General features: G+C 39.0%; 25 protein-coding genes, 1 long non-coding RNA gene and 2 other non-coding genes across 40 annotated transcripts; 17 read left to right on the forward strand and 11 right to left on the reverse strand.

Moving 5' to 3' along the window:
* Positions 1–105,921: 105,921 nt before the first annotated feature.
* LOC121957911 (adhesion G protein-coupled receptor B1-like) lies at positions 105,922–129,180 on the forward strand. 5 transcript variants are annotated; one of them, XM_042506714.1, is made up of 32 exons: positions 105,922–106,213; positions 109,254–110,146; positions 111,009–111,158; positions 111,257–111,355; positions 111,712–111,876; positions 112,305–112,469; positions 113,598–113,762; positions 113,860–114,024; positions 114,120–114,221; positions 114,310–114,416; positions 114,544–114,738; positions 114,848–114,916; positions 115,961–116,069; positions 116,521–116,664; positions 116,759–116,828; positions 117,012–117,114; positions 117,511–117,554; positions 120,467–120,593; positions 123,629–123,732; positions 123,842–123,944; positions 124,046–124,196; positions 124,307–124,376; positions 124,471–124,537; positions 124,645–124,730; positions 124,917–125,088; positions 125,224–125,319; positions 125,435–125,474; positions 125,669–126,291; positions 126,395–126,430; positions 126,535–126,639; positions 126,855–126,905; positions 127,135–129,180. In XM_042506714.1, the coding sequence occupies exons 2-32, from the start codon at positions 109,444–109,446 to the stop codon at positions 127,330–127,332; spliced, it is 4,584 nt and encodes a 1,527-aa protein (XP_042362648.1). In that variant the 5' UTR covers positions 105,922–106,213; positions 109,254–109,443; the 3' UTR covers positions 127,333–129,180. The 5 variants fall into 5 exon arrangements, with proteins under 5 accessions (XP_042362648.1, XP_042362649.1, XP_042362650.1 ...); XM_042506715.1 differs by having other exon boundaries at positions 125,438–125,474; XM_042506716.1 differs by having other exon boundaries at positions 111,715–111,876.
* A 7,129-nt stretch (positions 129,181–136,309) lies between these two features.
* LOC121957428 lies at positions 136,310–141,973 on the forward strand. Its single transcript, XR_006106774.1, has 3 exons — positions 136,310–136,378; positions 138,116–138,278; positions 141,896–141,973. It is a non-coding gene; the product is annotated as an uncharacterized LOC121957428 (long non-coding RNA).
* A 1,616-nt stretch (positions 141,974–143,589) lies between these two features.
* Positions 143,590–148,362, forward strand: LOC121957852 (ATPase inhibitor A, mitochondrial-like). The gene is made up of 3 exons (XM_042506639.1): positions 143,590–143,754; positions 146,255–146,367; positions 148,053–148,362. Exons 1-3 carry the CDS (start codon positions 143,683–143,685, stop codon positions 148,192–148,194), a joined length of 327 nt encoding a protein of 108 aa, XP_042362573.1. The 5' UTR covers positions 143,590–143,682; the 3' UTR covers positions 148,195–148,362.
* A 1,299-nt stretch (positions 148,363–149,661) lies between these two features.
* Positions 149,662–155,623, forward strand: LOC121957660 (heterogeneous nuclear ribonucleoprotein R). Of its 2 annotated transcripts, none has more exons than XM_042506380.1 (11): positions 149,662–149,827; positions 151,129–151,289; positions 151,403–151,521; positions 151,615–151,722; positions 151,836–151,949; positions 152,108–152,284; positions 152,474–152,609; positions 152,736–152,941; positions 153,738–153,887; positions 153,977–154,098; positions 154,183–155,623. In XM_042506380.1, the coding sequence occupies exons 2-11, from the start codon at positions 151,133–151,135 to the stop codon at positions 154,787–154,789; spliced, it is 1,896 nt and encodes a 631-aa protein (XP_042362314.1). In that variant the 5' UTR covers positions 149,662–149,827; positions 151,129–151,132; the 3' UTR covers positions 154,790–155,623. The 2 variants fall into 2 exon arrangements, with proteins under 2 accessions (XP_042362314.1, XP_042362315.1); XM_042506381.1 differs by having other exon boundaries at positions 149,669–149,750.
* A 5,531-nt stretch (positions 155,624–161,154) lies between these two features.
* On the forward strand, positions 161,155–164,019 carry LOC121958153 (dnaJ homolog subfamily C member 8-like). The gene is made up of 6 exons (XM_042507027.1): positions 161,155–161,230; positions 162,503–162,604; positions 163,175–163,231; positions 163,372–163,438; positions 163,601–163,695; positions 163,822–164,019. Exons 1-6 carry the CDS (start codon positions 161,159–161,161, stop codon positions 164,017–164,019), a joined length of 591 nt encoding a protein of 196 aa, XP_042362961.1. The 5' UTR covers positions 161,155–161,158.
* A 6,815-nt stretch (positions 164,020–170,834) lies between these two features.
* On the reverse strand, positions 170,835–185,509 carry clk2a (CDC-like kinase 2a). 2 transcript variants are annotated; one of them, XR_006106787.1, is made up of 15 exons: positions 185,367–185,509; positions 184,026–184,243; positions 182,812–183,097; positions 181,556–181,646; positions 180,711–180,777; positions 179,103–179,219; positions 178,715–178,881; positions 178,009–178,103; positions 177,576–177,705; positions 176,985–177,067; positions 175,497–175,576; positions 175,290–175,380; positions 174,591–175,194; positions 171,195–173,268; positions 170,835–170,964 (listed from the first exon to the last, which is right to left on the reverse strand). XR_006106787.1 is itself a non-coding variant. In XM_042506171.1 (13 exons), the coding sequence occupies exons 2-13, from the start codon at positions 184,241–184,243 to the stop codon at positions 175,006–175,008; spliced, it is 1,614 nt and encodes a 537-aa protein (XP_042362105.1). In that variant the 5' UTR covers positions 185,367–185,509; the 3' UTR covers positions 173,666–175,005. The 2 variants fall into 2 exon arrangements, 1 of the variants encoding a protein (XP_042362105.1); XM_042506171.1 differs by lacking the exons at positions 170,835–170,964; positions 171,195–173,268 and having other exon boundaries at positions 173,666–175,194.
* A 1,874-nt stretch (positions 185,510–187,383) lies between these two features.
* setdb1a (SET domain bifurcated histone lysine methyltransferase 1a) lies at positions 187,384–202,151 on the reverse strand. Its single transcript, XM_042507028.1, has 17 exons — positions 201,817–202,151; positions 200,520–200,633; positions 199,766–200,122; positions 199,432–199,599; positions 199,149–199,350; positions 198,941–199,014; positions 197,500–197,616; positions 194,629–194,727; positions 193,176–193,350; positions 192,580–192,677; positions 191,876–192,436; positions 191,325–191,489; positions 189,514–189,715; positions 189,097–189,170; positions 188,406–188,596; positions 188,161–188,284; positions 187,384–188,067 (listed from the first exon to the last, which is right to left on the reverse strand). The coding sequence occupies exons 2-17, from the start codon at positions 200,614–200,616 to the stop codon at positions 188,063–188,065; spliced, it is 2,709 nt and encodes a 902-aa protein (XP_042362962.1). The 5' UTR covers positions 200,617–200,633; positions 201,817–202,151; the 3' UTR covers positions 187,384–188,062.
* Positions 202,152–207,635: 5,484 nt separating this feature from the next.
* On the reverse strand, positions 207,636–224,441 carry cers2a (ceramide synthase 2a). Its single transcript, XM_042506189.1, has 11 exons — positions 224,041–224,441; positions 215,459–215,632; positions 215,210–215,327; positions 214,364–214,482; positions 213,734–213,791; positions 213,494–213,544; positions 212,578–212,670; positions 211,666–211,794; positions 211,247–211,353; positions 209,461–209,614; positions 207,636–209,368 (listed from the first exon to the last, which is right to left on the reverse strand). Exons 2-11 carry the CDS (start codon positions 215,629–215,631, stop codon positions 209,228–209,230), a joined length of 1,143 nt encoding a protein of 380 aa, XP_042362123.1. The 5' UTR covers position 215,632; positions 224,041–224,441; the 3' UTR covers positions 207,636–209,227.
* A 4,878-nt stretch (positions 224,442–229,319) lies between these two features.
* On the reverse strand, positions 229,320–271,355 carry celf3a (cugbp, Elav-like family member 3a). 3 transcript variants are annotated; one of them, XM_042506159.1, is made up of 14 exons: positions 271,094–271,355; positions 269,522–269,674; positions 263,113–263,195; positions 246,951–246,999; positions 245,179–245,304; positions 243,292–243,371; positions 242,615–242,758; positions 240,248–240,392; positions 237,023–237,172; positions 236,701–236,760; positions 236,027–236,131; positions 234,393–234,536; positions 234,149–234,281; positions 229,320–229,966 (listed from the first exon to the last, which is right to left on the reverse strand). In XM_042506159.1, the coding sequence occupies exons 2-13, from the start codon at positions 269,664–269,666 to the stop codon at positions 234,154–234,156; spliced, it is 1,359 nt and encodes a 452-aa protein (XP_042362093.1). In that variant the 5' UTR covers positions 269,667–269,674; positions 271,094–271,355; the 3' UTR covers positions 229,320–229,966; positions 234,149–234,153. The 3 variants fall into 3 exon arrangements, with proteins under 3 accessions (XP_042362093.1, XP_042362091.1, XP_042362092.1); XM_042506157.1 differs by having other exon boundaries at positions 245,179–245,307; XM_042506158.1 differs by lacking the exon at positions 229,320–229,966 and adding an exon at positions 232,962–233,028 and having other exon boundaries at positions 245,179–245,307.
* Positions 271,356–280,100: 8,745 nt separating this feature from the next.
* rprd2a (regulation of nuclear pre-mRNA domain containing 2a) lies at positions 280,101–296,580 on the reverse strand. Its single transcript, XM_042506857.1, has 10 exons — positions 296,155–296,580; positions 290,354–290,483; positions 289,898–290,049; positions 288,276–288,328; positions 287,394–287,520; positions 287,070–287,245; positions 285,835–286,183; positions 283,851–284,060; positions 282,947–283,126; positions 280,101–282,824 (listed from the first exon to the last, which is right to left on the reverse strand). The coding sequence occupies exons 1-10, from the start codon at positions 296,327–296,329 to the stop codon at positions 281,083–281,085; spliced, it is 3,294 nt and encodes a 1,097-aa protein (XP_042362791.1). The 5' UTR covers positions 296,330–296,580; the 3' UTR covers positions 280,101–281,082.
* A 1,663-nt stretch (positions 296,581–298,243) lies between these two features.
* On the reverse strand, positions 298,244–307,136 carry ciarta (circadian associated repressor of transcription a). Its single transcript, XM_042507229.1, has 6 exons — positions 306,911–307,136; positions 303,231–303,581; positions 303,050–303,125; positions 302,385–302,463; positions 302,116–302,269; positions 298,244–301,533 (listed from the first exon to the last, which is right to left on the reverse strand). Exons 2-6 carry the CDS (start codon positions 303,579–303,581, stop codon positions 301,201–301,203), a joined length of 993 nt encoding a protein of 330 aa, XP_042363163.1. The 5' UTR covers positions 306,911–307,136; the 3' UTR covers positions 298,244–301,200.
* A 3,247-nt stretch (positions 307,137–310,383) lies between these two features.
* On the reverse strand, positions 310,384–314,689 carry mrps21 (mitochondrial ribosomal protein S21). The gene is made up of 2 exons (XM_042506525.1): positions 314,586–314,689; positions 310,384–313,025 (listed from the first exon to the last, which is right to left on the reverse strand). Exons 1-2 carry the CDS (start codon positions 314,666–314,668, stop codon positions 312,845–312,847), a joined length of 264 nt encoding a protein of 87 aa, XP_042362459.1. The 5' UTR covers positions 314,669–314,689; the 3' UTR covers positions 310,384–312,844.
* A 3,345-nt stretch (positions 314,690–318,034) lies between these two features.
* Positions 318,035–323,208, forward strand: crabp2b (cellular retinoic acid binding protein 2, b). The gene is made up of 4 exons (XM_042506807.1): positions 318,035–318,346; positions 321,362–321,540; positions 321,824–321,940; positions 322,869–323,208. Exons 1-4 carry the CDS (start codon positions 318,259–318,261, stop codon positions 322,917–322,919), a joined length of 435 nt encoding a protein of 144 aa, XP_042362741.1. The 5' UTR covers positions 318,035–318,258; the 3' UTR covers positions 322,920–323,208.
* Positions 323,209–328,176: 4,968 nt separating this feature from the next.
* Positions 328,177–336,363, forward strand: scamp3 (secretory carrier membrane protein 3). The gene is made up of 9 exons (XM_042506917.1): positions 328,177–328,479; positions 328,770–328,853; positions 330,636–330,752; positions 331,741–331,861; positions 331,971–332,099; positions 333,445–333,604; positions 333,747–333,848; positions 333,941–334,058; positions 335,413–336,363. Exons 1-9 carry the CDS (start codon positions 328,426–328,428, stop codon positions 335,572–335,574), a joined length of 1,047 nt encoding a protein of 348 aa, XP_042362851.1. The 5' UTR covers positions 328,177–328,425; the 3' UTR covers positions 335,575–336,363.
* A 1,261-nt stretch (positions 336,364–337,624) lies between these two features.
* rnf115b (ring finger protein 115b) lies at positions 337,625–345,924 on the forward strand. The gene is made up of 9 exons (XM_042506868.1): positions 337,625–337,704; positions 339,306–339,364; positions 339,508–339,565; positions 339,655–339,866; positions 340,903–340,971; positions 341,082–341,160; positions 341,382–341,475; positions 342,491–342,606; positions 345,312–345,924. The coding sequence occupies exons 1-9, from the start codon at positions 337,627–337,629 to the stop codon at positions 345,432–345,434; spliced, it is 888 nt and encodes a 295-aa protein (XP_042362802.1). The 5' UTR covers positions 337,625–337,626; the 3' UTR covers positions 345,435–345,924.
* A 2,273-nt stretch (positions 345,925–348,197) lies between these two features.
* On the forward strand, positions 348,198–394,012 carry ash1l (ash1 (absent, small, or homeotic)-like (Drosophila)). Of its 4 annotated transcripts, none has more exons than XM_042506740.1 (27): positions 348,198–348,381; positions 349,248–349,342; positions 354,055–354,855; positions 356,495–360,917; positions 367,847–368,513; positions 368,683–368,856; positions 368,969–369,063; positions 370,554–370,627; positions 370,793–370,838; positions 371,101–371,209; positions 372,306–372,512; positions 372,711–372,857; positions 377,178–377,286; positions 377,395–377,544; positions 378,338–378,405; positions 378,863–379,029; positions 379,269–379,421; positions 380,074–380,128; positions 381,365–381,497; positions 383,310–383,582; positions 384,496–384,582; positions 384,698–384,788; positions 386,259–386,397; positions 386,548–386,720; positions 387,248–387,414; positions 389,015–389,501; positions 391,551–394,012. In XM_042506740.1, exons 3-27 carry the CDS (start codon positions 354,247–354,249, stop codon positions 391,640–391,642), a joined length of 8,895 nt encoding a protein of 2,964 aa, XP_042362674.1. In that variant the 5' UTR covers positions 348,198–348,381; positions 349,248–349,342; positions 354,055–354,246; the 3' UTR covers positions 391,643–394,012. The 4 variants fall into 4 exon arrangements, with proteins under 4 accessions (XP_042362674.1, XP_042362671.1, XP_042362675.1 ...); XM_042506737.1 differs by having other exon boundaries at positions 389,015–389,474; positions 391,523–394,012; XM_042506741.1 differs by having other exon boundaries at positions 389,015–389,474.
* Positions 394,013–394,983: 971 nt separating this feature from the next.
* Positions 394,984–402,812, forward strand: lrrc71 (leucine rich repeat containing 71). The gene is made up of 17 exons (XM_042507156.1): positions 394,984–395,081; positions 396,442–396,480; positions 396,563–396,697; positions 397,021–397,128; positions 397,619–397,694; positions 397,792–397,866; positions 397,992–398,060; positions 398,173–398,332; positions 398,412–398,495; positions 399,148–399,222; positions 400,125–400,229; positions 400,334–400,397; positions 400,495–400,568; positions 400,658–400,684; positions 400,781–400,892; positions 401,447–401,538; positions 402,396–402,812. The coding sequence occupies exons 1-17, from the start codon at positions 395,012–395,014 to the stop codon at positions 402,513–402,515; spliced, it is 1,485 nt and encodes a 494-aa protein (XP_042363090.1). The 5' UTR covers positions 394,984–395,011; the 3' UTR covers positions 402,516–402,812.
* A 1,523-nt stretch (positions 402,813–404,335) lies between these two features.
* rps27.1 (ribosomal protein S27) lies at positions 404,336–409,086 on the forward strand. Its single transcript, XM_042506429.1, has 4 exons — positions 404,336–404,420; positions 405,092–405,200; positions 408,049–408,159; positions 408,837–409,086. The coding sequence occupies exons 1-4, from the start codon at positions 404,415–404,417 to the stop codon at positions 408,863–408,865; spliced, it is 255 nt and encodes an 84-aa protein (XP_042362363.1). The 5' UTR covers positions 404,336–404,414; the 3' UTR covers positions 408,866–409,086.
* On the forward strand, positions 407,756–407,885 carry LOC121958350. Its single transcript, XR_006106837.1, has one exon. It is a non-coding gene; the product is annotated as a small nucleolar RNA SNORA35 (small nucleolar RNA).
* Positions 408,435–408,564, forward strand: LOC121958349. The gene has a single exon (XR_006106836.1). It is a non-coding gene; the product is annotated as a small nucleolar RNA SNORA35 (small nucleolar RNA).
* Positions 409,087–409,695: 609 nt separating the features above from the next.
* On the reverse strand, positions 409,696–431,689 carry LOC121957692 (small conductance calcium-activated potassium channel protein 1-like). The gene is made up of 9 exons (XM_042506430.1): positions 430,821–431,689; positions 429,788–429,883; positions 428,480–428,779; positions 427,792–427,913; positions 426,076–426,217; positions 425,883–425,993; positions 424,922–425,049; positions 410,264–410,333; positions 409,696–410,116 (listed from the first exon to the last, which is right to left on the reverse strand). Exons 1-9 carry the CDS (start codon positions 431,673–431,675, stop codon positions 409,889–409,891), a joined length of 2,052 nt encoding a protein of 683 aa, XP_042362364.1. The 5' UTR covers positions 431,676–431,689; the 3' UTR covers positions 409,696–409,888.
* Positions 431,690–438,843: 7,154 nt separating this feature from the next.
* chrna11 (cholinergic receptor, nicotinic, alpha 11) lies at positions 438,844–459,122 on the forward strand. The gene is made up of 10 exons (XM_042506817.1): positions 438,844–438,895; positions 442,406–442,545; positions 443,000–443,044; positions 443,692–443,801; positions 444,755–444,834; positions 447,103–447,270; positions 448,144–448,338; positions 452,604–452,690; positions 456,034–456,143; positions 458,385–459,122. Exons 1-10 carry the CDS (start codon positions 438,844–438,846, stop codon positions 459,120–459,122), a joined length of 1,725 nt encoding a protein of 574 aa, XP_042362751.1.
* Positions 459,123–474,974: 15,852 nt separating this feature from the next.
* Positions 474,975–496,980, reverse strand: snx27a (sorting nexin 27a). Its single transcript, XM_042506154.1, has 13 exons — positions 496,568–496,980; positions 491,189–491,414; positions 489,847–490,039; positions 489,383–489,447; positions 488,517–488,621; positions 487,943–488,021; positions 487,458–487,621; positions 485,380–485,469; positions 483,661–483,810; positions 482,911–483,039; positions 481,399–481,458; positions 481,175–481,223; positions 474,975–479,064 (listed from the first exon to the last, which is right to left on the reverse strand). Exons 1-13 carry the CDS (start codon positions 496,882–496,884, stop codon positions 478,994–478,996), a joined length of 1,698 nt encoding a protein of 565 aa, XP_042362088.1. The 5' UTR covers positions 496,885–496,980; the 3' UTR covers positions 474,975–478,993.
* A 2,006-nt stretch (positions 496,981–498,986) lies between these two features.
* LOC121957723 (ictacalcin-like) lies at positions 498,987–502,981 on the reverse strand. Of its 2 annotated transcripts, XM_042506468.1 has the most exons (4): positions 502,878–502,978; positions 502,367–502,407; positions 499,460–499,605; positions 498,987–499,297 (listed from the first exon to the last, which is right to left on the reverse strand). In XM_042506468.1, the coding sequence occupies exons 3-4, from the start codon at positions 499,595–499,597 to the stop codon at positions 499,154–499,156; spliced, it is 282 nt and encodes a 93-aa protein (XP_042362402.1). In that variant the 5' UTR covers positions 499,598–499,605; positions 502,367–502,407; positions 502,878–502,978; the 3' UTR covers positions 498,987–499,153. The 2 variants fall into 2 exon arrangements, with proteins under 2 accessions (XP_042362402.1, XP_042362401.1); XM_042506467.1 differs by lacking the exon at positions 502,367–502,407 and having other exon boundaries at positions 502,878–502,981.
* A 5,936-nt stretch (positions 502,982–508,917) lies between these two features.
* Positions 508,918–512,410, reverse strand: s100a10a (S100 calcium binding protein A10a). Its single transcript, XM_042506432.1, has 3 exons — positions 512,307–512,410; positions 509,292–509,453; positions 508,918–509,169 (listed from the first exon to the last, which is right to left on the reverse strand). Exons 2-3 carry the CDS (start codon positions 509,430–509,432, stop codon positions 509,008–509,010), a joined length of 303 nt encoding a protein of 100 aa, XP_042362366.1. The 5' UTR covers positions 509,433–509,453; positions 512,307–512,410; the 3' UTR covers positions 508,918–509,007.
* Positions 512,411–520,341: 7,931 nt separating this feature from the next.
* Positions 520,342–521,585, forward strand: LOC121958237 (protein S100-Z-like). The gene is made up of 4 exons (XM_042507118.1): positions 520,342–520,402; positions 520,598–520,642; positions 520,816–520,949; positions 521,323–521,585. Exons 2-4 carry the CDS (start codon positions 520,636–520,638, stop codon positions 521,479–521,481), a joined length of 300 nt encoding a protein of 99 aa, XP_042363052.1. The 5' UTR covers positions 520,342–520,402; positions 520,598–520,635; the 3' UTR covers positions 521,482–521,585.
* Positions 521,586–523,468: 1,883 nt separating this feature from the next.
* LOC121957918 (tripartite motif-containing protein 46-like) lies at positions 523,469–545,978 on the forward strand. Its single transcript, XM_042506724.1, is given in 13 exon segments — positions 523,469–523,486; positions 523,489–523,563; positions 528,378–528,639; positions 529,320–529,509; positions 531,463–531,661; positions 532,524–532,670; positions 534,088–534,183; positions 535,953–536,206; positions 537,862–537,983; positions 538,778–539,116; positions 541,578–541,807; positions 542,704–542,771; positions 545,531–545,978. Coding segments are annotated over 13 exon segments (2,448 nt in total).
* A 19,061-nt stretch (positions 545,979–565,039) lies between these two features.
* Positions 565,040–566,927, forward strand: dpm3 (dolichyl-phosphate mannosyltransferase subunit 3, regulatory). The gene is made up of 2 exons (XM_042506643.1): positions 565,040–565,080; positions 565,304–566,927. The coding sequence occupies exon 2, from the start codon at positions 565,351–565,353 to the stop codon at positions 565,627–565,629; it is 279 nt and encodes a 92-aa protein (XP_042362577.1). The 5' UTR covers positions 565,040–565,080; positions 565,304–565,350; the 3' UTR covers positions 565,630–566,927.
* Positions 566,928–576,716: the final 9,789 nt, after the last annotated feature.

Consider the following 576,716-nt stretch of genomic DNA (forward strand, 5'->3'; position numbering starts at 1 on the left):
TGAGGAGGTAGAAGTACCTCTACAAGTGCAGTTATTTAATAGAGCATTTAATAGAGCTAGTGCATCAGCAGACCTTTGCTTTGAGTTTGATTTATCTAAAAGATGTATCACTATTCAGTATTACCAACGTGGAATTATTTTCTTAAAAGCAGACCCTGGGGCTTTATGGGGAAAGAGGCTTTATAAAGGCTCATTGATTTCTTCTGTAGCACAATGACACTGTGCAGCACCAATGGAACTTTCACACTGCATGTGATAACTCACCACCACCGCTGATTTCAATGAGGGAAAAAGCTTTTGAACGCAGCATCAAGGGTATGAAACAGTTGCCGTCCATGTGAACACACACTAATTTTGCATTGCTGTGCAGAGTTCACCATGTTGAACTTCAGGCAGATGCTGCCTGACTTTGGCCAATTAAATAGACTAGCTGGGATCTAGGAAGCAGAAAGAAGACGAGATTGAGGAGCTGATTCATGTTGGTGTCTGAATACGAACAATTATGGCAATAGCAATTTAAAAAAAGAAAAACTGGGCCTGCGATAACATTTCCACCAAACAATTTGTCCATACATGTGTCTTTGGTAATTTCAGTCAGATCTGTCATCCTGCTACAGTATGCAGCCACAAGCTGGTTTACAACTCTGCCAGTGTTCACCAAAGAACATGCTTGTCATTGCAGCCGTGGACCATAGTGACAGCAACCGCTTTAAAAATGTATTTGCTTTTGGGGGTGGACACTCTCGTGTTTGCAGACCGGTTTCGCACAGCAGTGTGAAAACAGCATAAAGGCCTTTGCACATGTGCGTAATTTTTTAAATGTATTTTTTTTTAAATCCATTTTCCATCATTATGCATGGAAACCCTACATACTGAGCCGTATTTGTGGCAAAAATTTGCAACATGAGACAAAATTTAAAGACACATCTGCTCATTACTGAGTTACCTCCCTGGCTGTCGTCACTCTCTGGCCGAGGGGCTGAGCTGTCCTCCCTTTCTGTCTCCAAACCATGGCTGTCTTTCCATCTTGGTATCTGTGTGCGGTCTTTGCCATCATAGTCCATATGATTATGACTCTATTGTAACAGAACGTTCTATGTTGTAAGTCCCTCTAACTTGCTGTAGGGCAGAGAAAGGTTTTGGGAACTTCTGCTGCTGAGGGACTCATGAGGGCAACAGTTGCTGTTCGAGCTGTAACAACATCTTATAATCCTGTTTATTGTTTTATTAATTATTCAGTTCAGTAAACCAAGGAAGGTCGACAATACTATTTTATAAGGTTCAGTGAGTTATAAAATGACACTTTGCGCCCTGTGTGTCCCTGTTGTTGTGTCTCCTGCACGTTACATCACATTTTCTTTAGCTGCGTCTTGGTCAGACAACTATATAAAGGCATTTGACGGATGCGAAAAATACAGAAAATTTAACCTGATTCGAAAAACTTTGGACAAAAGTGTCCGAGTCAGTGTGCAAATGTGATTCAGGTTTTCTTTATTTTAAATGTGACACAATTTCAGAAGAAAAATATAGACTTGTTTTGCAATGTCTCTAATTCAGGGCAAACAGAGAAACTGCATGTTTTATAACCTCTGTGTGTCCTCATCTCAGCCTTCAAAGGAGTACATGTGAGGTTAACAAGACACAGATAGCAGAGGAGCAAGACGTGCAGATCACCATGCAAAGGCTCAGTCCTCCATAGCGGAAGTGACCATTAGAGGCTCAAAAGAGCTGCTCAGTGAAAGCTGCTTAACAGCGCAGCATCAGACGTTCCCTTTCTGTTACACAGAATAGCAGGTGGAAGGAGATCAAGGTAGTCTGTTCATAAAATTGTAAGCAACCTTGATGGGCCACTGAATCCTCTGCAAGCCAGAGACATTAACCTGCTGGTTTGTGTAGATGTTATTGTGAGGATGTTTGGTTCTTTGAAGCCTCCATGCCCCACAGAAACACTGTTGTGTCTACGTTTTCGATCTTTCTGTGAATAAATGGCATCACCTCAGAAGTAATTTAGAGTTAAAATATTCATTTTCAGAATCATTTCATATTTTTTTCTTTTTTTTTAAGTATGTGCCCAAATCTCTAAAATGTAAATCAACAGAACAGCTTTCTTAAATTGCCAGTAAATGATGCTTTTATAAGCAATATTGCCAATGAATGAAAGTGAAGAAAACACCTTTATCGACATAAAATATCATTACAGGGCATTTGGGAAAGACAAACGAGTCACGGTGTAATAAACCTCTGTTATTCATTTAGCTGAGCTTTCTACTTATTTCTTATCTAGAGACTAGCTGCTAATATATGCCAGTACTTTCCCTAAAAGCCTGTTATCTCAAGGAAGCAAATTGACAGCTTGTTGTGAGGACATCTCCTGGCTAATTCAGAGTTGTACTCCCCACTCAGCCTGGCTCATTTGAATTCACATCCCAATAACTCAGTGTCAGTGTTGCAAGCCTGAAGCCAATCATTATCACAACAAACAGCACAGAGCTAAACAGACAAGCCATGTTGGTTCATCTTACAACAACCTCACTGAATCAATCAACATTTCCTTCTGAACCTGAGCATTGACGTCAGCATCTTCATTGGAATTTTATCTGGGTTTTGGTGGACTGATATCTGTCACTGCCAGCTTCCACCTCCCCTGTCTGCTCTCACTTCCTGTGAAATAGAGACAAGTTCACAGCAGCGCTGAAAAAAAAAGAACCTGTCTTGAATTATGAACAGCATACAACTGTGTTATGTTTTCCAGGAGGCCCAAAGTCTCAGGCGCTCCCCTGGCCTTCACCAGAAAAATATCACTCAAATTAACATGTAGAGACACAAAAAGACCACAAAGAGATGCAAAGAAACTTTAATACACACAAAAAGACTACATAGACATAAAATGTCCAAGAAAAACACAAAATTACCTTAAAGAGACATAAAAAAAAGCACAAACATTCAGAAGAGACAGGAAATAACCACAAAGATGCAAAAGAACTACAAGAAAAAAAAACTGCAATGATACAAAAACAACCACAAGGGCACACAAAATTACCACATATAACACAAAACAATAAACTGAAGCATCAAACAACTACAGAGAGATGCAAAGGAACTACAAAGAGACATGAAATAACTATGATGAGGACAATCGACCAAGAAAGCCACCTATATACCACAAGGGCACATGAACTTACCACAAAACAAAACCACAAAAGATGTGTAACAACTACGAAGACAGGCAAAGGAATTACTACGAGGCACAATGCTAATGCAAATGCTAAAAAGAGAGAAAAAACAACAAGAAAGACTAAAATCTAAATAAAAAAAAGAAATCCTACACAAATATACCTCAAAAGACACAAAATGACCTCAAAGAGAAACAAAACAACCATGATGAGAAAAATGCCTCATCATGGGCACACAATACTACAAAAATGAAACAAAAATACCAAAAGATAAATAACGACTAAAAAGAGACACAAAACAAAGAAAAGAGAGAGGAAAACAAGGGCCAAAACATGCGACCAGATGAAACCATTTGCGTGCACCTGAAACGATGAAGACAACAACGCTGTTTGTAACCACGTACTATAAGTAGCGCATGTGTGCTTACAGGGTGGGCGGGTGGGGAGGTGGATGGGTCCCACAACCTCTTGACTTTCGTGCAGGAGTCCGGAGTTTGATTTGCGTGCACATGTGTGTATGTGTGTGTTTGTGTGTGTGTGTGTGTTTTCTACACTTTACCATGTGCCTCTTTTGCCTAAACCTAACCATCCGTGTCTTTGGTGCCTAATCCCAACCATTGTGACAGTCAGTACTGTTGTGTAAATATAGGAACTGTGTCGCTTTGTCTCACCACACATGCATTTGTTGACATCATCATAGTGGCATCCTGGAGCGTAAACAGCTGACACACAAGGATTCCTCATACGTCATTGGCTGATGTGGACGGTCGCCATGTGATGAGCTCGGAGTGAGAATGAGTTGTCCTATGTAGTAGAGGTGTTGGGGCCTTTTCTACATCTGTGTCCAGGAGCCTATTGTTTTATAATACATCCATGAGTAGAAGCCAGTAGAACTAAAGCCTGCAGATGAGGCAGGGTGTTATTGTATTTTAATGTAATTAATTAATTGATAGAAGCTCCCAAACATACCACCTACAACACTAAGCAGTCACTTTCTTGCTCCAGATTTTTCTCAGGGGAACCGGAAATACATTTTACTATTCTGCCCGATTGCCTTATATTAGCGTGTTAATATGAATCTCCCCATCTCCTTGCATGTGGCAATTAAAACTTTAATTATGCATCGCCAGATCTCATAATGAATATGGAGGAGGTGGTGTCAGGGAAGGCCTGTGCGTCATTATCTTCCTCATTCTGTTTGGGTTAGATTGAGGACTTGTGAGGCTGCAACTACTTGTTGTGTACAGTTTGGATCGCTGACACATGCGCCCACCTGCTACTGGCTCTACAATAGCCTTCTACACACATACATACACACACACACACACACACACACACACACACACACACACACACACACAGATGCACACACACACACATGCATACACACACACATGCACATCAGGCAATACTGACTAATTTTTAAGAGCATAATGTGGTCATAGAAAAGGGGATTATATCACTGATTTTTTGCAGGAAGCTGGAGAAAAACAAATGAGTTTAACTACTGTCATTGTACAATAGATGACACACAAACTCATTTTGAATTTAAATGTCTACTCAGTTTGGGCAAGTCATCCGGTTTTGTGCTGAAATAGGTCCTGGAGCACAGACCTGGTATTTCTGAGTCATCATAGTAATGTTTATTTATTGCAGGATTTCATAAGGTCAGCGTGGGAATTGGATGTTATTATGTGTGTGTGTGTGTGTGTGTTCACTAAATTACCCAACAGATATTGTAACAACGAGAGGGAAGAACTAGCTAACCTCTGACCAGCACAGGATAGATAAAGAATAATACAACATTTAATTAACCCTTTGAAACCTAGAGCGACATCAATTTTCTTGTGCTGCTCTCAGGCGCCTTTCGCAAGTAGTTAAACCTTTGATCTCTGAGAAAATTGGTGTGAATTTTTTCAAAACCACGGAAATAATGGCGGCGAACCCCTTGTTAACAAATGTTCCAGGAATTGCAAGAAATCAGCAGATTTAGAAAATTAGTTCAAAAAAAGGTAGGGAAAAATCTCAAGCTGCACTTAGGAAGTCTCAATTTATTCATATTATCATAATTACATATTTAAAATTATGTTTTTAGAGATTTAGAGATTTTTAGAGATTTTTTATACATTTTTAAAAATACTTTTTTAAAACTTTTTTTTGTTTTGTTTTTCAAACTAATTTCCAGGTAATTCTCTTGTACTTATTACTGATTTCTGTCCAGTTTTGGGGTAATTTCTCCTTGTCTTGCTCAATGCCTTCTACCTAGGTTTTTTTTTTTTTTTTTAAAGAACTCAAGCTAATTTGCTGATGTTTTAAAGAGGTAAGATATGGATAAAATTTAAACAACTTCTTTACAAAAATAAAAAATATTAATTAGAGGAAAGAAGAAATGAAAACATGGGAAACGTAGATGGGTATGGTGACCATTTAAAAAAATTACTTGATAAAGATCTGACGAGGACTGAGGAGCAAATCTAAATTCATTTGTGGTTAAGAGTCGATGTGCAGTTACCTTTTTTTAATCAATATCAGGGAATGGAAGTAGCTAAAAAATGCAATGGTGCATGTCGGGACCTTGTGCCTTCTTTCTTTTTCTTTTTCACAGGAGTGTTAATAAGCCTTTGCAGAAAAACACATTTCATGTGCATGACATATTTCCTACACATTCCCTCTGGGTGGTCCTGTAATTACATATATGATTTATGGCTATGATTTCTGTGGTCTTCATAGCAACTCTGCTGCTGACTACAGGAACAAGATTAAATTGGTTTACCATAGTCAATTATCACCAAGGCTAACACCTACTGCATCCACAAACACAAGAATTGTCTGTGGAATTCCTTTAATGAAGATGCTTAGTTATTAATTAAACTTAAATTGAATCAAGGTACACTGCCGGTCTGACATCTAGCCATTAGCGATAAGGTGCTGTAATACAAATGAATGAAATTACCATTGTACTTTAAAACAAACAGCACCACTCAGCCTTATAGAAAGTGTTGGAAGTATGTTAAAAGTCATGAATGAAAGGAGGCCTTATGAAATCATTGATGAAAGCAAGTCAGAAAATTGCTTTTAGGCACGGATTCCCATTAATAATGACTTCAGTAGTAATGAAAGTGCTTTTAACATGTTTGGTCTTGGGTTCACAGGAGAATCCTTTCATGAATTTCCCATTAAATTGGATGTTCCCCCAAAGGTGCATTTTAATCCAAGTGACTAATTTGCTGAATAATTGCCCTCATTTTGTGCAGCATCAGGCTCAGAAAATGAATAAATTACATATCAAGTACAAAGTTTTAAACAAAATCAGTAGATTATGCACTGGAAAACTTATGTTGATACATCTATTCAGTGAATACACATTCACGTTTAGATCACTCTCTTCTTTCTGAGGCTATTTCCAGCTCTGAAATAAAATGTCATAAAATGTATGCAGCACCATAAGAAAATGCTGTAATGGTTCAGTAAAGGCTCCTAACATATGAGATAATGACATGAGAGATAATTACCACTTCTCCCCTTGATGGACAATGACACCAATTTCTCCAGCTTCTTCTGTAATTGGCCATTTAGGATATAGATTGACAGGAAAAAGTTCCTGATTTAGCATCATATGGTTATGACAAAGAAACACAAAATCACCACCACATCATCAGTGTCTGCTTCCACTTAACTTTGCTGTATTTTGTTTCTACTCGTACACCAGCGTTTCAATCTCTGCTAAGCATAAATTATAATTTTATTATAATTATACAATAATTTTTTGCAATATTGTGCAAGAACATTTTTTTTTTTTTTTTTTTTTTACACGTGAATGAAATTGCGCTTATTGTCTTCAGAGATTAATTCTAATGTTGTTGGCAGTCTCCTATCCTATACCTCCCAGGTGCATAGGTTTTGCTTGGGGGGCACGTATGAAACAAGGGATGTGGAGGGGTTGTCCACTAAAAAAATTGAGCCTCAAACACTTTTTCTCCATTCTTATTTTTTTATGCACCAGTTTGTGCCTTTCCTGCATAAATGTGTGGTGTAAATGAATTGTGTCAGATTAAAAGTCCTCATGTTTTTATTGTGTGCACACTGTAACAAATTGCTGTAAAACTACGGCAAAATTCTTACAGTAATATACAGTCATTTGAAAAAATGCAGAAAAAACAAATATAAATCTTTATGCTATTTGCAGCCAACGTTATTCTGTAATATTACACTGTAAACCTCACGTTCAACTGTAGAATACTGTAATAAATGCACCAGTAATATACTGTTAAAGTAATTTACGGTAAAGACTCTTTAAAATAACAATAGCATGCTGGCAACTACAGATGCCAGTTTGCCGTAATTTTACAGAATAATTTGCTGCAGTATATGCTAACCTAAGTATGATAATATGCCAAAAGTTAGAAAAAAGCCTCTGTTTCATAATCTCTGTTTAATTTGCCATATGGCTCCCTTGTAGCAGTTAATGCAAACTGAAAACATTTGTGTTTACTTGTTGCAAAAGGTAATTGTCAGAGCATCCTCCATCAATGCAATAGTCTCAGTGTTTCAGTACTGTTTCTAGTATTCACAACAGTCTGCCCTCACTAATTCCACTCATTATAGTACAGATACTTTATGTAATCCCCATCATTTCCTCTTATATGAACAATGTCTTTCATTTGAGAACTCACAGTAAACTGGTTGGTGGCATATTAAAGGGCCCAGCAGGGTATAATCCCTTGTTATAAATTTTGTAGCCACCTTTTGTTTTAAATATGGCTCACGGATGTAACTTCAAAGCCTGTAATGAAGGACTAAAGATGGGCATTTATCAAGGCAGGAGATGCTCTCCAACCATGATAATTTTACTCACATATTGCATCTGTCAATTAACAGTGCAAATTATATAATTCTTTCTAGCTACAGTACATGATGTTTATGTTTGTGTTATCTCATTAGTCTGTGAGAGATAATAACATTAAACTATATAGTTTTAATTACTTTTAAGAGACAATTGCTTAGTAGTGAACCCTGTTAAATTATAAAAATTTGCACGTCAAACAACATTAAAATATATTTTACTTTTCTTTCTTTTTCTTTCTATTACTACATCAATGAGTTATGTTTCCAAAGCAATTGTTTTTAAACAGTCTTTGAAAAGTTGGAGAATATATTCAGTACTTTTGATTAAATGACGATTTGGATCATTCACTCCTAACAGCTTTATCAGTATTTTATATAATGTTAAGGACATGAAGTGGAAATATTTAAATTCATTGTATTTCTTTTCTTGCTTTTTTATTTGTTTCTGTCTCTCCTGGCATAGTCAAGTTTATTTTCATTATTAACAATAAATCACCCTTTGAACTCACATGGAACATTTTATTAATGTGACTACAGAGGATGTCTTGAAATTTATTGTGTAGGCTCTGACCTCGTAACTTCCTGCAACATAATCTTCAATTTCATCCCTAAAAATTCTCATCTTAACACATTCTTAAAGCCAGACAAATGATGAATATATCTTCTCCCTGCTGTCCACTTGTTGTGGAAGACAGGAGAACAAGTTAGTCAACACAGGGACAAAGGACAGGTTAAGGGCGCTTGTCTACTTGTTACCTGTCATAACAAGGCAAGGCAGCTTTATTTGTATAGCAACATACATACAACAGGAATTAAATGTAAAACATATTAAAGGAGAAGTGACTTACAATAAAGGAGTAAAGAGAAAATATATAAATGGTCAAATAAGTGCTAATGATTTTCAAAAGAAACTCAGCATTAAAATAGTAAAAGTGCAGAGAAAATGATTTAAAATACAGTTAAAAAATCAATTTGCAGTAATTGCCAGGTAGAGTGTAAAAAACATTTTCAGCTTTGGTTTAAAAGTGCAAGATGACAGGATTTTGTTACCTTTAGAAAGCACAGAGCCAGGCTGTTTTTCCCGAAGGGCCCATTAGCTCATATTTACCAAAACAGATGAGACGGTGTTGTTGATTTTCTCATCCAGCCCTCAGCATGAAAGCAAATACTATTCCTCTGAAAGCAGAACTGTGGCTATTTGATCATTTAATGACATCAATTCAAAATGTATTCTTTCATATAATGTGGTAATAATGTTTATAAGAAGCAACCAACTGTAGTCCTAGAGATTCATTTTAGTCGTCTATTTTTCAGCATGTTGTCTTACTAGTGTTACCTCTGAGTTTTAACATCTTTATGCTGGTTAAGTTGTGTTTGCGAACATACTACCAATTTGGAGGGTTGTTTCAGTGGGTTGAGGAAACAAGATGATTGTTTGTTAATAATTTTGGAGTTGCAGTTGGGGTTGATTTTCTACGCTCCATGTTCCCTCCATTCTGACGAAAGCCACAAATAAAGCAGTGGGACCTACTGTACTAATCCAAGCGCGCAACCTCAGGGGTTGGAAAATGATGCCAACACAGAAGTGCAAAAAATTGCAGACCTCTAATGGTCATTTGAGGCTGGCTTCACAAGCCAGTCAATCCCTGTAGACCTAGTGTTAAAACGCCCACCTTTACACAGGAAAAAAAACGTGCTTACAGCCTGGTACCAAAAAAAAACTGTTTTTTTGGCTCAAAAGCTGGTTTTAACATTCATAACAACTGTGCTGGAGATACTTTTAAAACATTACTTACCCTTTCAAACGTTTTAAACTCAAAATAATGTAAAGGTGTGGCCGCCTTGCTTGGTTTGTGTCATCCGCTGACAAGTTGCTGAACGTTGGTGAATGTGACATTTAGGGTTAAAGCACTTGGAGTGGTCGGAGGACTAGAAAGAGTCCATTTAGTATTTGCAATGTTGATTCTTTCACAGTCATTTAAGGTTGGATTATATCTATATGAGTTGCCTGAGGGTGGTAATGAGATTTGGAGAAAGTGTCTTGGTATCAGTGTTATGATACTTCTCAGTTTGCAAGCAGTCAGTGCACCAGGAAACACTGGCATAATAATTTCCCAGGAACAGGTGGTTGTTTTGGTGAGAATTCACAGGAAGTAGAAGAGAAGAAATTCAGTAACTTTTGATCAAATCATATCAAAATTGGTATTTGGTTGGAAATTAACTTTTTTGTCCACTTGCCATTGTGGCTGGTGGAATCCTAAATTCATAAAATTTCCAACCCTGTGTCGCAACCATTTCAAGTTAAACCACACCCACTTTAGACTCAAACCCCGCCCATTCCAATTACAACTACAGACATAAATAACGGTGAACTCACTTATCCCCAGTACCCTAAAACCCCCTCTGTAACGCAGAAGTAAAAAGACTGCAAATTGGATAATCCTGATGTTCACATCACCAAGTGCAGTTTTGATGAGGTAATATTTTTCACCCTGTTTATCAGAACTGTGACTGTTTCTCTAAGTTTTTTTTAGGATCAGTTTCATCAACACTGAAAGCCTTTTTTTAATGATGACGAAAATGTCTTAAATGGAGCATTGATCGTACTGATTAAAAACACACACGCAGCATGTGATTATGTACTGTAGGACAAAACTGAATGGGCCTACTGAGCTAATGCTAATTTGGTCCTCACCCACGTTCTTTAATTTGGGGCTGCATTTATGTTTGCTTTACACTCATTCTCATTCTAGTCCTCTTTTTGTGTACCCACTGTGGCATAAGTTTCAAAGAGCTGTTTTGGGAGAAGTGATCCAAGTTAGACAAAAAAAGTTTTAAAAAAAGAAACTTTAAAAACAAAGGAAAACTGAATGTAACTTGATCTCTGCTGAGAGATAAAAAGCAATAATCCACTTTCCCTAAGCCTTGGAAACCGGAGCCAATAATGGCGAACCACTGAGGAAAGTAATGATTCACAGTCACCCCTGACCCCCCTCCTTCAACAGGGGAGAGCTCTTCTACTGGTGGCCTCCAGTGAAACAGTGAGAGAATACGTCACACAACTCAATCTAGCAGCACAACTGTGAGTTCATGCTGGCGTAGGTTGTTAAATGTGTCTATGCCTGTGCGTAGATGTCTCATTGCATGCCCGACTGTCTTCGTGAGCAGGTGTTTTGGTCAAATGGTGTTGCTGTGTGTGAGGTGGTGGTGGTGGTAAGGGGTGTATGGGATACTCTTTCTATGTCTCAGAGTCTGTTTGTGCAAACCCAGAGCTCTCCGTGTGCGTGGGCGGGTGTGTGCTCCATGTGGCACATGACTGGTTTAGCATTGCCTTAATTGTACTGTATTTATGCATTTGCATCATCGCGTACGTAAGAGAAAACATGGTGCCAAGCTAAGTGTTTCTAAAGAACTCCTCCCACGTAATCTAAATACTGCAACGTTTATGGTTATTTCTATTTCAGAATGTCTTGCAGTACATTTCTGCTGTCATTACTTTTTTTTTTTTTTTTTTTTTTTTTGCTGTTAACAAGATTTTCATCACCAAGATTTTTTTTCCCCGCCTCCACCAACCCCGGAGGCTCTTCTATCTATACAGTTTTTATTCCAATTTCTGAAACAAGAAGCAAATGTGTTACATCCGCCTGAATAGGGATGCTCAACTTATTTTGCCAGTTTTGCAAAGAGACATGAGGCCAGGGGTCCAGTTAATAAACAAACATTAATTACATCCATCCATATTTCCAATTTGATCCGCTTATCTAGGGCGAGGTTGCAGGGGCAGCGGGCTAAGCAAGGTATGCTAGACGCCAGTCTCCTCAGAAACATTTTCCAGCCCCTCCTGGGGTACCCTGAGGCGCTCCTAGGCCAGATGAGATTTATAATCCCAACAGCAAGTTCTGGGTCTGCCCCAGGGCCTCCTACCAGTAGGACAGGTATGGAAACCTTCGAACAGGAGGCACAAAGGAGGCATCCTGATCAGATGCCTGAACCACCTCAACTGGCCCCTTTTGACGCAAAAGAGCTGCTGCTCTACTTGAAGCTCCCTCTAGACTTTCTTAGCTTTTCACCCTTTCATTAAAGCTGAGCCCATGCAGCCACCCTGCAAAGGAAACTCATTTTGGCCGCATGTATCTGTATCATTTTGTCATTCTTACCCAAAAATCATAGGTGAGGGTCAAAACACAGATGGACCGATAAATAGAGCTTTGCCTTGGAGCTCAGATCCCTCCTCACTACAATGGTCCAGCTCAATTTCGCCCTTACTTTATTATTATTATTAGATACCAAACGAACAATTGTATGAGGATAGATTCATTGGATAAATTGCCATGGAAAAACATACATGCCTCCTGCAGAATATGTAATAGATTTTAAAACTGCAATATCTGCTTAGATTGGCTGCAAACAACTTTTTCACCTATGTGTTTGTCAGAATTGAAAAATGCCTTGTTTTTCATTTCTTCTTCATGTCTTATGTAACACTTTTTAAATTATCTTGTTGAAAGGTGCTTAACAAATAAACTTACCTTGCCTTACCACAGTACGCACACAGACAATGTCAAAACAGGGTCTAACTGTCTGGACAATGATTTATTATGTTTTTGCCTAGCAATGTCGACTTAGAAAATGTGTTACATAAGTAAATAAAATATTTTATTCACAGAACAGAAAATCAACATTTACTTGCAGACAAATAACCACAGTCTTAAATTTCTGAATTTCAGTGGAGCAGATAAACTGTGTTTTTCTTTTTAACTTTACTTTTAGAATGACTGAGCTTTTGAGCTTTGGTTTGATGCAAAGTGACACTATATAAAAATGTGGAAGACCATGTAGCAGCACTGCATACTACAAAAAAAATGTTATTGCAAAAGCAACAAAGCTAAATGGTACAAACCCTTACAGGGGTAATTGTGTAATAGAAAATGTTGTATCAAATGTTCCTTCTACACTAATAGAGACTTTAAGGTTAAGGCAGTTTTAGATGAGGAGCGCAGACAAAATGAACACTGGTTCATCCACAAAAGAGCTGAGGTTATGAAGGAATCTGTGGGGGAGTGTTAAGGTCATTCAATTTGTCACTTCCGCTACCAGATGAATTCAGAGTGAATAAGAGCGATGATAAAGGAGCAATACCAGCCTCGGCTTTGATACTCAAGACACATCATTAACAGTTCAAATTTAACGGAAGTTTGATGCCATTCAGTTGCAAACAAATCTTTGTTAATGCTTCAATAATGCGTGATTCACACAAAGTTGCTCTGACGTTTTGTAGTCTTTTTAAATTAAGGACTCAGAAACACCCCTGGCACAATGAAAGAAGTGCCTGGAGGCAAATGAAGAAGAAATAATTGTGCGATTGGTCATTTTTCACCCTGTCTTTGTAATAATTAAACTTTCCATGTAAGAGAAACAGTTACACAATGCAGCCATCAGCATGAAAAGCATTGCCCTTAATGCCATCCACTGGGAATTGATCCACCTCATAAATGCAGCGCGACATTCAGCTAGAGGCCATTTACCTCATCTCTGACCCTAAAATCAATTCAAATGAGTGGAGTAAGAGTTCCTGTCAAACTCAACACAAAGAAGTGAACAATAGAAAAGCATAATGCAGCATAATGTCAGAAGCTCTGATATAACTGCAAAAACAGGTCTGAACCTGGTGTTTTGTGCCACCTTAATTTCACATAAGAGAGAGAGAGAGCAGATTCTCTGTTTACTGAGTGCCACAAGATTTAAGGAGAGGACACAGTGATTTAGTTACTGATCTTGGCAGTCTGTACCAATAGTCATAAATCCGTAACACCAATAAGCAGGTATGTGCCACAGAGCATAAATGCATGAATGAACATGTACGTTTGTTTTATGATTATGAAGATGAGCATTTAGAAACAAAAATATTAGTCTCTCTCTCTCTCTTTGAATATGAATTTGCACCAATAGACCCATTAGTGTGCTTTTAATCATTTCAGGAAAAAAAAATTGATTAGAAGACAGGTGACGTAAATACTACATCAGTTTGTAGGACGTAAATATGACTAAAATGGATTCTACTTTGACACAACTACTCTGGATTTTGTACTTTCATTGACTGATTGATTGAGTTGGAACAAATAAAACATCTAAGTGGCACTTTTAGCATTGACAGGGCAAGGCAACTTTATTGGTATGGCACATTTCTTACAACAAGGCAATTCAAAGAGCTTTACAGAGCAATGAAACAGAAAAACATATTAAAGCCACTAACCATTGCATTTTGTTTTTCCTCCAGTCCCATGCATTTTAGGATAAAATAGAACATGCAGTATACCAGTACTAAAATAAAATGAAAAAGCAAATGAATGGTGAATATGAAATACAATATATAGAAAAGAGAAACTAAATATAAAATAAGATAACAGTAAGGTGCAAAATGTAACAAAAACAGCTAACAGTAAGGTGTAAACAGTAAGGTTCAAATAGGTGCAAATCAATATAAACAATATATATATATAGTGACATAAACAGGTTACCAGTACGAATAATGTATTGTGTATATTTGGTTATAAATGTAATTTCTGAGAAGTTGGCAGACCTGTCATTCTCTACCTGTTCCCCAGATGCCCTCGAACCCGCCAATTCAGGACACCTGACTCCCACATCCACCTGCACACCTGAGTTGCATGAAAAAAGTGTGGCCAGATATTTATTTAGACAGAAACAGAGGCATGTTAAACATACTGTTGGGTTATGCAGGTGCACTGCCTTTTGATACAGCAGGGTTGATTTCCATTCAATATATGAAGGCTTTACTGGTATGGGAAATTATGAATAAAACTAAAAACTGTATGTACAAGAAGTAAAGATTTACCGAATTCTGATCGCTGTTGATTTGGAAACACCTCAGCAAACAGAAGTAACTCAAAGCCTGTTGCGTACCACTTCAGGGAAACATGCTGCTCAACTCAGAAACTATGGCAAAACACTGCACAACATTTTTTAGATTGAACGTGCCGAAAATCATCCACACCTGCTCACACACCTGCCTGTCATTATCTCATCATTCCTTCAGTACATATAACCAGCCCTTCCTCTTCGCCAGTTTGTCACGTCGTTTTTTTGCTTGTTTGGACTGCCTTCTTTTGCCTGACTGCGAGCCTGGTAATTGAAGCATTGCTTTAGCAACGTCCTCTTTCTTCCTTTCTGAACTGCCTCGTCCACACACCTGTGACAGTTTAACGCCACTGTGTATTTAACACTTGAACATTTTTTAGCTTCGGTGACAGTGGTTTTCTCACAACAGACGCTTTGGCTCCAAGCAACATTTAAACTGGCTCTGATTTCACCCAATGCATGAATGTTGCATGTTTTGGCATGCACAAGCAAATCTATTACATACATATATCAGCACATTTCTCATATGCAATATCAGGAGCAATCAATCAAAGTGTATTCCCAAAGTTTGGAGGAACCAAGAAAAAGTTTTGAGAACATACAAACTCCACAAAGTCTTAGCACTCAAAGCACTCATATGTGTCCTTTATTTAGCACTGCGGTCTATATCTTAACTTTATTAGTAGAAATCTCTTTCCTCTGCCCACAGAAAATCAAAAGCAAGAGAGTTTCATCCTCCACCGTCTTTTAATAGCCCCTCAGTGAATCATGGTTCATTGAATGACAAAACATTATGGATTGTGACACTGTCTCTGTAAGTGACATGGTGACAGCAGAAAACATGAAGCTGACAAATTAGAGAGCGAAGGCGGTGATGGAGTATTAATGAATTCTTTGTTTAGTTGATCACACTTGATGTGTCAAAATAAACTTAGAAAAACAACAACAAGGACAACTTGTGCATTAGAAAATGTCAGTAAAAATTACATTGAACTTCCTCTGGAGGGAAAAAATGTAGGTCAGACTTTTTCTTCATGTATCTTTATGTATTGTATTGCATTCAACATTCAACCTGCTCAGAACCCAAATATGTAACAAACACACACAAAAAAGATGTAACTACTCTTTTCTACTCCAAATGCACTCATACTATTAGCAAAAACATTTATTAAGAAATTTTAAATTCTTTAAACTTTGTTTATCTCCATTCCAGTGGGCCCAGTGTGACCAAAACCATGATGACCAAAACCATGATGTTTATAGCTAACCAATTGCTGCTATTGCCTAATCCTGATCACATGCTTTTGTTGATATCCTGGCATTTGTTGCAGAACCCCGAAATGGCAATACCAGACACATGACACTGAGTGCATTGAGTTTAATATGTAGATGCAAAAATCTACTGAAAAAGTGACAATATGTGATGACTTGGGATGAAAACCTTTCCTCACAGTTGGTCATTATTATCAAAAAAGGGGGTGTGTCTCTGCTGCAATCCACCTAGATGAGGTGAAACATTGTGATTGGCTTAGAGACGTTCCATGAATAAGTCTGTGTATTTGGGTGAAGTCAGATGATAGTCATCACAGATCTACATCCCAGCAAAGTTTTGTTCACTGTAATGATCAGGGGGTCTGAACATGTTAAGTAACTATAATGTGTTACTAGGAGGTGGAATAACAGTGTATATATGAAGACACAATACATTACAGGGTAAATATTAGTAGCCAAGAAAGACTTTGTAGAGCATCCGCTTTTTGTCTCATGAAAGTGTCATCATTGCAATATCCAAATATGTTTTGGATGAAATATAATGTGTTGCAGGGTTTTGATACTTCATCAGCCATCTGGCTGAGCTGAGCAGAGTGCTGTTGCCATGGTATCCAGAATCACTGAAACACACCAGTGGCCACTGACCTGAAACCATTTTACTGTACAAGTGAAAAATGTCAGAAACATCACATCCTTGTAACATATTGGGCATTTTCTCCTCACCATATGCCCTGTCGTGACAAAAGTAAACATTTTCTAGACTAACAAAAAACAAACCAGAGAGCAAGATGCAAAACAATGAAGCTGCATCAATACTGATCAGATGATTTTCTTTCATTATTTCTTAATTTGCTACATTTGTGGTGCAATACAAATATTGCACATCAACAGAACTCACAGTTTAATTGTTTCTCTTGTTGAGTGTACCCGGTGAAGCAGATCTGATTGTAAAAAGCAGAAAGCTCCTCTGAGCTTCATTAACTTTTATGGCAATGACTGCATCTCAGTCCCATGAGGGACCAAGGATGACGCTCCCGTGGTGCTCAGGAGAGGACGTTACTCACAGTCATACTCAGGACTCAGCTTGATAAAAAGAAATGTGCAGAGTAAATGACAAACTCATCAGCAGCAACTTTGTTGCTCATGACATGTGAGTCCATGTCAACACTTCCACTTACCAATGCATGACCCATCATAACAGAATAAAAACATTTCTGCAACTGTGAAAGAGACAGTGTTTTGGAAGCTTATGTTGAAAATTGTGATGCTAGAACATGATGTGCAATGTTTGTGATGTTTTGTCACATTGTCCTTGAGAAAGATCACTCATCAAAAACACCATAAAAAGGAGTATCGGCTACAGCAAATGTCAAAGAAATAAATCCAGCAAAGTTATGCCCTAGACTCAAGAGATTCAGATGTGGATCATTTTGAACAAAGCAATTGTAATCAGACACTCTAACTTTATGCAAATAAATACAGGAAAAAAAATACCATTGACAGTTATGTTTACAAGGATCCATAACGAGCTTCAGTTATTGTGGTTTGTGAGAAATCGAACTAAAAAAAAACTCTTAGTAGCTTCAAACTCTGAAATTTATGAGTGGCTGACATTTAAAAAAAAGCCCCTTTCCCCTCAAAGTAAAGGGTTGCAATGATAGTTTTTTTTAGTAGTAGTTTTAGTACTAGTTGTATGATTATTATGATACCTTGTCAAGACAAATGACATTTTAGCATTTTTATACCAGTGAGATAGAAATTAAGGCTTCTAAAGCAGCACAGACGATTTAAAAGGACAGTTCACCCAAAATCAAAAATACATATTTTGTTGCAGCATGTCGTAGATATTTGGTGTTGAGATGAGTGACGTCTGCCCATTATGATGGAACTAGATGGCACTCGGTTTGTGGTGCTCAAAGAGCCAAAAAGTACATTTGAAAAATTCAACAGTAATGTTGCTGTGTCCAAGATAGTCCCAGAAATTATGACCTGGTTATTTAAGATAATCCACAGACCATGTTGTTAGCAGTTTCATGTGGGAACTATTTTCTGTCTACCGAACGACAGCCGCCAACTGTGTTATTGCACTGAAGGAAGCATACTGCTAGCTCACCCAGCACTACTGAGCTAGCTAATTTTACAGCTCAGGCTGTTGTACATTTGCTATTAAAAGTAATGCACCCAATTTCATATATATCCCACATAATCATGAGTCAATAATTCATGCATAACTCACGTTTTCGACGTGACTATATGTGCTGATGGCAGTAAAGAAGCAAGGCAGGTTGAGGTGGTTGACTGGTCACAAAACACAGGACTTTTCCGAACCGTTGTATCTTTACATTAAGTATGTAACATCATACATGGGGTGCTGACTTGTAAGGTCATTAAAGTAAAAGCAGTGTGCTGTTAGTTTAAATGTGAAAGTGCAACACAAACATTTTGTCCCAATAACAACAAATCTTGGTAAATAATTGTGATCTAAATATTGATCAAAATAATTGTGATTATCATTTTGGCTCTTAAAGTGCAACCCTACTCTACGGCCAGTATCTCCAACACTCAGCAACTCACAGCAAAGTTTGAAGTTTGAAGTGAACTGTCCCTTTAAAGAACTAAAACTCTCATTAAAACAGACAAGCTCAGCAGCCCTGATTAGTCAGGGAAACTGAGTTTCACCTGAATTGCTGCACCTCTTGACACTAATTACAGTGGTGCAGACGCAGGAACAGCAAAGTAGACTCTATGGTGCAGAGTAAGAGCTCTTTCAATCTCAGGACAGCCGTTTCATAACTCCTCCAAAGTGTGCTGTGAGACTCAGGTGCTTGTCTACGTGATGGAAATGCAGATATTTATGACACATGCAGAGCATACACAAAGATATACCCATGTCAGCGTTGACTGACTGCTGTCTCCTCCTGCTGTCATCTGTTTGATTGTGGTGGTGAGATTCTTGTCAGGCAGAGTGAGAAAAGTTTGTGATTGAGGGACTGAATTTACGCTAAGCTTTTGTTGTCACTGTCATTGTGCTTCATATTTTTACGCAGTCTTCTACAAACAACTACAACCAGCTCTGTGTTTTAAACCATGCATTATACTTCAGAAGCAGCACTACACTAAAAAATAGGGCAACCTAATTACTCCTACCTTTTATCTACCTTTTACCTTTTATCTGTGTGCATCTCTGACCTCGAATGCAATATATCACTATATGATGGAAGGTTGCACGGATTAACTTATTGATAGCAGATAGATGGCAGAATGGATCTTAACACAGGTTTCATAAAATCTGCTGTATGCAGACGATTCTTTAATTTTTAACGAGGGGAAGGACTTAGTTCATTTTATCAAAATGAGCAGTTTTCTTCTGAAGCGCACTTCTGGGTTAAAAGTGGATTTCTGTCATCTGGAGTGCATGAATGCTGCATTTTTAAGCAATTAGATCATTATTTAATACATTAAGATATTGAAAATGTATGGATTTGCTTTAAAGTGAGACTTTATAACTTAATAACTCCTGAACAATGGCAATGGTTGCTACAAGTGTTAATTAAAGGATAAGATCACAGATTTTCCTTTTACTGACACCATCATTAGGTGACTTGCCTGAGAGCAAATGGAAATTAGACCATAATCAAGAAACATTGTGAAGTAATTCCACAATGTGGAGCAAAGCAGGGCATACCTTTACTACTGCACATTTCAGGTTTCAAGTACATTGGGATTCATATTGTGGATTCACTTATTGATTGTACTGCGATACTGTGCATTACTATTTAAAGAATGGGAATTCTATGTTTTAAATTATTCAAAATGCCAGTATGTGCGTACTGTTGCCTGCAGCTCTAAGCATTGAGCAACGTCTAGTGATACACCCTGAGGAGGGAAAAGTGATGAAAGTTATTTAATAATGTTTTTGCTTGAGTTATGTTTAAGTTTATGGCAGTCTTTTATCGCACATTCAGTGTATTTAGTTTAAGTCCATGTTAATTACACTACTGAATGCATTAAAAGTTTAACTAAACTGAATTATGTAACACAATCAATGGTGATGTGTGTCGGTTGTGAAGAAGATCCCTTATCTAAGAAATTCTCTGCAGTTTTTGTGCAGGCAATCCAGGCAACAGGCCTTTCAGATGGAGCAGTTGATGTCCTCACCTCAAGTGAGGCAAACTTTGATCTTCAAAGGAAAACCTCACCTCCCAAATGACTATTTTATATTAGTTGCTCACCCTTTGTCCTGTTGAATTTGTGAAGAAAACTTTTCTCATGTGCCTCCACAAAGAATCCAAAAACTGAGAAAATTCTTGATGAATTGTTATAAATAAGGTCTGCCTTCAACAACAGCAAAACTATATCAAAATACCTGTTTAAAAACTCTCACATTACTTTTGCAGGATAAGTGCCTTTTCTAACAGGGAAGTGAAAGTGAAACTCTGAGACCAGCAGCCCCTGTGTTCAGCGAGGTAAAATACTGTTTTTGTCAATGGAATTTAGCTTTGAGGAGCCCTTTGATAAGTTTCACTTTCTATTCAGTTCCTCATTGCAAAGAATTTTCTGTTTAGGAAGTGCTGAGCATATGACTAGATTAATGAGGCTTTGATTATTCTGCACAAGTTGTTTGAGATTTTATAGCCTGACTCTCTGATATGATTCATTATCATCATATCATTCATTTATTGCTTTTGACATTGGGATCTTATGCAGAAAGCACTGTTAAAAGTGACAGTATTTGACAACTTTAGAATGAGGCTGTAAGTTTTGCTGTTGTCTTTAATTCGATCTATCAAGAGTTTTCTCAGTTTGGGGAATTTATTTTCTTTACTAAAGGTAAAAAATACAAAGTTTTCTTCACAAAGTCAACCTAACAAAGGGTGAGTAACTTTTCTACAATGATCATTCAGGGGGTAAAGTATTCCTTTAACCCCTTAGAAGCACATCAGTAAGATCTCTTCTTTGTGAAAAAGCATTTGGATCTGAAGTAAGAAAGTACAATAATTGTGAGTGAACATTTGGTGCACACAAAACTAACGACATGCCATTCTTTATTCTCAGATGTCCTACATTTGTGTTTGTTCAACAGCTAAAGAGAGCTGCAACTCTAGTCTTTTATGGTTTACTTTAATCTCATAGTTAAGCCAAATAGCACACCAAACAAGCGACTTGGGAGCAATTTTGGCAAGTATTAAAAAAAAAAAAACAAAAAACTGAGCATCTTGATTGGCAGCAGAAAAGAGATTATGCAGCAGCTGTTCGTGTGGATTTTTTTTGATACTTTTGTTAAGCTATGAAAGCCTGAAGTGCAGTATAACTAACATGAACTCAAGCTCAGACGCTCTTCTGTATGAAAGCGAAAACTGTTACTTCACACAGCCACCATTCAAATCTGCAGGGGGTGAGCCCTTCCCTGAGAAGATTTTGAGTGAAGTATCTATTTTGTTTTTTGTGTTTTTTTGTGCCAAAGATGGATGGATGAAAACAATGCCACATAAAAGTAGAAAAAGAAATGAAAAGAAAAAGAAGCACATAATTTCTACCTATTAACCGTCCATTTTGACACTTTTGCACATGATAAAATCAGCTCTACACTGCACACTGACATGTGCAAATATGATAATTTGCTTTTAATTAAAGGAGCAATTACTGAGAATTTTACTGCCTGGGAGCACAAAACGATACTATTATCTGTTATTGCTATACAGAATTACTACTGAATACCGATGGCTGTATTCATTTTATCTCTACTGTGTTTACTAAAGTTTAAAATTATTATCTTCAATAAGAGACATATTTGTGTATCCACGTGACTTTGTCTTGCATTTAACGAGTCAGTTAGAGCCTAAATGCATACAAAGAACACAAATGCGTTTGGTGTTCCTTCTGTGAGGTGATATGGTTGGCAGTTGTAATTTGGAGGACAGAAAATAGTCCATTAATGAAGCTGCTCGCAATAAGATCAGTGGATTATCTTGAGTAACTGGGTCGTCATTCCTAGGAAGGCACATTGCTGTTGGGTTTTTCAGATGTTTGTTGCAAGCTAAAGTTATTCATGTAAATGTTCCTAAATTGACATCTTAAAGAAAGACCCAGTTGTGCTACTGTGGAAAAAAAACATCCTGTATTTTGTAATGACAACATTTCTGTCAAAAAAGTGATATATAAAATGAATTTAGTGATGTTTATGATGCTGTGTTTACAGAAACATTGTTGGAAAAATTTTTCATAGCAGTGGTTTCATGGATAAACTTATAACCTAAGGGAAAAACCAAAAGTACTCTTACTGATAGTGATATCATTTGTTTAGATAATTCTCGAGTCCCTGTTAACTGTTGCAATATGTCAAGGAAATTAGTGGAGCTTTTCATTAAAGTTTTCATTATGGTTATTCATGCATTTTGACGGAAAAGGACTCTAAAGGGAAACATAGTGATGGTGTTGCAAGTGGAAACAAAAAAGTAGTTTTTTAAGTGACAAGAGGCTGGCTGTTGTATACACTGTTGGGGAGCAGTGAGCTATCTGTAATTGTTTATCTGCATTTTAAAGTAGCTCGCTGCTAGTTAAACTATATTCATGTTTGCATAGTGATTAGATTGTGACATTTATATATATATTTTTTATATTGCTTCTCTACTGTAATTAGACACCATATGGCCACAATAAGTCATAAATAGGGTTGCTGATTTAATAATTCATTATTAGAAAATGTTAATGCGTGCTGTGTTTACTTCTGCTGTGAAGTTGGGGAGTTTAACATGGAGTTTAACATAGTCAATCAATATTGGGATTGACTGGCTTCTGGAGCCAGACTCAAGTGGCCACTCAAAGAACTGCAGTTTTAGGGCTTCATTTTTCAGCCTCAGAGGTCGCTGTGGTGTTTTTCTTTTTGCTGGCATATGACTTTTTTATGTTATACTTTTTATAATTTCAGTGTGAGGTAACTTGTAGCTTGCAAAGTTATGCTGTCAAAGTAGCTTTTCCAACACTGGATGAACACGTAACACATAACACATGAATGTTATGTATTGTAGCAATCCATCCACAAGTTGCCGAGATGTTTTGGTCATTTTTTTCATTATGGAATATTCGTGTCACATTGAGAAAACGGCAGCTTTGAAAGTCTTTGCTGGTTGTTCAAGTTCAGTAGTTATGGATATTACTGACAATCGAGCAGTTACATCAGTTTCATAATGTTTTTTCTGGTAATTTGCTTAGCTCTTCTTCCCACATGCCTGAGACTTTTGACTGCTCAACTTTACTGAGCATGGCAGATGAAACATGTTATATCAAAGCAATCTTCATCATGTTTTCTTCAAACACATAATTTCCACAGAGACAAGGAGTCCGGCCTAAACATACAAATTAAACTGTATGACATCTTGGCATGATTTCATATAACTAAGTGTGCCTTGTAACTTACTTGAACCTTATTATATCAACAATATTTACAGTTAATTACTTTGCAGGCCCCAAGAAGAATATTAATAAACTTAAGTGCTGCACGTGTATGAATGTTTTTCTATTTCTTTGTGAATCTGTCTGTGACTCTGTCTGTTTGTCTCTGTCTGTCTCCTTCTTTCAAATTATTTTCTTTCCTCTCCGGCGAATTGCCACACCATCCACCCACTACTGTCACCTTTTATGCACACTGTCCACAAATCAGATATTAGATTTATGTGTTGAAGTCTGCATCTTCCAAAGAGAGGAGGAGGGATGCCTTGATCTTGTGGAAAGCTTCAGCACGTGCTGCAAAGAACCACGTGTAGCTCAGAATGACTAGTTGGTCGTGGATTCCTAACATAGCGAGACACCGCTGACACCTATCACCACCTGCAGTTGGAAAGGTGGACATGACGCAAAAGCTAGCAGCATTGTACCTGGCGCAAATGTAAGCAGCAAAGTAGTAGTAGGGGTATGGTACGAGTTGGAGCAGAGAAACAACTTTTCTTCTTTAACTTTTTCCTCATGTTTACTCAAAACAACAACACTGAGCTGTTGTGTTTGGTATGATGTGTGTTGTGTTTGCTTAAGTCTGCTTAGGATGCAGCATGAGAATGAAGCAGGATGGTGGCTGTGTCACTTTGCCGAGCCTGAAGACATCCAAAGGGAAATAAAGTAAACTCTGTGTTAGAAAACACCTCTTGTCCATTATGCAAACCTAACACAGCTATGGATCTCATCATCAGACTCGCCTGTATTCCCCTGAAGGTGCGACACGGAGTGCTTGAGGTATTCCTTTGTGCCGTCAGGTTGTGCAACACTTCCTGTGCAGACAGCCTCAGCTTAGTGAGAAGCTGCAGAGCATCTGCAGTGTGTGTGTGTGTGTGTGTGTGTGTGTGTGTGTGTGTGTTTGTGTGAACAAGCACAGATGAGTAACAGTATAAATGTTTTGCATGATATACATGATATTCTCTGGAGTTTACTTTGCATATATGTTATGCGGGGTTTCTGTGCATAATGGATTCCCTATTAAACATGTGCATATTGCTCGTCACATGCATGTGCTATACATTGAGATGTGGTAAGGAGCACATTTTTATGCATTCACAGTAACTCTCATTTGCCTAGTTAATACTCTCATACTGCAATTCATCATATCATTTCTATTCATTCACTCAAGGTGTCAGCTGCTATGTTATCTCCTACAATTTTTTTGACCTTTTCAACTTCTATCTGATCTTCCAGCAGCACCGTTTCCTTAGGAAGAGTAACAAGATGTTAACTTTCATTCTGCTATGACAGCTCTTTAGCCATGAAAACAATGCAGCTGCTTTCAGATGCATTCACCTGTGCATCCACATTTTTATGACTTTGCAAATCTAAGTAAAATTATTGTTTTACTTATAAATTAACTCTGTTGCCCTGAAAATGTAAATATATGCAGCAATATAACCTCCGACGTCAATACACAGACACAATATGACCAAGTGTCCATGTGCCTGGGTGTGCAGATGTCTCTTCAATAAAAAAGCTGAGAAACTGAGAGAGGGAGGAGGACTGCACCACGAGAGGAATACAAAACATGAGGGCAACCGGAAATGCTGCTACTCTCAGTTCAGTCTGAGAGAGGCAGTAGAGAGCTGGAGATGACCTCTCAGGCACACAGCCTGAACAAAGTACAAGCTGTGCGGTTACTAAAGGACATCGCTGCTGTTTAGTCACAGAACTGAAATTTCAGGAATTGATTCTACAGGTTTTCTCAGGTTTCTCAAAACACAGGTAAATGCTGGCAGAGTGTAATAAAACAGACACATTATGCAAAATGTCTGATAATGGAATACACTTTAAGTACAACCTTTTCATGCAGTATTTACAGCATTTTGTCCTCAACCTGTAGATGCACTGTATGTTCATAAATGTACAGACAGATGTGCACATGCACACTATATGCTAGATGTTTCTGGGTGAAACCTTCATTCCATGACGCACAGCTCACTCGATACTGGATGACATCAACACTTTCAACAAGTCACACACTGGTCTGACAGTGATTCATCACATCAAGGTCTCCTCAACAGTCACAACGGAAAAGAGTGAAAAGTAGATTAAAGCTATCTTTCAGCATAATACGTCACCTCCATCAGAGGGAAAAAAGTATTCAGATCTTTTACTTAAGTGAAAGTAGTAATACTACAGCACAGAAGTACTCTGTTACAAGTAAAATTCCTGCATTCAAAATCATGCTTAAGTAAAAGTACGAAAGTAGAAGCATAAAGATATACTTAAAATGCCAACATTAAAGTATTCATTATGCAGAATGGCCTGCTTCGGAATCATATAAATCATATTATTGTATTATAATTTTTGTTGCATTCGTGCTCTCATCACTTTAATGTTGCAGCTAGTAAAGGTGGAGATGATTTTAAAAAGAACAGCTACTTCTGGGTTGCTTATTGCTTTTTAATATTAAAACATCATTATCACCGACATATAGGCTATTGAAAGCTGTAGGTCCAGCTTGTAGTATAATGTAGCTGAAATGGACTGCATATAGCAGTGAAAACTGCAGATTGTAACCAGCTAAAACTTCTCCCGAGGTTTTTACTGGGAGCTGAATTATCTGCAGAGATGTTTTCTGCACCAAAGCAAACTGACCAGGTTAAAACTGGTAAAAGCATATAATAAAGTAGTTTCACCTAAAAAATCAGCGTTTCTCCACCTCTTTTTGACAGGTTGGAGATGAGGCTAGCTCGCACTAAATGCCAATGTGTGCTTAGCTTTTTTCTTCTTTAATGTCAGATCCAGGTTTTCACTGTGAGCCACAGAGGCCTCTCCCTCACCAAAACAAGCCGAACAGGTGATTGAAACCGGTAAAAACACTCAACAAGGCAGTTTTATTTTTAAAAATCAGTGTTTTTGCCACACTGTTCTGCTTGTCGTAGATGGACAGCTAATTGCTGTTGACTCTGTAGAAACATCATGGAGCAGTATGGGACCTGCTCTCTATGTAGATACAAATGGCTCATTCTAAGATAACAAAACAAACATGCCAATTCTAATTCAAGGTGATTATACACTAAAGAACACATACTTATTATATTCAGTTTCTATCAATATATCCTTCTAAATCCTAAACACTGATCATTTAAACACAATACTAAATGTTTCCTGATTGCAATAGCTTCCTATCGTGGTATTGTCTGTTCAAGTAGCTGATCCAACATATTTTTGATAACCCCTTAATAATTACCATTTAACATTTACCAGTTAATGTAAAATTAAATGTACCTAAATGGTTGTACTCTTTTGATAGCACAGGCCTCTTCCCCTGCATATAAACAAAGCTGCTTTTAACTTGAGAGGGAGGAAATAGTGAGAGGGAGTGAGTGTGTGAAGGTGGTGAGTGTGCAGGCTGCTCCGTCTTGTGTGGGGGTGTGTGACAGTTTTTTCATTGTTTGGGCAGCAGGTGGGAAGCATTTTTAGCCCAGAAGCCTCGTGCTTCAGGCTGGCCCAATCCACCACAGCCTACACCCGGGCTCGGGGGTGGGACGTTGTGTCAGCGGTTACTCATACTACGACTTGCATTGGTGGATCAATAATCAAATAGAAAAATGACTTCTGGTTGTCTTTGGTCTTATTACACACAATTCACGGTTTCCTGACTTTTTCCCCCGCATTTCATCTCCTGCTATGAGGTGGTGATATCACAGTGGGTTGGTGGAGGTGGTAATGTTTGTATTAATCGTGGCGGTGTAGGGATTAAACTGTCTGGTGCTTTGGCATATTGTTACAGTCAGCACTGAGTATTACTTATCAGTGTTCCTTAGAAGAACATCACAGAAGCAAACACTGAGCTAACGAGCTATTCTGCTGGAGAGACAGTGGCATTGCAGCCTCATAAAAAGAGAGGGAGATGAAACAAGAGGGAACACACACTGTGCAGCAGGCTGGAAGAAAGCAGCGTGTCGTGATAAGTCAAAACACAGTTTTACAGAAAGAAATACACGTGTCTGACAACCTCAGGAAATCACAGTACTGTACATGTGAGAAAACAATACCAGTTTAAGACCATTTATGTTGCAGCTGATCCGGACGTTTGTATCATATAAGATAGTCGTCATTGGTCAAAAATAAATCAATAGACTGAAAGTTAGTCTTTGACTTTGGAAAAAGTAGTTACCAAATCAATCTCACTACAGAGTTTACTTACAAGCTGCTTTGAGCTCTCAGTTATACCATAAAAGCATGATATTGAAATTTCCACGGCAGCTACTAAATGGACCCTGTGGTGGAATTGTTTTATCAGATGTACAATATTGTATGTGAGAGGAATGAGGTGATGCATTTCAAGTAACGCATGTGTTTTAAAATTAGCTTGCATGCAATTTAAAAAGTAATCAAATATGTACAGGTAAGCCAACTAACCCTTTACACCCTAATTTTGCTTTGTATGAATATTGCAATTTTTGCAACTGAAATACAGTAGGTCTGTAGGGGCAGTTAAGCCCCATACTAAAAAGCAGAGCAGCTGCGTAAAACAGCAGCGTGTTAAAGCCCACCACCGTTTCTGTTGAAATAAACATTTTGCTATGTTTTGTCAGGTCTGACTGCAGCCCTGTTCTCACTCCCCTGGTTACTATTTCTGTACTTATACCTGCCCAGTTCCTTTGTGCTTTGTCAGTTTGTCTTAATTTTGTTTGTTTTCACTCTGTGCCTACCTGCTTTCACCTGCCTCATTAGAGACTTTTTTTCAAAATCTTTAATTTCATTCAGCTGTCTTCTCATCTGCTGCCTGCATTTAGGTCCAATCTACCTGCTCTCCAAATCATGACACTTTCATGCAAATGAGAGAAACTCCCATGAAATCCATTTTTGGCAGAGAGCTTTATTTCATGGCCTAATAATGACTTTCTCAACCTAATAATAGGTGTGGAGGGCCCCTATTAACCCATATCTATAAAGCTCATCACCGCTGATAACAGGCATGTAATGGCATGATAACAACCAAATCAACTGGGTTTTATGGCATGACAAATCCTTTGTGCACATATTTTGAGAAGTTGTACAGTTTTTACAGGGAATATCCTGCCAATTTGGAGGATTAAGAACAAGCAGTAGGATTGCTGTGGTTCTCTGTGCATACATCCTGAAATATACTGTGTCAGGACATGGGGTACATCAGAGGGAGTCAGCGTGTGCCAGGAGGCATGCTCAACATGGGGACAGATGGCTTACAACTCCTCCAAGACATCTGCTGACAGTGAGTTACACTATGGTTTCCAGATGCTAAGCAAAATGGGTGATGGACCCATCACATTCATCTCTCTTGTTGACTGAGCCTCACAGCAGTGTTGTAAAGTGTTGTATGTAATTGTATAATACTAATGCTGGATGTCACAGCGATAGTCCAGATAACATCTATTAATATAAATAGACTGTTCACATTCAGCCTATATATGGCAGAAAATGATCTCAAGCTATATGTTTCCGTAACATATGGTAGACAAAGTTTCATGAAGCATGTATTCAAGGTTGAATAAACAAACATGTTTCAGTTCATGTGGGTGCAGAGAGGTAAAACTCATCTCAATGCTTCTGTCAACGTCTTCACAACTTACTCATTTTCAGTGAAGTCAGTTGGTTTATCATGTTAGCTCTGTTGTTTCTTGTAACTGGAATATTTGTTAATAGATGTTTGCTTGAGTACTGTGGGGAGAATACATATTTAAAACCGCACTTATCAAAAGTGCTGGCTCTGTAGCTGCTCAAACTCTGCTCACGTCATGGTGCGCAGTATGGCAGTTTTAAAAAGTTATCATGATTAGGAAAACCAAGGAGGATAAAAAACAAATTCCCTCATTCCTTACGACACACCGAGCGCTAAATGTGCTGATCAAATTACAATATTTGGGTCACATCATCAGAAATTATCTATGTGATGATGATGATGTGTAGTGCCAGTATTGTAAACTCTATGCACAAGCTAATATGCTAGCACATATTATCATATGCATACAGATGATGTTAAAACAGCCCTTTTTAGAGCCTAAACACAGCCCACTTGTGGTGCAGTTATAGTAAAGCAAACATGAAAAAGCTTGTGGTTTTTATGATCTATTCAGACTCTTGCTCAAACTCCCAAGATGGAAAAATGCAAGTCATATGTTTGTGTCTAGTAATGTTCCCACCTTTCATGCCGTGTTAAGGAATTTTAGGTACAAATGTATGTCAGTGAATCGATTCAAAAAAATGAATTGCAGTAGCATTAAGTGAGCCCACACAAAGTGGCACAAAATACTCCACTTGTTTTTGAAAACACTAGAACAAAAGTCTGCATGTATCTTAATTTCTGTAGACTCGTTTATTTATTTCTATACTAATATGGACCTATGTGTCTGAAATAAAGATGAATGGAATATTTCTAACAATGGATCAAAGTAATCTGTGTAGAGTCACTCATAGTGATGAACCCACAGGGACTTGTCACCCACCTCTGAAGTTTCTCTCAGCTTTACTGAGTATTCTTTCAGATCATTGTTTTGCTTTTATGGCCACAGCTTTACTTTCCAATCTCACTGCTTTACTCAGTATTGTTACCAGCTGCGATAGGCAGCCCATTTTCATTGAAGTAGCTTTAATAAGTTCACTGCATGCTCCCGGGCAAAGCACCAAAAGCCAGTGTGACAAAGTTCATGACTAGTTGGTGAATCAGGTGAAGCTTTTATCCGCTTAAGAACCGGATATTTCCCCGAAGACTTGGGTGAGCTACAAGGAGAATGAATACTGGGCATACATTCATGAGGTGGCTAGAAACAACATCTACAAAGACCATGAATGGGAATAACCAGAGGTCCCATGATACAATATTATCACGATACTTTGGTCATGATACATTATTGTGGTTTTAAATGTTTGAGTATTGCACTAAAGTATATTGTGATAAACTGTGATTTATTATCTTTCTTCAGTTGTAAATTATGTAAATTCTGTTCCCGAAGGAGAAATCTTTTTTTATCTAATGAGATACTTTTTTAAAGATAACGTTTTCATTTTTCATTGCAGCAAAATGTGGACTGGAAAAGCATGTGATTTTATTTTTCTAGTAGGCTACCAAAAGTTTAATTTGTATTTGCAGCATTAATAATTTAAGAAATTAAAATATCTATACTTGGAATCCATATATTGATAGAATAGCAGTGCAAAATATTGCAATATATGCCGTATCGATTTTCTCCTTGCAGAAGAACCCCCCCCCCCAATAAAAACATTAAAGTAGCACTGCGCTACTTTTATTTTCAGAAAATTAATACATAAATTGATGCAGGAAATGCACAAACTGATGCATAAAAATTACAAGAATGTAAGAAACTAAATGCTTGATGTTCAAAATATTTTAACATAGGAACACCAAACCGTTTCACCCACCAGTGTTAAAATGAAATACGCCCTTGAAAATGCAACTGTTTGCTAATGCATTTGCAACTTTATAGAGTAATAATTATATGTCAATGTTGTATTTACATAAAAAAAAATCTGCTTTATAAACTATTCCTATACTATTTATTTTCCTCATTTCAATCACTTACAGCTGCAGTCAATATCCTTTGTTGCTCCACTTCTACTGAAGGACAGTATGTTTTACTCTAATGCATATTTGGGTTGAATAACAACCATCATATGAGCAAAATAAAAACAAAACACACTAATAGAAATACATTAACTCTTACATATTACATAAAGAAACAGTCAAAGAAATGACAGTAAGTAATTTGAGTTCACAACATGCAGTTTAATATCTATTTACTGCAACTCTAAACTGTTGCCAACACTCCCTGTCTACTTGTTTTTCTGATATTAGGTTGAAATGGCCTGGCAAGCAAAAATAGCTCTCAAAATTGTGGGCACCACTTTGTATTTCAATTTTCAGAGCACAATCAATTATGTTACATCTATCTTGGCTGAGATTGTTTGCTGCTAAATCAAAAATAATTACACATGTCAGTCAGGCTAGTGCCTCTGTAAGTGGCTCAATCAGTCAGTAAAACTGTGGTGATACATACAGACTATTTTCTTCAAATAAGAGGTCCCTTTGCCAAGAAGTAATTGGATGTCATGTATTTGAAAACCCTCTCCCATAAAATCTGGTGCGGTAAATGAATACTATTTTTTGCTCTCATGTAGCTATAGCGGTACTTGAACTGAAAGTTGATGTCTGTCCTCATCAAGCAAAATCCCTCTGTGTCATCCAAATATAGCTTTTTAATAAAGAGTATTTTCAGATGCAAAAACATATAATCATTACTGTGCAGGTAAGCACACACTGGCTACCATTAAAAGCTGAAAAAGGCCAAAACAACTTTTTTTTTTCTCTCAGGAAACTGATCAAAGCCAATAAATTTGGAATAAAATCCAGCATAAATTACATGAATTTGGTAGGCAAATTTTCTGTCATACCTTGGGTATCATTTTAGGATCAAAGTGCAGTTTGCTGGTGGACACATAGTACTGAAATGAGCACAATGAGTCACAGAGACTTCAGTTTGCAGCTGGATCATTGGTGCAGCACAAATGGGACAGCCCAATAGGAATCGTTCAGGAGAAAGGGCCCAATAGCTTCTTGCATCATGATAAAACCAAATTTATTATGTCTTCCTCATCTTATATGAGGTAGGAGGTGCTTTTTGTAATCTTCTCACACTTTTTCCAACAAAATTTGCACATGTGCAGTACGTGGGATTTTTAAACAAAACAACAGGAAGACCCATAAAAAATAGGCAACAGATTTCTTTTTCTATTTCCAACAGAGCTTTGTATATGGCTGTATTTTATTGTATATCATTATTTTTCAGAAGAAAGCAGCATGGAGGCCAGCAAATAAATGATGAGGCACGGTCATTACCTAACAGCCACTGCAAACTTTTATTATCATCACTAGATTTTGGGGAGGAGGTTGCAAGGGACACTTCCTCCTGAATATTTAGAATGTGCAATAAAAAACAATAAAAATGACTTTTATATTGACACAATTTAATTGATGCACAAATTAAGTGTTTGATCCTCCATATTTTCTGGCAGATGCAGCAAAGGGCAGAGGCTGGTCTCGAACCCGCGGCCGCTGCTGTGAGGACACAGCCCTTGCACGTGGGGTGCTCCACCCACTGAGCCACTGGGCACCTCCTTCTCCTGTATGTTTGCATCAACTACTACTAGTGCACACTTTCTGCTACAGAAACCATTCAAATGTCAAAATGTTATGCTCTTTGTGGATATCTACGGTGTTCTTTTTTCCCCCTACATTTTTTGTGTCAAAGGACTAAAATTTTCTTTATTTTTAAACCTTTTCAGTTAACATCAACTTCTTCCTTTGACACTCTTTCAGTTCAGCTTGTAGTTTCACTTTAAAGCAGTTTAGCTTCCATTTCTGCCAGTTTTTCCAGATATTTCTTGCAATTGTTAAAAAATAATATCTGCATTTTAAGCCATGGTTTTAAACTGATTTCAGCTTTAAGCATCCACATGCATGTTCCACAGGAAATGCATTTTCTAGTTATACAAGTGGTATAAGTGGTAAGTGGGTAAGTGGTAGTGGAATGACCTAAGCTCCCTTCAAATGTTGATTTTTTGGACCGTTCTTCTGAAATTCTACATGATAAACTGCTGTACCGGAGGTTTTTATCAACATTTGGAAAGGTGACTTATTTTACCATTTTTACCACATTGTATACTACAGTATAATGTTCTTCAATATACTATACTATGACTTTTTTTGACAATTGGAACAATTAATTTTTCGGCCATTTTTTCCACTTGCTATATTATGATGTTTTGCGACATACTATGCTATGACTTTTTTCAACATTTTAAATCTTGATTTTGCAGAGCTGTCATGTAATCTCCTCTTCTGTGCATCCTTTCACTTAGAATTTGCATAAGTGTTTCTTGGATCTCTGCAGATGTTTGCTTCAAAGTAACATTCTTGATAGGCACGGATCCAAAAAAAAAAGCAGAGAGGCCAAAGTTAAAATAATTCAACCGCTGGTTTCTCTGCTTTCTGAGAATATAGCCTCATGCAATTCCTCTTCCATCTTCAAAGATGCATATACTACAGCACCATCATCACAATGCAGGGTTATTATCCAACACTTTCAGTCTCGAGAGCAATTTGGAGTTCTTTGCAGAGTCAAATGGGCTGACCACGTGTCCCTGCTTTAGGTACTCTCTCTTTGCTTTGATTCTGATGGAGTGAAGTGCAGAAATTCTGATATTACAGAAGCCAGATATTTGCAGCAGCACTGGAGCATCCTAACAGCTATTTGTTACCCTTTCACATGAATACCTACTGTAGGTTACGAATTGTCTGTTGTAAGTCAAAGCTCACCAGTAATCGTCAATACTTTCTCATGGTAGTTACTGGATTCACAGTTGAGCATCGAGCACCAACATTTTTCTCTGATGCCTTTGAAAAAATTCTTGAAGAGAAAAGTGCAGAGAGGACAGAGCCCCAGCTTTGGTTCGTTTTACCTTTGGTTTTCTTTCAGTTTTTTTTTTTTTGAATCCAAGTGGTAATAGCACTGCTCTACTCCAATAAGACAGTTCAGTAATTGCTTGGAAATAAATTCAGTGATGCTTTCAAATGAATTGCATGTTAAAGTGAGTGGAATGACTGTGCAAAGGAAAGGAATATCTAGTTGTTCATGCATGGCTCATATTATCTATAAAACATAGAATATTTCTTAATGATATTGCTTTATGGTAATTTCTTTTGTCAGTCTGTTTTGTGGCAAAGAAAAGATTGTCACCTCTCTTGATTATAATGGGTTCTAATAAGGCCAGAAGAAGATAATTAACGTATTTAAAGGACCTCTGCAGGATTTAGAGGTATCTCATGGGGGGATTGCAGATTTCAAATAGATGAATCTTCTCCAGGTTGAAATTTCTTTAATGTCTTTTGTTCAGGATGTTTTTATGGGAGCCGAATCATCCACAGAGGTCCCCTCCTCTCCCAAACAAATTGACCAGGTGATTAGAACAAAACATTTTCATGTTACAAATCAGTGATTCTTCAATACATTTTCATTCCAACTCATCAAATACTGCTGCTTTGACAGTGGACCTAACCGTTAATAAACAATGCTCCGGGCACCCTCCTGCATATTTTGTCAATGGTCCTGGACAGCCTGTCAGATAACACTTGTTATATGCATTGTATACACTTAGGTTTTTACTAGTGCTGGGCCGTTAACGGCGTTAACGTGCTGCGTTAACGCGGGATTCTTATCGCGCGATAAGCTATTCACTAAGTTGGGTCTATACAGTGAGCAAGGCACCAATTTCACTTTGTTGTTTAAGCGCGGATGTATACCTGGTCGAATTACGCGGAGGGGGCGTGAACAAGGCGGAAGCTGGTCTGCCTGAGTGACTGGAGTGATTAGGCTCAAGCCGTGTCACAAAGCTACTGACCGTTAATGGTCTTCTTCATGACCTCTAATGTAGGCCCACAGTTCAGTTAGGGTCATGTTATCAGAGGCTGCGCCCTCTGCTGTTCATTCCAGTTAGCAGGAAAAAGCTTTTTCCACATGGAGACAGAACCTGTTCCTAAATGTCTGTGTTTAACAAAATAAAAAAAAGTTAAACACCAAAGTAAATCTTATGGAACATTATTTTTCTTTACCAAATATTATAGTAGAACAGCTTTCTCAAGCAGTTTGTGATGCATTTTCATCATTTAGATAGATAGATATTATTTTGAATGTCTTTGGCAAAATTCAAATCTATAATTTTAATCTAGATTTATCTAGATTAACTACAGGATTGCAGTGAGATTAATCTAGATTAAAAAAATTAATCTATGCCCAGCACTAGTTTTTACACTTTCTGCTTTTTACATGTGTAGTCTTTTTCAAGATACACTTTAACCAAAACACTTTATCCAACAAAAGCATGTGGTTAGGTTTAGAAAAAAAAAACATGGTTTGGCTTAACATTCACACAGGAAGCAAAAAGCAGGCTCCCAGGTGAAAGTCCAGGGTTTGTTGGACCCATCCACCTCCCCTCTGCCCAGCGCCTGCTTATGTGTGCTCACCTATTTTCTCCAATATTGTAATGGGTGCTCACTGTATTTCTGGGTTGTACTAAGAGCTGAATTATCTGCAGAGGTCTCTTCCCCTGCAAATAAACGAAAAACAAACCTGCTGATTTTAACTCGAAAAAAAAAAACAACTGAATAAAACTTTTCGACACTCTATGGGGAGGAGCTACTAACTACCGTAGCCAGTACAAAAACATAAATAGCCTTTTCTCAAGTCAGTGTTTAGTTTGTGGTTTCTGGATTACATGGCAGTACAAAATTGCAATCTCCATAAATAAAGACTTGCTCTGTGTAGATGGTAATGAATCCTACACACTGGACCTTAAAAGAAAAAAAAGGTTGATTTTGCATATACTATTATTGTTATTATTCACACAGCAATAGAGTCTGTGGGACACAATGAGGAAGTAAAGCCAATGTCAACAAAACACAAAGGTTAAACACTTAAAATACTCACAAATATGCATGTCTGCATTATTCAGTTGCTGATGAGCTGGTCCTTTAACCAACTTGCAATAATGGATTGCATAATTAAGCACCTCACCTCATGGACTGAGCAGAGGCAGTGGTGCACAGTTATGTGAGTTATTTAGCATTAAATCAAGTGATGACAGCGGCTGTATACATTAAGTAGTTGACAGACACAGTTGTTTTACAGCCAGAATTTCTTTTGAATTTCTTTCCGGCTCTTTGACTCTATTATTTCTGGCGAGATCTGATTAACCTGTTGGAAGTGAAAAATCCACTGCAAATACAGGCCCTCGAGAATTCACCACCTGCCTCCTGAATGACTGTCTGTCCCTATAGAAACCCAATCAACAGTAGGCAGAGTGTGAGAGACGAAGAGCATGAGAGAGGGACAGCAGGAGACGGGAAATACTTAAGGTATTTTTGCAGATGCGAACACAGTCATGGGCCTCTCCCTGCATGCTTTAAATTCATTCATCATCCATTCAGACTAATACAGTATTGTGAGAGGAAGAATGATGAAAGCTGAGTTTACTTTTGTTAATTAGTAGGAGGAAATGAATCAGTGTCTGTGTTATAAAAAAATGCCTCCATCTTTTTATTAGAAATGAAAAGATTAAGTTTGTGTTTAAAAAAAGCTGAATTCTTTTAGCCACGCTGAAATTGTAGAGTCTAGATAAAATGGAAATGAGCTCTGTATTATACCAAAATGTACCACGATGTACAATATGGACATTTGTTTATGTTCTACCTTATAAATGACAAGTTACTGAATTCACTTTTTAATCACAACTTCTATTGTTTTAATTTTAACAATGTGTCCCCCTCCCAATGTTAAAATCAAATCTACTAAAAGTCATTGCATGGGCAGTTTTTCATTGTGCAGCCCTCGGTCATATGCATCCTCCCCAAATTGGTACCCAGTCATCAAAATTTTGACAAATATTTTGAAATGCTCTAAAATGGTCAGTGTAGCTGTTGAGTTTCTAATAGTGTTTCTGGGCGGGAATTCCTTCCAAACCCACTCGAAAGCTGGGTTGCAGAGGGTGTGAGTTCAAAATAGCTCTCCCCATATGTTGAATAGCTGATTATGACCCTGTTTTGGCCCACTGTCATTAGGCTGCACAACAAGCTGTAAACACAACACTAACATATATGAAGTTGTCTTAACATATGTGAAAGCAAACAGTTGTTGATATTTACACAGCCAGCAGATGCTGAACATTAACATTCATATGGAGGCACCACTGCACAGTTCCATATGGGTTTTCTATAGAGACTTGTTGCACATTGCACATCATCATGTTCAGTCTCAAACGTATTGACTGCTCCTACAATGGCAGGCAGACACAAGTGATGTCTCTACACACATACTGTAACTATCCTTCAAATCGCATATTATGTGCAATCATATTCTGTCATCATCCTTGAGTGTGTTTAGAGACTTTAACGCCCTCAAGACATTATATTTCCTCCCCATCTTTATCTTTATTCAATTGATGTCCGTGCATAATGCCTCTGTTACAGAGAGTGACCTGTCTCTGTCTGTGCTGCTTTCTTGTCCTTGATGAGCTCTTCATTTTGATCCCCCAACACCAAATCCTCATCAACTCTCACTACATAATTTTCTCTCTCTGCATGTCCCTCCCTCCTCCCCTGCGGCACCTCTCCACTACTCTTATCACTGCTTTTCTATCAGTGTTGCACAAACTCACCATATTGTCTGCCTCTTCCTCGCCCACCACTTCCGCTCGCTCCCGGTTACTCTCTCTCCCTGTCTCTCTCCTTTTTGCTTTGGCTCTTGTCTCACAGCCAGGTTCACGTCAGCATAATGTGAGACTGTTATGTTTCTACCCACAGCTGAAAGCCATCTCTCTCTGCTCTCTTTTTTATATTGGCCTGTCTCTCACTTCTCTCTCCCCAAGGCTTTCCGCCTCACTGTCTCTCAGTCGCTTTGACAGCCTCCTCATTGACATCTGGACAATCTTTGCCTTAGCAGCCGTCTTCCCTCAGGCCACAGAGACTATCAAGCTGTATTCAGGTCATCAACACTGATCGCTTTCAGCCAGACAGACACAGAAAGGAAAACAACAGATCATTATAATTCATTATATGTTGACAATTGTATTATATTCAACAGCAAAGCTTGCTGTTGCTTTGCAGTCTCAGTTTGTCACCATCTTGCAACTACTGCAGCTACAAAATCCAAAATAAAATATTTTAATTGAGCAAATCTATCTATAAGTTTTATAGCAATAATTATAAAAATAAACATGCAGAAACCATTTGCAAAACTGATATTAATACTAAGTATTAAGAAAAAACTTTTGTGCAAGAAAATCAGACTTTCTTATGAAGGAATCTTGCTCAGAAGGTTGCAATAGTGGCACCTGGAGGTAATGACAGAAACTGCAACTTTAGTAGTCGATTCCCCAGAGTCACACCTTTCTTCAAAAGTACATACATGCAGTGGTGTAATGTTATATTACTTAAGTATTTTTGGGATTGTTTGTACTTTACATTTTTTAACATATTTCTGTCAACTTTCAGTTTTTCTCCAGTACATTTCCTTAGTAAAATGTATACCTTTATTTCCTAACTAAAATGTATATGTTTACTCCACGGCCTTCCCATGCATTTGGAGTAGTGTTATATTTATTATAATTATTTAATGATAACCGAGACCTGAGTAATACACTTCTTGCTTGTCAAACAACCTTTTTATTTTACTCCAGCATAAATGTATTTCTATGTCCTAAGCATTTTCATTACATTTCTGCAAAATTAAATCGAAAGATTTTACTGTAAGTATTTTTCAGATTCTGTATTTCTGACCAGATTAGATACATTCATTTAAAACTTTGCATGTTTTTGAAACAAAATCAGACAAATTTGCTCAGGTTTCAAAGAGTTAAGGAATGCTCATCACTCTGTAAAGTTAAATATTAAAGATGATGCTATTTATTTTGAAAACCATAGTAAGTCATTTAATTTTATGACAAACCTCTTGATCAGGTTAATGTACATATACACAAATCTTTATTTGCAAAATCTTTTAAATGTTTTTTGATGGATTTTTTTTAAGTTTAATGAAGTCTTTTGAAGCATGCAAATAACAAGAAAAGTATAGCAATATTATTACCAGCTAATTGGGACTTTATGTTTTACATGATTTTAAAATGCTGTCTTAGTTTTTTTGTCGTTTTTTAACAGTTTGTGTTTTCTGTCATGCCTGAGTTTGTATTGATTGGGCTTCTCAATAAAGTTGAATTGAAAAAAAAACCAAAACAATATGGCGACTGGACGTAAACAAACCAAACGCACGTTTTGGAGTTACAGGTAAACGATGAGCGACAGTTTAGGCGTCAAATAGGCAGAATAATGGTTTGTATTTTATCAACACCGTGTAGTTTTAAAGTTTGGTTTCCGCTTCTGTTGTTTAAAATAGGAAGTAGTATGGCGCCGCTCCTCCTCCACAAACTTTTGTATTAAAGTTAAAGAGAAGCCGAACACGATGTTTTCGATGGCAAGACATTGGAAGTACAGTGAAAGGCCGACTGGACTGGTTATACTGGGACAGAGAGACCAAGTGGACTGGTTGGAAGAGGCATTGAGAGTGAAGGAGCTGGTAATATTTATACCAGGAGAGAACTGTGGGACTTGATGGGGCTCAAAACTTTCTGAATGACTTCAGAGAAGTGAGTACAACAACAGATAAATCTGTGTGTGTGTGTGTGTGTGTGTGTGCGCGCGTGTTTGTGTTTGTGGCTGCAGCTGCTGGAGAGTTTAAGCCATTGCATATTTACAGCTCTTTGTTGTCTGCTTCGCTGATGAGCAATTTTACTCTGCTTTTAATTCTGAAGTGTCAGATTTATGTGGCTTAATAATGCTTGTTGCACCAGCCGTGGTGTCCTAGACTTTTTTGTCAGTCACTATTGTTTGGTTGTCTGAGTCTCTTTTCTGCTTTATTCTGTTAAGGCTACACTGACAAAGATGATTGCATTTGATAATCAGTTTTATGCGCAGGTTGCAAAGTGCTGTCTGTAGAAATTAAAATCATTGCTGGCTTGGACATAAGTGCTTTTGATGCTGATGTCGTTTCACTTGTAGTGCAATCTTAAATGGAATTTATAATCAAATATGTAATGCTAAACCATTTTGGCAGAGTGCATTTAAACTACATTTTTGGGATGGGTGGGAATCACCAGTATTATACAGTGTTATCACAGTACTTTAGTCACAATGCATTATTATTGCGATATGCTGAGTATTGCAAGAACATATATTACAGTATATAGTGATTTATTGCTCTTTTTCAAATGTAAACTCTATCCTCAAAGGAAAAAAAATGCCAACATCTGTTTCATAAAATCAGATAAAGTTTTGAAGATAGTTTTAGTCATTTATTAGTGCAGCAGAATGTATCAAATCCTTTGAAAAGTTTAATCTTTTGCAATATGAATCATTTACATAACAAAAAATACACATGAAAATTGGCATGGCATAATTATATTGATACAATATTGTCACACAAAATATCGTGATACAATGCTGTATTGATCTTTTCCCCTCACCCCTCATTTTTACACAAGAGCTTTTACTGTAGTATTGCTGTGCTCTTATCACCACCTATGCACATGCCATGCACATGCACACTGGACACATGCAGATCACAATGATAAAAGACTGGGATGATTTTTAGCACGTTTTGTGTGTTGCATGTGCTCGCTGAGGTTTCTTCTTCTGACATAAATATTCTTAATGTTTCAGCTAACATTCTTAAGACAGGGGTGAGGCCTAATATCTTTAACTCCTATAGTATCCAGTATGGTAGACCTGCAACAAGTTATGCCTTTGCAAAAGTATGATGTAATTATTTTAATATCAAACTGTGTCAAAGCTTGCTACAGCATTGCATAATCCTGTATAATGAACCTTCTGCCCTCCCATCCCAAGTGAATTCTCTGCTAATTGCAGACCGTGACACAAACAGTGTATATTGTCTGCGGTTATTGGGTGCAGTTTTTGAGTAGAGCAGAGTGTCTGAGTGTAGTGTCAGAAAAATATCAGGCAACACTGTTTTGTAAGCGCTGTAAAGAACATTATAAGCCTCAAAAAGCATCACTATAGTTGTAGGGCTTCTGCAGTGGATGGTATCAGACTGTGCAGGTGTTCGTGATCTTGTATTACACTTTTACTAACACTCTCTTTTTATACTACATCAACAACAGCTGTAGGTTCTTCCACTTCAATAACAATTTCAAACACACCGACTGCATCAAGTGAATGTTGCAAAGTCAAAAGTAAGAGAAAACACATGATAAAAAGAATATTTTAAAATCACACAGTCTGCAAATATTTTAGTTACCACTTGTTCATGCCAAATTTGGTGGCTTGCAGGAATTGTTGAGAAATTAGCACAACCATAATTCAAGTGAACTAGAGGTGCTTGTGGATTATGTCAAAATACACTAAACAAAAATTTAAACACATTTTTTTCGCTCCGATTTTTTAAAATTTGAAACATCCAAGACTTTTTTATGCATTCAAAAAACTTATTTCTCCCAAATTCTCATCGCCATTTTTAAAAACAATCTGTCATCATGACAATAAAACACAACACTTTAAATATCTGTGGCATGTTTTTAGAGCGGCCTTTTATTGTGTTGTTATGATGCTTTTTAATCAATACCTTGATATGCCTCACAGGCGGAAGGATTATCTTGGAAAAGGAGAAGTGCTCATTAATTTTAGTAGCATCCAAGATTTAAGAGAAATAAATCTTTTGTGTACATAAACAGTCTGAAATGTTTAAACCTTAAACCTGAGAAAAATAGCACCAAAAAAAGGGCTGTGTTTCAATTTTATTTCTCTGTATTTCACCCTGTTGTGTTCCAGCGCTACCAGTTTTTGTTGCCTTTCATTCATTCGCCTGAATGGCCACTCCCTTGCATCTGTGCTCTGCACTATTTTCGGAAGTGGTATATTTTGATGTCCTAATGGATCTCTACAAGGTGTATCTACACAGCTGCAACCAAACCACTTTCTGAAGCTGACAAATGGAAGAAAGGAAGATCAGAATAGTTCACATGTGCTGGATGGGTATAATGGAGCTATTTTTTTAGCTTGTTTTAAATATGAATAGCCACCTTACAGTATGAAATGTTACAGAGAAGGGAAATGACATCATATTCCCTGATTTATTTTACATTTTCTCTGATTAAAGGGGGTAAAAAAAACTATTTTTAAGGAGGTATTTCAGGATGAGTCACGTCTGAGTGATGGCTCTGTACAGTACATGTGTTTGGCTGTCATTCCTTTCTTTACAAGAACAAAACCCACATTCTGTCTCTGTGAGTGTTAGCGAGTGGAAAACTGAGTGCGGTTGACGTCAGTAAGATTTCCACCTCTATTTCTGTCCAGCTAGCCACACAGCGAATCATACGGATAGTAATACATATTTACAAATTGTGGAGCAGGATAATTTTGCAACTCTATCACTCCAAAGTCTAATACAAAATATATCTTGGGACTAGAAATATACATTACGGGTGTGACATTGTGCAACAGTGTGGTGCAAGTCAGCCAACCCGCTACTGTGGTTGACCTTTCATGTGTGAAGCTATGCTAGAGTTGGGTTTTTGTGTGGCTGTGGTGTAGCAGCAGAAGACCCAAACTACAGCAGCCTGCAGATTGTTGGTGCACCATCAACATGCAGATACAGGCCTGCTGCCTCTCATGTCCTGCTGAAAGTAGGGATGGGCAGATCAGTGCCTATAACCGGCCCAGCAGCCAGCATAAAATGTTGGCATGGTACTTTTCTGCAAACTACGGATATGTTACATACGGACATTTTATAAGTGTAACAAAGTTCCCATTACATGAATATGATCTGCGTTTATCATCAAGAGGAGGAGGGCGTGGCTGATGGTGTGATACCCTGGCGAAACGGCTGCCAAACAGCATAGAACAAAAGCGGGTGTGTTTTAATTCATGACATTTCCAGTCGGGACTCAGTGGATGTTTTTTAATGATAGTTTGTGATATGTTGAACCAGGTGCCTTTTAAACAACGGTTTTGGACCAGCTGATGTTTAACTACAGTTAAGGACATGTCTGGTGGTGTTTATAGTGATAAAAGCACATTTTTTTTAACAAGAGTCTAGAGCACGTCCAGCCATGTTTATAGCTACAAAACTGGTATTTTTGAATGAGAGTTTGGGACAGCTATGTTTTTAGTGAGAAAATCTGATGTTTTTAAATGACAATTTGCAACATGTCCAGCGGTGTCTGCCGTGAAGTGGGTGTGTTGTGTGTGGGTGAATCAGAGTATGTGACAAGTCCAATGGTGTGTTTTTTTTTAGCCATATCCAGCAGTGTTTGTGGTGACAGCAGGGTCTTTTAACGACATTTTGGGGCATGTCCAGTGGTGTTTGTTGCAACAAAAACATGTGCTTTTTAACAGCTGTTAAGGACAAGTCCAGCTTGGTTTGTAACAACAACAACAACAAAATAGATCAGCTGTGTAGAAATAGAGAAGAAGGCTTTCGTGAACAGCATCGCAGCATAAGTCGATTTTAAAGGATGAGCTCTGCTGCGGTATGCTGTGACAGAGGTGTCGTGTTTGACAAATCATTTGGTGGAGATGAAAATGTATTCAAAAACATTGCTTGCCCTAAATGATGGTCCTTTAACTGCTTCTATTCATAAAGGTACTCATATCACTATCAGTATTGATGAATTCTGGCCTTTTATTACTTAATATCAGATTAATTGAGACCAAATTGTATGTTATCACTCATTCCTGATATTACTAACACCAATGAGCTGGATACACTGTACTCTACTTATAGTCCATATATAGAGTATTAAATCCCAATTGTTTTCCCTTGTATTCATGTTTTTCAACAATCACACTCTTTGTGAGACCACACCATGTTTACACCCTCCCCATGAAATCTCAAAACCTTTTCCTGTTCCTTCTTTAGGAAAAACTGCCGAAACCAAAAGAGTTACAACGGCACTGGAGTTCAACACCTACCCACAACAATTTCACTTGTCTATTATTTCACACCATTGGCTATAATTACTTTTGGTCTGAACAAAGGCCCTATTTTTAAAAGAGCTTGTCAAATTAAAAATATGTTAAGTCTCAAAACACCTCTTTTTGGTGTCAGTGACATTTTGCAGTTTCATTCGAAGTTATTTAAGGCATGTAGTTCACTGGAAGTGCTGAGTATGGACTTGTAATGATATAACAGCATGGCTTGTGAGTGAACGTGCAACGTTTAGATTGCGATCGAAAACTGTAAAAGAATTGCAAAGACCTTAACACTTTCAGTTAGTTTTATTTCTTTTATTAATGACATTTGGTCTTATGGCAGGTAAAATTCATCGTTGTTGACCAAAGTGAATACAAGTGATAAATGGAGTTTTTAATTCCGGTGTACCTTATAATTTATACCTGTGATCTTTTGGGTTACATGAGTATTTATCCGAGAAATAATTGTGCAGATTTACTCAAATGAATATGCACAACTTATCAGAATAGTTGGCAAATGATAAATGTTTCCCTGACGAGCGTGGTAAACACACGTGCACACAGGTATCCAAATAAGTAAAGTACAGATGTCTATTCGAAACATAATAAATTATCATTACAAATGAGGGAAAACTTTTTTTTCTCAAAATGTTCGAACATTACACAACAACAAAAGTGTAACAGAAGAAATCAAAGACATTTGTGTTTGTGAAAAGGCCAAATCTTGCCTTCTTTGTGTTCATCTCTGTATTGTTACAGTAATAGTGTGGTCCCCACCAGCTGTTTATCGGTGGCTTTTAAGCTTTTTAAGCTTTGATTTCTAAGCCATCTCCATATCTAAAAGTGTTTTCTTATGTGCCAAAATAGAGAGGCAGTTGGCCAAAATGTGTAGCAATGTAGGGATCAATATTCCTAGTTTTGTTTTAAGTGTTATAAAATTGCAATCAGAGTGTAAAGCAGAAAACACATTCACTCTGGTACACTTGGTAAGAGCATTGGCCATAAGAGTTAATGGTTTCAGAGATAGTGCTTCAAGAGTCAATGTTATTGTTAAGGCATTCAGAAAAAAACGTAATGTGTTACAGTCATTGGTATTTGTTCATTTATAAAGCCTACTGGGTGAACCTCTTACATTTGCAATTTGATTGAACAGAGATTTGACTGCAGTTAGTCTGAAGTCTCATGAGTTTGTCTTGTTGTCTGTTCCTTGTGCACAGACTGAGCTGGGAAATAAAGTTTTATGTGCTCTGCTTCTGTCATTTGGAATAGCATTCAAAAAGATTTAAAACTACAAGGACTGGTCTCTGCCTGATTGTAAAGCTCTCATTAGTATAGGGTCAATGAATAGGTTGGTACTTGTCATTCTGCGTAGTTGTTTTTAATATTTGTACATGTTACTTTATACTCTCTTATACTTTTATTGTGGTTATGATCAGGTCTTTTTTTTTGCTGCTGTCTTGGTCAGGTCTCCCTTAAAAAGAGATTGTCTATCTCAACAGGGTTTACCTGGTTAAATATATAAAATAAGATAAAAAAATATATATATATAATAAAGTCATTAATAATATATTAAAATAGGTGAAATGGCTATTGAAAGTTTCAGTCAAGCTTGATTTTGCATTCCAGAAAACAGGTTGTGTTTAATAATTGTTTACGGTTTTTGACATGTTGCTTTGAGAAGATGTGTATTTGTGTTTCTGGTTATAACTGTAATATTATACCACCAATTACAGTACATTAAGTCAATGCATTTTTTTGCATTGAACTCAGTTTTTTAGGGGGACTGCAAAGGCATTCCAGTTTGAGAGTGACATTTTAAGTCACAATTTCCATCTCTGTGATTGTTTTCTGCACAAGTCACTTTGTAGAATGGAGTGCCGTTCAGTGCAAGATGCTTTCTATTCTGCTTTTGACACTGGCAAGAAGTGACAAGCAAGAAGTCCATGTCTGAATAGGGTCAGTCACGTTTTGTAAACAATGTCACAACAGTGAGCTTTGGAAATGGTACAAGATGATAACGGTTCAGCTGAAACTGAAAGTTTGCTTATTCAAATGTCATGGTCTTTTTTATCTGTCAGACACCCACTATAGAGTAGGCTGGCAGTCTGACTAAATCCACCTTTGACAAGTTGATGCTGTTACTGAGGATGACTAATCAGCTGATAAATAAGCTGATGTTTTGACTATTGTAAACTGAAGGCTCTCTTGTTCTGTGTGTCAGAAGTTAAGTGTGTATTGTTCTTTTTGAATGTGAAGGATTTTTTCTTTCGAGACGATTTGAACTTCAAGTTCATGTTGTGATTTGGCATGTCATCTCCATGACTCAAAGTTTTATTCATCTGCATTGACATAAAATATGTCTTTGGCATTTACAACTATACTTTTCAGCAGGGCTGCACCTTGTCAGTCCGAGACTTGAATCATTAGTCGAAGAGCCTCAGTCATCTGAGATTGCTTAAAGTCAAGCAGTTTTTTCTGTGCCGTGTACTTCTGGGGACATTTTGGTCCGCAGATTTTGCCCCAGAGTAAGTGAAGAAGTGGTGTTTTTACAGCTCACAGCAAGTTAATATGCCACAGTCTCTGGCTTTTTTTTTTTTTTTATTTCTAGTGTTGGCAAAAAATGTATTGCTGTTTTATGACTTGTCATTAGCTTATTTATTATATTATGCCGAACGTCCCGCGGAGCACATTCAAACTTTAAAACTTCCTGGAAAACAAAACAAATTGTCAAACCGTTGTATTAACAGCTAAATCTGATTTGACTGGCATAATTCTGAGTTATGTACAGCCCTAATATTCAAAACAGGATGAGTCGTAAACAGCCAAGATTTTTCACATATGGTCCATCTGAACTTATGCAGATGGGGGATAGAGTACAGACTGAAAACTGCAAAGAGTTAGTCACTGGGACCAGATTGGGTTAGAGAGTTGTGTGTGTGTCTGTCTGTGTGTGGGTGTGTGTATGTGTGTGTTCACACGCGTGTTCACACATAAGACCCTTTTACGGCCATAAGTCATATTTCACACACACCATCATAACCTCACACAGACATTGTGACAAGAAATGCCTGTGAGATGTGACCGAGAACAGTGTGTGAGAGAGAATACTTACTGGAAAAATGAATGTGATGGATAACAGAGCTATTTGTGGGACTTTTCAATGGCATTCTGTGACATTTGTGACCTCTTGCAACACTAGGGAGCAATGTTTCTTTTTAAGTGTGCCCCTGTTATGTTTGTATTCTCTCTTCCACCCCTTTTCACAAAATTAGCTCTGGTTCTTGAACCAGTTCTGTTCCATACTCATGGATCCTTTGTTGGTATCTGGGATACCAGACCGCATTCGAAAGGCTATTTTTCAAAACGTGTCTGGTGCATTGCTCATACCACCTAAAACGCACCGGGACTGCAGTAAACGTCCAGCAAACGTCACAGAGAGCAGTGACAGCAAAACTGCATCACTGATCTGTTTTAACTGAATATTTTCTGGATTACCTCAACTAAAAATACAAAAACAATCAGCAAATAGTTCACTACAGAGCTTGTCTAGTATAAAATATGAATTAGATATACAGCCACTTTTTCAGAAAATGATGTAGTTGATCAATAGAACATTTATTTGCACCTTGTATCACCTCAACATGCACAACAATGCATAAACATTAGCTGTAAATATGCACTCACCATCATGGAAATTAAAGGTAGAAACACCTAAGGGTCTTGGCTGCTGTTATGCTGAAAAGTCTTACATTAGTTGCTGTTTTAAATGTTTTTTATTGTTTGATATTTAGTCAGAAGTATGCCCACAAGAGTTTGCCCTTCATTGAGGACAGACTGTGCTCTAAATGGCTTACATACCATCTCCAACTGTCACCTTCATAACTGCAGCCTCACATGTTAGATCTTACAGACCCAGATGGCTTTAGGAGGCGTAATCTCTACATCAACTCCCCGAGTGCACAAACAAACAGAGCAAAAGGACAACAGTGCCTGAGTTAGATTCGCAGCCAATTCTCTGTTTACACAAGTGGCCTTAACCTCAGCAGAACACATAATCCTGCACAGCAGTCCAAATGTTGCATTGGCACTTGGAAACTCCTTTATGCAACCTTTTTTTTTTGTTGTTGTTTCTTTGCAATTTTGCTAATTCAGAAAGAAAACACAGAATTTGATTTCATCAAAGAAATACTTCCACGACTCATCAACTCATTTAATGAGACAAGATGTATGGCTGCATTTCTAAAATTTCAAAGTGTTTACCATTTCCAGTTCCTCCCTATGTTATTTTAGAAGCCATAACAATGGGGAAAATCTACCGTATCCCACTCACTAAGTGATTCATGCATTTATGCATATTTATGAGGGAATAATCCCATTAAACTCAGCGGTAATGCTCCTCCAGCTATACTGAATGCATCACAACAAAAAGGCTGCTTTTTCCCAAATATGCAACCTTTATTTGTGATGAGTGTGACTACAGCTAAAAGTATCAGGCTGGTAAATGACACTTGGCCTACTTGGCTGGCATTATGTTAATGGTAGTAGATCACACAAAAAAAAAATAGCATGGCACTGTTGGATAATTTGGTTAACAACTCAAAAGAATGAATAGAATTGTAAACACTGTCAGTCTCCGCAGGCAGCTATTTATCGAGCCCTTGTGATGATTTTATCCGCGAATTATTCACATTTTTAATTTTTTTATTTTTTATTTAAGATGTACCTACATGTCAGAAAAAACACTGCAAAAGAGTAGTAAGCTCTTCACTGTCTCGCATTATTTTGCACTGTTAATGTGGCTGTGTTTTGATAGACAAGCGCATATCTTATTATCTGGAATTATTCATATTTATACTGTAAATGTATAGGACTTATTAGCTGTCAAAACTCACTTTAAAGCAAAATTTCTCTTTTGAGATGAACGTTCTCTTATTCACTGGCATTTCAGGACAATAAAACTGATACAGCAAATGTGATTTCAGGTGTTAATCATAGTCCACTGCCCTTTAAAGTTGTGGCAAAGTAAATTTAAAGAATTATTTCTTAACACATTGTACATGTTAGAAAATACTTGTGAAAATGTCAAAAGATTGGTCAACGTTAGATACATATACAGACATGGATTGAAGTCTCTGCCATGATTTCATCTGTTTTTGTCCACGATTTCTGAAAGCTTATGAATAACAGAGCAGTAATTTCTCAGTTTTGAGATCAATAAAGTATATCTATCTATCTATCTATCTATTACCAGAGATTATGGGGTTAGTTTAGGTCAGCAAGATACAACTGTAGGAGACGACAAGACATTTCGAAAATGGCTGAGCAGAACAAATCAGTAATATAGTGAAATAAATCTTCGTCCACATTCATGATGTATTTAATGGCCTTGCAGTCCTCTGCCATCTACAACACTGCCTCGTTTGTTGTTGTCGGAAACTTTTGACTCTGCCCTCTAGCACCATCTATTGGCTCTTTACTATTTTAAAGGATGCATAGAAGCGTTGGGGCAGTGACGTTTACAACGCTTGAAACAAATGTATCTCTTTTCATATGTAAATGGAGTAAAAAGGGAGACTGTTTAACTGTTTTTCACCGTTTTTGTGCCAGGACTTTTTGGGCGTATATACTCATATGATCACAGTTGATTGTGTCGATGTTTTTCTGTTTTTTATTATTATCTTGACGTTAATAACTACTGCTCATACACGTTAATGATACTTATAAGATAAGATAAGATAATCCTTTATTAGTCCCACAATGAGTAAATTTGCATTGTAACAGCTGCAAGATGTGTGCAAGATAAGCAAGCAAAAGAACAATATAAATGGTAAAAAAAAAAAAAAAAAAAAAAAACCAAGGTGCAACCTCAACAGATAAAAAATATTTACATCAACAGCATGTGGAAGGTAATTGCACTTATGAAAAATTGCACTTCAGTATAAGTCCAGTTGGTGTGTGTGGTCTACTGAGAGCTGTGCTGGTTGTACAGTTATCTTCTCATATTTTCTTTTATCTGTTGTCTGTCAATGTGAAGCACTTGGAGTTTACATGTCATGAAATGTGCTATATAAAAAAAATTATCATGACTCAACGCACTAGAATGATCCCCCAACTATATAATTTATAAACCGACCTTAGATCGTATAGAGTCAGTGTCGTCTTGTTCAGCTCCTACGTCACCGGCAAGTTTTCTACATTCAACAAGCTCTCTTACTCTTTCGGCCCCATAATTCGATGAATAATCATCTCTGTTAAACGCTACAATCTGTCGCTTTGGAGTTGCTCAGCTTCATAATGCCATGATGCTATGAGACCGTGATATTTCCCAAAACGGTAATCGTACCGTAAGACATCTCATACTGTTGCAACCCTCGTGAGCTCCACTTTTTCTGTGCCAACTGACAATGAAGTCTTATCTGTTCAGTGAGCTTTGCAACATTATTTCTCCCGTGTGATCTTGTTGTTTGTAAATTATTTTCCTCAAATTTAGAAGTTTTTGGATACCAGAGCCTGATATTTCCTGACTGGCTCCTGTGTATAAAACTATGTTTAGATTTTAACTTTTCATTGTTTCTGTGAATTTTGCTTTTCAGTTCAGTCTCTGTGTGCATTAGTGCGTGTGATGCTTTGCATAAATGCGTCAGGTTTCCCACATCGGTGTTAAGTAACGGTGCAGTTATAGAACATTTATGCTGAATGAGTAAGGGTTGTTATGCAGCTAAACAGTTGTAGTGGAAACTTGCTTGACTCATATGTCATTGACTCATATAAGCATTTTGCTACTCCAGTCCCTCATTCATAGGACAGAGAACACACCAGTGGTGCTTTACTCAAACTTAGATGCTTTTAGACAAACACAACTACTCTGAAGGAAATTAGTTCATTCAAACCTTTATTAAAGATTCGAGAAATCATGAAGAGAAACCCTCATTTTCAACAATGCCAAGCATTTAAAACATTTGACCATAAAACGTGGCCAATGATCCTGTTTTTTTTTTTTTTGGTAGACAGTGACTGGCCTCTGGGTTATGTTTCAAAAAATGTCTCTTGTTTTTTGTTTTGCAAGCCAGCAATGCTTTTTAGCTAATAGACTATTTTTAATCTTATTAACATTAACAAAGGTGTCAGTGGGAGTTTATTCACAATTTATTAGAATGACTTACTGTCAAGTGAGCTTTAAATGCAATAGTGGGAAAGAAATATAGATTTAATTTAAATTTGACTTAGTTCAAGAGAGACTTGTTATTGTCTTACTTGTCTTCTTCATTCCTTTTGGACTATGATTATCTCAAGATGACAACCAGTGCTCGCTATGACGCATGTAATCTCCATGGGGCACCGGGGGGTTGGCAGGCGGATGGTTCCCAGGCTGCAAATGATTTTTTAAAAGTTGATGCTATTCCCAGTCATCAAACCTAGACGAAGTGCGTATGTGTGATGGTTTAAGGCTTATGATGTAAAAATGTGGGCTACATATTATGTGATACTTCTTGGCTACAACCAATATCTTCTTGGCAGGTATTTGAAAGAGACACTAGATAGTAAATAGGATGGATCATGAGGGTGGTAGATGACACAAATTTCCACATTTATCCATTTTACAAATCTTGTAGGTGGTATTGCACCCCATAATTTTCTATCAATTTTCACTTTGGGGGGCTCAGACAAATTCCCATGACAGCTTAACATAATAGATTATATTAATTTGCACCTTTAGCTCACCCCCACATCCAGTATGATGTAAAATGAGACAATAAAATCTTCCTAAATTCCTAATTCAAGGAAACAACAGAGGTACAGTCATGATGCCCTTGCAGTATTCGGTCAAACAGAGGCTACAGCTGCTCATGAATGGTGACAAAAAACACAATTAGAAAACAAAATAAGCTGAAAAATCCAGTTGCTTACATGTAGATAATGCCCTCAGTGAATGTCTATTTTTTTATTGTCTCATAACTCAAACAGTTTTCACACATCTCCAGTATACATCTTTTTCAATATATGAGAGTTTTGAAACCCCAAGTCAGATTTTTAATTTTACAAGACTTTATTTGTTCCCCAAGATGCAATTTTAGGCAAACAAAATCACACATTTCGAATGTTATCACCATATTACATAAGCAGCAGTAGTAGTGGTAATAAGAGTAGTAGGTTAGAAGGCTCCTAATAGATCAACTAATATGTTCAGAATGCCATTATCAGCTATTAAATGGCTATTGGATAAAAGAAAAAGGTCTTGTTTTGCCTTAAAACACTTGATTTTAGTGGCACTACACCTGCTGGAAACTGCTAAAAAGTCGTACTGAAAAACACCTACTTTTGGCATCCTGCGCCATGTAGAGGCCATGGCTGAGTCCTTCCAGAGCAGCCTGGGTTCATGACCACCCCAGGGCCCTTTGCAAAATGTCTTTCAGATTAACCCACCCACTTTTTCTAGCACGATCCCCACTAGAAGAGAGATCTTGTCACTAAAAAACACCCATGTTTGGTACCAGAAACCATGCCTGAAACGAGGGGTCACCAGAAAATATCCCTGTTTTTTGGAAACACCGGCTGATGTTTCCCTAATGGAACAAACAGTATTGTTTGTTTGTCTCTGCAGCCTTCTCCATCCATGATCCCCTCCACCATCCTATGACAAAGTCAGCTAATATACAGTATATATGTCGCCTCATAACAACAAACACAGCTATTTATTTACTAATGATGGCACTCTAAACCTAGTTGCTGTAGCAGTAGGACTCTGACCTATATCACACTGATAACCACCGGTGATGCTTACTTAATGGAGTAATTATGTTGAAACCAGGTGACAAAATGCAAACAATTCAGTTAATTTACCCTGGTGAAAACTGTCCAAAGAGAAGAATTAACAATTCACGTTCAAACCAGGATTATTGTGGGCTGCGCCAAGCTTTATTGCAGGAACTTGCTGCTCTGACCCATAAACCACAAATTGTATGAAGCATACTGCAATTCCTTTTAGGAGAATAGCTCCCCATGCAGCTATCAGTTTCTATTCATCGCAGCACCTGTGCCCGAGGATGGTAATGTGTGCCAGCCACTTTGATGATCTTCCTCTTTTATTGAACAAAACCTCAGTGATCCATGAGTCGCCTATCATGTTCAAATAGAAAATTGTCACATTGAAAAATCTAGTCCGTAATCTCCAGAAACCTATAATGCATCTATTCATAATAAATTTGGTATCCTGTCACTTATTCCTTGGTAAATGTGTTCTAACTATGCCGTATAATGTCTATATGAAACTATAAAACTTGATTAACAATATTACCAGTGTTTTTTGTGTTCGGTTTCAGAGTTGCTTTGAACCAAGTGAGCTAAGACGTATTATGGTATCATAAATATAATCTAATTATAAACTTTATTTTGCAGCCAAATGTATCATGTAAAAAAAAAAAAATAACAAAGTTTCTTTCACAGTTTACTGAGGTTTTAAACTGGACCCAAAAGCATGACCACAAGACATGGGGAAAAGGGCAAAAGGAATTTATTGTAGTGATTTTGCAGGTGGATGAGGCAGACTGTAGAAAGCTGAGGCTGGTGGCGAGAGCCTGGAAGTGAAGTGGCTGAGACATTGAGGTGTAGCTGAGGCTGGGAAATCACTTGATTCATCACAATCTGATACTATATTGATACTATGGACAATGATTCAATATTTGCTGATATCACAATGTCTGCCTCTATGATTTCGATTGGATTTGGATTTAGGAGCCTGCGATCAATATGAGCCGATATTATGTGCTCATTTAACACAGTTGCTTACAGAGGAAGCTGCAACCCCTTTCTTTACTTGTACTTTACTTGAAACAACACTGAAGATGAGCCAACAATACCACTAGGATGAGCTGAAACAATCTGGCAGTGTGGAAGAGACAGACTGGGGTTTTTATGCTGCTGTTGATGAGTGTGGAGTGAGCAGCAGGTGTGCACACAGAGAGCTCCAGCATCAGGAAGCCACGCCCAGCCTCTGAAAGCACACACAGAAACACAGCAGCAGAAAACACAGCAAAAATCCAGGAAAAATATACACAGAAAATCCATGCCACTACAGTATGTCTTGTATTTTTAAAAAAAAGACAGCTGGGGAAAAACAGATCAATTAGTATCTATGGTGACGGATGCTTCCTGCGTAGAGATGGTGAACGCTTCCCAAAGTTAACCTTCTTTCTCATACTCGCCCTGACTTCATGCAGAGTGACACTTTGCAGTAAAGTGCTGCTGAAATAACTCAGTTTGGAAAATGGCAAAGGCAAAATTGGTCATTAAGAATTATGACCTAAAGCATATCCAGAAATGAAGGCAACAAACTGTTCATCGTGATGAAGTAGCAAATGTCAAGTTCCTACGCGTGGAGTCTTCTGGGAATCTGAAATAAATAGAAACTATTGCCTGGAAGGAGGGATGTTATTCTATAAACAAACAGTATTGTGACCTTTGGTAAATCATAGGTAGTAATATAAAGTGTGTTACTGCCTGTGAAGTTTTAAAGTGTATGTGAGCTCAGAGAAAAATTTCCGCATGAGTGAATAATAAAAATGTCTATTGGTTTTTATTTGATTTGTAATTAGTGAACTAAAACAGATAATCAGACGCCTGGTTATTAGTATCTTTTCATGAAAGGAATAATTTGCCATTTTGGAAAATGTGCTGTCTTGGTTTATTGCTGAGAATTAGATGTGTCCACTATGAGGCAACAGCCAGTGTTTAATTTGTGTAGCTTAGCATAAAGACTGGAAACGGAGAAATGGCAAGCCTTGTTCTGTCCGAACGTAGCAATTGCATCCACCAACACACCACCATGCACTGTGTGTAGGATAACAAGTGCTGGAGAGGGCTCCAAAACAAGTAATGATCAGCAATCATAATCATAATGATGAGCTACAACTACAATAGGCACCATTCAACCATTATGGGTAAGAAGATAGTATACATAATTGCTTGAAATAACAAAATGAATGATGCATCAGGGTCACAATGTCACTAAAAAATGAGATTGTTTTGTCCGTCATTCTGTTTCTGCTTTCAGCTCTCTCCCTCTCTCTCTCTCTCTCTCACTCTCGGCTTTAATGGCATGACCACATGAAAACATAGAATCGCCAAAGCACATTTTATAGGGTGGTTTAAAAAGGGAAAAGTGCTGTTTTAAAGTGCAAAACATGTTAACATTAAAGTGCAAATACAGGAGCCATGTCAACTACAGTATCCATTGTGGGCTTAACATACTGATGGATATTAGCAACAATACAAATAAAGCAACAGTAATTAACCTGTGTCTGTATGTGTGTGTGTGTGTGTGTGTGTGTGTGTGTGCATCATAGGTCTGTAGTAAATGAGAAGGCGTAGTGTGAGCTGTGAGGAGATGAACTCCAGCTGATATGTGTTGTTGTGTCGGTTGTCTCTTAGACTACGACTATGCACTTTGCAGTGCCGTATCTTGCTGCTTCTATGGCACTGATTTTGTATTTTTTCCAAGCAGATGTTGGATTTTACAGCGCTACGTCTCTCTCTTTCCCTTGTTGGCCAAAACTTCACTCTCCTGTCCTGTCGTTATTCTTTGGATTGCTACTAGGGCTGCAAATTGTAAGCACTTACCTTAATCGATTAATCAGTGAAATTAAACATAAACATAAAAAAAACGTTGCTTTTTTCGAACAATACCAAATACATTTTTTTCAATCAAAGCTCACAGCAACATACTTTGACAGCATTTCATAGGCTATCCATTAATCAATTAAATTTCACATGGTCGATAAAATTCTTTGCAACTGATTAATCAATCGGCGATTAATTTTTATCATCCCTAATTGCTACAGTGAAACAAAGAAATTACACTTAGGGCACCCAAATCACCAGCAGCAGCCCCTGCTGAGTATTTTGCTACCACAGTGCTCCACACACACGCTGATGCTAATGAGGAAATGGTATCTCATCTTTCTGATCAACCATTCTGCTTTGATCTCAACCCCCCGGACCCCTCCCTCTCCTCCCTGTGGTTGAACTTACAGCTCTCCTTGTTCCCCCCCTTACATCCTCCACTCTGTCCACTTCACTCACATCGAGGGCACTGTGTTTCCCCCGCCTCTGACGCATCACATGTCCTGGTTAGTGAGTGTGTCTGAGTAAAGAGCGTGCATGTGAAGTGTCTGCCAGGCGAAGGATCACAGTGCCCACACTGCTGCCCACTCCTTGGTCGCTTATTGACCCACAGGCAGCGACATACTGATGGCCCCCTCTGAAAGAGGCTTGGGTACAGTAAGCTGGACAGAAAGTGATAATGAGAGAAACCAACAAAAAAAAGCAGAGAGAGACAGATTCAAAAAGATGGGCAGAGAGGTCACATTAAAATTGAGAGGACAGAAGAGAAAGAGAAGGACACAAAGAGTTGGTCTCTCTGTGCCCCCTCTGTTACAATCACAATTAGGCAGGAAAAATGGCATAATGAATATAAATTACTAAGGAATATATTAAGGCAGTCCATGTATCCCACACACTGTTTGCTGACCACACACACCTAATAAAGACAAGAAAACAAAGGTGGTGGTCTAGTATTTTGTTTGGTCTGGCCAGTGGGCTTGTTGAGGGCGTGGGTGTCGGACAATGAAGAGCCTGGTCTTTTTAATCCACGTGTATAAATCACAGAGCCTTTAACAAACTCTTTTCCATTTTAATGGCATCTAATGTGCTCACCTCTGCAGTCTGCATGTACTGCTGTGCATCAGCTAAAAGCTGTTACGCAAGTCTGGGACCATTTCACACTTGTTTAAAAAGAAGAAGTTAATTCTTGCACTCAGTGTAGAGGTGATAAGTGTATGTGGGAATTAACTTTTTCTTTGGAGCTTGATCTTTTTAAGCCTTTGAAACCTGGATTGATGTGACTTTTCTTGTGCTAGTTTAAGCACAAGTATTTAAACCTTTTAAATCCAAGATTTCTTTCAAAAACACATGGAAAAAAGGCAATGAGCAACTTGGGGGGAAAAAAGTGGCATATATTGCAAGAAAATTTTATTTTATTTTAAATCTAGAGAAAAAGAAAAAGCTAGGGAAAAACTATAATAATGATCATAATTACAAATTTAGAATTATGTTAAAGGAATATAATAATTTTTAAGCACTTATTCCAGGTCACTTTTTAATTTCACTATTTTTCAGGTATTTTCTTGTAAGTTTTACCAATTATTTGCAAATTTTGGGGTCATTTCTTATTTTTCTGCTCATTGCCTTCTTGCCATGTTTTTGAAAGGAATAAAGCTAATTTGCTGAAGTTATAAAGGATTATGCCCCTTTTAGGTTTAGGTTCAGGTTCAGGTTACTTTTTACACAGAGATCAGGCTACAGGACTGCAATGAAGGCCCATCTTTGTGCTGCCTTTGCATTATACACAGAACCAAGTAAAAGCTTCATCATGCCGCTCCAGGCTGTGGTTTTAAACAGCATGCTGGCATCTCAGAAGCAAAACAGGGTCTGATAGGTATGAGATATAAGTGTGACATAAAACACACGTCGGCAGCTTTTTCTAAAAAATGACACTGGCTTAACATGTCAATAACAATCATTCACTGTCCCTGTTTTAGGGCATCAGAGCTTCGTCCTCTTCTGTTCTCCTCATTGTTTCCAGCAAGGATTTACTTTACCCTTTTAATGTTGCTTAGCTACTGTGGTGTGTGTGCCTGTTTCCTGCCACCTACCTGCCCTACTACTTTCTCTGTTTTCATGTTGCTGATGTCCTGCCTGCTTGCTGATTTTTAGAGATTTTTGTTTTTCTGGTCTTACTGACTTCCTGCTGGAAATTTGCAGACCTGTTTTTTTCACCTCTGAAGTGTCACAGTTCAGTCTCAGTGTCTGCATTTGTGTCTTTAATCCTGTAGCGTGTGACCTGAACTTTGCCAAATGTTAGTGATGAACAAAACAGAATTCTAAGATGAACAAGTAAAAGTATATTACAACTTGTGTAACTGTTAAAATATCATAAGTCACTATGGAAATCTAGCCAGGTTAAAAAGATCCTTTATGACACAGAAAACTCTGGCTTTAGACTTAACATACCTTCTTAACACCACTAGTCTTACTCACCTGATGTAGACTGTGGCTATAAAACTGCAATTGGCCAGTTATTTGGACCGCCATTTTCCTTCTCTTACGATGGCACATTACTGTTTTCCAAAATCCCTTCGCTATGGGAAATAACAACAACCTCAGAGTTAACAACCTACATGCTGAAAATGGCAAGTCTGACCAAAATTTAGATTTGCAAAAAGGTTATTCCTGTTTTTTTTTTTTTTATAAAGATCTACCATGAATAAAACAACTTCTGAATGCACCTTGAAAAAGTAAAAGGATTTAAATTGCCACTTTTTACCCAGGCAGCAGCATGCACCAGTGATGCTGACTCTACCGACCACTTCCAGCTGCAGTGATATTGACATAGTAATGTTCTGCAAGAGCCACATACAGCTAGCAGATCATCTGTGGATTTAACGAATCGAGTGAGCTCCTCTAGAGCTAAAGTAGTCATGCTTCACCTCGAGGGCACCACTTCAAATAATGCTTGTCTTTTTTATCAGTAAAAATTGAATCACAGTTGAAACACAACTGTTAATGTTTAGTGGCATTTTCTTTTGCAAAACCCTTTTTAATGGCAGGACTCACACACATGTGCAAGTGCCCCCTAACACAATTTTGCAAGGGCACCATTGCAAAACAAACAAGCAGAGCAGATTGATAATGTGTGCCTGCAGACCTGTCTCTTGCAGTGACCCAGCACTGTGGAGATAGGCCTGGCTGCACAATACTACTTACCTACTTACAGTATCTCGCTTTGTGGTACACCCCTCCGGCTGGTAGAGATTCCTCCACAGTAAATACACTTTGATCATTGATCAGAACGCAAAGTCTCTGTTTGTATCTGAGTAGATTTTCATGCAAGTGTGTTTTTCCTCATCATAATTTCAGCAAAAGTCCCCCCCCCCCCATCAATCATCACATATTACACCTCCCAGTTCTTATCTAACATTTCAATACTATACTCCGACTCAGCTTGTTTACCGCCATGTTTTCCATGCTCTGTGAGAGATTCTCATCTTCTACTTGAGCCATCTGCTTTCTCTTCGTCTCTACCAAAACCCAGACAGTCTGAGTGGGGTTTGCTATGAGCTTCAGGGATTAACAGAGGTTAAAAAGTAAACAGGTCTTGTGTGTGTATGAAGCAGGGAAAGCTGAGTGTTTGCCTAAAAGCATGCATGTTTGAAATACAGAGAGGGATGACTTGGCAGAGGTGAAGCAAGTCAGACATGAGGTGTAAAAATGAAAGGACTTTGACAGATAGCAAATTGGATGATTACATTTGCAGTCATCCACAGTTCAAATGAGGGGGACCTTAAGTGTTAGTCTGAGGGTGGAAATGTGTTGGTTCTGCAAGTGAGTGTGAAGGGTGAGTACTGAATAAGCAGCAAGGCTCTAGTCACCAGGCGAAGTGTGAAGGTCTTGTGGGAGTGTACAGATGTTATTGTGCGAGACTCTATCCATCTCTCCCCATGTCTTGACATTTTCTGTAAATTGTCTTGCATGACTCTTGCATGACATTCAAAGGTCCATTTTGAATTATTCAAAGGATGATAGTGATAATTAAAATCTCTATATTTCCTATACTACAGTATCCTTCCGGATGTCCGTTGAGTTTTTGTGCACCAGAGTCTATTGGATTAATAAACATTTAAAGAATGAAAAAGAAGCCTGTACATGCCACAAGTGTCTGCAATATTAGGTTACTCCAGTGAAAGAAAAGCCAAGTCATCAAAGCCCTTTTTTCACTCTCTTAAATCTTGATAATGACACATTTGTTGTACATTACGTTTCTCCCCAAAGTACCACTTTATACGCTCAAATAAAATTGCATCTGTGAAATGTGAAATTCTGTGGATGAGTCCACCTGCAAAATAATTTTTATCCTTGAGGTGCTGTACCAAAGAGGTTAAAAAAAAGTTTTGGGGGAGTTTTGGGAGTCCCAAATTAATTCATTAATGTTAAAGCCCATATGTGAAAATTGTTTGATTGTCAGCAGCAAAATTATTTCTATTATAAATGATAAAGGTGATGGAAATTGCATTAGGAGATTCTGTAATAATTCACTGATAATTTGTGCATCAGTTACTCACTGTATTTAAAGTTGAATTTATTGAGAAAATGTTTTTCTCTAATGTCTTTGGTGAATGAGGAGTTCAAAAATGGAGAAAAATCTTGATGAATTTAATTTAGAGGTGACAGCGTTTTAATGAAATTATATCAAACGTTTTTACAAACTCACACAACTCCTGCAGGATAATCCAAGTGTCATTCAGTCATTAGCATGCATCAGACAGACAACCATTTTTTGGCAGGGAACTGAACTAAAAGTAAAACTTATCTTTGCTCTCTTCAAAGCCTGGCTCCATTGACAGAAGCAGTAATGTGACCTCTCTGAACATGGGAGCTGCTAGTCTGCTGCTGATTTGACTGGTTAGTTTTGTTTGTGTCATTGTGTGACTTTGGTGTTTTAAAGGGTTGGTTTGGATCACAGTCACACAAACAAAGTGCCGATCAAGGCATTGGTAGACCAGCAGCTCCAAATCACTGTTTTTGTCAATGGAGACTGACATTGAAAAGAGCATTAAGGTTCACTTTTGGTTAAGTTTCCTGTCAGAAAGGGCTGTCTGTTTGGTAAGTACTGAGCATATGACTAGATAAATGAGACTTGGGTTTTTGGGTCCTTCATTTGCCTGAGGCATGAGAGAAAAACAAAGTTTTCTTTTTACAAATTCACTGTAACACAAGGTATATAATTGATATGCAAATTATCATCTGATGGGGCGCAATATTCCTTTAAGGCTTAAAATGCAAAAATAATTTGATATGTGACATTCAGCAGTTATGCAGCCTGTGAGAGGACAGAAAACATATCGTGATCGCTTTAAAGTTTTCAACTAACCACTGTTTTCCAAGTATGTGGAAATTTTGGTAAATGTGATCAGAGTGTGACAAAATTCATGACATTTACTTCAAAATCAGCTATGTCTGAATTACTGACAACGGTCACAACAACTTAATGAAGCAAGAGATCTAAAAAGGGCATGGCGAATGTTACTGCTTGATTTAAGAAAAGAAGAAAACACTCTGACTACTTCAAAGTACAAAGAGGATAAGAGTTGATGTCTCTTTGTGCCATCACTGAGTCTAATTAAGAGGGATCCACTCGAAGACGCAGGTTACGGAACCAAAGGTATCAAAGAGGCTCTTGTCCACCACCAGACACCTTAAGACTCCATTGTCAGAGACCTCAATTTACCTGAGAGTAAACAGTCTCTGATTACACATTGAAATTGAATGCCTGTTGATGAGAGATTCAAGTTTCATTTGGCACTGGGTTACGAGCACTGTCCACAAAGTGAGCGAGAAGGAAGAGAGCAGGATTGATGGATGATGGAGGATTTTGGCGGAAAATCACTGTCACCCTTTAATCCGCTGTCCTTCATCTCTCAGTTGAACGTCCACAAATTTTGCCTATTGTACACCGATCAGGAATAAATTACTTTAAAGGAGATTAAAGGATTAAGAGAGAATAGGAGTGACTTTTTCAGGATTAGTCCATGAAGGATTATGACAACTATAAAATTAAAACTGAAAAGCTGGCCACAGTGTGGCTGAGTTATTTGTTATTGATTAGGATTGCATCAGTGGCCTGGAAAATGCCAGGCCGAAGCCTCTGGCGATAACTGGTCTAATCAGAGCACCAAGGCCTGTGCTCCTGTCATATCCTGTTCCCAACACTAAGATCATAACATGACTCAAGCTGAAGGGAAAGCTTGCTTTTGATTGTAGCGGGGAAAAAGTATTGCTGTGAGGCTCAGGGACTGTTCTGACGCCATTCCGACGCAGGTGCACGGTGTTGTCATGGCGATAAAGGGATTTCCTGTTCATTGCTCAGAGAACAGCACTTATTACCATCTGATGAGCTCTGAACCTCCACAGGTGATCCCCAAAAAGTCTCCTCCCACGTTCACATGCAGAACAGATCGCTTTAACACTTCAACACACGGACAATCCCAGTTAGTTGCCATGGACGTGATGCTGCTAACAACAGATTTTCTTTTTTTTTTCAACGCATTACCTTACCTCCTCCCACTCCAGTCTGTTCAGCAAGACCAAAGTTCAGTAATTAAATCATTATTTGTAAGCTTTGCTTTAGTCATTCCTAGTGAGAAACATTTTAGTCGTTCATCCCTCTGCTGTAAACTCTGCTACCTCTTGAAATAATGAAAATGTACTTATAGTGCCCACTTTTAAGCTTAGAATTGCAAAGCAACACAAACGCATTGATTCAGTTCTAATGAAGCCGTCACAGACTGTGCGGAAGTGATGCATAAATCTAAAACTAGAGGCTGACAAAATCAGGGTCAGCAATACCCAATGCAGGTGGAAGTAACAAAAAATATTTAGTAAAATTCAGAGTTTTTTTCAACTCCTCTACATTTATTTGACAACTGTAGTCACTTATCAACATTTAGCATTAAGCCTATAATACCTACTTCCCACCGCCTCCCCAAATCTGAACTGCCATGCCCTCAATGTTTAGTTTTTGTTTTCTGTTCTGGTATTTGTTCTTCTGTTTCATTTAAGCATCTTTCAGTATTTTGTATTCTCTATTTTTTATTTGTATTTCTTTTCTTTTTGAATTTCATGTAAAGTACTTAAAAAAGTAATTTATAAGTCCTATCCATTATCATCATTGTTATTATTATTTTGATTAATAAAAACATGATAATATGGGGCTCCCACTAGCTCAACTGGTAGAGTGTGCACCTCATGTAAGCTGAGGTCTTTGCAGTGACCCGAGTTGAATTCCAATTCAATTTGCCCGACTTTCCTGTCTCTCTCCAGCTCTCCACTATAATAAAGGCAAAGAGCCCGAAAAATAATCTTAAAACATGATATCATCAAACATACCGCAATGTTAAAAATTAAACCAGTGCCAATCTTCCAATATTCTACAAAAAAATATTAAGAAAAAAAATCATGTCATATTTTATTTCATTAATCTCTGTCATTGTTGCATCCGTATCGACAATGGATTATAGCCTATATCACTAACAATGGTCATTTAAACCCGGTCTCACTCGTTAAATACCGACACTTGGTCAGTGTTCCTCGGCAAAGACGGCAGCATTTTTTGACACTAAGCACAACTGTTGTAGTATATACAGCACAAAGGGCCACATCAGGTGGGTGGGAGGAGGGATAAATGGGTTGAAAAAACTCTGACATTCACCCAGGAGCCTGATGCTTTATTTTCAGTGTGAAACCAAAAGTCAGTTGAGTTATATTTTAATTTCAACGTGTGTGCTAGTATGTGTTGCATAACAAAGGTACTTACATACGTTTTTACCCATGTTTTAAGTTTATTTTGAAAAGAAGCTGTATGCATTTAAGGAGCAGAAACTGTAGATTTCCTGTGGGAGTGGAAATTTTACTTGAGAGGACAAAATTCTAGCAGAAATGAAATGAGCAGAAATTGGCACAGCATCCCAGGGAGTCAAGCTGATGCAGGAACATCATATAGCATTTCAGATCTCTTTGAGTTGTTTGCACTTCCACCAAAGATGGATTTCCTGTCTAAACATCTTAAATGGCTTAATTTAAAAAAAAAAAAAAAAAGTGGTATGACACCTAAAGAGGCGCAAACATCCAATGTAAAACAATCAGCACAAATTTCCTTTCTCTCATACCTTCATTTTTGTCTTTGACGTTGTTGCATAGGTATTCATTTTTTACTTAAACCCTTGAAGGCCTCATATAGATAGCAATATCCTGCCCTGCAAGACCTGACAGCAGCACATTAAACAAACAACATCAAACAACAAACAACAACAGTTACATAGAGATATCACATCATACCAAGTAATCCAGCCAAAATATTTCTGAATATTTGAAAACACTTAAAGAGACCAGCAACTCCCTGAGACCCAAATCAGTATGCGGCAGACTCCAAGCTGCAGGGACAGCATACCTAAAAATCCTTTTTTTCCATTTGAAGTTGAACTGTGGGAACAGATAGCTAAAGTAGTATTGCGAAATATGTCACAGAGTGAAGACGGTAGCCTCCAGCATTTTCAGATGGTTAAAGCTACATAGATAAGAGGGAAGCAAGTTTAAGAATTGACTTAAAGTTTAGGAATGCACAATTCATCCCTAGCATAGAGGGAGCATTGGTGAGTAAGGGCGTTGAAATTTGTGATGAACGTCAATGCTCCGTGGTTCATAGTTTTTAAGCAGTGAAGGTATTACGAAGATGCAAACATCGCCAGTCAATCACAGACTGAAGTAGTAGCAACTATCCTTCTTTTTGTATCAAAAGAACAGAAAGATTTGAAAATAAAAGACCAACCTCAGCTTCAGTGTCTTTACAGTTTGCTGAATTTGAGGCTTAAAAAAGAGACACTTAAACAATCCCAGGTGTTAATATGGGAGACAGACTCAATCACATTGCCCTGAAACAAAATAATAGATGGAATGTTTAGTGGCTAAGGTTTATTGTACGGGAAATACTGGTATTGATTACTTCTACTTTAATACTTTAAGTATGCTAATGTTGGATTTTGAATTAAGGACCTGTAATTGTGTATTATCAGATTTTGTTGTGTTGTTGTATCTTTCTGCTCTGGCATCGCTCCCTACTGCATCACAAAATTGAGTGAATTTCTCAACTGAAGTGATTTAAACTGACTAAAGTAATTTGGATTACTGACGACTGTGAACATTTAGGGTGCAGAAGTAGATGAAAAGAATCACTGGTTGTGTCATCCACAGCTAAGTAGCTCACTTCCTGTTAGAATTTCTAGTCATGACGATCGACTTAAGAGTATAATAACTCCAAAAATAATTTCTCGGAAAAGGTCTTACACAAAGCATTTTCAAATGCAGATCTTTTTATATTTTTTGAATGATGTCACTGTGAGACCTTTTCCGAGAAATTATTTTTGGAGTTATTATACTCTTAAGTCGATCGTCATGACTAGAAATTCTAACAGGAAGTGAGCTACTTAGCTGTGGATGACACAACCAGTGATTCTTTTCATCTACTTCTGCACCCTAAATGTTCACAGTCGTCAGTAATCGTCTGTCTGAGTACTAAAACTGAAAGTCATGTATTCAGTCTTCAAATTTATCTGCTCGCACATGTCACATTTGGTAACTGGGCCTTACAATTGCCATTACTGACTGTGCAACCCAAAATCTTCTGCTGCTGCTCTCATTTTGCAACATCCATTAACATTTAACCAAGACGAAACAGCCTCTTGTGACATTTGGGAGTCTTGCATAAGTATGGTAAAAGACCGGGGAGGTGGTGGAGTTAATCAAAGATGTTGACTTTGTGCCTGTCAGGACGTAGGTGTTAGCGGCATGACTGGTGCAAGGAGATCAGAAATGCTAAAAATCAGACTGTGATACCAAACACTTGTCTGCAACCTCACACACAGGCATAGACGTTTTTTGCTACAAACACAAGTACAGCTAATGACCTGGCAGAGGCCAGGGTTGTCTTTGTGCCTGGTGTCCTCATTAAAGGCCTCCTTGCTTTGCCTCTGCTTTGGTCATTTTAACACCTTCACCTCTCCTAATTTCTTCGGTAAACCATTTCTTACACTGCACTGCCCTGGTTTAGACACATTAGCATACATGTTAAATCATTGTAAGAGGGTGTTGACTTTAAATGGTTGTCTTTTAAACCACATTTACCTCTGTGCTGTGGTTTCATTTACTGAGGTTTTGAGCTATCTGCAACTGAAATACAGTAGAGGTGAAAGAAATGTTTATTTCATAGCCTTTAAAGCCTTTAAACTCAACATCAGCATGTCTGTCCAGAAACGATATCCTGGTGAGTTGGAAATACACAAATTTTGCTGTGAATTTTTTAATAGTCCATTATCACTCCATTGTGTTGAAGCAGAGATCACGGGGGGTAAACAGGGAGATGAGGTGGGTTGGTATTTTAGTTATATTTAACTTGGGCTGGTCCCTGAAACGCCAACATTCAAATCATCGGTCAAAGACTAAAGCTGGTTTAAAATTATTGATTCATTTGATATAGATCAATCCTCATTTGAATGATCTGATATTGATTCATAAAATCGATCTTTTAATAGCTGCCTTTTCCCATTGATTTGTGAGGCTTTAACCCCATTAATCTCACCTGTAGTAAACTGCACCTCCATATATACACACGCACGCACACACACACACACACACACACACAAACACACACACACACACAAACATAGAGTAAACACCAGAGCTGATAGGCCGTGTTGGAGTCAGAGAAATGAAGACAACTCGAGCTGACGACAATGTTGATCGTTAAACTAAGTACAATAAAACCTTTGCAAGGAAAAAGCCAATCCTTTATCAATGCACCCATTCAACAAACTGACCCCAGTCCCTCTTCCACCCCCACTAATGTTAGTTTTACACCAGCACTGCGCACTAACTCAGAATTGTTATTAAGAACATAAAACAACAACTGCTGCTCCATCAGTATCAGAGGGAGTACAGAAGGCCTGATACTGACTGCTGTCTGCTGGGTTTGTTCGTCGGCGTACTTTTCGATTCGGTCTCCGGATTTAGTTGCAGAGTGAGCTCTCCTAGCTGTCATGCTAGGACATGCAGCTGCAGAGACCCAGGGTGAATATGAGTGAGCCTGAGGAGGAGGAAAGGCTTTGTCTGATCTGTTTTCAGATAACATAATCTTCTGCGTAGAAGTGTGAATTTACAGCTCACAGAAACTAAATGCAATACAGTCTTTGGCTTTTATTTTCATATCTAGCTTCAGCAAAAAAATGTTGCACATTTCTGATCTGTTGTTAGCATAGTCAGAATACATTAGCTCACGGGTCTAAATGGGCTTTACTATATTACACGAACGTCACTGGTCCCTCTGCACACTCCACCTTACCCTGTTCAAACTCTTAAACTCTATATGAAAAAAAAGTCATGTATTTGCATTGAACAGCCAAATCTGATTTGACTGACATAATTAGTGTTATCACAAGTTGAAGCAGCTATAGTCAGTGTTTTATAGTAACAGTTGATTACAGGATAACTTCAGTGTGAATGGGATTTCTTAAAGGGTCAAACCACAGACAATTGATTTCATTTATACAGCACTTTTCTAGTCTTAGAAAGATTTCAAAGTGTTTTACAACACAGGCACCTTTCCTCCCTTCACACACATTTGCACACTGATCACTGAGCATTATGGCATTATTAAGTAAATCCTTTGACTTTTATATAGTCTGACAAACCCAATTAGTGTAGTACAACCAACATGACTTGCTTTGGCCTTTTAAAGTTTAATTAAGTTCAAGTCACCTAAATTTTAATCCAAAAGTTACATTCATTTTTAATGGTCAGATTGTTTTATTTCAGCTATTCTCAACTTAATTTCATCCTACTAAAAATGTCCATACAAATGTATACTTTTTTTTTGTGCAGCGTCCCACCTCCTCATCAGATAAACATTCACGCTCACACACTAAGAGCACAGCCTTCAGGGGAGATCTGTGGTTCAGTATCTTGCCTAAGGACTCTTTGACATGTAGACAGCAGCGGCCAGTGAACTATTGACCCTCTGATTATTAGATGACAGCTCTTTCCTCCTGAGCCACAGCCACCCCAATTATCAAATGACTCTGCAGTTTAGAGCTTTATGGAGTTTTGTGTGTTTGTTTGTTTGCTTTTCATTTTGGTCTTCTGGCCAGCACATTTTCTGTTTTGGTTTACTCTCACTGCTCCTGTCAACTTCTGTTCCAGATGATGCAGGCAGCCGTTCACAGCCAAAAAGCTCAGATGAACCCACTGAACCCTACCTGCCACACACTTAACAGCTGACAGACAAAATTACAGAGTAAGTGTTGATTAGTGGAGCATTTAGCAGATATAGAGAGAGATATTTTTCTCAGGAGTTGATGGAGAGAAAAAAGCCAAAGAGTGAATATTGGTTTTACATTCACGGGAACAGAAATATGACTCAAAAATTATTCTGCTGTTCTATATTGACTTTAATCTGTAACTAAGCACTGTTTTTAAACATGTTCACCATATCAACTTTCTAAGGTAGTAATATGTCAATATTGTGTCAGCCAAAATATTAATTAATGCAGGTTTCTGTTAAAGAACATCAGTTGTCATTGCTATCAACCAAGTTTTGTTAAAATCCTTAACTTGACACTCACACTGCACTTTGCCCCGGGCTAAAACCCCTTTTCCTACTGCACAAAAACCACCAACACCCACAAAAATCAGGCTTTTTTTATGTAATGGGAAAGTTTACAGTCAATATTCACACCCAGTACAGCTTCAGCTTCCATGGGCACTGGCACCTGGGTGGACGTACAAATTTTAGCCCCTTTTCTGGTGCAATGCAAAGATGGACTGTCAGAAAATACTGTCCATCATCGCCCAAGCAGCACTCAAGCATCATTCCAAAATAATCGTAACTAAGTTTAACAGACCGAGAGTAAGACAGATATATATAAAAAAGAACAGCTGCAACATTTTCACTGGCCTCCATGCTGCTTTCTGCTGTTTACTAACCCTGTTCCAGTCCGTCTGTGATGTCAAATGTGATACACAAAAAAAAAAAAAGTTAAAAAATATAACCACAGAAAGGCATACTGTCTACAGCAGAGCCCTCTGGTCTACTGGCAATGGCAAAGGAGTCCATTGCCGATTGTTGGTGTGTTTCCTCATGTTTAAAAAAACTTATACAGACTAATTTTGATAGAAAAGAGGTATGGGATGATTGTTAACCTTCACACTGGCACAATCCTGGCACACACGAAGTGGGCTAAAACCAACTTTAGCAGGTTAATCTTGAGTTCGCCGAAAAGTAACGGAGCACTGAGTTAAAAGTTGCCAGTGATACAAAGCAAATGTAGTGTGCGTCGCATTTATATAGTCTGATCACACAACTTCTTTGTCACATCATTGGTACGCATTTATATTTATTTAGATTTATGTTAAATAAAGTCACTGAGCAAACTAGCTCATTTAAAAGAACAATATTGCAGGAAAATACTTACTTTAAAGTAAAACACTAGTCATCTTGTTTACAGTCTTGTTTTTCTCCACTGCTGTCTCTCTGTTTTTTGCTTTTTTCTCTCCCTCACAAAAAGCCCTGCTAATGGCCACATTTTCTACAATGTACACATTAGTCATGTGTTCAAATGGACATTAAACCCAAGAATAGTGGAAGTGGAGTATGAATCATACTTCATGGCCCAGGGCTTAGGTTAACTCGGGATTAACAATGTGTTTGTGAAAAGGGGCTGAGAATATTCAGAGTGAAAAGCCCTAGAGAATTTCTTTATCAAACTGATTAAGTTTAAATGAAGAGAACATGATAATTAACTGCACTTTATTGGTGTCAGTTTAACTGGAGGTCTCATTTAACCACCCACTGCATCATTGGATAGGAATGCGTGTTATCTGAAAGTGTCCCCTGAATATCAGTCCCTGCAGAGTAACAACTGCAATTTAAAAACATTACAGACTGGCCAACATCAGTATTTCAGAAGTGCATGTGTTTTTGTCCTTTAGAAACTACGTGAATTGACTGACCGACTGACCATTTTTTTCCACATCGGAAGCTGGCCTCGGCCTTTGTTATTTTGCCTGGACACGTCAGTCACCATGTTTACTTCATACTATTCTGAGCACTCAGGAGTAAGGACCATGTGAACCTTTCGTATTTTTCATAAGTTAACTTTGCTGTTCCAGGAAGCTCTCCTGCTGATTCACCTTGTCATCAAGTTTTATTTTTACATTATTTTTGTCCCGGTTGGCCTAGCAACTGGATCATGAATAACATCCCAGCAGTTATTTTTAATGGACTTACCCCAATGGTATTATCATGTTGCCTAGCAAGAGCTTTATAAAAGAGCCAGCGAATCATTTTGGCTCCCCAGATGAGATCTCTCAAGAGTCTCAAGTTTCCAATTGATAAAGCTTTTGTGTCTACCAATGCATCTAACCAGATCTGTTAATGGAAAACCCCCGGTCAAAGAGTGTTGATGAGCGTTATTTTTAAGATCAATACCACTATTTACGCATATTCCAAATTTAAATGTTTTATCTAATTATGACGACTGAAACTGAACAAATAGAGGCATGGAGGCTCAGTACTGTTCGCTCCCACTAAGAAAGGCCTGAGTTGATTCGGGGATGAAGCGCTTTCTTGCTGTTGGACGTCAGTTTGTGACTTGGTCAGTTGTGATGCATTATGGCTGCACACTGCACAAACACTTAAGATGGGTGAAACGCAAATGGGTCATTTCTCCACGGAGATTAACAAATTTGGAAAAAAAATATTCAAGCTACAGAAGTCAGTATTACCATGATAACAGCAGATGTGTACTTATGTGAGTCAACCAGAAGTCCATTAATTCCTATGATAACCTCAGTAATCTCTGATGTGTTTTGCAAAACTTTGTTTTTTGGTTCTTGAATTTGCCTTAAGTATGTTGAAAAAAAACTTTTGTGGGAGATTTTGGACACACTGAATGCTCTGTGCCACAGGATTTGGCACCAAAATGAATCAGTGAACAGACTGATGCGTGTAGCTCTGTGTTTTTTTGTTGTTTGTTTTTTGGGGAGGGTCTAATCATCAGTTGGAGACCCTTCGTTAATGGAGATTGCTTCAAGTCGAGCACTCCATTTTTTCTGTGCAGTGTTCTTTTGGGGACGTTTTGGTCCCCAGATTTTACTGTGAAATGAGCGCTCTCATCATTCACACCACTCTTGGCAGTTGCAGACATGCAGGCAGAGGCACAGAGGGAGATAGAGACTCAATCTTAAGGTGAAGAAATTGTAAGCATTGTTTAGTATGTATACGTATATTCCAAATATAGCGTACACATAAACTGACACGTTCTTTTTAGACAGCTAAAATATGTTTTCCTGCAGCCCCCTTCTTCAGCAGCTTAGTGTCTTTGCCTGTAGATTTGGCTTATTAAAGACACTAGCAAAGCAACACAGAACACAAAAAAGCACAGCAGATGCATCAAATAGGTCATACCACCATGTTTAACAATATATCTTTGGATGTTACAATTATGGCTATAAAATGACAACAGAAGTAAACAAGTTTTCCGATTTTACATCTTCACAATTCAAATCAATTGACAGTAATCTACCCAGAAGATGTTGTTGTTATTGCCAGACGTCACAGTGATTCTGTCTATAAGGTTTAGTTTCAATGTTTAGTTTCATGTTCTGTATTTTGCATCACGCCTCCGAAACACAAAAAAACAGTAAATGCTGCTTTAAAACATTAAGTTCGTTCTTTTATTGAGAATATATGCAATTTTTTAGGAGGCGATATTTTAATTGACTAATCATTGGTAACTCCACCCACTGTGGCTGCAACCACAGCCTTGTTTTGAAGCCTGTTCTGAATAACAGGTTACAGAATTCAATTCCAAAGTAAAATGAAAGCAGAGATGTGAATGTAAACCATAAGGCAGTAAGAAAAGACTTGATAACATATCACAATGCTGGGGACAACAGCTTTTACAGGGCAAAACAGCCTAACACTTTTGAGGAAAGTTGTCTGATATTGGCGGACCAGGTGCTTTTAAAGTCATTTTCTTTTTTTTAAAGGAAAGTCACGAATCACACGTGATCCCCCTCTAATAAAAAGAAACTGTGAAGGCTTCTTATTCTGAGATGCCTTCTGGCTCTTTCCCACCACAAGCTGCCCGGACAGAAAGGAATTATTAATTCATACTGTAAACTTGCCAGTTCCTTAAAAATTTACCATGCATGGACAAGTCGCCATGGTGATATCAGAAATTAAAAAAAAGAACTATTACGTTGCTTTGGAACATGTCAATGATCCACTTCTGGAACATTGATAACAGATATCAGAGGGCAGCGAAGGAGGTTTTTTTTATGAATGAATCACCAGGAAGCTTCCGCTTCCCCGTTTTCGTGTTCTAGCACTCCAACTGTGATGTCATTAAGGAAGATGACATCACCAGGAGATTCCATGGCAATCCGCAAAAGGTCGTCATCCCCTCCCACAGCCTGTATGTCTCTTTTTCCCTGCTAAAGTACTTTTACTCCTCCACGCTGATTGCCACATTAGTACTTAATGACTGTACCTGCATGTGGCCCTCGTCATGACAACAATCTAATCACCCTTTCTCAGTTTGTCTGTTCTGCACTCCCTCATAGTTGAAGTCATAGCTCCACACATTGATAGATTATAATAAAAAACTCATTGACGCTCTAATATCCTACATTCATGCAAAATAGCACACTCTTCCTGAGCTCCAAATATGTGCCAGCTGACCCCATCACCTGCCCTCTATCCTGTTCTCTTCCGCCTACCATTCGCTTTGACCCTGTAAGCTTTTGCCTGCCCCTGCACTGCATTGTGGGCATCTCGTGAAGAAAACCCACACAAGCCCAGATATAGTTAACACACAGCGGTGACGAATCACACAAGGAATCTCATGATAAATGTATGAATGGAGGAGTGTGAGAGGGGGAAAAATAGATGTAAAATTTGTGCGAGCCGGATATCTCTTTGTATGGTTGTGTCTCCTACACACATTCTGCTCTTGAATGACTCGGTTGTAGGGAGGAGGGTTTCCTAGCTACTATTTTAAGTATGTGTTTCAGATAAATCACCAACTCCTTTACATGATATGTGAAACAAACAAACAAAAAAAAACCTGACTATGACCTGTCGACCTGCAGCATGTAGGATGTCATCAAAGGACCCTGAATGGTGCACAGAGCTGTTTTTATCACATGGATTGTTTTAAGGCCACACCAAAGGAAAATAACAGTTAATTTCCCACTTGAGAACTCAAGCAATGTTGTTCATAGTTGGTATATGATGAAAAAAGCAACAGAATGAACTAGAATGTGCTATAGAAATGAGCCGTGTCCCAATTTGACAATAAGCAGACTCTGATACGCAGGGAAATTGACTAAGTTAAGTATGTATACACAAAACAGTCATCATGCAAACTTAAATTAGACCGCTCCTGCAGGGGAATTACTAAATTAACTGTGCATAAAAAAAGAGAGTGTTGAATAAAGATTGCAGCATTGTTTTCAGCTCCTTATTGTTAGTTTTTGTTTGTTTGCTCTTAGAAAACAAAGGAAAATTCCCACACATATTTCTTATAGTACTTGGAATGGATTACAGCAAGTGGAATGGGCAAAAGAGAGAGATTAAGCAAAATAAAGTAAGGATTAAAAAAAGAGAGGGAAAGAAAAATAAAGGAATAAATACATTTACACATACACACACCACATAGCCATTCAACACCCTCAATATACATTGTACCAATACACCAATATGCCTGTTTATCTTGTGTGTCAATTGTTCTTTTCACACTGTTTTTCCTCCCACATACTATTGTCATTGTGATGTCCTTCACATGTTTTGTACCTGCATCCCCTAATAATTTTTTTTTTTAAAAGAAGCATTGAAAAAAGATACTCCTTAGAGTACACTTATACATACACACATACAGTGTGGCAATAAAAGGGGTAAATGAAGAGGAATTCTATTAAAATATATAAGAAAAAGCATCAATAACCAGTTCTAAGCTGGTAATGTACCCTGTCTAAACTCTGGCATTACTTTAGGAACTGTTTTTTTTAATGTGCATCTTCCTTGTTTGTTCTCAGACCCTCCATGATTCAATTGATACAGTCAGACCCATAATGAGTAATATGCCAATCACAGATGTATTCGACGTTAATTTGGCAAGCGCATATGAGCATGAACTCCCAACATTCATTAAAGGAATGACACATTGTGTTCTCATAATGCCACAGTCTGTGGTTTACTGCTGGTTAAAGCAGATGGGGAAAAGTAACTGAGCACCGAGCACCGTTTATCTCAAACTGCAAAGACGTGTTCTCTACACCCACGACCGTGATATGTGTGATGTTTCAGACACAACTGGGAGGAACTTGGCAAAAGGTTAATCTTTGCAGCGTGACAGAGTCACAGAGTCAAAGTTTGCAGAGAATCAATTCCTATCTGAGCTCCCAGGGCAGCTTTAGACAGATGCTTAATCTGACACAGTAGAATAGGCCAATTATTTGACTTTTCACACTTCATCTTTTACCCAATCATATGAAAATTACTTTTATTACATAAGGACTTGTTAAATTACAGCTCTAGGGCTGTAAAGGTTTGGTCGATTGGTTGCTCAGTATGCTCTTGTCCAGCAAGGTTCGCATTGGTCGCACAATCGATGCTGTTTCGTTAATAAGGTTGTGCGTCCACAAAAGTGTTTTTTTCCACAGCTGAAAACACCAGTTGTTGTTCAGCACTTGTATTTTTCCTCTGAGACAGTTGGTCTTTGTGATATTTGTCCTGCCCCTTGTCCACTGTACAGATGGCTGTTGACAGTGACAAGTGCAGCATTTTTAACCAAAATTAGACATTTTAAACTATCATTTTTAATAGGAAAACAGATGAAAAATCATAGACGACATTCAGTTTTGGAGTTATCTATATGGAGTTATGTACTGATATGCTGTGGTGATTTAGTTAATCTAAAGATAACATGCAAACTTTTTTCTTCCCATCAATCAACTGATTGGTTGGAGAGTAGGTAGAATTTCAGTTAACCAAGATTTTCTTTGGTTGATTTCAGCCCTAGAAATGTCAACAAGGTTACATGATAAGGGTTGCAATTATCTTTTATTATTATTAACAAATCCAATGCAAACCACAAACCAATATTAAATTTATTGTACTAGCAAGAATCCACCCCAAATCTAATAAGAAAGCAAAAAATAGTTACATTTTGGTGACATAATCACTCATTAAAATAGACTCGAGCACACAGTGACCTCTGGTTTACTCAGAGCTGCTCCCCAGAGATGCAGCTAAAGTTGTTTTAGAAAATACAGCAACACTGACTGCGTTTGCTGTAATAAGGGAATGTATCCCCAACAGTTTGGATCTTGAATGTTTTTAACAGCTCTTTGATGATATCGGAATTCGTGGCTTTGTACTTTCTGATGAATTCAGTGTTTTTTAGATCTCCGTAGGGCACTTTTTGATAAAACAATACAAAGATAAAATAATGCCATCCTGATGCTTTAATAACAAGTGTGGGGTTTTCTGTCAATCAGTACAGAACAATAAACTTAACTGAGCCACGCAATTCAAAAGTAATTTAAAGGGACTTTTATGAAAACTTGAGGGAGTACAGTCATCCCTCTGAGATTGAATTTAATACTTTTTTGTTGCAGTTTTTTTTTTTTTTTTTTTTGCTTTCTGCTGGATTAATTTTGAACAGGATGATATCAAGATGACAGCTTTATTATCCTCAAATCAGACAGCAGTCTCTAAAAGAGTGGGTCAAGGTGGCAGCAGATGTGAATGACTCAGGCGCCGGTCAGTGGCATATTATCATGTTTGCTACCGCTGCATGCAACTCCCTCATTAGCTCTTGTTAGGAGAGGCTTGTTTTGTCGATTGGACACATCACAACACAGCTCAGTGATAGCTTTGTACGTCACGTATTAAGGCTTAACAGTTGGTACACTAATAACAAATATGGAAAAGTACAGCAGCCAGGGCCGGATGGAGGGTACCACAAGCGATGCCGTAAGGCTCAACTGTCACTAAATTATTTGTAGCTTCATGTGGTGGACAAGCAGCTAAAATCAATGTGAAATATCATTGTTCATATATCACACAATTGTTAGAACAGGGTTGTCAAATGTAAAACCTCTTAACAACTTTTAACCACCCAATAAAACAAAACCATAAATGCTACAAATCACATCAGACATTATAAAAGTGGATGCAGTGCAACATGTTAATCTTTCCCTGTTACATTCAGTGTTCAATCCAGGCACATGGCACCCTGGCACATGGTCATATTTTGATTTAAAAGGTTAACAGACTGAGGGAAAAAAGTATTACTCAACCTATTCAATCAAGCTTATAGGTCTCTAAATCTCCTATTTGATTTCAAATGCTGATAGTCTTCAAATAACGAGTGAGAGGGGTCAGACATAATATTACCAGCCAGATTTGACAGATATTACACTTATTTTTCTCAGGATTTCCGAGACTGTTTATCAACTGTTTTGTGAATGGATGAAGTTGTCACAATGAACTTCTTTACAGTGAAAAAAGGGAAAAATTTGGTGGTGTTGTTATATGTTGTTATGCAATGGTTTTACTGGTCCAGCCTACTTGAGATCAGAATGGCGGGGACTTGTTCCATGAGATAAAATGAGTTTGACACCCCTGTCTTAGAATAAAGGTCAGTAATATAACAACTCCCAAAGCTGAAATCAGTGTCTGAGCCCTTTAAATATAAACTGCTATCTGAAGACCATTGTCGGAAATGAACATCCCATGGAAAGCAGATCGTGATTCCCAATCAGAAATAAACAACTCTGTTACAAAAGGAGCATGTGGGCATCACAAAGGGACAGAAGTCACGAGTCTGTGCCCAGGTTTCATGTCAGTTCAGGTTCTGATATCCGCACCACGACTTGTAATTCAAGCACACAAAAGCAAAATCATTACAGGTAATCTTGGTGTAAAGCTGCAGCAGTCGCCCTCGCAAGGTACAAAATGCATTAACTACATCCTATCTTCTCAAAAAAAAGGTAATTATTGGAATTATCGGCCTCGAGGTTATTTAGGAAATCAACTGCTATGTACCGCTAACAGTTCTCAAAAAAATATCTGATTTCAGGCTCAGTTTTAAAAGTAAGTCGTTGCACATTTAACAAGGTGTTTTTTTGGCACATTAACTAAATCCACAAGTCAAAAGTGTTTTAATCCATCAGCCTATACTGAGGACTCCAGCAAATTGCCTCTTGTTTAACAGAATAGTTAGAGGAAATTAACTTCCATCCACACTTCAATTATGATTTTGGTGAGAAAGGAGGGGTTGCAAGGGAAACAGAGACAGAGCAAATAAAGGCAGCCAGCTGTGGAAGAAGCCGAAAGGATTAAACGGATTATATTGCTAAGCTGAGTCCAACTGCTTCTTCTCTCAGTAAAAACAACTGAATCAAAACTAAGTCTAGCAACCGCCTTTGAATCTCAGTGTTTGTTTGAGTTTGCTTTGTACTGTGTGTGTGTGTGTTACTGGTTGCAAGAGTGGGTGATATTTAAGTGTAGATATTTGAGTGTCGATATGGAGGTGTGCACAGGTGTGGGTGTGCAGGCAGGTGCCTATGCATGCAGCAAATGCCTTTTCTTTTAGACTATTTCTGTTTGCAGTTAATTCAAACATGCATTTGGAAGGACTGATTACACTATTGGACTGCCAGACTGCTTTGAAAGTACATAAGTGGACTGATATCACTGTTATGTTTGTACAGTGAATTTGAAGCTACAGTCAGCAGGCAAATAGCACAGCACACAAAATGTAAAATGGGGATAGCTTTAGTAATATGTATGACAAAAAAATATTTCTAGAAATGTTCAGTTGTTTCTCTTAAAGGGGCAGTTTTTTCCTGTTATCTGTAGTACTATTTATCAGTCTAGATGCTTTTGTTGTGAGTTGTCAAGTGGAGAAACTGGCCGTAGAGATGTCTGCCCTCTCTTCAATGTAATGGAACTAAATGGCACTCAGCTTGTGGTGCTCAAAGCACCAAAAAAAATAAAATTGAAAAACTCAACAGCAATGATTCTGCAGAAATCCTGATAAATCAAGATAATCCACAGACCTTGTTGTGAGCAGTTTCAGTTTTCTTTTCATTGAACTATACTTTCAGCTACATCACTGTGCAGAAGGAAGCATGCATCTACTCATGGACAACAGGCTCCTGCTCTTGACAGCATGAGATGTAAACATTAATGGCGTCCTCCTCGGCTGAGCTGAAATATTCGTTTTCTGAGTGGTGCTGGGTGAGTTAGCAGTAGATGCACGCTTTCTTCTGCATGGTGATACAGTTGGTGGTTGTGGTTTGGCAGAAAGGAAATAGTTCCTACATGAAACTGCTCACAACAATACCTTTGCATAATCTTGAGTAACTGGGTCATAGCTGTTGAGTTTTTTTAATGTATTTTTTTGGAGGGACCGCCCATTTTTCTGACAGCCCAATATTCCAAAGCCCTGTTAGTTTGAAAAATGTCCCGCCAGACTAAAAGTCCATTTCTCCAACAGCCAATTACTCTAAAAACAAACACCAATCCCATTTCTCAAAAAATACACATTCCCTGCAATCAGACAACCCACATTTGTTTATTTGCATTTTACGTTACGTACGTATCAGAAGATCATGTTTTGGCTCAAAACACCCACAGTTGTGCCACAAACTTATTGTAGGGAGAGTGTATTTCAGAAAAAAGCAGGACTTCGGAGCAATGGCCGTTTGTTTTTGATATAATAGGCTGTCAGATAAACAGGTTTTTGGCACCGCAAGCATTGTGCAATGTAGTCTGGAGAAGGCAGACATCTCTACAGCCAATATTTCCAACACTTGAGGCTCACACTGATGCCTACTCTGATAGATAAATATCACCACAGGTAAGATGAAAAATATTTTGATTCTGGGGTCAACTGTCTCTTCAAGTTTCATTTGTTTACAGTGTAGTGCAATCAGTGAAAGCTGAGCATCGTGCTTACGTCCCACAGAGAGAACAGTGGGTGGTAAATGACTCTTGAGGTCCCCCTGATGACAGCAGGTTGATGTCTGCATGAATGCAAATAACATCACGATAAACTGTAGGAAATACAGTGGGTGGCGCCTTGTGACGTCCTGTCTACTCAAATGAGTCCACATTGGAGCCACTCATAGCAATTGTGTGGGTGGGAGGTCCTGCCATTGTGTGCCAAACCCACTGATGATTCAGTCCTTATGGCACCTTCTGCAAAGACGAAGACTAAGTTAGAGTGGTCCCTTGAATTGGGGACGTGCCAGCCATCAGCGTCCTGTTCTGGGCATTGGGCCGAGTGATCAGTCACTAACCACGTGTACGTATTGGAGTGATGGGTGCCATGTGATGAATGAATCAAGTGGTATTCTGACTGGGATGGTCAGCGACAGTCAGGCCTGAGCCACAGGCAGCGTGGGTAGAGGTGTAAACTAAAGCATCATTTACTCCCCGCTTTTGTCTTTTATCACCACACAGCCTCACAGGGCAGACTTCTCCGTCACTGGCTGTCTGAACAACACCTCACAGCATGGCCATGCTGTTATTTTGGGCAGTGATAGAAGGATCTTCCATTTGCATACTGCACAGATAAAAACAACAGTTAAGAGGATGAATAAATAGGCGGGACGGTGATGTAAGATGTTAAAGTTGCATTAGACTCAGGCAGATCCAGATCCATTGGTCTTTCGTGATTGATCAGGATAAATCGAATACTGCTCCCCCGGAATCAGTGAGAGTGGGCACAATGTCAAACTGAAGATGAGAACGGACTTTTAGATTTGTGCTGGATGTATGTTTTTATATGAACATGTGTGTATTACGTGTGTGTGTGTGTGTCTGTGTTGTTGTTCTTAAGACTCACCTGTCATCTGCACAACAATTACATTTATTACAACAAATTATTTATATAATATGCAGACAGAATGTGTTGAGGACAACTCCTGAGCCTTGAATAACAAACACAAGTCTAAAAATACGTGCCCCCTGACTGAGCTTTCAGTAATTTTCCTTGTCCCCGCAGGGAGCAAATGGCAGTTTTCACTTGAGTGGTAACACTAGACTGATTGCGCCAAAAGAGGGAGGAAAAAACCCATTCATATTATTTTTTGTTTGGGTGTGAGGGGGGAAATGTGTAATGAAATTTTACCATATCCAGTACTTTTAAAATGCCTTCAAGTTTTCATAGAGAAAGATGTATGGGTAATTTGATTTTCTTCACAATACAAGCAAAAATAAAAAAAAGGAAAAGCGAAAATGCTGGCCAGTAAAATAAATAAATAAATAAATGGTGAAACGGTTGGAAAATAAATTCCCATTCTGCTCAATTGTATAATCCTGCCCTTGTCTACCAAATTGCTCTTTATTTTGCAATTCGGTTTACAGCTCCCATTTTAAAACATTTTTCTCCACAGGTCTTTTATCACAAATGTCTACTTTGACCTCTAATTGCTGCCTTCTGACAATGCTGAACTCTTGAAGGATATTTTTCTTCTAAAGCTTAAGAGGAAATCAAAGAAACTGTATTTATAGCCTAAAACACATATGATAGACAGAGTACAAACACCTGACGCACGTGGCATGTAGTAACCCAAGAGTCTCTTTCCCTGTGCAGTTACAGAAATCTTGGACTACAGCTTGATACTTTGAACTTTTTGGAGTTTCCCTCTGAGAAGCTGTCAAAATGATATTGTAGAAGCATATGAGTCCGATATTAACCCACACTGAGCTAGACCAGTGAGCAACCATGTGGCGTTTTTATGTGTGAAAGGAAAAAAGTTTCATGTGTAACCATGCTGGTCAGGTTTTCGTATCATATCACCACTTTAATGCAATGGCTGTATATAAATAGAAATATGAACTGCACCGTGTGTTGTCACACGGTTGGAGCACAGAGTATACTGTGGGCACAGACAGAGCAGCAAAATGTCAGGCACAGTGAAAGTGAAATTTTTACTCTTTTAGGGGCTCCGCAGATCTTCAAACTTTTACATAGAAGTTTGAAGATCTGCGGAGCCCCTAAAAGGACATGGGAGCAGAAAACAACAGACACAAATAGATGGTGAAAAAAAAATTGATTGTGTATAAACAATTGATAGTGGGAAAAAATATTTAAGGTGGAAAAAATGTGATTGTGGAAAAAAAATGATGGTGAAAAAGAAATTTGATGTTGACAAAACAATAAGATGAAAACAATTGATGGTGGAAAAAAATGCGAGAAACTTTCTTTTCCGGGAGATTTTTTCTTATTTCAATTCTCAGTAGAACGAGGAACTTTCTGGTGAGAAATTATTTTCCACCATGTTTTTTTTCTTCCCCACTATCTGTTTTTTTGCACATCTAATTTTTTTTCAATCATCTACTTTTTTCTCCCCCATGTTTCTCTCGGGTCTTCATAAAGATCTGATCTGTTCTGATCAGCTGGTAACAGAAGGATAAACTGTTCTTTGTTAAAAAAAAAAAAACGTTACACCACGTAACACATTTTAAAAACACAAATTGTCATTCGCATTTTTATGCTCGTATGCAGCCGGAAACACTTTTGATTTACAACATAGTCAGACAGTGCGTAATAACTACTTCTGTTAGAGCCTAAATGACCCTTAACATGCAGAAAAGAGAGTATTTATATCTTACTCTAAACAAGAAAGTCAATAGGCATACTTAACAAAATGTCAGACTACTCTTTAATATTGTTTTTTAACTCTATAGTCTTCAATGAAAAGTAGTAAAATGAGTGACACTGAGAGCTTGGTTAAATTTCTGTTTAAAAACTGTGTGTCAGTGATGTACAAACTTCAGTTTGATGACCTTCAGCACGTCAGCAATAATGCAACTTTTGCTCCCTCAGAGCCCTTTAGACTTTAATATACAACTCAAAATCTCTTGTATTGTACGTGACTAAACGTGTTACTGCACTAACCCTGACATCACTCACCAAGAACAGCACCCGTCTTTCCCCGCTGTCAATTAAAAGCAAAGAAATGTGCTGTAATTGGGAAGTCATGACGCACATTTCCAAGAGCCAGCGTAACTTTTAACATGAACAGTCATGGTGGGCTGCTTCAGACTGCTGAGGTAGACCCCCTCCATGGCTCATATCAAGATGCTGTCTCAGTCAGGGGGGGTTAAATGTCGTAACAACTCACGTTCTCTGCGAGTCTATGACCAAGGGAGCAACTGAATGGATCAGTGAGGGAGTGAGGAAGCCATTAGGCGAGGAAGTACAGTCACTGACATTATATTAAAAGGATTTTCCTGTGTGCTTTAGTGTGGGTGGACAAAATATTAGAAACATATTTCAATATAATGGCTTTCAGAACACCACCGCCACAAACTACTGAAGAGCCTCAGAAATTACTGTAGAATTAAATTAACGCCTCTCAGCAGCTAACTCAAAGAACAGCAGCTGAAAATGTCTGTAAAATGGCAATGAGGAACAGGAGCTCCTTACCCTCCTAGCAGAGGGCGAGATCAGCCGCCATATAACAGGGACAGTACATGATTGTTATTGCCACGTTATGCTACTGTTTTTGTTGAGAAAGGGCTGTTCACATGTATGATATATACAGGACTCCCACACATTTTAACCAATGAATTTTCAGTATTTTTCCATAACCTTTTCATAATACTTTACTACGTAAATGCTTTAAAATAGCCTTATTTATGTAGCCGTATTTCCAAATGTGGAGAGGTATACACACTTTGTTTTCCTACACCTGAATTTGGCCATTATTCAGCAGAGCTTGTGTCTCCTCTCTCGAGCCATGCATTACACTTTTCGTTGAAAAGCCATACATTATTAAACAGGCACTTTCCAGGCCAGGAAAACTGTTTCTGTAATTTTTCCAGGACTTTCATGACCGAGGGAACCTCGTATTTATCACATTAGACACTCACGCTGTTGTGTTACTCGTCACATTTGTTTTGCTTCTGTGACACTGGCATGCTTTCTAAATTCACAGACTGCATTGTCATTATGTCACCATTGTTTGGTTCTGTTTGAAAAAAAAAAATCAAAGGCAGCATTATGAAGGGTCCTCATAGCGACCTTATCATGTGATCTCTGTGGAAAAAGCAATAGTGATATTAGTGATACATTTCTGACAGCCTGTCACTCAAAGTCACCTTAATAAAAATAAGTACATTATCACAAATCAAGTATTCCAGCATAGGAGAGCATTGGTGGATGCACCGAACTTGATACGATACAATACGAGACGAAACGATATGATACACGATACTATACGATACAATGCAATAATGCCTCCACAAGAGCGGTCTAAACAAAAAGAAAACTTCTGATGTACCATTGCACATAATCCCAGCTACACCTAACACAATATTGTGCACACATTGCACATAACACCTATTTAACTCCCCCAGAAATAAAAACACCACAGGACTATAGCAAACAAGCAGTGTGCGAATTTTTTTGTTTGTTTGTTTGTTTGTTGTTTTCCTTGAAACTAATTTTTTTTTTACCGGTTTTAAGCACCTAGTCCTTTTGATTTGGAGAGTAAGAGACCTCTGCGAATAATTTGGCCATAATTTTGCCACTAATTCCCCCTAAATCTTACACAATGATCAATAATGCATCCTGACATGGTTGAGTGATAAATGTAGAATGCTGCTCTTGTTAATCTTCATTATGATTAATGATAAAATAAAGTTGTTTTTTTCTTACTTGAATATATAGGTTTAATCACAACACAAATTGGATCCGAGAAGCTGTTGGTGCAACACGTGTGCCTGGACAGAGACTTAAGTTAACAGAACAATCATTCAGGTTTTACAGTGTACTGTATCTCCCGCGTCATACAAAGGCACATGCAAGCACGCCATCTTTGAGGAATTGAAATAACATCCTGTAACCCTTGGTCCGGTTTGTTTACCACTGCAGTCTGATCAATCACAAGGTTTTCATCTCACTGTATCTTAACCTTCAGGCACCCTGCAGCTTCTCACATGCCTGCCTACAGACAGTGAAGGACTCAGAGGCCTCTGAAAATACCTAACCTAACCATGACCATTGATAAATCGTACATTCATTCAATTACTATTATTCATGATGACATTCACAGTTTCCTCTTTGATTATTTTAATGACTGATGAAAAGCTGTATAAAGATTAGTGAACAAGTACTGAACTAATAAATGAAATTATTCCAATTTCAACAGATAGTGAAGAGAAATGTGGCAGAGAAGAGTATGTCATAGGACTCTAAAGGGTTTTATCTTGTTAAAGCATTAGTCCAAAAAAATGTTAAAGCCATGTTCATTCTTAACATTTCAATATCTTAACATCTAGTAATTCACAGAAGTCAGGAGCTATTTTTTTTTTCTTTTTTGTAATTGTGTAACACTACACAGGGAATCGTTACCCATTGTTTCAGAGACAACATGCTGAGACAGATCATCAGGGAGAGACAGGAGTCCTTTGTTAAAATCGGATAAATCAACAGTCCTGCAACATTTCCAAATCCATTACTGGCTGATGTAAGACACAGCGGCCACAGCCTCGTTTTTCTACAAACAGCCTCCCTGGTGTTTGTTTTCTTTTGTTCTTTGCATCACAAATTCTGTGTTGATGTCCCAACAGTTTCGCTGTTTTCTTGTTTTTCCGTCTTCTCCAAAGCAAAACATGTTTCAAGGAATATGTTTGGCTCTGAAAAATAAGTATATAGAGTAATTGAATTGCCACCGCTTTGTTCCATCAAAAGTAATGTTTGTTTTTGCTTCTGAAAATAGCTGGATTAAAGAACAACTGAACATTAGGGAGAGCAAAGTCAAGTCCAATGTGACTGAACTGACCTTGGTTCAACCATCTGTATGTAAACAAGTCAAATAAGTCCAACCTTTCGCATCTCACTTATAAAAGTAAAGCTGTGCTCTTTAAAAATTTGTTTCTCTCATAAAAATGGTAAAAAGTAGTATATAGATACAATGTTTAAGTTAAGATAAGCACTCTTCTTGCTTTACATTCCTTTTTCCACTGTCTTTTGTGCATATTTGAAGAATGAATTCACCCTGGAGTCAAGCATACATATTTTTCCTCTTTAGTACTGTTTATTAATCTAGATTGTTTTGGTGTCAGTTGCTGAGTTTGGAGATATCTGACATAGAGATGTCTGCCTTCTCTCCAATACAATGGAATGAGATGTCACTCAGCTTGTGGTGCTCAAAGCACCAAAAAATACATTTGAAAAACTCGACAGCAATGTTTCTTCCCAGAAATCATGACTTGGTTACTTAATATAATCCGCAGACCTTGTTGTGAGCAGTTTCATGAAGGAACTATTTTCATTCTGCCAAACTATAGCTGCAACCATATCATTGTGTAGTAGAGCTCTGATTGGACCCAAAAACTCAGACCCGATCTTACATGAACACAGTCTCTGTACAAGCCTGACCAGAGCCAAGGCAGCAGTTTTGGGTCCGGGCCTGATTAGAAACCCAAATTTATAATGTAAAAAAGTATATAGACTATTATATTACTGTATATTTTGTATATTAAAACTTTTATTATAAGCTAAGGGCTGACCTGTTTCTTTGCACCACTTCTCTTCCTCTTACTTTATTTCATTTGTCTGTCATCTTGTGCAAAACAGGTTCAGCAAAGTGGCTTGTGCCCCTCGTTGCATCCAATGTGCACGGCGGTCCATAGCAATGTGGCACACAAATGATGATGATCGCTCTTTGCTGCATGTTATGCACATCTCTGCCACAAACTCTGCCAACCAAGTCGCCTTGCAGCCCCCTGTCTCTTTCTCTCCTTTTCTGTGCCTCTCTAGCACGCACTCTATTTCTCTCCTCCAGCTCCCCATAGTATTGCTCTGTTGTTCCATCATTTTCCCAATCTCTCTTTCTCTGTCCTTCTCGTCTTCATTAAGTCCTTTAAAACTTCTGCCATTTATGGACAAAAACTGCCACTTTCAGTACAAAAAAACACGCACACTGGAAAATTGGAGAAACCGACCCGATTCAAGCCCAGGGGAATAATGAGAAATTACAGCCTGGATTGGCCCAAACCTGGCAGGTTGAAGTAGGCCAAACTTATACTGCATCTACTGCGAGCTCACCTAGCACTACTGATTTAGCTTACATTACAGCACAGCCAAGGAGGACGCCATTAATGTTTACATCTTGCGCTGTCACGAGCCTCTTGCCCATTATGCACGTTTTTTTTTTCTGCATTGTGGTATGGTTGACAGGTTTACTTTGAGAGAATGAAAATAGTAACATGAAACTGCTCACAACAAGGTCTGTGGATTATCTTGAGTAACTGGGTCATAATTTCTGTAAAGAGATGCTGTTGTTAAGCTTTCCAGGTGTATTTTTTTGGTGCTTTGAGCATCACAAGCAGAGCGCCGTCTATTTTCATAATAAGGCAGAAACAGCAAACACCACTAAGGTCGGTATCTCCAACACTTGGCAACTCATGCCAAAACAAGCTAGTCCGAAAAATAGCACTACAGATAAAAGGGAAGGAGGAGATCCCTTTAAACTAAGTATGTGTGGAGTTTAATACATGAGTGTATTTTTGTCTTTGTAAAAATAGATGTACATATTTAATGGACACTCATGTTATATAAAGCATCCAGGCCTGCTGGTTAAAAACATGAGATGTCACATCAATCAAGTGAATAAACAGAAAGAGTCACGATAACAATAAGCCTAGATTGACAGGAGGGGGAGGGAATGAAAAGCAGAAAACAAGAGCATGATTGGGAAATAAATAGTTGGGCTTAGTTTTCAGCAGTCTTTTATTTGTCGCCCACTTCACACCAGTATCTGTGAGTGGGCTCTGCCAGTGACCAAGCCAAACCAAGAGATATTTTTGCAACACAGACGCAAAATGATCAGATGACTAAATGTGATATAACTAAATGACGAAAAATGATGAGTGAAATTCCACTCTCAAGTGCTCAACTTTGTTAATTTGCTGGTAGTAGGCTTTAGTACTTTGTAGTACAACAGTGTGTAACATGTCAAATAGACTTCTACTATTGTTACTGGAGATAATATAAGAAAAGTGACTACAGGGCTTTTTAAATACAGTGTCGCCTGACTGCATTTTCTTTAGCTTTGAGGAGCATTTAAGCTTATTTAAGATCATTGAGTTTTGGCTGCCACCAGACGTCAAGATAACACCAGAAAGATGCCAGAAAGACGTTTGACTCTTTGTCAGACAGACATCAGACTTTGGTTGGAATGAAAATCAGGTTTGCCATATTTTAAAGGTCTAATGATTTAATTTCATGTTGAGGAGTTGGCATTATGACATTTTGCAGACATTGAGTTTTGTTGTCAATACCTTACAACTAAGTTTTGTTATTCCTCATAAAAATGACACTTTAGATCATCAGATGGACAAAAAAATGACTCCTGGGAGCATACCCAAATAGAAATTCCAAATGGTAAAAATATGTTGATATTTTGTTTACAACTTGTTTTATAAGCCCCAAGCTGCTAAAAAAAACATTAATACTGCTTTGAATTAAAGGTTTGACATAGACTTCTATTAAAACTTAATTAAGGTGAGGTTTTTTTTTTAATCTAAACTTTAATGATCGTGTTTAAAAAAATCTAAATTAAATAAAGAGTATGCCTTAGTCTAGAATAGTTTGAGAAATGCCAATTTTAGTCATCTGGTGTTACACTGAATTTATGAAGACGTTTTTCTCACATAGCTCTATAGTGAATGAAGCATCCAGATTATTGAGAAAAGGGGAACTGCATCTAACACGAGTAAAACTACAGAGAAATATCTGTTTACAAACTCCAATGTAACTGGTGCAATGTAATACAAGCCTAATTTATCCTGTCATGTGCTCAGTACTTCCCACAAACATCCACTTTTGCTAAAACATTAAAATACTTCTGAGCATAAACAGATGTTTTGATGTAGTTTTGCTTTAAAATACTGCCCCCATTTATTTGAATTTACCAATAATGTTTTTGAAATCTTTGTTCATGGAAGGCATGTAAGAAAAACAGTTTTCTTCACAAATTCAACATAACATGGGGTGAGTAATTGATATACAAATGATCAATTTGTAGGTGAAGAATTCCTTATTCATTTTCCTCTCCTCTCTTATGCAGTGTTAGAGGAAAGATATTCTATAATGCACTGACACACAAATGGGCATTATGCGCCATTTAGATGCCTCATTTTGCCCCCTAGCATGTCTTAAGACTGTGGCAGAAAAGTGAAGCAGGTTCTAAAAACCCAAAGAAATGCAGAACAGAAATGCAAGACTCAAATCATTTCGCATCTCGCTTCTAGGAGACTGTGTAGTCATTGTGCTGCTGTGTTAAAAAACTCAAGGTAAAGAGTTATCATTTCATCTGAATCCATTTATTCTTACAATAATTTAATGTCCACCAGTGTGTCAGTCACAGCCAGCCGCTGCTGCTGCCTGTTCCACTGCAGGTTGTTTGTCCCAGCAGCAGCTTGTCTCTGTTTGGCTGGATGTTATGGATATATGAAATAACCAGGGGCTGATGACCTGCAGGAAGTAGGGCAAACCTGCAGAGAGACCACACAGACGGAAATCATCTGATCAAAGTGTCATTTTGACACAGTGCCCCCCCAACTACAGTGGACACAGGAAACACTAATATACCCCCAAATCAACAACAATAACCCAAAGGTGAGATAATAACATGACATTTGAGGGGGAAGCCTGCTGGGAGAAGACATCTTACATGAGATGAAAAAGCCACACGGAGCCTTGTGTGTGCATCTGTTTGTGTGCACGTGTAGAAACATCTAGAAACAATAAGATCAAATAAAGCAGCGCATTAGATCACATTCGTGCTCAAAATGGTTTTGTCCCATTGTGAGTCAAGACACAAAAATGTCTGAGGTGCTGAAATTTTCATGTTTGTTAAGTTTCCTTAACATGGAAACATGCCCACTGCTTTCGGTCTCCTTGGTTCCTCGGCCGCTTCACACTGCGTATCACTCAGGTCAGGTGGGAGCTAATGTTGGTTAGCTGGTGGCACTGTGTTGCTACAAAAACATTTTGACCTCAAAACCCCTTTAACATTGTTAAATACTGTGCTGATACTGCTAACAGTGATAACATACCCCTTTTCCACCAAAATTAGCATGTGCATGCATGATTTTTAAACACAGGTAAACTCTCTAAAAGTAAGCAATAGACTTCTTTCCCATTGCTAGTAGAGCAGAGCTGTTTACACGGCTTTATGGCAGATGAGTATGCCTTTGGGGTGTCCGTTGGACGGCATGGACAGGCCAGAGAACAGGTAAATGCTAGAAAGTAGCATGGAAGCCTTTGAAGACTTAATGTCGGTCACTATTCTTTATGTATCTTTTACTTAATCAGCCTCTCTTTCAAACTCAGTGCAGACTAACTTGGATTGATGTTTTCGCGCTACTTAGGAGGAGATGGACGAAAAGTAGTGGCAGTGTATCATTGCATCTCACCGGTGAAAAGCTGAAAATCAGTGCGTTCACTCGGTTGTGTTTCCATCAGTGTGTGAATGCTGTTACCTTTTCTGTTACATTAAAAAGCCAGATTTTGAGGGTGTTAGCAGGGGTTTTTTTTGTGAAGTGCAAATAAGGCTTTAGTTCACAATGCTAAAGGGGGTTTGAGGCCCAAAATTGAGCTGCTTACTCACCAGGGCAACCCTGGGGGTGTGCACCATGTTTCCACAGTAAAGCTCTTATCAGGGCAGCATTAGAGGTAACTGCTGAATGAGAAGCACTGCTAGCTAGCTCCTACCAAACCTGAATGGTGCGCAGTGCAGTGAACTGAAAAGTAGCAAAATAAACCGATAGACAGGCATACCAGTCAAAAATATTCTTTCCGCACACAGAGACACCAGTTCCAAAATGTGTCCTGTGTTTTGGCTTTCTCTAAGAAATAACTCAAATATGACTCACCATCAAAAATATAGCCTACTGAAGATAAATATCACATTGATCCATCAGATATGATGGAAAGGAAACATACAGACAACCTGTTGTTCTTTTGTTGCTTATCTGCCTAATAAATTGAGTGAATCTAGTTTAGCCTGTGTGTATTTATGTGAGAGAAAGATTTAGAGTACTGTATCTCTGCATCTGTTGATATCTGCTTGTGTGTGGGAGAGAACATATGCTATATATGCAAGCCCGAATCATAGTTTAAAATCTGTGCTCCCAGGATAAAAGTAAACCTGGATGTGAAACAGGCCCAATATTTTATCCCTGTGATAATAAAGACGCCTCACTTATTGAATTAGAGGTCCTTGTTCTGGAAAAATAGCAGAGAAGAAGAGAAAAAGTAGAAAAGAGCTCATCATGTTGTCTCCGCATTGCCGGCTCCTCTTCACTACACAAGCTCAGAAAAATGGATTTCCGGGCAGCCCAAATATGGCCAGGCAGCGATGAGGTGTGCAGCGGATGAGTCATCGTTCAGACTCCCACACTTCCCAGCCGTACATGTGTGCAAGACAGAGAGGGAGAGAAAACAGAGTGAGACAGCAAAAGAATAAAGAAATCTAAACTCTGCAAAAACAGTTTAGAGCTAACCTGCAAACCAAGTAATGGTGTTCACATTGTGACATCCACAAATTTGCACCAGTGTAATAACGAGCAGGACAGCAGCAAGGACTGTGTGTAACATTAGTCTCTGCACTCTTTGATATTAGCCCTTTTCCTCTGTTTAGATAGCTGCTGCTGCACCGTTCTACCACTAAAACACCAGCCTGTCCGCCCTTCGTTTGCTGTGTCATGCACTTTGCAGTGCATTAAGATGCAAAATGGAAAATAATATGTCTTTGGCTAATTGTGCAGTCAAGACTAAATTGCACATTTTATGATCATTTTGAGTCAGATTCATTCATCTTTACTAGAGCTTCCCCTTTAACACTGACTTTTAAAACTTAAAGTTTGATATGCAAATGCTGTAATGATAAGTTTTGCAATAAGCGGCCCTGTTTAAGTGTTTCTCTTCATGCACTGGAAAACAAATTGCTCCAAGGATGAAAAATGAGGAGATAACTTTTGGTACACAGGGTTTGAACAAGGTGCTCTTGGTGCTTGAGTTTGGCACTAAGAAATTGAAGTTATGGAATACCTTAAAAATCACTTCTGTTTTTTTTAACTTGGTCTTTGGAAAAAAGTGAATAATGTTGAGAGGAGAATAGAGTGATAAAATATAAATCATTTAAAGTCCCCCTCAAGTCCAAAATGGGTTTTTCTTTTGATTATGTCCCCTAAAATGTCTCACCTTGTCTTTACTATCTTGCTGTACCTGTGCAAAGTTTGTCACCAGAGGTGATGATGTTTCAATCTTTTTTTCAGCTTGAGTAAACTGAACTTAAAAATTCAGAATAGAAAGATTCTTAATTGATCTTTTTTAAAGTTTGAGGTGTTCTTGTCAACAGTTTTACAGACATGTCTTTCTCAATGGTGGCCTAGGGAGAAAATGCTTCTCGGGACTTGGGGGATTTTTTTGCTGCAATACCGTGAGTTGCCATCGTGAAAAATGGCTGCAACGTTTTTTTTTTGTTTTTTTTTAACTATTATGTAGGAAAAGCATGTCAAACTAAATATTATCGTAAATATTTTAAAAATGTTTTAAAGGGGGGACTTTAAATTCTGCCCCGAGTCACTTGAGAGGTATGCTCCTTACCTCCTAAATCATTTCAGCTGCAGCTTTGTTAGTCTCAGTATTGAGGCTCAGCTGGTTCAAGCTGAAAACTAGCATGCTAACATGCTTGCAATCAGCTATGAAAAAGCTATTTTTTTAAAATCAGTTTTTAAGAACATTTTTGAGAAAAATAATAAATAAGAAGCAAGAAAATCCTGACCAAAGTGTAAACATACAGTTTTACAGAGGGTTATGTTCTGGACGGAGCAGCAACTTCCCAGAGGCTCGCTGGTTACCTGGCAACCTCACAGTGATGCCAAGATAGTGAGCTAGAGCTAATGGAAGAGAGATTTTGTCAACTTTCCCCCAGTCTTTGTGCTAAGTTAACTGCCTTCTGGTGGTAGGTTCATAATCACCGTACAAACATGAGAGCGCTATCAATCCTCTCATCTAACATTAAGTGTATTTATTAAAATATCAAACTGTTGCTTTGGTCATTCATTGGAAGTCATGGCTGACTGCACCAAATAGCATGGCAAGCCATCCAGACGTAGTTGAGATATTTCACTGTACAGTGTCGAACCACTAAGTGAAGTTCTTACAGGTTCAGCATTCAAATTAAATGCAACAGAACCCAATTCCTAATAGAAGGTAATAATTAACCCAAAGGATTTGTAATGAAATACAATGATGCTTCACACAATCGAAAATTGCCACTAATTATTTTGGACAGCTTAGAGCCACATAATTTAACTTCTTAGACGTCTCATTTTGGAGGGAATGAGTGTAATCCCGTCTGAGCCAGAACAGCTCGTCTCTCTGTTGTTTATGTGCCATGAGACATGATTTTATACTGTCTCCAAAATGTAGCCGAACTGGGATATTTTTCCATTACAGGGCTTTTCATCATTTCAATTGCACATGGAAGAAATGTTGATTTGGGCTATCTTTTGTAGCTCCCATTGCGTTCATTTCTTATATATATATATATATATATATATATATATATATATTTTTTTTTTTTTTTTTTTTTTTTTTTTTCTTTGGGGATGACAGCCAAGCAGCGAGGGACTGAGTGCCAAATCTAGTCTTTGATGTACAGGTATCGTCACCCATAGAGAGGTGAAGCTGCGTGGGAAAAACTCGCTAATGACATTCATACCACACATTTACGTCTTGAAATGTCTGTTATATTTTTAGTCTGTTTTACTGTTAGCAATGGCAGTCCTTCTATATTTTCACTTTTCGTGGGAACACACTGTGAGCTAATCTTATGAAATAGCGGTAGCAATGTTGGCTGTTGGAGTCTCCTGTTCATGTAAGAGTTGTCAGGTCTGACAGCCCCGCACCATGACTATTTAGAGGCATTTTTGTGATCGAACACCACTTTGACTTTCAAATACTATTAAAGTACAAACTGGAGAGATATTAGTTTGTTTCCAGCTTACAGTGAATAAATCATCACATGTAACAGCGCAGCAGTAACAGTCTTAACTTTTTGAGTGGTAGTAGCAGTAGTGTAAGCAGGTGAGGCGTGCGTTTCTATTTGCGGAGCTCAGATTGCTACTATTTAGTCAAATTTTGTTGGACCAGTGTGACCTGAAAATATTTTTAATATATGAACTGGAGAGCTGTCACTTTGTTTCCCGCTCGTGTTTAAAGGCGGTAACAGTTTAACTTGTTGCTAATGCTAACATCCAAATGTTGACTAGAAGCTTCAAGTCCACTACAAAAACATCAGGATTTACAGCCCGAGACGAGCCAGGCCCTTCAAAAAAAAAAAAGAAGTTAGAAGAAAAAGTTAGTTGTTAATTATAACAATACTTTATCTAACTGTACTATAACAGTTCTTCATTTAGCTTTAATTTCAGAGTGGTTTATTGAAATTAATTATATGACAGTAGCTCCTTAATGTAACTTAATGTACCTGTTGTTAATTTATTAATTTTGTATTTCGTAGTTTGCATTGGTTTAGAGGAGATTTCAAAATATCAAGATATATTTCGTGTATCGTGATATTGCCCCCTAATATTGCAGCCCCAATTGTAACAAGGTGATCAGTGTTGAGCACTCCACCTGTCAGGGGATTTAAGTCTAACTTTAAGTATAAATAAGACTTTATATGTAATGTCCTGATAAGAGTGTTCAATCTTCTCAGCAAATGTTTTTCAGCATGTTGCTGTTTGATAGTTTTCCTGTGTTTTTCTCTCTGGTCATAGTGTTTCTATGAGTGTTTTTGCTGCAGTCAGATGTCAAAATGGGTCAAATTTGACCTGACTGGTGTGTAAGGGTTAAAGTGAATATTTAATGTGGTCTTTTATACGAGTGAAAATTCTTGTGTCAGTGTCTGTTTGGTTGCCAAAGCATGTGTAACTCTTTTTAAAAACTTAATCAGAGCTTCAAGGCCAGCCTGGCTTATCTTTTTCTGCTTTCTTCAGGGACCTTCTGGACATATCATCCACAGGTAACACCATGTATGTCTTTCCTGCAGCTGAATCAGTTTCCTCCCTGTGAACCTGCTGTGGAGAGGCCTTCCTCTGGCACTCACTGTAGCGAAACTCCTGTGAGTCATTCTGCTACATGCCTACTCTCTCTCTCTCTTTCTCTGGTGTTTATTAAATTCACACCACCTGCCCCATCAAGTCCTAATGAATTTTGTCCCTCTCATAGACGTGACAATGTTTAAGAACAGTTCGGTTTGTGCTGTTAGCTTGTTGTTGTTGTTGAAAGTGATAAACAGCAGGGAAGCCTCCACTGGATTAAAATGGGCTTTGTGTTCTTGGCAAAATCGCTCATATGCATGATATAAACCAACACAAACCAAAATGAAGCTGGCTCACAATGCTCCATCTTGCTCTGTTTTTCTTTGCAAAAATCACAGATCTTTCCTACTCAGCTTGACTGCATGACAGGGCCAGGTGAACTCATTCCTGCTATTGAGGAAGAAGTCAGCGGGTTCAGTGGAGCTCTGCTGGATGCTGCATTAGAAAAAAATCAATTTCCTGCCTCAAATCAAATGGCAGCATTTCAGGGCTTTTTCTTCTCTGTGTACGTATTGATCGCCAAAACAATTGTGCTGCCACCCAAGATGTTTAGTATAGGCAGCACTGAATGGGAATCGGACTCAATGGCAGAGTTTGTGACCAGCTGATGAGCACTGTGAGACATTGATTACAGGAGTGAGACTCCATCTTAGTGTCTGTCCAGCTGAGTCTGAAAATATATGAATCTAGAGACCTTAAGAATGTTTTGAAGGCCCCGGTCTCCTAGAAATTATGTTTAAATAATACTACTAATTTGTACTAATCTACAGTGCACTACTGGATAAATGGCAAGTGGATTCACAAATACTATAGTACATTGTTTGACAGGCTTCGGTCACTTTAAAGGGACAGTTCACCCCAGCTTATCTGTCTGTCTGCTTGTGTTTGTGTATCTCCTCATTTAGCAGTGATACTAGGCTATAACTAAAATAATGAACCCAGCAGCTCCATGGCTGGCCTACAGGCACTTTGCAGTACTTCTACCTCTTCTGCCTCAACATTTCACAACACTGGATTCAACATTAACCAGCACTTGGTGGTACCAATGTACTGCGGCTGGTACCCTTAAAAGTATTAGTTTGGTACCCAACCCTAACTGGATGTGATTTGGCTTGTGGTGCTCAAAGCGCCCAAAAAATACATTTTAAGAATTTAACATTAATGTCTCTTACCAGAAATTAACTGTTTACTCAAGAGAGTCCACAGACCTTGATGAGAGCGATTGTGAGCAGTTTCATGTAGGAACTATTTTCTTTCTACCATATTACACCCATTAACGGCATCAGTGTGCAGAAGAAAGCATGCAACCACTGCTAACTCACCGGGCACCACTGAGCTAACTCAACATTAAAGCTCAACCGAGGAAGACGCCATTAATGTTTACATCACACACTGTCAAGAGCCCAAGCCTCCTGTCTATGACCAGGTGCATGCTTCCTTCTGTGCTGTGATATGGTCTGAGGGTGTAGTTTAGTAGAAAGAAATCAGTTCCTACATGAAACTGCTATCAAAACGTTCAGTTGATTATCCTGACTAACTGGGTCATGATTTCTAGAAAGCGAAATTGCTGTTGAGTTTTTCAAGTGTATGTTTTTTCTTTGGCGCTTTGAGCACCACGAGTGGAGTGACATCTAGTTCCATTATATTGGAGAGGAGGCAGACATCTCTACAGCTGATATCAACAAAACTTACACCAAAAAAATCTAGACTGATAAAATAGCTCTGTAGGTAAGATGGAAAATATGTATTTTTAAATTTGGTGGGACACTGTACTTTTAAAGATTTCTTTTCAAAGGTATGATTGCGAGGGAGAGTGAAGTATGGCTCAGAGAGCGGCCTCGCACATCATATAAGTTCTGAAACTTATCCACTGTGTTTCAGTGTCTGAGCTCTTCTCCTTGTCAATCTGTGCAAGAGGGATGAAGGACAGAAGAGCTCAGAGCAAAGCAAGAACTGAAGAGGCAAACAGAACAAGACTGTGGCTGGCTTCACTGGGATGAGAGGTGGAAGGTGTCACAATATAATCTGAAGAGACTTTTGAAGATAGTCTCCTCTCTCAGCTCAGTTTTAAAGAGGTCTTTTTTTTGTCACTAAAAGTGATTTAAAGTGTTCCCATGTTTAAACTAAATAAGTAACGTCTTGCGGTTGTATTTATAAATACGCTGTGCTTACTCTCATGTCTTGTACAGCCCCATTTATTTGTACATTTAAGGTAAAATGATATAATTGGCTGACTTTCCCTCACATTCTGCTCTTTCCTTTGCCTTCAGGAGAGCTCTTATGTTGAAGTGAAGAGACAGGGCAGCCTGTACTCCCAATAATACTTCTGAACCTATTACTGTGACTCCTGCCACATGAAGGAGGGGGACTGGGTGAAGAGAGGAATAAGGAGTCAGGAAGGAAGAGCAGGAGGTCATTGTAAGTGAAATTAGACAGCAGCTCATTGTCTGCCTCTCTCTCTTGTGATGGAAAAGGCAATCTTTTTTGATAATTGGCCTCCACCAGAACAATATCTGGCATTGATTTTCAAAAGATAATGATGCATCAAAAAATTATTTTATAAAATATATTTTAGCCGCATTTAAAGTCAGTGCCAAGCAGAGCAGTCGGAGGAGTGCAGCGTCGCTCACGCCCGCAAACACCCACCCAGGAGGTCTGTTTTTGTCTTTTTATTTTCACGCTTTGTCTCAAATGGTTGCTATGATATCTTGGCCAACACAGAAAACCCACATATAACACAAATATTTCTTCAAATCTTGTCAGTTCACAAACTACATAGATGAAATTAAAATCAATGCTTAATAACACTCAGTAGTTGTGGTGATTCGGATTGACTTTTCACTAAGGGGTGCAAATGTGTTTATTTATTTTATATGTACATATGGGGGGGCGGGGGATTATTATAGCTATGTACCATATAAAGTATTATCTCGAGAAGTGCACTCAGATCAGAGTGCAGATCTCCACCAGGCGACCATCTAAGCTGATTTCAACCACCCTAAACAATTATTAAAATCCAGAAGACACTCCGGAGCACATCTCAGAAGCATCCCAAAAGCAATAAAACTATGCGTCTTGTCCATTTTTGACGGAGCTTTAGCGCGTTGCACAGAACAGATTGAGTTTTTCCTACAAACAGATACTGTATGTAAAATAGAGATATAATATAATTCTAAGGATGAATCTATTTTTAATGACAAAAACACAGCGATAAATCTTTGATCCATGTTGAATGGTATTAGCTTTGTCTGTAGGCTACAGCACAACATAGTAGAAAAATAACAATAAACAATAAAACAATAATAAAAAACAAAAAATAATAAAGTATTTAACTATATGGCCTACTTACCTACTTACAGTAGAAGCAAAAATATCAAGAAAAAACAACCAAATCAACAAAATCTGCAAGTCTTCAAAATCAGGTAGGCAAAATGCTCCACCTCTGAAATGCTTGTGTCCAATTTAAGTGGATTATAACACATCAGGTATGGGATCAATCTGCAGGTGCTTTGGTTCAAAAGAAGACCCAACATTTATATGCATGTTAGTTTTTGAGCCACAACAAAGATTAAAATGTGGCCTATGAAAGACGCTCAGGCTTGTTTGATTTTTTGCCCGAGCTAATTTCAGGAAAACTTGCAGACCCTACCAGCTGGTTAAGAGGAGTGATGAGTCAGCAGTCAATGATGCTATAAACACATTTTTCATTAACTGTACATCACCGTAGCCGTGACAAATCCTTAGCATGCAGTCATACCTGTACACACGAAATATTAGGCTGATTTGTCCAATAATTTGCAAGATTAGCTACTGGCAGACACACACACATTCACTCGCATGATCCCCTGCAGGCTTACACTTGCAGAGATAATGAAGTTAATCAGGATGAAATTATCAGGAATGGTTAGTATGCAGTGTCTGGGCATTGACACTGATTCATTATTACAAAGATCTAATAGTCTGCTGTTATCATGTTCTATATATTGTTCATTCTGAGGATTTCAAGAACTTATTCTCAAATAATTAATCTTATTTGTTTTCATAACGACAAGACAGACGTTTACTTTGTATTCCAGGTACAGTTCTTCGCCTTCTCCAGGTACCTCAGCTGCATTTAAAAAAAGATGAGCTGCTGCACTTAGTTTATATTGTGCTAACAACAGGACTGAGACTTCTTTAACAGACTGAGGCGCTGCCTTGTTTGTGAGTAGTGATTTGCAGGCACAGGTCATGGTAATTGGTTTCTGGAGAAGCACCAGCCTGGCCCCTTTTTTCCGCTTTGCTGTGTCTGCTCTACTTCTTCACTGCTGAATTGATCCATGGTGACAGAATATTGAAGCTACCAACACAATAGAAGTAAACATTTAAAAGCTTTAAATCACTCCTCCATGGACTCTCCTTTTTTCTGTCTCTTGCAGACGTACAGTTACGTTACAGCTGCAGCAGGTGTGCAGTATTAAACAATTCAAGTAGCATCTTATTAAAGTGGATTATTAAGACAGCCTGCTTCCATGGCACACTGACACAGCACCTGCAGGGTACACATTTTGCTAAACCAGATGTTTTACCATGAAATAGACGACAAGTGAGATGAAATATATACTTGGAAATTATGAGTACAGACTTAAGGCTTTACATCTGTTGCATCACAAGCGGCATCAACATTGAGGCTTAACCCTCTTCAAGCCTCTTTGTATCCCCCCAAAACGCAGCAGGGGCTGCTTTAAGTGCTCTTTTGCACATGCAGCCATAAGACTGTGCAACACTTTTGGTTCAAATTACCACCGAGTCAATCATTTAGAGCCTCGCTCACTATGCAAATGACACATAATCTGCACTCTGCATTTTGCAAGTTAAAGTGATTCAGTACATCTCAGTATTTCAGTGTTCTCCTCCATGTATTACATTCAACATGTGACTTCGGCAAATATATGTTTTTGCAGTTGTGTGATTATATATTTCAGTGTTAATCATTTTCTGTGTGTGATCAAGAAACCTTCCTCTCTTTTCTGCCGGTTTGCACATAAACACTACACAGGCACAACCTGTAGCAGCCTCATAATTCGGGGAAGCATAAAGCATCTAAAAACAGCACCATCTAGGGTCCAGATACCCTCATCGCTGTAAGAAACATCCATGTAGGCAAAGCAGGATCGAGAAATTGTGGTATAATTCGAGCACAAGATGTTCTGAGGGAGTCGCAGACTGTGCAACACAGGCACCATTTAAAAAAAAAAAAAAAAAGAGTGATGGAGAAACAAATTGATGGTTAAAATAGTATTAAATGTAGCCTGTTGCCAATTTTATACCAAAATCAAACAATTTGTGAAACTCTCTCCCACCTCAGTGAGAAATCTACATCCTGTGATTCACAAACATGATTCAGCGGGGATTCGCCTTTTTCTGGGTCCACGATTGCTTCATCCTGCCTCCGAAATACTTGTGTAGTGAGAGGGCTGTCCTGGCTCCTGCTGGAGAAGAGTGTGGAGGCGAGAGGTGCAGGGGTGCAGTGGTGTTTCCTCTAAACTTTTTTTCTCGCACATTGTCTTATATGGGCATTTGTTTATGTAACTGTGCCTGCAGCGGCCCACACCACCCACTTAAATGAACTCTGACAAACCAAAGGGCATTCTCGATTCAAATAAGCAGGTGCAACAAGTTGGTTGTTTAGAATTAGACTAATGTTCATTAGCACATAAAATAAATTTGTTAATTACACCCACGTTACTCCAGGAGTCCACATGGCCTCATACTTGTAGCTCTGGCAGTTGATCTGGGGGTTAAATTAGCTGCAGTTTAATCATAGATGTTTAACAAAGGGATGATCTGTTTGTTTGTTCTTTTTCCCAGACTGTCTAGAGACTTCCCACAAGACTGACTACTGCTGTTTGTCCAGTTTATCCCATTGAATGTCAGATTATCATCACAATTCATTATTTCGCCCGCTCCCCTTTGACTGCCATTAAAAATGCACATACATCACCCTCAGCTACATAGAGAGAGGGAGCTTCTAAGCGGCATCTAACAGTTCATCTGATTGCTCAGCATGACATAAATGTGGTACATCCATTCAGCTGCGCAAACAGAGGACTGAAATGTGAGCTAAGGTTAACCCCGAGGATTTCTTTACAGAGCGACAGGGGATGCCTGTTGGTTTGTGAATTTTATTGCATGAAAAAGCCTGATACGGCAATATTACTAGTGGTATTAACAAGGTTATGGAGGTAATCTCCTACCAATTTAGAAAGGATTTTGTTCTCACGTTAACCTGAGAAAAGTTTCTATTTCCTATTTCATGACGTTAATGAGTTGGTGTGAAAGAGAAGTGGAGTTTTTCTGATTTAATTTCCGCTTAGCCGAGATTTAGGGGGTGATTCAGGGAACATGTCCCACTCAATATTTAGACCTTGTGCCCTTGTCTACCCAATAATAACATGAAGTAGCAGAGGACTTTTGTTTCGTTAAAGCATCTTTTTTCTATGCATCGGTCAATTTTGAGATTTGGGACTATTTTGCTTCGTCTTCTGTCAGACTAGTGGAAAGAAAACGTCCAAATGATGCATTATGGTGTATTTTAGTTCGGATTTCTGTTCTGGAAATGTATTCAGAAAGTGCACATTCAATTCCTCATTTGCATATTTTGACTAAATAAATAAATTAGAAAAAAAGTAAAATAAAAATATCTGTCTTGATTTTAATAATCAACTGGGGAGGTTTCATGATGGTACTTTTTGGTTAAAACTTTTGCCATACTGTCTTGTTTTCGGGTTTTTGGTTAGTACATGCTCGTTTTTATTCTCTGAGACAAAAGTGTCTCTTATGTACACCAAACGTTCCATTTTTATTGCTATCTATCTACTTTCTGAAGGTTTAAACTAAAGTTTGTCCATATTTCATTCATAGTCTGTTTTATATCATATTTTATTCCCTCAAAATTTTGCCAGCAAATACATCCTTTATGGCTGGTGAAAGGCTTTTCTGATTTATGGAGTGATTAAAAAAAAAAAAAAAAAGATATCCAAAATCCCCTCTGTAAAAAACCCTTTGAACTCTTATATGATAACAAAGTGAAGCAATAATTTTGGCTCAATCCAATGTTCGGATTTTTGTTCCGGAAATGTATGCAAATCAGTGCATATCTTATTTGCATATTAAAACATGACATTTCAGAAAACTAAAATTAATTGACTGGGGAAGTTTCATGCTGATGTCTATTAGTTAGAAAATGCACCCTGGGTGTCTCCCTTGAAAAGCATTTACACCATGAAGTGATGCAAAAAAATGTATCAGAGTTCACCAGAATGTAGGAAATGTATTGTTTGATACTCAAAATGTTCTGGTAAAGGACTCCCCAACCCTCCATTACATATGGGCCCCCCTCCTCCCTAGTGTTGAAATGAAACCTACACACTTGAATGTGCGCACTGAGAGATCTGAGGTGCATGACACATCCACTTCACACTGATAGAGGACAATGTGTACATTTATGACTAATACTGAGTAGAAGCAGAGTGAGAATGAGTTGGATATGATTGTAATTACTGTCTATCATGTGTTTTTGGGATTTATATGTAATCTACAAAAGATGGGGTTTAATCTATATAATTTACAGTGGGAGAGCACAAATGTGTGGGCTGCAGACATGATGGTGACAAGCAGCTCTACGTAAGCGTGGCGTGACTTATTGTGTCCCACTGTACAAGAAACTGTTTCATAGTGACACATTTTACTCTGAGGCCATCCAAACGTGTGAATTAATACTAATGCTGCTCTGTTTTTCTTGCGGTGCCAGCGTCATAAGCCTGTTTGTCCACTCCAGTCCAAACAACAAATGCAATTTTGCTGCAGCTGTTCTCATAACTCACAGCAGTGTGGCTCACTGTAGGGAATAGGTTGGCTGGCTGTACGCTCACATATCCACACTGCTGGGAAGCCTGGAAGGGGACAAGACAGATTTTCTGCACTGGTATTTTAATGCATGCTATTAGGTCATAGAGACGAGTTTCAAATTATCTTTAATTTTAAAAAGTGATAGTTTCCTTGAATAGAAGTAGAGTGCTACTTCTAATGATAGAAGGTTTAGAATATTATTATAACATTTTGCGTGTGCCATGATACTAATAAAAATATATGACACCATCAGAGCTAAATTAATTTCTTAGACTATAATCTCAAGAGCCTAAGTTGACGTTATTAAAATCATTCATTTATTTTATATCTTACCAACAGTTCATAACCTATGGGTGTTAAATTTACAGTGATAAAGGCAGAGAAAATCTTCAAAATAGTTGACGGCTAAATGTTTCAACACTAAATACAGTCATGATGAAATTAGACTACTACATACAGTGAAGGCAATAAAAATTGACAGAAAACAAAATTTTTTTTAAAAAAAAGCACAATTTTACATTTTAATACTTCTTAAAATAAGAGATTAAAGGTCTAGTGTGTAAGATTTAGTGACATCTAGTGGCAAGTTTCAGAACTGAAACTTCTCCCATGTGCCAAGCATGTAGGAGAATCACCGCGGCCGACGCAAAAACACAAATGGCCAGTGCCAGGTAACAAAGGTAATAAAAGATAACTATTTTTATTTTCAGGTGATTATAAACAAATGAAAACATAGTTATGAATATTATATACCATCTATGCCAATAGATTACCCTAAATCCACAATTGTGACTCTGTTGGATCAACCTGAACTTGTGTGCCTTGTCCAGCTTTGGTGTATGTGCTGAAAAAACAGCACATTTTCCAAATGACATTTACAGAGAAATTTCCGGTCCTGCAGGTCACCATCACCCCCAAGTTATTCTCGGAAATAGACTTAAACTGGACAAATCTGTGCTCTGAATCTACTATAATACATGGCTTTAACCCTCATTTGCCAAACATACAAGGACTAGTAACTGGGTTCCCAAAATAAACTACTGAAAGACACAACCATCATAGCAAATGTCAATTTGTTTCCTCCTAAAACATTATTAGTTATGTAATGTCATCTGAAAAAAAGAAAAACTGGTTATTGTTATTTTAGGATCGCTACAGTTTGTTGACTTTGTTGACATCATGCTACTTTAGGAAGAGCAGTATTTAAGGTCGTCAAGAGCCCAAGAAGGAGTCTGTGTCTGTAATGACTGAAAAAGTGCACTTTGCATGGATAGATTACTGAAAAGGCCTACCAGGCACAGGCCCAGGGGCACCAAAGTGTTAGGGTCCCAATCTTCAGCTGCCAAATGTCACTGAAATTCAAATATACTGACCAGGAAGAGACACAAAAATATCGTTAATAAATGCAAGGAACTGCAAAGAGACACAAAAGAACTACATAAATGGACAAAACAACCTCTAAGAGATACAAAAAGACTACAGTCACAAAAAACATCCAATGAAGACACAGAATTACCTCAAAAGGCACATGACTTCAGAGAGACCCAATGAGTCACAAAATGACCACAAAGAGCCACGAAACAGAGGCAAAACCCCAATAAAGTCTTGTGTTTTGTTCTTATGTAGGACAGGTGCTAGTCCTTTTGCATATCTGTGCACAAGGGCCTTTTGTCTCAGATTCTGCCCATGCCACTGATAATATGTGATTTAAGACCTATTGGAAACTCAATAAACAGCTCCATCTATTGAATCTTCATAGGCAGAATTGGATGATTTTGACTTTGGCATCCAAAACATTTGGACTTTCAGGAGGCAGTAATTAAAGCAGAAAATGATGATATGAAGTAATTAGGAACAAACTGACTAACAAAGTCGTGAAAAATTGGAATCATAGCGTATAGCACCTGTGAGAGATGACACCAAAAAAGTCTCCCTCTGGGGTCTTTGGGTACCCTTACTTTGTAGGTTGTGGGATTATGTTACCATAAAGACTAATTATCGAAGGAGGAAATGACTCTTTTATGTTTCTCTGTAAAGTATACAGTAATGCCTCCCCCCAACAAGACGTGACATCTAAATATTCCCATGCCACCACAGCAGGGCACAGCATGACTCCTCAGTCCTACCACGCTCAGGTTTCTTGATGAGGGACAATAATGAGGAAGATCACTGTTCTGTTTGGGCACTTCCTGACTCATGTTGTTTGGACAGTTTTTTATTATTTCTGGGTTTTTCTCTCTCTTTCTTTCAGAGTTTGACTCGAAGAGGAAACAAGCCAACATTACAGCAACAGCCAGACACCCACGTTAGGTTATCCCTTTCACACGGAGAACTACCCAGATCCGCCCACATCCCCGGAGAGAGAGACAGAGGAGGAAGCAGGGAGGGATGGAGGGGAGGGACGCCTGATTCCTCTGTGTGTGTGTGTGTGTGTGTGTGTGTGAGTGTGTGTGCGCGCTTTGCTGTGTGTGCTTGAGAATGTGAGTGTGTGACTGAGAGAGAGAGAGACAGACGGAGCGTGTTTCCTCTCCTGCATTACTTCACTCTCTGTGCCTCACCTTAACTAGCACTTAACCCTTTAAAACCAGGATTGACATCAGATTTCTTGTGCTGCACTCAGATGCATTTCACAAGCATTTAAAAGTTTGAAACCTGAGCAAATTGGTTTAATTCAAAAACATTAAAAAAAAGACAATGATCAAGACACTGATGAAAGGTGAAAAGAAAATGACCTCAAAATTAGTTTTCAAAGTGAAAATTATGAGACAATAATACATTAAAAACAGGGCAAATATATATATTTATATTTAAATGTATATATTAAAAAAAATAAAAATATATTAAAACAATTTGATATATATGTATAAATGTATTTATTTTATGATTATTATAGTTATATATTTAAAATTGTGTTATAGAATGCATATATGTATGTATATTTTAATCTTTAGTCACTTTATTTTTTATTTTTGTTTTTTATTTTTATTTCCTTTCTATTTTTCACGTAATGTTCTTGTACCTTCTTAAATCTTTTTTCGGGTCATTTCTCGTATAATGCTCATTGAAAATAATCAAGTCAATTTGCTCAGGTTGCAAAGGGTTAAATGACTAGTGTCGTCGAAAATCATGCCTCTGCACATCTGCACAGTTTACAAAGCAATCTCATATGACCGTTCAGTAACTCTGACTGCTATTTAATGAACCCTAAAAAGGAGACAATCCCTTTATACCCCCAATGACCTGGCGAGAGAGCCTGAATCCAGCTTTGTGTATGTGAAAATGTGTGTGAAATTCACTGGAAAATACAACTTTCTTCTAAAGTAACTTAATATTTCATGGTTAAATGTGACCATTAAACTAAATCCTTCTCTGCAGTGATTGCGCACTGTCATATCTCAATGGAAAGAGTGCCTCTCCTTGTCTCATCCTCGTGCATGCACCATGCACATTGATTCCGCTGATCCTCTTTCCGGTACCTTTGGCTCTGCGTTGATATCTGCGTAGTTTGGTGTTCATAATCGTTTGTCTCTGTCTCCATGCACACAGATCCCTCCCTTCTCCTCACATTCAAAGTCCCTCCCCTCCCTCCCTCCTCCGTGTGCTGACACAGTCACACTTTACACACGCGCGCGCGCACACAAACACTTCTCCCCCGCACACTCCCCCCTCCGTCTTGCTTGCTGTCTCATTCACTTCAGTACGCCATCCACGCACTAACTCCAACTTGGAGCAGGGGGGGCGGGGTTGGATATATACCTCCACGAGCAGGCCACAAGCTACACTGAGACTGGACCCGCTTGCAGTGCAAAGACCACAAGCAAGAAGACTCCGAAGCCGGGAGTAGAAGTACCAACATTTATCCTGGAGCTTAGAGAGAAAAGACAAGACCGCGTTTTTTGCTTCCACCGGACTGTCTGCTGGAGCTCCGCTTCAACCAATTGATCACTCCGCTATACGCCAGTTCCTCTGGATATAGCAGCTAAACAAAGTTGGTAGTAAACTCTTTGGAGTTTGGTTAGAGTCACTATTTTTTCTTTGCTTGTGAGAGTGGACTGCACTGAAGCTTGGGATCGAGCCGTGCCGGGGTTCGGGCTTGGACCATCCGTTCAGCGGCTTCAAGCTCGGCGAAAGTTTTCTGTCCAGATCTGAAGTTTTTGAGAAGACGCTCAGCAGCTGCTACCCGAGCCAGGCGTCGACACACCTGGGCGAGCGGATAGAGAGCCACTGAGAAGACCTCCAAGAGACGCTGTCAAAGTAAGACAAGCTTTTATTTATTTCCTTTTACTTTTAAATGTCTGTTTTCTGTGAATACGAGTTTGTATGTTTTTAAGTGTTGTTGGGCTGAACATTGGAAGTTACAGAGAATATGTGAGTGTTTTCCTGCAGTTTCTCAGTTTGTTTCAGCACTTCTGTCTGCTTTGACTCGTGTGTCGCTGTCCGTGGTGCTGAAGCTCTCTCTAACATCTCTCAGGCGGCTTCTGCAAAGTGCATTGCTTTTTGCAAATATCTGATCGCCAAAATGTCCGTTTCCCTCCAGATTTGTGATTTTCTGGAAAATTCAATCATCATCATCCGCCATCACTGTAGTACTTTAGTACTGTAGTGATGCGCTGGGTGACGACGCAACGTGAACGATCAGCAGAAAGTTAGACTGTAGCAACAGGTTACTGGCTACAACTTTCTGATTTTCTTGTATCTCCTAGATTGCATTACAGATTGGGATGTGGTTGTGGGAGATGCTAGAACAGTAAGACCTGCATGATGAAGATTTATAAAGTTTCATAGCAGCCACCTGCTGCCAAATGAGGATGCTTTTGCAATGATGTCTTAAAAACAGATATGAATTTCTCCCTGTAGGTGTTTAAGTCAAACACTGCTTTTTGACAAACTTGCACAGCAATCAGCAGACTGGAGTTTGTTTGCTCTGCTTGTTTCACTCTTCTTCAAGAGAGGAAAGACTCCTGCATTATAGGATTCACTATAAGTGCCTGACAAGTGATATTTCGTCATGACATCCTTGCATGAATCTGAACAAACACACAGACTTTAAACCCCATCATGCAGGGAGTTGCTGTCAGCAATCTGCCGTGATTTGTTTAGTTTTGCTACTTGCTGTTTTTGCTGTCACATGGATTTGCAACAAAAGCTTCCAAGTGGTCCAGTTTCCTGCTCACATGTGCAATTATCTGCACCGGGCACAACAGAAGAGAAGGCATGAGCAATTTGTAGGATAAAGGATGACCTGTAATGGCCATAAAATTGTGTTTCCTTGAGTTCAGCAAAAGACAGCATTTTGCAAACGAAAGAGTGAGGTCAGGGAATTGTGGTTGCTTTTCTGTCTTTGTTGCACTCACAAACATACACACACGAGGCAAAAATGTATCAGTCAACAGAGAGAAAGTCTGATAGAAAAGCTTATAATCTACAAGTCTAGCTGGAAAATCATAAGTCTGTATGCATCAGATGAACAGCAATCAGTTTGTCTTGATTCATTTTCATTTCAGGTTGTCTTACATATCTTTTCCCAGCTTTCTGGTTCAGGTAGTCATGCAAATTACTTAACAATCTGCAGCCTGTCACATCTGATCTCACGCCTGCACATTTTTTATTTACAGTGTAGTCTTGTTTGTCTTAGTTATACACCCACTATGACTTGTGTATCTGGAATGAGACAGGCTGCTACAAACTGTGCACGGCAGCATAAATCGAGAGCATGATGGCAAATTTGCACTTCTCTTCTTTTCACACTGATCTGCAAAAAATACAGCCTGTCTTCATACAAACAAATGCCCCACTTTTCAGGCTGCCTGCTTTGCAAAAATGTTGTTGACGACAGCAAATGGACAAGCAGGAGAAAAGGACAGAAGATGGGGAGGGAGGGCGGGGAGGTGGAAAAAGTGAGAGATTGTGTAGAAAACGAGCCACACAGAAACACAGAGTGCTCTTACGACAGCTGGACCTCTTTCTTTTCACTGCGTGTCTCATCAGATGTCCATTCATGGAGCTTCCGGTTGTCGGGAGGCGGGAGAGAAACACCCACCTACACAAAGCCGAGGTCTTTGCTGTGTTGCTCACAGAGCGGAGAGAGGGAGGGTTGGAGTGAGGCGGAGATGTGAGGAATGTAATTATGAGTTCTCTGCCTGAAAAGTGCAGGTGCTTGTCAAAGTGAACATCGTTGTAGGCATCAATTGTGCCACCGTGTCTCTGTAGTGCCCCTTCTTTATGATTAGCCCCACTGGCACTTACAACAAGCACAGGTATTTATTGTTAAGCCTTGAATAACACCTTACTTTATACAGACAATGTAATGTCTCTGGTCTGCTGACACTGATAGTAGTCAGTTGCAAAGGAAAGAATAAGATGGAAGGCATGAAAAGGCAGCACACGTGTGAAAGATGTTGCTGAGCAACAGTTTTTCCCCTCATCGCTGCTCCAAGGCACATTAGCTGGTCCTATCAGGTACAGAGACCTTGATATTGACTCTGCACTCTTTCTCTGTGAAGGGTCAGTTATTCAGTGACAAAGTCAGAGTTGGTACAAGATTAAGTTAAGTCTGCATAAAGCATGTCAAAAAAAATACAAAGACTTTGGGTGCTTCATTTGAATGCATTTAGCCCCTCTGCAGAGAAGCATAAAAATGCATCTTTTGAGAATTGATGCATCTTTATTATGATGCATGCATTTGCATCAATACGCAAGAGTGACTGTCATTTTATTCACTCTAGATGCACATTACATTTCACTCTGTGCTCTGGTATGCAATGCAGGAGATATTCCCAAAAGCAATTTCAGGTGTAACAGCAGGGCATGTAATCATACTTCGCCATGGACGCACTCTAACCATTTCTCTTGTTTACCGCTCAATAGGAAGAGTGCATTGCACAAATAATGGAACTAATAAGCGTCTGTGGTTGCCAGTAGCAATGCTTCTACAGACGTCAGACTGACGCACATGATTCACAGCTCAGTTCTGTGTGTGGGAGGAAAGAGCAAGAGCTTGGAGATACCAGCTTGCTGTGAAGGACTGTAATTGCAGTGCCAGAGCAATTATGTCCCAAAGAACTGGGCATTTTAGATCATTCAATCTGCCCCGAAACACTATGATCCTGATCTGAGGCAAATCCGTGATGCATAAATATCAAATCGACAATGGGTCCAACTAAAATGCACATCATGAATATTGTGGAGAGAAAGCTCTTATCCTGCATACTGATGTGTTTTTGTTTTGATAATTCAGATGTTGGAGCATTCTGACAGATTTTTTTCCTCTCTTTCATTCCCTGTTTCTGTGCAGATCCCTCTTTGATACAGACATGACAGTGTGTCTGATGCACTAAAGCCTACAACAGCTCTCCAGAGGGGGTTCATAGAAACATCAAAAGATCTGAGACAAGTGCAGTAACTTGCAACAAAGAAGAAACGACCTGGTCCAACCAGCAATTACAGAAACAAGAACAAAACCATCCTTGATCCAAGCCGACCAAATGGCGTGGTCAGCTCTTACCGGCCCTTGTGTGGCCCTCGTGCTACTCTTCTTCGGTTTGACCTCCTGCACTCCCTCCGGACCGGCCTCCCCTACTTGCGCTACCCTGGAACAAAGTCGCTTCTTCGGTGTTTTCTCCTCTACGACCACCCTGCCCTCCACACCCTGTTCCTGGACCCTGCAGAACCCTGACCCTCGCCGCTACACCGTCTACATGAAAATCACCAAGCCGACCGACACCTGCGTACCCCGCCAGATCAGAACCTTCCAGTTCGACTCCTTCATCGAGACCTCCCGTACCTACCTGGGCATGGAGAGCTTCGACGAGGTCGTCAGGCTGTGTGACGCATCCACCACTGTCACCTACCTTGAGTCCAGCAAGCAGTTCCTGCAGATCCGCAAGGTGGCAGCGAGGAATGGCGTGGAGATGTTGGAGGGGCAGAATGAAGTCAGTGAGTTCAAGGCTGAGTTTCTAGTCGTGGGGAAAAGGAACCCGAGCATGCCCGCCTGCCAGATGTTGTGCCAGTGGCTGGAGAAGTGTCTGTCCAGTAGCACCCATGATTATCCCTGCGGCATCATGAACACACCCTGCCAGTGCTGGGAGGCCCCTAAGAGGAAGCCAGGAAGCTGCTACAGGGGCGGAGTCTACGTTGAGAAATGCCTTCCTGTTCCCAAAGACAACGGACGCGATGCTGAGATTATCAGTAAGTTTGTAACAAGTTTGCTTTGATTAATCTCAGGGGTAAACTTTTTTAAAAGTGAAAGAAAAAGAAAAATCTCAGTAGGTTTATCTAACTGTCTCGCCTCAAAAGAAACAAACATAAACAGTGTGTTCCTTGGCGTTTGCTAAGTTGTTTTATAATGACATCCACTAGGCTACACGGGGAGGTCATGTCTCAAGGACCACACAGCTCTGCAGGCGGTCTCCAGCTCTGCTGTCTCTCAGAAGCTGCTGAAAGTAATGATCCATGTCTGTAGAGCAGGGGCACAGGCGGAGGATGTGCACTCCGCCGCCACAAAGTAATGAGAAGTAAATGAAAGGTGTTAGAGTATTTGTGCATCTTCGGGCCACATTGGCGAGACTGCCTGAACCGCACACATTGCCGGGTCTGCATTATGTCTAAGGCAGGCTTGTTAACGCTTGGCAAGGAACGTGGGGATTTGGGGAGGGATAGAGGGCATGTTTGTGTGTTAGGCGGGAGGAGGAAGGAGGGGTAGAAAAGAGCACAAAGACCTCCCAGTCTGCTGGCAGCGGAAATCGAAGTGCAGCACTTGTGGTTGTCATAGCAACGCACCTGTTGGCCCTAAACCCACCACTCTGCCGTGGTTCACACCAAGTGGTTAAAAGCAAACAATCAAATGCAATATCTGTCAGCTTAAGTCCTCGGTGCTGCTTACAAATATGCTTATTCTCTGCACAAATTATACTCAATTCCTGTCTTTATGCAAGTTTATAAAGGAAATGTTTGCTCCATTATGCTTTTTTGCACTTTTTTATACAGAAAAAGTCAAAAGAATAACTCTGCAACAATATCCAAACTCTCTACTTCTTCTCTCCTCCTGCAGAGGGCTGGGCTGGCTGGGGCCGCTGGTCTGTGTGCAGCCAGGAGTGTGGCGGTGGAGTCCAGGTGCGCAGCCGAGCCTGCCAGCCCGAGGATGTTGTGTGCGAGGGAACAGTTGAAGAAGGACGGGCCTGCAACCCTCAGCCCTGCATTGGTAAGCCCCACCTGCCATTAAGTCATTTATCTGGGAGCACTTGACTGCAGGTGGCTCTGATTCAATGCAGTAATCACACAATTTTCAAATTCCCACAGGCAAAGAGCGCAACAGGAGCCAGGGTCTGAGAGCCATCGTTGGTTTGAAGAGAGACAATGCTGATGATGCTAACCATGGAATTGTTGCAACCCAAACAGGTGAGATAGGAAGGGTGTTTTGCACACTTTAATCTAGTTAAAATGCTTTAAAATGTTGAGATTCTTGGTCAAGTCAAGTCAAACTTTATCTGTAGAGCACATTTAAAACAACCACAGTTGAACAAAGTGCTTAACAGTCAGAATACAAAAATAAATACAGGTGCAAACAACAGTAGGAACATAGGAGAGAATGAACATTACATAGCAATTTTCAGCACAACTAATGATGAGGCACAACTAAAGATTGAATAAATTTAAGTTAGCATGCATGAGTCAATCATATGCCAATGAAAAGATGTGCGTCTTCAGCAGCGTGCTGGTGTGCTGACCCTCTAATTTATGTTTTTTTTCTGCAGTAGATGCTAAGACAGATGAGTGGTCCACCTGGAGCGCATGCTCAGTCACCTGTGGAGAGGGCGGGCAGAGCCGCACCCGCGTCTGCGCCACTTCCTCCTTCACAACCCAGTGCACCGGCCCCTTGCGTGAGAACCGGCCCTGCAACAACACCGCCGTCTGCCCTGGTTAGTGCCTGGTTCTCTAATGTGAGTGTGACAAGAGGAGAAAAGAGAGTGTCATCTTGAAAATGTGGACACATTTTCAAGATGACACTCTCTTAGTCTTTTTGAAGTAGAGGTAAAAGCCATTATGCCTAAATGGTTTCTCTTTATATAACACCAATCACAAAGGTAAAGAGAAGGCGTTAGAGAGGCGTTTTTGAGCTTTCACGCTCTGAGATTTGGATTGTTGCAAAGAGGCTGTAACTCAGTTTCAAGTAAATCTCCCTAATAGTTTGTGCATTTAGTGTTTTAGGGATTTTGTGAAGAACTGCTTCACCTAGTGGACAGCTTGCAAAATCTTCCTGCAGCCTGTGAAACCTTCATAATACCAGCTGTGAAAAAAACAACAACAAGTCTTCATGAAAATATCTCTCTGTGTTCCCCATGTGTAGTGGATGGTGCTTGGGATGAGTGGACCCCCTGGAGCCTGTGCTCCTCCACATGTGGCCGTGGTTATCGTGACCGTACCCGTACATGCAAGGCACCCCAGAATGGAGGAGAGCCTTGCCGCGGCCCCTCAAGACAAACCAAGTTCTGCAACATCGCTGTCTGTCCAGGTAAATCAGGGAAGATTTTTCATATGTATAACAATAAACAATATTTGACCCTTCTACTAACTGATTCATACATGAGCGCTAATTAAACCACTCATTAGTATCACCAACATCACAAACAGCAACTGCAGTGGCAGGTTGACATGACACCTGACTCATCAACAGAATAAAAGCCTCTGTGGGTATTACTCATTGGCTTTATAATACCTGCAGGTGACTCATGCTGTGCTCTTGGTCACTCACACATTAGACGTTTTCCTACTCTGCCACCTACTTGTGTTTCTGAAAGGATTTCACTCTTTTTGAAAGCACAGCTTTTTAAAGTTGGTTTATCCAACTTTTTCCATACCAGGATTGGTGGTTATTATTATCACATGTATGCTTCTTATTCTATCTACGCAGCAGTATATTTCCTTGTTGTTGCATGTTAGCAGCAGCAGATGTCTCAATGTGCCACAGCTGAATTACTGTCTGAAAGGGAGGAAGGGCTGTTAGGCAAAGTCATTACTGAGAAATGATTACACTTCTCATTTGGAAGTGAAAAGCTTAGAAAATTGAGTCATCCTAATAGGCCTTTTACCATGTTAGTTTTTTTTTAAATATTTTGACCAATCTTACTTTTTTTGGACTATGAACTTTATTTAATCTGTAAGGGAGACTTTACTAGCAAAAGTGATTTACTTTTTTTTTTATCTTTAAAGGTTTTTTAATCCCTAAATTATATCTTGAAGACTAAAAGTGTTTTCCTTAGGTCAACCATGATTCCCCCTAATTGTTTTTTCTATATTAAAATGCCCAATATAGAGTTTTAAGACAAAAATATGGGTCTGTTGGACCTTTTTACGCCAGAAAAACACTTTTCAGCTGAGTCAGGTGCTCTTAATAATGCTCATAATGACATCAGCTTGATTTTATTTTCTGGACAGTGTATATTAGAGGTTAAAAGGCACACACAGTCATCCTTGAAGGAGAGATAATGCAGCCCCAACTTTCTGTTTCACTTAAACTCAGACTTAAGTAGGCCATGTGAAATGTTAATAGCATCAGTGAGTGTGCTGTGATGCCCATAGCCTGAGGGTGCATCTGGTCCCTGCACTCTGCTGTAACTGCCTTGCCTCTGCCTCCCTCTAGTGGACGGTACCTGGAATGAGTGGTCTACCTGGAGCCCATGCACTGCTACCTGCTCTAATGGCACCATGCAGAGAGTCCGGGAGTGCAACGGGCCATCATATGGGGGTTCTGAGTGCCATGGTAGCTGGAAAGAGACGATCAACTGCTTCCTGAAAGAATGCCCCGGTAAAAAACAGATACCAAAGTCACAGATTAAGAGTCACAAAATAAAAGATGAATTAGAATGCCAAAATTCATGTTGTGAAACATTCTCTGTCTTTAGTTGATGGTCGCTGGCATGCGTGGAGCTCTTGGGGAAGTTGCAGCAAGACCTGTGGTGGAGGCATCCAGCAGAGACAGAGAGTGTGTGAAGGGCCTTTCTTTGGTGGAGAGCCTTGCCCCGGTGAAAAAGGAGAGCAGAAGCGTTGCAATGAGAAGAGATGCCCTGGTAAGTGGCTCCAAAACAATGCATAAAGGTAGCTGCAGTAGAATACAATTTAATAAGGAAGAGAACTTATCCTTCTACTTATTCAAACTTTGTAGAGCCCCATGAGATCTGCCCTGAGGAGAGCACTGGAGATGTTGTGTGGAAGAAAACCCCCGCTGGAGACATGGCTGCCATCGCCTGCCCTGCTGATGCTGCCGGTACAGAGGCTTTTCCTTTTGCATGTTACACTGTTTATCATCCTCCCCGACATGCAAACTACAAGTATATGCTTCCTCTCATTAACAGGTCTGATTCTGCGCCGCTGCACTCTGGACGCTGTAGGTCTTGCCTCCTGGGAAAACCCGACTCACATCAAATGTGTTTCCAAGAACTATGAGAACATTCAGATGCTGGTAAGCCCCCTAATTAAAATGTTAAATGCCTCATCTGTTATGTCCTCGTACAGCTAATTTCCCAGAAGTGAAGTCAAACTAGCGAATGGCAAAGATTCAGATTAACCCCTAGACTCCTCTTCTGCAGTCAAGGGACTACAACTCTAAGGCGCAGATGGGGCAGAGCGTGGATGGGGTCGCTGAGGTGATTTCCCGCCTCAGATTCTCCTCCGATGAAGGGGCCAAGTATAGCGGCGACCTCGTGGCCATCATGGAAATTCTGAAAAACACAACTGAGCTGTACAAGGGAACCCGGCTGAGATTGAGCAACGCTGACGTTGAGGTAAACTGAGATTAAAGAGCAATAAAACATGTGCTTCTCTGACCAAAAATAGTTTCTAATTAAGCTGGATTTTTTGTCACATCTCTGCCTCCTGTTTAATGATCTGCAGAACTACGTCCAGACAATCAGCAACTTACTGAAGGAGGAACATCGTGAAAAATGGGAAGAGGCCCAGCTGGTACGTGATAAGAGTGTGTGTGTGAGCAGGGGCGAAAATAAATCTGCTGTGCAAACGTGCTTGCGACAAGATGAGCATGTGCAGGACAAACTCAGGAACTGAGTGTGTTTTAGTTAGTTGGAAAAATTTGAAAATGAGAGGCTGCAGGGTATCAATGACTGGGTGCACTTGCACTGATTAATACTCCCAAATGGTCTTTCAGTCACCCAAACATTGGATGAGGATTAAATTGTGACACCAAGAGCTAAAATGATAAGCAAACAAATTAAATAACATGTCTAGAGGGCAACTTAAACTCTAGTTTTACCTCATTTTTATAGATTATTCAAAAGTTACACTTAAAACAGACTTCATAGAGCTTTGACTAGTTTGACCACCTGTTGATTCACTTTTTTCATGACAAATCTGGCTAAAGTGAGGGAAGATACAGCCCCCAATATCGATAAGCAAGTGCAGAAAAGTTAGACAAAGAAAATACTCTTATTGCAGAGTAAACACATATTTGTGCACAAATGGGAAATTGGATTGTGGAGGCTGTTATGACAGGAGAGAGCAAACACTTCAAGGTGACAGAGGAGAGAGAGAGAGATTGAATCAGGGAGAATCACTGCCGCCCACTTTGCAATCTGTGTCTCTATGCCATACTGATGGCGGTTGTAAGGGGGACGTAGACAGCACACCGCATACAAGCACATCGCATACAAGCACACACCTTGCGCCCACATCGCTGCAATTCTGCGTCAGAGACACGCAAGTCAGGCAGCCCTCCCTTCCACCGAGTGAGCGAGAGGACAAAAAACCTGAGTATGAATCAACAGCCTGCCCATTTATGGCCTTAAGGAAGTTCTGAGGTTGCATAGCAGCAAGCAGTGTTTTTTTTTTTTACTCCATTGCTGAGTGCTCTGAGAAAATAAGCTGGACTGACATAAGAACAGAAAATATAGATATGAGCATGTGATCAATAGTCTAAGTGCTTAATTACACTAAATGTTTCAATTGCATATAATTAACAAATTAGTCCTGACTCTTCTTCCTTTTCTCCAGATGGGTCCAAACATCAAGGAGTTCCTCCGACTTGTCGAGGACTTTGTGAACATGATCGGCATGCAGATGAGCGGCTTTCAGGACATTTATGAAGTCACTGAGAATTTAGGTGAGCCCTAATTTCCCCTGCCAGCTGCTCTCTGCTCAGTCAGGATGATTTGTCCTCTCTGCAGCCGGAGAGTGCATCAATCTTCATCTTGTGGATCTCGAGTCCATAAAAGCAGCAGAATGCATCAGTTTTCACTTTGACAAGGGTGTCACCATATCACTTGTGCCATCTCCAAGATGCCGTGCAAGTAAATTTGGGATAAACTTATCAAATACTGTAAAAATAACTGTAAATTTTACATTCTGAGTCACTGTGACTTGTGTGACTGTCTGGACTCAGTGACATTCGCACAGGATTTAGCAAGGATGACTACTCAGTTTGGACACACATGAAACCAAAATGTCCTTGGCATGAGATGAGTATTAAAATAACACACACACAAAAAACTGTGACCTCTTCTGTAAGTGCTGTTCGCTAACAAATCCTGTCTCCCAATCTGTGTCCTCCTTAGTGTTGAGCATCCACAAGCGCCCAACAACCACAAGCTCCAACTTCACCTTCCCTGTTAAAGGCTGGAGGGGCATGCTGGACTGGGTCAGGACGTCAGAGGAGAAGATCTCTGTGTCCCGTGATGCTCTCTCCATCGAACAAACTGGTAAGATCAAATAGGCATCATTTTTTTATATACTGTATCAACCAGCGTGAATTTCTATGAATTTGAGTCTAAGCATGTGGTTTTGTATTTCCAGACGGCAACGATGCTTTTGTGACTGGCATCGTCCTCTACAGAAACCTCGCCTCTTTGCTGTCCTTCCAGAGGTAATGCAATTTTTCTGCTTTTATATGCATGTAACTGGCCTAACATGCAATATATATTTCTGCCACCAGATGGCGCCTCACTCACAATTTAACTTCTTTAGGCCTTGCAGAAATCTCATGTGAAACCTTGGCTATATTCATTCAGCGTCTCATATGGACACTGACGAGTAATTCTCTCCACAGTAACACCTCCCTCCTGAACTCCAAAGTGGTGACAGTGATCGTCAAGCCCACCCCTGCTCTCCTGTCCTCCCCCGTTGAGATCGAGTTCCCCCACCTCCAAAATGTAAGTCTCTCCCCAATCTGATGGAGCCTTACAAAAAATATCAACCCCCCTCTGGGTGTTTGCTCGCCGTGGCACACAGGGCCTGACATTTTGTTGACATTTGCAGTGACACTGTGACTTTTACTTTACTCGAAACCCAGCAAAGATCACAACCGGTCAGTTGATGATGAGGATATCACACGCAGTAATTAAGTCCCTGCAGCTGATAAGGATCTGTTTTTAGTTTCTTGCGTGTGTTATGATGGGAGGGAGTCGAGAAATGTGGGCAGGTGGCTGTCACCAAGTTGTTGCATTTCACACATTTTGTGTACGGCATCCCAGCCTACTTGTTTCCTTTTTCTGCAGAGACTCCTCACACTGACTTCTCCATCTGCCTCTCTTGTTTTTTTTTTGCAGGGCACCATGAATGAGACATGCCTCTCATGGGACGAGAGCGATGCGTAAGTGTTGACCACAGTTGTTTTTCTTCTTAAACGTGCGTCAAACCATCACTCACATCTATTTCCTGTCCTGGGTGACCTCGTAAGGCACGTGTTCATCTACTCAGTTGTAGCTGAGGTCCTTTCAGTCATGCATCTCTCACTGCATATGCCCATACAACCCCCCTATCTCCAGATCTACACTCATGTCAGTCATTCCCAACAAGGACGACACAGCAATGCCACAACATGTTGACCCATCACTCCCAGCCGGAAGCTCCAGGCCTCCCTCGGCTGTCTGACATACTTACTGCACGACTTATATGACAACCTCAGTGATCCTCAGTGGTTCCAGTTGAGTGACACTTCGATCTTTAAATGAACCACAACCTGAGGAGGGAAGCAAACACAGGCATACCTTCTAACCTCATTACATACATCAGTGAGTAAACTCATCGCAGTGTCCCTATATGTCACACCGCAGAGTGTCAATCTTAACACAAAGACAGCTCTCCCTCTCTCGCCACGTTCATGTGTCACCGCCAGGGTTAATGGCTAAGGCACGTGGGAGTTTTTTAAAGATGCTTAAATGCATTTGAATGACTTATGAAAGGAGCTGCTGGTGGCCTGGCGTGGATCAATCAGCCCCAGGCCCACTCTGCCCTCCTGAAGAATACACAGGTGGACCATTTGCATTTAGATAGATTTGCACACTTGTGGAGGACAGATAAGAAATGACAATGCACCTGTACCCGGAGACCCCCCACACACTCCTCTTTTACATAAACAACCAGAGTCAAAGCAAAAGCAAAAAAAGGAATTAGAGGAGAAAATGTAATAATGCTTTTGGATGGAGTGCAATGTGCCTCAAGTCAAATTAGATTCATTTTTGACAGCGGATGTGATTAACATGAGGATACAGACAGAGGAGAGGAAGCTGATGTCAGAGTTGGGAGTCAATGTTTGCATATGTCAGATCACAGGAAGTACTCCATTAGTGTCTCTGAACTTTAACCAGATGGATGAAACTGATCTGCAGCTTTTTGTGACAAAAGATTGAGGAAAAACACGACACACCCGCACATGCTTTTTTGGCTTACTTTTCATCATGCAACATTTAACCCATCTGCATGATATGACAGCTCCAACATAACACGCATTAAACTGTGCAGCCAAGCCTGCTGAGATGCCATTCCAGTTAACTGGCACGATGAGTTTGCCCCGCGGCCCACGCGCACATGACACTCTGCACCAGGCCGGACCTGCTGGCGATGATGCCTCTCTGTATTTACCAGTCAGTCAGAGCCGGAGGGTGCTGCTCATTGCCTTAACCTCCTCTGTGCTCTGTGGCATCTGCTGCTGATCCTGCTTGCACACACAAATGTTGTAGATTCAGGCAATTGTAGAAGCTGATTTGCCATCAGACAGGAAGTGCATCTCATTTAAAAGATGGCCTTGATGAAGCTGTCATTATTGATTTTGCTTGCAATGTAATTAATTCTTTTTTTTTGTCTGATCAGGGTTGGCTCAGTATGACTGAGGACCATCAAGACAGATATCATATATGTATTGTGTCAAAAGTCGCTTTTATTAAAAAAAGAACAAGCTTACTTTATATAGAAATACATGGTATAGGTTGAAAGTCTGACAAACAACCAATACAATCTGATGTAAAGTTAAAAATCCTTTTATGGACAACACTTTTAAATTCTAACATTCTTCATAAGGGTCTTTTATTCATTAATACTTTAACTTTGCTTTAGATTGCATAAATATGGTCCCAGGATACGATATTATCATGATACTTTGTCATGAGACAATATTATTGAAAAAACTGTGTTTTATCTAATAAGATAAGACTTTTAAGGTTAAGTTTCTAACCTCACTTTTTTAATGTAGAAAGATTTATCTAGTGGACTAAAAGAGCATTTGATTTTATTATTCTAGTACTAAAAGTTTAATTTGTGATTACAGAATTAATTCTTCCTATAATGACCAATCGATACATGGTCATGTGATGCAATACAATTTTATCGTGATACAATATTGTCACAATACAGTAATATTGCAATTTTAATGTTTTGCGATTAGACTGAGTGTTGCTATAACATATATTGCAATATATTGCGGTTTATCACACTTTTAACTGTGAAAAGGACAAATTTGTCTACATCTGTTTAATCTTATCAGATAAAGTTTTAAGGACGAAGTTCCTCAATTCAATCATTGTTATTACTGCAAAATGTATGTAGTGGACTGAAAAGGCCATTGATTTTTTTTATTCTAATAGGCTACCAAAGGTATATAATATGGCCTAAATTTCCAAAAATTGATTCATGGCGATACAATATTGCCACGCAAAATATCGCAATATGCCATATCAATTTTACCCCCCTTATTCCCATCATGAGATGGAGTGATGGATGATAAATGGAAATCATAAATCACCCACCTCCTTCTTTTTCAAAAGAGAGAACACATTGTCCTTTGTCCCCAAGTGCACTGTGCAAGTGTTGCCAATAATCTTTTCCCATAACAAGAAAGGATACAGATTATGCTAATAATGAGATTTATTAAAGCCTGTCGTGATTAATCACAGCACAGATGGATGTTAATCACTTAAATGTGAAAACCCACCATGAAGGCTTTTCTCACTGGCACCCCTTAAGTTAATAACATAATATTTTTCCCATTGGATCTAATATTTAAGTATGTTATATAAAATCAAAAACAATGTCTACCTTGGGCCATCTAATATGAAATCCTAAAAATGTTCTGAATTTATTTTTCTTAATCATATATATATATATATATATATATATATTATATATATATATATGAGTAGAAAAAAAGTTAAGAGACATTCACATGAGAGCTTTGTCAGATCTCTGCTCTCCTCCTAACCCGTCCTTTCCCTCTCCTTCCCTGTGCAGTTCCTCTCTGCTCGGGTCTTGGTCTGCTCGGAGCTGCAGAGCGGTCCCCGTTCATTCATTCAGAACCAAATGCGTGTGTGACAGCCTCTCCACCTTCGCCATTTTAGCGCGCGTCAACTTCGACACGGTAAGTCTACTGTCTTTTAACAATATGCTCATTTTTGTTAGACATTTATTGTTTGCAGTGTGTGTGTGTGTGTGCGTGTGTGTGTGAATGCGGTGCAGTGCATGTTGTTTTCGAGCGGTTTGCTGTAGCGCTGCCTGCCAGCACCTCTTTGTCTCCGTGCAGGTGCTGCTGCTGCTGATCGGAGAATTATAGCCTGTTTATATATGAAATAATCGAGCAACATGTTGATATGCGGGGATTGCATTTAGTTGTTTTTTTTTATTAATTGCATATTGGTGTGTCGATCTTTTTCGTTTTTTTGTTTTTTTTTTGTACGAGATGCACATTTGCTTGCAATCAGCTGCATAATCGACAGAATAAATATGATCATGGAAAATAGCGCTTGCTTGCATGAAAATTCATAATTCAGTCATTCAAAATGACACAATTGTCGCGTAAACTGGCTATGCATTTAATGTCTATGCATGGTTTTTGAATAATGCATGTAAGATTAAGAGTGTTGGGGAAACTGTGCGCACCGGATGCCTTTATTAACGAAATCATGGCTGTATTTCATGCGCAAAGACAATGTGTAATTTTCCCCTGTAGACTGTGTTGCCTCTAGAGCTGCTCGTTCTCCTGTTGCCGTGGCAACGGCTTCTGCAGCGCAAACTCGGCCTGTGTGATTTTTGATAACTGAGATGCTGAGGGGGGGAAGAAAACACATCTCTACTCTGAACAGCCCCCAGCACATAGGAAATTGTCTGCCCATCTCTGCTGTGCATCTGACTGCCTCTGCATGCACAACAACAATCAACACATGTCTATTAGTGTGAGAAAATGCATATTTCAAGTCTGTATTATTTTCCTCCTTTTAGTGGCAAAACAAGCTCATGAATTCAGACTGCAGTGTTTTTCTGCAGCTAAGCTAATTCAGTCTCTGTTTCTTCCCCCCAACCTGTTGTTTACATCCTCGGTTTGATTTGTCTTGCCAGTCTGAACAGCGCCTCCCATATTTGTTATAGGCTGCACACAACCCCCCCTTCTCCTTTCAACCTCCTGCAACAGTAAAAAAGGCAGCTGCGCCAATCATTCCAGTCTGCCAGTATCTCTGAATTCTCGATTACATCCACCCCCCCCACCCTCCTCCTCCTCCTCCTCCTCTTCCTCATCCTCCTCCTCCTCCTTCCTCTTCGGCCACAGCAGCGAGCCTGAAAATGCCAGAGAGGCGGACCAATGAGAGACAGACGTCTGGTCATGCATTGATGGTTCCTCCTCTCTCTCCCTCCCGCCTCTCCAGCCCGCCCGCCTCTCCAGCCATCCTTTGATGTGTACCGTGGACATTTTCAATAACGTCTTCCCATGTATGAGAAGAAGAGAGAGAGAGATGTGGAAAAAACAGCCAGATACTGCAGTGTGTTAGCTCTAATTCGATATAGTCCTGTAGCAGCATGTGTGTTGGAGGCATGATGGTCCAGAGGGAGCAGCCCACACAGTCAGTGCAGCACATGCCCTTGTCCACGGGGTTAATCAATTAAACCTCTGCACGTTTACCTGCTTCACATTTGCTCAGAATTAGAGCATGTGATTCAGTCAAGGACAGGCAGAAGACATGCGTTATATTTAGGTCAAACTGGCTGTCTGGATTTCACTCAGAGACCCATGGTGCAAGCATCAACCCAGATACAGAGATTGGGAAGAGAGGGAACAGAACATACTGTATCGCCCTTGTTATTTTCTCCCCTCTCTCCCCAGATTCAGTAAAGGCTGAGGCAAAACGACAGCTCGCCGCTCTGCTATCTGCCATCTGTTTCGGGGCGCTTCTAATGTAGTTGGATAGATTTTGAAACAAATTTGCCACACTAAATTAGTCTTTGGCTGCCGTGGGCTGGACTTCACCAGCTGTGCTTCGATATCAGAAAGACCTATGTGGAGCACGCAAGAAACAATCCTTTAAAGGTTCAGTATAGTGCCGTTTAAATCACTATCAGCAATGGCAAACATTGTAGAAACCATGCCCCACATACGCTCGCACTATAAGGATTTATGGCTGTCGTAAATCAAATGAAGGCCAAAGCGGTGTCTGTTTCATCCCCCTCTATCTGTGCTAATTTGATACCTGCAGCCCTTTTTCTCCCTCCACACATTATCAAAAATATAATCACACCATTTGTGAATGGGCTTCATCCTGTCATGCTCACAGCGGTGATGACAACTTGATCAGAGGTGTTAGATTAACTCAAAACCCTTTAAAGCCACTCGAGTAGGTGTGAGACAGACGAGGATTATGGACACACAATTAGCTGCTAGGGAGGTTTCTAGGTGTGTTTGCCAGGCAGCGAGGGCTTTGTGAAATCTCTAGGAGCTGAGATTTGTGTGTGCAGCCGTGACCCGTCGGTCCGACAGGCAAAAGACAATCCCTCCTCGGTTTGCTCCACCAGAGGTTGGGTGCCAGGGCTATTTGAAACATGGGGCGGTCAGCGCCGCTGGCAGAAGCAGGCGCTAAGCTGCTGTCAGAGATCAGAAGGGCAGGTGGTGGCAGATTAATGCACAGGTGATAATGGTCCACCTGTTCGCTCCTGCAGGGGTGGGCTGCACAAAAAAGCTAGAAAAAAGCAGCTAAAGGAGGGAGAAAAAGAGGAGCTCAGGATGTCTGTCAATGATTAGAAGGTTGCCCACACTAATGACTGAACACAGCGGCCCTCATGAACTCCCCCTGGGACTCGAACAACCCCCCTCTTTGCTTAGCGGAGAGATATATGTGCAGTATCCTCCTCGCCTCATTTGCTGACTCAAAAGCGCACTGGAGGAACGCAGTGACCCTGACCATTTGTTTAGTTTGCCGCTCCATCTTTCTGACATGTTCACCTTGGGGTCACCTTGCCTCAGCCGTGGCCTGATTGTGCCATTCAGCCGTTCGCCTACGGGGAGCTGTCTGCTCTTCCAGATAGCGCAGCACCCAGAGGCTTCGCCAGTGCGTGTGTTGATCTCAGTGAATGAATGCGTGTTTGTAATCAGCTCTAAGAGGCACGTTTGGTCTTGTCTCCCCTCTGTAGATGATGGACAAGGCACTGCTCCCGTCCGTGACTCTCATCGTTGGCTGTGGGGTCTCCTCTCTCACCCTGCTGCTCCTCATCATCATCTACGTCTCCGTGTGGAAGTAAGTAGCCCTAGCAGCAAAGTCCAGCATGTTGGCCTCTAACATTATATACTGTTGTTTCTCTCCCTTCTACCTCCCTAAACTCATTCTCCCCTTCTCAATACTCCAGGTACATCCGCTCCGAGCGCTCCGTTATCCTCATCAACTTCTGCCTCTCCATCATATGCTCCAATGCCCTCATTCTCGTCGGACAAACTCAGGCTCGCAACAAGGTAAGACACTTTTCCACCTCTCTTGTAAACCTCTCTGCTTTGGGGATTTTTGGAAGCATCAGCGCCGCTGACACAGATTTCTCATTTCTGGGCTCCCACAGGTGGTGTGCACTCTCGTTGCTGCTCTCCTGCACTTCTTTTTCCTCTCCTCTTTCTGCTGGGTGCTGACAGAAGCTTGGCAGTCCTACATGGCTGTCACTGGTCGTCTGCGCAACCGCATCATCCGCAAGCGCTTCTTGTGTTTGGGCTGGGGTAAGAGCACCTGTCTCTATGTTCATCTCTCTTTTTTTATGTTGCATCACTTTTCTTGAAAGGCTTTTTATCTTACTCGGCTCTAACTTTGCGTGTTTTCTATCTTGCAGGCCTTCCTGCGCTGGTGGTGGCTGTGTCTGTGGGTTTCACAAAGGCTAAAGGATATGGCACTGTCAACTAGTAAGTCTCAACCTGCTGTTTTTCCTCTTTTCTCTGCTTTTATTCTGAAAAGCTCCTCCTTAGCTTGAGTATTAATATTCATTCTCTTTTCTAGCTGCTGGCTGTCTCTTGAGGGCGGACTCCTCTACTCCTTTGTTGGCCCTGCTGCAGCTGTTGTTTTGGTACACATCCCGACTTTGGCGTCCCAATCCATCACAATAGTCTGTTTTTAAATGCATTACCTCTTATTACATTGTCTCATCCTTTTTCTTTTTTTTCTTACAAACAGGTGAATATGGTCATTGGTATTCTGGTCTTCAACAAGCTGGTATCCAAGGACGGCATCACCGACGTGAAGCTGAAGGAGAGAGCCGGGTAGGTCTTATTGATCTTCTCTGTACACAAGAGTATTGCGCTTATCGCCCCTCATCAGTGCCATTACAGGTATATTGATGATGTGCTTTGATATCAGGCGTCACAATCAAACAACAGGAGCGAATAGAGCTGCGAGAAACAGAAGTCTGTTGTGATTCTAATCTGTTGTTTTCTCCCCCTTTGCAGAGCATCACTCTGGAGCTCCTGTGTGGTTCTGCCCCTCTTGGCGCTCACATGGATGTCTGCCGTGCTGGCCATCACCGACCGCCGCTCTGCCCTCTTCCAGATCCTGTTCGCCGTCTTTGACTCTCTGGAGGGTTTCATCATTGTCATGGTTCACTGCATTCTGCGTAGAGAGGTAAGCAAAAACAATAGACAAAGTAACAGGAGTTAAAATCAAAAGGAAAGTTACTTCTCATGGTTTTTCTTGATGAGGTTACGCAAGCTGCGGTTCGGATGCAATTCCCTGAATTTCTTCCCCTCCATCCATTAGGTTCAAGAAGCTGTAAAGTGCAGAGTGGTCGACCGCAAGGACGACGGCAATGGAGACTCTGGCAGTTCCCTCCACAATGGCCACACCCAGCATATGGTAAATTTCTTGGCTTATTGCCTTTTTAATGTCTTGAGTGCTTCTTGCATTTAAGCCCTAAATGAATGTGTGCATACATTAAGCACTGATAGAACTTTTTTTATTCTTTTATCAGCAGTCTGATAACGAAAAGGACGGAGATTCAAGCCGACAAGGTAAGCCTCTTTTACATCAGCTTTCTTTTTCTAGCTCTTAACCATTTTTCCATTTCAATTTCTGCGAGCCTTGCACTTAAAACGTCTGATCATGCATAAAAATAGAAGGTATTATTGAAGCCATTTTTTAAATTCGGATGTGGCATTGCTCTTTATTGTTTTTTAAGTCTCTCCTGTACAATTTTTCTTCAAAGGAATGAAGAGCTCCTCTGAGGAGAAGATGCCTCCTCCTCAGCTGCCTCTCCCCATGGGCTCCAACTTCCACACCCTGCCATCCAACCCCAACAAGAGCCACATGCAGGCCGTCCCCGAATACTCCAGCCACACCCTCACCCTGAAGAGAGAGAAGAGCCGCCTGGCCGGAGGAGTCGACCCATCCTGCGGGAAACCCGTGTATGTCTGTGAGGGGGAACTCTTCAAGCAGCTAGATGCCGATCTCGCTCGCGCTCAGGCAGAAGGAACCTTGTCCGATGGCAGCAGCTACGTCCTCATGCCCAACACCACCTCAACCCTGAGGTCCAAACCCAAGGACGACCCAACGAAGTATAACATCAGCGTGGAGCAGCTACCACAGGCCAGACTCATGCACCTCAGCGGGCCCTTCGCCGAGCCGCAGGCCGCCTTCGGGATGAAGTCGATCCCTCTGGACCAGGTCAGCGTGTCGTACTCCGAGAGGGACTCACCAATTCAGAACATCCACAACATGTCCAGCGAGTCTCACATCACCCACAGCAGCCTGGAGAACACCTTTGAGTCCATGAACTCAATGATGTCCAAGAGTGAGACCATCTCTACACTGTCCATGAGCTCCTTGGAGGTAAGAGGAGATGGAAGAGTTGGACGTCTTGCAGAAAAAACCTTGTGCAGTGTCTGTAATATGTTTCTAAAACTAAACCCATTTCCTTTCTTTTTCTTTGCAGAGGCAGAAATCTCGTTACGCTGAGTTGGACTTTGAGGTAAATATTTGTTTTGGATGCTGCCTTTAAAGACATGTATTAAATGTGTTGTGGCAAGCATTTGTATTTTGAGGGTAACATCTTTTGTTCTTTGTCTTTTCTAGAAAATAATGCACACAAAGAAACGCCACCAGAACATGTTCCAGGACCTGAACAGGAAGCTACATCACGCTGAGAAAGACAGGGAGTCGCCTGCTTCTGACAGCAAGGTAACATATCGTGATATTGAGCTCATCATCCATTTCCATAGGCATTCATTTCCAGGAAACGCAGAACAAAACACGGGGAACACAGCAGAGGCAATCCTAACGTTAAAAGATTCCTTGGTGTGAGAATGACCTTCTAAAACAACCAGTGATCTGTGTGTTAAACAGCGGTTGTGGTCATTTGATTAAGGCTGTATTTTCTTCCTTCCTTCTTACAGTCTGTGAGATGGAGTGTGTCTTCAGGAGGAAGTGACAAAACGAACCACAGTGTGAGTGTTTATGTACAAACTCACAATCTCAAATTCTCACCTATAAACCAGACACACAATCAGATATTACACTTGCCTCGAGGAGGAATCATTTCCCTCCAAATGACATTCATTATTAGAAAAACACCTCCGATGTAATGAAGCCCATTTCATTTTGATTAAATCAGGAATTTTGCTCAGGGCTGGTGGGTGACACCTTGTGTTAAAGTGTCTTTCTCTTTCTCAACAGGACAAACAGCAGGGCACGATGGAGAGGCCGTGGGAGGGAGTCCGCGGAATACAGCAGTCGCCCCCCGCGTGGGTGCGCAAAGACCTGGAGCCCCTCGCTGCCTCGCCTCTGGAGCTGCACTCTGTGGAGTGGGAAAAGGCCGGCACCACCATCCCTCTGGTGGGGCAGGACATCATCGACCTGCAGACGGAGGTCTGAGGGGGAGGAGGGGGGCTAGAGAAGCCACCTGATTTCACCTCGTTCACCTTTTTGGTTTGGGAATGGGATCCTGAATGGATAGAGTAGAGGAAACCAGGAGGAAGTGAGAGAGTAAGTCCCAGAATCAGTGTCTTCAAACCCTCAACCAGAGCAGGAAGAGAAGAAAGAGGAGTGATGGAGGAGAGGATGTGGTGGTGATGGGATGTTTAATGTAGCTTCTCTGTGTGGACTTAAAGCATCTCGTGTCAGAGTGCTCTGTAGGTAGGTGGAGGGTAAGTGGAGCGGACGGTGGTTTCCACGGACCAGGACTGGCTGTGGTTCCATTAACGCTTCACTGGGAGCTTCCTGAACTCCTGGTTCAGAAGATGTGGTCAACATGTCTGTGCTTCTTTTTTCCTTCAACTCAACTTTGGAGAAAAATGAGATAATATATCGCGGTGTGTCCTCCCGGCTTCTCGGGAGGAACAGCCGGAACTCTTGGCTCTTTCAGCCGAGTTAACTTCCAAAATAGAACAAGGCGAGAAAGCATAAGAGACCAGATTCATGCTTGGAGTCCAACACTTTGGTAGATGGGCGCACACATTTTGTTTTTCTGGGATTTTTTTTTCTTCTGTTTTTGTGGTTTTTTTGCTTCACACCTGGAACTGCTTCAAAGCTTCTAAAATGAGACTCTTCCAAGAGACTATAACTCCTCTACAGGCTTAATCACACAAATAAAGCTTCTCACTGCTTTCGTTATTATTATTCTGATGATTATTGTCAGTGCTATGATTTCAGTATTATTGAGTTTAGAACTTACATTCTGATTTGATCATCCCCCTCATTTCTGTCAGGCACAAAATTATTATTTTGTGTTGTGACCTACAACATTTGGCTCCAAAAATTGCATCTTTACTGTGTTGTGAGCCCATATGGACTGCATTGGGACAAACATACTGAGTGGTGATGGAGGTGCTTGTAGTGTCCTGGCTGTGTCCAGCGTTCTGATACCAAAACACCAGCACCAGGATGAACACAGACTCTCATGCAGGAAGAGCAGTGCACTCTGGGAAAACGCTGGGTGGAAATGTTAAGAGGTCGGTGGGGAGATACCGCCCCTCTCAGCTGGCACAAGATGCAGGCTTTTCCATGTCGTACATGTGGATTCAAGGGGTCAACGAGACCTTTCATCATCGCCCTTTTGTTTCTCAGCCTTGCAGGACTCTTGGACCGAGCAAGAGGCTCCCGGCGCTGATGTGACTTCCAATGCGGCGCCGGGTCCTCGAGACTTCAACACATTTGTGTTTCTAGCCATCAGTGTGAAATAGTGCAATATGATGGGCGCTTGATGCTCAAGCAAGACTGATATTATGATTTAGGCAGAATCTTTTCTTACCAATGTTTCAAAACTTTTATACCATCTTCCTCATATTTACAGAGCATATAGATGCTTTATGGGAATATTGTATGACAAATCTGTATTAGTAATTCAAGGAATTTATTCACTAGAGATTTGTTAGCGCAAGACTCCATATTTGGAGCTCTCTGTGACAGGTAGATAATTGTACTTCTATAAAGCAAACATTACGTAGGATGAATGATAACCTATGAATATCTGTGCTTCAGGATATCTTTGCGATTACTCTCCGCTGTTAAGCAGAGAGTAATTAATCCTCATGTCTTCTGTAACTGTGTTTTTGATAACCTTGTCAGTAACTCAATAGTATGTACCACCAGCCAAATTCCCCGTCCCTTTGAACCCTCGGCCCGATTCATACCTCGAGTTACTTGTACTGAATACCCATTTGTATTTTCTTGTCACAGCTCTGTTTATTATGTTCTGTTTTACCTCCTGTAAATGTACAGTTTTCACAGCACAAAATGAATGTGACTTATTTCTAATAAAAAACTATCTATATTACATGAAGGTTGTGATGCTTAATTATTGTAATGAGGAAATACAATTTTAAAGGTCTAGTGTGTAGGATTTAGTGGCATCTGGTGGTGAGGTCGCAGAACTGAAACTTAATCGGATACTTTGCCGATTTTCAACCAGCTTTGAACTTAAACAATATGGATAGTATGTGTAGATGAACTGTGGTAAACGTACCTCCATTTAACCAGTGCCTAGACATCCCTCCTCCCACCACAGTGAAACTCCGCCAGACGACTAAAGCGTGTCATCTGTGGGGTTTTACTGGCTTTCAGGGTGTTGCTCGAACTAAAGGCTGTACTTCTTTATGAATTGCACACCACCGCAGACGCCAAGAGTATAGAGCTGAGATCAAGAGAGTTACCCGTCTCTCTCTCTCTCTCAAATTCATGCCAAAATCCGATTGTACGGCAGATCTAAGCACGGCTAATCAAATATAAATAAAGATTATGTCACTGCACAGCCTATTTGTCTCCTAAAATGTAAAAGAAGACCCAGCTTGCAATTTTTGTTTCTAAAAACGTCTGAGAACGGTACAATGCAACCAATGCAACATTTCAGTTTTCTTTTAGTTACCAGATCGATTCATAAAGTCAAGGTAACATTCTATGTTCTTAAAAAACAACAAAAACTGATTGCAGCTTATAAGTAATGTTTGCCAGTGTTGTGGGAACGTCCCCTGCTGGCTGGGAATACAGTTAAGTGGCATGTTTAGCTGTAATGGCGAGAGTTTGTAAACAGGAAGTGGGCGCCATACTGCTTCCTGCACATTAAAAACAGAGGCTGAAAAAAACAAGATTCTATGAGTTGCCTGTTTCTCACCTCAAATATTTTCAGAAACATATTTTAGCTTACTGTTTAGCTATTATATGAGGACTGTTTATTCAACAGCTGCCTCTTTTTCACATGGACCAGTCCGCATTACGTCACCCACCAGTGTTTATTGTTCTGGTATGGCCTTGCATTCCTGTAGTTGTGGGTTTTCTCCCTATTGACGGAAAATAACTTCCATAGCCTTTTTCTCTGTTTTCCCTGGTCATGTAGCAGCAATTTCTAAAGTATTTTTTCTCTTTCTAGACGGTGTCCAATTTTTTTTTAAATTGGGGCCTGCTTCTATCATCATATGGTCATTAAAAAAAGAAGAAAAAAACAATACTCACACTCAAATGAGAGAAACTATTTTGTCTTTCAGTAAAAAAGGTATTCAACTTTCCACCACTCCTAAAAGCAACAGTCCACCTTGCTGACATTTTTGCTGTGGCCATGTTAAAAGTCCCCAAATTAGATCACCTGACCCACTTGAGGCAGGGTGGATATATCAAACACACCTGTCTGGAAAGGACCGCCTCCCTCAGGTGCAAGCAGTTTAGCTAATCAGAGGCTACATACTCTGCCTCCTTTCTTTTGTTAATTCCTTTGCACAGCAGCCACAATGTTTGTATCCTAGCCCATAACCACACACACCTTATTTAATCCCTGTTTTAAAATTAACTTCTTTGCTGCAAAAGGAACCTGCTGCATTTTTCAGCACCAGTGTTTCTACACACCAGGCCGTGTTTGCTACCTAGCAGGAAATGTCTGCTGTGAGGTAATCTTTCATTTCCTTGTTTACCTACTTTCTTCTTGTAAACTGTATGATGCCATTGTGAGGTGAACAGAAAACATGCAAAGTTATCTCATTCTGAGATACTGTAACTCCAGCTTGCTCAGTATGGTGCACTCCAGGAATGAGTCCTAAAACCTGGAAATTAGCAGTTTAACACTCCTGGTTACCTGGTTTTGATGTCAGTGGGTTTCTTTTAATGTTTTCTTTTTCTTTTTTAATTTGGCTGGATGCCTGAAATAAAGTCTGTGATTAAAACAAGCTTAACAGACTTTCGCGTTTTGCTCTGCGACGTACAATAAATCAGTAAATTCCCCACTCGTGAATTTTGATTTTCTTGAATTTCTATATTTCTTGAAAAGGCAGTTGCTAACAAGTAGTTAAAGTAAACTAAAAAACATCATCATGCCAAACACAGCCTTACAGCTGACATTAAGTCATGCAACCATAGTGTAGTTTGTTTGTAGCCATTAAACATTAGCTTTTTTTACTTCTGGCGATTACATTTAGGCTTCAAAAATCCTGAAAGTGGTCATCATTTGTGAGTTTATCCTGCTGATACAACAAACTAAAAATACTAAATGGATGTTTTTTTTCCCCATTTTTTCCATCCGGCTTTGTGAATAAACACATTACTAAAGGTAAAACCCATCTTAAACCCCATATTGCAATATGCAGAGAGTGAGAGAGAACATGGAGAAATAGATTTTGAACCCCTGCCACATTAAAGCCCCTGGCAAACATTTCGCTCTCTAAATATAGATGTGATTTGCAGGTACAAAAACAGCCACCTCTTAAGATGATAAAAGTGCAATTCTCCTCTGTTCTATTTTCATGCTTTGCAGGGACTCAAATCATTACATAGAAAAAAAGAGCTGTGAAGTTGAGTAATGAGAAAACAAACAAATTTGACAGGGGCCAGAATATGATTCTGACCTCCTTAAAAATAGGACATGCTGTCAACAGTTTAAATTTAGTTTTGCCTGCTTTGCAGTATTGCCACTCTGCTTTCTCTCTTCTCCATATAATCAGTTCTTGTTCCCTGTTTTAATTGAACCAGTGTGCTGTAATTCTGCTGCAAGGCATAAGCAAAAGGAGATTTACATCATCCATTTGTGTAGCGCTGCTCATTTTGTGAGGTCAGCTGGAGAACAGACTGGCTTGTGTGCCAATGGTGCTGTACTGTAGGAGCCATCTTTCATTGCATTTCATGTTTGTTACACAGTCACATGGTGTGCACCATTTTCTCAGTAGCGTCTGAATATATTTTTGCTTTGTGGAACATTTTGTGCTAATTTATTTTCACACCAAAAGTCATCTGTGCAATGTCTGTGCAGCCTGCTTGTAATAATTCAGAGCACTCATGTTAATGGCAATTTTGCATCTGAAAAATGTGACTCCAAAAAATGAGTCACTGTGGCCCATCATTATTCATGTTTTTTTCACGTCATGACCTGCAGATAGTTGTCGTCAGTGAGCAGAAGACAGATGGACTGAAAAATGGCCGGACATGTTCAGAGACTGACAGAAGAGAGAGCATGCGGAAAAAGGCAAGTGCAACACTTGCTTCATGTGCACATATGAATATAATAGTGTTGAAATGTTTGTACATTTACATTTTCTGTATAATCTACGATGTATACACATTTTAAAAAAAGCACAATTGTCTGTCTGCAGGCTTGTTTCATCATGACACACAAATTCTCCCTAAATCAATTAATAGTAAGACTATTAAGACTATTTGTATAGTACTTTACCTATACCTTTTCATACAAACAGACTGGAACACAAAGTGCTTCATACAGAAAAAACAGATAATTCAAAATTATTGGTAAAAATGAACAACTTGCTACCAAATTCAAAACCTTGAGAGTTGAAAAAGTTAACTATATGACGTCATTAAGTCTCAAGTGTGGAGCTGTTCCATAGACAGTGAGTTGACAGCGAACAATGATGTAATACAGTTAAACAGTAAGCTGAAACATGGGTATAATATGGGTTGCCCATATTTTTACAAAACAGGAAATAGCATGGCAAACAGTGCACTAAAATATGACATTATAGGCTAGAAATAGGCCATTGCACACTGAGGCCATTTTTTTCAGATGCGTTTTTTAAATCCGTCACCCGAAAGAAAATATTGCGCAGAGAAACCTTGCACACTGAGTCCGATGCATTTTATTGTTGTATTCGTTGTGAAAGTTTAGACAAAATGTAAAGACACATTTCCTCCCTTGTTTCTCTGGAGGTACCTCCCTCACCATCACCACTCTCCCTGTGCTTTGCATTTGGCACCACAGCTGTGTGAAGGGGCTGAGCTGCCCTTCCCTCTCTGTTTCCACGCTGTCTGTGTGCGATCCTCATCCTCTAGTACATCCTCCTCTTCATCATCACCCACCTGAATATTACTTATTACTTATAAAGAGGGCTGTCTGAGTTATGAGTGGGATACTGTGCGACTGGTCCTCATGTATCCAAATTTTCTTTTCTGATTCTCGGTAAATAAAGTCCTCCAGCTTTGAATGGATGCGACAAAAAGCAGAAAATCAAACCTGTTCCAAAAAACTTAATGACGGATGAAAGTGGTACAAGCAGACGTGAAGCAAACGTGACTGGCACAACGTGAAGTCATTTTTTTTTTTTTTTTTTTTTTTTTTAGATGTGCAGCAATTTCAGACAACAAAAAGGTGATTCAGTGTGCAAAGGCCAGAGGGAGAGAGGGGTGGATCTCTCCTTTATACTCTTTGTGTCCATGGCGGCGGGCATCTCAGGAAGTCACGTAGTAATTACAGCTCAGTACCTAGTGTTTATGTACATAAAAGAATGGAAAATAACAGTGCATACACAGGGTGTGTGGTCCATAGTATGTGATTTCAGACGCAGTAAGGCCTCCATTCATTGTCTCCACACAGCTGGGGATGCCATACTTGATGACGTCACAAGTTTAAGACTCACTCCTCTGGTTTGTGGCTTTGAGAGAAAGTGGCTCATGCTCACAGATATTGATATTAAACTTTGCTAGAACATAGAAATAACATATTGGCATTCTTGATTTTAGGTGGTGTTCCCCTTTAAGCTGAAAGTGGGTGTAACTGCAGATTAAACACGTACTGTATACCCACATAAACCCACATAAACCCACATAGACAGTTTGTCTGCAGCGATAAAGAAGCGCAGACTGTTGCATGTTTAATATTATCTATAAGGACACAGCCTTCCTCTCCTCATCAGCCGTCAACAAATCAAATCCAATCGCAATAATTAGTTTATGCAGATGCAGTTTCTCTCTTTCGCTCTCTGTTTTTCACACACACACACACAGAGAGAGAGAGAGAGAGAGAGAGAGAGTCCCAGTGCTAATAACATCCTAAAGCTGTCAATGACTAACTACCCCCCACCATCCAACACAGACACACACATACACACACACACACACACACACATGCACATAACTCCTCATTCTCATCTCAACCCCCCACCCGTCTCGACATGAAATCCAGTATCAATTAGCACCTTGCTGGCAGTAACAGCAAGGTCTTGTGCTGTGTCTTAATTGAAGACCGTTGCTATAGAAACAGCAGATGCTAATCCTCAAGACAGGCGAAGGAGAGAAGGTCTTTAAACTCCCAAAGAGAAGTGAAAGAACAGAAAGTGAAGACGCCATTTCTTTCCACGGGCACTAATGTCTTCTTAATGATTGCCAGCAGAACATGAAATTATTCTAATTATCAATATAAAACAGCAGCGAGGTCAAGTTCTGAATTGCTTTTTGTCTCCTGTTGTTAATATTTTTTTATTAAAATCAAGGAAATGAAATACAATGAAAAGAGAAGGTTTGATTACATAACTATCTTCTTTTTTAATAGTTTGTACAGATTCATTTATCCCAGAATGGCTGTTCAGTTTTACAATCAATTTCCAGACCATACACAAACTCACAGACAGAAACAAGAAGGAATCATCAGCAGCAGCAGTAGTATGTCAGAGAGATCAGTACATGGGCAAAGACGTACACTGGCACCTCGTGTGGTCCCGTGCATACTGACTCACACTAGGGCCAAGCAGGAGCAATTAAAAATAAATAAATAAAATTCTCATGGTTCAATACATATGTTAGTAAACATAAATAGGATCTTCTAATGCACTGCACATTACTCAATACGTTCATAAAATGCATGCATGGACTTGCCAGCCATGTTAGCAAAAACAGACCATTATAAACCAACTATGTGGTTACAAAATAAATCATTTAAAAAGACTGCTGCCAACATTTAGCAGCCTGATAGCAGAAGGAATAAAGGATTTAGATTTGTTTTCAGAAGTAGTGCTTTGTTTTTCATCATTATCATGGTACCACACCAAGATTTCTTCTCTTTTTCTCTTTGAGCACACAATATTATTAAAAGGGAAAAAAAGGCTGAGGAGAGCAGTGGATGTAAACGTAATTTCAGCTGTCCATGCATGAACACATTAACACTCCTGCTATTGGCATGCTGTCACCTAAAAATTGTACGACATTGTGAGGTGAAATTTTATCTGGAATAGTGGACAGACGCAGTGATTAGAGAGACTGTTATACAATCACAGGATTGGTTCATGATTAAATCTCTGGAGCCAGTCAATGTTTCTTAACCAGTGTCACTGCAACCTGTCACAAGTACGATACCAAAGTACCACCACTCACTATAACATCAGCTTCATGTCTGTGTACTGTTATGTGATATAATTTTATTTACATGCAGGTGTGGACACGATAAACCAAAACATAATTCCAGCAGTACTCCTGGAAACCATCACAAAGTCCATTTAGTAGCTTTGTGGAGCTTTCAGTCACATCACACAGTCCTCGTCAGCAGACTGAGTTTGTCATTGTGCATTACGAAACGTTCAAGAACTGCTGCTAAATTGACCCACCCATCAAATAAAAACATGCATGTAGCAGAGTACACTCGGGAGTGTACATAAACGTCACATCCTTTGGATTTTCACAGAAAAAGAGTCCTTTACACATAGAAATCAGTGTATAGGCTGCTTAGATGCAACAGATTTTTAACTTACAGAACAACCTGTTCACCCATTTTCAATCAAAATTTGAATATATGCAAAATGTGACATACAGAACCTTAAAGTTGACTTTTTGCAACTGCGTCAGAGCAGCTCTGATTCAAACCCAGTGCCATTTTTGTGGTGTTGAATTCTCCTTTGTTAGGGCTGCAGCCCAATCGCAAGATGTTGCCCCTTCTTTACACTTTTTCTTTACATTTTTGTGGTTAATGCAACGTTTAGGCACTAAAACAACTTGATTATGGTTAGAAAAAACATCATGTTCTGGCTTAAATGGCCCAGTTTGGTTGCCATAAACACAGCTGGACATGTCCCAAACTCTCATTAAAAATTCATTGCTTTTGTCGCTGGAAACACGGTTGGAGATAACAGCTTTTGCTGCTCTCACACAGGGGTCTACTGCTGTCTGCTGCTTGGCAGACATCTGGCCAAGATATCATACCATCCACCATCCCCTCCTCCTCCTGGTGAGTCACTCAGTCCATATACATGTAATCTGATCACTTTAGAATATGATACCTATGAAACGTACATATGTAACTGTGATTTGTGTTAATGTCAAAAGTTTAGTCTGGCAACTAGGGTTTTGTATTCACAATATTCTTGTAAAAAAGTAAAATTTATAATATTAATACTCACACCAGTCTTAACAAAAACTGACTGCATTGTATTCAGCTGAACGTATCGCGTCGTTCTGTGTTTCTTACAAAACTGTTCTGGTTTCGAGTCCTTGCCGGAGAGCAAAACTTCAGCTCTGAAGATTATCTCCATCCATTGTATTCAGCTGTGGCACAGCATGTCCTTCAGCTCAAATGATACTCTTGTCTTCCAGAGCGTAACAGATCCAAAAGCAAGACTCTGAGATGCTTAAACCTCTCGCATGTCTGTTGTGTACAGCAGAATTTCTCTTGAATGTCAACAAATATTTAAAGCAATCAGAAACCACTCAGAGAGTCAGCACAGGGGGCAGGCATGATGAGGAGGGCTGTAGAGGTCCATATTAAATGGTCGGAAATAAGCACTTAGATATATCTATATACACACACACACTCTCTTTCATTCTTTTACTTTCCCTCCTGCTGTGACTCCTTTACATATGAATGACGACATATCAAACAAGGTGAATTTCAGCTGTGTCTGTGTGTCATAGCTAAATGCCAGCAGTCTCTTGAGAGTGGTTTTCTGGAGGGTATTACCACTTACCACTTACTTTCAGACCGTATGCAAACCCCAGGGGTTGACTGGACTGGGGGAAGCTAATGACTAGCTTTGGTACTAATGGAATGCAGACGGCTTTATTTATTGAACAGTATAAGACATTTCAAACGATAAAACCAGTTTCAGTGTGTTCACAAGTGGGTGAGTCAGTGGTGATATTAAAGCGGAGACATGGAAAACAGACGGTGCTTTGTGAAGAGCTAACTGCATTGCTCTCATATGTCCAGAATTAACTATGTTAAATATATTGCATTGCAATTTTGTAGTAACATGTATGAACCCAAGAGGGTGAAACCTACAGACTTCGGTGATTCTTTGGCCGAATTTCCTCTTGTGCTTTGAGCAGGTTGACATGTTTGTATTTCAAAGAAATCTCGAGAAAACTGTTTGGTGGATTGAATGGAAATTTGGTCATTTTGAGTCTTTCTGTAGTTCTTTTGCATCTCGTTGTGGTTATTTTGAGTGTCTTTGTCGATGTTTTGTGTCTCCTTGCTGTTGTTTTGAGTCTTTTTATTCGTTTTGTGTCTCCTTGTTGTTGTGTTGAGATTCGTTGTGGTTGTTTTGTGTCTCTTGGTTTGTTTTTAATCTTGTTGTAGTTGTTTTGTCTCTCCTTGTGGTGGTTTTGCCTGTTTTATAGGTTTTGTGTGTCTTTGCTGTTCCTTTGCATTTCTTTGTGATCTTTTTGTGTCTCTGTAGTAATTTCAAAACCATTCTTAGTCAGACACTGTAGTCCCATGGCCTGTGCCCCATTGGCTTATTCAGTAATCCGTCCATAAACGAATGCTACAACAGCACTTACAGAGCAATCTGAGTTTCTGCTGCCAGGTTGGGACATTAGTTTTGTACCTTTACTGTTTTGAAAGAACTTATTGGCTGTTTTTGGACGCACTCCTCACATTGGAATGAGTGTGAGTCATTAATTCTCATTTCATTATTGCCAAGCTGTCTGTGAATCCAGTAAATAATGTTTGCTAATTGTTCCTCAGCCAACAGACCTTGTATGTACAGAACACAAAGAATCTGAACATCTTTATCAACCCTGATGATCACCATGGCAACAGTGGCAACATCAACATGGTTCATGAGGGCAATTAAGAATGAGGAGTTACAGCACTAGCACATTGTGAGAGTTAGATGAGCTGAATGCAGGTAAGAAACCAAGAAGCCTAAATATTTAAGATATCAGGGTTTACACTTAACTAAAATACCGTTTAATGCATTTCAGTTCAATGCAATTGAATTGCCATTCATTCCATGCTGAAGGAATGAACTCCTAAGTAAAATCCTTCTAGGAAATGCATGATGGTTGAGTAAATTGGGACACCTGGCAAATTTTAACAGTTAAACTTACAATGTGTATTTTCTACTTTTTTTTTAAATGAATACACAAAATAACTCAAAAGCAATACTTACGCATTGTTGAAAAGGCATCTTATAAGGAAAATTGTCTCATGAATGTTATGTTATATAAGTGGGCGCAGCATCATGTACACTTATTTGATCCCAAATTCTCAAAAAAAAAAAAATGGCATAGCGTGCTGTTGTTCTTTCATTATGTCGTTATTTGAAAACACTTATTGAAATGGTGAATCGCTAACAGCAGGCCTATGCATTGTTATAGTTGGATTTTTTTTTTTATTGCTTTGAAAGTCTTGTTCGATTGTTTTTTGGGTGTTTTTTCAAAGAGAAGGGCATGCTGAAACTTTTTAATATTTCTTTTTAAGCGTCTCAAGTTAACAATACTTTATTGTCTTAACAATATTTTAATACCCTGTTTGGTATGACCGAACTAGAGTGACTCTGTGCCAAAACAGTGCTATTACTTCAACAATATGTTAAAATCCTGAACAGAGGGTTCAGTTACATCCCCAAGGGTATATCAACATGCTTTTCCCTCCAATGAATTTCAGATGAGAGCGCTATTTCATGCAATTATTGAAAGTGCACTGGAAAAAGGAGGCAGATTATAAGCATTACATCCAAACGTAGATTTATGAAAGACTGCACCAGAAAAGGCTGTTGCAAGTTTAATGTGAGTTCACGGCAAATGTCACGCAGAATAATAATGCCAAAAAGCTTAAAGGATAATATGACAAAAGTATAATGAACGTCCTTGCAAGCAGAGGTTATGAAAATGAGTCGCTCGCACAGGAACATTGTACCACATCTTGTTGTCTGCATGACCTTACTTTGTCTTTGCTGAGGTTAGTGCTGTTGCCAGGATACTATTTCCTATGGCAACACTTGAGCCGGCGAGGTGAGCAGCTCTGAAAGGATCCAGATAACTGGCTGCTCTGTATCCAGTGGACCGGAAGTCTATACATGACCATAGAGAAATGCACAAACGGGCACAGCCACACACACACACACACACACACACAAAAACAGCCCTCAAAGTTCAGTTTGCCTCATTGTGTTAGCTGATATTTTCTCCCAAATATTACAAAATGACTTCCAGTTCTGTTCAGCCATGATTAATTGTATCCTCAGAGGTAATTTCACATTAACCTTGTAATGTTCTCACTAAGAAAAAAGCATGGAATTTTTTTTTATTGCATTTTCTTTTTATTTCATCTGGGTTTTAAACCCTTGAAAACCTAAGCAAATTGGCTTGATAACTTTCAAAAACATGGGAAGAAGGCAAACAAAATCAGCAAAAGGAGAAATGACCCAAGAATTAGCAAGAATTTAGTAAAAAAAAAAAAAAAAAAAGTACCAAACAAAATCCTGAAATTAGTTTTTAAATAAAAGAAAAGAAAAAAAATGTAATACTATAACATCATTTAAAATATGTAATTATGATAATAATAAACATAGTTTTTTTTTCATAGCTTTTTTCTTTTTTCCCTGCATAAAACAATCTAAATTGCAAACCCTGTATAGTTATAGTGACAAATTATTTAAGTAAACCAACATATATCCATTTGTTACCATGAAATTAGTAATATTATAAGTACTTGTATTTTTTAATATATGAACTCTAGATATTTACCATTACAGTCAGAAAATCATACTGAAATAACTTTTTCATCAAACATATAATGGAATAACATTAGATATATGGCATTAATAACAGTTAATATTTCTGATTTTTATTTTAGATAAATTGTACCATAAGAGGCCAAATCTACCGTTTGATGGCACGTTTATTCGACCCTTATTGAATTTTAATTTTTTTGTATAAAGTTACATAAATCTGTTCAGTAAGACCTCTGAAATTATGATAACATGTCCAAAAAATATGCATTCTTTTGAAAATCCACCACACGGAGCCCTCATGTGTGGCGTTATTTTTTTGTCATTAACTTCCTGTAGGGGGCGTACTAAAAAGCCTTAAAGACATAGTGACTATAGTGGGTTCTTTTAGCATAATAAATCTAAACTGAATGGTAGAGCAAGCTCATTTTGCTTGAGTTAAATGCCACACATTTTTCATTGTGATATAATGACTAAAAACAACGGAAATGGTCAAAAAGTATGTGAATAGTATCCTAATAGATGATATTTGCTGATTACTATTATTAACCTTTCTGAAAGATTTATTATCAAGTTATTTTGTTTTCTTTCAGTTGAGTTATATAAGGCAAAATCAGCTAACTCTCCAAATACTGGAGCCTTCTGTTATAATAATAATGATTATATATTCACTGTGTTGTGCAACTCAATTTCCATCCTCATTTGAAGCAAAGTGAGTGTGTCACTTCCCTTGCTGTCACCCAGTACAAGAGAAGATATTGTTATATATGACTGCTATATGAAGCTTATCTCATTCACTGCAGGACACAGCAGATATCTGTATGAGAGCACACTGCCCCCATTTGTTACAAGAGCGTTACTGCCTCTGATGCGCAGTCTCCTCTTAGCTGGGGTGGAGAAGTATAAAGTAATGCCCCAAAAAAGTATCTTTTAAAGAACTTCTCATTATTTGTGAGATATTTGTGGATCAACATCACTTTTGGATACCTTTCATAAGTATTTAAACCTTCAAACCCTTTTCCCTTGGCAAGAAATGTCCAGTAAACTGCCAGAAATTAGTAGATTTAGATTTTTTTTTTAAGCTAAGGAATAATGTCTGGAAACAATATTTCTAATTATCAGAAATATACATTTTACATAATTATTATAATTTCAAAGCACTTTTTTCAGGTCATTTCCTTTTTTCCCTTTTTGTTATTTGTTGTTTTGTTTTTGTTTGTTTTGGCTAATTTTCAGGTAAGTTTCTTGTGCTTTTTTTTCTTTTGTTTTGTTGGGGGTTTTTTTTTATCTAATTTCTTGCTAATTTTTGGGTCATTTTTCCATAAGTTGTTCATTGTGCTCTTCCCATGTTCTTGAAAGAAATCAAGCTAATATGTCCAGGTTTCAAAGGGTTAAATACCCTCAAAAAAAATTCCAATATCCCACCATTTGTGGAAGCCAGAAACTGTGAAATATGGTTATTTATGGTTGAGTGAGGGTCATGCATTTTTTTTTAAAATGAATGTAGCTCTAGGGAGGGTTATGATTTTTTTTAAGTCACACAGCAGCCAAACTCTAATCTGATAAATAGAGAACAATCCCTAAGTGTTCCAATCTAACCCTGAAAAGCAGGTAACCTTGTTTATTTCAGAAAATACGGCTCATATTTGCTCCCATTGACCTTGTTGCACTGTCTCCAAGTTGTGCACAAGCTTTTATACCTTCCTCATCTTTGCCCCCCCTCCATTCATGAACCAAGGCTGTTGCATTACAGAACACAGCAGCTGAACGAGAATGCATGCTTTTCACAGGCGCTTCCGGATCATAATTGCTGAACTTAAACAATCTGACGGCATGAAGCACGTCATCACAGCCGCACCACTCCCACACTCTTTCATTGACCGTCAACTCTGCTGGATTCAGGTGCTGAGGGGGGACGGGGGGGGTGTCAGGGACGGTGAGCTCATACGGCACTGTGCTGCCGGTCTGAGCATTGTCTGATAGGGAGGACTCTTCATCAGGGAAACTCTATTATGACTCATCTGTACTGAACACCCACCGCTTCTCTTTGAAGCTTCCCTCTGTGCTGTGGAGTGTGTCTCATCCAGCACTTGAGATATGAGCACAGGGTGTCATCCTCTAGAGTAACAAGCCCACAACACAAGGATGTCATATTGCTGCACAGGTCCGTAGACAAAACATGATCATGAAATTATTTAGATATGCTTGTGCAGCTTTTTAGGAGGGATCAGGAGGGGAAATCTGTGTGTTTTCTATGGTTGCAAAACTTGTGTTATCCTCAGTATCGCTGCATTAGACAAGGTTACAAATCAGTGAGATGTTATGGAGTGTGCTTGTTTTCCCACTGTTTGTATAGTGCCCCACTTATCTGTCTTGGACTTGAGCCTTGGCCTGCAAGTTTCTTAACCCTTTGAAGCCTGGAGCGACATCCCTTTCCTGTTGTTGCTTACAGCTGCCTTTTTCAAGAGTTTCAACCTTTGAACCCTGAGAAAATTTGTGTGATTTCTTTCAAAAACATGAAAACAAGGCAATGAGAGACTTGGTAAGAAATGTTCTACAAACTGCAAGAAATTAGTATATTTGGGTTTTTTTTAAGGGAAAATGTCTAGGGAAAATAGTTTTTTAAAAAAACCAAAAAAAAAACCCAATATTTATAATAATCACAATTTAATGTACAAAATTATGTTACGGAATAAATATACATTTCAAGCACCTACCAGATAATTTCCTTGATTGAAATTAACTGATTAAAATGTTGTTTGCAGGTCAGATTTCTTCCACAAAACAATTTGTTGGCAGGTTGTTGTTTGTTTTTTGTTTTTTTTACATGTTTACAAATGCTGCTCCATGACCTAAATCACTGACTTACTTTTAGGTTGCAAACACTATTTTATGAGTTGTGTTGATGTAATAATGTTGATAATTACGCTAACTTAATATTTTGTGCAATTTAAATGCAAATGTCTACATTACTTGATTTAAAACAAAATTCAAGTTGTCTTAATAAAATTGGCTGGATAATTTAACTTTTTCCCCCCTTGAGTTCAGGATTTCAAGTCCACTCCCCTGACCACTGAACATGCCTGGAAAAAATTTAGACAGTTGAGACTGAGAGACCTGTAGGCCATACAACTATGACACAAATGATATTTGAATTCATCAAAACTAAAATAAAATCAATTTAAAAAATGTGTGCTTATGTAATAAATTATTAAGTTAGCGCTACTTAAAAATACCTTTGATTGTAGAGGAAAAGCTAATTTCCCTAACTGAATATAGTGTGTTAGCTGAATTCATTAGAAGTTCTCTTAACTCAAAAAAGATTTATGCAAACTGTTGCGTGCTTTTTTTCTTTTCGTTTTTTTAATCTAAGCCATAGCATTTGGCATGCAGTTCACCCGCCTCACCGCCTGATGGCAGCAACAAGCGTCAATGCATCAGACGTGCACGTCTCCACCTCCTTTACGTCCATAAATTAGGGTTTTTTCCCTTCACATTTCCGCATTCAGCGCTCGCAGGGGTTGCACCGCCACACTTCACCCTTCCCCGCTGCAGTTGCCTGAAATTTGAGAGAATAATGGCAAACTTTCTTCTGAGATTAAACATGAGGAAATGCCTCGCCTCTCAAATAAGAATGGCATCTGAACAGGTAACGCTGAAACGGTGCTGACAGATGACTTTTAGCTTCTTTAGCATTAGCTTGCTAACTTCAGAACAGTTGTTGGCGGTGGAGTTAGCACGGTTAGCTAGCTGCTAACGTGTGCAGTCAGGGACCGACTTGTTTTTCAGGTTCATTGGTGACGTTTTTGTGTGTGCACGTTAAGGTTGCAGCATGTTGCTCTTGGCCACATTGAAACTTTAGAAATGTTGCTAATTATCCGGTTAATGAAGTTCCTGTGTGACTGGAGGGGTGAGAGGTTACGTCACTGTGGTAGAGGTTAGCTAAGATCATTTACTCAAAAAATCTGTTTAAAGGTTTACTACAAATTTGACATACTGGCACCATATTATGCTACTTTACACTCCTGCTGCAGTATATTTTGCAAAGAAATACTGGACTTTTTACTCCATTATATGTATGGTATTGGTATTGTACCATGGCAGCATTCAGATGCGTTTGACAGCAACACATCAGAATAAAAAAATAATTTATGATATATTAATGGAGTTATTTTGCGCAATATTTTACTTGATACATTAAGCACAGTTTGCTGCTAATACTTGTGTATTTTTACTTGTGTGAGATTTTGGATGCAGAGGTTTTAACTTGTAAGCAATCTTTTTTTAAAATTGTGGTATCAGTATTTTAACTTTTCCTGTGCGGCTGTGAGACACCTTTCACAAGTATTTAAACCTCTGAACCCTGAGAATATTGGGGGGTTTTGCTGTTGTTTTCTCTCTCTTTTTGCTTAAAAAAAACATGAGGGATAAGGCTATGAGCAACCTGGTTAGAAATGTTTCTCATATTGCAAGAAATAAATTGATTTAGAATTTTTTTTTTTTTTTTTTAAGCCAGGGATTTTTTTTCTTGTAAACTGTAATTATCACAATTACATATTTAAAGTTATGTTACAGAATTGCATTTTTCCAGGTAATTTTCTTTTTTTCTTTTACTTTATTTTCTTGTCCTTTTTACTGATTTCTTGCTAATATTTGGGGTAATTTCTTCTTAAGTTGCTCATTGCCCTAATCCAAAGAAATCAAGCAAATTTACTCAGGTTTCAAAGGGTTAAAGATTGGGGTACTAATGAAATATGCCCCCCCTCAAGAACTTAATTGAACAATATAAAACAGGCACATGTATGTCAGTAAACACATCTGCATAGACAATAAATGGGTTTAGTAGTAGTTAGACATTTGATGCATAGATAAATACTTTATTAATCTTGAGAGAAATTTAGGCACCCAGTAGCTTATTACATAGTCGTAGAAATGATATACACAAAAGGGATAGAGAATATAAGCGTAAGAATAAAAACACAATAATAAAACACACAGCAGTGAAATGACAGCTTGGTCCCAGGATTACAGCGTCGTTACTACAGTAGATATGCTTATGATGATAGTGCAAATTTAATGAATGACAGTGCAGGTATTGCAATGTTAAGTGATTTAACTAAGATTTTATCAGTAGTTTGGGAATAGTGAGTACTATGCTATGCATAATATAAAATACAAACTGTAGATGAAAATATGAACAGATACCAATGTAAATACAGATTATGCATATGGCTAACATAGCTGATGACTTGTAGTTCAACTGTATTCTTTAATTTAATTTTTTTGTAGAGGGTGCTTAAAAGTAAGAACCGTGTGAAATAAGGAAAGCTGGAAAATAGAAAATGCAAACATAAGTAGAATATTAAAATACTGGGAGGTAAATATCTTAAATACAAATGCAAATTTTGCAGAGGTTAACATAACCAGTAATTGAAAGTCCAGCAGCCTAAACACTGAATGCAGGATAACACACAGCACAACTAAATAATACATTAAAACACACACACACACACACACACACACACACACACACAACAAATCAAATGTTTACTTATCAAGTCTTCCAACAAATAATGATGGAGGGTTTTCTTTTTGTTCTGTCACAAAGATTGTATGACGATGGCGTAATGTTTTTCCACAACAATTTAAAAACAGTATTAGCAAAACTGTTTTGTTCTGAATTTGTAATTTATATGTATTTGTTTAGCACTTTTCACAGACATAGGCCACAAAGTGCTTTATGAGGGCGTTAGGCTAAACAACATACAATAAAGAAATAATAGAAGCTGAACTGACTACTACAGCCACATATTAAAAAAGTACAAAACTATATGCCGAATATATAATGAAAACTGTTAGTATGAGCAGACAGAAAGAATACTATGAATTCAGAGAAATTATTAGTTTACTGAAGTAGCTAACAGACATGTACAACAAATTCTTTGGCGGGCCAGCAGTAAATTTGTTTTAGCTTTACACAACGGGTAAATAAGAAAAAAAAACTGCAGTTTTGTTACATAAGTAAAAGTTGAACGTCTTTTTCTTTAAAAACACGAATCTAAAAACTTTTTGACCAGTCGAAGGTAGTCATAGAATAATAGCTACTGTATTTATATGTGGATTGTGAGAATATTTTCTGCTTATTCCAGCTTGGCGAGTTGGGTAAGGGCGCGGGCAAAGGTGGCGGAGGAGGAGGCTCGATAAGGGAGGCGGGGGGTCCTTTTGGAAAGCGAGAAGTGGCAGAGGAGGAACGGTACTTCAGGTGAGAATCATGCCATTGTGTACCGTGGTGAAATATAAAAGAGTAATAATACTTTGTTACAATACTTAAGTATTTGTGAGGAGTATCTGTACTTTTCTTGAATGTTTCTGTCAACTTTTACTTGTAATCCACTTCATTTCTACATATTGTAGTAAAAGTGTTTTACTCTAGTATTTATGGATTTCTATGCCCTGAGCATTTTCATTACTTTCATTAGTAAATAGATAAAATTGGGAGATTTGGCAAATTATTAGTACAAACTTGCACGTTATATAATAGGATAATCACATGATGACAAGTGCTGTCAAAAGCAGCAGTTAAGTTTCGATTTTCGATCAAGCCCAGGCTGCTTGTCAGATCAGATACAACATGCGAGCGACTAGATTTCACTCGCTGCACGATGGAAGCAGAAAATGTCGTCCCACAGCGGAGAGGACGAGTAATGATTCAAGGAGAACAAGATTTGTGGCCTGTAGCTGCACGATGCAGCAGTGTGTCAGACCTTGAGCTCAAAGGTTTTGGTTAAATCCTTCATGTTGTGAAGAAGACCTCGTTTTTCTACGGGTGCAGTGAACGCTCTGTTTTCAAGGCGGTGTATCACCAGCAGATACTCCTGTACTTCCCCTTTCAATACATAATTATATTTAATATAGTAAAGTTACTTTTGATAGTTCAGAACAATAAATATCAGATACTTAAAATATTCTGTTCAAGTAATGTTTTAATAGATGAATTTAACGTAATGCTGTTGTATTACATAGCATATGTATTTTTTAAATATTTATACTGTTTAACATGCAATGTAAATTCCTACCATGCAATATCTTACCACTTACCCTACAATAATATTTATAGGCTATATTTCTTTATTTTCACAGTAAATATACCACACACCATGTGTGTATTTCAGTTGTACTGTGATTTTATATTATTCTTGTTTTATTATACCTATAGTTACCTTTGTGGACAGTAATGTTTTTATTAAAGCCTGAATGACATTCAGCAGTTCGCTGTTTTCTCAATCTCCCTTTATTTGCTTGTGTTTGTATTGAACATGTGGTTGAGGTGACATATAAGCCGCTCCTGCTCAAATTAAGCAGGGAATGCTGCGTACCTGCTGTTTATGGTACCCGTCGATTGGTGTGCAGAATCCACTTAGTGCACTGCAGGTGTACACCGACGTGGAAATGTTGCGGACCCACTGAAAGTAAAAGCCGCTATTATTTTGCCTCGCTATGATTGTGTTTTTTCAGCATTGTGTTTCTTGGATACCTGCTGCTTACAGATTGGCACTTTTTTATAAACACGTGAGCGCTGTGGGGGATACACTCCCATTAATGCAGAGAAATACACCACCACACACTACTAGTGGATCATAAGATTATTCTTGTTTTATCTAACTTTTAATTTGTAATATTTTATACCCTTTTTTGGCACTCAAATCACTTTTTGTTTCTGACTTCCGACTCTCGAGCTTGCCGTAATGTGTGAATTTCCCTTGAGTGGAATTAATAAAGTCTCATCTAACTTCTATCAAAGTAATTTTCTGGTAAAATATCTTTACTTTTACTCAACTATGGCTTTCAGGTACTTCATATATTAGTAATCCCACTGTCAAAGACTCATGCCTGCATCCCTGATTTGCCACAACATTCAGTTTCTCTTCACTTTGTTTCCACCTGCAGGCAGAAAGAGAAGGAGCAGATGGAGGCTCTGAGGAAACATCACCGAGAAGAGATTGAGCACCACAAAAAAGAGATTGAGCGCCTACAAAAGGAGATCAACCGCCACCAGGGCAGAATCAGAAAGCTGTCGCATGACGACTGAAGCGGGGAAGCCTGTTATCACTTCTCCCTCCAACTGTTTGATTGCCAAGTCAATGATTATCCAATACTGAGAGATTGATTTACTGCTGGTCAAGGCAGGGCCTGTATAAGACCTCATACTGACATCCTCAACACCAATAAAGCCCTTAATTTTTCATTTTTCATGAAACTTTTGGAACATTTGTGTGACTCTTTGTATATCCCTCTTGTTTATTGTCAAAATGTCAGTTTTGTGTCTGCTGGGGAAAATGAGGCGTATCCAGTATGTCAGGGATACTCAGTTTGCTTTGCTCTGGGGCCACTCTGGGGCCACTTCTGCAAAGTGACAGAAGGCCAAGGGCCAGTCTCAGGAATCAGGGTTTCTAGGACATCTCTAGGATTTTAAGACATTTTAAGGAGTTAACTATGTTTTTAGGATCATAGGACATTACAAGGATTTTTGGATGTTTCTTACATTTTTGGAAGTTTCTAGGATTTCAGGATGTTTCTCAGATTTTTAGGACGTTTCTCTGATTTTAGGACGTTTCTAGGATTTTAGGACATTTTTAGTGTCTTAGTACATTTTAAAGATTTTAGGACGTTCCCGGGATTTTAGTACGTCTGAAAGATTTTGGAGATGTCTCTAGGATTTTAGGATCCTTGTAGGATTACAGGATGTTTCAAGGATCTTATGGCGTTTCTCAGATTTTAAGGAATTTCTGGAATTTTAGGGCATTTCTAAGATTTTAGGACATTGGGGGCTTATCCAGGACTTCTGTCTAAGGATGCAGGGGATCCTCCGCTGGCACTTTTTTTGATTAACAAGCTCCATTTTTATGCTGTTTTATGCTCTCTGGAATCATATGTATACTGAAGATACAGAAACAATTCACGAGGAGGGCATAAGTTCAGTATAATATATGGTCATGTATATTCATCTTATTTATTATGGAAATATCAGTTTTGTGTTTGCTGGAATAATGAGGCGTTTCCTGACTGTAGTCTGCACGGAAAGACGAATTTCATTGGGCTAAAGTCGTGTCAATCAAAGTTCAAGCAACGTTATTGGACAGTCGATGATGAAGCGCTCGTTTTTAATCACTATTTTTGCTGGTATAATACAAAAGCTACTTTCTTACCTCGTGCAAAAGTAGGAGCAAATCTCCTACCTTGTGTAAAATATAATGCTTGGGAAGCCAGTAGGCTTGCTTTAAGAAATATTGATTTTGTTTTAATTAGGTCAGTTCAGATATGGTTGGATTATGCATGCACAATCAAGTATACGCCAACATTTATGGAAATTCGGTTTTGAGGCATGTCTTCGTCCCTTAAAAAGACGAGACGCATGACTGTTGATCAGATTTAATTATGTTTTATTGCCCAAAATACTGCGCTTGGTTGCAATTCACCATTGAAAGGCGAAGAGATCAAAACGAATAACCGCCTTAACTGTTTTTTTTTGTCCAAATCTCGCGATGTTTGCCGAGCGGTGGCGTTGTTCGGGCGAGCCGACGACGAGACCGAAGCTGTCTGGAAATTTGTCTCGTGGGTTAGACTCAAACGTTTTCTTCATATTAGGTAATTTTTTGTTCGTGCGACAAGTTAATCGCTCCACATTTTAACACACGCCACTTTTAGTGTCCCGAATTAGATTGGTGAGTTTTGCTAACTATCTTTTTGTACCTTGTACGGAGCGTGTGTGTTTGTGTGTGTGAAAGCTGTCCCTGCACGGCGAGGCCTTCGTATGAGCTCGTTAGCTAGCTAGCAAGCTAACTAATACTATTGTTAGTGCAAGATAAACATGTCGGAGATCTATTTGGCTCTGTAAATACCAAAATGCATCCAACAGATGTTCAGTTTACCCAGTAAAACTCGTTGCATGTGAAAGTGAAAACAAAATGTGTTCACCTCGGTAGCTAGCAAGCTGCATGTGAAGGGGGCGGGACGGTGCTTTTTTGAAGTGATCGTGTTATGTTACCGTCAAATACCTGCACGTTTTCATGTCAATTTCTGTTATATAGCAGAGTTTAAACAAATAAATATTACAGTAGAGTGTTTGTTGTAACATTTATAAGTGCTTTGTATTGTTAGAATTTCATATGTAAGTGATGGTTTTAAGTTACAAAGGCCATCAATTAAAAGTCAGAAAACTGAAACTTGAAAACATTTAATAGCAGTAAGGGACTGTCCTTTATCAGAGGATCGGTAGGCTGGGATGTGACATCGATTTTTAAAAAATATATATTTAATTTGTCTGTTTGTGTGCATGTTTTGTACCATCTCCGAAACACGAGTGAAAATGCATGACCCTCCCTCTACTATAAACTAGTTGTTAGATTTGAAAAAGTGTTTTATGAAAGTGGAAATTTGAGGATGAAATCCTCAAGTTGTAAATACATGTCGTGCATGCTAGTTAGTTAGTGCAAACATTTTTTATGCTATATCTTAAATGAGACACGTAGAATGAAGTGATTTAGATGAAATGGCATTTAAAGCTCAGATTTGGTTATGTTTTTATCTGACAGAAGTTCCACATAATGTGTTCATTAACTGTCAGAAATTTGGAAATCCAACGATAATTATTGTTTTTACTGTTTCTGGCTGTGATAAATGCTGCCATATTGGAGGTGTGTGTTTTCTTTAAAAAATGATGCTAAAGTACATACAAAATACAGCAAATTAAAGTTGAATGCCCCTTCCATGAGTCAAAATTAAAAATAAACAAAGTCTCTCCCAAGTGGTTAAAAATTATTTGACATGCCTCCCCCTTTTTGCACCACCTCCCCTCTTGTGAATAACAAACAGTCCCATATATTAACATCGTCTTTATTTAATAATTTATCAGCTTAGGAAAATGAAATCCTAGTGTTGTTTTTTTGTCCTCATTCAAAAATTGACATGTTAAGTTTTACTGAATATATATACTTTTTCATTGTTGCCATATATTACTTTACAGGACAATGGCTGCCGCTGAGGTAAACGGCAGCTCTGCCACGCCTAAGGAAGAAGAAGAGCCCATGGATGTGACAACAACACACACAGAGAATTACCAGACGCTCATTGACGCCGGGCTGCCCCAGAAAGTGGCTGAAAGTCTAGATAACATCTTCCAGACAGGTGGGGGACAGATGTTTTGACTTAAAAAGCTATGAAATATCACATCGACAAGCTGTGCTGGATAGGTGTCGACTGAGGCTGAGACCGACTGTGAACATGCTTTGTATTTGTAGGGTTGGTGGCCTATGTTGACCTCGACGAAAGGGCCATAGATGCACTGCGTGAGTTCAATGAAGAGGGCGCGCTTACTGTGCTGCAGCAATTCAAAGAGAGCGACCTGTCCCACGTACAGGTAACCACATGGATGGATTACAGACTGTTTTGTCTTTTAGGGGAGTTCTACGATGATCATAAATAATAATATCTCTTTTGTTTTTAAATGTAGAATAAAAGTGCTTTCCTTTGTGGAGTCATGAAGACTTACAGACAGAGAGAAAAACAAGGAAGTAAAGTACAAGAGTCCACCAAGGGCCCAGATGAGGCGAAAATAAAGGTAAACAAAGTAATGTGCTTGAGCTTTGTTGCCGAGCAGGTCAGAATTAATGTCATGTAAACGTGCATCAGCAGCCATGCTGTTTAGGTAATGTTTTGTTTTGTGTTTTTCAGGCTCTGTTGGAGCGGACAGGATACACCCTGGATGTCACCACAGGACAAAGGAAATATGGAGGTCCCCCACCTGAGGATGTGTTCAAAGGAACACAACCAGGGATTGGAACTGAGGTAGATAAGTAATATACATATAGCAGCCTGTCAAGATTTTCAAGGCTCTAATGTTGAATTTGGGGAAAGGTATTGGGTTTGTGTTGCGGTATCATCCAGAATCCAGCAGGACTTTTCAGTCTTTACACATGTTCACTTGTTTCTCTCTTCTTCCTCAGGTGTTTGTCGGAAAAATTCCAAGGGATTTGTATGAAGATGAGCTGGTGCCGCTCTTTGAGTCTGCAGGTGCCATCTGGGACCTCAGGCTAATGATGGACCCTCTCTCTGGTCAGAATAGAGGTTACGCCTTCATCACATACTGCAATAAAGATGATGCACAAAAGGCTGTAAAGCTTGTAAGTAGAATGGCAATGTACTGGACACAAAAACTCATAATGGATATTAGTTTCATAGAAATATTGTTAATATTTTGAAAACAGTCTGTTTTTATCGCTTCAAGGACAGAATTCTAGCTTAAAATTGCCCAAAGCTGTTTATTTACAATGAATTTGACACAGTTTTTGGCATTTGCATTTTATTTTCAGTGTGATAACCATGAAATCCGCCCTGGCAAGTACTTGGGAGTGTGTATATCTGTTGCAAACAATCGCCTGTTTGTTGGATCAATTCCAAAGAACAAGACAAGGGAAAGTATATTGGAAGACTTTGGCAAAGTAACAGGTCAGTCTCAAATGCACAGAGGTGGATCTGTGTCAGACACTTTTTAAAAACAATTTCTTAGTGATGAAGGATGTGAGACATGACAGCTGTTTTGGAAGTCACAGATGTTACTGTTTAATCTTCCAGAGGGTCTCCAAGAGGTGATATTGTACCACCAGCCAGACGACAAGAAGAAGAACCGTGGCTTCTGTTTCCTGGAGTACGAGGATCACAAGTCCGCAGCACAGGCTCGTCGCCGCCTGATGAGCGGCAAGGTCAAGGTGTGGGGAAACCCAGTCACTGTGGAGTGGGCCGACCCTGTTGCTGAGCCAGACCCGGAGGTCATGGCCAAGGTAAGATCCAACGATTCTCTCATGCTATTCAGGTTTTTCTGTTTCCGTTTGTAAACACACTCACCAGGGAAAGTGAGTGTGCTCCGTTTCTGCGTGCAATTGAACTGCTCAGCACCTAATGGGAAAGCTGTTTAACCGGAGTGTTACCGGCCAGCCAGCGGCAGCAACCACTTAATTGTCAGTTGCAATAATGATGGACTACAAGGCCATGGTAGCTTTCCTAGTTGACAAATAGTTACCTTTGTGGACAGTAATGTTTTTATTAAAGCCTGAATGACATTCAGCAGTTCGCTGTTTTCTTAATCTCCCTTTATTTGCTTGTGTTTGTATTGAACATGTGGTTGAGGTGACATATAAGCCGCTCCTGCTCAAATTAAGCAGGGAATGCTGCGTACCTGCTGCTTATGGTACCCGTCGATTGGTGTGCAGAATCCACTTAGTGCACTGCAGGTGTACAGCGTTGCGGACCCGCTGAAAGTAAAAGCCTCTGTTATTTTGCCTCGCTATGATTGTGTTTTTTCAGCATTGTGTCTCTTGGATACCTGCTGCTTACAGATTGGCACCTTTTTATAAACACCTGAGCGCTGTGGGCGATACACTCCCATTAATGTCCTGAAAAGAGTCTCTGCAGAGAAATACATCACCACACACAACTAGTGGATCATAAGTGATGAATGAGAGGGATTATTTTTTTCTGTACTTTTTTTTAAAGGGAAAATCCTGCATAGTACAGCTTTAAAAAACAAACTTGCACTTTTCTACAGGGCAACAAGCATCCTGGTTTTTGTCTTCACAGGTCAAGGTGCTCTTTGTTAGGAAGCTGGCCACAGCAGTGACAGAAGAGCTTCTTGAAAAGACTTTCTCTCAGTTTGGAAAGTTGGAGCGAGTGAAGAAATTGAAAGACTACGCTTTTGTTCATTTTGAAGAAAGGGATGCTGCCGTAAAGGTGGGTTTATTTTTGCCATGATGGGATATTTTTTTCATGTTTAATGACTCTGTGTGTGTTTAAAGTAATGGATTGTTTTGTTTGGTCAGGCGATGGATGAGATGAACGGGAAGGAGCTGGGAGGAGAAGAAATTGAGATCGTCCTGGCAAAGCCCCCAGACAAGAAGAGGAAAGAGCGCCAAGCAGCTCGGCAGACCACCAGGAATGCAGGGTGAGGGACGGAGACATGTGACTCGTCAACTGCCCGACTGTCTCATTAGAGTTCATTTAATGTAACACTATCCCTCCTCTGCAGGTATGACGACTACTACTATTACCCTCCTCCTCGCATGCCGCCACCAGGCCGAGGCAGGGGTCGTGGTGGCCGAGGGGGCTATGCCTATCCTCCAGATTACTATGGATATGATGACTACTATGATGACTACTATGGCTACGACTATCATGACTACCGTGGTGGCTATGAAGACCCTTACTACGGCTACGAAGATGTGTACAGCATGAGGGGCCGCGGCACTCGTCCCAGCAGGGGGGGGCCTCCTCCACCTAGAGCTCGTGGAGCGCCCCCAGCACGAGGCCGCGGGGGCTATGCCCAAAGAGGGCCACCCCTTGGTGGTCCAAGGGGTGGCCGAGGAGGGCGGGGAGCCCCTTTCCAGCCACAGAGGGGCCGCGGTCCTCGCGGGGCCAGAGGCAACCGTGGTGGTAACGTCGGCGGAAAGAGGAAGGCAGACGTGTTTAACCAGCCTGACTCCAAGCGCCGCCAGACCAACAACCAACAGAACTGGGGGTCCCAGCCCATCGCCCAGCAGCCCCTGCAGCAAGGGGCCGACTATTCCGGTAACTATGGTTACAGTAATGACACCATGGAGTTTTCACAGGATTCTTATGGGCAGCAGTGGAAGTAGATGCACCCAAAGGTATTTGGCAACAAAAAAAGAGAAAAACAACAATAAAAAGAAAAAAAAAAACAAAAACAAACAGGAGATTGGCCACAATTTTTTGATTGACTTTTTATTCTTCACCCCTCATGAAAAAAAAATCTGTATATATCGCCAAAAAAAAACGGACAGACCCCAGAATTGGCTCGACATGATTGGCTGGAAAGCCTTTTGGCTGAAGAAGTGAACGTAACCGTTGTGGTGAATCATTTCTTACTCCCACGGTTACATTGGGACATGTGTCTTAAAAAAAAACAAACATACACACAAAACACTTTTATTGTTACGTTTTGTTCCTGATTCTTTTAAAGCCAACAATGAACATTTACAAAAAAAAGAAAAAAAAAAGTGGACATTCATTCTCAAAAGTCTGAGAGGACATTAAATAATGACATTGCCTTGCAGGAAGTTTTTGTCCATGCCCCCTTTCCTCCTTCCCCTTCTTGTACTCCCTTTATTTGTGGTTTCTCATAGTTGCTTAGGGACTTGCTTGTAAATAAATGCATATGGTTAGAGCTTCATACTTCATTTTTTGCAATGGTGGAGAAAAGAATCCACAGGAAGGACGAAATCAAAGTTTTGTAATGTTCAAAGTGTATGCCTAGCATTTCTAGAGGTAGACAAATTGTGTTTTTTTAAAACTGATACCATAACTTCCTATGTTTTCTTTGAACTTGCCCAATAGAATTTGGTTTGGCTTACCTTAAGAGCCATAGCAGTTTGTTCTGATGTTCTTTGTATTTATAACTTTTACGTTTGTTCCGTTTCAATAAAACTCAGCTGAGCATCAGTCAATTGTCAGATACTCAAATTCAGTGTTGTCATTCAGTATTTGATTTGATTTCTACCTCAATTCTCTTATTTGGACGAAGATCAGCAAATTTTTTTGCCTCCAAAGGACAATTGCAAAAACAAATTGTGTAAGAGAGAATTTGAAAGGTGTTGGATCATAACAGGATTTTAACCCTTGATTATTTTCAGTGCATGTTACATCAGACTACAGTCATTTCCTGCACTCAGAATTCATATAGTGAATATGACAACAATACAAACAATTATGAAAGTGTCAAAGTTTAATTTTGACTTCTTGCGATTATTCAAGATTGTACCTGCCTTTCAAAATTTGTGTTCACAGGTAAACTGTATGCTTTCGTAAACACCACCCTCGCTAAATGCTCTTTAGCACTTATTATAGGACATTTATTTTTGTGAAAACTGTGGATTTGCAATGAGCTCTAACTAAAATTTCTAGGGTTGTTCAAAATACCATTTTTGAAGCTTTATAGATAATTATCTGCAGCTACAGTACAGTTACAGTAAATGATAAACATTATCTGAAGCTGAAAAGAAATTGGGACGGTTATGTGTAATCACCAATCACCAACTTTAGTGGGACTTGGCGTTGCTGTGTGTGTGTGTGTGATAGAGAGAGGGAAGAGGAGGTGGACTATTTCATGCAAAGTTTCTGTTAGTTAATTTGCAATGCAGTGGGTCAGGCCACGTCACTAGATGCAAAGCAAGCGCTTCACTACGGTTTCCAGTCGTGAATAACGGTCTGCAACACATCTCATCTGTTCCCTGTCATCGTCAAAGAGCCAATTTAATTGCTTAGCGTGGGAGTCAGTGACTATACTGAGGACACTGGCCTCAGTTGTAGTTTACTCCACCCGTTTACTGGTAAAAAAAAACAAACGAAAAAACAAGAATTGAAATACTGATTTTGACATTGATTAGTACAAACGATCAAAGCTTCAAAGCAATCGAGTCAGCCCGAAATTTTCCATTTTACTTAACATATTGCCTCATGTTTCCTGTCTGTACTTTTGCTGCTTTAGTTAGCCAGAAAAACATCTTTGGGATGCAGCCAGGGAAACGTTTCTCATGCACAAGCATAAAAATTTGCAGATTTGATGATTTGGTACAAATTATTGTGGGATATTACATAGCAGTTCAGTGGAAAATAATCATTATTTTCACTTGTTTTGTTCTCAACCTTTTTAAATCAGAAACTGTTTATTACGGCAGGCTGATATTTACTGAAGCATATACTGTGAAACCTGTTAACACGAACTTGACAGACAAGCACAATCTTGGATAATGGTGAAAAGTCTCTTGCACTGGTATGGTCCTGATGCTGACACCCTTACAGCCGTTACAACAACACATTTGACTTTGAATGGACTTTTATTGTATGCTGAGTTTTCTCCAAATCATTTCCAAAATCTGCAAATCATCTCAACCACCTGTGTTCTCCTATTTGAAGACACCAAGGATCTGTACATCCCAAAGGGTTAAAATTCTTAAACCTCTGCCATAGCAAGCGCCACCTGTCTGAATTTGTTTACCGTAGCAGACTGTTTTTAGCATCTATGCCTTTTGGTACCATGGTATCATTGTATTTTGTTTCATGTGTCTGTCCTCTTATTCCAACCTGCCTAGGTGGAGAAGCATTGAGAGCGGCACCACTAGAATGAGGAACTCACCTGAACGGTACTCAAGGGTGAGCTAGCCTTGCACAGAGTACTGTCTCCTCTCCTGTAGCTATTTGTAATCACTGGAGAAACACTACCCATAATTATACTTTCTTTTAATTGTTTCCTTACTAATATTTGTTCTACGAATCAAGCTTTTTTTTTTCCATTCAATAGCAGTGTGATCTCTTTCCAGGCTGTGAAGAAAGCACGTCACTAAAGTCAACTGAAGAATCATTGGAAATATTAAAATTAATTGTTATCAACATGTTTCTGCGGTTTAGAGAACAACATGTGCCGTGCATATTTCCTCCTTAAGCCAAAATGAAAAGTCACGTACAATTTAAAATTTGTTTAGACCGGATTAAACAGCCAGAAGGCACGCAGTCAAGGATTTGGTAAGAGCTATAAACCCTGCAAGCACCTGTTGCGAGTCTTGGCTCACTGCACCAAAATCAGCTCAGCTGTCTGCACGCACATTCTGTGAATGGAGGGGTGGGGGTGGTCATTTCCCCTCCTACACCGCTAGAGGTAGCAATTCAACACTAGCACGAGTAGTGCTCCATTGTTCCTATATACAACGCTGCGTTTATTGACTGTTTCCTGAGCCGGAAAGGTGTTAATTACACCGTAGATATTAACTACAGTAGCTATTGTTCAAATTATCCAAAAAGAAGTGGGGACACTGAATGAAATGCTGATTAAATTGGCTGATGTTAGAACAATAGCTGTGCCTAAAAAAACAGATGTCATCACCCTTTAACGCCACAAGATGGCAGCAAATGGGCTACAGTGTTTTTATACAGGTAAGAGTGAAGTAGGGAGCACAGTATTGCAGCCGAAAAGCCTCTTGTATCAGCTGACACATGTTTTGGTTTGTGTTGAAGTACCATCAAATGCTGGAGTGTCCTTTACAGTCTCTCACGTCAGAACTGTGTCTTTATATGTTGCCTCTTGTCACCAGGCAGTAAAGGAGCTGCCCCCGTCCATGTGAATGAGTTCACACAAATGGAAGGGACTGATTGGTAAGATTGTTCATTATCTGCACTAACGCTCAGAAAGTCTCAACATGTTCCTGCTTAAAAATGTTATATTTTAGAACATGTTTGATGTCCTAGATGTCTCTTTATGACCTCTTTACCTCCCAGAGCCAGTAAATTCTGTAAGTTGGGTTTTTGTATAATTACTCTGAATCAAGTCACAAATCTGGCATACACTTTTTTTGTATGTTTGAGAATGTGTGTGTGTGTGTGTGTGTGTGTGTGTGTGTGTGTGTGTGTGTGTATATATATATATATATATATATATATATATATATATATATATATATATACACACACACTGCATATTAAAGATAACAGTCAGGTGTGGACTCGAGTCACATAACGTGCTAAAGTCTGACTTGAGTCACAAATTGGATGATTTTAGACATGACTTGATTTCAACCTTTTGACATGCAAATACTGGATATCTTTAGGCAGAGATATGGGCAATGTGTTTTTTCTAATATGAGATGAGTTAAATAACAGCAAAGCATGACAGAAACATGCAAAATCCATTATGTTGTTGTACTGCTTAATACTGTTGTATGCTATGATAATGCAATAATAATGCGATATGTACAAACTCGGTATCTAAGATTTATTAACATGCTCTTGTCTGTGTGGCCCTCTTCTAGTTCCCAGGCAGGAGACTGTCGCTGCGAGTCAGTCATCACAGAGTTTCACATCCCTCTGAGTGAACTACTAACTGGGCCGTACGCCTCAGGTCCAGGACTCATGGAACACCAGCTGGCTTCCTGTTCGCTGCTCAGCAGAAGACACAGGTGAGAAATAATTACAGATTGGTGCAGCTACTCATTATGTATTTAAGAATGTTTGGGCTTGCAGTATTTAGGGTTGCAGCAGTACACCTCAGTATGGAAATTGACAACTGTCATTTATGCGCAATTGCAATGAGATGGAGAATCTCACCTGCACAGTGCATCTCCTTTTCTCAGCGGCTTGTGACGTTTTCCACAAAGTCCCATTAAATCATCCCATAACCAGAAACCGTGGATTACCAGAACCATTCAGAAACATGGACAGTAATTAAGCAGCACAAGTTCTAAATTGCAGTGCACAAGTAAAAGGAGCTGATAAGTTCACGTTTCACTGGAGCTGCACCCTGTAAAATTTCCATGTGACAAATAAATGATTGATTGATTTGAAAATGGCTTCAGTCATCATAATAAAGCATTTGTTTAACCAGAAAAAGAAAACCCTTCTTTTTTTCATTCCCTTTAGCGTCATCATAACAGATAATTATTAAAATAATAGTGGAATACAGTGATAGCTTGATATCTTAATAAATCTCATACTGTTGCAACCCTAGTCTTTTTTGTTTTGACTGTTTCGTGGTTTTAATTAATGTAAATTTCATATTAAAAAAAAAATTATGGATTCATTTGTAATTTTGTCTTCTTCACTTATTTGATCTGTTGTTGCTTTTTTTTAAACTCTGCCTTGTAAGGTGACCTTGAGTGTTTTTAAAGGAGCCTACAAATAAAATGTATTATTATTATTATTATTACAATTCTGATTATTATTATTATCCTTTTTTTCATTCAGACTTGCACAGACCATAACTAAGATACTAATAATCAATGTCTGCAAAAGCAGACTGCAGCTTCCTTATCCAGATAAAACAATTTATTGAGAAAGAGGATGATTTGTTGCTCATGATTGTTCAATACATTTTATTAACCACGTAATTGTGTGTTTGTGTATGCATTTTGTTAATTCTATTTTACTTTACATAGTGATATTGAATTTGTAAACATTGAAGCATGTGCACAACTTTAACGTGTGTGAGTCTGCATGTTGGAATTCATCCAGAATTCTGTGCAACATCATTTGTAGTGGTTCCTACAGTAAATGATAAACATGTATTGCAAACTTCATCATTCAAAGGATGGAAGTTAGTGGTGGGCATGTAAACACAAAGGGTGGGCCACTGTAAGGTGTCAGCGGCCTACCAGTACTAATCCTGTTAACTGTGGTCACCCATTCCTGCATAAGTGTTGTTAAATAAAAGGTGGATGCAGGTGTTTCAAAGACATTGGATTGGAGGAGCAGAAATTGGAAGCAATAAAATTCAGTTCCAGTCCATGATTGAGCAGTTAAGCGTGCTGTCAAGGAAACGTTGACCATCTAAGGGGGTTTATTTATAGGATGATCTCAACATGCATGTACGGAAATGTAATAGCTGGTTAAAAAAGGTTGCTGCCAGCTGCTGCTTGTAGATGTCATTTTATACCAGAGAAACCCAATATAATGCTCTGCTGCTCATGTAGATCTTAACACAGCACTACGTGAAAATGTCTGAATGTCTTCAATAAAATCGTAAAATAATCTGCCCTTTAAAAAATATAATTGCACGGTATAACAAATGCAGTGATATTGTGCAAGATAACACACTAATGGTCCTTCATTTTTCTCCCTGTAACACCATGAAACGACAATAACGAGCCATGCCCGAGTCTAAGCGATATTTTAATAAAAGGCAAGCTATATTTTTAATTGAAAATAAACGAATAAACACGTCTCGTGTTTTCATTTTTCGTCACGATAATTTCCTATATTTTAGCAACTGTGTGCGATCTAATTTAATTTCACATTTTTACAACAATTCTAAATTAGCTTTCTATTAATTACAATTTAAATAGATTATTGAATATTATTTAGGTTTTATTTTGTACGATTTTTATTCTTCATTATTAATATTTTGTTACATAAAATATACGTCACATCTACGGGGCACGCGCGAGAAAAACGAACTGCATAGTCACGTGATGCTACTACGTCACATGTAAACCAGGGGCAAGATGGCGGCCGCCGGTGGAGAGCCTTCGACCGTTAATGTGTCGGATGAATTATTTCAAAACTTTTACACGGAGGTACGTCAAAATTGATGCGACTTGTGTGTTTCGAAAGTGTTGATCACCCTTCGAACAATCGGCTAAAGTCGGTTAACACGAAGGTTCTCGTGTTAATCGCCAATGAAGCCTCGCAGACTTGAGCATCGGCTAACGATAAGAAGCTAACGTTCACTGAGATGTTTTGTGAGCAGCTTTCGTTTTTCTGGTGGGACGAGGACACCACCGACGATCGCCTGTGTTGACATGCTTCCGACAACAAGTCAGATTAATCTAAATCACACTTTGATTAAAAATACTTATTCCCTGTGCCCCCCATCCCCTTTACCAAGCATCTTTATCAATCACAGTGCAGTGTAACGTTAGCTGCGCTTTAACCAGCAACATCATATCGTGGATGTTTATTCTTGTTATGTTTCAACATTATAATGTAATTCAGATATTTATATCAGATGTCATATATCTTTTATCAAAATATCGCTCTTTTTTAGAAACCCGGAGGAATGCACAGGGTTTTTTTTGTTGTTGTCGTTTTTATTGTATTTGATTGATCTACTTTACAACGGTTCCAGTGCAAAGTTGTTACAACATAAGCAATAAAATTATAACACACAAAAATATATTTTTTATAAAAAGATTTTTTGGGGGGGGGGGGGTTCTTGTCTTGCCTTTAATGGACAGGGCAGTTAAAGCGTGTGTGTGTGTGTTGGGGGTGGTGTATTTGTTTGTTGTATTACACAGTAGTAGTATATCAGGTCATAGTCTGACTGTCTGGCAGCTGGCTCCAGTCTTGTTATAGCTGTGAGCTGCCACTTGTTTTAACATATCCCGATGAAGAGTGTGAGTTGAGATGCAAAGCCCATTTATTAAAGGTTTTATAATATTGGGAAAGCAGTGTGTCTTGGTATTTTTTGTTTTTGTTATGATTTACTGATCACAAAGCAGAGTCCAAATCTCTCAGATCTCTCCTTCTTTTTTTTGGTCTTATGTGTCCTTTGATCTAGACATCACCTGTTATAAATGCATTTGTGAAATAGCACTCTCTAGACAATCTAGATGTTTGATGCGATGACAGTCACACACGTCTCTATTCTTATAATGCAAGAGAACTTGATTTTTTTTTCCTTTCAAAAAGAAATGTTGCTGCATAACAGGAACGACCCAAATTCATGCTGTACTCATACACTAGTAGAAAGTAATATTAGAATATCAAAGTGCACCTTCAAGTGGAAGTTGTTATTTGACTTTGGTTATATTTTGACAGTTTTCTTGTTCATTGTGTTTTTCTGACAGGTGAAGCAGATTGAGAAGAGAGACTCTGTGTTAACCTCCAAGCAGCAAATTGACAGATTACTCAGACCTGGATCGTCCTACTTCAATCTCAATCCCTTTGAGGTAAGTGGGCCACCAATTAAGTACTTTAAGTGTTCATTTTTGTATTAATTATTCCTTTGTATTTATTCAGTAAATGCAAAAAATACTGCTGGATAACAATCAAGTTACTAGACTCAAAGTAGATCTGATCAGTAGGCAGATAACCTCAAGTACTGATTTATAATGGCATGAAATGTGGAGTAAACAAGCATTACATCTTGAAATATGTTAAAAATGTTGTTTTAAGTCTCTACTCTGTAAATTACTAACATGACTGATGTCTTTATATGTAAAATGGACAATAAATGTGAAGTTAATTTATAACTTAATTGGTTAGACTTTCAGATTTCAATGCCAGTGTTTCCTCTTATGTGCTGTTGCAACTGTGTGCATTTCTCAAAAATAAGAATCTGAGAAAAATGGGATTTGATCACAATCTCCATAGGATAATAAATCTGCTGTCCACAAACCTTCATTAGAGCCACCAGTACCCTCATAACGATTTCAATCCACTGTAATAAACGTCTCATATTGTCACTTTGGCTAAGACATCTGCGTAAGATAAACACTCATCTTCACATCATTTTGCAGGTGCTGCAAATTGATCCCGAGGCAACAGATGACGAATTAAAGAAAAGATTTCGGGCGGTAAGCCAACAAAAGAAAAAGTGTGCACAAAATTCAGTGGTCTTCACTGTGAAAACATGACAATGCTGTTGATGTAGTGATAGCGCCATCATGATTTTTTAATTCTTGATTCCTAATATTTGGTCTTTTTGACTGCACAGTTGTCCATCTTGGTTCATCCGGACAAAAATCAGGATGATCCCGACAGAGCACAGAAAGCCTTTGAAGGTAAATTCCTTCCATCCCTGATTATGTTTATTTTGTAAACATGCATCAGCTGCTGTGAAACTGATGAACTCAGATCATGTTTGTGGTTTTGTGTGATGTTAACAAACACACTGAAATGCTGTCATATAAGTTTAATTTCACCTGAATGTCTCACTGGTGTAGCTGTGGACAAGGCATACAAACTCCTTCTGGAACCAGAACAAAGGAAGAGAGCCTTAGATGTGATCCATGCAGGACAGGAATATGTGGAGCATATCGTGAGTATCCAACACATTCCCTTACCGTTTAAACTTTCGAGGTATTTTCACTCCATGTAACTCAAATTTCCAGCTCTGTATTTCTTTGGTAAGATTTTATTTTCTGCCATTCTGTCCTCCCGACAGGTTAAGGAGAAAAGGAAACAGCTAAAGAAGGATGGGAAGCCGCAGTATGTGGAGGAGGATGACCCTGAAGTGGTAAGTAAAACTTATAGAAAAACTAACTGGGCCAGGACTAAAAGAAACAAAAAAAAGCTAATCATAAACTACAACATACTATACTATGATGTGTTTGTGCCATTTGGACAACACAATATACTATGACATTTTTTATACGATTTTGGAAGACATGCTATACTGTGCCGTTTTGTTTCATAAGGCTATAGTATAGTACAGGTAAGGCTATAGTATGGCAAAAATGTCAAAATAAGACATGTCCCAAAAACAGCTGAAAACACCTCTAAACAGTCTAAAATAACCTGCTGAGAAACGCCATTGCGAAGAAAGTTGCAAAAACAACCAAAAACACCATAATAATGCATGTTGAAAAAAGTGACCGAAAAGGCAAGGCTATAGTATGGCAAAAATGTCAGATTATGACATGTTTGAAAAACAGCTAAAAACATACAAAACAGCATAACATAAACTGCTTAGATACACCATAGCATAAAATTTTGCAAAAACATCCAAAAACATCATAATAATTTCATGTTGAAAAAATGACCGAAACAGCAAGGCTATAGTATGGAAAAATATCAAAATATTGTATCTCCCCAAAACAGCTGAAAACACCTCAACACAGCCTTAAATAACCTGCTGAGACACGCCAAAGCATAGCATTTTGCAAAAACAACCAAAAACGCCATAATAATGCATGTTGAAAAAATGACCGAAAAGGCAAGGCTATAGTATGGCAAAAATGTCAAAATATGACATGTCCCAAAAACAGCTGAAAACACCTCAAAACAGCAGTAATTAGCATGCCAACACACACCATAGCATAGAATGTTGCTAAAATAGCAGAAAACATCATGAAAATGGATGTTGAAAAAATGATCAAAAAGGCAAGGCTATAGTATGGCAAAAATGTCAACATATGACATGTCCCAAAAACAGCTGAAAACACCTGAAACAGCACAAAATAGCGTGTCAAGACACACCATAGCATAGCATTTTGCAAAAACATCCAAAAACACCATAATAACGCATGTTGAAAAAAATGACCAAAAAGGCAAGGCTATAGTATGGCAAAAATGTCAAAATATGACATGTCCCAAAAACAGCTGAAAACACCTCAAAACAGCGTAAAATAGCGTGCCAACACACACCATAGCATAGAATGTTGCTAAAAAGTCCAAAAACGGCATAAAAATGGATGTTGAAAAAAATGACCAAAAAGGCAAGGCTATAGTATGGCAAAAATGTCAAAATATGACATGTCCCCAAAAACAGCTGAAAACACCTCAAAACAGACTAAAATAACCTGCTGAGTAATGCCATAGCATAGAATGTTGTTGAAATGGCCAAAAACGCCATAAAAATGCATGTTGAAAAAATGACCAAAAAGGCAAGGCTATAGTATGGCAAAATTGTCAAAATATGACATGTCCTAAAAACAGCTGAAAACACCTGAAACAGCACAAAATAGCGTGTCAAGACACACCATAGCATAGCATTTTGCAAAAACATCCAAAAACACCATAATAACGCATGTTGAAAAAAATGACCGAAAAGGAAAGGCTATAGTATGGCAAAAATGTCAAAATATGACATGTCCCCAAAACAGCTGAAAACACCTCAAAACAGCAGTAATTAGCATGCCAAGACACACCATAGCATAGAATGTTGCTAAAATAGCAAAAACATCATGAAAATGGATGTTGAAAAAATGATCAAAAAGGCAAGGCTATACTATGGCAAAAATGTCAAAATATGCCATGTCCCAAAAACAGCTGAAAACACCTCAAAATAGCATAAAATAGCGTGCCAAGTCACACCATAGCATAGAATTTTGCAAAAACATCCAAAAAACAACAAAATACTGCATGTTGTTGAAAAAATGACTAAAAAGGCAAGGCTATAGTATGGCAAAAATGTCAAAATATGACATGTCCCAAAAATAGCTAAAAAACACCTCAAAACAGACTTAAATAACCTGCTGAGACACGCCATAGCATAGAATTTTGCAAAAACATCCAAAAAACAACAAAATACTGCATGTTGAAAAAAATGACTAAAAAGGCAAGGCTATAGTATGGCAAAAATGTCAAAATATGACATGTCCCAAAAATAGCTGAAAACACCTCAAAATAGCATAAAATAGCCTGCTGAAACACGCCATAGCATAGAATTTTGCAAAAACATCCCAGAACACCAAAATACTGCATGTTAAAAAATGATTAAAAAAGGCAAGGCTATAGTATGGCAAAAAAGTCAAAATATGACATGTCCCAAAAACAGCTAAAACCACCTCAAAACAGACTTAAAATAACCTGCTGAGACACACCATAGCATAGAATTTTGCAAAAACATCCAAAAACAACAAAATACTGCATGTTGAAAAAAATGATTGAAAAGGCAAGGCTATAGTATGGCAAAAAAGTCAAAATATGACATGTCCCAAAAACAGCTAAAAACACCTCAAAACAGACTTAAATAACCTGCTTAGACACGCCATAGCATAGAATTTTGCAAAAACATCCAAAAAACACCATAAAAATGCATGTTGAAAAAAATGACTAAAAAAGGCAAGGCTATAGTATGGCAAAAATGTCAAAATATGACATGTCCCAAAAATAGCTAAAAACACCTCAAAACAGACTTAAATAACCTGCTGAGACATGCCATAGCATAGAATTTTGCAAAAACATCCAAAAACAACAAAATACTGCATGTTGAAAAAAATGACCAAAAAGGCAAGGCTATAGTATGGCAAAAATGTCAAAATATGACATGTCCCAAAAATAGCTAAAAACACCTCAAAATAGCATAAAATAGCGTGCAAGACACACACCATAGCATAGAATTTTGCAAAAACATCCAAAAACACCAAAATACTGCATGTTGAAAAAAATGACTAAAAAGGCAAGGCTATAGTATGGCAAAAATGTCAAAATATGACATGTCCCAAAAATAGCTAAAAACACCTCAAAATAGCATAAAATAGCGTGCCAAGTCACACCATAGCATAGAATTTTGCAAAAACATCCAAAAACACCAAAATACTGCATGTTGAAAAAAATGACTAAAAAGGCAAGGCTATAGTATGGCAAAAATGTCAAAATATGACATGTCCCAAAAATAGCTAAAAACACCTCAAAACAGACTTAAATAACCTGCTGAGACACGCCATAGCATAGAATGTTGCAAAAAAACCAAAAACGCCATATTAATGCATGTTGAAAAAATGACCGAAAAGGCAAGGCTATAGTATGGCAAAAATGTCAAAATATGACATGTCCCAAAAACAGCTGAAAACACCTGTAAACAGTCTAAAATAACCTGCTGAGTCACAGACCATAGCATAGAACTTTTGCAAAAACAACCCAAAACACCAAAATTATGCATGTTGAAAAAAAATGACTGAAAAGGCAAGGCTATAGTATGGCAAAAATGTCAAAATATGACATGTCCCAAAAATAGCTAAAAACACCTCAAAACAGCATAAAATAGTGTGCCAAGACACGCCATAGCATAGAATTTTGCAAAAAAACATCCAAAAACACCAAAATACTGCATGTTGAAAAAAATGACTAAAAAGGCAAGGCTATAGTATGGCAAAAATGTCAAAATATGACATGTCTGAAAAATAGCTAAAAACACCTCAAAACAGATAAAATAACCTGCTTAGAGACGCCATAGCATAGAATTTTGCAAAAACATCCAAAAACACCAAAATACTGCATGTTGAAAAAAAATGACTAAAAAGGCAAGGCTATAGTATGGCAAAAATGTCAAAATATGACATGTCCCAAAAACAGCTGAAAACACCTCAAAACAGCTTAAATAACCTGCTGAGTCATGCCATAGCATAGAATGTTGCAAAAAATGGCCCAAAAACGCCATAAAAATGCATGTTGAAAAAATGACAAAAAGGCAAGGCTATAGTATGGCAAAAATGTCAAAATATGACATGTCCCAAAACAGCTGAAAACACCTCAAAACAGCAGTAAAATAGCATGCCAAGACACACCATAGCATAGAATGTTGCAAAAATAGCAAAAAACATCATGAAAATGGATGTTGAAAAAAATGATCAAAAAGGCAAGGCTATAGTATGGCAAAAATGTCAAAATATGACATGTCCCAAAAACAGCTGAAAACACCTCAAAATAGCTTAAAATAGCGTGCCAAGTCACACCATAGCATAGAATTTTGCAAAAACATCCAAAAACACCAAAATACGCATGCATGTTGAAAAAAATGACTAAAAAGGCAAGGCTATAGTATGGCAAAAATGTCAAAATATGACATGTCCCAAAAAATAGCTAAAAACACCTCAAAATAGCATAAAATAGCGTGCCAAGTCACACCATAGCATAGAATTTTGCAAAAAAACATCCAAAAACAACAAAATACTGCATGTTGAAAAAAATGACTAAAAAGGCAAGGCTATAGTATGGAAAAAATGTCAAAATATGACATGTCCCAAAAACAGCTGAAAACACCTCAAAACAGCATAAAATAGTGTGCCAAGACACGCCATAGCATAGAATTTTGCAAAAACATCCAAAAAACCAAAATACTGCATGTTGAAAAAACTGACTAAAAAGGCAAGGCTATAGTATGGCAAAAATGTCAAAATATGACATGTCCCAAAAATAGCTAAAAACACCTCAAACAGACATAAAATAACCTGCTGAACACGCCATAGCATAGAATTTTGCAAAAACATCCAAAAACAACAAAATACTGCATGTTGAAAAAAATGACTAAAAAGGCAAGGCTATAGTATGGCAAAAATGTCAAAATATGACATGTCCCAAAAATAGCTGAAAACACCTCAAAATAGCATAAAATAGCCTGCTGAAACACGCCATAGCATAGAATTTTGCAAAAACATCCCAAAACACCAAAATACTGCATGTTGAAAAAAATGACTAAAAAGGCAAGGCTATAGTATGGCAAAAATGTCAAAATATGACATGTCCCAAAAACAGCTAAAACCACCTCAAAACACCCTAAAATAACCTGCTGAGACACGCCACAGAATAGAATTTTGCCAAAACATCCAAAAACACCATAATAACGCATGTTGAAAAAATGACCGAAAAGGCAAGGCTATAGTATGGCAAAAATGTCAAAATATGTCCCAAAAACAGCTGAAAACATCTCAAAACACCGTAAAATAGCGTGCTGAGACACGCCATAGCAAAGAATGTTGCCAAAACAATCATGCATGTTGTAAAAACAGCATATCTATGGCATGTCTACAAAACAACCAAAAATGCCCTACTATAGTATGGCGAAAAATGTACCATACGGTCAGTTTTTATAGACAGACAATACTATGTAATACTGTGTGTTATCGTTTTTGTGACATACCATTTTTTTTTTTTTTTTACCTTTTTTTCAACATACTATGTCATGATGTTTTTTACAATTCATTTACTACGACAATTTTCACTTTTTTCAGACATACTTTACTGTTACTTTGATCACATGCCACAATATGACATTTTTCTTTCAGTGTTCTCAATATTTTAAAAAAAGAAAAAATTATAATATGACTTTTTGAAAGAAACCACACTCAGATTATTTTACCTTACTTCGTCATACTATACCATGACATATCTTCAATATACTATACTATGACCTTTTTTCAACATACTATACACATTTTCTTATTCATTTTTTTCCCTGAACGTCATATACATAGTCGTTTCATTGTCATACTATATTATGCCTTTTATTAATTTGATATGGTATACTATGAGGGGTTTTATTTGGTTTGTTTTTTTTACATACTACATCCTGAAGTTTTTGGACATACTATGCTATTCCATTTTTTTTAACTCTTTTTAAACAAAATGTATACTATGACCTGCTTTTTCTTTTTTTTTGACATGCTATACTTTTTCAACATGTTAAACTAAGACGTTTTTTCCTGTATTTTATAGTAGTATAGAACAGTACACTGACTTTTTTAGTAGTGTAGTATTACACTATATTATTATTTTTTCCCCATTTCTTTAGACATACTGCACTATGACAGTTTTACTATTTTTTTCAACATAATGTACAATTGCCTTTTCTTAAGTTAACATAATACACTATTGCTTTTTTTTTCACGTGCTAATACTATGACATTTTTTTCCCTAGACATGATATACTATGACAATTTTTTTATAGTCTCTTTAACATACTATACTATGATTTTTTTTTTCAAATCCTAAACTAATATATTTGGGTTTTTTGTGTCATCACAAAGTCTTTGTATAATATGTTGTAAAAACAATTGTTACTTTTGATTTTGACGTTCACCTACCCTTGGAAGGCAGTGGTGGCTCCTGAAGTGAGTTCTTCTAACTGTCCTCTCCGCGTTCTTCTTGGCCAGTATGGCTTGCTGTCGTTTCCTTTGGCAAACAGCACAGAGCAACATTAGGAACAGCACATGGGCAAGCAGCTTATTCATGTGAGAAGTAGCATTATCCTCATTAAGCCAAGCCCGTCTGGCCAAGAGTCTCAGCTGTACAACAAGACAGTAATTGAATTCTTAACTTCTTCAATGAGTTATTACACTGTCCGTGAGACATGAATGAAATTTTTTTTTTTTTTTTTTTAAATGCAACAATGGAAACAAACTGTAACCTAATGACAAAACAGCACAAAGAAAAAGTTAAATTAGTGTTTTCGAGCTGATGACATTTTTGTGAATGAATGAATGTGTTACCCTACCTTTCTCTCTTCAGCTCAGCCTGGTACAATCGCAGCCAGGAGTCCGGCACTTTCTGGCTGCTGCAGGGAAGGCTTCTCCGCCTGCTCACACTCTTCCTGCGGGTGAAGCTGTTTCTGCGGACAGACTGGCTTCCACTGGTCCCTCTCTTGTTAGGGGGGTTTTTCCCTGACACGCAGCTGGTGGTGAACTGCTTCAGAGGAGCACCCAGCGACATCAGCGAATCCATTTCAGGAGTTGTCTTGTGCTGATGTCCTTTGTGTGACGTAGCAGGTTGGGTTTTTCAGGGAATTTAACTTAACTCTTTTCAAGTTTAGGAAAAAAGTAAGCGTTGTTGCTCTTCTTTACTGTCAAACTAGAATTCAGGCTTTTATCTGCAAATACAAAGAATATTAATGTCCACTAAAGAGTAATATCAGCTCGTGTTAACAGCAATTTTCCATTGTTCTTTTTAAAATAGCAATGCAGAAAAAACACCTGATTATTTACTTAGATAAACAGTTAGAACATCTTGGATCAGCTAATAGTCTTCTACATATCTGTCTGGCTCCTGTGCAAAAGAGCAAATGAACATAATGTGCTTTAAAGAAACAATGGCACTTACCTGCAAGTGTATCTCCTGTAGACCAGTCAGCTGATTATATCAATTGTCAAAACTGTACAGTGAGGAGTCCAGCCGTTGCATCGCCTCCAGTGCTTCAGTGTGTGCACATGTATACACCTCTGCTCTGTCACCGTCAGCTCTTATGGGGATTTGACTGTTGATCCCACTGGTCCTCAAACAGGCTTAGCAGAGGACGTAAGAGTTTATCTCATTAACAGCAGAGAAGTGCCAAACAAACCTGAACAGGAAAACAGCTGCTTGTTGACATCTGATCACTAAAATAGCTCTTATTTACAGCAGTGAGTTCGACCTCAAATATGCTGGTTCGTCTTATTTCACAAGTCACAATTTTAATTTCAGGGGGTAAAAACAAAAAGTGTAGTTTGTGTTACAGCTGATGATTTGGTGACAATTTCTCAGAGAAGATACCAGACATATGGAGCGTGGACAGACTGAAAAGGTGGAAGGTGATGCCTCCATGACGCAGAGAGGATTTCCTCCTTGTCCCCCAAGACATGACACCGCCTCATTGACTGCAGCTGAGTCACAAAGTTGAATGAGTCGTTTAATTCATTGATTCAATGACTCACTGTGGTCAAAACTGAATCCAGGTCAAGAGCGATAACACTCCCAATCCATTCACAATTCCACTGGGGGGTTATATTTTTAAAAAAGTGTTGATTTTTATGGTTTTTTTTCTTTTTCTTTTTAAATGGATTTTTGTCCACCGATTGGTTGATTTCTCTATTAATTTTGTGTGCTTCTTCTTATTTTTTTGTTGTTGTATTTTTCTAAATTGCTAGTTTTTCCTTTTGTTAATTTACCTTTTTTGGAGACCAGCTGTAGAAACCTGTGACTTTTTGACCTCTGCTGAGTTATTTGTCATTATCTGGATCTAATATATGTGCAAATATAATAATAAAAACTGTTAATTCGTAATATGTTACCGTAGTACTGACTTTAATTCTATATTTTCAAGTTTCCTATTTACAGAATAGGATACAGACATTCTTCAGCTGTAAGCACTTCAACATTGAGTCAAGGAGAAATCTTATATTATTAATTGTATCTGCTCATGTGTGATTTTCTCCTTCCAGGGTGTCTACAGGTATTAGACACTTAAAGGGCATTTTAAACCAAATTTAAGAAAGATTTTTGGACAAAGTTTGTTTTCAAGTATTGAAGGTAAGTACAAAGGTAAGTAGTATATATGTACTTCCATGCAGAGTAGGGATCCACATCTGAAATGTATCAAAATCACAATATGGTCAAGTGCAATATCCAAATTGAAGGAGCTGTAGCAGTTTGATCAAGGTACAAATGTGTCACTACATGCCATTAAAAATGAAGCATTGTGGTGTTAAAGAGATGCTATGGCCCATGAATCATATTCCAGACATGAAGGAACAAGCTTGTTTGGTAGTCTCTAATAAAGATCACATAATTGATTACACATTTTCAGTGAAAATGAAATGCAAAAATCAATATTCCCCTTAAAAAAATTGTACGTCATACCTTAAATAGAGATAGATAAATACATTTTGATACAGTGTTTATGGCAACTGAGACCTCACAAATTCAAATTAAATGCTATTTAGTGCATTCTTTAAGGTCCTGCAGACCCCCTGTACTTCTGTGACCATGACAGGATGGGATAAAAACTTAATTACCAACCAAACAAGGCGTGTAAATAACCCCAGTGACGTAGACAACCAACCTTCCTAAAGGTCCCAGCATTTCTGCGTCTAAGCACAATTTTTACTAACTGGCAGGAGTTATTCAGTATTTCTAGTTTTCAGTCTCGTCATGTAGCAGGGTCCTTTGCTAATATCCCATCTTAATGCTTCACAAACCCAATTGTATTTTTAGCCGTAGAGCACCCCAGCAGCATAATCCATTTATTCACAGGACTACAGTGTAGAGATAAAGAAAGGGGGCAGTGTGTGAGGTTAATAAAGCAATGGTACATTACTGACAGATGGGAAAGCTTACGTGACCAAGAACCGGTGCATCTGTTGCAGTAGATCTTCCAGGTTTCCTTCTCCTTCCTGTCTTTACGAGGGTGACAGCTGAGCTTAGGTTTTAAAGGAAATAACAGAGAGATTATTTTTCCACACAAATTAACAAGAAATCAACAGGAAGTAAATACATGTTGACCGCCAAGAGGACTTAAAACAAAAATCAAAATAAATTAAAACTAATATTAAAAGATCCTTCAAGCAGTGAATAAAAAAACATTTTTGGAAGGAAAATCATCATGCAAATCTCTAAACTGAAACTCAGGATTGTTATTTTGTCATTACAATTAACTGTCATTTTCCTGCAAGAATATATTTATCTGTATTCATTCACTTCAAACAGAACAATGTAGATGCCATAGGTCCGACCTTCACTCACACATTCCTCTTATCCTTTTGCACATCATCCAGCAGTGGCATTAGTTAGGTAAGAGATGGACTCAGACACAGTGATGGTATTTAAAGACAGAGTGCCTCCCTTTAGCCACCAGAGGCCCCAACTTATACTGAGAGCACCATAAGAATTTGGTAAGGAGGACTTAACTTTAATTCTACACAATCATACATATATACAGTTTTATACGCTTTAATTTCATACAAAAAAAACAATGTACAGGTGGGGGAACAGGGACTATGACCTATTGGAACTCAAAAATAAATACCGGCAACAGGAGTTGTGTGTGGCTCATTGGCTACCACCAGGAGCTGTGTGCTTTACCTCAATGGAGACACTTCCAGTCCAACTACATCACACATGGAAAAGGCAGTTTGATTTTTTTTTTGTTTTAAATGTTCCCATGACTAATGCTGAACTACTAAGAAGTCACTGAGCAAAACATTAATATGAACGTGTCACCCACACCATCCCACCCCTACACACACATGCACGCACACACTCCCACGCAGAAAGCATTGCAAAACATAACAAACATATATCTATCAATAAGACAGACCACAGAGGCCTGTGTGAGTGTGGAGTGTCCATTACCATCATGATCTCATTGGCGAATAATAACAGGCCTATAAACACAAGGTTAAGGGTAAGAGTCTCCTCATGAGGGATAATCCTTTCAGACGTACAAAAGAAACATGGAAAATTTTACGCAATGCAAGTGCTCACTTAACAAAAATGTAAACAGAAACTTGAGACACGTGTCTCTGCTGAAAATGCTTGCAATTTCCGAGGAAATACAATATTCAATTTGAACGATTCGATGTCAGCATAATAATCTTGCATGTCTGCATGTTTAGAATTATCTCTGTGAGGACTTGCGCTGCATATACAGCTCTATCGCCTTTGTATCCGCTCCTTAGACTTCAGAATCCAAAGACATTTCTTCCCCAAAACTTGTGTAACTGGTTTTGAAGTGCTCATTACCTTAATAAAGGTGAATTATTTTCTTTACATGCTGATGAAAATAGTAGACAGATGGACGGAAGGTAGTTCAGAAATCAAAAGGAAGACGGGAGCTGCATAGAGGGCTACTTTGGGTACAATCTTCTTTTTTTATCCTCTGAAAGAGGCTGTGGTGGATAGAAAAGATTAATTCTTTTCAATTCTTCTCCAGTCTTCTGTGGGTGTATTTTGGTCTCTCTGCTGCAAAAACATGCCTCTTGTGGCTGCAGAGGTGGACGTCAGAGGGGCAGGGTGGAGGAGCAAGAAGTTAAGGTGTCCATGCTTTAATGACAAAAGACAGAAAACATCCAAAGCCCCATTTAATTTAACAGTTCACCTGCTCCACATATAAAAAGACTTGATCTCCTCTGTCATTCAGTCTTTGGAGACTCGTGGGTCACCGGCTGATGTCCCGGTTGCCCTCCCAGTTCTTGCTGCTCCCCGCCTCGCCAATCCCCCCGTTCTCAAAGAAAGGGTGTTTGAGGGAGTCAGCCAGCACCAGCCTCTTGGAGGGCTCGTACTCCAGCATGCTTTCAATGAGGTCAAACAGCTGGTGGTGCTCCTCCGCCTCCGACAGCAAGTATCGCTGACAGGGAAAAGGGAGCAAGGACCATATTAAGAGCAGAACTGCAGAGTTTTTACTTTTTAGCTATCACATTTTTTCATTCCACTCCCCCTTACCCGCAAAGGTTTGCAGTTTTCTCTGACGTATTTCCCTGCTGAGGAGCTCTCGTCCCAGTCCAGACGGCCGCGATAGAAATACTTTTGCTTCCTGGGAGGGTACAGACATCAGTGTAAGTGTGTGATTGTTGTTTTCTACATAAAAATAGGCATTGGTGTGTGTTGGTGGCTCTTTCAACACTTTGGTATGTTTATAAATTCTCTCACCTCGTCTTACGTATCATCCTAGAGGGCACCGGTCCCAGTATTCTCTCCATCATGGCCAGGTGCTCCCTGTTGTCATGAGTCTGCAAAACACAGTCATGATTCAGCAGGAAAGAGGGACAAACAGAGGGTGACTGATTCTGAAGATAATCAGGGTTTAACTACTGCCACATATAGTGTCAAAGACAGTCAGAGCTCACAGTGCCACTAAGAGTTAATTCCTGCCAGATTAACACGAGCCATGCACACGTGTATGTTTCACTGTTTGGTTAGATACAGGCCTGATCATCAATATCAAAGTAGAAAAGTCCTAAGATAGTCCTAACTGGTCTAAAATCATGACTTTTCTGAGCGATCTTGGATAATAAGCACATCTTTTGGGACTGCAGAAATTTAGGAAGAATATTAAAAATGAGATAAGTCATTTTAAATGTTGATTTACCTCTGATACCACTGCATTATATGTTGGGATGTATACCAAGAAGTACACTCTATGGGGATAAATTGTATATCCTGTCTACTGGTATTCGTCGCGAAAAAAACAATTATTGTTTCCTGGTTCCAAATTCAACCACCCAGTGCAGAACAATGGATTAGGACACTGAGACGCATGTACATAATGGAAAAAATTACTGCGCAGTTGCAATTGAAAAAGGACATTTTTGTACACAGATGGACACCTGTAATTCTGTAGTTGACTGAACAGAAGAATACATACACCTTTTTCCCCCTTATCTCTTTTCCTTCCATTCTCTTTTCTCTCTCCCTCTCTCTATCCTGTCTTCCCTAATGCTTTTCTCTTGAAATGTATTTTTCTCTCTCAGAACTTTGATTTGTATCTGAAAATGTTAAATGAGCTGTTGTGTGTCATCAATGTATTCTCTTGATACAGAATAAAATTAGTTTAAAAAAAAAAAAAAGTCAGGACTTTTCAGGACTGATATAACATGCCCATGACCATTTACAATGTATAACATGAACAGTATACTTCACATAAAATGTTTATGATATCGTTATAGACTGTCCACTAACATGGACCAGTAGAGCTCCCACAGTGGGAGACTGACAACCCACAGTCTGGTTGACCCAACAGCTCATTTGGTCAAATAAAGACATATAATATGCTCCATACCTGCAAACTAGCACGCTCTACTTTCACAGCAACTAAAACAAAAAACACTTCCCCCTTTACTCCCATCAGTGCATATGGGTAACAAGATCGCAGCCTTCCAAAATATGAAGGTTTTGCATGAATCGATGGATCATCATTGCGCGGGATATGTACGAATTTTTGGGCATTTCTTTTCGTATGAACAGTGAATGAGCTTCCCGAACAATTTTGTTCCAAACAACAAAATCCCATCATTTTTCTGAAACGTTCTGTGATTTTTCTGATTCTGTGACTTTTCCAGGTTTTCCATGACCATGAGAACCCTGTAAAATTCTTATCTGAATGAGGCCTCAGGTCTTGGCTGCAGTGGGGTGTCATACCTGAAACAAGGTGAAGCCCAGGTAGAACTCAAACAGGATACAGCCAATACTCCACACATCACAGGGATGGCTCCAGCCCAGCTCTGAAGGCCGAAAACGTGTCGAATAAATTAACCATTCCACGCTGAACATCACACAAAATTACTCAAATAACTCAGTATTAAAGCCACGTGGGGCAATTCAGTTTATGGCATGAATACGAGCACAGTAATCCATAGATTAAAACAAGTGTGTTACTTTTTACTTATCACATTATGCGGCTCAAATAGATCTCCTGATGTACACTGAACTGAATCAAAAGAAGAAAAAAATCCCCTTATCTCCTGCAGAACAGGGCGATTTAAAACGCTTTTCAACAGAGGAATGCTGAGCTGTGCTTGTTTCAACTGGTAAAGCTCATTCTGTTCCTACAAGAACTTGCAGGTAAATCTTTGATCGACAGAGAACTGATTTGTGCCAGCTAAAACAGACAGACGTGTTTATTTCCAAACTGATTTCCTTACTGGATGTATGGACCTCTTTCTGTGTTTGGTTAAATTACATAGTCCTTTCTGAGCAGAGGTTTTCAATTAATTTAATGCCCCTCCTCACCTAATATGACCTCAGGGGCACGATAATGCCGCGTGGACACGATGGTGCTGTGATGCTCGTGGTCAAAAGTGGCACTGCCAAAATCCACCACACGTACTGCTGTGCTCTTAACCGTCCGCTCTTCTCGCTTCTGTAATAAAGAAAACAGTGTTTCTTGAGCTTTGATGGACTTTCCTAAGAAGCATTATGCAAAGTGTGTCTCTAAGTAATGCTGGTTTATGGAAATTTTTAGTCCAGCAGTTTTTTCCCCCAAAACTGCAGCTGTGGGTTTTTTATATTTATTCATGAGACTGCTACACAACATTTATTGGCAACATTTCAACCAAGATAAACAATGTTCAACATCACAATAAAAGTGTTTCAGGCCTCCACTGAGGTCTATAAACAACAGATGTTTTCACCTCTTTTCCCTTTATACTCTACTGCCTCTTACCTTCTCTACATTGAAGGACATTGTGAAGTCTGAGTTGACAAATAGGATGTTCTCAGGCTTCAGGTCTGTGTGTGTCAGCTTATTGTCATGGAGAACTACAAAGAAAAAAACAATAGAACGGATTTTAAGTCTTAACTTTTGCCAGCAAATGAACTTGCAGCTACTTAAAACAATCCATCTTCTGATGATAATCATTATAAAGATAACATTTAAAAAAAGAAAATGGAAAACAACACTGAAGTAGTAAAAACCCACAGAATACAAGCAAATATTGACATGTGAGATTGTAATAAATTGGAAAACTCAAAAAAGACCTCACCAGGAGTTCTACATTACAAAATCATTTTCCTCATAAGAAGCTTAACAAGTTGATAGAGATACTATAATGCCCTCATGTGGCTAACTGCTGTCTACCAAAAACAATAGAGGCTTTCAGTCCAGCCACTTAAGGGCAACTAATGAAGACATGTCATCGCGTGGGGGTGTTTGTTAGAAAACTACACTTATTTCAAGGACATCAAGATTGAAAAAAAAAAGTAATTACTTTACGTTATGACTACACTGAACATGCTTAATTGACTGCTTTTACTAATTAGCAATATGTTGAGATTTATATATTTCTTGCTTTTATTGATTTCTTAATTCTGCTTATCATACAAGTTTATTTTGTACTAAATCCAAATACAGGACATAAAAATAGACTTACATTTCACAGCGAGACAGATTTGGTAGGCCATGTGTCTGACCTGACCGATTGAGTACGGCAGGTAGTTGTTCTCCTTCAGAAAGTCGAAGGTGCTGAGAGCTAGCAGCTCAAAGGAGATGCACATGTGACCGTGGTAGTCGAACCAGTCATACATCTGTACACACAGGCTGCAAAAGATAAACAGGATACAGGAGGTTTGAGCATGGTGCAGTGGATCATTTAAATGCAAACACAGCTAAATCTAATATTTTCATCAAGGCTAATCTAGCACATCATTTCCTGGGTGAGGCTTTTATCGAACAACAAGAACTACAGTATCACTGCACTCCATTAAGGGAGTGTTGCTTATGGTTAAGAAGTTAATTTGACTGCAGCAGCCAGAACTCACAATTTGTTATCAGGGTCCTTTTCATTGATCTTCTCAAGTACATTTATCTCCAGACGCGCGGCTTCCTTGTACTTCTCCACATTTTTGATAATTTTCAGAGCAACACTGGCTCCTCCTCTGAAAAAATCATAAGACATTTTTAAGTAAATCAGAGAACATACATTATATTTGTAAGCAAACCTCCTTAGAGGGAGTTGATGCTGCAGAAAAGGGTGTGAGTAAATTGCAGACACAAAATTGACATGATTTAACTTTACGATAAAACACAAATCTTGATATTGTGACTATGACAGCAACATCTCTAAAACCGGGAATATTAGAAGTCCCTCCAAGAAATAAGCACCTTATCAATGCAGCTTCAGTTGGTGAACAGACTAGGGTTGTAACTAACAACTACTTTCATCATCAAGCACCTGCCTATTAATTTCTTGATTAATCTTTTGGTCTATAAAATGTCAGAAATAATAAAAAATGTCCATCCCAGTTTCTATATGCCCAAGGTGATGTCTTTACATGACATGTTCTGTCAGCCCAAAACCCAACGATAATCACTTTGATACAATATAAAACAAAGAAAAGGAAATCTCCATATCTGAGGCATTTTCTACCATTTTCTGCATGAAAAATCACCTTAACGATTAATCAGTTATCAAAATAGTTGGCATTTACTTTGTGTAATCAACTTATCGATTAGTTAACTAATCGTTGCAGCTTTAGAACAGACATGAACAAAGAATTTGTGTCACGTTCTGAAGGAACCACCCTTAACTTTGTTATTTTAACACGGCAAAAATGTTCATTCATATTTACTTCTTAGTAGTCTCTATACCAAAACAAAACCAGAACACACAGGAAATAAGTGTACAGAATTAAAAATGTAAATATTTCAGAAAAAAAAAACAACTACAGTTGCAAGTATTTATGAAGTGTTACCTCCCTTTCCACTTAGCATGTCTTAAACTCTCTTGGGTAGACAATATGAGATTTATAAAACTCATGTTCTGGTGTATTTACACCAGCTTGCACTCAAGGCATGTCAAAAGCTAAATATTGATTGTTCAAGCTACCTTTTGTTACGATTACTACTACTACTACTACTACTACTACTACTACTACTACTACTACTGACTACTACTGTATGTAATTCCTGTATATTCTGGTTGTATTATAGTAAAGAGACTGCTGTGAAATAAATACGCATGATCATTATAACCTTGCTTAAGTGACAAAGTTTAGGATGGCCGAAGACTCTGGCACAGCACTGCAGGTTTGTAGCACTATCATGAGAAAATGAATCCTCCATTATGGCTCTAATAGGGAGAAGGCACACAGTCACGAGGCTGAGATCATTTGCCTGCAGTAAACTGTACCATGTTATCAACGAGCCAGCGGGAAAAAAACTTTGCAGCTGTGGAGAATCTGATGAAGAGGTTTGTAAATGTAAAACAGCCACTGGAAACAACTGTAGTAATCAATATTAAAGGTGGATGTTAAATACTCTTCTATTTCGGCTCGAGTCTAACCCCTGAGGAATGACACAAGCACACTTGTTTCTAAAAATCAAACAATAAGCAGGTTGTTTTTTCGACTGTGTCGACTGATACACACCTGCGGTGGTCAATGCACTGCATCACCCTCCCAAAGGTGCCTTCCCCCAAAGTGCTGACAATCTCATCTGCAACACAACACAGAGAGAAAAGGAGGAGAGAGGGAGGGCGGGGAAAGAAAGAGCAGCAGCATTAGACATGTGGACTTAAGCAGGAATACATAATGCAAAAGTGTAGACAGGCGAATCAATTCTAGCGCCCATCCCCTTTTCAAATGGCTGCCTATTCAATCTGGCAGGCACTTTGAGGTAATCTATGAATATTAAAAGCATAACACTATGAAGATACATGTGAACAAAATGAGGGAGAACATGTAAAGCGCTCCCTTCATTTGATGACCAATTTGCAGCCATCAAAAATAAGTGCACATCCTTTCAAGATGTGGCTGTCACGGGATATTGTGTAAAACTGGAAAATTATTCGAATTTTACTGTCTAAATGTGTACCTAATTTAGGAATGTGCGTGTCAGATGTCGACTAAAAAAATAAAATAAAATCTCTGAAACCCTCACAGTACGAAAAAGCTATTTTAAGTTACAGATTTTGAACTGCAACTGAGATTTAATCTGAAACGCAACAGAGAGAAACAGCTGCAAAATGGGATTCTAGTAACCTGTGTAACACAGAAAATGCTCCACAGCTTAAAATCCTAGAACAAAAGAAGAAGGTATCTAAAGTCCCTCTCAAAATCGTCATCATTCTTGCAATCCACCCTACCATTTCAGCTAGAGCGAAGAGCATTCTAGCAAGGCATCATCATCATCAGGCACTCCCATGTCATGTAAATGCTCTATGCTTTAATACTCATATGGAGAAGGGTTACGATAGAGTAGTGGCAGTGAGTACATCTCTCTTGCAGGACGTCCCCACTCCGACAGATCAGGTGCCCTTCCTCGTCGTCCCTCACACTCAGTGCCCGCGTCCGACTGTCGCTCCGCTGTTTTCACACCCAAACCGCCATCAGCAGGTCACGACACGACCGGAGGGAACAGGGGGTTTTCGGGGGCAGCCGCAGCCACGGCGTCAGGCCGCACAGGTAGACGAGGAGGGAAGAGGAGGGTGGTGTTGGTGGTAGTTGTGGTTGTAGGTGGGTTTGGTGGTCATGGGGCGATTCACGCATGACACCACGTGAAGGAAATATATAACGATAGGGATATAGTGCAAGGGAACAAGTCAAAGATTACATGTTGTCCTCTGCTGCTCTCCCCCCTCTACCTTTAAACCACAGCTGCTTACAAACAAGGAAGCAACTGGCATATCCATTCATCAACGCAAAAAAAACAGTAATATAACTAACTCAAAACTTATCAGGTTGACTTTCAGATTAGACAAGATGGAAAATAAAATAAGAGGACCAAATGTAATCAAACAGGAAACATTTAACCATAACCCCAACATATATAAAGCATCAACTTCAACCCCTTTCTCATTTTAATTTATACTACTTAATACAAAACGTGTGGCTAAAAATAACCCACACAAAAAATATATTTTAACAAAGCTAAGACATTTAAAATGTCAATAAATTCGAAGAAAAAAATGCATTCTTTGAATAAAAAATTTGCAGTGTTTGGCAGAACATTTTCACTTTTATTAGCCTATCTGCACTAATGTTCACAAGTGGCCAACCAACTGTTACCACAGCATTTAGGCCTTTTACAAAAGAATCATGACAACATAAAAAAATTAATTTTATGAAAGGTAGGGCCACAGACACACACTTAGATGTGACCAAGTGCTCGGCTTTTAAAGGAAAAGTTGGGAAAGCTGTGATGGGCGTGTGTATAAAGAGCATCAAGAATTAGTGGATGATCTCTAATGAACTACTGAAAAAGTATTTGCATAAAAATGAAAATACTCTGCCAAAAAGAACTGTGAATTTACTCAAAAAAAAAACACCGTAACAAAAAATAAATAAACAAAACCCCTATGACAGAACAAAAATAAATCATAAAGATTGTACTACTTACCAATTCCAGGGGCTGTGGAGAAGAAACGGTTAGAGAAAGACAGAGACAGAAAGAGCTGAGGGGAAGAGACAGAGATGGAGGAAGAGAGGATGAAGAGAGTTAAGACACAATCTCAGGACTGCCTGTACTCACCGAGGAGGATGGGCTATAGGACCTGGTTCTACGCCGCCTTCGTTTGTGCTTACGCCTGCTGCCTTTCCGCCGGTACGACTCGTCCCGTTCGCGCTCCCTCTCGCGGCCACGTCGGTAGTCATACACGTTTGGGGAGAAGTCGCGTGGATAATAACTTTCAGCTGCTCCATGGGGCTCCCTCTCTCTGTCGCGGTCTTGATCTCGGCTCTGATCCAAACGTCTGTATCCCTCGCAGTACCGTCGGTCAAAAGGCCGGTGCTCCGTAGAGCGATTGTCATAGCTACGACTGAATCATAGGACAGGGGCATACATTAAAACCCAAAAACTGACACAAAACCAAACCCCCAAAAAAAGTTAGCAAAGTTGGTTCTTGTGACTGAAACTACAGAAATGTAGACATAAAACTGCAGCGTAACAGATCAAATAAATCTCACTATACCAGTGTTCCTACAACCTAAAGCAGGTTAGATTTAAGACTTTTAAATACTTTTTTAATGCCACTCAGAATCAAACTTAAGATAATTTTTACAAAATATGAAATTGAAGAGGGGCAAAAAAATGACCCAACATCAGTGGTTTAGGGTTAGGAAAATTTTAGCCTAAATGTTTATTGTAACAAAAAAACATAATTTCTTCTTTTCGTGGCAGAGACGAGAACAGAACTGGGAAATACTTGGTGTTTGTTGGCAGGTTTCCTTGGCTGCTGTGTGTTTCTCACTGTATGTGGGATTTCACTGCCTTGATTCCCATTATGCATTAAATACACAAAGCTTCATATGTTTTGGCTTGTACAGGTTTCAGACATACCACGAATTCTTGATTAAGTAGCTAATTTTTGTTGAATTTACACTTTCCCATATCTTCAATGACACAATGACAGTAAGCTAGCAGACAGTGGTTACTCTGCCCCGAGTGTCCCGGCCAGAAACATAATGAGTGTTTTTGTTTTTTCTATGCTGATCTTCCTGATATTAATGCAGTAAATTATTTTTTATTAAAAATAGGTGTTAACTATTAGTTTGAGATTTTACAATACAATGTTAGAAGAAAAATCATAAAATCTTTCTTCCCATGTGTTTGCATTTTTATGGTTTTTGAAAGACTTATTTAAGACATATGAATACTAATTAAGACCTTATTTTCAGATTTACAAATCAAATGCCTTTTAAGACTTTTTAAGGATCAGTGGGAACCCTGTTTACACACATACATACCTCCTTGAGCGTACAAAGCTTCCTTCCTGTCTGTGTCCTCGTCCCCGCCTGTCTCGATCTCGATCTCTGTCTCTGTCTCTGTCGCTGCTGGAGGAGTAAGAGGGTGATCTTCTGTGCCGGTGTCTTCGCCCTCTGTCTCTGTCTCTGTCTCTGTAACGGTCTTGGTAGCTGCTTCGACTGTCTCTGTCCGAAGACGAGTAACGTCTATTGTGAGGCATCTGGAAGGAAAAAAAATTAGTTTTTAAGACTTTTTTTAAAAAATATATTTTCTTAAAAGTTCAGGAGATGAAAGAAATAAGAACTACAGAGCACTGTGGGAGATCCCTTTTTACATTTAGTCCCTGTTCAACTTTTTCTCTTTGCCAAATATTCCCTCAAGTGGGACAGCTATACACTGCCAGACTCAAAGTGAGTTGTGGGAGTCAGTAGGAGGAAGAGTTGTAGGAGATACAAATAAACAAACTGGCTCCGAAACGAACTGCACATGCAACCCCTCGAAAGTAAATAATAACTCCGCCGTTTAAAAATAGCTACCCCTAAAGAAAAACAAGCTAACTACAAAATTCAGATCAAATGGGCTGATTGACGACAACAGTTGAGTAAATAAATGAGTTTAAACAAGAAAAACAACGTGGTTGTGAGGGAGGCCTACATTTGAAGAAACACGCAGTTCAACGACTTTAGGAGCATACCTATGAGAAATGTAACCTATAAATCTGCGCTGCAGCTGCAGACACAACTGTTGAAGCAGGCCAAGAAGTATACGAAAAGAAAACAGTGATCAAATGTAGGGATGCATCTCAATAACCCTGTTGCATGATCCTGTTGACTATTAACAACCAACCGCAGGTTAACGTAAAAAAGCGTTACTTATAACGATTGTGAATCGGCCATTTAACATTGATGTTATCATTACATAGTATATAAAACGTTGTGCCATTGTGAGTTAAGCTTTAACTTAGAAAAATCTACAACAAACCCGCGCTCCTAGTTCATAATACGCTTGTGCAACCGTCGCTAACGTTAAAGCTTATTTCCTACCGATGCGTTTTTAATGTTTATATCAGTAAGCACCTGAACATTGGGTACTATCAACCGATACATTTTAGTTTTAAAATACCAATATATGACAGCAAAATAGATTTAAAGTGACTAACCAGATAGCTAACTGCCCAACAAGCGACTCGCTGGCTGTTAGCACGCTGTTAGCAACATTAGCTAATGTAAATACTTTGACCGCCATCTTAGCTTAGCTACGTCGGTCAGTTAGCATAACAGACTTTCGCTACTAACCGTTTGATCGGACTCACGCCGATTTAACAGCAAATATGTCATATTTACCGTTTTAGCAGCGAGGCCTGTACGTTTGTCCCACAAGAAATCCGTGTTGGCGTTCCAGTTTTGTCTTTATAACGTCTTGCTGAGCCCGTCTTTGAAAGCTGTGTTGCTAGCAGGCAGCCAGCTTTTTTCCTGCCTTTCGCTCGTAGTTCTGGTTCAGACTGGCGGCTCTGACGCCTCCCTGCGCCCAGAGTCAAACTCAGTCCCGCATGAGCATGTTAGCGCAGGACTCTGCAACACTCACAAATACATCAGGTCAAAATGGCATGTCAACCAAGTTTTGAATAAGTATAAAAGGTGACTGATTAATATATCTTTAGCTAGACTCTGTTGTTTTTTGTATTTTATATATAAACAAGTCATATCTGTGACCATTTAAACCATTTGAAAGATGAGCATACTGGTTTAATTTCTTTCAAAAACACGGGGATAAGGCAGCGAGCAACTTTACAAGACATTTTTACAAGTTAGAAAAAAAAGTTAAAAAGTTACAAGAAAATCACCATATAATATGCAAAAAAAGTTAAAAACAAAAATGACCTAAAAGTGATGAAAATGTAAAGAGTTACAAGAAAATCACCGGATAAAATGCAAAAAAAAGTTGTTGTTTTTTTTAAAAAAAAAGGACCTGAAAGGGATGAAAAAAATTACAAGGAAATCACCGTACAATATGTAAAAAAAAAAGTGTTAAAAAAGCCTAAAAGTGATGAAAAAAGTAGCCTATATATTTTTTATGTAGTTTATTTTTTCAGTAACATGATTTTAAATATAAAATTATTACAATTATATTATACAATTATAAATATTGTTGTCAGGACATTTTTCCATATTCTCTGAATAATTTTCCAATAATCCTCCCCTCTTTTTTAAAACTGTTTTTGGGGCATTTTTTTGGTAATTTTTTTTTTATTTCTTGGAATTTGTGGGACATTTCTTGCCAAGTTAGTCATCGCCTGTTTTCCCCATGTTTTTGAAAGGAATCAAACCAAATTGTTTCAGGTTTCAAAGGGTCGAACAGCTTGCAAAAGGCGTCTGAACGCAGAACAAGGACACTGATGTCGATCCAGGGTTCAAAGGGTTAACATCGGGACGGACATAGTTTTTCTTGTGCTGTGTTCAAGACGCCTTTCACAAGCACTTAAATCATTTGAAAGAAAAAATAATAATAAAAAAATGAAAAAAATGAGCAACTTGGCATAGGGAGCCGTGGAAACTGCAAAGAATTGGGAAAAGATGACAAGAAAATGACGCGAAAATATTGTATTTGTTCATTTTTTTTGTTTTTAAAAGGAATGGTTACATTATTAAAGGTGTATTTTTTTTTTAGAAATGGGAGAAATTTTCAGAAAATTAACAAATTTAAAATAATGTCAAGGAAATATGTAGCCTACATGTGTTTGTAAATTAGCATTTTTTCAAGACATTCCTTTTTATTTTATTCTTTTATTTTATTCCTGGTTGTTGTTTTTTTTTTTTTAATCTTTTTTGTGCAAACTTTCAGCTCATTTTCTTTATTTATTTTTTCATTATCATTTTTTTGTAAAATTTTCTTGCAATTTTTGAGTAATTTCTTGTTAAGCTTCGTATTGCCCTCTCCTAATGTTTTTCTAAAAAAAAAAACACAATTTGGTCAGTTTTTAAAGGGCCAGATCACATTTTGACTACTAAGGCAAACCTATATGATTTTCACTTACTTTTAATGGCATTTTTCCTTTAACATTTATCTTTTAACATTTTTGGTAGCCAGAAACTGTAAAAAAAAAAAAAAAAAAAAATGGAAAAAACTATACCAGGGTTTCCTTCACATATGGAAAATTATGTGGTGGTCAACAAAAAATGAATTACAATGTACAAAACATAGGTCAGAAATTACATAAAGAGAAACATTCCAACAAAATTGTTTTAACAAAGAGATACTAATTTTAGAAAGCATTCATGGTTTTTGTAAATTTAGTTTGTTATTACTCTGATAAGATGTCATTACATTTTGTGAGGAATGCATTATGACTTGTTTAGGACTTGAAACTCAAAAGTGTAGGACTTGGGACTTGATTTGGGACTTCAGAACAAAGACTTTCTCCTGCCTCTGTAAATGGGCTTCTGTAGTTTGCGGTTTTTGGTTGCAGGTACATCGAGAGTGGATGCTATATTTTCAACAAAGTTAAATTACGCTTAAACATTTTAAAGAACTTTAATAACTATTTAAGAGCACAAAAACTACAGAACAAATACTTTAAAAATCAACTTATAAAAACAAACAATGTATGCATTCATTATGTGAAGACAGCTGACAGTTTTTAGCCGCTCCACGGAGGTAAAACCTTCAGTAGCACATACTATGAGTCCCATCGTGGCCCTGCGGAGCTACGCTGGACTGTAAAGCAATTTTTGTCTTCTTGGCCAGAGAAGTAATTGCAGGTCACTTAACAAACTTGGTTTCAAACTTACTGAAATGCTCCACAGTGATATGAACTGATACCTGTCACAAACATCAGGCATGTCTGACCTAAAGGAATTTTCTCCAAAGGCAACTGCGTCGATGAAGAACAGCCGTGCTGACCGCAGCAGGTGGGAATGAGTCAGTGGGGTCTCGCCAGCCCCTCTGGAACGTGCAAAAACAGCCGCTCTGGCTTTTGTAAGAGCGACCAGCATCCGGTACTCTTTACACATTAATGGTCCCATCAGCGTGATGATTTTGATTATTCTTAAGTATAAAAGATAGGGAAATACAGAAGAGATAACTTGAATATTACGAATAACTCAATGTTGATTTCAGTAGTTTAAAAATGTAATTTACCTTTGACTGTGGGAGACATTTCCTCCTGCTCCTCCTCCCTTTTCTCCTCCTGAAGCTTGGTCAGCTTACTAATGTGTTGCAAGTATGTGGACCCTTTGTAAATCCACTCTTTACGTTGATTTTTCTAAGATTGATGACACACAAACTAGTATGAGTATCAGGATTTAAATAAATCTAACAAGGGATAAATATATCCAGAACAAGCTGGAAATAAAGAATAAAAAATGATGTTCACAGATACTGACCAGAATGAGAACCTGCATCAAGCTGCAGTCGATCGTCTGCACCTCACATTTCTGCAGGACTCCATCAAATTCTGCATTAATCATTTGTCCCTCCTTGTACTGGGTCTGACGCGGGTAAGGCCAGTCATTAATATACTGCTTCAGGAAATCCTTGTGGGTGTCATTCTTAATATCATCCAAAGGGTCTTTCACTGTCGGAGGGAAAAAGGATCAAAGTTAGTCACTCTGGCAGTTAGGTATGTTAATACTATCATAAATACAGGCGCTCCTCTTTCAATGAAACTCATTGTATGTAGTGCATAGTACATAGTGCCTATTTCTCACCTCAAGTGCCATCATATCCCGTATACCTGGATACTTTTCAAGCCTACTGGTAGTAAAATAATAAGTGGAAAACTGTTTGACCAGTGCAAGATGGGAGCTCTGATTTTGAATTAAGGGTTTACCTATCTCTATCACGATAGATCAAGCTTCTATATTTTTATCTCTTATACTATTTAAATTCAATATTTTTTATTCTTCCTTTATGTTAATTGTTTTGCACCAAAACACCAAGTCAAATTCCTTGTATATGTAAATGTACATGGCAATAAAACTGGATTCTGATAGATAGATAGATAGATAGACACATACATACAAACAAATACTATGCAATCAATGTTGAAATATTAATAAAAACACCCAAACTTACGTGGTCTGCTCACCAGGCGAAGTAAAGGTAAGCCAACATATACTGGTTTGTGATCATCAATAAAAACCAGGAACCTGGAAAAAGAAAACATGTTTGTTTTGTTTTTTTTTAAAATCAAACAATTCAGCTGCTAAACCAGCTGTATTTTATCTCAGAAACTGTGACTGCTCACATTTGTTTTTTTTAAGGTTATTTTTTTTGGCATTATTGCCTTTATTAGATAGGACAGGAGATTGCTAGCGTAAAAGGGGGAGAGAGAGGGGATGACATGCAGCAAAGGGTTGCAAGCTGGAATCAATCCCGCCGCGGCAAGTACACTGCCTTCACATATGCGGCGCCTGCTTTATCCACTGAGCCGCGACTACTCACACTTTAATCTGATCACATCTTAAAAAGTTATGCATTACACACACACACCTCATGCGGTTTTTTCTAGAGGGGAGCTCCGCCATGATGCCAGGGCTGAAATGGCACTGATCAGCTTTACGTTTGACCGCCACTCGAGCACCAACATACAGCTCTTCTACCTTTGGCTTGAAGTTAAAGGCGATGTGGTGACCAGAGAGTAGTTTCTTCCTCTTATCCTCAAAGTAGATCTGGTATTTCAACTTCCCGTCTTCTGCAAACAAACAAACAAAACCGTCTTTAAGCAATGTCATATCCGCGCATCAGTCATTAGTGGTTTCTACATTTCATGAACTTATTCCTCATCTCACCAGTTTTAACAGACGACATCACTTCAACCCAATCCTGCTCCTTTTAGAATTGATTTTTAAGTTTTCATTGATCACTTTTAAAGCTCATTTGGGTCTGGCCCCAAAAGCCAGTTTGACTCCAAAAGCCAGTTTGCAGGCGACGAGGGTGGGGCTCTTATGGCCGGTGAAAAGTCGAGCCTTAAAACTAAAAGTGACCGTGTCTTTGCCATCAGGGCCCCTCGGCTTCGGAACAACCTGCCCGAACGAGATAAGACTCGCAGAATCAGTGACTTCTTTTATATCACGTCTTATAACCCATTTTATAGACTTGCTTTTATGTGATGTTGTTTATTTTAATTCATCTTTTTTAGTTTGTCTTTTATTTTTTTATTCCATCTCAATTGTTTAATTCTATTATTAGCGCTATTATTTCTGTGTTTACGGCTAATATTCTTTTAACTGCATTTACTCTTATTGGTATGCGTCGTTAATGTTTTGTAATTGTTTTTCTCTTTTTTAAATCTACTTTCAATTTTGTCTGGCCTTAGTTGGGCATTATTGCTTGGCTTTTATAGCTATGTTGCCTCTGCAAACCATTCTTGCTTCTGCTTTGCCCTGTTTGTCAAAGTTAAAGGTGCTATATTATTATTATTATTATTATTATTCTTAGTAGTAGTAGTAATAGTAGTAGTAGTTCTACAGATGAAAATTTGGGAGATAAACACTCTCGACTATGACAAACCTATTTTTTGCCAGCTCTGGGACAACTGGATAATAAGAGAACCTTTAGAGTTACAGCTGATAACTTTTATGAAAATAACTTGCAAAGAAAGAGAAGTACATAAAAAAGATGATCCACCATGTCTCTCTTCTTCCTCCTGCCTCTAATGGCACTCACTACCATCAACCACAATGCACTAAAACAACCAGTCACAGCTGAGAAGCCTCTAATGCAGCTTTCAATCATATCTATCACTGCTCGTAAACTGCAGTAAAAGTTTGAAACTAGGCAGCGCTAATCAAATATGAATTAAGAGTTTGTTACTGAATTGCCTATTTCTCAAAATGAGAAATTGCTCATTTTATGGCTAACCACCACATTAAAGCATGTTTTTGAAACATTTGAGGCAGTTACAGAGTCTTGATTTATATTTGATCAGTGATGCGGAGTTTGACTCCTCAGCTCTGACTGGTTGTTTTCATTCACATGCAGCGAGGCCATTGGAAGCACTACAAGGTGACAGAGTAGGCAGAGGAATATGATTTTTTTTCACAGATTATTTGTCTTATTTACTGCTGTGTGAATAAAGTGGCAGTTTCAGCTCCTCAGTAACCACTCACACACACTCACACTCCAGTGACGCAGCATCGCAAGCAATTTGCGGTTTACTATCTTGCCCAAGGATACTTCGACATGTTGGCTGGAGGAGCCAGGGATCAAATCCGCTGACCCTCTGATTAGAGGACCGCCCACTCTACCTCTGAGCCACAGCCGTGTTGCATTCTGCAACCAAATAAATCTTTTTTTCTTACCTGTTGTTATCATTTCTGTGATTTTCCCCTGCAGCCATCTCATGTCCTTCTTTCTGGCCACGACGTCCATGTTCACGCTGAGCTCTACTTGTGGCACACTGGGAGGGGTCTTGGTATCTTTGTCAGAGGTTTGACGAAGACATGATATTACGACAGGGCGTGACTCTGTCAGTAGAAAAGGAAAACAATATGTGACCACCAAAACCGATGAAGCGATGATCAAATAACCACCATATCAGACAATTGTAAAACAATCAGACTTAGTACGCCCAATAGGATGAAAATGTCTTCCAATTACAGTTACAAAAAACAAAACACGTCGATGGTCTATACTGTAATTTGCCAATTGGCAGGAAAATATCACTTTACACTCAAAACAATGCAAAATTGCTTTGCATCAGCTGACAGACGTAAATGACCACATAAACTTTGGTGATAAAATGTCTTTCTCTGGGTTTTCCCATGAAAAGAGCGATAGGAAATAAAGAATTAAAGGAATTAATGCAACAAAACAGTATTTGATTAGTATTTTTGTATCTTGGGGCCATTACCTTTATCTTTTGATGTTGGTGCTGATGTTTTCTTTACGTTGGTTTCAGCATCAGTACTGGCACTTGCTTGTGGTGTAGATGTTTTCATTTTCTTGACCTTTGCATTGGTACTCGCACTTGATGTTTTTGTTTCGTTGACCTTTGCATCGGTATTGGCACTTGCTTGGAGTGTTGATGTTTTCGTTGCATTGCTTTTCGTACTTGCGTTGGGTGATGCGGGACTTTTGAGAAGTTTTTCTGACATTTTGTCCATTTTTCTCCTCTTGCTTGACTTTCTGTTACTACTTAAAAGAGAATTACCAGAATCACTTGAGTTATGTTCTGGTTCCCACTCCATATCAGAACCCGAACTGTCAGAGAATTCATCTTCGCTGACTTTATTCTGTGTTGTCCAACTAAGTAAAGACCTGATCTCACTTGTAGAAAGTCTGTTCAAGACAACCACAAGTTTTCTCTTTCGAAAGACACTGAGAGCGATCTTTTTGCCATTATCTCCCTTTAGGTTCTCACTGCCCTTAGGAGTAGGTCCAGGAGGAGTCGGAGAGTTGGGGATGATATTTCCTACAAAGGAAAATAAACAAAGGACAAACAAACTAAAATAAGCCAGTTTGCATGTTTGAAAAAACTGAGCACATAACAATTGACACATACATACAAAAAGTACATTTCTTTAATTGACCCAACAATTTGCAGCTAACCACAACCTGATGCATTATCTTCATCATCAGAATCCGTCTCTCTGTACTCCCACCCCAGCATAGAGTAGAGTTTCTTCACAACCGCTTCACACGCAGACACAGACCTGAGCCACATCAACAAAAACACCATTAACCAAGTGAAAAACAGAGAGAAACATTTAGAGAAAACAAATGTACTTAAAGTACTCAGAAGGGAGCAGTACTCATTTTTAAATAAATAAAAGAAACCAAGTTTACATTTTTAATACAAATATATATATTTTTTATAGGGACATGGGCACACCATCCCTAAGTTGAAGTATTTTTCTTATTTTGCACAAAGAATATTATTACATATACAGTGACGCATTGTATTTTAGGTCTCCATCTGCTGCTGGGCCATCATTATAGGAGTGTGAATAATATGATGTTAATTCCACTATAGAGGAGACTTCACTCAGTTTTGCTACCATTGTCTTATCATATGTTCTTTCCTATTAGCTGGCTCTTTCATGCCATCTACAAAAAGCAATAAACAACATATGAGAAGTTGTTTTCACAGAGGTAACCAAACACAGAGTTTTTACATGAGACGGATAAAAGCATATACTTAAAACACTCACTCGCAGAGCTTCAGGAAGAGGGCAGCCTGTTTCTCCCTCCTGTCCAGCACAGATTGCAGCAGTTTGCATTTCTGCAGAACATCTGAGGTGAACAGATCATTCTTCTTCACCTTCTTTCTGATCCACTTTTGAAGCTCCTCTGTGCTCATCTCCATCTCATCCCCCTCCATGATCACTGCAACACACAAAGTTTTAAATTGTGTGCTAAAGGTGCAATGCTTAGGAGTTCTCCCCATTGAAAAGCGTTCCCTCCCTAACCTCCCTAGCTGGCAAGTGTTAGGGACTGTTCACTATTAATGAATGAGGAAGAGGTGGTGCAAAACAGCTAAATCAATTTTTAAAAAAATTAATAAATAAATAAGTACCTAGTGGGGAATTATGGGTTGTTTTTTTTTACTATGGTACTACTATGGTAAAGACATAAAACTTTAAATGGTAATATTTTGTTTTTACCTTAAATAACCTCTGATCCCACAACTCTCTGGAGCAATTTTGAAAGGCATGTTTTCTTTAAAATTTTGCAAAATCACACAATTTATCATCGCCAGGAAATGCAAAAAACAGAAAACAATATTTTTTTCATTTCCAATGATCCATTAACACATAATTTTGAGGGAGGATTTGCATTTCACTTAAGAAACTCGATTTCTGTTTTGTTGACAGCTAACACCTGTGCGGCTTGCTAGTTGCATTGGCTCCAGTGTGACCTACATTTGGTGTTATTTATGGTGAAGAGGGGATGACTGATTGGGAAAAACAGTTATAGCCTTGGGGAGGGTCAAGATAAAAAAAAAAGTCATACCCCAGTCACCTCCCTCCTCTGATAAATAAAGCACAGTCCCTTAGATGGTGTGAGTCATGTTTAGGTAAGGTTAACACATATCGATGGGGGAAAAGTCTTCAACACAACACCTGAAACACTGATAAACAGTGGGGTGTTTCCCAGTGTTTCCAGTCTTTATGCTAAGCTAAGCTGAATGTCTGTAACCTTGAGTATAACTGACAAAAACGCTTTGCTTTCAGTAGCTGTTTGTGTCTGACGTGTTTTTTTCTTTCTTTAACAAAAAATAAGTTAAATTATTGATTCTCCATAATGGGTAAAGTAGCTGACTTTACCTTTTGAAGTGACAAGCTAACATACAGAGAAACTTTTCCCATTCAACTGATGAAAGTAAAAACAGCCGTCCAGTATTACTGCAGTCTACATGAACATCATTTTGCGGTGTTAATTTCAAACCTAAAACGAAAGTAACAGATGTAATATAAAAACCGTTAGATTACCAGTTTAGCCGATACACCTGAACACAGAAAATGTGAAGTCCCTAGCTAACAACGGACCACAAACAAGACATTTACGCTGGAGTATGTCCATCTGAATCTGTCCTTGACGCGGTTTCTATTGTAAAGTGAAGCATTAAGTTTTAAAATACTTTAAAAGAAGAAAAAGTCTTACCCACGGATGTCTGGTGGGTGTGCTGTGTGAAGCAACAAGCACCGATGTGGTTGCACGGACGCTTTTTGCCCTCACCGTCGACTTCAAGGCAGCGACTGCCTGGAAAGCAATCACAGCAACACCAGCACAATCCAGAGTGTAATCGATACTTTTAAAAGATATAAATTAATTTGTGTTGTTTAAGCATTTTGTGATGAAAAATTTAGCTAGCATATGTGAAATTACTAATAAAACAAAGCGAGGGTTTACTTCTTTGTTGAATCAACCTAATTAGGCTAGCTGCTTTGAGCTAGCAAAGCTATGTTCTAATAAAAATTCAACAAAAAAGTGAAAAGGTATATAAATGTGATGATACTAACAATGATAAATATGCCTTGAAGGCAAGAATGAGGGCAAAAATAATCATCGGGCCCAGATGTTACTGTAGATGTTTCTTCGGCTCGTGCTGCTGCAACGAGCCGCGAGCTCATTGCTGCCCTCTGTGCCTGTACAGACACCAACAAGTCTATATGACTTCCTTATAATACATCCATGGTCTATATCAGGAGATCATATATATCTCATATATATATATATACTTTAATTCCATGGTTCTGTTTCTTGCACTGTTACACTGTTACTTGTGTTACTTGTTTTGTTTTGCACTGTAAGACTTGTACTTTTTATATTTTATATTTTATATTTGTATCTTCTATTTTATCTGTTTTCTTTTTCTATATTTATGTTGCACCAACCCACCAGAACAAATTCCTCGTATTGTGTTAACTATACCTGGCAATAAACCTTTTTCTGATTCTGATTCTGATATATATATATATATATATATATATATATATATATATATATGAAAGAAAAACATATAAGAAAAGGGGTTTAAAGAAGGGGGGGGGTAGTTTCAAAAAATCAATACATTGGATATTTTTCCTAATCTTTAATTAAGAACACTTTTCCTCCATCTCTTTTCTTAAAAAAGGATTTTCAGGAAATTAAACCAATTTTTTGTTCAGGTGCATGCAAAAAGCGTTCTGAGCGCAGCACTAGAAATCTGATGTCATTTCAGGTTTCTGAGGGTTGATCCAAAATAAACCCGTTTCTTAGCTTTGTAACCCGTAAACATAATGCCTCCAGTCAGTCATGGCTGTTGCCGGCACACAGGCATAAAAACATACAATTAGGAAGCACCTTATAGTAACATAAAATGTCATCATGAGGCTCTGAAGGCATCATTACTCAGAGATCCCCAAACCATTAGAAAAAAAACAGGATTTAGAGGGGCACCAGGGGAAGAACCAAAGACCCCAAAGCTCAAAATAAGACATGAAAAAATTCTGGCATAACAGTGTAATACTGACGCCTGTAGGCTGAAGCACACACTACATAGACCTGAGTGTGTGCTTAAATCTCTCCCATCACTGACACTTCGTCAAGATAAAGTCAGGAGGAGCAGTGGTCATCCTGCGTTATTTATGTTTATTACTTACAAAAAGAAACAACAGAATGACAGACAAAACAAAGCATTTACATACATTGGAGTCAAACTGGATGCTTAGAAGGGAGAAACACAACAAGGAAGGAAAATGCTGTTGACTCTAAAGTGCATACGATAAATAATCTCTAACCTGTTGGAGTTTTGGTGGACAATTTGTTCCCACATTTTTTTTTTTAACAGTTTACAAGAATAAACACAAATGCTGCTCAAGTCACAACTGTTGGCTGTCTTGGCTTCACAATCAGGACAGCAAAGCTTAACACACTTTCAGCTTTTTTTCATCTTTAATTGTCTGTAATTTAACACTTGAGCATATTTGATGAAATTGATGCACTTTCTTGTTGCATGCATCTTTTCAATTTTTGTTTATGTACCACCACAGTTGAATGTCCCTGTTGCAAATTGCTTTGAATAAAAGCATCAGTTAAATAAATGTGATGTAAATAGGACATTTTAAAAAATAAAACTGATAAAACTGCAGGATGTTACACAAAAAAAACATTTACAGTGAATTCCAGCTCTGTCGTTCCAGCTTCCCAAAATTAAATAAAAAAATGTTTAAAAAAACATCACGTAGCACCTTCCTTCACTTTTTCAAAAATGTTTTTGGTATTTAATTTCACTTTTGTATTTTATTTTTAATTCACAGAGCATTAATTGAATCATTTAAATCACTGATCTGGGCTTGGTTAGTCACTCTGCAAAAATGAAAATAAAACACAAAGCTAATGTTGTTGTTTGCAACATGCACGGTTGTTTGTTTGAATTAACAAACCGCTTGAGTTTGCTGCCATAATTTGATATTTCTGGGGAAAAAACTGAAAATGATAATTGTTCACTATGTTTTAATGGTGCACAATTTAAGTTGAAAACACAAATAAACCACCAAATAATTACATCTGCTTTAAGTCTGAAAAAAGAAAACCAAAGAACATCAGATTGGATCAAATGTCGGGCTTGAGTAATTCGTGTGTTCATCTCTTAACTGCAAATTTGAGCGGAAATCCCAACGGCACATCACTTCAAGGTGACAATGCTGAATATTACTGAAAATGTATTTATTTTATATTCTAGAGCCACGTTCCTCCTGTGTTTGTGGACTTTTAATCAGAATCATTGTTGCGTTCTTCCGCTCCTTTCATTTCCAAAAATCTAGCCATGTGTTCAAGTCGCATGGAGCCTCGATGGATCCACTCTTTATGCTGATTTTCCTGCAAATGACAAAAAAACACAATATTTTACCACAAAAATCAAATCTAAAGTAAAATGAGAAGTTTAAACAACAGCAGTGTTAAATGATACTGACCAGAAAAAACGACCTGCATTATGCTGCAGTCGATCACCTGCACCTCACACCTCTGCTGGCTTCCATTTAACTCCACATTGAGGGTCTGTCCGGCCCTGTACTGGGGTTAAATGTGGGTACGGCCAGTCCTTCAGGTACTGTGTCATGAAAGACTTGTGAGGGCTGTCTGGAACGTCGTCCAAAACATTTTCCTCTGTTAAAAATAATAATAAATAATTTAAAAATGACTCTTTCTTTTCTCTTCTAATGTACATATAAGGAGGTGGGGGCTAAAAATCTGAGTAAATGAAAACTCAACAACTGAGCTGAGAGGGGCAGGAAAATCAAAAGAGTTAGAGAGCACGGTATGCATACTTTAACATTTTTAGAATCAAAATATTGTCTATCACATATATCCTTTATGCCATTTATAATAGATTATTCTTATGCTTTTTTTGAAAGATTTGCCTACAGAAAAAAAACCCAGACCAGATGCCCAAACTATTGCTGAAGATAACGAGATAATTTACATTATTGTTTATTATAAAGACGGAGGGGGGCTCCAGGAAGCACCTGTTTTTTTCTTTTTAAACTAAATCTTTTTTAGTGAAAAAGCTCAGTATATATCACAAGTGTAGTGCTGAACAGTCATTGTAGGAATGTGAGATAAGCACATCAACAGCAGCTGCCATCAATGTAAAAGAACGTGGATTGAGTAAACATAAATAAAGGTGAAAAAAAAAACCAGAAAAGTTCAACAAAACAATACACAGAAATGTACAAAATATTCCCTCTCCTGAGTGTACTGGACTAAGTATGAGCTCACTGCCACACTTTGAGTGAATGAATTGTGTGCGGCGTGGTTAAGCTGAACCTAAAAGTCAAGCCTTTACAAGGTCTGGAGCGCTTTTAGAAAAGGACCCCACGCTTTCTGGAATTTCGGGAAGCACCATTTTACCGAGAGGGAAACGCTTATCGATGAGGGGACAGACTTCAACACAACATTGGCACTTTTGGGTGCTTCTGCTTCGGCCGCAGAAGCACAACGCACAGATACAGAACAGATGGCGAGCGGGGAGATTGTTCATTAACGAATCGATTGCAGATGGCGCTGTTGTCTCAGACTAGTTTAAAAAAATTTGAACAAAAATGCTAAAATGGATAGCAAAATATATTTAAACCACCGTTAATATACCTAGTCACCTCCCCCCAAAGTCAACGTGTTTATTTGAATGTAGCATAGATTTGGGACCTGTTGAATGTGCACAATACAAACAACGTGGGTACCTGCTCATAGCTGCTCTATCCTGCTATTATAGGTCAAAAACTCTGCAGAGTACCTTAAAAAATAATTCATTTTAAATAAATAACTGACAGATAAAACAAAACAGGTAATTAGAAATAAAGGTCTTTCTTTAATGAGAGCATGTTTCAAATAAAGGCCAGTCTCTCTCTGTGGTAGATAAATAAAAGCCCTGGACATGATTTGAGAATTTACAGAATCTCACAGGTCAGAGTATAAAAACAGCCGAACTTACGTGGTCTGCACACCAGGTGAAACAAAGGTAAGCCAACATAGACCGGCGTGTGATCATCCAAAAAGATCAAGAACCTGGAAAAATTTTTTTAAAAGTGTTTTTACAGCAAATCGAACCTTCACTGAAGAAAACAGATATGAGTTTCTTCTGAAATTGCTCAGAAGCTCTGGTGGTTCATAGATGTAGCAACAAACATTCAAACACACACCTTAAGCGGTTCTTTCTGCTGGGGAGCTCTGCCAAAACACCAGGCCGGAACCTGAACTTGTTATCTTGACACCTGACCACCACGCGAGCGCCGACGTACAGCTGCTCCAGCTTCGGAGTGCTGTCAAAGGCAATGTGGTGTCCAGACACCAGACTCTTCCCCTTCTCTTCAAAACAAACTTTATACTTCAACCGTCCATCCTCTGCAAGGAGCAAAACGTCAATGAGTTAAATCACCTTTGTTAAACATCAGCATTTTACATCAAAAAGACAAATTTTCTTACCTCTTGTTACAATATCCACTATTTTCCCACGTTGCCACCGCATTGACCTCTTCCTGGCCAGGACAATCATGTCCACTTTGACCTCTTCTTCTGGCAGGTTTGGACGAACCTTTGTCGTTTCATTGGAGCTATGAGCAAAAGCTGATGATACTATAATGGGTCCTGGTTCTGACAACACGGAAAAACACAAAATGTTTTTGTTTAAAAACACGAGCTTGACAGACTGTAAAATAGTAGTCAAGGAAATTTTACGGTAAATGCATACGAGTGGCGATTAATCTGCTATTTCCCTCTGTGAGTGACAGTGGGGTTCATGTTCAGGTCAAAGCATTACCACTGCTGCTGCTGCTGCTGCTGTTGTTGTTGTTGTTGTTCTTTGTTGTGTCATTCTTGGCGTGTTTGCAAGGTTTCTGTTTATTTTGTGCGAGAGAGAAATCTGAATCACTAGAATCATCTTCTGGTTCCCACTGCATGTCAGAATCCGAGCTGCTGAGGGATTCGTCTTCACTGTAGAACTGCTGAGGCGTTGGTGGTCGCAGGGCGCTGATCTTATATTCAGGGAGCCGGGTCAAAACCACCACCGCTTTTTTTATTAAACTGAGAGAGTCAGAACCGTCCTCCATATGCGTCTCTTTACCGGGGGTTTCATTTGTGGAGGGAACAGACCCACATGGAGAATCACACATATTATCTGCAAAGAAGAAACAGCGGTGAAACTGTGTGTGAAACACAAACCCCAAAGCAAAGATTATTACATTCTAGTGCTGCAATGATCAGACAATTAAACCATTAGTTAAAAATCAATGCACACATTTTGATAACTGAGTAATTTGGTTATTTTTCAAGCCAAAACATCAAATACTTCCTGGTTCCAACTCCTCAAATATGTGAATTTGGAGCTTGTTTATATCATGTATAGTTAACAAAGCATTTTGGAGTTGGGAATGATTTTTTTACTTATAATTTAGGACATAACTTTGTTATAAATTTGACAAAAAAGCAAATGGTAGATTACTTTTTGGATGATAAGGTCAAACTTATTTAAAAACGAACATGTTTATTTTTCAATAACACAAATACGTGCTCACCATCATCTCTTTCTTCATCAGGGTCTGTCTTTATCTTGATTTCTACCCTCTCCTTCGTCTCCTGGAGCTCCGGCATTCTCATCTCGTCCACCTCCATAACCTCTGTAACTTTTTCTTTTATGGCCCAAAATCATTTTTAGTTTCAGTGGTTATATTACAAAAAATAGCAAAAAGTCATTTCACTACTCAAAAAACTATGCAAATGTGAACATAGTTCAGCTAATAGCAAACTGCAGCAAAATGTAGTTAAACTACTGAACTCTTTGAAACCTTGAGTGGCATTACTTTTCGTGTGCTACTTTTAAACACCTTTCATAAGTATATAAACCTTTGAACCCTGAAAAAAGTAATGCGATTTTTCTCAAAATCATGGGAAAAAGGCAATTATTCTATAATAACGTTGGATTCAATAAACTTGTGTGACATGGACTAAGTGTGCAGTCCTTTTTTTCCTCATTAAAGTTGTTGTTTTTTGAAAGCCTTACACCTACGAGATGTGCGTATAACTATCGTTTTTTAAAAAAAAAAAATGCAATTGCCATCTTGGTAAAGAATGTTCCACCAACTGCAGGGAATTAGTGAATTTAGAAAATTATTTTTAAAAAGCTATGGGAAAAAGCTCAGGGCAAACTATTTGCATTATCATAAATACAGATTTGTAAATTAAATTGTTTTAAGCACTTTCTCCATGTCATTTCTTTGTTTGTTTGGTTTTTAAAACTTTTAAAAAAAATTATAATTTCAGTTCATTTACTTGTACATTTTTTAATGATTTCTTGCTAATTTTGAGATTATTTCTTCTTTTGTTACTTCATCCGTTTTTGAGAGAAATTAAGCCAATTTGATCAGGTTTCAAAGGGTTAATTACATACACTACTCCTCAACACAGCAAATATAAATTAACAATACTTTCTGCCATTTCTAACACTTCTACATGCTCCTGATTATTATTTTTATTATGATTATTATTGTTTTAACAGAAAAAAGGCTGGAAATTGTAAATATGAGTTTGCACGTTGTAACTGCTTATAACTGTTAGCTTCAGGTAAATGTGCAGGTACAGCAGGTAAAAACTGCGATGAGGATATTAACAAATTCTGACTGTTTTTAGAGACACTCAGTAGATATTTTCATATGAGATGACTGCAGGAGCTTTGATGTGTTTTAATCTTTTAAAACGACCAAAAACAACATTTGTCGTTCACATTAATTTAAGGAACTACACCAACTGCCGTGAGCTAAAGCTAAAAGCTAAAAGCTTAGCGTTAAGTGTTCCTATTAAAAACTCGCTGCTTACCTGTTGTCGTGTCCTTAATATCCGCTTGAAATGGACAAAAGTTTAGTCACAACACAGTGCAAAACATATATTTTGTGTGTTTTTGTGACTGACGCAACGTTTGGCTGCTGAAGCTATCAGGCTAACACCAACAGCCGGCACTGCTAGCTTAGCTCTGAATATACAGCAGGTTTAAGACGCGCGCGGACAAACCGGCGTCTCGATTTTAAGTCACTGAATGAAAATCATGCAAAAAAGATTTGGAAATTGATTCTGCTAATGGACTGCAAAATACGAAATTAACATATCCACGACAGTCTCCTCCATTTTAGACTTGTGTTGTTGTTGTGTCTTCGTCTGCAGTCCGCCGCTTCTTCTTCGTGGGTTTTTATTAAGGTAGAAAAACAGCGAAATAATGCGTCAGCGCCACCAGCTGTTCTGCAGCGTTTTGTTTGGCAGGAGCGAAAATCATTTTAAAAAGGGGCAGAAATGTTGTTTTTCTGCATAGGATAGTCTATATGGCACTGCATCATGCTTTCTCAGTTTTGAGTTGTGTTAAAAAGGTTGCTTTTGAAATGTAATTGGCAGCAGTGTACAACAAGGGAGTACATTTACTTAAGTTCTGCACTTCAGGACAAGTTTTTAGCTGTACTTTGCTTGAGTATTTTTTAAAAACGTAATACTTTGACTCCACTGCATTTGAAAAGCAAAAACATCAAATAAAAGCCTAGTCCCAATTAAATACCCAGTCCTTTTTACAAGCTGGGTGTGGCGACACATTTTGACAAATAAATGTCTGTCTCCATTAGAGGCCCAGTCTGGTTACCATTCAGTTCATTTTTACAGAAGTTCTTTGGACGTATAAAACCAGACTACTGGATACCTGCTGGAGATAATGCATACATACCAGTATATATGTTTAAACTTCTGGCAATATGGACATACCACTCACAATGTCCGCTTTGTAAGATTCTCCACAGTTCAATCATTCAATCACTTTACTGAAACCATGAGTACCAAAGAAGACAGTATACATAATAAACACATTTTCAGGCCATTTTCTTTATCACCTATTACTTATTTCTGCCAATTTGCAGGACATTTCTTGCCAAGTTTGTCAATGCCTTTTTCCGTCTGTGTTTTTGAAAGAAATCAAACCAATTCGCTGTGGATTCAGAGGGTTAAATGTGTATGAAATGTGCTGTACAAATAAAATTGACTTGAAACTGAAATGAAATTTAAAAATGTTAACACCCTCTAATAACCCCCCCACACACACACAAACACATATAAAAAATAAATAAATCCAACATAATAAATATACAATTGCACCTAAGATTTGCTTAATATTAACAGACTCAGATCATATTATTATATTATTATTATTATCGGAGGTGAATGAACGTGACCAGGACATCGTTATTTATGACGGAGCTCTTTGTCCTGCAGAGTCTTACTCCTGACTGTCTTCACCTCCTCCTCTCTCTCCTTCTCTCAGGTGATCTGCTCCTCCTGGTAGGTGGAGGTAGAGATGGAGCCGTACGGATCGACCACAGTCTGAGCGCAGCGCACCACCGTCACCAGCAGGAAGAAACACAGGAGGAAGAGGAAGAAGAGAGCGAAGCCCAAGTCCACGTCCACCTCAAACGGAGGCGGGGCGGGGTGAGCGGCCTGGTCCATGTGGACAACGATGACTGATGATCCTTCTTTGACCTTTGACCTGTCAGTTCAGCAGCAGCGCTCTAGGGGTGTGTGGACACATGCTCCGGAGACAATGGTGATGACTTGATTTTGGAAATACAAATCAGAAAGACAGACAGTTTTGAGCATCCTGGAGGCCTTGTGTTTAACATGCAGACCAAGTAACTGTTTTTCAAGTCTCAAGTCACAAGTCTCAAGTCTTGCACTTGGCACGAGTTAAGACAGGCAAGTCATGAGTCAAGACCCAAGTCAACACGGGATAGTTCTGAGTCAAGCCCAAAGTCAAGGTAGGCAAGTCCCAAGTAGTCCCAAGTCAAGACCTAAATCAAGACAGGTAAGTCCCAAACCAAGACCAACAAGTCCCATGCCCTAAGTTTGAGTCCTAAACTTTAAGTTGTTTTTTTGGGGTTTTTTTAAAAAAGATTTTTGGGGGCTTTTTAGCCATTAATTGATAGGACAGTCTAAGTGTGTAGCAAAGGGCCGAGGCTGGAATTGAACCTACAGCCACTGCAGCGAGGGTTCAGCCTCGGTACATGGGACACCCGCTCTATCAGCTGAGCTACTAGGTACCCCAAACTTTAAGTTTTGAGTCCTAAACAATCCATAATATGCTCTCTAGCAAATGTAATGCCATTTTAACAGAATTATAAAATATTACATTTACAAAATTCATGAATACATTTTAAAATCTGTCTTTATTTGTTAAAAAAACAACTCTGTTAGAAGTATTCACTTCCTTGTTAGTACTTTTTGACCTGCACATTTTGCATACTGCAATTTGTTTTTTGTTGACCACCGCATTGTTTTTATACATGAACAAAATTATCTTTGGTATATTTTTTTTCCAACTGGCGCCCAGTAAGGCGACCTGACTGGGTGCTGTGGGATTAGTTCAAACAAAAGGAATCATCAGGGGAATCAAGTGTCAACTTGCTGGGAATTACTGACGTTAATGTTGTTTGATTTAGGAAAGGAAAATATATGATGCTTTTAATTCTTTGGGCTTGAGGGAAGGTACCAAGCATTTTCAAATCAAAAGAATCAAGTCCAAGTGAAATCACAAGTTACTATTGGTGTTTATGTCCAAGTTGAGTTGCAAGTTTTTTTGATTTTGTAAAGTAGGGGTTGACTGATGTTTGTTTTTCAGGGCCGATACCGATACTGATTATTAGTAGTTGATGAGAACGATACTTGGAACCGAAATGCATTTACAATAAAAATGAAAATCTTTCTATCAATATTCAGAATTTGGAAAATAACAAACTCCAATACAAAACTTTGTTTAAATGCCTTTAGCAAATGTTTAATCAAATCTGAAACTTTCCACATCATATACAGCAAGTTCCCAGGAACTTTTTTTCAAATAAATCAAGTGAATATTTAGATAAAAACGTATAAAAATGCCTCCCTGAGGTTTTACAAAGTAAAAGTTCCTCCCATGCTGAAACTTTCATTTCATTTTTTAAATTAATTTTACTGGTGATCATTTGAATAAAATGCAGATACAATCGTCAAAATGCCAAATATCGGCCCAAATATTGATCCCTATTGTGAAGTCAAGACTAAAGACTAACCTTAAATTTGTGACCCCAGTCTGATTCAAGTCCAAGTCATGTGACTCGAGTCCACATCTCTGCAAAATATTGTATTCAAATTGCTTGTTTTGTGCAGCCAACAGTCCAAATCCCCAAAATGTTTGGTTGACCATCTAATAAAACAAAAACAGTGCAAATGCTGAACTTTCTAGTAATAAATTTTGATATTTCTTGCTTGAAAAATGAATTAACCACAGCAAGAGCTGACAGCAACTCCTGATTTCTAAGAAAAAACAAGTAATACACACATAAAGACAAAAAGATATAATCTCAAACTCACCATTCTTCAGTGTCATCAAGTGTTAGTCTTTCCACCGCCCGTCCAAACCTTTGAAAAACTTTCATAGCACCTCCGTCCCGGATCCCTCCGAGTCTCCTTATTTCTCCAGTTACATAAGACAGTCATCAGTTACCAGAGTCTTTACTGTCCTCCTCCTCTAATGATCATCTCAGGAAAAATGAGCAGCCCACAAATTAGCTTCCTGCACACACACATGCAAGATACACAAGCATACACTTGCACCTTACGACCTCCCGCTGGCGTGTAAAGCCTTTATTAATACTTAAGCAGGAATTGAATAACGGTCTACACAGTTCACAAGTGAATCAAACACCCCTCGGCCTTTGTTCTCCTGTCACAAGGACCTCCACCGCTGTCAGCAATTGGACTTCACACCCCTATACCTCAAGCACCTTAAGGTGACACTGAGCTTATTCATTACACAAGGCTGAAAACACAGGAAGGAAGGGAGGCGTAACAAGAAAGGACAAGAAAGATTTAAAGAGGAGTAGTAAGACTGGACACAGGAGGGGGGTGTGTTTAGGAAAGCCCAGACGTTGGAGCAGCAGAAACAGGAGACGCATTAGCAATTAAATTGCAGAGCCAGATGCGAGAGCAGGCTGGAAATTGACCCTGCCGCTTTAAAATGGAGATTGTTACAGTGAGGCTGCCAGTGACAAGAAGTGTGGAGGCTGGAGAGCGGGGCAGAGGGGTAAAGTGATCCCACTCCATATGCAATTAGCCAAGGAGGCCTTTAAGACTGCGGCCAAAATACTGCAGGTGAAAGTGGCAGAGCAACGAGAAGATTTCTGTTAGGATGGATTCAAAAAGAGGCTGCTGTGAAACTTTGAGGCTGATGGGTTCTTTCACTCTGAGATGATTACAAAAGCATCAGAGAGGTTTTTGGCATTGGTCTGCCTCCCAAAAGTGTGCCAGCGAGGTGGTGCTCAGTGTGTCACCACTACACTGTGCCATCTGATATTGTAATGACTCCACGAAGCCCTCAGGTCCACTCTACACCAGCGGAACCAGTGACTGATGGATGGTGCTGCTGCCAGACGGCGTTTGCTTCACTGCCACAGTGACTGACTGTGCGCTCCAAAGGATGTTAGGATGTTTTGGGGATTTTAGGACATTTCTAGGATTTTAGGAGGTTTCTAGGACTTTGGGCGGTTTCTTAGATTTAAGGACGTTTTTAGTATTTTAGGACATTTCTAGGATTTTAAGACGTTTGTAGGATTTTGGGCCATTTCTAGGATTTTAGGATGTTTTGGGGGTTTTAGAACATTTCCACGATTTAAGATACTTCTAGGATTTTAGGACGTTTTTTAGGGTATTGTGACATTTCTATGACTTTGGGAGGTGTCTAGGAATTTTAGGACACTTCAAGGATTTTAGGAGGTTTTTAGGAATTAAGGACAATTTTAGGATTTTAGAGCGTTTTGGGGATTTTAGGGCATTCCCCAAAACATTATAAGTTCCTAGAAATGTCCAAAAATCCTAAAATTTCTCTCAGATTCCAAAAATCTGAGATTTTTGTTATCCATCTGACTCCTACAATCCTAGAAATGTCGGAAATCTCGGATTTTGCGAGGTTTCTAGGATTTTTAAGACATGAATAGAAAAGCATCTGAGAGATTTTTGGAATCTGTTTGACCTCCAAAGGTGTGCCAGCGAGGTGGTGCTCAGTGTGTCATCACTACACTGTGCCATCTGATATTGTAATGACTCCGTGGAGCCCTCAGGTCCACTCTACACCAGCGGAACCAGTGACTGATGGATGGTGCTCCTGCCAGACGGCGTTTGCTCCACTGCCACAGTGACTGACTGTGCGCTCCAAAACCCAAACTACTACAGGCTACTACATAGTATGCCAGAGAAAAATTTAGTATGTCCCAAAACATTTGATGTCATAGGACATAACTTGGATTTTATAGGATGTTTATAGGATTTTAGAACTTCTGGGGAATTTTAAGAACAAAAGAGAATGAAAACATAATTTATTCATTGTTTTCTCAGTTAATTAAGAGGTTAAAAATAAAAGCAGATCCCACATTTCCTAAAGCCTAAAATGAAGTCTTGAAGTTGCTTTTTTATCTGACCAGTTTTCAATTTATAATCACATCTGGAATTTCCTGTTGACGGACTAATCAATTTATCAACTAATAATTTCAGCATTAGCTTCTGTATAATTAGACAAAAACTCCATGCCATTACAGATTCTGATTAAAAGAAGAAAAAAAAAACCCTTTAAAGACACAGAATAGTTATCCACAATTATCTTTATCATCGTCTTCGTTATGATTTTACATCTCAGCAACACCTAATGCAGAATAAAAACAGGTTCTGTAGAAGCTAAGCTCTTTAGAGGGAGCTGCTGCAGGTGATTGGTCGTCATGAGCCGCGGCAGGAAAAGTTAGAGGCCCAGGGCGTTACAGTGCATCGAGTGTTGGACGTGTTGGGGCACAAAGACAGCAGAAACAAAGAAAAAAGGGACAGAAATAACATTTCTCTTTACAATTAACATTTGAAATGATGAAGGCACTTGCAAATGACAAGACAGCACAAAATGTAAACCATACTTTGGTGTTTCATTTTTACCTCTATAAGATTTCATTAAACTTATTTTTCTTTCTACAAAATGAACCAAAACACTGACAACGAGGAAGATCTCGGGTGTAATAATATGAATAAATATGAAACAAAATTTAAATTGCTAAACTAAAAATAAATCAGGTTTGAAGTGAAATCAAACACTATTATTAAGCTTGTTTACTATTTTTAGTCAACGCTGAACTATAGAGGAAACCATAAAGTGCATCTTTGGATGGATGGGAAAAACAACACTGAATGGAAATGCTATCGACGCTTCAGCCCATAAAGAATTCATAAACAATTACTGATTGGTTTGGGTTACACTCAAAACAAATTGCTCCCAAATTTAAACCGTCGACTGGACTGAAAACAAATAAAACATAAAATAAAATCAGACAACTAAAAAGATATTAACAAAACATTTAAAAATGATCTCTGTGCGATCTGCTTCCCGAAAAAAGGCGACGCATTAAGACAAACTTCCACACAAGGCACATTTCAAACACGTGGCGGATGCAGCACCTTCTCGCACTTTTTTTTTTTCCCCCAGACTGCTAAAACAAAAAACAAAACATTATTTACCTCCAATTATTTTGTTTTAAACTTTCCAACGAGTTGGTTATTATCTGATACTTCAGTAAACAGGCGTAAATCAGGTTATGGTCCATAGAAAGACATCATTCAGCTTAGAGCTCTGCACCGTGTCACTGCGTTCAGTGTGGTTATTTAGAGCAACATAATCAGTCAAGTTTAAGGGCAGTAATACTTGGAGGAGTTTTAACTGACAGTGCAGGAAGGGAGTGCCCGTCCTAACAACAGCGTCTCTCTAAAACACCTCCAGGAACAAAACGTAAAGCTACAAGCAGGCAGATTTGGCATGTGGCAACTTGGTAAACGGCATGAAATCTTGGCGGAAAGCAAAAAAAAGACTGGAGGGGAGAGAAAAGAAGAGAAGGAGTGTGTAATGAGATTACCACTCCGCTACAGATCATTGTGGTTCTCCACCGCAGTCTTCCTCTCGACGTTTAATCCACAGGGATTGAAATCACCCACACTGGATTAGCGCGGTTTCAGAGAGGAGGGTAAAGACATGTGTGTGTATATATATGTATGTGTATGTGTATGTGTATGTGTGTGTGTGTGTGTGTTGCTGCCTGTTGCCCCTTTTAACATGCCACATTCCCGTTCTTTGGCTTTTCAGCTGAGGGCCACATGTGAGGGCCCCTCGTCACTCCTCACACAGCCTCATCTCTCAGTCCGATCAGTCCGTCTTACTGTGGTTGTTGTTGAAGAAGGTGTGGCCGTTCTGCACGTGGCCGTTCTTAAACTTTTCTCTCTGCTCGTCTTCTTCATCCTCCGACTCTGTCTCCTCTTTGTCGCTCCGCTCGTCCTCGACAATGTGCTGCACGGGCAAAACAAGACAAAATTTGTGCAATTGCTGGTTTGAGGTAAAAGTGTTTTGTGGTAGATACATTTGAAAGTGGCGTGTCATACATTGCCTGGCAGGAATTTGATGACCATGCGCAGGATGAGCGCGGCCCAGAAGATGTGCAGAGTCTGCAGCAAAAACATTAGCCCGTTGAAGAAGTAGAAACCGAGGAAGGGGGGGTAGAGGGTCAGGGGGTACACCCACGTCGTGTATATGATCCTGGACAACAAGACAAAGGCAGAACAGAGAGTCCAGTCAGAGCCACCTACAGTCACCATCAGAGGGCCTTTGAGAGGAGCCAGCACTGTACACAATGTGACTGTTGTTACGCTCACATGAAATTGTTACTCAAGTTTTCATGATATTTCTGCAAAACAAATCACTGCATGTTTCATCCATTACCTCTTTGCAAAATGTTTAAGTGGAAATGACCACACTGCATAACATTTAGCACGAGTAAGTCATTATGGCATTTAATTGCAGCATTTTTCGTTTCTTAACAAATTAAATGTATCTATTAAGCTGCTGTGATGGGGGGGTTACATGCAACCGATGACACCTTTGGAGCGTATCAAAAATGTGTCATCTCGGTAAAAAAGGCACTGTTCAAAAGGATGATGCTGGTATTATTCTACATTTTTCTAATGTCGGTAAAAAAAGAAGGTCACAAATATCGAGAGGGTTAGTTGCTTCTTAAAGCAGCCAGGCACTGTAGTTTTAAGCAAATAGTAGAAATTTTAGTGCCTTTGTTGGGGACTATTTGCAGCCACGCATTTAAAATCCATTTGATGTGGTTTATGTGGAACTGACTCAAAATAACAAAGTTTATCAGCAGGGGGAAAAATGGCGTTATATGTTTCTGCGACCCACAGATATGTTTCATTTGCATGTCATGGATATTTTAAAACTTCTCGTTTCAAGGATGTAGTTATCGTGTGGTTAGGTTTAGGCACAGTAACAGCTTGGTTATGGAAAAGGAGCGTTGGGGTCAAGGGTTAGGGTCCTCGAGTCGAGTCTCTGACTCTGATGAAGACACAGTGGTGTTTTAAAGTTAGTATGTTTGTACAATAAAGGCTGTAAACTGATGAGGGTGCTCCGGTCTTTTCTTCTCCCTTGGAAAGTCTCTGTCCCTGAGCTAGAGGCACCTGATATGGACGCATGCTGTTGGATGATGTGAGAGGAGCCCAGTTTCAACCACTTAGATACGGATAAGAAAGGATCATCCTTGTCCTTTCCACCTCCCGATGACAGTCATAATATATGTCACTCTAAAAACATTGATATGACAGGTATGAAAGTGGAAATGTAACAAATTTGTGGTTTGCAGAAACATACAATGCCAACATTTTCTTCAGGGAACTACAATACCTGTGTTTATCATAATGAATCGTTCTTGGACGAACTGCGAGCTCAAAGCCACAGTGGAATAACCTGATTCACTTTGTCTACACAGACAACGTGTAATTTTGGGATACATTCATTGTTGGTCTTGGTCTTTTTATGGGATTTATTAACTATCACAGGATTTAGAAACTTTACCCTTTCAGGTTTCTATGAAACATCAGTTTCTTTCAGCCTTTATCTCACAACTTCTTCTCTTTACATATCTGCTCCACCTGAGCCAGGCATAAAACTCTTTTTAAGATATGCAAACTTATTCAAATGTATGCTATTTCCATTTGTATTTTTTTAAATGCACAACTTGAACATGCCCATAAAGTATTCCACAGTGCTTTTACAAAATGTATGCAATAAGTCAATGTTGCACAAATTTCTCAATTGTTCCTTCCGTACAATAAAGCCAGTGACTCATCACAGCTATAGTAAATCTGCCGTGACATTGTTTTTTACCAGAAGGGGAGGATGATGAGACGCGTGACGAAGAAAACTGCAGCGAACACAGTGAAGATGAAGTTGCAGGTTTTCCTCCAACCTGCGTAGTTGAACATTTTGGCTGACTGTAGGGAAAGACAGCGAGAGATCAGTCAGTGTCTCACCTTTTTCATGTATTCTCCTCTAGAGGGCAGACAGTGAACTGTGTGACGTGTTCAGTGCTCTGACCCCAACATGATCATTTATCAGCAATGTTAAATGTTAAGACCAGAGGGAGGGCAGCACATTTGTAGCTTTAATTAGGTATACTTCTGTGTTATAGTATTTAAATTCTTTGCTCAAAAAACTAATTAATATGCAAAAACAAAGAGACATTGCAAGAAATGTTTATCAGTGAGATGCTCCATTTTTTCTGCTGTGTTAGCACTCTGTCATACCTCCATTAAATAGTCTGAGGCGTCATGAACTAACATGATCAAAGTCCCTGCGCGGATGTAGTTGACCAGCCAGGAGAAACTGATGAGGAGAATGGTGGCTACATGGTGAATAATCTGCTCTTTGAAATCCTGTAGAGACAAGAAAAGGGGACGGAAAGGGATGTTGTAAAAACAAAATACAACACCATTTGGTCACTCATTGATTGAGCCGTAAAGATCGGTCACTAATCGACAAGTGTGTGTTCTTACTGATTCTGGATGACTACCTCTCCGCACATGGCAGATTATGTGGCTTTATTGCTATGAAAAGACACTAAATCCATAAATGGCAGCAGAAAAAGGAACTAAGCAAAACAAAATAAATCCTCACTTTAGATTTCAACACAAAGGATCTCCGGAAAAAGTCCAGAAAACTGTTGTTTTGGTTTAAAAGATTAGTTGTGTTTGTGAGCTGGGGTTATAAAACGAGAGCTGGCACAGAAGTGGCAGGCTCGAAGGTCACGCTATCTTTCACAACGACATTTGGACAAAACGGTTAATCTGCCTTTTCGCAGATTGATATGCCACAGAGCTCCGGTCACACATTAACTCACAGGGCTCCTTCAGATGCAACATCCCCGACTGGAGAGACAGTTTAGTTTGCTGAACACTCACTCTGACTTTTTCAAACTGATAAAGTAGAGGGGGATAAGCGGAGTTGAAGAATATCTTTAATAGACGGCTCCACTCAACACAGTCAGGACATCTTAATGGAGAAATCAATGTCTAAACCTCAAAATACACTACCAACACAACAGATCATTCTCATTATTACATGCACTCTGGGAGCGATCTCTCCCGATGGAGGGTTTCTGAGGGGTTTTATAGTGCGCCCACACAAGATAATAAAGTTTAGGTGACTTGCTTGTTTACCTTACGTTTGACATCCGATGCTACGCTAAAAAGCAGCGAGAGATAGAAGCCTAGTTCGATCATGTAGTACCAGTACTGTGAAGGCAACAGTGGCTGGAAGAAAAGAGGAAGGAAGAAAAAAAGTCAGTTTATGCACTTTTTTATTCTTTTAACATCCTAAAATGGTATGCAATTCTAAACTTGGGATGGGGATCAGATTATTTTGAAGTGGGGTTGTATGAGGTACCACGGTCAGTGTAACCTTAAGTACATTTCAGTCAGAACCTTGAACCCCAGTTTGGATAAGGAGACAGGAGCACGGAAGTATATCGTACTGCTCTGGACGAGGACAGCAGCGAAAAATCAATATCAGTATCTACAATATTTGAACCTCTTTGCCTCAGACAGCCTTTGCAACGGGGAACTGAAGCTGTTATCTATGCTCTCTTCAAAGCCAGACCTCATTGACAAAAACAGTAATCTGACCTTGTAGAACGCTGACTCTGTGGTTTATTTTGTGTTATTGTGTGACTTTGATGAACCCGAGTTAACCCTTTAAAACACCAAAGTCACACTTTCTTTAAACAGAGACTGTGCTATAAGGGCCAATACGAAACCCATTCTTTATGCTGCCTTTGCATTTTTACACAGAACCAAATAACGGTGGCAATGTGTCACTCCAGTGTGTGATTTTAGACAGCATGCTGGCATCCTGGAAGAGACGCAACAGCGTCGGCCTCTGGTGTTTCATATAACACATCGGAAAGGGCTGTCTGATGGAAAGTGGTCAAATTATTCTAAATATAGCGTACACCTAAACTGGCATTGATGGGGGCGTGTAGACCGCCACCTCTCGTAGCTCATACACTGACTATGTGTAAGTACCTCATACAACCCCAATTCAAATTTTCCCTTTAATTGAAAAGCACTGACATACCATTTTCGGGAAGCCATCCCACATCTGCTTCATATCATACAGCCACGGTTTCTGAAGAAAGATAGATACTCAATATTAATGAGAGTATACGTGTCCCACACAACACCACAAGCACTCTCATGGACAAACACCAAAGAGAGACAAAGTGAAAAACAATGTTTGTGTGGTCTCAAAGTGTCTGCAGTGCACTGTGGAAAGAATGTCAAAATTAGATTTCCCAGATTCGGACACAGTACTCACGTCAATAAGGGCTGCCAGGCCAGCAAAGAAAGCAAGAAGGTAAAAGGTAAATCTCCAACTGTAAGAGAATCACATTCAGTTACACATCATGACAGACAGCACGGTAACAACATCTGCCCTGAACAGTTATTTTCAAGCTGATGGGAGACACCTGGATTACATTTTGCTGAATCTTTCACTGCAGATTGCTTAAAAGCAGCATTTAAGAAATGATTATGTGTGGATGCGGTTCATCGGTGATGCCAGTAGGGCTGCAAATTGTTAGTATTATTTTTTTTTCTCAACACATGTCAACTGGTATGATAAACACATCACAGCAGACTGCCATATTTCACTCTGGTTTTCTGAGTTAGTTGAAAGAAAGCATGGTTAGAAAATGGCACTTTAAATGTGTCATTTCTTTCTTATTTGTGCCCTCTGTGTAAAGTTTAATGTTTAATTTATTCAGTAAAGGAATGCTGGTAAATGGACCTGCACTTGTACAGCGCTTTTTATTTCATTTGGTCACTCAAAATGCTTGCACAATACTACTACGTCACATTTACACGCTGGTGGCTGAGGAAAGGTGCCACCTGCTGCTCACTTTTTGGGGGTGACATATTCCTTTTCTGGCAAAAGACATTAACCTACCTTGCTTCCCGAAATTTTTTGAGCTTGCTTGGCCGGTCCTGGTTTCTCCGCTTCCTGAACCACCTCTGGACCTGTCGCACTGAACAGCCCGCCTGTTTACTTAAACTCTCTATGGAGCTCTGACAACGAAAGCAGGAAGAGGAAAGACGAGTCAGTGATGTCTTCAATGTCTGGAGTTATAAAATGATGATATAAGCTTTGGTGTGAAGATAAATAATATTTCTATCAGGGGTCGACAGATTATCAGCCGATTATTGGGGCAGATATTTGGCATTTTGCCGATTATCTGTATCAGTTATTTATTTTAATGGCTGCCGATAAAATTAATTCATTAAAAGTGGAAATAAAGTGTCAGCATGGGAAGAACTTTTACTTTGTATAACCTCAGGGAGCTATTTTTATTCATCCATCTTCTATTTAAATTTTCACTTGCTTTCACAAAAAAAATTGCTGGGAAGCTGTATATGATGAATGTTTCAGTTTTGATAAAACATTTGCTGAAGGCATTTAAACAAAGTTTTGCATTGGAGTTTGTTATATACCAAATTCTTAATATTGACAGAAAGATTTTCATTCTTATTGTAAAAACATGTATCGGCTATCAGTCTCATTAACCGTTAATAATCAGTATTGTCGCTGAAAAACCAATATTGGTCAACCCTTAGTTAGTGATGTCTTTAATGTCTGGAGTTATAAAATGATATTTTTATCATTTTGTCATTCTCCTCCATGTTTCACCTAAAACATCTCTGAATTCTACGATTAGGCTCAAGCTGTGCTCTTGCCAAAGGACACAAAAAAATGTATGAAGCAGTGCTAGTTTCCTGAAGTATGCAGGATGATTACCTGTGTGGGATGCTTTGATGTGCTGCAGAAATAGGCCTCCAGGACAGGATTTGGAGGAGCACGAACCTGCTGCTTGTCACTCACTCCCAACAGGGAGGCGAGAGGAGTCGCTACTGTCCTGGAAAGAAAAAAAACGCCGCTTACACTTCATTTCAAAATGTCAGGGATAAACATGCAAATCAGACTGGTGGAAAGGTCAATTAACAGGCAAATGATAGTCACAAGCAGTCTCTGCTGGAGATGACTCACCTCTCAAATATTTGTCTGCAGACCAGGAAGCAGAGGGCGATGGGTACAGTCGCCCAGAGGTCCTGCGTTTTGGGGAAAACTTTGCCGTCGTGGTCCTTCAGGTCGGCCCAGCCGTGGCCTTCTGGAAACCAAATCCAGTCGGCCCATATCATCTCTCTCAGCCCAGACAACATCCTAAAAGATGAACCAGAGGAAGGACTTGTGAGTGCTTTTGTATCACATGGAAGGAAATTAAGAGGTAATAAAAAAGACGGTTTTGTCTGGCTTTGTGATCTCCATTGAGCTTTCCTGTTAGATAAATACAGCGGCTCATTCAGCTGCGACAATATCCTGAGAGGAAGGAGAGGAAACAGAGAGGGCTGAGAGGATTGAGTATTGATTAGAAGTGATTAATCTCGCTGGGCATCTGCAACAGGCGCCGTGGATGGGCACTTCCTGTTCCAGATGAAGAGGAATGATGAAGGGAGGGCTCTACGATGCTGCACACAACGCAATCAGAAAACCAATGAGATTTCACCCTCTTCTCCTTATATAATGAACGCTCAATAGAGAGCCCCAGTAATGAGTCCTAAAACCTGCAATTTTAGCACCTCTGGTTCCCTCGTCTCAGAGTTAAAGGGTTTTTTTGAAATGGTTTTTAGTTAGAAGCCTTAAGTAAAGTCTGAGGTTAACACCATCTTAAGAGACTTTCATGTTTTGTTCTACAACATAAAATAAGTCAATAAATACCCTTCTGTGAAGTTTGATTTGTGTGTGTTTTATGAGTCTTAAAAAAGTTGGTTGTTAACAAGTGTCTAAATGACACTACAGAGCATCATCACATGGAGCCATGACGGACGCGGCTTTACAGCCTCATAGTGTTAGTGACGCAACCGCAGTGTAGTTCATTATAGCTTAGCTTTAGCTTTTTACTTTTGGCAATTGCGTTTAGACTTCAAAAATCCTGAATTCATGAGTCCAGATTATCTTGCCGAACAAAACATGCAAGTATCATAAACGTTTGTTTACCACAAAGCTCATTTTCTGCAGTGATCAAAAATTCAATGGAAAATTCCCATGGGCTTTTTGATGAGAGAACCAGGGCGACGTTAGCCCTTGGGTCGGCCTACAGAAAAAAACATCATCCCTGGGGAACTCTATGCTAGCGTTGGATACCAAACCTGGCGCCAATATAGCGCTGGTTACTATTCAACAGGCACTTCCCGGATCATATCATGACGCAGAATTCGGTGACTTATTTTGGTGCCGGATTATTTGTGTCGTGGGTGTGCAGCCGACAGACAAACAGTGTGTCGTGTGAATTTGTTAACAGCGTTTTGTATTCATTCATATTTATATATTTAAGTGTACTTTACATAATTAAGAGGTAATATATTCCATTTCCAGTTCAAATTTGCTTTTGCAATGAAAAAAGCCATTTGTTCCACTTTTTTTCCTGTCATTTTTGCTTTATTTTGCAATAAGTATCAGTTAAGGCACTGTTAAGGCACCACACCACTATCAGAAAAACCCAAACAACACCCAACCTTTATCAATAGTTTTAGCAGTAAATGGCTGCTGAAAAACATGAGGGTATTTTTACGTTATGAAGAAATTCCTGTTATTTCTTACACACTCTGTATCTGTAATAGAAAAAGGAAATTGCACAATTAACACGCCATGTCCTGATAATGTCTTGAGGAAGACAACTTAACTGTTAACTGAGTGGTAGCCATTTAGTTAGTCATCTATAAAAAACAACTACTCTGGCAAACTTATTATTATGTCACAGTCAGATATTCAGTATTTTACATACATACTAATCTTAATGTCAACTACAGAAGGCGAGGGAAGCTTATTTGTATAAAAAGTGCTTTGCACAAGACATAAAAAAAAAAAAAGACATTAAGCAGAGATGTGAAAGACACTGAAGCAATAAAAGGCAAGGAAAAGACATTACTGTAATGAGGTCAGATCAAATCGCAGAAAAAAATGCTTGTTCCAGATATTAGAGGTGTGGGGATCTGGATGAATCATAACGTTGCAGCACATGTTTTTTGGCCCTAAACCACCGAGTACAGTATTTTAAAATCAATTTTTTCGACACACAGGAGGTTGGTGCAAAAACCTGAGAACGACATTGATGTGATCCACTTTCTTGGTTTGTACGATTAGAGACTTGGAAAGACACCAATAAAGTGGTTGAGCAGCCAGTGTCACCTTTGCAAAATGGCTTTAGGGATGTGGTCGGTTGGTTGGTCCACCGCTTTGGTCCAAACTGAAATATCTCAGCAACTAGTGGAAGGATTGCCGTGAAAATTTGTACTGACGTTGTGGTCCCAAGACGAGAAACGCTACTGACTTTAGTGACTCCATGAGCGTTCAATGAGACAGAAGATCTGGGGTTTTTTTTTATAGCCATTAGGGCTTCAACTGTCTATAATTTTCATTGTCCATTAATTCATTAGTTGTTTGGTCTATAAAATTTCAGAAAATGTTGATCAGTGTTTCCAAAAGCTCTAGTTGACGGCCTCAAAGGTTTTGTTTTGTCCACAACCCAAAAACATTTAGTTTACTCAGAAAATATTCAGGAAAATGTTTGACTTTCCTTTAAATATATAAAAAAAAATGCATAAATTATGCAAACTGGTCAATCTATAATCAAATTAGTTGGCGATTAATTAAATGGTTGATAGCTAATTGACTTATAGTTGCAGCAGCTCTACCGGGAAGTCAAACTTTTATGGCTCTAAGAAACTTTTATAGCAATTAATGGGGCCCCACCTCCAACAGTGTTTCCATTTATTTCTTCAGAAATCCATGATAGCGCCACCAAGGGTGACATTTCTGCTTTTTATTGCCATATAATCAAATCTATTGAATTCAATGGACAAATGATTAATCATTATCACTTATTTGATTCCCTAAAACTCACACTTTGATTTACAACATAAAACACCTGCAAAATTAATGACATTAAGCCTCAGCTGCACTTTGATTGTTAATTTGCAAACTTTATCGTTTCGTTAAAAGCGCCGCAGCGCCTAAGTACAGCCCCAAACATTCGTACCAGTTTGTTGTTAGAGTGCAGACGCGGCAACAGGATCTGCTGTCAAACAATCTGAGGTGTAATTAATGCGCCTGTGATCACTGGCAGTTCCTCAATAAAACATTAGGCACCTGTGGACTTTTGCAATGTGGCATCAGCTGATTTTGATCATCAGATGATCTCCTATTACTGCTGCACCTTTGCTCCTGCATCAGCAAATCATTTATTCATTGTCACTTATTTCCTGCCAGATCCCATAATAAAGACTCTGCGTGTGTTGGACTTTAACCTGTTATAAGCTTACTGTGAAAACACAGTAAACTCATTCAGGCTGCCTTTGTTAGCAAGGGGGGGTTTCATTTCAAAAGGATCTCCTCACCTTGAGACAACAGCAGTGAAATATCAACTTATTCCTTTCCTTCAGAGTTAATCAGTCCGGGGATGTTCGTCAACCTGTTGCCTCCTGTTTGCCACCTGTCCTGTCGGCAATCTACCATAACTTTGTATTTTTACTCTAAAGAAACACCCTCGTGCGTCCACAGTTAGGCTAAGCGGACTGCAGATCATGTTAAGTCTTTTGAATGCTTCGAACAGAGAGCAGAGAATGGGCTCTCTGTGGATTGTGTTAAAATATGTTAATGAGTGCAAGTTTTGTATTCAGTCCCAGAGTGAGTTATGGGATTTGGGACGTTTTTTCTGTCTGACAGCGGGAACTGGAAACCAACCTTGGGGCTGCAAAAGTTCTCATGGGTACATCCCCACTTCTCAGGTGCAAAAATAGGGCTGCACTATTCTTGCTAAATTGTTAATCACAATTTTTCTCCTATAGAAGTGAGATTACGATTCTTATTTTAAACAGATGACATTCACATAAGATTTGGATTACTTATAACTTATATTGAAGCACTGGATTTGAACTTAAAAGTCTCTAGTAAAAAAAAAAAAAAAATCGTGACTTTTGTGATGGTGTGTCTGTAAGCGGGATCCATTACAAATTTGCAGAAAACTCAGGCAATATTTTCAAAATGTCGATAAAAGACAATTGTGAGCGTTTCCAGAGAGTGACGGGATGCAACTTCTCCTCTCCTGATAACATTTCAAGAAGCATGGCGGTGGATGTTCAAAACTTTAGCAGGTTTATTTCTATTTCAGCCACTAGCCGTCAGTATTTCCACTGGCAGGCAACGTTATGGGAGCGATAATGGAAAGGCAAACCCCGAATACATGGGAGCAGCCACGTATGAGGGATTTCTGGGAGGTGATAGTTAACAACTTCAGAGAATTTGTGGATTCAAAACTTCAAGATGATCCACTCCTATTTTGAGTTTACGCTCATGCGAGCGTTAAAACCTTTCTGTGATAAATGGGAATTTTTCAAAAGTGATGCGTTACCATTAGGGGTATTTTGTATTAGCAGTTTGAGGGTTAATGGAAACCTGTCCTGTGTTGCTCTGCTTTTACATCTCCAAAAGACTTTCAGCAGTGGAGATTCTGTGAGCTGCTGTAAAGTTTGACTGATTCAAAAAACTCCTAAAACACACATTTAATATGACTTACTGGCAACAATTCCAAACACAAGTACACAAATCTGCTTCATTATAACTTTCAAGATTCACAGAGAAAAACTCGTCTTTTGCTTTCCACATCAAATGCAACATGCTAATGTTATAAACACAAGCCTATGGCATTTTACATTGTATGAATTAGCCTAGCGTTTAGCAGAGATTTAAGCAACTGTTAAACAATGGATGTTTCATTTCCTATACTTTCTTTACATTTAATAGCTTTTATTGCGAATCAGCCAAAACAGGAAATATTGTTTTTTTGAGCCTGCAGCAGCTTAACATGAACGTATAGGGAAGTACGAGTGAGTGAATCACTGTCATTTTGACATGTGCATAGATGTATGAATCAAGATCGTGATTTTATTGTTTTTATTCATCTTGCAACTCTATTGTAAAATAATAATTATTTTTCTGCTACTGATCGAAACAAAAAAGCTCACTGTCATTGTATGAAACAGCACATGAAGATCTCCAAACCAAACGTTAAGTGTGTAAGGATTATTTAAGTTAAATGTCCCTGTGTCCTTGGATGTTTTTGTGTGATAGGTTAGTGACAGCAGACTTCTTTTTCAATTAAAAAAACAGCAACGTTATGATGTCTGCATCTGCTGGCTCCATCAAGAGTTTACTGACTGGTGGAAATCAATAGTTGGCAGAAGAACAGGTTGACTTTAGCAGGTGCAACTGCTCCAAGCTTAAGTAAACTTGCTTTTAATTCTGTTAGCTGAGCTATGTTGACAGATCATCCAGTATGAAGTTTAACAAACAAGTAAGACCAGTTAGTGAGGCAGCTTAGCGAGACCTTTTTGAATAAAAATTGCAAATTCAGACTACATTTTTGCTATTTTAAATGGAAACAAACAGTGCTCACTGCATCTGTGTGTTACTGCTGTCTGTATTAATTGGTTTGTTACATTATCCTCCATCTGCTCTCTGACATGACTATATAATCTAATCCGGTATCATCAGTCTCCACTCAGTTTGTACTTGCACATTTCCAACTTGAATAACAGTGTTTGGAGATACCAAAGTGCACTGTGCCACTTTGGCACAAATGGCTTTGGTGTCTGGGAACAGAGTGGTTTTCTTGGACGGGCACCAAAGTGACTACTTCACTTATTTAATGTGAATTACAATGTCGCTCCTCAAAGCTCAGCAACGTGACGCACTGCATTTAACTGCTTCACCTTCTTTTAACATCTCCTGCCTCTTCTACCTCTGTGTGAATGGCATCTTTGCACACCTATATATTTATATATACTGTATATATAGCCTGTCTGTCCAAGAAAAGGGGATCTTCCTTCCTCTGTTGCTCTTTTTGAGGTTTCTTTAATTTTACTCATTAAAAGCGATGATCAAGGCATTTAGTAGTAAAGGTATTTTCAGAATTGAATACTTGAATACTATTGAATACTTCATTATACATTTAGATCAGGGCCATTAGGGGCTGAAGCCTGGGACACCAGGGCCTGACAACGATCCTGAAGTTGAAATTATACAACGGCCTCCAACTTCTGAGGAATGTTGACTATCTGACATTATTTCAGATGGAAGATTTGGGTTGGTATTTTGTCTCCTGTTGCGAAATCAGTCTTATCCTGTTAGGGACTGTACTTTATTTATCAGAGTAAGGGAGGTGGCTGGGTCATGACATTGGTTCTTCTTTATATCATGAACCTTTCTGAGTGAACGGGGGGAAATGCTTGACCCTCCCTTTACCATAAATAACCATGTTGCACAGCTTCTGGTTATGTGACATGTTGTGATTTTTGAGAATTTTTTTGCAGGTTTTTATCATTATTAGTATTGTTGTTATTATTATCACTTTATATAAATACAAAATACAACAGTTTTAAGTGGCATGTCCCTCTCTTAAGCCACATCAATAAATAAAATTCCCTCCCCAATGCTTAACAATCTAAGTGCCTCCCCAGTTTTGCACCACCCCCTCCCCCCTCGTAAACAACAAACAGTCCCTGAGCCTCCAAGGACTTTACAGCCTGTACAACATAAGACAGCCGACATCCTTCAAGGTTTTGTTAAAGAAAGAAAACCCATAAAAATGCAATTTAAATGATGTCATCGGAGAGCTAAAACTTGTACACGTGCCCTGAGGAATTTACTTTTATTTTTTGTGAACATTTTGAAACCTGTGTTGTCCACATCCATCCAAAATCCATTTTGCTGGTTCAATTTTTAAAAAAGGTTGACGCATTACCACCACCTGTAGACTGGTGTAATAGTGTTAAATTAGTGCGTGAGGAACGTGTATTGCATGACCTTTTATTTAAAACTACACATGGCACCTTTAACAGGAAACCCCCCTTTTAAAGGAATGCTACACTCACAAAGAAAACATCTGTTTATCACTTAGTCAAGCTGTGTTACCTTGAATTTGTGAAGAAAAATATTTTTCTTGCATTCTCCCATGAAAAAACACAAGCATTACTTGATTGTTTGACTGGGGACCACATTTAAAAACAGCAAAAAGTCATATGCTAAGTAAACGTGCATTCCTGCTAAAACCTGACTATATGAAACTAAACTGAAAGTAAAAGTTAAATACACTCTCTTCAAAGCCAGACTCCAATACTGAGGTTTTAGTAAAAATGCACGTGTTTGGGAAGTACTGAAAACATGACTGAATAAATGAGTCTTGAATTATACTGCATGAGTTTTGTGAGAGTTTCTAAAGATGTTTTGATATCGTATTGCCGATGTTATATGCCAGCCCAAATCAATCAATGTTTTTTTTTGTGGTGGTACAAACAGAGTTTTCCTTATGTATTCAATTACAAATGATCATTTTTGGGTGAAGTATTTCTATAAACTGGAGATGTGCATTATATAAAAGTGTCCCCGTGGATCCTTAAAAAGCTTTAATCTAAAAAATTAAGGCCTTAATTGGTATTAAAATGTCTTAAAACAAAAACAGGATTTTATGTTTTTTGCCTTATTGTAAGATTTCAAAATAAATGTAACATATTATGTTTATGTTTTTTCAAAATGCAGACGTCGTGATCCCATAAAACACAGACCTGGGGGGTAATTTCTAAATAACATGAGGTCCCCAGGTTATACCAGTAGGGCTTTTAAGGGCAAATATTGTGCTAGGGTGCATTACAAAAAGAATCAAAGCAGAACAAAAAGAAAAAAATAAATAAATAAAATGTTTTTAAAAAATGCCACAGAGGGATCCCCCTAAATCCCGCGGTGTCCTTAAATTCTTGAAACGCCCCTGGTCATCTTTTAAAGTTAGCAGTTTTGTGTCTGTCAGTGTCTACGCTGTTTGCGTAAACTCTCGCAGGCTGCAGGGAGTGGCTCAGTGCGCATGCATGGCGCAAGCGGGGAGTCTCCCGGACATAGCGGAACAGACAGTCTGACTCAGTGAGATGGAGCTTTGAAACAAGTTTCCCAACACCAAAGTATCCCCCTGACATTACAAACTTCCCTCAAAGACTCGCATAAACGTACTATTTTGTATCATCCGCGTGTTAACAAAGCGCGGAGACGACTTTACTCGGCGACATCTCCACTTTACGTTGGAAAAGTTTTTTTGCGCATTGATACTTTGCGCCATAAAACGACATAAACGGCCGTTAATCGGTTGGAAACTACTTCTGTATTTCCTCTGGTTGAGCTTTGGTGGTTAGGCATGAATGGTTTCGTGACCTTCTGTTATCGCGGTTGTTCTTAAATAAACATCGATATCAGGCAAAGGCCTGTTAGCTAGCTTAACTTTGATCAACGTCTCCCAACGGCTGAATCACAGAGGGCTTCACTTACAGGGCTGACACGAAAGTTTTACGGGTTTACTTCGGTTAAAACTTCACATAAATCCTCCCGGGAGTATAACACTCGTGTTTCTGTCAAAAAATAGCAGCCTGAGTGGAGGAAGTCTCTGATTTGAGGCGTGAAAATGACCAACATTAGCGTGTGAAGTCCGTACTGACACGTCCATCACGCAGCTAACGGTGCAGCCAACTTACCTCTCTTCACTTCACTGTCAGCGGGAACTGTAGTCTTAAAATGTCTCCTTCCTGCTGCTGCTGCTCGTCCTCTGTTCCTGTCGTAGCGGTGGTGGTTTCATGTAGTTGTCGCCATCAAAGACACTCCAACTTGTTGATCGTTCAATGAGCAGCAATCCGCCTTTTTTTTTCTTCTTCTCTCTAACCGCAGGTTCGCCACATTCTCGGAGAAAAAAAAAACGCTGTCGCACTTTGTCGTGAAAAGTCTGTGTCGTGTTTGTGATTTCAGGCTGGTCCGACGAGGAGAAAAAAGTGTTTCGGTCTTTACTTTTCCGTCTGATCAAAGTGGTGGGCCTCCTTCGGCTTGTTGCAGTTTAGCCGGGTCGTTCAATTGGTCGGATATAGTGGATATTATGGTAGTATGTTGGGAGGGGGGCAGGCTATTTAAAGTGACGTGAGCCTCTGCTCTGTATGAGGGGTGGTTAGTGCCGCCAGTGCCGGAGCTGGCACATTCGGCGTATAAGGCAAACTGCCCCCCCCCCCCCCCCCCCCACCCCAAAAAAAACCCCAAAAAAACTTATAGATAGATAGATATACTTTATTGATCTTGTAGCAGCGCCATGCAGTAAGAACAGAGAATAAAGAGCACACATTATTAATAGAATATAAAGGAATGCGCTTAAAAAAAAAAACCTAAAAAAAACTAAGAGATATATACATATATACATGTGTAAAGTGCGGAACAGTATCTGAATAAATAAAAATAAAAATAAAGTCAGCAGTGTAGAGTGACATGGAGCTAAGACCGGATTTTAAAGCGCAGACAGAGGTGAGTTATTGTACAGATGAATGGCTTGTGGCAGGAAAGATTTCCTGTATCTGTCCTTTCGACAGCGAAGCTGAATCAGTCTGTTGGAGAAGGTGCTCCGCTGTCGGTCCAGTGTGCGGTGGAGGGGGTGCTCAGCATTGTTCATGATGGCGAGCAGTTTTTTAAGTGTCCTCCTCTCCACCACAGTCTCCACGGTATAGGCCTATATGTACAGTACTGTGCAAACGTCTTAGGCCACTTTCAACTTTATTTTAGAAAGGTTATAATGATCACACATATTTATTTCTAAGTAGTCTCTTTACTAAAATACAACCAGTATACAGTATTGGGCGGCACAGTGGTGTCGTGGTTAGCACTGTTGCCTCACAGCAAGAGGGTCAGCGTGTCGGTGTTTGCATGTTCTCCCCGTGTCTGCGTGGGTTCTCTCCGGGGTCTCCGGCTTCCTCCCACAGTCCAAAGACATGCAGCTCAGGTTGACTGGTGACTGTAAATTGCCCTTAGGTGTGACTGTGAGCGTGTATGGTTGTCTCTCTATATATACGTCGACCCTGCCTTACGCCCAATGACAGCTGGGATTGGCTCCAGCCCCTCCCCCCTGCGACCCTTACGAGGACAAGCGGTTACAGAAAATGACTGACTGGCGGATGACAGTATACAGTATTAAAATGCAAATATATCAGAATAAAACAACCTCATCAGGCTCAAGTTGCAAATATTTACCATGACCTCCATTTCCACTCTCTTAGGGACACAATATGAGATTTACAATACTAATCTTCTGGTGTATTTACACCAGGTAGCATTCAAGACATGTCCAAAGCTCAATATTGATTGTTTGAGCTACCTTTTGTTATGGTTGTATGATTCCATGTTTCACGCTAAATACTGACTTTAGTGAGAAGAAGCCACTTTCTTTAAACTTTCTTGCTGTTTTAAAACACTGCACATGTTCGCTGTATTCTTTGTATCTTCATAGACTAAGCAATAAATGCATATACAGTATTATGTCCTCATTACAACTTTTATAAAACCAAAAAATCTATGGTGGCCTAAGAATTTTGCGCAGTACTGTATATTCATATATTCATTCATTTTCCGTAACCGCCTGTCCCTGCAAGGGTCGCGGGGAGGCTGGAGCCAATCCCAGTTGTCATCGGGGGGAAGGCGGGGTACACCCTGGACAGGTCGCCAGACTATTGCAGGGCCAACACGTATAGACAGGCAACTTTTCACGCTCACAGTCACACTTAAGGGCAATTTAGAGTCACCAATCAACCTGAGCTGCATGTCTTTGGACTGTGGGAGGAAGCCGGAGACCCCGGAGAGAACCCACACAGACACATGAGAACATGCAAACTCTGCACAAAAGGGCCCCCCTACTAACTGTAGTTGACTATACAGGGACTGATAAAATTCATTCAAATAAAACAAAACTAACTGAGTTTACTTGTGTCATTCTTGTGGGCTATTCCTTTAAAAACTAGTGTATGGTTTGTTTTTTTATCTTGAAAGTTTTAGCTGTAGCTCTGCTGCTTATTTTTGGGCATGTTCAGACAGGAAACAGTGCTGGTAGTCAGGACTCAAGTTGAGCCAGACTCAGTTATGTTACATTTGAATGTCCCCGGGGCCCTTTTCACATGGAGTTTCTCTGTTCTCTTTTGTTGGTCTTTAATTAAGCACGCTGAGTTTATGTAGGTTTTCTAGTTGGCACAGAGGACGTGTTTATCCTGCAATCATTATCCTGGTTATCTGTCCTCTGTGCCCAGCCTAAATGTATGTACATTTACCTCGATGGACTAATTATTAATTAATGTACTGCAACAAAGGTTCAATATGTATAAGGTGCAAGGACAGTAACCTTTATGCTGCTCTGTATCAAAACTATCTTGAGCGTGCTCTGTTCTTGATTTATCTTTATGATGTCTTAAAGGTCGACTTACAATGTGATGGACTATGTTACCGAAATATCATGCATCATCCTTAATCGCAATACATTACAAGAGTTTGTCAACAGGTGATGGCAAAAGGCACATCATTTTAGATTTCTTACACACTTCACACTGTCCGCTCTTTATACATATTTTTATTTTAAAATATTTACCCTACTCGTGTGAGCCGTTTATAACCTGGCCAAATTAATATAATTTCTTATATAAAGGCTTAATATCTTTCAAAAAATGCATTATTATTATTATTATTGTTATTATCATTATTGTTATGGTCATTATTATTTTTATTTTTCTGATTGGCTTTTTCTCCCATGTTTTAAAATAAAACCAATATGTTCACATTTCATAGATTTAAATGCTTGTGAAAGGCGTTTGAACTAAGCACCAGAAAACTGATCAAGGTTTCAAAGGGTTAATATTGCACATATATTTAAATGTAACCTTTCAAGACTTTGTACTTGTACTTAATACTTATCTCTATATTTCTTTATTGTTTACGTCAGAGCGACTGTAACAAACCACAGTTAACCCCCAAGGATCAATAAAGTACCTCTGACCCTGATGCTTTCTCTGCCCTGTCATGGTCATTAATAACAGCAGATCTTAAACTACAGTCATTTGCAGCTGCTTTTCTCCTCAGGTTGCAGCGTCAACACATCAGATTTCTCTTACTCACCCTGCTATGTGGTTTGCGGCACTGATCACCCGTCATACATTCAGACATGCCAGAGAGTGCTGAGGCGTGTTTGGACGCATCAGACCAAACCCAAAAACTTCAAGCAGACGGTCTTACTGCACACACCAGCTGTGGTTACAGACACACACCTCAGCCTTTTCCAACATCGTCATACCTCACCTGAATATTTCTGCTGCAGCTTCGTCAGTAAATCATGTCTGACGTGGGATTATCAATGACTTAACATAATTATGTGCAGTTATAATGGACACTGTGTGCAGTCTTGAAATTATACTCCACTTAACAATGACAATTTATTCACCCAGGGCTAATAAAAACACTAAAATATTTCTGTAATTAACTTCCTGTAACACTTGGTAAGTTTGGTCCACATGCAACCATGACTGGAGGCCAGATGTTTTCCACTTTCTTCAGTTCTTCTTCGAGGCCTATAGAGAGCAGCAAACTCCCCTGGATAATTCACTTATGATCAAACACCCAAACTGTCTATTCTGAGATCCCGCCTGAGCAAATGAAACAAAAGAAAGTGTCATTTTTGATTTGTCATGTGGAGTCTCCAACAGGGGGCCTGTGACCCCTGAGGGGTCCTCAGAGTTACTGCTGGGGGGCCGTCAAATTCATTTTACTTTATGTTTGCTTCAAAAAAATGGAACATGTCATGACTCCAACATATTATAAGCAAAGATAAATCGTCCTTTATGTTAAAAAAAACAACAAAAACACTTTTAATTTACAGCACACACCACTGATAGTCTAAGTGTTTCCCATGAATCCTTGCAATCATGTCAGACAGCTGATGCAAAATCACTGTGCAGCACCTTTTCATAACAGCAAGTGAACTAGTTTCTAACAGTAATGTACTATTGAAACATATTGGCTAATTTGTTGTATTATTATTTCAAGTGTGCGACATTCTTGTGAGGGCTCATTGTGTAACCTTTCGAGCAAGAGACTCTGAAACAAACACACAAATATGGAAATCGACCAATAATTGTTACTGACAATTACATTTTTCAGTGCTGCAATTAAATACCTTTCACAAGCATCTTTGAAATGTGAGCAAATTGGTTGTATCTCTTTCAAAAACATGGTAAAAAAGGAAAGAATCATCAGAAATCTATATTTATAATCATTATGGCGATATTCTAAAAATAATATATATCTATTATTATTTTATTATGATATATATTTTGTATTTATGTTATTCTTTTTTAAAAACTATCTGGTGATTTCCCCTTTTTCAACATTTGTTTTATGTAAAATAATAATAACTAATAATCAATATTATTAATATCAGGGAGTTTTCTTTTTTTACAGAGTTTTTGCTGATTTTTGGGTCTTTTTTGTGAAAGTTGCACATTGCCCTCTTTTCATGTTTTAAAAGAAATCAAGCAAAATTTGCTCAAGTTTCAGAAAGTAAATATGCAATTAAATTTTATACAATATTTGTTTTAGCGAGTCCCCGCTCCCTCTTTCTATTAGCTGTGGGGTGAAAAATGTTGAATATCCCTGGTGTAGGGGATTTATTTATTCATTTATTTATTTTTGATAAATCACATGCAGCAGACAGTTTTTTCTAAATTGAACTTTATTTTCTTTTAAAGACATATGTTTTAAAACAGCGATTGTAGAGAATAAATAAAGAAACATTATGTTTTGTTTTTTTTTTTTTTATACTTCCATAGGTACATTTATGTAATTAAAAACTCTATAATAATAAGTGTGTTCATCGTCTTGAAGACCACAGGAATCCTCTTCTTTTTTTTTTTTTCTTAAATTAAAAAAGAAAATTGTCACATCTCCCCCGCCCACCCGCCCGCCCTCATCAAATTGATTACCAAATAAATTAAACGTAAAAAATCAAGATAGAAAAATTCCCAGTCATTCCTTCCGCTTTGTTAATTTGAAAAGTAGTGGCAGCAGAGAATCTCAACTCCTTTGACTTCATTTTTAAAACCAAGGTATATACAGTGAGAGGAAATCTCTTCCAGTTTAATCACCCCATGTTTTTTTAATTTACGTATAAATAATAAAACTAACTCTACATAACAATATTACCAATGGTAATCATACAGAATAGTATTTTCTTTTGCCTCCGACTGTGTAGACTGGCCTTCTGTTAATGACCACAAATCACACTATACAGTAGAACCCTGTTCAGAAGAATAACATCAGTGATATGCTTTTTCTTAACACGTAGATCTCGTTGCCGACAATAGAGTATGTACATAATATAAATGGATCCAGCTGTGGAATGATAGGAAATCTGGAGCACTTCGGATATTGCGGATGCGGATTCTGTAGATGTATTTTGTTGCTGATATTACTGCTGTTGTTTGTTGTTTCTGTAAGCGCATACACGTGATACTGCTTTTTGTGAAGTGTTGCTCCTGTGCTATACGGTTGGTCAAACAACCAAAAAAGGCTGGGACATCCCAAGTGGTTTCTCTTGATTGAACTCTTAGGTTTTTCCTGGAGGTGAAGAAGAAGAAGAGAGAAAAGAAAGAAAAGGAGCAGAGCATTTTAAACCAAATCACACACATAAAAACACATTCATTTAAGACTTTGGAAGTGGAGTGGTGTCTGCAATACACACTGCTTGCACTGACGCCTCACGGGGAGTCTCAGTAATCAACTAGTGTCCATGCAACTCAAATAGTGACAGTCATACTGCTGCAAGTGTATGCACGTTCTTAGAAAACAGTCTGTCATCTCTTTTGGCAGGCAAATTAATTCAGAACATGCACAGTAGGAATTCTGGTGGGGATCACTGTAACCTCCAAAATATTTTAGAAAACAGTTGGATATCATTTTGCATTTATTCTAATGAGATTCAGAAGCGTGTCGTTTAGCAAACTGCAGTTTCTCGGGGAGGTAAGATTATTCAAATCATCCACCAGGTAATTTATTTGCGATGCAGGTTGCTGCAAACAGGGCATCTGCAGGTACCACAACAATCTATTTTTTATTACTTTTTAAGATCTTTTTGTAACGCAGGTTTATCGAAATGTAACACCGTTTGTGACACAGCAGAAAACGTTAATTCTCTGTGCCCTTATAAATGTTGACTGTATATTTTAAAACCCCTTAACAAGCAGTCACTTAACTCTTGACTTAACTCATGTCACAGTATACTGGTATTGACAATAACAGAGGTACGTAAAAATGAAATATTGATCGAAAGTTAATTAGACTTATATGATAATCCAGGGTTCCTACAGCTTAAAACAGCTTGGGTTTAAGACTTTTTTTAAATAGGTTTTCATTTAATGTCACTTAGAATGAAATTAACAAAGAAAAAAAGAAAACATGAACCGATACCAATTACTAAGTGTTAAGAGACAATTTAACCCAAATAACTGTTGTAACATAAAACGTGACTCTTTGATGACATTAATGCAAGATAAATTTGGCTAAATTCTGTTGTTTTAAGATGTTTAAAATGCTGATTTAAGTCATTTTTATAAAACTTATGGCCTTTTCTTAGAATAATGAATTCAATGCATTTTAAGGCATTTTAAGGATATGCAGGAACCCAATAATATCATATAAATAATCCAAATAATTTTATTGATTTTTTAAAATTATTATTATTTTGTACAGTTATGGTTACAGATTCTCTCTCCACCTCCCAACACTTTATTTTGAGCATAATTCATTGCAAAAAAAGACAAAATGCAAAATAAATCTAGCAGCAGATTAGCAGCAGATTAGTTTCACTGACAGCAATTTTTTTCCCCTCAATTTTACTACAGATATCGCGATAAAATTGTTATCGTGAATTCTTTCGGCCATGATAATCGTGTCGTTAAAATATAGTATAATAAATAATAAATATATACTCAAATGTTTATTGTCTAATTTTAGATACTGAAATTTCCAAAGATATCAAGTATGACAGGGTGAATTTAAAGGTCTCAGGTAGAATTTAGTGCCATCGAGTGGCTGACGGTAAAACGTGAAAATGTGAATGGCCCAAACGAGAGTCAGTTTTTCCTTTGACCATTCCCAGTTACTGCAGAATAACATGGCAGATTGGGTACAACAACTCATCCTTAGGCAAGGAAAACACTACAATTCTTATTTCCAGGTGATTTTAAACTAATAGAAACACATTTTCTGAATATTAAACACCATTTCTGCCAACAGATGCCCCTAAATCCTGCACGCCGGACCTTAAAAAGTGTGTACAAAGAAAGAAATTTCTATTTTACAAAAAGTGCAGCCATGAAAAAAAACCAACCTATATAGCTTTAATATATAAAATATCTATAAAACTATATGACTTTAAAATTACACAAGGTGGGGGAAAACATGGAAAACCGTATGTTAAGGGGTTCTTAATTTGAAACAAAATATTGATTTATTGAATTTAGGGTTTTGTTTTGTAAGAGATGATACAAATCAAGTTGGTTTAAAAGGTTCAAATGGATTCAAACTGTTCTGATGTGAGATTTTTATAACAAAACATCTCAGACTTTTTAAGTCCTTTATTTTATGTGAATCAATTTCTTACCTGTTTGAACCTGCAGATACCGAGTGCATGAGACACATTATGTTTTTCTTTTATTTTAAATGTTAAATGGACATTTTTGGATGTAATATTTGATTACTGTGACTGTTTTTTGGTTGTTTTTGTTACATTTTTGGAGTCCCAGAATTCCTACAGAGGAATGCAGTTCCTCAGCCAGCAGCACGTGTCACAGGAACCAAACAGCTTTACCCAAAACCTTCTTAAGTAAGGTTAGTGTCTCAGTTGATACAACACACACACGCACATTCACTTACACATGAATATTTTTTCACATCTAGTCAAATACAAAAACACTCACACATGGATATAAATGCACGCACCTTTTTCGTTGCCTCACGCAGTCATTCACACACATTTTGTCAACCAATTACAGGGGCAGTACATTTCCAGTTTCACAAAAACCAAACAAAGTTCAGGCACAAAGTCACTTGGAATTGAGTTACAACCAAACGAAAACCCCGCACTCACCGAAAACTACCACACCAACCAACTAAACAGAGGGAGTGTGTAAGAATGATAATCATGACAGACAAAAAGGAAACTAATCAGAAACCAAAAAGGAAAAAAGTTCTAATAGATCCATATTTGATGGACAAAAGGGTTAATTTAGCTCTTCGCTTTGAAGCTTTTAGAGAAAAAAAAAACAACCAGCATGTCATGATAATCAGTTACTTACAGATGCTGAGGTAAAGTGACAGTTATTGATCAGTGTTTGCAAGGATTAAAAACCAGGACAAAATAATAAGAGGAAACTCACAACGCACCAAACACAGTTCATGGTCGCCACAGTAACCCGCCATGCAGTTTGAGCATGGTGAATCAAGGCAACGGCCCAAAATAGAAAAAAAAAATTTGCTAATGGCAACCATCACAGGCAATATCGCCACAGCAACCAACACAGGCCAATTAACTTACAACGCAGTGAGAAGGAAGGGGGGAGAGGTTTTATATAGCCATATCGACGCACGTCTCCACACGATTTATGTATGGGCGGGACAGTCTTGAGAGTGGTGTGATGTTTTATTCAGGAAAAATGGCATATGGCACAGCACAAAAACAATAAATGAAAAAAAAAATAAAACAAAAAATTAATGACGAACAGTAGTTTCAGCATTCAACCCTGCGACAGAACACTGGTTAGACACAACATTTGAGTATCTACAAGCCCAGTTCCAAAAAAAGTTGGTTATACATTGAATGCAATATTTTGCAAATCTCTTTTGATTTATATTCAATTAAATACGGTCGTAAGACAAGATGTTTAACGTTCAAACTAATAAACTTTATTGTTTTGGAACACGTTCCAAAAAAGTTGAGGGGAAACTAAAGGCTGTGTAAACAGGTTAATTCACTCCGGCTCCGTATGATGTCACCAGTGCAAGAATGCAGCCGCAACATCCCGGATATTTTGGCTTCACTAAGTGGTGACACGTCATCAAACTTTATATAAAGTCTGGTTGCAACAGTGCGGCTTCGCAGTAATATAGTGAGGGTACTGGACTGTCCTGTCTGCAGTCCAGACCTGTAAGTCACTGAACATGTGTGGCACATCACAAAGCCGAAAATATGGCAACGGAGCCCTCGGACTGTTGACTGAAGCTTCAACAATTACTGTGCTCAAACACTTACTGAGTGTTGTTAAAAGCAAAGGTGATTTTTTAAAACTTGTTGCAGGCATCAAACTCAAAATAAGTGTTTATTTTACAAAAAAAAAGGAAATATCATCAGTTTGAACATTAAATATCTTGTCTTCGGACTCATTCAGTTAAATATAGATCGAAAAAGATTTACAAATCATTATACTCTGTTTTTATTTAAGTCGTACACAACGTCCCAACTTTTTTGGAACTGGGGTTGTAGATCTCAATCAAAATGTCCCTTAGCAGAAAAAGGAGCAGCCACTTTTACACAATGCATTTCAAACTGATGAGTGCTGCCACCTCATTAAAGTTAATCTACTGTAGAGTTATTGACTTCTTCAGTTCCACATGAAAGACAGCCATTTAAGCACTGAGCCCCCAAATTACAGCCACTCTGTCACTTGAACTCCCAGACACATTCCCAGCTGTCTATCATTCCCTCCCCAAGCCCCTCGAGTATGTCAATATACAATAACTCACCTCCTTCAGTAAGGCCTGTTGGCATCCTTGGGCCTCTTCAGCTGCACCTTCAGTCTCTTCATACCGATCTGGAAGCCGTTCATGGCCTGGATGGCAGTCTGGGCGCTGGATGGGTTGTCAAAACTCACGAAACCTGAGGGGGAAGTGACAGAACGAAATACTCAAACATTTATCTGTAAAAAAAAAAAGGTGAAATAAATAGAGCTGAGACGATGTGTGTTGTGAAAAAAAAACAGTGACTCACCAAAGCATTTACTCTGGTTGGTGGCGCGGTCGACAAAGACCTTTGCAGAAATGACGTTTCCGAAGGGAAGGAACATCTGCAGTATCTCGGAGTCGGTGAACTCCTGTGGCAGGTGGTAGATGAAGATGTTGCAGCCCTCAGGACCTGAACGCAAATAGAGGAGAGACACGACGACACAGAGATGACATGACAAGACAAGACGGGTTCGACGATCAGTGAAAAATGCAGTGTGGAGTCAGCGCGAGAAACACGATGTGCAACAATTACAGTTTATTTATTTATAGACACCCAGAGATGTTTTACTTGACAAGTCAGGGAAGTGAAAGAAAAAACTAACACACAATATAAGTGCAGAATGGCAGGATAGACGACATAAAATCAAATAATAAAAGCAGGTTCAAGGAATAGTTCCAAATTTTGCAATATTCATCTTTGTTTTCTTGCTGTGAGCTCAACTGATACCACTCGAGCATCTGCAAAGGAAATATGAATCGACTGTAGAGCTGCAACGACTTGTCGATGAATTGAATAGATGATCGAAAGAAAGTTATTCGCCAGCTAATTTGCGTATGATTTTTTAAGAAAAAATGCCAAACATGCTGCTTTTCACTTCGTCAATGTGATAATTTGACGCTGATCTTTGTAGTTTATGCAAGTAAAGAGTCTGGGTTTTTGAGTGTTTGTTGGACAAAAGAAGCAATTTGAAGCCTTTTTCACATTTTTTTTCATATTTTATAGATTCATTCATAAATTGTTATTGTTATTTTCGCCCCTAATCCACAGCCAGCAACTGGTCAATTTATTTTAGCAGTGCAAAGGTAACAAAAGCTGCATACCAATACTAATTAATGAGCATTAGGGGTGTTGAATTTCATTGTAAATTGAATACTTTTGGGGTCTTTGTAGGGCGGCACAATGAATCAAATATTAATTGCGATCAAAGTTTTTCATTCTGTGGTGTCATATTCAGTATATTTTTAGGCAGGTGAAGAAGATTCTTATTTTAAGTCTTATTCTCATTCAAATATCTATTAATCTGCAGGAATGTAGCACAACATTAAAAGTAAAAGCAGTGCTCTGTTTATTGTGAAAGTGCATTAAAAATGATTTGTCCCTGAATTCAATTAATAATCGTGGTAAATAATACTGATCTCAAAGATACTGTAATTGTGATGATCATTTTGGTCATAATTGTGCAGCTGTAGGTCTTTGGTTGGATAAAACAAAAGATCCGAAAATTTAATTTGGGTTCTAGAGAACACTGATGGACATTTTTCACTGCTGCTTGACATTTTATAGACTAAACAGTAATCAAATACTCAAAGAAATATTGCATTGATTGGTCCGTAATGGAAAAAAATCATAAATTGCAGCCAAGTTTTGACAAAGATTAATGCAGACTTTATCTTGACTGTGACAAATTATATCATTCAAGCAAGTTGTACAAGTCCGCAAACTCAATTTCATACAGAAAAGAAGGAAAACAGATACCTAGAACAGCTGCAGCATTGTTTGCAATATCTGTGAAGTAAAGTAAGTGTGTGTGATTTGTGGTAAATGGGCTAAAACATGCAGAACCACTGGGATGTTCCTCTAAGATATGATTATTCCACTTTTGTGCACTTTGAGTTTACCTTCTCGTTGCTGCAGCTGCTGCGGTTGTTGCGGCTGCTGAGCCACCAGTGTGGGCTGGTGGGGGAACGGCTGTCCCACCAGGCCGTAGGCAGCAGGGTAGGTGGCTGACGGGGAGGAGGAACAGGTGAGCAGGGAGCAGAGAGAGAGAGAGAGGGACTGCAAACTAATCAGCTTTTTTCCTCAAAACAACATCTGACAGAGTGCTGCATCCCCTCCTACAGATTTGCTAAAACCAGGAGATGCTTTGCATTCAGTTTGTGATGTGTGACTCATTCTATAGAGCTGCAAGTATTTACGTTTTGTAATATATGTGCATGTTTTGACTTTGGGTGTAAATTGCTACTTTACACATGCAGTGTTGGGTAGTCGGGGAGTGCAAAGGTAATGGAGCTGCATCCCATTATGTTACATAAAACTGTTTTGCATTCTAGTTGCACAGACTGGAAGGTTATTTCTAAGAACTGAAACTAGAAAAACTGATGCCAGCAGTCAAATGTTATGTATATTTACTTGTTTTTATCCTACAAACAGTGACACCTCAAAAAAATATACAGCTTATTATCAGTAACAGCCATAAGACGAGTATACAGAATTATATTTCAATAAATAAATGACAAACTATGTCACAGTTTTTGATGTTTATCTAACACAGTTTATCCTGAGTGACACTCACCTGTATAGTGCTGCATGCCTGTATAAGCTTGCTGCAGGGGGTCCAGGACAGGACTCTGAGCTGTGTGCACAGTAAACACTTCATCACCAACTGCTATATGCACACCAAAAAAAAAAAAAAAAGAGAAAATAAATCTTGAATGCTATTTGGGGCATATCAGCACGCTCCAAATAACATTCAGAGCTATAATTTCATTTCCTCTTGATTAGACTGTCGCAGTTGCACATCAAAACAGGAAGCCTGTGAGTCTGAGGAGGAATACTTTATGACAGTTGTTCTTTACTTTGCAGTGTAGCTGCTGTGGAGGATGTGGTGGCTGTACCTTGATAGGCATGAACTCCATTGGTGTACAGGGCTTCAGTTGCTGATTGGCCGTTGGGTGGAGCTGGCACAGAGGCGTAGCTGTTCACTGCGATTGGTGGAGGCAGAGCAGGAACAGGTGTGGCGGAGATGGAGGGCGGAGTGCTGGTACCTGGACACGAATTAAATGCAAAAGCAAATCTTTTTATTCAAATGAATGAAAACCGCAGCATGAAAACAGAATTTAGAGCAAGACAAAGAGGAGATGAGCACAGATTTGTGCTGAAATGATGAGTCGAGAACATTAATAGACTTGTCAATGAAGAGAAAATTATTTGATTTCCTTTTTGACGATCGATTCTTCCATTAAGTCTAAAACCAGGCGAGCATCTCTGAGAGGCTGCACTTTGGCACAGCGGTGTTTTGGACTAAATGCATGCATCAGCATGCTAATATGCTCACAATGACAATGCAAACATGCTGATGTTAAAGGTACCCTGTGGAGCTTCTGACATACAGTAGTTTTTTGGAACATTTTTTTTTACGATGCTCACGGGGGAAATGATACACAGTCTTGCCTTCAGTTTCGAACTACTCCACTGATCTACAGGTGGCTGTAAGACGCAAAGAAAAAAAGGCCGAGAACTGGATGATTGCTTACAAATTGTGGTGCTGGCACCACAGACTTCTGTCGACTGAGCCAGCTACTTCTGGTTAAGTGCTCTGTTAACTTGAATAAGGATAAAATGATTCAATTGTGCAGCTCTTCCAAACTGTCCAATAGTTATCGGACAGAATGGATCAAATTCAGAGTCATTTTGCAGGAGTTGTGACACAAACAGTCTTTCACTGTGAATGACAATGAGAAAAAGTCTTTTTTGGGGCCACATGGCATCACAAGATGAATGTAATTCCACAGTTTGGCGTCTACAAAATGCGGCTTCAAAGCCTGGCACTTCCTAGAGGTCTGCTTTTACAGCCAACAAAAAACAAGATGCATTGGTTGGCCACTTGGTGCCGACTGGGTGCCAGATTTCAAGGTTGTGGAGGCAGGTTATATCTGATTTGCTGAGTAACCATAGCCACTGAACCCAACCGTACAATAAGTGTGTATTAAAATATTGTCCATGGGACAGACCGTAAAGGTCTTGTTAGTGTTAATGTAAAATGATCAATTTCTCCTACATATTTACCATAGACAAATATTTACACAAGAAAGTAAAGATATGTCTGTCGGCTGTGTTTGGTTGTTCCTCGTCACATGAGGAGTCATCATGTGATGCACACAAGATGCAACCCAAAAAATAGGCGCTAAGAATGCTTGGTCACCAAGACAAAGTTGCTCTCACTTTCGAGCGCACCTTCGCGGTTGCATTAGTTGGGTTTCAGTCCAAATTATATATTCAGGAAATCTGTTAAAAAATGCAAATTGATGTCGACTTTTGCAAATATTGGGAGTTGCTTCATTGAGATAAGTAGCAGGGGGCGTAAAATCTCCAGTCAGGTGTTATTATACCGCTGTAGAAGAGGAGAGCGAGTCAGAGTCAAACATCAAACAAAGAACAACACTGCATGTATATTAACAGATACCAAACTCTACAATGAAGTTTTAAATGACTAATATTACAGCTATCTGCTCCCCAAGGAGTTCTGGTAACATCCCTATGTGCAGAAACATGTTAAAAAGCCATCCAGAGATGACAAAGAGTACTTGCAGCGGCCTGTGCAATGACTGTGCGTCATCATTTATTTGCACAATCTGTTTCCTTTGCACTTAGTTGCATTTACCTTTTATCGACACATCAACTTTTCCATCTCCCCCAAGCTAGAAAACCTTTTGGCAATATTTCATTTTTTTCTTGAATATTTGGTGTTCACATTCTTTTTTGTTTTTTAAATGCAAAAATTAAACGTGTGCATTAAAAGAGGTGCATGGAAATGCATCTCATGACAATGATGGATTTGAGGGCTCAAAAAAGCGGCATGCAGCCAGACCCAAAGACTGCAGGCTAGTAACATGGATGTCAACAATGCAGGATTGAATTTCTTTTAAATCAGCTTTGCAAATGTATAGTAAAAAAAAGAAAATGCATTCAGTGTTTTTTAAGACCCAAAGGATACACACAATGCATTTTGGTGAAAATCGTTCACTGTAAATATGAAAACTCCACAGGGCCCCTTTAAGCAGGTAACATTTACCACAATCATCATCTTGTGCTCATTAGCTCTACACACAAAAATGGCTACAGCTGATAAATTTAGCAGATATTTGGTCGTGAATCAAAATGTTGGACACAGTGAAATTTTGGCCTGATGATGCCACCAGATTAATTTGCTCAGGGATCACCGAAGTTATTACAATTCATCCTGAGGGAGACATTAATGTCTGTGTATCTGCTGTTTACAGTTTCATTAGTTTAAAGTTGCTGCTTAAGTCTATTTCATATCATTCTAAAGTCTTTTTTTTACTTTAAGTAAAAGTTTAATCAAAGTATGTTTTAAACAGAAATTAAGATCTTTCTTATGTGTACATGAATTAATTTGAGGTTTTTGTTGTGTATGTATTGTCCTCTTTGAGCCGCTGTGGTGTGTTGGTTGGTTATTAGGTATTTGGTTTTTTCACCAATTATTTTTCAATTGGTTGTTTTAAGTTGATTTTTGAGTAAGATAGTTAAGAATAAGACTTGATTGGTGTTTTTTTTTTTATTTGTATTGGTTGATTGATTGGTGAAGTCACTATTATTATCTTCTGATTACTATTGTTAATGTAGTTTTATTTTTCTATTATTATTAACATATTTTGTTTACTTATTTATTTATTTTATTGATTACTACTATTATTATCATTATTAATTTTTATTACTGTTTGTTTTTGTTGTAGCGTAATGTTATGTTGTCTTGGACCCCAGGAGGACTAGCTTGTTGACTAGCTGTCAACTAACAAGGATCCTTATAATAAACAAAAACAAACTTTCAAAAATCAACATTAGTATATCCACTATCAACATGGCTGTAATACAGACTATACTTGCAGCACTCACCGTTTAGCTGTATTTCCTCTTAAATGTAAAATCAAAAACATTGCTAACATCATGACAGACTGAGAAAAAAAGAAAAATAAACCTGCGGAATAGATGTTTGTTATTTTGTCCTCTTAGGTCCACCTCTCCTTGTGTATCCGTCCTCATATTTCAAACAGAAATCTAATCAAGGCCGGCCGGGGCCAGACATCTCTGCCTCTCATTACCTGAGGAGGGGGTGATGGATGCGATCGGCGTGGCAATGATGCTGCTGGGGTTGAGGGCGGCGAGCTGCTGCATCTGAACCGCCGCCACCGTGGCAACAGGAGAGAGGTAGGCCGACTGCGCCACCAGGGCCTGCTGCTGCATCAACTGGAGGACAGAGGCGGGGGGAGGGAGGGAGTCAGGATATTTGGTGTTTGTGGAGTATGTTTAGAGGGATCTGTCTGTGTTTTTTTTGTGTGCAATCTCAGGCATGTAAAGAAGAAAAATGAAACCAGGGGAATTTAACCCTTTTAAACCTGGAGCAGCATCACTTTTCTTTGCTGCTTTCGAATATTTAGAGTATTAGTTTTAAAACATTAGGGAAACATGTCCAGTGAAAAAATAAAAAAGGGGAAAAAAGTAAAAATATTTTTATAGTTGATTACATATTTAACCCTTTGAAAACTGGATCAGCATCAGTTTTTCATGTGCCATGTTCAGATGCCTTTCATAAGCTATTTGACCCTTGAGCAAAATGATTTGCTTTCTTTCAGAAAAAATGGGGGAAATGGCAATGACAAACTTGGAAAAAAGACCCCACAAAATTGCAAGACATTAGTAAAAGGTGACAAGAAATTTGTTTTCAAAAAGGGGGGAGGATCATTAATTTTTTTTTTTAATTAGGGACAAAATCTCCAGCAAACTATATTTGGAATTGTAAGAATTTTATTTTTTAAATTATGTTACTGAAAATATATAATAAATATATCAAATAAATACATTTTTTTTTGTATTTTCAGGACTCATTTTCTTTTCTGTTTTTGTTTTTTACTTTTTTTGTGCTTATTTTCATTTTTCTGTTTTCTAAAGTTGATAATGCCTTCTCCCGATTATTTGAAAGAAATCAAATAATTTTGCTCAAGTTTCAAAGGGTTGAAATTATGTTACAGTTTAAAAAGACAGTACTTTTTTCAGGTAATTTCCTTTTTTTTTTCTTTTTTTTCTTTTTTTATTACTAATTATCAGGCTTCTATTATTAACTAGCATGTTCAATATAATTTCAGTGGCACTGTTCTGAACATTGATCGGGCCACCTCTCTGCACACTGCAACACAACACAGACAGACCAGTCGTCCTTTGTGATTCGCTCTGTTTTTGCAGACCTGTCCAGATGCCTCATGATCTTCATAATTAGTGACAAATCAGGTTATAAGTGGTCTTTACATCGTGCAGCGTGCTCTGTGTCTGCGCTGTGAGGATAACACGATCATGTTAAATCCTGCCTCGGTTTTGTGTAGTTTTAAGTGCACCTGTGCAGAAAATTACCCTCTCAGAAAGCTATTTTATTTTTTTAGCTTAACTTTTACTGAAATATGGAGCGTCACAATAAATCAACACATCCATTACAGCTAAAACACGTTTTCAGGCCTCCTTAAGCATCACAAAGTGAACGACTGTAAATGAGCCAAATCTGAAGCCATTTGTGGTAAACGGTCAATCAACGACAAGAGCAGTAATGTGATTTTACTCTACACTGTAAATTGCAGTTTTTCCTGTTAAAATCGTCTTGTATGACGTTAAACTCTCTAGTAAAAACACACAGGACATAGTAAGTTTCACTTGCTGAAATAATTTGTACATTTTGAGTTAATATTTTTCACTTTTTGTCACATCAGCTTTTACTGCTTAAATAAAATATAAGTTAAGTCAGAGCTACCCAACTTTTTTTGCAAAGCATGTTTTCATGTTGAGGACCAATCACCAACTGTGTTATCGACAATCAGTTGGCACAAAAGATGTAAAACATGAAATTATTTGCTCTGTATGTCATTGTGGATATTTACTAAATAAAACAATAGATATGGAACTCTCAGACTCATTTTAATTTTACTTTGTTTTATGACAATTTTTTTTATTGGATTAGAAGGTCCACCAGAATATTCTGTCACACTTGGCAACTTATTATTATTATTATTATTATTATTATTATTATTATTATTGGAAAAAGGGGTCTATTTTATCACGGCCTTCAGTCTTGGAGTGACCTGCAGGCTTAGACTTAACAGAAGTCCTGTGTACAAACTGTTCTTGCTACAATGCATAACAATTTTGGCCTGTTGATGCTGTTTTGTCTGTATGTGCTGTATATTATCTGAAAATTTAACTTTTTCTTTTGATGCGCAGACAGTGGTTTTAAATCTATACCTTTTAAAATGTATTGTTTTGTATTTTATTGTCTGTATGTAATCAGCATATACTCAAAAAGAGACTCTGATTTATTAGCTGGTTAAAAAAAATGTTTGAATAAATACATAAATAAATAAGGAGAGTGTGTGTGTTTTTTCAGAAATGTGTGTGTGTGTGTGTGTGTGTGTGTGGTTGTTACTCACGGCCTGTGTGTAGGCGTTGTAGGCCCCGAGGTGCAGGGTCATGGGACTGATGACACCCAGCTGAGAGGCCACCTGCTGCATCCGCCGGAGCCCTCGCTCCTTCTCTGAATCAGCAAACTTCACCACCAGGCTGGACGAGGCACCCTGCGGATGAAATGTTAAAAAAAAAATCTGTTTGACACTTTTCACATCAATATAACTTTCAACATCATTTTGATCTAAGGGATTCAATGTGCCAAGTCATTTCTCCTCTGTTGGAAAAATAAACCCCTGAAAAACACAGTTTAATGTTTAAACAATAATAAATGGGTGAAAGGATGAAATATCTGATGAAATATCTATTTTTCACAGACAGTTAGATGTAACTGTAATTTAGTCAGCCTGAACTACTGTGTGTGTGTGTGTGTGTGTGTGTGTGTGTGTGTGTGTGTGTGGAGGAGGGGGACAAAAACGAGAAGTGGCGACTATTAGCTGAGTCACCACATTGAGTGTCTAAATGACTGTATTTGGAGCATCTAAAAGTGTGTATACTGTATTTGAGTACGTGTGTGACCTTGTGTTTCTGTGTGTGTGTGTGTGTGTGTGTGTGTGTGTGTGTGTGTGTGTGTGTGTGTGTGTGTGTGTGTGTGTGTGTGTGTGTGTGTGTGTGTGTGTGTGTGTGTGTAGGGGGGACTCACTGGTAGAGTACGACTCCCATGCAGGGCATTGATGGCGGCCTGGGCCTCTGCGTTGCTCTGGTACTTCACAAATGCACACCCTACATGAAATGACACACTGTTAAACGTGGCCTCACACACACACACACACACACACACACACACACACACACACACACACACACACGCGGTACACAGAAACTACTTCCCTTTAAAAATACATTAGGAGCCGTCTTACAACCAGCGCTTCATCAGTTACCGTGGCATCATTAAACATGGTCCACAAAACATTCATTGCTTCATCAATCACAGTCCGTAAACCACCAAACGCATCATTAGCCATGACCCATAAAACCTATTGCACCATTAGTCATGCCTCATGCAGCAGACACAGAAAAATCCAGCATCTGTGTTTGAACTGTCGCCGGACTTTGATTTACATGGCAAATATCATCAGCGTTGTTGTTCGTGACAACAGTGATTTACATTCACGTGACGGTGAAGTGCCGGAGGCCTAATTCTCAGGGACGGATAAAAATAAAAACAGTTAAGCAACGTCAGTGTCACATTTAGAGTCGTGATCTTTGTAATCACTTCATATTAGGAGCAGGGCTACAACCAATGTTTGTTTTATTATTAACCAAACTGCCGGTTATTTTCTCGATTAATCGATTGTTTTGTTAGTAAAATGTCAGAAAGTAGTGAAATACGTTCAGTGCCCCAAGGTTTGTTTAAAATGACAGTCCAAACATCCAAAGCTGATCAGTTGATTTAAATATATGACAAAAAAGAATCAAATTCTCACAATTAAGAAGCATGAAACTTGAAAATTTTGGTCTTTTTTTTTTGCTTAAAAATTACAGATTATTAATATATTTACGGCAAACAATTATTTGATTATTAAAAACGGAAAGCATATCCTTATTTTATCAGAGCTGTCTGTCTATTTTATTGCCATCTTAGTGATATTAATTCTTGTTTTTTATCCTGATAATAGTTTTAGCCTTCTGTTATTTGATCTTTTACTTGAGTGACATTGTACGACATTCTGGTTAGTTTCCTTCCACTTGGGGTTTTTCTTTAAATGTGCTGTAAAAACTGTAAAAGCACTTTATTTTTTTAAGATTATTTTTCCCCTTTTTTAGACAGGACAGTATTTAAAAGGGGGAAGGTGCTTTTAAATGCAGTTTATTATGAATATTATTAAAATAGATGCAGCTTTATAATATATATTATTATATTTATATATATTAAAGCTGAAAGATTGTTTTTAGTTATATATTTGTATATTTTTAATAATGTATTTTACTCATTTGTTTTATGTTTTTATATGCTTTCCATTGTGGATGTTGGTGTCTCGTGTCATTCATGTTTTTTATGCTCTTGATGAAAGTCAAATTCCCTCAGGGGCAATAAAGGTTTCATTCATTCATTCAAAGAAACCTGAGTTAAGTGTGTTTTGAAAATAGTGTGGAGAAAAGCTTAAAAAACACATTATTAGTGCTCAGGATGTGAGGTAGTTTGTAGTATATTTTTTATTATATGAATTATTAAAATATTGCAAATCAAAACTCTTGATAACCTACTACAATGATAAAATCAATTGCCTTATCAGACTTAAATAAAAATGACTGTAGTGAGATGAAAAGACCAAAAACTTAGATAAAATTAAAGAGTTTCCTTGAGACACGTAATTTGCAGTTGAAAAAAGATAATAAATCACAAAATATATGTTACCACAATACTCTGCATATTGCAAAATGCTTTAAATCAAAATAATATCGTATCGTGACCAAAGTATTGTGACAATATCGTATCATGGGGCCTTTTTTTGATTCCCAACCCCTAGTTTCTGCATCCCCGTGTTAGATGATGGATTTAGAAGACCTGAGTAAACCTTTACTTTACCTTTGCTGGTACCGTCGGGCCCGCGGAGCACTGTGCACTCCTCTATACTGCCAAACGGCTCAAACATCTTTCTCACATCGGTGTCCGTCTGCTGTTTTCCCAGCATACCCACAAACAGCTTCCTGTCTTCTAAGGGGAAGGAGATTGCCGAGGTGGGAGAGGGGAGAAAACAGGATAATGTGTGGGTAATGTGAGTGAGGTCACAGAGGGAAAAAGAGGGAGTAGATGTTTGATGGAAGAAGTGATACAGGCGGGGGAAAAGGGGGAAAAAGGGAGAAGTGCCACGTCACTGTACATGCATGAATAATAAAGGACAACAACGGTGTGATGAGAAGCTACAAAGCAGGAGGGATCAGCCTGCGATGCTTCGCAGCGCCACCAGAGTGCAGTAACATGAACATCACAACAAACAAACAGCATCTGGCGGTGACTCAAATGTTTGTCACCCTCTGTGTTGTCAGAGAAGCTGCTCCGTCTGTCCCCGTCTGTGAAGGATCAAACCAGCGTTTCTGCATGTTTTAGCCCATTCACTACAAATCACATGCACGCTGCATTCCAGCAGAATATTCTCCAAAGCATGCCGACAGATTTACAGATCGTCGCGTTTATTTTTTCCAAACGTTCAGGCTGCCATTTCTCTCCCATTCATTTTGGGATCATCAGTCAAGAGACTTAAAGCGACAGATTCAAGTTTTGATTTTGTGCTGTTGAGTCTTGCATGTCAGCCATCAAATCACAACATGTTACACAAGAAATGACCAAATTGTACTTTTCATGTATTTTTTTTTTTTAAATCATAGTTTGTGAATGTAATGCTTTAGACAGCCAGCTCTCAAATCTAACACACTGATACACCATGCAGAGTTTTCAGTCCAACCCACATTTTCAACCCCAATCTCATGTAACAACTGCAGAAATCTATTATGACAACAGATTGTGACATGCTTAGAATCTGTGAGTGATTCTGTTCCCAAAATTTTAAAGGGACAGTTCACCCCAGAATCAAAAAGACATGTTTTTCCTCTTAACTGTGTTACTGTTTATGAGATTGTCGAGAGTGTCGGTGATATCGGTCATAGAGATGTCAGCCTTCACTCCAAGATAACGGAGCTAGATGGAGCTCAAAGCATCAAAATAATATATTTGAAAAACTCAACAATCATGACTCAGTTACTCAAGATAATCCACAGACCTTGAGCTAACTAACATGACACCTCAGCTGAGGAAGATGCCATTAATCTTTGCATCTCACACTGTCATGAGCACGAGCCTCTCGTCCATGAGTAGATGCACTCTTCCTTCTTTTTCAGCAGAATGAAAATAGTTTCACTATGACACTTCTCACAACAAGGTCTGTGGATTATCTTGAGTAAGTGGGTCATGATTTCTGCAAAGAAACATTGAATTTTTCAAATGTGGTTTTTTGCACTTTAAGCACCACAAGCCGAGTGCCGTCTTTGTCATTTTATTAGAGAGAAGGCAGACATCTCTCCGACAACTCTACTGATATCTCCAACACTCTGTAACTCACACCAAAACAGTCCTGATTAATAAACAGCACTACAGGTAAGAGGAAAAATATGTCTTGATTTTGGGGGTTGAACTGTTTCTTTACGGTGTCACATTCTTAAGAACTGAACTCAAAAAGCTAAAATTTCACTTGTTGGAATAAAAACTTGACTTGTTAAGACCAATACTGTTGATTGTGTACATCTGTGAAGGTGTTGTTTGGACAGGTGCTGTGTTTCTGGATGGGGACAGGTTTCTCTTACCCCCTCTGCTCTCACTGTCCGCTGGCTTCACTTGGATTGGACGGTTCATCTGGAAAAGACAGAGGCCACATAGCACGGTCAGTATTAAATATAAGACACAGATAGTGATATTAACACAAAAATAAAAAAATAAATGGACTTTATTTACACTGGCACTTCATCAAAAGGAAGCCACCACTGTTTTGTAAACTGCAGAAGATGTTTTCATGTGTACTGACTTCATGCAAACCCTCTAGAAATGCTTTTAAAGCTTTAATATAACATAACAGCCACAGATGCGTGCATGTATGGATATTGGTGACTGTGGCCTGTGCTCCAGCCTCCTACGATACCACACTAACTTCAAATTTCTGCCAATTCTACTCCAGCAGACCACGGCTGACACCGATATGTGTGATATTACAGTCACACTGTCGTACAGTCGCTCTCTCTCTCTCTCCGAGTCTCTCTCAGAATCTGCTCTAATCCTGCCGTCTATCGTTCCCTCTCCCCCTATCACACAAAACCAGGAAAAGCACACACCCACGCGGGATTGGGGAAGTGATAAGATTAAGAACACTCGCCGGCTAATCTGGATTACAGGAGCACGCAGCAGCAGAGTAGTGACAGAGATGAGGGTACACAGTGTTAGAAAGGAAGGAATAATATCTGAAAAAAAACCCCACAAATAAGAGAATGACAGAAAAAAGAGAGCATGCAGAGAGGGATTAGGCGACCTTTTTATAATTCATCAAAAGACAAGCTGCTGAAATACTATTTTTTTCTTCACAATTATTATCCTCCCCGCTGTTTAACAAAACCTCTATATGAAACAGCGCCGGCCTTTCAAATGTATAGAGCTCGATGAAAAGAGGCATTGAGTGAAATAAAGAAAAGAACGAGAGGTCAGAAGGGAGAAGGCTGGGATTGAGAGGGATTGAGTTGAAGGGAAGGAGCATATGGAGGAGAGGATGGAGGTGGGGGATGTGTGTGTATGTGTGTGTGTGTGTGTGTGTGTGTGTGTGTGTGTGAAGAGGAGCAGGAGGAGGGAGGGTGATGTCGGTGAGGAGTCGAGGTGAGAGCGACAGAGTGACACTCTGTTAACTGTGGCTTAATGAAGGTCTTAATTATGGAGCTGGTGACATTTCAGCCAGTCACTGATCCTGTGTCACTGATTGATCCGCCGTGATCGGTCACCAGGAGACACTATTGATCGGTCGCGCTCCATCGCCAGGACCCGCATGCACAATCACCGTCTCCTCCATGCCACCAGCGTTCCGAACCACCGGCTAAAAAAAAAACAGTAACACCTGCTGCAGAGGGCCCCCGTGTCTCCTCACAGAGAGCAAGCAATTGATTGCGCCAATTAATGGGATGATAGCGAAGATGGAGGGGCAAAGTCTCAAAACCATCTTCCAATCAGTCAAGCAAATGCAGGCGTCTGCTCCTGCAGGCAGTGAATAATAATTTTTGTTTAAATTCTAGTTTTGTTTGCAGTGAAGATTACATCATCCTGACTGAACCCACATCCTAAAATTGTGGTTTTGTGAGGTGCTTTGGAGAAAAGCACTCGACAAATATCACTTATGATATTAGAAAATGATTCACCAAAGGTTTACCACTATTACTGCTCCTGCTATTTGCTCCTCTACGCCCACAGTGCCAAAAGCAACAACATGGGACAATATGAAAGTTTCACGTCATGGTTATTCTGTATAAATGCGATTCATTAAATTATCCCCATAATCATCAAAATATGCTGAAAACTCTTAAAATGGCACAAAACAAGTTTGGAATCACTTTTCCTTAACTTAAAGAAGCAAGCATTTTTTATTGCATCACAGATAGGACACATTTTTTTTTCGGTGAATATCCTTTTTGGTTTACATGGACATTAATAACCCATACATGAGGCTTTTATCCCAGTTATACATCCCAGTTTCTTTCTGAGCACTCCAGCTAGCATATTTGGGTTGCTCATAAACTGAACATGAACATGTTTACACGCTCAATCACATAAACAGGATAGTTTATACACCCAACTATTAAAGGGTTGGCGCCGTCCATGTCAGCACACTGAAATAAACGATCTTTACAAGTCAATATTTTTAACTATTCATATGAAATATACCAATTTGATTAAGATCTCTTGTACTTTTTGAGGCTGGTGCTTATACAGCCTGTTATTGCCAATACATTCTCCTAAATCACCAAATACTGACACTTGGTCAGTGGCAGTAAAAGTCAAAATATGATGCTCTAGGTACCCGACCAGTGTCAGTTTAGGACACTTAGGGACAACATGTTAATTTACGCTTACAGGCTCAAAAACAAGCACAGTGAATGTAAAGTTTCCACTTGTTAAAGGTTTTTTCAACAATGTAGGTGATACACTTCATTTTTAGGTTTACTTCCTCAGGTTCAGACAACAAAAGTACATGGTTAGGTTAAAAATAAACATCGCGGTTTGATTTAAAATAAGTATGTTTGTTTCTAACGCAACGTATGGACATGTGACATACATCACTAGCGTAGTATATTACACATACTAGCACACTACGTTGTTATTAAAATAACTCGATTGACTTTTGGTTTCACTGGGACATAAACATGGGACTCTCTTGGATGAGAGTCTGCAGTTTGGCCCATCCACCTCCCGTCCACCCTCCATTATGCAAACTTTTTAACTCTTTATACTACAGTCAAAGTAAAAAAAAAATGGTGCCACCTGGTGAGTCTCATACCACCGCTAAAGGGCACCTCTGTGTGTCTGACGTTGCGTCTTTATTTGCTGAGTGGCAGTGAAACCAAGCTGGTTTTTGCAGAGTCTCTTTTATTGTTGGTTTCCCAGCAGTCTGTTTGTTTATCTTGATAATGGCAACTCACCACGGTCAACTTATTATAAGTAGTAGTATAAGTTAAATATATTTTTTTATTGTGATGAAAGATAAAGTTATATATCATCCCATGCCTAGCAGCAACCGTAATATAGCAACCTGTGCTGTACATATTTACTTTTTAAAGTTTGAAATTTAATCCGTATCCTTTAATTATTATAAAGGTTCTGTAACTCTTGCAAGATAGTTGATTGTTGTTGTTGTTGTTGTCTCTTTCTTGGGTAATCAAATATTAACGCTTTGGGCTGGTGATTCGGTCCAACTACCAACACAAAAGGGAACTTTTCAAAATCGAACAACTAATTAATGGTGGAGGGAGGGTCATATATTTTCTGCCAGTCACCCGGGGAGGCTAAAAAAACACTTATAGCTTGGGGGAGGGTAAAAAATAAACAAACAAAAAAGTCAGGTCTCACCCAAGCCACCCCCCACTTCTGATAAATATAGAACAGTCCCTAACTGTACTTGTGCATCTCTGATTTTTTTTAGTCCCTGCCGCTCGCTTTGTTCCAACTCTTTGTGCAAGCTGGGAGGGTTACAGAAGCTCCAGGAAAGGTCAGGATAAAAATAAAAAATAAAAAGTCATGCACTAGCCACCCCCCTTCTCTGATAAATAGAGCACAGTCCCTTGGATGATTTGCTTAATGCAAAGATAAAAGATAACACCTAGTGAAATATCTTGTCTAACCTCAGAGTGAAGGAGTTGCAGCTGATGCTACGACCTCGTGGTTTAATGTGACATCTTTGATTGATAGCATGTTTGACTGACGCCTGTAAAAAAAAAAAAAAAAATGCCACGGCCCATATTTCACTGCAGGAAGACAAACAGCGAAGGCCGCGGCGGCGGTGATAAGAAGAAGCGCGGCAGATGGCTCAGGAGATTGGTATTAGAATATACAAGAGGGAAAACAGTGAGAAGTGGAGGCCATCGAGGCTGTGCCACTTCACATCGGCACGGCAACCGGCCCCACTCCTCTGACGAAGACCGCGCGCGCATGGCCATCGTCATGACAACCCCAGTGATGAGAGCCCCACATCAGGTAAACAAGGTTGTGCGGAAGAGAAGGGTGAAAAACAAATGGGGAGGACAAAGGGTGCTTCTAGGTCGAGAGATGGAAGGATTAAAGACGCGGAAAGGGAGGAGACGAGGAGGAGGAGGAGGAGGAGAGGAGGAGAAAAAAAAAAAGATGGAGGGAGCTCGTGCCTGTTGAATGTTGGCGCTGCCTGAAGAGCAGATGCAGAAGCAGGGAGAAAAATATCTCCCTCTAAGCCTAAACCACAAACGTACACTTTACAGTAATTTGCTCTCTCCCCTCCTCCTCCTCCTCCTCCTCCTCCTCCGCCTCCTGTTGCTCCCCTCCCCTTTCTCTCTTAGGCTTGTTTACAAAAACAGTCCCATACAGTGCACAGAAAAACACACTACGAGGCAAAACCTGCCCGATCAACAGCATATTTTAGTGTTTCTTTTTTTGTTTTTTACTATTTGATTTTTCCCCCTTCTTTTTGTGCTCCATCTCCAAACACTCATAGGGTGAAGTCATGTAATTTGGGACACTTTTTGGTGGAAAGAAAACCACCTTAAACTCCTATTACCACCTTAAGTGTTACCCAGAGGAAAGGAAAATACTCTTCAACATAACATAACATCAATATGAGAATCTGACCATTTTCTCATACTTCTTAGCTTTAACTCCTGAGAAATAACCTTCTTATTGTCTTAGCCTGATTCTGATTTAAGATCTTGAAATGCTATTTTTTTCTCCCTCACTGCACTGATCTTTATTTGAGATAAAAGTAAGAGCTAAAGGAAACTTGATGCACTTATAAAAGAGCCTGTACAATTTCAGAAATTTGTCTCAGTGATCAAATCCAAGTCTTAACTCTTTTGCATTTTTTAGGTTTTCAGACTTGAGAACCCTCTGAGAAACCCATGAGCACAGCAAAGATTGGAATTTAGTAATCTTAAAAAAAAAGCAGATTTATTTCTTTTTTTTCCGACTATTCATAAAAACAGAAAAAGCACTACATTTTCATATGTTTACATATCACCATAGTTTTCTTAAACTATAACTAACATCCCAACTTTAGTTGTAAAAAGACAAGAGAAAAAAATCACAGAGAAAAAAAAACAAGAAAAAATAGAAAAGGAAATAAAAAGAGAAAAAAACATGAGAAAAAAAGTAATAAAAATAAATAAGGGGAGAAGAGACACATCAGGGAGTGAAACATTGTTATTAGAGTAAACTGTAATTACAGAAGCTGATTTATTTCTTATGAGAAAAAACAAAAAAACAAGAAAAGACTATTTAGCAAAATAAAGAAAAATTGTTGCAAAGTAAATTAATTTAGAAACTTTGGATGTTCAAAGTAGGGCTGCAGAGTTAAAAATCTAGATGCAATTAAAGTCTGTTAATTTTTTTGAATTGTGTTAATTAATGACCAACATCCCTGTCTTAAAAAGGCTGCAATAGGCTGAGTATTAAAACTATGATGGCTTCTCAGTAAGGGGCAGAAAAATGCACCAAAGTTAGACTAAATTCTGACAATGGAAAAATGGCATGGCCATTTCACAGGGGTCCCTTAACCTCTGACTTCAAGATATCTGAATGAACATGGGTCTCCCATTCACAAACACGCCCACTTTATGCTAGTCTCATGCAGTTTTTTACTGTCATTTGATTTATAATCTAAGAAAATCTGGTAAGAATTGCTTCATCTTGTCAATATGGACTTCAAAATTATTTTGTAATGCAAAATAGTGCAATTAAAAACATGTGAATCACAATTAACTGTGATATTGTAATTAACTATAGAAAGTCTGCATTTAATCACAATAAAATAAAAATAAATTGTTTTACAGCCCTAGTTCAAACACATTGAGAAGCCCTACCTCACTGACATGTTCAGGTAAAATGGGGCAATCATGTTTTCTTTCCTTTTTAAACAATTAAATCCCATATGAGATAACTTCACCCTATTTATATTAAGTCGTACATAGAAAGCTTACATATATATATATATAGGCCTATATTGCCCCCCCCTAAATCCAGTATTTTTTATTTTATTTTACAGTGAAGTGACTTTGTTCTTAAGTGGGGAATCTTCTCCTATCTACTCTGCAAAACCTGCCTGATCAACGGCCCCAATTTTAGTATGCTTTTTTTTCCAATCTGATTTTTTTTACCCTCCCTCTTGTGCTCCATCTCCAAACACATTTATATACAATCTGACTTCATTGTTCCCACACACACATGTTCTGTCTGCTCCTGTCGCTCACAGCAACATCTACTTAATCTTTCTGCCCTGTGATGCCGCAGGGGGATTTCGCTAGGATTATGAGATATTAAATCCATAGATTATCCAATCAAATCACAGCTCGACCCTTTCGCCATAATGCATGACCCCCCATAACGTCCATATATGACTCCCATGTAAATGTATTTTCATCCACTGCCTAAATTTGTTTTGGATCGTTTACAGTCGGAGTGAGTAAAGCATATTTGTGGTGATATTTTTCTCTATTATGAGGCAGCACAGCAGATGATAATCTCTATACTCTCTCAGCTCCGGTGTTTTTAAGTCTAGATATAGCAGGCGGCTGCTGCTGCCGCTGCTGCGGGAGGGTGACACATTTCTGTCGCCTGTTCTCTCTCCTATATCAATCCATTCTGCCACTCTGAATGGTAAATATATCAGCGGAGACCATCTCCCCTGCTCTTTCAAGAACATTTATGGGTGGGGCGGGGGGGGGGGGGGGGGGGCACAAAGACAATTTTCCGTCTTCGCCTCCCCTCCGCTCCATCACACAGCGCTGGTCATTGCATCGTGCCGGTCGCCTAGCAACCTGGCATCCCTCGTCCCCGCCGTCTCCAGGCAACGAGACCTGCGACCGTAATCAACCTGCCACCTCCCCTCCTCCCTTCTCTGTTCTGTTCTCGTCTCTGCTGCTTTTGCTCCCTTCGCTTTTCTCCATCCACCTCCTCCTCATCGCAAATGCACTTAACGCCGGGACGCACTTGTGAATTCACCCGGGGGAAAAGAACAAGCACAGGTGGAAATTGGTATATTCGCAGGATGAAAAAAAAAGGAGATTAATAGACACAGATGATTGTGAGCTCACACAAAGAGTTGGAACAAAGCAAGAGAGACAGGGACTAAAAAAAGCAGAGATGCACAAGTACGGTTAGGGACTTTTCTTTATTTATCAAAGGAAGGGTTGGCTGTGATGTGACTTCATTTTTTGTTTATTTATTTATTTTTTACCCTCTCCATAGCTACAAATATTTCTCCTTGAGCCTCCCTTAGTGACTTGGGGAAAATGTGTGAACCTTCCTCCAACATAAATTAGTTGTTAAACCCTTTTTCACCAAAATTAGCACGAGTAAACTTTTTTTTTTCAAATTAGCAATAGTCTACTTTTCCATTGCCAGTAGACCAGAGCTGTGTACTCTTCTCTGCCTTTCTGTTTTTTTTTTTGCTGGAGTGTCACATTCTATGTCACGACCAGGCCTTAAAATAAATTAGTAAACAGCTGAAAGCAGCATGGAAGCCAGTGAAAAATGTTAGAGTGGTTACTTCGCTTTTATATTTCTACTTCTTCAGTCTTTCTTTCAAACTCAGTGCAGACTGTATTGATCAATATTTGAGCTCTGCTATGGTGGAGACAAACGTCATTGCATTTTGCGGGTAAAGGGGACTAAAATTAGCACGTTCATCCCGGTGTTGTGTTTCCATCAATGCCGATCGCAGTTGGTGCCGATATATTACTGTCACTAATGCAGAGTCATCTGACCCAGATGTGAATGCTGAAAATTCAGATGTTAGCAGGTGTTAGTGGTTATTTATGCAGTGGGAGAGGGGCTTTAAATTTTAAAAACATACCCTTTGCTATATAAACGTGAAAAGTTGAAGATGAAATCCTAGGAGTTTTAAAAATCCTTGGTTTTTCAGTCTTGCTGTGCATGCTGGTTTGCTCATGCAAACACTTTTTGGCAAAATTCTAAATGAGACATATAGACAAAGTGATGGTTTTTTTCTGCCAATAGCTACCATGATATCATCCGTTGGTTTGTGAAAAGCCATTTTGAAGCCTTGAGCTCACCATTTTGGGAGTCACCATGTTGGTTACTTGAAGCCAGAAGTGACCAAATTTAGACTGGACCGCACAGACTGCAGCGACCAGTGGGGGCAACTTTCAGGCAGCCTGTCACTAAAGCAGCCTCAAATATGTGTAACTTTAAGCCTTAATAAAATGTAAACAAGTATTTTATATAAAAATTCACCCCCTGTACAGTTGTAATGAATCTTTAAATTAGGTATAGAGAACAAACATTTTTATTTGCGAGGCTGTAAACATGTCTATGCATTTTACTTGGGGGGTCTATGGGGATTGACTCTGCATTGGAGTCAACCTTGAGTGCCCATTTGATGGACTGCAGTTTTTGGCATTTTCACACTTGCTTCATTTTTCAGCCTCAGAGGTTGCTGCTTGGGTCCCATTGTAAAAGTTCAACAATAATTTCTGTTTTTACAGTTTCTGGCTATGATAAATTGTGTAATTGGGCGATCTTTTAAAAAAGAGAACATGTGGTAAAATAAATACAAAATACAGCAATTAAAGTTGTATGCCCCTAAGCCGAAAACTACACACAAGTCCCTCCTCGGTGCTCAAAAAATGACTACACATGCCTCCCCTTCCTGTTTGATAAATAATGAACAGTCCCTTAATGTTTCCACACGTGGTTGCACACATATGGGGGGGCAGACACACAAAGCACAGACAAACCTTCTCCTAGATTTAGCCAGTCGCTAAATCAATCAGACACAAAGACAGCACAGCGCTTATACAGTTCAGTAATATTTAATCAATGATCCAGTCTTCAGTGTCAAAGCTGCTTTCCCAGCGCTGTCTCCCTCTCCTACAGGGTTCACTAGTCTGTCCAGTATCAAGGCGAAGCTGACAGCTCCTCGAAGCTGACACTTTTTTGTCAGACAGCCAACAAAAATCCCTCAAAGTGGAGAATATCAAAGAGTAAATTTTTAACAACACTCAAGTTGACTCTCAATTGTTTTGTCTCTTTTGACTGTTAAATATTCATGTCAAGTGTTGTTTGACTCGACTCAGTGAAGCAGAAGGGGAAAAAACTGAATCACGGACACATTTTTCTCTCTGTGTGTGTGTGAGAGGGTACAGATAGGGTCCATGTCCTACTTTTGTTTTTTCTTTGTTTTTAATTCAGGCATCCTTAACACCAGGGATGCTCAACTTGTTTTGCTTGGGGGCCACTTTTGCTAAATTACGGGAGGTCAGTCGCAGCTGCTTCATACTTGTTTCTAGGATTTAAGAAAATTTCTAGGATTTGGGGCATTTCTGACATTTCAAGGACACTTCTAGGATTTTAGTGTATTTCTGGGATTTTGTGACATTTCTGGGATTTTAGGATGTTTCTAGAATTTTTGGATGTTTGATGGAATTTAGGACATCATCCGAGATCATCCACTGGCACTTTTTTTTCATAAACAAGCTCTATTTTGATGCTGTTTTATGCACTCTGGTTCCCAGTGTGAATAGACTTATTTTTATTGAGAATTAGAAAATATTTGGGGAGCCACCCAGCACCCTGCTGGGGTCCAGATTTGGTCCACGGGCTGTAAATTGAGTATCACTCGTTTACACACTTTAACTCCATCGTAGTCCAGTGTATGTGTAGTTCAAAGAGCCTAATGAGTTTTGTGACAGCAGCCTTTATCCACTTTTCTGTGTATTTGCTTACCACACACACACACACACACACTTCCCAACCCCCCAAAACACACTATTTCTCTGTAACAGATGTCTGTATTTAAGCTGATAAACACACTGCCTCAGTGCACCTCCAACCCCCTCCACCCTCGCTGCCACCCACTGTTCATTATGTCAAACTTTCATTCATCTCTCCTTCCCCACCCCCCCACCTTCCCCCATATTGCCCCCTCCTCCTCCCTCCTTCATTTATCTAATTTCTCTCTAATTCACACCCATTTACCACCTCTATAAATCCAATCTGCATCCATCACTACAGTTGCCCCGGAGTGACGTAAAGGGGACGGGACCTCTTTTTGTTGTCTGTCAGCGGCCGCCTGTCCTGCATCGTGCCCGCCACACATTGATATGCATGCATATGTAAATGACTCGACGCATGAATGCACACTTAACTCCAGATAGATTCATCAAGTGAACACAGTCGCTCTAATTGCTTTCATCATCATCCCCGCAGCTCACTGACATCAGAACATAGCTACATATGGAGAAGCTGCTTTATCTGCTTATTGTCACAAAGTAACACTTTACAGCATGTTACTTGCTCATGTTTACATCATGACAGCGTGTTTTAGGGCCCCAGTGAACCAAATCTGAGCATCTACATTGTGTTTTTGTCTTTTTTTTCCTTTGTTGCAGATTAAACGGGACCTACTATTTATTTTTATGTCATATATATTGTTTCAAATAATAAGGTGAACGTATACTACATAAAGTTGCATGCTAACGTCAGGGAGACACATACTCTTGGTAGCAGATAATGTTAATATCTCCCCCATTTCTTATCATATTCCTGCTGGAAATTGTCCAGTTGTTAAGATTTTGGTTCAGGGACTTAACACAGTCATTCTATAGCTGCAAGTACTCTGCTACATGTAGCTAAATGCTTTTATCAGACAAACTTGGTTGCAAATGTTACAATGCACAATGTACAATGCTACATGTAGTTACATGCTAACATTAAAGAAACATGCAACCATCACTGCTGGTGTTGTTCATTTTTCCCCAATTTCAGATAATCCTGCTGAAACATGTCCACTTGTGTTGTGTTTAGACTTACTGTCCCAGCACAGACAGTAAGAGGAAAGTTAAGTGTTTTTTGACCATGAAAGCATAGTGGAAGACCAAAATAAAAAAAACAAACCTGAAAATAGACATAATAGGTCCTCTTTAAATACCAGTTTCCTATTTAATAATAATCATAATCATAATTTCTCTGATAAAACACACAGTTACTAAGTGCTTCACCATCTGTGGTTATAATGAAAAAAATGCAAAAAAGATAGAGTTTATAAGACACTGTTAACATCACCCTGCAACTGTATGGCTCCCACGTGTTTCGACAGCACAACGTTTGCTCAAACATTAGAGCACAACGCCTTGGCACTACAACTTCCCATCTCATATCCTGCGTAAAAAGCCTGGGCTATATTTAGCATATGCATTTATTTCAGACTATTGATAAAACCCCTCTGTCTGCTCCGTCTAAGTCCTTATGGCTGAGTAAATGTCAGGCTTAGTCAGATGTTCCACTCAAAGAGGGCTCTTTCCTCTCGTATGGGCAGCTTAAACACAGAAGGCCTTGCAGCTCAGATTTTACTCACACGCGCGCACGCACACACGCACACACATACACACACACACACATGCACGCACACACAGGGCAGATAATGAATGAAGAAACCTGAGAGGAGCCTATAATAAACCCAACAACTTCCATCCACCCATCCATATCTTTGGATGTGTACTCTCCATGGAAACACACACACACAAAAGCAAACAGACTTTCTGCCGCGCACACACGCACACAAAAGCATACACACCCTTCATTAAACTGTGTTAGTGTGAACACCTGCCCTCCCTTCCCCCGCTGCACATGCAAAATACACCAAACACACACACTTTCTCACTTGGGCACAGTCGCACTATTAAATACTTATTACATTTAAAATTAACTGGGAGGCATTGTTGCAAATATTAATTCAGGTAAGTGAGTGTTCATGAAGGGAAATATATTGTGTCTCCACTGAAGCAGATATGAGCTTTAGGGCTGCAACTGACAATTATTTTCCTTATCGATCAGATGAAAGGTTGGACATTTTGAGAAATGTGCTAATTTGCTTTCTTGCTGAGAGATAGATGGGATGATTGACACCTCTCTCGTGTCTGTATGCCAAATATGATGCTACAGCTAGTAGCCTGTTAGCTTAGCTTAGGATACAGACTGGAAACAGCTAGCCCGACTCTTAAACAAACAGGATTGAACATGTTTATTAGTGAGCTTTAGATTTAGGTGGGTTTTGTTAGCTAGAGAGCCAGCTAGCAATTTTTGGTTTTAGTAATGTTCTCAGAATAGCACAATGCAACCACTGAATGTTTTAGTAAGGTTTTCAGTGGTAAGTTTTCTTTTTGTTCCTGAAATGTTCTTTTAAAACTTTGGGCAACATTCTCATAAACATCAAAAAATGTTTAAAAAATGTTTTATTGTTAATATATCACATTAAGTTACATTTTCATCTAAATGAAAGGTCTAATCTCAGGAATGGGCACCCTGATTAGCCTATGTGTAATTGTCTGAAACCCCCAAATATGCTAGGCTAAGTGCAATTTTGCAACCCATTGGCTATTGGTCTGACAACGATTAAGCCTCTAGATATTTTTCGGTGTAGCCCGCAGGCCAAGACCTTCTCTTTTGTTTGCCAGTCATTGTTTACAAAATGTAAATCAAATTTTTTTGAAAGGTATTAAAATGTTAAATCGTCTTACATATGGTAAATGTTGGGTTTCCAAGCCAACCTCAAAGCATTTTTTTTCCAACAGAATTGGATTTCAGCAATGCATACCACCTCTTTTGCTCTTAACATAATTAGTCAATGATACTCGGACTACAAAACAGAAACCAAAATGCTTCCAATACCAAATTCTCATCCCATTGCCTTCAGATTCTGCATTCATATGCAAATATCTGCTTATAAAGCTATAACCAGTGATTTTTTTTTTTTGCTAATTTTGCTATAAAATATGAATGAATGATGAAAATATTTGAGGTGGTTGAATTTCATGTTGGTTAAACTGGATGTTAATGTCTCTGGGAGCCTCATAACAGCTGACTCGGCCAGACAAAGTGGCCTGAGAGATACAGTGATAAGAACAAAGGGGACAAGAGTACAAGATGTTCAAGTAGGACTGAATGTGAGTCCCTCCGACCTCCATTTCCACACATCCTCTCAGACTGAATCTGCTTTATTGCTCCCGCCATTCTTTTTTCTCCCCTTCACAAATCCACCACTCTCTCACTTTCTTCCCTTACTTTCCGCTGAATGTACTTCTGACACTCTTCCTCCCCCTCTCACTTAGAGACCCTCACCTGAAATTAAACACAAGGCCAGGTGCCGCTCCGAGACAACCATCTGTTCGCCCCTGCCTGACTTCTTTCTTTCTTTCTTTCTTTCTTTCTTTCTTTCTTTCGTCTTTTCCATTGTCGACACAGAATCATCAATCAGTAAAACAGCAAAGAAAAACAGAAAGCCTTAAAACAGACTCTTACTTTCCTGCCGGGAGAAACGCTTACAGAAAAGCGTTACTGAGTGTTAATGACATCCTTCAGCTTTCTCCTCATTCAGGTGTGCTTTCATTCGAGCTCTCAGTCCAATAATTGCTTTCATGTTATTTCTTTTGTATCGCCCCGACCATGAGATGCCAAAGTTAATTATTCTTTGGCAGTGCAGGTGCAATTAGATGACAATTACACCACAGCTGGTAGCAGGGGTGGGAGGCAGTTCTTGTCCGTGTGGGCGTGTACGGAGCTAATAATATGGTTTTCGTCTTTTTTTTCCCCTTTTGGAAAGAGATGGGGGAGGGCAGAGGAGGACTGAGAGAACACAGGAGGGTTTAGCTTGTTCCACGCGGCTTAGAGGTAAGAGGTTGTGAGGAGGAGAGCCGCTGGGGTTGAAAACCCAGGGGGGAGAGGGTTTTTAGCATTGGGGGGGCCTTGGGCCCTGCTGATCCTCCTATGAGAGGTCAGAAAGGTCACGCTACTGTCACGCTAACAATGGGATTTCTTTTGTTGCAACCCTAATACCAGCCTGCTCCTACAGACTGCCTCTGTGTCCCTCTGTAACCCCCCGCCTGCCATTACAACAACCTTCTGCTGAAACATTAAGTCAACAATTTCCATTGTCAAGTAATCATTTATTTATCAAAATGTGAGAGTTGGTGCTTATGTCTGCTTTAGGGTTTCAACTAATGATCATTTTTATTGATCTATTCATTGTGCCATCGATAACATGTCCGAAAATATGAAAAATGGCCAACATGATTTCCCAGAGAACAAGGTAACGTCATCAAATGGCTTTTTTAAAGGTCCATTGTGTAGGATTTAGGGGGATATATTGGTACAAATTGAATATATTATACTGTTTCTTTTCTAATCTTCTGAAAGTAAGAGTTGTTGTGTTTTCATCCCCTCGTCTGTGCAGATCGCCATGTTGCATTGCTATGTTACTAAAGATAAAACTGCTGCATTCAGTGCTTTTACAGCTTTAATCACCAGGTCTGTTTGTTTTGGAGAAGAAGAGAACTCTGCAGATATTTCAGCACCAGGGAAAAACCTCCTGAGCGTCTGGTTATCAGACGAAAAGGTGAGCACACATTAGCAGGTGCTGAGCTAGTGGCCTGTCTTTGACGAGCCGTACAGCATTGGGGAAACAATGATTTGTGGCTGAAAAACGAAGCCACCGTGGAAGTACCAAAGACTGCAGTTCCTCTGACGGCCACTTGAGACTGACTCCAAGAGTGAGTCAATCCCATAGATCCGTATGTTAAAATGCCCAATTTAACAGCAGAAATAAACATGTTTACAGCCTGGTACAAAAAAAGTTTTGGTCTCTATACTTAATTTCAACATTCATGACGACTGTGTGGGGGCGAATTTATTTAGAACTCACCGGTTTCCATTTTATTAAGGCTTAAAGTTATGCATATTTAAGGGTGGAGTGGCGTGAGTGAAAAGCTGTCTGCGAGGTGTGACCGTGTAACCACTATCTGTGGGTCAGATCCACCCGCCTCCTCCACAGCTCCACCCTCTCGCCTAAATGTGGTCACTTCTGGCTCTAAAACACAAAGAAAGCGACGGCTCAAATGCAGAACGGCAGTCCCCAAAACAACGTGTGATGTCATGAAAACTACGTTGATTGTTTTATACAGTGTATGTTTGTAACCAGAAACTGCTTTTTTCAGTTTATTTACCAATTTAAATCACCTGGTTTGTTTGATTTGCAGAGTAAGAGACCTCTGCGGATAACTCAGCTCCTGATAAAAACCTCCTGAACAATGAACATTGAAGGAATTAACTAGTTCACTCTGGCACATTTCGGCTGGTTGCAATCTGCAATCCTCGTTGCTAAATGCCATTAAATCCTACAAACTGCTCCTTTAAGACAAAGAAAAGCAGCAAATCCTCTCATTTAAGAGGCTTAAACCAGATGCTTGAAAAATTACTTAATCATCTTTTTGTCGATTACTTGATAAATTGATGAATCTGTACATTTTTCAATCAGCAGTTCCAGCTTCTCTGCAGTGAATATTGTCTGTTTTCTTTGTCTTCTGTGACATTTAATTGAATATCTTTGGGTTCTGAACTGTTCATAGGACAAATATAAGCAATGTGACCACATCACAAAGATTAATGAATGATTAATGAGACTGATCGATACGGCGTATAACCGTTACACTGTTCGCCTGTTTCTCCACTCTTTCCTCAAATGCTACTATGGTCATGAGCTGCCACTCGGGAGGGGGAAGTCAAAAAAGAAGCGAGTGATTTAGGTTTCAACAAAAATAACCAAAAGGAAACAGGGGTGAAGCCTTGTTAGTAAAAGAGGAAGCAGCAGCCAGTCTGGGAGCACACTCTGTCTCAGTAATTCCTTGCCTTGTCGCCTTGTCTCTCATATAGTCGGTTATTATAGAGATGCGGCTGTCATGTCATATTTAGCTTTGGAAATGTCATTTGGCAGCACACCTGCTGCCTGGCTATGCTAATAAAGCTAGGTTTAACTTTGATTAGAATTCAGAGGGAGCGATGGGTGGAAAAAAAGAAAGAAAGAAAGAGAGAGAGACGTAGAGACAGAGAGGAAGAGAAACATCAGAGAGAATAAGAACTGGCAAAGTCACTCCAGCAGCGAGCCTCATAGCTGTCTCTTTCGACCCGTGACATGTAGCAAGATGACTCATGCCTTAACTGGATGGATATGTCTGGATGCATCACATATGAAACATAAGAGGGAGAGCAGCCTCTGACCTTTATTGCAGCATATCAGCTAAAGGAGGAAGTCAGGCCCGCATGTCAAACTCGGTTAATTTCCCCGTGTCACTGTGTGTTCACGTGTGTCTGTGTGGTGCGTTCACATAGCCGAGCATGCCAGTTATTCTGCTCCTGTTTTATATATACACATGTGAGCTGTTGAGGATCTGGAAAAGACACACTCACCCCCGGTAGTGTCTTCTGCTCGTGCAGTGCATTCTGGGCTTTGAGGGCGGACTCACGTGCACAATATGTCAGGAAGGCACATCCTGGAGACAAAGAGACAAAGTGTGAGAAGGACAGGCGGGAATCTCCAGGCAACTCATGATTTGATTCAGAGGGCTGCAATTTTAGAACGATTTTATTTTTTAATTTGCTTAAAAAAAACAAAGTGTGTTTGTAATGATCCAAAATTAACCCCATTGAAAACTGGGATCGACACCAGTTTTCTTGTGCTGTGTTCAGACGCCTTTCACAAGCTATTTAACCCTCTGAAACCTGAGGAAATTAGTTTGATTTCTTTTGAAAACATGGGGGAAAAAGGCAATTACCAATTTAGCAAAAAATGTCTCACAGATTACAAGAAATTTGTATAAGGTGACAAAAACTTTCCTAAAATTTAGTTTAAAAAAAAGGAGAGGATAATTACAAAATTATCCCCCCAAAATTGGGGAAAATGTCCAGAAATTGATATTTATAAATATATTAATTTAGTGTTAATTTATATTATTAATCAATAATTTTAAATTATATTTCATTATTTATTTAAAATAGTATTATTATAAATTTATGTTAAAGAAAAAATACTGTAAAATACATCAAATAAATTAGTTTTTAGGTAATTTTCTTGTTGTTTTGTTGTTCTTTTTGCTAATTTTTTGGGAATGATTTGTTGCTCCTTGCCTTTATCTCTGTGTTTTTAAAAGAAATCAAACCTATTTACTCAGGTGCCAAAGAATTTAAATAAACAGAAGAAAATACTACTATTATCTTTATTAATAAACAGCAGTAAGAAATGGCAGACATGTTTCAACTGGAAAGTTACATTTGCCATCGCTTTTCCCAGCATTGCAAAGAATTATGAGCAGTGTAAATCTAGTCTGATGAAGAGCTGTCTAGCTCAAAACGTCACTTTGGTGCATTAAATAAGTGATAACTGGAGCCCTGCAGTGTGTGTGCCATTTTTTGCCTTTACTGAAAACCATTTGATTACACAAGGTAGCCTGAAGAACACCACATTTCACTGCTGCATCTTGACTTGTTTTTGGCAACCAGAAGCTCCGAAAAGACTTTTTGTTTTGAATAAATTACTTTCTTTTTCCAGCCATGATTTCAACTTTGATGCAGAACCAGCTTCAGGTAGCCAACTGAAGGCAGACTGGTTACCGCAAGGCAAAGTATCATGGAAGTAAAAACAAAAAAGTTAAAAATTTGCTTTTCCAGGTTATCATATATAAAAACAGACCCCAAACGAACGGTATGAGTGCAAGACTTGATCAATATAAGCAAACTGTTTAAACAGTTTTTGTATGAAATTCTGTTCTTTAGTTTTTGATCCATATAAATGATTGATTGCTGTAATCATGACCACTATGAGCGCTTTTCACTGTAGTATACCAACACGGACTTCGGCATGCTCTGAATCACTTGATAAAATAAAAGCTGCACTTATTTAGTTGCCTAGCTTGGAACGTAAACACGACACGTTTACATCAAGTCCACAAAAATGGCGCCAGGATTTGAAGCCAATTTGACATGATAGCCAAACTGTGGAATTACACATCCAGCTCCAACAGTGGAAGTCTATGGTGTTCCTGCTCTGTGGCCCATGGATGTGGATGATCCAGATCGTTTTATACCCGAGAATTCATACTTTTTTGGCCTCATAGACCACTGAACCATGGATGTATAAAGAGAAATGGATACAGCATTGGAGGCAGGCCTCCTATGAAAGTTGTTCATTGGAGCATGAAGCCAAAAAAAAGCTTGATTTCTGCCACATGAAATTACCCAGATCTTCTCCAGTCTGGGGCCCAGAGCAGGGGCGCTTGAGAATAACAGCCGAGCGGCTGAAGTCCATGCAGACCAACCTGTGGTTTAGTGCTCCGTTAACTAAACTGAGGAAAAAACTGATTTAGTTGTGAATCTTGTCTAGATTTTGGAGATGTTATTGGACCAAATGGATCAAATCCCAACAGTGAAACAAGTCATTTCGTGGGAGAAAAAAATGATGTAACTCGTTTGAGTTGTAAATGTGAAACTGTAAATGTTATATATCTGTAGTGATTTAGAGACTCTTTTTCACAATGTAAGTCTATGGAAAGTATTTATGTCCCCCACAGCATCATGTGTTGGACCCGGAGGTTGTAATTCGACTGTTTGACCACTATGTAAAATTGGCTTCAAAGACCAGCACTATATGTGGTTCTCTTTGCATATCCATTGTTTTTGTCTGTTATACTTTACCATTTAGTTGGTTTAGCAATGCTGAATGTACAGCCTGGTCTTACAAAAAAGTTGCGTGCAATCATAATGTCAAGATTTTCATGTTAAATTTCTAAATATTAATTATTTCTCCATTGAGACATAATATTTCAAGAGGGAATCAAGATACATCCAAGAATCGATTTTGTTTCCTAGAAGACTAGAGGACAATAAATCCATGTATTTTTAATGTCAGATTCATATTCTAAATATAATGTCTAGATGTTATTGTAACTAAATCTCAATTGGCCATTTGCCCTGAATACCTGCGGCAGAAACATGCTGCTGGAGTTTATTGTCCTATTATTAATATGCCATTTGATATATGTGCTTTGGTTTTTATCTTAGCAACAGTTCTGGGTCAGCATTAAATTTCTAAAAATGCCTACCGCCTTTAATCAGGCCATCATTATTAATATGTATTTAAAGCTGCATGAAACAAAGACGAAAAAATAAAAACAATAAACAACTGTCATTTTGTTAAACAGTTCTCCTGTGGCACTGAAGATCTATGGGATTATTAAATCATAATACCTGGAGACTATTCAGACACAAGCAGGCTGAATGAGTATTTAATATCATGCTGCTAAGGCCAAATGTATGCAGTCCCACATAATAGAGAAAGGCCTTCATTAACCTTTAGGGCTCCCACAAATCATGAATATGTAAATGTATGCAGAATAGGTGTTATAGGTGTTAGAGGACTGATACCACCTGGCCTATACGTCTCCCAAATGGCTGATGGTTTATGTGGATTTATAAAAGCCTTTGTTTTTCTGCGCTCAGATTTGCATTAGAAATGACAGTAAGGATCGTTGTTTAGCTTAGATCACTCTGAACCAGCTTTAGTCCATCTGTCGAGCAGGATTTTGAATGTGTTGAGACTTTACTTCCTAAATATGAGAAGCTTGTTTCAGTGAGCGACGTGCAGTAGTAGTGGGTGACAATGATGTCTCCGCGTGAGGTCAATTATAAACTGACAAAATACTTTTTGTGAGACTGATTTTAGACGACCACCTTTGTGGTTCTGACAATTTATAAAAATAGAGTGCTGAGCAACATTTTTTTTAAATTCAACAGCCCGAGACGACTTATTTGTTCTTAAAGGTTTCAATTACTGTCAGAGGTTTGTGTGAAGGGAAACATAATCCTTATTTCACGTGTTTTAGTTGTGCTTAACACTATGGTCAACAATGTTTCTACAAATTTCAATTGATGTTGTAGTTAGTTAGCTCCCCAATGTGAGTTTAAGGGCCCTGAAGGTCAGCCGTTGGTCAAAGTCGGGTCATCAGTAAGCTTCTGTCCCCCTGGTTTTTGCAGTGTGTCTTGCAACGTTGGCAGTAGTCTGCCCTTGTTAGCCAAAAGCTTCACTTGCACACACTGCAAAGACTAAAGCCAACGACCGACTAGCAGCTAAGTTCTATGGCTGTGTACCTCCATGCCTGCAGGAGGCGGTAGTCAGTATTTGTCATTCAAAAGTAAAATGGACATGCAACAGGACGGATTTAGGATGCACAATAACAACGCAACCCTGTTGTTCAAAGATCAAATATTGACTGTGTGTCAGTGAAAAAAAACATAAACCATCAGGAAACGTTTCTTCTAAAGAGCTCAGAAAAACAATCTTATCTAATATAACAAGTTTGTTTTGATCTCTTGACTTTCCTACTTCCATTTCTTTTCTTGTGCGTGGAGCTGAACTGTCAATCAGTGTGATTTCATTCCCTGACGGGCTTTGCCGTCTTCGGTGCTAATACAACATGCTCAATCACCTGAAAAAGCCAATAAGGGCATACTGGTGCCAAAAGTCTGAGCTTTTTTTGTGGATGTTTTAAGAAATGGCTGAGGCCACGAATGCTGTTTTGTAAGTGTTTGTCTAAGGAGCTGTTGATATTCCAAATGTCCCCTTCTTTTTCCTCTGTTATTATGCCTTTACATTTCCTGCAACATGTGACCCACTTGCTAACTTGTTATTTTGTTGGCCTTGGTGGCTTCTAGATCCTGTTAGTAGCATCCATGTGACCGTTGCCTAGCAGCAGTGCTCTCACAACTTCTCAACATCAGGAAAAGTTGTGTGGGTTTTGGACTGAATGCAACAGACCGCAGGAGGATCTTCAACAACGGTATATGCCAATTGGCCAGTCAGACCGGAGGGAAGAAACGAAACCGAAAGTGCCGCACGAAAAGAGGGAGGAGAGTCAGCATCAGGGCAAGGCTGACCCAACTTGGACTGAGAGCTGTTCCTCTACCAAGCCTTCTTCTGGCTAAAGTCCGGTCGTGGGAGTGGATGAGATGTGATTGAGGCTCACTCAGCAACGAGATATCAGAGACTGCTCTGCACACACCTTTGCAGAGACATGGTTAACCCCCAAAATCCCAGATAAGCTATTGCACTGGAAGGGCGGACCTTGTTCAGAGCTGACAGGACACAAGACTCTGATGCAAATTCAAAAAATGCACTGCAGGAATGTATGATGCCATCAGCAGCAGCATAAGCAACCGGATGGAAATTTCATAGTAGCTGGTGATTTTTAATCAACTCATCCCTCATCTCCAAAGATGTAGCAGGATCAAGAACAAATTGAAATTTCATTTTTTAAATTATGTTATGTTATGTAAAAAATGAGTCAGCAAGACAACTGCCGCATGCTAGTGTAAAGAGTTATTAAAGTATGCTCTGCTTGGCTGTTGGCTGTACTCTTTGCAGGGTGTTCAAGTGCAACTTTTTGTTCGAGACACAGCAGATGTAAGTGATACAACAATCGGCCTTTGTCTCCACTATTCTTTGATGTGGGTTGGTGTGTCTGGGCCTTAAGAGTGTACCAGCTGTTCATCTAAGAGTTGTTGGCAAAAAACCTGTGTCTCCTCCTCTTGTCCTCAGTCAGGACATTGAACTTTCAATTTTCTTGATGAGCAGGCCAGAGATGGCAAAGTATGACAGTGTGACAACACAATGCTGTACTCTCACTCTAAGAGGTAATTCAAGGGACCTGTCACCACTACCTAATTAAATGCTCAGTTGCAGGATAAAAATTCTAGTTTATTGATCTTAGATAAACCCTGCAAGTTGCAAAAAAAGAATTTTGATGACTTGTGTTGACATAACAATGATGATAATTACATCAACTTAATATTGTGTGAGATTTTAACTCAAATTTACATGTTAATTGATTTAAAACAAATTGTAAGTTATAGTAAGGTAATGAAACTTGGCTTGATAATTTAACTTTTTTACTTTCAGTTCAGGATTTAAAATCCCCTCCCCTGCATTTAAAATGCCTGGACACATTCAGACAGTGAGGACTGTGTTAGGGACCTGCAGGCCAAACAACTACTACACTTAATTCCTTACTTTCTCACATAAAAACTTGTGTTTTGCTTTCATTTATTAAGTAAGTGCGACTTAAAAATGCATTTGATAGTACAAGAGAAGCTAACTCCCCTAACTCCATGTAGTGCACTCGCTGGACTTAATTTCATAAGAAGTCATCATCATAACTCAAAAAGATTGATGCAAACCATTACGTAAATCTTTAGCTGAATAATTTGTTTTTTGAGTGTATGTGGTCATATGTAAAGCACACAAAGGAAATTTCTTATACAATTTGAATAAATGGTTTACCTTGACTTAAAAATCCATTGTTAGTGAGGTAGTTGGTATTATGTTGATTTGACTTGAAAGTATTTAGTGTCAATCATTACGTCATTTTAATAATGTTATGTCAAGACTGATTTATATTTCAGTCAGTCCATGGATAAAATATTAAAGATTTTAGTCAGACCGTGAAACCTGAGTATACAAACATTTCACTAACTGTGAATCAGGTTTGTTTTTTCAGATCGATGGTGCTTAATATCAGGTTTTGGCCTCACAGGGGCCCTGAAAGTCTCCAGAGGGACAACAGCTAAATGAGGAATAGTCTAACCTCTCTGATATTTACTGAGCATTAAATCCTAACTGGAGGACATATAAGAGTAATATTTTAATAACAGGCCTTCCTTTGCAATAATTCCCCACATAATGAACACTAAATAAACATTTTTTTCCCCCAGATGAGTTCCCTGAGACAAAATCTTATCAAGCAGGAGTTCTTGGCCGTTTCTCCCTCACCTTTGTGCATCCCCGTGTATTTGTCCTTTATCACCGTCAACTCGTAGATCTTGCCAAACTGCTCAAAGATGGGCTTCAGGTCCTTCTCCTCCAGGTTTCGGGGTATCTGCCCGATGAAGAGCTTGATTGCGTCAGGCTCCTTCATTGAGAAGTCTGGGGAGGAATAATAACACACACACACACACACACACACACACAGAGTGAGTGGAGGAGGCGATCAGGAGGAGCAGACAGGAGCCTGCGGGCTTAAATTCACACTGCACAGGAGGTGCAAACAGGAGGCCGGGGATGGAGATGCAGATGGGAGCGTTTGGTGGGAGTGAGGGGCTGAAATAACCGTTTCCTTGGAGACTAATCTGATAGTAGATTTTTAGGAGTTTTGAATAGAGATGTCACAATGAACACATACAATTAGAATATGATATTTACATATTAATGAGTTAAACTCTTACTAAGTATCATTGGGCCACTATACACTCACCGTTCACTATCACACTTATAGTAAAGCTGTAAGGGACTGTTCATTATTTATGAGAGGGGAAGGCGAAGTGCAAAAAGAGGGATGCCTATCAAATATATTTTAAGCACTGAGGAGGGACTAATATTTTTTAAATTTTTGCTTAGGGGAGAGGCATAGAGCTTTGAATGGCTGTATTTTTTCTTTAAAAAATACCAAAATTATACCATTCATCATTGTCAGAAAATGTAAAAATAGAAATGATCATTGCATTTTCAAAGTTCAGAAAGTCCTTGAACACATTATGTGTGACGAACGCTTACGTCAGAGAAAAAAAACAAAACCAAAAACATCCAAACGTGAGCTTTAAATTGTGATATTTCCTCAAAATCACTTCAAAATTTGCAAAAATAAACTGTCTGCAGTAATTAAGCAGTATGCACGACAAGAGGAAATCCAACAATTATTACATTGTGTAGGCAGGGCCATGCACTGCACCCCCCCCCCCCCCCCCCCCCCCCCCCCTCAGGTAAAAAAAATAAAATAAATAAAAAAAGCAAAGTCACACCCCTGTCTACCCCTGCCCTGACAAATAGAGAACAGTCCCTAAGTACTATAAATTCTACAGTAATAGTGATTCAATTGTATTTTACATGGAATTATATGCAATTATACATATTATTTTATATATTTCCACCATCTAGAGCCACCGTGTTGCATTTTAACTGCATAAAATACCAAATAAAAACATATCAATTGAAGAAGATTCAATTATTATTTGCTAACTTTTATAATATTTGCAGTGCGTGCACATTAGGCGTCAGTAATGATGATTTGTAGCTACAGAGCTGACATAAAAATGACTCTAAAAACACATGTGGTATTGTAGTAAATAATAGTACACACACAATCCTCTTTCCTCGCTCTGATATTCGGTCTAGGCCGTGTACATTGAAGCCCCTACAGAAACATGACAGTGTCAACACAGCTGGAGACCCGCGCTCTCTTTGTCAAGACATGGGTGACAACAACAATGACCCGCACATGATTTCACACATTTCACCAAAAACAGCAAAGAGTTTAAAAATAAAAAAAAAATATAAAACAAACCATACCTGTGGTGCTGTTCGTGTCAAAGAATCGGCGAGATCGGTGGATGCCTTTTCTTCTTCCCCCCGCTGTTATTTAGTTATTGGATGTCAATTATTCAGTTCATTTGTCTGTAAGAGCGTCTTTGAATCCTGTAACAAGTTAGGCCTGCACCCCCCCTATAACAACACAACTAACATCCAGCGACGGTCCTTTTTTCGGCATGAGCGTGTTTTTTTCTTGATCTGCTTGTTGTTGTTATTTTTCCTGACAGATGCCCCGTGATTTTTTTTTTCTCCTTTCAAATAAATCTGATATAAAAAATAAACAAATCTCTGTCTCTGGTGCTGCTGAGTGCAGAGAGTAGTGATAGATGAATTTCCTTCAGCAGACCGTAGGGAATTGGCAGTCTGGTTGGCTGTCCTCTCCCTCTGTGTGTGTGTGTCTGTACTCCTTTGACGTCGTAAGCCGGTGTCTCCCTCCCTGTCCATCTCAGCTCCATCCCTCCTCCCCTGGGCTGCACGAGCCGTGATGTCTGCCGCCAGGGACCGTCGCTAAACTACCAGCCCTGTGACAGCCGGAGAGGCAGGAGCAGAGAGTGAAAAGACAGTAAGTACAACACAGTCATGGCTGCAAAATGTGATACCTTAGTGTTTAGAGCTTATTAATCGAAGCTTCACACATTAAGGTAAGCTTTTAAGTATGCTAACGTGTATAGGCTTTTTGTGTGTATCTTTTCCCCTAGCAGACTTTTCTGATTTTTCAGTTTCTGTATTTATTGATTCCCCAATATGCAAAGCGAATGACCTTGTAGGGCCGCTAATCCTTTAAAAACTAGCTTTTTACTTTCCTATATTTTATTTATTTATTTATTTTTTAATTCTCAAGTCATGTCAATACTTCAGTCCTTATTTGCCTGAGTTTATCATTCACTGGTGCTTTGTTCTTGTTTTGTCTTTTGGTGTTATTCAATCCTTGTTTATTTTATTTTATTTTTTGTCTCTCCTTTGTCTGGTGTTTTTTGGGGATTACTTTATGTGTGATTTGATTTGTGCTGTTAAAAATTTTGAATTATAAGAAAATCTGCAAGCAAGGATATGCATGACACACAACATTACAGCAAAAGAAAAAAAATGAAACAAAGTAAAATAAATGGTGACGACCCTCTCCCCATATCCCACCCAACCTTTGAAATATCTATATTATTCAATAGGAGAATATGTGTCTGGAAAAATAAAGAAAGACAGAAAAAAATATGACCATGTTGCAGGAGTGTCCTGGCTCACATCAATTAATGCAGCATTATATATTATAAAATTACAGAAATTCTTGTATTTTACTTGAAAAAGAAAATACAGGCAGAGGGAAGAGAAATAAACACCTCCACAAACTCTGGATAGCACACCTTTAAAGTCACTCCCTAACTCTGCATCTTGTTCGTTGTGGGTACATAATGTACTGGTACACTAAAAATGACACTGTAAATTGATAGTAAATTCTGCTGTGCATTGTTGGTGGTAATTTGTTTCATAACTTTCATATTATGTTGTTTTCCCAGATGCTACCCTGTTGCATAACTGTCATATGCATTACAGTCCTGGCTAGTGGCAGCACCCAAAACACTTATAATTAGGCCTGCTACTAATGATTTTTTACATTATGGCAACAACTATTTTTAGATTATTTGATTTATTGCATAAAATGTCACAAACTAAAGTAAATTACCAATTAAATTTCACAAAGCCCAAGCTGGTAATAATTATTTGTTTTTTTCAGCCAGTGGTCCAAAAGTTGTATATATTCTACGAAGAAACTAGCAGATATTTATTTACACCTGAGAAGCTGGTGCCGGTAATTTAAAAGAATGACTCAAATGACTAACTGCGTATCAAAATCAGACTTGATGATTATGCATTGTTTTTCTTTTCATACCCCAATATTTAAGACAAATGGTCTTACTGGAACAATAACTTTAAAATCATCTTGTTTCTCCCACTTCTCTTCCTTATTACATGATTGTACTTTGTATCACTTTCTTGGAGGCTAATTAAAAAATGTAATCAAAGTTTTTAATAATAATACATTTGAGAAGAATGATGATGAAAATACAATCGCACCAGAGAGAGAAAATATATGAGGCTCCAATGAGTTTAACGCAACTGACTCCAAATGGGTGTTTTTCATAACTTTAAACACAATTTCCTCTGATATGAAATTTATAGATAGATAGATAGATAGATAGAGTCATTTTGGAAATTAATTGTGTGCCATACTGCAATCGTCAAATAAATATATAATAGCAACAACAACAATAACACAAAAACATCAACAGGGCACCCCTTCAATACTATAGATCTATTCTCCAATGCACACAAACCCATCCTTTCTCTGTACCCACTGATCCTGTGCAGTCTATGTCCAGGCAACCATTTGCAAGCAAATCCACACCTAAAGGCAATTAATAGTCACCAATTCACCTAATCTACACGTCTGGACACCAAGAAAACTGCACAGGCAGAGGAGAGAACATCCACATCCACACAGAAGGACACCATTTAAAATGGAGCCATTAAAGTCCAACCAGTTTCTAAAGTTCAATTACCAGATAACAGAGCCACTGCTAGACCTTTACAGGATTATTACAAACCTACACACTTAAATCAAGCTGAAAGGCACTTTGAGTGCAAAACATACTGTATGTTAGGTAATGTTATTAGGTGCCAAAAGATAGAGAACAAAAATAGGGCTGTTTGACAGCATAAACTAATAGCAGGTGATGATTTGAAACAGTTATTTTTCTGTTTATGAAAATCTTGCATAATATACCAGTACAGTTCCCTAATAGTAACGCCTTTATTTCCTAACTCCACATCTGGTTCCCTTATATCTACTGGTACATAAAGTACTTGTACACTGTAAGTACAAAATATCGAACAGTAAATAGGGAAGAATTATGCTGTAAATTTTCCCAATTTCTACCTGGTTGTGTGACTGTAACATGCATTATGATGCATAATTGCAGCACCATAATGTTGCAACACAAAAAATATCTCAAATAAATAGTTGCATTACTGATTGCATTCATTCACTGGATATTAATTGTTTGGGCCACTTTGAGGGATTGTATGTACTGATTAAAAGTTTAGCAGGGAACTCCACTTGTCCAGCCCCTTGAGGATTTTCTAGATTCCCCCTGCATCTCTCCTATTCTTAAAATGTTTAACATTGTAATAAAAAAACAATAAAAATAAATAAATAAATAAAGGCATAACCATCACACTTTGTATCACATGTGTGGCTGGTTAATCGTATGGTATCTATGTTAAGTTTTTAATAATGATATATTACTCTCATAACAGTTTTAAGAGGACGAGGTTTATTTTCTGAGATTTATCCTATTTTTCGTTTTTCGTGTGCACGATGAAAAAGCAGACGGTCCCTGACATCAAGCGACGCAAATCCGCCTTTTGTTCTCGCCGTGGAGCTGTCCGTGGTGCTGAAATGGGTCCACTCAACTCGTGACACACTGTCATGGCTACTACATTCCCTCTCAGTCAGTGGAGAAAAAAAAAACACATTATTTCAATAAGTGTGCTCGAAAATGCAGGGACCGTAATTTGGGTGGACACATGCACACGCGCACACGCCCTCTGTGAGATCTCGACAGCATGTAAACAATGAGCCCACATGACACACACAGGGGGCTGCACACACCCGACCTGCGCACACGGCGACACTTCAAACGAGTCACGACCTGCTCCTGCTCGGCTTCACCAACATTTCGCTGTTTATCTAAAAACACCACAGACTGAACCGTTAATTCCCGAGTTTCCCCACAGCTGAATATCTCCTCGGCTTGTCTCTAACGTTAAGACTGCCATCTGCCATCAGTCACTAAATCCTATCCGCCTTCCGCCCTTCACTGTAAGCCCACAGTGCAGCCAGCAGCTCATCTGACTTTAACCAAAAATAATTATTATACGTAAGTGCGCTTAGAAAACGTGATTTGTGCCACTTTCACAATGGATGTCTTTTTTTAAATTATTTTTATTTTATTCCAGAGTGAAACCAACAACGACATCTGGTGACAAGCTGCAAACACAAATGATGTCTGCTGTTTCTATTTTGATTTATATAGACATTACGACTATTTAAAGTAAGGCTTGTCACTCTGTGAGGGTAAATCTCAAAAATGGTATTTTTATTTTGAAAGCAATGTAGGGTTACTGAATTCTATAAATAATCTCATGATCCTGCAAAGTATATTTGGTATACACACAGGGGAGCTGTAGTGGTGGGGGACGACTGACTAACAACTAAGGATCCCATGCTTTTGTTTGCAATTTTTATTTTATTTTATTTTATTTAGTAATTAGCATTATAACTAAATTAAAATGGCTGAATGAATTGGTTGAACTTCTGAATTTTTTGTCTATGTCAATATCTGACTTGGGACCTTTTTTCCCATAAAGTTTTTTTTCCCTTTTTTTTAGGTTGCTGTAACCTTTATAAATAGTCCATTCCAAGGTAAAATAAAAATAAAAATCACTGAAATCCTTATTATCAGGTGATCATAAACTAATAAAAACAAAATTATTAATATTACAATCCAACTGGGGAGCTTTAAATAAATGTAGAGAAGTAAAGAATAAAATATTTCTCTTTGACATGTAGTCAACTGGAGCAGTTATAAAGTAGCATTTTTTTCTGACAGTTTGTCTTGGCTCAGTGCAAAGCTGAAATTTGGAGATAAGTGGTTCCAATAGGACATAAAGCAGCGGATGCGCATTGATCTGATCAACGTGAGATATCGTAAATAAACACACAACACAACCTCGATTCACTTTGAACAATAAGTCTTTATTTCACAGACATGTGCATTTAATAGATTTTTATTCACCAATTGTGTGTGTATGAATACCCGGGTTTGCTGACAGCAATGTGAAGCCATTGTGCATTAAAAAGTATATAATAATCCAGAATGTACTCACTTACATGGGCCTGTTAGTCCGTCCTTCCTGCTCTCCTTTCTCCTCCTAAACACATCAAAAAGAAAGAAAAAGAAACTAGTCAAACATTTAATGTTTCCAAATCTTTGTGGGGGGTTTTCTTAACAATTAATTTATTTATTTATTGAATTTTTCTCACACATTCAATCTATCAGACTTTATTTGTATAGCTTTTTTAATACAAGCAAAACTGTAACTGTAAATGCTTCAAAACTAGAACAGGTAACAGATAAGAATGTTTAAAAATAATAATAAAATATACAGTAAAACAGACTAAAATATATAATACATAGTTAATAAATAAATAAGTAAAGTTTGATTAAAAGCCAAACTAAAAAGGAAGGTCTTGAGTTTGCTTTAAATATATCAACCCCCTCTGCTGCCCTCAGGTCCTCTGGTGACGTTTGGTTTTAACTTTTGAGACACAAAAGGAGGCTATTACAGAGTTTGCATTTTCCAAGATAAAATAAATACAGTTAAATAATAATAATCCCATAAAACAAGGGCCATAATAAAAGCATTAGTGTCTATACTGTTAGACAAATCTCATTAAAACCGTGTGATGGAGCTCCTGAAACCAGACCAGCAGTTATTAAAGAGATGTGATTTTCTTTTAGGATTTCACTTTTTTTCTGATGTCATGTAGGAGGAGATTCCTTTAACCCTTTAAAACCTGGATTGACATCACTTTCCTTGTGCAGCGCTCAGACACTTTTCACAAGTATTTAAACCTTTGGACCCTGAGCAAATTGATTTGATTTCTTTTAAAAAAAAAAAAAAAAAACATGGCAGAAAAGGCAATGAGCAACTTGACAAGAAATTCTGCAAATTACAAGAAATTAATAGAATTGGGACGTTGTTTTTGTTTTGTTTTTTAAACTAGGAAAAAATGTCCGGAGAACTTTACTTGTAATTATCACAGGTATATGTTTAAAATAATTCAGAGTTGTTATAAAATTTAAGCCATTTTCTCTGAGCTATTTATTGTTTGTTTGTTATATTTTCTTATTTTTTTGGGGCTTATTTTCAGGTAATTTTCTTGTACTCTTTAATAAATTCTTGCTATTTTCATCATTTTCTAATAAGTCATTGCCTTCTCCTCATGTTTTTCTAAAGAAATAAAGCCTATTTGCCCAGGTTTCAAAGGGTTAAGCACATGGAGACCAGGGGAGGATCTGCACTTTTTCATAACAAAGGATAATAAATCAAAACAATTATTACCAGCAATCTTCTGTATTGGCTTTTTGGATGTCCTGCTGCTGGCACTCAGTTTGTGATGTACCAAACTCACTGAGCTGCTGCGGTGCACAGCATCCACATCAGAGCATGAGGCGGCTTCACTGGGAGAGCTGAGCAGGATTCAAAGAGGAGAGCATCCACAGCATCAGACTCCCTCCTCCTCCTCCTCCTCCTCCTCCTCTTCTTCAGTAACATGTGGAGAAGGTTCCCATCACATCAGACACATCAAAGTGAGGCTCTGGATCCCTGAGGGGGACAACAGGAGGAGGGATGGGATCAAACAGGAAAGGGGTTAAAATTCTAGCTCAGGATAAATAAATAAACAAAAACATCAATTATAATAATGCATTTTTTAGCGCAATAAACGACACTAACAACGTCCATGACAAGAGTTTCTTTGCTGCTCTTCGTCTTGAAAGGCAGAGTGATAAAGTGAAAGTGATGCTGCAAAGATCTACTGACATCTGGCGACGGTCTGCGCACCTGAGCTCACTGCACGTCCTCTTATCAGAGAAATAAAAAAAACAATCAATAACGGTTAACTTCGGTCTGATCATCGCTTTTCGCCCTATTTTATTACGCAAAATATTTTTTTATTATTTCATCTAATATAGGATTTCGAAAACGTGCGCGCGCATATAGTTAACACTCATTTCCCTGAATGAAACTGTAATGATTACAGAGTGAATCTTAATTAGAGCAAATAAAGATAATAAGTAAAAGCTTTGTTAAAGTTGCAATGTGGTTGTGAAATAAACATTTCCGCGTGTCGTTTAAGGCCACGAGTTGAGGTTTTGTGTATTATCTAAACTTACAAAATTCAAATCAATACGAGTTTAGAGTAAAACTGGGTCGATCTGATTGTTTAATTAATTTAGTGACTCTTAGAAGAAACATCTATTTTGATAAATGCCATAAAAATCTATTCATTTTTAGAGCATAAAATAAAACAATTAAAACATTAACAAGGTACACTAGAGTTTCAAAATCCAAACTTCTAATTAATAAGATTTGATTTTTGCAAAATAATTAATCAAGCATAACTCAAATACTTGTTTTGTAATTGTCCAATCAATGTTACTGATTATCACTGTCTTGCACACAATTTCTCATATTGAAGTCAGTTTGGTCATAATTTAATTAAAGAGCCCTCATTCTCCCTTTTGCATTTAAGAGGCAGAAAACAGCTGAGGAGCCAGAGAGATTTCTACTGTGCCATGAGGGAAACAAACATCTGTTCCCCCAAAGGGAAACAATGAACCCTCAGCTGAGAACATGTTCAGCACACAACCAGCACAGAAAACAGTGACCTGGACGTGAGGAAGGATTTTTTTTTTTTTTTGATTGACTTAATGCTCAATGTTTGCAGAGGCAGGAAAGCCTTGTATAAATAGATTTGGTAGCTGGTTTAATTTTTTAAAAGCTGATTTGAGGCGAACTCTACGGGCTCAAAAAGAACAGATGAACATAAGCAATGTCTCAACTTTATTATCAGTGGAGAATAAAGCATAATGGACTCCACTGAAAATAAGAGTCTACAAATCTATTGTTTCCAGAACGAACAGAAACCTATGCACAAATGTCAAGACTGTGCTGGTTAAAGCGGATCAGAGAAAATAATAAGATTGCAATATGAGATTTGTTTGTCTTAGATTAAACTAAGTAACCTACACAGACTTTTAGGGTCAGTCGAATTAACTGTGATCTGAGAAAGCTCACAAAAACTAAAAATGACCTAGAAAGAAACAAAGCGATATTAAACAGGAACATCCAAGTATGAAAAGCAAGAAACCTCTGTGTGGATATTTCTCCCTAAATTGTGATTTTTTTTTCTTTGTGGCTTAAATTTAAACCTTATTTCAAACACTGGCAATTTAGCTAGAGCACAGACTATTTTCTTCTTCTTTTTTTTAAAGGATTTTAATGTGACAATATTTTTTCCTTTTTAAAATAGCAGAATCTTAATATAAAAAAGTACATTTTATTCAACTTGTTTCAATTTAAATGCGCCTTTGTAAGAGGAGTTAGATATTTTTTCATTCTTTGATTACTTTTACCTCTCTGGGATAATGTTGAAACAGCAGCCTATTTTACAGCTAAACTGAAATCAGTTTATGAGTATAAAAATAGTGATTAAAATAATACTTTACCCACAAAATCAGTTAGTCATGCTGTGTTATGCTGAATTTGTGGGGAAAAAATGAGGGTTTTTTTTTACCCCTACACAAAACAGCAAACATAATTTATGAATTGATTTGGGATCACGCTTAACAGCAAAACAACATCAAAACATCGGCCCACAAATTTTCTCACAACTCATGCAGTATAATCCAAGTCTCATTTATCTCAGTGCTTTCCAAACAAATGCATTTTCACAAAAAAACCCTCATTATTGGAGTGTGGCTCTGAAGAGAGCAAATAGGTTCACTTCAGTTTTAAAGAGAGACGTTTTAGAGTAAATGCATGTGTACGTCTGGATAAATGAGACTTGGATTATACTGCATGAGTTCTGTGAGTTTGTATAAAATTGTTTTGATATAGTTCTGCTGTGGTGCCACGTGGTCCCCAATCAATCAATATTTTTGTTGTGGAGGCATGTGGAAAACACAGTATAACTAAATAATATACAAATTGTAATTTTTGTTGGTGAAGGTATGCCTTTAAATACTGCCGTCAAATAAAGAATAATCCTGCAAAATGCATTAACATGCTACGGATAGATGATAACAAAGAGTTTAGGGCAGTGCTGCCACAGTTCAAAGATCAAAGGAAATAAAACAACACATTTTTTTTAAACTCAGATTTTATTAGTCAGTACAAGTAAAACGAAACCGAAGACGAGTATCTTCATCCCCGCCGAAAATGCACTTCTTCTGGCTCGGTGTTGGGAGGCAGGGAAAAAAAAACCAAAACTTTCACACCTCTTTCTCCCTTTTGAGTAGACATGTGCCGCTCTTCTTCAAGGAACTTAACGAGACGTAAAAAAATTATCGCCGGAGGGATCTCACGCGCTGCTGGAGAAGGCATCGCTTCACAAATATATAACAACCGCAGTTTGAGTAGTGACAAAATAATTTCCCTAAATATGCTAACGAGTAGGAGGAACATAAATTCTATAGCATACACTCTGTTTTTCATAACCAAAGTGATTTAATTTAAACTGGATGTTTCACCAAAAGCTACCGGGAAGCTGCTGATGTGAAGAGAAGCAGTAAAAACTGCTCACCGAGAAACTAAATAACAGCAGAAACATTGCTCCAGCTACATTCTTTTGTTACTTTCTTAGCAAAAATAACTCATTAGATTCAAACTTACACTTGAGCGCATGCACACACGCACACCATGCACACACTCTGACCTTTATCAAACTGACTGCCCAATTACATATTTAATGCAATGCTTCGTACTGGAGCAAATAACACAAAAAAAAGTGAATTATATATATATCCACCTCTTATTTTCTTTAATCTTCTGTCTTCACTCTTCAGCTCAGCAGCCCCTCTCAGAGCCTCTGATTTCTCTCACATCTCCTGGTGTTGTCTCTTGTTCTCCTCCACCATCCTTTATTCGTCGCCGGTCACATTTTCCTCAGGTAGCTGCTGAATTAATTCACACTCGTCTCCCGGTGCCCGCCTCTGTTCCTGCGCTTTTATCCACCCAGATTTTTCACAGGTTTCTCCTGACAGGGTGTGCACCAACAGTCTTAAAAGCGCTGCCTCTGACTTCATGACACCACAGTGATGAAGAGCTCAAAGCTACATAAGCAGTCAGTACCGCGGGGGTGGAAAGGGTCTTTTCGGGGGGAACATTGGACCAGGGTTCCCGCCTCCTCTTGGACCTGGACGTTTGCCTCTTAACCTCGGATCAGGGCCGTGGAAATGAGGAAATGGTGCACGTGGGGGCGGCGCTCTGGGTTGTGGGTGGTGTGCTGGGTGCAGAGGTCGATGTAGAGGCCGTGGACCCGGATGGCGAATTTCAAAATTAGATGGCGGTGGTGGTCTCCTTGGAGCGTAGTGTGGAGGAAGAGGAGGGCTGTGCCGCTTGTAGTCTTGGGCGTAGTAAGGGTCATCAGAGGGTGAGCGAGGAGGCGTGGGGCGGCCTCGGATTCTTGGGAAGTGGTGTGGAGGGCTGCCTGGCCTGCGATATGGATCGTCCGGGTGGCGGTAAGGGTCGTCTTGAAAGAAACGGGCATCACGGTGACGGAGCTCGTCCTGGTAGCGCGGGTCATCTGGGGGAGGGCGGAAAAGCTCGGGGTGAGGAGGACGAGCTCGGTCACGATCATACGGCGCATCATCAGGAGGAAACATGGATTTGTGCTGATGGTCGTGGACCACCATCCCACTGATGACGCTGTTGCCTCTGGTCCCGATCACCTCCCCCGAGCCCGGGCTAGGCAACGGCTGCTGCGACGGCTGCTGCTCTGGTGGCATCATCATACTGCTGGGCGCTGAAGGGGGCGCGTCAAAGACATGAGGAGGTGGAGGGAACAACCTTGGGATAGGAGGAAGGTTGCTTCTGAGGATGCCAGGAGACGCGGTGGCGCCCTGCTGGGAGGCCAAATCTTGAGGTTCCTGAAATCTCTCTGTTTGGTACGGATGAAGTCCTGAGGTCTTATTTTCTGCAGCCCCTCCAGGCGCTGTCACGCTGTAGCCTCTGGGTTGCTGGGAGCTCCCCTCTGGGTAAGCGTCAGCGTACCAACCCCTCTCACTCACCCCCTGAAAGCCTTCTATTGTCTGTGTGCTACTGGCGCTGCCCGGGGCTCTTTCTCCAGGCACTGGCCCTCCTGTTTGAGCAGAAATCTGCTGGTAATGTGCAACAGGCGCAGTAATCTCATGCTCTGACATCTCGTGTTTGCCGTATGTGTACGGCTGGTAGATCTGCCCGTTCTGAGGCATGCTCGGCTGCACGTGAGCTTGCTGTTGGGGATTGTTGAGGTTCTGCTGACCGCGGTTCTGGTATACGAGAGAACCCGTTTCGACATTTTCTCCAAACAATGGCTGATTTGTGTTGGACGTGAATGGGACCACCACCGGCTTGTCCATAATCTCATCTTGAGTTGGGGTTCCTCCGCCCTCATCCCGCACTGGGGTCCCACCCTGGGTGTCTGTCCCAATTACTGGACTGTTGTCCTCTCCAAGTGCTGGGTTTGTGGAAAGACCAAGGCTGAACGCACTGAAAGCACGGTTCCCCTGCAGGAAGCTGTGGATTTTAGACTCTAAACTCTCTGAAGACGGGGACGGTTCTGGCTCTGTTGTCAAATCCATGTCTCTGTGGAGAGCCTGGACCAGGGCTGAGGCTGGGTTGGGAGTCTGAGTGGGGGCTAGGGAGCTTGTGCTCTGTCTTACAGTGGAGCTGTGTGAAGAAGGCACAGGTGCGACAGAGGAGAGAGACAGGCTCTGAGAGGGCCCTGCTGATGCAGATGTGGGTAAGGGAGAGGGAGGGATCTTGCCTGAACTGGAGGAGTCAGAGGAGACATTTGCAGCTGGGCTGCTCAGAAGAGACGTGATGCCTAAGTGAAGAAACAGAAAACACAGAAATGCACTTTAAACAACCTTGAGGCTTTGAATGTATGAGATAATATAACAAGAAAGTTTTTGCTTTCAAATTAAACAAACGACTACTTGTTCTCACCCTCAAGGCCGCCTTGGCTCTGGACTTTGGAGAGAGCACCGAGGAGGTCTGCGGGGCTCACGTCCACCTTGGAGAGAAGGCTTACCAACGAACTGGCATCCTGAGAGGCTACAGAGGCAAGTGTTGTCTTAACTGAGGAGCGAGCAGGGGCAGCTGCAGGAGGACTCTCCACTACTGGTCCTGTGAGACAGAGCGGGACACTCACTTTAACTGCAAATTGCCATAACTGATTATGGAGACGATTTTTTAATCAGCAAAAGCACTTTCTTAGAAATAAGCACTATTGCAGGAGAATGGTGGGACTCAAACCACATTTATAATCAGGGCTGAGTAGCATTTAAAAGAATATGATACCAGTAACTTTGAAGTGTGACCGATTCAAACAGAGAGCTTCAACTTCATCAAATACACCGCGCTTGACTTCACCGCATCACAGACTGTATCGGTTGTGGCTGCAACACGAGTGTGAGCTCCAAGCCCAGGACAGTTGTGAGAGTGTGTGTTAACTCGTGCTATCCAGGCAGAGGCAGATGAGATATAGGACAGTGCAGACAGGATCATTTGACTGGAGATGTTTCAGTAATGCTGGGTTATTTTGGTTGATACTTTATGGGTATTGACTAATGACATCCAGTTATATTTAGAATAAAGAAAAGAAATATATCCTTTTTTGTGATACTAAAGGTGAAATTAAATTTAGACTTATTATTATTAAAGGGAAAGTATTTTTCATAGCAGACGTCACAAAACACCATCCAATCATCCGTGCAAAGATTTTCTTTTTTTTTTTAAAGGTGACACAATAAATATTTTGAATGTTTCTGTTTTAACATTTTTATAATTTTGGTTGGTTGTGGTTTTATTACAGCTTTAATATGATGTTGGAACAGCCACCAGTGCTCACCTGTGTTCTTCTTGATCGAAAAACTGGTGAGGAGGGAGCCAATTTTACCGAGGTCAATGCTTCCCACCGCTGCTGCTACAGGAGCCGCCACAGGAGCCGCCACAGGGGGGCCACAAGTGACCTGCGTGACGGGCTGCTCTGTTGACACTGATGGCTCCGTTTTTGAAGTGGACACCTTTGGGGGGGCGAGACTTTCCATCCTCTCCTCAACTGAGAAAAAAAACAGCAGTGAGACACTCTATTTGATGAAACAAGACAACTATAGTTATTTGTTATTAAGCACCACAATTAATTTAGTCATTTCTTTTCTACAAGCACACATAATTTATGGGAGCATGAAAGGCACCGCTAATAAATCAGTGGAGGAGAACATGCTACTGAAAATACCGAAGGTTAGTCTCTCAAGCTTTGTGTGAAAAACAAAACTGTAATACAAAGGTCATCCATCTAAAAAATGAAGTCTGAATAAAAAAGTTTATGCGCAGCGACCAAGTTAAAATACAAATTTTCTTAACACGCTGACATTGTAATGACAAATAATCCTATCCTAGCTATAAGATACTGTGTATGATGTTGAAATGATGTAGGGCTGCATGAACAGTTATTTTTATTATTTATTAATGTGCTAATTTTATTCAGTGAAAATTTTACTTGAGCAGTGAAAGCTAAATAAAATGGTAAAATATAGTAGACGTAGTATAACAATGAGATCATCTTAACATATGTCTTAAAAACAAATTTCAGTAAATGTACGTGCTGATAAAAGGTCATATTGAACCCAGTGGCGTTGACTGTGGTGGTTAACACAGATCCTATAAGGTGAGCTGCAGGTGTTCGAGGCAATAAAACATTTATCTATTTATTAAAAACAAACAAACAACAAAACAACAAAAACAAAAACAGCATATGTGTTTCTATGTGGGGAACAAAATCGTCATTGGAAATTGTCAGGAACAAAAATCGTCAGGAATACTTGACTTATGAAGCTTGTGAGTTTTGTGTGATTTTCTCATAGACTGTAAACACAAAAGTAGGCGTAGCCAGTGTGGAAGTCTCTGAAACCTGCATTTTTTTTAAACTGCAGGAGGGTGACGCCACTGTTCGCAAAAAGAATTCTGACTGTATACAAGCCAATAGCAAAATGACCCTACTTCCTAGTTGATTTATGAGTTTATGGTCTCAAAAACAAGATTAAAGTTTCCTTCAAAACGGTATGATGTTCATTTTATAAGCTTTCTTCCCATTTTCAGTAAAATAGCTGATAAAGCAGGGTACGCTTTAGGGCGGGGCTACCTCATGACTGACAGGTCGCTACCAAAACAACCTATTTCATAGCACTCTATATATTTAAATAACTGTAGAAAATTGTTTTTGGGTGTTGTCCAATGTTTTCATCTTAAAACTCTGTTTGTTTTATTTTCTACTTTGTGTTCTTTATTTTATTACCTAGTTCTGTACTGTACTTAAAACATGAAAATTGTTTATAAATAAAGAGTTTAAAATCTTTTTTTGAGCCTTTTCATCTCAGTTCATGAAATTCTAACATTTTGGTCACTTTTAGCGTTTAACTGCACTAAAAAAACACTCAAAGAATCCCTCCCTGCCAGCAGTTACATATAAGCTAGCGTTATATAGATACATATAGTATACAGTATATGCTGTACCCTTTCATGCAAATATGGTCACTTGTGGCTCCCAAAAAAAAAAAAAAAAAAGAAAAAAGATCACGACGACCAAAATGCAAAATCAAGAATTTAAAACATTAGTCCACAGACCAATAGTTAACATCACAGTGGCTACGTACATTATTTTTAACCATGTATGGATTTCTAGCATGATTTAGTACCTTAAATGTCTATTTTTTATGGTGCTTTTTATTATTTTGACACATTTTCTGCACAATGCTGCCACAGGAATTCCACATTTATAAAAAATATTTCATTTTAAAGGCTCTCACTGTGCCGTCACTGAGTCCATTCCTTACCTATAATACCACCGCTGTCCATTTCTTCCTCAGAGAGATCCATGTCTTCCACGTCACGGTTGTCATTCTGCCCGACAGTCTCCGTGTGTTTAGGGGATGCTCCGGGTGAGGACAGAGGGCTCGGGGCCGGCGGCTCCGCTTCGTCTTCCATAGCAGAGCCATCAAGATCGGGATCAGGATCAGGATCGGCCATATCCATACCATGGAAAGGGGACTCTGAGCCTGTTGGAGACGGTGCGTCTGCAGAGGGCGAGGGGATGGGTGAATCGTCCAGGTCTGGCAAGGTGGCCTTCAGAGTGTCCAGTTTACGCTTCAGGTGGGCAACCCGGTTGGCAAACGTCTGGTAAGCCTTCAGAGGAACGTTAATGAAGTGTTAGTGAATGAAACACAAGCTACCAACAGCTTTTATAGCCAGATTACAATTAAAATAATAGAAAATGACCAGAAAAAGTGTTGAAAATTGTAAAAAGAAAAAATATGTACACATTTTTGTAGCATTTTAAAAAATATAACAACAACAAGTATTATCATTATTATAGTTATAATAATAATAATAATAACTTTTCTGTCATTTCAGTTAATAAGAAGTTTTATCTATTGTACATAATTGCGTCACCTACACATAAATGGAAGGAAATAAAAGATATAAGTGATACAAGAAAGTGGCTCAAAAACCGAAACCCAAAAATGCAGACCAGGAAAAACAACAGAGCTGCTGTAAGTCGGCCAGTTTGTGCTGTTTATATGTATTTGATTGTACATAAATCATCCTGGGTAGCTCGGGTTTTGCTATTTTAATTTTTCAGACTTGAATTTTTAGATCCAAGTTTTAAAAACTTGAGCTTAAAAAAATAAATAAATAATTCAGCTTTTGAAATTGCAATCAAGAGATTTCATATTTTAATTTCAAAGAGGTTAAGTCAGGTCAAATAAATTTAAATACACTGCTTTCAAATTAAAATGTTTGAAATCTATAGACTCAGCAGTGTTTAAATTTCATTCTAAAGTATTTATTGGCTATTTAAATTTGAGGATTTTCATCTCTTTTTTTGCTTTCATATACATGCATCATTTACTACTTTTTCTGCAGCTTCCTACAGCGGAGCTTTTCATGTATGAAAAAATGTGCCTTTCATCTCATCTTAAATTAAATTTATACTTCCATCAAACTGAAGGAATCATTTTGAACAGGTACAGGTACATCATTTTCCAAAAAGAAATGCATTGTCACTCACATTAGCAACAATCTTGACCTCCTTGTACTGCATCTCGTAGAAGATATCTGCGTTGCTGAGGGCCTCCATGAGAGGAGGCCCCGTTTTGATTTGTTTGTCAAAGAACTTGACAAACTCCTGCAGTTGCGCACTTCCTTCCTCAAAGTCCTTGGAGAATTTCTTTCCCCCAGCCTTATCTGTTCAGGATCAAGCATGTAAGAATAATATTTGAGGCAATGTAAAATAAATAAATAAAAGGAACACTGATGATCTTGACACCAAGACCCATCTGTGCGTTGCAGCGGGACAGATGGTACAACAGTAGAAGACGACTAAAGCGAGCACCTTTGAGTCTCTTGAGGGCATCAGAACTGCAGATGTTAATCCTCATCGCTGCCAGCTGTTTTTCTCTCAGGTCCACCTCGTCCAGAGATCTCTTATACTTGGACAGTTCGTCGATAAGTGCCTGGGGCTAAAGCAGAGGGAGCGGTCAGCCAGAACGTGAGAGCAACATAGTATTAGAGTAAAGGAGAAAAATAGCAACAAGAATGACTTCTTATATAAGCTTAAAGGTATACTTATGATTTTCAAAAAAGATTTGCATCATAACAATATGGGTATTAATGAGATGAGTTAAACTTCCCTCCATCTTACCAGCACTCCGATATTACTTCTCTAAGGCTGTTGCTCATAATACATGCATTACATCTGCATTCAGACACAAAGAGTATAGAAGGGAAGGGAGCTGCTTCTCTCTTTTTCTCTCAAATGCAGACCAAACTCAAACCGTAAAACTAGGCCGTGCTGATCAAATATGAACCAAGATTTTGTTTCTGGGTTGCCTATTTCTCACCTAAAATGTCTTCAGAAACATAACTTAGTGCACTGTTGAACTGTAATACCAGTTTGTTAGCTACCAGCCGGCCATGTTGTTTTTAAAAGAGCCAAAGCAAACTCATAGTACGTCACCCACAAGAAGGAGCCTTTTTTGTCTGCTGCAGCACAGTGCATTCTGGTAGTTGTTGTCTATCTCCTAAGCAAAAGTGGAAGCCTCAGCTCTTTTCTCTGATCATTTAGCAGCAATTTCAAAAGTATTTGTGTCTTTCTACTGCACAAACAGCCCGGTTTTATAAAATGACCATCTTTCCAGCATGGAAATACTTATTTATAATCTAAATTAACAAATTTGCAGTTTAGTTCAGTTCAAAATTTAAATGTGTTACTTACCACAAACTCAGCAACAACCTTGGACTGTAGATCTGCTTTAGACTCCCCTGGAGCTTTAATAAAAAAATAAGACGGAAAATTAGAGATCCCATCACACGGAAAACATTGAGCATCCCCACAAAGGTGTGCGACATTCAGCAGTGTTTCTCCGACAATTAAAATGGGGAAACGCATCTTCATCATGCCTATGGTATAATGGATTTATTCTTTTTTATAATAAATATAAATATATTTGGAAATAAACTTGACATTTATGGTGGAAATAATGTTCCTTAGTCATGTCTTGTTTAGGTATGGCTTTATTGAATGCTCTCTTATTGTTTGAATAATAATTTAATTTTTCATACTTGTTTATCTTTAAAACATTATTTGCTTCATTTGTAGCATATGGAGTTGTGGCCACAAGCATTTAAATGTGTAACAACTGTTTCTGCTGCAGATTGTCACGTTATCCGTCTCATTATCTTTCAAGATTTCGCTCTTCTGATGGATTCAAGCCTGCTCATTCTCCAAATGGGTATCCTGCACCCAAAATGCTGTTCAAACTCTCATGTATAATTGCCAACACAGCCTTCGTAATTCTCGACCACAAAAGACACAGAAATGAGGTGCTGAAAAATCAAAAACCTAAATACAATCCCAAAACACTGAGATACCAAGTTGCATGGGACTGATATACTAACGTATATGTTTGTCAAAGTTTAGTAGGTAATTTTTGGTTGAATTTTTAATTAACAAATTACTGACATAGCAGATTTGCGTGGGATTAATATCACAAACGACCTGTGTAATTATTACAAATTACCAGAGGTGCTCAGATAACACTACCCTTGTGTGAACTGGGCTAATCACTGGGCAGGTTGTGCAAAACGAAGCAATATTTTTGAAACATCTATTAAACACAATTGCGAGATGACTGCATTTCCAGCGAGTGATGTTATGAGACTTCTCTTCTCACGATAACATTCCCATAAGCATGATGGATGTTCATAACATTAGCAAGTTTATTTCTATTGCAGCCATCGCACGAGCCGTCATTATTTCCATTCGAAGGCAACGTAGGCGTGTTAAGCGAGCGATAATCCCTCATACGTGAGGTGGCCATGTATGAGCCTGCTACATCACGCCTAAGGAAGCCAGTTCCTAACAACAAGCACATAACCATAGCATCATGTTACCTATAAAAGTGGAAAAAAGTGTTTCCATTGCAGTTTTGCAAAATATGACTTTTTCAAATCGCCTGAAATACCCCCTCAAATTGATGAGTTTCCATTCAGCGTATTTTATATTCGCTATTTCAATTCGCACAATTTGAGGTTTAATGGAAACTCGCCTATTGACTCATTTCAGTGAAGGACTATTGCCGCACCACCCACCAAAACAGCTGTTATCAGGGAAATGCCATTCAGTATTTGGATAAAATAATACAAATTCACAACACATAAGAATGAATCTACAGTAACTAACAGAAGAACAACATACTGTAACTTACAAAACAAAGTGGATACAAAGTCTGTGTATGAAATGTGTTTGAAGACAAAACTTTGCAAGATCAGTGATGAGAGGAGGCATTAATTAACTGTCAAAAGGAAATGAGAAAAAAAAAAAGCCAAGACACTTACTCTTTTGCTCCGCGGGTGTCACAGGAGGGGACTCCTCTTTGACTAAGCTACTCCTCAGCTCAGTAATGAGTGTCCCTGAATACACTCCTCTGTCCTCCCAGATGGACAGTATCCTCTCCACCGATTTAATTACCTTGGGGTCACCTTCGTTGCTGGAGGAAGGGGACAGAAAGACAGAATGAGGACGAGGGAGCGCAGGGATTTATGTTTTGTTGTTGTAATGACATTTGTGTTTTATGTGTGAGGGATTTCTCTGAATGAATAAAACAAAAAAACAAGGACAAAGGAGACAGAGAAAGTGAGACACAAAAGCTAAAGTCAAAGGATGAGGTCGAAATGAAGGAGAGGAAGAATAAAGGAACATATGTGGGACATTAAATCAGGACTGTCTAACACAACAGTTATTTTTGAAAGAGCTGAGCCCTCCATAAAACCACATCTCCGAAAACGACTTACTTGACCAGCAAGAAGGCCTCAGGGAGAATCTCTGCGAATGCTGTGCGGTAAACAATGGCGTTTTTCCTTTTACAGGTCTGAATGACATCATTGGCGACGTAAAAAAGGTTGAGTCTGTGTGAGGCATCAGCTGTTAGAGGAAAGAGAGACAGTGATGTTAGTTTACGGGGACGGCAGAGGAGTCGTGTAAAGAGGGTAACCCCAGATTCACAAAAAACGCTGTGAGATTTCATGCTTTTTGTTCGCTTGTTTGTTTGTTTGAGGATCATTTGGGGCTTTTTGGCAGCTTCAGCGTGAAAGGGGGAGGGAGAGCAGATGACATGCAGCAAAGAGCCGAGGTCGGAATTGAACCTGTGGCGGCAAAGACAAAGCCTTCGTACATGGGGCGCCCGCTCTACCAGGTGAGCTTAAGTGATCAATTTAAGCCAAACCATTGTCACTCTCCAGCTCTAACCAAGTGCTTTTTCTGCATAAACCTAAGCAGGTTTACAAAAATCTGATCTGGGGTTACCATCAAGCCACGACCAGGCAGAAGGTCTGCTGAACCAGAGTCCAGATAACTTCAAATGAGGCCCATATCTTTTAAAAATTTTTTTTCAATTTAGATTTTTGTTTCCTCCAGACACCAGAAACAACAGAATTACATCTTTTACACAGATTAAGTTGAAACATTAACACAGTCCAAACAATAGACGGCACACATTGAAGAAGACAGCTGGATTCAACAGGTTTGTCTTTCTGCAATTTTTGAAATGTTTGACTATTTTTATGATTAGCTGACTGTTCAATGACTATGTAAAATGAGACGCATCCATCATTTATGACCGTTACAAATTTAAAGGGGCCAAACAACAAAGAATATTTTCATACTGGAATGACATTAGAAAAAGGAAACAAATTTTAGTTTTTGTTAAACTGTAAATATAAAACATGGTACAACAATAAGTGTTGCAAGTGCCCAACTGCACAGTGCGAGTAAAATACCTCTTCTGGCGAGTAAATCTAGAAACTCACTTTCCCATCGACAATCAAGCAAACAGTGAAAAAACAGCTAAACACATCCTTTTTAGCCGTTTTATATATATATTCCAGTATATTTCTGATCAACTATAAATAACAACTAAATAACAATAATGATTTATTAGACACTCTGTTTAACCTAAGGACAGATACACTGTGTGAAAACCATTGTTTCTTATGAATTTTTAAAATTGTGACTGATTAACTCTCAAGCAACACCTCGTTATATCAGAGATCCAAAGTTATCAGAGGGCAAAGAAAGAGCAAGTCATTTAAGAGAGCATGTGATCAATGGCTATATGACATTTAACAAACAAGAAGACTACGCAACATAATACCACAACAGAGAGTGTTCAAGAGGAGGGGGTAACCTCACAGCCTCCTTCGTTTTCACACTCATGAGACTGAGTATAGTTTGAAATGTTTTGATTTCTGTGCCGACATGATACCCGAGTTCTGAATCAGACACCAAATTGATATTTTTCGCACAGACCACACCTTTTCCCCACAAAACCTTTTCTCTAAATCACAGAAAGAATCAAACTTCTCGGCTGGATAATGCTATTATCTCATCACAGAATATGTGGGCAACACTAACCCCCCATACAAACGCTAGATTGTTCTATTAATTAATAGATCTAATTAATTAATAGACACAAACTCAATTTTTGGACTGCAATGGTATTTGGGGGGAATTAGATATATAGGAAACAGATTATCATAGAAATTACCACATCGACCCCATCTGTTTCAAACATTAATTGTGACAAAAGATAAAAAGAAAAAAAAAAAAAAGTGCTTTTAATTCAAAGCCAACACATTTACATGAAAAGTTTTCATTGATTTGCTTAAATCATCCAGGTGATAGAAGATAGAGGACAAGTTTCTTACTCAAAGCACAAACATAAGAAAGTTACAGCTATTTGACTGAAAAACAGGACAAACAAAAAGCTGTTATAAACAGACTTATTTCAGACTATTCTCAGTCAAATTAAAATTGATCTAACTTAAACACAAAAAGCAAGCTGAGAGAGAAAGATAGAAAATCGTGAGGCAAGGCTCTCTCTCTTTAACAAACGTATGGGAGTAAAAACGAAATCTAAGTAAATCTAAAGTAAAATCTGCCAGCCAATCATCCCATAAAAGTCTGTGTTAAATGTCCTGTCCACAGCGGGTGTGAAGACACTGAAATGTTTTGGTACATCAAACAGCAACACACCAAAAACACAAAATGGGGTCAACACACAAATAAAAGCTTCCTGCATAACATTAACACAAGTGGGTCACTCATCTATTTACTTTATTTCAAACAAACACCTGTTTTGACGACAGAGGCCGGACAACTTCCATTAAAAACAAGAAGCTCTTCAGGTTGGTATGTTGGTATCTGCAATAAACCTTTCTAAATAAAACTGAATATAATTGTTTTTTAAATGTACTTTTGAATGCAATTGCAGCTGTAGATTAAATAGCTAACAAAAAACAGATGCTACGTTGTTATAGCTAAAGTCCAGCATCAAATGATTATTCAGCTCTTTTAAATGACTTGTCCGCTTATCTTGCACATACAAATCACAATTATGTTCATTATCTATTTATGTGTCATTTTTTGACAATTGTTTAAAGTAAATGAATTTTTTAAAAATAGTGAAAATGGCACACACACGTCACATTGTACTACCTACAAAGGTGATGTCTTACATGTGTTATGTCTGACCAACTAAAATACATTTAATTTACATTGATAAGGAACACAGAAAAGCAGCATTTTTACAGGTTGTTCTCAGACAAAGACATCTAATCTCAGTATCTGTGACTCCGACTCGCTCTCAACTAATGTCAGTCACCAGCAGTCCAGCACTGCCGAAACTGTGACCGCACGTGACAGGATTACAGATGTTGAGAAAGTCAAACATCTAAAATAGTTTCAAAATCAGAATCAGAATCAGAATCCGGTTTTATTGCCAAGTACATTTACATATACAAGGAATTTGACTTTGTGTTTTGCTGAATTAGTGAAGATGGCCCCCAAAAAATTGAGTGCCAGATATGCCAAAGGAAAAGGGCATATCACAAATCCACAACTATCTTGCTAAAATAACTAAAAAAAACCTTTAGTAACAGCTCGGCTGTCTTTCAAAATGTTCCTTTTTGGTAACTATTATAAGAAAAAAAAGAATCTTTTTTTTTCTCAACAAATCTTCAATGACCAAAAACTGGTATTTGGAAAGTGCAAAAAGAAAGAGTATACAAATACAAAATATACATGACACATACAAGATTTCAGTGAGTCCGTTAACAAGGATTAGTCCAGCACCAGGCCACTTAAATACCATTTGTGATGGACTTTATAACACACAGAGAACTCAAGTCTACAAGTCATATAATATTGTCAGATCTTGCAGCACAGGCTTATGCAATACTTTTTTTGAGTAAAGAGATACTCAAACAAGTAAACATATGTGTAACCAAGGCCTACAAGAATACAGCATCTCGGGGGACATCACCACACTGCAACCGCAGCCTGAAATGCACAATCTGTTACTGCAAAACACCAGTGACAAACTTGAGAAGCACAAAAAGCTTAAGTTACACAAAGCTAAACCAACAAAACAGATGATTGCTTCAGGACCTCAACTCAACAGAAAGCGCTTGTGTGAATCTCATACAAAACTGAGAAAACTTGTTTGTGCAGTGCCCACTGAAATCCCCCCTGACAATGGAAAGTGATCAGAAGGTTCATTGTCATGCTTCAATTGTATTTGAGGACTGGTGAAAATCAAGACTATTCAGCATGTATTTCCCCCTCTGCTATTGTTCTGTAAATCAAAGAAAGCATCAAAACTAGAGATGAGTTGCAAGTTAATTATTATTATTAAGTGGTGAATGGTTACCTAATACTTACGGTATGAAGAAACAAAGAATTCTTACCAAAGCCTATCATACTTTTATAGAGAGCAACCTGACGACAACGCACCTTCACCATCAAGAAAAGTTTTGTTTTTGAGATAAATCATACAAATGAGGTTATGTTTCAACCTTAATTTTAACAGTCAGTAAACTACAAAGCAATTCATCAACACTGTTTCATAAGATGACTTAACTTTTACTACAGCAGTCCTCGAGACTCAGCTTAGAACAAAACAACATTGTAGGCTGAATAAGACTGTTTCAGGGGCCCTGGGGAAAAAAAAACATTGCTGTCTGGCCCCTGTTGTCTCCAAGTTACCATCTAGCACAGTGCACAAATCCCACAATAGATGGCAGCTTTGATCCATTTTACAAAGTGACCCGAAAACAAACATGTCTGTTATGCTTTTAAGTGTCCTTGGTTTATCAGTATGTCAGTGAGTTTGAAGATATTTGCCGAGACACAACTTAATTTATAAAAATGCATCATGGCAGCACAATGTAAACTCAAATAATAAATGTGTTAAATTAGATTTTGACACAAAGCCCCTCTGCAGGATAATACCACAAGACAGTGTAATATTGCAGGTCCCAGCTGATGCTGGACTTAAGTGGTAAAAATAAAGTACAAATCTGCAAATAATCAAAATGCCAAAAAGCAACTGATACTTGGGACCCTGGAATTCTTCTCCAGGTTTGTATCAAAGTTTCGAAAAACACTTTGCTACTTCAGTTATCAACGCAAAATCAAACGCCCCCCTTAACAAGGATTTTAGTAACCTAACATCAAGTAGGTGAAGTTTGTCCTGTCAACAGATAAGGCAGCAGTAGTTAACTTCTTTCTTTCACAACAAGAGAAAAAAGTCAACCTAAAAGTAACAGATATAATTGTCACAATTATATAGTTAATTTAGGGGAAGCGTAAGCAATCAGTATCACCTCTATTGGCTAAGTATTTTCACATACACTGACAACAGTGTGAATATGAAAAAATAGGTGTGAATATATATAAAAAGCACCAGCGACCAACAATGAGAAAAAAATAAATAAAATAAAACATCAATATACAAGTAAAGCGTTCAGTAAGTTACAAACTACACAAATAGTGCAAAGAAATTAAAACTGAATGAAAGCTGCAACAATTAGTCAAGTAGTAGGTTATTCTACAGACACTCAAAAATCTGCAACTATTTAAATAATCAATGAATAATTATTTTGCAAGCAAAAATGCCAAAAGTGTCATACTTCCAGGTTCCAAAATGTGAAGATTTGCCACTTTTTCTTGGCTTTACATTTTAAAGAAACTGTAAAATTTGGGAGTTTGGAAATGTTGGTTGGATAAAAGAAGACATTCGATGAAGTCACTTCAGACTCTATGATATTGTAACAGGCTTTCCTCGCTGTTTTCTTATATTTTGTAGACAGAACAATTAAGCGATTAATCGAAAAAATCTACAGATTAATCGTAATGAACATAATAATTAATTGCAGCCATGCTGGATGGATTTTTATGCACAGTATGTGCATGTATGCATGGTTATACACTACATAAGTCATCTGTGACCAACGATATGAACACTGGTTAATTAAATTAAAACCTGTAGCATTAAAGGCCAAACTAAAATGGGATGAGGGGATGTTTGTGAGTAACGTTAGCAGCACAGAGTAATCACGTAAGACCGACCGAAATGTTCTTGTGTCGTTTGAGGTACAGCACCTTCCGTAGGGGAGCACAAATATTGACAAATAACATAATATAATAGTAACTTTAGACACTAGGATGACAGCCATTGTTGTGCCGTAAAAATATCACCTATTTAACTGAAGCAGCAACGGTCAGTTGGACGGTTAGTAACATTAAAACTACTCACATTTCCTCAAAATCCTCATCCAGTGTCGTACAATCAGGCTGTGGTACCTCTTGTTATCGATGCACCACGTTGACAGTCCTTGAATTGAGTCCATAGTGTTGGAAACACCCTGGAACTTCCTATCCAGAGTGGACTCCAGAGAGCCGCCAGAAGCGGCTCCTGCTCCGGCTGACATGTCCGGAGGAGCTCGCGGTAGCCACTTAGCTTAGCATGCTAGCTTACCGTAGCACAGACACCATCGCGTTCAGCAGCCTCTCAGCTGCCGTTAAAATGTTACAATGCTAAAATGTTCGCTGCGCTGACTCTAATCACCTTTTAACTCTATAAATTATCTATAATGAGCTTTTGTATCACACTTATTAGTGTCGTAACCTAACATTTAGGGCTAAAACTTCGCGCCTCGCAACATCCTGGAGGTCTGTTTACTCGTCGCTGGTGGAGGGATGAAGGACACTTCCGCAAACACGACGCGACTATGGCGCCACCCAGCGCCGCGGAGGGTAACGTCTGCCAGCGCCACCTGCTGCGTGTTATTAGCATTTCACTATAATACGTCCATGGTTATTAGTGGTGAAGGAAGAAAATCAGAATTAGAATCAAAAGTGCTTTTTTCGGTCAATCAATCAGTCAGACTATTTTTATATTACTTACAGCACTAACTAAAGCCAGAGACGCTACCATAAGTGAGGAAACACCAGAGGCAAACTTTTAAATAGAAAGATAAAAATAAATGAATAGATAAAGAATTTCTTTCAAAAACATGGGGGGCAATAAGTAACTTGGTAAGAGATGTACTACAAATTGCAAAAAATTTGTAGATTTAGAAAATTATTTTTAAAAAGTTTGGGAAAACTGTATGGGAAAAAAGGAAGAAAAAAAAGCTAGGGATAACAACTTAAATTGATCATATTTACATATTTTAAATTATGTTACAAAAATTATTATCATTTTAGATTTAAGAAAAAAAATAATTTCAAGGTAATTTTCTCTCCCCTTTTCACTTATATATACATATTTTTTTTTTTTTATTTTATTTTAGTTTTTTTGCAGTATGTGTTTTTTTTTTTATACCAAGTTGCTTGTCGCTTCAGGTTTGTTGAATTTTTTAAGCACTGAGGTGTTAGGGAAGGGGCATACATCTTTAAATGGCTGTATTTTGTATTTATTTTGCCGCTGATTTTTAAAAAATTAGAAACTGTTAAAACAGAAGGTGTCATTGAATTTTCAAATTTCAAACTGTCCTTGGACACATCACATGGGACAAGTGCTTCCTTCAGGGAAAAACAGAAACAAATCTAAGCTTATAATTCTGATATTTTACCAAAATCACCTTTTTATAAATGACTCATTCAAAATTTGGCCAAAAATAAAGTGCTTGCACTTTTCATTTTCAATCATCACAGCATAAGTTTTTGAAATCTAATAGCCTAACTCTTTTATGGTGGAGGGAGGGTCCTGCACTTTCCCCAACCAACCCCCATCTCTGAGCTAAACAAGTATTTCTTTATTTATTCAAGTATTTAAATTCTATTGGGCAGATTAATGAGTATTAATGCATCATTTGTACGATGATAATTTGTTTCATATTTAAAATATTAATGTGCAAATGAACTATATCTGTCAAATAAAAGTGGTGGAAAAAAACTACAATATTTCCTGCTGAGGTTCAGTGGAGTAGAGGTGCAAGTTTTTAAAAACTGTACTGGCAGCATAATTATAAAATAATTATAGACTTTTCTGTGTTTAATCATAATAAATCAATGAACTGAGAAATTATGAAAAGGCTATTATAGAGTGATTAATTAAATTTGCATTTAACTCATGCATAATAAAACTTCAATCATGCATTATAAAAAAAAAAAAGAAGAAGAAAAAACAAAGTCAAACTCGTGCAAACAAATAAGAACTTTGACTGCCGCTCTGTGGGTAACATTTCATTTGATTTCTATTGGTTGGACACTGCAAGCACAGCTTTGAATTAGAGTAAAGTTTAAATGTTAAAGCCACATAAATGTGATCCATCCGACTGACTTCAGACAAACCTGGACTGTCAGTGTTTTTCACTCCAGAAATCAACAAACACACTGTATTTTGATGAACCACATCATTCATTTAATATATAAAAATATGTGCATTTATCAATCAATCACCAATAATGACAATTTCATTATAAGAAACAAAGAAATAGAGAGAAACACAAACAGAGACATACAACTGGGAATAAGATTTTTACCCTACTTTCAGTTTTTCTCCTTTTCCACAAATGAAAGAAGTGTAACGTAGCACAGCAAAACCTGCACTGCTGGATGCTACATTTCAAAACACCACCACACTGCACGATTGTTCTCCAGCGCGTTTACAGTTAATAAACAAAACTCAGGGGCAGATAAAAATGACTAACAGCATCTTCGAGTACACAGCAGCTCATTTGGTTTGCAATGACATAATATGCGGTGAGACGACTACACTATCGTTTCATAAATAATACACTGTTCCTACGACCGATGACGCAAGTTTTTGTTTACCTTGATGTCTGTTAGTAAGGCTGACTGGTGACAAACCACCAGAGATGAAACACCATTCAACATGAATGACATCTGATTTAAAATATGGTGGTGCAAACATCCAAATGTTATTTTTAAAGAGAGAGAGAGAGAGATGTGTTCAGGAATGGAAAGAGTTTGTTTTTTTTCTCACATTTCTGTGATATTCTGTATTACAAAATCAATAATAATAATAATAATAAAGCACTTTGAGTGATAAAGATTTTACGACAGCAAGTCATGACACAAATCCATTTTAAATGGGACACAAAAGCTGTTCTTTCTCTTCACAATGACACATATTCGGGGCATTTTGTGCAAACAATGAGCTAAATTTAGTTTTCATGCTTTTCAATTAGCTCCATCCAAAGTGCCAAAATGACACAAAGTCTCCGATTCAAGTACCTCAACATTTTCAAGTACTGATCCTCTTAAACAGATCTTTAATAAATAACAACTCTTTTATGTTAACAAATGGTGTAACCTTTCCTCATTTTTACCTAAAATGCAGATACATCTATTCAACAAAGGATTAAATATATTATGCTCATTCTACAATATAAAAAAAGTCACTTGAAAGTTGTGTGTAATGTATGAAATATGATGTTTTTTTTTATGCTAATGGAGTAAGATTAACATCCAGCCAAGCTTCTTGGATTTCCTTAAATGCCTCAATAATTACTGATCTATCAGATTGTGGTTCTTCCCATGCAGCATTTTGCTCTTTTACTAGAATTGCAACTAGATCTAGTTTTATTTACATAGAAAATGGTGTTTGCACTAGGTGCTCATAAATAAATAAAGTAGCAAGTGTGGCGTAAGGTGCGTATGATGTGATAATGCAAAACGGTTTTGTTTGGCACATGTTGGCATGATGCCTTTGCTCCAACATGTTACAATCAATCAGCAGGCAAAATTCAACTTTAACCTTCCTAAATGCCATTTTTCATAATGTGTGTTCTTATTTTTTGTAACTGTTCGAGAATGATTATTGATATAAATTAAAGGCATACTATGCAAGACTGTCGCTTACGTTTTGTAAACACAATATTCAAACTCCTCGGCTTAACCACACTGAGAAAGCCGGCTGGTCAAAAATGAAAATGGTGTAAATGAGAGCAAAGCAGTGGATTCAAGAAATAATGTTATCTGTGGCACCCAGTAGTTGACCTGGTAGAGCGGGAGCCTCATGCACAAAGGTTATGTCCTTGCTGCAGTGGTTGCAGGTTTGATTCCAACCCATGGCCCTCTAAATCATCCGCAGCCACAAATACATTTTAGGAGCTGGACTGTTAATTAGCAGCACTATAAAAATATCTATAAAATGTGGTTATTTATAGCGCACTTGGGGCAGAGGTGGTGAAGCAGAACGTCAGGCGTTGAAAGTGAAACAGCTCCTCTCATCTGTTGATGTGATCTGATCAGCTGTGAACCGATCGGCCCGCAAAATATCAGATTTTAAGGTGAGAAAACGCAAAAAGACAAAACAAACAAAAAAAAAAACATCTCCGTCTCATCATCAGCTACCGCCACACGTATACTGTCATTCCGCGGGAAAGATATGAATCCTGACCTCACGCTGCTTTTGGCGATAAATGTCCCAAACAAAAAAGAAGAAAATAAGAAAATACAAGCAGAAAGCAGGTATTCTGTGGATACAGACTCCACCACACATTGCTGGTGTGTCATGAGTGATTATTAAGAGAGAGATTACTTTTTTAAGAGTATATATATTTTAAAAGAAAATCCTGCATAGTATGCTTTTAAGCTGCCAGTTATTTTGTGGATTCATCTTTTAATAATTTGGTCTCTAAAATGTAAAAAAAAAAAAAAAAAAAAAAAGTAGTGTAAAATGGCAATCAAAAGTTGCTGGACCACAGAGTAAAACCAAAAGATCTTATCACATCCTCTCATATAAGAAATGAATTGGGGGATTTTTTTTCTTGAAATATTATTTTATGGAACACTGACTAATGGCTCCAGATTTAAACTCTACCAGCAATGATCTTCTGTGTTTTCTCACTTACATAAGAGTGATATCTGGGTTTTTTTTTTTTTTTTGTTTTTTTGTCTGTTTTTCACCAGTGTTACGAAACCCTATGCTGCTCCTGTAGGGGCTGCGTTCCATGATATGAAAAAAAAAAAAACAAATCGGAGCACAAACTGCTTTAAGCATTACACTTGTAAAGTATTTCAAACATTATTTTAACTTAGTCAAAGTCAATGAATATAAAAAGTGATATTCTCACAGACAATAAACACTTCCTCGTAGTATAGTGCAAGAACTCTGGTGTAATCATAAACCCCACTGGATGGTTAAGGGTTAATAAGTGTCTCTCTGTATTTCTCCTCCTCCTCCTCCTCTGGTGTTACATGCCTCACGGCCGTTGCAGACTGGCTCTGCGCCTAACTTAATCTTTATGTAAGCAAGTCCGCCCTCTGCCTGCACTGAGGCGGGCATGCAGTGGCACCTCCATGTGGGAGCAAGGTCACTTAAGGCCAGCTAAGGTGATTCAGTTGTGGTTATGATGTCACTTGAGGACACTGAGCTGTCCTGTGTAGCTGGACTCTCACGCGGGGAGAGCAGAGAAATCTTTTCTCTCTTGCTACACAAATATAACGGCCTGCCTGACGTGCCAGTGCTGTATGTAAATACTTGTTCGGCCGCCTCAACGGACTCTTCTGGAGTTTTCTGTTTTTTGGGTGATCCAGGTAGACACGTGGAAACGGCGTCGTGTGGGGTCGTGGCCCGGCAGCTCTCGTGTTCATGGTGCTTCAGCTGCTTGGTTGGGACTTGACTGGAGTCATCGGGGTCTGACCAGCTCAGTTTTCTCTTCTGGAACGGGACAGTATAACCAAAAATAACAGCCATCACAAACCAAGGTCTTAAAGCAAAGGTTCAGTTCGTCACAACTCTGAATATTAAATCAAACCCGAGATTTAATAAACCAGTCTTTTAAACTGAATCAATCACAGACGCGAGTCTGGGGAGTTTAAGCTTGTACACTCAGAATCATCTACTGAATAATATTTTTAAAGAGGACCTGTAATGCTAATTTTTTAGGTTCATACTGTATTTTGGACATCTACTAAAACCTGCTTACAGGCTTTAATGGTCAAATGCCACAATCTCTGTGCTTCTGTTAGAGAGGAAACACAGAATGATAAAAAAAAAAGGACACACAAACACAAGATATAAAAAATGGGCAGTTTTCCTCATTTTATCTTCTTGCTCCCCTCTCCTGCCTGTTCTTTATTTATTTATTTTTTTTCCACATGGATGCTTGGTTGTTAAAAAATCCAATTTTAATTTAAAAAATAAGTTTAGTACTGTAATTTTTATATTTAAGGGTCGTGATGCCCATGGTTTAATGAAGGCACAGTCTTTAACAAAGGTAACATCCGGTATGAAGCTCACCTTAACTGGCATGTGGAGCTGATTCTGGTGCCAGTGTGGTTGGAGTCTGGGAGTGGAGGTCTGACTCGGTACATCTGTGGACTGGAATGCCACCCGAGGGAACCATATTTTGAGCATCATCTCTATCTGCAGCAGGTTATGGAGGTATCTCTCGCTGCAAAAAAAAAAAAAAAAAAAAAAAAAAAAGAGTTAAGGAACAAAAGTTAATGACAAAAACCCCATATCCACTCCTGTCATAATGTTAGGATTGTTGTTTTTGTTGGTCTCACCCCATTTCAGGTCTCTGTAAAATCCCAAGAATCCTCTGCAATCTGTCTATAGCGACACTCTGCTGGAAACTGGATAAACCTGCAGAAATAAAAACATACCATCCAAATGTCAAGATACAGAATTACTACAGCTCAAGGCAAGTGAGATTTAAGACTTTTTTGATGCCACTTGGAAATAAAATTTAAGAAAAATTTAACATTTTTTTTGGTCAAGTTAAAATGTTACACAATCTACTAAAACTTTCTAAAGTGGAGCACAAAATGCTTGTTAATTTGTAATTTAATCGGATGTGGTTAATGTATGAGTGTTGCTGGTTCCTTTGCGTAATGTTAACGTGAGCGGCATTTTGTAAATTATTTGAGTAGTTGATATGACCAATTGCTCTGAGATTTTACAATGAAAAAAATTATTCACGTTATCCTTCTTCCAGTGTATATGCATATTGTGCATATACACTGCATATGTGCATATTTAAGACTTTTGAAAGAATGATTTAAGACATTTTAATAACAATTAAGGCCGTATTTTGAGATTAAGGAATTCAATTCCTATTAAGACGTTTTATGAATCTGCGGTTACCCTGAAGGTAAACTGGCACTTCAATGACAGGATGCACTAAAACTTGAGAAAAAATGCAAGTCATAATTATTGCTCAACCACATACCTTTGTCAAAGCGCCCAGCCTTCAGTCCATGAAGAAGCTCAAGCAAAGGGCAGATAAACCTCTGCAAATCCGCACACTGAGAAAGTGACAGACTAGTTTGAGCACTGATCTATTTTGTTGACAAAAATATTGAAACAAACAAAAAAATAAATAAAAAAGAAATGACTTTAAGGGTGCTTACTTTCTGAGCGAAGGCGAGGTCCCCAGGTGTCGCTGAAGATGAGGCTAACGTGGCAGCTCCTGGAGAGGAGGCTGTGCCGAGACGCTTGGTTTCTTCAGGGCAGTGTTTCGGCTGGTCCATCTTAGACCTCGAGTGCAGCTGATCTGAATGAGCCGGGAAACTGAGGTAACGTCCGGGGAGTGTGATTCTTTCATCACCTGAGAGGGACTTTCTTAATCCGCTGTCTCCTTCTCCCTCCGAGAAGACGTCTGCTTCATCCTCAGTGTGCTCGCTCTCACTGAAGATAAAGCTCGAGGAGGACGTTAGTGAGTCGTAAGACGGCCATTTGGAAGAACTGCCCAGTGAATTCATCTGTGGAGACAGGGAGATAATAATGTCCAAACAGAATTTCAATGAGAACAACTTTAGGCACTGAGCAAAATCAGGTAGGGTTGCAGTATAAAGAGCCACATGAATAAGTCCTAAAACCTGAAAATGAGTTAGCATTTTAGTCTTAAAGTCTACTGGGATGCCTAAAATAAAATCTGTGGTTAACACAAGCCTAAGGCTGGGCAAATATATCAATACTGTATCGATATTGTGATATGAGACAAAATATCATCTTAGATTTTAGGTAATATTCGAAGTATTGTCTTCCTGGTTTTAAAGGCTGCATTACAATAAAGTGACATAACTCCCTGTTTTAGCTGTTTTATTATTTGCTTTTACCCACTTAAGCATTATATGCACATTTCTTATGATAATTTAAGGGGTCGACAGATTATCGGCCTGGCAGATTACTGGGGCCAATATTTGGCATTTTGTTGATTATCTGTATTTGCATTTTATTTTATTGATCATCGATAAAATTAATTAATTAAAAAGCATGGGAGGAACTTCTACTTTTTAAAACCTCAAGAAGCCATTTTTATTCATTCATTTTTTAATTTACATTTTAACTTGACTTTTTAAAAAAAAAAAGTTGCTGGGAACTTGCTGCATATGATGTTGAACATTTAAGTTTTGAGTTATATTCCAAATTTTAAATACTGACAGAAATCTTTTCATTTTTATTGTAAATGCATATTGGCTCCAAATATCGGTTATCGGTGTCACTACTAATAGTATGTATCGGCACTGAAAAACGAATATCGGTCGACCCCTAGCGCGAACAGTCAACCCTACAACATCGTTGCTAGGCTATGTAAATATGAAGTATCAACATATATGGTCAAAAATATAATTTTTTATTTTCTCCATATCATCAAGCCCTACTGAAGATATTTTCACGTTTTGTTGTAATGGTAGGCATGGGATGAGCTGCAGCTTAAAAACTGTCCTATGTTTGACTTTTTACACACAGAACAAAGCGAGATTTAGTCTGAATCTTTTTTTTGTTCTGTTTGTGAGTCTTCTTTTGCTACACGTTTTGTTCTAAGACATAAAATACATCAGTAAATGCCCCCTCTCATGAGTTTTGAAGGCTTGACCTGTCTTAAAATAAGGCTAAATGAGACGACTGAACGTCATCAACTTCAACACGACTTTACAGCCTCGTTGTGGTGGCACCGGTTAAGTCCTGTGACCATGGTGTGCATTTTATAGCCTAACCTTTGGTTTTTATTCTGCCGACTGCATCGCTAAACAAAACGTGTAAGTGTCATAAACGTTTGTTTGCCACAGAGTTTATTTTCTGCAAGAATTCAAAATCCAACAGAAAAATCGGATTGGCTTTTTGTCTTTTGGCTTCTTGGACTGACCCCTGCACCACTCTACCACATTATATGTGTAATATATACTCAAGACAATCTGTTGATATCTTCCAATTGCACCAATCAATGCATTTCTGTGAAATTCCCATCCCATTGGTGACTATTCTGTTAAGCATTTAGTACACTATGTTACTCACTAAATGAAAAATCACCGTACTTTTAGCTTTAATATAGTATTGCTGCTTTTTAAAAGATATTGATACATATTACTAATAATATTACTCAGTAACAGGTGTGCAAAATTTTAAAATGTGCAGTTAAGGCTTCCAATACAAGAATCCCAAGAATCCCAATATTGACATTATATCAACCATTATTACACAGTAAAGGGTGTGTATAAACTTGGAGTTATTCATACTGTTGTTTCAATATCCAGCAAATGTGCCCAAACACAATCCTTTTGTCTTTAACACGCAGTACAAATTAGAAATGGCACTGGCTGCCAAGAGCTGTGAGTAATGTCTTCACCAAGTCTCAGCAAGCACAGTAGAACCGAGATGAGGACAAGGCAAACGATCAAGTTTGATGGATTATCACATTGGAAAAGAGCACATCAACTCATGCAGGGAGACACGTGCGTGTGCGTGTGTGAACTGACATATTTATCTTTGTGAGCACAAATTTGAGTTTTAAACCTTAAGAGTGAGGACATTTTAGGAAAGTAAGGCTTTTGCTCCTCACCTTCAGACAGACAATCAAAGGCCTGTTTGAGGATTCAGACTTGGTTTTAAGGTTCAGGTTAGAGTTTCTGACTGAGTTGTGACGGTTAGAGTTAGGGTAAGGGGCTAGGGAGGGAATGCATTATTTTAATGTGTGTCTATTCTCCTCAGAATAGAAGCACAAAATGAAGCTCTGGACTCCAGTAGAAAGCTCCTGGTCATCTGAGGACAGATGTTTGATGTTACAACCTGTTCTGTGATTACCTCGTATAACCTCAGTTACAATAACAAAGCCTCATATAACCTCAACAAAAATAACAAACCCTCATCCAACCTCAACATAAATGACAAACACTTTAACCCTTTTATGTGGTTTGACCCACTGCATGTCAACTATTATCCTGGTTTATTGTACATATTCTCTATATGTGAACTTTTGCACAGACCCTGATCAATATTTTGCACATTCGGCAAAAACTTGCACACACAATAAAACAGTTTTATTGTACATCTTTGCTATCATAGCCTATATTTTTTTATATTTTTATTGTAATTTTTCTATTTTATTTATGTTCTTGACTTTTGCAGAACTTGACTTTATGATTTCCTCTTAATATGTTTATTGTATCAGAATCAGATTTATTAACAAGTAGGTTTTCACTTCGGGACTGTACCTTAATTAACATATATATATATTTATATATATTACTCTTTCCTACTCTGATAAAGTACAGTCCCTTATTAAAAACCTACTTGGTTATAAACCCTGTTTTGATTCTGATACAATAAACATATTAAAGACTTAATGAAAATAGTATTTAAGTATTTTTAAAAATACGATTTAATACAATAGTAGAATGATAGTGTAATTATGTAGTATATGGAAAAATATTAATGTATTAATATGTAAAACATACATAATAAAAACATAATATTAAATCACAAAAATAAAAATACAATTTCACTGTTTTAAAATGTGAGCTGTAAAGTTTATTTTTAATTTTGTAACGCACAATTGATCAGAGTATGTGCAAAAGCTCACATATGGAGAATACGTGTTTCCTTTATGTTACGTACGTTACATAAAACTGAATGTATTAGGCCTACGTCATTGATGCCGAAAGTCAACTAAGCTAGACAATCTGTTAAAAGTTACGACCAAAAAATGGCTAATTAACGTTATTCTAGTTAACGACTAAACAATTTATAAGTCGGATTAACAGCAAATTTCTCTAAAAAGAGTAAAAATATGAGAGAAGAGAGTACTTACCTTCTAGTCGGAGCAGAACTAGATTCACAAAACCGTTAAAATAAAACGCAGGCGCTTGAGAAGGCACGTTACGCTGGTTGTGCGAGTTGAATAATCTAAAGTCTTGTAGAAAGTACCCTCCACAAAGCTAACTGCTATCTTTAGGAGAAAATACCCGCACATACAGCCTGTATTACGGGCAGTACTTGTGTTCAGTCCCGCCCTTGTACTTCTACCTCGGCCCGTGTTTCGTTTACTCTGTCAGATTTCCAACCTGTTCGAAATGTACCCACGCAACTGACGCTACACGTGCAGGGTCGGTACAGAGACGCGATTGGCTGAAGCGGCGTTCCATCTGTCTCTCATTGGCTGGGAGGTTTAGCCAATCAGCAGCATCCACAGCGCCGATTGGCTGGTGGGTGCGTAGTTCCCACCGCACCTCCAGCCGCCGCACGTGTGAGTGGTGTGGCTGCTGGAGGAAGACAGGGACAGCACGCGGCAACTGGCATGTGCTTAAAATTTTGGTATGCATATTGGGTCACGAGCGTTGATGGATATACCACTTTTCGAGGGGAAATATAAGTGTAGTTAGAGGTCAGACTGGTGGTGTTTTAATGTGTTTTTGTTAGAATTTGTAGCAAAAACAAACAAAATGCATGATATATAAAGGAATGTATGGTTTGTGCATTGTCATGTTTTGCCACATTCACACATGGCGTAGGTGCTCTATGTTAAGAAGCTCTGGGTGTCCGAAGATTAAAATAAAATGAGGACCTAGTGCATGTTCCCCAGTCCCGCAGTAAACAGTCTGGATCTGACCAAGAGTTACACAACATTGTTTTGCCTCCTCCCTGGTGTTGTGGCGTGTGCATGGGACATAGACCTGCTGCATTAAGCTGAGTACATGTATTGTTTCTGTATTTTTGTAAATCCATGCATAGATGTTCTAAGGCTGACTGCAGATTTGTGTTGTATCCAAATAAGGATAACTGAGGAGCATCCATTATTCTTTTTTATTTTTATTTTAAATTTATATTCATCTAATTGGATGGTGTAGGCATGCACCCCCTGCGGTTCAGTATTTTGTGTCTCCATGTGGTTGTTCTGTGTCAATTTGAGGCAATTTAGTGTCTTTTTGGGTCGTTTTGTGTCTTTTTTTGGTGGTTTTGTGTCTCTTTGTCATTTTGTGTCTCCTCGTGGTCATATTGTGTCTCTGAATATGGCTGTTTTGTGTCTCTTTGTGGCCATTTTATCTCTTTGTAGTCATTTTTTAATCTCATTTTGGCTGTCTTTAGTGTCTTTTGGGGGGGGTTTGCCTCATTTAGTGTCTTATTGTTGTTTTATGTCTCTTTGAGGTCTTTTTGTGTCTGTGGTTATTTTTGTGTATCTTCCTACTCGACATGTGTTCATTTGAGTAACATTTGCAGGTGAAGGTCTGACACCTGACACTTTGGGCTCCTTGGCCTGTGCCCAGTAGGCCTGATAAGTAATTTATCCCCAACTATAGCTTATGCATAAAAGATTGAACAAAACAAAGTAGAAAACAGTAATTGTCTTAAATATAGCATGTTTATTTGTCCAATTTAACAACACAGATACAATACAGATGCCCCACTTCATTGCCATGAACCCTTTCAACCCTCTACTCCTTGTTCTCTATATGTCATAATCGTAAAACATTATATCATTTTGATGAAGTGAACATGTTGGGATTAAATGTGATGCAGAAAAGTAAGTTATAGTGTGCACCTTCTGCAAATTCAGCCCAATTGGACTTTTTTTTGTGTACTGGACAAGCTTAAGGGTTTTCAGTGTCTAAATGAATGCAGGTAAGACAGACAAGATTATGGGATGTAGCATCATAGGCCTATTATAGTCAGAGACAGAAAGCTCGGGACACAAAGACTTACATAATTACATAATAAGATTGCTATATGCTGAAGAGTGAATCACTTTTATTGTCCTGTGCAAAAATAGGTCGCTCTTACCTGCAGGAGCTTGTGACGGCTTGCAGAGCTGACACAGCTGCTTATAACCAAAAGGCAAATGTTTATGATGGTAATAATGATAATAATGATTACTATTATTAGGGACATGTAACAGGTGCTGGATGCATGGCAGAATATAGGAAAAGGGAGTGCCAATGAGCCAGGCAGCCAAACATCTGTGGAGACTGCTATAAAACAGAATTATAGTGCAATAGTGATGAATTGTTGTTGTTGTCATTATCAAAAAAATGACTCAATTAAAACAGAACAGAGCTCTCAAGTGCATGTTGAGTTTCCAAGCAGTCTCTGGGTGTCCTTTCAGCAGATCAGTGATGTTTTGCCGTTGTAGATCGTGTCATTGTTGTCTGGAGCTCGTTGGTTTGAAAACAGTTTGATCCTGGAGTATGCACATTTAGTTCCACCTGTTTTGATTGCAAAATAGATACCGTCACCATGAAAACAGATTTGGTCAACACTATCAGGTGATAGAGGAGCCATGCAAACATTGGCCAACAGGCTCGCTTTGTACTAAAAAAAGTGAACACTAACACACGTGCCTCTACTGTTTTACTGCCTTTACAGTTTACTTGTACAGTAAAAAGTACAAGCAAGTTGGGTTTATGATGTTGTTGCAGATGACATCTAAGAAAACAAACCTGACTCTAATTGTTATTAAGCCTTTGAAACCTGGATCAACACATCCATTTTCTTTCCTTTTTTGTGCTGTATTCAGGCACCTTTCACATGTAGTTAAACTTTTGAACCCTACTGAAGCGATTTTTTTCCAGAAACATGGGGAAAAAGACAATGAGCAAGAAATGAGTAGATTTAGATAAATGTTTTTGTTTTTTTTTTACTTTATTTCCAATTATCATAGTTAAATATTTTTGAATTATTTTACAGAATGATTATATTTTTAGCATCAGGTTTCAGGTCCTTTTTTTTAAATATATATTTTTCGTTGTTTTGTTACTAAATTTCAGGTTATTTTGCTGTACTTTACTAATTTCCTTCTAATTTCTGGGTAATGTTTTTTTCAGGGCTCATTGCCTTCTTCCCATGTTTTTGAAGGAAAGTCAGTTGGCTCAGATTTCAAAGGGTTAAGCCTTGGAGCACAGAGCTTATAGTGTGTATCCCTCTATTGTTTTATAGTGGTGGAGACACTTTAGTTTAGGGCTTTATTAAACATAATGTTTTTTGCTTTTTTTTTTTTACATTTTTTGAATGAAGCCTTGAATGTATGTCATCATGTTTTTTGATGCGATAACCCTAAAATTATACTCACATTTTTTTTTAAAAATGCAACACTTTTGTGTGTACTCTGCAGACAATATTGCACCGTTGCATGAGTTAAAGCTGTTGGATATGTAAAGGGAGCTTGTTTGGGGACACAGAACTGCTGTCAAACCAGGTGTGAGCAGGTCTTTGACATGACATTGCCCAATAAATGGATAATTAAAGCAGTGACATCTGGTTGATATTTGTCAGAGACAAAGGAAGCTGCAGTGTGTTTGAGTGTCCATGTTGGTAAGAGGCCAAGAAAAACATTTGCATCATATTACTGCCCGCTGACACTGACTGCACAACCACAGACAGAACCAGAGAACCAAATGACAGAAATTATAGTACAATTAACAAAAAAACATTTTCATATACGCAGCCATTCAGAGACAATGTTCATTGCCACCACAGTTCAACAGAGGTGAAAGAAAATTCAGCTGTGGAGCTCAAACCATGGAGAAAATAAAATCAACAGCAACATTCGTGTCACTGACTAATTCACAGAACACAACCAGTTTCCATGTTTTCACTATTTCTTCGTCCAAAAGTAACTCCGAGAAATCCTGATTATCCACAATAACAGAGCGTTTTTCTGGAAAGATGCATTACTGTTGAAGTTTTTAACCCTTAGGGATGACAGAAAAATAATTTTTTCAAAAGTAGACGAACTGACCCTTTAAAAGGAGGAACCAGCATCATCAGTCATTTTCTTTCAGTGCTAAAATATAGGTCAACTATTGAACTGCTCCCTTCACTCCTTACAGTGCCACCCATTGACTGAAGCCACAGGACAGGATATCAACATGACCTAGTAACCTCTAAGACAAGTGATCCTGCTGCAAATGTTTAACTCTCCCTGTGTGAGGGGAGCGAGGGCGAGTGCAAACATTAAAGCCCCCTGTGGTGAAAGCTCGGGGCCCTGACAGACGAGCGCGGGCGATGCGTCTTGCTGATGGGAGTTTGCGGGGAGGTGGCCGACATCATCAGTTGACATTAACGCCACACTGTGCAGTAGTGACCTTGAATTAATTAACGGTGAGATGCTGCTGAGCTGAGACCCCATTCCCACAAAACCATCCCCCGCATTGTTCGGGTTTCCTCCAGCAAAAGAGGTCAAATCAAACTACTTCCGAAGCTTTTATCTCTTTATGCCGTATGCTGACTTTGACAGGGTTGCTCCACATTTCATTGAAAATCTCAAAACTTTTCCATGATTTTTCTAAGTAAGCTTTTTTTTTCTTGCCCCACTTGGGTGGTGTTTTTCAGACATGCTAGATTTAAATTCTATTAAAACATCATTTCACATGAGGGTAGAGACAAAACGCGGGCTGGAAATTAAGAAACGTATGCGACACGCATCAACACATATCAGACTTACATTATGTTGTCAGCGACAGAGAATAAATTGGCCATTATTTTAAATTATGAGGAATGTTATTCATGGAAGATAACACCAACAATCTCACTGCACACAAAACAATGACTTCTCCAAAATTTTAAATAATTTTTACTAACTTTTCCTGGTTTTCCATGACTGTGGGAACCCTGTTTTATATGCAGATACTCATTTGTCTTTACTGTTTTAAAGAGCAGAGTCTAAGATTTAGGGGGATTTAGTGGCATCTAGTGGTGAGAACTGCAGATTACAACCAAACTAAAACTTGTCCCGGTTATAATTCCTTCAGTGTTCATTGATCAGGAGTTTTTTTTTACAGAGAGCTGAATTATCCGCAGAGGTCCTTTTCTCTCGGAAACAAACAGATCCGGTGATTTAAACCGGTAAAAATACTGAATAAAAAGTGGTTTCACAGTACAAATCAGTGTTTCTGTGTTGCTGTTTTGCATTTCAGAAAGCCACTAGCCCGGCACCTGATAATCTGTGCTCGTCTCTTTTCCGTCATAATTTAAGATCCAGATGTTCATAAGGTTTTTCAACAGGAACCGGTGATCTAAATACCGAATAAAGGATGTTCAAAAATCTGTGTTTTTTTTTCCAACACAGCGGCTTTTAACCACAGTGGCTGACATGAAAATGTAATAGGTTTTATCTAGAGCCGGTGTTTGGTTTGTCCATTCTGGGCTACTGTAGAATCATGGCGGCACGACATGATTATCTCCCGTAAAAAGATCCTGCTCCTAATGTAGATATAAACAGCTCATTCTAGAGTAACAAAAACACAACAATTCTTCTTTTCAGGTGATTATACACTAAAGAAAAGACACTTACTGTACTGGATTCCATGTCTGCCAGTAAATCCTGAATAAATCCTACACACTGAACCCTTAAATAGAAAATAATTGTGATAAATATATGTTCACTAAAGATTTTCAGAAAATGTCACGAATTTATTCGTTTTTTTCATTGGCAAGACTGTGTGATTTAAAACACAAAATATCGTCAAACAAGTATTCGTTAACCTGCCCGTTACAACCCAGAATGAGAACAAGCACGCACTTTTCATGCCAAATTTTGAGGAGAAAATTAAAAAAAAGAGTCCAGAGTTGACTTGAAAATGAATGCACGCCAACAAACATCTTCCTTTTACTGTTTAACGATGAAAGTCGCTTTTCTCAGTCAGTCCATTTAGATGCAACAGTGATATTGTGTTGGTCTTGATTGCTTCTTCCACTCTGCCCCGTCTCAACAAGTCCACTGACAACGTCCCGTTTCATCACAATCATTCCACTAGCAGCCGAGCCAGGGATCCTCTCTGTTTGTTTTGGAGATGAAGGCAATCTTTCTGGACATTTCCGAGTTGTAGATCCGCTTGCACTTCTCAAAGTTCTTCCGCTGCCGCTCTCGGCAGGGCTTCTCGAAGTAACGCTTGCGCTTCACTGTATCAATAATCCCATCCTGAGTCAGGAACCTGGAGTATGCAGAGAAGAGAAAAGATGACACTCGAGGTTGCATTTAAGACACTCAGTTCAACGGGAGAATGGAAATAGAAATACAAGTGACACTAGTGGACCCCTTACAACTGAAAATAAAAAACAAGAGAATAGTGCAGCAGAAAACACTTATGACATAAGGTGTTAATATGGCACATGGATTTCTTAATGATTAACCTCGAAGACAACTAAACACACAAATGCATTGCCATACAGTTGAAATGAAGATTCAGACCCCTGAAATATTGATTCAAGAATATTTCTTTAGTTTAAACACATTATAATCAAAGCCAGGAACGCACTGCAACTGCTTACATTTCCCAATACTTTGCAATCCCTGTAAATTATTTTTTATTTTACATATACATTATATTATATTATATTATAAATTTTAAAAATTACCTGGGTATGGATCTTGAATGAATTACACACTACAGCAGACAATCAGTGGATACAGTGTGTGTGTAAGAAATTAATAAATAATAATAATAAATAATAATAATAATAACAGCAATACAGTAGGGCAAGCAATGACCTGTTTTGCAATGTTAAGAATTAGTTTTGTGAATTCCTGAACCTGCATCAAAAAATACTTTGAAGAAATTTAATAACATCTTTTGAGATGTTTTCTGAATTACTGACAAGCAAAAAATATGTATATATAATAATCTTCTCAGCTGAGGAAATATTTATCATGATGTCACAAATGTCACTGTCATCTCAAAGTGACTTAAAGTTTGAAACAATTTAACAATAAAATGACTCCATTACAATGTTGGTCACATTTATGGATCTCCAAAGTGTCCAATATAAAATAAATAAAGAATTCTGAATAATTTTAAGACGCTCCTCTTATTTTCAGAGTTTTTATGCCATAATAAAATAAGAACAGATATTTAACTTTTTAAATAAAATGTCTATAATATATTTTGAAATAAATTGTCTATAATGATGCAAAGTGATTTCCAATAAAGTCACGACAATGAGTTGAGCTTTCATAATTTCTTCAAATACTCATTTCATAATGCCTGTTTTTGATTATTTTTTTATTTATCAATGGACTTTTGCGTTTCCATACGCAGACTGGAAGGCAAACCTAGGTTTCAGTTGAAACTTGTTAATCTTAGTCGAAGGTGGTTAAAATCCTGCACCTGTTGTAATGAATCTGCAGTTTATGTGAACATTATCTGGCTTCATGTGAGCTCTATTAGAAATAAAACCGAATAAAACACATCAGCTGCTAACACTAAATGCTTAACATCGTTAGAAACATTGATTATGTTACCGGTGACTTCAAACCCCTTTATTGTGGTGTTAAAATTATTTTATCTACGTCTAAATATATCAAACGAAATACCTAAAATCATTAAAACATTAAAGTTAATGGTTAGCCTCTAGCTAACAGTGACCCCACTGCGCAGCCGCAGCTCTGTGACATTGAGCGGAAGGCTAACGCGAACTAAGCTAACGTTAGCTTATCGTTCCCTCGAGAACAGCGACTTTTATGATGAATTTAATCTTAAAAACAAGAGTTTCACCTGGTTAAAGTCTTGTACGCCGTGTCAACGTCGCCGTTTTGGACCATCACTGTCCGCGCAATGAAGCGAAGGTGCCTCGACATGATGAGACCGGTGTCAATTCAAATGCCAACCGGATGGAAACATACATCTGCAAAAGGTTCCGGGATCAGGAAAACTCATAAATCAACGCTAGGTGACGCTTTAATCATTCTGGTGAAAAACTTAAATTGCTTGTATGAGTCTACCTTGTTATTTTATGGAATAATTTTTATGGAATAATTTTTCATATTTGTTATAACATTTATCTTATTTTTTTCAATACTACCAGGATGTAGTTTTTGTTTTTTATGAAGTCTACAAATCACATTAAAAAATAGCCGTATTTTAGAAATGGTGAAATGTAACTAAGTATATTTACCCAAGGACTGCACTTAACAACAATTTCGAGGTACTTTACTAAAGTATTTTATTTTATTTTATTTTATTTTATTTTATTTTATTTTATTATTTCATTTTTTCAGCTTTATTCTTCTACTCCATGACATTTCAGATGCCAAAATTGTACTTTTTACTTCATTACATTTATTTTACAACATTAGTTGTAACTTACTTTACAGCTTACTTTGTGGTTTCAGATTATTGATAGCCAACCAATATAATCAACAACTAAATTACGATGTCTTTTGTGGATAAAGACAAAAGTTTATTTAAGTTTGGGGAAAATAGCTACAGAGTAGAATGTATAGTAAGTACCAGCTGTAAAATTAGAGTGATTTTCACATAAATTCATTAATAATTGAAACTGAACAATATAGTAGCCTATAACATTCCAAAATGGGCCATTCTTCATAATGAGTTATTTCACTTTTTGTCCTTTGAGTATAATTCGATGCTAATATTTTGGACTTTAACCTATGTAAGATTTTGAATGCAGGGCTTTTACTTGTAACAAAGGATTTCTACAGTGTTTAAACTACTAGAAGGCTACTTTTAAGTTTACTTTTAAAATAAAAATATCTAAATACTCCTTCCACCAATGCATTTTAGTCATCCCTGCAAAATTGAATATAGGCCTGAATAAAGAAGGCATATAGCTATTTATGACAGCAAACGCTTAAATTGATTCTCCTAAATGAATGTGTGAACATGTGAATAAACAGAAAAACAAACAAACCACTAAAACCCAACAGCAGATGTTATAGTTATTATAAAGGGAGGGAGATTGCTTTCAGGGGAAACACTGATTAATGAAACTACATCCGTTGCCATAGCAACAGGTACAGCAGTGTCCAGTGTTATCCTTTCATCAGGGTCATTCTCCTCTTCTTCTTGTTCTCATCTGTGAGCTGCTGTTGTCCTCAGTCCGAGGTCAGCCAGCGGTGAATGCTGGCCTGGATGGTAGGTCTAATTTGCATTTAAAAGTGCTTTTATAGGTAACAATATACAGCTATATTTAGCTAAATGATTTGAAAACTGGTATACTGTGCTAGTTGCAGTCACCAATAATTAACCCCTCCTGTGCTTATTGTTTGTGACATTGCCAGAATACACGTTGAAGAAGGGCGTCTTGCCTAAATCGTCCGCGTGCCAATAATAAAAAGTTAAACTGTAGTGCTATCCTAGTCTTTACTTCTGTATAAATCGCCCAGTGAGGTTAATCCCCATGTTAGTGTGTAACTCTATAGGGTACAGTAGCTGCATGGTGCCACAGGGAGGAATGCTTGAGACAACTAGCACAGATAACATCATGACTCCTTTTGTTGGGTGAATGCGCTGCATCATGTTTCCAGAAGCACCCCTTCTGCTCCAGACCTGATGAAATATTCTTGGCAGTGTGCAAGTGCATGTAAGGGACAAAAAAAGAACAGAAAGTGAGTCTTTAACATAAAGAAAATTAGGTTGTACGTAAAGAGGCTCTGCCGCTAAATTTTAGTCCACTTGGGGTGCTATTATCAAACACATCTCCATTATCCCAATTATTCTGATTTAGTTCACTTTAATCTGTTTATTTAGATGAATTTATACTTATACTCGAAGGCAGCATTGCACTCAGTATAAATGCATTTATTGAATTAAAACACTGAAATAAAAAATTGGAATTTTCACATTGCACATCCTGTTGCTATAGCAACCCTTATTGACAGAGTTCCATTGCAGTTAAATTTTAACAGTTACGTGTACACGAATAAGTCGTTCATGAGGCGTATCCTTGTTATGATCATATCCCAGATATGGTGTTTACATGAGCCCGGGTTACTCATAATCCCTATACATTCCAGTTTTTTGTTTGTTTGTTTTTTTTAGCACTCCAGCTAGCATATTTGGGTTTCTCGTAAATGGAATACGGTGTTTAACCTATGTGCTCAAACAAATAATCGGGATATTAAAAAAACCTGATCATAAATGGGTCATTTGTGTCCATGTAAGCACACTCACAGTAACATCCACCATGATGTCAGCTATGACTATAGACTTTATATACAGTCTGTGGTTATGACCAATGGTTATGGCACACATTTATCTTTATGTATATCCCATGATAGTACACTTAAGTGATTTATGCCCTTTGCTTTTCATACATCCCTGTGACAGTCATTTCTCCATACTCAAGGACATTAATTTGGTTTACATCTTACAGGAACATCAATGGACATACCGACTAGACATCACAAGCTGGTATGACCAGCTAAACCATCAAAAATTATGTGAAAACATACCTTAAACTGGTCAACCGGCTTAACCATTTTAAACTGGTCAAGCTATTTTTTTTAAGCAGGACTGGTGCTCGATTGCATATTGCTGTTTGTGACTGGTTTGTAATTGGAGGTGTATCAGTTTATTGCTAACCATGGAGCATGACAGCTCCCCCAAAGCATAACTTTCCAATCTCCATCGCCCCCTGGTGTCTGAGTGCAGAATAGATCATAAAGCCCACCCCTACATGTTAGTGAAAGGAACATGGGCCAAACTAAAAACATGCCCCCACCCCTGTCCAGTTCAGATAAGGACAGGATGAGATGTGTTGGGTAAATAAAACTGATAGCCTATGTGCTATTTGTTTATAATGTGTGTATCCTCCCTCTTAAATTTGGATACAGATTGCACCTTCCTGGGTGGTTGCCTCCAGCTGTAAGTCTTATCTATTTGTTGTTTCATTACCAGCTTTACATCCCCCCACCCACTGTGGCGGTGAGAACATCAACCCTGGTATCTGATTTCACACTCAGATTGTGGAAAACTTAACCCATTAATCCATTTTTCATTTTTATTGCTCATTTATAAAGGCCACCTATCACTTATTTTCTGCACTTCTTGTCAAATAATTGCGCCTAACCAAAATGAGAAAAAAAAAACAAAAAACAATTAACACTTAATATCCGAGCACCAACTTCAAAGGACTTACTGGAAGTGCATTTTCCAGCTCCTGTCCAAATCTTTCACCATGCTGACAGAGGTGGAGGGTGGAGGGTACAGTCAGAATCAGGAGGGAAAGTCCCTCCCTGTCCCCGGCCTCTGCATTGGCTGGAGCAGCATCAGATCCAGGCGCGCTGTCAGCCAATCAATGGAGGCGCAGATGCAGGCAGCGGAGACGGCTCTGCAGACCGGGTAACGGAGGGGGACAGACAGGCAGACAGACAGACAGCGTACTGCGGAGCCTGCACTCAGAGTCGGCTTTTGATCTGCGAAAATCATGGAAGTGGAGAAGAAAGTAGCAGATTTCTCAGGAAAATGGAAAATGAAGTCTTCGGACAATTTTGAGGAACTTTTGAAAGCGCTGGGTGAGTAATGCATTTGGAGTATTTTATGTGCATGCATAGATTAACCCTTTGAAACCTGAGCAAATTGGTTTGACCTCTTTCAAAAACATGGACATGGCCTAAAAATTAGCAGGAAATTAATAAAACAAACAAACAACAGCAACAAAAAACTCTAAGCAAAAATATATATTAAAAAATCAGCAAAAAGAAAAGAAAAGTGAAAAACAAAAACAAACAAGAAAAATTGCCCAAAATTTATAGTTACAGCAGTCATATAATGTAACACGTTTTCCCCCAGAATTTTTATTTCTAATTTCTTGCAATTTGCAGGTAATTTCTTGCCAAGTTGCTCATTGCCTTTTCCTTCATGTATGCAAGAAATCAAACCAATTTGCTCAGACTAAAAGCTTTAAATAGTTTATGAAAGGCATCTCAACACAGCACAAGAAAACTGATGTCGTTCCAGGTTTCAAGCAGTTAATTACCTATTTAATTTGTTTGTATATAAGTTGTTTATCCCTCCAAAAAAGTTTGGCAACACAAAACAGGGCTGCATCTCTCTCTTTTTTTTTACACCTTTAGATCAAAGTGATTGCATGCAAACCTCATTGATGCCAGTTCAGCAGCATATTGTTATCTGGTTTATCATCAACTCCATTAAGATGCAAAAACAGATAAAGAAAGGGAAATGGGTGCATCTCCCACACAAAGACCTGTCAATCATGTTGTCAGTGGCATTATCTACTGGAAATCCACTTGGCTTCGAGGTCAACTGGAGAACCAAAGTGGTTTAAAGTGGCTCTCTGTGGTTAAATTGGTTTGCCCCGGCCCTGCTAACCCATGTTCCTGGGAATATTTGGTCTTGTTAAGCTATGAGACTGTACGGACTTCAGTTATAAGAGAGAGCAGGAGAGGGAGAGGTCAGGTGAAGGCCAGCCAGTGGCATCCATTAAAAATCTGAAGACAAATAGCCTGTGGAGGAATGTTAGATTAGACTCATCTGAAGCAGGGTCCTCCTCATGCGGTTGTAATTAGAGCCAGGGTAAACGGAACTAAGCCTTGACATGGGCCCCTGCAGCCAGCCGGATCTGAGACTGACTTTCCTTCACTGCTCTGGGCCTCCCCGACCCAATCCAGGGCTGAGTGTGTGTGTGTGAGTGTGTTTGTTGCCTCCTTTAGTACCACTGCATGAGCAAATATGGTATGAAGTTCTGAATCATATTCGTGGGGCGGTCTTGGTCTGTCTTCGGGTGGTGCAGCTCACATGAATTATGCCAAAAACTCAAGGATCAACAGGCTGTTTACTTTTGTTTTACATTTATAAAACATCACCTCATCTCTGCTCACCCAGTACGTGTTGGCGTAAGCCATTTATTCTGAGTATTACCTAGTTGAACTTTGCACATCAGTAACCAGGCCACTTTTCTCTACAGGTCCTCTTAATCCTATTTTCTCTTGCTGCATAAATACGTGGATGAATTATGGTATGTGCCTATCAGGCACAGTGCCATGGGCCCATAGGGTCAGGGGGGCCCAGGGCTAGAATGTGTGATTGAAGTGACTGCTAATAGTTCTTGGAAAGTTGGAAAGTCAGTTAAATGAGGCACAAGCTGACACAAGACCACCATAAAGAGATGCAAAATGACCACACAGAGACTCATGACTACAGCAAGGAGACTCAAAGCTGAAACAAAGAGACAAGACAATCAGAGACAAAAATGACCACAAAATGTCTCAAAGATAAAACCAACAGAAATAAAACAACTTCAAAGAAACACAAAGTAAACAAAATGACCATAAAGAGATCAAGCAAAGCAACAACAAAGAGACTCACAGCTACAATAAAGAGAAAACGACTCCATAGAGATGGAAAAGGACCACAAACGGACACAAACAACCACAAACACAAGCAAAAGGGCCACAATGCGATTCAGAGCTAAAACAGACTCAAAGCAATCACAAAAGATACAAAACAACTATGAATAACACAGATCAACCACAAAGAGACAAAATGACCAGCCAGAGAGACTTACAAAACAACTTAAAAGAACTGAAAGCAACAACAAAGAGACACAAAATGACTACAAAGAGACTCAAAATGACTGCAAAGAGACTCAAAATGACCACAAATTTATACAAGGAACTTCATAATGAAAACAATCAGAGAGATAAATAAGAACTTCTAAGAGACATAAATTAGCACAAAGGGACCCAAAGGACTACAGCAAGACACATAAAAGCCCAGAAAGACACATAAAGAGTCGCAAAACTCAAACTTGACTACAAAAAGATGCAAACTTTTTTTTTTTTTTAAATTATGCAAAGTCTTTGTATTCAATCTCCGTATCTTTACAACACCATGTCCTTGCAGCTGTGAATTGAGGACTCACATTAACATATTTGTTTGGGATGAGGTTCAAACTATGGTGGCTGATGAGCATCATACCAGCTTCAGTGGAGTTGTGAGTTGAGTTGATGTGACAGAATTTTAAGAATGTCACAGTAATTAGTGGTATAAAAGACCATACCAGTGGTTTTGCATGTTGTAACCCATTAAGCACAAATCACGTATGCTTTTCATTACTGGTAACCATTTTCTGAAGCATACCATAAATTCTTGAATTAATTTCATTGCTTTTAGTTCATTCAGTTAAGAAAAGAAACTCATCATGCAGAGACATGAAACTAAGATTTGAATCAGAGTTAACTTTTAACTGCCTAATTTTTCTTTCAGTCAAAGTCATGTTTTTATTGTGTGGCAGTGCAGCAGCACAGACTGTTTTGAAAATCAAAGTTGCCAACAAGCATTGCATTCATAATAAATAATTAAAGAAAAATGGCCAATACTCGGCCAGGCCATTAATCTGACGAGCCCAATTGTATAGATTATCATCCATTTATGTTATTGCCATTTTTTAAATTTTAGATATTTTTTAGATGATTTTAGATATCTATAAAATCAAAGATTGTTTTTCATCTTGCACCGAATAAACTCAGAACAACGGCTTGATGTTATTCCTGTGTGTGCTTGAACAGGTGTGAATGTGGTTCTGAGGAAGATTGCAGTGAGAGCGGCCGCCAGCCCGGCAGTAGAAATCACCCAGCAAGATGAGACTCTGTCCATCAAGACGTCCACCAGCGTCCGTACCACTAATGTCTCCTTCACAGTGGGTCAGTCCTTCAATGAGGCCACAGTGGATGGACGTGCCTGCACGGTATATAACATTCCACTATAATGTCGATGCATGCATACCAGAATTTTGCCAAGGACAGCGTAACTAGCCCGAGTTATGCACAGAAGACACATATGGAAATAATTTCAGTCCTGGTGATAATACATGGATCTGTTCTGCATCTCTTCATGCTGAGTGAGTGGTGAAGGACAGATCATATAAATGTTCTGGCACACTGAGCTCCAGTTATGACGAAACTCCAACTTTGTTTTAACTTTGAGAGTCCAAATATGATTCATATTGTTCTTCTCATGAATTCCCGCAGAGTTTTCCTAAATGGGAAACAGACAGCAAGATCAGCTGTGAACAGACTTTACAGAAAGGTGACGGGCCCAAGACGTCGTGGACCAGAGAGCTGACCAACGATGGAGAACTGATACTGGTAATTATTTTGTGTACAGCACCAAAACACAACTTTATGAATAGTTAATCAGATTATAAATGACACAAAACATAAGATGAGAGCCTTACATAATTAAAAAAAAAAAGTTACCACCCTTTGGCAGTTGAAAATCTTTTTCTAATGCTTTATATAGAGCATTTATAAGCCATTAAAGAACCACCTTTTAGGTTGTCAGGTAGTAAAAAAAGTAAAATAAATCTACACTCAGAAGACGCTTTGTGAGGCTGAGCTGTGAGCTACTTAAAGGTTCTGTATGTAACTTTCAGAATATCCTTATTATAAGTGACATCTCTTTCTGAGGCCCTTGAGTGAACTGCATGCAGCATCCTGTTGCTCACGCTCTGTTGCTCGCACTCTGTAGCCGTGAGCGAGTGTCTGGGCATCAGCCAAAATCAAGGATGTATTAAGAGACCCAGATACAGTGTTGGAGGCAGGACCCTGTTCATTCCTATTAAAGTTGCTTAGTGTTGCATGAAGCCAAAATCTTTAGACTGACACATGTAAAATTACTCTGATGACTGGTGCTGCGTCCGCTTCATAGAGTGCTTCAGGGATGTTTTTTTCTTCAGGCCAATGTTGAAGTTAGCCTCGGTTCCCTCGTGAAAAAGCCAATGGGATTTTTCCACTGGATTTTTTTATCATAGCAGAAAAAAAGCTCTGTGGTCAAACAAACCTTTGATACGCGTTTTGTTCAGCCAAATAATCTTCACAAATGAACTCCACTTTTTAGGATTTTTGAAGTTTAAATGCAATCACCAGACGTAAAAAGTTAACTTTAGGCTGTTAATGAATTTTCTTTTTTTTCAATTTATGTTTTTCTGTAGTTATAACTTATATACCTCTTAAAATCTGTACCCTATTAAGAGTTACCAAAAGTTAAACTTCTGCCCTTTTTGTTTTCTTTCAGACAATGACTGCAGGGGATGTTGTCTGCACCAGAGTTTATGAGAGGGAATGAGAAAATGTTTTCAAGACTGTCACACAATACATCTGTTTGTGCCTCGTGCATGGTTTACATTTACTCGCCTTGTTTTCTTCTTCCTCCGAGGCAGTCAGACGTTGGTCCGATCTCAAACGGTGCGCTGTGTAGGGAAGGCTACATGAATGTATGTTTGCACAGTAGTTGCTTTTGTAACACCAAAGCTGAACTCACTCTCTATGTATCATATAGAAACGTCACACATTCCTTTTCTAAGAGCTGTGTCTAAATCCCTTTTTCAAAATGTTAATAAACCGTTTTATATGAATTTACTGTTTGATGAATCCTTTTCAAACACTCGTTCTTTACGCTGCCTCCTCCCTGCACCTCCCATTCCCTTGTCGTCCGTCTGCATATCACTTTACATCACTGTCTGCCATTCATATTCTCTGGATTATTCCACACCCTTTTCCCCGCCTCCATTTTTTCATTAGCAGCCGTGTCCTCTGTGTGCTCTTTTGTCATTATTGCCCATTTCAATATGTACTCAATTTAAACAATCCCTAAGACAATTCCGATTTTATAAACTCCGCTTTGAGGGACATTTGGCAAAGACAAGTGGGAAACAGGGAGTGGAAAGGAAAATGAGAGGGTGGTCATGAGAAAGTTATTTCATAGCATCAGGAGAGGTTATACTTTGTATGTTCCCCTCTCCAGCTGTACCTACTTATTGAATGAGCTCAATAAAAAAATCCCCCACCCCTTTTTTTGCTTTGGCTTTGCACCCAGGTACAATGTGCTAAGTGGCTTTGTCTTACACTGTGCAAGGAGATTTCCAGCTGCTTCTGCTCAAAACCCACATTTCAGCACAATGGATGAAAACAAAATATGCAATGAAATTTGAAGACAGCACAAAATGATAGATTTAACAGTATTCAGATCCCAAAAATCGTTCTTTTATGTAACTAAAACTCAACTGCGTGGCTCAGTCTGACTTCACCTTGCTGTGAAAAATGGACCTTCGGGGTCTCTCAGGCACTTCCTGACGAGAGTGCTGCTACGGTTCACAGGCCGTGATGGTTTTTCCAGGTTTTCAAACAGTGTGCAGACAAGCGCCCCTCTGAAGTGCTTCCCAGTTTATACACAGTGCTGAGCAAGCAGCGGGAGGACTGGGCCTCCTCCGGGATAAATGTTCTCAATGACCTCTGCGGGTGAATGTGTGTCTGGAGGAAGTATTCAGAGAATACTGCAGTTTAAAAATACTCCGTTACTCCAATACAAAAGAAGCTGTATGAGACATTCAGGAAATATCTATGACGCAGACCCAGTTAGCAATTATTGGTTCTAAAAATGTTTAGAGAATGATACAATGCAACCACTGAACGTTTTCAGTGGCAAGTTTTCTGTATGTTGCCAGAACGTTCTTCTTAAATTTGGGCAACATTTTCTGTAAACATCAAAAAAATGTTAAAAAATGTTTTGTTTTTTAAATTATTATTATTTTTTATTATTAACATATCACATTACATCACATTTTCATTTTAAAAAATAGTCTGTAATCTCATTTCTCAATAACATTTTCTGAAGCTTTGACAACATTCTTCCTTTGTTCTCAGGTAACATTGTGGGAACGTTTTATAATAGAACATACTATTATCTGTCACCTCAGATCACCAAAATATCCTCAAAATGTCGCAGTTGTAACGTTACGTCTTAGTTAGCATTTCACCATAAGTAATAAATAAAAGTAATAATAAAACATAAAATCTTAATCTGTCATGTAACATGTATTAACAGTGATCAAATAAATGTAATATAGTAAAAATGCAATATTTCCCTCTGAAGTTTAGTGGCAAAAACGATAAATTACCAATGATGGAAATACACTGTATACACAGGCACCTCAAAAAACTCTAATAACTGTATTTGAGTAAATACACTTTTTCAACTTTCTTTATAAAAGCCAAACAAAATACACAATTTAACACATTTTTTTCTTTTACTGTAACCATAAGATCACAACTCAAGAAGTAGTAAAAGACAAAAAAAATCACAAAGGGAAAAAAAAAACAAAGAACAAAACTTAAAAACAACATAAATTAAAAATAAGTAAGTAAAATAAATAAATATAGGTTGGGTGGGCGTGGGGGGACTCATCAGGGAGTTTAACATTGTTATTTAATGGTGAAAATGGGATATACTGACTGGTTACAGAGGCACCAGTGTACTTACAGATCATACATTTACTGAGTAAATGTGCTCAGTTTCTTTCAGGCACCGATCTGCACACAGTTTACGTCTGCGTAAAAGAAAGAATTCATGGCTTACACAACATCACTCATCATGTACGTGCTTTTATGTCTCCCAGGCAGAAAGTATGTTTTCAATGGCCGCAGTGAAAACCCATATTATTGTGTAAGCACTCATCAAAACCACAGTGCTCTAACTGCACACTGGATGGGATGGAAAGTTCCCTGCTATTTGCTCAATAAGAAAACTGGCAACACACGCACGTCCTAATGCACAAGCTGCCTGATTCAGTCTAATGACCCCTTTGACCGTTGGTTGTTACAGCCCCGTTGGAGCAGTCTAAACCACCCGCTCCCTCCTTGTTAGCTGGGTCACTTTACGCACACAACTGTTAGGCTGGTTCATTCCTCAGGTAGTGATGTCATGGAGACTTGCATTGCTCGATTGGCTGAGGAATGCTGTGGTTTTAGGACAGGGAGGCAAATGAGTCCAGCTTTTGAATTTGGGCCATTTGGGCCAATTATGATACGCCAATTAGAGGAAATGATGAGTCACAGGAGTCAGCTGACAAACAGAGATGCTGCTGGAGGAAAGCAGACCACACAGTTAAGATAAATTAGCTTTCATCTTTAATTCAGCTAGAAGAAACTGCGTGAGCTCTGTTAGGTTACGTTGATCTATAAAGTACACGTTCACAGGGTTCCCATAGATCTTTAAAAAGTTTTAAAAGGCAAACAATTCATTAATCTAAAAATAAGGCCTTAATTTGTATTAAAATGACTTACATACATCTTGCAAAATTCTTTAAAAGGCTTTGAGATGGGATTTTATAAATCGTTTTTGTCTGACTGACTGCATTGCTAAATCTCAAAATAATTGCCAACTTTATTATTATTATTTTTTAATCAAATAATTGACCAAATTCTTCTTTGTAAACTCCTCATGAGAATGGGAATCCAGGCAGTGGAGCCCACATTGCATTGTGATAAAAACCCCAAAACAAAATCATCACAAAAGCCAGCCAACAACAGCCAGATATTTCATTTAATCATTTTGGAGAAATGCGTTTAAAATGATTCAGAAGATATGTACCTACTCCTTCATAAATGACAGTTATATGTGTGGAAGATCTGTTCATAAATAAAACGGGGGTTCAGTAACAGGGAAAGTACAGTATGTACATGAATAATGTGCGACTGTGTGTGATTACTGTGTGTGTGTGTGTGTGTGTGTGACCGCCTGACCTATGTGTATGTAATGAAATCATATGACTGCCCTCATCCATGTGACCCCATGTGACTTTGTAGGTGAAGAGAATAAAAAGAGATCCAGGCTGGATTGTACGAGGGCATTAGGCCATGAAGTGTGTAACGAAATGTACAAACCTTTCAGCTGCTGTTCAAGCTGTGACTGCAGGGTCAAACAGTGTATGAGAAGTACAAAAGTAAAACCATCAAAAGGCCCTTTTAGCATGCACCTTATGCATATGTTGAGACAAAAACATGATACATCCACTTAACCCACTAAAAATGTAAGCAACAATTATTCAAGATGAATTTTGAATACATATTTATGTGCATAATTGCTGCATTTGCTGGGGACATGCTGGCTAATTTGCTGCACCTGAGTTACCTGAGTTTCAAATCCCACATTCCTCCTGAGAATCACAGTCAGCTGACACCAGAGAAGTGGGGAAATTATTCCTTCGAGACACAAGAGTGACATCTACTGGAAGAGGAGGAAAGTATCATTTTTAAAACCGCAAAACATGAATATTAACCAGCAGTTGCTTGCTGTATGACTCGTTTATTTTTATTCGTGTTTTTTTTACATGTTCGCAGTAAAGATTCATCCATTTATTCATTCATTCATAATAATAATATTAATAACAATAATAAACTTTATTTGTATAGCGCCTTTCATAGAAGTAATGCAGCCCAATGTGCTTTACAAGAAATGCAAAAAATGAATTTAAATGCACCAAATGCTTCACAGAAACACATAAAAGACAAAAAGACTTCATAAAACCTGCATGTAAAAATAAAATGAAATCAGAACAGAATGCATTCATTCATATGATGGAAAAAAAAACACTGAGATAATTTTAGCACATAAAAATAAAGCTAAAAAATATTGTTTATAAAATGCATAAAATTATTATATCATTTTTAAAATATAATAATATTTACAAATATTAAATAATAAAAAATAAATAATATAAAATGGTAAAGGGTGAAAATTTAAAATAAGTCTAAACAGTTATACATAAATGTATATATAATAAATATATATATATATATATAAAATGGTCTAAAGGATATGATATATAGAAAATTATACACGTAAAATAAGTAAAAATAAACTTTAAATAAAACATATATATACATAACAGTTATTTTTGTTTTATTCATTATGCATATATATATATATATATTATATATATATATATATATGACGCAAAAATTTTAATTTTAAAAATACTCCGTAAGATTAATAAAATATGTATATGTATGTGTGTGTGTGTGTATGTGTGTGTATATATATATATATATATATATATATATATATATATATATATATATATATAACAAAAATTAAAAAGGTTAACTAATAAAAGTAATAAAGTATATATACATACATACATATATACATATATATACACATATACACACACACACACACACACACACACACACACACACACACACACATACATACATACACAAACATACAATATATACCTACGTGTGTGTATATATAAGTAAGCTCATTTCATAAGTTACCAACTGTAGCTTTAAAGAAAGAGACCATGATATTAAAATCATCTGTTAAAATTAATTAACCTGATTATTGGCTTGTTAAAGCCACTTTCACATACAGTATTTCTGGCTGGTGTATATATATGTATATATGTATGTACGTATATATATACTTTATTACTCGTATTAGTTAACCTTTTTAATTTTTGGCGGCGCTCCCATGCGGCTACGCCCCCCCCCTGGTTCCCACGTGCTCCTCTGCCGCAGCAGCAGTCACATGACCGACTCTTCGACTGGTTACTTCCTGTACAGCGGCTGTTTTCCTGCGGGAGAAAATAACGTCTACTGAAAGGAGGAAAACACCGACCTGTCCGTACACCGTGTTCACCTGCTGACACAGCCGCGGAGAGATGACCACCGGAGGGGCGGGTAGCTAGCTGACCGGTAAAGCGACTCCACCGCTCGCCCTTTTGGATTCAGAAACAGACACTAACGCAGCGTTTAATCTGCCAGAAGAGACACAACAAACCATCGATATGTCAAAATACACCAGCTTCCCAGAGCCGATGGACGACCACAACCCTTTTCAAGTATGAAAAATGGCTCAGATGTTCGCCCGCGCTGCGTGTCGTGTGTGTTTGAAGTCACTGATGTTGGCTCTGTGTAATATCAGGCGTGTTGTTGCTCATGTGATGTGTGTGGCGTTTTTTTTTTTAAATCTGGGCCTTTCTGCCCTCCGTAATCTTTGCCCACTTGTAGCTCGTGTTAACTATGAATACATCAATAGAAGCCACTCAGGTTTGTTTAATGCGGATTGATGTTAGAAGTTAAATTAATTATTGTACTTATTAAATATCCCTTTGTTTTTTTTTCTTGCTAGGACCCTGCAGTGACTCAACACAGCAGCAACACAGGATATGCCACACTGGACCTTTATAACCCATTTGATAATAATACCACCGGGGTGAGTCATGTTTTCTTCTTATGTGAAAGATAATTGTTGATAATGTAATGTACAGATCGTGTAAAAAAAAATAACAGTGTAATGACCCATGTCATGCCTGGGCTTGCCTTGCTTTGTTTTACTTACTTTTGCCAGGGACAGTATGGTTCAAAATTGTTCTACTTTGCTCATATTCACCATTCGTTACCCTGATAATGTCTGTATTTTGTACCTTTTTTCCCCAATAATGGCCCTATTATTTTCAACCTTTAACAACCAACAAATATCTAAAAGATAATACAGAAAAAAATGATGTATAATAGGACAAAATTATTTTAAGGACAGTGCTTTTTTTTCCCCAAGACGCAGGCTCCTGGTTTGCTGTGTGGTGATTTCTATTCAATTTTATTTATACAGCCTGTTATCACAGTTTATTTCATACAACATCCATAGCGGATGTTATAGCGGAGGAGGCACTGTTAAATGTGGTGGCTGATGTGAAAACATAAATGGCCCTATAGAGGGAGTCAGAATAGAGTCAGTGTTTGGTTTGTCCGCTCTTGGCTACTGTAGAAACATGGCGGTGCAACATCTTCATAGATGAGGAGATGCTCTCTATGTAGGTACAGGTGATTCTAAGGTAACGGAAACATAAAGATTTCTGGTGATTATACACTAAAGAAAAAATACTTAATATTTTACGTTACATTTCTGCCAGTATATCCACCATAATATTACACACTGGACCTTTAAATTAGTTTTATGCAGTGCACGAGGCTGCAGAAATGTAGCCAGATATTAAGACTGAACTGCCATTTAGTTCAATGTTTAATCCAGTTGTTTGTTGCATTTCTCTTCCTCATCTGTGCATTGTGTTTACAGCGTCTGTCAGCCTGCTTCCAGAGATGGTGGCAATTTAAATTAGACCATTTAAAGTCAATTCTAACACGTATTTCAGAACTGACCGCCTTTAACATTGTAAGGCCCTGCAGTAGTTTGGTAATCAGACCGAATTGCCATTTTGTTTTTGCCTGAAATCAGACAGAATGGACAGCTTGTTACACTCTGTTTCTGTCTTCAGAATCAGTCAACTCTAAATCAGTCGAGTCCGCGGATTCAAAGGTCTGGACCCAGGCAAATTTTGTTTCCGTCATTAGTTTGATTTGACTCGATTAGGAAATAACAAATGATGGCGGCAGCTCAGTTGTCTGGAATAAGGATGAGAAAACTTCCTTAGAAAACCTCAATATTGGGCGATAAAACAACTGATCCTGTGCTTTACTGGTGAGAGACTTTAACTGAGTACGTACACTGATATCCTTCATGTCTTCACATCTCAAAATGACCAAGACAAAAATAAACACATCACCATCTGACATACAGTGGACATGCATGTTATAGAGTTTAGTGTTTTTGTTGCTTGGAAACAGCTTGGGTCTACATTATGGACCGTGTCATTTGAGTTTTGTTGCTTGGAAACAACTTCCTGTCAGCTGTTGATATTGGCAAATGCAGCAGCAACAGGAACTAAACTTAGACTTGTTTTGCAACTGAAGATCTCAAAATCTGATTGAAAACTGATATGTTAATGTTTAAATGTCATTAAACTCCCGCTTTTGGCATTATTTTTTTTTCATTTCCTCATTATTGTAGCTGTACTGTAATGCTTTTTATGTGAAGGTTCAAAGGTTTAAAATAAGGAAAGAAAACTAGTGTCAGTGTGCAAAGTGGTGAAAGCATGTTTCTGTTTGCGTGCTTACGGGATGAGGTCAAACTGATGTATGATTGTTTTTTTTCCACCAGCCTCCGCCTCCATACGAAGCCACTTCTCCTTCTGCGCCGTCTGTGCCTGCGCAGACCCCACCCAGCAGGACGACCCCCACTGAGCCTCGAAACTATGGCTCCTATAATAACTCGCAGGTAAACATGCTGCGATGCAAAGATAATCTTGCAGGGATCAGCGTTTTTTTTGGTTTTTTTTGTGTTTGTTCGAGTGGGTCAGACATCTACTTACTCAGCGTCATTTTTACCTGTCTCTATACAAATTGTTTAACTCATCAGGTGTTATCAAATAACAACAAAAACGTAAGTTTATTGTTATGAAAAATGAAATAAACCTTGCTTTCAAACTTTTGGCCAACTGTGTGATGCATTGTTGGTCCTCTAATGCCACCCAACTAAACTCCTGCTTGTATGACAGTTGAAATGTTCGCTTACACTTCAGCTCATAAACGTAAGCCCTTTTTACACGGAGATTGCACCATAGAGGTGCTATGAAGGCCTTTCTTTATGCTGCCTTTGCATTTTTGTCACCGAACCAATTAACTATGTTATCATTCTGCTCCAGTGTGTGATTTTAGAAAGCATGCCGGCATCGTGGAAGCAAAACAGCCTTGATAGGGTTTTCTTTGTGTTGTTTTTTGATAATGAATGAAATGCTATATATTCAGTAGCAGCTGGATGCACAGACCAAGATTGCAGTCAGTCAGTCATTGGATATAAAAAATTAATAATGTGCATCAGCCTCAAAACCCACCTTTTCAAAAAAGCTTATAGTACCTGTCTGAACTGTAATCTGAACTGTCATATCCACTACATATTACTTTTGTATTCTGTTCTTTGTCTTTAAGCATTCTGTACTCTTTATTTTGTATTTGTTTTATTTGTTTTCTTTTTGCGTTTCATGTAAAGCCTCTTTGAGTGCTTAAAAAGCCCTTTCTATTATTATTAATATTAGATTTAAGTGCTGACACATAAATTCACCTACATGCCTCCAGAGCTTGTCTTCTGCAAATCTTCTGTGCGACTGGTTCTTTGACATAATCCCTCTAATTATTTATGACACATACACAACCTTTCTCCCTTAAACCTGACATCTCCGATACATCATTTTGACTCTCTTTGTTAGACTGCGGTGAACGCGACCACAGCGGAGCTCCTGAGGAAGCAGGAGGAGCTGGAGAAGAAAGCGCGGGAGCTGGAGAGGCGAGAGAGGGAGCTGGAGTCACACAGCCTGGGACCTGGAGCCTGTAAGAGAAGGAGGATAAGAAGGAGAAATGAATGCCGAAGTGTGTATTGATTTAATGATCTCAAAAGAAACCGCTGTCAGTGACATTTTCCCTCTGTTGTCTTCATCAGCCCGTCAGAATAATTGGCCCCCACTGCCTTCATTCTGCCCCGTGGGCCCCTGCTTCTACCAGGACATCAATGTGGAGATCACTCAGCGCTTCCAGCGAACCGTCACCATCATGTACTACTTCTGGATGTGTGAGTTCCTGTAACTGTCTCGCTGTGCGCTGTCGTGTGAATTCCCAGCATCACTGTTGCAACATCAGTGTCGTAACTAACCGTTATTACGAAGGTGTTAAAGCGTTTCAGAGGTTCTGGCGGCAGAAGGCAGCGGCACTGTGGATGTGATTTCACTTTCAAATCTTTACCCTTTACACTAAGATGTATCAGTGGAAGGTTATGGGATTGTATCTAAGAGAATCACTTAAATTGAACTTAAAGCTGAGTCATCTCTGTGTGGCTTTATTGTAACTGTCCGGAGCATAAGCTGAAATATTCACGCAAACATTGTGATGCTTCGCAGCTGCTTTATTGACTGCGTTACATGGACGTGAATAACCGTAAAACTTCAAATATAAGCCTGTCCCGACTAAACGCTCAGTCCCTTTTACTAGCCTGGTGTAGCTACATATTTTGACAATTAAAGGCTTTTCTTAACTAGAGGCCCGTTCTGATTACCATGCAGTTCATTGAGATGTTCTTTGGATCATTTCTTCTCTTGTTGTTCATTACCTTCTTCCCATATTTTTGAATACAATTAAGCCACTTTTCCCAGGTCTCAAAAGGTTAAATAAAATGTTTTTATTTTATTCCTGTCTTTAATGAGCAAAAGTTTTGTGTGAAATGAATTAAAAGCCTTTCCCATATAGATACCTGTCCCAAACAGAAGCCTGTTGAGTTCAGTGATTTAAGCAAACATCAGGCCGGTATATTAAGTTAAGTTTTACGGTAGCCTGTTTATGAAAATGCCAGTTTGAATCTCAAATATGATCATCACCAGGATAAGCCTCATAAATGGGGGTATTCATGTCCACGTAATCACACTCGTAAGTGGATTATAGCAAATGGAAGCAAATGTTAAATGGAAAAAACCTCCTTTATGTGTGGAGTAAAACTTAAATCTGAATCCAGAATAGTGTCAAGGCATGATATTTGAGATTTCAAATGAAAATCATCAATATTGTTATTTTAAGAAAATGCTCCAAACAGCAATGATGATTCTTGTAGCTGAGGCAAGTCCTAAAACAAAACCTCAGCCGCCTTGCGCCTGGACCTTGGGACGACCATGAGAGCCAACTCCAAACCCTGCAGCAGGCAAATGAAAGTAATAAATGGCGTCATATTGCATCAGCCAAAATCCTGACAAGTTGGCTCTTTCTTTAGAGCAAAGAGGGCTGGGTTGGGTTTCTGTTTCAGTCCACAGCTCTGTAAGAAAGAAACAACGAATTCATCCCTTCACTCAAACTGCAGCGCTGTTAAATTTTGTTCAAACACTCCCGTTCACCCCTCTGTCTCCTTTTTATGTAATTTCATCAACATCCAGTCTGCACTTGCACGCTGCTCTTCAACCTGATCTCCTCCCTGGCCATGTTCTGCGTGGACCCCTCGGGTGGTGTCGGCCTGGGCCTCGCCATCCTCTGGGGCCTCCTCTTCACCCCCTGCTCCTTCGTCTGTTGGTACCGACCTGTGTACAAAGCCTTTAGGTGTGTAAGCCATGAACCAAAAACAAGCTTTCCAACATTTGTAACTTTTATCCTTCTCTTGCTGTTTTGCTCTTTCCTGAAATAGTACCATAAAACATAATAGCATTCACCTGTTAAAGTCATCTTTTTCTCTCCTTTCTAGGAGTGACAGCTCCTTCAATTTCTTCGTCTTCTTCTTCGTCTTCTTCGCCCAAGTGGTTGTCTCCGTCATCATGACTATCGGTATCCCTGGATGGGGTTTCAGGTATGATTAATAAACAAAACCAGTCTGTGTTAGACAGATGCACGACTCTTTCCAGCTTCTTTCCTCTATTTATGTCTCTCTCTTCTCCTCAGCGGGTGGATCGTGAGTCTGGCTGCTCTGAAGACCAGTGTCCCCGTTGGAGCGATCATGATGATAAATGCCATCCTCTTCACCGCCCAAACTGCCATGGGGGTTGTCATGCTGAAGAAGGTGAAAACTGAATACATTTGTTCACATGCAGGGAAAATTCACAGCGAGTGACTCAAATTAAGGTTGTATTTTTGACAAGATGCCACTCACACTATCCCCTGCGTCTAATTCAGGACGTGAGCATGAGAAACCTGGTTATTCATGTCCCTACAAACATGATCGTTACAGTATCTAGGTGTCTGATCACCTGGCAACAGGTGTGTCCTAAATCCTGAACATCTCAGCGGCTCGTTTCTGAGATAAAGTTTGGTCTCTGGTCATTTGAAGTGTGCTACTTTGGCGGCTCTGCAGGATTATTTATCACTCAGCCCCTTTATATGCCTCCGCACCACTGACAGCTGTGACCGGAGAACGTCTTAAGAGAATATCTTTAAAATTTTGCACAAACATCCACTTGGACTCAACGAATAACTGGTTTGATTTTTGTGATCATAGGTCAAAGATGAAGGTCACTGTGACCTCATCTGTCTCAAGAAGGCCTTGAGGGAGGGGCGCCCAGTAGCTCAGTGTGTAAAGCAGGCGTCCCATGTACAAGGGCAATGGGCCTCGTTCACAAACAGTGAATACACACAAATCTGTGATTCATCAATATTTTCTTACCTGAATTTATTCGTAGTCTGCTAACAAATTTAGAACTGGATCAGTACAAATGGTCACGGCCTGGCTGTGGTATAAAATATAAACACACACCTTTTAATATAATGCATATGTAATATAACATAATATAACATATTATACCATAATAATTGAAAAATGCTTTATTGGCAGTCATTAACATAAAATAACAATACAGATATCCAAATATCGGCCAAGCTGATAATCTGTCGACGTCTAACCGAGATATTAGTGCACATGTTTATACTAACTGTTAATGCAATCACACAAAAGGCTAAAACATCATAATATTAGCCTTTATGCAGTCATTTTTAAAAATTCAATCAAAACATGAAAGGACTAGAAGGTATATTATTGCTAATTTGGTACATAATAATGCTTGAATATTAATATGCACCGTGCTTGTAAATGCTTCCAGGCTAAATTAATAGTAGAAAATGAGAAGATACTGTGACATGATCTAGTGGTTCACATTTCTTTGAAAAAAATTCAAAGGAAGAGCGTGAAATCAAAATTGTCGAGCTGCATTCTCACTTTCTACCTGATCTGTGGAAATACTCGCCCCCGCTGTGCCCAGGTGGTCCACCTGCCATGAAGCAGTCAGTAGATAACAAACAGTCTGAAGAATAGCCACGATATCGGGTTGTGCGTATCGTTTTCACCCTCACAATGTGCATGATATGAGGATGAATTGCTGCATGTATCGGGTGACAGCGCGCTCTGCTCTTCCCCTCTTCAGGTCCACAGTCTGTACAGGCAGACCGATGCCAGCTTTCAGAAGGCCCAGGCCGAGTTCGCCACCGGAGTCATGTCCAATCAGGCCGTACGCCAGGCCGCTGCCACTGCTGCCACCAGCGCTGCCACCAGCGCTGCCCAGGGGGCCTTCACCGCACCTCGATAGAGAGGGACGTGAGGGGTTGGGAGGGTAAGACATGAAGGCGGAGAAGGGCCCTTTCAGCTTGATAGAGGATCTGTTTGGTATTTATTTCCCCACTGGTGATTAGAATTTGATTGTTGCGGGGGAAGCTGAGTCTGTATAATTACCCGTCAGCGACTGAACTTCAGGGCACGTGCATGAGACAGAGGGGAGGTTGTCTAATTTTTAAAAAGGTGTACAGGACAAGTTCACTGCATTTCCAAAACGAGTCAACGAATAATGCGTGTTGATTCAAAAAACAGGAAGAAGGTGTGAAATGTGAAAAGAAGCTGAAGCTGTATGAAATTTAGCGCAATCGTACCAAGTGTCGGTGAATGCAGGGATAATGTTTTGGGTTTTTTTTTTGGTATATAAGAAGAAAAGTTGTGTGCCAAGTCGGACAGCTCTAGCCTTGTTGACTTTGAAATGACTCGGATGTACATTGTGTTTATGAGGAGCCATGTTCGTTTGAGTCGCAGCTGAACACTGAAATGTTGCCATTCTAACATTTGATCCACAACTGTGTGGCTCAACTTTGGCCAGCGCTTAGATTTTTTTGTTGCTTACTTGTAAACTAACGATTTGTTTTGTTATCACTTCAAATGAGAATGCCTATTTACCTTATTGCCAAAACATCTCATACTGTAAAGATTATGAACATGTATTGTTTCGATTACAATATATTTGTCACTGCTCTGGTGGTGCTGCTTGTGGTTCTTATGATTATTACAGGTCTTGGTTTTAATAAAAATATATTGTCATGCTTGCACAGTCTACTGCAGTGTATTGCCTTATCTTATTGATGGTTGAATAAACAGGATACTAAAACCTCAATTCCAGAAAAAGTTAGGACACTTTTGGTTGTGAATAAAACCAGAAATGCAATGATTTACAAAACCGTTTTCTACCTTTATTCAGTTGAACACCGTTATACTTGTATTTTCAATAATAATAATTTCTATAACAAAAATAATTCATTGGAGTCAATCAATACAATGTCGCCACCCAAAATATCACAGTAATATGCTGTATCATAGTACTACATATTTCATTTATTAATTAACTTCAAACACGTAAAGGAAAATGGAGAAAAGATTATAAAAACAAGCAGACGGACAAAAAAGGTCGTATTTACAGACAATAAAAATAACAAAGCAAAGGAAATGGTCAAACACATGATGACTTGGTTTACATATTTAAAAGGTGTGAGAGAAAGAAATACAAACCTATTTATCCCCCCCCATAAATAATTTTATTTGAATTAACCAGCTTCCTTATCATTTTAAACCTAAACTCTGATTACTTAACATAAATAACAGACACCCACATACCCAAAATCACAATTTGACAAGAATATTTACTGAAAAAAAGAAAAAAGAGGAAGATAAACTAGGAAAACAAAATGAATGAATGAATGAATAAAGAAATGAATTAAAAAATAAATATCAAGTAACCAAATAAAAAAACACGTACCCCTGGAAACAACTGGTGATTGTCAAAACCATCAACTTTCTTTAGGATCCAGTCTCATCCTTTTTTTTTTTTGCTTTTGTGTTGCATCTTTATTGTGAGGCACTTTGAGCTGCATCCCTTGCATAAAAAGTATATATTATTATATCTATTATTATTAATTTAATACATTGGAAACAGGTAATTTTTTTTTTTTATTTATTTATTTATTTATTTTTTTTTTTACATTTTTTATTCTCTGGCGACACCCAACATAGTTTAAGGAAACTGCACCTGTGATCCATTTTTTTTTCTTTTCTTTTTTTTCCCCCTTTTTGAGCTCTTCGGCTTCTTTTGGCATTTTGATCTTTGCAGCAGTGACCGGAGCAGGACCATAAAACCACATACATATATGTAAGAGAGGAGTGTGTCGCCTGCTCGTTATGGTATAAATCTGCAGCCGGGTTTCTGACAGTCCACGCACCGGGCTCTGGACTCGGTGCTGCTCTCTGACCCTCCGGACGACCGTCTGAGACTTTTTTGGGCTGCCACAACCACCGACGTCAGGCTGTGCGCGTCACCGTGAAGATGGCGGAGGCTGCGGACACACCACAACACCGGTTTTTCTGTCACTGCTGTAAAAGTGAAACAAACCCCAAACTCCCGGTGAGTCACTTTGGACAATGTTTTTATTCCCGCGTGCTGGCCTGGGAGTCATCCACGCGGACACAGATTTAGGGATTAACATTTTTAGAGCTCTTCTTTCTGTTAAAGTTAACTGATTTTTTTGCGTTTGCTCTGAAATTATAATCAATGCGATCACTAAAGCACACACATGACAGCCTGTTGGTGGTTGTTTAAGTTTACAGCATGCACCAATATCTTACATTAGAGGGAGTGAAATCTGGTGATTCACGTTGCCATATTTAGAAGCACCACTGTTGGCGACTGTGTCCAGTTGTCTTCTGTCAACTGCATGTGAGAGGTAGGAGGGGCTGTCTGGGTGTCTCCACATGCACCAGCAGCGCTTCCTAAACTGTTACAGAGCCGTAAATGGGTGCTTTTAACCCCTGCAGCCCCTGCGGTGGCTCAGTAAAAACATAACTGAATGACATGACTGTTTAACGTTTACACTTCTTGCTGGAGATTAATTCCTGCTGGTGGATCAGATCAGAGCGCGCTGTGTATAAGAGACTGTTGTTGGAGCGCATTTGCTGCGCAGCTGACACCTTTCATGGCACGATTACGCACCCATGCTGTTATGATGAGGCACATGCGCACGTGTTTGTGTTTGAGAAAGAGAGTTGATTAACCCTTTGAAACATGGATCACCTTTAGTTTGTTGTGTGCTTGTTGGCCATTGGTTATTGTTTTCAAGAAAACAGGCAATGATTGGCAAAGTTATTCGAGAAAATAAGGAAAAGGTCTAGAAAACCATGTTTACAATTACAATCGTGTTACAGAAAACATAATAACATACATAACATATGTATATAATAGTTTTCTTGCATGCTTCCACAGAAAACAACAAACATTGATTTATTGATTGATTGGGGTTCACATATAACAAGCATCCCTTTACAAACTCTCACACAACTCATGCAGTGTAATCCAAGTCTCATTTATCCAGTCGTATGCTCAGTACTTCCCAAATACACACATTTTTGCTATACATAATCATTAAAAAATGAACTTAACAATTAAAACGTCTGTGCTGTCTTCAAAGCCAGACTCCAATGCTATGTTTTTTTTTAGAAACCATTTCATGTTTGGGAAGTACTGAGCATACAATTAGAAACATGAGACCTGTATTACACTGCACGAATTGAGTCTGTAAACTTTTGATATGGTTTTGTTGTTTAACATTGTCCTTAATCAGTAAAAATATATGTTTGCCAAAGGCATTCCTATAATTTCTCCTTCAAGGATTATTTATTATTGCACTGTGCCTGACTCCTGAAATTGCACTTAAGTCTTGTTTTGATTTTAAATTCAACCATAGTTTTTTTTTTTTTTTTTTTAGTTTTTCATATTTTTATTTTGTGCTGTATTTTAATTTTTTGATTTTAAGTGTAAAGCACTTTGTAATGTTGGTTTTGATAAGTTTTTGTCACAAATTCAAGGTAACTGCTTGAGCAACTGATTAAAAAAAAATTTGTGGGTGTTTCTTTAATCATCATAGTTTTGGAATAAGGTAAGAAAAGATTTGTCCACAATCTCTTGGATGTGCAATAGGCTAAATATATACATATATTTTTCTTTTCAAGGATTTTATCTGTCCGAGATGTGACTCTGACTTCATTGAGGAAGTGACAGAAGACTCCAGGTACAGCTCAGTTATGGTGTTTAATATTGTAATTCATACTGTAAATTAAGGAACCTACATTTTAAAGCATGCCAGGTATTAAGAATCATGACTGTCAGTTTACAACACTGTTATTAAAACTGCTTGTTATGTATTCTGTCTAGTCTCCTGCAGAACAGCACATCAGCAGCCAGTGACGATTCAAACTCGTTGTTCTCAGACGTACGTCCTTTCAAATGGCATTTTTATGCGTGCACTTTACTTCCTCTGAGGCTTTGTTTGACATGTTGCTTCTCTGGTCTCTCTCCAAGTTATGGCAGCTGCTGTTCATGGAGCGCTCTGCTCTGCTGTCACATCCGCCCTCCTCAGAGTCCGACCCCGATGACAGCGAGCAGGTATCTGCAGGTCAGAGCCTTCCGTCTCCAGAGTCGCCAGGCTCCTCCGACGCCGGAGAACCAGAGTCTTCCTCCCAGCCTGAACAAGAGAGGTCATCCAGGTCGGAGCAAAGGCCTGCAGTGGAAGGGTGTGTGGACATGGTACACAGAAACATCACCAGTGTGTGCTTACAGTGTTGAAATCCTGTAGTATGCCACCAGCTTGCCAATTATTTATATATTTCCTCCTATATATGTTTTGTTTTTATGGATTGATTACTGAACAGGAGAAGAAAAAACAAACTCTGCACACTAGATTATGCTCCCACCACAGTTATAATCAAGGTTTTGAGCTACATGCACTTTATCAGAGAAGTTAACAATGCAGACACACACCTTTAAATACAGCTACACCAGGTCACCTGACAGATCACCTGACAGATGACCTGGTATCCACTGGGCTCCCAGTAATAAATACTTAATATACTAATAAATACTAATAAGACAAAATCATTCATAGATAACAACTCAACAAAATGTGGATAAGACATATAATGACAACAAAAAATGAAATTGCAAAACCGTGCATGTACACATACATAGATAAACATAAATATCTACACATATACACATAGCCCCAGTGTACAGTATTAGAAAATCACTAGAAAAAATCTGTGAATAGCACTAGCTCAGACTAAAACCTGGTGTACAGAAACTAGCATCAGACAAGACAACCTGAATATTATGTGAAAAACTTAATTACTGGATTCCTGAAAAGGCTAACTGCAAAATGCCAAATGTCAAAATAACATCTGTAAAATAGCCTGTAAAATAAGGGGGAAAAAAGTGGGTGATTCAGTTCATTTTTATTGTGAATTACAAAATGGTTTGCAGGCTACCTGGGACCCTAAGTTGATTATGACTGATGTAAACGCTTCATTACATGGGACTGATTTGCTTCAAAAGGTCATTAAAGTTGGTATTTATTGAAGCTTTCGGAAACTTCATCTGTAACCCTCCCAATCTGCTGTCTTCCTCATCTTTTCGAGTCAAATAGCGGTGCGCATCAGAAGATTTACTAACATATGGCATGGATTTAAACTGCTAAATATAGCCTGCATAAAATACGTGTTTTGAAAGAACACTAAAGCACGCATCTCTGCTGTCTGTTTTCGCCCTTTCAAGGATCGTGCAGCAGTTCTTGGCCGGCCTGTTTAGCAACAGCGGAAACCCCGGTGCTGCCCCAGCTGCTCTGTAAATGACTTTTAATTTTCAATTCACGTCATTTACTTTTGATTTCATCTAATGCCGTGTGATAACCTCCTGCTCCGTCTCTCTCGCTGCCTTTTCTGTTTTTCGCTCAGATCCAGCATGCTACAATTGCACTCAAACCCTGGAGATTATGCATGGGGTCAGGGAGGTCTGGACGCGGTCATCACAGAGGTCAGTGATGTCAGAGGTGGTGATTTCTGAGCATTGTGTTTAGTTATTACATAATTTCCTCGCTCCCTCTCAACTTTTCATGATGAAACACAAAACCCCAAAATTCTGCTCACACAAAGTTAAGACTGTCGATTTCTTATGTTTTTACCCATCCAGTACGACTCTTGGTTCCCCTCTCGTCTCCACTCATATATCCAGACTCTGTGTTTCTTCTCCCACAGTTGTTAGGACAGTTGGAGAGCACAGGTCCTCCCCCAGCGGAAAAGGAGATGATCTCATCCCTGCCAACAGTTTGCATCTCTCAAGAACAGACAGGTCACGATCCAAGCATGACATACTGCCCACCTCTCCGTCTCTCCTCTTGTTTTTCCTCCCCTTCTGCCCCTTTCCTTCCCTCCGTCCTTTCCTGTGATATCCAGGGTTCCCCACTGGTCCTTAAAAAGTCTATAAATATCAGTATTAATTGATATTAAAATGACTTAATTCAGTCTTTCAAAAGTCTAAAAAATGATATTAAATGTTGACTTTTTGGACTGATCTTTTGAAATTCTACACTATAAACTTCTTTAAAATGCTATACTATGACTTTTTTTTGACATTTGGAACGATGAATTCCTAACCTTAACCCTAACCCTGGCCCTGACCCCCAAACCCTAACCCTGCTATAATTAGCCATTTTTCAACATTTTAAATGTTGACTTTTTGGACTGTTCTTTGAAATTCTACACCATAAACTTCTTCAAAATGTTACCATACATTTTATGGGCATCTGGAACAACAATGTCTTTTTTATCCGTTATTACTGCATACTATATTCTATTCAATATTTCAAGAATCACTTCGGTGTTGCATCCTCTATCTATCTTCAACAGCTTTTTACTACATTCCTTTCCTCCTCCCGTCATACCTTCATTTCTTCCTCTCTTTGGTAGTTTTGATTGGTAGTAATATCTATAGACTTCTAACAAGTAGTGAAATGTATCACTTACAACCTGGCAACCCCCCAAATCGTTTTTTTTTACGACTTTATAATGACTCGTTACGGTTAAAAAAAAAACAACCTCTCTGACCATTTATAAAATCTGAGATAGAAGAAATATGACTTGTTGTAAAGTAAAAGATGTTAAATCTTTATTAACATAATTAAAGGGGGTTAGCTGCATGAAATGACAGGATGACTTTACAAAACGGCCTGTGGATCTGTCTGAGGGGTTATGAATCATCAAAAAAATGTTATGACTGGGTTCTCTTTCTCAGCTTTTCTTTGTGTCTGTTTCTCATGCACACACTCATACTCTCTGTTTCTGGTTTTCTTGTTTGTCTCTGGCAGACTGCAGACTGGAGTGTCCTGTTTGTAGGGAGGAGTATTCATCGGGGGAATCTGTTAGAAAGCTCCCCTGCCTCCATTACTTCCACAGTGAATGTATAGTGCCGTGGCTGGAGCTGGTAAGGATGGAGGAGTGGATGTGGTCAGTGGTCTGAAGGGTTGCAGTGTGGGGTTAGATTTGTCTGAAAGTTTGAAGAGTGTGTCACATCCTGTGGGAGGGCTGTGACGACAAACATTAGCGTTGCCAAATGTTTTTTCAGGTTTTAACTGACTTTTTGCCTGCAAATTACAGATTATCTTGAACACATTTTTCCTTTCAGAAGTTAGATTTTCATAAATTAACGCACGTGATTGGTTGATTGATTGATGTTTTTTATTTTCGTGTCATGCACACAATGTGCCCAACCCTCATGGACACCAAAATTACAGTTTCAGCAGTCATTACATTTCATTTCATCACAAAGGTGACAGATTATTTTACAGGTCCTGCCTTCTTTCCCAAGCTTGAACAAGGAAATTTGCAACAAAAAAGGTTCCCTTCCTGAAGCACAAATCAAGTATTTCATATTCATCCAACCAAAAGAATTAAACTGACAAAGTTTAAGTAAAAAATACATCTCTCAAATCATCATAAACATGCCTAAAATTAAAGTAGCCAAAATAGCACATTTTAATTGCAAAGTGCTCCACACTCATAAAACATTAAAAACATGCAACAAAAGCAAATATTTCCATTAAAAGCACAACTTTTGGTCAAATTTATATATTCCTTTATTGTGATCAAATGTTTATTGAGGTTTTTAGAAGAACTGTGAGAGATCATTACAATAGCCGAAGTGCGCGTGTAGTCAGCAAAGCACATTATGGTATAAAGTTTGCCTTTACTTTCCCTTCCCCCACCCCCCACCCCACCTTCCAGCTCCTTACATCATATATCTAGGCACTGTACTACCCCAAAAATATATAAAAACTGTTGAAAATAAACAAGACTGAAAGAAAGGAAAATAGTGAGAAAAAAAACAAAACCAAAAAAACAACTCTACCCATACCTCTAAACACCCAAAGCTGAATCCCAGAAAGACGGATTATTAATGGGACAGTGTTAATTTCCTCCACCAAGTGGTATCAACAGAAATAGCAGACAATATACATAAGCTGTATGTTTACATGTGAAAAGATGTAACATTAAAGATGTGATATATACGTATCAATAGATACATCAAACTGATTCATATATTCTATTTATCAGTCATTACGCAATGGACAGAAGAATACAAAATACAGCTAATACATTATTTATGCATGTGCTCTTTGTGTTGTTATAGTCAGTGACACTCTCAGATGTTTTTCATGGGGAAGTTAAATGGGGCCACTGGAAATCTTGGGGTGACAAACCAAAACCAAAAGATAAAGTTACAGCTAAATCCGATGAACCATAAGTTAGAATAAAAAATAAATAGTAATGTCGTACACTTCTGTATTGTTGATTATCTGTAGAGAATTGGCCTAAAAACGTCTGAAAAGTCTATGTCTGAAAGTGATTACTGCTGATTTTATACCCTTTTCTGGGCAATGTGTCCTCCAGGATGCAGACATCGAATGCCTAATTATCAAAGTTAATGCAATATAATGTAATAATGCAAATGATCAACGCACATTTGCACAACTCCTCAATCAGTAAGAAGAAGGCCCCGTCAGTCCTGCCTGATCCCAGTCACCCTTTATTCAGAGAGTGTGGGTTTCTTCCTTCAGGACACAGTTGCTAAAATGCTAAAAAAAAAAACCTCATCTGTCCCCAAAGCCATAGTCTTTTTTAAAGATTTACTCAGTAAACATGCAAGCTGTTTCTGTCAGCAGTGAATATAACTGATGTTACTTTTGTTTAACACCGTCAATTCAATATCTTTTTGGATCTTTCTATGAGATATGTGTTAGCTGTTTGAAAAAAGGGTGTGAAAAATGTGTGAAGACGTGCTAACACATTTGCAAAAGGAGACTTCTGCTGTGCTGAGGAGGTGATGATGACGATCAAGTGGATCCCAGTTTCATTAAGCGTGTCCAAACAATCGAGAAAAACTGCAATATGTCTTTTTGTGTATCTTGCAACCGGGGGCTATTTGATGCATGATGTCCTGTTACTTCTCACCTGTACTTTCTATTAAAAGCAAAAAGGTAAAGAAAAATAAAACAGCCTAAATCCCAGGTCTTCGACTGGGGGTCTTGAGCCCCCGATGGAGTCCTCAGAGTCACTGCGGGGGGGTGTCACAAAACTATTGTTTGATAATTTTAGATATTTTTTGCATACTTCGCCCACAGCAAAATCTACTGTAGAATATACATCTAACAAAAGCCAAATAAAACAACAAATATCAAAGAGTAGAAGACAATATGGCACCGCTACTATTGATTATAGTTTACCTGTGAATTGACAAAAAAAAATGAAAAATGATCACTTTATCGCAATCCCTAAATTGACACCTTCAGATTACTATTTTTTTTAGCCCCAGTCTGAAACCCAAACATATTTCATTTACAATAAGGGACTGTTCTTTATTCATTAGTGTGACTTTTAGGTTTTTTTTTTTTAAATATCAGGACCTTCCCTGGAGCTACAAGTATTTTCCTTGAGTGTCTCTGAGTGACTGGGGGAAAATGCATGACCCTAGCTTCTCCATGAATAACCGAATTTCACAGTTTGTAGCTATGATAAATGGTGTGATTTTGGAGATTTTTTAAAAGAAAACGTGCCTTTCATACCCAGTTTCATTAAGCGTGTGCAAACAATCGAGAAAAAACGCAATGTGTCTTTTTGTCTCCCTTGCAGCATGATACCTGCCCGGTGTGCCGAAAAAGCCTAGATGGTGTTGACAACAGCCTCCCGCCCACATCAGAGCCCCCAGAGGCTCGCTCCATCAGGACAGAGCAACAGGAGAGGCAGGCGATCTGAGAAACAGGCCAAGCAACTCTACCTCCTTTACTGTTTTCAAGAGACTCGATTCTCACCTCAGACTTTTGCCTCCGCATCGACTGCTTCCAAAAAAAAATACAGTACATGCATCACAGTCAAAACTTGCAGCTTCAACTCTCCCTTCATCATCCCTGATGAGGAGCTTTTGGTTTTCTTCACCATCTTTAAGCCACACTACACACAAAAGGACCGTGCAGTTTGCAGAAGAGATTCAGAGGTGATGTGTCCTTCTCGCTACACTGCCCTCTTAAGTGCTTTTCTGAATGACTGACTTTGATGTCGTGAACTAATCACCACTGAGCTGCCAGTGGTTGTCAAAATGATGGGTATTCACAGAGTTATGAAGTAACACTGTTGCATTAAGGCTTTCAATCAGACGATTTCCTCACGCAGAGTATTTTGTTTTTCCACCCAGTCTGATTCAGCGTTGATCTCCTCTCTATATTAAAGCCTAACCCTGTGATCCCCACCTTCTGCACCTTCTTTCATCTCCCGTATCATCAGTTGTGTGAAGTTATATTTTTTCTCAGATCTTAAAACTCAACAGAACAGAAGAAAATTTAAAAGTTTACTTGAATATGGCAGTGTATGTAAAGCCCAAACAATATAATGGCCAGATATATAAAATACACACTATATGGTTTTAGAATGTTTTCAGGATTTCGGGATGTTTCTAGGATTTTAGGACATTTCTAGGGTTTAAGGATATTTAGGATTTAAAGAAATTCCTAGGATTTTAGATGTCCCTATGCTTTTAGGATATTTTTAGGGTTTTAGAGCATTTCATTTTAGTACGTCTCTAGGATGTTTCCAAGAAATGTCTTAAGAAATGTCCTAAAATCAGAGAGGTGTCCTGAAATTCTAGAAATGTTCTAAAATCCTCAAAATGCCTTAAAAGCCCAGAGATGTGTGTTGGGCTGCTGTGTCTGGCCCCTGGTGCTTCTGTCATTTTGCAAAAGTGGCCCCCAAGAAAAGCAAGTTGAGTGTACCTGCTGTAGGTTACTTTTTGAGCTAAAACCCAAATATACTAACAAATGTACAATGATAAAAACAGAAGAGCCAAAAATATGTAGCCTCTATCTGAAAAATTGGTACCAGAAATCACTGACATTTCTAGGATTTCAGGACTTTTAATACGGTTTTTCTACGGTTTTAGGACATTTCTAGGATTTCAAGAATGTTGTAGGAATTCAGGACATTTCTATGGTTTTAGGACATTTCTGGGATTCTTGGACATTTGTGAGGTTTAAGTACATTTAGGATTTTATGATGTTTCTAGGATTAAGGATTTAAGAATGTTTGAAGGATTTTAGGACATTTCTAGGATTTTAGGACATTTCTAGGATTTCAGGACGATTCTAGGATTCTAGGACACGTCAATGTAGCACGTCTCTGGCATGTTTCCTTGAAAAATCCAAAGAAATGTCAAAAAAAAATCAGAGAAGTGTCCTAAAATCCCAGAAGAGTCCTAAAATCCCTGCTGTAGGCTTTATTTTTTGAGCCACAATCCCAAAACCCAAATATATTAGTAAATTTACAATAATAAAAACAGAAGAGCAAAAAACATTTAACCTATATTTGAGAAATTGGTAGGCTGCCAGAAATCACTGAAATCTTTTGCATAGCCAAATAGCCTAAATCCCTGATAAAACAATTGTAAAAAAAAAAGAAAAAAAAAAAAGTTGATTAATTGAATGTCTACGAACTGGTCGATCCGTCGATTAATCGTGTCAGCTCAAACTAATATCCCTCTGGAGCAGAATGATTTATTTATAGGCTAAAGTGCTCCCGGTGCCGCGGCCTGTCTGTAGGCTACTGTTTATACCAGGAGTAGGCAACCTGTGGCTCTAGAGCCACATGCGGCTCTTTAGCCCCTCTCCAGTGGCTCCTGTGTCTCTGACTAAAAATTATATGGAAATGAATGGCGATTATTTTTTGTAAAGATTTTCATTCAATTTTTCAATTGCGAAAATATGTAGCCTGTACACCGAATATGAAAATGTATTTCATTAACTAAAATATGCATCATATTTCTTTTCTGCTTAATTTTGCCAAATTTCAAAAGCGGTGGACATCAAAAAATCCTGACTAGCTATGGATAGCTATGGAAAATGGAGAAGTTAATAATGCATATAGATAATAATAATAATAATAATAATAATAATAATAATAATAATAATAGATCTTTTAATTTTTAACACCAACACTGCAAAGTCAATGTAACAAAAAAATAATAAACAGTGGTAAAACATATTAATGAATGCGCATATAGACCCATTAATAATACTGATAGGCTAGTTTGACTGTGTTATGTTACCTGCGGCTCCAGACAGATTTGTTTTGTTTGTTTTTGGCCACAAATGGCTCTTTTGACAGTAAAGGCTGCAGACCCCTGGTTTATACCCTCTAACGTTATGTTGACACCGGGAACCGCCACTTTGACAGCTGACTGTTGCAGACCAGCAAACACACCCTCAACCGGCCCGAAAACACGGCGCTGCCAGCTACCGAAAATACTTAAGTAATGAAACACAGACATTTTTGTCAATGACCGAGGACCGCAGGAACCGCGTACGACCGACATTTGCTCTCCTCTGCTCTCCTCCCCTCTCCCCTCCGCCCTCCTCGGTCCTCCCTCCTCCTCCTCCTCCTCCTCCCTCTCCGGGGCTGAGAATGCCCGTGTTGTACTGACACAGTAGCGATACGGGCTGAGCAGACATGGAGGCCCGATTAGACGAGAGAGGCCCGTGCTGACACATCCAGGCCTAGCTAACGGCGTGTGTGAGTGGATTTCGGAGCATCTCGGGAGATATTTCGGATACTAGCTGCTGTAAGGAAGAAAGGATTTAAACACCGAGGAGGAAGAAATAGAAGGAGATCCATTTCGGGTCTCTGTTGATTCAACGCAGCCGCCATTTTGTTGACAGTTAGTGTTTTTTTTAATAACCTAACACGGCGCCGCATCTGTTATTTTACACCGCTGGAATTTTATTTTTTTTTAACGCGTGTATTTATGTCGATTTATTTGTGCGTTTGTGTTTAAACAAACGTCGGGTGGGTTTAACGCTTTAGCTGACATGCTAGTGCATCGTTAGCCGTCGTAGCCGAGATGTAGTAACACGAGTGCTTACGAGAATGTGACGGAGATGTAAGATTATGTGCATCACTTGTCCGGGGTTGTGTCCCATATTCAGTCGGTTTACACACATTGTTTTGAGGCTGTAGGCGTTTGCGGCTCATTTGCAGCTTATATTCAGTGTGAGTTAAAGCCGCGCTGGGCGAAAATGTGCCTAAATCGCCCTCAAACAGGCTGCTGATAGATGGCTAGTTAGCCGCTGCCAGTGCCATTGATACAAAATGTAGCACAGGCTGTCTTATTATTGGACGGATGGGAGCTACTGGCTTGTTAGAAAATAAACAAACCTTGTACAATACATGGGATTTATCAAGCCATTACTTCCTATCCTAAATATTATAGAAATGCATATATTTGGAGGATGCTTGCTTTACATGCTGGCACTCCACCATTGCAACTTTTGTGTTTTGGAGCTGGCAAGGTTAATCAATATTTTTTTTTATTGACGGTTTTGAGCTGTGTGCATTGATCTCTGATGGCTGCGTTCAAGATTATTAGCCCGTTATAACCCATCAGGCACTTCTGCAAACATAAACATTTGTTATGCAATTGTAGCTTGGGACAGACATTCAGATCTAGCTTTATGGTTCATGCATTAATATCTTTGAACAACAGCATCCCAGATCTGACATTTTGTCATGTTTTTGGCCATTCAGCACTTGGAAGATAAAATATGTGGCCACCACGTTGATACACACGAATGGAGGACACAGCCAAATAATGTGAACACCGTTTCTGGACAATTACAGAGGTGAGTGAATATCATATGATACAGTTTCTTGCAGACTTATTGTTGCTGTTGAGACAGTGTAGGAATCATACTGCTTTCTGTGGCTGCTATTGGTCCTCACGGCCGATTTTGATTTAATGTTTACATGCATGTACATGTTTGCAAAAAATATCTCCGGACTGCGTGCATTGCAGCGTCACCTTAAAACTGCAAGAGCATGTGTCTGAGGCCGGATTTCCTTTCGATAGAGGCAGTGATTATGATTATGACTAAACAGGGCTGAATTTGCTGAGTTGATATGAGTAAATTAAGGGTGCAGAGTTATTCCCTTGAGGGGCAGCAGTGTTGACTGCACAGGAAACCGAAAGCAGATAGCGTTATTTGGTTTGCTCAGCCCTCCCTTGGCCACGTTTTTTTGCATAACACAAGGGAAAGTGCGATGCCTAAAATTGTATGCCCACAATTGATGCAGTGTATTTTAAAACAGGAGGAACTACAGATTGAGGATGTTTGCAGGGTGCTGCTCTGACTGACACCTGTCATTCCCATTTAATGCAGCCCTCACTGCAAATCAGTTTATGGTCCAGGTTTAAAACATTATAGCCGCCTTTTTTTTTTAGTTTAAGGCCAGTTATGTTTGAGCACTTCCGCTGCTAGATGATACAAAGTATTTGTAGTATCTGTAGTAGTAGTAAAGGAATTTGGCTGCTCCCCTTTCTAATACCGATGGAGTAAAAGTCCTGGAAATGACACGGAGCTCTGAGGGTGCAGACGCCAGCCCTCATGTGAATGATGTGGGGGGGTTGGGGGGGTTGGATACTATTGCTATGGCCAAAGGGAAATCATGCAGTTATGAACAACGTGTGCAAAAGTGAGGAGGGAGGGAGGGAGAGAGGGAGTAAGAGGGAGGAAAGAAGTGGGGAGGGGCGCGGGAAGTTGTTTACTACGTTCCTGTCTGCTCTGCCATTTCTTAGGTTTGTTGGCCTGATATTGATTATTGATTGTCCTGTTATTTCATCATATTTTCTGACATTTGTTCATGTTTTATATGCCCCTCTTTCTACTGTAGCCCTGTTAAAATCTGAGGAAATTGGCTTGATATCTTTGAATAAATAAATATGTAGATATAATAGTTAATAATAATAATAATAATAATATTAGCAGTAATTTTGCACTTTTTAACTTTACACCTGTGCTGGGCACTTTCTAACTGTTTTGTTTTATATTGTTTTAAGGATCTGTTTGTTTTCGGGGTTGTCTTTACTGTCAGTGAGGAGGTTTTTAGTGTTTTTAGTTGGTATTTATTTTTACATTTTGTACCGAGATCGCTGAGAAACACTCTTTTATTCTGCTCTGTGTGTAAATGTATAGCAAAATGACGTTGAAGCTGAATTGAATTATTAATCATAATAATATTTTTAATAATAATAGTTTTTTAGATATATTTTCCTCATTTTTAAAAATTATTATCATTATTACCTTATAATAATATTCTCCATCTTTCTCTCTCTTAAAAAAAAAATAATTTTCAGGTCATTTCCTTGTCACATTTTTCTGATTTCTTGCAGTTTGTGGGGCGTCTCTTACCAAATTGCTCAGTGCCATTTTAGGCATGTTTTTAAAAGAAATCCAACCAATTTCGCTCAGGGTTCAAAGGTTTAAATGCATGTGAAAGGCATCTGATCGTTGCACAATAAAACTGGTGTCGTTCCAGGTTTCAAACTCCTGAAAGTAAAGGCAAACAACAGACGGGCATGACTGATATCTGTCTCTGAAACCATGCAGTGCTGTCACTCTCTGGTTTTGCAGCATGACTGTAAAACATGATATGACTGCAGTGTTCTCCAAACTGCTGTGTAAATACAAAAGTACCTCAATGCTCAACATGAAAATGATAGGCTTTCGTGTTCAGGCTTATCAATCACTAATTAGAAAGCGATTCGGCCCCTGTGTCAGATCATTTACAGGAGAACAAGTGCCAGTAAATGACCTGGCTTAGCTTGTGTGAGGTAAGAGGAATGTTTTGGCTCTCCGGGCAGCTTTTCTCTAGAGTAGCCTCTCACTGAGTAAGGTACTACAGCGGCTTATTTTTGGCATATCTGCTGTCAGGCGGCGGAAGCAGCTAGTATCAGCGCTTAGTATAAAAGAATGAGGAGAACATTTGTCACTCTGTGAGAGGACACAGGGAACGGAGTTGGGGGGGTGGTAGTAGTAGTGGTGGGTGAAATGTGTTTCTGATTATAGTGGGAACACAGTGACTTTAGTTTGTGTGCTGTTACTACTGCTTTCCAAGTTTGCAAAATAGAGGAGGAAGAGGACGGAAGAGCGTAAAGAAAACGGTGAAAGAACACAGAGATTGATGGAGTGTTAAAGAAAAGAGAGAGGTGTGATTTGAGTGTGGTATGTGTAGCGAGGGGGAGTCTGCAGTTTTGAGGCGAAATGGACTGAGTAATTGAAGTAAACACAGAAAAGAGGGCGTGGGGAAACTACATGCCAGACGCCCCCCTCAAAAAAAAAAAAAAAAAAAAAAAAATTGGGCTGCGTTTACTCTGTGGTTCAACAAAAAAATCTCTACTACTGTTTTCCACAGTCGTAATCCAAAACAAACATGATCTAAGACGCTGTGAAGGGTAGATTTCTTTTTTTCCTCGTGCTGTGACACTTTAGCGATGTGTCGACTTGTATGACTTTCCTCAGGCTCCATTAAGTGGCTCCTTTAGTGCTCTCCACTAATGTAGGGCGCAGAGAAACCGCCGGCACGTTGACGCTCTATCACTCACTCTCAGTTGCTGCTGGCGAAGGCTGGGAAAGGCGGCCGGATCCTCTGTCTAGTCCCAGAGGGCCCAATGTGCTGAGGTCACAGTTCTGAATTGCCTCCAAATGACTTCACCCAGAGAAAGCACCTGCTTGGGGGCGAATCCGCATTAAATCACTCAGTGGCCACGGGGAGCTGTAGACAACTTCATTGAATTGAGCTGTCCTCTAAGGAGCACAATTAAGAAACACGCCGCTTTCTGCTGCTGCTGCTGCTAACGTAGGGTATGAGCACTTCGCCACCATCACAGGCTCCCGTTTTCACTGCAGCTAATGAGGAAACTTAAGGGATTGCTCATTTGGCATTTTATCCGGTAACACCTCAGAAAGATGTGGCAGCACTATGGGATTAACTATTGACTCTGGACCTTGTGGGATTAGTACTTCTTAAAGGGATATTTCACAGATTTTCAAATAGTTCTCTACCAAAATAATGCAGGTAGTATGTGTAGATGGGGCCTAGATATGCTTTCTAACCCTGTGGCCCCAGGCTCTCTGTCTGTTAATCCAACTACATGCAGTACGTCCACATTTTTGTATTGCCCGCTAACCGTGCCGCCAACAGCACGAACAAAGAGCATGCACATAATCAGGAGAGTTACTCGCCCCTCTCTCTTTTTCTCTTAAACTCTGATCGTAATCCAATCATATGGTAAAACCAGGCAGATCTGATTGAATATAAATCCGCATTATGTTACTGCACTGCACTTATTTCTCTTTTTTTAAGTGTTTCCAGAAACATATTTTCAGCCCTGTTTTTTCTTTGTGAACAAGAAGTGGGTGCCACGCTGCTATTTTCTATTTCTCGCCCCGAATATTTTAGCTTACTGTTTAACTGTAATACGACACCGTTGGCCACCATTGTTTCACTCGAACTATTTCACATTACCTCACCTACTGGTGGGAGCGTCTTATATGGCGTGATGGATTCTGGTTAGTTGAAGGTTTTTTCTACCTCGTGAGCAAATTTTTTTTTTTTTTTCTGGTAAGGTAGCACCAATTTCAAAGGTATTTGCATATTTCTACTGCAGAGGTGGCCTAGTTTTATGTAAGGACTGTCTTAACATTGGTAAAATACTTCCCTAAGCGCAGTATACACTGTGCGATTTTGGGCTGTCCCAGATGAAAGATGACCAACGTGTGAGATATCTTTGGTCCTGTCCCTAAAACGGTGGTCCTACGTCGCACACTGAGAGAGGTTCAACGAGCTAGCTTGTTTACTATCTGACTTGAATGCCGCTGTCACACTGAACATCCCGTAGAGCCCGTTTAAACTTTTCAACTTTGTAAAAACAAGCATAATAAAACGTCAAGCATTTGTATCAAATTGCCAGATCCGATTTGACTGGCAAAATTCTGAGTCGGGTACAGCCCTGATTTGCTGTTTTGTATTGATATCGATGGACATACAGAGTAGCCTGGGTTTCAGTAGGTGTTGTCACCATAGAGTCTGCATACATCAAACTTGATGCCGTTCCCATGTTTATTGGATCCATGTCTCACAGTGTAGCTTGCATTAAACTTTGTAAGATTGTTAAAATCTCACAGTCTGTCGGAGGCTTTAGGTGGACAATGCAGAGTCGTTGAATCTAATGTTACATTTCTCAGGTAGAGGAGCCTTGCCTGTATAAATAGGTCACAGATTGTTACAGGCCGTGAGGACGAACACGTCGTAAAAAGTCACCCAGACAGTATGAAGGACAGCCTCTAACTAAATAGATGATAAAAATTGTTGCCCTCACCTGCTTTCAGCCATCATTCATAGGACATTTTATACTTCTTGGTTGCAGGGCGCTGTTTAAAACTGTCAATGTTTGGTTGATGTTCTGTTTTGCAGTGACTAATGTGGAATTTGTTTCTCCCCCTCCACCCTCCCTTTCCCCTCTTTCTCCTTGCTATACCTGTCTTAACTTCAACAGTTGAAGGACGGAGAGAGAGGGCTGGACAGCCAAGGAAGGGAGAGAAGCCGCCTCAAAACAAGGAGAGCTTCACCCTTACTGTTATCCCCCTTCCCCCCCTTTCCCCCCCTCAACCCCTATCCCATCCCCCAACAAAAACTCAACCTGGTATCCACAACATCCCCTCCCTGGTAAACCAGTACGAAAGTTGTGATGGATCCAAAAAATCCGGGGGGAACTGCAACGCCACCCCCTCTTCTCTCAGGTGCCCCATCAGGGGAGCGAGAGAAGGAGGGAGGGAGTGGAAAGAAAGAAGAAGAGGAGGAGAAGAAGAGAGACAGAGAGAAGGAGGGAGCTGCTGCTGTCGCTGCAGGCGCAGGAGGGGCAGGAGCAAGTGGGCCAGGAGGCGCAGGCGGCGACCAGTCCCATTTCTCCATCAAAGAGAGCAGCCTGTCCGAGGGCAATGTCAAACTTAAGATTGGCCTCCAAGCAAAGCGCATGAAGAAGCCCCCCAAGATCCTGGAGAATTATGTGTGCCGACCAGCCTTCAGGGCCACCGTGAGGCACACAGGGCGCGGAGGAGGCGGGGCTCGTGGAAACCGTGCAGGAGCTGCTGGTGACGGCGCAGGTGTTCAGAGCCAGAGTCCTTCAAGTGGCAGGGAGAAAGATAAGGACAAGAGTCCCAGCGTCAACAGACCAGCCTCATCATCTTCATCGACCCCCTCTGCTAAAGCGCCCACACCACCTCCTCCTGCTCCTCCTCCCGCCAGCACTACCACCCTGTCACCCTCCCAAGTTAATGGGAGCGCTCCGGCAAAAAGGGTAAGGAGGGAGAACAGTGAATTTGTGTATTTTCATTCAGCAATGGATTAACACTCCACCAAAAGTAAACACAGCCAGCATGCTCTCTGTATTTATTTTGTGTACGTTTACTTCCTCAAAATGTTATTAGTCCGCAGTCAGTGAAGCAACGGCCCACAAAAAGGTTACCGCAGTAATCACCATGTTATTGCACAGATAAAGAGCAGAGCATAAATTCTTTCGTTTTCTTTGTTTCTCTGTTAGCCTGTCTCTATTCATCACGCACCGCCCCCTCCAATAGCCCTCCGTTTGTGTCGTCTCTCCTCTGTCCCTGTAAGGCCACGTCCTCTCCAACCCCCCTCTGCTGTGTGACCCCCTCTTTAGCTCTCCCTCTCTGTCCCCAATCTGACCCTGATAAGTGTTATTGAGTTGAGTGTAACTTCCCCCTTGGGCACAGCCGGAGAGCAGCAGATAGAAAATCTTATCAATGGATTGCAGTTTGTAAAACGGTGCAGAATCAAATTTCTGATTGATAGTTTGTTTATTTCACTGGGGCTGGCAGATCTGTTGGGCTCAGTGGCGTTAGCACCTTAGCAGCTCACAATTTCTATACATTCCTCTCAAATTTGTCATTAAATATCAGCGTATGACTTAAGCACATTACTTAAAAACAGAGTCAGAATTGAACACCAAGCGCCAAACGCAGGTAGATTTTCCGTTAGGTAAGTAAATCTCTAACGGCTAGTTGCTACAGTGGCAGGTGGATGTTGTCCCAAAACAGTCGTGTGAAAGTATCTATGCTGAGAGTCACTGCTGCATTTTTTTTTTCAAGATTATTTTATGGGCTTTTTGCCTTTATTTGATAGGACAGCTGAAGTGTGAAAGGGGGAGAGAGGGGGGATGACATGCAGCAAAGGACTGAGGCCAGAATTGCACCCACAGCTGCTGCATGGAGGATGTAGCCTCTGTGCACGGGGCACCCGCTCTATCATCTGAGCTACTGGGCGCCCCGGCACTGCTGCGTTTTGACGTAATTTAGCGCTCTCATGGCTCTGCTGCGCCTCCGCTGTCTGTGTCCAACACACACACACCTGGACCGGTGCGGCAAAACCTGACTGTCTCGAGCACTCCTCGCTTTTAGTGCACGGGACATCTGCTGAACTATCACCTGCTGGCATCATTGTCAACAGCAGTGCATTAGCTCCACATTTCGTTCATACCTTTCACAATAAAAGCCCTAGACAGATTCACTGCATCATCTCTGACCAGAGTGAACTTCTGCACATGCTGAGGTTGTTTAATATATTTAATTGTTTTTTCTTCAGATTTTGCTCTGGCCCTTTTCTCTAAGTTTGCATTCAACATTGTATATTATTATCTTATCTGTTATTATAAATTGTGCTGAAAACAATGCATATGTGAAACAAAAAAGGTGATTTATCATTTTGGCAGGTAAAAAAATATGCTTGGCTTGTATTTTTTATTATCTACCAGCCACCTTGGCTGTTAAGTCAAAAGTAAATTTTAGATACTGCTTAAAAATGTGTTCACTTGTTCAGAGAAAAAAATCTTTACATCCCTATTATTAAAGAGATTGGGTAGTGTATTTCTTAAGTTACCACCTATAACTTGCTTTTCCTATTTTTTTTTCTTTTTGCAGGGTTCACCAAAGATGGATTGCAAGTCTGATACAAAGACCGACATGAAAGCGACCACCACCACATCTGAGAGACCCCTTAACCTTCACCGCCCTCCGCCAGACAGCAAAACGCATCCCTCGGGGAAGAAAACTCCAACTCCACAACCCACCCCCCTGATGTCTTCACCCTCTCCACCACTACCTGCATCAAAAGAACCCAATTTTGACGCTGTTAAACCTCCTCAATACACCTACAGCACTGAAAGTCATAGAGAGAAGGACAAGGGCGGTCAGAGTTGGGGAGCACCGACAGTCACAGAGAAATTAGCTCAACTCATAGCGACTTGCCCACCATCGAAGACTTCTAAGCCAGCCAAACCTGCAAAGGTTGACCCCACTCCTTCTCTCCCAAGCTCAGGCTTTATGGCCCCCACAGCCAAGCAACGAGACAGGGCTATGGCCAATAGGAACACATATTCAAGAATGGTACACCTTTCTCCACCACCTCCTGTGTCACGACCTCCTGGTCGGCCCTACGGTTCTAGGAACAAGGACAGTGTTATGGAAAATTCAAGCCCTCTGACACCACTGAGGAAAGAGGACACAGAAGGGCCTGAGATAGCTTGTAGCAGCAGCGGCAACAGCATCAGCAGCAGCAGTAATCGCAGCAGCAGCCCAGCACTCACCTATGGCAATAACCGCCTGTCAGCCATGTCAAAGGACAGCAACAACGACAACAGCAACAGTAGCATTCCTAAGCAACAGTCACGTCCAGCTCACTGCCTACCCCACACAGCATCTTCGCCGTCTTGTCCCATTTCATCCTCCTCCAGCACTTCAGCTGAGCAAAGGACAGTGAGCGCAGTGAGTCACCTGGGCTCCCCTGCTCCCTCACAAGGACACCATGCACGAGAGAGTCCTGCCTTGGCAGAGGAAAGCAGTGCGAGTGAGAGGGAGCAGGACAGCGACGGCCCCAGAGACTTAACCAAGTGCCCTCCTCCAGCAGGAACAGGAAAGCTGGAAGGGAAAGACAAGGGGGGTAGTAATCAGTCACTGCGAATTGAGAGGGGGAAGAGCTCTAGTCCGAGTAAGCGCAGTCCCAATCGGGATGGTAGCCGACCTGGTCGGACTAGCAGTCCCCCTGAGCCTGTAAGACAGAGGCCTTGTTCTTCACCAGAGCCAGATGGTGACGAAAGCCCACCAACGCCTCTTAGAGACGATTCTCCCGATTCATCTATAGACTCTCCAGCAGAGCAGGAGAGCAAACCCCTTAAAAAACGCAGGGCAAAGAAACCCCGCTGGACCCGTGTCATGAATAAGGCGCACGGTCAAAGAGCAGGCCACGACAGTCCCTTTGACCAGAGCAAAACCACCTTGCCTTTAAGCCTGGAAACGTTGTCTCCGCCGCTTAAAAGACCCGTGGGCAGGCCTCCCAACCCAAATAAGGTCAGCTTAAATAAGGTCAAACCAAATCCTGTGCCACCAAGTCCACCGTCACCGCTTTTCCCATCGCCTAAGAAAAGGGGGAGGCCAAAGTCCAAAATGCCAAGGCTCGACGCCCCGGCCCGTGGGTGCCTTCCTAACAAACTGGCCCCCTCCAAGGTCTTTTCATCTTTACTGAAGTCCAAAGAAGAGCAGGACCCCCCTGTTCTTCACCCAGAGGTGGACCTGAACCCCCCTAAACCTATGCCTAGAAAACGTGGACGCCCCAAGCGCCTTCCTCCCAACTTGCCCCAGGAGAGTCAGCCTCCCACGTTGGCTCCAGAGTCAGGGGACATGGGAGACAAACGGTTCCGCAGCAAAGGAAATGGGCAGCTTATCATGAAAACTATTATAGGAAAGATCAATAAGATGAAAAGTATGAAACGGAAGCGTATTCTCAGCCAAATCTTGTTAGGCCCAAGACCAGAGGACACTCCTAAAACCACCCCCAGCGGGGTGGTCGGTTCTGTGGAAGCTGCGACCCAATCACTGTCCTCCCTGGCTGCTTCTTTTGGGGGGAAACTAGGGCCTCAAATTAATGTCAGTAAAAAGGGCACAATATACATGGGTAAGAGAAGAGGCCGTAAACCAAAATCGGTAAATGCCACAGCCTCAACGCCACCACCAGAACCTTTTCTATCCCCAAACACCACTTCCCCTCTCCATCACCATCAGTCACAGTCACAGCAACAGCAGCAGCTCTCCTCCTCTGAGGTCTTTCCCTCCCCCTCCCTGTCACAGTCCAGTGGAGGCCACAGTCCCATCAGTGATGCCAGCTTCGTGGAGCCAGGCTCAGTGCACTTTTCAGGTCACTCTCACTATTCTAACTCCCATCACAGCCACAACACGTTCTCCTTCCCTCCCCCAACCTTTTCAGCCCCTAATCCTCGCAACACAGGGTTGGGCTCAATGTCATCATCGATGGCCACAGCAGCTTCCCAGAAAAAGTCATCTTGCCGTGGATACCATCACCACCACCATCATTACAGGCAGCACTACCATTACCATAAGCTCTCTCCTCCCAGGCCGCTCCATCCTACCTCCCCTGCCCCCCTCAGTGAGCTAAAAGAGGCCACTCCGTCACCAGTCAGTGAGTCACACAGTGAGGAGACAGTTCCCAGTGACAGCGGTATAGGAACTGACAATAACAGCACCTCTGACCGTGGTGAGAAAGCTGGAGGCGCTGGCGGCTTGGGTGCAATCGGTATGCCACCAGGCATGGGCAGTGGATTATTAATGCCAGGGGTCATCGGTTCAGCTTTGGGTCCAGGGGTGGGCCTTAATTCCAGAGGCAGGCGGCGACACTCTGCTGTGCTCATGGAACATCCCTCACCCTCTCCATCACCTCATGGCGCAAGGTCATCACCCGATCCCAGGAGACCTCACCCAGCAGCTCCCGCCTCCTCCTTAATGGGACACAAGGAGAAACACAAGCACAAGTGCAAACGCCGCAGCCACGGGTGTCCCGGCTATGACAAGCTAAAGAGACAGAAAAGGAAACGCAAGAAGAAGTACCTGCAGCTGCGCTCCCGGCGGCACGACCCAGACTTTCTTGCTGAGCTGGATGAGATTGTTGTTAGACTGAGTGAAATACGGATAGCACACCGTACCACAGGGCACCGGCTCGGCAGTGGGATAGGCATCGCAGCGGGAACAAGTCGAGTGCCAGGAGTGGGGAGCAGGGCCAGTGGTGGCTTAGGAGGCACAGGCGGCCCTCCTCCACATCATTATGTACACAGGGACCTCCTGCCTACCATCTTCAGGGTTAACTTTGGCAGCTTCTACTCCCACCCTGCATACTCCTGTGACCCATTGCACTATGTACGTAAACCAGACATGAAGAAGAAACGGGGACGGCCTCCCAAACTGAGGGAGTCCATGTCTGAGGTTCCTTTTGTACCCGGGCTTGGATTTCCACTCTCCAGCGGAGGCTTCTACCACCCCTCCTACAGCGTTCCCTACTCCTCCGGGCCCCTCGGTTTGGGCTATTACAGAGGCTTCCCTCCAGCTAGCGCTCTGTATCCCCACCCACACCACCAGTCACCCCACACAGCCCCATCCCATCACTCTCACCACTCACCGTCTTTCCCCCCTCCTCCCCCGACATCTTACATGCACCATCACCACCCCTCACATCTCCTGCTGAACCCCTCTAAATTTCACAAGAAAAAACATAAGCTGCTCAGGCAGGAGTACCTGGGAGGAGGAAGGTCCCCTGTTCTGTACCCACCCATGTCCTCTGAGCTTTCCTTCAACTGGCACCACAAACACAAACACAGACACAAACACAGGGAGCGCTGTGCGGAGGAGGACAGAGAGGAAGCAGCAAGAGGAGGATCAGGGAGCCGCGGTAGTGCAGGGATATCTGACAGCGGAGCATCAGGGAAAGGGGAGCGAGCTGGCAGTTTAGGAATGGCAGAGTCTTTACAACGATGCCGCTTTGGACGCGACACCTCCAGCGCCGGCGTCAGCAAACAAGCTGCTTCCACTTCTGCCAACTCCCCTTCTTCCTCATCATCATCATCTGCAGAAAGGTACAAGCGCAAAGAGAGCTCCATGTCCTGCTTAGGCCCCTCCAGGCTTGCACTGGGTAGCAACTCAAAAGGTCACCACCCAGTGGAGTCCTGGTTTAGGATGGGCAGCTCCAAGGCTGACTACTCTAAGCTTTCACGGGGTCACGTGGCACCTGGCCAGGGTCCCTTCTCAGACGGACGGGCTGAAGACCCAGCTGGCTGCTCAGATAGCGAGGATGAGGAGCCTCTCACCCCCACGGAGGATGTAGAGCCTGGAGCCCACGATTCTCCAAACCTTACAAATCTGTTTGCTTCTGCTCTCACCCGCACAACGCTGAAGGGGAGCAGGAGCAGAAAGCCTGAGGTAGTCACAGAGAGCTCCAGCTTCTCCCGCATGGACCGGCCGATGAGGAAGGACCGCTCAACATCAGCAGAAAGGAGAGATATAGGTGAGTCTGATCATGCTAAGTTAACCCTCTGAAGCCTGAGCAAATTGGTTTGATTTCATTCAAAAACATGGGCAGAAGGCAACGAGTAAGAGATGAGAAGAAATTTGCAGAACATTAGTTAAAAAGTTTCAAGAAAATTAACTGAAAAAAAAGATAAACAAGTAAAACAAACAAGAAGTGACCTAAACAGTGCTAAGAATATATACCCATTTATTTTATGTACTTTATTATATTTCTTCCTTTAACATGATTTAAAATCTCAAAGTATTGATACTGTAAATGTGTATTTTTTGGACATTTTTCTTATATTATTTTAGATAATTTTCTAATAATACTTCCCTCATTTTTAAAACATTTCTTACATAATTTATTTGTCACCTTGTACTAATTTCTTGCAATTTGTAGGTAATTTCTTGCTAAGTTGATGTGCCTTTTCCCCCATGTTTTTGGAAGAAATCAAACCAATTTTCTTAGGTTTCAAAGAGCAAATAGCTTGTGAAATGTGCCTCAATGAAGCACAAAAAAATGATGTTAATTAAGAGTAGCAGAGCTGGGTGACGTGGTGAAAAAGGTTATCATGGTGAAAAAAATAACATATATATCACATATATCACATCATTTTATCTTTGGTCAGTCCTTTCTGTACAAGTTTTAAAAGCACTAAATGTAGCGGTTGTGCTGTCGGGAGAAGTTTGCCTCTAGGCTTTCTTCCTAAATGGGATTTCTTGGTTAAGGTTAAGGAAAAAAAGTTAGAGTTGGGGTTAGGAATTAAACAACCATCAATTAATCTGAATTTGATCGAATATGTGAAATTTCATTGGTAAATAAAGATCTGATACTGAATTATAAACTGTGTACCCTCCTTATGGGTTGCTTTGGGTCTAGAGAGCAGCGGCAACATTGGAAAATGAAGCGGGCAAAGTGAAGCATTATTCAGTAATATTCAATGTGTTTCATATTATATGTGTAGGCCTCTACATCCTAATATGTTTTATAGGCTATGCAGTGCTGCCAGAGAATATGCAATATGTTTATGTAAGCTTGGAGTGAAGAAAAAAATGCATTGGGTATTGTCTGGTATAAGCAACATGTTTTTATGGTGTTGCTTTTTTAAATATATTATTGATCAGTTACTTGATCGTTAATGTTACCAATGATTGATGAAGGAAAGCACTCATGATTTGCAACCCTAGTTGGGGTTAAAGTGAATGTTTTCTGCCATCCATTTCATTCTTGCGGAAAGCAACTTTTCCCATGTGCAATTTCTGCTCTCTTAATCAAAACAATAACAAAAGTAGGAATTTGGAGACGTCACAAAGTAGCATGGATCATTCATTACAAATAAAAAATCAATCTGACGTGACTCAGGCAGAGATCAGGTTCACGGATGAGAAAATGGATTCCAAATTTTGAATTGTATTAAGCATTTGTTATATTTCTATCAAGGAACATTATACCGAGATAAAAATCGTTGCGTTTTTATCACCCAGCCCTATAAAGAAGGTTACAACAGCATCTGTATAGGTCACTTAGAATAAAGAAAAGACCACAGTAACCTTAGCAGCAGAGAGCTACATGCGTCTATTCACTGCATTGAATCCCATATAATTCATGTAGCATTATACGCTTTTGAGTTTGATGAGATATGCAGCACAGAAAATCTTTTGACCCAAATTAAATTTGACATTGTTAAAGGTTATTGGAGTCAATTGTGCACCAAATTCATTTTCCAAAAATAGTTCTGTGCATGCAGTTGTATCAAGAATCCTGTGGCTGAATATGATTTGCTGATGTCTAATGAGCTTTATGGCTTGGCGCAGCCACAGCGAAACTGGCACAGTGTGCAATCAATTAGATCCCGGGCTGATTCCAGGACTATGTATTTGGGCAATAACCGTTTCAGACATTGCCATATGGCCCGGTGAGAGGGCTCTAAAAATCTTGCTTGATCCCTGCTCACTGAAGCCTGCGTATCTCCTGAAAATCCTTCATAGTGCTGAGGAGTAGTGTAGTGGTTACAGCTGGAGCCATCCATACCTCAGTCATGGTTAGATCAAACAACAAAATTATCTGTGCTGTCTCTGCAGCCCTCTCAGCTGTCTCCCATCTGTACAAAGAAAATAGAGTGGAAAGGGCCACTTATTTTGGTGAAAAAAAGTCCCTTTGAAAGACGGTGACATCCCCTGTGTGTACACTTTCTGACATTTGGTAGCTCTTACTCGTGGTTACGGGCTTGGCAAAAAAAAAAAGCATGCGTAATGACTTCAACTGGCTTCTCTGTGAGTGTGGATGGCCGCAGTTGGCCACAGTTGATATAGCATTCCTGCCAGAGCAAAAGGGGTGGAGTGTTTTGTTAACATGCTATATTTAGTAGACATTTCCCTCAAAAGCCCACAGTGTGAGGCCTCGTCCTGTCCTTCACTACACCCAGCACCTGGGCCGAGCTAATGTTGCTGATGTAAGACGCAAAGCCTCAGCAGTGGTCTTCATCTGCATGACTCTGAGTGCCCCTTGACTGAGGCTGCTGTGCTTTTGTGTGTGTGAGCAGCCGTGGTGTTTTTGTTTATGAGTATGTTAGTAAGTGAGATGGGAGGCTGTAAGGTCCCCGTTGAGGCAGCATGATGCAGTTCAAGCCATGCCAGGGTAATCCTGGATTAGAGCTCAGGACTCAGGGTCAACCAGCGGTCGCAGACTGTGAAGGTAGAGGAGGCCAAGGGTGGGGACCGGACCGGCACACAAGACAAGTGGGGAACTGATGGAAGGAGATAGATGTATACTGACAGAGGATTGTGGGTAAAGAGTGAAAGTGGGGAAAAATAGATTGTAACAGAGGCGAAAGATAAGGTGGGGCATGAAAAAGCAGGTGTGAATACAGGGTTCCCACAGATTCGTAAAAAGTCTTAAAAGGCATTAAATTCAGTAGTCTAAACATAAGGCATTAATTGGTATAAATGTCTTAAATAAGTTTTCAAATGCTAAGATATTGGGGTGAGGATTTTATAAATCATTTTTTCTGACATTGCATTGTGAAATTTCAAAATAATTGGTAATAACTATTTTTTTTGAAAATAATTTTTACATTCATTTAACATTGGGCAGATCAGGATATAGGAGGAACCAACAACACTCATAAACATTTACCACATCTGATTAAGTGAAAAATTAACTACTTTTCTTCTCTGCAAATCAAACGGATACTTAAATAACATAATGTTTTTTGTTTCCAGGTGTTCCACTCTAGAAAGTTTTTTTTATTTTTTTCAGTATTTGAAGTGGATCATGTAACTTTTTAACTAGACAAGAAAGTAATGTTTTATGTTGAAGTAAACATTTGGGTAAAATTGTACCTAATAAGTAACTGATGATGGTTATGTTGTTTCCCCTCAGTTTTGGTTATTGTAAAATTCTTCGGAAATTTTATATTAAGTGGCAATAAAAAGCCTTAAAAAAATCTCAAACCTAACTCACCTAAAGCTGTAGGAATCCTGGAATAGGTATGTTTCCATCCAAATGCTGTGATTTTAAATAAGCCATATTCAATCTGCATGAATACCTGTCCCATCAGGACCACAAGCCAGGCTGTTCACACAACACAGGGGAATGGGCCAGTGGTCATGCAATGGTTAAAACTGTTGTCCACTCTGATAAGATCAATCCACTTTGACCCTGTCTTACTCGGTGACTTGGGTCACGTGTGGACTCTCAGATCTCACTGTGTCTCGGTTCTTGTGGGTCAAGGGGGCAAACTCCTTTCACTGAATCTAGACTAATGGCTGATACCTGAGGATGGTGTTGGTAGCGGTACACCACAAGTATAAATTGTATAGTATGGATGTAGCGTTGTGCAGGACAGTAGCTGTACATCATGAATATTTGACTATTAGTTGTTTTTTTTCATTTCTGAATAGTTTGAAATGGGGTTCAGCTGGACATTTAGGGTAACCGTGACGTTCACGCAATATAGTAAACAAGCCAAGTTGGCCTTCAGAGTTAATGCATGCTGACTGTACAAAAAACCTTAACACCTGCTTACATTTGGCTTTTTAATGTTACAGTTGTTATTCACGTTTCATACAGTCAGAGCTGGAGCCGATAAATACCTGTGACTACTGCAGAGTCATTTGACGTTTGGTGTTGGTGGGTTTTTTGCAGTTGGAAAGGGGATTTATTAAGTTACTGTGAGCTATAAATTCATCACTTTGAAGCAAAAGTCAGAATACAATGTAATCTAGAGGCCTGAGTGGAAAAAGCCTCTCTTTCACCAGGCAGCTGCCTCCGTCTCACTCTGACTCCCCCTGGGTCTGGGTCCACAGTTTCCTGCACCAGAGAACAAGGTGAAAGTAGAGGGCTCTCGAGCTGCAGCTACATCTGTGGAAAGAAATATCCCCAAAAGTACACTGATTGACACAAAAAAAAAGACTGCTCAACTTGGAGGAATCTCAGTTGACTGAGGACTTTTGCTTCGAATCTTTGACTTTCAGGGGGCATCCCTAATAACTACTATAGTAAGGGTGTATTAATTTAAATATTTTTTTACTGATTCAGTCTGTTACAGTTGCCTTTTTGAAACTTTCCCATTTACCCTTTGTGTTCGGACAGGTTTTGCAATATGAATTAATCTGGTGCGGTTCTGCTTAAAATCAAAGTCTTTTAAAAATGAAACATTTGCCTGGAAATGTTCCTAATGAGTGCCCAAAAGAGTGAAAGAATGAGGAGTGGGATTTAGAAACAAAACTTCTTACTTCTTCAACAGGAAGAAAAGCAATTGGAAGATGAAGACATTTAAGAAAAAATGTAATTTTAAAATTAATGTCGAATAACTTGTATAGAATGAATGAAGTCCTCTAAGTTTTAAGTTGTGGTCAAGGTTCTTGGAAGACATGGGAGAATATGAGACGCATTAAAAGATGTAGAAATATAGAGGGAAGACGGGTTTTCTAAGGTCAGGCAGAGGCGGAAGGAGGGAGAGGGAAGTCTGGACGACGAGAGACAGGAGAACATTCTTAATGAGGAAAAAAGACAAGAAGATGAGGGCAAAGTGAAGATGAGTCTTGTCAAAGGACGGGAAGTAGGAAAGGGAAAGTGTGGAAGACGAGGGTGAAATATGAGTGTAGAGAAGGAAAGAAATTTGAAGAAAGATGTGAGAATGGAAAGTGAGGTAAAGTGTCGAGAGGAGAAAATGAGGAGCGGCTGAGAGATGGTGAATAGACAAAGAAAACTATTTTTTACATGTAACCACTTGAATCCTTGTTTTATATGCCAGCCTGGTAGGGATAACGTGGTCTTTTATGCCATGTTAGCCAATTCTTGTTAGAAGTGCGAAGCAGTGTCAAATAATTCTCATGGTTGACTTCAGATGTCCTTGTTACCTGGGTCTGACTGTTGAGACCTGCTCATGAACAGGAACTGCAGTACCGCACCTGCCCCGCCACCCGCACATATGACGAGTTAGTTCTGCAGTCTGACCTGACCCGCCAACATAAGATTCATTTCAAAACTGCAAATACTATAAAAAACATTCGCTGTTCAAATAATCTGGTTAGGCAGCAAGATTAAAAAGATAGTTTTTTGGACATTTCATGCATGTGAAAGTAAGGTATTTTATTTAATAATGTAATTTAGGAAATGCAATGCAAATGAATATTAAATGCTTATTTTCATTATAATGAGAAGCACATCTCTACAGTTAATGTGCTGATTGAATCTAATTGAAGCGGCTCTCATATTCCAGCTGGTGCAGAAGGCAGCTGACACACAAAGTCAGCAGTCACAGGATTAAAATTATTTTTATTCTTCTCATTTTATTTTATTGTGTTTATCATCCAACACCCAAGATCTGACCAGCATGTTCTTTTTTTTTTTTTTTCACCCAGAACCGAGCTACGAATTAAGACAAAATACCACCCGCAAATCACCTTTTTTTCACAGGTCACCTGCTGAGCATCTGCAGGAACGTGACGCAATGCAGGATTCTGGTTAGAGCTGCAACAATTAATAGATTAGTTGTCAACTATTAAATAATTGCCACCTACGTGATTAATCAGTTTGAGTCATTTTTAAAAGAAAAAAAGTGAAAATTCAGTTTATATGTGAATATTTTCTAGTTTCCATGGCAGTGAACTGAATTTTTTTGTTTTGTGAACAAAACAGGGCATTTAAGGATCTTGGGCTTTGGGAAAAACTGGTTAACATTTTCCCCATTTTATGACATTTTGCAGACTGAACAACTAATTGTGTAATCAAGAGGATGATAAAAAAGATACATTGGCAATGAAAATAATTTATACTTGTATCCCTAGTCGTTGTGGTGGTTTCTTTCATTTTAATCAATAGATTACTCCGTCATTCAGCGTAGACACAGCCACAGTATCACACAGTTTGACTGTCTCAGCCATCCTAATGGCACTTATAAAATGGGGTGGACATATTATTGACCTGAGCAATTATAGGAGCCAAGATTTGGCATTTTGCTGATTATCTGTGTTGGCGTTTTATTTTAAAGATTACTTATAAAAATTATTGATTAAAAACTGCAAAGAAAATGTCAGCATGGGTCTAAAGTTTGATTTGTGAAGCCTCAGGAGGCTATTTTTATTTATTCATTTTGTATTTAAATTTTCACTTGACTATAAAAAATGTTTCTGGGAACTTGCTTTGTACGATATTGAAAGTTTTGATTATACATTTGCTAAAGGCATTTAAACAAAGTTTTGTTTTTGAATTTTTTATATTCAATTTTTACTGTAAACGCATATCGGTTCCAAATACTGGTTATCGGTCTCATTAACTACTACTGATCGGTATCAGCCCTAAAAACCAATATCGATCGACCCCTATTTCAGATGCTAAGAATTGCTTAAATTGTGTTCTGTGTGCTTTGAAACTTAGTTCTACGTATGCAGTATTAACTTTCTCTTTTCTTTGATTAGGGTCATCAGGTATCCAGACGAGAGGTGTTGCCCTCTCGCCCTCTGAAGGTCCTGACGGATCCGTGCTCCACCGGCAGCAGCACCATCACCAACCTTCACTGTTTCACTCCCACGGCTCTGCGTCCTCCTCCTGCCTCTCCCCCTCTCAGGACTGTTGCCTGGATGCCTCCCTGCCCCACCACTCCCATCGGGCACAGCCATCCAAACACAGCCTGCACCATGTCAACAAAATCCTGCGTGCCAAGAAGCTGCAAAGACAGGCTCGAACAGGGAACAATGTAGTGAAGAAGAGAGGCCCCGGACGTCCCAGGAAACACCCGTTGCCCTCCCCGCCGCCTTCCCCACCACCAGTGGTTGAGCTGAATCAGACTCGGCACAGGGACAGAGGGGCTGAGCGGCCGGCGGGGGGGCGAGTGTGGGAGGGGGACACTGTGACGGATGTTATTGAGTCGGTAGTCCAGGGCCAGCGTAGAAAAGGTCAGAAGAGGAAGCACTGGGATAGAGATGGGGATGAAGAAGAAGAGGAGGAAGAAGAGGACGGGGAGGTAGAAGAGACTGAGGAGCGATTGCCGGACAGAGAGGAGAACCTGGGCAACCTGGTAGCGAGACCCAGAGCTGGGACTGGAAGGAGCTGGCTTACCCAGGACGAGCTCCAGCACTTTCGTGGGTAAGCAGACTTTCACCACACTGTTGCACGTTTACCTTTATACCTTAAAGTCTCAGCTGTGGCACACTGACAAACACTTACAGTGAGTACTAATGTTAATATTCATATAAAAGAACATTTATTAAATACAGCTGTCACTAGAAACCAACCATCATGCTTCTATTTTTAGCTCAATGGAAAGCAAGCCAGATGGCCACGGCTCCCCAGAACGTCCAGGCACCGTCTCCAGGGAACAAGCTCCGCCCATGCCCATAACCAGCCAACGGGAGAAGAGAGCAGCCAGACCTCCAAAGAAGAAGTTTCAGAAGGCGGGACTTTATTCTGATGTGTACAAGACTGAAGAGTGAGTTGCAAAGAAATATGAATATTAATGTTTATTTTAGATGTCAGTGCAACATATACAGTTTCTCTGGAGTGCCTCTTACGTTTTATCTTTTCTGTACCACATCCTGTAGCCCCCGGAGTCAGCTTCTGCAGCTAAAGAAAGAGAAGCTGGAATACATACCTGGGGAACATGAGTATGGATTGTTTCCAGCTCCTATACATGTTGGTGAGTGAATCACTTTTTCTTTTCCTCGAATTTTCTATTAAACTGCTGAATGCAGTTACTACCATCTGTCTTTTTATCTGTAATTGTTTTTGTTTAGATTATTTTTTGGATCTTGCCTTTATTGAAGATGCGAAAGCTTTAGTGTGTAAGGGGGGAGAGAAAGGGGATGACATGCAGCAAAGGGCCGAGGTTGGAATCAAACCCGCGGCTACTGCGGCGAGGACGCAGCATCTGCACATGGGGCGCACACTCAACCAACTGAGCTACAGGGCGTCCCCGCTCCAAAATATATTGACCAGTATTTCAAAACAGTGGGCTAATTTAAGTTATTTATGTTTTCTGTTTTTGTCTTTTAAAGGTTTGATTACATCCACTCATGTTTCTATATGTAGAGGTCCTTGTAATGTTTTAAAGGACATTGAATTTATTAATCTGAAAGTGCGGATAAAGTAAAATCAGACATTTATTTAGACACCTTATACACGTTAGAAAATACTTGCTGATACTAGACTCGATTTTTGTGTCCAGGATTTTTTTGGCGGGCCTCATGACACACTAGAGCCATCCTTGTCATTACCTCTCCCCGTTATGTAAAGGCTAACATTAGAGCGCATAGTATCAATGTCGTTTCATTCACCCCCCGTGTGTTAGTGGCTAATTTCTAAGTTCAACAACCTCTTAGCCTCAGTCTGATAAATGTATAAATCATTTTTGAAAACGATTTTGAAACCTAATTTGATATACTTGGCGATTTCTTTTTCTTTTTCATCATTCAAATTTGGGTCGATGGTTAATAACACATATTTTCTGTGGTGTGCAAGCTCATTACACATTTATTTTTGTTTGCCTTGAGCTTTAATTGGTATCGACATGTCATTAATTAATCTTTTAAAGGTCTTAAAAATGCTAAAACATGGAAAGTAGGATCTTATGAATGTGTTTTCTGACCTCGCATTGCAAAATCTAAAAATAATTGGTGACATCTACTTCTTAAAAGAAATTAATGGATTGCCTCCCATAACAACATCACACAGATCAGTAAGATCAGATAAGTAAGCGATGGACAGTTCATGTTTTTTTCCTTTCATTTTTAATTTAAAAACGGTTTCTAATTTGAATCTTGGTCAGTAAAGTAATAAATCTAACTTGCTTTAAGCTATAGAAACCCCGTAGTCAGTCATAGTGACTAAAAGCCAAAAAACGCTCTCTCTGCTTGTTTCCCCCTGGGCTTCTGGGGTTGCTTATCTAAACTATCCAGTTTATTCAGTAAACCTGTTTCTAGGAACTGGAAGCCTCCGTTTTCAGTCACCACTGGTTTAAATTTTCAGCTATGTCAAAATGAACAGAACAAAATTTAAGAGGTCAAACTTTTCACCAACAGTATCTGAATATGCATGATACATCCGTATGAATGTAAATATGTTCTTTCTTCTCTTACTATTCAATTTTGTCCCCCCTCCCCACACATTTCCCCTTCTTTGTTTATCCAGGGAAGTACCTGAGACAGAAGCGCATTGATTTCCAGTTGCCTTATGACATCCTTTGGCTGTGGAAACACGATCAGGTGATCAGTCATATTGAGCACTAAGTGTTTTTAGGTATTTCCCTTGCTCACAGTAATTTACTGACTGGTAGTTTCAAAAGGCACTGACCCACTGGAGGTCCACATTAAGTATTATTTTCTGTCCATAAACCCCTTCATGTTTACTCTTCTGTTTTTGTTTTTCAGCTTTACAAGAGGCCGGATGTCCCTCTTTATAAAAAGATCAGATCAAGTAAGTATGCAGCTTTGTTCCAGTGATTAAACCAGAATATAAATGTAGCCTGATCAATTTATGTGCTTTCATTTCTTTATTTTACTGTTTATTTTACTGTTTTACTGTTGGCTGCTCTGACTGTTGTAGTCCTTGTCATCAGTTATATGCATTGTTAGTAAAACAGGAACTCAAAATGCTCGATGCTCCAACTGCTGGTCACGCCTCATGAGAGTGTCAGTAACTGTAAATGTTAAAAGGTAACCCCCTGTTTCTGTCACAGATGTCTATGTGGATGTGAAGCCTCTCTCTGGTTATGAAACAACTACATGCAACTGTAAACCTCGTGAAGAATCGACTGAAAAAGGATGCCTGGATGACTGCCTGAATAGGTAAAGACACATCACAGTTTATAGTGGCTGATTTTATGGGTTCCCCATTGGAAGTATAATAATATTTTGAAAATAAGTACTCATATGTTGTTTAGGAATATCATTAAGTTATTTGTTATGTCGCCAGGTGTAAGCCTGCAAGGGATCATGTGTTTGATCATGTTTGTGCGTGAGTGTTTGAGTGTGTTTTTCTGTCCACCCTCAGCTAATCTTGCAAACTTCTGGACCGGTCAGCCCCAATATCTTGTGTGCACATGTATGACTGTGTGGTCAAGGACCTCCTGCGGTTGCAATGATTCACAGTTGTTGAAAAATATATTGTATTTGTCATTGATTGCTGACTCCTCACTCCTCTCAGCCGGTAGGAGCTGTAAGTTTTACTGAAATCTGCTCAGTTGAAAACTTAAGCTTTACCAACAGTTGCAGGCCACATTTTGGGCTTCGTAGTGTCTCAAAAATGAAATCCATAGAGAAGTTCGGTCTCAATCGGAACCAGAGCATCTTCTCATTAATGCCATACCCAATACGTAATGATCCACTAAAGTTAGGCATGATATGAGATGAATTAGTTAATTTTTGTTGTTTTCACTGTCATTTTACTGCAAGGGAGTGTTTTGCCTGCCCGATATATGTGCCATACATATATGCGCCTGCTTATTCACTTATGGAAGAAGCATATAGTTAAATGGATTATTTTCTATTTTATTTGTGGACAGACAAAATTAATAAAAGTCCACTAATGAAAAACATGGATCAAAGATTTGCGGCTGTGTGTTAGTCATTACAAACACATTCATCTTCATAATTACATCCTTAACAGGTAAACTTGATATGCTCTGTGTAATGTTCTGCAGCTCCATCAAAAAAAAGTCAAGGTGTGTTTTTTCACCTTCTGGGATGCGTCTGAAACACGCTATGGTGCGTTCGCTCAAATTACAAGAATTGTCTAGAGTGGCTGCAATCAGCCCGGACGGCTGCCTGGCTGAGATCTACACTCTACTGATTACACTTTTCTAGTTTGCTTATTAAAGAAACAAACATCCTGGTGTTCATGAGACAGCATCACCCTCATTTCACTTTTTAATAATTTCCCCAGGATGAGTTTTGCGGAGTGTTCTCCCAGCACCTGCCCATCTGGCGATAAATGTGACAACCAGCACATCCAGAGACACGAGTGGGTCCAGTGTCTGGAGCGATTCCGTGCTGAAGGCAAGGGCTGGGGTATCCGCACCAAGGAGTCTCTTCGCTCTGGACAGTTTATCATTGAGTACCTGGGCGAGGTGGTCAGCGAACAGGAGTTTAGGTGAGAAAATCAGTTCACGTATTGTTTGGTGGCAGACAAGCCCCGGAAAGTATGTGGATGTCCAAAGATTTAGAATATTCGTCATCGGTCTCTCTGCCTCTTTCACTTTCTCAGTTAAGAGCTTAATTTATCTCGACATGGAAACTAATGAAAACCTCTCTTTTAATGCCCCGCTCCCTCTCTCTTACCATATTTCAGGAGCCGTATGATGGAGCAGTACTTCTCCCACAGTGGCCACTACTGTCTGAACCTGGATAGCGGCATGGTGATCGACAGCTACAGAATGGGCAATGAGGCACGCTTCATAAACCACAGCTGTGAACCCAACTGTGAGATGCAGAAGTGGTGGGTGTCATGACAGCTTTAAACCAGTTCCCTCCTGATGTCCTTGTGGTGCTTTTGGGTTCTCACCAAAGCGCAGATTTGGCTAAGCCTTTTCAGGCACGAACATGAGCAGTTGCCACGAGCCGTTAAGGACAGATAATTGAGCCAGACTTGGCATAAACTGCTTTAGATTGACTGGGATGGCAAAAAAAAAAGATTACTGCAGGAAACAAAAAAAAATATAAAATATGAATTTCTCCCATATGGTTCCGGATTTTTTTTCTCAAAGGAGAAAACAGGAAAAGCGATTAGCAGACTAGATATGTACGCTGATGGCTATTTTGATATTTTAAATCCAACATCTGTGTTTATTAGGCTTCTTTTTTTTGCACATTTTAGCTTTTTTTGGTGTTACTGCCACCTGTAGATCGGTGGATTGGTATTGGTATGACTGTGTATTTCAGGCATGTGTGTCCTCATTTGTATGCAAAAGACAAACAAAATGTGAACCAACTCTTAAGAAAAACAGCCCTGTAACAGTACCAAAGGTCAAAAACTCGCCAGGGGACCTTAAAGGACTATCAGACTACATTAAGGAGACAGTGTTGAACAAGTGAAGCTGAGACTCTTGCTGGATTGCTTTAAGAGGAGAGAGTGGGAGAAGCTGATTGGAAAATGTTCCAGCTTGATAATTCAGTATTTTGTTTTCTAAATACTTCCGTCGCTTACGCTTAACGAACTGGAAAATACCAGCCTATTACCTAAATAGTTTCAGTTAATTGCTATCTGCTTCTGTGCCTGATGATTTTGTGTGCTGGGTAATTTCTTACCTACTCTGTGAGAGGCAAACAGAGTATAGTGAAAGTACCAGAATGAAGAGAAAGACATTCAGTGTAGAAATAATCATTTTGGTATGGTATGATCCTAATAGAGACAAGAAAAAAAATCCTGCTACTGCTGTTGTAGTCTCGATTCTTTACTCATGTTATCAGATAACAGGGGTTTTAGTATAAATAACCACATGCTACAATGGATCTTGTAGGTGTAATTGTGGGCTTGTTTGTAGTGGTGTTAGATTTCCCTTTTATGGCAGAAATGCTTAGTTATATTTAGAACTTTCTTGAAGTTGTGTGGATTTATTACAGATATAAACCACCTTAACCCAAGATACGTCTTAGTAACCACAGTGTTATATGTTTGCCAATATTGGGTTTCTTTTGTTTGGGTTATCTTACACGCGCTCTAAAAGGGACACGTGTAGCAGGTGCACTTCATTGTAAATGAGAAAGCTCTGCCTTGAAACCCCAACCTTATTAATGCGGTTGTGTGGTGGTAATCTGATGAGATCACCTCAGTCAGTCTTTGCCAGTGGTCAGAGACCTAAATGGCTTAAAGGCCTTGCACCACGCCAAAACAATTCACTGGTTTCCTGAGGGATTGTTCTCACAGCGTGGCTAAATCCACTGCAGTTGGAGAGCTGGCTGAGCAGGCCTCCCTGTGCCTGACTTCTAAAAGTGAGACCTGCTTGGATTTTTGTTTAGACGTGGTTTGCCTGTATATGGGGAATTTGCAACATGTACCAGCACAGTTTAGAGGGTTTGAATGACTGCGTCTACATGCATACTAATTTTGAGTTATAATTCCAAATATGGCAATATTATGAAATTTAGGTCATGTGAAATGGATATTTTGTTTCGTGGATATCCTGAATCAGGCCTTAATGTGAATATAGTATTTTCTGATTAAGACATTTCAGATTTGCCGGTATTATTCCGTTTTTGAACGTATATACACCGGCACAACATGATTTAGGCAAGTAGAGCGTGTTTTTGCATCAACATCCCTTATTGTGTTCCCGGACCAACATTGTGTTCAACCAATCACAGCCCTCTGATATCATCAGCGTGCTGCTCCTCTGCACGCTTCCTTCAAAATGATTTTATGCTTCTTCAGAGATCAGCTGAGTTTTCTAAATTTAAGTCGGTTGGTTTTTACAGCAGTCTGTGACACGCGGCCTCTCACCTCTTAGGACCCCGACACACCAACTTACGGTCGGCCATTGGTCAGTTTTGGAGTGTCTGTGAGCGTCTGTCACCCTAGTTTTTCCAGCGTTTCCCGCACTGTGATTCTGCATGTTGAATTTGCATCTAGACTGTGGAGCCCGTTGGTGAGGGAAATGACTCTAATTGGCAGTTCAACCTTGATGGACAAGAAAAGAAACAAAAGTGAGGAAAAAATAGAGGGTGTGAGATCGAAACAAAGAAGTTTTAAGAAAGATTTAGCTGCAGCTTTAGCTGAAATGACTCGTAATTGTTTGTGTTATTGTTTACAACATGGTAAATATACTTTGTTCTTTCAACATCAGGTTGTTTTGTGAATGTGCAAACTAGTGTCTTGAATCCATCCTGTCCTTCTTTCGGTTTCCCATTTTGATTGATGATTGCAGACTACCGCGATCTGCTGGTATGGAGAGTTATTTTGCAGAACATGCTGGCCATTGGCAGTAGGCTTTGTGGTGTGTTCTGTCTCAACTTTTTGGTTGAAACAGGCAACGTGAGGCAAAGCAAAGTTGACTTAAGTCGCACTAGTCTGTGATGTCAGTTTGGTGTGTCTGGGCCTTTGGGGTCAGCCCTGTGTGTTGTCACGAATGTGTTGTACACAAACCAACCAGCCAACAGTTTGCAAGGCTAAAGTGGGATGCCAAAACAAAAGCCAACATTTCTGGCCATTTCTGGTACTTATAAACACTTTGAAAGCCTCAAATATCTACAGGTTGTTTGATGTGCACACATTCACAATGGTGGCCTTTTCAAGAAGGTGGTTGAAAGATTTAAAGAGGAAGGCTATGTTTGACTGTCGACATATTCACTGGTGGAAAACTTAAAAAATGTTATGTTTTTTTAAGATATGTTAATGGCTGCAGGTAAACAGGAGTATTAGTGGAATATTCATTTTCATGAGACGTGAACAGCTTGGTAGAAATATATTCTACCAAGCATATTTTGTGAATGTAAACATATTCCCCATGGACACAAACAACCTCTAAAGAGTCAAATCAAACTGTACCCTCTGCCCTCCAGCACAGACCAGCTCATAATCTAGGACGCTGGTCGGTTCATGTGTGTGCGTGAACTGCTTGTGTGTGTAATGTAGAGTGGCTGGGTTGAAATAAAAGACTCCACAACGATGGAGGATTTTCAGCACAAAGCCTGACGAGTCATCCATCTTGTCACAGAAGAGAGATTACATGGAGCCAGGCCTTAGATACAGCTGTAGTGCCTGAAGACAATGCGCTGAACCAGCTTTTTACCCCTATAGAAGGAATAAATTATCAAGTGGCTGGCAAACAGAATAGCGTGCTTTATTCTTAGAAGAATGGCGAAAAGCTGGAGCACTGCTTCGTTTGGAAAAGGGGAAAACAGGGAGGACGAATTGTTGAGCAGTTGCCAAATGGAGTAAATGAAAACCGGGCCAGTCCTGTTCTCTTTTAGTGCTGATTTTAAAATGCCTTAATTTAATTGTTTTTCTAAGAGGACTAGTGTATCATTGTTTTAAGTCAAGACATAAACTTGACTAAAGGGGATATCATTTTCTTTTACGCCTCTTACACAATGCTTTCCATTTTGTTTCAGACATTTTTTTTTCCTACTACAAGGCCACATTTAAAACAGAATGGCCCTACTAAAAATGGAAATGTCTTTTCTTTGCATTTATAAAAGTCTGCGTGATATGATAACATTGCTAGAACAATTGTCATGTACATGAATTCGTAAAAACAACCGAAAATGCTGTAGTATGCATGCCAGGGGTGTAACTTGGAACACCTGGTGCAAGAGAGACTAAATAGGCAACAGATGTAACAACAGTGACATTTTCACTGGCCTCCATGCTGCTTTCTACTTTTCACTAACTTGTTTTCTGGTGCGTCAGTGATGTTGAATGTCACACACCAGAAAAATTAAAATATAGTAAAAACAGACATCCATCGGGGTGCCCACTTTGCTGCATGTCGTACCCTCTCTCTCCCCCTTTCTCTACATGCTGTCCTATCACAATAAAGGGAAAACCCCCCAAAAAATAATTGTACCCATACGTGTCTGCTGCAGAGATGTGTACATGGCTCTGTTCTACTGGCAATTTCCTATTTTTACCAAGTTTTCCCATGCTTAAAAAACCTGCATAGAAGCACTAATTTGGGAGGAAGAGGGTTATAACCTTAACTGTAAGACCCAGTGACCTCACAGGTCAAAACAACTTCTTCCTTTTTTAACTTCAGTTTGTCATTTTAACAGTTGTTAATACACCTGCTCACTCAACCTCCCTGTGACTTCTCTCTCGTAGGTCGGTGAATGGGGTGTACAGAATAGGCCTCTTTGCTCTCAAGGACATCACCAGCGGCACTGAGCTCACCTACGACTACAACTTCCATTCTTTCAACACAGAAGAGCAGGTGGAGCACCAGCCACGATCTTTAAACTTCTCATGGAATAATAAGTTGCTTTTATTTTCGGCACGACCCTTTTCTCACTTGCTACAACTCATTTCTCTGACTTGACAGCAAGTGTGTAAGTGTGGCTCAGAGAGCTGCCGGGGCATCATCGGAGGGAAGAGCCAGCGTATTAACGGCCTGCCTGGGAAGACGGGAGGGACTCGGCGGCTTGGCCGACTCAAGGAGAAGAGGAAGTCCAAACATCAGCTCAAGAAACGAGTAAGTAATGGACATTTCAGACAATAACTTCTTAATGTTAGATGGCATCAGTGGTGATAAGAATATTAACTCGGGTACCGTTCTTTAAGTATGAATTTGAGGTACTTTTACTTTACTTGAGTATTCCCATTTTCTCCACTCATTTCAGGATGAAACATTGTATTTTTTACTAGAATGCATCAGTTTAATTATATTAATTACTATATAGATTCTCATTATTAAGCTACTCAACTTTAAAGTGATAAACACATTAATGCATCACAAATTACATTCCTGTATCATAATATATATGACTCTGAAATGGGCCAAATTCTGCATACTTAGTATTTTTTACTTATGGTACTTTGAAGACATGAATGAAATGAATGCAGGCAACATTTTTTTGCACTATTGCAACTTTAATTTAGTTCCGCCTTTTATACCATAATATTTTTCTTTTTTTGATTAAAAAAAAACCTCTGGCTTAATGTAATACAGCTGAAGCTATAAAAGGGGCATTTTCTTCATTAAATATCAGGTGCAGTGTCTATGTAGGGCAGGAATGTGTCTGTGTCTCAGAGGTACTCTTAGTGGGCCACAAGGTGTCTAAAAAAGTAGCTCAGAATACCTTAAAGGCTGAATGGTTTGACCTAAAATTTACAGTTTATCATGGTATGTTTTAAATAGTTGCTTTCAGCAACATACATCATGGATTTAGGTTGTCAAATTCTGATTGAACTTGGACATAAAAACAAGAGTAAGTACTGTAGTGTCTGCAATTAAGATACTTTAATATATCTTTTTTTATCTTCAGGAGGAAGAGTCAAGCGACAGCAACAAGTTTTACCCTCATTTAATGAAGCCCATGTCCAACAGAGAAAGGTAAACACATTTACAGACAAGCAATACATAAGAGAAACTCTAATTACAGCGATATAATACTGATTGTAACATTATAACAAACACATAATTAATTTGTCTCTCCACATGATACCACATTGCCCTTTTAATTAACAGGTACTAAACAAGTTTATTAGCTTTATTCTTTTGCTGACATTTAACATTTTGCCTGTTGTGAGGGTCCAAGGACAGAGAAATGTCATATGTTGTAAAGGCCTTTCAGGCAGAAAAATCAATCACAGATACAATTGATTTGAATAAAATTTAGTGTAAAACATTTGCTTACATTCTGAAGTCAAATAAATGCTATTTTTGCTCTCAATCTCAGTACTTAACAGTAAGATATAGCGGTATTTGAGAGTCCAAGTGTTGATGTGATGTCAGCATATACAGACACATGCTGTTCTCACACTCCTGTCCTCTCTATCTTCATCATCAGGAACTTTGTGCTGAAGCACAGAGTTTTTCTATTGAGGAACTGGGAGAAGATGAGGGAAAAACAGGAGCTGCTGAAGCGAGAGGGTGAGCGAGAGAGGGACGCCAGCAGCCTGTCTTTGTATACGCGCTGGGGAGGAGTCATCCGTGACGATGGCAACATTAAGTCAGGTGAGTGTTCAGGCTCAAATGTGTTAAGATGAAGTGATGTGATTTTTTTCAGGCTGCAAGATAGCTTGAGTTGCTGCTGTGTTTGTTTTAGCGATAACCATTAACACAACACTGGAATGTGCTTTTAAATGTCAATTTATTTTGTAATTTATTTTTCTAATGTAGCTGTAAACTTAACTGAAACTCAGTTGATCTGACACTAAGTAAAATTGTGTAAAATGCTTGTGCCCCGTTTCTAGATGTGTTCCTGACGCAGTTCTCGGCCCTGCAGACGTCGCGGTCGGTACGCACACGGAGACTCGCTGCCGCTGAGGAAAACACAGAAGTTACACGCACTGCTCGTCTCGCGCACATCTTCAAGGAGATTTGTGACATGATCACCAGCTACAAGGGTTAGTGTCTTGTGTTGATGTATAGCACTGGATTATATATATTCACTAGTATCACACTCTCTGTTGTGTTATTCTAAATACTCATAGATAGATAGATAGATAGATAGATTCAGAAAACTTTATTGTCTGTCGTGACAGAAAATCGTCATAGATGTGGTTCAACATACAGTGCAAAACAAACTCAGACAGTAAATATACAGCATGTGTTCCTAAAGAAACAGAATAAATACCCAATACAATAATTGAGACGGGTGCAAAGTGACATAGTGTTAATGTAGTCGTATGGATCATTGCCTTTTATGTAAGATGTTTATGGCAGTGGGGATGAAGGAGTTTTTATGTTTTTCTTGGCCAAGGAGTCTTTATAGTGGCGACTTGAGAGTGGTAGATGGAAAGATTTATGCAGAGGGTGAGTGGGATCTTTTGTAATGTGATTGGCTTTCCTTTCAGCTGCTCGGGTATGAAGTACTGACAATGGAGTTTGGGTTTTACCAGTTCTATTAAATTATCTCATCAGCGTGACCTCTAGTCTGATCTAAGGTCTGATCAAATCTTATCTGTCAGCGCCTCTTATATCTAATATTCACTAAATGATAAAGATCTGTGATTGAAATATGATGACAGGAATGTTAATTTTCTGTCTTTCCCTTAGATTCGGCTGGCCAGACGCTCGCTGCTCCGCTGGTGAACCTGCCATCCAGGAAGAGGTAAGAGTGTGTAAATCTGCTTGTCGTTCGTGGTTCATTCACAATGTTTTGGTGTTTTCCAGACAGCAGTGTTGCTGTGTTATCTGGTCTGTCTGTGTTCAGCACCCACATAGTGTAACAGTTTTATCTCCCGTCACACATTTCAGCCGTGACAGCCTGTGCTTTGATTTTTGTCCAGTATTGATAGTAATCACTTTCTGTCAAAACAATAACAGCTCATTATTTTTCTTTGGCTACATGGTGCTAACACTGTCATGGTCCACCCTCACAGGGCCACCTCTAAACCTGCTGTAGACTCAAGGATTTCTAAGCACCAAATGTTTTGACGTACTGTTTTTGCACAGACTGATCCAGTTTAGCCTGTTTACAGCAGGTCTATCTCCATTGGATCCTTTAAAAAAACAGTGTTTTTTTTCTAATTCCTGAAAAAAACAATTTTGAAGATAGGAGGTTTAGGTGTGCTATATGCACACTTAAGCACCAATTTATTAGTATGCCTGGAGGGTAGGGCTAGGCAATATATTGATATATATCGAAAAAGTGATATGAGACTGGATATCGTCTAGGTTTTGGATGTCGTAGTATCACAATTGTTGTCTTTTTCTGGGTTTAAAGGCTGCATTAAAGTGAAGTGATGTAATTTTATGCACTTAAAAGACCATTTTAACTCTATTATTTGCCTTTATTTTTTCCATATTGCCCAGCTCTACTCTATAAGGCAGGCTGCTGCAGTGTTTCCCATACATTGATTTATTTGTAGTAGCCTGCCACAATATCAACGTCAACTGCAAAGTATAGATATTTTTTTTATTTTTTTCTGTTATTTAAAATACTTAGATAATTGTTGAGCTGCATGCAGCATATCGATTCGCTCAGCCCCTTCTTGTGCCTCTTGCGCTTTTTCTCTGTTGAACCGGTAACAGAAAGTTTGCTTGACCAGCAGGGAGTCGGGTAAGCAAAGATGTCAGCTGAGTAGACGGTCCAGGACAGTTTAGCGTACACAATGCTGAAAGAGTAAGGCCACATGCGGCCCAGACAACATCCGAAATTCAGTCTGAGCGATCGGATCTCAGGGCGCATTGAGGAAGCGTTGGGTGCATTCACTCCCGTACTTTGAGCTGTCCTCTTGTTATCCTGTCAGCCAGGACGCATGTTAATGCCAGGTGTAAACATGGCATTAAATGTTTTCAGAGCAGATTTGCAGAGACTAATCCTGTTGTTTTTTTGTGCCATCAGGAACAGCCAGTACTATGAGAAGGTGTCTGACCCTCTGGACCTAAGCACCATCGAGAAGCAAATCCTCACCGGCTACTATAAGACCGTTGAAGCGTTCGACACAGACATGCTCAAAGTGTTCCGCAATGCTGAGGTAGGGAGGTCTCCCATATGATCCCCTGCTATTTGTGTCTGTTTACACACATGATTTCATAGTCCTGTAGGTTGAGAAGCACATGTTACTGGGAGAACTTTGATTTTTAATAGTTTGCCACCAAGAAAGCATTACCCTGGAGTGGGATCTTGTTTTACGCATTGAAAATTGGTGTTTTCAGACCAAAACAGTTCTGTATATTCTCCTAGAGGAACTACCCACTGGGGAGCTCCCCTGAGAACCACATACCTTCAGGGGCTTTTTTTCTGTTTGCAAAAGTGCCGACTGGCAGTTGGTATCACAGTGTCACTTCCAGTTGTGGAAACTGTGTTTTATTTTCCTTATAGCATATATTCTTTGTAAAGCCTCGACTTCAGTTTTGGTCCATTTTTCTGTATTTTATCACAAGCTGTTCACATGGCAAATAGTTTTTTTAATAATTGCAGTGGCTAGTGTTGTGATGGCTGTGTTTGAACAATCAACACACACTTTTTTTTTTTTAAGTGTATTTATTGTCTTTTTTAACAAATAAAGTTAAATGATACATTTTAATAAACTCCGACAAGCATCTTCATACATAAGTACAGTATCTAAACAGCACTAAATAATAAAAGATGGTGAGAAAAAGAGAGAGAGAAAGTACACATTCAAATACTGGATACATTGGGTGACATTAACATTACATGATCTTTAATTTCCACTGTCCTGACTGACCAATCAACACACACCTTTGTCTGGATCTGTCATCGTACGCTTACATCATTAAGGTGCATCATCACCTCCTCTGAAATAGGTGCTCAAAACAACTTTGGCTTTCAACAAATTGCGATTGTTTCTAGTTCCTGCAGCTCAGGCACAACAAAAAAGGGGTTTCTTAGTACTATGAAAAAGTTTATTTGGTCCAAAAACGCCTTATCTTACAGGAACTAAATTTAGTCCTTGGTTCCTCGGGTCAAAGCTCAGGTTTAGATCCTGGGTTCTTTTAAAGGATCGTGGTCCTCTGGGAAAGTTTCTACAGTGGAAACGTCCTTTTAGCTGCTGCTGAAGGAGAAACTCACTGCCGACACAGTCATCGTTTGAAAATGATCGCTCTATCAAATGAAATGCTTAATCGATGTTTTAGATCTTCTCTACTTGTCAAGTTTACATCAACAATCAAATGAAAAATCAGTGTGAAGATTGCGTGAAGGCTGCTGCAGTATCCAGTCTTTATCATTTAATAACACTTATCGCAAGAACACTTGTGAGTCTCTGGAGTTTGATCCCAGATTCTCAGAGCCCAATCAATATCAAAAAGCCTCATCAAAATGATCATTCAAGCTGTTACTCTGCAGCTCTAATGCTTTCGTCTTCCCACGCACTCAGTTAATTTCTTTCTTTCCGCCTAGCACACAAACACCTCCCAAATGGGATATAACTTCATGACTGCTGATCCTCGGCGCACGCGTTGCAGGCCCTTTTGATTTACATCTGTACAGCCTAGCAGTTTAAACAAGTGCCACTTGAAACCTCTCAGAGGAGCTTACTCTTCCAGTCAGAGAAGTCTGAAGTGGACGTCTAAATTAGATTCACCCTTTGGTCCCAAGACCCTGTTTGCCAGACTGAAAAAAAAAGCGTGAGGGGAATGTGATTTATTGTTAAATTGAGAGCTGTGGTGTGTAGCATTGTCTGTGACATTTTGGCAGCTGGCTCCTGCCTGTTTTTCTGCCTTTTGTGTATCTCCTTATGCTGTTTGAGGATTCTTTTTATGTTTGTTTTGTTTACTCAAAAATAAAGTAGCTGGATTTACAACCCGTCTTGTTCTCCCACCAGAAATATTACGGCAGGAAGTCATCGGTCGGCCGGGATGTGTGTCGGCTGCGTAAGGCCTACTACAGTGCTCGTCATGAAGCTGCTGTTCAGATTGATGAGATCGTGGGCGAGACCGCCAGCGAGGCCGACAGCTCGGATTCGCTGGAGCGTGACCACGGCCACCACCATGGAGGAGGAGGTTCGGGGTCCCACGACAAGGACGATGATGTCATCCGTTGCATCTGTGGAATGTACAAAGACGAAGGCCTGATGATCCAGTGTGAGAAGTGCATGGTAAGAAAAAATGTGTCAAATGTATCACTGAAAAAATAGGGTGAAAATCTATATTCATACAAGGAGAGAAAGATTTTCCATCATTTTTGTCTCACAGGCTGATGGGTTACACCTGTTTTAGTGAGCGCTCTCTCGAGACGCCACCTAACCGAGGAGTACTTAAGCATTCAATCCTCCCGTGTATATTTTCTGTTATTTTTAGAAAACAAGGATGGTTCAGGGTTCCCGCGGATCCTTAACAAGTCTGAAAAGGCTTTGAATTTATCAGTCAAAAAATAAGGCCTTAAATTGTATTAAATGACTTAACCTCTCAAAAGTCTGAAAAATGCTCAGACATGGGAGGTAAGATTTTATCTTTTTTAAGTCTTAAATAATAGGTAACATCTATTTTTTTTGATAGATAATTTAATAAATTCATTTTCTGAAACTCATCATAATGGAAATCCAAATAGTGGAATCTCGTATGCAGCTTGAGAGACACAAAATCACCCAGAAATGCCAAATATTTCCCATTTCTCTCTAAACTAAATAGATACTTTTATGATGATAGAGTATGTTTATTGTCTTCCATGTGTTCTCCAAAAAGGCTGTTTTTTTGACATAGCAAATTTAACTTTGTCTTTTCAAAAGTCATGTTTTATGTTACAATAAACATTTGGGCAAAATAAAATGATCCCTCTTTAGTTTTTATTAGAAAAAGTTTTTATTAGATGATGCTCATTTCTGAGCATCATCAAAAAGTCCTTAAAAGTCTTCAGTTTACCTTGCCTTAAACCACAGGATCCCTGGGAGGGTTACAAATATTGATTGAAACTACTGCAATGAGTCACTGTTGAAACCAGCTGGAGAGTAATTGTTTCAACTATCCATTTTTTCTTCTATCTGTTTTTTCTTCCTTTTTTTGTCACTGTAGGTGTGGCAGCACTTTGACTGCATGCGGCTTGAGACTGAGGTAGAGCACTACCTGTGTGAGCAGTGTGACCCTCGACCTATTGACAAGGTACGTGTGTCCACCCGAAACAGCCGTGAATACTGAACCATAGTCCCAGTCTGGGCTTAAATTATCATCAACCTCTTCCATCTGATCTCACCCGTATGTGTAATTTTTGTTACAGGAAGTTCCCATGATACCCCAGCCTAGCTACGCCCAGGCAGGCTCTGTCTACTACATCTGCCTCCTTAGAGACGACCTGCTGCTACATCAAGGTATCGAAACAATAAAATCCGACGGTCATGAGCTCATAAATGCTAAGAAAGGCCCAGTCCCTGAAGTCCTCTGAAAAGCTTGTTTTCGCTTACCCTCCGTGGTTTAAAATCTCACTTTGCTGCAGTTATTTAGAAGTGTACGTCAGGATAATCTCACATCACTGTCGATGTGGTTATGGGTGGAGCAGAGCACACGTCTGACCACACAAAACCACACCTATCAGAGATCCTCGAAGTGATCAGAGCTGAAACTCACTTGAAACTTTCAGTCAAAGAGAGACTGAGTTACAGCTTGATGTTAAAGGCACCCTGACAAGTTTTCTACATATAAAAACCTGTTCCCACTGGACAAAAAACACCCACTAAAATCTGTTTTTTGTCTTAAGTGGGAAAAGATATAATCTGTATTCATTTGCGAGACAAATGACTCTGCAGGGGTCGTGGGTATTTATCGGCTCCAGCTCCCATTGGCTCTGATCAGCAGTGATGTTGAACGTGAAATCCGGGCAGACGCCCTAATTTGCTGTGATTTTCGCCGCACCTGTCACTAATTTTTGCGACTCTCTGAATAACGTAAGCCACAAATCTCATCCATTTCTGTCCAAGCAGCACTCAAACAATGCTCCAAACTTGCGGAGTTTGAAAGAAAGACTTGATAAGTAACGGATATTAAAAAGAAGTAACCACTGTAACCTTCTGACTGGCCTTCATGCAGTTTTTTAAAAATAGTTTTCTGACCCTGTTTTTAGGTGCTTTAGATGACACAAACAAACCCAAAAAAGAAAAGGCGTACTGTAAGCCAGGCATGTCCAAAGTGTGGCTCGGGGGCAAATCGTTGCTTGTATCCTTTAGGTTTTTACAAAAGTGTTAAATGCATTTTCTTCCTCGTTAAAACATCCGCAAAAGTTCTGTTTTTAAATACTCAAAATCCTGCAACCTTTGCATCCCTGTTTTATAGCTCGCTTCCTGCTTTTCGGATATATTTCTGTATTTCTTGGCGCATATAATCCACCTGTTGATGAGTGGAATAGTGTGAAACACTTGGCAGGACCGTGGATCGCATCACCCACACAAAGCAATACACAATGTGCGTGAGCCAGACAAAACAGGCGCCCGTTCATTTAAAAAAAAAAAAAAAAAAAAAAAAGCTCCATGTGTTACTATTACAGGCTCTGTTTATTTCAAATTAGTCAAGGTTATTTAAATGAATTTTATTATTTCCAAGCTTATTGTGGGAAAACAACAGGCCACATCAGGTTTGAAGTGAATCTTATGTTGCCTTTGTGATCTTTTTGCCTTAAAGTTACGACTTGCCAAAATTTAGTCGTCTCCCAGATTTGGGTAAAGAAGTGTCACTGCACTGAGGTGTTGTTCTCTACCTGTCAGCTGACTTTAGTATCACGCAGGCGGTTTCTTGTAAAATGTCACCATTGTAGACAAGTAACCTGTCAGTGTCTGTCTCATGCGCAGGTGACTGTGTGTATCTGATGAGAGACAGCAGACGCACACCCGAGGGCCAGCCTGTCAGGCAGTCTTACCGTCTCCTGTCTCACGTCAATCGAGACAAACTCGACATCTTCCGAATTGAGAAACTCTGGAAGAATGAAAAGTAAGTTAGTCAGACGTGTTTTGAACAATATTGACAATACGCACCAGTGAGAGTAAACACGGTCTTTATTACACATGATTGCTGTGCTCATCTCGATGCACTACGTTGATTCATTTGCTGGCTTTTTCTGTATCCTCTCAAACTCAAAAGGGGTGAGAGGTTTGCCTTTGGCCACCACTACTTCCGTCCTCACGAGACGCATCACTCTCCATCGCGGCGGTTTTACCAGAACGAGTTATTCCGCATGCCGCTCTACGAGATCATCCCCCTGGAGGCAGTGGTGGCAACCTGCTGCGTCCTGGATCTATACACTTACTGCAAGGGTGAGGGGTGAACTCACATACGCAGACTCACATATGATGAGGTTTTTTTTTTGCTTTGGGATCTGTGTAACGAGTATAGATTTGAGCAAAAGTCTCAAAGGTCCTATTTATCTCCTCAGGTGTTTGCATGATCCTACATGCTAAGTTTATAGTCATAGAAATGTTTCTTTCTTTGTCTCGTTTGATTGGCCAGGTATTTTCCAGATTTATTACCGTATTCAAAGTGTTCATGTCTGAGTCTTAGTAGGAGGAATTTCGCTGTCTTATTTGTATGCTTGTGTAAACTGGGAAAAAAAAGTGTGCTTGTTTCAGGTGTGAGTGTGTAAAAATATAAATATGAAGCAGGATGGTGCTGATAAATGGAGTTTAATAATCTCATTTTTGCTTAGTTCTGTCCTCTGACACCAGAATATGTCTACAAAATACAAGTTTACAATTATTTATAAATATAATGATCAATTATAACATAAAATTTAACATAAATTCCAGCAGTTCCCGGCTAATACAAAGTGTGTTCCTCCCTGCAGGACGGCCAAAGAATGTAAAAGAGCAGGATGTGTACATCTGTGATTACCGCTTGGACAAGTCGGCTCACCTGTTCTACAAGATCCATCGCAACCGCTACCCCGTCTGCACCAAGCCATACGCCTTCAACCACTTCCCCAAGCGGCTTGCACCCAAAAGAGACTTCTCGGTGAGAGTGAGGGGGGTGTGGCTGCCGTGCTGGGATCTGTTACTGATTTATAAACACCCGACAGTTATTTTAAGAGCGGAGGTAATATTACAGCCCGGGGCACATTCTGCCTCGCCACTGCGTTTAAGCAGCTTGCAGCACGATCACAGGTGACTGTGGGGCTAACCTGAAACAAATGAGCTTTTTGTTTGCAGTAAACCACATCCAAATATTATATTCCTTCATGCACTATTTAGTTGACTTGAGGGGTGATGACAGCATCCCATGCAACTTAAACCAAATACTTAAAGCAGTTATTCTTCACTGCAAAGCTTCAAACCAAAAAGTGATTTTCTCCGAGAAGTGATGGAATTTCACAATCTCATTTTACAGGCTTGGAAAAGTCCTGGTGTTAGTAAAAAAAATGATTGAATGCTTTGGAAAAGTCCTAAAGTTTTTTTGTGTGTAATGAAATCGTTGCAGTAATCTTCCACGGAAAGCCGTCCACGTAACGTACCACAACGGCACATTTATTTTCTGTAGCTGTCGAAGTAACGTAGCTCTGCTATGTGTCGACGTGTGACATTTTGTTTGCCATCACGTACGTTTCATCATGTTTCATCTCTCCATTTAATCTTTTTTCCTTACTGGCCAGCTGAATAATGCGTGAGGAGGGTTTGAACGTCATGTGTCTGAATATTTCAGGGCTAGTGGAGCAGGGAAAAAAAACTGTATGGGTTCTTGAAAAATGGTGGAAAAGCTTTAAAATTTTGTCCCCGGAAATGTGCGAAATGTGTTTTTTATCTTAATGTTTTTGAGTTCTGTTAAGTTTTGTTTTTATTGAAGACCAGGTGGGTTTTCACTCCGTATAGTCTCACATAGCTAGGCCACGCTTTGTTAAATTTCTGTGCTGTGTCCGGCTGAATCTGTCATAATTCCACACTAAGTGAAAAAACGCTCTGGGTTGTTTGTGTTTCTTTGAACCAATTACAACCATCTTTGGCGGCACTAAGCTCAGGATGCAGCAACAGTGCAAAATATTGTCAGGAGGGAACATTTGTACATTTGAACGCTGGCATTAAAATATGATGCGATACAATATGATGCTAAACGATATACTTTATTGTCCTTGCAGGGAAATATGTCTTGAACTCAGATGGTGTGTTCATAAATGCCTTCACAGTCACAGTAAAACAAACTACATTTGAAGTTTCTTTTATTGTGAGTGTGAAAACATTAAAAGGGCAAAATCCCAGAAAAAGACAGCAGTTAGGTTGCTAGTTTGAAGGTTGTTGTTTCTTCAAGCGCAGAGCTAAAATGAAGCGTTGAGATTAGTTTGGCTGTGAGGGAGAAGTTTCATGTAGCGACAGGGATTTTGAAAATGAATAGTTAATGCCAGAAACAGGCAGGCTTACACAGTTTACGTCTTTTGAGTCAGACTACACAGCATTTAATAAGTTCAGGTCTTGCTTAGGTAAATGTCACAGAAACTTCAATTAAGATGACTTTCCAAAACTTCTCTTATGATTTCTGAACTGATTTTATTGTCCATTTAAAAGTAATTTAAGTCAAACTCAAATAAGTATCTGCAAAGCCCCGTCTGATTGTGACTTTTTTGCAGCCTCACTACGTCCCTGACAACTACAAGAGGAACGGGGGCCGTTCTGCCTGGAAGAGCGAACGACCCAAAGGAGCCGGAGGCTGCGAGGACGACGCCTCTTCCTGCGACCGGGGTGATGACTTCCCACCTGAGGCTGAAGACGGGAGAGGAGAGGACGATGACATGGACATGAATCCAGACGATGTTGAACTTCTTACAGCCAAGCCCAAAAGAGCGGAACGGGCAGGGGAGGGAGACGATGAGGAGGAGGAGGAGGAGGAGGAGGAGGAAGGGCGGGAGTCTGAGGAGCGCAAGGAGCTGGAGGACAATTCCGCAGAGAGGATAGGAGAGATGCTGGAACTGCCGTCGTCCTCGGCCTCCTCGCCGCTGCACCACCCGGTGCTAGGCAGGCGGGAGGCTCAGAGGGAACGGCTCAACAAAATTCTGCTGGATCTGCTGCACAGAACGCCCAACAAGAATGGTGAGGGACCGGGAACAAAGCAGGGGGGTAGGTCAACAGATAACTTAGGGATAAAATTTCATGCCTCATTTTTGTGTGATTTCTGAATGCTTAAGTTCAAAGAGCAAAAAACTGTCCATTAGAGGGAGAGCGGGCGCGAAGACAAAGCAAAGTCTGCAGCTCGAAATTCAGCTGTTATTCATTTTTATGTTAAACTCTTTAAAGCATTCATCTAACAGATGGGAACCTCCGTTATCAGATCTGCTGCTTTGTCTCAGTCGCTTCCTCCCATGCAGTGTTTCAGTCTGTTGTGTTATTGCTTCAATCTGCTGCGGACAGCTTTATGAAAACGTTTCTGGATCTAGACCAACTTTTAACAACCATTCAGTAGCCATTCTCGCTGTATTTTTCTGAAAGACCAAAACCAACCAGTGAATTGATCCTGCTAACGAATGTTGCTGGTTTAGCCAAAACCTGATACAGCTCCTCTATGCAATGGACCCAAGTTGCTGTCCAAAGATACAGTTGGTATTTAAGGACACGCCTACAAAACATCGCATCCTTTTACACTGAGGGGAAAACAAAACGTCCACATCAAGGAAACTTAAAGTTCGGGTAAAGTGATAATTAAAATGTGTTTTGAGTAAAAACCTGACCAAATTTGAATGACCAAAAAAAATTGCCAAGTATGTAAATAAGGTCTCAAAATCATGAAAAAATGCACAGTATTCTCTGATCGGAAATGTTGGGGGCGTGTCTGCTGGAGGAGCGGAGGCCACGCCCAATCCTGGGACTACGCTAATGATGCTTTTCACTTTTATACTGCTACATTGTCAGGGGCGGGGTTATAATGAGCGTAGCTCCATTGAAAACAGGAAAATAATGAAAAAACAGTCAACCGTCTAACTCCACAGTTCAGTATAGTAAAGGGTCTTTCTAACATGTTTTCAACTATCAGTTTCCAACAGTTATAATGTGTTCAAATCTCTGAATTCACTTTACCCGGACTTCAATAAAACAGTTAAAGGGTCATTTTCAATCTGTACCCTATTGTCCTATGCTTTGTGTCTTAGTGACTAAAGGGAACAACAGTTTTTAAAATCGGTCTTGTACTGAGCGAGAGAAATAACCAGGCAGCAATGTAAATACTCAGGGCACGCTCACACCATCAATTTACGTCCATTAAAATTGCTTGTTTTAGCTACCAACATGCTCAGATTGTTATCGAAATGTCTGACAAAAGACAAACCTTTTCGGTAAAGTGGAAGAACGTTTTTTTAAAACCAGAAAACAACCCGTAAATAGCTATCGTCAAACCCGCTCAAAGTTGACAGAAACAAATAAAACTCACAGAAACTAGCTTGCTTTGTTTTTCCACTGTATCCACTGCTCCGCTCTATAAACGCTATAATTGCTGTTTATTTAAATTGAGTCTGGTGGGTTTGGCGATAGCGATTTCCCGTCTGTTGTAGGTTGAACAAAAACGATCTAACAGTTTACCAAAACAGTAGATTGTTTGGCCACTGTTACATCACAGTGTTAATGGTTGAAGGGTACTGGTGTTACAGTAGTACTGGTGTTACAGTAGTACTGGTGTTACAGTACACTTTAAGACTTATACCTTCAGGATGAAGGAGTAGGCTTGGGGCCGAGTACCTCCAGCAGGGAAGTGGAAGTCAGAAAGTATGGGGGACAGATTGTCACATTGTTGGTTTTGGTCTTTTTATTCGATTTGTCGAAAATAACAAAAATGTAGAATATTGCCGGTCTAGAGCAGCTTCACAGTAAAATCTTTCCAAGAGTAAAGCAGCTGCTGGAAGCGTTTTTTGATAAAGCCTGGTTACGAAACAATTCAAGTTTGACTTTTTATGTGTGGATTAAGAGGAAAAGCAACAAAAAAGGACAGAGGAGAATTTGCTGACACCTGAACACACCTGTCAAAAGACATTTTTTGGACGCCAACTCTGTCAAGAGTTTGAGTTTGAGCACTTTGAAGCTTGATGCATCAGAAACAGCCGCCACCTTTGCTTACCTTTGTCGTGTCTCTGATATGACCCCCTGTGTGTCAGCTGTTTGTCCCTCTCTCTTTGTGTACAGCCATAGACGTCTCTTATCTCCTGGAGGAGGGCGCAGGGCGGCGGCTACGGCGACGGACGCTCGGATTCGGCGATTTCGTAGGCAGAAAATAACGTTGCTGCGTGCCTGTCAAGCACACTGCCTTTCACTTTAGTGAGGCAGAACATGGAGAGACAGCGAGAAGGGGAAACGCAGCATTGTTCCGACCATTAAAGGACCACAATGCGTCCCCGGGGGCCTCTTCCAGTTTACCTCTTCCAAGACTGTAATCCTGAGAGGGTGGAGGGGGTTCGGAAGCGCTGACTCCGTGGCAATTTCAGCTTTTCAAGAGTTCTCAAGGAGCACGAAGAGAGAGCTGACCCAGACTTCTTGCTTATTTAAGTAGTATGATGCAAAACCTTTTTTTTTTTTTTTTTTTTTTTGAAAGAATGAACATAGGAGAAATAACCCATGCACTTAAATGCATTGAATATTACAGACATGGGTGGAGGAATTCCCCTACCAAGCATCAGAAACAAGTGGTACTGAATAGATGGATAGAAGGAGGGATCAGTCAGTGACGGTGTGAATGCTGGAGAACTGGTCCCCCTAGTGGGACCTAGCTGCAATGACAAAATATTTCAGATGAGAGAGCATCAGCATTGAGGGGGGAGGGAATTGCATAGGAGAAATGTCGGTTGAGCGGTGTGCTCAGATGCTGCTCATTAGAAAGAGAGAACGAGAGCGGTGAACTGCACTTTTGGTACCATGGATATTGTGAAGCTCTGTGTAATGTATCTATAACAAAAAACACACTAACACTCACAGTATTGGATGATGCAGTCTGAAAAAAAAAGTTAAAAAGTCTATTATCTTTTTCCTGTTATACTGTAGTAACTCATTTAGGAACAGACGAGGCCGGGGTGTGTGTTTTGTTTTTAACGGGCGGGGGAGGGAGTGTGCGCTTGTGTCAGTCAAAGTGTCTTGTTGAGGTTTTTGATTTTTTTTTTTTTTTTTTTTTTTTCTCGCGAGGCAGTCAGCTTTGCAACCCTCTTTTTTGAAGTAACATGATTCACCAGCTTAACTAAAATCAGGCATTTCGGGAGGACACCGGCTTCAACTGTAACGCCTTACACAGCCGTGCTCTCCGACTGCCTTGTGTGCGAGTGTGTGCGTGCGTACACACTTTATCGTGTGTCTGTACTCTGCCAGATTTCTTGAAGATATACCTTTTTAAAAAAAAAAACGAAAAAAAAAATTAAGGGCTCGATGGCAATTAACAGTTTTAAGAAAACTATGGAAAACAATACTTAACATAAAATGTATCGTGATGGTCATATTTTCTTATATTCTGTGAGACGGGTGGGGCGGTGTATACTGTATATTGGGAGGGGTGGGGTGGGGACTTGAGATGTTTTTTTGTCTTAAGACTTTGTTCCTGATTGCCATGGAGAATGTTTTAAAAAGAAATTGTGATATTTGATGAGATTTCTTTTTTTTTTTTTTTTTTTCGTCCCCCAAATGCCTCTGCTAAAAAGGGACAGCCTGCAACGTCCCAGTGCGGTTAACTGACAGAGACGTGGCGAGAATGAGACACTGATGGAGGGAGAGACGAGAGCGGAACGGGAAGCTGTACAGTGCCAAGTTATGTAAATATACACACTTTACATTGAGGAGTGTCTCCAAAAGCAATATCTTGAAAAAATGGATTTTGTTTATTATTGTACTGTACAGGACTCAGCCCTAAATGTATTATTATAATAATGATAATATTATAATTTCTTCCGTTTGTATTACTATAATGAAGACACTTAAGCTCGGAGGAAAAATGATTTTTTTAATGTCCAGAAAATCTCCAGAAAAGTAACTGTCCTGACGACATAAAAACTGAGTTTTCGTTGCCTATAAATGAAATTCATCTATGTACTGCATGAGCGAGAAGAATGTCAAACGGACACAGAAGGCATTGGGACAAGACAGTGACTCAGCAACGACACCTTTGTCACTGAATATTGTTAATAATATTACTTTTAAAGGAGAAATGTACTCCTTGTTTTTTGCTGCAAAGTGTTGAACACTAAAAAAACAAACCAACATAAAAATGTTATGATATTTTTAAAAACGGTGGCAGAAACAAAAGTAAAGCTGTCAGCCCAGTATCATGTTATTATGTTTTGTTTTTTCTTTCAAATAGGAAAACGGTTCCGTTTTGTGATAGCAGTCATTGTATGATGCTTGTACTTGTATTTGTGTGTTTTTGTGTGATTCGTTTAGTTATTTTTAGACAATCACAAAATAAGATGCAAGCATTGTAAATGGCAGACTGGCGGACATTTTGTGATGTGTACAGTTTGTCAAAAAAACTTCTTCCACTCGTTAAAAGTTTGTAATTATGATTCTTAAGTCATGAAAAATGCTGTTGGTTTTTACTTTTTGTTTTATATTTGTTTTTGGTTTTTTTTGTTTGTTTTTTTAATAAAAAGCACTACATTATTGTGAATATACTTTACGTTGTTGTGCTTTTAATATTTATTAGACAAAATCAAAAAATGTAACATGTTAATATTAATACTTTTAACTTGGTTAACATGGTTTGCTGTGGTTGATGACGTACCCAAAAGTCACACTTGAGTAAAAGTACAGATATCTTCCCAGAGAATTACTTGGGTAGAGTCGTGAAGTATCTCATATTTACCGCACTTGAGTATCAAAAATAATTTTATAATAATAAATGTTCTGAAGTATTGAAAGTAAAAATGCAAGTAAATGCTGGTAATAAAAAAGCAAGCGGTCAGACTCAAACTTAAATTATTTAATGAACAAAATCCAGTTTTATCAACCCCAAATCTTTCATTTGTCTGTCCATCCCTCCCTCCTTCCTTACTTCATCCCTCTCCTACCCTTTATGTAGTAATGAAAATGTTTAGGGAAATGTATTGGGAGTAAAACTATACTTTTTATTTAGAAAATGTAGTGCAATGAAAGTGAAAGTTAACAGAAAGATAAAAACTCGAATTAAGTACCGATACTCCCCAAAAAAAAAAAACAGGAGAAAAAAACTTAAGTACATTTACAAAGTATTATTACTTTGTTGAATTATAAAAGACTGATTAAAACGAGTCATTTCCTCCCCATAGGCATAGGCGTTTGGCCCTAATTGGAAACTCTCGCGATATTTTCCACAATGAATGAGTTAAGTGACATACTACCACAAATGTTAATGTTCCAAATACTGCCACTAACATAAAAGTCGCATGGACGACTCAAATGTTTTTCAACAAACAACTCTTTGCTAACTTAACAATGAGACAAACTACAAGCAAGAAGTGCCTTGCTAGAAATATCGCGATGATTCCTACATGTTAGACTGAGAGTTTGTTACCGTAGTAACGCTACTGACGCACAGGGCTTTCTATGTTTAGCAGTTCAGCTAATAAGAGGTAGCAGTGCAGCAACTTTAAGTTAGCACATTTATCAGTTGATTTATCTACATTTCGTCAACAATGTCCAGAAAGAGACAAAAAGAGAAAACAGACAAAGCAAATGCAGAGGATGAGAGCTCGAAAAATACAGGTTGTATGAGTCTTTCAATAGCAGATCGGAAAGTTAGCGTTAGCTAGCCAGCCCCTTCAGTGACGGGAGATGTTAGCTGTCAATGATGAAGAACTTTTAAAATCTTATTATTAATGTATGAATTATAAGATGATTATATATGACAATACAAAAGCAGTATGGTGCTTTTATTTGTATAACGTTTTCTATGATATTGAACCTAAATTGTAGGATATCATATTGACAGGTGTAACCTAATTAAACACACAGCTTTTATAATGAGCATTGGTGAATGAAATATTAAAGGTCCCATACTGTGCTTTTTTTCCAGGGTCATACTGATATTTTGGATTACTTATAGAACATGTTTACATGATTGAATGTTAAAAAACACATTATTTGCCCCATACTGTCTGCCTGAATATACCTGTAATCATTTTCTTTCTGAAACACTCAATTTTAGCACCTGTGTCTTTAAGCCTCCTTGCAAAAAAGCCCACTCTGCTCTGATTGGTCAGTGTTTCTGGGTCTTCCATATCTGTGCAGATATCAAGTCCTGATGGCTTATTTAAAGGCTTAGTTTCTCATACAAATTGTGCACATTTGAAATGTGATAAGTTACAATGTTAAAAGTGTAATAAATTCTGAAACTATTTTAATTACCTTGTCAAAGTAGTGTAACTTATCACATTCAATTACTTTTTTGATTACTTTTCTAACAAATGATTTATAAGGGGCAATAGAGAAGACAAAAAACCTGACCCGTGTTGTCCAAAAAAATATGCCAAAAGAGGGTATTCCTGCATGATGAAAAGATGTAAAGCAGCAGAATGGATGCGTTAATCAGCATATGCTGAAAAGATTTTTACATGTCTAATCCCTTTGTAGTCCCAAATATTTTGATTAGTAACTGTAATTTAATGACATATTATTCTCAGCAACTGCAACTGATTACAATTACATATATTTTGTCATTTAATTAATGTAACTAATTACATGCTGCTAGATGCTCCCCAACATTGAGCACCTATACCTGTGTTAAAATTAAAAAAGACATGGAAAACAGATGTTTTACAGGGACCTTTAAGAGTGGCTAAAACCACACTAATGAAAATACTTCCATTATATGTCAGTCCAGTATTCATAATTTACAAATGTACAAAACAAAACTATAAGCAGCAAAATAAAGTAGCATCAAATATAAATACTATACTTAAGTACAAATGTCCTAAAATAGCACTTACGTGCAATACTTAGTGACTTAGTTTAATCTTAATAGTTGTCTCAATCACTAATAAAAAGAATGACATGATAACTCACAAACTGTAAATAAAAATGGGAAATGCTGATTGGCTATTAACTCTGGCTTCTCTGTTTTTAGGACCAACTACAAATGAAAAATTGCCTGCTCAGACCTTTGGTGAGTAACATCAGACTGTTCTTTTTTTTAACAGATGTGAGTTGAATCGTCAGGGCTTTAATTTAAACCCTCTGTCCCACAGATGAATATCAGTGCTCGGGCAATGTGGAGATCGACTTCCCTGGACTTTGTGCTCTTCTGGACATGAAGGATATCCCATCGGTCCGCACCAAGCAACCGGCCTCCTCCACCACTGAACCTGAAGGAGGGGACACAGGTACACACAAGATACTCCTGAGCTGAACACTAATATCTTGTTGTATCCTGTGTAAAATACTTTTATATTTTCTGGTGTTGATTTGTCAAAAGCAGGAATGCTTTTTTTTTTTTTTTAATCAATGTCTTAAATTGATGTAAGTGGATGTTAGTTAAATAAATATTGACACTGTTCTGTATTAATAGTTTAAATAGACAGTATACACTGAAGATAATCTGAAGAACTTGGGACATTAAGTACACTGGAATTACACTTTACTGTACTGTATAAATCGTTGTATAAGAAGCCTGTGGGTACAGTAATTCTTATAATTGCACCTGCAGAGGAAAGCCAGTCACAGTTAAATGCTGAACCTTTCTGGTCTAAGCCGTGCCTCCAAGTGGAGTTGGAGAATGAAGATCCCCTCAGCACCAAGAACTTGAGGATTTCCGGTCAGAACAAAACACTTTCAAGAAATATTTACAACCATATTTATCTTTGGATTTACATGTTTTCCCTTCTTCTTTTTTAAATCAAGATTACTTTTTTATCAAATCTTAACAAGTGTACACAATGTATATAGTTTATACTGGCTGCTACTCATTTTCAAACATGTAAGATTCAATTTCTTGTTGCTTATTTGATTCAATTTAATGAGTTTTTTGTTATCATCCATTTTTGTTATTGCCATTTTGTTTGATTTTATCTTTTTCTTTTTGTTTGTCTTACATGTTCAAAATAAATATCTATCTAAATCTAATCTATTTCCCAACAGGGACCAAACTTTAAAAAGCATGTGTACATACTGTATGTATGTACACATGCTTTTTAAAGTTTGATGAGGAGCACAGCAAGAACGGGGTTCAGGAAGTAACCAGTGTCTTTTGAGGGCTTTTTTGCAAGCAGAAACCAAAAAACATAATCTGTTTCATATACACACAGGATGGAGGGTCGACGAGCAGATTGCCAGAGTGCTACAGAAGATGCTTCTCTCGTTAAGCAAGCTGCAGAGCCTTCAGTGAGTAATGAGCTGATGCACTCGAGTTATGGGGAGCAGGGTCACAGCTGTCCCTGTTTTGTTCTTGTTTTGTTTGTCTAATCTTGTCTTGTTGCAGGTTTTGGCAGGCGGGACTGTCAGATCGAATGGTAATCTCCCTCATGAACACAATATCACTGTGCTCCAACCTCAGGTGAGTGGATTCTGCTGTCATTCACACAAGAGGCAAAATGTTGTAGAGCTGCAGAGAAAATGACGTCACAGAATGCAATCAAACACCGAGGGCGGCCGATGCCTCCATCCTTTTTGTTTCAACAGGGCCGTGACGCTGGAGGGCAACCCTCTTCCAGAGCAGAGCTACCACCTTCTACTCTCTGAGGACAGTGTGTGAGTCACCCAGCGGCTACATAGTAGTAAAGAAACAACCTTGATTTACATTCGCACACACATATAGAAGCAGAAACATGCCTGACTCATGCTGTGTTTTTCTTTGGTCAAGCCTCACTCACTTGTCCCTGCGAAACAACCGGATGGGAGACGAAGATGCTCGCCTAATTGGGTTGGCTCTCTCAACAACCAGATCTACTAACAAGAACCTGTTGTCGCTCAACCTGGCATTCAATTGTATCGGTGATGCAGGTGCTGCATACATCTCGCAGGTATAAACTCTCCAAATGTTTGTCTGTATGTTCTCCTTTTGGTTGCTGAGGTATTTTCTTCCTCCTGTTCGTCTCTCAGGGCCTGCGGTTGAATCGTGCTTTGCTCTTTCTCTCGCTGTCCAACAATCAGATTGGAGACTCAGGAGCTGCACGTCTGGCTGCGGTATCCATTTACATTGAAGATTTTAACCTGAGACACAATACATTTAATCCCTTAAAAACCTGGATAGACATCATTGCTCTGGTGTTGTATTGAGATGCTTCTCACAAGCTATTACACCCCTGAACCCTCAGCAAATTGGTTTGATTTCCTTCGAAAACATGAGGAAAAAGGCAATGAGCAACTTGGCAAGAAATGTCCTGTAAATTGCAAACAATTAACAAAAGGTGACAAGAAAATGGCCGAAAAATTAGTTTTAGAAAAGACAAACATTTAAAAATTCTAGGGGAAAATGTCCAGAAAACTATATGTATAATTATTGTAACCATACTATATTTAAAATTGTGTTTTTCACAGGTTTTGTTTCGTATTTTGTGGCGTAATTTCCATGTTTGTTTTTTTCCTTTTTGCTTATTTTCAGTCATTAACCTGTTACTTTCTATTTATTTATTTATTTTACTAATTGTCTGCTAATTTTTGGGCTTTGTGTTGTTAACTTACTCATTGTTTTCCGTGTTTATGAAAGAAGTCAAACCAGTGTACTCAGGTTTTAAAGGGTTAAATCGGTGGTTTAGTTTCTAAAATTATATCCTTCTTATTGCATTACATTGTGTTATTTAATAAGCTGCCACCCATTAACCACTTCTGCTTTTAGGTACTGGGGAAGTTTGCTCTCACTCATGAGGAAGTTGTGGAGAGGAGGAAGCTGCTTCTGGAAAGAACGCAGTCTGTAAGTACACTGATGTTAAATGCACATGGGCGGATTGTGGGATAATGGGCCCCTGGGCACATATTGGCAAAAAGCCCCGCCACCTCTCCTGCAGAGCAGCAAAACACAGACTTGGTGTTAGTTTTGCATCTCTTTGTAGTTGTTATGTATGTTTCAGTATTTTTGTGCCTCTTTTTTGTCTTCTTTAGGTAAATTTGTGTATTGTTACAGCAATTTTGTATCACCTTGTAATATTTTTGTTTCTTTCTGTTGTTTTTTTTTTGTCTCTTTGAGGTCATTTTTTGTCTCCTTGTGGTTGTTTCATGTTCCCCTGTAATATTTTTGTCTCATGTAGTAATTTTGCATCTCTTGAAAGTTGTTTTGTGTCTATTTGTAGTCGATTTGTGTGTCTGAAGTAAAATAGTGTGTTTTTTTCTCCTTATAGTTGTTTTGTGTCTCCTTGTGGTTGTTTTGTGTCTCTTTTGGGTAGTTTTGTGTTGCTTTGTAGTCATTTTGTGTCTCCTTGTGGTTGTTTTGACTATTTTTGTAGCTATTTTGTGTCTCTCTACTCTTCCTTTCCATCTCCTTGTGGTCTTTTTGTGTCTCTTTGTGGTCAGTTTTAGTCTCTCCTGGTCTGTATGAGTCAGTTTGGGTGACATTTTGCAGGTGAAGGCTGGGGGGCCTCTGACACTTTGGGCCCCTGGGCCTTTGCCCAGTAGGCCTGTTCAGTAATCCATCCATGCTAACAATAATACCCATTCTACCTTAAGATTAATAGCAAATATCAAAGTGTCCTGTTCAAAAAAGAAAGACTGACTGGTTTAAAATGTGCTATCACAAGTATAGAAGTGCAAGGACATGTATGAGACATTCAAAAAAACACATTTTAACACATTTTGGATTCTCTTGCTCTGTTTTCGCAGTCAGCTTTAAGGGTTGACTCTGATCAGCCAGCTGATCAGCTTCTGTCAGTAGCCAGCAGCAGTTCACTGAGCGTCAGCAAAGGGGAGAACAAAGCCAAGAAAAAGGTAACAAAGAGCGTAAAATGGACTGCAAATGTGAAAACACAGTGTAACTCATATCTGTGGTTTGTAAATTGTGTCAAATAATCTTGAGATCTTTTGACTTACAGGAAGCATCCAAAAAAGACGAGAAACCAGCTGCCCACAAAGATAACCCAAAATCTAACAAGAAATGTAACTTCTTCCGTCACAGATAAACACTTTTTTTTTATTATCCTCTGACAGCTGCAGTGTTTATCTTTTCACTACTGTCTCTTTAAATCTATCCTAGCTTCTGATACAAAGGTGTCTCAAAGTAAAGGTGGCAAGCAGGCGGGCAAAGAGAAACAAGTGTCTGCACAGGAGGTACCAGAAACATGCTTTACTAAGTATCATATTGATATAAACATACACAGTGCAGTACTTTTAATAATTCAGTGTATTTTCTTCTGCAGGATAAATCAAGTACTGCCCTGAGTGAGGTTTGTCAGATGCAATTTCCTATTGAGCAAACACTTTGGGCTCAATGATGAACATGATTTGAACCTAAAGCATGTTTACTTCTCTCTCTGCACCAGCAGGCAGTGTTGGTGGAGGCAGTGAACCCCCTGCTGGACCAGTCGGTGCAGCGCAGGGACGGAGAGCTTTTTCTGCCTGGAAACACGACTCTTACCTCCCTCAACCTGGCAGGTCAGTGACTGTGGTGTTGTGTTCATCTCAGCTTGAAATAAAAACTCTAATCCAGAAACCTTCCCAGCACAACTACAGTTAAGTTTTATAGCAGGAATATTTTCAACTGTTCAACTGTGAATGCAAAATTTTGTTGTGAGTTCCTCAAAGTCAATGTGCAATTGTGTTGTTTTGGGTCATTTTATACACATTTTTTATAATACATATAACATTTTAATGTCTCTTTATTGCAGTTTGTATAGAAAAGAATAGATAAAATGTTACAAATGTTATTACACCATAGTCATATTATGGTAATGAAATCACTATTTATTATTTTGTTTTCTTCAAGCTGGTCGCTAATTAGAAGCTAATTAATAGATAAACTGCACAGTCATATTATGGTAATGAAATCACTATTTATTATTTTGTTTTCTTCAAGCTGGTCGCTAATTAGTAGCTACTTCTTCAGCACTCTGCACAAACTAAAAAATAAAACCCTGCAAGGACTATAAAAAATTTAAATGAAATGTTATGGTGTGTGTGTGTGTGTGTGTGTGTGTGTGTGTGTGTAGGAAACAGAATTACAGAGAAGTCGCTGCCTCTGTTCTTGACAACATTACAGACGCAGGGTGAGGGACAAGGCCTGCTCCGTCTCTGTCTGCAGGTGTGTGTCACTTTCAGTCGACTTAAGCCAACAGTGTGTGTGTGTGTGTGTGTGTGTGTGTGTGTGTGTGTGTGTGTTGTTGTTGTTACAACCTGAGGCTTTAATAGCTTTGGCCATCATTTGTATTTATGATAACAACATTGTACTTACCAATATTTAGGAATGTAGCAGCATTGTCTCTGGTACATTTTAAATGAGCTGCATTTAACTTTCACTTATTATCTATTAAACCTGATTTTTATACACCATAATAATATTAATTTGACATAAGTACATTGCCTCTATAGCACCCTATTAAGTGCTTTATTTAATGGTACTTGCACTGTAGAGCTGGGCAGTATATTGATATTATATTGATATTGTAATATAACAGTAGATCTCATCCTAGATGCGCATATCCTAATTTCATAACAAATGTCGTCTTCCCTCTGGTTTTAATGGCTGCATTACCAAAAAGTGATTAATTTTGTGAGCTTACCAGACTGTTCTAGCCGTTCAACTGTTTTGCCTTCAATTAGTCATTATATTCACATTACTGATAATTATTATCAAAAAACTTATTGTGTAAGTGTTTTGTAAAAGCACCAATAGTCAACCCTACAATATCACTGCAGTATCGATTTCAAGGTATTTGGTCAAGAAGTTTTTATATGTGATTCTCTTCATATCAGCCAGCTCAATTCTGCTGCAGAAAATATTTTAGTTTGCTATGTTTAACTATTTAAGATACTAGTTAAGACTTACAGTTTCAGTGGCCATAAATACATCACCATGGTAGGTGAAATCTAAAGTGTTAATTAACAGTTGCAGATGAATCTAAAAATAATTTGTACAATAACGTCTGATAAATCTTTCAGCGAAACCGCTTCCCACCTGAGTGTGAGTGTTATGTGAAGATAAAGGAGTTGATGGCACTCACAGATCCGCTGGAAAAGCACAGCTCTGAGCAGACAGAAGAGGAGGAACAGGACGCATAGTGCTGACATAACTAACCTGCTTTTTATGATTCACAGTGCACTCTTAATTTGTTATTTAACAATAAAAATGCATAAACTTTGTCCTTAGCTGCTTCTTGTACAGCATGAGACGAACAAATTCAAGTACTAACAGTAGCAGACTTTTGGTGCATAAAAAAAGGCAGTGCCAGAGGACAGTGAGGCTCATTAAAATCCAGATGCTTCACCCAGAACCCTGTTTACACACCCGTTTTACGGCTTTGTTTTGCTCACAGTGCAATTAACACCAAGGACAAAGAGTAACAGCCAAATATCAAATGAGCCTAATATAGATGAACCGTCATATCTCACGGTTGTCAGTCAGTTTGACAGGTAACATTCACTGATTCATCTGTCAGACTTCACCAGTTTGGGATATTTTATCTGGTGTTTTGGGCATGTGTGATGAAGTTACTGTCTTTTGTGTATATAATTCCTTCATTGTGTTTCCACAGTGTTTCGTGGACTGTAGCACAGAAAGGGAATTTCATACTAAAAATACCACGACTTTGAAACATACCCTCTTTATTTGTCTGTTTCAGCCTGCTAGAGGCTTAGATTCAGCCGCACTGCTGAGATTATTTAATGCACAGAACCACAGGAAAGATGTTGTCCCCTATAGATCCCCATCAGAGTTGGGCTTCTGTTTCATATATGAACTGATGAACTTAAACCAGGACTCTTTCAGTGTTCATATAGGCGTGTTGGGTATTTTTAAGAGAGAATTAAAATCAAATCTGAAGCCATGATTCAGTGATTATCCTCTGTTCAATGTCTGACACTGAGAGCAATATTTGTCAGCTACTAGCGGCCCTGAAGAACCACAATGGGCCCTCAGAGGAATCAGAATCAGACTTACAGAAGAAGTTGGAGGGCAGATTTATTTGTCAATTTTTTAAAAAAAAGTTTAAAAAACAAAATTACGTTTTATTTTATTGGCCACGTGAAATGTTTACACATGCAAGAAATTTGACTCAGATTTTTGTTACTTGGAAACAACATTTTCTATTATGCACAGGTACGAAGTAAGTAGCTAAGTAAGATAGCAATGCTATGGTGCTGTGTGCAAAGGGAAGGTCACTGAAATAAATATGGATCATTCATGTAACAGGTTGCTATAAACACACTCTTGAGTGAATTACATTTGTGATTTTTATTTATTTATACTTTTTTGTCAATGCAGTTCTAATGCGTAAGACTATTTGGCATTAGTGTGGAAAGTACATTTACTCTAGTACTCTACTGTACGATTTTGAAATTTTGAGGTACTTGAACTTTAATGGAATATTTTTACTTAATAAGCCTACTTGTTACTCCTATTCTACTAGGCTGCATTTTAGAGGCAAATATTGTAGGCCTACTTTTTACTCCACTACCTGATAATACTAGTTTTCAGATTCAAATTGATTACACAAAATGTAATCAACAACTACGATGTTGTCCTATGTAATTATGATCATTGAAGAAAAGATTGCACTGTTTCTCTGGGGAATTCAAAAATAACAACACTGGATAAAAGGAGCTACAAATTAACGTAAAATAAGTAAAAAAAAAAAAAATCTAAAAAATCAGTAAAAATTTGAATACATGACTTTCAGACATGACCGAGTATGTTATAAAGTAGTATGCTGATTTTTATTTTTTTTTTTTTTTTTAGGAGTATTTTTTCTACCTCCGATATGTGGACATTTGGGGATGAAATAGCTAAAATGTAAAAAATTTTGCCGAGGTGGACTCATGGAGGACAGTGGACCTCACCAAAGATGGCCGCCACATCCAGCCACGTTCGTCACTTCCGGCCCGTGCTCAAAGGAACCAGCGATATCAACCCGTCGCTTCCGGTAAAGCCTCCTTTTCGGCAGCGGCTACTTCCTCGCCAACATGCCAGTGAGTATTCACAGGCCTTTGCAAAATGGCATTTTTACCGTTTAATAGAGTGTTAGCGAGCCACCACACGGCTCAATGTTCACATAAGGAATTAGCGATCGAACTGGTGTCGGTTTGAGACGCTTCCGTTGAGTTTCGGTCCCACTTTTTCACGAATAATTGAGCTCGTTTGAGCGCATTGCGAGCGCATTGTGACACAAGATGGCCGCGCACACACCGCAAACATGGAGCCAGTTCAACGGAGGACGCGAACGGCCTGCAAACTGAACGTTAACAGTCTCACACATAGTTTAAATTTGTGTTTTTGACTTTATGCTAAAGTTAATATCCCCCCGAATCACAAATATTTAGAGAATAACCCGCGGTTTCTGTAAATGCGCAGGCAGCGTTACCTAATCTGAGACATGTAGGCCAGCCGAGGAGCCTCACTAACGGTTAGCTGAACCAGACGATGCTAACGCGACAGCTAACGCTGTCTGCTGTTATTTAAAGTCACGTAATATTTTTGGGAAATGAGTAGCGTTTTGTTTCTTTTTACTCGGAAAGCGCGTGCGTTGTCTTTGAAAACGGTTAACAGTAGTGGTTTTATTTATCCGGACTTTTTTTTTTTTGGTTCATCAACCTTTTGTTCATTTCCACTTTTTTTTCTCTTTTTTTCAAATTACTTTCAGCTCGCAAAAGACTTGTTGCACCCATCCCCCGAGGAGGAGAAGAGGAGGCACAAGAAGAAGCGTCTAGTTCAGAGTCCCAACTCTTACTTCATGGATGTGAAATGTCCAGGTACAGTTTTTCTATAATTTAAAGGACAGGATGCAACAAATATGTGTATGTAAGCTAGTCAGTACACTGAAAAACCTTATTACTGTCACACTGCTATGTCATTTATCAGACTAGAATATGAATTATAGAAGCATTCATAATGTTAGCTCAGCCAGTGTGACAGATTTATCAATCAAAGTTTAAGTTCACACACAGCCTGTCTCAACAGCTCTGTGTAAGGGTACATTTAGCCTAATTATAATGGAGATTATTATTATAATTCATTATCTATAACAGCTTATTCCATAGCCTGGGTCTTCATCAGGGGGTCCCAGGAATTACTGGGAGGGGGGGGGGGGCTAAAATACTTTTACCTCAAGTTTTATATTTTGTTTAATGTGAATCCACCATATTATTTGCAAAGACAAATTTGCCTATAAATAAAATTAATTTAATTTATAGTGCAGTAATTATGCAATCATATGAACTAGCTAATGCCACTGTGCGGCACCTTTTCACCTCCATATGCTGGCCAGTTAGTTGTATTATTATTCCAAATATACAGATGTTCTTGTGAGCCACGAGTGAGAGACTCAAACCACTTTCACACAGTTTAGGATAAAGTGTGTGATAAAACACTGCATCGCAGCATCCCATTATCTAAAGAGGCTTGGTGGGAGAGATGTTTTAACACGAGAGCCTGCCTCTAACGTGCCATATAACATATGTGTCTGCAGCACTGTTTAATCAATAACAAAGGCATAAGCTGTCAATCATAATAATTAAACTTTAAGACCACCCATGACGCAGGTCATGACACAGAATCTGTCTGGTGACATTTTTTATTGCCGTCTTTGTGTAAATGACCCGTCCTCTTCGTGTTTGTTTTCATCCAGTTTTGCATGTGTCACATTATGGAAACATAATTCACACGCCTACTTGATCACTGCAAATTCTCCAGAAAATGATCTGCTTTATTCACACATGGGCTCAATCTGACTTTACACGGATTTTGTATGAGAGTGCTGGCAGGGTTAAGTCTGTTCGATGTCCGATCCAACTGATTTGGACATTTGCGTTTTCACGTACAGCTCCTCCCTATATGATGCCTACATTTTTTGAGCTTTGCAGTGCATGTGTGGAAGAGGCTTAGCTTTGTACTTTGGGCAAAGATGCCAAGTGGCACATGCCGTAATGTGCACTTCACCATGATGATGAAACTAGCTGTGAATGTTGATTTGGGCACTTTCTGTGTCGACTTTACACCTAGGGCTGGGCGATAAAATGATAATATCAATTGCGAAATAACATCAGTGTCAGAGTGAAACAGCTAAATTTGCAGAGGTGGAAAGTGCATTACTTTGACTAATACATACTACTTTGTGTTAGTTTCAGGTTTAAACAGACTTTAGATGGAATAATTAAAAAAGATAACAGGACGCATCGCTCCGTGTGTCATCCGGCCTTTGTTACCAGGGGCAGATGTAATGTTTTGGGGGCCTGGGGCCACAGGCACATTACCTCACTATTCTTTCTCTCACTGGGTTTGTTGGCAGGCTGTTGGCAGCTATAGGAGAAATGGGCCTGATGAAATGATAAATAGCACAGATGTTTCACAGAAGATTGACAAAAGCTTGGTTGGCCCATTATCAGCACAGTGTGCATAAATTTACCTGATGTTTGTTTAAGATGGAACTTAAATTTTTATATAATGCTGGAAAGTTTAATAAATAATCATAAATCATATGTTATTACACTCCAACACACTATGGTCAAATTAAACTGTGTCAGTGAACTATGAGGGCAAAAAACAAACCGGGAAAAAAGGAGAAAGCAAAAGAATCGTTCATTAATCGCAATCGAAGTAAAATGTTCAATTAATCGTGATATTGATTTTAGGTATGAGGTTCGGGCCTTTGCTGGGAGATAATTTTAGTAACTGGTCTGCCAGTTGTTGACGCCTGTTCTACAGTATTTTTGTCGCGTTCAATGTCTGACAGAAAATAAATATTAAAACCAAAATTAACCTTATAATATCTTCATGTCTCACTTAGTAAAAGAGAACCTTTACGCTTGACAGAAATAGTGATTTAATGTATATCGTGATAGATATCGATATCGACTGATATGAAAAAAATATCGTAATAAGACTTTTTTCCATATCACCACGCCTTATTTACACCCAAAACTAGGAGAGAACTTACATAGAGTGCAACCCAGAGCGTTTTTTTTTTTTTTTTTAAATCATACTTTTTATTGTAGTTTCCTTTTAGGGCAGTAACAGATCAAATCAACTAGTTACAGTACAGTAATAAAATGTAAGGGAAAAGAAAAAATAAAAACAGACACAAAAAGACAAACGCAGGTAAAAAAAAAAATAGATTAAATGAATAGATAATAGTAATAATAATGATGATAGTAGTAATCATAGTCAAAATAAATAAATAGGTAAGTAAAATTTAACCAAAGAAATGAAAAGAACCCAGAGCAGGTTTTTGACTTTCGCCTGCTGCCTCAGACTTTGGTAAAGGGATTATTTATTTTGTCCGTATGTAACGCTTTGAGAAGTTTGTGTTTCGCACTGCAAAGTGACTGGACTTCATCTATCGTGGTTTTCCAATCTCATACCAGTGCCAGATCGACCTCAGTTTGCAGAAGGGTTGAGCTAGACCGATGGCTCCCCCCTTTCGAAGGCTGAGAACAAATATCTCCTCTGTAGCTCCTGAATAGTCCAGCTCTGATGCGTAGTTACAGTCATTGTGGTGTGAAGCTTGTTTATCTCAATTTATTTACAAATTCTTACTTTTGGAAATGCGTGCAGGATTTGACATCACGAGTTGTAACCGGCGTCTCGTCTGTCTTTTCCCAGGATGCTACAAGATCACGACGGTGTTCAGCCACGCTCAGACGGTCGTGCTGTGTGTTGGCTGTTCAACAGTCCTTTGTCAGCCCACTGGAGGCAAAGCACGTCTCACAGAGGGTACGTATTCACCTGCCGTAAACGCGTCACCTGCTTCACTGTTAAACACAAAGCAAAGGACTCCCACTAACATGCGGTTGAGTTTTCGTGAATTCGTGCAGCCCAATATTACATATCGGAGCTGCTGCTCGATTATACGTGTTTTTTTGACACACTTTACGATATCTCTAACATTTTTTAACACGTTACTGAACCATTAATTATCTCAGCCAGCATAAAAGGGATTATTTGTGCGTGACTCGTGTTCATATGTGGCACATTTCAAAGTTCTTTGGCCGCACTGCTAAGTGACTGGACTTCCTGTATCGTGGTTTTCCAATCTCATTCCAGTGCCAGATCGACCTCAGTTAGCAGAAGGGTTGAGCTAGACCGCTGGCTCCCCCCTTTCGAAGGCTGAGAACAAACCTGCAAACTCCAGTTACATAATCATACATCGTGATGTGTTGTTGTTCATCTCCTTTTAGTCACTTTTGCAGCTTAAGCGTCATTGTTTGAGACTGGCGTTCGATTAGGTCTTTACGTGCACAGTGAATTCACAGCTCAGCAGGAAGAGACGTTGACCTCATCAGTCACATAATGCGAAACGATGACTCTTGTATCAGCAGCGTGCGCCGGCCGCAGTTTTTCTGTACTGTACGGCTTCTCTTTTGTCTGACTGTCATTGTCTCCGCTGACAGGGTGCTCATTCAGGAGGAAGCAGCACTAGCTGTTCTCCCCGGAGCTGAAGGGGAGAGGAGGGGATGGACCGGTTGATATCAGCGCCTTCTGCCTACCGAGATGGCGGCAGACCGAGCGGTCTGATCCGAAACGAGACCTGAAGACGAACTGGACAGCGGACGGATTTCCACTGTTTATGTCGAAGGATCAGTTGTTGCTGTAACTCCGCCCTCCAACCCTGTCTCTCAATAAAATATTGTTTTGGCTAAAGGACTGGGTCCGAGTGGTTCTGTCGGAGGGGAAGGATTTTCTTCGCTCCGTGAGTATCAGACACCAAACACAAAGGCAGCAGTCTCCCATTTTTATTAGAAAGTAGGACAGGTTATCTTCACAGTTCTGCAAGATTACATCTTAATACAATACCACACTTATTTAAAATTATGCAATTTTTATTACATAATCAAAGTGCAATTTACTGGTATAACTACTCAAGGACATGGGAGTGAAAACAATTCTCAGTGTGCAAAGGTTAATTTTTTTGATTTTTGTAGGGCAGTGATTTAACAATCTGCCAATAATTTGTATCAGTTGGTCTTTAAAACATTAGAAAACAGTGAAAGATGCCCATTGCAATATCCCAAACCATAAGTTTCATCTTTTAAACAGTCCAAAACCCCAAATAATTCATTTGCCATAATTTGAACAGAGACAGCAATTAAATTCAATTTTTGCTTTTAAAAAATCCTAAAATTATTGGTCATTGCAGCTCTTGTAATATAAATATTCAGTTTGGCAGGTTTGTACTTAAGGAAAGTTGCAAAAAGCCTTAAGCAAAAGTGAATGATGACTACTTTCTACATTTGGATTCATGGTGTTTTCGCTACAGAAAAGGTGCTACTTATTTTTTTAATACATTTTACATAATTGTGCAACAGCCTTCATCATGTTACTAACATCAGTCTGTCCACCTGCAAGAAAAAAATGTCCCAACATGATCATATGAGCTGCATTATAGCAGAAACCTCCTCCAGAAGCACCTGAGAAAGCCTTCATCACCTTCCTCAGCCTCTCTCTACCTGTCCACGCTGGCACCAGCAGTCTCCGTCTTCACCTCCCTCTCTCTGAGCAGGTGTCGGATGGAGGAGTTCTGCGTGGACAGGGTGCTGGACAGGAGCGGCATCAGGCTCCTGAATCCCTCCCTCAGCTCCTCGACGTGCTTCTCCAGACTGTGGATGTGCGTGTCCAGCTCCCCCCTGCAGCCCTGCACCTCCGACAGCACGTCATACATCAAGGTTTGCATCTGCGTTGGGATCGGTGTCCACAGTGGTGTGTTGCAGGTCCATGTGTAGAAAAGAAAAAGAGGAGAAAGGCATCGGGAATATTGGAAAATACTTTGTTACGGTTTTGCCAGGTGGTGGTAGAAAATGCGTTCACTTGCCTCTCTCACCTTGCAGAGATCCACAAGAGTGTTGCCCTGATCTGCAAGGATCCTCTTTTCTATCTTCACTCGACGTAGCCTGGCGACAAAAAGATTTAGTTTTAAGTACAACAGGAGATTTGACATTGCTGCTAAAATTAAAGAGCCGGTTCACCCAAATAACCATTAGAAACTGTTAAGGCGAAAGTAGTTGTAATGAAGATTTTTCTTTCAGTATTCACGCGGAAAAAGTGACAAAATCAGTACTTAAAGAGCAGTCAGTGTAGTGTTAATGGTTTGTACGAACATTTAATAGCATACTGCACTGTGACTTTTTATTACAAACTAAGACTTTTTCTTGACACGTTTTACAACCATTTTATGAAAGACTATAGCAAGACTTTTTTATTTACTGTGGCTGTTCCCTGACTTCTATATGCAATTTTTTTTTACTATGACTTAAGTTATTTACTATGCAGTGACTTTTTCAATTGTTTTTGACATTATATACTTATACTACACTTAAACCTTTCTCACTGTGACTTTTTTTTTTAAACTTAACTATCAGAGGACTTTGTTCAACACTATACTGTGACATTTTTAAGCTTTATTGATATTAGAGATTAAGATTATTGAGATTGAGATTATTCAAAACAGTTTTGTTAAACTACTGTGCTATAAAATGTCTCAGCATGCTATACTGTGACTTTTTCAATATTTTGTTGCATTCTATACTATTTGTTTAAACTGTGTTTTTCCCTGAAAAACCGCTGACATTTTTCTTTAGACTTGACTTTTTCAGTAGTTATTTTGACATACAACATTGACTTTTTCAACATGCAATGCTATGACTTAATAAAGTTTAAAAAATTACTGGGCCCTGGCATTTTTGGAGATACTATGACTTTTTCAACCCTTTTTTCCAGGTACTATATGACACCTTAAGAGATAACAATCTAAACTGTGACTCTTTTGACGCCACCCTTTTTGTACATACTACACTGTATTCCATAACTTTTTGTGGAATTTTGGATGACGTACTATGAATTTTTTGTGCTATTTTGGATGACAAAACCATACTATGACCTCTTAATGCTATTTTGGACTACACACCTGTAGTTTGACTTTCATTCAATTTTGGGCGACATGCTGTAGTGTCGCTTTTTCACGCAATTTTGAACAACATACTATAGTATGACTTTCTTTTATGCAATTTTGGACGACAATATACTGTGACTTTTTTGTGCTATTTCGGACGACTTACGATAAAATGACTAAGACTCCTACATAATATACTATTATTTTTTATGCTATTTTGTTCGACATACTATAGTATGACTATGCTGTATAGTATGACTTTATGCTATTTTGGATGGCGTACTGAAGTATAACTTTTGGAGTGATGACTTTTTTGACCATTTTCCCTGAGCTATAGTATGACGTTTTTTTTCCCGCCATTTTACACTTTGGCCTAAAACGCTCAAAATATTGACTTTTTGGACGTTTTTTTCATCAGGTTATACTCTAAACTGTCTCAACATGCCGTACTATGAGTTCTTTTTACATTTGGAGTGATGACTTTTTTGACCATTTTCCCTGAGCTATAGTATGACTTTTTTTTTTCTCGCCATGTTACACTTTGGCTTAAAACGCTCAAAATATTGACTTTTTGGACGTTTTTTTCATCAGGTTATACTCTAAACTGTCTCAACATGCCGTACTATGAGTTCTTTTTACATTTGGAGTGATGACTTTTTTGACCATTTTCCCTGAGCTATAGTATGACTTTTTTTTTTTTCGCCATTTTATACTTTGGCTTAAAACGCTCAAAATATTGACTTTTTAAACCAGGTTTTCATCAGGTTATACTCTAAACTGCCTCAACATGCTATGCTATGAGTTTTTTTTAACATTTGGAGTGATGACTTTTTTGACCATTTTCCCTGAGCTATAGTATGGCTTTTTTTTCCCGCCATTTTACACTTTGGCTTAAAACGCTCAAAATATTGACTTTTTGGACCAGGTTTTCATCAGGTTATACTTTTAACTGCCTCAACATGCTGTACTATGACTGTTTTTAGCATTTGGAGTGACGACTTTTTTGACAATTTTCTCTGAGCTATAGTATGACTTTTTTTTCGCCATGTTACACTTTGCACTTTGGCTTAAAACGCTCAAAATATTGACTTTTTTGGACCAGGTTTTTCATCAGGTTATACTTTAAACTGCCTCAACATGCTGTACTAGTTTTTTTTAACATTTGGAGTGATGACTTTTTTGACCATTTTCCCTGAGCTATAGTATGACTTTCTTTTTTTCGCCATTTTATACTTTGGCTTAAAACGCTCAAAATATTGACTTTTGGACCAGGTTTTCATCAGGTTATACTCTAAACTGCCTCAACATGCTGTACTATGACTGTTTTTTAACATTTGGAGTGATGACTTTTTTGACCATTTTCCCTGAGCTATAGTATGACTTTATTTTTTTTTCGCCAATTTACACTTTGGCTTAAAACATTCAAAATATTGACTTTTTGGAGCAGGTTTTCATCAGGTTATACTTAAACTGCCTCAACATGCTGTACTATGACTTTTTTTAACATTTGAGTGATGACTTTTTTGACCATTTTCCCTGAGCTATAGTATGGCTTTTTTTTTTTTCCCGCCATTTTATACTTTGGCTTAAAACGCTCAAAATATTGACTTTTTGGACCAGGTTTTCATCAGGTTATACTCTAAACTGCCTCAACATGCTGTACTATGACTGTTTTTAACATTTGGAGTGATGACTTTTTTGACCATTTTCCCTGAGCTATAGTATGGCTTTTTTTTTTTTTTTTTTTCGCCAATTTAAACTTTGGCTTAAAACGCTCAAAATATTGACTTTTTGGACCAGGTTTTCATCAGGTTATACTTTAAACTGCCTCAACATGCTGTACTATGACTTTTTTTAACATTTGGAGTGATGACTTTTTTGACCATTTTCCCTGAGCTATAGTATGACTTTTTTTTTTTTTTCGCCAATTTAAACTTTGGCTTTAAATGCTCAAAATATTGACTTTTTGGACCAGGTTTTCATCAGGTTATACTTTAAACTGCCTCAACATGCTGTTATTATGACTTTTTTTAACATTTGGAGTGATGACTTTTTTTGACCATTTTCCCTGAGCTATAGTATGACTTTTTTTTTTTTTCGCCAATTTAAACTTTGGCTTAAAACGCTCAAAATATTGACTTTTTGGACCAGGTTTTCATCAGGTTATACTTAAACTGCCTCAACATGCTGTATTATGACTGTTTTTTAACATTTGGAGTGATGACTTTTTTGACCATTTTCCCTGAGCTATAGTATGACTTTTTTTTTTCCCCCGCCATTTTACACTTTGGCTTAAAAACGCTCAAAATATTGACTTTTTGGACCAGGTTTTCATCAGGTTATACTCTAAACTGCCTCAACATGCTGTACTATGACTGTTTTTTTAACATTTGGAGTGATGACTTTTTTGACCATTTTCCCTGAGCTATAGTATGGCTTTTTTTTTTTTTTCGCCAATTTAAACTTTGGCTTAAAACGCTCAAAATATTGACTTTTTGGACCAGGTTTTCATCAGGTTATACTTTAAACTGCCTCTCAACATGCTGTACTATGACTGTTTTTAACATTTGGAGTGATGACTTTTTTGACCATTTTCCCTGAGCTATAGTATGACTTTTTTTTTTTTTCGCCAATTTAAACTTTGGCTTAAAACGCTCAAAATATTGACTTTTTGGACAGGTTTTCATCAGGTTATACTCTAAACTGCCTCAACATGCTGTACAATGAGTTTTTATTAACATTTGGAGTGATGACTTTTTTGACCATTTTCCCTGAGCTATAGTATGACTTTTTTTTTTTCGCCAATTTAACTTTTGGCTTAAAACGCTCAAAATATTGACTTTTGGACCAGTTTTTCATCAGGTTATACTTTAAACTGCCTCAACATGCTGTATTATGAGTTTTTTTTAACATTTGGAGTGATGACTTTTTTGACCATTTTCCCTGAGCTATAGTATGACTTTTTTTTTTTTTTTTTTCGCCAATTTAAACTTTGGCTTAAAACGCTCAAAAATATTGACTTTTTGACCAGGTTTTCATCAGGTTATACTTTAAACTGCCTCAACATGCTGTATTATGACTGTTTTTAACATTTGGAGTGATGACTTTTTTGACCATTTTCCCTGAGCTATAGTATGACTTTTTTTTTTTTCCCCCGCCATTTTAAACTTTGGCTTAAAACGCTCAAAATATTGACTTTTTGGACAGGTTTTCATCAGGTTATACTCTAAACTGCCTCAACATGCTGTACTATGACTGTTTTTAACATTTGGAGTGATGACTTTTTTGACCATTTTCCCTGAGCTATAGTATGGCTATTTTTTTTTTTTTTTTCGCCATTTACACTTTGGCTTAAAAAACGCTCAAAATATTGACTTTTTGGACCAGGTTTTCATCAGGTTATACTTTAAACTGCCTCAACATGCTGTATTATGAGTTTTTTTAACATTTGGAGTGATGACTTTTTTGACCATTTTCCCTGAGCTATAGTATGACTTTTTTTTTTTTCGCCAATTTAAACTTTGGCTTAAAACGCTCAAAATATTGACTTTTTGGACCAGGTTTTCATCAGGTTATACTTAAACTGCCTCAACATGCTGTACTATGACTGTTTTTAACATTTGGAGTGATGACTTTTTTGACCATTTTCCCTGAGCTATAGTATGGCTTTTTTTTTTTTCGCCAATTTAACTTTGGCTTAAAACGCTCAAAATATTGACTTTTTGGACCAGGTTTCATCAGGTTATACTCTAAACTGCCTCAACATGCTGTACTATGACTTTTTTTAACATTTGGAGTGATGACTTTTTTGACCATTTTCCCTGAGCTATAGTATGACTTTTTTTTTTTTTTCGCCAATTTAAACTTTGGCTTAAAATGCTCAAAATATTGACTTTTTTGGACCAGGTTTTCATCAGGTTATACTTTAAAACTGCCTCAACATGCTGTAAACGATCAGTTTTTATTAACATTTGGAGTGATGACTTTTTTGACCATTTTCCCTGAGCTATAGTATGGCTTTTTTTTTTTTTTCGCCATTTTACACTTTGGCTTAAAACGCTCAAAATATTGACTTTTTGGACCAGTTTTTTCATCAGGTTATACTCTAAACTGCCTCAACATGCTGTATTATGACTGTTTTTAACATTTGGAGTGATGACTTTTTTGACCATTTTCCCTGAGCTATAGTATGACTTTTTTTTTTTTTTTCGCCAATTTAAACTTTGGCTTAAAACGCTCAAAATATTGACTTTTTGGACAGGTTTTCATCAGGTTATACTTTAAACTGCCTCAACATGCTGTATTATGAGTTTTTTTAACATTTGGAGTGATGACTTTTTTGACCATTTTCCCTGAGCTATAGTATGACTTTTTTTTTTTTTCGCCAATTTAAACTTTGGCTTAAAACGCTCAAAATATTGACTTTTTGGACCAGGTTTTCATCAGGTTATACTTTAAACTGCCTCAACATGCTGTATTATGACTGTTTTTTAACATTTGGAGTGATGACTTTTTTGACCATTTTCCCTGAGCTATAGTATGACTTTTTTTTCGCCAATTTAAACTTTGGCTTAAAACGCTCAAAATATTGACTTTTTGGACCAGGTTTTTCATCAGGTTATACTTTAAACTGCCTCAACATGCTGTATTATGAGTTTTTTTAACATTTGGAGTGATGACTTTTTTGACCATTTTCCCTGAGCTATAGTATGACTTTTTTTTTTTTCGCCATTTTACACTTTGGCTTAAAACGCTCAAAATATTGACTTTTTGGACCAGGTTTTCATCAGGTTATACTCTAAACTGCCTCAACATGCTGTACTATGACTGTTTTTAACATTTGGAGTGATGATGACTTTTTTGACCATTTTTCCCTGAGCTATAGTATGACTTTTTTTTTTTTTCGCCATTTACACTTTGGCTTAAAACGCTCAAAATATTGACTTTTTGGACCAGGTTTTCATCAGGTTATACTCTAAACTGCCTCAACATGCTGTATTATGAGTTTTTTTAAACATTTGGAGTGATGACTTTTTTGACAATTTTCCCTGAGCTATAGTATGGCTTTTTTTTTTTTTTTTTCGCCATTTAAACTTTGGCTTAAAACGCTCAAAATATTGACTTTTTGGACCAGGTTTTCATCAGGTTATACTCTAAACTGCCTCAACATGCTGTACTATGACTGTTTTTAACATTTGGAGTGATGACTTTTTTGACCATTTTCCCTGAGCTATAGTATGACTTTTTTTTTTTTTTTCGCCAATTTAAACTTTGGCTTAAAACGCTCAAAATATTGACTTTTTGGACCAGGTTTTCATCAGGTTATATACTTAAACTGCCTCAACATGCTGTACTATGAGTTTTTTTAACATTTGGAGTGATGACTTTTTTGACCATTTTCCCTGAGCTATAGTATGGCTTTTTTTTTTTTTTCGCCAATTTACACTTTGGCTTAAAACGCTCAAAATATTGACTTTTTGGACACCAGGTTTTCATCAGGTTTACTTTAAACTGCCTCAACATGCTGTACTATGAGTTTTTTTAACATTTGGAGTGATGACTTTTTTGACCATTTTCCCTGAGCTATAGTATGACTTTTTTTTTTTTCGCCAATTTAAACTTTGGCTTAAAATGCTCAAAATATTGACTTTTTGGACCAGGTTTTCATCAGGTTTATATTTAAACTGCCTCAACATGCTGTATTATGACTGTTTTTTTAACATTTGGAGAGATGATGACTTTTTTGACCATTTTCCCTGAGCTATAGTATTTTTTTTTTTCCCGCCATTTTACACTTTTGGCTTAAAACATTCAAAATATTGACTTTTTGGACAGGTTTTCATCAGGTTATACTCTAAACTGCCTCAACATGCTGTACTATGACTGTTTTTAACATTTGGAGTGATGACTTTTTTGACCATTTTCCCTGAGCTATAGTATGGCTTTTTTTCGCCATTTAACACTTTGGCTTAAAACGCTCAAAATATTGACTTTTTGGAGCAGGTTTTCATCAGGTTATACTTTAAACTGCCTCAACATGCTGTACTATGACTGTTTTTAACATTTGGAGGTGATGACTTTTTTGACCATTTTCCCTGAGCTATAGTATGACTTTTTTTTTTTTTTCGCCATTTTAAACTTTGGCTTAAAACGCTCAAAATATTGACTTTTTGGACCAGGTTTTCATCAGGTTATACTTTAAACTGCCTCAACATGCTGTATTATGACTGTTTTTTAACATTTGGAGTGATGACTTTTTTGACCATTTTCCCTGAGCTATAGTATGACTTTTTTTTTTTTCGCCAATTTAAACTTTGGCTTAAAACGCTCAAAATATTGACTTTTTGGAGCAGTTTTTTCATCAGGTTATACTTTAAACTGCCTCAACATGCTGTACTATGAGTTTTTTTAACATTTGGAGTGATGACTTTTTTGACCATTTTCCCTGAGCTATAGTATGACTTTTTTTTTTTCGCCAATTTAAACTTTGGCTTAAAACGCTCAAAATATTGACTTTTTGGACCAGGTTTTCATCAGGTTATACTTTAAACTGCCTCAACATGCTGTATTATGAGTTTTTTTTAACATTTGGAGTGATGACTTTTTTGACCATTTTCCCTGAGCTATAGTATGACTTTTTTTTTTTTTTTTCGCCAATTTAAACTTTGGCTTAAAACGCTCAAAATATTGACTTTTTGGACCAGGTTTTCATCAGGTTATACTTTAAACTGCCTCAACATGCTGTATTATGAGTTTTTTTTAACATTTGGAGTGATGACTTTTTTGACCATTTTCCCTGAGCTATAGTATGGGTTTTTTTTTTTTTTCCCCGCCATTTTACACTTTGGCTTAAAACGCTCAAAATATTGACTTTTTGGACCAGGTTTTTCATCAGGTTATACTCTAAACTGCCTCAACATGCTGTACTATGACAGTTTTTTTTTAACATTTGGAGTGATGACTTTTTTGACCATTTTTTTCCCTGAGCTATAGTATGACTTTTTTTTTTTTTTTTTTTTTTTTTTTTTTTTCGCCAATTTAAACTTTGGCTTAAAACGCTCAAAATATTGACTTTTTGGAGCAGGTTTTCATCAGGTTATACTTTAAACTGCCTCAACATGCTGTATATTATGAGTTTTTTTAACATTTGGAGTGATGACTTTTTTGACCATTTTCCCTGAGCTATAGTATGGACTTTTTTTTTTTTTTTCGCCAATTTAAACTTTGGCTTAAAACGCTCAAAATATTGACTTTTCCAGACTCCGGACCAGGTTTTCATCAGGTTATACTTTAAACTGCCTCAACATGCTGTACTATGACTATTTTTTTTTAACATTTGGAGTGATGACTTTTTTGACCATTTTCCCTGAGCTATAGTATGACTTTTTTTTTTCGCCAATTTAAACTTTGGCTTAAAATGCTCAAAATATTGACTTTTTGGACCAGGTTTTCATCAGGTTATACTTTAAACTGTCTCAACATGCTGTATTATGATGAGTTTTTTTAACATTTGGAGTGATGACTTTTTTGACCATTTTCCCTGAGCTATAGTATGACTTTTTTTTTTCGCCATTTAAACTTTGGCTTAAAACGCTCAAAATATTGACTTTTTGGACCAGGTTTTTCATCAGGTTATACTCTAAACTGTCTCAACATGCTGTATTATGACTTTTTTTAACATTTGGAGTGATGACTTTTTTGACCATTTTCCCTGAGCTATAGTATGACTTTTTTTTTTTCTTCGCCATTTTACACTTTGGCTTAAACGCTCAAAATATTGACTTTTTGGACGAGGTTTTCATCAGGTTATACTTTAAACTGCCTCAACATGCTGTATTATGACTGTTTTTAACATTTGGAGTGATGACTTTTTTGACCATTTTCCCTGAGCTATAGTATGACTTTTTTTTTTTTCGCCAATTTAAACTTTGGCTTAAAACGCTCAAAATATTGACTTTTTGGAGCAGGTTTTCATCAGGTTATACTTTAAACTGCCTCAACATGCTGTATTATGACTTTTTTTAACATTTGGAGTGATGACTTTTTTGACCATTTTCCCTGAGCTATAGTATGACTTTTTTTTTTTTTCGCCAATTTAAACTTTGGCTTAAAACGCTCAAAATATTGACTTTTTGGACCAGGTTTTCATCAGGTTATACTTTAAACTGTCTCAACATGCTGTATTATGAGTTTTTTTAACATTTGGAGTGATGACTTTTTTGACCATTTTCCCTGAGCTATAGTATGACTTTTTTTTGCCGCCAATTTAAACTTTGGCTTAAAACGCTCAAAATATTGACTTTTTGGACCAGGTTTTTCATCAGGTTATACTTTAAACTGCCTCAACATGCTATATTATGAGTTTTTTTAACATTTGGAGTGATGACTTTTTTGACCATTTTCCCTGAGCTATAGTATATTTTTTTTTTTCCCCGCCATTTTACACTTTGGCTTAAAACGCTCAAAATATTGACTTTTTGGAGCAGGTTTTCATCAGTTATATACTCTAAACTGCCTCAACATGCTGTACTATGACTGTTTTTAACATTTGGAGTGATGACTTTTTTGACCATTTTTCCCTGAGCTATAGTATGACTTTTTTTTTTTTCGCCAATTTTTACACTTTGGCTTAAAACGCTCAAAATATTGACTTTTTGGAGCAGGTTTTCATCAGGTTATACTTAAACTGCCTCAACATGCTATATTATGACTTTTTTTAACATTTGGAGTGATGACTTTTTTGACCATTTTCCCTGAGCTATAGTATGACTTTTTTTTTTTTCACCAATTTAAACTTTGGCTTAAAATGCTCAAAATATTGACTTTTTGGACCAGGTTTTCATCAGGTTATACTTTAAACTGCCTCAACATGCTGTACTATGAGTTTTTTTAACATTTGGAATGATGACTTTTTTGACCATTTTCCCTGAGCTATAGTATGACTTTTTTTTTTTTCGCCAATTTAAACTTTGGCTTAAAATGCTCAAAATATTGACTTTTTGGACCAGGTTTTCATCAGGTTATACTTTAAACTGTCTCAACATGCTGTATTATGAGTTTTTTTAACATTTGGAGTGATGACTTTTTTGACCATTTTCCCTGAGCTATAGTATGACTTTTTTTTTTTTTTTCGCCAATTTAAACTTTGGCTTAAAACGCTCAAAATATTGACTTTTTGGACCAGGTTTTTCATCAGGTTATACTTTAAACTGTCTCAACATGCTGTATTATGAGTTTTTTTAACATTTGGAGTGATGACTTTTTTGACCATTTTCCCTGAGCTATAGTATGACTTTTTTTTTTTTTCGCCAATTTTAAACTTTGGCTTAAAACGCTCAAAATATTGACTTTTTGGACCAGGTTTTCATCAGGTTATACTTTAAACTGCCTCAACATGCTGTACGATCAGTTTTTTTAACATTTGGAGTGATGACTTTTTTGACCATTTTCCCTGAGCTATAGTATGACTTTTTTTTTTTTCGCCATTTTACACTTTGGCTTAAAACGCTCAAAATATTGACTTTTTGGACCAGGTTTTCATCAGGTTATACTCTAAACTGCCTCAACATGCTATATTATGAGTTTTTTTAACATTTGGAGTGATGACTTTTTTGACCATTTTCCCTGAGCTATAGTATGGCTTTTTTTTTTTCGCCATGCTACACTTTGGCTTAAAACGCTCAAAATATTGACTTTTTGGACCAGGTTTTCATCAGGTTATACTCTAAACTGCCTCAACATGCTGTACTATGACTGTTTTTTAACATTTGGAGTGATGACTTTTTTGACCATTTTCCCTGAGCTATAGTATGGCTTTTTTTTTTTCCGCCATTTTAAACTTTGGCTTAAAACGCTCAAAATATTGACTTTTGGACCAGGTTTTCATCAGGTTTATACTTTAAACTGCCTCAACATGCTGTATTATGACTTTTTTTAACATTTGGAGTGATGACTTTTTTGACCATTTTCCCTGAGCTATAGTATGGCTTTTTTTTTTTTCGCCAATTTAAACTTTGGCTTAAAACGCTCAAAATATTGACTTTTTGGACCAGGTTTTCATCAGGTTATACTCTTAAACTGCCTCAACATGCTGTACTATGACTGTTTTTAACATTTGAGGTGATGACTTTTTTGACCATTTTCCCTGAGCTATAGTATGACTTTTTTTTTCGCCGCCATTTAAACTTTGGCTTAAAACGCTCAAAATATTGACTTTTTGGACCAGGTTTTCATCAGGTTATACTCTAAACTGCCTCAACATGCTGTACTATATGACTGTTTTTAACATTTGGAGTGATGACTTTTTTGACCATTTTCCCTGAGCTATAGTATGGCTTTTTTTTTTTTTCGCCAATTTAAACTTTGGCTTAAAACGCTCAAAATATTGACTTTTTGGACCAGGTTTTCATCAGGTTATACTCTAAACTGCCTCAACATGCTGTACTATGACTGTTTTTTAACATTTGGAGTGATGACTTTTTTGACCATTTTCCCTGAGCTATAGTATGACTTTTTTTTTTTTTCCTCGCCATTTTACACTTTGGCTTAAAAATGCTCAAAATATTGACTTTTTGGACCAGGTTTTCATCAGGTTATACTCTAAACTGCCTCAACATGCTGTACTATGACTTTTTTTTAACATTTGGAGTGATGACTTTTTTGACCATTTTCCCTGAGCTATAGTATGACTTTTTTTTTTTTTTCGCCAATTTACACTTTGGCTTAAAACACTCAAAATATTGACTTTTTGGAGCAGGTTTTTTTTCATCAGGTTATACTCTAAACTGCCTCAACATGCTGTACTATGACTGTTTTTAACATTTGGAGTGATGACTTTTTTGACCATTTTCCCTGAGCTATAGTATGACTTTTTTTTCCCCGCCATTTTACTTTGGCTTAAAACATTCAAAATATTGACTTTTTGGAGCAGGTTTTCATCAGGTTATACTCTAAACTGCCTCAACATGCTGTACTATGACTGTTTTTAACATTTGGAGTGATGACTTTTTTGACCATTTTCCCTGAGCTATAGTATGACTTTTTTTTCCCCGCCATTTTACACTTTGGCTTAAAACGCTCAAAATATTGACTTTTTGGACCAGGTTTTTTCATCAGGTTATACTCTAAACTGCCTCAACATGCTGTATTATGACTGTTTTTAACATTTGGAGTGATGACTTTTTTGACCATTTTCCCTGAGCTATAGTATGACTTTTTTTTTCCCCGCCATTTTACACTTTGGCTTAAAACGCTCAAAATATTGACTTTTTGGACCAGGTTTTCATCAGGTTATACTCTAAACTGCCTCAACATGCTGTATTATGACTGTTTTTAACATTTGGAGTGATGACTTTTTTTGACCATTTTCCCTGAGCTATAGTATGGCTTTTTTTTTTTTCGCCATTTTACACTTTGGCTTAAAACGCTCAAAATATTGACTTTTTGGACCAGGTTTTTCATCAGGTTATACTCTAAACTGCCTCAACATGCTGTACTATGACTGTTTTTTAACATTTGGAGTGATGACTTTTTTGACCATTTTCCCTGAGCTATAGTATGGCTTTTTTTTTTCGCCATGCTACACTTTGGCTTAAAACGCTCAAAATATTGACTTTTTGGACCGTTTTTTCATCAGGCTATGCTCTAAACTGCCTCAACATGCTGTATTATGACTGTTTTTAACATTTGGAGTGATGACTTTTTTTGACCATTTTCCCTGAGCTATAGTAGTATGGCTTTTTTTCGCCATTTTACACTTTGGCTTAAAAACGCTCAAAATATTGACTTTTTGGACCAGGTTTTCATCAGGTTATACTCTAAACTGCCTCAACATGCTTTATTATGACTGTTTTTAACATTTGGAGTGATGACTTTTTTGACCATTTTCCCTGAGCTATAGTATGCTTTTTTTTTTCCCGCCATTTTACACTTTGGCTTAAAACGCTCAAAATATTGACTTTTTGGACCAGGTTTTCATCAGGTTATACTCTAAACTGTCTCAACATGCTGTACTATGACTGTTTTTTTAACATTTGGAGTGATGACTTTTTTGACCATTTTCCCTGAGCTATAGTATGACTTTTTTTTTTTCGCCAATTTTAAATTTTGGCTTAAAACGCTCAAATATATTGACTTTTTGGAGCAGGTTTTCATCAGGTTATACTTTAAACTGCCTCAACATGCTGTACTATGACTGTTTTTAACATTTGGGAGTGATGACTTTTTTGACCATTTTCCCTGAGCTATAGTATGGTTTTTTTCCCCGCCATTTTACACTTTGGCTTTAAAACGCTCAAAATATTGACTTTTTGGACCAGGTTTTCATCAGGTTATACTCTAAACTGTCTCAACATGCTGTACAATGAGTTTTTATTAACATTTGGAGTGATGACTTTTTTGACCATTTTCCCTGAGCTATAGTATGACTTTTTTTCCCCCGCCATTTTACACTTTCGCTTAAAACGCTCAAAATATTGACTTTTTGGACCGTGTTTTCATCAGGCTATGCTCTAAACTGCCTCAACATGCCGTGCTATGAGTTTTTTTTTAACATTTGGAGTGACGACTTTTTTGGTGACCATTTTCCCTGAGCTATAGTATGACTTTTTTTTTTCCGCCAATTTAAACTTTGGCTTAAAACGCTCAAAATATTGACTTTTTGGAGCAGGTTTTCATCAGGTTATACTTTAAACTGCCTCAACATGCTGTACTATGACTGTTTTTAACATTTGGAGAGACGGCGTTTTTGACCATTTTCCCTGAGCTATAGTATGGCTTTTTTTCGCCATATTACACTTTAGGTTAAAACGCTCTAAATATTGACTTTTTGGACCGTTTTTTACACCAGGCTATACTCTAAATGTTGACGTTTTTGACCAAATGTCAAAATATGACATGTAAAAAAACTCTTTAGTAAAACAACCACTTAGTATAGAATGTGGAGGCTCAAATGTGGAGCCCATAGTATAGTTTGATGAAAAAACGGTCAAAAATATAAAAATTTAGCTTGCTGAAAAATCGACTGAAAACATCACAGTATCCTATGTAGAAAAAATTGTAAACTCTTAACCTGTTTAATAGTAATCATTGTAACACGTATTTTTTAATTTTACAGTTTTTTCACACTTACCTAGGACTTAACCAACACAAGCTGATGGTTTATTTTATATTTCATTGAATGACATGTTAATTCCACAACTGGCTCAAGAAATGTTAATTTTTAATTATGTGATTTTAACTGTGTTAAATATATTTAATTTAGGATTGCCATTTTAACTTTGCTCAACAGTATATTCACTATTTTTATTATTGTACTACCTTGATGTCGACCTGTGAAAACTCAGGAAACATTTTATAATATTATTATAATTGCTCACACTCCTCTGACTTGTATTGCATAGTTTCCCATGACTGTTTTGCCACATGTCACTGTATAACTGTATATATTTTTAGGATACCAATATATGATTTACAATAAGTTGTCATTATTATACGTATAACACATGTTGCAAATTGAGTGATTCAGCAGGTCTGTCTCACACTGCTACGACACAGGAACAGCTTTACAGTAATGAGGGTTAATTTTCTTACTGGTGGATGGCCAAAAGCAGCTTTCGCTGGTGCATGCGGACTCTGGTGTCGTCTCTTTCTCTTGACAGCTTCGTGTGTTTGTAGATAAGCCAAGTCTCTCTCAGCACATTTGCTGCAGCAATTTTTATCTAGTGAAAGGATGCAGAAAATTGCTTAGGAGTTATATTATGTTCATGCACATGACTTAAAAGCACTGTTATTTACGGCTGAACAACTCCAACATAATACATTAACCCTGTGTGTACTACAGTCATTAAGTCTCACACTCAACTTTCAAACCTGAGTTTTCAAAAAAAAAAAAATGCTTGAAGGCTTTTTCAAAAAAAAAAAAATGCTGTTGGAGTATTCTGTATACAATTTGTATTGATTTATGACAAAACAAAGTTAAACTCATATGAATCCGCTCTTGGCTTTTTACTTGTTCTGGAGATATTCTGATTGCATAAATAGTAAACAAAGAGATTTTCAAAGTATGTTGCTGAGTAAAATGAGTTGATGTGTAGTATCTAATGTGTACTTGAATAAAAATGCACAATGTACATTTACAATACAACAAAAAGACTTAGATCATAATCTTATCGAGTAGAAAATAATTGTCTACTTTTTGCATGCAAAAGGCAGAAACTTGTCTTTGGTTTGCATGTGCAAAAATCTGACATATTACCACACATTGTATCACGTCCAGACAGATTGCATTAAAACACATTCACATAAAAACAAAACAGAATAGAAGTAATATTGAAAGGATCAAGAGGAACTTGATGGTGAGGACTGAATCAATACGATACATTACGATATGATAGCCTTTATTGATCCACAAAGGGGGGAAATTCAATTGTTACAGCAGCTCAGTGCATAGAACTTAAAATATAAAAAGAAGAATATTAAATACAAACAAAATATATAGAAATGGAGAATACAGACATTAAAAAATACAATATCTAGAACAACTGGTATTTACCCTCTTTGAGATGTGGGAATCCATCATGAAGTTATGCACATGTTTCTCTGCTCGGGTCAACTCCAGCTTCCTCGCAACCACCGCCACCACCAGCACTGTGCAGCCAGCTCCCTGTGAGTCAGGATTAGACAGTTTTGTTACGATTTGCAGTGTGAATCTTGTTATAGAGGAAACTATCAACCCTCCGTCGCACCATTATCCCAGTGAGGAGGCAGATGCTGCGGCCGCAGTAGGTGTGAGGCACCACATCTCCGTAACCGATGGACAAGAAGGTGACAGAGATCATCCACAGGGCCTCCATGTAGTTGCTGCTCAGGTCCCTGTAGTTGTGGTGTCTGCAGGAATATAATTTGTATTATTATATTTTCAGGCAGCTTATGTTTTGTCTTTTACTGGCTTTAAATGGGACTTTACTGAAATAAACTGACTGTCGGAGCTGAATGATGAATGTCTGCACTACTTTCACATTACTGATGATTTTTTTTCGTTACTCACCATCAGTTTACATTGCATTTTGTATTAAAAAACACAAATATTCTATATAAAAAAGTCAAATAATTTTTGATCTTGTCAGTGTCATACATATAATAATAATAATATATAGTAACTTTCATAAGGGGTGTAGTTCAAAGTGCTTTACAATAAGGAGAAAAAAACAATAGAATTCATTAAAACAATGGCAAATACAGGATGATAAAACCAAGCAACCATGTGAATAACAAATAAAGGAGGCAGAACATGGCAAGAACAGGTATGTATGTGAGAATAACAGAAAATGTACGAGATGAAAAAGGAAGGAATATGAAAAATAAAACTTTTGAAAAATAAGAATGAGACAAGGGAAAGTGAGTTAGTTAAAGGCAATGCTACATAAATAATAAATATGAGAAATCCATAAGTATGGTGCATAGTTAAAAAACGCTGAGCTTCCAGTTTTCTTATTTGTGTGGATATGGATCTAAGAGTCCACGCAAGATGGTAAAACAACAGTGAATTAGTACTGTAGACCAGCTCCAAACCATTAAAGGGGAACAATGTCATTTTCAAACTTCATACATGTTATTCTTATGGTCTAAGACAGTCCAAAAATACAATTTAACATGAACAATTTTCTCCCCAAACCTAAAACTAAAGTGCTAAAATTTATTGTTTTGTTTTTTTGTTTGAGTTTTAGCCCACCTTATTTCTATTGTCAAAAAAATGATAACAGAACAAGTGAAAACAAGTGGAATGACACAACAATTTTATTGTATGTGTGTCTTACTTTATATAATCTTTCTTGACATTACAAGGTTGAGACTTACTAATCTGGTTTCTGGCTTTGAGAGGGAAAGAGAATAGCTGATGTTGACAAATACTGATTGATTGCGAGGCCATGTAAATAACATATTGTAATACTTAATTTAGGAGGTGTTCCCCTTTAAGAGCTTTGTAAACAAGTAAAAAAAACCTTTAAAATCAGTCCAGTCTCAGATACAGAACAGCAGAGCAAAAACTTGGTTTGCTGCTGCAGTAGAAACATTAAAGCAGTGATACTCAACTTGCAGCCCTTGAGCCAAATCTGACTGAAGATTTTCAAATTCAAAATCACAATAAATTAATTCACACTGGGATTTTTTTTTTGTTTTACTTTGAATGTAAATAAGGTGTCAGAGTGCATGAAAAAGCATCAAAATCGAGCTTGCTTATAAAAACAAAAACAGGTGCTATTGAAGGATCCATCAGATATATAAATATTTATATATGAATTATTAGTGTTTCTTTGGCCCCTGGCCTTCTATCATTTGCATGGTGAGTATTGCTGCATTAAAGACATACTGTGTGTCTGAAAATGTTTGGAAGATAATTAAATATTAAAAATAAAGGCACCACTGCAGACTCCGCAGTGGGCTGATATATCGTCACATACCTCTCACACACATGTAAGCCCCACGCTGCCACGATCCACAGAGAGACGCTGAAAATCATCAGCACCGTCCCGGGGTAGGTCGTCATTAGTGTTTTCCCCACAAACCGGGTGTTGAAGTGAATCTACAGATCAAAAATGGGATGCATTTGCGTCACGATTTTGACAGTAGGGGCCTACTTAGCCAGACTATTTAGGATAGCACCTGTCAGATTATGATTATATAATACAGAGGAGATGAGGGATAAGAAAACTTGTTCTCAATCTGGCTTGATACATGGATAGTAGGTTTGGCATTGCGGTGAGGAGACAAAGGTCATTTTCATCACTCTTAAATAGCGTTTATAAGGGAAGGGATTAGCCGGGTGGATATTATCAACTTTGGAAAAGAAAGCAGACAAGCAGAGGAGAGCTAGCGAGGGACATAATCAGCATGTGAAACCACTGGGATTCATGGGGGCGACACTGTGATAGTCACACCTCAATTGTCACACCTCTACAGACCCCTCGGCCCACCTAGACATAAGACATAAACAGATGTGCATGAAATGTTCAAGCCCAGCCCAAATGTCCAAAATATAAACTTTAATGTCCCATGAATCATGTCCCTTAGCTGGTTTCTGCCCAGCTTTTAAAAATCACATCGAAAAGAAGTTAGTTAAGCCCAAAGCCAAATTCTGTGACCTCCCACCTTGTTGAGCGCTCCGATGCTGCGGGACGCAGTGTCAGTGAAGAGGCGGCTGTGCAGCATCATGGCCCTGCCCAGCAGGTAGAGCCTGAGGAACATGGGCAGAGCCAGCACAATTTCCAGCTCCGTCTCCGATAGCGACAGGTGAGGCGTGGTGTGCTGGAGGGTCTGCTCAAAATAGTCCATCAGACCCACCGGGTAGGGATGGATGGCCACCGCAGCCAGCTCCAGGGCTACCAGAGCCAAACGGTCAGTGGTCATGGCGATCCGCCAATCCTCTGCACCGATATCGTGAACGTAGAGCTACGAGAGAGGTGGGCAGAGTGCATGATAGTGAAAGTGAGCTTTTTGCGATGGCAATTTCAGTTTGCTGTTTCTGGTTAAACAAAAAGGGTCTTAATCTTTTACAAAGAGCTCTATCTCTGTATGGATCCTTAATATTCACACACTTATAATAAAAATGTGAGCCTGTCAGTGGCAAAAACAGTAACTTTTAGTGGATGTAAAGTGACGTTGCACAAATGCCTACATTGCAGTCTGTTTTGCAGTCTCTTCCAAAACTGGACCAATTTAACCCTTTGATACATGGACATCAGTTTTCTTGTGTTGCACATGCCTTTTGCATGTATTTAAAACTCTGAAACTTGAGCAAATTTGATCCATATCTTTTGAAAACATGGCTTAAAAAAACTAAGAACAGCTTGGCAAAAAGCTTCCCACAAATTGCAAGACATAAGGACGGGGGGGGGGGGGGTCCAGAAAACTATATGTCATCCATCCATCCATCCAAATTCAAATGATGGAAAAGGATTCAGTTTTTTTCCTGCACTAAGTCACTTAGACATAAAAAATATGGAAAATAGGGTCCAGGTTGAAAAATATGAAAATTACCCTTTAAGACTGCAGGACTAAAAAGGAAAAAACAATGTTTCTGACTCACATGATGATCAATGACCACTTTTTCCAGGGACTTTTCTTTCAACTTTCTCTTTGTAAAATATTGTACTTTCACATCTGGAAATCATTCAAATGAAACAATCCAAGAATGAAAAATCACTTTTTAGTTTGCTCTCAGTGCCAAGTTGGCATTAGTAAAACTTTCTCAATTATAAAAATGCCACAAGACTCAAAGGTTGGAAACTAGTGTTGTAGAAACTTAATTTGATTGAGAAAATTCCCCATCCATAATTCCTTCACTACAAATTTTCAGGAAAATCTTTAAATGTAAGAGAATATCCCTGGTGGAGGGGGAGGACTTGGGCAAATCCCTCAAAAACAAACCCTGATTGCATAACTGAACAGATGAGTTACCTGAATCTCACAGCAGTGGTACGCTATGATGAGACCCAGCAGGATGATGGTAGAAAAACTGATGACAGACTTGAGAGCGAGGGAATAAACGGAGCTCTGTGAGACACAGAAACATGATGTCATTATCAAGCCGATGGCTGTTTGTCATTACAAAGCTCAATCTATGAAATGGCATCAGTGATCCTTTGTAACCTTTTAATCTTACATACATTAAGATAATCCATTTGAATAATGCAATGATCTTATGAGTGTGCTGTGCATTTTTCTGCAGTCAGTGGGAGATCAATTCTAATGGTGACTCAACAGCTTTTACATTTTGGCCGGAAGTAAAAAAACATCTAAGGAGGAAATTCGACAGGTTTTCTTGAATAAAATGAAGTGCAAAAATTAGTGTCATACTTTCAACACCAAAAATATATTAAAACAAAATGCTTATTTGGAATACTGAGTTTAGCTGTTAGAAAAGCAATTGCAAAGAAATGACTTCAGTCAGATGCCCCATCCATGGAAAACTGGTGTTATACCAAAATATTTGTAATGGAAAAACCTGCCTTTTCAATGAGGCCTAAGGAAACTAAATTTGAAAAACAAAATGGAAAAAAAGGAAAATGTATATTTTTCCTAACCGCCCTTCCTTTGTTTAAATGTGTCTATTTAATTCTCCAATTTTATTTTTATTTATCTAAAATGCAGAACTTTGCAAGTTTTATGTTTGTTTTTGTTCCTTAATCACAAGAAAAACCTTGAAAAAAACAGCTTACTCTGTAAATGTACTTGACTAAAAATTACTGTTACTTGCGTGTGTAAGAGAAATCAAAATGTCAATGTCAAAAATAAACTAAGAGAAAATTGATTATAAAATTAGAGCTGCGCTGTGCAAAATATGATTTCTCAGGTAGTAACACTTTGAAAAAAATGGGGATGTTTTGTTTCATAAAAGGTAAAAATTTCTTCTTCTTCTTCTCTTAAAAAATCTTCATATATTCGCGTTTCTCAAAGGATTTCTGAGGGTGTGGCTTTCTCTCTCTCTGACCTTGCTGTAGACGCTCCAGGACAGCTCCGTCTCCATCACCATCATCACCATCCCGAATATCCCCACCGCCAGGGCGCAGTCGTTCAGCCGCTGCCTCCTCAAAAACAAAGCCCTCCTGCGGACCAGCCGCCAGCCGATGTTATGGGTCTTCCAGTACGAGTCGTCCTTGGAGTCGTCTTTGTGTTTCGGGCTGGTCTGTGAAGTGGGATTGGGGTTCGGACCGGGGACGTCCGCTCCTGGCAGATGACCTTTGGCCTCAGTCAGATCCTGGCAGTGCTGGAACGTCTCATTAGGCGGCTGGAAGTCGTCATCTTTGCTGGTGATGATGATCTCTGGCAGACTCTGGCGGTCGTACATCTCCAGAGAAACGTTGCCAGACTTGCGGCGCCCTCTGCCCTCGACATCCTTGACCTCTAGGTGTGACCTGCAGGGGCCCTTAAAGGGCGACCCGCATGGAGACATGGGGACGTCAGTGAAAGAGGTGACTTTCTCCTGGAGTCTGTGAGCTCCTGCATTTTTGGCTTTGCACTGGTGGTTACACTCCTTGTGTGCTGGGTTTTGTCTACGTCCTCCTGACCTTTTCTCACATTTCTTCTCTTTGCCTTTGTCTGCCCTCCTGTTGGAGCGAGGCGACGGCGTGACATAAAGATGGCCGTTGTATAAAGGTGTGGTGGCCATGGCCTGGGTCCTGTCCAGCCACACAGTGTGGTCGGCTGTCTGGACCGTGTGGTGGATCCCGCACTGCGGAGAGCAGGCCTGAGGTGGAGGAACCATCCTGGGTGGGAGGAGGGGACGCTGGTCCTCCACGTCGTCTCCGTCCACCACTGACAAGTTCATAGAGGGGGAGTGCTCCATGGTGAGAGGTTTCGCCGGATCTTCTGAAGAAATTTGCACAGAGAAGGTGAGAGAAAGACATAGGACAAAAGAGGTTTAACCCTTTGAAAGCTGGATTGGACATCAGTTTTTCTGTGCTGCTTTCAGATGACTTTAACAAACTATTTGACCTGTTTGAAACCTGAGCAAACAGGTGTAATTTCTTTGAAAAAAACATGGGGGGAGAAGGCAATGACCAACTTGGCAAGAAATGTCCCACATATGTGAGAAATTAGTAAGAGGTGAATAGAAAATGACCTGAAAATTGCATTTTTAAAAACTGTGAAAATCTCCAGAAAATTATTTTTAGGATGAATGCTACCATAAACAATTATTGTAACAATTAGAAATATAGACAGTTTTTTTTTGTTCAGGACATTTTATTGTTTGTTTTTGATTTATTTGGCTCATTTTCAGTTATTTCACTGATCACTGATTTGTAGCTCTATCATCAGAAAAGATTCCCTACAGTTTTCATGCTTTTCCTAATTTTTTTATTCTAAATGTTGTTCGTTTGTCACTGATGGAAAATTGAAAGGGCAAAAATACAATCTCTTACAATAATTTTCCTATTTACAATCTTTTTTTGGGGGGATGCACATTAAGACTTAGTTACAAACTTTGCTGAACTGTAAGCTAAAAAAAAGTTAAAATCTTTTTTATTTCCACCTTGCTCTTTTTATTCTTACCTTTTCAGTCAGATTTTCCAGTCTGCGAGGAAGACACACAGGCCTTACAACCACTATTTTGGTCAAAGATTTTAGTATTCAGTTGTCCTATGGTCCTGAAGGTCACATCTGCCTGAGTCACATAAAGATCTTCCAAATAATATCCCTCACCTCAAACACACCACATTTACTAAGAAAAAAAATCAACAGTAAACTGTAATCAATCTGCAACACCAAAGAGGTCCAGCGTGATCAGATCAAAATATTCCAAACGTCCCCGATCTGCACGTATAAACTTTCCAGCAATCCATTAGCAGCCTCAGCATCACGGAGCCCCTCCCATAGATTCAAGCAAAGGTTATGAACTTCTCATCTCCTACATATGATGACATAGGAGGTAAATACCGTGCACATCCGTTACATTTTCAGGCATTTTCCTCGCTTGTCTCGTGTACATTTGCCCACCATCCGGGAGCCTTCCTTAAAGCTGGAGGGGCTTAATGACTGCAAAGTCTCTAAGTTGCAGATGTTGCATGGAGCGGAGGCAAAGAATGAGTCATCTGTCTTGTTTTTCTAGCCGGGATTGGCAGATTTCCTCCTCCCTATATGGGTGTGCGTGTGTGTGTGTGTGTGTGTGTGCAGGGTGGGGGGACATCTGCTTATACATGGGTGCCCTGATGTCAAAAATCGGCCCAAAATAGTTCCCACAGCCTGATATGAAACACTATTATATCACTTTTCATTTATAATTTCATCACTGTTGTCATGGAGAATTGTAAGTGGGTGACACTAACTTTTTTTTATTTTTTTTTTACATATAAATCTAATCTTCAAAAGAGAATAATGGTTCTCAAAATCAATTCAGCAGATTAGTACTGCAGATTAATCAAGTGCGACAGAGATCCGATACTTATGAGCTTATGAAATATCAAATATGTCATTCCATAACCAAACAATATGCACAGAGCAGGACGGAGTATTAAGCATTAAAGTCATAACAATGACATTCAGCATCATTTATTTATCTAAATCCTTGTGACAGATGGGTCTACAGATAACAGAGCTCCCTCCAAATGGAAAGACCTAAGGAGCAAAGGGGTGGGCGGAGCGCATCCGGATAGTAGCAGGATAAAGAAACGCATTATCTAATCTGAAGACAACATGTATTTAAAGATAGATGGAGGGTGAAGGATGGCAGTGAGGGGGGTGTGACTGTGCAAAGGTGGAAGAGCAAAAACATGATCAGACAGTCTGAATTCCCTCCAGATGTAAAATAGATTAATTATGCCAAAACTACCATGTTCTGCTCTGAGACTTAGCCAGATGCTGCTGTCTGGATTCTTTGTTTTGATATTCTGCAGGCAGGAAGCTCCCAACTGTCTGTGCATCAGTGCGTGACTGTCAACACTACAAACCCTTGCAGATGGTATAAATACTGACTCTCACAGAACTAGTTCCTAAAATATGACTGCTGAGTCCGCTGAGGCAAGACTCACTCTGCTGTTCTTAAATTAAGTTGTCCTTTTAATAACAAGATGCTCAAAGGATATATGCACATCTGCAAGGCTTCAAATTAATTCAAGCCTCCAGCCAAGTGCTTGTAAATCCTGGCCGCTGTAGCTGGTGGCTAAGTATGTCAATTCTTCTTGCCTCTGTGGACGGTAGCCAGCACGTTTTCAATTAGTCTCTTCTATTGCAAATCATCCTTTAGCTACTGAGAAAGTAAAATTAAACGGGTATATTTTGAGTCCTCTAATTGCTGTGGCTGGTAAATGGCAAGTCTACTTAATGCCCTGAATCTTCAGTGTGTGCTTCTGGTCGGGACATTAATTGCTTCGGCCTGATTTGTTGGGACTCGGTGGTTCAAAAGATAAAGAAGTCCCATTGGGTTGCAAACAGCAATAAGAAATGTTTGTGTTTTAAAGGTCAAAAGTTGGGATTAGAGTTCAAGGAACTATTTGACATTTTGGGAGACGTATTTGCCAAGAGTTAGATAAGAAAGTCCCACTCTTATATCTGCTTTGGCCCCTCACTACCACTACTCATTACCATTACTATGGAGTCACAGAGATAAGCTTAATTTTGTATGAAAATAGGAAATGATAGAAAGAAGCATCAATATAGAAATGATACAAATACAAATAGAACTAATAGTAAATGTGTCAAACGTTCATATCTTATCTATCAAGACATGTTTTTTCAGGCTACAATATTTTGATTAGAAAACAGAGTTGCAAATTGGGAAACTGGTTAAAAATCATTTTAATTATGCAACAGATTTCATCTTTTCATCCAAATGGTAAGAAGTCTGCAAACACAAGAACAACAAAGAGTTTAGTTAAACAATATCTTGGGTTTTTGGACATCAGTATGACATCAGAAAGACATTGGTTGAAATGAAAATCAGTTTGACAATATTTAAAATGTATAATGACGCTAGAATTTCAAATTGAGTGGGCGTTAACATCATGACATTTCGCAAAAATTGTTCTCCATAACTTACAAATAAATGTTGTTCAACAGCAAGATGATGATGGCATGAAAGTATATCATATCGTATGGTATATAATATTGTATGAGACTTTTGGAAAGTTTGGATTTTGGCTACTTGATAATAAAAATTAAAACCAACAAAATGTCAACATCATCCGTCATCAGTATTACATCAAATTTGTGTTGCCAGACATTGACACTGACAATGAATCTTGGTCACCCAGTGTCACAACAATAATTCAACCAAGTATAATATTTACCCTCAGTCAAAGACGAAGGTTTTGTTTCAGTTTTTGGGGAGACGCATACAAAATGGGGAATATGCCAAAAAATCTGGAGCTCCAAACATGTAATTTCCTGCATTCTGGAGTTTTTTTTTATGCCCCAAATTTGTGCATTTTTCTGCATCAATTCATGGTGTAAATGTCTCTAATTCTGTCAAAGTAAAAGACCTTTACTACTTTCTTTTTTATTTTTTATTTGGAGGGGGGCAAAAGTACATGTTCTAAATATTGAGGGGTACGTTTCCCCTGAATACCCCCCAGAATCTATACCTATGCACTCAGCTGACACAAAAATTGTAAGAAAAATATCTTCATTCATTCATTACCAGTAACCACTTACCATGTTAAGTCTGATATTTGGCGAGAGGTGGGATACACCCTGAACAGATTGCCAGACTATCACAGTATAACCATTCACGCTCACATTCACTCCTGTACGTCTTGGACTGTGGGGGGAAGCTGGAGAACCTGGAGAGAACAAAAGCTGAGTCAGGGGGGAAGAAAAGAACAAGTACCCATAACCAATGCACCACCGTGCTGCGAAGAAGAAAAATATCTGAGCCTAAATAAAGAATATAACATTACACTAAACCTTTCACAGTATTTTAGACCAGAAAGTACCCTCCTGCTTAAATTTTGGACATTCGGGTATGGCATGTCAAATTACTCTTCTTACATGCATTGTGTCTTTTCAAACTACACTTCTGTTTTCACAGGAAATGAACAGTTTCTGCTTGTAACATGCACTCTTTTAGATAAACTTGTTATGAAGGTAAAACACTTTCCTAGGTTTAGGCAACAAAAGTCCACAGTTAGTTTTAGTAAAAAATAAATACATCATACTTTGGCTTTAAATAAGTATGGTTGTTACTAACAATGTAACGTCACATGACACATGCTTCACACACCAGCGCACTATTTTGTTACTAACATAACTGCACTGACTTTTGGTTTTACAAGGGGAGATGAACAGCGGACTCCCAGGTGTAAGTCCGGAGTTTGTTTGACCCATCCACCTCCTCTCCCAACATCTCTACATGGATTTTCTTGCTCTTTATACTACAGTAGGTGCTGCTGGTGTTAAAAACTTCTGCCGCCTGGTGTGTATCATACTGACACGAAGGGTCCCTCTGTGTGTCAGTGTCTGATGCCGATGTCTACTGACAAAGCGGCTGTTTTTGAGTGCGTTTACATGGACACGTACCAGTTTATGATTAGGTTTTTGTCCCCTTTGTGTGTTTGAGTATGTGAACACCATAATCCGTTTTTCAGAAACCCCAATATGCTAGCTGGAGAATTCAAAGAGAAAATGGGAATCACACAGGGTATATGAATAACCCACTCTGTGCCCATGTAAACACCATATCCCAAATGTGATTATACCTGGGATAAGCCTCATAAACAGGTTGATCAAGTCCATGCAATCACACTCTTTTACAGCTCGGGTTGTTGCCTGTTGCATCAACAAGTGCCGCTTCCCGGTGCGTATCATACTGCTGCAAAGCGTGCCTCCGTGCGTCAGTGTCTGACCCTGAGATCACTGACACAAAACAGCCGTATTTGACAAGTTATAGAGATAAAATATGTATTTTGAGATGAAGTCCCTTTTAGGTGCCACACCATCACATTTTATTGGATAACAGTCTACTTTTGTTCAACTGCTTCAGGGATTTGGGGGCAAATATAATTGTCTATTAGAAGAGAAGTTCATCTACTCAACTCCATTCAGGACAAAAAAAAGGCCTATCTGACAAATCAGACGTCACAGGCGAGTGGATGTATGTGGCGGTTTTGTCGATAACAGCCTATTAAGCGGAGGGGACGTGTCAGCGTAGGAGAGGGCCTAATCCAATCAGCAGAGTAATTAAAAACACACAGCACAGCAGCCCTGATGGCTGATGGCTGCATTGTCAGGGACGGCATTCAGCATTTAGCACAAAGCGGGATGAGCTGTGGTCAGGCCAGGTCAGGGCGACGGCTGTCACAATCAGGATCAGCAAAATAAAATTCAAAATTAAAAATGTGCAGAGAATGGCACATAACTGTCCACATTGTCTTCCACCACCTTCCACTGATACACCTTTAAATCCACACCTTGCTCAGTGTTTTCATCTACATGTACTGTTTCCTAATTAGTCTCTTTTACAGCACTGCCTCTCATCATCTTCTCGTTTCATTTTGCTCTTTCTCTTCCTCGTTAATTAACACCTTCACCTCACTCCTTCCTGCCGGCGTTGCTGAGCTCCATCCAGCATGCAGTTGGGAAACAAACCACCAGATGTCACCCACGCCTCAGTGCCTCCAATCTGTATTTTTATGAAGCCTAATGAATTTTGTTTTTGGCACCGTGTCACACTGGTGGTTGGCGCATAACACCACGAGGAGCCTTTTTTTCCCCCCTTTCTTTCATGAGATGAACTCAATTTTGCACACGTTTAAGCAGCAATATTGCCAAGATGCAGCGACAGGATGCTTCTCCTCTGATTGCTGATGCACATTGTACGTCCTCGCTCCACGCTTGATGCAGTTTTCTCGGCTTTACGCGGTGACTTAGCCATCCTTCTTTTCGCCTCCGAGGGCCACTCTCCATCCTCTGTGTGCAGCCGAGCATGTATCTGTGGCTCGGGAGCGCTCTGGATGTGTGACAGGCTGCCTAGGAGAGGGGTAATTCCGAAGGGCAGTAGAAGTAATAGGGTAATCTATTATACAGTCCAACTCTTTCTTCCTCCTCTCTTGCTCCCCTCCTCCCTCCCTCCCTCCCTCCTCCTCACTCTCTCCCAGTCTTTCAGTTTCTCGCTGCCTCTGCCCTTGCATCAGCATTTCGTGAGGACAAATGAGAAGTAGAGTTTAACTATGCACATTCCCCGTGCCCTCCTGCAGAGCCCAGCACTTTCGCAATTAAACTGGAGTCCATCTGCCCCTATGATTCAAAGCTAACCCCCGCTGAGAGGTGGGCAACACACACACTTGCAGACACACACATTTCCAGTCCAGCAGTGTGTGACTGTAACCACTGTGGTGTGTTATCATATGTGTAACCAGCTGCCATATATTTTTGATATAGGTTGTGCTGCACATGTTAACAAGCCATAAAACACAGAGTGGGAGATTTTCTTTTACGGCTACTTTTTCTATAATGTGCCTTTTTTTGTGCACAAAAGTGGACTAAGATGCAAAAGCACATCTTAGTCCACTCATCTTCCTTTTTCAATGAGACACTGTCCACTTTTTTTGCATATGGATTCTTTTTCATTATCCAATCAATTGTCCATTAGCGTTTCAAAATCGTCTGCATCATCTGTTTCTGTTGTCTTTACAAAGGTCAACTTATGGCGGCAGACCAATTTAAACCTCTCCCTCCTCCACCTCCTGATCTATCTTCAACCCCTTTCGCCCCCATCACTGAAAATTTTCTCTCCATTTTAGTCCCACCTCCCAGAGAGACAAGGAGACACAGAGAGAGAGAGAGAGCGAGCACAGCCACCATCTCCTCCTCCTCCTCTTCCTCCCTCGCTTAGCCCCCCTCTCCTCCAGCACACGCTCACACTCCTTCTCTCCGATGCCGACTGGATGCAGACCGGGGGATTTCCAGCAGCTTCCTGAGTCTGTCCTCCCTCTCCTCCCTCCCTCCCCTCCTCCTCCTCCTTCAACATCCGGAGCTTCTCCTCTTCTGCCTCCTCTTTTCTCCTGCTCCTCACCACCAGGATGTGGTACTCGGTGGCTCTGCTCCTCTCTGGATTCTCTGCTTTGATCCACGGTGAGCCTGAACACCTCTCTCTGTCTTTCAGTCTGTTTTCGGGGATCAGAATTGCAGCAGCGGCACTTTAGTGTCAAAGTGTGATTCTTTGAGATTTTATAGGGAATTCTGAAATTTGGGTCGTTCTTTTTGACGCTTGATTTCTGAAAAATATGCCGGGATAAGATTTTAAAGTGTGAGAGAAAAGTGAGAATCTGGCTCACCTGTTTGATTTCTTGTTTACATCTCTTCACTGTGATTTTTACATCTTGTTACTGATTTCTCCTTCTCATTTTTGTGGATATTCACGCTGAGTTGACCTAGGAGATTTGGATGCCCTGTGCAAGAGGCGTTTAAACAGATTGATTCTGTGCAGCGAGGCAGATGACAGAAACAATGTGCAGAAGAATCCGAGCAGTCATAACATTTCATCTCTTTTTATCCCTCATTCCACACAAGCCTTTTTCTCTCTGTCCAAATCTGCGTCCATGACAGGGGATCTCTCCCCCAAAGATAACAGGTCACAGATCAATCGAATTTCACGTATAGATCGGCTCTTCCATCTTGCCTCCCTGTTGTGTTGTGGACGCGTTGCTGCAGCCGAGCTGCCGGGGCTCCGAGCAGCAGAAGTGAGTATAAAGGCTGACAGTTGATGACAGAGCTGTGAGGAGAGCGGGTGAACTTTCCCTACAGGCAGAAGTGCCAGAAGTGAAATGCTTTTCTGTTTGTTTGTGTTTTCAAGAGTGAGGTTTTGTAGCAGAAAGTCCAGCAAAGAAAAGACAAGAGCACATAAAGGATAAAGTTTCAGACTATACTGCTGCAGACACGAGGTTTAAGGAAACATAAAGAGCTTTTCCATCACTTTGAATCGTATAAAAACATCTTTCCATACATGCATGAACATTTCTGCCACTGCTCCACTGAGACTTAAAACCTTTATGTTCTTAGCACTCCAGCTCCTTGAACCCTGACATTCCCCATAAATAAGCTTCTAAGTTAGAAATGAAAAAAAAATCTTCTATTTCGCGCGACAGTCTCTCACAGACTTTTCGTCCTGCATCTGCTTTTCCAGCACTTTATCGAGGTTATATAACACCAGACTGAGCGAAATCTTCGATTCCAAGACCTCGTTTTTTAATTGCTTCACTATTGCACCAGAAAACCCTAGATGTTTTGAGCATCAATTTGTAACAATTCTCTGTACTTAAGCATGGTATAAATAGTAGATTTAGAAACCATGGGATCTTAAATAAAATGCAACAGTTTGGAGAAAGCATGGTTATGTTGTGACAGATCATCTAATGGAAAACAACAAAGAAGCTACATACACAACATCCTTTACATTTTAAGTTGGTCTGCACATTTGTGGGTCACAGTACAGTCTGCTTACACTCCCTCCAAGTACAATCAGTTAGTCTATAATTATCTCAATTCAACATTTTATGTGTATAACGTCGGAGCATTTCGAACCAACCTAATTATTTATTCATTAGTGCCAATTATGCCCTGATTAGGTTTCCCACTATTTATAATTAGATTACTTTTTGTGTACTGACTGTTCCGCATGCTCTCTCTGAATCTCTCCTGTTTTCCTTCTGTATTTTTTCATTTTAAAGGAATACTTATGATCATGTGTATGATCATTTAGTCTTGCCTTAAATGCATGGGGAAGATTTTTCACGCAGCCTCCACAACGAATAAAGAATCCCAAAACTGAAAAATTACATCAGTTTACAAACTGTCTCATGCAGTATAATCCAAGCCAAATTTATCCAGTTGTATGTTCAGTACTTCCCAAACGTGCATTTTTTGCTAAAACTTAATTATTTAAGGTTTGAGGGGTGGAAGGAGGAAGACCGCATCGTCCACTGATGCCTCATTTCTGCTGCACAAAAAATCTGCAAACACCCGCGAATACCTGACTTTTCAGTACAATGGGAATGTGTACAATTGGCACTCACACCGGGTCAAATGAATGCAGTAGTCACGGATATTTATCGCTTCTGGTTCCAGTCAGCATTGATGGAAACCCGGGTGAAGGCGCTAATTTTACCTCCTTAAGCAGTGAGATGCAATGACACATCCCCACAAAATACCAACTGCCTTCACTGAAGCAGCGCTAAAATATAGATCCAAATTAGTCTGCACCGAGTTTGAAAGAGAGACTGAAAAAGTAAGGGAAAATTAAAGAGAAGTAACCACCGTAAGGTTTTTACAAATCTCTGTTCATGGTGCGTCATGTACACAACTTTGCTCTACTTGCAATGGGAGAGGAGTCTAAAGCCTTTTTTAGCAGGTTTACCCATGTTTACCCAAAAAAACCTGTGTGCATGCGCTCATTTTGGTGGAAAAGGGGTATAATCAAGAGGTCGCCTGTTTGATCCCTGGCTCCTCCAGTCTACATGTCGAAGTATCGTTGGGCTGCTCCCAATGGCGGTGTTTGAGTGCGTTTGAATGGTTAACTGAGTAGCAGGTGGAAGGTTGTGTGGTAGTCTCAGCCACCAGTGACTACGTGTGTAAATGTGTCTGTATACAAGTGCAGGTCCAAGCCTTTTTACCATTTCATCATCATCACCATCAATAATTTTATTTAAAGCTTCAGGTAACACATCGAGGGTGAACCCTCAGTTTTCATGTTTCTGAGGTACATGCAATATTCAACTTAAAATGTGTGCATGAGAAAATGTAAATGTGCCCCCCATTTACTTCAGTTCAGAAGAATTTTCTCTGGTTTTGGACTCTTGGTTACTCTTGTCATTTTTCTTGCCTGGGGAAAGAAGCTGCTCTGTAGTCTGGTGGTTCTGCAGCAGATACTTCTGTATCTTTATCCAGACGGCAGCAGGGGGAACAGACTGTGTCTGGGATGGCTGCTGTCTTTCAGTATCCTTTGTGCTCTGGTCAGACACCTCACTTCACCGAGGTCGCCATGATGGCATGTGAAAAAAGCATTTTTCTTCAGGAATTCAGCATAAAACGGGATGAGTAATTGCTATACAAATGATCATTTTGAAGGAGAAGTATTCCTTTAATGTGAAATACTTCATTCTAAACGAGGAGCGGGACTATCTCCTCGATATTTCATTTGTAAAACCATAAAAGTCAAGTTAAGTGTGACTAATGCTGATAAAAGATCAGTTTTTCATTTCTGCTAATTTCATCATTAAATCCTGTTTCCCTCTTTTCTCCATTGCGCTTCTTTTTAGTCTTTTTCTACGGGTATTTATAGAAATGGAAGTTCAGTTCCTCGGGGCAAAATCTTCTGATTTGATCAGCAAAGGTTTTTTTCTTTTTTCAGCATCTGTTCCTGTACTACCACTCCGAAGACTAATTTGATTCCTCAGTGAGGTTTTTGTTGGAGGTTTTCCTCAAAGGTTGATGTCATTTTTATTCACTTCACAGGAAACTAGACTTAATCTTTCATTAAGGGTTTTAGCATTGACCTGAACTTTGACATACAAAGGTTTTATAATGATGGGGAGTGTGTCTTGTTTTCACTGATTTACATTTTCTCATATTTTTCTGCCTCTTCAGTGTCGTTGCAGGGTCCACACCAGAGAAATCTGCTGAAAAACCTCTTAAAGGACTACAATCGGATGGAGCGGCCAGTGGGCAACGACTCCCTCCCTCTCACCGTCGTCTTCTCCCTCAGTATGATCCAGATCATGGATGTGGTAGGTTTATATAGCCGCAGTTGTTTTCAACCTGATGTTCATCATCCACCAGTTGGCTGTCTAAATTTAAAATATGTGATGATGTTTTTAAATCTGCGTGATGAAGCCTTTTTTCTTGGAAAACGATAAGCATTTCCAGCCTCTAGTTCTGTTTTGTTAATCAATATGAAAATGAGCCTCGAAACAGAGAATTAAAATCCTCAGTTGGTGCCAAGTTAGGCATAATAAATATATTTATGCCTGAAGCTGTGAGATTGTTATTAATAATAATAATAATAATAATTGAATGGTGATAACAGTTCCCCCCCTGTATTTGCAGATTTAAAGGATAACTGGTAATGTTTCTGTAATCTTTCATGAGGATGCAAAAGCACATCCCGCTCTCTGACTCATGATTCACAAAGCACATTTTTAAGAAACCATATGTGCTAAAATGGTTTTAAATGTTTTACAGGATGAGAAGAACCAGGTGCTCACCACTAACATGTGGCTACGGATGGTAAGGAACCCTGAGAGACCTGATAATGAACTAGATGCATTATGGGTTGCAGTGATTTTAATTTGGACGAGCCAGCCAATTTTGTCTGAATTTAGGTTGTGGCATCGGATGACCAACATTCAATGTCATGACAACTCTTAATGTCAACGTCAATCTGAGGCAAACTACTGACGACAAGTGACGTTGATATTTTGTTGGTTTTAAGTTGTTGTTCAGTAACCAAAATCCAAAAGTCTCATGCAAACGTCTGTGTGACGTAGAATAACAACATTTCTTCATAAAGTATGAGAACGAAACCCAACATCTGCAAAACATCATAATATCATCGTCCACACAACATGAAATTCAAACGCGTTACATTTAAAATGTCGTCTACATAATTTTCATTCCAACCAAAATTTAACATCTTTACAATGTCTTTCTGATGCCATGTTGACGTCTGGTACCAGCTGGGAGTTTCCATGATCTTTAAGATATGAATTAAGGTCATGACTTACACTCTGCGAATCTAAGTTATGTATTGCTGAAATAATATAATTTATCTATAATTTTTATATGAATAATTTAACATTTTAACCGAGGGGGTTGGAGATAAAGCAGCTTGCCTGTGCTGGGTTACAGACTGTATCTGTGTCTGTGTCTTAAAGAGTTGGTTCGACCACTATCTCCAGTGGAACCAGAGCGAGCATCCTGGAGTAAAAAACCTCCGCTTCACCACAGACCAGGTCTGGACACCAGACATCCTGCTCTACAACAGGTAAAAAACGCAATAACACCTTAAAGGGGAACACCAACTAAATTGAAAATTACAATATGTTATTTCCATGCTCGAGCTAATCTCTCTGAAAGCCAGAAACCAGAGAAATGAAGTCTACACTTGTGATGTGAGGGTACAAAGTCTGGAGCTGCTCCATAGACAATAAATGGGAGCCTGATTTTGAAGAGTCGCAGAATTTTTTCTTTTTATGCCCAAATGAACTCTCTTCTATTGTAGCGCTCTCATTTCTGAAATGAAAATGTTCCCATACACTCAGAACATTGTGGGTGTTCTCATTGTCATTTTCGACGAAATTTATAGGGATGTATCCGACTCAAAATTATGCCAGTTGAATCAGATGTGGCCAGTATAATCATTGGATGATTCATTTTGTTTTCCATACAAAGTTCAGAGTCTGAACAGGTTCAGTGGGACAGTGGCATTGACCTTATATAGTAAACAAGTTAACAGCGTTAACGACAAATTGCAAATGCTGGAGACTGAATCCTATTAACTTGCTGTGAAATGTAAATTCACCACTTCTTCATCTTATGGTGCAGTCTTTCTCTTCATGTGGGCCGCTACCTGCCTGTCTGCAGCTGCAAAAAGTAGCATGAACATCAAGACCAATCACTCTGCAGCAAAATCTGGGAACCAAAACATCCCCATAAGTGCTCTGCAAAGAAAAAAATGACTGCTCAACGTGATGCAATATCAGTTGGCCGAAGGTCCTCGAATGACGATTCAAATCTCCAACTTTCAAGGAGCAGCCCAACAAAGTTCTGAAATTATTCTATAAGGCGCAGCTTCATACTTGATCACTAATCGACTCAGACCATAGGAATAACACGTATACATTTTGAAAGAGGGTGTAGTTCCCCTTTAACACAAACCTCATACATGAATTTTATATTCCATCAAATAGTGTCACTTGTTCCCCTGTCCTTCCTCAGTGCAGATGATGACTTTGACTCCACCTTTAAGACCAATGTTCTGGTGAACTCCAGCGGGTACGCCGAGTATATGCCCCCAGGTGAGTCTCTTTGTTTTTTCATTCATTCATGCTCTCACTGCTGTTTATCCCTTTCTCCCTTCCCTATCACTTCCTCCTCTCCCCTCGGTGCAGTGGCAGCATCTCATTCTGCAATCTCTGCATTAATATTTTACTGGTATAAAACAGCATCCCTGGTTACTCGCTGGTTACAGATTCCCAGCACTGTGAGTAACACCTATAAATAGGAGACGCTCGCCGCCTCCGTTTCCCGTCACAACCCAAACGCAAGACCTGTGCAAGTGTGAAAGTAACGGCTCCCCTGGGTTTCCACGGGTCTTTACTTTGTATTTTCTCAGTCGTTTCTTTATACACCAGATTACAGCGGGCTGAGATTGAATCCGAAGCGTTAGAGGGGGCTGAGTTGAAATGGCCTTCTGAAGTAAAAGTCGAGCTCAGAAAGCCACCCTATCAATTCTGTTCAGCGGCCATGTTTATTAATAGGCTGCTGCTGAATGTAAATAAAGCTCCTTAATGCTGCGATTTGGATCAGAGCCAATTAGAAAAAGAATAAAGCGATAGAGCTCTGCTTTAGGAGAATAAAGAGAAGAGTTTTTTTTTACTACAACACATGATGAGAAAGAGAGCAGGGAGAGAGATGGGAAAAGGAGAAAAACAAGATTTTCTGACTCCCTCACACAAGCCTGGTTGCAATTCCTGAGGTCTTTTTGGGCTGTTATTGCCAGTAAATAAAAGACAACAGGTCTGTGGGTGGCAGGTATGGAGCAGGAGCTTGACACACGGTAAATAATTCAAAGGCGGAGGATCTCAGGTGTCTGCTGCACACCATCATTTGCAGGAAAATCTCTGGTAGCTGCAGAGGTAAAGGTGTTATGTTTGGGCATAACAGGAGATAAGGTGTAACAGGTTTTAGCTCATATCTTCATTTGGTGACATTTGCAAACAGGGAATCATGTCTCTGGGCCTAATACCTCCATGGGAAGTGATTTTCAGAATGATGGAGTTTTATTTTTGGGAGCTGTGCTGCAAGAGAGCGAGGGAGGCAGATTATTCCAAGCAGCAGAAAAATCCAGGTGTTTGTGAGTGTTGCTTCAAGGTTACTGGGTATCTGTGAGAGGCAGAAATATTCTGCGCAGATCATTGGGCTGCAAAAGGGCAGACAGAACCACTTTTACCTGATCAATGTTATTCAGGGTTAAGTGCCTCAGAAGTTCAAAAGGGTGTAATTATAAAGACATCATCCCCATGAAGCAAGGGCAAGAACCTGGTGTCAGTGACTGGATTTAAGAGAGTAAGCAGGAGTGCATAAAAAGAAAATTTATAGCTACTATTTAATTTGATGTCATTTTTTTGTGCTCAACCTCTTCTTTGAAACCGACCTTCAACCTGCTAACCTCCTTACTCGGCTTTCAATCCACTCTGAAGGCTGATTTGCATGCTGGCTGCCTCATAATGAACGTCTTTGAGGGCTGTAAGGCTTCAATGGCATTTTGGTTCTGCGTGCGCCTGAACGTCTCAACAAGATTCGTTTATTTCAGTAATTACTTTAGGGGCTGGAGTTTGCCAGCGACCCACTGCGAGGATTCATTGTGATTCTTCATTTGGGGGTTGGACACCAGCGAGTGTGTGTCTTTATGATTATGTGCTCACGCCTGCCTGGGCATATGCATGCGAGTGCATTTATTCAGCGAACTAAAAGTGGTAATCTGATTAGTGCATGGTTCACAATCTCATTTTTCCGTGTCACTGTTGTTTCCTTCCATCGCCGAGGCTTCGCTAACAGCTGTGTGTGCAGGCAGAGAAACAGTTTGCAGAAGAGAATAGCTGAAACCTGCGGGTGACAACACTGCTGCCAAGTTTTTTTTTTTTACACACATCTCTTTGATGGGAGATTGTTTCCAATCTAGTCTTTGATTTCACTTCTCCAGCCTCCATACTCAATTTCAAAATAGTAAACTCTCTGTAGACTTGCACAATGTTAATAAAAATCCCATTGCAGTGCGGACTCCTGGTTGTAAAGCAGCACATTTCACAGTGTTTCTATATAAAAATGTCAGGTGGTTGACTTCAGAGCTCAGTCCTTGGAGCCGGCTGGATATGAAATGAATGAATGATTCTTTCTGACAAGCAACTTGATATTCAGGACAGGTTCTCTGCACAACACAAGTGGCCCTCAGGGTAATCTGTCCCTTGTCACCTCTGTACAGGAAACAGTAGGGGTCAATGTTGTCATTTAATCAATTGATTGCAAAAGCTTCAACCCTCTGCCTCCTCGTCTTTTGTCTTTAGGAATCTTTATGAGCACATGCAACGTGGATGTTCGCTGGTTCCCTTTTGACATCCAGAAGTGTGAGCTCAAGTTTGGCTCTTGGACGTATGACGGCTGGCTGCTGGATCTCCAGATGAACGATGCTGACATCTCAGGCTACATGCCCAATGGAGAGTGGGACTTAATCGGTGAGTTTGCGTTGTATATTCAGCTACTAGAAATACCGCCACATGGTTGTATGCCTGTGTGCAACATAGATGTTTCACACATATCTTTCCCAGCGGCAGCACAGAAGATCGATACAATAACCCAGTGTCAAAGAGGGCACCCCAGGTTCTTGAGTTGTGGCCAAAAATATGTTTTAATAGGCCACTGTGACCTTGACCTTTAATCTGTAACCACCAGATTCTAATGAGTTCATTCTTAAGTCCGAATGGATGTTTGTGCCAAATCTGAGGAAAGTCCCTTAAGGCCATCTTCAGATATCTTCATCATCTTTGTGAAACTAAGATGAATGCAACGTCACCATGACCTTGACCTTTGAACACCAAATTCTAATCGGCTCATCAGCGAATGTCCGTCAGGTGAATGTCTGTATCCAATTTGAAGACATTCCCTCAAGGTGTTCTTGCGGTATTGCTTTTACAAGAATAAGACAAGTGCAAGGTCTCCATGACCTTTACCTTTGACCACCAAAATTGAATCACTTCATCCTTGACTCTATGCGAATGTTCACGCTAAATTTAAAGACATTCCCTTGTGGTGTTATTGCGATATCACATCCACAAGAAAGAGACAGACAAGGTCACAGTGACCTTGACCTTTGACCACCAAAATCTAATCAGCTCATTGTTGAGTCCAAGTCAATGCTTGTGTCAAACTTGAAAAAATTCCCTCAACGCGTTCTTAAAATATCTCATTAGAAAGAATATGCCAGACAGACAGACGGACAGACGACCTGAAAACATCATGCCTCTGGCCTCGGCTATCGACGGTGCGTTGGCATAGAAACGTAGTTCCAGGGCGATGGAGTTGATTTCACTCTGTTCTTGTTCTTTAAGGGGTTCCGGGCACCAAAAACGAGGTCTTCTATGATTGTTGTAAGGAACCTTACCTGGATGTGACATTTGTTGTGACAATACGGCGGCGGACGCTCTACTACGCCCTGAACCTGCTCATCCCTTGTGTGCTGCTGTCTTCGATGACGCTGCTCATCTTCGTGCTGCCAGCTGACTCTGGAGAGAAGATCTCACTGGGTGAGTGGATCAAAAAGAGCAATGATGGAGGAAACGGATCGACAAAAGGCAGTTGTAGTTGGGCAAAAGCACATATGAAGTCGGCTTGTCGGTTTCACGTCCTGGTTTGTAACTGCAGAAGTGTGCACACAGCGAGGTGCAGCTGTTTTTGTTTATCTTCTTTATCAAGGTGATGTCCAAGGTTGTTTTTCCTTTTCTTATTGGCCAGTCATACTTTTAAGGGTAATGTGGATCACGAAACAATGGGCCCCTGGCAAAAACATGCGTAACACCACATCATCTTAGAGAAAGACACACAGACTTGATTGTTTTTTTAGCCTCTTTTTGTTATTTTTTCTCTTTGTGGTTGTTGTGCATCTCTCTGTGGTCATTTAAATTCTCTTTGTGGTTGTTTTTTTCCCTTTATTGCAGTTGTTGAGTCTTGTTGTGGGTCTTCGTCTATTTTCAGCTGTTTTCTGTCTCTTTGTGTCTGTTTTCATCTCTTTCGTAGTTGTTTTATTTTTGTTTGTCATTATTTTTGAAGCTCTTCTTGGTCTGTACATGCCTCTTTGAGTTACATTTTGCTGGTGAGGGCCAGGAGGGCTCCTGACACTTTTGGCCCCTGAGCCTTTGCCTGGTAGGCCCACTCGGTAATCTATCCATGCTAACAGCACAACGATTTCATGAGTGGACCTCCATTTTGTCTGCTGTCATGTACTTATGTACAAGGATGCACGCACACAAACAACACACAAGTGATGGGATACATAAGCCAGTCTATAGTTTCACACTGTTACACTGATCTATATGTAAAGGAAAGAAGTGCTTCAATGCACCAACTAGACATAATAAAACTGATGGCAAGTAAACACAAAGTGTTTGCACAATGCAAGTTTCATATTTTAAAAAAAATTAAGCTTTGCAAATATTTTGTGAGGAAGGAAACAATAGGCCCCTGAGAACAGACATGCAAAGCCCCCACCACCTGTCCTACACAGGAGGAAGACACAGATTTTTTGGTGGTTTTGCCTCTTTTGGCTGTTGTTTTGGGTCTCTTTGTGGTCATTTTGAGTCTCTTCATGGTCAGTATGTGTTCATTTGACTGATATTTTGAAGTTGAAAACCAAATGGCCCCTGGGCCTGTGCTGAGTAGTAGGGGTCAACAGATTATCAGTCTGGCAGATTATCGGGGCTGATATTTGGCATTTTGCAGATTATCTGTATCAATGTTTTAAATTAATGAACGCTGATAAAATTAATGACTAAAAAAGGTTTGCACATTACACTCAACCCACGCCAGGGGAGGCAGTCTGCAATACATGCAAAGAAAGTGTCAGCATGGGAGGAACTTATACTGTATAAAACCTCAGGAGGCTATCTTTATTCATGAATTTTTTATTTAAATTTTCACTGAACTTTATAAAAAAAACTTTCTATTTTGATTAAACATATGCTAAAGGCATTTAAACAAAGTTTTGTGTTGGAGTTTGTTATATTCCAAATTCTAAATTTCGACAAAAATATTTTCATTTTCACTGTAAATGTGTAACAGTTCCAAATATCAGTAATCTGTGTCATTAACTACTAATAATCAGGATCGGTATCAGCCCTGAAAAACCAATATAGGTTGAGCCCTACAGTAAACCAACCATGACTCACACAACACAAATATCTGTATCCACTGAGAGTAAATATGGTATTTTACAAAAAGTACTTAAACAAAAGATGAAGATAAAATTGCATAATACTGCATGCTTCACATGACCAGACAATGGACTGCATAAAAGGAAACGGAAAACAACCCCACCACAATTAAAAGTTTGGTGAGGTGAATAAGACAAAGAGTTGTTCAGCGTGTTCTCTTTCTGATAGATTTACATCAGCTGTATCACAGACTCATGAAGTGTCCATTACCACATCAAATCTCCAACCTGGGTGCTCTCATAATCCAAAATGTGAACGTACAAGTAGCACGGCTGCCTAAAACTGAGCACTGACAACAAGCAAACCTTCCTCGAATAAAGGCGAAAAAATGAAGCAGTGGCAGCAGTTGAAGACTATGGGGCGGGATGAAAGAGGCAAAGGGAGCGAGGGTGTGGAGCTGAGAGAGGAGAGGGATTACAGGATGAAATAGAAAGATGAGAAATGCAAGGAGGAGGGAGGAATAGAGACGGATGGGTGTGGGAAGGTAGAGAAAAGGGAAAAGCAGACAGGAGGAGAATTTGAAAAGGATGAGACAAGACGGCATAAAAGAGAGAGGGAGGACTGATGAGGAGGGAAAGGTGGGAGACAACCAAATCGCACTATAATAGGCTGGAGGAGAGAGAGGAAGCAGTGGCGCCATCGAACAGCAGCTGCAAACACATTTTAATATCAACCTGCTCAGAGCACAAGATGGATGATGCTCACCTCATAAGACACAAAACAACACAGACGCTTCAGTCTGAAGTTTGTGTTGTCTGGTTGTCAGATTATCTAGATAACCTGACCTTTCTGACAAGAGCTGAAGGTACGAGCTGATTAATCAAATAGAGAATTAACAGGAACATAAATGGCAACTATTTTGACAATCAGTTATTTGTCAGAGCCTATTTTAATGGAACTGTGCGTAATATTTAGTGGGATTTAGGGGCATCTAACGGTGAAGATTGCAGTTTGCAACCAGCTAAAATTTCTCCCGATTAGAATTCCTTCTCTTTTTCATTTTTCAGGAAGTTTTAAGCGGGCATTAGTTATCTGCAGAGGTCTCCAAAACAAACTGATGAGGTAATTAGAATCAGTAAAAACACATGAATAAAGCAATTTTGTGTTACAAATCCGTCTTTTTATGATGCTGTTTGGCATTTCAGAGAAAGGCTGCTAGCCCAGCACCTGCTAATGTGCTCACCTTTTTTTCTCATAAAACTTAAAATCCAGACATCAGGAGGTTTTTAGCAGGACCTGAATCATTCACAGAGGTCTCTTCCTCTCCAAAACAAGTAGACAAAGGCGATTATATCCCAATAAAAACACTGAATAAATCAGTTTCACATTAGAATTCAGTGTTTGGTATGTTGCTTCTAACCCGCACCTGCTGAAGAGTATTCACCTTTTTTCTCTGATAACTTAAGATCCTTGTTTTTCAGGAGATTTTCTTTTACAGGGATCTTAATTATCTGCAGAGGTCTCTTCTTCTCCAAAACAGAACATTTTTGCATTTTGGTTTGCTGGTCAGCCATAAAAAAGGCTATTGGACTCTGCAAAATTATAATTAATACTATTTCTGGCATCTTATAGTAAAAATGACCAATTATTTACTCAAATAAATAGCCAAAATATTAACTGTATAATATAACTGTTAATGCAGCCCTATTTCTTTGCATCAGTCTGATGACTCACAAAATACACTAAAATAAAAAATATTTAAAAGCTAAATGCTTTATACCTTTTCTTTTAAGACTAAATTCTGAGCCTGAGGAGATTCAGAGGGAGGCTGCGATAGCATTGTCAAAGCATATCTTTAACCTCAATACAGGATGCATTACGCAGCATTTCTTTACGGAAAATAATGCCAAGCCTTACACACACAGCCAATTAACCTATTGATGTAATTAAGGCTAGTGAATTGATTAGGGGGAGAGAGCTTACACACTGCCTTCCAGGAAAATACTCTGTCACTCCGTTTGATGGAGGACACACGAGGACCAAGTGGCTTGGCGACGGGGTGAGAGGAGCATGCTTTTAAAAAGAATACGCGTCATTTCTCAGAGAGAATAGCAACATAAAAGAAGTGTTTTTAATTTTCTTAATATCCAGAAAGGGCATTCATATTTTATCTCTTGGTCCTGACTTTTAATTGAATGCCTCTGTACGGGCAGAGTTATGCCAGCAAAGCACTCTTTAAATTCTGTCGGTTGGATGAAGTGAGACAGATAGTGTGGAGGTGGATAAATGAAGATGGAGATAAGTTTTAGTGCAGGAGTGTGTGAGGTGTGTGTTCATGTGCACGTAGGCGTAGTTTGGACAACTTAAAAAATGTATGGCTATTTGCTGCGTGGAAGTGTTTTTTGCTGTAGAGGTACAGAATGCCAAAAAGTAATTCACTGTATGAGCATTAGATGGTCATTTAAATAAATCGAACGTGAACTCATCCCAAGTGTGACCATTAATCAAAACTCCAAACACACTAATGTAGTTTTTCATAAGAAAGTACCGCTGCTCAGAGAAGGAGACAAAACCACAATATTGATTGCTCAGCACAATGTAGTTCCAGCATGAAGTTCTCACATCACTCTTTCTCTCTGCAGGTATCACCGTCCTGCTGTCTCTCACTGTTTTCATGTTGCTGGTCGCGGAGATCATGCCTGCCACATCTGACTCTGTCCCTCTTATAGGTATGCAAGACACAGTGACTGCTGTTACATGGACATAAATAACCCATTTATGAAGCTTATTCTGATTATGATCATATTTGGAATATGGCATTTAGAAGGAAGGAAGGAAGGCAAAAGGTAGATTTATTGGTCATTTTTTAAACAAAGTTTAAAAAACGAAATGTCTTCTTTGGAGTTGAAGGATAAGTTTATTAAAATCAGCAGCTACTATGAAAAATTCCATCTGGTTGCTGCTGATGGCGTCATTCGATTCCTGCAGTGCATTTGCATCAGAGTCTTGTGTCCTTTCGGCTCCCAACAAGGTCCGTCCATCCAGTGCAACAGCTTGATCCAGGATGTTAGGGGTTAACCCTGTCTCTGTGAAGATGTGCACAGAGCAGTCCCAGATTTCAGCTGAGTGAGCATGAATCACATCTTGTGACCGAACATTAGCAAGAAGAAGGCTTGGTAGAAGAACAGCTCTCCATCCAAGTCGGGTCAGCCTCGCCCTGATGACGGCTCCCCTCCCTCTCTTTCTCTCAGCGCTTTCAGTTTCGTTTCTCCCTTCTGGTCTGACCGGCCGCTTGGCGAGTGCCGTTATTCACATTCTGCATATACAACCCAGTTTCTTCCAGAGTGCTCCAGCTAGCATTTTTAGGTTTCTCATAAACAGAATATGTTTACATGCTCAAACACATGGACAGAATACTCCTGATCATAAACGGGTTATTCATGTCCATGTAAACACACTGATTATGTGTTTTCAAGTGTTCACATGATGCTTAATGAACTACTTTAGTTAACTTTAACTTTAGTTAAAACCCACTGCATTTCTTCAACATCCATATGAAATCAAGATATGGTATAATAATGTAATATTACAATTTTTTTGGCCATAATTATTGTTAAAATGTGCTGAAGATACTCAGTACTGATACACACTGAAATCATTTCAACAAATTTTATTTTATAATGGTGCATGAGCAGCCTGTCTTTGAGATGCATGCTCTGGTGTCTGTGTCACTGGATATTGGGACAAGGGACCAGTAGCATCACTGGGATTGCCTGCTGCATAACCACTCTTTAAACAATAGCTAAAAATGCAGAGTCCTTTCACTGACTTCCACCATGTTTTTTGTTTTTTTTTTTTACTGACACAAAATCAATCTCAAAATCAATCCACTATTGGACTCACAAGGATAAAGCCTCTGGGAGTGAGGGCCAATATTTTGGGCTGATTAGCTGTATCCAGCGGATACTCGAGGCAAGACCCCCTCTTCCATGCACTGGTCATTTCGGCTCTCTGTGTAATTCTCTATAAGCAGACACATTTATGAAAAGCTGATAAAGCTAACTTGTTGTCAGACGACAGCTAATGGCTTCTGAGATTGCGTTTCAGCCAAAGTGACCCACCTCTCCACATGGACGGTTTACTCGCCATTCAAATTTGATTGGTCAAAACTACTTACACTAGAAACGGAAACCCAAACATGTCTGATATACCAAAACCTTTTTTCTATTGCTTATAAATGCTGCAGACATATGCAGATTTCTGTTTAGATTCTCCTCCGCTCAAATATTTTTCAGAAACATATTTTGGTTGCAGGCTACTGTTTGGCTAAAAAAAAAAAACAAAAGAAGAAAAAAAACAGGTAAAGTTGCTCCAGGTGGTGGGCCGTGCTTTGTTTCAGCCCAACTGTTTTCAACATGGTCAAAATCTCCCAACACAGGCTAGATTTTCAAAAGCCTGAAAACAGAGCCAAGAGGACGTGCAGAAGTCTTGTGTTCTCTTACACCACTTGAGTTACATTATGCTCAAAGTTTATTATGGGCTTTTTGCCCAATGTCGCCAAAATTGAACTGCCTACACAAGTTTTAATGTCAAAATGACACAGCAATCAATCCGTCCATGGACTGACTGATCAACACTGCCGTCCCTACAGCCACACACACCAAACTGGCTAAAAATCTCAGGTTTGTCACAGAGGTCTTTAGTACATCAAACACTCTATCCACCTCACCTTTGGATGGATAAAAATGACCCATAACAAAGAATAAAAAACACAGTGACAACATACTACACAGTGCTAGAGTTACAAAATGGGTAGCTCAACCCCAAAAAACAAAGCAGAACAACAAAATTTATTTGAGCCATCTGCTCGTCTTAAAATTTAATTGGCTAAATTGATTGCGGGCACACTGCTGGAAATGATATTTAGTGAGCTGCAGTGAGATTGCAGCCAGAGACAGATGCAGGGCCATCTCTGCCTAAAAGACACAAATCCTGGTCATTAAAAACTTCAGGAAAAAAAATGTAGAGTCATAATCACCAGAGTGCTGCTTTCAGCATAATTCTTTTTAATTAAAATAACTACCCTGACACAGTCTTAATCTGTCTGTTGATTTAAAAAAACATTATGCCGCTAAGCAGGCAAGTAATGTTGATATCAGGTCCCACGTTGGCATGAAGATTTTTAACAAAGGATATGTTCATTTTGGATTAAACAGTAAAGAAAGTTAACATGACAGTATGTTTTTATGATAACCTTGTAGCCGTGTCTTTGTTTGTTTATAGAGTGCTCCAGGATGACGTTTTTCTGTAGGCCAGTGAAACTTAATTTGTGGACCAAATCCGGCCCGCAATAGGGTGACAACTGGCTCCTTGAACACAATTCTAGTATGAATCAATAAATTGATTCATACTAGAATTTTTGTACTTGTAAATTAAGTGCCAGAGATCATTCAAAGCATCAAAATAGGGTGTTGGATAAAAACTCTGCTGCATACAGCTGATCTGTGCGAGGCTGCTGCAACTGGATTTGCTTCTTGGCGCAAATAAACACCACTTATGGGATTTTTGAAGCCTAAATGTAACCGCCTGAAGTAAAGTGCTAATGTTAAGCTAAAAAACGAACTACACCACAGTCACGTCGGCAACGCTTCGAGGCCGTGGTCAGCACGGTTCGGCATGATGACGCTCTGTAAGCGTCATATAGTGACTTGTTAGCAACCGTCTTTTTAAAACACATAAAAGCTTCAAAGTTTGCAGTGGGGTATTTACTGGCGTATTTTATGTTGTAGAGCAGAACATGAAAGTTTCTTAAGCTTGTGTCAAAACTAGACTTTTTTAAGGCTTCTAACCAAAAACTCATTAAAAAAAAATCAATTGACTCTGAGACAAGAGAACTGGAGGCGCTGAAATGCTGACTTATATCTGGGTTTTAGGACTCATTACTGGGGTTCTCTATATGTCTGTGTGCCACATCAGAACTACCGTCACCGTGGCTGTCAGTAGGAAATGACAGTGTGTGTAAACTGACTTCAAAATGAAATATGACGCTTCTCCATTCTCTACTCCACCCAGGTCAGTACTTCGCCAGTATCATGATCATCGTTGGGATGTCAGTCATCGCCACAGTGGTGGTTCTGCAGTATCATCACCACGATCCAAATGGAGGAAACATGCCGAAATGGGTGAGCTCTTCATCATAACCTCAGGTGCATTATCATTCACATACATCACACAGACCAGCTTGTTAGGTTAATGGTTGGCCAATGGTTGTTTCAGATCTGATCCTGTTATTAATCCCTGCTACACATCATCATTAGTCTCATGCTCTGCTATTTCCAGTAACATTTCATCCATCTGTCAGTGCTACCTGTGCTCCTCTGCCAGCTTCCTTTCTCCTTTCATTCTCCGACTTCCTCGGCTGTGACTCATCCGGCAGTGTCAGTCTGCCTGAGCGTGTTCATCAAATGCCTCGCCACAGACTTCAACAGGAGTGCATTTCAAAGCGCTTTGGATATGTAGGCGTATTCAATTTGACTCATTCCCTCTTCTTATTTTTCTTGCCTTCTGTTTAATGCTAAAAAATGCATGAAGCTTTTTTTTAAACAAAAATGTTATTTTAATGTGAATATAACAAAAAATGTGAAATGTGGGGGAGAAAAAGTTCTGAAATAGAGACATGACACGCAAAATGATGTGCAGTTGGTTAAGCGATCGGCTGGTTTATTGATATATGAACGTATCGACTGCATGAGAGCGCACATGCCGCATATGTCGACGCGCTGAAGGACGTTCTGTTGATGAATGGCCTGTTCAGACAGTCCGACGGCCAATTAACAAGCTAATTGATGTGGTTCAGATGAGTGCATCGAACCAGCACAGTTCATAATTGCAGCCCGGACAAAAACAACATCAACAGCAGCGGCGGCAACAGGGACTGTTACCTGGCCAGTAAACACACTCGGTGGAGACTAATTGAGCAGTCATCTGGACATTAGCTTCTCATTAGATGCCAAACACCCATCTGGATGCTGTTGGGCCTATATGCCCTTTCAGGGGACGTGTAGTCTTTCTCCAAGGGAGAAGAGAGGAAGTGAGAGGAACATAGAATAAGCTTTGAATTTGTACCAAGTTGCGAGCAGCTAATCTTCTTTTTATCTTAATGCCGCAGTTTACCGAGACGTTATTGCAAGATCATTACGCTGTAATCTGACAGTCAATCTCAATAATTCCACAGTTTAAATCTAATGCTGTCTTTTTAAGTATCCTCTCTGCTGGAGATACAGTCAAAGCTAAAAATCCTATTTGCCTCAGGCACTTTAACTGGGCGTCCCTGGCGAGGATCTTATACTTGTACTTATACAAGCGCAGCTGCATTTTGAAACAAGATGCAAGGTTGGAAAACAGCATCGACATCAATCCTCGACAAATGAGGCTATTCGCCAAGCTTAACTGGTGTTATGCGAAGGTCAAGATGTGTAGGCGGCTTTCAAAGCCAAGTGGCCTTGATGCTTAACAGTTTTCTCTCTATTTTCTTTTTCTTCCTCGTACGGATTTGTGCTCTTTTCACTCTGCTATTGCTGTTCACGATCACATCATTACATATCTAATTTTCCAGACTTGAGTCAGACTCTTGCAATCTTGACTTGGTCTGGGGCCATGTGCATAAAACTGGCATATGCAGTCTTTCTGTCACATGACATGACTCTCTTCACATGACATGGCCCAAAAACGAGCCAGAAACGAGTCAAAGGTTAGAAGACAATTATCTGAAAATAAGCACAACAACTTAGTAAGTAGTAAAGTAAGACAAAAATAAACAAGATGTATTCTGTAATATAATTTCAAATATATAATTATAAGAATTATAAACGCAGTTTTCTGGATATTTTTCCCTACTTGGGTCTTTTTTTGTCAACTTTACTAATTTTGCAGAAGTTTAAATGCTTGTGAAAGCAGTGGCGTGTACAGACTTTTTTTTTTTTTTTTTTACCGCGGTGGCCAAAGTGGGGCACTGACTTATGCAGGGGTAGCATGAAGTACAGGTGCTGCTACAGGCGCACGTCAGCAGAACTTTAATTTACCATTTTTGTCTCCACTACCAATGCCTCCTTAAATTACGAACATTGCAGTGTCATACATTTCCGTTTATAGCTTAGTTAAAGTTAAATAGACCAACCAATCACAACAGAGAATATGTAAAATAAAGCTCCGCTCCAAGTCAAAACAGATCTTCTTCCTCTTTCTGGCAGACTACACATGACTCTGGCACATTACTGCCCCTCAGGTTTAAGACTAAATTGTACCTATAAACGAAAATTCAGACTTTGACTTGGGACTTGAGTGCAAAGACTTGAGTTTGACTTCTTGCAAAGCAGTGACTTGGTCCTGCTTCTGTACTTTACTCTCCTGTATTCTCTCTGCAGGTGCAGCTCGTCTTGCTGCAGTGGGTGGCATGGTTCTTACGTATGAAGCGGCCAGGAGAGAACGATGACCCAGAGCGGCCCCCGTGTGCCCCCCACTTGCGACGCTGCTCCTCGGGCTCCCAGAGCGGGAGCATCCCAAACCCTCCGGACCCCACCCTCCACCCGCTGCACCCGCAGAACCTTGCTCCTCTCCAAACGGGGCCCCTCCACGCAGGGCACCCTCACCTCCACACCCAGTCCAGCGCTAACAACAACGGGAACCTTCTTTACATGGGCTACCAGAGCATGGAGGACCCTTCCATGCTCTCGGAGCCTCTGCAGAGGAATAACATCTCCACAGGGCCTCCGCGGGTGGCAGGGAGCCCGCCTCCACACCTCCCATCTCAGTTCTGCAGCTCCCCACCACCTCCCACCCCCAACATGGATACTGTAGGCTGCCCCAGCACTGTCTCCAGTGGAGGGGGCTTTGGAGGCGGTCCCGGAGGGCTTGGAGGGTGCTCCACTGCAGGTTTAGGAGACCCTCAGCTACAGGCCATCTTGGAAGAGGTGCGGTACATGGCCGACCGTTTCCGGGAGCAGGATGAGTCCGAGAGTGTCGCCGACCAGTGGAAATTTGCTGGCGCTGTAATCGATCGCCTGTGTTTGGTGGCGTTCAGCGTTTTCAACATCATATGCACCATCTCCATCCTCATGTCTGCTCCCAACTTTGTGGAGGCTATTTCAAAAGACTTCGTTTGAAAGCAAAGCGGAAAAAAAGAGAAGGGGAAGCGTGAAGGAAAGGATGAGGGGGAATTAAATATAGGATGAAGGATGGAGCGGGCCCGGATCCAAGGAAACCCAATTTCCAGCAGACTGTAGGCTCTGTGATTTGTGATCGCGAGGAACTTGGAAATAGAAAAAAAAACAAAAAAACAAATGGTTTTCTTTGCAATACATTCTGTTTTGTAACTGAAATATAAGAAGAAAACAGATGAGGAAGGGGGCACAGAGTGAAGTCGAAATGAGATAAGGGTGAGCTGGGTGCTTTATCAGATTCTTGACAAGGTGAAATGGATTGTTGTGGTTAATTCAAAGACTTTTCCCCGAAAAATTAGGGGGAAGAATGAGTCAGAAAGAGAAAGAGATTATCAATCCACTGCAACCTCAAGTAAGAAAGCTCTTAAGGCGAGGGGGAGATTGAGAGAGTAAGAGGGGGAAAGAGACAGGCAGATAGATAGAGACAGATAAATAAGACAGACATTTGGCTGTTTTATTTTCCTGAGGAGGGAAAACAGTCCTTCTCTCCCACATGTTGAGAAAAGACTGCATCATTTAAAGTGATGTTGAGGTGGAGAGGGCGGGGAGCGGAGATAAAGACTTTTACAAGGACGGACAACAAAGAGCGGTCGTGAAGGACCGACACGCCATCCCTCGTGACATCGGCAGAGATAGGCGGAGTAAGCAGCTTGACGCTCGGATACGCAACCGCAGACCGGAGATCAGGAAGCAGAGAGGAACAGAACAGGATCTCATCTATTATTCAATCACAGCTGTCTAATGACCGTCAAATTGAAAGACCTTGGGTAATCTTTAAGACTAATAAGCTCTTAAAAGATGAAGTCCCCTCTCTACTCGTAAACCTCTTTAAATTTCCAGGGCCTTATCTCTTTGAGACGATTGCCAATCTGCAACAATCAGCAGAGATCAAAAGCTCCTCAGCAGCGGGCACAGCGCGGTGCTTATCACGACCGGGAAACTGAATTAACCGGTCATCAGCAACGCAGTGGCCACTAGCTGCACCACAGTGGAAACCCGGGCCAATAATAACTCATGAAGCAGTTACCTAACTGCATCTGGCAGGTCCTAATCGACCGACAGGTCTCATTGGATTTCATATTAAGGTTTGATAACTGAAAGGGGAGGTCAGGTCTTTAAAAGTACATGAGAGGCACAAAAAAGGGATAAGATCATTCGAATTTCCCAAATTCATTCAGAGGAGCAACATCCCATCAAATTTCTGTTAGATCCCCTCAGGGGGTTATCTGCTCCATCAGTGATTTCACATGTATCTAAAATGAAAGATAAGCTTTTGAAGGAGCTGTATTCCCACGAAATTGAGTCCAGTTGATCATCTGCAGAAATTGGTTACTAATAAAGAAAATATGTTTTAAATTATTTAGGGTTTGAGGAAATTTGACTTTCTTGTGTTGCTGCTTTCAGTTTAAACGCAGGGTTCCCGCACATTTAAGGGACAAAAATTTCCAAACACTTCCCAAAACTTTTCCAGGACCCACTTGGCTGCTGCTTTCCCAACACATCAGATTCAGCCTCTGTTTAAACATTATTTCAGCCAGCTGGCATACACAAATGGAGAGACATATTACGGGGAGAAAATTAAGAACCGTACGTGATGGTACACAAAATGTTGTCAGACAGACAGACATTACTGCTATGACGCATCGGCAGCTGCAGAAAATACATTTGTCATTACATTACACAACATCGAAGATCACATCCACAGAAGATTACCTTAACAAGTTCATTACACAAAACAAATTTCCATGACTTTTACAAAACTTTCTATGATTTTAACTCATTCTAGAGTTTTCCTAAAAATGTGACTCTTTCAGGTTTTCCATGACTGTGGGAACCCTGTGAATGTGTGTTCAATGTAAGGTTTGCTTAGCTTAGTTTAATAAATGGGTGTCTCTTGGTGCATATCTCAAAATTCTACATGGATGTCTGTCAGACCTGACAAGTACAAGTTGTATTACACAACTTACACTTAATCAGTGTGTTCTCATCCCAGGTCATCCAATACCGACGCTTTACTCAGCCCTTGGATTAAATACCGATACCCAATTTGGCACCCTTGTGTGCTTCCCTTGGAGATCGTGCTATGGGGCCACTACTAAGGCCTTTCTTTAAGCCTCCTTTGCATTATTACAGGGAACCAAATGATGGCGGCATCATTTTTGCTCCAGTGTGTCATTAAACATTGCAATGTGGCTTTGCAGAATCAAGAGGTCTGACGATGTTAACACAACAGTGTCGGTCTCTAGTGTTACATAATAGATAAGTGTCTGCAGCACAACAACAACAACGGCATTAATGTTACAATAACAATCATTTACCCTCGCTGTTATATGGCAGCTGATCTCGTCCTCTTCTCGGTGAGTAAGCAGCTCTCGAATATCCATGTTTTCCCAATTTGCGGACATTTTAGCCACTGTTCTTCTTTGAATTAGCTATAAATAACTAATACGTACTTTTTCAGACTAATTAGTCTTTCCAGCTTTTGTGCTTGGTTAGGTTTAGAAAAAACACGTTATTGGTTTAAATAAGTATGTAACCAGCTGTAAATGCAATGCACGAGTGATAAAAATGCGTCATGGATGGCTGTAAGTTACATTACGTGAAAATGGCACTGACTTTGGTTTCACGCAGGACACAAACAGCAGCCTCCTGGCTGAAAGTTTTTGTTTGTTTTGAACCCACAAAACACCCTCTCACCTTACATGGACTCTCTTAATCTTTACACTCCGTCAGCTGCTCTGAACATCAAATATTGCTGAAGATAGGTTTACATTAGAATCAGTTAAATCCTGATAAGCCTCATAGAGATGTCAAAGGTTAACTTCACTGAAGACATCACACCCTGAGGGGCGTTAAAAAGCGGCCTGGTGACGGGCTGAATTACCAGAGAAATTAGATCATCAACATCATTCCTGTTTTTACATAAACTTTTTTCACCCTAACCCACAATGGAGTGTCTGTGAGGCATGTAGCATTTAGTAATGATAATAATGATAATAATAATAATAGATAAATTGGACCTATATTGTTATTTTCAAGTATTCAAAGGCGCTTGACAATTTTTGCAACAACCCCAATATTATAAAGAAAACAGTGAAAGAGTTCATAAGGGAATGATTTTGGTCACAGCCTCAGACAATCAGAGACGGATGAGTCATTTAAAATAGCTTGAAGCAACAGAAATCAAGCTTTAACAGCTACTCTCTGTACAGTTCAGCAGAGGTAACGCTGAGTCTCCCACTGCTTTACTGATTTTAAGATAGTGTCACATTTTCTTCAATATCAGCTTTCATGTGGATACAGCCACTGGTAATAAATATAGTGACGTCTAGAAAAAAATGTCCCGACTATAGGATATTTCTGTATTTGTGAAAACAGCGGTATATAAATAGCAGTTTACTGCATCATTCACAATAGATGCCGAGCCTACAAAGCCCACATAGCTATTTTTGTCAGAAAACATAACCGGTGTAAACAAGTGTTTGAGCACTAACCCCTGGATAAAGGGTGTTTCCCTGCATTTTAGTGGCTGATAGCTGTGAAATGAACAAAGCAAGCTGAGCTGACTATTCGACCACACATTCAAACTGTGAGCAGAGACATTATCCCTCAGTTTGCCTGAATGCAGTCTGAAAAATTCCTGAAAAAACAGAGTCTGGAGTTTATTTTTCATATTGTAAACATGTCCCAGAAAGAAGGAATAATCCTTATAAACAAGTCACAAGCAGAAAGTTTCATTTTATTAAACAAAACTCATGTTAATTACTAAAACAGCTCGTTGCTGTATGAGTCAAACAGGAGAAAATTGTAATTTCTTCAGGACTATTTTCAGCTGCGGATTAATACACATTTGATACTGTAGCGAGTATGTACATCAGCAGAACGGTGTATGCAGGATTGACTCTAAATGAACTATTGTGCCCATTTTGATATTAATGAAGAACATTTTATTCAGTGCAGCCGTGTGACTTACTGATGTGTTTTTAGGGTCTATGTTACGGACAGAAAAGATATATCAGCACCTGTTAGTGGTATTAATGTGTTGGTTTTGGTAAAGAGTGGTTCATGATTCAGTCCCAAAATACTACAATTAGTTAGTAATCTGGCACTCCCAGTTCCCTCATCTCAGAGCTAATGTTTTTTTAAATGGGTTTTTGATTAGATGCCTGAAATAATGTCGTGGTTAATGCAAGCTTAAGAGACTTTCACATTTTGTCTTATGACATAAGATACATCAGTAAAAACCTCATTTGTGTATTTTGAAGCTTTTATGCATCTTAAAAAAAAGCCGTTCTGTAGGCTAAATGAGAGTACAGAGCGACATCATGCTGAACGAGGTTTTACAGCCGCATTGTGGTGATGAAGTGAAGCCACGAAACAGTAGCGTTTTTCATCAACGCATCCACGTATAATGGCTTGTATGACTTTATGCACGTAAAGTTACTTTGGTTAGGTTCAGGAGAAAATGTCCTGGGGAAAGTCCTGTGTTTTGTGACCCATCCATAATTCCAACCTGCCTCCTAAAAGGACCAGTTTCTTTCTCCGATCAGCCATTTGTCACGTGATCGCCACCTTCCCAAACACTGAAGATTTACACATATTACTGGCTACTGAATACGTGGAATATGTACAAATTTTGGCACAGTACGCACGAAAAGTGCATGAGAGTTTGCTTATTAGCAACATTAGATTTTTACTTCTGGCGACTGTATTTAGGCTTCAAAAATCATAAAAGTGGTGTTCATTTGAGATTATCTGCTGAACAAAATGTGTAAGTATTACAAACCAGAGAGGTTATTTTCTGCAATAATCCCAAATCCAACAGACAGACCCCACTGGCTTCTTGTCAAGGGAACCAGGGCAATGCTAACTCCTGAAGAGGCCGACAAAAATTTGTCATCCCTGCAGTGCTCTTTTTTTCCAAGCAGCAACCTCCGGGGCTAAAAATGAAGCCAACGCAGAGGTGCCAAAAACTACTTGTATGGCCGCTCGAGGCACTTTACAGCAGAAATACACGTTTACAGCCAGGTACAAAAAACTTCCCCCCAATTTCCCCACTGAGGACAACTTAACAGGAGTTGAATTTTTATATAATTTGGCCGTTTATATGTTATTAAGCATTAAAGTTACATATAATTAAGGGCATGGCAGCTTTGAGTGACAGACGGTCTGCGAGGCGTCACTACAGTAAATGAATCAGATCAACCGTCACTTCTCCACAGCTCCACCTTCTTGTTCATTTCAGTCTCCGAAAATCAAAGATTACAAAGGACCAAAATGCCAGACTCAAGGCTTCAAGTCCACAGACTAATGCTTGATGTCACAGCTATTATTTCTATACAGTCTGTGTTATTTTCATTGGATTTGATGACAATAAGAAAAATATATCAACAGCCTTATTAAAAAAAATCAAATATCACTTACTTCAAACACAAAGATCCAAAAAACGTTTACTACATCTTTAACCACGACTATCTCTACAGCAGAGAGAAAGTACAAATACTTTATCTCTATAACTCTCTTCATCTCCTGTCTCCTCTCTCTTCCTCTCTAAAGTCAAGTCTCATGGCAGGCGGAGAGTAAACTTCCTGCCGGGGGGGTTTTGTTGAAGGATGTTTTCCTTCCAGCACATACTGACACCTCAACACTCACATCTGTACAGAGCATTTCTCATCCTGAAAATAAAGCATCCTCTCTTTTTTCTACCGACTTTGGTCTGCTCCCTATCTCTCTGCGTTGACAGTGGCTGGCCCGACACCCCAAAAGAGGAGAAAGATGACAGAGAAACGGGATACGGAGGGGGGAGGCAAAGTGCTGACGCGCTGTGAGCGCTGGACAGGGCCTTAATTGATCACTTGTTCAGGAAAGAGGGAAGAGAGGGGGGAGGGATGAGATGGGAGGAAGAGGAGGGGAGGGTTAATGGAGGAAAGAGGGGGGCATACTGGGTAATTCTTTGGATTTATGAGGGACAGAGGCAGAGGGAGATGGGTGCTCAGACAAGCATAACTCAGTCACAGACATCAAACCAAAGGCCACTGCAGTATATCACACCACGAGATAAAATATATACGACAGAGATAAACAGAAATTAGAGACATATTTTCACCAAACTATACGTCAATCAAGCATGGGGAATGTGTGTATGTGTCATTCAGTCAGTGTGCCAGACTGAGCGAAGAGTCACGGGTGTATTTATAGTAGTGTGTTGGACCTTATTCAGCCCAGCCAAGGCCCCCCTGTTTGACGGGCTGACTCTTTCCCTCTGAGGTCGAAAAATGTGCAGCGCTTGCAATCTAGCAGCACTTAGATTTACTGTGTTCACTCAGATGGAATAAAAGAAGAGAGTGTGTGAAGATTGTGTGTGTGTGTGTGTGTGTGTGTTTGTGTGTGTTTGTGTGTGTCTGTGGAGAAGATGAGCTTCGGGGTTTGCGTAGAATCAATCAGTTGTTGTTGTTTTTTTTCCCCCAACAATTCTCATTTAATAAGAGCGCGCTGACCTCGAGCTTTCTCCCAGGCCTCAGATATTTTACCAGATGGGTAATTTAACTGAACCTCACTGGAGGCGCATTACGCCTCGCACGGCTCTATGACTGTGTAAATGGAGTGGCCATATGTAAGCTAAAAAGACGCAACCGCTGCAAAGCATACAAATGAACCAGAAAGAAGCCAACAAGTTCACAAGTTAAATAAAAAATCACTGCACAGCCGAAAAAGACTATCCAACATTGCATGGAAACACTTGAATTCATAATCTACCTCTGCAAACCACACTGGTTTCATACATGCTAAAATACATATTCACATGCACCCACCCATGTGCATGCACACCTGTTTTTTCCGAGGGTCCCCAGTGCGCTCTGCTGCATGAAAGCTCCCCTGCATCTTGCGGCTGAGGCCGATCAATGCCTTTTAATTACCAAGGGCCCAAAGCGCTGGTCGATACAGCTGACGAGAAGCAGAGAGAGAGAAAGAGAGGCAGAGAGATGCTCCAGACGGTGATTGATGCTCACTCCTCCCAGCGAGCCTACCTACAGATGTGTCGTTAGGCTTGATTAATCCTGCCAAGCCACATTCACTCGCTTTACAGACCGCCGTATAACCAGCCCGGGCCGCCGCGGTCACAAGGTTAAGTGGACACGAGGTGTTCGACTTGAGGAGCACAGACCTCTTAAACAATAAGTCAACGACGGTTGGTTGCTCGGTACATGAACAGTGCTACTGTTACTCTGATTAGTTATTCAACTGGTAGAGGAAATACATCACACGCGCCAAGAAAAGATACAAATGACTTCATTCACGATGCTCCTTTCAACAAATTTCTGCTCTGGGACCTGCAAGCACGGGCAAATCTATAAGTTCAGTTACTGAGGAATTTTACTCACTTTCCAACCCGAGGAAATCTATGAAGTTTTATCTATCACTTACAGCGTAAATAATTCACAAAAACTGACAAAAACATGAATTTCTTTAAAGCAGTCTTTTTTACCACTTACATGGGGACTCACAAAAGACAGATTTTAAAAAGAATGATCAAAACTTAATGAAGTTTTAGTTTAGTTTATCGTTTTTAGTTTATAGAGAAGCCCAGTAACGACTCGTCAAACTCCGAAATGTTTTTTTTTTTAATGGGTTTTTGGTTAGAGGTCAGACTTTCATGTTTTGTTCTACAACATAAAATACATCATCAAATAACCCACTCTTAATACTTTAAAGCGACAGAGCTTGTTTTCTGTAATGATTCAAAATCCAATGGAAAAATCCCATAGGCTTTTTGACGAGGGAACCATGACAACACTAGTTTCCTGGAGGGCCTACTGAAAAACATCATCCCCGGGGCACGAGACAGTACTTATTTTTCTTAAGATGTTTCAGGATGTTTGGGATAGTTTTTGTAAATGGATGAAGATTTTCAGAATGTACTTCTTTACACGAAAACTGGAGAAATTTGGAGATATTACTTACAGATTATTATGCAATGGTTTTACTGGTCCGGCCCCACTGAGATCAAACTGAGCTGCATTTAGGCATGAACTAAAATGAGTTTGACGCCTTGTGTTATATGCTGGTTTTTCCTCACCCTTTTCCTCATTAAACCCTACAAAAAAAACAAACCCTGTGACTACAAACTGCCAGAATACCAGAATTGCAGAAACGTGTTACATACTTGCAAACATTGTAATACCTGGGCTGTAATTGTACGCAGCTCCTTTAATTAACACTCCCCCTTTCTTTTAAGTAATAATAAGCATAAAATTGCATTTAAATCTCATGACACACAACTGAAGTTTGTGGGACACGTTACACAACTCGCCCGTCCTCAGTTGCTCCTCTCTGGAGAATGCTGCAATTCAGCGCAACTCAGATGGGTTTACTAAAACGAGGAAAAACAAACAGGGATAATTTAGGATTTCTATGCATGAGGGCTGTTAAGAGTTTTGATTTGAAGCTGTTATGCCTTTTAATTATATATTACATAATTATACAAGTTTTTGATTGTTATATAACGTTATTTGAGATTTAAGATCCATCCTTCTATTTTGAGAAGCAGACAAGGAACTGACACAAAAAAAAAGCAATTTGCCTGGCACGGTGGATCAACACACCAGAAAAAACAGACAAAGAATAAATCCATCGGCTTAAGACCACCAGAGCTGCTTCTGTGTAAAACTGAGAATGGCAGGTTGGAGAGACTCCCGCACTGCTTTTCACCGAAGACTCGATAGAAGTGAACGTGAAGAGGACTTAACGCATTTTCTCTCAGGTGTGAACGCTGGAGAGCAGCCACTCTGCAGGTCTGAGGACATTATTCCAGCCCGACAGTAAAAACCAGTCGCCTGTTCAGAGGAGTTTTTCTTATAAACGACAGAGATCACCGTCTCCTCCTCCACACTACACATTAAAGTATTCAACCATTGGCTGTTGATCTATTTTAGGTCTTAATTCTCTGGTCTCACTTCATTTAGGCTGCTCATTAACCCTTTGAAACCTGGATTGACATGAGTTTTCTTTGGCTGCGCTCAGATGCCTTTCACAAGCTATTTCACCCTTTGAAACCTGAACAAAGTGTTTTAACTTCCTTTGAAAAAACGGGGGGAAAAAGGGCAATGACATGGCAAGAAATAACCTGCAAATTGCAAGAAATGAGTAAAAGGTGACAAGAAAAGGGAGGATTGATAGAAAATTATAAAAAAAAAAGGAGAGAAAAAGTAAGGAAAACTGTATCTATAATTATAATATTTCAATGTTTAAAATTACGTCGCAGAAAAATATAATAACATATAGAAAATAAATACATATATTTTTCAAGTTTCGTTTTATTATTATTTATTTATTTACTTTTGCTTTTTATTTATTTGTTGTTATTTTCTTACTGTTTTTTTTATATCTTATATCTTTCATCTCTTTTTAGTTTTTCATTGCCTCTTCCCCATTTTTCTAAAAAAAAAAAAATACATATTTGCTCAGGTTTGAAAGGGTTATCTTACACTTCAAACTGTTTATTATACCCACAAGACCTGCCAACATTTTCATTAAAAACAAGCTAATTTAAAATTCTGTTTAAACAACAATTATATGACAGCTTTTTATACCTTATTTTAAAAAAAAAACAACCAAATTAGCAAGAAATTAGAAAACACGTATTAGAAAATGATAGGAAAATCATTTTAAAAAAGGATAATAATTCTGTTAAAATCATTTTAAATATGTATATATATTACAATAAATATGGTTTTTCCCTACTTTTTTCTCTCTTTTCCCGATATTTTTCGTAGGCCTTTAAGAAATTAATTTTTAAATCTACTAATTTATTATTTGTGGAAGGATTGTTACCATGCTGCTTAATGTCTTTTCCCCAAAGTTTTTTTTAAAGAAATCACACCAATTTTCTCAGTGTTCAAAGGTTTTAATACCTGTGAAGGGTGTCTGAAAGCAGCACAAGAAAAGTAAGTGATGTTGCTCCAGGTTTCAAAGGGTTAAAATGCCCCTTGAAGAAAAATCTCTCTGCTGAAAAGACTTTACACACAACTGGGTCGTCTATGGAGCAAAACAACTGATGATGTGGAATATGGGTCTGCAGAAAGTAGTCACATGTGTATCGGTAAATTTGAAGTGTGAGACAGAGGAAAAAGAGTTACATTTTTTATCCTACAATCACAATACAACAGTAACACCTTCTTAAATTCTTCACTGCAGGTGCAAAAATACTATTTTACAAATCACAAATTATGAATCACACGCGCCCACACTTTTGCTATTGAATATGCACAACAGATTCAAACACCTGTAGCAAAAAATGTGAAGTCAGGGTCAAAATTGGCAAATCAGAATATAAATTCATACAAGAGAATATTTTTCTCGCAAATACCATTTTTCTTGGGTTTTTCTTTTTTTTCGCACACACACGTCAATAACCATATTTGGCCAAAGTAAAAAAAATAAAAGAAATCTGTGTGGAGCAGCTAAACATAATTGAGCCTTGCAATAATGGAAACACAGCCTATTAAATCTGAATAAGTCTATTAACATTACTAACAGGTCAACATGAGCACGCATTAATGTTTTAGCACAAGGTCGCAGCAGTGGGCTGCTAGTGATTATTTGGTGCTTTTACTTTGCATTTTTCATAAATAATACTAAATGTAGCATTAAGGAAACGACAGAGCTACAGTAAACTGCTTCTATTTTTGGTTTGTTTTATTCAGACCTACATTGGTTTTTCAGGGCTGATAATGATACCGAATAGTCGTTAATGAGATCGATAACCAATATTTGGAACGATATGCATTTACAAATAAAAATAAACATCTTTCTGCCAATATTTAGAATTTGGGAATATAACAAACTCTGAACACAAAACTTTGTTTAAATTTCTTTAGCAAATGTGTAATCCAAACTGAAAGGATCAACATCATATATAGAAAGTTCCTTTTTTTTTAGGTGACATTTAATCAAAAATGAATAAATAACAATAGCTCCCTGAGGTTTTACAACCTTTTAATTAATTAATTTTACCGGCGATCATTAGAAATAAAATGCCACTACAGGTAACAGGCAAAACGCCAAATATCGGCCGATAATCCGTCCATTCATAACTCAGAGTTCACCTACCTGCACAGCAGCATGTGTGGTCAGTCACTGGTCACAGGTAACTGGAAACGCTGGATCTGAACTGGTGTCCTCCATCAGCTGACTGGTGATATTCGGTGCCTTTTTTAAGGCTTTGCAGTCTTTGCAGAGGCGGCATACCTGACATTTATAAACTGATGTTTCAGTGAATGAGTCTGTCACTATTTCCCGGCCGCGGACAACTTTCTGCGCCTTACGATCTGCTGAGCGGCCACAAAACTTGCAGCAGTAGTGTAGTCTGAAGAGTTGATCCATGTCGCAGACGCAGCTCGCATTTGTCCCAAAATTGCTCTCCGTCTCAGATCCCGCCGGATTCCTCTCTGCACAGGCGGTGTGCTTCTTCTAGAAATGTCTTTTAGTGTTGATCTTAATAATTTCTTGCTGCACGTCAAAAATACCGGCAAGACAGCTGCAAACAAATCCGTCCAAACACTGGTCCTGCGCCTGCGCCAGGTGCAAAACACACCTGCGCCACGACGCCACACGTCACCGTCGTATGTCTATGACGCACATTTTAGTTGACGAAAATGTAAAGTGTGTGTGGGTGTGTGTGGGGGGGGGGGGGGGGGCACCACCGCACCAGACTAACCAAAACAAAACATAAAGCAAAACAGTATTAAAATATACAGCTTTTATATTTTATACTTTTTTTCCATATAAATGTATTTATTAAAAAAAAAAAATTAACCCTTTGAAACCTGGCCTCCTTAGAAAATTAGCATAGAAATCCCCTCTAAAACGTAGCCTACAAGTTAAATTATCCAAAAATTATTTCAAAAGAAAAGAAAACATTTTTTAAAAAGAAAAAAAAGAAGGGAAATGAATTATAGAAAGGTGCCTAAAAATGACAACAATTCTGTAAAAAAATATTTTAAAATATAAAATTAGAATAATAGAAATCTATTTTTCGGGGACATTTTTGAAATCTTATTAAAAAAAAAATCCGAATCTACGAACCTCAAAGGGTAAAAAAAAAACAAAAAAAAACAACAAAACTTGTATATAGCATTTGAGAACAGCCCTGGAGAGTGATGGTGATCCAGGTTTCAAAGGGTTAACTGAAGGAGCCCGTACTATGTCCTCTGGAAGCTCCTTTCACGCTTTTGCTGCATTTAGATTTTTTTTATTATTTGGCTATACATTTTAGAATTGGAGAGTTTAAGATTCACTTTAAGCTTAGAACAATGATAAATTATATAATTTACAAGAAAATTACCTTATAATAACAAAAAAATAAGAAAATGGCCTCAAGAAAGTTTCTCCTTTTTACTTAAAAAAAAAGAGTTAAATATTCAATTATAAGAGAATTATAAATACAGTTTTCTGGACATTTTTCCCCCATTTTTTTTATCATGATCATTTGATTTTTTTTTTACCTTACCTAATTTTTATACCATTACCTTGTTACCTTTAACTAATTTTGCCATGTTTCTCAAAATCAGTTTTCTCAGGTTTCAGAGGTTTAAATGCTCGTGAAAGGCGTCTTAATTCAGCACAAGAAAACTGATGTCAATCCAGGTGTTTAAGGGTCAAATTAAGGGTTAAATGCAGTAATTAAGTAAATGTACTCTGTAACTTTCCTGTACTCTTTTCCAGTATGATCTGACAGTAGATGTCTGGACACGTTAGGAAAAATCACATTACAGTTACATTACAGTCTTGTACCAACTGATGATCAGCTGGGTTTTACAGTAGAGGCAGTGTTAGCTCTCAGGGTTAATGGAGTGCTGTGGTTATGGCTGCTAAATTATTTGCACAGCTGCTTGGCTACAGATAGTCGCTCTATATGTATTAAGACTCTATATGCTACTTAGAAAGGATTAAGAGGGATTAACAATAAATCAATAGTCTCACCTGATAGATAATGAGTATGAGCACAGGAGAGTATAAACTGTCTCTGAGTTGGACACGAGAAAAATGGAAAGGTGGTAAAGTCGGGGTGGCAGCCTGCAGTCAGCATATAGCGCCCACGTGGGACAGCTCTAATGAGATGAGTATTTTCACCTCAACAGTGCCAGTGCGCACAACATTTTATGGGCTTGGTTCCACTGGGTGCATTAAGAGGCTCTGTATTTTTGGTTTGAGTAATGCCTTACCTCAAACTCCCGCTATACCTCCTCGCAGACTGCAACAGCTCCTGTTGAGCACAGTGACCGACATAAAGATCTGTGCAGCGTGTGCCCATCAAAATGTCACTTTTCCAGTTGCTCTGCCAAAATAATGTGCCTGTGGACCTTTTATGAGGCCGTGCTCCCTGCCATGGGACCTGCTATGTACTGTACAACACTTCTCCTGCAGACCTGAGGCTGTTTTCAGGCAGGAAATGTGCATTGTTAAATAAAAGAGAAAACACTGCAGCACGGTTGTTCATAAATGAGACATTTCTAATCAAGCAGACTCTTTGCTCATTTCTGTTGTTAAGCTTAAAAAAAGTAGCATATTTGCACTTTTAGAGCCTTTTAAAGGGACAGTTCACCCCAAATCAAAAAGTATATTTTTTTCTTAGCATTATTTATTATTCTAGATTCTTTTGGTGCGTTTAGGAGCCATAAATTAATTTAGAAAGGAGATCATTTTGTAAGATTAATAAGATTTGTTATGGTTTATATTTTCGTACACAGTAAAAAAAAAATAAATTTAAAAATCTGGCAGCCATGGTTGCCAAAATAATTCTGAAAAAATATAGCGAAAATGCAAACAATTTTACAGAACAACCTGTAAATTTTACAATTTTAAATGTTTGTAATTCGGCTGTAAAACTGTTGTAATTACAATATTTTTAAACTGTAAAATTTACACTGTCCATTTGGAAGACAAAAATAAAATTTCTGCAATTCCGTCACCATTCACTTTATGCACAAAAACCCTCATATTAGGTTGAATTTCGGTCGTGATGTTGGGTGACCAAAATTCAATGTCATGACGCCAAATACCAACGTCTATTTGATGATCTCAAGCTGTATTGTTAAGTGACCAAAATCCATGTAGTTGTATGGTATAGAGAACAAAACCCAACGTTTGCAAAACGCCATCGTTATCGTCCTCACAATATGAAATTTTAACATCACTAAACCTCTTAAAATATCGTCAACCTGATTTCCAACCAAAATTTAAAAAATGTCAGACATAAGAATTCAACATCTTTCTAACGTAATATTGCTGCCTGGTGCCAGCTGGTTGTGCTCAAAGTGCCAAAAAAATACATTAAAAAACTTAAACAGCGATGTGTCTTTCCAGAAATCATGACCCGGTTACTCAGGATAATTCACAGACCTTGTTGTTAGCAGTTTCATGTACTACTTTCTTTCTAATGAACAACACTCACCAACTGCATCACTGGGCAGAAGGAAACATGCATCTACTCATGGATGAGAGGCTTGTTCTTGTGATGTAAACACTTATAACGTCCTCCTCGGCTGAGTAGACGCACGATTCCCTCTGCGCGGTGATATGATAAGCAGGGTTGGAAATTAGCACCAGCCAACAGCCAAATGCTGGTAAAATATGCAAGTGGCTGCTAGTTGTTTTATTTACTAGCCACAAAAACAATGGTAATCTATTACATGGCTTGAAGTCGTTGGACTCTGATAGCCACAATGGCAAGTGGACGAAAAGTTAATTTCCAACCCTGACGGTTATCCAGTGTGGTTTCGTAGAAAGAAAATTTTTCCCACATGGTACTGCTCACAAGGTCTTTGGATTATCTTGAGTAACTGGGTCATGATTTCTGGAAAGAGACGTTATTGTTCATATTATTATTATTATTGGCACTTTGAGCCTTATAGCTCCTCTATATTGGAGAGCATGCAGACATCTTTAAGGTAGATATCTCTGACACACGGAAACTCAAACCAAAACAATCTAGATTTTTAAATATTGCTACAGCTAAGAGGAAAAAATATGTATTTTTGATTTTGGGTGAACTGTCCCTTTAAGCTTCAAAAGTAGGGAAGAGGGAAATGTTTCCTGCCAACAAACTGTCACATCTGCTCCTTGTCACTTCTCCTCCAGCAGGCTGTAAACTGCAGTTACAAGTGTTGAGAAAAAACAAAAATTGCTGTCAAATCAGCTTCAGCCTCTTAACTCAGTCATTATGTGACAGACAATTTAGCTCTGAACTGAACATTTACCACCAGCGATTCAATATGAACCACCATTTGCATAAATGCCTCCCACACATGCACAAATTACTTATCTCTCCAAGCGTTTAAAGTAAACCTTGCGACTGAATGAAGAGCATGAATGAGATGCTGCCATCACCTTGCTTGGCAGCTCACAAAGGAAACACTCATTAAAAGCAATTTGTTCAGCGCGGCTGTCACATTTTTGACCAATCCAAATTTAAAGACATTAAAAAGCTTATCAAGTGCACTCGTCTTTTTCCTTTCAGGAAGTTAATTGGCCCCAGATGAGCACTGCTGTTGCTTTATCGCTACATGTCTTTATGGGAAGCCAGTCTTGACACTGGCCAAGTCCCACTGGAGAGAAAGAAAATCCATACATTGATAACCACAACCTGAGCGCTTTATCATCGAACAGCTGGATAAAAAAAAAAAAAAAAAAAAAAAAAAAAAGGGCCTCCTGGAAGCTCGTTCAGGTTACCGCCAACATAAAGAAAATAAGTTCATTTTATTTCCCGCAGACAGTAAATAAGCTCAGACTGACAGCTTTTGTTCCCAATATATAACTTTATTTAAAATATTGTTACAATTTATTACTCTACACAACATTTTCAAACCTTTTTTTTCCTTTTTTCTTATAGGTTAGTAAACCTTCATGTGTTTTTTAAGATATAAAACTCCATTTTGTAGCCTAGTTCTGCATCAGGTGTTAATGTTTTTAGACACTGCTTCTCTTGTTAACAGCTTCTTTGTGTAGTTAGCTAATCCTCCATACAGCCGTTCCCCACCAACAAAATCAGTGATCAACAGTGGCCCTCGCATTGCACGCTATCATTTCCCCAATCTTTATAATTTCTGTTTAAATAAATAAAAGTTTTGAGTTGGAGAAACAAGAGTGCATTTTGTCCAAGATATATTCTCTTTTTCTTTTTAAAACAACTATTTACAGGTTATGCTGAAGACAGACAAACAAGGCTTAGGCTTTTAATTGACGTCACTGCGTATGGGCTGAAATTAATTACACAAAGGCTAACACTTTTGAAAACTGCACTTACATCCACCCTTCATGTTAGTTAAGGTAGGACCTGTCAGCTGAAATGGGAAAGCTGGCAGCTGGCGGCCTCCGAGCTGGATGTTTGTTCCAGAGGTCGACGCACATCAAGTCTACACATTAATGATGAGACAAACGACGCGGCTCCGTGTGAACCGTCAAAGCAAAGAGACTGACTGAGCGGCCTCATAAAAGCCACTTTGAACGCTGGACTCCGAGACTGAAATGCCGCAGAATTTGAACAGACAGAATAGATTTTGCCGCTGCCACCGAATGATGTGATGAGCGCTGATTTGGCTTGCGAAAAAATGATGCGTTACTATAGCAACAGCATCTTTCAGACGAGCCTCTCAGTGGCGCTTGTGATGAAACTTTCTGAGCCTCATGTGCGGGTCCACACATGGACAAGTTCATGTTTTATTCTACGGGCGACATGTTTTTCGGTTCCAGCCAACATTCTGTTATCTGTTCACTCCTGCGTGGAATTAAACCCTCCTTTTTTTTGTAAATAATCACTTACAAGCCAAGGCTCTCCAGCACCCCACACACAAACACAGATGGCCCTTAGCACAGCGTACACAGACGAACAAACACGGGCCGACGTTCAAAGACGTGCTTGTTAACATTCCTGTCATCCTTCTGCTTTCACCTAAACACTGTTACAATGACATTTATCTCGACTGATGGCAGAAACGGACGACGACTGACAATATGCGCACCTGCCTGTGACTGAGAGGAAGATGGCACCTGGCGCAGACGAACCGAAACACACACATATATATTTATATATATAAAAAAACAGCAGCTTTCTAAAAGCCTATTCACAGCAGCATGAGCCACGGGGACAGAGAACAAACATCAAACACAAAAAAAACACCGCTTTGAATACATTATTGGGAGGAGTGAGTCAGTTGGCGGACAGGAATAAAAGGAACAGAGGCTGCACTGAGCGTGTTGAGCCAACGTGGTGCTGCCACGGCAACCACATCCCCCTGTGATGATGGGAGACCAACCTGGAGAGGGTAAGAGCGGACGACAGAGAAGCCAACACACAGTCAAACCACCTCTATCTGCCTCTCCCCTCTACATGTTACACAGAGAAAAAAAACATCATCATGGTTGAACAGCTCCAATTCTTATGTCATCCATCTCTAAATTGGCTATTAGTCTGGCTGTCAAAATGACCATCCAGCAATCTGCACACTGCAGTTTCTTTCACAATTCAGCTATCTGTGGTGTGTGTGCAAAACACACACAAGTATTGCTATATACAGTATAACTGCAGCCCGCCCTCAGAGGAAATAACAGCATGACAAATAAAATATTTTGTGATGTTACACAGTTTTGTCATACAATAAACACAGAGTAGCAGGGAGACAGAGATATGTGTGTGTGTGTTTATGCCGAAAAAGCATGTGAGCGGATGTGAATGTTAGCGAGACAATAGGAGACGCCTCCCATTTGTCTCCATCTGTCTGGCGTCTCTGTTGTCGTACGGATACAAAACCCCATCTTCATTTGCTGGCTCTCACACCGACAGCTCATCAGACACGTCCAATCAGAGCCTAAAACCTTATCAGCAATGTCAATGATAAACACAGAGGACACACACACACACACACAGATATACACGCACACACTCCAAGGTAACCTACTGATAGCAAATTATGACTAAACCTTGGCGTGAGTTAAACATTTTATTGAACCTAAAGCTGTAGAAAAAGAAAAAAAAAAACCTTTTGACTGAAGTGGAACTTAAACTTGTGCTCTTATAGTCAGCGTGAATTAAAATACACCAACATCACCCTAAGTTTCAGGGTTTTTGGTCACCGCCAGACAACGAGTGAAGCTCAAGAATGTGTCAGTAATGAATCAGGCGAGATAAATTACTATCCATTAGTGGGATAAACAAAACACTACTGCGTTCGGAGTGAGATCAATACATTTACACACACTCACACCATTCAGAAATCTTTTTTTGTCAGCATGTTAACCTTTTCGACACATTCGAAGGGAGAAAAAAATGTTTTAATCTACAAAGAAAAAACTGAAATGCTGCTCTAAAACACAAAAAAATGTGTTTGTCTGTAAAACCGTAATAATAGGTCATGTGCATTCACACACAATAAATACTGTACCAATTTAGATGCAGTAAGAGTCAAACAGCTGCCTGCACTGCTATGAATCCTCACTGTTGCAGTCTCACAACTTTGTGCACCCTGAACAACACACAGGTACATGCGCACACGCCATCTGTCCTCATGATGTGGTTAATGGACAAACTGCAGAGGAGCGATACTTTTGAGTTACAGAGCCCGAGGGATCACTCTTTAAGAAGCTCTGAGAAGATTTCCATTTCTGCTCAAAGCCTGCGACTAAACCTGTCTTACACTCTGCTGCCCTCTGCTGCCGCTTCACAAAACTGCAGCTCCACAAACTCTCCCATGCTGTCTAAATATTCACAGTCCATCAGAATATAAAACACTCGCCCCATCAGCATCTAGTTCATCATCCCCGCGCAGAGCCGAGAATGAGAACGCCTCTTCCTCTCAACTTACATGCTCTGCAAAATCGCCACAATAAAACACTTGCGAGGGGAAAAAATACACATACTGACATTAATGGCAGACCGCCAACAGACATCGCTCTGAAGTTCTTTGACCAGAAACGGTGAAAAATCGAGATTAGTTAGAGCAGCTCGAATGCAGTTCAGTTAGTGTTTCGTTGTGTTAGATCAAGAAGCCAATTATTATAGCTCTTAAATTAATCTAAATTTTATCAGAAGATTGTTAAACAAACACACAATTACGAACATATCCTGTCTCAGTTAGTTACATTTGTGTCGCCAACGTTTTCTGACAAAGACAGAATACTTTTGACCTTACAGAAAGAAAACATCATTTTGTGTTAATGTCCATCGTCAGCATTAAGCGTGGTTTTGCTTTTTGTTACAGAAGCGAAAACTCCATTTTTCTGTATCTCACTATCATCTCTATCAGCTCCGCTCGGTTCAGCAGACGAGGGCCACGCTGAAGGCTTCGGGCCGAGACCATCCTGTTGTGCAGGATGGGATTGTCCATCGGCTCCCTCGTCAAGTGGCCGTTTCTCGAGGTGCTCCCTTTGGGCAAATGGTGCCGCAGCGCAGCGCTGCCGTGGCCCTGACTGGTCACACAGTCTGTTTGTGTCACATCTCAACCAGTGGCAGGAAGTAGCACCCAACATCACAGGGCGGATGCATGGAGGAAAACAACAGACACGCTATGGAGATCTAATAAATGACATGAAAGTTGGCTTTTGTTAATTTTCCTTCGTCGCTCGTCTTGCTGTGTGTATCCCTGGGGTCGGTTAAGTGTGGCTATTCCAGTTTCCCAAATCAGTCATTTCCCGTTTGTTTTTCTGGGACATGGATCGCCTCAGTCTGTCGCTCAGTTCTGTGTTTGTCGATGGGCGCTCTCTGGGGTGGCTGTGGTGATGCAAGTGGACCAGATTCTAGTTCGAGTGATGACAAATGATTTTTAAGAAGTTGCAATCTCCCCCCCTAGGTGGCGCCATCCCTTCTGCTGTGTCTCCAGAGGAGGCAGATACTCTGGAACACAGAGACGGTTCAAGGAACAATGATGGACTGGTTTTTTTTTGTAAGCTATGCGACTTTGTAAAAAAAAATGCTGCCACAACTCAGATCTTTAAGTGTCTCAGCAACAGTGTCACTGAGAAACTTTTCCTGAATTTTCACTGTGCTTCATTGAGTCTTGAGATCTTGAGATCTCTAGTGTGACATGCTGAAGCCCTCACTTAAGCCTTTAAAGTAAATTGGCTTGATGTTTTTCAAAATCATGGGAAAAAGGCAATCAGCAACAAAAGAAACAACCGCAAAATTAGCAACAAATTTGTAAAACGTACAAGAAAATTACCAGAAAATGAGTTAAAAACAAACAAAAAAAGGGTGAAAGAAAGAAAAAGTGCTCAAAAAGTATAATAATTCTGTAAGGTAATTTAAAATGTGTAATTAAGATAATTATAAATATAGTTTTAAAGTTTTTATAGAATTTTTCTCCAGCTTTTTTCTTTTTTCCCCCCAAGACATTTTAATTTTTTTTCTAGACATTTCTTCCCCTAGCTTTTTTTTTTTTTTTTTTTTTTTAAAAAAAGTTAAATCTATTTATTTCATGCAATTTATGGAACAGTTCAAGTTGCTCGTTGCCTTCTTCCCGTGTATTTGAAAGAAATCACACCAATTTTCTCAGGGTTCAAAGGTTTAAATATTTGTGAAAGGTGTCTGAAAGCAGCACAATGAAACTGATTGCTCCATATTTCAAAGGGTTAATGTCAGACTGTGATTTCCAACTGGAAAATGGAGCCATTAAATCGCTCTCGTCAAAGCCAGACTCCATTGACAAAAACAGTGATTTAACATCTCTGAACTCTGCTACAGCTGCTACAATCAGTTTTTCTTTGTTTGCGTTTTTGCATTTGGTGTTTAAAATAGTTAGTTCGGATTCACCAAAGTCACACAAAAACTAACTAGCTGATCGAAGCAACGGCTGACCAGCAGTTCCTGTCATCAGGGAACTAAAATGACATTTTTTGTCAATGGAGTCTGGTGACTTTGACGAGGGAACTTAGGCCGGTAACAGCTTCCCAGTCAGATCAAGCTGTCTCACAGAGAGCACCGAAAATACTCTAATTTAGTGTACACTTAAAATTATATTGATTTTTTTTGTCTAAAATACATTTAGTTGCTGACCCTGACCCCTGTGTCAGACTCCAGCCTCCTTCTCCAAACTGATATCTACTGTACGTAATACACTGACAATGGATTAATGCCTCACACACAACAAAAAATGAACTATCCCTTTAACATCTTGATGTCCTCAACCTTCGAAGCTTCTCTGTCCTTCTCAGTGTCTGTCAGTATCTGTCTCTTCCTGTAACTTGCTCATTTATCCTCGTGCCTTGCAGTTGCTTGTCCACATACTTGTACGGCGGGTCTTGTGCTGCCTCACATGGAACAAATAGTTTTAACTTCCCTCTCATGTGTGGGTCTATTGGAGATGTCCCTGATAGCGAGTCACATGTGTATACATGTGTCTATTGTGAAAACTTTTTTCACTGCGTGCAGCAATACATCTGCACGTCTTCTCACAGTTACTGCTGGAGGAGAATTTACTCTCTCCTTAGTTAAATACATTGTGGAGCTCTGGTGAAATGTCTACAAAATGCAGCCTTTTCTCTGCTTTGTAGCTTCCCCTCGACTTTGTTCAGTTCCTTATAATGCAATACGAAGCTGAACAAGAGAGATAATAAAACAACACAAGCGGATCTGAAAGCACCCTTTTAGGGCCGGGTGTAATTTAATGTCACTAAAATGAAGTTACTTCTAAACTAGTAAAAAGTTCACATACTGTATTTTTATGCCTTAATAGAAGACAGCATACTTGAAATCCTCTCCCTGCCCTTGGCCTTTTAGTTTTTGTCAGATTTTTGTGCATAATTCATGGTGCTTGATGGGTGCTGTCATTCAAAGCACCGCTCAGCACCGCATCTGAATACATATTTCTTTATAATTTGCCCTAGATAAAATCGAGCCTCTTACCCCTCAGTATTGGTGCTCTGTTTTATCAACAGTTACAAAAGATGTTACGGCTTTGTGTTTACGTTTGTTTTTTTAATGAACATGAGAAATGCTTGCTGCTTACCATTGTTACTGCAGTTTTTGTTGTCTTTGTCAGATGCCTCTTCCTCCACCTGACAGAATCACACACAAGAAATTCAGAATTGTAAGTAAAAGCCCGAAGAAAAAATCTCAGCAGTCTTATTGTACACATAAAGAAAAATGTAAAAATAAGCCGTGATTAGAATTTAGAACTTGGCATGGAGTCGTGTACTTCCCACAATGGAAGAGGAAAGGAGTGGTCCATACCTGTTTCCTCCACTTCAGCTCACAAAAGACCCGCTCAAAGCACTCATGCATGTAGTTAAACTGGGAAAAAAAAGCACACAGAATTGATATTCAGCCCTCCAGTACAGCAAAATCTGCCTGCAAAGTCACTGTGACCAGTTTTTGAGTTTTAATAATGCCATAAGTACACAGGAACGTGGGTTTTAACTATTAAAACTACACTTGGTAACTTTTACAGCAAAAATGACAAAAAGTTTTATAACTGTCACTATATCCTGACAGTAGTACATGTGGCAGACAATCTGTGAAGAAAAATCCTGCTCCTCTGCCTCCTCACAGTGCTCCTAATGGTAGCTGCAAGAATGACGAAAAAAAAACCCAATCAGAGCCGAGGAGTCTCTAACGCAGCTGTCGACAGCGCTCACGTAGACATTACAAAATTAAATGCATGTACTTTTTCAAGCACTGCTTTTTCATTATTTAGGACTTTAACTAATTACTTTTCATATTTAGTTATTAAACATAAATGAATGTGATCAATACCTCTCTTTCAGTGTGGGGTTACTCATCACCCTGTTTTGGGGCATAACTGTACGAAATCCTCGACAAAACATTTGAAGAGCATGCGAGCTCTGATGCTTATATGCAGAATATACGCCTGTTTTGAAAAGTTGCTGCCTTGACGGTGACACACACACACACACACACACACACACACACACACACACACACACACACACACAAACAAAACAACAACACAACAATAATTTGTATACGTTTTTATATAAGGCATAAAACCTTTGTCAAAATGTAAGACAGTGCTATGTGGGTCATTTGAATGTCAAGGACTTTTTAGGCATTTTGTTGTAAAAGCAGCTGTTTTCGAGGTATTCCAGTCCTTGATCCCCCCCCTAAAAAGTACTTCAAGCACTTTAAGCACCTTGTGCGAACCCTGTGTCAGTCATGTCAATCACTGCTTGTGACCTGCTGTCAAACTTTCTAACTCGGCAGCGCTGATCAAATATGAATCAAGATTCTGTTACTGCATTGCCTATTTCTCGCCTCAAGTGTTTTTTAGAAACATATTAAGTATACTGTTTATCTGTAAAATGAGAAAGTTTGTTTCAGCTGGTGAACAGTACTTTATTAGCTTGTCTGTTTTTTTATTTTTTTTTACATGGCAGCTGGGTCACAAACTTTCTCATTTCACAGTTCAACAGAATACTAAATTATGTTTCAGAAACTTTCAAGGTGGTAAATAGACAATAACAAAATCTTGGCCTCGTTTGACCACAGCTAACAAGCAGCAACTGACATGATTGACAGCTGCTTTCTGAAATGACCTGTGATTGGCCAAGTCCCCCGTCACGGGCCTGAAAACAGAGCCAAGCGGAGGAGCAGAATTACACTGCCTACCTGAACTTTAAATCATATATAAATATAATGAAGTGTTTTATAACCTGTTCTTTGAAAAAAAACCACAACATTTATTATTCTAAAACTTTTAAATAAATGAATTAAGTCAACACTCACATATGGAGTGAAGATCTTGACCCAGCGAGGTTTTTTCTCTCCTCTGGCGTATTCAAAGCAGAAAGCCATCCCCTCCTCATCAGTGTCCCAGCGCTGCATCTCCCCCCACTCAAACGCTATCACCTGGTTCTGAGGGGCAGAGTTTACAGTAGGTAAGCTCCATGCACAGAAAGGCATAAAAGTTTTTAGCTTCAAAATTATTTATTTTTACATTAAAAAATAAAAAATCTAACTAAGCAAGGCAGTCTTATTTATGAAACACATTTCATACACAGAGGTAGTTTCAAGGCGCTGTATAAATGAGTTAAAACGACATAAAAAAGAACAAGTTGATTCAAAGTTAAAACAATACAATTAAAAACACAATACTACTTAAATGAAAAGAGAGACATAAAAGAGTAAAAAATAATTAGCAAAAATCATTTACAAGATTTAAAAGTGTACTAATAATATAATAATAAGACGTTGAGTTTAAAACACATTTGGTTAAAAGCACTCAAGAATAATAGAGTTTACAGTTTGGACTTAAAAACTGCAGTGGTTGTCCAGGCGCTACTCGTATACCCACTCAGTGATCTAATTAGAGGTCTTGCAAGGTTATATTGCTCGAGTATGTTGGTCATGGATTTAGGGCCAGTTCCATAAAGAGCTTTGTAAATAAGTAACAGGACTTTAAAATCAATTCAGTGGCTTACGGGCAGCCCGTGAAGAGCTTTAACTACTGAGAAACTAGCAAAGACAAACACTCACCTCCAGCGTGCCGTCCTCGGTACAAGCGTGCAGCTTGAAGTGATGAATGCTGATAGCCGTGATGACATGTCCCTTCCTCCTGGAGTCACAGGAGCAGTGTGGGAACGCCACCTCATTGTAGCCCTCACACGTCCGCAACAGACTCAGGTACTAACAGAGAATTAAAGAGAACGCACATCGGTCACTAACACTGTGAGATTATGGAAATCTACATAAATATGTTTCTATATAAATGTAAATAAATAACATTACATGTTTTTCCTGGATCAAAATGAGGCAGAGGTAGGACACTTTTTTACAAATGTATTTTAGGAATTCTTTGTTCTGATTTAGGAGACACCACAGCAATATTTTTGTCATAGGCTCTCTCTTTTTGGTGTTGCAGTTTGTAGACGGTCCCTGCACACTTGTCTGAAACCAGGCTGCACATGGAGAGCAACTTTATTTATTGAGCTCAGAGGATGGCTCTTGTAATGAAAATTAGACTGCAGCTCGTTGTTTGCTTTACAACGGCTCAAAAGAGTCGTCTTTTGTGTTGTAAAAATGTTTTGCTTCTGGGTTATTGATCAGTTCATATCTGAAAATATATTTCCAACTTTACTGAACTGCATAGAGCTGTGTAAACGAATGGAAACTGCCATTTGCAACAGCGTTTGAAAGTACCAGCTGGCAATATAAAACTATATAAAACGACAGGGAGAAAGAGGCCGATGATGACCTAATCAGCTTTCTTTAGGGTTTTTAGGGCTGGTTTGCTGCTGTCCAGCCACAAACAGACTTTGAAAACTGACTTTTCTTCTTCCTTCAAAAACAATTTCACTTAAAAATGATAGAAATCCAGCAAGTGTAATGCTTGTTTTGAAAAGTGTTTTCATAAAGACACCCATCACTTTTATTGAGAGCTGGAAGCAGGACAAACCTTAATGGAGGCAGCTGCCTCATTATTCTCTACGCAGGAAAAAAAATTGTCTTATGAAGTGATGTAGCTGCTTTCAGACGTGATTTGTTTAAGTTATTTTCGATTGGGAGGGATTGAGCAGCGGGTGGACAGATTCTTAGGCAGGAAAAATCATAAAAAGGCAACTTTTAAGCTGTGAAGACTGGCTTAATTCACAAGTGTAAGTTTTTAGTTTATAAAATAAAAAAATAATAAAGCAATATCCAGTTTAAGTCAGAATTTGGACCAAAATATTGTGGATACAAGATGCTATCAGCAATAATCTCTACTTTCATTCCACTACATTGTGAGATCTTTACATTTACAGTTTTAAAAAATGTCTCTTTTATGCGAAGAAAGACTTTTATGAGATATAAGTTAGGGTGTATGGGAACCAAATATTTTGGTTTCTCCACCTGGTTCTTTTAAGACCCTCAACCCGATGAAGCAAATGTTCGCATGAACATTTCACATATTAGACAGCCCCAAACTTTTTGGACATTGCTCTGAGTGGCTACATAGCTGTGAATGTAGATTAAATTCACACAAAGAAACTCTCACACAGACGCCACATTCAGTTAATGCTCAACAAACGTCAACATTAACTCAGTGGCTTTATCTCTGTTTACACCACAGAGGGCTCTCTCCTGAAGTGTGAAAGGGTTTCTGACTCTCCTGTCCATTTCTATTTGGTAACGTTTTGGTGATGGCTCTGGTCAGCAGGCAAAAAGTGTAGTCATCCCAATCCCCTCCCCGAACAAAGAGTGGTCTGTAGGACTGACCGTGGCCATCTTGCGCTGCTCTGCCAGCTTCTGCAGCTGGTAGGATTTGTCCTCTGTTTTTATGAATCCCTTCTTCACATCTTCCAGTGCCTAGACAGACAGGGGGCGGGGTGGACGGGGAGTTGGGTTGTTAGGAAGAAATACAACAGCATTTATTATTTGAGGTCAGTGCACAAAAATGATCATCTATTAAAAACATTTAGCAAGACAAAAGTCAGCCCCAAGTAACAGAATTGAACCAAAGACAACAATAACCAGTTGTGTACATTTTAAAGCAGCTATAATCAGCATTTATATAATAAGAATACATCAATTGACATTGTAAAAGGGGTCAGTTGTAGTGATGAAGCTACAGGGAAGTATCATCCGAATCTGCAGCTCCCCTCAGCTTTAAAGAGCTCTACAAAGTGTTTCAGCTTGTTGTTTTGATGACTTTACTGGTGCAACTTGCTGTAATGGGTCACTGCTGAACCTCGGATGCCTAAAATGCTTCAGGGAGTGACCTTTATTGGTAAGTGGACAGCCTGTAGGGTTGTCTCTGCTGCTGCTGCTGCTGCTGCTGCTGCTGCTGCTGCAATGGTTATTTTTAGTGCATTTGCATTCGAGGATTACTTTTTCCAGTTCACACTTTGTACTCTAAAAATTGTGGAATCATTTTTGCTGTCTTTGAGATTCTCATGGTTCTCTGCAGGGCCGTCCCCTTAAAAGAATTTCGCATGCAGTGGGATGCAATGTGATATGCAGTAAAAGCTCAGTTTTTTTTTGTTTTGTTTGCATTTTTGCAAATTATCCTGATTTTAATGCTATGTAAATAAACTTTATTGTATGGTTTTTTTTCATCAGAGATGCTTTAGTTGCGTCTGGTTAGGATGATATGGAATATCCGTGGTACTAAAACTATGGGCACAAGGTAAAGTACTTGCTCTGGCCCTTGTGCTGAATGAAGGTAAGTTTAAAGCACACAGGAAGAGAGGACAGACCAGAACAAGAAGGGCCTCGTCTCTTGAAAAAAAGAAAAATTGTGAACACAGCCGTTGCGGCGGTTGCTTGCCATCCTTTGCTGTTGGCTTGATAACAGTGTGGTATTGCAATATTGTGCATATCGCAACAGCCCTAGACTTTTGATTTCCTGACTAAGTACTGATGTTTTGGCATCTAAACAATCAGCACTGTTTGTTTTACATTCAGGATGTTATTTCAAGGACTCTCTGACTGGTGGCAGCTTATTATGCAGGATTTTCAGTTACTCTCGGTAAATGAGCAAGCGAAAGTGAAAGAAAAAACAAACCCCCGATTCCCTCTGGTTTGGTGTTTTGCCTCGCTGTATTTGTGTCTTTTCAGCGCTGTGTCTCTTGGATGCCTGCTGCTTATGGTCTGGCATCTGGTCACTACTTTATTATTAAGTGTGGACCTCACCTGAGCGCTGTCGGGGAACACACCCATAAACTTCTTCAAACACAGAAAATGAGAAAAAAATAGAGGCAGAGGGCAGAGCATTTGCAGAAAAATACACTGCCAAACACTTCTAGTTGGTCATAAATGTGTTTGTAATGGATTACTTCTTTACGAGTCTATACATTGTTTCTAGGAAAATCCTGCATAGTATATCTTTAAAGTACAAAGTTATTTGCCAACAAACTCCAAGCTGGCAAGAATTTGGCTACTACTAAGCCAGACTTTGCTTTTTTGTTAAAATACAAAACATATTAAGTGTTTATTTTGGCAGTTGAATGTCTAGAAAAAGTAACAAGGATGCATTGACTGTGGATGAGTGAACCTGTATGTGTTTACTCCGACTGAAGATAGTAAAAACCTATTTTTAACAAAAAGAATAAATAAGTGGATGGAGAACGGGAAGATTCTGAGCATAATTTGATAAAACATAAAAAGTGGATTTATACAGTACAATTCCTTCATTATGGCAAAAACTGTCCATGACCAAAAATGCTAAAATCTCCTACATGTTTGGACAGATTCAACTCAGGGAAAAAAAAGTGTATAAAAAAACCCCAGTAGACCACATTTTGTGCTGAGTTCTCTTAAATCCACGGCAAGTGGGATTCAATTATTGTTATTACCTGGTGAAAGCAGTAGTGCAGTGCCAGCGGGTTGTCTCTCAGCAACTCCTCCTCCTGGAAGCTAAACAACCATTTGCGGAGCGCCAGGCAAGTCCCCGGCACTGCCGACGTGTAATTCTGCACATAAAGCTTGTGGGGAAACTCATTAGGCGCAAGCTTCCGCACTGCAACAAATATCAGAAAGAAGGACAGGAACGAGGAGAGGGATGAAAAAAAAAAGGGGGGGGGGGGGGGGGGTCTGTTTAGTCATTAAAAAAATAAATAATTCATTCTAGCCTGTTCCAAATTACCTGTCCTTGCTGTCCAAAGCTGCACATCCCCAGGCCCTATGAGCTAAACTAAACAGTAAGATGATGATGGTGCAGGGCTTTATTTAGAAAAAGAAGTGGCCATGTGATGAAGTCACCCATGAGAAGGCTCTTAAATGAAACACATGAGAATATATAAAAATGCTCTGTGACATCAAATACACACACAGTTCTTACCAAACGAGTGGTTGATGACTTCGAAAAGGGCAAAGTAGCTCGCCATAATACTGTCCATTCCAACCTTCATCACTAACGCCTACAGGAAGAGCAATGCAGAGTCAGTTATGTAAGAAAAACACTGAGAATTTTTATTTAACCATGAAAGTCTGTTTTACTTTTAGTACAAACATACGTTCTACAATTAGAGTATTTACCAGTAAACAAGATTTCACTTTGCAACCCTCAGTGTCATAATTTTACAGGGTTCCTGCAGCTAAAGACATGTGTGATTTAAGACTTTTCCTACTTTAATGCCACTTTTTGGAATTAAATTCAAGGCCAATTTCATGATAATCAAAATTTAAGAAGAAAGTACTATCATGAGCCGCCATCAATTACTTAGAGTTCGGCAGAATTCAGTAAATTACTTTTTTTTTTTTTTAAATCAAGCCTTTAATTTTGGATTAATTAATTCAATGCCTTTTAAGACTTTTATAGGATCAACTGGGACCCTGATTTAGATAAAAACTAAATGCAAATTCTAATTCAGGCGTCCAAACAAACTGTTCAATATTTGTTTACGTATTCTTACCTGGTACACCTGGTCTGTGGTGCTGTTCTTGCGGACTCTGACAGAGATGGTGGTCTTATCTGGGAGGGCTATCCGCAGCTCTACGTCCGTCACTCCATTGTAGTTCTGCACAGCGAAGGGACACATAATGAGAGAAGCTGTAGAGCTGACTTGTGTGGATTAATAAGGGTGTTTGCCTGCTTGTCTGAGCGTACATGCGTGTGTTTGTTCTGAATTATTAGCAAGTTTGTCTGGATTTTAAAAACAAACAGACATTACTGTAAGATGTCCTAGAACAATCCTTCTATTTGTGTTTCTTTAAATGCTGGATTAACTCAGTATTACTGCATTTGTCCCTGATGCTCGTTCCTCATAACACATAAAAGGCAATGCAACTGACTGTTAAATTGTTTTGGCTCTACTGTTTAAACTCCATGCTGGCTGGCATCATGGGCAGCCAGATACTCTCAAGCAGTTAAACTCAAATGCCTCAACTACTGATGCTTGTCTTTGACAAAAAGCCTATTTTTTTTAATTAGAAGACTGAAGCAGGTTCAATAGATATAATTAAAATTTCATCATGAGTTTCAAAATTCCCCCAAAACCCTCTTGAGTGGGGTCAAAATCAGATACAGAATATCAACTACATACATCTCTAACCATACAATTTATCAGAAAAGCTCAAATGCAAGACAAAGTAATAAAACAAGCAGTGTGTTGCTGTTAAATTCCCTGGCTTACAAGACATAAGTTGTACATCTGAGAACATTTGTGAAAGAGAAATAAAAACTAAAAGCTTCTCAAAGTTTAGGATCAAAATTCCCAGAAAAAAAAATACATAAAGATCTAGTATATCACATCAAAACAATAACAGATGATATATTTACCTCATCTGATTCAGAGAGAAACTCCTGCATGATGTCACTCTCTCCAATCACCCGCACAGAGCAAACTGGAGACAAACAGAGGCAGACGGAGAGACAAAGAAGGAGGTCAAAGAAAATCAAATAAACAAAGAGCAGAAAAATGTCACGTTGTCTGCAACCTGTGTTCAGATTTACAGTATTTCTGTGTATGGCGGAAAATTGATCGCAGTCAGTCCTTGAGCTATTTTCTATTAAACTATATGATTTTGTCATGTACGCATGAAATTATTTCCGTTTTTCCTTTGTATGGCTCTAATGTCTAAATAGCTTGTTGCACGTGAATGTCAGCCTTTGAAAATGGAGCGGTTAGTTCTTAAAACAATACGTTGATTGGTGACAGGAAAACCTTTTGTATTTGTGCACACTGAAAATTGATAGACACACAATTGGGTTTATGCGCTAGTGACCTTTCCATATCAGCCTACCTCGCTCCAGATACTCCTCCAGGCCTCTACGGCGAGCATCCAGCTGCTGTTCAGACAGGGAGAAGGGCCATTTACCGGGAAGCTTTGGAAAGTTGAAGTTGGAAAACTCCCTCTTTAGATTCTGGTGCAGGATGGCAAACTCCCGGTAGCGCTTTGAGCACAGCTGTCTTCCTGACATGTACACGTTGTACACCTATGGGGAAGAGCAGACAGACCATAGTGCATAAGTGTAAGAGAAAATAGATGTTCACTACAGATCCAATCTCAAGGATCAGAATTTGGACCAATCAAGGCATTTTTTAACTGATCAGTATCGGCTGTAGATGAGTCTGGCGACCAATGTTTGTGCTCCACCATCTAGCAGCGCCGCCATTACTGCAATTGACTGCTGCCTGCTGACAGTGGCAGCCATCGATGCAGTATAAAGTTATAACGTTGTGGTGACAGCAGCATGGATAGCTGGATTGACAATGCCAGACAGTGTCCCCCAGTTACTGATATATGCATCTTAACATTATTCAGATTTATTTATTACGTATAAACAAGTGATGAAGTAACATTACAGGAAAGTAAAGGTAAAAGTAGAAAATTGTACACTTTGCAGTACAGTTTGCATTCAAATGCGAGTAGGTGGGAGGGTGATGCCACCGCAGTAATGGCAACTTGATTAATTCCAGTATTTTGCAGTATGTTTATTAACGTTATTTACTTATGAGCACTCGTTTCAGCTCAGCATGAGCATCTCTTGTTTTGCTGTCGCCTATGGCGCATGGTGTTTCAGTGACAGACAGATCCAACGACAACCACACCCATCACGCCACTGCAAGTGCAACAAAAGCTCTGCGGGCAAAAGCCTATAAGAGTAATTTATTAATGTAATTTGTCCAAAAGATGTACAGATGAGGAAAATAAACACTCAGTCGAATATGGTCCATTCAGGTAACTCAGGCAACGGCTGCAGAGAAGCATTAAGAACAGGAGCAATCGGTCTTAAAGGGACAGAGACATTTTCTCGAGACAGTGACAAGGCCAAAAAGATTAAAGGGAAGGTTTGTTCATTTTGTAAAACAAGCAAAAAAGATTAGGAAACAGCTTGGATACAGGTTATTTGTTTTCTTAATGCATTGCAGAGGTATTCAATTGTAAAGTATAGGCTACTCGCAATCGGCTAATACTCAATATTAAAAGACTTGGATCTGCGGAAACTTGATTATGACATCCCAAATACTTAAAACCAAGAATAACAGGGTTTTTTTTTTTTTAAATACTGCCATAGACAAAAAAGTTGAGGTACATCTACACGAAAGAAAAAAGTGAGTTGATGTATCAAATCAGTACTCACCACAAACCTCTCGGAGTGCTGCTCTACATGTTTGTATGTAGGAATAGAAATGGGCACTGCCTGCTTGTCACTGTAGTCATAGTTGGGTTGGACATCTTCTCCTCCTTCCAATCCATCGGCCTCCTGAGCTGGAACCGACAGAACGGCCAGAACCAGCTCCTTCTCCCCGGCACGGATCAGGTCCACCACCTGCTTATGGGTGGCACCTTCCACACTCACCCCGTTACTGGAAGGAAAGCAAGAGAAAGGTGGAGGAAGAAGGCAGAGAGAAAGAGAAAAAAAAGTCAGCAAAGATTTTTAAAAAGCACTTTTTCCCTCACTATTGTCACATAATCAATTTGCTTCAACATCGCAAATAATTCAACACTCAACACAACAGATCAAGAATTCACCACTGATCAAAGAGGGGCTTGACTGGACTCCACTTTTTAAAGTGTTCAAAAAGCATCTCTGCTGGAAATAATAATTAGGGATACACCAATCGTTGAATACATTTAATATGATAAAATTACTTTTGATACTCAAGTACAGTTAATATCTGATACTTTGAGACTTTTACTCAACTAGTATTCCACTGTAACTGAGTTTAACTTCTACTTAAGTCATTTTCAGGTACGATATCTGTACTTTTACTCAAGTACGGCTTTCAGGTACTTCATTCACTACTGCTGCACAGTATATATATATATTTCCATAGTGCTAAAAAAATTTAATTTAAGCGGCCGATAAGTAATATTAATTGTAGTCCGCCGCAAATAAATGAATGTGTGGGAATCCCCGGGAGTTATTTCAATGTAAGGTAGTCAGCACAAAGCTACGAATAGCTGTGGCACTAAAGACTGATGCTGTGTTGACATGGAATCAAGCAGACTGTAGACAGCAGAAAACATGGGAAAAACAAACAAACAAACAAACAAACAAACAAACAATGAAACAGTCTGATGGAATGGCAGGATGGTATAACAAAACATGCATGATTAAATGTTGCAATCGTTAAATTGAACTGTTTACATAGGATGAGACAGAATATATTAAATACAATTGCTTCTTGTCTATTATTTCATGTGATTGTTCAACATGTTTCATATGAGGCAGCGACGTAACATCCAGGTGAAAATTCAGACTAAAATTCCACTTAAATGATACCAAATTTGTCGTCTGCCTGAATCCATGTGAACGCAGCATGAGTTGTCTTCCGACTGTTACTAAACTGATGCAGCTAATAGTGTTTACACTGAATTTTCCGATTTGGTCATGTCGCAGACAACAACAGATCCTCTTAATTAGGTCAGCATTGCATCCCTAAATAGAATTGTAATAATGCCACACAGTTCGGATCAGCACAGCATGACTGTATAATGTTTCACCGATGCTGCAAAATTTGCATTTTGTTCATTTTCCTACGATGGTAAACACATTTTTCCCCCATTGACGAACACAATGTTGGGAGTGCTGATCTGCCAGGTCAGCTCTAATGTCTCCTTTCTTTTGGTGCCGTGAGACACCTCCCCTCTTGGCTTTGCTGAGGCCAGATGGCAGCAGCATCAGGTGTCTCTGCTAATCTTCCTATGAGAAACAGCGGGACAGACACAGGAGAGGAGGGAGCAAGCATATGTCTGTCCATGACATGCCATATCTATTATTGCTTACATCTGTATAGTATCATGGATGAAAGCGAGAATAAGTCAAACAGATAAAGAGAAGTTAGCTGAAAATAAAGTCCACAATGAGAGATTGACAGCTGGTTTATTATGGGAGTAGAGGTTGACATGATGGCATTCCTTGTAGTTGCTCAACTGGAGAGCAAAATTGGGGGCAGGAGGTGACCAAAAAGATGAAGATAAAAGGAGACGTTTTCGTCTCTGATCCCATCATCCTCTTATATAAAACAGATGCAAAAACATGCCTGCCAGAAAGATGTGTCATTGCAGTAAAGAGGGTTGCTGGAATGTGAATTAATAAGTGAATGTATATGTTTAGAAGACATATGTTGTGTAAAAAGATCACAAACACTCAGAAATGCATGTTACAATTTGCATAGGCCAAGAGATGTCTGCCAAACAAACAAAACATTAATATGAACTTGAGTAGTGGTTCTCAGTTTTTTTTTTCCTGAAGGGACCCTTTTCTATCACCGAGTAACCTGAAGACCCCTGACTGAGTGTCGTAGCGATCTGGATGAATTCTGAGCAGATTATTTCCTGCAAATATTGCCTCAGTGATAAGTTTTCTTAATACACTTAGAACTTTTTATGTGATTTTGTTTGCTTTATGTTTTTTTTATGTTAATATCCATACATATTTAATAGGCTTTTTTTTGACAAATTCAGTGTCTTCTTCTCTCTGACTCTTGGCCATTGCTCTTAAGCTCTTTAGTTGTCTTTACAGTGATTTTCTGATGCAGGATGAGGCTCCACAATTACAGTTTGTGTTCAGGTCTTCACCACATCCTTAATCTGTGAGATCTGTTTTAATTTGTCTTGAAAATTAATCAAATCTACTTTAAAATGTGAAATTTCATTTAGTTTTCTTTACAGAAATGAATGAAATGCTGACATGCAGGTCTACTATAAATTAAAAAAAATAAAATAAAAAACTTCTTACACCCCTTAAAATCAACAAGGCCTCACACCCCTGACACAAGGCACAAGGGACTCCTTGTGTGGGTTCGCACCTCCAGGATGGGAAACAGCTCACTCACATTTTGTTGCCTCGCACAGAATAATTTGGTATATTTCCTAAATAGAAAGATTTGAATATTTCATCAATCTTTTTTTTGAATTATCAGAATTTCAATTGTGAATCAATAATAATTCATCAACATGCAATTAATCCACTAATCAACTACAGTAATTTCTCATGTACAAATAAAAGAGCACTGCAAGTTCATGTTTTTTCTGTTGTTTCTGGAATTTGCACACTCAGGCAGCAGTCAGTCAAGAAATACCTTAAGTTAGCTGGTTATCACCACTGAAGCAGCATTGTTCTGTTTCCTTGTTCATAAAACTGTGAAGTAAAATGCTGACATATGACATACTTTGCAGGATGGTTCTTTTTAGTTTTGCAATATGGTAAAGCTGGTTAATAAGTCACATGGCAAGTGGTGGTACAGTCATATGACCAGAGAGAGATTTAGCAGTTAAAATGGAGCAAACACAGGTTGAGTGGAACCTTTCTGATGCTTCAGCAAGCAGAAGTAAACCAGTGTTCCTTGTTTACAGTTTCTCTTCTCCCTTTTTCTAAATTTAACCTATAATCGAGTATACCCATCGTTCATATCCTGACATCACAGCTTATACTAGGCCATACATACACATGAGCTTTCAAGAAACATACAGCTGTAGTGATTTTACGATACTATTTACTATGAAAATGTAGTTCACTTCATGATTTCACACATCAGGGCTTACAGTCATGATAGTTTGGTTTACAGGTGGAGACTGACATTGTTATAGAGCTAGATGTTTGAAAATGTGAAATGTAGATGGCTCTGTGGGGACATCCTTTCTCTAAAATTGTATACATATGTTATATATACTTTTCACAATAAAGTTATTTCCATGAAAATCTCCTTTCGGAAGAAAAAAACAGTTAGATGATTTGCCCCTGACTTTTCTAGGCACAACAGAAAGTTTTTGACAAAACAAAATCAATTTCTGTATGATATCCAGGACCAAGTCATGTATACTGTCAGCTAGGGTTGCAGCGGTACCTTGGTATGAAAATTGACAATTATCATACTGCATACACTGGCTTATTTATGGTATTGGAAAAAAATGCGACTGGACGGAGAGTCCCAATTTTACTTCACTTATTTTAAAAAAGGGGGACTTTTGCACTTATTTTTGTTAAAAATGGTTTCAAGTTTTAATTATAATAATGACACAAAAATGGAATATGAACTAATATAATCGGCCAACATGCTGATTTCTGCCAATATCTGATAAAAAACTGATATTTTTTACTCACAAAGTGAACATGTAGTAAATATCAAACCTAAGCTGAAGTAATTCTGTATATATGTAATATGTCTCCATCTGCTAGTGGGCCATCACGATAAGAGTATGCATAATATGATGTTGATTACACTACAGATAAAACATGATGATCACTAAAATTAGGTAGGGAAAAAAAGCGGATATATCAATGACAGTATTGATATAGTATTGACCCGTCTCAGAAAATATCATGTAGTCACAGTATTATAGAATTATTATAATTATCAGTCATAAACAAAATGGTTAGTTTTGATCTAACACATGTTTAAGACTCCAAATACTAGGGGACGACTGATATTTGTTTTTAAGAGCCGACAAAGATACGATTATTGGTATTTAATGAGACGGATAACTGATATTTGGAACCAATATGCATTTACAATAAAATGTTTTAATCTTCCTATAAATATTTAGATTTTGGAATTTTACAAACTACAACACATAACGTTGTTTAAAGTTCCCAGCAACTTTTTTATAAAGTCAAGTGAAAGTGTAAATAAGAAATGAATAAGTAAAAATAACTCCGTCAAGTTTTACGAGATAAAAGTTCCTCCCATGCTGCACTTTTGATTACTTTCAACGGCGATCAATACATTAAAATGCCGATACAGATAATCCGCATCATGCCAAATACCTGTCTCAATAATCGACCAATTAATACCACGCTATTTCCTGAGGGTTGTATTATGTATTATATTATAAATTATGTTCTGGGTTATAATGAACAGAAGCCCGGAAGACAAACTTCTCCAATGTGCTGTATATCAAAGCCAATCAAGTACAATGACAGGGATAAGGGGCAAAAACCACAGACAGCAGCAAAACTGTATCATGTAAACAACATGTCTGTTGTGAAGGATAATCTGTCAAGTAGCCTTCAGGATACGAAACACACACAATTCACAGCATGTGATGCACAACTTGACTGACAACACTGCCATCCACTGTCTTCGGGCTGGGTCAAATAAGACATATGCGCTATTATGCATATGACAACACAATGTCAACGAGGCTGTCATTTAATTTTCGTCATTATAACCAGGCTGAAGGAGACACTGCGCAAAGGACTGCCTGTACAGGCGGTTAGCTACCTGGCTCGCTCGCTAGCTAAAGCTAATCAACATGCACAGCCTGTTGTCCAACTTATGTAAGCTGGTTAGCTTTCTGTTAACTCACTAGCGTTAGCTTGGTGAAGCTACAACACCAAATGTGCGTCAACTCGACAATAACTGGTCACCAAGTCAAACAGCAAACTACTTTTGTTGTCATAACAGACAGGTGGCGTAGCCTTTAGGATAGCTAATGTGCTTGAAATTGGATCAACACGGGCTAAACTGGGGAGCTAGCCTCACTTGCTAACTAACGGGCTATGTTGACTTACACCTCAAGGATCCGGTCCCCCTTCGATATCCCGGCTCGGTCTGCCGCTCCTCCGGGCAGAACTGCACTGACATGCTGAAGAGGAGCGTACAGTTCCCCGTTGATGCTCCGGAGCTGCCCCCCTTCGCTTACTTGACCGCGGACGTTGAAGCCGTAGCCGGACTCCGACTTAACGATCCTCACCATCCGCGGACCCGTCGTTACTGTAACGTTAGCCGCGGTCTGGCCCGCGGTGCCCGCAGACGGGCTGACAACCGGACCGTTACGGGATGCCGAAGGGAGAGCCGACCGAGTTTCATCGTCTCCTACATCCGCCATCTTATCCACAGGCCCTGGCCCCTCTTCCAGTCGGTGTCTTATCGTAAATTCAAAACAACACTCGAGCTCTGACCCTCCGTAACGTTAGCTCCACAGACCGACTCTGTTGTTGATAACCCGCCCCTCGGTCGCGTCACGAGACACGGCCTCACAACGTGACCTCCCGGAGGCGTCACCCAAAGTCTGATCCGTTTCACATCTTCAGAAAATGAAGTTAGTCATCAGTTTGGCTTTACACTAATTGTCAATATGACAAAGTTTAAGGGGTCGACCAATATTGGTATTTCAGAGCCGATAACGATAACAGTGAGCGATAACCGATATATATGAAACCAATATGCATTTAAAATAAACCTGACAGTCTTTCTGTCAATATTTAGAATTTGGATTATATATAAAACTCCAACACAAAACTTTATTTAAATGCCATTAGAAAAAGTTTAATCAAAACTGAAATATTCAACATCACATAGCCTACAGCAAGGTCCCAGCAACTTTTTTGTGAATTCAAGTGAAAATTTAAATAAAAAAATAGTAAATAAAAATATATCCCTTAAAAGCTCCCTGTATACTGATACTTTCTTTTCACTTTTTAATTTAGTAATTTTATTGTTGATCATTTAAATAAAATGCCAATGGACTTAATCGGCAAAATGCCAAATATTGGCCTGAATAATCAGACAGGCCAATAATCTGTTGGCCCCTAAATGAAAGATAGATAGATAGATAGATAGATAGATAGATAGATAGTAGGGATCAAAACAATAAATGAGCCCATCATGTGCAATGGAGCGCTGATGAATTAAAAACCAGGAGTGAGAAGTAATCTTTGAAGTCAGTTCTGCAAAATCACCGCTAGATGCCACCCAAGTCCTACACACACACACACACGTACACACACGTGACCTTTGAAACCTTAAGCAAGACGATAGCACTTAAACCTCACTTGCCACAAGTCACCAAGACACCCTGCAATGAGCTGTTCATTGCTTAGGAGATATATACTGGAGAAAAATTATGTGTTGTATTTTTGAAATATAGTGGAGTAAAAGTGAATGTTGACAGAAAGACAAAAATTAAGAAAAGTACAGATATTTTTTATGTGAAAACCAAAAAAATGAACAAATTAAATAAAATAAAACGAAAAACAAGAAGATGACCTCAAAAAAGTTTTATTTTCTTTTTCTATGGCGTAATTTTAATCATATTATTAAGAAAATTATATAGTTCAATGGACATTTTCTCCTTGTTTTTTTATCGATCTCCTCCAGCTAATTTTCAGACGATTTCCTTGTAACCTTTTACTATATTATTTTTTGCAGTTTGAGGGGCATTCCTTGCTCACTATGTTTTTTACCCTTGTTTTTGAAAGACATCAAAACAATTGTCTTAAGTTTTCAGAGGTTTAAATGCTTGTGAAAGGCGTCTGAAAGCAGCATTAGAAAACTGATGTCAATCCAAGTGTTAAAGGGCATGAAAGCTTAGTGTCAATTAAACTTTTACTACTCCAAGTGTGTTTTGTCAGCCTTGCAAGTATCATAATCTTACTTAGACCATGATGCTGACATGTCTGTGCAGCCCTCCAATGATTATTAGGTCAACAGCCAAAAGAAGAAGCAATGTTTGTGTGCGTGTGTGTGTGTTTCTTTTTTCTTTACATAATTATTACTACTATATGTTTATTTATTGTTTGTCTTTGTTGGTTGTTTTGTCATTTGTTTTTTCTCTTTCTCTTTTATTTTTCTAATGGTATATCCCTGGTTGAAAGTTACTCACTGTGAGAGAGACCGTGAGAGGAGTGGACCAGAGGGGACAAGGGGAAGGGACCTATGTGTTTATTCATTTATCACTGTGGTGTCTCACTGTTTTCAATTCTGGAAAAAAAGGAGTTAAAAAAGGTCTCGGTCATAGAGGATATAAAATCCCAATTCCTCACATGAAAACAAAAGTTTTTCTCAAAGCAAAAAGGGGATGTTTTGTACGTCATGCTTTTTTTCAGCTACAGTTTAATTTAACCCCTCTTTGCCATGTGACGTTTTTTTCTCCTTTACACAATATATCAAAGATTGTTGGATTATATGCTCACTGTAAATTCACATGAGTTTTTGTCTTAGAAAGAAGTTTATTTAATTGTTCGATACAATACAATATTTTGTGACTACATGGTAATTTAGTAAATAGTGGTAAATATGGATTCCTTCTTCAGAACAGCTGTCATGGGATCTCTCTGGTGCCTCTCTAAGCTGGCCCCAAGGTGGCGCTTGGATCCCTATTGTTTTTTGGTGAAGTACTCGTGGCACATCACAGAGAGGCAGCCAATCATCTGCATAAACTCGCTGAAGTCCACACTGTTGTCCTTGTTTGAATCCAGACCCTGGAAAATACGGTCCACTGCTTCCTTGTCATTTGCTTTCTGCAGGTGAGAAAAGCGTTATTGGGCATGTGCATGAACCAGAGGGTCTGAAGATTCCCAGTATGCACCATCCTCTCCACACACAGCACCACAGCACACAATCACAGTGAGACAGTGTGCATTATGCAGGACTGAGATAGAGACAGGTCAGAGGTCACTCACCCCCAGAAGCTCTCCAAGCTCACTCTGAAGCAGCTCTTTCAGCTCTCCCTTAGTCAGGGTGGTTTTGTCCCCCTCCTTGCCTGCATATTTACTGAAGGTGTCAAGTATGAGGCCGATAGATGTCTGGATATTAGACATGATGAAAGCTGGTTTAAAAGGGAAGAAAGAATAAGGAGTTAGATAATGACATATGGAGCTTTTCACATTGTTGATGCATTTTTAACCCTTTTGTCTAGCCCTTTCCTCCCCACCCTGGTTATTTTAGGATTGCCTGTGATATCAAAATTGTAAAATAAAAAGAGTGACAAAAGAAAAAAAAAAGAAATGAAATACAACAACTGCAATTAATACAACTAAAAAAACCCATCTTACTCAGATAATGATAGTAATAGGACCATCACTAATAAATGTACTGCTTGTACACATACTTTATAGACAAATGCTGACACATGTCCATATAAAACACAAACAGACACATTGATGCATGTAAGCACATACCATTCATCCCCCCAGTGTAAAAAAAAAAAGAAAAGAAAAGAAAAGAAAGGTTGATACATTATCAGTCCAGATTGGTTTTTCCTTATTTTCACAAGACTAACTGAAGAAGTTGCTCAAGGAGGAAACTTTCATCTAATGCTGCTATGACTCCATCTAGAGGCAAAGTTTCACTGTTGTGCACCGTAGCAGATCATGTGGCATTGTGGTTACATGGGAAATAATAACAAAGGACAGCATTTATATCCTAATTGGAAGCAAATGGTTGCAGGGAAAGGAAAAGAAAAGGGCATCTGAGTTCATGGCTCTGTTTAGTCAAACTGTAACCGATTAATTTAAGAGACTGTGCTTTATCAGCAGAGGTGGTGGCTGTGGTGTGACGTGTTTTTTATAACTTGACCCTCTCTTTTACTGCAAACATTCTGAATTACTCAGGGATAATGCACAAATAAATAGTCATTTTTTAAAATATTCATGTAGGTAGTAATGCAATGAGCAAACAGCATAGGAGCGTCATTACCAAAAAATGCAGGTTACTTCTTGGGCCAAATGCAAGTCCCTCTTAAAAATGATTTGTTGTAGGACCATTGGAAATTTAAAAATTCCATGATTCTGGTTATGATAAATGGTGTAGGTTAATTTTGGTATTTTCTAAGAAAACGCTTGTTTTAAACCTTCAAGAGGAATTTCAGTTTAAGAGAGTATTTAAAATAAATACTACCATTTAGATTTGTAAGTCTGTCCCTTTAGCCAAAAAAGAAAATCACTCATGCTTAAGAAATATTTGAAATGTCGAAATCCCCTCCCTCCCTTATTCAGTTGTTTTAATAGTTTCTTCTTCTTCTTTTTTAGGGAAGACTGACCGTTGCTTTTTAAATTCTGACTTTCACATCTGCTTCACTCTTCAGCTAGTGTTGGCCAGTGGTGTCGTAGTGTTAGTGGGACTGACTGACCAAAGAGCCAATGGGAAGGGGATTCTCGAAAAGCCTGGAATGAATATTTCCAGTATTTAGTGATCATCAGCAGTGACAGTTTGGGCGTCTGCTCTAATTTTTAATGCGAGCCATGAGCGAATCTGACAGGAAAACACACTAAATGCTCTATAATTAGCAATATAAATAATATATTAGATATAATAGAAATGACCTGATTCTGATAAATGATAAAATATGCATCCAGTGCATCTACAATGATTTCCAATAAGTCTAAACAGAGAGGGAGAGAGATAGGTAGACAAACAGAGACAGACACACACACACACACACAGACACACTCACATTCAGATAGCTATGCTGCCAGAGACACACAAGCAAGCAGGGACAGTGCACTCTGTGTAAGGAGCAGAGGGGAACTGCGCTCATGGTGTGAACAGCCGGGTGACTGCTTAAGGGTGACTACGTGACAATTAACACATCATATCGCTTCTGTGTCCAGTCTGAACCCAGCGTTATGCTGCTGGAACACCAATGTACATACACTTTCATGTCTTGCCCTGTATTAGGAAATCTGGGTTCCAAAAAAGAAACAAAAAAGGAAAGAAAAAAGACAGAAAAGGGAAAGAAAGCAAACTGAAGTTGTAAAACAAAAAATAAAGAAAGAAACAGCCATGGACCAAGAGAGGAATAGCAGTGGGCTAGTAGAGACTGCGGGGCCAACATGAGATGCTATGCCCCTGGTATTGGCTCGCCCTGGCACACGTCATCAGTCTTCTTGTGCTGCATTTAGATGCCTTTTACAGGCATTTTGACCTCTTAAAGTTTGAAAATTGGTTTGATTTCTTCCAACAAAAATTAGAGAAATGTCCAGGAAAATATATTTAAATTTCTCTAAATTATACATTTAAAATAATGTTACAGAAAAAAAGAAGAAAATTATATTTTTTTGGCACTTTTTTGAGGTTATTTTCTTTTTTCCATTTTTGTATGTTTGGTTTTTACTTTACTTTTTTTGTCCTATTTGCCCGTAATTTTCTTGTATGTTGTATCAAATTTTTGGGCCATTACTTATTAAGGTGTTCGCCACCCTCAGATGTTTTTGAAAGAAAGCAAGATACAAATTTAATTCATTAAGAGCTCTGGAGCAACAAGCAGATGTTTACATCATTACTTTTCTCTCTGCCTGTGTTTTTCTCTGGCTTTTCCGTGGAGCTTGACAAAAATAAACCCTAAGTTTCCACCAGGGGCCAGCCACCCTGACTTCCCCCTGTCACCAGCCTCTAACGTACATTGACACATTGTTATGGCAACAGCTTAATCTCTCCAGGTAACTCAGTGGAACTACAAGAAAGGAAACAGGTCAAGACTTGATTAAAGTCCCAGTAGTGATGTGTTCATCTAACGTCTGAAAAGTGTTTTTTCTTTCCACTGACTCCATGAACCCAAGAGAGTCAGTTCTGGTTGCATTCTGACTCACGTGGTGCCGCTGCCTCTCTGGGGTGTGGTAAACGGAGGAAACTGTGGCAGCACAGGGTTTGTAAACAGATGGGAATTGCAGAAGAGGAGAGGAAAAGACGATTACCATGTTATTGTTGTAATGTTAAACTTGGTTTGAACTGAAAAGTAAGATTGAAAGCTTGACGCAAACTTCTAAATGTATAATGCATAAGTCAAATGACTTTCCTGTCTAAAGTTGGCAAAATAACTGGCCCTGGAAAAAAATGACCAATGTCTGATGCAACTTTTGTTACGCAAGCACTAAGGAATGGTAAGAGTTAGCTCAAAAACACAAAATGCCAACAGAGCTGGTAACTTTGCAGTTTACAGTTTAAAACACACTTTGCAGTTGTATTTTACACAAATAAAACTCACTGATATTACATTATGTATGCTGCATTCAAAGAAATTTCAGACTGGAAAAAGTTTTCAAAAGTCAGTAAATGACATTAAAAACAGACAAAGGATAATTGTTTTGGTTTTCTACTCACCAAAGCTGATTTGCAGAGATTCAGGGAGACTGGAGAATGAATGTGCGTCTTAGAGGAGCTGCAGTGATGGACAAAAGGATGCAAAGGATGCTTTATACATCACCACACCCTTTATCCCTCCCTCCATAATGCCCCTTTCATCTCCAACCACTCCTACTTCTCCCCTCGTGTCTTGTTGCTTTTTTTTTTTTTTAAGTTTAAGAAACACTGGTTGTATTGTTGTTACTAAGAACCAACAAACCACTAAATTATCATCAAACAGCTGATGGTTTTTCATGTTGGTTGTTAGGGAGTCTGCAATGTGCCATTTCGCATGTCATGGGTATATATTTTGTTGGATATGTAGCTATATTTAGAGGGGATTTTCAGAAAGTTTGTATCATTTTTCACAAAAAATGTTATGATCTAAAGTTTGCATTTAAACCTGTTGCAATCGAGAGTGTAGACAGGATATTATATGTAGAAGTGTAGCAGTGTGCTGTTTGTTTAAGATGATCTAATGCAAGGCAAAAAAGGGATGTTTCATTCTTGTTTTGACTGCAGTATAATTTAAGCCAACTTAGCCATGTAACATCTGTATTTAAACTTGGAAACAATGTATTAAAGGAGTTTTGGATTTTCAGTTCATTGAAGGTCAGTTATTTTTTCTGAATAAAGTAGCTCTTACCTCTATAATCACTTTTAAATGAATTGTTTAAGAAATGGATCTCAGGGATTTGTAAAAAAAAGTATTTTCTTTGCATTTCTCTTTGCAAGCTAATGAATGCAGGGATACAGCGATGTGTACTGAATCACTTTTTGTAATGATGAAGTCACATAAATCACAGCTGCTCCATTTAGAGCTCACTTTTGTTCATCCTTTCAAAGAAACTCCACAATTTGTGTAAAACACAACCGTTTGACCGTTGCAAAAACAAATCCCTCAAGACTCGTGAAATTAAAAGACAAATTCTGGAGCTGGTTTGAGAAGTTTAAAGTATTTTTTTCTCTTCCAAAGAACAAACTTTAATCATTTCAAATTTTTACGTGCGTTTTATTTAAAATTCCACTTTCCGCTCCTTGTTTTGGTTTTTACAGGCTTGTCATAAATTGTTTGTCTCTGTGCAAATACATTTTGATAATTATTGTGGCTTTTCTAAAGATGAAGACCAAGCGTCATGCAACTTTTGCTGCACTGTTTGACAATCTTGAAAATCAGATACAAAAGAAATAAACAGTTATGTATGTTTTAAGTTAAATATGAACTTTTCTTTCTACCCAACAATGCACCAGAGAGCCTTGGCTTGCATACAGTACTAAATTATTGATTTTTTTTGTGTTTTTCTATTTTCATTTAATGTTTGAGATGCACATGATTCCAAAATGAAAACATTTGGTCACAGTGACTCACTGAGGGTGTATTGTTATGGTCCTGAGTGGGTCCTCTCTTCCTTGCAATTTTGTGGTGAAGACTGTGACTCACAGTCATGTCCCCGAAGCACATGAGTCATGCTGCAGAGACCAGAAATCAGAGATATAAAAATTAGCATTGGGGCAACACTGTTTGTGCGTTTGTTTGTGTGTGGTTGTGTTGCATGACTTTGACTGAGATATATCAAAGGTCTTTTCCTGTCTCTCCTCTTTGGTCAGGGTACAATTGATTTGGTCTCTAATTAACAAATTAAATCAAAGTCCAGAAAAGTACAGATCATAGGTTGGAAGTAACTGGCACCAACATTCACATACTCTGCAACTGAATTTATAATCCAATGTAAGACTTTCACAGCGCACTGTCCTTTTTCATGGTGTGGAAAACTTTATTCAACCTATTTTCTTGTCTACTTCCTCCACCATCTTACTCACTCAGATCTACCAAACAGAGAGAGTGTATCCATGGAAACCACATCTTGTATTATATCCAGCTGTGATTCACATAAAACTATTTGCGGTACAGCTGGGGCCGTTTTAAGAGCTTTTCAAATACTTATGACCAGCATTGTGATTACAGTTACACTCTTATACCATCTAGTGGTCAAGTAAAAGTACACTGAAAAGAGTTCACTTGCTCAGAGCCATGTGTCTTAAAAAAATAAAATAAAAATAACAGTGAAGCACTAACTGAACTCTGAAGGTCCCAGTATCACCAAAAACACCTTTCAATTGAATCTCCACATTGGGCATTATTTTACAAATACTCCACATCACACCAAATAACAGCTTCAGCAAAGAAAAAGGCTGCTATTTTTTTAATAGGTTGTTACTAGGACTTTAAGACACAAAATGGCAACCAAGATACACAAAATGACCAAATAACACACAAAATGAGTGAAATTAGACACAAAGGGACCAAATTATACACTGAATCTCCTCAAAGAGCAACAAAATGACTACATTGATATAATAAACAGATTAGACACAAAATTACCACATATATACACACACACACACACAAAAACACACAAAACAATCCAAAAGGTGAACTCAACAAAATGATGCAGAGAGACACAAAAAGATGTACAACTCTGCATGGATGGATTACTGAATGTATCTACTGGAAACCACACTGACCCTCGCCTGCAAAATGTCACTCAAATTAAGATGAACTGATCAGGAAGAGACTCAAAATAACCAAAAAGCAGTGCAAAGTAACTGCAAAGAGACCCAAAAACAACTCCAAGGGAACACATAATTACTAAAAATATACAAATACACAACAAAACAAGACACAAAATGACCTCAAAAAGGCACAACTTGACATTTTTTTATAGAATCAGCTAGAACACGGTGACAATAGTTTGATGTTATTTCCTATGGCAACAGTTACAAACCGGATGTTGGAAGGGTTTGGCAAGTTAGGACCACTGTTGTTATTGTTCAACAAATTGAATTGTGCTCAGAGAGGGGCTGTTCTGCCTGTGTGTGTCCAAGGAAGGTGTGGTATGCACTAGTGAACGTTTGCTATTCTCTCGACCTTCAGTGTATATTAATTGAAAAATGTTAAAACTGTGATAATATGCAGGTTTTCTCACGTCTTCTCACTAAGGGAAACAAACTCTGGCCTGTTCCTGTTTATTTACCAGACATTCTTTGCAGCACATAATGATTGTATTGTTTAAGGCCACATGATAAACAAACAGCATGTATATCTCGATGAATCCAGTGCACCTCATACTAAACTGCACAAACGGGACATTGAGAAAACAGTCATCCAAGCAGGAAATCCCGACTGTAAACTCAGCTGTGGGTCACATGGGTGTGGTGCTTGTGTATACTGAGGGATGCACACACACACACACACACACACACACGTAACCTAGCAACTTGAGTGTTTGCCCTGTAACCATGAACACTGGTAGGCCACAGAGCAAGGCCTTGCCCAAAGAGGTGTGTGCAGGAGTTAAGCGACTTCTTCGCCCTGAGTTTGGTCTTTCAGACAGGCCCTGCTCAGGCAGTGAAGAGTGGGCTTTTCCCAAACTGGACCCACTCTCTCTCTGTGAGTGTCACTCTATTTGTAGACACCTTTACAGCTGAATGAAGCATGCTCTATCCATGAGAAGGGTATAAATACAGCAGCAAGCTTTAGCACAAACTTCCCCCTCTGCAGTGGAAAAATGAGTTGACGTAATATTTCGTAACCATGGAGAAAAACTTACTCCCATTTTAGGTTTTTCATATCCTTGTATCACTTTGATTTCATCTGTAGGCTACGTGCTGCTGTTAACCAGAAATGTTGGTTGCTTAGGCTATATTAACCTTTTGCCATTGAAACAAATGCACAAACCAATAAATAAGCAAGGAAATAAACAAGTTAACAAATAACACATACATATGAATAAAACTTGTTTCTGAAGATTTATTGGTGGCTTTTCTTTTTTTTTTGTAAACATCTCCTTTCTCATCCTGATGTTTATAAGTTGCTTGTTTACTGCAATACTTCCTGTAACACTTCACAATAAAATAAACACGACTACAACACGCCTGTTTAATTGAGACTAGACAAGAGATATGTTTGATCCTAAATACAACGTAACAATTAAGATGTTGACGTATGTATGATAATATTAAATGTCTATCCAGTTTGAGGATTTTACTTTTTTACGGGCAGTCGCATGGAACTTCATTTGTACTGAACGTCTTCAGGACGAACACAGCTCAAACACATCGCCATCAATGCCGGCTTGCTGTTGGACGGTGTAATAATCCACTTCTGCTCGTTACTGGTTAGTTTTCGAGGGCACTTAATGAGGCACATTTCACCTGAAAGTGGACATGGAGATAAAAGTGGGACAGGAGGACTGAGTCCAGTCGCGTGCAGCCATATACATTTCTAGGATTTAGGATGATTCAAGAACTTAAGGACGTTTCGTGGATTTTAGGATGTTTTTAGGATTTTAGGACATTGGGGTCTTAGGTAGGATCTCTGTCATATTTCCAGTATTTTAGGGCATTTCTCAGATTTTAGCATGTTTATAAGGGACTTTAGGACAATTCTGGGATTTTAGGATATTTCTCGGGTTTTAGCAAATTAAAAAAAAAAAAAGAAAAATCTGAAAAAATCAAAATAATTTAAATCTATTTTAATGAAGTTTCATGTACTCAGCCAACTTATGTATACTAAAAGTAAAAAAGCAATTCCCAGTGTGAATCACTTTATTTTTATTCTAAATTAGAAAATGGTTGGTGGGCTGCCTGGCACCCCATCACTGGCCAGATTTGGCCCACAGGCCATAAGTTGAGTATCGCTGCTATAGGGGGTGTTTTGGGAAAGGCTCATAATGCCTAGTCAACTAGGACTGGCAGACCCTGACCGCAACTGTGGGCCAAATACTACATCACTGAAGTCATATCTAGAATTACTAAAACATTGGTAGAGTTTATCAGTTTCAACATAAAGCCTGAGGAAAGGTAAAGCTGAAGACCTCATTTAGAGCAAAAGGAAGTTCAGGAAGATTCAGAAGGCGGGGTTATTCTGTTCGTCTCTCTGGTGTCATCCAAGTTTCAACAGACATGAAATTCGATGAAAAGAATTTGTTGGAAAAACAGCGCCGTACTAATCCTCTGTGCTATGTGACTCACATTTCTTCACAGTGCCCAGGACTGTCTTGCTCAATCAAATCAAATTGACAAGAATGCAACAAACTTTACTTTGCTACAACGCCCCCCGTCACCTTATCTTGTTCATGAATGCATCATCATTTCGAGTGTTTCAACATCACACAGAGGTGTGTTCATGAGCAGAACATTCTGCAGATTCCTCAGAGCAGCGATAAACAGGACTTTATCAAACTGAGAGGGAGAGGTTCGTCTGCACTTTCACACCCATGGAAGCAATAAAATACAAGTCGGAATTACATCATCACAACTCGTGTGGCTGGCAAAGTTACCAAAGAAGTCATTACACTGTGATCTCTCTCGAAAGAGTTTCACCAGGGCGTGAAACTAGAGCAAAGGCTGGAAAAAAGCAATGATTTTGTGTCCACGTTTCAATATTTATACAAGATAAAAACACTATATAATCTAACTCCGTGAAACCTGAGTAAATTGGTCAATTTCTTTCAAAAACATGGGAAAAAGACGATGAGCAATGTAATAAGATAAACCAAAAATTTGCAATAAATTTAGTAATAAGCACAGGAAAAATCCCCAGAAAAATATATATAAAAGAAACAAAAACAAAAAAACAAAACAAGAAAAAAAGGAGAATAGTGTTTTAAATAATAATTTTGTAACGCAAATCCAAGTGTGTTAAAATAAATACAATTTTCCCCTTGCTTTTTAAAAAATATAAAATATGTGAAACGTTTATTACTAAGTTTCTCACTGCCTTTTTTCAAATTTTTTAAAAGAAATCGCTTTGCTCGATTTTTTCAGGAGTCAAAATGTAAATACTTGTGAAAGACATCTGAAAAAAACACAAGGAAAGTGATATCGCTCCACGTTATAAACGGGTTTAAGAGCAGCTCTTATATTTAAATGACAGAACATGTACGATAACTTGAGAGCAAAAACAAGCTTAAACTCACAGCAACTTACACAAACAAAACCCACCAGACACAACAGGTTTGAAATTCTTCAGTTTATTTATTGAACAAAACTATCTTAACAATACTTGAAATGCTTTTTGGTTTCTTCTCTCTTCTGCTGTTGTCGTTTAGTGCTTCCCCGTCTTCTTCATGTGCAACTGATAGCACTGCTCACAGGCAATGGAAAGTCCAACAACCAGAGAAACAAACTCCTCAAAGTCCACCTGGCCATCGCCGTTGGTGTCCAGGTCCTTCATGATTTTGTCTATGGCAGCCGGGTCTTTCTGAGACTGAGTTTTAGAACGAGAGGGGCATCAACAAGAAAACTTTGGGTTATTGCCGCATTATGTGATACAATAAAAAACATGTTTTAATTCTGGACACTGTGATTATGCACTTCACAAGCTCTCACCTTGAGGAAGGTGGAGAGCTCGTTCTCCATCAGCTCTCTGAGCTCTCGCCGGTTGAGTTTGCCGCTGTTGCCATCCTTAGAGGCGTAACGGTGGAACACCTTGATGAGTGACTCCATGGCTGTCTCCAGTTCTGAAGGCATGGTTGCTGAAGTTTGTTTCACCTGAAAGACAAAGTTTAAATAGAGAAGGAATTAGGGGTCGACCGATATTGGTTTTTCAGGGCCAATACTGGTACAGATTATTGGTAGTTAATGAGAACAATAACCGCTATGCATTTACAATAAAAATGAAAATCTTTCTTTCAGTATTTAGAGTTTGTAACATAACAAACTCCAACACAAAATTTTGTTGAAATGCCTTAACAACTGTTTAATCAAAGCTGAACATTGTATAAATAAAGTTCCCAGCAACTGTTTTTATGAAGTGAAAATTAAAATCAAAATGAATAAATAAAAATAGCTCCTTGAGGTTTTACAAAGTAAAAGTTGTTCCCATGCTGACACCTTTTTTAGCACTTTTTAATTCATTAATTTTATTTGTGATGATTAAAATAAAATGCCAATACAAATAATCGGCAAAATGCCAAATATTGGCCCCAATAATTGGCCAGACTGATAATCTGTCAACCTAAGAAACCGCTGAAGATGGTCATGTAGAGTTAAGCTGCATTGGACAATTTTTAAATAAGACCTCAGAGAAGTTGAAAAAACAATGAATTATAAAAACCTGCTTTGTTTTGTGATGATAAACTTATCAAACGAGACATGTTCTACTGATGAGCTTATCTCAAGATCTAAAGTGGCGGGGGCAGTTCAAGAGCCACTGAGCTTTTGAACTCCGTGTTAACGGTCGCCGTTCTTTGCATGAAACATACAGTTAGTATGTGCAGTTTCCTAATTTTAATAAGTCTCCATCATGATATGAAAGGTCATAACAAAAACATTTTGTACAGCAAAAAGTGATGAAATTGAACAACATACTGACTCGCCCCACAGATGAAAAAGTGCAGAATAAAACCACTCTGTTCATGGTGGAGTTGTCTGCTTCAACTATTTTTCATGCATTGCTGGTTTAAATTTGCACTAATATCTGCCCTAAACCTCAAAGCAACAGGGATATCATTAAATGTACTTATTATAACACTAAAGCCTATACTTTTTCAAAGTTGTCATAGGCAGAAATTTTACTGCAGGTTGTAATATATGATGGTATGTTGGCAGAGTTCAGGCCATGACATTGATAAAGAAATTTGGCAAGAAACAATAAAGGTAGTGTAAAAAAGCAAAATGTGTAAAATGAGTGCTTTTTTCACGTTAATATTTACTAAAGTATGCAAAAATTAATAGTTTCTTTAATGTCTTTTATACTTAAAGTGCTGTATCTAAAGTAACATTTTAACCCTGAACAATGTTTAAACTAGACACTCCAAGTCCCGTTATTATGGACACTGTTATCACCTTTAGAAATACAGATTTTTGAAAGTCCATCAGGTTTTCAAGTTATTTTCATTCCTGTACTCTCCATTCATTTCCTTTGGAGTTTCCTACATCTTACAAAATATAAACACTGCTGTAACTTTAATAACCCTTTCAAAAAATACAACATATGTTTTTTGACTGTAAAAAATAGAAATTCAACATTAGTTTCATACTGTAAAAAGTCTACAATTTAACATTAGTTTTTGGACTGTAAAAATTGGAAATTTAACATTATTTTACGGACTGCAAAAAAAAATCACCGTTTTTGGGTAGTAAAAAGTGGCAATTCAACAATAGTTTCAGACTGTAAAAGGGGAATTGTAACATTTTTTTCCTGACAGTCAAAAGTGGAAATACAAAATAAGTTTTTTGAACTGCAAAAAGTGGAAACATAACATTAGTACTGGGGTGGTAAAAAGGGGAAAATTAACATTACCTTCCTGATTGTAAAAAAAAAAAAAAAATTACATTTAACATCAGTTTTCAGACTGTAAAAAGTGAAAATTCAACATTAGTGTCAGACTGTAAAAAGTAGAAATATGACATTTATAAAAGTGAAGTGCCCCCCCCCCCCCCAAGTTACGCCCCTGGCTGGATTTACATATCAACAATCTGCCACCTCCTTCAGTCTGACCGACCTTCCTCAGAGGATCTTGCATACAAATTATTTCTTGTCTTGGGTGAAATAAAGGTCAGACTCTGTAGTTCCAAATCATTTCAGGAGGAAGTGATGCAGCACTGTGATGGGGAAACAACACTTTTTTCTTTGCTCCGACGCCCCTCACTCTGATGAGCAATACTCATGAGATATGAGACAAGGTCTGCTGAGAGGCTGACTGTCACTGACCTGATTTAAGAAACAACAGCTCACTATCACCAAACTCAAACTACTGTAAACACTATGGCCATAGAGCTGCAATAGTTAAAAAGGAGAAGTGGGAGGGAAAACGGGATGTGTGTAATAGGGAATGGAAAAGTTGAGCTGAATGAGAGGAAAAAATGCGCTGATACCCCAAATGGTGGTGGTGCAGCAAATGAAAGGGGACACTCCAGCCACAGAATGCATGTGTGTACATGCCCAAAGATCAACCACACCCTTAGTAGTGAATCTACATGTGAAATGTCATAAACTTTAGATAATAAGAGTTGTTTTCTATAGGGAGTGCACACTGTATAAGCCAAAGGAATAGCCCTAAATACAGTTGGTTCTTATTTGTGGAAAATGCGTAAGATTCAAAACTGACAAAAAAGTCAATCATTTAAACACAATAGGCTACAACGCATCATTTTAAAATATGTAATAAAAATACTATTTGAAAGCGGAGGAAATTACACAAATCCCATGTCATAGACTGTAGGTATATATATATATATATGAAAAAACATTTTTCACCGACTTTTTTCCCTGTAAGAAAACTTTGAGTGGCAGATAAAAAGTAATTAGTATTTCTCTCCCCACCCATCCTACCTGAAGGCATTTAAGAGTTTATTAAAATACCGACAAAGCCAGACAAGTTTGAAGAGAGACAAGCATACCGTTAGTTGTCACCGTGCAGGGCTGGGAGCTGGTCGGCAGAGGAGAGGTGGGAATGCTCAGAGGTCGGTAAAATGTGCGCAGGGGTTTTATAGTCAGGCGCCGCCCCGGCTGCTGTGAGTCAACCTGTGGTGTGGACAGTGGACCCTGTCGACTCTGCACACGTCGGTGCGCAGACACGCAACACCAATAAAATGAATAGGAGAGAAGAGGGTTGAATGTCACGCTTTTTTCTTACATCTGAATCGCTCAAAAACTATATCCTCCAATAGATTCACGTTGCGCGTGATGGATTAACGGTTATGTGATGTATAGTTACGGCCCACTCCACTGTGAAAAGTTATACTTGCATGGTGGTGTGTCTGTGTTGCTCTGAAATCAGAATCAGAAAAGGATTTATTGTCAAGTAGGTTTCCATTAACAAGGAATTTGTTTTTGGTGCAAATATTGAACACACATTATGTAACATATATTAAGAGCAATAACAATAAAAGGCAAAGTGCTGCAACACCCAAGAACTTAAGTATAGAATAGAAACATTTACTATACAAATATGGTACAAATATACTTCAAACAGTACCATAACATAACTAAGTTATCACTTTTACAATGAAAGTAGCTAGCACTAGCTCCAAAAGTCACTAAAAGTTGCCAGATGGTGTCACATGCTTATTATCGCACCAGTAATGGAAGCATGAAAACTTTGCTGAATTAGATTCAATAGAAAAATTCTCAACAAAACATTTAAATAATATGAGCACTATTGCACTCATACTATAACTCACCACTTTTTTGCACTGCCAATCCAGAGGACGAAAGCTTTTGGTGTAAAAGTGCAACACCAAAAGGCATCTTCATTGCGGATGCTGCAGGTCATGATGCAATGAAAGACGCTGGATGGGTCTGACCTAGGACTTTCACCCGGGAGTGTGCTGTTTGTGCCCCGTATGAATGTTGAACCAAACTATTATGTTTTTCCAAACCTAACTACATGCTTGTATTGCCTAAGTTTTTTTTGTGAAAAAGACTATGCATAACCAGCAGAAACTGCATTTTGAAACGACAAAATGCATTCAACAGGCGTATCCCTATCGTGAGTTTTTTGGTCACACTATGGTGTCGGTTATTTCAAAGTTATTTTAATGGGAAAAAAAAGGTATCTTCGAAGGTGATGTAAAAAGTTTAACTTCATGAAATTTTTTTGTTGAAATACAACAACCGGACACATCTCTTGCTTTGCTCGAACAGGAAAAATCATTCTTTTAGGAGTTTTTTTTTTTAAAATTCTTATAGAACAATAAAGAGAACAATACATGTGATAACCGACTCCCAACAGAGCGTGACATGCATCCCTAACTGGAATCGACATTTTGAGAAAAAAACAGACTATTTAAACTATACCTCTTCCTTTATACTTTTAAATGCTTTTTATAATATCGTGTGTCTTGGTCCTGAAATTACCCTGTGGGTGACCTCTGACCGCAATTTGGAAAACTTCAGTGCCAACATGTTTAACTGCACCCTCTGAAGAGTGAGATCGAATGAATGTAACAGTCAACCCATGTGACGACCTACCCCGTTCTCCCCTATTAGCTTTGAGAGTTGTTGGACTAATTTGCATTAACTCTTCAATAACAACATTAAAGTGTGAAATGGGTATATATGTGTAGATGAATTTACCACAGACTTTATATAGAGCCTTGACTAATTTTCATTAGTAGGCTAATCTACAGGCTGTAGAGGAAAAAATGCAACTATAACATGATTAATAATCAATTAATTGAGTAGAAATGGAATGTTCTGTGTGCTTCAGCTTCAGTCCCTTCAGCTGTTTGTTGAGTCTGCAGAACTACAATTTCTGAATGAAATTGCAGAAAATAAATAGGCTAATGAGCAACCAAGTAGATGATTTCTTAAAGGCAAATACCCTGCCGCACTAACGTCAACAACACATGATGGAGCTGATTAATGGAATTCAGTGTAATCAGGAGATAAAGCAATCAGTAGCATTTTACTATTTTAAGTCCCTCAGTGAATGACAATGAATGCAATCAGGTGACTGGAGTTATGTTACACGAGCAAGAACAACAAAACCAGACCATTTTTTATGCTCCTATTAGAAACTTTTCTGCAAAGTCAGTACTGCTGTATTCCATAGTCTTGCTCTATGAGGACTGTTTTTCTACTTCACAACAAACAAACAAACCCCACACATCAGCAACGTTCCAGAACATTTGTATTTCAAGTTTTGTTTTCATGACCACACTGAACAAAAATTGTTTCTTTTTTTTTAAAAAAATTTGATTTATCCTACTCTAGTCAAATTTGAAACAGAACTTGAACAAAAACTAGTTATTTTACTTATTTATTTTGTTTGAATGTATTCATCCTATAAAGCCAGTGATAAATAACTACACTGATCAAAATGTATTTATTTTACATTTTATTTATCCTTTAAAGCTAGAGGTGAAAGTAATTACACAGAACTAAAACTTTATTTTTTAATTATCCTTTAAAGCCAGTTGCAAGAGTAACTACACTGAACAAAAATGTTTATTAATTTATGTTTTTATTTATACCATAAATGGTGAAAGTAATGACACTAAACAAAATATAATTTATTAATAATTTTTTATTGATCCTATAAGCCAGTGGTGAAAGTAACTACAATGAACAAAGAAAGTATTAATTTAAAATTTTATTTATCCTATAAAGTCAGCGGTGAAAGTAACTACACTGACAACATTCACTAACAAAATTAGAGATAAATAAGTCAAATGCTGCATAAAATCATATTTGTTTTTTAACTTAAACCTGTGAAAATGACGCAAAAACAAAAGTTTTGTTTAAATTTTTGTTCAGTGTTAAGTCAATATACTAAAGGAATGTATTTAAGCACAGTAATTCCATTATCTGCTACTTTATGTTTCTATTCCACCACAATTCAGTCACAGGTTATTTCCACCAGATAAACCTGGTTACGCTCAAGTTTCTTTGCAGTTTTAAACTGATGCTACAAAATGTAATCAACAAAAAAATTATGACATGACTATATCAACAAGACTATTGATTTCTAGAGGTATACGCACCTCTTCCCTGTGTTATTGCAAGTTTTACTGAAGTAAAAGACCTAAGTATTTCCTCCACCACTGTAAAAAAGCTCTTTGGAAAGTTTTGATAGGTTTGCTTTAATAATTGAATTGCAGGTCCTCGTGTGGCAGAAATGAAGCACTACAAACTAACACAGTCACTCTAGGAAACTGATTTTATGTATTAAGTAAACATGCATGTTTTTATATAAAAAAGCTACCTCTGGCCTTCTTGTTTAGTGAGCCATACTCTCCTCTAATGCTCATTAAACAAATGGATAATTTAAAAATGTCACGTGAACATCAGCAGTGGTCAAAGAAGTATCCAGATACTTTACATAAGTATCAATAGTAATACTGTTATATAAAAGTCCTCCATTAGAAATAAAAACATTTAAGAAGTAACATATTATCAGTAAAATGTACTTAAAACATCCAAAGTTAAAGCACAAATAATAAAGAATAAGCCCTGTCAGTGTCATATTATGCCATATTATAATGTTTGATTATTCTTAGTCATGCGTTGATGCAAAAACGTCTTTTAAATGTCATAGCTGGTCAAAGCGGAGTTTACCTCAACTGTTTCATACATTCACAATACTGCTTACTGCTACTCATATTTTGTAAACTAATACTTGGTTATTTATGTAAAATCTTAATATGTAAAGTATCTAAGGTGGTCAGAGCAGGAATGAAAGGAGCAGAATCCTGAATAGAGATCTATGCACGCCATCTTGTGGATCTAAGTGGTAATGCGCCTGAGGGCCTGTATATTGTTAAGGGATTTGTTGTGTTTTTTACTTTTTACTTGTGATATTACTCTGTGTTTTTTACTGTTTACTTATTATCTATATACGTATGTGTTTTTTACTGTTTACTTAAATGCATCACCCTGCGTTTTTTCTGTTTACTTACTATATTGCTCTGTTTTTTTACTATTTACTTATCTGTGTTTCTTGCTGTTTACACACGATACTGCTCTGTGTTTTTTACTGTTTACTTATTAGACTTATCTGTGTTTTTTACTAATATTTTCTGATATTTACACAACTTCCGTCCCGCTGGCTAAATCTGGCCCAATAGGGTGTCGGGTGGCCCCCAAACCATTTTCTAATTGACAATGAAATTCACTGATACACACTGGGAATTCTTTTGTACTTGTAATATACATAAGGTGTCATGTGCATGAAACAGAGCATGTTTATCAAAAGAAGTTCCAGTGGAGGCCCCTGAAAGAGGATCTGACTAAACTCCCAGTGTCCTAAAATCCTAGAAATGTCCTACAATCCTTAAGACATCCTAGAATCCCAGACACTTCCTAAAATCCCAGCGACTCTCTAAAATCCTAGAAACGTCCTAAAATCCCCCCAAAATTCCTTGAATTCTACAATTGTCTTAAAATCCAATGAATGCCCTAAATCTCTAGAAACATCCTAGAAAAAATCCTAGAAGCACCCCCAAATCAGTGAAGTGTCCTAAAATCATAGAAATATTCAGAAATCCTAAAAATGTCCTATAATTCTAGAAACTTCCTAAAATCCTAGATTCCATTTCTAGAATTGTCCTACAATCCGAGAAACATGTAGGGGCTGTCATTTTGCAAAAGTGGCCACCAAGCAAAGCAAGTTGAGTATCTCTGCTCTAGACCAGCAGGGGCCCCAAACTGGTCTAATGGTAAGAATCTTGCTTGGGGTGTGTGAGGTCCCAAGTTCATATCCTGGACAAGCACTTAACTGACATCATGTCCCAAGTCGAGAGAAACCTAAACATAACATGCTTTGTGACTAAATCCAACCAACATTTGTACGTGGGGCCCGTTTGGGTAGTAAATGGGCTGAAAAATTGGGTATGAGCCCAAAATGACCATCTTATCTGGGGCCCACGGGCGAACACACCCATGTGGTTTTTAACATGTGATTGTCCAGTGTGCTTTTTTTGTATGTCGTCAATTTGTTTGCTGTAAAATTTGTGTTATCTTATTATGTTTGTTGCTTTTTTATGTTTGTACAGTGTCTTTGAGTTCCTTAAAAAGCGTCATTATTATTATCATGAATATTTTGTGGGCATTTGGTAAGGGGCCATTTTTTAGCCTGCTTACTATCCACAAGGGCCCCACATGCAAATGTTTGCAGCAGAAAAACACTTTTTCACTGCATCACATTTATCTGACATCTACGGCAACTTTGTAGATTAAAATTTACACACAAAACTTATGATGAGTTCATGAAACATGATGCATTGTTTAAGATAGAACTACCTAACAGTATATTGCCAGAATTATCCCGAGCTCACAGCTAAAACGTTAAAATGATGCTTGCATGTTAAATGATGGCCACTTTTACTTTAAATACTCGTATTTATGCTCATAATATATCTGAGCTTTCACTTAAGTATAATTCTGAAAGCCTAGAAGTTGTTGCAAAGGGCAGGGTTTAGCTGTAAACAGGCCATAACTCAAGTCGTCTTCTAATTAAATCCAGTACAAAAATCCTGCACTAAGTCTTGAACACACTTACCAAGTTTTGTTTAAATCCAATAAGGGAGAAAACAGAAGGGGGGACTTCTAATGTGCGATTAAAGAAACACTAATTCATTGTACTGATAAAACAAGGGTGTGACTGACTTCACTCCTTATTCAGACAAAAGTAAACCAGTTGCACTGACTTCGCTAAGCTTGACACCCATCTGCTGTTGCTTGAGGCTTTAACCCTTTAAAATCTAGAGCGACATAATTTTTCTTGTTCTGCTGGATGCCTTTTATAAATATTTAAAGCTTTGAGCAAACTGGTACAAATATTCCACACGTCGCAAGAAATCAGTAAATTAAACCTTTGAAACTTGAGCAAATGGTTTGACTTCTTGCAAAAACACAAAGAGAAGGCAAATAAGCAAACTAACAAGATATGACCCAAAAATTAGCAAGAAAGTAGTATAAAGTTACAAGAAAGGTACCTGAAAATACATGACAAAAGAAAGGTAAGAAACAAAACAAGAAAATGACCCTCCAAAACATATATAAAATTATATGTATACATTTTTTCTGTCAAAGTTTTTTTTATATATACAATTATACCAATTTGGCTTAAGTTTTCCAGAAAGTATTCTTTTTTTCTTTTTATTTTCCCCTTTAGAAAAAAACACTAATTTACATGTCATTCTCTTTTTACACCTTTTATTTCTTTTGCAATTTGTGGGACATTCCTTGTCAAGTTGCTTCCTGCCTATTTCCCATGTTTTTGAAATAAATCAAACCAATTTGGTTTCAAACATTTAAACAGCTTGTAAAAGGCATGCAGCACAATAAAAGTGATGTTGATCCAGGTTTCAGAGTAAGGAAAATTATTTTTAAAAAGCCATACGGAAAAAATATCTAGGGAAAAACTTTATTTATAATAATCATAATTACATCTTTAAACTTCTGCTACAAAATTATTATTATTTCAAGCACTTTTTCCTGGTGATTTCCTTGTATTTCTTTTTTAAAACACATTTTTAGGTAATTTTATTGTACTTTTTATTTCATTTAATTTAAGTTTTACTTAAATTTTACTTGTTATGAAATTTTTTTTTACCATGGTTATGCTGCTGTTACTCAAGTAAAGTCTCAGTACTTTTCCACCTATAAACTCAGATGCTGTCAGGAGTCTTGTGATGCTTCTCACAAGTGTTTAACTATAACCTATTTAAAATTTCTTGCCTAACCAGATTTTTGTTAACTCTATACTCCACACCCGAAGAATATCTTAGGTTGTCAACCTGTTAAGCTTTTGAAGTTTGCTTATGTAAGAGTCACTGCCTGAAGCAGGAATTTAACTGCACTAAAAGACTTGAATAATACGTTTCTTTTTAATCTCTGAAAGAATATTTTAAAGTGTTTGTTGGGTGAGAGCACCGGAGTGACCGGTTTTGGTTTTAGCTTCCCAGGAGTTTGCACACCACCCACGCAGTCTGTGTGTTTCTCTGTGCAGCCTGGTTCTGATACTGCAGTGGAGTATGAATTAATATAGAATTAATGCAATGTTTCCCCACAAACGGCTTCCTTATTATCATTCTGCTGGGGCTTGATTAGACTGATCCTTTCATGAATTTAATTTGTACATCAAATTGCATGTTCTAGTGATGAGTTACAATCACTGTCTATTGTGCATCGAACCATGGAAAGATATACTTGGAATACACAATGCTGGCTGTGAGTCTATTAACTTAGATCACACCACAATAGATATTATATCTGGCTTATGGTTTGATGTACACAGAAGATTGTTGACAACAAATAGAGGGTTACAGAAAGCAATAGACCATATGTGCGATATCTGTGAGAAATTAGAGGTTAATAGTGATATAAGTAAAGTTACAGTATTTGGAAGAAAAAAAAGCTTATGACACAGCCTCTGCACGGCGCCTGCTTTGTCCACCGAGCCACCAGGTGCCCCACGAACAGATCAATCTAAGCTGACAAAAAGCACAGCAATATTTGTCTAAGTCATTCCATATATTATTTTTAATTTCTGCCCATATATCCCCCTAAATCCTACACACTGGACCTTTAATGTCCATTTTTGACACACTTTGATGCATTTCCTCACAAGTTCAACACGCAGTTTAATTGCTGAATGTTAAAATATTGGTACATCTGTATCCACCTATGCTGATTAACACTTGTCACTTTAAAGTAACCTGCACCGCTGGAAAAGATGAACACTGTCTGAACATCTGTAATGCTCTGCTCTCCCCCAATAACTATATTAAGAACTCTAAAAAAAAATCTCAAATAATTCAGGGAATAGAAATAATGCGCACCTCTCTGGTGAAGATAAATGCCACTTAATAACTGTTAAGCAGTGACAGACGCTGTCAGTACAGTTTGTCAGTACATTAATAAAAACCTGATAAACAGGATGCCCTACACACCTGGGTGCAGCAGAGCCAGGGAGTGTCTCCGACGCGCTCTGTTATTTAAACCCTCGCACGCTGTCCTCTCTTCACTTTGAGTCATCCCTTGAATCCAGGTAGGAACAGGCTGAATATAACTTGTATAACTGCATATTGTGTTGCTTTTCTTTTGCAGCATGGGTTTTGCAGCAAACTTTATACCTGTTTTGCTCGTTAAAATTGTTTGGAGTTGTATTTGAAGACTTATTTGCGACTGTATGATAAACTGCTGCTATCAAGGGTACAATAATTCCTTTTTTTTTTTTGCATAGTTCCAGGTACTGACTTCAGTGCAGCCGCCTCATACAAGATGGCAGGTGAGTGAAAACTGTTGATGAAAAATGCTTCAAATCTAGATGGAGACCTTTTTAAACATTATATTTATGGTCAGCATTCTTGTTCTCCTTTCTTTTCCTCTGATTATCATTATATTACTGTATGATGATGGGGATGATTGTAATTGATGTTGTTATTATCGCTCCAAACAAAGATCTTCAAATGACCCCATTGGAAGGTGCCTTGCTTGCCATTACTGGCATCTACGTGATGTATGAAACAGGCAGCGAACATCTGACCAAGGAACGTTTTAAGGAATTAATGAAGAACGAATTGCCAAATGTTTCGGTGAGGAGAATCATTGCTCTTTGTTACACAACATTATTCAGCAAAGTTTATAACTATATCATTAATACTGATTGGAACATTTCACATATTTCATTTGAGAATTCAGTAAATCACTCTGTGATCACTCTGTGCACTAAAAGCGCATTACCCATACATAAAATTATGTTCACTTTTGTTACATGGCAGGAGTAATGTTTGAAAATGATGATTTGTTTAACTCCTTTTTTAGATATTGACATGGATTCAAGGAAAAAGTCCAAGTAGTCATTGTATCTCAACAAAACCCTCATGGCTTAACAAATAAACTCAATTAATTCTTTACTTTGTGCAATTGGACACAGTGGGTGAATATATTCTTTTTTTCTCAATACAGGGGTCAGCGGGAGAGGTTGAGTGGTTCGATAAGGTGGACTGTAACGATGATAACAAGGTGGAATTCACTGAGTTCATCCAGATGATTTCCGCATTTACCATGGCTCACTATGACTGCTTGAAAGAATTAATGCAACGCCAAAGGGGTCAGCGTAATTAAAAACCCTGTAAAGAACACGTAAAACACTCTCGATGGGAAATAAACATGTAACCATTTGACCTTTGTGGTTTCTGATCACAATAATAAAAGTGTTTACGTTTAAATCGTGCTTGCTTGGTGTCTTTATTTGTTTGTCAGAGAAATTAAGAGTTTAAGTTTTTCTTTTTTGTGTGTGTTATTCCCAGCACAGTCTACATTAAATGTAAGACTTCTTAACATCTTTGAAATGATTATCACATCTTTTCCCCAGTGGCTCACTTTCCAGCAGAGTAAAACCCACTCCTTGTTATCACTCATTCTGAGAGTTAGGACAAAGCCTTTTTTGTTTTATTTTATTTTTAATTTTTTTTTTTAAATTTTTATATTTACACTTAATAGGCTGGGAAAATATAGCTACAAACTACACAGACGGGGATTAAATAGATCTAGGGCACATCTTTAAAGGGTCAGCATTATTACAAATTATAGTAGTAGTAGGTAGGAACCGTTATTTTTTATATTTTGAGGACTTTAAATGTGTTTTTTTTTTATAGTTTGAAGTTGTGAATTCTTGTCTGGGACAAGGGTGTTTTCTGGTACAGGGCAAGTTTAGAAGTTGAAAAAAAAGATCAAAATATTTTATAAATCATATTTATTTCATACATATGAATCCTTTAAGGATAATGTTTCACAATAGAAAGGAAATAACTGTTTATAAGTTATAGTTTTAAGATTTTTTTTTGTAGGTTATGATTTGTTCCACATCTCAAAAATGGGTGTTATATACCTAGATGTGTTTCATAAATTAAGATTTAACTTTCGTTAACAATGCCTGTAATGTATTTCCACTCTCTGTGGTGACTTAAACCTGATCCACAGCAAACAACAACATTAGTGGGTGTGGTGCCAGTTTGTAATGACAAGTTTGAGCATGTTAATCGAGGAAACAAATGATAAATATAAGGAGAAAATAAGATACATTTAGGCCTCACTGTGATGCCAGCGCTGAAGAGCTAGTTACATTTTGTTCTTAAATATAATCAAGAACAATTTTAAATAACTTCAACTGGCTTGAGTAGAAAAACTGTACTCTTCACTTCATTCTTTAATAGATAACTTAAGTTAATGTGCAGATGAAGAGTTGACATACAAACTAAAGAACGTGATGAAGTGATAGCCTAAAGATTAAACTACACATCAGTTTAATATGTTGCTAAAATTAGCTCCATGTCCACCTGCAACATTAAAATGCTGTTCATATGTTATTGCATCGTTGGCATAGATAGACCACTAAATGGCACTAATGGGTCCAAAACATCAGTGTCATTTATTTATTTCATTTGTGGAGGGAATGTTAAATATGTATTTCATTTATTGTTTTTTTTTGTTTTTTTTTAATGTAATGTCTTTCATTGCCCTGATATGTATGTCTTGCCAAATTGACAGCGTGCTATTGGTTGCAGTTGTGTCAAAATAACTAAAAACAATTGGTATATATATATATATATACATATATATATATATATATATATATATATATATATATATATATATATATATTGCCCTATAATACTCTCATATAGGCTATTTTATCAACACAGCCTAGATTGAGACCTTTCTTCCTCCGGTGGCATCTTCCACCCTGCTGTGTGCCACTTCATTTGAAGACATCCGGTGCGGGATGGGAAGGGTGGGGGGCGGGATGTCTGGGTGAGGAATAAAGCCACAGGCATCTGTTAGTGGGGAATGACGTGAACATATTTAGAAATCAGTGTCTTCATTTTTTTAGGGATTGCAAGGTGATGTTTTTTTTTTAGTCTTCTTATTTAATTTTTTTTATTTTACGTGCGTAAAAACGTCCAGATCGAGTGACTTTTGAATTTTTTTTTTTTTTTTAAACGGAGCATTCAGCCTACAACACCGTAAACCGAGGATTTTTTTTTCAAGAGGAGATTCTTGATATGTACCAAATGGTGTTTGGTCTAGAAACATCGCGATTTATTTCCAGATGATGAAAGCAGGAGGTATAGCTATTTCCTTAAAATGGCAGAGATGGATTTCAAAACAGCCACATCAACGATGGAAGCATTGGTTCGTATCAGTGTGAGTATGTCTGTGCATATGTAAATGTATGGATGTTTTTGTTCTTTTTTTTTTCAAATAAGGTTTATTAGGCAAAAATCGTATTCGAGTACAGGCTGTATTTTTAGATGGAGACCGAATTAACCGCTTGGATAGCTCGTCTCCACCTGCCGGACCGCTTCTGTAAAATGGGCCTTCGCATGTTTTTTTCTGCACACAGGACAACGGCCGTTAAAACAAAATGAGATAAATTGCCAAAAAAATGTCCGAAATACTCCTGAATCCGTGCTGTAGCGTTCGTTATGTTCCCTTGATGCTGCAACACACGTTAACGGAGGTCCTGAAATGCCCCAGTGCACCAGACTCGAGCCAAATTCCTCCTGAAAATTTGAAGAAATTCTCCTCTTTGTTTGATTTTTGTTTCATATAGTATCAAATGACTATGGATGCAAGCTGAAATAACACCTTTCATTTTTGGTTGGGCTCATGGGATGGTCGTTTCCATGGAGACGGGATGCAGGACCATCGGCTGCTGAGGCAAGGCAGAAAAAAATGTGTGTGGGTGCGGGTTGTATCATCGCCTGTTATAGGGTTAAAACTCGTAGGTAATTTGCAGAGACGGTTACAATAGACCACGGTGGACTCGTGCACGTGTTAGAGCGCATTAAAACAGTCCAGGAAATAGCAGCATTTTTTTTTTTTTTTTGCGCGTGCGGTCGGATCAGACCACATCTCACCGGTGCAGAGGGCTCACGGCTCGCGCTGTGATGCATCAAACCCCTCCCCTCTTTTTTCAAGAGACACCGCTGTCCTGATGCTGGAAATACACACGTAGTCTCCTGCCATGGCGCCTAGATTCCAGGTGAAGGTAAGGATGCGCTGTCGCATCGCCTGTTTTACGCCAAGCTGGGCTTTAGCGGTGCGCATTATCCATCTGAGATGGCTACAACAGGGCCACAGTCTGTGGTGGTCTGCAAAGCCTGCTGGGACCGCAATAGCCTGCAGTTGTGATAGGCTAAATAGCTAAAGGAGGAAAGAAAGGCAGGCCAGAGATGACATTGGAGAATGACACAGAAAGACTGAAGTGGACTGAGGATGAAAGTAGGTTAGTTTAATCAATCCAATGTAACGCTTCAGCGTGGGACTAGGAGTTTATTTTTGCCTCTCTGCAGTCTAAATTGGTCTCATTTAATGTCTGTGTTATTTTATTTGATTAAGTGAACTGGGAATATATAATGGCCAATACTGCTTTTACCCAAAGCAGTAATTGTTATAATAGGTGGGGGCCTACGTGGCAGACCCCCCCCCCCCCCCCTTTATATTAGATCAAAATAGAGATAACTAAATAAATGTAATCAGAATCATAAATAAACCTCAAACACTGATATTATTATTAATACCAGTTCTAGTGTTGCGGTGTGCTGCAGATCTGTGTGTGGTTTTTCAAAGTGAAACAGCAGAACACAGTTTACTGGGTGTATTCTAATTGAAGGTTGACAGATTATCGCCCTGGCTGATTATTGTTGCCGATATTTGGCTTTTTGCCGAATGTCTGTATTGGCATTCTATTTTAATGACTGCAGATGAAATTAATTCATTAAAAAGTGCAAAGACAGTGTCAGCATTAAAGGTTTTAATATGTAAAAGGGAGCTATTTTTATTTATTCATTTTTTTAATTTAAATTTTCACTTGCCTTTATTAAAAAAACTTGCTGGAAACTTGCTGTATATGATGTGAAATGTTCCAGTTTTGATAAAATATTGCTAAAGGTATTTAAACAAAGTATAATAATAAGTAATACTGAAAGATAGATTTTCCCTTTTATTGTAAATGCATATCGATTCCAAATATTGGTTATCGGTCTCAACAACTACTAATAATCAGTTTCGGTATTGGACCTGAAAAAACAATATTGGTCTACTCCTAATTCTAATGTTAAAGGGATAGTCCAGATTATTTGAAGTAGGGTTGTATAGTCAAATGGTGAATGGTCAAATGCTGCCTCAATCAGTAGGTTAGTCTGTGTAATTGTGTGGCTCTGGTGAATCTAAACTAACCCTTTTAAAAGCCAAAGTCACACAATAATACAAAATTAACTAACTGATTAAGGCAGCCAGCAGCTCTTGTGTTTAGCGATGTCAAATCGCTGCTTTTCTCGATGAAGTCTGGCATTGAAGCGAGTGATAAAACGGCTTAAATTTTCCATCAGAAAAGAGCTTTCTGACATTAAGGGCAAGCAGTAAAAATATCCAAAATATAGCGTACACTCAAACTAATACTGATGTTTTTTAGGTGGGACTTATTCAATACAGTTCGTTGCTGACCCCCATCCACAGCAGTGCATTGCTCCGCGACCAAGTCGGACTCCAGCCTGCTTCTCCAAACTGACAGTGTGCCGACTGACGTATATTGTATGCAATACACATCCTATGGATGAGTGACCCATACAACCCCAGTTCAAAAAATCGGGACTATCCTTTTAATGTTTTAAATATGTAATATGCATCCAGCTGTTCAGACCTTTTCTAATATAACAACATAAGCATTTTAAAATGTTTAACAAATTAAATTGGTCCCTTCGTATTTCCTGTTGCACTGTTTGTTAATGCAATAGCTGACAGGTCCAGTCTAAAGATGTTCCCATAGCAACAGAGTGGCCATAAAAGGTTCATAACATCATGTGACTTCTAACCCTTCTTAAAATGAAGTTGACATGCCAGGATTTACTGTATATGATCCCCTGTATATATCCCTACTGATGCTGCTAGAATCCCTCATTTAAACAGCGGTTTCTGGTTTGCCGTGACGGCCATCCTAATGCTGCATCTCATCACATCATGGTGACAAAATGCCCAAACCCCCTCCGCAGCACCATCAGTCAGTTTGTCTTGTCCTAGTTTTGAAGTTAAATCATAGTGTCAGTGATGTGGACATGCTGCCGCTGGCTGTGCAACACTTAGGTCAGGTTGTGTGTGAAGGGCAAGAGGGAGCAGGTCATACTGACGGGCAAAATAACTACAGAGTGTGAATGAGAGTGTAATATACTCCTCATGTGCTGCTAATGCTGACTGAACACAAAAACCGTGTGATTATCACAGACAGGGAAATGGATAACGGCAAAGACCTCTTAAAATGTCTCATTATTTATGAGAATGACTGTAGCTGTGAAGTCTGTGCAGGTTTCTGCAACAGCCAGTGTGTCCTTTCCTGTCAAATCCATGTCCTTGAGCAGGACTAGGACACGCTCCAGAGGTGCAGCCCCCCCCCCCCCCCCCCCCCCCCCCCCCATCCCTAGCTCTGACCACTGTGGTTACACTGAAGCTGCTGGTTCAGCACAGAGAGATACTTGTGTAGCACTACTCTAAATACAAAGAAACAAGTCCAATAATCTATAGATTATGTGGTGAAACGGATTAAATGCTCTGAAAAGTGAAACGTGTTCTCACTGAACACTTTAATGTTGCAAATAATGCACAGTGGCTTTGCACTGTATATTATGTCCCATTCCACATTTTTCCATGTACTCCTAAAATGCATGATGACAAAAAAAAAGCTGGATTATTTCATGCAACCCTCTGCTAGAAATTACATTTGTATGTTAACAAACTGCTTTCTTAATCATGTTGTTTTGGCAATGTAATCATCGCCTACATCATGTTTAGAGACAACATTTCTTTCATGCAGCGAAACACTGCATTCACGTACCATGTATACTTCGGGATGAGGTTGTTAGGGTGGATGACTGACATATAAAGTGCAGGACCTTGCAGCCTGTTCTCACTCCCAAGTTGCCAAATACCGCCGCTTTGTCAGTGGACCTCAGCGGCATATACTGACACACAGAGGCAAGCTTTGCGGCTACATGATACGCGCTGGGCAGTGGGTATTGCACACACTGACGCTTTATCAGTGGACCTCTGCAGCGGCTTGAACAGAGGCAACCTTTGCAGTGGTATTATATGCACTGGGCAGCGGCTGTTTTTGACGCCACGGGATGCTAACATAGTATTAATAGCCAGCCCGTTCTCATTCCCAGGTCAGTGGACCTCAAAGTGGCGGTCTCTGCTGAGTTGGGATGAGAGCATGTTGGACCTCGATATCAGAACTTTAGATTTGCTTCCAAACATCTTTGTTTTAGGTAACAAAATCACTTTGATCAAAGTTGGGGAAAGATTCTGATTTTGGTGTAAAGTTAATTTTAAAAAAGCTGTAGTCACTACAAGTGGTTATTGGACAGCATGATTGCCTGTTTCGGCGAAGAGCAACTGAAATCATTTGTCAGTGAACATTATACTTTAAGTATTGAAATTTCTGCAACTTGCCAGATACATTAATGCAACATTTGATCATTATATTAACAGAGAATGTAATTTGCTTGACATTATTTTTTCCTTCACAAAATATTTGCTGTTTAAATTGGTAAACTTAAATAATAACCGTAATTTCCAGGAAACAGGGTTGTCTCATGATGTCAGAGAAGCATGATGTGACCTCTGTTTAAAGAGCTCATATGCAGGGCTGTGATTTAAAGGACACACTCTGCAGTGGTTTAATAATTAATATCTGGTCTTTATCCATATTTCATGAGAATGATGCCCTATGTCGCATGTCTTGGACAGCTTTTCCGCCTCTCTCTTAGTTCAGACTATCTCCTACGATGCTGTTCCTCCTTGGTGGAACTGACTTAAATGTGTCCAGAACACTGAGTATCAAAAAGAACTGCCTGCATGCTTAGATTGATTCATAATATTTTTTTTATTCTTTTATCAGATAGTTTGCAATCTATGCTGCATTCATGTGTTCCTCACATTATCCCATGTTTTGCCTCTGACAGTCTAACATGAAGAGCCTGGAGCAGGAGCTGCACTGTCCTGTGTGTAAGGACATCGTCAAACAGCCCGTGGTCCTGCCATGCCAACACAGCGTCTGCCTCATGTGCGCCTCGGAGGTCTTGGTGGCAAATGGCTACCCGCCTCCAGACCTCCCCCCAGAGCCAAACTCCCCAGCCTCCACACCCAACACCCGCTCACCCCGTCAGGCCCGAAGGCCCACACCTAAAGCTGAGCAGCGACCTATAGATCGTGTGCTGCGTGCAGGTTTGGAATACTTCTTCATTTGCTATTAAAGTTAACCCTTTGAAACCTGAGCAAATTGGCTTGATTTCTTTCAAATATGTGAAAAGAGGACAATGAGTAACAAGAAACTACCTAAAAATCTGCAAGAAATATGTAAAAAGTTGAAAGAAAATGAATAAAAATTGTCAAAAAGATAAGAAAAGTAACAGAACAAAAACAGAAAATTACCAAAAAAAGTGCTAAAAATTAAAGTAAAAATTAATAATAATAAAAACGTTTTTTGTGCTCTAATTTTAAATATAGAATAAGAGTATTCTTAATATTTTCCCTAGTCATTTGTTTTCCTTTTAAGTATTAGATCATTTTCTTGTCAGCTTTGAATTTTTTTTTTCTTCAATTTGTGGGACATTTCATACCAAGTTGCTGATTGGCTTTTTTTCTTGTTTTTGCAAGAAATCACATTTCAGTAGAAAGAAGTTTTAACACTGCAAGAAAAGTGATGTCCCTCCAGGTTTTAAAGGGTTAACATGTTGAGGGGACTGTCTATGTTTCCTGCAGATAAATGATTCTTCTTTGTGATTACTCTAAAATCTGGTTGGTCGCTCTCAGACCATGGTCAAAATGCATATAGTTAGAAAAAGAGATCCTGCCGTTTTTTTTGTCTCACTCTGCTCATAACTGGCTTTTCCTCTTGGTTTGAGGACCCCACCCGCCTTCGCCATCCATGCCCCGGTCTCCGGGATATGGTACGTATCCAGGGCGACGCCGCAAAGAGGGCCCACCGCTGGTGATGATGTTTCCCTGTGCTCCCTGCGGCCGAGACGTGGAGCTGGGGGAGAAGGGCCTTACTGACTGTCTGCGCAACCTCACCTTGGAGCGTATAGTGGAGAGGTAGGTACCACACACAGACAGAAGCACTGGGACGCACAGAGAATTTCACGTACTTAATATGGGCAAAGACAGACACGGATACCTTTCAGCTAAAGAGCCATCATCAGTGTGACAAAACGACAATTACCAGCAAATTAAATTATACAAACAGAGGTGAGGTTCAAACCACAATCATGATAGAGATGATATAATTAAGAGATAAGATCAATCTGGTAATGAATGAACCCGCAAAAATGGAAGCCTCTCGCAAATAGGTAAAGTGTCTAAAACAGATGCCCAGGACCAGAAACGCACAGCAAAAAACAGTAAATAAGGAGCTACAGAATCCAGATACATGAATTAATGACTGCACATAAACAAAATCAATATATTTTTCAGGAAAATTAGATTCAAATTTGTTTTGGATTGAGCTCTACATATAAATATTTTACCCAACAGAATAATGGTTTTTATTATCTGGGGATAGATTTCAAATGTCAAATTTCAAAATTTGAATTTAAGTTTCCTGAAAAATACAGTTTGAAGTCAGTTTTTTATGGAAAAGCTTATCGCAACTACTCGTACAATAGCACAACACAACATGAAATTACACTCTACCTGCCATATTTATTATTTATTTTTATTCAAATGTACTAGTGCCATCAACTTAATTATTTGAATTCGGGAAGTCCTATTCATTTTTATTTGTCCGTTTCATCCTATTTAGTTTGTTGGTATAATTGTTTTTTTCCTATTCTTTTTTTGGTTGTGAGAATATATTATTTCATCATGTTGTCATCTGTGTTACGTATATTATTATTTGCCTGTAAAAACAAACAAACAAAACCCAACAATTCATATATGACACCATAAAGAAATTACAAACTATGTATAAATACACCATGTTTAAGGGAGCCCTGAAACATACATGAAAAAATATCTAAACCTGCCTTAGTATATAATGTTTATGACCCTGACTGGGAAAGAGCAAACCAAGAATCAAAGTTTATAAACTATGACAAAGAGGGCTTGGAAAACACCTTTCAGTGATGGGGAATGTAGAGTATGTCTTAGAAATATAATAGAAAATTAAATACTGCTTGAATAATACAATTGAAAAAGGAAACAAAAATGTCTAGGAAAAATATATCTGCAAAATGCATGTAAAAAAATCTAAAAAAAAAAAAAAATTAAAAGAAAAATTAGATTAATAGTACGGCAGATACCACAGACACATAATCTTGTTCTTCTATCTTTGTGAGGAACCTTATTTACATAATGCATTCCCTGGACCCTTACCCTAACCTTAACCATGCTGACTAAATGCCTGACCCCGACCCTCACCCTAAGCTAAACCTAAGTGTAACCTGAAGTATTAACCAACTATTAACCCTCAAACTGTCATTTGAAGAGCGTAGGAGGCACCAAAATGCCCACTTTGTTGGTTAAAATCATGTTTCAGGCCTCACTTTGTAGCAAGGAGAAGTACACAGGCACACACACACACACACACACACACACACGAATGCACATTAATCTTGTCCTCCAGCGTGATGTTTGGGGCCAAAGATGTTTTGGGTGTGAAAAAAAGGGAGTGGGAACATTTCCAACTCTGACTGCCGCAGCAGAAGAGCTGTTGAGGAGTCCTGCAGAGTGTGCACTGCAACGTACTGTAGCTACCAGGGCTGACTGCGTGCTTCCATAGTCCAGCAGCTCTGGGCGCCGTTTATCATGTAATCAATGCTGTTTGTCTCACTCTCTCACAATGGGCCTTTAAAAAAAAAAATCATTTATTTGTTTTGGATAAGAATTATGCTCATGTTCATGATTGTTTTATGATTTTTGTCTTCAACTTTTTTTTAAATTTGGCATTTCTTTTTTTGTTCAAAAGTTATTTTCTCGCAATAAATCAAATCATATATAAAGGCTACATAATTCTTGCTATCTTCCTTCCCTTTGCTGCTCTGCCTCCAGGTACAGACACACAGTGAGTCTGGGCAGCGTGGCTGTCATGTGTCAGTTTTGTAAGCCTCCTCAGGCTCTGGAGGCCACCAAGGGCTGCGCAGACTGCAGAGCCAATTTCTGTAATGAGTGTTTCAAGCTGTATCATCCGTGGGGGACGCCACGGGCGCAACATGAACATATCCAGCCTACACTTAACTTCAGACCAAAGGTGAGACATTTGGACACCTTCTATTAATCTACAGATTAAATCCTAAAACTTCATTGTACAGCGTTTGAACAGAATAATCTAATAATAACAATAATAATAATAATAACACAATGCCCCATGTTAAATCCAAATGTGGTGAAACAGCTTGTAGTTATTACGCTGCCCGCTGCTGGAATCAGCTCCCCTCAGACTGAAGATATGTTTCAACTGTAGCCATTTTTAAAACTAAGCTTTGGACTGTCCTCTTTTCTGTCCATCTTTTTTTTGGGGTACTTTTATCTTTTTTATCACTTTTTAAACTTGTCTTTAATGCTATTACACTTGTGTGTCCTGTTTTTGATCCTATTTTACTATTCAATTTTATAATATTAATAGTAATAATAAGTATTATTTTTATTATTATTAATAATACAAATTTATTTCTTTATTTTTCTCTTATCTTTTGACTGTAAAGCATTTTAAATAACATTAGTGTATGATAAGGTCCTATAAGAATAGAATCGATTGTTTATGCTGTGTTATCTTGAATTTGTTCTTTGTGTTTATCTTGCATGCCTCCACAGAAAACAGAGAACATACTGATTTATTGACTGATTGGGGAACACGTTTAACAACAACAAAACTACATCAAAACATCAGTTTACAAACTCTCACACAACCTGCGCAGAATAATCTGAGGCTCATTAATCCAGTCATAAACTCAATGCTTCAAAACACATGCATTTTTGCTAGAAGCAGCATTGGAGTCTGCTGCAGAGGAACGCACAGATAACTTTCACTGTCAGTTACATTTTAAATAGTGAGGTCTGTAAGATCTTTTATCTGCTTCACATAAATAAGTTTATATTTAATTTGTCCTCAGGTTCTGACCTGTCCGGAGCATGACCAGGAGAAACTACAGTTCTATTGTCGGTCCTGTCAGCGGCTGCTCTGCCCTCTCTGCAAACTGCGCCGCATCCACACCGGACACAAAATCCTGCCAGTGGCCCACGCCTACCAAGCCCTAAAGGTAAGACTGTGAATCTGACTGAGTTTCCTTAAATGTTTCTCAAAATAAAATGTTTAATGCATAAGCTAGCTCTCAAAAACAAATCTGAAATTAAAAGATGCATTGTGCATTTTTGGGAAGGGGTGCGAGGTTTAGTGGTGAGGATTGCAGATTACATCCAGCTGAAACTTGTTACAATTCTTTCAGGAGTTTTTTTTTTTTACTAGGAACAAAATTATCAACAGAAGTCTCTTCCTCTCCCAAACAAATAAACCAGGTAATTAAAAACAGTAAAAACATTGTTTGTTTGGCCTCAAGCCCAGCACCTGCTAATGGATGCTGTCACCTTTTTTTTCTAATAACTTAATGTGTGCTTACCTTATTTCTGATCCAGATGTTTAGAAGTTTTTTTTACCATGAGCCAGTTGTCCACAAAGGTCTCCTCCTTCTCTCCAAAATATATGGATCCACTGATTTTTAATCTGTAAAGACATAGAATAAAGCAGTTTCATGTTACAAGTCAATGAATCTCCAATACTGTTCAGCATGTCAGAGACAGAGGGCCAGCCGAGCATTTTTTCTCTGATATCTGGAGATCCAGAGGTTCAGGAGGTTTTTACGGGGAGCAGAGTTATGCACAGAGATCTGTACCTCTCTAAAACAACCAAAGCTGGGGATTTAAACCAAGAAAAACACTTAATAAACCAGTTTAACATTAAAATATCAGTGTTTTTCTGATGCTGCTCGTCACAGACGGGCTGCTTACCATGATGTGATGTAAAAATAAGAAGTGTTTGGTTTGTCTGTTTTGGGCTTCTGTGGAAAAGTGACTTTCTCCATGGACGAGAACTCACTCTCTATGTAAATACAAATAACTCATTCAAAGGAAACTAATACATAACAGTTCTTATTTTCAGCTGATTATACGTTAAAAAAACATGCATTTTATATCATATTCCATTTCAGCCAATGTATTCCCCTGAATGCCACACACCAGACCTTTAAATTTAAACATATGAATAAACACATAAGATAAATTAAAAAAAAGAAAAAAAGTTTTTAGATGAATGGTGTGATGCTTGTATTCCGTTTTTTTTTTTTTTTTTTTACAAAAATCTTTAATAATGCTCATCATTTAAACATACATTGTTGTAATTCTATTAGTTTAAATTATATTTTTATTTTAGTAAAGGATGATATCTAAAATGTTTCAATTAGGTTTTGTTTAGTCAACAGTACGCAAGCTCGATATTTGCTTCTCCAACATTTAAATTTTAGTTTAATTCGATATTTTACATAGTGAACTATTGCAGTGACATGAAACGTGCAGCATACAGTATGGAGCGGCACAGAGTAAAATACAGGCTGTGTGTAACAATTAAGCTGTCTGGTGTGTATATGTTGTGTGTATGTTGTGTTTTTGCTTTTTGTTTGACAGGAGAAGATTACAAAGGAGATGAACTACATACTGTCCAACCAGGACACAGTTCTGGCTCAGATTACCCAGCTGGAGAGCTCCATCACACAGACTGAGGTGATTAATACTTTGGGCCGGCAAAACGTCGCTGAACATGGAATTAAAACAGTCAGCAGCTCAACACCATAAAACTGATGCTTGATTTTTATTTATTTATTTATTTTTTTACCAGCTTCTTTAACAGACAGCCAACCCGTATTTGCTCACAATTTCCTTTGTATCATCATCTAAAAAGATTGCTGGTAACAATTAGTTTTAAACATCCACATATTTACCATTTATAAGCAGCATGTATGTATATATATATATATATATGTATATATATATATACACACACAATTAATACAGTGTTTGTAACACACACATAATATGTCGTGATTACGACATATTATGTTGTAATCATATAAATGGAATTTAGGTGTTTATTTTTTTACTTATCAACAGCTCGACTGTAGCTGGTATGTGGACGGAATCATGTTTCTTCACAATAACTTTCAGGTAGAAACCCCCCGTATCATGCACTTAAAATGAAAAGGCGCTGGGCAAACGCTGCCACAATTAGTTTGCTTTAAGCCGCCTTTAAATAGACCCACCTAAAAAGAACGATTATCTTTAAAAATGTTATCTTTATCTAAAGATTATCTTTAAAAGTAATAAAATAAGCACTGCAGAAACATCAGAAGGGTCGGACCATTGTGTTTATAGATAACTGTAAAAGTAATAATTACAGCTTTTTTGCAGGAATTATACGTATCTCGGAAGTTTAGAACAATGGCCAGTTCTGCCTAAAGGTGCAACGTCACTATGAGTCTGTCTATAAACAATAACACATTTCTACAAACTGTACTGTTGTAATAACATCAAATAACACTTTGGTATAATAAAGTTAAATAAAGTACTGTTGTTGTAAAGTTGAACAAAGTACTGTTACAATAGCTAAATAAAGTACTGCTTTTGCTGTGAACTTGAAGCCTGTGGACAACAGTTTGATGTTAGTAGAAAGTGAAACTGTTACAGGGACGGTCTGGATGGGCGGGGTAATGGGTGTGAGGTATCATGTTTGTGCAGGTGACTTTATTAAATGTTGTGACAATTTCTACTCGATGTTCTCGATATGGAGATTTTACACATCCCATGTTGAACAAGCCGCAGTACATTGAGTGTATTCAATATATTACCCAGCCCTACATTATAGTGTGTAATAGATAATGTATTGTTTATGTACTGCTTACAAATACTTTGTCACTTAAGTATTGCTGTTGGTTTCAAAGTTCTGGCAGATGCAGAAGATTCTTCCCCAAACAGGTTAGAGCCAGAAAGCCAACCAATTACAGGTTATTAGTTGTTTGTGTGGTAATCAGTCTTGCATGTTTGTGCTGAGATGCCAAGATTTTCTGTATTAAACTGTCTGACTCATTCCTTAAACAATGAAAATGGTCTACCTGAGTATGCAGCTTTCACACAACAACTTTAACTAGGCAAGTTCTGCTCTGTACCACAGATACTCACAGGGTTATAAAACTGTTTGTGAGGATAAAGTCACATTTTTTAAAAAGATTTAATGCAGATGAAGAAATTAGTAAAAAAAAACAACTAACATATATGGTTATGTTACAGAGTGCACAGCAATAATCAGTCCATTACATCAGTTGTTTAGAATATACCCAATGCAAAGACACAGGCTCCTTGTCATTATTTTTATCTGGTTTTTGTACTTTGGTGTTGCGGCAACTTTGATAAAAGGCCTTTTGATTCAAACTGCATTAAGGCTAGCAATAACTGGGTGTTTCCAAGTATTTGATCTTTTCTTTGTTATGTATCACCAGGTAAACAGTGTGTCCGCCAGAGAGCAGCTGGCTCAGAGCATCAGGGATCTGACGGCTGCTCTGGCAGAGCGCCATGCCTCGCTCACCCAGGCTCTAGAGGCGGCACGGAAGAAACGAGGCGAGGCGTTGGCTGCCCAAGTGGCGGAGAGACGGGGTTTGATGGAGCACGCAGGGCTCATGGCGTTCACCCAGGAGCTATTGAAAGAAACAGACCAACCCTGCTTTGTGCAAGCTGCTCGCCAGACTCATAACAGGTTTTTTTTATTGTTTATCTTTGGTACAGCCCTATGGCATGGATCTGATGTTTGTATCTTTTGTCGTGGGAATCAGTTTCACACACACACAGTTTGTGATCAGCTAGCTGTTCTTTGTGCATTCATATATTAAGAGTAACTTGATTAGCTCATGGGAAATGGGTCTGTGTAAAGAAAGATGCGACTATTTTTTTTCCCAAAATTACTGACTCAATACCCTCTTAAATGACAATGATATTCTATATTTTACTTTTTGTCAGCAAAAGCCACAAAAAGTCAAAAAGCAGCAATGCAAAGTTTCTGTGAACGGGTGTTGCCTTCGTAGCCAAAGGCTATATGTAGCCTAGTCATCACTCCAAAATACTACAAAAAGTACACCAATGAGCCACACCGTCACACTGGGTGATGTGTTTTTTCATTATAACAAACATGGTAACTGCAGTTTGTTGTAAGTCATTCTCACATACAGTACACCCTCCCATAAATACTAGAGCACCAAATGTATATTCATCTGCAACAGAAAATGTGCTCTCATGAGATTCGTTACACAAAGCCCAGTAAAGACCGAAGAATTGCAACAATGTGAAACCGTTGTGGCAGTTTAACCGCTCTCACTTTGACACTAGCTGGCTGATGGTGTCACCTGTGGCTTGTCAAGTTGCCAGTGGCTGCTATGGCAGGTCACCTGTTTCAACAGACAGTTGCGTTAGAGCAAAGCCTGCTGATCAAGTCATTTATACATTGTCTGCAGACAGTGAGTTCACTTACTGCGACATTCTCTGAAAACAGCCCCGCCACCCCTGCAGAGCTCGAGTTGGTCTCATTTTCATTCTAGCCAAGAGCATTTGTTTGCACATGGACATATCCCTTCCAATATTTTGGAAAAACAGACCAATATTTAAGCAAACGTATTCACATTATTCTCACTCTTACAGTTCAGTGCATGAAATCATGGGACACATTGTGTCTTGTACTGATTTAATAAGGGACAGAGCATTTAATTTTTCAGTATGGGATGATCCAGTATTGTGCCTGATAAAAAGTCAATTAGTCTTGGTATTCCACTTCAGATGAAGAGCAGCGCACAGCCACTTCAGCTTTGTCTCATCCAGAGAGAGTCCTGAATGGGGTTTTGCGTCTGTCAGACGGCCTGAAAAGGATAGTACTATATCAGCAGAGCGATAACGTAATGCACAGTGGACTATAGGGCATGTCGATTTCTTTGAAACATTATGACTTTATTCTCATTAAATTACAAGTTAATATAACAGCTTTTTCTAAAATTATTAACATTTGATTCTCAATTTATCACTACAGAGTTTCATCACTAAAACGCAACAGTCCTCATTCATTTTTTAATAAGTTACAAATTATATTCAGCTACAAAATAAGCCCGAAAAGTACAACTGTTGCTACAGAAACAACACGCGGTCTCATCTAGAGGCATTGGTGTAAACAAGCAGGTTTTCAGAACTGCAGACCGAGTTTTAGATGACTTTCAGCTCTTCTGCCTTTAAATCTTTGGTCTGAGCTGTGCTTAATAAAAACAGAATTATCCCACACTACTCTGTCTCACACTCCCACACATCTATATGGAGGCTACATGTAAACGCTGCTCCTCTTTTATTCCTCTAAAACCCCTTTTTTCACTTCAGGTTCAGCAAAGCAATTGAGAATCTGCAGCATTTCACCCTGGCTGCTGATCCGTCCTTCAGACACTTCCAGCTGGACGTCTCCAAAGAGCTCAAACTCCTGACAGATCTGAACTTCATCCAGGGTGAGAAAGGGAGTGACGGGAGAACGGGGGAGGATGGGGGTGGAGACAGTGGAAGGGAACGTGATAAAGGAGGGAGGAAGAAAATGGGCAAAAGAGGACAGGGGCTCATGATGACTCTACCATCTCCCTGTGTAATAAAGTATACACACCATGAAATATAGCAAGTTAGCCAGTGATGGAAGTGAAGGTGGTAATACAACTTCCAGATTTTTGTTATTAATATATGTTTGAATCATTTACACTGCGAATTAAGGTGGGAATACTGTGCCGCCATTCTGAATAACAGGTATGATCACAGAATCGGGGGACATCGTTGTCTCACCATTAAGCCGGCAGCAGCGGTTAATAACAGCGCTAAAACAGTGTCTGTATAAAAGTTACAGCCAGCAGGTTAAGTATGTGACCTGTTGTAAGAGATTTAAAAAGCAGCTGTTAGAAGTTAGCAAGGAACTAAAAAAAAATGAGAGAAAATTTCCAAAAATTTCCAAAATTGGGAAAACAATGAGATTCAGGAGCTCCTTACCTTCTGAGCAGAAGAGGAGATCAGCCGCAATGTAACAGGGGCAATATATGACTGTTTTTCAAGTTATGCTATTGTTATTGTTTAGAAAGCTCTGCTGATGTGTATGTTATTACACGTAATGCTGCTTTTGCTTCCAAAATGTCGGCATGCTACCTAAAATCATGCACTGATGCTGCTGTTGTTTGGCTCTGTGTAAAAATATAAAGGCTGCACAAAGAAGGGACTTAGTGGCGTTCAAACTTTGTGTAAAATGGGCTATCGTTTGTTTCAGCTCCCCTAGCTCCAGTGATCGATACCCAGCGCACCCTGGCCTACGACCAGCTCTTCCTGTGCTGGCGACTTCCCCAAGATTCTGCACCCGCCTGGCACTTCTCTGTAGAGTATCGCCGTCGGGGTGTGGTACCAGGAGGAGCGTCAAGAGGCGGGATCAGAGGAGGATTGGCCGCCGCCCGCTGGGGCTGGCAACGATTGGATGAAGTGAATGGGAGCAGCGCTGTGATCGACAGGTTGGAGATGGACAGCGTGTACGTGCTGCGGGTGAGAGGCTGCAACAAGGCGGGCTACGGGGAGTACAGCGAGGAGGTGTATCTGCACACCCCGCCTGCACCAGGTGAGAGTACACAAAGGACTTTTCGTCTGTGCTCATTTACAAGTAAACAGAGACTTCAACTTTGCTTCTGAGGAACAAACATCCAAACAACAGAGATGTAGGAAGGGGCGAAACCCTGAAAAAGTTTGGTATTTGAGGGTGATATGTATAGTTTAGATGTAGATCCTTGGAAAAATATGATCAAAAGTTGGCGGAAGGTAGTGTTTAAGCATTCACCAAGACAGTGGAGTTTCTGAGGTTTACAAGGTTGGTGATGGTTGACAGACACTGTGCCTTGTGCCCCAGAGCTCCATGGCTTCACTATCAGGAAGGGTTACAGCTTCACCCATGCAGTGAGGGGGCAACACGTTCTCATCCCGACAGTTTTCTGAGTCAGGGGAGAGAGACACCGTGCGCCACGGAGTGTTACGTAAAAGAGAGCTGGATGTGCCTCTGGTTGTGACACTTAATAGTTCGTAAATTTAAAAAAAAAAAAAAAGCTCCAACAGTTACGCAATACAATAATCTGCGTCCAGTGCTCTAAATTAGGCTGTTAAATTTCACTGTGCGTCTTTCGTTGTGCTCACGTGTTTTGTTCTGGTGCTGCTCACACCGACACCAAAATAGCTCAAATCAGTCAATAAACCCTTAAATAACCGTTTGGTAAAATTATTATTCCTGTCACTGTGCATGTGACAGATGCAGCAGCAGTATCACAAACACTGAAATGGCATCTGTCCTCAAAAAAATAAAAATAAAATAAAATAAAATTATGTATATATATATATATATATATATATATATATATATATATATATATATATGAGTAAATGTAGTTACTTTCCAACCTCTGATTACAAACATATATATATATATATATACACATATATATCTTAATGCCTGAATTATCCCAAATAATTAGCCCAAATATCTACCCAATTAAGGAATACTCAAATAGCCAAATATTTGGGTCCAGCTCTAGAAATTAAAAATATATATGTAGGCCTATATCTCAGCTTTTCATTCACTTCTGTGAGGGAAACTGAATTGGATTGATATTTCAGGTTTAGAATATTATTTAAGATATAAAGTGAAAAGTAGTCTCACAGGATAAGGGCAAGGTGAAGACGTAAAGACAAGCTTTATTCAATGAGCCTTCACTCTCTACTGCACTAGAAAAGAAAGCAGTTAAAAAACCACAGTGCGAATAGAAAACAAGTGTCAGGGAGAAGAAAACAAATCAAATTTGTCAAAAGGGAAGCATATTAAATGTAGAAAAAAATCAAAACCCATCTCTGATATAATATTCAGTCAGTTTACTCTGATAGAAAAGGGGTCCCTGCATAAAATGTCCAGAATGTCTCTTTTATACTTTTTTTTTTATATCTTTCTCCCAACCACTTAAGAGTCCTGTTTTTGGTTAATGTCTTAAAGCCATATGAATCTGTGACACATATATGACAGCTACAAAAAAAATCTCTTTATATCCACACAGCAAGCTGTAGTTTCACCCAGGAGCCATTCATCTCTTCACACCTGCTATTTTTTTAAAAGCATACAGGATGGTTACCATGATAAGCAGTTAATAATTCATTCTTTTTCTTTTCTGTCCATTCCCATCTTCTTTTCTCCCACTTTCTCTCCACCACCTTCATCACATCCTCACCTTATTACTTCATCTTTCTCTCATGTTTTATTTCCATTTCACAGCTTTGTACTTGTCATCCTCCTCTGCGCTACTTCCACGCCGCCAACCTACATGCCTCCTACAGAACGTAAGAAGTGCATTCATATCTCTCGACCGCCCCTCTGTACCCCCATTCTCCTCTTTCTCTTTGTGGTCATCCCATGCATCCTCTGTTCTTCCACTCCCATCTGGACGCTCACTCACCCCTCTGCCTCCCACTCTATAACGAGATCTGTCTGAGCGCTGATGAGGTTTGCAGTTTGTTAAGACGTGAGGCTTAACAACATGGATCGGGTTCAGATCCGGGGCTTTTTAATGGTCGAGTTGAGTGATTGGTGAATTCCTCGTGTCCCTGTAGGCTGTTTTTTTTCCTTCCTGCGATTGCATATGTTCCCTCTGTAAATTGTACTTCCTTTGGAAAAAATCTGCACTCCCCACAGCCAGAGCTTCTTTGTGAAACCTTCTGTATTTTACTCCCTGAATCATCAGTTTATAGATGAGTGTCCTTTTCTCTTCCAGTGCTGCTGGGAGGAGGTGCATGCCTGCTCTCTGTTCCTCTCCCCCTCGTCTCTCCTCTCAATTGCTTCGTATTCTCCTCATTTCTCTTCTCAGTGCTGCTTTCTGACTGTAAATCTGTACCACTTTCCGTCCGTCGCCTCCCAAACTTCCCCTGCTGCTACTAAAACCCCTATATGTCATTTCTGAACGCACCTTTGTCCTCCCTATAACCTCACATTTACTTCTCCCCTCCCTTTCCTTTTCTCTGCTGTGTCCTCTCTCCCCGTCTCCTCACAGTGCTCAACTTCTACCTGGACTCTCGCTGGGGTCTCCATGCCGACCGGCTGGTGGTCAGTAAAGAGCAGCGCTGTGCTCGCAGCGTCCCTGGTCTCTCCCTGCTGCAGGCCGCTGACCACGCACTCACTTCCTGTCACCTGACCTCTGACCTCCTGGTGGGAGATGTGGCTATTACACAGGGACGGCATTACTGGGCGTGCTCAGTGGAGCCTGGGTCTTACCTAGTGAAGGTCAGTAATACTCAACATATTCTCATCCCAACTCGTCACATATCATGACTTGGTCAGCGGACTTTTACATCTACACATGGCGCGTTAGGTGTAAAGCTTTTGCAGTATCATGGTTTTACGGTTTACTGGGGTATTTAGAGATCCTGATGGTGTGATTTTTTTAGTACCGTCAAAAATATGGGCCCTCATCTTTCTGATAACCCTTTGAAACTGGAGCTAAATGACTTAATTTCTTTTAAAAACATGGGAAGACCCACTTGGGAAAAATTACCCAAAACTTAACAATAGTAAAAAAAATAAAATAAAATAAATAAAAAAATCAAACAAGAAAATTAGCAAAAAAGAAAAAGAAAAAAATAAACTTGGAAAATTTCTTTTTTTTCCCTAGAAATTTTTCCCTTGCTTTTAAAAAGTATATATTTTTCTAAATCTAATTTCTTACAATTTGTGTAACATTCCAACCAGCGAGTCTTGAGACCGTGGCGATTATTAAAAGCATCAATGTGAGAGCATCTTTTGAGCAAACAAAACCACTCAAAACCCAACTGAGGGAACAGAAAATGAAATATTTTATCCCTGAATCATATTTCAAGTTAGACATTAGATGGGGTGGACGTGGCGTCAGTCCCCCCAGTGAAATATTAACAAATTGCTTACTGTTTATTGTTATAAGTGGTATGACACGTTTAGAGATAGATGAGAGGCTTTGAGCACTATTCATTCTCATGAGATTGTATGGGATTAATCACCAGAGAAAATCTCGTAAAGATGCTTATATTTCTGCTGCACTTGAAATAATCAACTGAAGACAAAACAAATTATCAACCGGTGATGTGAAGATTTGCCAGAAGAAAAAAGTTCATTACAAATCGATTGCTTTTTGCTTTTTTGACCAGGTGGGAGTTGGTCTGGAGTCTAAGCTGCAGGAGTGGTTTCACCTTCCACAAGACATGGCCAGTCCCCGGTGAGTAATATGAAATGGTGCTTTGTAATCAGAGGTGGAAAGAAACTGAATTTACTCAAGTACTGTTTAGAATTTTAAGGTACTTTACTAAAGTATTTCTATTTCTCCACGACATTATATTAAATATAAATAGTAATATAATATAATAGAAATATTCCACTTTTTACCCCCCTACATCTAATGACAGCTCTAGTCACTTTTTGCTTTTCAGATGTGGATTTTACATTAAAAATCACAAGAGGAAATGCAATTAGTTATGCAAGGCAACAGGGATGAGCCCCATTAATCAGATAAAGGCAAATCTTATGGAAACAAGAGACAGCCAACGGTCAATATCAGGAGGGGAGTCGAAATAGGCGAACAGTTTCAGCAAGCAAGCAAAGGCGTGTGGCACATGACAGCTCATACAAGTGGAAATGAACTGGTATAGAAATTACTGAGATGATGAGGAAAAGTGGGAGCAGCTGAGTCAGTTGGTGCTAAAAGGTCAACTGACTGGGACTAGAGAAAAAGTTAGAGTCACTCATTGTGCGCTCTAATACCTGCACTACCACACTACTCGCAAGAAAAAGACTGAATATGTCCCAATAAGCTGCGTTCCAAATTGCATACTTTTTCTTATTAGTACTGCAGCTGCCCTTACAAAGTACGCACTATTGCATGCAGTATGCACACAATCAGGACATACTACTTTGTCACTATACTGCGCCCAGAACTTTGACCCTCTTGCTCAGGTATCCATTACCTTGGTGACAAAACAAAACGCTATTCACTAGTAAACCTGGGGAGCTCTGCTGTTGTTGCTTTGCAATGTATGTAGTTTTAACTTGAATGTAATGAGGGCGTTAGGGATGTAATGATGCATCGCGAGGCAGTTAAAAATTGATTAAAAATACGAGAGATTCAAATCAGTGAGATGAAAAATTAACTGCGATGCCCTTTTTGAACAGCAGAGGGCATAATCTCTTTTGACCTTGCTTGCTTGATGAGGCACTAGGTGTTCAACGTCCAACGTCCTGTTCAAGACTAGAGACAGCTCGCCAACGTAAATAAAACGAAGCAAAGGCTCAGTGACAGGCCATATTCATATAGAAGATGCACCCTCCAGTTTCAAATCCGAAGTGTGGGGGCATTTGAGCTTCCTGAAGTCAGAAAGAAATAAAGGCGAGAAGAGAAGAAGAACAGGGTGTATGCACGTTACTCCTTAACGACAACTACACAGCCAAACCACACTGACAAGCGCATTTGCAACCCCACTTGCCCAAAGGAGTACAAGAGCAAAAGGGAGCGCGCATCTTATCACCTGCTAGTGGGAAATGGCCAACTTTACTTCCTCAAACTTGCCTGTTTGAAGAAAAAATTGTATTGTAAAACCAGTATCGTGAATCGTATTGAACCATCAGTTGAATGAATCGTTACATCCCAAGAGACCATACATTGTACACTCTAACATTTTATATTAATGGCAGTTAAGTTACATACACCTTTCTCTGTCAATGATATATTTAATTGTTGATTATCTTTATCATTATTTTTTTCACTTTAACAATTTTGGTTCCTGATATTACTTGTCAATTGGTCATTAGTCACTTGAATGCGCTGTCACCCGTCATTGCTCCCTCTGACGGCTGTCAACAAGCTGTCAAGCTGTCATCTGTCTGTGGCTCAGTGGAGGGGTTGTGGGTGGAGCATTTTGGGTTAGAATAACCAGAAAAGCACGCTGGCTTGCATTCTGCAAAATGAGACCAGGTGCAGTAGAACATCCTGGTATTTTTGGAACAATGCATTTGACATAATTTCCTGGAACGTACTAAATCCTTTTTTAAATTTTTATTTAACCTTTAATTATACAGGTAATGTCATTGAGACACAGGGTTTCATTCTCAGGAGAGACCTGTTTTGTGGACAACATACAATATGACAAAAGACAGACAGATTTATCATTAGAGTACCTACAACATTTAGGTGAAAGTGCCAAGTGGAAGCAGATTAAAGATGTTTTTTTCCAGTTCCCTTAAAATTAATTTAAAATCCCATAGTGGGATCAAGCTGTGCAGCTTCAGATCCTGCTGTAGTGTGTTCCAGGTTAAAGGGGCAGAGTAGGAAAATGCCTTTTTGCTAAACTCTGTACGTACTGAGGGAACACTGAAGGTAATAAATGCTATGACCGCACTGTTTGTGTGACATGTAAGAGGATAAATTTGTTGTCAGCAGTCTAAGGATAGTTTTACCACTGCAAAAGTCTACTTTTGGATAATGATGACCATCTGACCAGAGAGTACAAAGAGCAATGGTGAGTGGGGGGTTTACAGTTAGCTATGAATCTTATGCTCCGTGATAGACAGCATCCAGCATCTGCAGAGAACTGGCAGAGACTTACTAGATAGTATGGTACTATGAGCAAAGGAACTCACAGCGTATGTGAAATGCAGTATGCCAAAAACACCAAGATGTTCCACTACATGTGGTCGCATTTTGCAGTATGCAAGTCTGCATGCTTTTCTTGCTATTCTGCCTTATTATATTATACTCCATTTCTGCCAATATATCCCCCTAAATCCTACACACTGGATCTTTAAATGGGATTTTGAAAGCAGGACTTTTACTTGCACTAGTGTATTTTTACATTGGTACTTTAACTGAGTAAAGGGTGTGAATATTTTGTCATAGCATGCTATAAAGATAAAAAAAAATAACAATAGAACTTATCCATATTAATTGTTTACATCCAAATTTCTCTAACTGCACTCTCTCTCTAGCTACGACCCAGACAGCGGTCATGACAGCGGAGCAGAGGACGCTCTGGACTCTGCTCCTCCGTTCTGCTTCCTCACTATGGGGATGGGTAAGATCTACCTGCCCCAGCACAACTACAACCAACACAGTAGCCATGGGAACGGTAACCGAGACCCCATCACCAACAGCAACGGCCCTTCCTCACCCACAGGCCTCACCTACCCGCTGCCGCCCCGGCTCGGTGTAAGCCTTGACTTTGAGAGGGGCCGCGTCACCTTCTACGATGCCCACTCTCTGCGGCCGCTTTGGGAGGGCCATGTGGATTGCTCCGGCCCTGTGTGCCCCGCATTCTGTTTTATCGGTGGCGGGGCGCTGCAGCTGCAGGAGCTGGTAGCCAATCGTAATGCGGATCAGACTCCGGTCAGACGGGTAACCATCCAACCCCGTGTCTCTAATATGAATAACAACTGACGGCTGATCTGAGGTCATAATGGTTAATTGGAATGTAATTGGTATTTGTGAAGTATTTACTCAGCTAGAGCGAAAAGTTAGACATCTCAGCGATTTTGTTTTGTATTTAATTTTCTTTGTATAAGAAAATGTTTCTATAGCAACAAATATGCAATGTAATTACGTTTCTTACATTTTTGTTATATGCAGTTTTGCAAGAGTTATTGCTTAAGTAGTGCCTGGTGTATCCAGCACTTAATATGTAATTATATCTTTGATGCTTGCACTTATAGCCAGGCTATATTGCTTACATTTATAAAGCTATTGTAGATACAGCACCATAATATCGCCCTTCCTGTAGAAGCTTTTACTGTTATTTCACGCCCTTAAAGTGACAGTTCAGATTTTTGGAAGTGGCGCTGTATGGGTTACTTATCCATAGTCTGTATATTAGCAAATGTCAGTCGTTATGCCACCAGTTCAGGGTTCCCACAATCATGGAAAACCTGGAAAAGTCATGGAATTTAATTATCACGTTTTTGACACTGGAAAAGTCACAGTATTAGGAAAAACTACTGAAAGTTTTGAAAAAGTCTTGGAAATGACTTGTTTGTAATGAAATTGTTATTGTAATCATCCTTGAATAACCGTCCACATGATGTAACGTGAAGGCAAACGTATTTTCTGTAGCTGTAGACACAAGAACACGTAGCTGCCGAACACGTGACACATGGTCACGTGTCAATATGTCACGTTTTGTTTACCATCCCATACATTTCTCCATTTTCTCCCAGCATTACCTCCCTTTCTCCCTCCATGTATGCCAGCTAGCAGAAATTATATTAGAACAGAGTTGGGTATGTAAGAAAAAACGATGGGCAGGAGAAATAAAAAGTCATTGCATGTCCTCCAGGAAAAGTAATGGAAAAGTTCTGAAATTTTGTCCATGACAATGTGTGGGAACCCTGCCAGTTTGAGGAAGCAGGCTGGAGCAATGTACTTGTGTGGAGAGGTCAACAACAAAATGTATTTTAGCTACCTAAAAAAAGTCCTGCCAAAAAGAAGGCAAAAAACATCACTATAGGTTTAAGTCCTCACCATATCGAAATTATTTTTTTAATTCTTTCTATTGGGGAAGCTATTAATGGCCTCAGTTCTCCAATTATGCTCTCATCAAAGCAACCAGCGCCCATTGACAAAACTGTAATTTCAGTCTGCTGAACACAGGAGCTGCTGGTCTACTGCTGCTACAATCTGTTATTATGCGACTTTGGTGAATCCAAACTAACGCTTTTATAAGCCAAAGTCACACAATAATACCAACTAACTAACTGCTAAACAGGAGCTGCTGGTCTACTGCTGCTTTAATCAATGTTAAATCACTGTTTTTCTTCATGGAGTCTGGCTTTGAAGATAGCAATAAACAGCTTCATTTTCCTTACTGACATTAAGGTAAAGCAGTGAAAATAATCTCTATATAGCATACACTTAAACTGATCTAAATCAGTCTAAAGGAGTTAATTTTCATCAAAGTCACACAATAACACAAACCAGCAGCTCCCTTGTTCTGTGTGCTAAAACTACTGTTTTTTTTTTTCAATGGGGTCCGCTGCCTTTGATCAGAGCTTCCCGTCAAAACAGGTTGTTTGACGAAAAGGTAAAGTGCTCTCAATATTGCATACAATTAAACTGATACTAATACTTTTAGGTGGACTTGTTTGTAGGTGGCTAAAATATGTTTAGTTGCTGAACGCCATCCACGGCGGCTTCTCCAAACTGGTGGCGTGCTGACCGACATCTACTGTATAAAATACTATAGATAAGTCCCCCACACAACCCCGCTCCATAAAACCCGAAGTATCCCTTTATTGTTGAGAGCTTATGTTTAAGAGATATGAAAGCTATGAGAGTAAAGAAAAGGCCTCGCCTATTTTATTGCATCTATGACTAAATTTGTGTTTAACCACACAGATTTCTTTGCCATCGTTGAACACTTTCCACTCATTCACCCATTATGATCCCAACCAAAGTTATTGTTTTTCTGGGATGTAAATGTGGTAAATTGGAGATAGAGAGGAACAATGAGGCAATACTGTAATTAGAAACTCCAATTATACCTTCGCTGCACAGCTAATCACTAGTTTCCGCCGTTCTGTTTGTGCATTGCTGTTTTGTATTTTAAATACATGAGTCTGCGTGTGTGTGTGTGTGTGTGTGTTTGCGCGTGCGTGTGTTTGCTTCCCATTGCGCATGGGTGCGTGTGCGGTTTGACTGATAACAGCATCGATTCATTGGCTGACAGTATAAAGTTGTTTTCTCGCAAACAATACTTTAGATTGTTTTGTTTTTTTTAACCTTGCTTGATTGTAAGTTAATGAGCAGCGCTTCTTATGAAACGATTAGCAGACTAAATCCATGTAAACTTCACCTGCTGGCAGAATATTTGCAAAAGAAAAAATGGATTAAGGAAATAAACACTGAATAAATGCAAATTGTTTAAATTACAAAAACACCTTCTGTTTCCTTTTGTTGTTGTTTCTGTTTAATTCAAATCCATCTAGTTTTTTAACTGTACACTATTACCCAAATCTCTGAGAGGATGGATCTGTATCGTTGTTTCACCACTAGGGCGCAGTATGCCACCGCAGAACACCAGAGACTTCATCTTAACACACTGCAGCCATTGTAATGGTCAGAGCAGTTTTATTTGGAGAGATGAATGATTGGACCCATTTTTCATATAAATAGTTCTCCTTTATAGGATATTGGCAAACATAGATTTTGAAATGTGCTTTTAAAAATTGGCATCCCTTCCCCAAATCTCCTAAAACTTTTACAGATTTGCTTTTATGGATCTCTCACTTTAATGGTTCTTTAAAGTATATACAATGTACTTTTTTTCTGTTATTACATTCCCATTTAAGAGTAAAGTTTCTGGCTTTGCTTACATTAAAATTTTTATTTACTCTTTTGATAGGATCTTCCTATAGGTGACATAGAGAAGGGAAAAACGAACCAAAGATGTAATGCTAATGGTCGGTCTGTTGTCACTTTAATGTGTGCATCACTGTAGATCATTCAACATGCTCAACTTTTTTAAGGCCATCACTGAAAGAGAGACGTGTTGTACGACTTGTATAATTAAAGTGAGGCTTATAGCAGTGGATCGCAACCTTTTTTGTGTGTGTCAAGGACCCCTAAATTGATACACATTAGGTTACAGACCCCCATGTGATAAGATTTTGCTTCAGGGACCTTTAATGTGTAATGACCTGAGAAGAAGTATGTTTTTCGTAACCTTGGAATGAGCTGTTAGTATCTACATAGAGAGCAGGTCCTCTTAAAAGGTGACTGCCGTGCTCACCACTATGTTTCTAAAGCAGCCCATAACAAACTAAACACTGGCTCTAGATGGACCATTCACGCTTTCACGTCTGCCTCCGCTGTTAGAAGCCCCTCTGTGGCAAGCACTGTTGGAAAAACAGATTTTCTAACATGAAACTGCTTTATTCAGTGTTGACACTGGTTTAGGTTACTGGGTTCATTTGTTTTGGAGAGTCCTCTGCGGATCATTCGGATTCTAGTAAAAACCTCCTGAACAATGAACACTGGAGAATTGTAGTTGGGAGAAGTTTCAGCTGGTTGCGATTTGCAATCCTCACCGCTAGACGCTCCTAAATCCTCCCTAAATCTTACACACTGAACCTTTAAATAGTTTAAATAAACTATTCCCCATTTATCTAGGAAGAACTCCTTCAAGGACCCCTTTGGGATCCCTGGTTGAGAACTACTGGCGTATAGGGAACCAATCTAAACGCTGATGATGTCATTCTTCTTAAGCCATGACAATGTGAAATCAACATTTATAATGATTTATTTACGATAAGGTAAAGCAAAAAACTTGTCTATTCACTTTAAACTATTGCCATATATGCACTGCCACCCATGATCATAAATTACAACCAGCTCACAAACCTTTACACACGATCTGGACGACCATCATCAAGCAAAACAAGACAATTCGTGCCAAGTTTTGATCGCTACAGAAAAGCATTTCCTGCCAAATGTTCTCTTACATGTATGTAAAGGTTTATGTGTATGAGAGGCTGTGTAGAAATGACCATGAATCAAACGTTACTGCTTACACGCACACAATAAAAAAACTCACATTAGAGCAGACATAAAATACTTGTAGCCTCTGATGCACTAAATAAAATGTGAGTTTAAAGTGCAAAGGGCGCCACCTTTTGGCCAATCACAGTTTAAAACAGAAAATAGACTCGTGCCTGACTTTAAGATTCTTGCTCAGTGGATAAGAGCGATGAATAGTGATGACCATCTGCTTTTGATAGAGATATTAACACCTCACATATGTGGGTACTTAGCATTCCTTATGTAAATGTAATGTAAATCGCCCGGCGTTCACCTTTTATGAGCTTCAATATGAAAATCCACATGTGCGTTTAATTGGACCAACATTCAAGGGGAAACTGAAGGGGATTTGCCTCGACCACAAAGGGAAAATAAAAATGTAGAAGAAAAAGAGAGAAATTATAACGCTCACAGCGTCCACACAAGCCAAGGTTCTTTTTTTAACGTCTTTAACACGCAGATAAAAATACAGCCTCCGAAGGGAGGTTTAGCTGTGATTCCTTTATGATATAGAAAAAGTGGAATGTACTGTAAAGCATGAATACAGCACGGCACAGACCTCCACCCAGCCCCCTTGTGCTACCTCTCTTCTTTAGTCCAAATCTGTAACAGATTGGGTTTAGTCTGACTGGAGGTATGCAGCCACAACACCACATGTAGGGGTCTGCATAATCCCTCCGCTGAGTATTAAGCACACAGCATGGGCATTCTTTTAAAGACCTGGCAGGAATTACCAATACATAATCTCCATGATCATCATTTAGTATAGTTCAGTGGGAGAGGATGGGGGGAGGGAATCATCTGAACTTATGAAGGATCTGAGAGCTCTATACAATCTGTGAGAGACAGTGTGCGATGCCATCTGGAGAACACGCAGGACAGAGTCTGTCAGAATCCGCTAACCCAACTGTCTTAAACAACATGAAGCTAAACCACATGTTCAAAAGACCTGATTTGTTTGTTGAACCCTGCTATGTGGTTTCTATAGCCTGAAGTGGAACACACTGTTTATGGGGGACCTGCTTAAAAAAAATATTCTGCTGAGTGAAAACCATTACAGGATCTCTGGGATGGAGGAATTCAGTAGGAAAGGGGGTAAAATAAAATAAAAAAAACAACAACACATTAATATAATGTGTTTCTGCTGCAAGCTCAATTTATGACAGCTGCTGCTTACACTTTGTAGCTGTAGAAAGAGGCTTCATTATAAGTCTTCATAAACTCTACCAGGGCTGTACGTGACGCAGAATTATGCCAGTCGAATCAGATTTGGCTGTTCAATATAAATATTTTTGAATTTGTTGTGCCTTCCATACAAATGTCATTGCTCACTGTCTTAAAATACTGGTTAGTGTGTATCATGGGGCTCTGAGATTCATTACCAACTGTGGATCTCTTATACATCCCCTCCATTATGTCTTGTGTTCACAAGTGAATTGCCCTGCTTTATGGATATGCTGCCTTAGTCACTGATATGTTTTTATATACAACATGATTGTTGTATGTATTGTTTTAGTATTTGCACATATGTATTCATAGATATTTACCATTACAGTAGTTTGAAAACACCTCAGAAATGGTGAAATATCATACTGATATATTTTTTTCATCAAATATATAAAATGACAACAGTAAATACATGGTATTAAGAACAATGAATACTCATCCTTTTTTTATTTCTTCAAAATTAAAAAAAATCCCTTTTATTAAAATCACTATCTTTACCATGAAAGGTAAATTCAACAGTTTGGCTTCAGATAGTAAAAAAAAATCATACTTACAAAATTATTTCAGCATATATAGGCTATAATGGATAACATTATATGGATTATTTAACAACAATGAATCAGTTTTTTTTTCTTTATTCCAAAGGGAATACAATGTTTTTAAAAATTATTTGACCCTCATAAGATTTTTATTTTTTTGTATAAATCCATTAATCTGCTCAGTCCGATGTTTTTTTTTTCCTTACTAACTCGGAACTGAAAAGGCAGGCCAATTAACAAAACAGTGACATCTAGTGGGTTTTTTTAGCACAATATACCAAAACCGAATAGTGGTAATAGCTCAGTCAGGTTGAGTTAAATTCAGCACATTTTTCATTAAGATATAGTGACTCAAAATGTGCTCTAACAAACAACTGAGCAGGACTTCCTCTCCATATGTAACAGGTTATTTGCCTGAGGGATTGAATCACACTCCCGTCATTCATTTCTTTTACTCAGTTTGCTCTGCCTTTAAATTCAATAATGTTACCTTGACATTATTCTTCCAGACGTGGCCACTGCTGAAACATTTATAGTTCTCCTTCTCGTCCATCCATCCACCCACGAGACCGAACAGCATTAATAATATACAACTTCCTTCCTTTATCACATTGATAATCTGAATAGGGGTAGAAGGGGAAAAAATCAATCAGCTAAATGTTGGCTAAGAGGATTTGAGGGGCATAGTGGGGCCATCTTCCCTCACTATAATAAATGAGGGGCGACAGTAATGCTAGACGGAGCCCATATGGCCACATACTGTAACCTAGTGCACTGCAATTGTGAGGGAAGACACAGGGCTAATTCAGTTTAACATTTACACTCCAGCGGCATATCCTCCTGGATTGGATTTGTGTACTTCACCGTGTTTTCTCTTTTTAACGATGCAATGAGTATTATGCAATGCTGCTTGTGCAGTTTATTGTATACATCAAACTGCATGCAGTGCACCAGAGGACAATTGGAGAGCCCTTCGGCAGCAAAGGCTACAAAACAGAAATAGTTCAACATTTCAGGGAATTAGTTTATTTGCATTCCTGCCAAGCATTAGATCAGAAGATTGATATCACTCTCATGTCCGACATTGACCAACAGCTTGATGTAGTTAAGGCTACAGCCTGCAGCTGGGTTGCTTAGCTTAACATAAAGTCTGTAAACAGAGGGACACAACTAGCACATCTAGGGCCCTGACACACCAAAGCAACAGTTGGCCAACAGTTAATGTTGGCCTGTTGGTGACCGTCTGTCACCTTAGTTTTTGCGGTGTGTCCTGCACTGTTGGCTATAGTGAGGCCTTGTTGGCTTTTTTCAGCCAATTCAGACTCATGAATTGGTGTTGAGACGGCGGAGCCCATGACTGACTGTCTGTTTAGCACCGCGCACAAGAAGAGAAAAAAAATCACTGAACAAGACTACCAGGCACAGGCCTAGGGGCACAGAGTGTCAGTGGCACCCCACCCTCGCCTTCGCCTACAAACTGTCGCTCGGAAAGACTCGTTCCAACCTGGGAGAAACTAAAAATGACTCCAAAGAGGCACAGCTTGACCACAGAGAGATGCAAAGCAGCTGCAAAGATACACAAAAAGACTAAAAAAAGGCCACAAAAGGGGAAAACCAATTGCAAAGAGACTCAAAATGATTATAAGGAGACACAAAATTACTATAAAGAGAAGCAAAACAACTACAAAGAGACTAAAATTGACCATGAAGAGACACGAAAAACTATAAAGACACAAAACCACAGAGAGCTGTGTAACGGCTACAAAGAAATGCAAAAACCACACACAGACAAAAAACGAAGCTAAATGACCTAAAAGTTTGTGTTTTTTGCACCTAGTGGTGGTGGGGCCTATTGCATGTCTGTGCCCAGGGGCCCACTGTTTTATAATCCGCCCATTTCCAAAGTAACGGTTCACTGGTTTAAACCATTAAAATCTGTCTTTTGCATCACGACTGTGACGTGGACCAAACTATATTACATAGCTTTTGACCCTGAAGTGTAACTTTAAGGCTGGCGTAACTTCAGATATATGTCTCGACCATTCGCCCGTAACTAGGATATTATTGTTTCCATAAAACCGAGGTGTGGAATAGCATTTTAGCGAGACTAATGATACAAAATTCTTTGTAACAAATGGTGTGAGCAGGTGTGGGAATGCTGCACGTGTGGTTAGAAACCATGATTTTTGATTGAGCTTTATGTACTATGTGACACATCCACTCAGTGTGTCAGTCAGTCAAGACGCAGCATATTTTGAGTGGTTTTCCACCGTGGTCAAACATGCTGAGTCGGACCTCAATAGCCCCTGCGCAGTTAAAATTCCAGGTCTCTGAAAAGTGAAAGGCAAGTCAAATCAGTATGTCAACAGGGGATCTGTAAACCACACGTTTCCTGGACGGCTCTGTCAGGACCAGCTGTGCATACATCACAGGCTGCATGATCTGTGCGTACGGCTAAAGAAAGAAATAAAAGACAGACCCAAGAAAAGAAACAGAAAAAGAGACAGACATGTAACAACAGATTATAACAAGTGCACGCAGAATATGAGGCGGCAGAGGGGGAGCTGGTATTTGATCTGTGAAAAGAGAAAAACAGTCTGACCGTCTCTCTGAAGTCTGACAGCTCCTTAGTCCTATCTGTTACCATGTCAATACCTCACAACAGCCCACCCTGGCCTCCTCGTCTGTCCCTCCTCACCTTCCAGATGCTCACCCAGTGAAGGGGTGAAAGGTTGGCAGGTGCCTGGGGGAGCAGCAAGGAGCCTCAGGGTCAGATTTCTGAGAGGTCAGGCACTCGCAGTCTTTGGGTTGAACTAGCGAAGCGGGAAGGGGGGACAATATGGTCAGTGTCCAGAGCAGGACGAAGACGGGACCACAGAGCAGCAGTTGCACCAAATCAACTTCATTTGGGGGTATTGACAGACAGCCACGCCCGCCTGAGGCAGCCACAATCAGCTTTCAGGGTATTACCCGCTGCCCACCACAAATCCATAAGCCTTGAATCCTTGACCTTTTGCATTTCCAACATAAAGTCAATGACAGCCACGACGGCATCGACAAATGAGCAGTGCAATTGTGTGATTCCGATTCTGCAACTGATCAGTAACTGTGAAGTAAATACGTGGCTGCACCTTTCGTGTGGAAGTTATTGATCACATGTGACACACTGCACGGTAATTAAACTCTGTACGTGTCTGAATGGAAACTGCACTGTAATTAGTCTGTGGAATCAATCGACAGCATATTGATGTGTGCCCACGTGTTTTTTCTGATCACTAAAAGCAACATGACTTCAGCCCTGAATGCTGGGCCTAAGGGACTGTTCGTTATTTATGAGAAGGGAGAGGGCAGTGCAAAATGCAGAGGCACTTCAAACACTTTTTTTAAGTACATGGAATGGAATTATGTTTTTTATTGGGCTTACTGGAAGGATAGTTAACTTTAAATGGCCATGTGTATTTATTTTGTATTTATTTAAACACCTTCAGAGCCTCAAAACCATAAATTGTATAAAATGATGGACGACATGACAGCTTTCAAAAAAAAAAGAAGCCAAAACATCTCAACCGCCCCCCCTGGCTGACTGCAGATTAGGTCATAAAGCCCACCTTCTCCATGTAAGCAGATGGGACATGAGCCAAACAAAAAAAAAACTACAAGTATACGGCAAATACATTTTTCCCAAAGATGGACCGACACTTTCCAATATGACGTGCAAAGTTCCCTCCTGCATCAGTTTGGATGTTCAGGGACGGCAAGTCTGTTTACACTTTTTAAATGCATTGTGTCTGCGTGTTACAGGCATACAATCTTTTAAAATACACTTAAAATGTAGAAAAAATATGAAAAAAACATCATGGTTTAGCTTAAATTAAGTACATCATATGACACATGTCATTTGCATAGCATGCTACATTTACTAGCACCCTACGTTCTTAAAATAACTCTACTGACTTTTGGTTTCACACATGAAAATGAACAGCGGACTCCCTGTTGAAAGTCCAGAGTTTGTTTGACCCATATGCAGACTTTATCGCTCTTCATATTACAGTAGTTGCCAGCGGCTTCACAAACTGCCACGGCCTGCCATAAGAGATGAGATCCACTGACAAAGTGACGGTATTTCACAAGTTAGGAGTGAGAACAGGCTGATCTACCTCCAGTCAGTCAGGGAGGCTCAAGGCAAAATGTATGTCACTTCAGGGAGGGTCAAGATTTAAAAAAAAAATCACACCCCAACCACCCCCCTCATGTGATAAATTAAGTTCAGTCCCTAATTTAGTGGCGAAGGGAAGGACATCATTTGTATAATTAAAGACCAAAGGCAATGTATCGTATGCATGCACTGATGCTTGCATCCATCGACCGCACTTAATGAGTTTTTGTATGTAACTTCATGTTCAGTTTGCCGATCTAATGCATGCCCCAGTTTCTCCAGAGCCCCTTCATTACATCAGTGAAATGAGGCGATAAAGTTTGCACCGTCTGCCCTGAAATCAATGTGGTATTGGCAAGAGATATGTTGTCTTCCTGATGGGGTACAGCTGTATACGGCAAGCAATCTGATTTTTTTTTTTCACCAACACAGTAGCTACTTCTTCCAAACACCTGTGTGAAACACATCTATTAGAGCAAAACGATGCAGTGAGCAGATAAAACTACCGGACAGAAACCTCCCATTACCGTCCATTATGTAAACACAAGATGAAGTCAGTTTGTTCCAGTCTAGACATGTAGCCCTACATCATCCACCCCTTGCTGAGTTCACAGCACTGACCCACATTAATACATTTACAATCAATACCTCCCCAGGTCCCGTGCACAGACTCCCCTATCAGATGTTGAAGGAAACTGTGCAGTCCAATTTAAAATGGCCCAGGGGGAACTTTCATAACCATGTGCCAATTAGTTCCACTGTCAATAATGGTAATGCTAAAGGACATTGTGTTCCAGGGTGAGAGGAGAGGATAGATGGAGGGAGGAGGAGGAGGGGGGGGACATCATCAAGCTTATGCCCGTTGTTCATTGTTAATGGCTGTTACACTGACAAGAAGCATTTGATCAGACACACACACACATATTGTGGGCCGTGGTCGAGGGGGCTGTGTTACGGGGCAGAATTACACAACCCATGAAGATAATAAGTAATGACGTCTTATAAAGGTCAACAAACAAAGCACTAGTGGGACAAACACAGGCCGTGTGATGAGATTTATTAGGACAGCATTGAGAGCGTGGAGAGAGAGAAAGAGGGGGGGGGGGCATTCCTCCGCCGCAGCCGTCACAGCAGCAGCTGAAACAGGTGCGTGTCTTTACTCGGAGCACGAAGGGCAACACAAGTGCTATTCTCACATGGTTCAGACTGGTCACACTTGACCACGCTCTGACCTTAACACCCACTTGAGTAGCCCGAGACTTCATTATGTAGGCCCTAAGTAGCGCCGGGGTCTCACAACTATTATCTCGGCAATTTAATACATACTCTCCCTGTCCGTAAATGATCTTGACTCAAGGATATTTATGAGCAGTGTGCTTGTCAACGTCAAAACTTTCAGCAGCCCTGCTTGGAAATCGGGACCCCTGATGAGCTGTATCACGGGGGCTCTCCACCCTGATGCATCTACTTTGATTTGTGGTCACCTCACCTGTCTGAGGAGCCTCTTTTTAAACTTGCAAAGTCATCCCGCAAACTCTGTTTCACTCATTACGGTCTGTTCAGGCACAAAAGGAATTTGCAAGAGGCAGGTGACATTTTAATTTGGAGGTACAATAGAGTATTGACAAGTACTTTTATTCAAGGAGATAACACAAACCTATCCCTTGATTGGGGAAACAAACAACTTGCTGGGTCATTAAAGTCCCTTATACAATGCCTGTTCATGGCAGGAATATTGTGCCGTTCTGCCAACCTTTAAGTCGGCACAGGAGATAATAACAACACTGGATCAACTTCTGTGTAAAAGGCACAGCAGGTAAACACATAAGGTAAATATTTGTTGTCTTCCATGTTATGCCATTGTTACTAATTGGAAAGGCTGCCAAACACGTATGTTATGTGTCACACTAGAGGCTGACGCCGTTGTTTTACACATCTCGCCCAACACAACTTTTTTGCTCCCATGTTGCCGGCATGCTGTCTAAAATCACACACTGGAGCGACATGATGTTGCCGTTGTTCACTTCTATGTCAAAATGCAAAGACTTCGTAAAGAAGGGACTTTGTAGTAGCCTGTATCACAATCTACATGTAAAAATGGACTCATAATATCAACACTTCAGAACGCAAAGACAATCAATCCTCAAGTTTGGATTTGGCTAAAAGCAGCAGATGGAGGCAGGCAGACTGGCATAGCTATACATCTGACATATTTAATTATGCATAGGTTCATATTAGGCCCATGCATATCCAGCTATGTAAAAATACACTTTGAGACTGAAACTTCAAGTAGCACCGAACATTTTGGGGTGAGTAGTGCTTTGGCCAGATGACAGGACTTCTTTTATCTCCAGTGATTCCCAGTTGAGGATTAAGCATGTAATATCCAACTTATTACGGTCCATAAGATCTAAAGAGGCAGAGCCTAGTTAACTTGTTATTACTGTAGTTAGCAGAAATTTAAAATCACAATACCGGAGTCTTTATAGATTTAAAACCATAACCCAGATTGCTAAAAGAAATCCCATGATTTCTTTTTGACTTTTCATTGTCTAAGAGTCTTGAGAGGTTGACTCTTCACGTAAATCCCCACTCATGGTTTGCTGATTGGTCTGGCATTTGACTGCCAGGCTTAGTTGATTTACTTTCTTTCCAGACCAAAAATTCATGGCAAAATCTGAGCTTTAAAGATTTCGTCTGGTTTTGCCAGGTTCATCTCTCCTCTTCGTGCTTTGGGTACCAGACAAGTATTAGCTCTCAGCGGGGCTGTAGTGCTTAAATCTGGTCTCAACACGACTTTTAGATGTCTTACTCTTGTGTTGGTTGACGCAGAAGGGATCAGAGGTAAGGGGGGGGGGGGCGACTTGGTTATGGTTGCGGCAAGATTGCTGATGGTGCTAAAAAACACCTGGCTATGAGTTGCACAAACATGTCTGGGAATGCAGCGGTGTGTCGCTACAAAACACCAGATTTAAGTGGTACAAATGTGGCTGGAAAGGCAGCATGTGTCAATATAAAACACATGGCTGTGAGTGGCACAAATGTGGCTATCGAGGAAGCTGCGTGTCGCTACAAAAAAAGGAATTTATGCAACACAAATATGGCTGGAGTTCAAGGGGTGATACGCGTAAAGGGAGGTCATACTAAATATTGACTTATATCTGAAGAAGCTATTTTGTTCTGACTTTTTTGGTGTTTTAATGCATTGTACATGCTCTCTGTATTCTTTGTTTATATATTAATAAAGAGACTGATAAATAAATATACTGCATTTATATCCTCATTGCAATTTTGCAAAAATGACAATCTATGGTGGCATAAGACTTTTGTACAGTACTGGAAATAGATACTTACCCCCATAAAGTCTTAATAGCATTGGAAACACATTATTGCCTATTATGGTAAACAGGACTCAATTTGCTCTGGACTCACTTTTGACTCGGACTCAATTGGACCAGGTTTTGGTCATGACTTGGACTCGATTAAATTGGTCTTGACTACAGCCTTGGTTCTCGCTTTTCCACCAGCAATCTGGCTGGTAATGGATGTTGTGACGCACATTTACTCACTCTTTCCTTCTCCCAAACACATCTACACACTCATCTAATGACAACACAACCCACAGCTACGGTCTCCAGCTCAGGAAACAGAGGGTTCCTGTTTTTGAGTCCAAGCTCTATTGTTATCTTAACCAGCCTTTTGACAGTACTCTCTCTCTCTCTCTCTCTCCTTCTGTCTGGTTTTCTATGCCTCCTTAGCTCTTGCCTCACACACTTGAGATATTACACAATTATTATCTAGCCAAATCTTGCTCCCTATATAGCTCTTTACTAGCACACATTCTTATCTGGACCTTTCACTCTACTAATATTGACAAAGCCTGGGAGATAGAGTCAACACAACTGTCCATTACCACTTTTCCTGTTTTATCTATGCCTCTTATCTTTGCTCCGTGGATGGAGTCACTCCTATTTCTGCACTTGAGGATCAAGTACCTCCTCTGCCATCGCTCAGTTTCTGCCGATCCCTGGCACATATCGTCTTCTCGCTCTTTTTCCTTTTATTCCTCGAGCCTACGCTGCTATATTCACTCCCCATTGTGGGAACCGAGGTGCTGCATGCAGTCTATGAAGGTGTTAGGGGGATTGAAGAAAAGTCTGGATAAGCAACAGCTGGATTTAATGCACCATTAAGGTCATTGGTTGTTCAAGCTGCACCTGCAAATCCCCTGATTTCACCCCCCTGTCTAAACCTCTCTCCCCTGTCTGCTCCCTCCTCTCCTCTTCTCTCTGTTGCCCTCTCCTCTTTCGTCCACATACTCAGTCACTCTTTCTTTTCATTTCTGGCCCTCTCAGCTTTCTCGATCCTGCGCTGTCAACTATGAAATCCCCCCCCTCCTCCTCCTCCTCCTCCTCTCTTTTCTGGTCCTTTCTCCAAAGTAACTGCTGCCACTGCTTCACCCCTCTCTCACTCCCTGCATCCCCATCTCCCTTTCTGTCTCCCTCCGCATCTCCCCCCTTCTCTCTCTTTCTGACTCTGTCTCTCTCTCTCATTCTCTCTGTTTCAATGCCCCTCCCGCTCACAGGCTGTTGTGTTGTGTCTGCCAGGCCCTCTCGGCTGGAGCGCAGGTTTCCTGAGTACTGGAACGGAACAGGAGCTGGCGGGGAGACACACTGAGAAAAGCCAGCTCGACTGTTCCCACTGAGCGTCGCACGCGCTCTCACTGCTGCTCGTAACGATGCAACACAGGCAGGACACAGCGCTCCCTATGATATACGTAATGATGCTGCATGTCTTGCATAATCCCACCTGGATTCAGTTTATTCTGTCGATGCGTTGCAGTAACCTGACCTTCACAGTCTGATATGCATCATATCACATCTCAGCAAGTAGCTCCAGGCTGTTTTGAGTTGTATACACAGAGGGTCTAATTCAAAAATAATATTTTTTATCTGAGTCTTCATCTTTTAATTTATTAATTAATTGTATTAAGGCATAAGATTATAGGATTGATGGAAAATCAAGAGAATTTTGATAATTAATCAATTGTTTAAAGGTCCAATGTGTAAGATTTGGGGAGATGTATTGGAAGAAATTTTATAAAATATCATAAATATGTTTTCTTTAGTGTATAATCACCCGAAAATGAGAATCTTTGTGTTTTTGTGACTTTAGAATAAGCCCTTTATAGCTCCATAGGGAGTGGGTCCCCATCCACCGAGTGCGCCATGTTGCACTGCCATGTTTCTACAGTAGCCCAGAACGGACAAACCAAACACTGACTCTAGACAGGGCCGTTCGATTTTCGAGTCTGCCACCACAGATAGCAAAACCTCCACAATCAGAGCGCCAGAAAACACAGATTTAAACGTGAAACATCAGTGTTTTAACAGTTTAAATCACTGGGTCTGTTTGTTTTGGAGAGAGTTCTGCTTCCAGTAAAAAAAACTGAATTTTTGAATTTGAAGTGATTGAGAAAAAAGGTGAGCACAAATTAGCAGGTGCTTGGCAAGCAGCATGTCTCTGACATGCCAAACAGCAACAGAGAAACACTGATTTATAACAATCTGTGTTTTTACCAGTTTAAAATCACTGGATCAGTTTGTTTTGGAAAGGAAGAGACCCCTGCAGATAATCTGGCTCATAGTAAAAACCCTCTGAATGTCTGGATCAGAAACAAGGTCAGCATACATAAAGTTATCATTGAGAAATTGGTGCCACTAGATGCCACTAAATCCTCCTCAATATCAACTATCAGGCAAAAGTCTGCCAAACATTTAAAGGTTTCAACTTCTCAGATGTTGGGATCTGCTGCTTTTCTCTGTTTCATATCACTCTGAACTGATTATCTTTGGATGCTGGATTTCTGTGAATGTGAAGATGCTGTATTGGGCAGTGAAAAATGGACATTTTCATTATTTTTTCCTGAGATTTCTACAGATCAAGTTAGTAAAATATCAAAATCTTAATGAAACAGTCAACATATTAATCAATGATTGATGTTATCTCTAGTCGCAGCTCATTTTGCTGCAGCTCCTTGTAAAGACAGCAAAGTGCAACAAACACGGGCAGACATTAAGCCATAGCATATGCATCATTGCTGTTTTACAAAGCCATAAAACCATTCAGAAGACAAAGCGTCCTCTAACTACATTGCAGACTTGGACAGATAATTGTTGATTTCAGGATTTCAAGATTTATGTCCCAGCAAACAGACAAAAAACCTTGACTGTGTTCCAGTCTTGCACATAACAGTCTCCATAAACAGAAGAAACAGGCTTTACGCTTCTGGCAGACGTGCAGATCGTCACTTTCACTATTAACATAGTGCAGACAAACGTAAACATCACCCTACCTAAGAATAACTCTCCATTTTTCCCCCAAAGAATGATGTTTATTTCTGGGTGGCTCTTATCTCCCCAGCTGACTCTATGATGTTTACATCTCTCACTCCTCCTGATTTCACCCTGGAGACGTTTGTGACCTCTGCACCTGGATAGTTCACCGCCCTGAATGAACGGACGTGCCCCATAGCACCTAAACAGACACAAAGATCAAACAGCAGTGTGCTCTCAGAGGCCCTTAATGAAATTGTTGTTGGATTCTTAGCCTTGGAATAACATTAGTATTTATGGATAGCTTTCAGCGAGTGCTAATGGTAAACTAATTTTCAAAATGGCTTTTCTAAATTAAGAGGATGGCACAGAGAAACAGTTAAAGGTCTAATGTGTGGTAAAAGCCTGACTGGGGGCCTCATTATGGACTCAGCTGAAATAAATTGTTTTCTGTCTCTCAGCTGACAGGGTGCTGGTGCTGTTAATACATCAGGCAACAGTCTAGGGCAATGTTTTAATGAAAAACATGGACAGCGACAACATTGAGATTTATTGAGAAGTGTAATGGGGGAATGTAGTAATTAATCTTTCTGACCACTGTCTTCTCATTGCTCTTAAATAATGGACTACAACAAAACCGGACATAAAGGAAGAAGGAGGAGGATAGTATCAGTGCACCAATAGAAAACTGAATTACTAAATATATAGATATATAGATAGATAAATAGTTGAGGTGTGACATGCAAACATAATATCAAAGTATGATAGAGATAGTAGGGGAAGGAATCACCAGAGGCCCCACAACAGGATATTATCTACAATACATAAGTCACCGTACCATTTTATTGCAATTTTAAATCTTTTGAGATATGCTGAGCATCATGTTAACATATATTGCAATATATTACAAATATTAACTGTTTCTCAACTGCTAATTATGTCCCCAAAGGAAAACAGTTTGTGTTTTTTTCTAATAATATAAAGTTTTTCGGTCTGTTTATCTCACTTCAATTTTGCAGCATAGATAGTTAGATAGAAGTTTCACTGTTACGGCAACAAAAGCACAAAGATGAAGAGCAAAATGTGAACTTATACATACTTATCATACTTAAATATAGGCTTGTTTAATCTCTATATGCTTCCATTTGGGCCAAATCATACAAAATAATAAGGTAGCTTACCACAATTATGCAGATGACATGCAATACATATTACCTTCACCAGGCAGTTATGAACCTGTCCAACATCTGTGCCAGTGTATTGAGCAAATCAATGACTGGATGCTTCAAAATTTTCTCCAACTCAACAGAGACTGACATCATTGTCTTTGGGCCACGGAGAGAAAGACAGAGTGCCAGCTCTCACCTTAAATCCCTCTCTGTTTTTACCAAGAGCCGAGCAAGAAACCTCAGGGTTATCCTGAACTGAGATTTAATTTTCCACAGCCACATCAAATCAGTAACTTCATCTGCATGCTATCATTTAAAAAACATTACCAGAGTCAGAGGAATAATGTCAAAGCCCGACCTTGAAAGGCTCACCCACGCCTTAATTTCCAGTTGGTTAGATTACTGTCTGTTCATAGGCATTTCGAAACAAGCTGTTCGGCAACTTCAGCTCATTCAGAATGTCGCTGCTAAAAGTCCTGACAAAAACTAGGAAATGTGACCACAACACTCCAGTTCGAAAATCCGTACACTGGCTACCTGTCACTCAGAGAATTGATTTTAAAATCTCGCTGTTTATTCATGAATCACTCTGTGGCTCAGCGCCAAAATATATCTCTGACATGATTGTGACATATAAACCTTTGTGGACCCTCAGCACATCTGGTGCCAGACTACTGAGGGTCCCAAGAATTGGAACAAAACATAGTGAAGCAGCGTTTTGTCATCATGCAGCACAAACCTGGAATAACCTCCCAGATGATGTTAGTTAAGCCCCGACTGTACCCACTTTCAATTCAAAGCCAAAAACGTTCCTTTTTTACACTGCCTACTTCATCCACTAATGACTACAAACATATTTTAAACTTGATTTTATATCATTTTTTAGCTTTACATCTCATCTGCAATTTTGCAGATTTTATTTTAAATGTTTTTTAAATTTAGTAATTAATTTTGACTTTTATATCTCTTGTCTTTACTTCATTGTCAATCTGTATCCTTTGTTATGTTTTTATATTTTATTGCCCTGTAAAACTCTTTGAATTGTCCTGCTGTATGTAATGTACTATGCAAATAAAGCTGCCTTGCCTAATCATTACACATACTTATTAACAATAATTTGAATAAAATGTAAGTAAATTTGTCTGCAGACATACATAAGCATTTTGTAAAGTTTTTACGAAAGTTACATTATAAATAACGTTACTAATATTATTGTTGTGACTCGTATGCGGTTGTTGTTAACGTGGAAATACTGCAAATACTGCTCAAATTGAATACATACAATGGATAACATTTTAGAGCAGTAGTTTAAAACCTGAGTTAAAAATCTCATCAATTCTATATATAAGCTTTTCATAGAGGCTGTTTTTGTTTTAAAATAACTATTTTGGGGAAAAGTGTTGAAATCTGAAAAATAAAATAAAATTAATCAATAATTCAGCGCAGTTGTAGAAGTTTCTGAAAAGCACATAGACTACATTTCCCATAATCCGTCATGATCGACGTCATCAACCCGCGCTGAGCTGAGGTGGCGTTCGAGAGGAGGTAAACACAGCGGATTATTTCCTCTTAATCTGTTTGTTGAACGAAATGCTATTGAAATGAATTAAAACCGTAGTTGAATACGTTGCTTTTGTCCGACTGTTTTACGTCCGCCGCTTCCTCGCTCGTTTGTTTTCCTCCCGATTTGTAGCCACGCAGCTACTTTGCTGTGCTAATGCTAAGCTAACTGAATTAACTGCGTTTTGACAGTTCGTTTCTCTTCCAGGTTGTTTCCGGCTGCTTACCTTAAAATCCTCTCGGCAGCTCGTCATCATGACCAAACTTCTGGAGTGGCTGTTCGGTGTGTCGGTGCTGGGTGCAGCCTGGGCTCTGGTCTCCTTCGACCTGTTGGACCTGAGTGTGCCGCAGACCTACAGAGAGGTGGCCTGGCCGATGCCCCTCTACCTGCTGGTCTCATTCGGCTGCTACTCGCTGGCCACGGTGGGATACAGGGTGGCCACCTTCAATGACTGCGAGGAGGCGGCGAAGGAGCTGCAGGAGCAGATAAAAGAAGCAAAAGAGGACTTGAGGAAAAAGGGGTTAAAGATGTAGAACTTGGACTATGTAGGACAGACAGAAAAGGATGCACGGACTGTTTTCTTCTGCACTTGTGATGTTGGAGTTACACTAAAAACTTGTTTGGGATGTTTGAAATGTGTGAACTGACTGTTTTTGTTTCCAGCACACATGATGTGAGCGTCAGTCATAATGAGTGTTTGTTTTCATAGGGTCATGTCATGTCTTTCATATTAAATGTTGATCAAAAGTGCTTCAGGAAATTAGAAATGAGCAGTCTGATGAGTGACTTTGGGTTTACTCTTAAGTAGGGCTGCAGCTGTATGAGATTATCAGCACATTAACTGTCTCAGAAAATATTTTGGTTTTACGGTATTACAGCATTATTATCAGTTAGAATAACTATTAAAGGAATGAAAATAGAAGAGGTAGTTTTGATTGTTTCAAAAAATTAGGACCTGAAACCACTTTTCAGTGGAAGTATGTGTAAGGAGTCTCCCTTTTGAAAAAGTAAAATAAAATAAAGGTGAGATTCTCAGTCCAGTTGCAGTCTTTTTTCAGTATCATATATAAGCAAATGTATACAGTATGATAATCGTCCACTTTAAGGTCATGGTATACCTTAAAACTGAAATATCGCTGCAGCCCTACTAATAAGTGACATCAAATTGCACCTTGTAAAAAATGTAATTCTCTCCATTTAAAAACTGCATAACATTTAACAACTTCTGATTGTGCTCAAATCAGTTTGTAGCAGGTGTTTTTTTTGATAAACACATCAAACCAGATAAAAGAAGCTAAACTGAGAACGCATATGGTGCTGTCCTTGTTTTAAACTGATTGATGTTAACTTTGAACATGGAAAACAAACAAACCAAATAAGATAAAAACAAAGAAAATAATAAATGAGATGGACGATTGCCAATACGAACTCGATGAATAGATTCTCATATTAAATAGAAATTAAATCTTACGTGTTCAAAAAGGAGGAATCTGCAGTATACACTGCTCAGATAAATCACCCTGAGAATCACTGCTTTGTTTAACTATCATCTGTAACAAGTTGCAGATTCACTGAAATGCCAACAAACCAAAAGGTCACGCTGGAAAAATCTTACTAAAGGCTGTTACCACTGATGCTCCTAATCTGTGTCCACTCCGAGATACAACTACACAGCGTGGACCTTGTGTGTGTCTGGAGATCGTTGCTTGTCTGCTTAGATGGACTAGATTTTATCTGTAAAGAAATTTACATTCCATTGTCCAAGTTCAGACTTGTGCCCCCGTGGCTATTGCTGGAACTTAATTAAATTGCAGTCTATTTTTCTTCAGTTTTTCAGCCTACAAATGTGTGTGTGTTTGTGGGTTGGGGGGCTCGGAAAGGGCCAGGAGGTATACGAGTATGTGCACGAGTGCCTGCATATATGATGCATTCCTTTGCCAAGCATAACCCACATGGCCCGAGGGTTTTATATCAACTTCTCAATGCCTCCCTCTGTGCCAGAGACAGATCTCTTTTGTCCCATTTCGTAGTTAACGACATGAAATATACATTATACAGCGTTTCCTTTTCTGCCCTCACAGAGGTTTGCTCCAATCAGAGAATGTAAGCTAAGTATGTAGCGCTGAACTAATCTGATTTTGGCAAGTATGGTTCTTTTGTTTGAGCCTTAAAACGCTGCCTGTGCTCATTTTCAGTGAGATCCCGCTGGGCAGAAACAAAGCGTAGCCAGGCCAAAGGCATCATTATAGGGTTTCAAAAAGCTCCCATAACTTCAGAACAAATACAAACGAGTTGGCAATTCTCTGTGTGCGAGCTCTGCCTGTTGTGCCGTTTGGCTGCAGCCCCATCATGCCTTGCAACGTCACCCCCCCATGAATGTCTGCAAGCTGTTGCAAGAGCAGACTGGATGAAAGGCAACCTGTTATTTACCAGCAAATCTTCTACTTTGGCAATTACACCAAAGGCTTCCCTTGGTAGGCAGTTATGTTCTTACTCGTAACCACATGTGAAATACTTAATCGCTTTTCTTTGTCATCATTCTCCCCAAATCTAACTTTGAAGACATCCATCTGTTTAGTTTTATTCTTAAGGCTCTCTGACAACGTATAAATCAGATTAGGTCAAACGTTTTACGGGACATATACAGTGTGTGTACAGGATATGTACAGTACAAGTATTTGTAGGCCTTTTTCTTTTAATTCCTTTTTTCAAACATACGGCACGAGCTACATCCCAGACTTAGCTCTTTACGTGATAGCAAGTGTGATTAAGTGTAATCTGATGCACAGACAGAGATGTATCAAAAGCTGTTCCAACAGACACAACCTCAAATACTTAAGCTTTTTTTTTCTTTTTTAAATCTCCATGATTTTCATTTGCGAACCAGAATTATGGGGTCATGATTGCATGCCTCTGCCAGCCAGTAAAGTTGCAGTTACAGTGTACATCCATGTGTGTCTGGGCTCATATGTAGCCATGACAGCAGACAATGATTCAAATGTGTATGTTGCTGCAAAAAAACTACAAATTCTAAAATGTGAATGTTTTACACACATTTTCATCCCAGCAGCGCAGAAGATCTATGCAATCAGCACAAGGTGGACACCCAAGATTAGTGTCGCCAATTCAGTATCTGACCCAAATGTGGGACCAAGCCATTGTTTTTCAGGTCAGATGTATGACTCAGGTCTTTGCACTCAGGTCCAGAGTTAAGTCCAAAATCCTAAATGTTAAGTTTCTAGTCATAAATAAAAGTAAAACACATTTTAAGATATAAGAAATGCCTTTAACACAATAAGTATTTGTTTTATAAAGTATATTTGTTATAACAAGTGCAACTGCACCTAACCCTTGGACACTTGAGCCAATTGTTTTGATTTCTCCCAAAAACATAACAAGACATGGCCCAAAAAATAGCACAAGAAAAGAAGAAAGTTACGGAAAAATCACTTGCAAAAAAACTAATAGAAAAACAAGAAAATTGCCCTAGGAAAAGTGCTGAAAAATATATGTATGTATTTTACATATTTTATTATATTTTTTTCTGCAAAATATTTCCAAATATAAAATTATAATAGTTATAAATATAGTTTTCTGGATTTTTTCCCACATTGTTTTGGATTATTTTCTGATAATCCTCTCCCCTTTCTTTGTAACAAATTTTTAGGTAAACTTCTTTGCAGTTTTTGGGACATTTATCACCAAATTGGTCATTTCCTTTTTTACCAGTTTTTTTTTCAAGAGAAATCAAACCAATTTGTCTTGTCTTCAAAGGGTCACATATCATGTGAAAGGCATCTGAAAGCAGCACAAGAAAACTGATGCAGGGACGTATGACGCCGCATTAAAGCGACTGATGACGAGGAGTCAAAAAATAATAAAAAAAAAAGAGAAATGCACATCTGGGTTAATTTTAGACTTCAATGCCAAGTAACAATAGCGGAACCCTCCGGACTGATCTCCGTCTCTGACGAGCTTAGTGAATTGTGTTTTCTTTGATCTCCATGGTAACAGATATATGAGCAATGGAGTCAAAATTCAGGGCGCAGTGTGGTGAGATAGAGGCATGTCACATTTGTGGGGATACTGCATGCAACAGTACATACTATGTAAGAGCAGCCGTAGTGCCCACCAAAAGTAAAAAGAATTCGTACGCGATCAGGAACGCACCCACGGTCGACACTGGCTCTAAAAAACAAAAATAGCAACAGCTGAAGTGCTAAACTTGAGGCTTCAAAATAGCAGTCCACAAACCAAGAGGTAACGTGACGATAGCTACGGCCATTATCTATACAGTCTATTGGTAACAGTGACCTTGACCTTTGACCAACAAATTCTAATTCAAGTCCAAGTGGACGTTTGTGCCAAATTTGAGGAAATTCCCTCAAGGCCTTCCTGAGATACAACATTCATGAGAATGAGACAGACACAAGGTCACAGTGACTTTTGATCACAGAAATCTGATTAGTCGATTGCTTGGTCAAAGTGACGTTTGTGCCAAATTCCCTCTCGGTGTTACTGAATATATTAAGTTCAGGAGAACGTGATGGAAAGACGGATGGGTGGATGGATGAATGGACGGACAAATGGACAGATGGAAGAACAGACAGCCAGCTGGGCGGACGGGTGAATGGACGACGCGAAAACATAATGCTTTCGGCGGCGGTTATCGCCCAGCGCAGAGGCACAAAGACGCGATGATCAGAATCACCACTGCTGTTTGGTGAGCGAGTGACGGTATTCACAAGAGACGCTGCATTTGATAGAGTGCAGTAATTTGAAGCACTGAGCAAAAGTCTTCGCCTGTCAGTCTGAACGCAGCCTGAGTAAGTCAAAATTTTGGCCAAGCATGAGTGTTTTTTATTTTCTATCATGTCTTAAGTCTTCTTACTGATAACGAGCTGTCATTTATAACTACGAGAACGAAACCTTCATTCATTCATCATCACTTACATCATTTAGATCACTTTGAGCCAAAAGCTGGCGTGACATAACACAAAACCAAAGTTCAGATCCAGCTGTTTTCACACTGAAAAAAAATCATCATCTGGTTTGTTATGAATTATCTGAATTTTTTATCTGCTCTTGTATCACAAAGTGGTAAATTCTGTACACTTGACTCATGTGTCAAACTCATCTAAAGTCTCTCAGTGATGTAACATGTCTAAGTGGTAACTTCAAAATCCTCTTGCTTCAATTTTTTTCGGGTTTAGCGTATGAGAGCCACTTCACAATTTTTTATTTTTTTTTTCATAATTGCTCTGTCTGTCTTCAACACGGGAAGATTTTGACAGTGGAGGAGGCTGAGACAGACCACAAACGTGCAGAGAATCTTCTTCACCCTCTGCCCTGAAAGTGGCAAGGTGAGAAGCATCAGATAAATTGAGAAGAGGAGCTGAAATACAGGAGGAAACTAATGGGAGGAGAGAGACGGGGAGAGGGGCAGGCCACAGGGTTGTGCCCGCAGCATGGCCCCACTGAGACCTTAAAACACTATAAAAAAACCTTTCTAGAGACACTCAGTGACACTGCTGGGAGCAAATCCATCTCGACAGGCTGAGAACCAAGACTGAAAAATGATAGGTTATCATTTTTCTGCACAGAAAATACTTTTTTTTTCCCACCCACACATTTCACAGCAAAACCTCAAACCCTTCTCACAAAAAGAGAGATGGAGTTAGTAATCGAGGGCCGAGAGCTGGAAGAGATGGAGATTTTCTACAGATACAGAAAAGGGTGAACAGCAGTAATGATAAGATGAGAGAGTGAGAAGAGCGGGAATCAAAACACGAGATAGATCCAGAGAGCGAGATTGGTTTAAAGGGGCAGAAAAAAACAAAAAGTGTGGAAGTGGGAATGAATAAAAAAGGAAAGTGACTAAGTGACACGGACAGGAAACCAAAGCATGAGTTGGAACAAGACGGATGACCCTGGCAGACTGCGTGTGACAGGACTTTTTCGGGAAGAGGAGACCACACCCCGACCGCCGGCGATGGCAGGGGACCAAGTTGTGCCCTGATTGGCCCAGAGTCTCCGACTTACTCTGTATAACCAAGGTGTTTCCTTCCCATCAGCCCCGTCTGACCCTGCTGTCACCTAAAGCTTTTACAGGCGCTAAAGCAGGACTCAAGCAAAAGGAGGCTCCAAATATGCCGCTACAATGAAACACCATTTAATCTGAACATGCAGAGCATCATCGCTGAATAAAAAAATGATGTGAGTGAGGTTAAAAAGTCAACCGCGGATTAGCACATTGTACTTTCCCTGCTCGTAAACAGCTGCTTTGATGCTTACAGGACACCAGGTTCTGATTCTGGGGCAGCATGGAAGCTTATAAATGCTACAAATAGCTACAATAACATTAGGTAACCTCCCAGAGGCCCAGTAAGGCAGATACTACTGCCTCATCCAAGTAGTAACACATGCTAGCAGGCAGACAGGCACCGCTGGTCATGTGTCCTGCTGATAGTGAGCTATGACTCAGTCTAGAGATGCAGAGATAGACCAGCTGGCCATGCCAAGCCTATTCTCAATTGTGGATTTTTCTTGCTGCGTCTCATGGCCTCCTCCCAGTTTTTAGTTACACACAATGTTGGCTCTGGTCTCGCTCGGTTAAACGCTGACGACCGATAAATTGATAAATGCCTTGTTTTTCTGCTTTTTGGGAAATGTTTGAATTCAATAAAGCCTCAGTTTGTGCATTTCATGCTTTGCAATAACATTGGAGTCACAGAGTTAAGACTTCATTTCCCTGGCATATTGATACTGGGATCTCTGAACAACCAAGACCCAATCCCAGTGCATCCCATTGCCCCTACAATGTAGGGCTCATTTATGCTCAACGTTAGAAACAGGGATAGAGCTTTCTGTCTGTACTCTGCGCTCATTTCATCCATATTTCTGAAAGACTACGGATACAGAAGAAACGGAGCAGTACCACCAGAGATCGTAGGGGCGTAGTTCAAGGGAGATACGATCAGGAGACGATAAAGACATTTAAAAAAATGGTGGAAAGGATTGAGTTTGTAATATAGGTAAAAATAATTCCCAGTCAACATGTCGCAACGAATTAAATGGCCTCAAAGTCCACCAGTGTTGACAAGGATGACCCCATCTCCTCCACCTTCACCTAATAAATAAAGGTTTAAAATTATTATTATGAAGCTTCCAGCTCTAACTTTAAAGGTTAAATTACCTACGAATGTGGACAATGTAAGCACGGGGACGTCTTCTCAGTTTATCGGTCAGTTTGACAACAACTCATATGAACTGAACACACACACGGTGCAGCTCTAATATCACTCTGCAGGGAGCGCACCACATTATGTTGACCTCGTTCCTTATATTAACTTAAAGCGGGAGCAACTTAAAACAATATAATGCATGAATTTAGCATGAATGAAATTAACTTATTGGTCTAAATAAATTAGAAAACAATAAAAAAAAGTTATATATAAATACAAAAATAAAATAAAACTTCTCAAAATAAATCGCATCTAACATTATGATAGCCATCATATTATCTTAGTTTAATGTTGTTTTGATGTATTCTGGTCTTTTTCTTTATAACACGCTAGCATGCCAATGTCTTAGTAGTTAATATTACACTGTTATTTGTCTAACAGTGTAATATTAGTGTAATCTATTTTGATATAATACACACCAATCAGGCCTATTGATGTAATTACTGCACCCCACCCCTAAATTTACACTAAATTTTCATGAGGGAAAAACTGGCGTGGACATTTTAAAAGGGGTCTCTTGAACTCTCAACTTAAGATATCTGAATGAAAATGTTTTTTTTTGGGTACCAGCGAGTTTCCACTTAACTTCAGAAGGCTCATTCCCATTAAATGTTTTGCTGAGTTTTCTCTTTTTTGAGGAAAAAAACCATGAATCTCTTTAATGAACAATGAATCGCCTAATATGTAAAGGTATTTAACATAATAAAACAAGATTGTTGTCAAACTAAAGCAAATCTCTTCAGATTAACTTAGTTTTAAACTAGCCTTTATACTTCAACAGCATCAGCAAATTCCCAAAATTCAGTAATGGGCTTTTGGTTTTGATGTGCCACAGCTGGCCGTTCCTATGAAAAAATCCTGGATTTAAAATACACTCTATAATGTATGTTGCCTTGAAGCATTTCTGTCTTTTTTGATCATGATCTCAACATTCAGAGATTTTGATTTATGCCGTCTCTGCTACTGCTCATAATGTGCCTGATCTCTGAATCTGGGCTTTAAAACGTAATGCAAACATCATATATAGACCTTCCTCCTCTAAGGCTTGTAAAAACATTGCTCTCAGGACGCTCTTGTGTTTTTTGTGCTCCACGTTTGTTCCGGTTATCTCCTGAATGAACATTTACTACAGCGTTAAAAGTTTCACACTTGCTGTTCACATTTGCTCAAGCTGGTACACCAAACAAGAGAATAAATAAAAAGAATTGTTTCCTCTTGACGAGCTACTACTCAGTGGAGCCTCTTCTTGAGGTCGGGCGGTTAAGGGGCCTGTCCGCCAGCCCTAATTTATGACCATCCCTTTAAAAACACAGGAGAGTTGTGAGGCAGAGGCACCAGTTTTTGGTGCTACAGCTGTTTTTACTGTCACGGCCGTAAAGCTCCCCTGGGAAGGGAGAGACAAGAGGAGGAGAGATGAGAACAATGGCTTGTCATGCAACTTGCAGACAAGCAAAGAATCATGGTTGGAGAAAAAAGGACCTGTGTGTGTGTGTGTGTGTGTGTGTGTGTGTGTATGTGTGAATAGGAAAGGCGTGTTGTAGCTCAGGGTGAAGGCTCGCCAGAAGGTTAAGATAAAGACAGCAGAGGAATCACACCTTGTGTGTCTAGTCTTAAAGCCAAAAACCAACCTTAACGATAATGATAAAGACTCTATTGTAACTGATCTCCGGCCACCTTGGCCTTCAACTCCTGTCACATTAGTGTGTGCGGGTTATTATCTGTGCTGTCCGCTCCCTCTGCGGAGATCCTTTCTGCTGTAATCAAAAGAAGAAATGGGCTGGACTTCCTGAAAGCTTTTTTAGCACCAAAATCACATCGGTCCCAAGGGGGAAATTCTACTTCATTTAAGATGACGCTGGGAAGCTGAACTGTTGGTTCTTTCTTAGAGAAGTTAATTAAAACTTTGCTTAAAATCATGCAAGACTCCTCAAGACTCTTTTCTACGGTACAAAAATCTGCTAACATCTGGCTTTTTAATGTAATGAGAAAGGTAACAATTTGCATTTACACATGGTCAAATGACTCTGCAGTAATCACAGGTGTTTATCGCCTCCAGCTATGATCAGCATTTATGGAAACAACAACCTGCTGAATGCACTAATTTTGGCCCCTTAACCAGGGAAGTGCAATGACACACCACCACTAAATACCGTCCGTCTCCGTCCAAGCAGCCTCAAAAATCAATCCCAATGAGCCTGAAAGACAGCAAGAGATATATGAAAAGAAGTAACCACTGAAGAGTTTTCACAGACCACCATCCATGCTGCTTTCTACCTTTTACAAACTTGTTTTCCAGCTCGTCTGTGTCCTAAAAACTCCTTTTTAACATACAAAACCAACAGACGCGCACGGTCAATTGCAGACACAGGGGCCCCTGAACCATGCGCAAATCATATGTCAGTCTTCACTCACACACACACAAACAAAACGGGAGAGACAGATATTTATAAAGAAATGTAAATGTGTTTAAACTCACTCGCTCGGGCTGGTGGGGGAAACGGGCTCCTCCTGTCCTGTTCCTCCTCAGGTGCGGATGAAAAGTTATCCAACATGACCGGCACACTTTCTGTCTGCGGGCGTTTGAAAATGAAATGTGCCATTTTAACATTTCCCAACTTCAATTCGGTTATTTACTAGCTTGTTATGACAACAGGAAGCGGTAAATGTTAGCTGGTAACGGCGCAGACGCACGCGAGTGACGTCAGTTACGCAGCGTGCGCGAGCGTCCCCACCTGATCTCAGATCAGTGATGTTCTTGCATTGATGCCCAACCAGGAGAATTAATGAATGAAGGTTGATTGTACTCCTGAACTGGGATCAGTTTACGTAGATGTAAATCACAAGCAAAATTCGGCAGTAAAATCAATTCCTCAAACAGCAAAAGGTGAGCACAAAGTTTTTATGGAGCATTTTGTGGAGCAAGGGATTCACATTGTATTGATATAGAATACAGATTAGCAAGAATCTTTTAAAAAAATGGTACTTCATATCAAAATGGTTGCAGAATAGAAGATCTGACTCACCTGTTCTCACCTGTGAAGCCTGGAGGCTGATGTGAAATGGCTTAAATCTGGCTTGACTCGCTGCCCAGTTTCAGTTATTGTTCGACCATGATTGAGCGCATGGTCAACCACTGATTTCATTAAAAATATTAGTCCTCCTTTTCCTCTTTCAATCTGTCTCTTTCTCTTTGTTCCTCATGCTGCTCCAAAACAGCACAGGTGACCTGAGGCCTCTTTTACTGGAGTGTTTTGCCAGCTGAGCTTGAACCAAACGTTGCCAAATGTTTATTTCAACAGAAAGTGAGGTGTACACTATTGTGTATGCAGGCACACTGACTTTTAATATGGTTCAGTTCAATTCAAATGATTTTGTTTACAATTTGTTAATGTAGGAAAACTTAAATTCTACATTGCCAAAGCAAATGTAAAATAAAAACACAATACTATGTCTAATAAGTAGATAGATCTATCAGAATCTGCTTGGTTTTTTTTTACACATTGCACATTAGGTACATCTGAGGGCATGTTGCACAAAATGGTTTAAAAGAAAACATTGATAAATTGATCATTTGTAAATGTGTGTTTGAATAAAAAACTATGGAAATATGTTGAGTATTTAGTAGTCTGGAGATTTGCTGTTGATACGTGCACTTCTTGTGTGCACAGTTTATTTAGTGTGTATACCATGGAGGAAAACTGTAACATGATGTTTAGCAGGCACAATGTTTATTTGTTCCGCATCTTTTTTTAGTGTGTTAGCACGCTAACATTTGCTATTTGATGAGTTGATGACATAGGCATAGATGTTGCCAGTCGTCTCTCTCTGACAGCTACACTCAATTTGTGCTAAATTTACGCTCTTATGTCTATTTTGCAAGTCCTGGTGGTGCTTTTTGTGGTTAGCTTGGACGATGTTGGCATGTGGCTGCGAGTTACTCATTGAGGCTGTGGAAATCAACTCACCAGTCTGTAAACCTCTTGTTGATAGTTAGCTAAGTCGAGGTTTTCAATGTAAACATCGAGAAAAAGATGGAGAAGAAAGTATGGAAACCCTGGTGGGAAAAAAACAGCTAAAAGCTTATGCTGGTAGCTGGTTTTAGTTGGTTTTAGTGGGTCAAAGATGGTCTTAGATGGTTCTGACCCAGTTCTTGTTGGTCTTTGATGGCTTAGCTGGGTGAGGCACCAGTTGGATATGCTGGTGTGACCATCCTGTCAAGCTGTGCACATTTATCTTTATGTATATCCCATGACGGTAGACTTAACTGATTTATGCCCTTTTTCTTCATACCTCTCTCTCATGACACATTTATTTCTCCATACTCAAGGACATTGTGCTGGTTTCAATTTTACGGCAGCTTCCACGGATAAACCAGC

This window comes from Plectropomus leopardus, chromosome 18 (genome assembly GCF_008729295.1).
Source record: "Plectropomus leopardus isolate mb chromosome 18, YSFRI_Pleo_2.0, whole genome shotgun sequence".
NCBI classification, from domain to species: Eukaryota; Metazoa; Chordata; class Actinopteri; order Perciformes; family Serranidae; genus Plectropomus; species Plectropomus leopardus.

Coding starts and splice junctions, on each gene's coding strand:
- ciarta (XM_042507229.1), bottom strand. CDS start 303,581: ATGAATTCACTGGGCAGTTCTTCCAAATGGCCGTCTTACGACTCACTA. Junction 303,126..303,230: donor ACCTCGCCTTCGCTCAGAAA/GTAAGCACCCTT, acceptor TCACTTTCTCAG/TGTGCGGATTTGCAGAGGTT. Junction 302,464..303,049: donor GGCTGGGCGCTTTGACAAAG/GTATGTGGTTGA, acceptor TTATTTCTGCAG/GTTTATCCAGTTTCCAGCAG.
- ash1l (XM_042506737.1), top strand. CDS start 354,247: ATGGATCCAAAAAATCCGGGGGGAACTGCAACGCCACCCCCTCTTCTC. Junction 372,513..372,710: donor GTCAGCGAACAGGAGTTTAG/GTGAGAAAATCA, acceptor ACCATATTTCAG/GAGCCGTATGATGGAGCAGT. Junction 386,398..386,547: donor AAACTCTGGAAGAATGAAAA/GTAAGTTAGTCA, acceptor CAAACTCAAAAG/GGGTGAGAGGTTTGCCTTTG.
- s100a10a (XM_042506432.1), bottom strand. CDS start 509,432: ATGCCTTCAGAACTGGAGACAGCCATGGAGTCACTCATCAAGGTGTTC. Junction 509,170..509,291: donor AGCTCTCCACCTTCCTCAAG/GTGAGAGCTTGT, acceptor TCTAAAACTCAG/TCTCAGAAAGACCCGGCTGC.
- mrps21 (XM_042506525.1), bottom strand. CDS start 314,668: ATGTCGAGGCACCTTCGCTTCATTGCGCGGACAGTGATGGTCCAAAAC. Junction 313,026..314,585: donor GCGTACAAGACTTTAACCAG/GTGAAACTCTTG, acceptor TGCATACTCCAG/GTTCCTGACTCAGGATGGGA.
- rprd2a (XM_042506857.1), bottom strand. CDS start 296,329: ATGTCAGCCGGAGCAGGAGCCGCTTCTGGCGGCTCTCTGGAGTCCACT. Junction 290,050..290,353: donor GAGGCCTTCTTGCTGGTCAA/GTAAGTCGTTTT, acceptor CCCTTCCTCCAG/CAACGAAGGTGACCCCAAGG. Junction 286,184..287,069: donor AGGTCAAGATTGTTGCTAAT/GTGAGTGACAAT, acceptor GTTCCTCTGAAG/GCTTACCAGACGTTTGCCAA.
- setdb1a (XM_042507028.1), bottom strand. CDS start 200,616: ATGGAGGTGGACGAGATGAGAATGCCGGAGCTCCAGGAGACGAAGGAG. Junction 199,015..199,148: donor AGCAGAAAGAACCGCTTAAG/GTGTGTGTTTGA, acceptor AAATTTTTCCAG/GTTCTTGATCTTTTTGGATG. Junction 192,678..193,175: donor CTCTTCCTGAAGCTCTGCGA/GTGAGTGTTTTA, acceptor GATGTGGCTCAG/GTCTGTGTCTGCGTGTGAAG.
- LOC121957660 (XM_042506380.1), top strand. CDS start 151,133: ATGGCTGCCGCTGAGGTAAACGGCAGCTCTGCCACGCCTAAGGAAGAA. Junction 151,290..151,402: donor AGATAACATCTTCCAGACAG/GTGGGGGACAGA, acceptor TTGTATTTGTAG/GGTTGGTGGCCTATGTTGAC. Junction 151,522..151,614: donor GCGACCTGTCCCACGTACAG/GTAACCACATGG, acceptor TTTTAAATGTAG/AATAAAAGTGCTTTCCTTTG.
- LOC121957692 (XM_042506430.1), bottom strand. CDS start 431,675: ATGGAGCACTCCCCCTCTATGAACTTGTCAGTGGTGGACGGAGACGAC. Junction 429,884..430,820: donor CCTGGAGCGTCTACAGCAAG/GTCAGAGAGAGA, acceptor TGTGTCTCACAG/AGCTCCGTTTATTCCCTCGC. Junction 410,334..424,921: donor CTGCTTTTGGCCATCCACCA/GTAAGAAAATTA, acceptor TTTTGTCGCCAG/GCTACGTCGAGTGAAGATAG.
- snx27a (XM_042506154.1), bottom strand. CDS start 496,884: ATGGCGGATGTAGGAGACGATGAAACTCGGTCGGCTCTCCCTTCGGCA. Junction 488,622..489,382: donor TTCTCTCTGAATCAGATGAG/GTAAATATATCA, acceptor TTCGCTGTGCAG/AACTACAATGGAGTGACGGA. Junction 487,622..487,942: donor AGTCATCAACCACTCGTTTG/GTAAGAACTGTG, acceptor TATTTGTTGCAG/TGCGGAAGCTTGCGCCTAAT.
- crabp2b (XM_042506807.1), top strand. CDS start 318,259: ATGGAAGTGGAGAAGAAAGTAGCAGATTTCTCAGGAAAATGGAAAATG. Junction 318,347..321,361: donor GGAACTTTTGAAAGCGCTGG/GTGAGTAATGCA, acceptor GTGCTTGAACAG/GTGTGAATGTGGTTCTGAGG. Junction 321,941..322,868: donor ACGATGGAGAACTGATACTG/GTAATTATTTTG, acceptor GTTTTCTTTCAG/ACAATGACTGCAGGGGATGT.
- chrna11 (XM_042506817.1), top strand. CDS start 438,844: ATGTGGTACTCGGTGGCTCTGCTCCTCTCTGGATTCTCTGCTTTGATC. Junction 442,546..442,999: donor TGATCCAGATCATGGATGTG/GTAGGTTTATAT, acceptor AATGTTTTACAG/GATGAGAAGAACCAGGTGCT. Junction 456,144..458,384: donor GAGGAAACATGCCGAAATGG/GTGAGCTCTTCA, acceptor TTCTCTCTGCAG/GTGCAGCTCGTCTTGCTGCA.
- LOC121958237 (XM_042507118.1), top strand. Junction 520,950..521,322: donor ACGAATTGCCAAATGTTTCG/GTGAGGAGAATC, acceptor TTCTCAATACAG/GGGTCAGCGGGAGAGGTTGA.
- LOC121957723 (XM_042506467.1), bottom strand. CDS start 499,597: ATGTCTAATATCCAGACATCTATCGGCCTCATACTTGACACCTTCAGT. Junction 499,298..499,459: donor AGCTTGGAGAGCTTCTGGGG/GTGAGTGACCTC, acceptor TCTCACCTGCAG/AAAGCAAATGACAAGGAAGC.
- rnf115b (XM_042506868.1), top strand. CDS start 337,627: ATGGCGGAGGCTGCGGACACACCACAACACCGGTTTTTCTGTCACTGC. Junction 339,867..340,902: donor CAAAGGCCTGCAGTGGAAGG/GTGTGTGGACAT, acceptor CGCCCTTTCAAG/GATCGTGCAGCAGTTCTTGG. Junction 340,972..341,081: donor GGTGCTGCCCCAGCTGCTCT/GTAAATGACTTT, acceptor TTTTTCGCTCAG/ATCCAGCATGCTACAATTGC.
- LOC121957852 (XM_042506639.1), top strand. CDS start 143,683: ATGGCAAACTTTCTTCTGAGATTAAACATGAGGAAATGCCTCGCCTCT. Junction 143,755..146,254: donor TAAGAATGGCATCTGAACAG/GTAACGCTGAAA, acceptor TGCTTATTCCAG/CTTGGCGAGTTGGGTAAGGG. Junction 146,368..148,052: donor GAGGAGGAACGGTACTTCAG/GTGAGAATCATG, acceptor TTCCACCTGCAG/GCAGAAAGAGAAGGAGCAGA.
- clk2a (XM_042506171.1), bottom strand. CDS start 184,243: ATGCCTCACAATAGACGTTACTCGTCTTCGGACAGAGACAGTCGAAGC. Junction 177,706..178,008: donor TGTCCTTCAATGTAGAGAAG/GTAAGAGGCAGT, acceptor TCTTTATTACAG/AAGCGAGAAGAGCGGACGGT. Junction 177,068..177,575: donor TGCCCCTGAGGTCATATTAG/GTGAGGAGGGGC, acceptor TTCGGCCTTCAG/AGCTGGGCTGGAGCCATCCC.
- cers2a (XM_042506189.1), bottom strand. CDS start 215,631: ATGTTGTCTGGGCTGAGAGAGATGATATGGGCCGACTGGATTTGGTTT. Junction 214,483..215,209: donor CATCAAAGCATCCCACACAG/GTAATCATCCTG, acceptor TTTCGTTGTCAG/AGCTCCATAGAGAGTTTAAG. Junction 211,354..211,665: donor CCTCAGACTATTTAATGGAG/GTATGACAGAGT, acceptor CTTTCCCTACAG/TCAGCCAAAATGTTCAACTA.
- LOC121958153 (XM_042507027.1), top strand. CDS start 161,159: ATGGCGGCCGCCGGTGGAGAGCCTTCGACCGTTAATGTGTCGGATGAA. Junction 163,232..163,371: donor TAAAGAAAAGATTTCGGGCG/GTAAGCCAACAA, acceptor TTGACTGCACAG/TTGTCCATCTTGGTTCATCC. Junction 163,439..163,600: donor AGCACAGAAAGCCTTTGAAG/GTAAATTCCTTC, acceptor TCACTGGTGTAG/CTGTGGACAAGGCATACAAA.
- celf3a (XM_042506157.1), bottom strand. CDS start 269,666: ATGAAGGAGCCTGACGCAATCAAGCTCTTCATCGGGCAGATACCCCGA. Junction 263,196..269,521: donor ATACACGGGGATGCACAAAG/GTGAGGGAGAAA, acceptor CTTTGTCTCCAG/GATGTGCCTTCCTGACATAT. Junction 245,308..246,950: donor GGACAGTGAGAGCAGAGGGG/GTAAGAGAAACC, acceptor CCTTCCCCTTAG/AAGACAGGAAGCTGTTTGTG.
- rps27.1 (XM_042506429.1), top strand. Junction 405,201..408,048: donor CATGGATGTGAAATGTCCAG/GTACAGTTTTTC, acceptor GTCTTTTCCCAG/GATGCTACAAGATCACGACG. Junction 408,160..408,836: donor CAAAGCACGTCTCACAGAGG/GTACGTATTCAC, acceptor CTCCGCTGACAG/GGTGCTCATTCAGGAGGAAG.
- scamp3 (XM_042506917.1), top strand. CDS start 328,426: ATGTCAAAATACACCAGCTTCCCAGAGCCGATGGACGACCACAACCCT. Junction 332,100..333,444: donor CATGTACTACTTCTGGATGT/GTGAGTTCCTGT, acceptor ATCAACATCCAG/TCTGCACTTGCACGCTGCTC. Junction 334,059..335,412: donor GGGTTGTCATGCTGAAGAAG/GTGAAAACTGAA, acceptor TCCCCTCTTCAG/GTCCACAGTCTGTACAGGCA.
- lrrc71 (XM_042507156.1), top strand. CDS start 395,012: ATGTCCAGAAAGAGACAAAAAGAGAAAACAGACAAAGCAAATGCAGAG. Junction 397,129..397,618: donor CAAGAACTTGAGGATTTCCG/GTCAGAACAAAA, acceptor ATATACACACAG/GATGGAGGGTCGACGAGCAG. Junction 398,333..398,411: donor GTGCTGCATACATCTCGCAG/GTATAAACTCTC, acceptor TTCGTCTCTCAG/GGCCTGCGGTTGAATCGTGC.
- dpm3 (XM_042506643.1), top strand. CDS start 565,351: ATGACCAAACTTCTGGAGTGGCTGTTCGGTGTGTCGGTGCTGGGTGCA.
- LOC121957911 (XM_042506714.1), top strand. CDS start 109,444: ATGGCGTGGTCAGCTCTTACCGGCCCTTGTGTGGCCCTCGTGCTACTC. Junction 113,763..113,859: donor CTTCCTGAAAGAATGCCCCG/GTAAAAAACAGA, acceptor CTCTGTCTTTAG/TTGATGGTCGCTGGCATGCG. Junction 114,417..114,543: donor ATGAGAACATTCAGATGCTG/GTAAGCCCCCTA, acceptor CCTCTTCTGCAG/TCAAGGGACTACAACTCTAA.